The sequence below is a fragment of the Lemur catta genome, chromosome 1 (assembly GCF_020740605.2).
Source record: "Lemur catta isolate mLemCat1 chromosome 1, mLemCat1.pri, whole genome shotgun sequence".
NCBI lineage: Eukaryota > Metazoa > Chordata > Mammalia > Primates > Lemuridae > Lemur > Lemur catta.
This window is the reverse complement of record NC_059128.1, coordinates 76,177,397-76,687,431: the sequence shown is the minus strand read 5'-3', so window position 1 is coordinate 76,687,431 and position 510,035 is coordinate 76,177,397. Positions and strand designations below refer to the sequence as shown.

Below are 510,035 nucleotides of genomic sequence, written 5' to 3'. Positions count from 1 at the left end.
GTAATTCTACTTAAATGGCTTCCTGTGTTACTGAGATTGGATATAGTGTGTCATTTCTTAGGCCAGGTTCAGAAGGAATTTATAGTTTCACATTGACCTGTTACCTTAGAGTTTATATTATTTATTTTGGTCTTGGGCCTGGAACTAAAAGGCCACCTTCCAGCACAGCAGTTGGTAGTTCTAAGTTTTTAGGAAGGTAATCAGCTTCTATGGTGAAAATCAGCCATAACACAAGATTTGTTTGGTGATTTCTATGTTTCTAACTCCTTGAAAATATACTTCCATTTGATTATCAGAACAGTGTTTGGTAAAGATGGGACAAGTATCCCTAGTTTAGTTTACATATGAAGAAACTGACATTGTATAAAAATAAAGTGACCAGGACCAGTTTTTTTGACTTCATTTCGTAGACTCACCCTTTTCTTTTCTATTTTCGCTTTAAACCCCATTGCTTAACTTTACGACTTACCTTCTGAAGTTACCAGATAGGGATTATTTTTGCAGCTCAAACTTAATTTTGTTGTTTCATAAGTCTCCAGGGGGAATACTAAGGTAACTCAGATAGGACAGGACCCATCGGAGGAAGGAGCCATGACACTTACCTTCCTAAAAGGAATATTAAGATGTAAGACACAGCTTCGGAGAGTTGACTTGGTAGGAATGTAACCATCAATTTTAAAAGGGGTTTATTTTACTGGCTTCCAAGAGTTAGTGAATCAACTCTTGCTGCCTAAATGTCCAGAGACCAGTAACATCAGCAACACCTGAGAGCTTCTTAGAACTGCTCAATTGAGGGCCCTACTGAATCAATATCTGCATTTTAACAATATCTCCAGGGGATTCGTATGCACATTAAATTGAGAAGCATTGGCCTCAAACCCTAAGCCAGGGTGATTTTGCCTCCCAGGGGGCATTTGGCAAAGTAAGACATTGTTGGTTATATGAGAGGGTGCTAATGGCATCTAGTAGGTGGAGGTTAGGGATGCTGTTAAACATCCTACACTGCGCAGAATAGCCCCCTTCTCCCAAACAATTATCCTGCCCTAAATGTCAGTAGTGCTACAGTTGAGAAACCCTAGCCTATAATTGTGGTTCTCAAGCTTCTAAGTACATGGACTCATTTTGGGGTTCATTAAAACATAGATTACTGTTCCCCTCTAGAATTTCTGGTTCAGTAGAATTAGGGTGAGGCCTCAAACTTTACATTTCTACCAAGTTCACAGGTGCTACTGATGCCGGTCTAGGACCACGCTTTTACAACCACTGCCCAGAACAACTTTGAAGTGTAAAGGTAAGGTACTTGAACTAGTTGGGATATAATGCTAATACTAAAACTAGTATTTATCGAGTGCTTAGGGTGTGTCAGGTGTTGCTAGCGCTTACGAGACTAGGTCATAGGTATTTACTCTAAAATCATTTTGCAAATTAGGAAAGTAAGTCCTCTAAAGATTAAATTTCCTAAACAACACAGTTCATTTCCTAAATGACAGCTCTCCATCTCAGGTCTGACGCCAAAGCCCGAATCCGCTCACTGCCTAAGACAGTTCTAACATTAAGAGCTTTTTCCTTTCTTGTTAAGCCTGTGGCTACTTCGGATGGAGTAGTTCTGGGTCCTGAGAACCCAGGGACTAGTAAATTCCTTAGTGCATCGGGCGGAAGGGGCGGGGCTGAGGCCGCGGAAGAGGCGGGCTTAATGAGCAGGAAGTCCGGTGTTGACGATTGGCTGTATCGCTGAAGGGCCTGTAGCTGGGGTTCCTGGTTGGATGTTGGTTTACTCTTTCTCCAGCCTTTTTTCGGACCCTACCCTGGCCCGGCACACTTGGGGCGAGACGGCGGCGGCGACTTTCTCCTCGCCGCCATGCACGACGCTTTCGAGCCAGTGCCAATCCTAGAAAAGCTGCCTCTGCAGATCGACTGTCTGGCTGCCTGGGGTGAGCCGAGGGGCCACGGGGCCGATGCGGGGTCAGCGTCGGAGCGACCCGGATTTTTCGCGAGGCTGGGGAAGTGGACAGGCGTTAGGTTGTGTGGGTTTCGGTCAGATGCTGCCCGGGAGAGGCCTGGGATGAGGAAGGGCAGAGAGATGACCACCGGCTATAGACAGTGATGTCTGCGGGGCTGCTTGGACGAACACCAGAGATCCAGTCGTTTTAGGGATGTTCCGTCTGCCCTTGCGCTCTGTGCGGAGTTGGAGGTTGAGTTTTCCTTTTAATTGTGCTCAGCTTTGGCCCATTTCGATTCCCACTAAGTCTTCAGTTTAGAGGGGCAAAGCAGTGGGAGGTTCTCAGCCTGCCAGGAGCCTGAACTTGTCCAGATGATTCTGTTGTTTTCTAGATGAAAGACTACACTGGTTATTGGGCATTGAGTAAGTTAACACTGTATGCTCCCCTCGCCCCTTAGTGATCACTCAGTGTTCACTTCACATTCCTGTAGGTAGCTCACATAGTTACTAGCCTCTTAATCTAACCAAGTGGGTGAATACCTTATATCCAAAGTGACCAAGTTAACTAACTCTGTAGGTGGAAGAGTATCATTCCAGACTGTCATGAAACCTAACCTATGAAAACTTGCATAATCCTTTTGGGATTGACTAGCACAGAAAGCAGGGTCAGGCATCTCTTGTGTGCTTTGGAATACAAATGAAAGTTTCAGAAGCTATCCTTGACTCTTAACTATGAACACTGGGCTTTTACCCATGAGTGGTATGGTCTGATAGCAGCCCCTAAAAACCAAGAAAATAATTTCAGTCTTTCCTGTTAGCGTTTAGGTCCTAGAAGCAAGGACCGTAAAAAAGTAGCTCAGAACTCTTAATCAGATTGTATGCTGAACTAGGTACCCATGATGGGCCTCATGGAATCTTGGTGGTGGATGGCATCCTGTGCATCATGTGTTCACAGTGCCACATGCAAGTGTCATCCTTGCAGAGTTCTTCATGGCCTCTTCAGTAGGGTTCTTTCACTACAAATCTTCATGTTCATGTGCACCCCTTCTCCTTTAGCAGCTCTGGGCCTCTTTAAAATCACACCTCCACAGTAAGCTGTCCTAGTCCTTTGGGTTAAGGAGAGAATCCTACCTCCTCCAGACATCTCAAGAAAACCTCCATTTCCTGTCATTAAATGCTCTAAGTAAAAATTAAAAATAAATAGGAAAAAAAAGAAATTAAAACAATAAAAGACCTGACACTGCACAGAGCGATTCATTCTCCTATTGCTTCATCAAATATGTATTAGGTGCCTACATGGGCCATTCTCTCTGCTAGGGACAGGAATACAAGGATGAATAAGAGACAGTGCCTGTGCTCCTAGAACACACACTTAGGGACAAAGACACATGAACAGATAATGATACAAGATAAAATGATACTAGAGACATATGCTGTCTATTATTGCAACATGGAGGAGGAGTACCTAAGTCAGCTAAGGACATATGCTTCTGAAAAGATGAATGCAGCTGTTGTCACACTGGACTAGACTTGTCAGAATCCTTGACTCTCATCCTCTATGGAAACATTAGTGCATATTTCTCTTAGACTGTCTCACAAACTCCACTTTGTCACAGTAAAGTTTCCTTGTACCTGTGCTTTTCAGAAACACGGCTTTGAAATGGTAGGTAGCTTTTGGCTTGCGCTGATCACCCACCAAACAGGAGAAATGCTCTTTGCTTCCTAAGATGCTGTGGTAGATATTGGCCTACAAGAGACAATTTACTGCCTCCTGCCTCAAAAGTACTTTATTTCCAGACTTTAGCAGCAATAATTATTGCTGTTTCTAGTCATTATCCCCTTTATCTACATCGTGTCCTTAGATGGAAAGTTTGTCCAGGTAACTTCAGGAACCAGATTCCACAGGGCCAAATAATATTTGAGCTGGAAGGTGTCTTAGAGACACCATATTCTATCTCCTGGGAAATAGAAACGAGGAGAACACTGATAATGATGATTTCTTCCTAAACTCCAAAGTTGTATAATCCTGCTGCCTTTCAGCATCTTCATTTGGATGTCTAATAGCATGGCCAAAACAATTCTTAATTCCATTCCCCTCAAACATACCTGTCCTCTCTGTATCCCACATCTCAGCAAATGGCATTTCTGTTTACCTCTTTGACTAAGGCTAAAACCTTGGAATCATTCTTGACTTCTTTCACTCTCTTTTACACTACATCCAATCCATGAGCGAATCTTGTCTGCTCCACCTGCAGAATAAATCTAAAATCCAGTCATTTCTCTCCATCTCTACTACTATTGCTCTTGATGAAGGCGCTATCATTTCTCATGTGAATTACTGTGATAGTCTTCTGACTGATCACCCTGTGTTTGCCTTTGTGCCATTTGTAGTTTTTTATTTACACAGAGGTAGGATGAACCTTTGAGAACCTAAATCTGATCACATCTCTCCTCTGCTCAAAACCGTGCAGTGGTATCACACCACAACTAGAATAAGTTCCAAAGTCCTTACCATGGCTGGTAACACCTGACATGATCAGGCCCTGGTTACTTTCTTGACTTTATCTTTTACGTGCTTATCCCTTAATCCTTTCTGGTACTGGTCACACAGTCTCCCTTGTTTCGTGAATGCACAAAGCACATACCTACCTCAGGACCTTGCCACTTCATGTGTCTTCTGCCTGGCACTTTCTCGCCCTACTACATATGGCTCATTTCATTCAGGTCTCTGTTGAAATGTCATCTAAATCAGCAAGACCTTTCCTAACTATCCTATATCAAAGAGGTTGCCGGATCCACCGATGTGCTGTTTTCCTAACCTTATCTTTCTTCTAGTTGTGGATCACCACCAACTGTTATTTTATATATTTAATTATTATTATCTCTCTCACTCCACATTAGGATATAAGTTGCCTCAGGACAGGAACTTTGTTTTGTGGATTGCTGTATCTCCAGTGCCCAGAACAATTCCTGGCTATTCATTAAATATTTATTTAATTAATGAATAGTAATAAATGAATAATAACAGTTCCATTTATTGAGTACTAATCTGTTATAGGTGTTTATGAAATAATAACAACTTCATTTTACAAAGGAAGAACCTGGGGCTTAGAGAATTTAAGGAATTTTTCCAAGGTCGTATGTTCAGTAACTCAAGTCTGATTCTAGAGTGTGGATCCCAAACTTCAATGTATGTTCAGAGCCTATAAAAAATGCAGACTTCATGTGTATGTGTATGTCAGTATGTGTGTATATACATAGTATGTTTTTCAAAGGAACAATGGAAGGATAAACCAAAAATTACTAAAATGATACCTAAAGCAGAAAGGGGAGAACATGGTAGAATGGACAATGATGGAAGCTAGACTTCTCATAGGTTTAGCTTTGGAATTATGTAAATATTTCACAAAATTAAAATTTAAATGCAGATTTCAGGGTACCACCCTGGAATCATTGAAGCAGAATCTCTGCATGCAGGGCCCAAGAATGTCCATTTTTAGTAAGTCCAGGAGATTCTAATGCAGCTAATGAGGGATTATGCTTTGAGAAACACTGTTCCTTCCCATTTGACTCAAAAAGGGAGGTGACCACTACCTTATTCATTCATCTCTGTGTTGCCTGCAGTGGCCAGCATTGGGCCAGGAATGGAATTGTTTATTACATGAGGTTGGACTGTATTGCACTGTTGGATGGAGCTTCATTAGGATAATTATGAGAAATAGGACCTAGCCTTATTCACTTCCTAGGAGGGATCAAGTCTAACCTTGTGGCTCAGGATTAGACCATCAGGAGTTTTTGAGGGCTGACTGTGCTTTGTTTATGTGTGTTGCCTGTTTGTGTAGTGTGTTCCACTCTCTATCCTACAGTACTGTATTAGGTCCCAGAAGGCACTGTCCACCCCATGCTGTGCCCGTTCTGCAGGCTTGTTATTTGTGTTGTGTGTGAACAGCTGTGTTACACAGTGACTTGTCCTAGAGGGTGGTCAGGTCCTCTGGCTACCTGGGCCCCCACTGGCTTCCATAACCAAATCAAGCCTTTTCAAGGCTCTGTGCTGTTAGCACATCTCGATCACGCACTGTTTGTCCTTACAAGTTTGAGGATTAGGAATAAATATGTGTGTGGTGCTTTTAATATTTAAAAGAAAGTTGTTAACAAATACTTTGCATATATAAGTGCATTTCTCCTCAGCACCTCCAAATGAAAGCTTCAGAAGGGTCAAATAAAATTTCAATTAAATTTTCTTTAAATTTCAGTGAACTTTATCTGATTCCCTTTCATGATCAGTAGACGTTTGATTTCTGAAAATCCACTGACAAATAAACATTTTAACCAAAATGGAAAATAGATGCTTAAATGTCATGTTTAGGAGTTAGGCTTCATATTTTGGTAGTGCAGCTTCATAGGACTGTTTAAGCCCCAATGTGACAGCATCAGGGATCTGTTCTAAGATAACTGACAGTGACCATGAAAGAAGGCATGGAGTGAGCCCAGTTGAAGCTGTCACAGGAGTCCCTGAAATGACTGAGGGAGAGGCTGTCTCGAGGTACTTTTAGAGGTAAAATTGGTAGACCTCGGCAGACTTTGAGGGAAGCTGAGGGTATTGAAAGAGATAAAGAAAAACAGGACCTGGCAGGGGTTTGAGGGGCAGAGTGGAGGGAGAGGGATGGGGAAGCTGGTGAATGTTATGTTGGCCTTTTGGTTATAGATTTTTATGTATGTTATGACTGAATTTTTAAAAAATTTCCACTTCATTTTATTTATATCTGAAATATCAGTGGATATCCTAAAAATCAACTTTAGTATTGCCAAATTGCCCAATATTGTGATATCTATAACAGAGTTCTAAGCATAGTATCTTTTATAAAGCAGACACTACAAACTGAAATTTTTTTTCCATATTCTGCTCCTGCATAAGTCTCCAGCATTCCATTAGAGCTAGTGTTATTTCTGATTTCAACTTAATGTCATTAAGAGCACACCATGTCTTACTTGCTGTGTCTTGCCTTTCCTTTAAGACACAAAAGAATATAGAATCACTGTCTTTTTCTGGACAACTGAGAACATCATCCTGGAGAACTGTGGATCCTGATCTGTTTTTATAAATGTAACTACTGCCTTTCAGACAACCTCTGGCTGACACTCATTCTTCTGACATGGGATGCCTTGGCAAGTGCACCACAGCATGTGGTTAGGAGTCAGACAGATTGGGGTTGGAATTCCTACTCTGCCACTTACAACATGTGTGACCGTGGACAAGTTATATATCCCCTAGGCCTCAACTTCCTCATCTCTAAAATGGGGATTTAAAAAAGAACTTACTTCAAAGTTGTGAGGATTAGTGAAATAACATATAATATATGCTTAGCATTTCCTAAAACACAGCGCTTACTCAATAAAGGTTATCTATTTGTACCATCATCCATTATTTTATTTTACAGAGGATCGAGAACCAAGAGAGTTTATGAAAGGAATGAGTGACCTTTATGTTATCAAAAAGCTGAGGAAATATCTGTACATGCTTATCTTCCCTAAATGATGTAATATGGATCTGTCAGGGTAATTATTTAAACTCTTTCTGAAACTTTTTATTTTGAGCCTAGATCAGTGCTTAGGGGCAGGGCCCAGTATTGTAACAAACCCTCAGATGATTCTGATACACATAAAAGTTTAAGAACTACTGGCCTAGACTGTATGGGTTTTTTTCCCAGTAAGAGTTTTATTGAGATGTAATTCATATGTCATGCAGTTTGCCCATTTAAAGTGTACAACTGAGTGGTTTTTAGTACATTCACAGAGTTATGCACCTATTACCACAATCAATTTTAGAACATTTTCATCACCCTCAAAAGAAACCCAGTACCCATTTGTATTCACTTCCCATTTCTCTGAGCCCACCAGCCCTAGGCAACCACTAATCTTTCTTCTCTGTGGATTTGCCTATTCTGGACATTTCGTATAAATGGAATCATGGAGCCTTTGTGTCTGGCTTCTTTCTATTTGATACAGTGTTCTCAGGTTCATCCATGTTGTAGCATGTATCAGTACTTCCTTCCTCTTAATGACTGGCTAATATTCCATTGTATGGATATGCCACATTTTGTTTATCCACTCACCAGTTGGTGGATGTTTGGGTTGTGTTCACCTTTTAGCTATTACAAATAATGGTGCTATGAACATTTGTGTACAAGTTTTGTGTGGACATATATTTTCAGTTCCCATGGGTATATACCCAGGAGTGGAATTGCTGGGTCATGTTTAGCCTTTTGAGGAACTGCCAGACTGTTTTCCGAAGTGGCTGCACCATTTTACATTCTTGCCAGCAATGTATGGGGTTCTAATTTCTTCACATTCTTATCAACACTGTTATTATCTGCTAGACCATCTCTTGAGATAAGGAATTCTGTAAGCTTATTACACCATGGTGTTTATTTTCCCAAAATTAAAATCATTAAATCTTCAAAGAATGCCTCTTAGCTATTTTATAACATGAATTTTTGACTTATCCATGGTTTCACAAAAATTACTGTAAAAAACAATGTGAAAGATAATCACAAGCCAAAACCTGTGTTTGAAAGACTGAGGATGTACAATAAAAATAAAATAAGTGTCAAAGTGAAATGTTGGAGATGTCAGCTGTCAAACTTAGTACTTAAGGAAATGAGACATGTCATACTTGATAACCTAATATTTCTGAGGTTGGATGCCCAGTTTCATGTTTGTATTATTTTATGATTTTATAAATATCCATCATATTATTTTTAGCTTAACTAAAAAAGTATATCTTGGTAAAAAGATATAAATAATACAAAATAAAAATCTTAATCTTTTTACCTTAAAAATAAAAAGCTCTTGTATCTTTTTGGTTAGTTTAATTTTGAAACAATTAAACCGGGGACATTTTTATCCTCTGCTATGTCTAGCCTAGTAATTGTTTAGTAAATATTTTTTTGATTGGTTGATTCTCAAACATTTCTTGAATATAAATATTCTTTAGCTTTGCAAAACACCTAGCAAAAGCAACTCATTTTCTTGACACTTTGATTTCTGATTACAAGCCCCAGCTAAAGAAATAGGGTTTTATGAAAGCTGATTGACCTTTCTCACAGCTCTTTTCTTTTCCAGAGGAATGGCTTCTGGTGGGAACCAAACAAGGACATCTTCTCCTCTATAGGATTCGGAAGGACGTTGGTAAGTGGCAAATTTTCCAGAACTGAGAGAGAAATGGTTTATTGCTCATGAAAAAAAAAAAAGTTTTGGTAGTTGACTATTATGCAACTATGAAATCAGTAGTTCCTGGATCAAAAAGAGTGATTGGGGGTTGGAGGAAGCACAGTGGGAAAATGAGAAGAAGCATGTGAGAATCTGCAGGGTTTGTTTTTTTTCCCCTCAAACTGTATTCCTCTACCCCCATCTGGGAGGTGGGACTGAATATTCTTCCCTCTTCACTTTTTTGAGGGATTGTGTTATCAGTAATAAGAAATATTTTTGATGGGAATAAGATTGCTGTATAGATGGTGTGGTGGTAGGGGAAAAAAATTAGGAACAATTGATTTAAAAGATCTTTTTGGGCCAGGTGCATCGGCTCACACTTGGAATCCTAGCACTTTGGGAGGCCAAGCTGAGAGGATTGCTTGAGGCCAGGAGTTTAAGACCAGCCCGACCATTTGGATATTTGGCAGAATTTAAAAAAAAAAAAGACAAAAGGAGTCTGTTGCTTTAAGGAAAACAATTGGCAGTTTTTGTTGTGAATGATAAAGTTAGAACTTTCAAGAGAAAATTAGAATTGTGGAAAACTTGTGTCCACCCCATGAGTTTGACAGCTTTTCAATACTCAAAATTTTTTTTTCTGATGAGATTAAGGGGAATAATAATGAGTGTGACTTTTAAAATATTCTGTAATGAAATGTGCTAACATTTGGAAAATCTGCATAACTCAGATTTTAGTAAACCAAAATATTTTACAGATGACCAGTGCATGAAGTTTTTAAATCACGTATGAGAAAAAGATCCATTCTAAGTATAAGGTAAACTGATGGATTTTAATGAACAGAATGTGAAAAGTTCATTGATAGGTTTGAGATTTCACATTACAAGAAATTGCTTTTGTCAAGATTTGGTATATGTCAAAGAAGGAGATCTACAATTACCTGAAAAAGCTCTCTCTTTTCAACTGTATTCCATGTGAGGACAGATTTTTGTCATATACTTCAACCAAAACAAATTAAATTATCAAAGCAAATTAAATGCAGAAGTGGACGTGAGAGTCCAGCTATTTTCTCTTAAGCTAGAGATTAAAGAGGTGTGCAAAAATGTAATAAATGCATATTTTTTGTTATGTAAAAATAAGTATCTTTCGGTAAAATGTTATTTATGCTAACAGGTAACAGGCTTATTACTGGTTTTTTTTTTTGAGACAGAGTCTCACTCTGTTGCCCAGGCTAGAGTGCCGTGGCGTCAGCCTAGCTCACAGCAACCTCAAACTCCTGGGCTCAAGCAATCCTCCTGCCTCAGCCTCCCGAGTAGCTGGGACTACAGGCATGCGCTAATCCCCGGCTAATTTTTTCTGTATATATTTTTAGTTGGCCAGATAATTTGTTTCTATTTTTAGTAGAGACGGGGTCTCGCTCTTACACAGGCTGGTCTTGAACTCCTGAGCTCAAACGATCCACCCGCCTCGGCCTCCCAGAGTGCTAGGATTACAGGCGTGAGCCACCGCGCCTGGCCCTTATTACTGTTTTAAATGAGTTAATAAATACATATTTTAAAAATTTCTCAATTTTAATTTCTAATGTGGTAAACATTCATAGATATAACCCACATGAAAGTTCTGTGGGGTCCTCAGTAATTTTTAAGATTATCAAGGGATTCTGAGACAAAAAAGTCTGAGAATCTCTGCCTCATGGAATGCTGCGTATAAAGAGAATTATTGAATGTAATACTAAGACCCTTTTCAAATATAGAACTCTTTCCCAAGCATGATATGGGTGAATTTTTTTTTTTTTCTGGTGTAACAGTAAAATACCACGCATGTTTCTGAATCTCCCTGCAATTTTAGGGCCCCATCTTCATCTCCTCTGCTGAGGGACACATGGAGAAAGTAGGAGCGGGTTTAGTGGAATGGGTTGTTGTGACTGCCTCAAAGAGTCTCCACCAACTTCTGGGGGCAAGGGCACAGCTAGCTGTGGGGAACATCCCAGGTCAGCAGCTTGAGCATCGCCTCCATGGAGTAGAGGGCGGGTGGCAGAGTGCGGGCTCGGAGCACAGGCATTAGAGTCAGGCTTGAGTTTGCTTCTAGGCTCTGTCTCTCACTGTCTGCTCCCTAACCGCTTGACCCATTGGACTGCTCAAATATCAACTTGGAACAGTAATACCTACTTCTTGGGAGTAGTTGTGGGGTTACAGAAAATAAACAAATTTTTTTAACCCAGAACCTGGCACCTAGTTATTGCTTAATGATAGTTGCAATTATTATTGTGATAATTATTCTCTTTTTGACTCTTTGGTGTCTTTTGAGACTGAATATTTTTGTCAAACCCAGCAAGGCTGAATCCTCATGTTTTTATGGTATGTAACTTTCTTCCCCTTTTTTGTAACAGTGCCAGCAGATGTAGTATCACCTGAAAGTGGCAGTAAGTGTAGATGCATTAAATTGCTTAGCTCTGGAGATGGGGTTGAGTGTTTGCTCTGTCCCCATAATATAGGACATAGGGTAGCTGCTGGGAATTAGTTGGCCTAGACCTAAGGATGCTTTGGGTTGGGTTTCATTGCTTGGGCTCTTATATTTGACTGTTCCTTTTTACACTCTTCCTTGTGAAACACTTTGGCAAGGTACTTATTTTGTAAGATGAGGAGCTTCAGTAAACTTTGTGAACTTTGTGTGATCTTTTCTGCTGATGCCAAGTTAAGGTGCACGAAACCCTCATTTCTAAAATCAGAGTTGAAAACATCTTACTATGCTCAGTAAAGACAACTGGCTATTTTAGATCTTTGACTTCTAGTCTTCTAGAAAGTTTTAAAGAGTTACGTAGGGTAGCAGTACAGAGCAGTATATTTTTGGTGTAGTTATTTTTAGAGGTATCCCTGTGTTTGGAACTGCCAGTGTTTATTTCTTTTCCATAGGTTGCAACAGGTTTGAAGTGACACTAGAGAAATCCAATAAGAACTTCTCCAAAAAGATTCAGCAGGTAGGCAGCGATGGCAGTCGTACAACAATATTTAACTTATATGAGACTATCAAAGCTTGAACTTTGGTAATGTTATTTATTAACTCTTTGAATCCTCTTCTCTCTGTCCTTCCACTTACACAGGGATCTCTGTCCATATATCATGTGCCTGAGATCCTCTTTCACAAGCAGAAATTGTGATTGCACATAAAAATAAGTCAGATCCCCGTAACTGGGCTCTTTGGTCCCTTTTTAGTACTGTTGTTAAATGAGCATTTATTAAACCTTGCCAGAAATGTTTAATTAGGTCTAATGATTTGCTATCTTCCAGATCCATGTGGTTTCCCAGTTTAAGATTCTGGTCAGCTTGTTAGGTAAGAAAAGGGGTTGCATTTGTATTTCATGTGTCAGAAAAAACAAACTTTAACCCTTTCATGGTTAATTTGATAGTAGTTACTTAACAATGACCTGACATGTTTCAAACCAGATACAGCAGGGTGCATGGGTAATAAAGGCAACAGCATCCCCCATAAACTTGACCTCTGCTCTCCAAGGAGTCTCACCTCATTCATTCATTCAATAATCGATCAAATATTTATTGAGCCCTATTTTGTCCAAAGCCTGGACTAGATGTTGGGGATACCAAATTCAATGAGACATGGTTGCTATCTTTGATATTTCTGATTATGAAGACCAAAATGACAGAAAGTAATCATAATACAGTGTGGTAAGTTACAGTGGAAATTTATCAGAGGTGTTGTGAGATCTTAGTAATAAGAGGGACTGTATTGTGTACTGGATTAGAATTTCGACAGGAAGAGAGGTAGGCAGAGTATTATAGGCAGAGGGAACAACTTGATCAAAGGCCCTGAGATGTGGCAAGTAGTTCGTTGTGGGCAGACTAAGGATATTTGGTAGAGAGTGGCAAGATAGCAGGGAAGAGATAGATCAGGGCAAGACTGTTAAGGGCCTTTTTTGAAAAATCAAAGTTTCATGGAAGGCAGCCAATGAGGCCTTTTCTTGACAAGCAGAGGACTAGAAGCTGGCCTCATACTCTGTGCTGTTCAGCTCCAGGTGCAAATAGTGGAATCATTTTAAACTTAGTTCCTACATTCACAGATAAACATTTAAGATAACTAAACCTTAATGAGTAAAACTAGATATGAGGCCGAGGTAAAATTATTTTGCTTGCTTTGCTAGAAAAGAAATCCTTGCTATGGGTTTGTACAAAATCCACAGAGGATTTCCTTTTCCTGATTGGAGCCTACTAATGTATGTAGCTTTGAAAGTCATTTCTTGTCCAAATACTACATCACAAATTTCCAGACTTGAAAAGGACAGAGTATAAGAGTGCTTTGAATAAGAAAGATCTCTTTTACTCATCAGCCCAAATTTTTAAGGAACAAAATATCCAAGTTTAGAAGACCAGATGACCTCTTAAATGTTTTGTACTGGTAATAGCCCAGAATGAATCATTGTTAGTAAAACTGAAGGTACATCTTCCACCAATATCTGCCATTTGCTTCTTCTAGATGTCACTTTTTTGCCTTGAAGTTGGCTATGCTAAAATCGTGATCATTTTTAATAATGTTTTGCCTCTTCCCAAACAGAAAATAACATTTATGTCCATGACCTATTGACATTTCAACAAATCACTACAGTTTCAAAGGCAAAGGGAGCATCACTGTTCACATGTGACCTCCAGGTAAGCGTATGCAAGATGAAATTTGGCTTTATACTTTAATCAGTACAGTTTTTCCTACATCATTCCAACCATTAGATGGGAAGAATGGCATGAATGGGATCCAAACCCAACTGAGACTCCAAAGAGAATATTTGATTGTGTTAGAGAAATTTCCCCCTTGGTATGTGGCATGAAGTTGAAGCATTTGCATTCCTTGCATGTGAGTTAATGAGAGTCTGGTGCTAATGGCAGGAGGCAATTAACAAAGGATAAAAATACTTATCATGGACAAATCATTAGTAGGAAAGCCAGACTGTAACAATATCATGAACATAATTGTACATCAGATTGACTCTTGTTCTAAACAGATCACTGTGGCCTTTGTCATTAGGGAGTTTCCATTGTTCAGAAAAGACACCTCTCCTTGTCACTGCCGATTCATCATCCTTACATTCTTCAGTAGCTGCCTTACCCCTCTACTCAACTGTGACCACTTTTTAGCATTTATGCTCTACATTGACAGTGTATTGTTTTACGCTTAGGAATTTTCTTTTCCTCTCGCTTTAAAGGATTGAAAGTTGGCCTGCTGTCACTGGTACATGCTGATCTCTGACCCAGCATGTGTTGGCAGCCATGAGTGATAATCATTTAAGGAAAAAAAGGAAGAAGCAGTTATGTAGGGGAAGGTCTGCCCTAGGATCTTCCTCTCTGAATTGTGAATGTCCCACTGGTGCTGGGGTCTTTGGGTGGCAGCGCTTCGGGAGGAAGTGTTCCTCAGCCAATTGTTTATGAGTATATCTTGGAGACAGTACTGTTCTTCTGCTTAGCTTCTCTGGCAGCATGACTGTGTTATAGGGGTTTTTCAGATTAGTAGCCATTTCAAGGTAGAAAATCTCTAATCTCGTTGATACTCAGTAATGGAGAGTTATTGTATGGGCATGCTCATTTCCTTTGGGTGTCTTTTCCCAGCACACAGACACTGGTGAGGAGGTGTTGCGGATGTGTGTGGCAGTGAAAAAGAAGCTGCAGCTCTATTTCTGGAAGGACAGGGAATTTCATGAATTGCAGGTAAGGTCCACTGTTACTTGGTCCATGGGTTGGGTGGGCCAACCGTCCATGCTACGGTTGGCCCACAGCTGCAAAGACTTCCTGTTCAGTCCTAGTGACATTCAGAACCCCAGTCTTACAGTTGTCCCCGGATGAATATTCTGGTATAAAGTACATGAGAGCTTGCTTATGCCTACCTAGAATATAATTCTACATCTCTACAGATTGGTTCATTTCAAAGTGGGTTTTCATTTCAAAGTAACTTTTCCAAACGCACTTTGTTCAGTTCGTGGGTGACTTATATTTTTATTAAGGATGCTTTCCTGACCTTGTACTTGGAGAATTGTCCTCAGATGAGGGTGAGGGTTATTTTGTGGAATGGAGGTGGAATAACAGGAAGGTCATGATTTTTAGTTTAATGTCTTTACAATTGAACTCTTGCTTTCTTTCTTCAGGGGGATTTTAGTGTACCAGATGTGCCCAAGTCCATGGCATGGTGTGAAAATTCTATCTGTGTGGGTTTCAAGAGAGACTACTACCTAATAAGGGTAAAATTTTATTATTTTGCAAATATCTTCAGTTTACCTTAGGGAAGATGATTGTGAGTTTACCTTGGGCAGAAGATTATGTGCTTCTGAGCCACAGGTCAAGAGACCAAGTTAAGTAGAGCTTTTGACATAATGGGGTTTGTTCTTTCTTTGTGTGCTTAGTTATTTTTCATGCTGTCTGCATTGTCTATAAGTAAAGTGTCTATGTAACCTAAAGCAGGCAGAGTCAACTCTCAATTCTCTACATAATAGTTATCAACGGTGTGTATTTAATTATACCTCTATGCAGTGGCATTGTCATGGACTGCTATCCTAAGGCTTCAGTGCTCAGGAATTATAAACTAATTTTAGTGTTAACTTAGTTATTATTAAGACTTTGAGTTTCTTGCTCCCACCCCCCAAATCTTTTAGCATATTTGTTTTTAAAATTATTTTCACTTTTTTTAAATTTCAAAGACCACATGTGTTTATTATAGAAAAGAAGAAAATACAAATAATGAAATAAAGGAAGTGCAAATCATCCATAATCCCCCCATTCAGAAATAATCACCATTAGCCTTTGGGTATATGGGCTTCCACCCCGTTTACGAAAATATATAATACACGTTGTTTTATAGCCTACTTTTTCTCTTAATATAATTGGTAAATATCCATGACATTGTTTTTTTCCTCCAATATGTATACAATCTGTAGAAAAGATTGATCTACCATTCATTTCATAGAATAATCTAAATCTCATAGCTTCACACCCCTCTCCTAATTCAGACTTGGCAATTGTAGAAGCCTGTCTCTCTAGCCCCCATTGGGTGGGCTCTTCATTGTTATTAATATATTTGTTCCATATTTTTATTGTTGGAATATCTTACTTTTCTCAGTATCAGAATTACAAACTGCTGGAGGAGTCACTGCTGTGCAACTGAGTAAATGCTAATAGCAACTAGGCATACATGTGCTGAGGGAGGTGTGCAGGGAGTGGGGTGTCTCAGCCGAAAGGTGGAGTGGGTGCTCAGTTCTCTCACTGCCTTGGATGCTGCCATCACCTCAGGGGTGGGAAATGCTGCTTTAGGACCAGGCTATTCAGAAGGATTCATTTACTTACATACAATAAAATTCATTCTTTTCAGTATACAATTCTGTGTTTTGACTAATGCCTAGAGTTGTGTAACTAATACCACAATCAAGATTCACAACAGTTCTGTTCACCCCCAAAATTCCCTCAGACTGCCCCTTTGAAGTCAGCCTCTCGTCCTACTTCTAAAACTCTGGTAACCACTGATCTATTCTTCATCTCTTATGATTTTGCGTTTTCCTTATGTCTTATAAATGGAATCATATAGTATATACCTTTTGAGTCTGGCTTCTTTCACTTAGCGTAATGCATTTGAGAGTCATCTGTGTCCTTGTGTGTGACATTAGTTTACTCTTTTTTGTGGCTGAGTAGTGTTCAGTGGTATGTAGGTACCACAGGTTGTTTATCCATTCATCAATTGAAGGATAAATTTGTTTCCAGTTTTTAGCAATTATGAATAAAGCTGCTATAAACATTTGCAGACAAGTGTTTGTGTAAATGTAAGTTTTCATTTCCCTTGGGCAAGTGCCTAGAAACGGGATTTATGGGTCATATGGTAAGTGTGTATTTAACTTCATAAGAAACCAACAAACAAAATAGCCTCACCGCTTTGTGTCCCCACCAGCAGTGGATGGAAGTTCCAGTTGCTCTGCATTCTTGCCAGCACGTGGCATTGTCAATTGCCAGGCTAGATGCTTGTTTCTGTGTTAGAAAAAAAGCGAACTAGTTTTATATTGTGATAACAGTCTGTTATAGCGAACTCTGTATTTCCTTATGTCAAACAAGGAATATTACTGACTTCTCTAGGTTTGGGGTTTTACGTGGATCTTTCCAGGCTGTGTTCGTGCCTCTGGCTGGGGAATGCTGGGTGACTCACTTTGTGTCTTCCTGTAGGTGGATGGAAAGGGGTCCATCAAAGAGCTCTTTCCAACAGGAAAACAGCTGGAGCCCTTAGTTGCACCTCTGGCAGATGGAAAAGTAGCTGTGGGCCAGGATGATCTCACCGTGGTGCTCAATGAGGAGGGGACCTGCACACAGAAATGTGCCCTGAACTGGACAGACATACCAGTGGCCATGGGTGAGACCAACAGTAGCTGCTGTTTCCCGCTTTGAGCTGGGGTTGTGTGCCATCCCTGCAGAATGGAGTCCCATTCATAGCTTTAGCAGACTGGCTTACATTGTGTTGTTCACTCTCAGTTCTCCTTCTTATAAGTAGAGGATGATTTAAGGTCATTAAAAATGGGACAGTCTGGTTTTTACAGGAAGCTGAATTTTATTTCATAGGGGAAAAATGTAAACAGAAATGTACATTTTAGTAAGTGATTATCTACTACTATTTTTACTTCTTAGTTCCTTTTCTTCCACCTTCTTCTTAAGGGTTTTATTTGTCTTCTGCTGAATTGACTACATTTAGAGATTAGTGAAAATTCCTTATTTATTCCTCTAGTACGAGTAATTCCATGTTGAAAGGTTTTCGATGTGGTTATTGTTGCTATTGCGTTTGTAGCTTAGAGACACAGACAACATTTAGGTGTCAGTCTCTGACACTTTAGGTGTTTCCATCCTACGTCTGCTTCTTGCTCCCAGCTCTCTGCAGTGGTATTACCTGGAAGCATAGGACCACCCTTACAGCATTTCTTTTTCAGTCAGAAGAGTGAACATTATTAAAATAGTTACTGCTGTGGAGTGGAGCACGCAGACATGCTTTCTGTCTCTAAGGACCCCTATCTCTGGAGATAAGGATTAGATTACATCATGGATAAATAGACAAAACAAGGCACTGCCTAAGGTGTTACATTGGATGAGTTAAAATTCAGTAGCTCACAGAAAGGGAATTTCATTGTTTAGTTAGTCAGGAAGTAATTTCATTACATAGATAAGATTCGACTGGGTCAGGCAGGGAGTTTGGGATCTGGCTTGATGAAAAGTTTCCACTCATTCGAGGCAGAGAGGAGTTTGAGAAAAGAGTGGAAATCAGAAGTCATGCTGATTTGTAAGAGGGCATTACAGGTGGTCTGAATTATGGAGGAATAAGGTAGGGCCAGTTATTAGAGGTCCATGAGAAGGTCTGAGAGGCCAGTAGGTTTCTAAATGGTAGAATGTCTTGCTAAAAGCATCGTGCTCTAGGGTGGTTGTTCTGGTGGTGGTTAGAGATGAATAGACCAGAAAGAAGATAAATCAAAAGGTCAGTATTTTAGAAGGCCCAAAATTATGTATATCAACAAGTTTGGGGGACTTAAGAGCTTTACAAGAGGCTTTGTGATGTTCTAAGGGACCTTGCTTTTCCATTAGAAGAGGAACCTTGATAGATGAGATGAAGATGCATGTAATATGCTAGAAGTGTGTTTTTGATTCCCCAGAGTGAGAGTTCTTGTTTTAAAACCTTTGTTAGTGCCTGGGGCCTTCAGCAGTGCTTCTTCTCAAAACTGTTTCTGTCGGGTCACAGTCTGAAATGTCAGTTCTTGGTGCACTCATTGCCAAGAATGACCAGACACACCAAAGTAAGGCAAGCATGAGAATGAGGTTTATTGAGGAGAGAAAGATAGGATTATAGAGCAAGAGCAAGGTACAGGTTTATAGAGTGAGATACATCGCCACAGATGACAACCGGACCCATTGTCATAGCAAAAAGACAGCTTGGTTATGGTCTGGGTCCTGTTTTATAGCATCCGGATGGGGACCTCCATCGTGGCTCAGATGTCACCATGGAACCACGTTGATTGGACAGTTGGGAGTTATATGACCTGAGTCTTACTATGCATGCAGATCTCCCATGAGCCTCTCTGAAAGCCCATTTGTGGGGGTGAACCACAATGGCACCCCTTTTGTCCTTAGGAATCCCAGAATCCCTCACTGTCTACCTAAAATGTCTGTGTCTTAATATACTGAAGCACATTTTGAGGTACTTCCTCTGTGAGGTCTCCTCTGGCCCACAGGCAGATTAGTCACTTCCCCTGGGTGCTTCCATAACTCTTTCAGGGCTCTCTGTCATGGCAGCCTGTCATATGGGATACAGTGGTCTGTCTCCTCTGCTCCTGTAGGAGCTCCATGAGGTCTGGACTCATGTCTTGATCCTCTTTGAATCCTTACTGCATACTACAGTGCCTGAAACATCAGAGCCTCTTAGGAAATGCTTGCCGAATAAGTGAATCATTATCCTTGTCAGCCACTTATTATATGTCTGCTGTATACCAGCCATTCTGTCAAGTTTTGAAGGTATAAAGAGATCCAGACCATCTCTATTGTAAAAAGTTGGGGAGACAGAAAAATGATGAGATATGACAACAGAAGGATTTCTGTTATAGAATATTCTAATTTTTCAAAATTAGGCTAGCATGCAATGAAAAGAAAAAATCTAACACAAGACAACATGCTTTTAATTTTTTTTTTGGTAAGATGAAAAATATCAGCCTAATAATATTACTAGCATTCAAAATGATGGAAATATAACTTAGGCCTCAGGTTAGTGATTTCTGAATTCTTTTCTGCTTTGAAATATTACTGTACTATTCACTTAGAATATAAATTTCAAATATAATAGAAAAAACTTTATCAGAAAATGGATAGTTAGGAATATAAATTCATAGGTTAGCCATACTTAAACTATTTTTATGAATATATTCTTTGAGGTTAAATTTCCATATGATAATTATGCCCTCTAGTGGTTTGCTTTTTACTAATTTTTTTTTACATTTTAAAAAATTTTATTTTTAAATGTGATAAAAACCACATAACATAAAATTTACCACCTTAACCATTTTTAAGTATACAATTAAGTATATTTATATTGTTATGCAAAAAATCTTTAGAACTTTTTCATCTTGCAAAACTGAAACTCTGTAATGATTAAACAACAGCCTCTCAGTTCCCCTTCCCTCTAACTGCTGGCAACCACCATTCTACTTTCTGCTTCTATGAATTTGACTATTTCTAGATAGTGCATATAAATGGACTCATACAGTATTTGTCTTTTTGTGACTGCCTTATTTCATTTAGCATATCGTCCTCAAGGTTCATCTAGGTTGTAGCATTTGATGGAATTTCCTTCCTTTCTAAGGCTGAATAATATTCTGTTGTATGTATACATGATATTTTGTTTATCCATTTATCTGTCCATGGACACTTGGGTTGCTTTCACCTTTTGGCTACGGTGAATAATGGTGCTATGAACATGGGTATGCAGCTATCTCTTTGAGATCCTGCTTTCAATTCTTTTGAAATATATATAGTCAGAAATGGGAGGGATTGCTGGGTCATACAGTAATTCTATTTTTAATTTTCTGAGGAACTACCATACTGTTTTCCATAGCAGTCACACCATTTTACATTCCCACCAACTATGCACAAGGGCTCTGTTTTTTTCACATTCTCTTCAACACTTGTTATTTTCTGTTTTTTTGATAGTAGCTATCCTAATGCATATAAGGTGATATCTCATTGATTGTGATTTTTTACTAATTCTTTTTTTTTTTTTTCCTTTCTTTTTTTGGAGACAAGGTCTTGTTCTGTTGCCTGGGATAGCGTGCAGTGACATCATCATAGCTCACTGCAACCTCACACTTACTGGGTTCAAACAATCCTCCTGCCTCAGCCTCCCAAGTAGCTGGGACTACAGATGCATGCCACTGCACATAGCTAATTTTTCTATTTTTTTGTAGAGATGGGGTCTCTTGCCCAGGCTGGTTCAAACTCCTGGCCTCAAGTGATCCTCCCACTTTGGCCTCCCAAAGTTCTAGGATTACAGGCATGAGCCACTATGCCCGGCCTACTAATTCTTGATATAACATGAAATATAGTCATAAAAAACATTTCCATTATTTTTAAGTTGGTGAAATTATACTTAATGTTGTATACAAGCAATAAATTTATTTTAAAAAATAAAGTTCATTGTAAAATGAAGTAGATCCTTATTCAGTCTTATTCTGAGCTTTTGTATTTTAAAAGGTATGTTTTATGTTGCTTATTTTCTAAATTCTCTCCATTTATGTTAAATCTCCTTCACCATACAACCTCCCAGTCAATGGAAGACTTTCCTTGCAAGGATTTTATACTTTTGTCAGTTCTGCTGCTTATATACTGACTTCTTTAGTGCTTTTGCTGGAATTATTCTGCTTCATCCAGCTTTGTAAGCTTTGGATTGTTACATGCTGATCAAAAAATACAGGAAGAAAAGAGTGGATATGATAAACATTTTTAAAAGATAAAGAGTGCAACCCAAGAATTACACTGGATCAACAGGGTAAATTTCGGATCATGGATAGTTGAAGGGAAATGTTTTAATATGTGTAAAATAGATGAAAACAGTTGTAAGGCTTACAGCAAGTATCAAGTAGAAAACAGCTATACTGAGAATTCCATCCAGCTGTCTTTTCTGTGTACCATTAAGCTATTTGTGCAGCTATAACAGAATACCACAGATTGGATAATTTTTTTTTTTTTTTTTTGAGACAGAGTCTCACTTTGTTGCCCGGGCTAGAGTGAGTGCCGTGGCATCAGCCTAGCTCACAGCAACCTCAGACTCCCGGGCTTAAGCGATCCTACTGCCTCAGCCTCCCGAGTAGCTGGGACTACAGGCATGAGCCACCATGCCCGGCTAATTTTTTTGTATATATATTTTTAGTTGGCCAGATAATTTCTTTCTATTTTTGGTAGAGACGGGGTCTCACTCTTGCTCAGGCTGGTCTCGAACTCCTGACCTCGAGCGATCCACCCGCCTCGGCCTCCCAGAGCTAGGATTACAGGCGTGAGCCACCGCGCCCGGCCTGGATAATTTTTAAAAAATAGAAATTTATTTCCTTACAGTTCTGGAGACTGGGAAGTCCCAGATCAAGGCACTAGTATCTGGTATCTGGTAAGGGCCTTCTTGCTGCATCCTCACGTGGTAGAAGGCAGAAGGACAAGAGAGGGATGAACTGTGTGTCCTCAGATGGCAGAAAAGGGAGAACGCACTCCCACAAGCCCTACTCATAGCAGTGTTAATCCATTTATGAGGGTGAAGCCTCATGACCTAAACACCTCCCATTCAGCCCCATCTCTCAACACATTTGCATTAGGGATTAAGTTTCCAATGCATGAGTTTGGAGGGAACAAAAACACTCAAACTATAGCAGCCATCGAGTGGAGCTTTGTGTCTTTTCCCTGTGAAAATCTCAAGCAGGATCAACATTGGCTAGAAATGTGGAACTTTCCCTTAGAATAATTTTAAGGAGCAAAGAATTTGCCTGCCTTTTGCCCTTTGTAAGAGAATGAAAGAAGAGGTTCTGTAACCTGGTTCTCCCACTGATGCATTGTTAGGGACAGCTGCAGCTGGCCTTTGTCTGGCCTAGCTTTGTGGCTGACAAGAAAAGAGCAAGTGAAGCTTTCATCTACCATTCTGGGTGAAATGGTAAGAGTGGGATCAGATCCCTCTCATCAAAACTGATGCATCTTTTCTGTGCAAGATATTTTTCTTAGCATCATTCAGGAAAAGCAATTTGTTTCCTCTCTGTATCACAGTATAAGATTCTGGCTTGGTATTTGACCAGTGGACTTTTTGGAGATCCGTTGAAGTGCAGCTCAGAATGGGCAACTGAGATACTCCATAAGCCCAAAACCTTAGTCCAGACTCAACAGCTCAACATGTTCTCTCTCTCACAGAGCACCAGCCTCCCTACATCATCGCAGTGTTGCCTCGATACGTGGAGATCCGAACGTTTGAGCCGAGACTGTTGGTCCAGAGCATCGAACTGCAAAGGCCCCGTTTCATTACCTCAGGAGGGTAAGGAATTTCTTTCTTTATTGTGGCTGCCGTATTATCTCAAAGCTTTAAAGTCACCTGTGTCATCATAAAGCCTGTGCTCTTTTGCTAATATTCTTTCTTCTGCTTCCAGATCAAACATTATCTATGTGGCCAGCAATCATTTTGTTTGGAGACTCATTCCTGTTCCCATGGCAACCCAAATCCAACAGCTTCTCCAGGACAAGCAGTTCGAATTGGCTCTGCAGCTGGCAGTAAGTCTTGTTGCTGAGATTTGGATGTAGTCTGCCTTCTTCATTGTTTTCAAAAGTAGGTGATTTGGGTTTAGATGTTCATATTTAGTTTGGACTAGTAGAGTAAGCACAGAGCTAAAAGTCAGAGGGCTTAGATTCAAGGCCTGACTCTACTATAAAATATCTATGTAATGCTAAGTGATTTTGCTTTTTCACTTTGCTTATCTGTCAAATACAGGATGAATGTCAATTATAATAATACTACCTTATAGAATGAATGGGAGAATAAAATAATATGATACTGTATGGTCTTGATAATTTAAAGACAATGCAAACATTATAGTAACAATTATAAATGTGATTTTACAGTCTAGTTGAATGCAACAACTAGAGGACCCCTCAAAATTCCTCTCCACAATCTGGATAAGTAGGCCTTCTTTAGATATTGCGAAACCATCTCAAGTCGTTGCCTTCAACCAGGCTGCAGTCATATTTATGATATCGTTGTTCTACTTTAATATTTGCACAGGGCACAGTTCATGGTAAAGCAGCGACCATGTTCTTATTCCAGTGATGCTCCCATTGCCAAAAACCATTTCAGAAGTCTGTCTCTTACGCTTTTAAACATCCTCACTGATGATTATTTTCATCTGTAGGGGTGGATTTGATTTTAGAAAACAGCCAAACTAGCCTAACTCAGTTATTAAACCAGACAGTACTACTTTGAAGAAGAGACTTTTAGGAAGATAATAGTAGTAAAACTGAATTTCTAGATTATCCTGTAAACTATTTCTGAAAGGAAGGCAATGGCGACATTTTGAGGGGAATTAATATGTTTTTAGTCACCTATGATGGCTGCTTTTGAAGAGGAACATTTACTTTGGTTGTGTAAGTTCTGGACTTAAAACAGAAATCCAGTCTTAATAGTTAGACATGGTTAATATCTCATAAAGATGATTACTTTTTCAGGGCATTTAATTTTAATATCTTATTAATTTTTTTTCTAGTTGTGCATTATCCTGTATTATTTTACTTTATTTCCATTTCCATTTTTAAAAATAATATAATGAATATCCATGAACTAACCATCCTACCCAAGAACAATAACTTATAAACTCTATACTCCTTCTTATCCCATCCCTCTGCCTCCCCTCCAGATATAATCATTATCCTAAGTTTTGTGTTTATCATGTCCATAAAAATATGTTTCATCTTTTACATATATATTTAATATATTAATAACGTGTTTCCTTTTTTTTTTGTTTTTATGAGACAGGGTCTCACTTTGTCACCCAGGCTAGAATGCAGTGGCACAATCATAGCTCGCTGCAACCTTGAATTCCTGGGCTTGAAATTTTCTTGCCTCAGCCTCCCGAGTAGCTGGGACTACAGGTGCCTGCCACCATGCCTGGCTAATTAAAAAAAATTTTTTTGTAGAGACAGGGTCTTGCTCTGTTGATCAGGCTTGTCTCAAATTCCTGGCTTCAAGTGATCCTCCCACTGTGGCCCTCGAAAGTGCTGGGATAACAGGCATGAGCCACTACACCTGGCGTATTTAATTTTTGAACTTTATAAAAAGGATATGCAGCACATAACTTTTTAGTGTCTATTCTTACAAGAAGGTCTCACAGTCTTTTCAGTGACCTACCTACTATAGGTTGTTTGTTTAATCTTTGGTAGAGAAGATGGAAGTGGGTTTCCATTTTTCCTTCTCTTTTCTAGGCTTGTACTTAATATTTGCGCTTTTTTATGACAAGAAGGTTGGTTGACATCATCTCAGTCCTTGAGGAACCTATCTTTTATTGAAATGATAAGAGAACATCCATGGAACTTTCAAAAGACAATTACATACTAAACTTTGGCATTGACAAAATGTGATGCTAAGTGTCAGAGAGGGACAGTTCACTGTGGACTGGAAAAGGCATCCTAAGATTAAACACTTGCATTGACCCTTTAAGGGTAAGTAAAGATTAAAATCAGGAGCAGGAAACAGGAAGTGTTGAAGATTGAGAGGAAGTTACAGCAGTGGAAACAAGTGTGGCATATTTCTAGAACATTTGGAAGCCAGCCTGACTGGAGTAGAAGGTGTGGCTTCAGTGTCTGGGAATCAGCTAGGTAAGGAGGCTGGGGCTGTCTGTGTTTTGAAAGCCTTTGAAGCACCAAGCAGAAGAGCTGAGACCAGGTACAGAGACCACATACTTACAATGACCTGGACTAATGTGGTGGCAATAAGAAAGGAAAGGAAGGTGAGAAATTGAGAGATGTTTTGAAGGAAAAAATTAATCAGTAATAGCTTATTTAGCTTTTACTATGAACAGGACCTTTCCCAACCGTGCCAGCTACACCGAATGTCCTTCATTCCTTGAGATCACTGTGTTCTCTCTCTGTTGATTCGGGCCTTGCACATGTGCTGTCCCTTTGCTGCAGAGCACACGCAGCCTTGTGTGCGTGGCTAATTCCAACTCATCCTTTTTTTTTTTTTTTTTGAGACGGAGTCTCGCTTTGTTGCCCAGGCTAGAGTGAGTGCTGTGGTGTCAGCCTAGCTCACAGCAACCTCAAACTCCTGGACTCAGGTGATCCTCCTGCCCCAGCCTCCTGAGCAGCTGGGACTATAGGCATAAGCCACGATGCCTGTCTAATTTTTTTGTTTGTTTCTATTTTTAATTGACTGGCTAATTTTTTTTCTATTTTTAGTAGAGATGGGATCTTGTTCTTGCCAGTCTCGAACTCCTGACCTCAAGCGATGCTCTTGCCTCGGTCTCCCAGAGTGCTAGGATTACAGGCGTGAGCCACCGCGCCCGGCCCAAGTCATCCTTTCCAACTCAATTTAGGTCCCTTTTAGAACCCATCCCAGACCCCTCTACTCAGACTGAATTGGGGATCCCTCCTACATGCTCTGTCATCACGTTTACCCTGTTGTGTTTTGATTTTTTGTTTTTAAGCTAAACTCTAGACTATTCAGATTTGGCCCTTTTTTTCCATTAATGCCCTTTTTTTCTGTTCCAGGATCAAATCCAGAAATCACATCGCATTTAGTTGTTGTGTGTCTTTAGAGTCCCCTGGTCTTCCAGAGTTTCTTTGTCTTCCGTTATTTTTCACGACCATGACAGTTTTCGGGAATACTGGTTAGGCATTTCTTAGAGACCCTCTTGTATTTTAATTGCATAGTTACTTAGCAGTCTTACTAACAGTTAGATTGTAAGGGCAGTCTGGGAGGGCGGACACCATGTGGCTGTCTTGTGCACTTTGGAGTCTGCGGTTCCCAGGATCTTGTCTGACACTTAGAGGATACTGAATAAATATGTGTTGAGTGACTGAGCTCTTACCTATTCTTCTCTTATTAGGAAATGAAAGATGACTCTGATAGTGAAAAGCAGCAACAAATTCATCACATCAAGAACTTGTATGCCTTCAACCTCTTCTGCCAGAAGCGTTTTGATGAGTCCATGCAGGTTTTTGCTAAGCTCGGCACAGGTAACAAGGGTGTGGCCTTGGGGTAAGGAGCTAATGGAGGGAGGAGCCTGGAAAGGATAGGGAGAAATGATACTAGACTTTTGAGAATGGGGAAAGTCTATGCTTAGCCAAATTCATCCTTACACCTAGCAAGATCTGTGGATGGCTACAATGGTTACATGTTTATGGTCCTAATCTTAGGATCTGGTCTCTCCCATAAATCCAGACTTCCAGTTTTCCAGGGTGATTTGCCTTCACCATCAGAGAAAGGTAACAGGTCACTCAATTCAACAAATGGGCATTTGATCAGCTAGTGTTTATTGAATGCTGTTCTAGATACAAGTCCCTGGATTCAACCACAGGTCATTTCTGAGAGCCAATACAGGCAGTACTGCAAAGCCCTTCCTTTCCTTAGTGTCCTAAAACCTCTCTAGATGTGAGAGCACAGTGGGGAGGAGCAGGTATCCTGGAGTCAGACTACCCGAGCTCAGGCAGAGTTACTGGACGTCTGTGTGCTTCCACTTTCTCCTCTGCAAAAAGGGATAATAGTAATACTACTTCCTTATCGTGTTGCTGAGAAGATCAGATGAAGTGCTTAGAACATGTGGCACTTAACAAGTGCCATGTAAGGGTTTGCTCTTATTATTATTAAACTTTTCATTTCTGTAGCTTCCATTTTTGCTTAATTTGGATCAACCTATATATACTTGGTTTGACTCTATATTATATTATTATCTACTCTTTTTTCCTCTTTATTGCTTTGCCTTTTTTCTGCTCTCACTCAACCTTAGCCAATATTCAACTGTGGTAACTGCCTGCATCAGTTAAGGTTCTTAATTGTGAGCAATAGAGACTAATTCTAGATAATTTAAGTAGAATCTGAATAAATTAATCAGGGTTTATTGGAATATTAGGGTGATGGCAGTTGGAGGGACCCATAAAACTGATGGGAGACCAGGCTCAGGAATAGGTGGGAAGAAGCGAGCTCTAAAGGCCCTCCAACCTGGAAACAGGATTCCAGACAGTGATCTGTTTGTAACCAGGACAGACTCGGCAGTCCTGCACTGGCATAGCCACCTCCTTAGCTATCGCCACTGTCACCTCCCCTGCTATTACATCCCTAATAAAATTACCCCCTACCGATGTATTAGCTATCTAATGCTGTGTAACAAATCACCTCAACACTTACAGCTTAAAGTAACAAATAATCATCCATCTCTCTTAGTACATGCTGGTCAGGAGTTTGGGAAGGGTTCAGCTGGGTTCTTGTTTCAGGTCTCTCAAAGTGCAGTTGCAGTTTTATGTCAGCTGGGCTGCCATCATCTGAAGTCTTGACTGGGCTAGAGGATCCACTTCCAAGCTGGCTCACTCTCATAGCTGACAAGTTGGTGCTGGCTGGGGGACAGGGGGCCTCTCAGTTCTTGTCAAGTGTGTGTCTCCACAGAGCTACTTAAGTATCCTTGTGCATAGCAGCTGGCTCTTCTCAGAAGGAACGCTCTAAGAGACCTAGGTGGAAGCTTTAGTGCCTTTTGTGACTGTCACTTCTGCTGTATTCTGTTGATTTACAAGGATCCTACCAGGTTCAAGGCAAAGAAATACAGACTTCACCTCTTGATAGAGAAGTGACACGTTACATAAGAGGAACACGTAGGATGGGATATATGTTGGTATATGCCACATTACTTGTCATCCTTGGATGACTTTCTCAAGATCAAGGGGATTTGACTAGCCAAGATTATGATATGGTCCCACTTCTACACTCTGCCAGGATGGGAAAAGAGATTTGGCCCCATTTGCTTCTGAAGGCAAAGGTAGGTGCCTGGAGCTATCCTTACACCAGTACTACACGTAGTCTGGAAGAAGGAGCTTGCCAAAAGGAATTAGGTTCTGATAAGAAGGGAGATGGGTGCTGGACAGCCTGAAGTGGATAAATGCTTGCCATCCTTACTCCCAATAAACGTAACTGGGGCATTGTTTTCAGTGTACTGCCAGTTCTTTGGGAAGACACTGGAATAGTAAGATAGAACTGCTGTAGTAACTTGACCCTTTTTCCATGTACCAACAATATTTGAACCCCAATCTTAAAGCTCTAAAGTCAATCCTAATGAAGCTACTGCCTTTTATCTATTGCCCAAATATGTACTGAGCTCTTAGTGCAGCACACTGTGCTGGGCCTCAAACAATGATAATCAGGTAGGAATTCTACTTTCAAAGAGCAGTGTGGTAGGGATCCTTTCCAGGAGCAAGAGATGTGTGCTGATGGCAGTGTTGTCTAGGGGGCAGCTGGCTGTTGACTGGACTTTTAGGTGGCCCTCTGTTAACTGACTTCTGGTCCAGAAGGTCTGGTCCTCAGATCCAGAGGTAGATATTTATAGCACACCCAGAGATCATCAGACCACTGGTGACAGGCTGACCCTGACCAAAATCCCATGAGCCCTTTGTTTATTTACAGTAGGGATACTAGATCCCTTTCCATTAACAAGAATATTCATGTATGGCACCCAGGATGCCCTTTTTTCTATATTCTGAGGTACAGGCATTTTTGCTATTATGTTTATATGTGGTCCTGTAAAACCTTACATCCTATAACAAATGCTCATGAAAAGTAACAGGGCTTAAGGAGAGAATAAGGTTGGAGCAAACTACTTAAAGCCTATGAGACTTTTTAAGCAGAGCATTAATAAAAACAATAGCAATTCTACTAAAATTAAATTTCCACTGGTGTTTGTACCCAGCATGATAGCTCTTTGCAGTTGTAAACCCTGGGGCTATGCTTTTTCCTCTGAGATGCAGATCTTTGAGAACATTTGCTTCTTTTAGAAACCAGTTTCATCAAAATAAAAAATCTGAGCCGGGCACGGTGGCTCATGCCTGTAATCCTAGCATGCTGGGAGGCTGAGGGGGGTGGATTGTTTGAGCTCAGGAGTTTGAGACCAGCCTGAGCAAGAGCGAGACCCTGTCTCTACTAAAAATAGAAAGAAATTATATGGACAACTAAAAAAATATATACATATATATATAAAGTTAGCCAGGCATGGTGGCTGGTGCATGCCTGTAGTCCCAGCTACTCGGGAGGCTGAGGCAGTAGGATCACTTGAGCTCAGGAGTTTGAGGTTGCTGTGAGCTAGGCTGATGCCACAGCACTCACTCTAGCCAGGGCAACAGAGTGAGACTATCTCAAAAAAAAAAAAACAAAAAAAACTGATCTTGGGTATAGACTTCTTTATGAGACAAAACAAAGTTAATATGGGGGAAACGCCTTTGCTTCATTTGTACTCTCAGCTTCTCCAGAGGGCTTAACTTGATAGAAAATATAGTGGTTCTTTTTTGTTGTTGTTGCTTTTTTGAAACTGAGTCTCTTCTCTGTTGCCCAGGCTGAGTGCTGTGGCATCAGCCTAGCTCACAGCAACCTCAAACTTCTGGGCTCAAGCAATCTTCCTGCCTCAGCCTCCCCAGTAGCTGGGATTACAGGCGCACACCACTACACCTGGCTAATTTTTTCTATTTTTAGTTGCCTGGCTAATTTTTTTTTTTAGTACAGACAGGTCTCACTCTTGCTCAGGTTGGTTTCAAACTCCTGACCTCAAGTGATCCTCCCACCTTGGCCTCCCAGAATGCTAGGATTATAGGTGTGAGCCACCACAGCCAGCCTGAGTATAGTGGTTCTTGAAGCTGCTGAACAGCCACTGCTTGCATTAAAGGAGGGCATTTCTATAGGATTTTCCGCTCTTTTCTTTAGGCCCTCATGTATAGATAAGGCTTTCTCTTTAATTGTGAGGAAGCTTGCCCCTGGCCACTTCAAAACATTAACAAGCTGGGAAAAATACACACACAGACTAACACAACTTTTGCCTAATACTGACATCATCTACATACCAACTATGTATGAGCTAATTCACATTAAAATAACTCAGCAGAACAGGGTGTATCTGGAATGCCAAGTCAGAAGACTGCTTTGTAAGCACAGGATTAGAGCAAAAAGGAAGTCATATAGAGGCACATTTCATCTGAGCCCGAGGGGGGCCCTGCTGCAGAGAAGAGTGTCAAATGGCTGAAATGTGCTATCTACCAAGACCGGTCCTCCTTTTCCCCCTAGTGCAGGACGGGACTGGTCCCAGGTTTCTGGGTTAGTTTCCTGCCCCTCCCTTTTCAGTGACCTACAGAAAGGCCCTCCATGTGGGTGTAACTGCCACAGTTATATTTCTGCTCCTTGTGAGTCAGGAAGCTCTGTCTCCTCATTAAGTGAACCCGAGGGACATAGAGCCTGAAAGGTTTTAATAAGTCTGTGTGCCACCCTAGACTCAATGTAAAATTTTGTTCATATATGAGTTTTTCTGGAGAGAGGATCAAAACCTTTCATCAGATTCTCTAAGGTGTCTAAGATCCTAAAGATGTTTCAGAAGCATTACTTAGAGTTATTTCTCTGTGGCAACCTACAACTTGGACATAAAAAGTTCTAATGCAAGGCAGCAAGGTGAGTGCTACAGGTACTTGCAGGAGGGGGTGATGAGAAGACTCACTGCATCGAGGCGCTGGGAGTTTGGGGTGTGGTGGTCCAGTGTGGGTGGTGTGGAATGGTGAGAATGTGAGTGAGATAGTTCTTACATTTCCTGAAACCCATATTTAGATCTTGAAATCAACCCCTGGACTGTTGAATTTGTTCAAATACTATGCCCATTATTTACTCATTTATTCTTTAACTCAACAAATATTTATGAAGCTTTTACATGTGCTGAAGGTGATTCTAGGTACCAAGTCCCGGGACTTATATTTTGATGGGGGTGGGGCAGACAACAAAATAAATAAGCAAAATTATAATATGTCAAGAAGTGGTAAGTGCTAAGAAAACCAAAGCAGTGGAAGGGGATAAAAAGTAGTGAAGGCAGGGACCAGGATTATAATTTAAGATGCAATGGTTAGGGAAGGCATCTCTGAGAAGAGGGCATTTCAGTTACAACCTGAAGGGGACAATCAATGAGCCGTGCAGACGTCTGTGAAAGAGCATTCCAGACAGAGGGAGCAGCTGGTGCAAGTGCGGTGAGGTGGGAAGAAGTGCCTGGTATGTTCAGGAAACAGCCAGATCAGTGTGGCTAGAGTACAGTTGATTTGTATCGTTTGTTCTGCATGACGGATGTCATTTCTTTGTTAATTATTAATACATGTCTATATTGTACTAGGGTTTCAATGCTTGGCATAATCTGGACTTAGAATATACTGCCCCAAAGGCAAATCAGATAGGCATTGTCAATGCCAGCTCTGCCTTCCTTCCTGGGCTTCAGGGATAAATAACAGATGTTATAGGTCCACAGAGAGCTTGCATATTAAATTACTCAGTGAAACACTGGGATCAGTGTAAAAAAGTTCTGCAGGGGCATAGTGAAGTGAGTGAGGAAGTCTGCCTGAGAGTAAGGGAGACAGGAGGTGAACTGGGTCCCGAAGGATGAGAAGGAAAAGTGGAGTGTGGGAGGGAGGCAGGGAACTGACATCCCACGGCTGAGGACCTGTGAACCAGAGCTCAGTGTGATGTTTAATGGTGTGTGATAGATCATGCTAGAAAGATGTGTTAGGGCCAGATTTCAAAAGACCTTGAATGCCAGGGAGGAGCTTAGACTTTGGTAGGCCTCAGGTGACATCACAAGGTTTTAAGTAGAACAATGTAATTGGATCCACATTTATAGACATGGATCTTTGTGTCAGAAGTCAGATGAGGCCTTAGGGAAGGCCACGAGTTCACTTAGCGTTCCCAGCAGCTGTCTTCCCTCAGACGGTGTGCTTTCTGCGGCTCCCATGTGGAACTGCCAGGTGTCCTGTCCCTTTGCCCCTTCTTGTGAGTGTTTTTCTGAGACTGTCGTGATGCTCTGATCCTGAGCAATGAGGTCTTCCTGGCTGGGCAGAAATATGTGGCCAGGCGTGGGTGCTTTGGGGTAGTGTGTGTCCTGGAAGGTTCGGACGAGGCATCGTCCTCTGGTCGGCTTTCGGGGAGCTCACGTGCATTATAGAAGGAACCACGGCCTGCCTTTGCCCCACTCTGACTTTTTAAAAAATGAAAATAATGTTAGTATGAAAAGTTTGTAAAAATGTGAAGAAAAAAACTTTAAAAACCTAGATCCAACTTTACCCCTCATTTCGTCTCTTCCTCATCCAAACTTTTTCTACATGTATGTATTTTAATATAATTATGATCATGCTTTTATAGCTTTTGTTACTTAAAATTATTATAAGATTTTTCCATGTTGCTGTGTGTGCTTCAAAATTATAATTTGTGATGCTTTCCTAATACTCTTATCAGTTGAATTAAACATACTTTATTTTGCCTTTGAAGGAATTCTACATTATTTCCAAAATTACATTGTTACAAATAATGCTTTATATACCTCTTCATACACATTGTGGGGTTTTTTTCTCCCAAATCTTTTGGATTATTTTCTCAGGATAAATTCCCAGAAGTATGATTAGTGGGTCTGAATACTTTTTTCCTTACTGAGGTAGCAATATTCATTGCCTTAGCAGTGTAAGAGTGATTTGCTTTCACAATATTGCAACCACTGGGTAATATATCAAAATAACTTTTTTCCTAATTGAATGGATATAAAAATGTTACCTCTTTTGGTATGTACTACAGTGGATTATTATTCAGACATTAAAAGGAATGAAATTTTGATATATGCTACAACATGGATGAAAACTTAAAGACATTGTGCTAAGTGAAATAAGCCAGACATAGAAGGTAAAATACCGTATGATTCCACTTATATGAAGTCCCTAGAGTAAGCAAATTCATAGACCACGAGCAGGATAGAGGTTCCCAGGGGCTGGGCTGGAGGGAGAATGGGGAGTGATTGTTTATTATTGGGTATAGAATTTCAGTTTGGAATGATGAAAAAGCTCTGGAGATGGATAGTAGGTAGTGATGGCTGCACAACAGTATGAATGTATTTAATGTCACTGAATTGTATACTTACAAATGGTTAAAATGATAACTATTGTGTATATTTTACCGCACACACAAATCGCTGGATGACCTGAAGGAGCAAAAGACAGGGGTCTGCTACTGGACACTGATCCGGGGCACATGGCTGTGACCCTGAGGTCAGCAAGTTGCTGCTGCTTCACCTGCCCCAGCCCGCAGCAGCCTCAGTTCCCTCCGAGCTGGTGACTGGTCACTGGCTGCGCATTGGGGCAAGTGCCTCTAGATAATGACAGAGCTGATATTGATAACTAGACACTGGAATGCTGAGTCTGGCTGCAAACACTGATGAGCCAGCCGCTCAGTATGAAGAGGGAGGCTTCCACTTCACTTCCAGTTTCCACAGCTCATACCTGTGCTTCTCGTTGGTAGAACCAGGTTTTCACCGAGAACCCTGACTGCAAGGAAGTTTGAGAAAAGTAGTTTTCAGTTTTATAGCCCCGCTAGGTAGGAAAGAACGCAGAAAGGGGTAGAACTAGATGCTAAGTGCCAGTTGACCATAGACAACACAGTGTTCCACAGTATTGATGCGCTATAAATTATTTAACCAATCCCCAGTGGTGGGGTAGGGGGATATGTTGGCCACTTATAGCATTTTGCTATTACAAATGTCTGCATCTGTAAGGATATAATAAATTCTAAGAAGTTAAAACAAAGTCACCTCTTCGACATTTTTAATGCATACCATTTTGATTCTTAATGTAGCCGAACATTTTCCCACTTATTTATACTTTTCTATGGTCAGTTGTTCTTGTCTTTTGCCCATTTATCAAATGAAATCTTATATTTTATTACCAGTTTGTATGAATTTGTTTTTATATAATCAACATACTAGTTTCTTAACATATATACTACAAATATATTGTCTAGCCTGTTGTCTGGGGTTTTTTAAGTAATATTCCTTTTTTGACGTATCCATCTTTAATTTTTAAGTCTCTTGATCTTTTCCACTTCAATATCATCAACTTCTCCTTGGAAATTTTTTATCCTCTACTTTAAGAAACTTGATAAATATTCAGTTCCAATTTTGTGTATGTGTCTATATCTTAGAATATAAAGTCACAGCATTTTTGTAACATTTTAGTGAAATACATATATAAAAAATGCTCAAATCATAAGTGTTTAGCTTATTGAATTTTTGTGACCTTAGAGTCATTCCTTTTAAAAAATCAGCCCAGAACTTATTTTGCTATAGTAACAATCTTGTTTTGTTTTATCTTTAAATTACTGGGCTCCTTTCCAGAGGAATCATGTTTACCTTCCATGTAGATCCCACCCATGTGATGGGCCTGTACCCCGACCTGCTGCCCACTGACTACAGGAAGCAGTTGCAGTATCCGAACCCGTTGCCTGTGCTCTCGGGGCCTGAACTGGAGAAGGCTCATTTAGCTCTGATTGACTACCTGACACAGGTAAGTAAAATACAGAGGGATACAGAAGAATTTACCTGGGAGTTCGAATACTTGTTTCTCTATAGCCAGGAACAGAGGGCGTTCTGTAATGCAAAGCCATTCATTCTATGCCTGGACACTATGGAAAGTGCATGGGACACAGTTTCTTTCTGCTGCTTCCAGCTTAACAGTACCATTGAGCTTTTTTTTGCCAAATCGTAATACTAAGAAACAGACTCAATTCCTAGTAAATTTACAAGAACTAAAGAGGGTAAATTTCAGTTAATAAAAGAGAATAAGTTTTTTTAAAACAAACTTTTATAACATACATAATTTGGGGAAAAATGCGGAAAACACAGAAAAATACAACGCAGAAATACAAATCACTGAAAACTCTATCACTAGAGAATAAATAACTAATATTTTAGTGTTGTCCTTCTAGACTTTTATGTCTATTTATGAATTAGCTTCTGTTTATTCAGTGGTTTATTATAAATAATGGATATCAAACTATGCTATTTTATAGCTTATTTTGTAAAAATTTAACCATTGGGAAAGTCCTTCCTTGTCAATAAATATTCTTCTATAACATGTTTTTGGGAGGTATTTAGACTTAAAATTTTTTCAATTTAATGATTATGGATAAATAAGTAAAATTTTAAAGTCAACACTAAGACTAACATCTGCGTTAAAGCCTGTGAACCCCAAACTTCAGACACAGAAGGCTGTTGTTTATTTCCTGCGTACCCATTCAGAGTCAGAGACATTAATATTTTTTCCTCTTGGGGTTCTGCAGACATTTGTAAGGGGTCTCTGGGTAGGCACTGAGAAGTGTTGCTGGAAAAACTACAATGCTGCTTTTTCCTCCCAGCTTCTGGGTCAGTGGTTACCCACAAATCTGATCGGACACAGGTAGCCTTGGGACTTCTTGACATCGGTACCCAGATGTGGCAGGTATCTTACAAGGACGCAAACTTGCCTCTGCCTGCATACTTCTCAGCCCCATGCCAAGTGAAAAAAGATTCCTGGGTATAATATGTCCCAAAGGCTGTGGCATTATGAAAGGCCCTCCATTGCCAATGTCTTAGCTTTAGGAAGGTGAGCAGGCATTCTTCCCTGGCCTTCTTCCCTGACTCTGGGAATGTGTGAAGTTAACTGACACTGGTGTTGTGCCAGAGAGGTGGCAGAACAAGAGGTGGCAGAGCAAGGTGTCTGGGATTTGCCAAACACATGAGAATACACACTGGATGATTCCACTTACATGAAGTTCCAGAATAGGCAGACATGAATCTCCAGTGGTAGAAAGCAGATCAGTGGGTGGGGGCTGGGTGGGGTTGGGAAGGACATTGAGGGGACGTTCTGGGGTGATAGAAATGTTCTGTTTCTTCATTGAGGTGGTGATTACATGCATGTATAGATCTATCAACATGCATCTAACAGTACACTTAAAAAGGGTACATTTTATTGTATGTAAATTATACCTTAGTAATGTTGATTTTTAAAAAATTAAAACATGGGCTTTGGAATCAGACCTCAGTTTGAACCCTACTTCTGCCACTTAGGAACTATCTAATATCTGTTTTGTATTCTTCACGTGTTAAATGGGGATAATAATACCTGCATTTGTTACAGGTTTAAGAAAGTGCCTGGCACAGTGCCTCAATAAGTAAATGTTGTTATTGTTGTGTCTGTAGCAATCTGGCAGTCATCAATTTTGATCTCTGATAAAAATTGAATGCTAATGTGAAACCAGGGTTGATAGGGATGAGCTGATTTGGAAGTATTCAGAGTTACGCAGTAGCTCAAGTGTCAAAGGAAAACTTGGTCCTGGCCTTGACCCCGTATTTTGGACCTTTGCAGAAACGAAGTCAACTGGTAAAGAAGCTGAATGACTCTGATCACCAGTCTAGCACCTCCCCGCTCATGGAAGGCACTCCCACCATCAAATCCAAGAAGAAGCTGCTGCAAATCATTGACACTACCCTGCTCAAGTGCTACCTCCATGTGAGTTACCTGAGCACTTGAGTGCCCACAGGCCTCCCTTGCCCTGAAACTGTGGGAGATTGAAAGGGAGCTCTACACCTGGGGACCTGCTGCTAGTAAGCATGAGATCTCTGGTGCTGGGAGCCACCTAGTCTCTGCCTGGTACCTGTGAGTCTCTTGGAATTAAGAGGATAAGGCAAAATATTGGTCCAGAATTGTACAGTGGGCTCTTCTCTGGTCAGATAGGGGCTAGTGCTAAAAGGTTAACAGGGATAATGTTTCCTCTAAGAAGATATCCCCTTCTTTTCCCCCCAGAACATTAAAACACATTATGCAAAACAGTATAAATGCTCTAAAAGCAACTACCTGCCATCCTGAAAAAGGGCTGGTTGCTTTCTCTTGCTTGTGTTACATCCCTGGCCTTTCAGCCTAGAGCAGGCCTGGGCTAGTGAGGGGTGGGGCACCTCAGGAAGCAGTTCCCACTGAAGTCCTGCTCCCCCTGCAGACGAATGTGGCCCTGGTGGCCCCCTTGCTGCGTCTGGAGAACAATCATTGCCACATCGAGGAGAGCGAGCATGTGCTGAAGAAGGCTCACAAGTACAGTGAGCTGATAATCCTATATGAGAAGAAAGGGCTCCACGAGAAAGGTGACTGAGGTGGGGGCACAGTTCTTGGATCTGGGAGGGTCTCCTGCATGTTGTTAGGGGGAATTTGCTGAGGTGAGATCAGTTTCCTCTGGGGAAGGGCTCATGACCTTGTTCTCGGGCTTTGTGGCCAGCTCTGCAGGTGCTGGTGGACCAGTCCAAGAAAGCAAACTCCCCTCTGAAAGGCCACGAGAGGACGGTGCAGTACCTGCAACATCTGGGTAAGTGCAGCTTTGAAAGGGAGCGGGTGGGAAAGGGCTCGTGTTCAAGTGGACCTGGTCTCCCTCTGGTTTCGATTCTGGCTGGCCACTCCCCACCATCCCTTGTGGTGAGTCAGCTTCATTCCTCCAGGTGGCATAAATGACCCTCGGTGGTCGAACCATGACAGCCCCTTGGTCTGGAGCTGGCCTAGTAGGGCCAAGCAGCCCTGAGTGGCAGGTGCTTGAGCAGAGCTGCCTTGTCTGGAAAATGAATTCTGGGGCCACCTGGCCACCTGCCTTCCCTGTGCCGTGGGCTTCAACTGCTGAAAAATCCTACTTTTCCCTGTAGGCACAGAAAACCTGCATTTGATTTTTTCCTACTCAGTGTGGGTGCTGAGAGACTTCCCAGAAGATGGCCTGAAGGTGGGTCATGGGAATCCCTTGGATTTAGCTGGTACCATAGTTGGTCCTGATGGCATCTGGGACAGCAGTGGATAGAGAGGAGGACGGGTTTATGCAGTTGCTTGGCTGTTTGAAATGGTGGGCGGGGACGCGTGGGATATCAACATGGTTGGTAGAAAGAGCCTCGCACAGGCATTGGAGGCCTGCAGCCTAGTCTGTGACACCCTACCTGCCTCCAGATGCCTTCTTGTATGCCCTTCCCCCTCCAAACATCTGTCTGTCTGATCCTACACTTGCGTGTGTGTTTGGCAGGATTGCAGCCTGATGGTTCTGCCTCTGGAACTCAGGTTTGTTTTGACAGATATTTACTGAAGATCTCCCAGAGGTGGAGTCTCTGCCACGTGATCGAGTGCTCGGCTTCTTAATAGAGAATTTCAAGGGTCTGGCTGTTCCTTATCTGGTAAGATAGTCTTTGGTCTGCACTAAAAAGCTTTAAAGCCAGGATCCAAGACTATGTGGTTCAGTTATTGGACTGTTCAGATTTGGGGTTTGTGTCACTTGGGTGCTGGTAGAATGTAAGGAAAAGGGTACTTCAACTTCCTCTGAAGAAAGGGATCCTGGTAGACCAAGCTGGAAATGTTACTTTTGATGATACTTTCTACATCTAGGTAAAGTACAGAGCAATAAAAGAGTGATGTTTTAGGAAAAAATTTCAAAGCCACATTTGTACAACCAAACTCAACTGTGACCACAGGACAATCAAATAGGTTTTAAGTACCAGAATGCAAACTTTTAACCTTAATTACATGGGCTGATGTGAGAGTTTGGAGGATCATGGGACAAGATTGATAAAAGGAGTTTAGACTGGAAATTGAGCAAACAATTTCTGACATTATTGTGAAATTTCTTGGTGGTTTTGGAAGAGCTATTCCTTGGTAATCTCTGCAGCTTGATTAGGGAATAATCTGGATGGGACCTGTTGGGCCTTAAAAAATGTGAGAGAAACTGTTGGAGACCAGGTCATAACGTGGAGGGTGCCGGTGACAAAGACCTACGTCTTGCCTCAGGAACACATCATCCACGTGTGGGAGGAGACAGGCTCCCGGTTCCACAACTGCCTGATCCAGCTGTACTGTGAGAAGGTGCAAGGCCTGATGAAGGAGTATCTCCAGTCCTTCCCCGCAGGTACCAGGTTTCACTGGAAGCCGGTTGGCCCAGGCCTTAGAGGCAAGCACAGACCTGGTGCCCTGTGTGGTGTGGGGAAACAGGCCTCACTATTCCCTGCCCAGGTGGGTGGAAAGTTCCTCAGAGGACCCAAGGGAGCTAAGTGACCCAGGCCTGGCGCATGAGACCCAGGAGCTCTTATCTGGGTGCAGGCATCTCTGAGTGATTGCATCATTCCTGGAGGAGGCTAAAAGGAAGAGATTTGTCTACAAGATGACAGCTGTGCAGATAAGAAACAGGTTTTCCTACCATAGTATTTCTCTATTCAGCTTGTTTTTTTTAACCTTAAGCTGATGTTTTGGGGCCATGTAGAGACCACGAACTAAAAGAAGTCCACCTGGACGCCACCTTGGTGACCCTTTCTGGTCATGTGGGGACATCATTGAACCCCATCCCCCTCATTTTGCTCGACAACCCCACATTGCAGCCCCACAGCATCTTCTCATGTTGAATTTGGTTTCCCTTAAAGGCAAAACTCCAGTCCCTGCTGGAGAGGAAGAGGGTGAGCTGGGAGAATACCGGCAAAAGCTTCTTAACTTCTTGGAGATTTCCAGCTACTATGATCCAGGCCGGCTCATCTGTGATTTCCCTTTTGATGGTGAGTGTCTGTCTTGGGACCGAAACCACTTCAGCTGAGGGTAATGCAAAAACTGATCTTCCCCTTTGCTAGTCCCCCGACCCTCCACAAAGTTGGGCCTGGGAAGAATGGGGTGTTTCAGGTCAGTCCTCCTGTTTTGTCCCCTCTGAAGACTCACTTTTGTATCGTAACTGAGAGAAATCTCTTTTCTAGGTATGAACCACATGATAATTGATAGCCAGGCTGCAACCTGTTTATTGCTTCAGAACATGTTCTTGGCCAAGTTCACTGTTTAGCAGCTTTTGTACTGTGGCATAATTTGTCTGATGTATAAGCTCCAGGAGAGCTGAGACCAAGTGTTCGCCTTCCCTGAAGCACTTAGCTTATTATGTACTTGGCAGTTGAATGAGTGTTCTTACCCAGTTTGTAATGATTATAACAAAAGATGGAATAAAGTGCCCATTACTTAGCTTCCTCCTCCCTTTTTAAAATTTTAATAATTTTCTCTTTGAAAAAACCCCAGTTAATAAAAATAATATTTCTTCCATTTTATATTGCCCCAGTGTCCATTCTTTAGTCCCTGACCTTGTGCTTGCATGGTGGCGGTGGTGGTTACTTGTATTCCTTTTTCATCCTAGGCCTCTTAGAAGAACGAGCTCTCCTGTTGGGACGCATGGGGAAACATGAACAAGCTCTCTTCATTTATGTCCACATCTTGAAGGACACGAGGATGGCTGAGGAGTAAGTTGGCCCTGTCATCCCACCTCCCAAGGAGTCTAAGAGAAGGCCCACTGAGAGATGAGGGGCTAAGAAGGCCATCTCCCCACATTCTACTGCAGGAGTAAGAATTTCCTCCTGTCCCAGCCCCTGGTTTTATCTGTCCTTAGGCTGCTCATGGATGGCCTGCTCATCACTTCTCATCAGATGTGGCCCTCCTTCCCATGCTCTTACCACTTTCTCTCTTGCAGGTACTGCCACAAACACTATGACCAAAATAAAGATGGCAACAAAGATGTGAGTAGTGGCTCCAACCCAGGGAGCATGAGTGCCTTTCCCTGCCCCTTCACATACCTCACCCCATCTGATTTGGCCATGGGTGGCACTGGTGTGAATTGCAAAATAAGACAGAACATGGGTCATGGTGCTGATTGACTTTGCACGTGTGTGTTGAGGGAGAGGCAGAGCGACCATTCTCCTGGTTTGCTTGGTATATTTCTGGCTTACATGTGTTGTCCCTGTGACAATTAATAGCACTCCTGTCCCTTGACTCTCAGGAGTTCTGATTTGTATAATAAACTATATGGTCAGCCTATTGAGGAGGAACATCTGGTGGCTGTGATATACTGCGTCTAGAATACACATTGGTTTATCAATGTCTGGAGACATTTTTGGTTGTCATGACTGAGGGAAGGGGGTGCTGCTAGGATCTAGGGGATAGAGATGCTGCTGAACAATGCACAGGTCAGCCCCAGCAAGGAAGAATTATCCAGCCCAGGCCAGGTACAGTGGCTCACACTTGCAATCCTAGCACTTTGGGAGGCCGAAGTGAAAGAATTGCTTGCTGCCAGGAGTTTGAGACCAGCCTAGGCAACATAGCAAGACCCTGTCTCTACAAGAAAATTAGCCAGGTGTGGTAGCACACCTGTAGTCCAGCTGCTTGAGAGGCTGAGGTGGGAGGATGGCTTGAGCCCAGGAGTTCAAAGTTGCAGTGAGCTATGATTGTACCACTGCACTCCAGCCTGGGCAACAGAGGAAGACCCTGTCTGGAAAAGAAAAAAAAAAAAAAAGAACTATCCAGCCCGGCCCCAAACGTTAAGAGTGCTGAATGCTGAGGTTTACAAACCCTGTGGTACTGGTCCCAGTAGGAAATGTAGCATCTCACCTTGGGTTAATCCCCACCTTCCAAAATACAGACTGGGTCTCAGCTTTCAAAGCCAAAGGACATGAGGAATTTTTTGAGTTACTTTGCAGTGTTAGCATTTGACAAATGATACAATGTTAAACAAACACAACGCATTTGGTCTTTTCACTCAGGGAAAAAACAATCCTTAATTAACGTCTTCAGTTGGCTATTTGACTTTACTACAATTTTAAAAGGTGAAAATGATGAGTCTTAATGCTCTTTGACAGCTGATACTATAGACTACCCTTCTGATCTTTAGGCGTGCCCAGTGCGGGGGCTCCTGGGAGGGTTGCTACCAGCCTGACCTGCGTGACTCTTATCTGTATGAGACAGGTGTATCTGTCCCTGCTTCGGATGTACCTGTCACCCCCCAGCATTCACTGCCTGGGGCCCATCAAGCTGGAACTGCTGGAGCCACAGGCCAACCTCCAGGCCGCCCTGCAGGTCCTCGAGCTGCACCACAGCAAACTGGACACCACCAAGGTCAGGGTTTCTTCCCGGGGAGGTGGAGGGCATTTATGGGGAGCACTGAATGAGAACAGGGTTGCGGAAAGGGACTAGGGCCCGAGAGCTCTGTGGCTTCAGATGTTTCCTCAGTCTCCTGTTTCACCTCACCCTGTCCCCGTCTCTATTCCTGTCCCTAGGCCCTCAACCTTCTGCCAGCAAACACTCAGATCAACGACATACGCATCTTTCTGGAAAAGGTCTTGGAGGAAAATGCACAAAAGAAACGGTTTAATCAAGTGCTCAAGAACCTTCTCCATGCAGAGTTCCTGAGGGTATGGGCCTTCCAAACTCTGGGGTGTGCTTTTATTTTTCAGTGTGAGACAGTGTCCACATGTTCCCTTCCAACCAAGACAGAGCCCTCTGTTCTTGTACAGCGTGGCACAAGCTGATCCAGTAGCCAACTTGCCATTTAGTTGCCAGGGGGGATCTGTGAAGTCTGAGGGAGGAAACAGTGCTGGCTGCTGCCTTCTGTTTCTACGTACCAGGTGATGGAACTTCTGCCCCCATCTCCCGATTCTTTCAGGTCCAGGAAGAGCGGATTTTACACCAGCAGGTGAAGTGCATCATCACAGAGGAGAAAGTGTGCATGGTGTGCAAGAAGAAGATCGGGAACAGGTGAGCCGCCTCTTCACCAGAGCTGTATCTGGGCTCTGGTGAGGGTTCACTGGGTTGGGGAATGCTCAGGATGGATTTCTGCCCTTTATCCGGGAGGAAAGCACAGCTGCTGGCTGTCCTGACCGCTTCTGGTTCTTGAGCCTTCAGCGAGCAGTCCATGCTGTCTGGTGGTGGTGGCTTGGAGAAGAAGGTAACGACCTGAAATGTATGGCATGGGGCTGTTGCATTCTTGCCCATAAAGCTGTTCCCCTCCCCTCTGGTAGCTAGAAATTATGATGTAGCCAGTGGGTGTGTAAAAGATGTACATGAGCAGAAAGTCTTTATTTTTTAAGGATGAGCCTCTGAAAGAAGAAAAAGATCTTTCAAGCTGCTACCTTATGACTTGAGTAGGATCCTGAGCCAGCCTCACACTGTGCTAAGACCACATATACTGTGGTCAGTTCCCTTTCCTCCATGGGAGAACAGCTTGTTCTTTTTCTCATATGGCTAGAAGAATCCTTTCCTTTGGAGGACCGAACTGGCTGACGTTTGTTAGAATTAGCCTGAAACCTGTTCTGCTGAGCTTGTCGGCCCTCAGTGAGCCAGTGCTGAGCCGTGGGCTGGCGTACTGCCCGTCTGCCACGTGTTTTGCAATGATTTCTTAATCAGAAATATCCTCATGCATTCTGACTATATGCACCTCATCCTCTGTTTGGTTATTTCACAGAGATGGTGGCTACAGAAATCCAGAGACCACAGGGCAAGCTGTTCTTTGAGGTTTGGGTGGGCTGCTTCTGGGATAGCTCCCCTCTGAAGAAAGAGGCCACTACCAGAGAAGTGGTCTCTTAGAGTTAGTCCTCACTCCCATGCCATTTTCCTTCTCTGCAGTGCATTTGCAAGATACCCCAATGGAGTGGTCGTGCACTACTTCTGTTCTAAAGAGGTAAACCCAGCTGACACCTGAGCCCAGCATCCCAGGGATTCAGCAGATGGACGCATGGCTCTCTTGGAGAGGTGAAGGAGCACCAGGCCTTAGAATTGTGGGCTGCCACCACCAGATGTCTCCTCATTTGGACACTACCAGCTATCTTGCACCCTGGAACATCTCTGAATTAATTAGACTCGTGGTCTGGCTTTACCAGCTTTTTAATAGAAAAAGAGATTAGTAATACCTTATACCATTATGTTGTGGGCAATTCCAGAGAATTCAGTACCTACTTAGGCAAGAGGAGGTGCGCCATCTTGCCTTTGCACACCAGTCACCAGAATGAGGAAACTTGTCTCAAGTGTTTGTAACCACAGGGTTGTCTATTGAGAGTTTTTCTGTTAAGGTAAGTGCACGACTTCACAAGGACCCCTCGGTGTGGCTGACTGGAGAGTCCTGTGAGAGGACAGCACTTGAGCTACTCTGGCTGCATAGACGGAAGGGCTCATTTTCTGTGTGGTGCCAGTTGTGTCTCCACAGCAGCCGTGCCCCGTGGCCTTCAGCAGCCTCCCTGCTCACCCCATTAGTTTCCAGTCTTCTTTCTTTCTCACCATTTATGTTCCCCTCGCTGCCCCATCCGGGCTTTCTCTCCCACTTCCATGACTCCAGGAATAGCCAGTGTGTAAACAAGGTAAGGTCATAAGCAAGAGGAAGTCTCAGTTCCCAGGAATCCATTGCTAGTTGATTGCCAGGTGTGTTGTAAATAGATCCTCACACTCCACGCCTGGATGCCCAGGGAGTGCCATCCTCTGCCTAGAAAAGGGCCTGTGGACCTGCCCTCGGGCCGAGTGTGACCACAGCTCCTGAGGACGGGCTGGCACTGCACAGGGGATGTGGTCCCCTAGGCACATGCTCCATAGGGCACCTGCTCTGCTTCAGTCACCGGCCACTTGGGCGGGTTGGTTCAGTCTTTGCTAGTGGAGTTCTTTGTGCTTTGGGCACCTTTCTCTTTTTGCAGCCAGTTTCTGTTCACTTGCCTTACAGCTTTACAGGCATCGTTCCCCAGCTTTGTTTTGCAGGGTTTGGAGGATTACGCTGGGATAGCGTAGGATGGTGGGTCTCTGCTACACGCAGAGATAGAGCAGAGCAATAACTGGCAAGATGTGATGCCAGGTGTGCTTGTGAGGTGCTCAGAGACAGCAGAGAGAACGCGGGAGGGCAGGAGCAGCAGCACACAGGTTTATAAAATAACTCACCGCCACATCTGTCGAACACTGCAGGGGACCCTGCCAGAGGTGCAGGGGCTAGAGTTGCCAGCACTACAGGCTGGGGCCACACGAGGAGCGTGGTCCTGCATCCCGTCCTCCCTGGGTTCATTGCAGGCTCCAACTCTTATGGCCCCAGTGTCTTCAGTGGGAGTGAGGGTGGGTAATGGTGACCAACACTGACAGTTTTTGTGGCCCGTCCTTGACATGCCTTGTCGTTTGTGAACTGCGGCACCGTGCTGTGTCACAGGCCAACTTGCTGTTGGTAAGTAGACTGGGCTCCCCCCAGGCGCGCTGTCTGGGGGGGTCTGAAGAGTGAGTGCCGTCAGCACCATTCACAGACGTGGAGGACTGTGCTCGGGTTTGCAGGGCTGGGCAGCACTTCCATGGACCAGTGTGTGGAGATAGAAAAGCCACCGTCCCGACTGGCCATGCCCACAAGAAGCAGTACTGCCTGTGGCCACATCTGCGCCAGCTGGGACCGCACTGCCCCTGGGAGCATCAGGGAAGCGCTGGGCCCACGCTCCACTGCGCGGCAGGAGCTCACGCACCACACAATCCCTGCCTTCCTGGCCGGCTGTGTCTTTTCTCACGAACTGTGTTGGGAGCAATAGCATAAGGAATATGTGCTTTCTTCCCTTCGGGTACACGTTCACACCCCGTTCCCCACACTCCATTCTTCCTTCCCTAGACTCTCCCTCCACAGAGGTATGGAGAAGGCCGGAGACGAAAGCTCTCTAATGAGGACAGATGGAGATCTCTTAACCACTCCTCATAATAAGCCCAATAAAGCAAGAAACCAAGCCTTTCTGGGTCTCTTTTTTCCCCCCTTTCTATGGAGTTTGAGGAAAATAACAATGAAAGGATAGCAACTTAGCTAAGAATTAGAAGAATAAGCAAATCAGTAACTAAGAAAAAATGTCAGTAGAGCACTTCTGTTACATGTGTCTTGTGTTTTTTTGTTGTTGTCCTCTGTAGGCAGGATGTTACATGTCTTGACGTGTGCCACCCAGTACAGCGAGTGTGGCTAATGGCTGATGTATTGATAGCACAGAGGCAAAGCATTTCCATCACAAAGTCCTGCTGAACACACTGGAGCTCTAGAGGATTCGAGTGTTGCCCCTTCAGTGGTAGGGCCTTGGGCCTCTCCTGCAGCTCGTGATGACTGGGAGGAAACACCAGGGGTCTCTGAGAAGTGAGGAAGTGTCGGTCCACTTTAGCCAGCTCCAAAAAGGCAAGGTCCTTCTGTATTGTCCCCCTCTTGAGCTATCTGTGGTCATCCTGAATTTTCTGGGAATGAAAACATCTGGAACTAAGACTCATGACTTTGTTGAGGCGTGAGGCAGAGGACGTCCAGAGAGAGTGTGGTGCAGCCCAGAAAGCACTCACATTAGTCAGGAGCCCAGACCACAGGCCTGGCTCTGCCACCAGCCAGCTCTCTGCCCTCCCGCCTTGGGCTCCTCTGATGTGGATCCACAGGTCCCCTGCACACATTCACAGAGATGACCAAGGCGGCTGGACTCCCATTTCTGAGACCCCAGCCCAGGTCTTGGCTTCACAGACCAAATTAAGCAGAAACAGGCCCTCCCTTGGGGCCTGGCCACCGGCAGTCACATTCCATTTTGTTCTGGGAGTTACTGGTCTGAACTTGCCCAGTTGGTTCATTCTAGAGTTGAATTACCTCTTTTTGGATGTTTTTTCAGCCTGTGACGCTAGGCCTTGGGAAGAGTATGGAGACGACTGACTGTTGGTAGAGGGCCAGAAATCTATCTCCCACAGTTCACCGCCCCAGAGATCCTTACTCTTACTGGAGAATGTGCCTGTCTCAGCCATCTAGATGGTTGTGATCCACAGAAAAGGGGACATCACATACATCTGCAGCCTGAAATCTACAATGGTCAGAAGAGGTGTCTCTAAAGCCTTTCTCTAGTAGCTGAAGGCCTGGCGGACTTGTTTTTTGTCTGTCCTTATTTATGCCACCTGACCAAATTCCTCTCTGTACCTGGACAGTGTGATGTGCTCTGTACACGACCCAGGGAGAGGCGTGGGCAGAAGCCGCAGGGAGTCATGAGGCTGTGAATTCTTCAGGAGGTGGACGGGCCCTCCTCACTGCGTTCTCGGGCTGGTACAGGTCTGGCACGCGGCAGGCTGTCAGTGTTAGGGGAGTAAACGAGGGAGGCCAAGAGAGATGAGAACTGAAAGGGTGAACGAATGACCCAAAGGACACATTTCACACACAGGCTATGTGAGAGCAACGTGGCTCGTTTATTCACCCGGGTGTGGGTGGGCTGAGTCTGAAAAGAGAGTCAGCACAGAAGGGGGTTTAATGAGGGTTTTTGTAAACAGGGATAGCTGACCCCCTTCCACCTGCCCTGTTCAGTTCTTTGTTTCTGAGCCAAACTGGCAGGTGAAGAATTGTTTCCTGCTACGTGCAGCAGAGGATGGTGGGCAGAACAACTCCTACGACCCCTTTGCCCCAATCGCATCCATCCTTCTGCTCTGGCATGGTCCTTATCAGGAGAGCTAGGGAGGGACAGCCTTGGACTCCATCAAGGAGGGAGGAGGAAGGAATGCTGGCTGCTGCTGTCTGTCAGATCTGTTAGGAAGAGATAAACTCGTCTCTATCAGGGAGGGAGGGGGCAGGACTGCTGGCCATAGCCTGTCTGTCAGATCTACAAAGTCCAGGGACTCCCCAGACTCCTACGGCTATTGTTTTACAAGCCTAAGTTTTGCATTAACCACATTATGTCCTATACATACTTTCGGGTTCCCACCTGGGATAAACCTAACGAACCATTTTTGAGTCCAGATGGAACACTAAATAAACCAAAGATTCCCACGCTGCCTTCTACTTAAGAGCCGTGGGGAAGGTGGGACTTGAAGAGTGGTTGGGTTAGGCCTTTTTGACAGCTGGAGGAGACTAGTCCCCGGGACAGTGCTGCCCAGCTAACGTTCCCAGGGCCGGCTGTGTCAGAGGGCTTGTTGGAAATGTGAACACTTGGGTTTTGCCCACATGCACTCAGACTGGGGAGGATGAGGTTCAGCCCTCTATTTTTCACAAGCAGCCCAATGATAACCAGGGGGTGGGCTTGGGAACCAGGGTGCTAACCAGAGACTCCAAGAGTCTTGGAGAGGGACTGAACTGCCTCCTGCCTGAGAAAATTAGGCCCCAGCCACTTCCTAGAGCATGTCAAACCCCACCTCCAGCCCCAACGGGCCACCCAGCGCTGAGTCATCAGGAGAGCAGGCAGCTCCACCCTCCCCACCCCAGTGCTACCTGTCAGACCTGAGCTAGCAGCGCGTGTAGCCAGAGAGCAGGGCGGCTCTAGGAAGCAGGCAGGGCTCCTTGCTGGGCCTGGCTGCCTGGCCATGCTCTGGGCACTCTGGCCAAGGTGGCTGGCCGGCAAGGGGCTGCCTCTCCTGGGGGCAGTGCTGTTGTGGAAGAGAGAGAAGAGGGGTCCTCAGTGGCAGCGGGTAATGTACCTGATCTTACCTGGGAAAGTGGGCTGGAGGAGTCCTGGGAGCTGCAGTCCTCTGTGAGGACCAAGGCCAGCCCGAGCACTGGGGTTGGATTTGGGGCAGGACCTATGTCTTGCAGATGACCTGGAAGAACTTAGAGAGGTTGGCCAAGACCTTGGCTCTTGAAAATAATCCCCTCCAATTAGGAAATGGAGGGCAAGGTCGTGTGCCACTTGTCTGGTTGGGTGGTTTTTGCCAAGAATGCTCTAGTTTGACTGTAGAACCCACTGTAGGGAGAAGGAATAAGGAGCCTGTTGGGATTGTGAGGAATAGTTTCACTCCTAGGAAGTTGCACCCTGATGTTATCTCTCCTGAGCCTGGCTGCGATCTCCTCAGCGACTTATCAGACCAGTACAGGCCGGGTGACTCTTGGCTTCTGCTCACCTGCCCACTGCCTCCTGGGCGGTCTTCTAGGCTTTGTCAGGGAGCTAGTGGGTGGGGTGGGTCACAGCTTTCTCTTTTAATATTTAATCTCCTCAAACACTCCAGCTTTCACTGCCGCTCCCAAGCTACAATGGGGGCCCAGTGGCCTGAGGGAGGCTGCAAGTTTGTGGTACATGATCACCACAGTTCAGCTAGTCCCTGCGGGACCTTAGATTTGAACCCAGGCCTGAGGGATTCCGGGGTCCAGGCACATCACCAAGGTGCTGAACTCGCGACACCTGAGCCCTGGTAAGGTCTCCCTGGTCCCTACACAGCGACATCAGTGACCCTGTGCCAGGCTGCTGCTCCATGACAGGAAACTCTGAGCTGGGAGCCACTGGAGGGAGGGGACCAGGCCCCACGCTGGCTCCGTGGAACTGAGTCCTGGAGTTCTGTTGTTTCAGCGGGAAACCCACCCATACTATGACCTCCAGGTGAAGGTGCTGAGGGCCAGAAATATCCGGCACACAGACCTGTGTGAGTGACCCCATCTCCACTCCTCCACTTCCTTTCCCTGGGGCCTCCTCAGAGCTCAGCTGGGGCTGGCCTGAAGGGAGCGTGAGTGTGTGTGGTGTGTGTGTTAGTGTATATAAGTGTGTGCCTGAGAGTGAGCGTGTGTGGGGGCTGGCGCTGGCCCTGTGCAGGAGGCAGCGCCGTGAGGGGCAGGCAGGCAGGAGCTGTGCAGACCCCGGACTCCTCCCTGAGTCTAGGAAGTGCCTCCCCGGCTGAGGTGTGAGGCCGGCTGTCGCTGCAGGTGAACACCTGCTCTCTGGGAGCTTTCCATGCCAACGCTCACACAGGGGGGAATTTTATTGCACAAGGCAGGCAATATCCGTGAATTACTCACTAGTCTGTGCGGCCACGTGATCTTTCCAACTGGCCGCTGCAGGATTTCTGTTCAGTTGAACGGGAGGTGTAACTGATTAAAATGGAATCGCAGACACCAAAACTCTCCCCAACTCCTCACCCCACCACGCCACGTGGGCAGCCTCTTCTCCCCGCTCTGTTCCCTCCGGTCCGCCCCAGCCTCCTCCAGGAAACCTTTCCAGCAATAAGAGCTTGAGACTGAACCCCCCTCCCCCCACGCCCATCATACCTGCAGTGTCCAAAGCCGACTGCTACGTGCAGCTGTGGCTGCCCACGGCGTCCCCCAGCCCTGCTCAGACAAGAACAGTGGCCAACTGCAGTGACCCCGAGTGGAACGAGACCTTCCACTACCAGGTCCATGGCGCTGTGAAGGTGAGGCCAGCAGGGCAGGGGCCGGGGAGGGAGGGGAGCTTCTCCCGTTCTGCCCTCTTGTCCTGCCTCAGCCCCGCCCTCCTGCCTGCCCTGTTCCCAGAACGTGCTGGAGCTCACCCTCTATGACAAGGATGTCCTGCGCAGCGACCTGCTCTCCCTGCTCCTGTTTGACCTGAGGAGCCTCACGTGTGGCCAACCCCACAGACACACCTTCCCGCTTGACCACCCGGTGAGCCCGCCAGTGCTGGCAGAGAGCCTGGCACGCGGCCGCCACGAGGGGCTCTGGGAAGTACAGGACAGGCCTCCACCCCGCAGCTCGGACCCTGTCAGGGTTTCCCGCCGGTATTTCATCCTCGTGTGAAACCAAAGTGTGAGCTCCTTGAGGGCAGCATGTTGTCTGCCTCAGCCACCACTGACCCCTTGGTGTCTAGAACAGCAACCAGCACACATTTTGGAGTGAATGAGGCTCTGTGTAGAGGTGCCACTGCCCCTCCTGTGTCCTTGACAAGCCACAATGACAGTATGCCCTTCCAGTCCCTGGAGCTGAGCAGGGATGGGGGAGCCGGGACAGTCCTAGAAGCTTTCTGAGCCTTTTAAAAATCAGTGCTCCCTGCTCCCTCCACGCAGGATTCACAGGAGCTGCAGGTGGAATTCCTTCTGGAGCAGAGGTGAGTCCAGGCAGAGCCTGTGCCCTCCCATCTACTCTGAGACTCAGAGATGTGAGTCCTGGGAGCTCCCAGCTGCCAGTTACCACGTCCCGCTGTGGCCTTGCGGGCCTGGCCTGAGAGGGGATGGCCTGGTCGTCGGACCTCCGTTTGCATGTTGGACGACAGGTCCACCCATCCCCACCCCCACCACGCTCCCCAGGCTCTTCCAGCTGCTTTGGTCACATTATTATTGCAACAGCCACCCCAAGGGGGTCAGATGTCCCATGAGCCCCTCATCCTTTGCAGCCAGGTGCCTGCGTCTGAAGTCATCACCAATGGGGTCCTGGTGGTGAGTAGGGAAGGCAAGCTCGGGGCTGTCCCTGGCCAGGGGGCTGCGAGGAGTCCATGACTGAGCCTGTCATGTCCATGTGCCCCTGAAGGACCCTCAACCCCTCCTCAGAGGGGAGATGTGCTAGGGAGGCATCTCCAGAGATGGACAAGAAGCTGCCTGGTGCCTGGGTGGACAGCCAGGACCAGCCTTCCTATCTGTGCACGGCACGTTACTCACCTGGGGTCCTGGCTGCAGGGCCCCTCACCTCCTCCCCTTTCCCTACCAGGGCCCACTTCCCTGCGTCCTGGGGGCTGGTATGACCTGGGCCCTGCTACAGAAGACCCCTACCCATAAGGCCCCGGGGTGGCTGTTTTCTGGACCTGCCCCAGATACTCCTCCCTCCCTTGGTGGTGGCTGGGGCCTTGTGAAGGGCCCTGTGGTCTGTCTGGCTCCCACAGGCCTCTGTTTTCTGCAGGCTCACCCCTGTCTGAAAGTCCAGGGCACCCTCTGGGGAGATGGGACAACCCTGCGTCGAGAGTATGGTGAGTCTGGTCGGTGGCCTTGGGTCTTGCCTTCTCTCCTGGACTTGGGCTGCTGATGTCAAGGAGGTAGGTCTAGGGCAGGAGGTTCCTAAATTTTTCACTGCTCGAAGCTGACCAAGGATGGAATGGATTGCCCCCAGAGGTAGTGAATCTCCTGTCCCTGGAAGTACTCAAGCATAGAGGTTGTATCAGTACAACTATTGCTCTACAACAAATCCCACAAAATCTTGATGGCATTTAAGAAATGTTTACTTAGCTCACAGATCTGGTGGTCAGCTGGGGCATGGCCCATCGAGGCCAGGCTTGGCAGGAGTGGCCTGGCTCTGCTGTGTGTGTCTCTCATCCTCCTGCTGGGACCAGCAGACTAGCCTGGGCATGTTCTCAAGGCACCAGCAGAGGTGCAGAGAACAAGCCCAATTGAGCAAGTGCTTGTCAAGCCTTTGGTCACATCATGGCCACTAACTAACCTGTTCTTGGCCAAAACAGGTCCCGTGGTTGAACTCCAAGTTGGAAGGCTGGGAATATAGTCAGCCTCTTTAGTGGGAGGGGTCACAGGACAAAGAGAGAGAACAATGGGGACATGAAGAAATGGGGCCATCAATGCAGAGTGCCGCAGAGGGCAGCCCCCCATGGGGGGGAGGGGGGTCCAGATGTGGGATTGCAGTGGAGGCTGTGTGACAGCTAAGGTCCCTCCCAGTGCTGACAGTCTGAGTCCCGCCCAGGTGATATCGAGCATTTACTCTGAGTCAGGCACTGTGCTAAGGATTTTACATACAGATTATCTTGTAACCCTCATTAACAACCCTGTAAGGTAGTGCAATCATCATTCTCTTTTAATTCACAAGACCAAGGCTCAAAGAAGAACCTTGCTTAAGGTCACACAGCCAATAAGTAGTAGAGCCAGGATCAAACCCAGGTCTGTAACACTCCGGGGCCCATTCTCTTAACCAAAGATTCTGTCGTTTCTTCTTACAAATGGCACATTTCCATCTCAGTCCACAAACCTTGGTGTGAATGAAATGTCACTTTCCTGATTTTCCCTAAGTCCCTCCTGCCTCAGGGTTATGACAAAGCCCTGGGTCTCATCTAGAGCAAGGAGCTGCTGTGGGGGGTGGGACCCCATCTGGACCTCTGCTCCTCTGGAATCTGCCATCCTCGCACCCTTAGGGTTTCTGTTGCTTCCATGTCGTATTTGGGGGCAGGGACTCTTGTGAGGCTGCCTGTGGTCCCCTCTGCCTGGCTGTCATGTGTAGCCATTTCTCTCTGGGGACTGGCCTCCTCCCCAGAAAGCTGCTGGGAAGCAGGGCAGGACACTCCTTGGCCCACGGGCCCACCCTTCACCCTCCTGGCCTGGCCTCATCCTCTGGCCCAGCTGGCCCTCTGTCTTCCCCAGGATGGACGTCCTCTCTGTACCCACGAATCCCATTCCCCCTTCGCCCTCCTCTGTGAGCCCCTTCCCTTCTCCCAGGGTCTTACGCTTTTGGAAACAAAGGCCAGAACGACTTGCAGCCAATTTCTGTTTTCTCTCTGGCCACAAACCTCCTCCAAGGCAATGAGCACAGAGCCTAAATGGAGGTAGGAGATGAGGGAAACCACCAGTTGAAAACTGGTAATTAATATAATAATGAATATATAAATTTATATAATTATGCATTATATAGTTAATATAATAATCTCAAAACCACCAGCCCCGTGGGCTATGGGCAGGGGCCCTCTTCCTCCCTGTTCCTGCCTTTCCCCCTTCCCTAGGCATCTGTGTATTTCCCACCCTCCTCCGGGGTCCCAGTTCTGACCAGGACAGGTTATATGACCCCAGGAGTCCTTCATGATGCTTTTCCCATGATCAGAGTGGCTGAGAGTGAGCAGGGGGATAAGAATTGGCATTTCCCAGGGGCAGAGAAGAGCAGAGTTGTTGCTGCTTGGGTGTTGCCATCATGAGCCGCACGTGCACGGACCCACACTCACCCTCACCTGGGCCCTCACCTGGGCCTCCTGTTCTCAGGCTCTAGGCAGCTCCAGCTGGCAGTGCCCGGGGCCTATGAGAAGCCACAGCTCTTGCCCCTGCAGCCTCCTGTGGAGCCAGGCCTCCCGCCCACCTTTACCTTCCACGTGAACCCGGTGCTGAGCTCCAGGCTAGACGTGGAGCTGGGGGAGAAGCTCACGGCTCTGCAGGTGAGTGAACCACAGGCAAAGGGCAGGTCATAGAATCTGCTCAGCCAGAGGAGCGTTCCAAAGCCACCCTGGAGGCACGTTGTTCTTCCATGCCGGAGAGCTCCTTGAGTGTTTTCTCCTCCCAGGGTGGCCCGAATGCGGAGCCGGAGACTCGGAGCAGCAAGCTGGGCAAGGGGGGCATCCCGCTCTCCTCTCTGCCCGTAGGCCAGGAGGAGCAGTGCTCCGTGGCCCTGGGGGAGGTAAGGCCCTGCCTGGGTGCTGGAGGGTGCTCTTGACCACCAAGAGGGGCTGGGGGAAGGGCCTGAGAGACAGCAGATAAGGCCAGCGCGGAGTTCAGCCATGACGTCCACACTGGGCCAGCGTTACCCGAGCAATGGGGCTGCAGAGGGGAGGCCATTTCCCTGCACCCCGCTCAGTGTGCTCAGGGATGGGCTTGCCATCTCTTTCAGGGCCAGGAGGTGGCTCTGAGTGTGAAGGTGGAAATGAGGTGAGGCGGAACTTCAGGCAGAAGACCTCTTGGGGCCGGGCTGCAAGTGTGGGGAACTACCCCAGTATGCTCTGCTCTCCTCCCACAAGGCTCAGGCTGTGGGGGTGGCGCCTTCCCCTCCCCAGTCCTGGTGCTGGTAGGAGGTCCCTTGGGGTGTTTCTGAGGGTTTCCTCAGAGTGTGGGCCTGCTCCTGTGAAACACGGGCTGGGCCTAGGCTCTCCTCCACCGGATAGTCGCCCAGCACCCCACCCCTGCTCCACTTGAGGCAGCTCTGGGGACCTGGACCTGCACCTTGGCTTTGACCTCAGTGACGGGGAACAGGAGTTTCTGGACAAGAGGAAGCAGATCGTGTCCAAGGCCCTGCAGCAGGTGCTTGGATTAAGTGAGGCTCTGGACATCGGCCAGGTATGGAATGGAGGAGGAGCTCCATCTGGTCTTCAGGGTCACTCTTCCCTTGAAAGGACTAGTGTGGCCAAGAGGTGACAGGAAGCCTGGTGGAAGCATGAGAGTGTAGGAAGCAGGGAGCTGGCCTGTTGGCCTAAGCTGATGAGTGCAATCAGGAGAGTCAGGACCTCGTGGGGAAGGAGGGCTGAGCAGCCCTGGCCAAGGGTGGAAGTCGTCTTAGTCTGCTCAGGCTGTCGTCACAGAATACCACAGACTGGGTGGCTTAAACATTTACTTTCTTGTAGTTCTAGAGGCTGGAAGTCCAAAATCAAGGTTCTCTCCATCAGGGTTGATTTCTGATGGGGCCTCTCTTCTTTTCTTTTTTTTTTTCCTGGAGACAGAATCTTGCTCTATTGCCCAGGCTAGAGTGCTGTGACATCAGCCTAGCTCACAGCAACCTCAAACACCTGGGCTCCAGTGACCTTCCTACCTCAGCCTCCCCAGTAGCTGGGACTACAGGTGCACACCACCAAGCCTGGCTCATTTTTCTATTTTTAGCAGAGATGGGGTCTCGCTCCTGCTCAGGCTGGTCTTGAACTCCTGACCTCAAGCGATCCTCCTACCTCAGCCTCCCAGGGTGCTAGGATTACAGGCGTGAGCCACTGTGCCCGGCCTTCTCTTCTCTTCTTGATGGAGCCTTCTGTGTCCTCACATGGCCTTTCCTCTGTGCATGCGTGGAGAGAGAGCCAGCTGTCTCTTCCTCTTGTAAGGACACCAGTCCTATTGGATTAGGGCCCCACCCTTATGCCCTCATTTCACCTTTATTACCCCCTTATAGGCCCTATCTACAAATAGCCACTTTGGGGAAAGGGCTTCAGCATATGAATTGGGGGGTGGGGAGGCACAACTGAGTCCGTAACAGTGGTCAGAGGGATTTGGAGGTGGAAGGTCCATGGGATTTGGGCATGGAGAAGTCAGCCTGTGGCTGGGAGGCAGGGGAGAGGAGTGCTGAGAGAGAGACCTGTGGTGATCAGGCTGGTGGCTTCCCCCTGGCTGCGGGTGTACCCAGGAGACGGAGCCCCTGCCCAGCGCTGACAAGCCGAGCAAGCTTGGATGGTCTGTTCAGCCAGTAGCATGCCCACTCTGTGCTGGAGATCTGCTTTGTCTCATCCGGCACTCAGAATCAACAGTGCCCTTGGTGAGCAGGGGCCAGGGAGCATTTTCTCAAGACAGGAGGAGAAAAGTGGTTAGGGAAAGAAAGCGAAAGTCTGGGGTAGAATGAGCCAAACCTTTGTGGAAATGCTGAGCAGCCCAAAAGCTTCGAATCTGGTCCCCCTGGGCACCTCTGATCCTGAAGAGGACCTTGGCGTTTGCACACCTCTGGTGTCTGGGGGCAGGCCCCGGCTGCTTGCTGGTCTTTGTCACTTTGGCTCAGTGGCTCTCAGCTGGGGGCAATTTCATTCCCCCCTCCCCAGGGACACTTGGCAATGTCTAGAAATGTGTTACTGTCACTATGGGGTGGGGAAGATGTAGAGGGATGCAACTGGCAGCTACTGGGCAAAAGCCAGGGTTGCTATTAAACATCCTACCACCCACAGGACAGCACCACAACAAAGAATTATCTGGTCCAAAACATCAGTAGTGCCAAGGTTGAGAAACCTGCTTTAGCTATTTTGGGTGAATCAAATATATCTTCCAGGTACATACCTTCCTGCTATTACAATGGTTAAGAGACATCTCTGGAGCCATACTGCTTGGGCTTGATAGCTCATTACACTGTATGGTCTTGGGCACATCATTTAACCTTTCTGTGCCTCGGTTTCCTCATCTGGAAAATGGGGATTTCACTGGGTTGCTGTGAGGATCCAATGAGATAACACAGGCAAGGCTCTTAGGAGAAAGCCTGCTGTGTATAAGCAATAGTGTAGAAACGACAGTGGTGGTAGTTAGCATTTTTACTGTGCAGGTGCCTGTGGTGGCTGTGTTGGGCTCCGGGGGCGGAACCCGAGCCATGTCTTCCCTGTACGGCAGCCTGGCAGGGCTGCAGGAGCTCGGCCTCCTGGACGCTGTGACCTACCTGAGCGGGGTGTCTGGGTCCACCTGGTAAGTGAGATGGGGCAGGGCGCAGAGTAAAGGAGAGCCCTGAAGGGGCAGCAGCATGACATGTGATCTGATGGAGTCCCTCAAGAAGGGCTAGGATCCTGCCTCCAGGGGGGGTGGGAGGGCAGGAAGAGGCTGAGTCCCCAGGGCCCTTCTGAGTCAGGGTACAGGGCAACAGGAGGTGGGGGGTCACTCACAGACTCCTACATCCCTCCCCTGCCTGCCGTGCTCCCTGTCCCTAACTCAAGGCACACCCTCCATTCCCAGGTGCATCTCCACACTCTACAAGGACCCGGCCTGGTCCCAGGTGGCCTTGCAGGGCCCCATTGAGCATGCCCAGGCTCGGGTCTGCAGCAGTAAGCTGGGGGCAATGTCCACAGAGCAGCTACAATACTACACTCAGGAACTGGGGGTCCGGGAGCGCAATGGCCACAGTGTGTCCCTCGTCGACTTCTGGGGCCTCCTCGTGGAGTATTTCCTGTATCAGGAGGTAAGAGAAGAGCAAGAAGTAAATACGTGTCTCCTCTCTACTCCTTCCATCCTTGCCCACCCCAGCTGTTTCTGCCTTATCCCTCGGGCTAAGGTCTGTGCTAACACTTTTCCTGAGGTCTGGGCTCTCCTGGGGGGAAAGGGTGAGACACGAGGGTGGGCTGACATCATGTCACCTTTCTGGCTCCTGTTAACTAAAAAGATTAACAAGGCTTATACTTTGGAAAAACCAGAGCTTTATTTCTTATAAAGGGTAGTAGCCTGGCAGCCATTCCAACATGCTGGAAAGCAGAGCCCTGGCTAGAAGCCAGGCACACATGCTTCAAAGACAGACAAAAGGAGACTTGATGGAGCAGGGCAGTCAAATATACATATTAAACAAGCTATAGGAGGAGTCATGAATATTTATGAAGGGAAATAATGCATTTGTAATTGTGCTGTACGCCTCTCCCATCCCATCATGGCTGGGAACTCAGTTTTAGGGTGTTTCTGGGCTCCCCTTGGCGGAGACGGGTCCATTCAGCTAGCAGAGGACGTAGGGTCTTACTTTTAGTTCACAATGCCCCTATTTGGCCGAGATACGCCAGAGTCAGTAGCAATGGCCAGACTTCATTCTGTCTCGTCACTGATGGGGTGGAGGGCTGTTCGCCCCAGGCCCATCTACCAGGGCTGGGAACCTGCGGCCTTGGGGCCACATGTGGCCTTCTGGATCCTTGAACACAGCCTTTTGACTGAATCCAAATTTTACAGAACAAGTTCTTGGACCCTTATGGCTGAGGAGAGGTTTAGAGCTGTAAAAGCTAGCAGCCAGTTGAACATTTTGGGCCAGGTGGGAATGGGAGTGGACAGGTACTCATTAACTCCTTAAAACCTTTCAAGCAACATAGTCGAAAACCAAATGCCAAAAATAAGGTTATAAAATTAATTTTATCTATAGTATTACACTACTATAGTCTTGGTTTTAGTTACAGACTTGTAGCAATTAGTTATATAATCATAAGTATTTTGTTAAGGCCATTGTATGCCTCAAACTGGCCCTTACAATCTCATGCACCTCCCTCTTATGCGACACTCCCTGGGCCCAGAGGGGGGAAGACCTGTTGTGTGACAACGGGGCATGGCTTGTCTGCACAGCGCTGGCCTTGCCGACCCAAGGTCTCTCTTGGGGGCAAGCCACACCCCACTAGGTGCTGGTCTCGGACCACGGGGATGAGACCACGCTACCTCCCTTCTTTCCTGCCCAGGAAAACCCCGCCAAGCTGTCTGACCAGCAGGAGGCGGTCAGCCAGGGTCAGAACCCATACCCCATCTATGCTGCCGTCAACGTCCGCACCAACATCAGTGGGGAAGACTTTGCAGGTGCCTGGGTGTGGGGACGAGGGAAGGAGCTAGTGGAGGTGGCAGTGGGAGGCTGCGGGAGACCAGGGCTAGCAGGGTACAAGTGGGAGGCGCCACACACAGGGGCCTTGGAGAGCAGTGGGGTTGCCGCCGCCTGTTCTTGGCAAGGCTGGTTCCAGCATGGGCACAAGGGCCCTGGTGGGAGACCCCTGGCGACTTTCCCTTCATTCGGGCCCCCAGAGTGGTGTGAGTTCACCCCCTACGAGGTCGGCTTTCCCAAGTACGGGGCTTATGTTCCCACTGAGCTCTTCGGCTCGGAGTTCTTCATGGGACGACTGCTGCAGCTGCGGCCTGAGCCCCGGATTTGCTACCTGCAGGGTGAGTCTCAGTTGGAGGGCTGGGGACAGGTACGCCGGCCAGGCCCTGACGTGGGTGGGTCCTGTCTGTCTCCCTAGGAGTATGGGGCAGCGCCTTCGCAGCCAGCCTGGATGAGATCTTCCTGAAGACTGCGGGCTCCAGCCTCGGCTTCCTGGAGGGGTACAGACGCAGTGTAGACGTCACAGGTGAGGGTAGCGACCCTGCCCTCTCCCCTGCCGCTCTCCAGCAGTAGGGCCCTGGCAGAGGCATGAAGAATGAGAGAGGGGACAGCGAAGGGACTTGTCTGTCCCACTGGATTCAGGGAAGTCCTGAGGAAATGACTTCCAGCTCAGGGTCTCTGGATGCCCAGAGGTGTGATGAGAGCACACCTCCGAGTTCTCTGCTTGGGCTCCAATTAGCTCCTCTCAGCCCAGGAGCACGGGGTGTGTGGTTGCCACTCTGTCACACCCTTCAGTGGCTCCCCTTCTGCCTGGTCCTTAAATGACCCACGAGAGCCCTGCTGCACAGAACACCTTTCCCACCTGTCCCCCAAGGGTAACCTGTGCTCTCCTTTTATGCGTCAGCTCAGATGTTTTTTTGTCTGAGAGCTTCTCTTTTTGACTCCATCCCTCCAGGCTGATTGAGGTTCTTACCACCACGTCCCCTGGGACCACGTGCACATCCTCATTGTTGTCCATCCCTTGGGGCATTGTTACGATTTGTCTCTTTATGTGACACTCCCCCACAAGTAAGCCACGAGCCTGGGGGGCCAGGCCCAGGCCCTATTCACCTTTGCATCCTCATCCTAGCACAGTGCTGGGCACATAGTAGCTGCTTAGTTAGCATTTAATAAATGGAATTCTGATTGGAAGCTGTATACATTATTTTCAAAAGGGTAAGAGATAAATTATTAATAAATGCAATGTCATAGGCAACTTTCAAAATATGAGAATACAAAAAAAGTCATGTAAAAGGGATTCTGTGAAGCAGTGGTCAGAGGCTGGGAGGTATGTCGGGGAGGAAGGGGGTGTGGGGAGGGCTCACGGGTGGGGGAGGGGCCTGAGCTGGGAGGTCACTGGACAAAGGAGGACACCACTGCTTACTATATTCTGTCCCCACACCTGTCTAGATGATTTCCAGGAGCTCCGGCTGCATGACCCCACTCGACTACATACGAGGCTCTTCACCCCCCAGGGCCCCTTCTCACAGGCCGTGCTGGACATATTCACCTCCCGCTTCACTTCTGCCCAGAACTTTAACTTCACCCAGGGCCTCTGCCTGCACAAGGACTACGTGGCTGGCAGGGAGTTCGTGGCCTGGAAAGGTGGGTTCTGCCCTGGGTGGAGGTGGGTGAGGTCCCCCTTCCTGCCTGTGGCTGGGCTTTCTGGGGCCAGCGCTGGCTTTGGTATAGGACACTGAGCTGTGGTCTCCTGCTGCCCGGGGGCTGAGGTGGGAGGTCTGTGATTACTGTGCTGGAAGGTGGAAGGCAGGGCTGAGGGGCTGGGGTGGGAGACCCCAAGGCTGTCAGGGAGGGAGGGAGAGAGAACTCTCCAGAGAGAACGCGAATGAAGATACGAAGAGAAGGAGGCAGCTGGCAAGAGCAAGTGCATTTGTCCCTGTGCGCACACACGCACCTCGCAGACACACACCCGGACGCCTTCCCCAACCAGCTCACCCCCATGCGGGACTGCCTGTACCTGGTGGACGGAGGCTTCGCCATCAACTCTCCGTTCCCACTGGCTCTGGTGCCCCAGAGAGCAGTGGACCTCATTCTGTCCTTTGACTACTCCCTGGATGCCCCTTTTGAGGTGAGGTAGGGAGGCAGGGTGGGGGGCTGAAGAGGGGAAGGGAGGGAGGAGGAGGAGGAGAGGGCGCTGCGGAGGGGCCTGGCTGGGCATGTGGGGATCGCCCTTCACGGACAGCCTGGGTTCTACTGTGCGTGTGGCCGAGGCGCCTTCATGGCTGCAGGGGGCAGAATTGCAGAGATTACGGGAGAGTGAGATAGGAAGAGGAGGCCACAGAGCGTCCTCAGGAGTCTTCTAACCTCGTCCACAAGAGAGCCCTTGTTCTACATCCTGCCCCTCCATGATAGAATTCCCTGTTCCAGGCTGGGCCTGGGTCTGCTGTCCTTCTGTTGCTATGGTAACAACAGAGCCATCAGGGTCCCCTCAGAGAGACTCCAGCAGCAACTTCCTCAAGCTCTGTAGGCCAGTGGACAGGTGCTGCCGTCAGCTGTGGTTCTGGTTGTGTTGCTGGAGCAGCCCTTCCTCCTTGTCCTCCTCCCTGTCCTCCTGGGTCCTGTGGGAGCGTGGGAGTGGACTGATGAAGCCTCCCTCATCTGACACTGACCTTCTGTAGCACTGAGTGTCGACCTCGTGAAAAAGGAATCAGCCCCTAACAGAGCGGAGAGGGGTTGAACCAGGGAAGGCCATGGTAGTTACAGTGAGCACTAGATTGATTACTGATTATTGCTAATCTTCACAACAGCCCCACTGGGTAGTTATCCCCATTTTTATTTGACACATGAAGAATCTGACTCAGAAAGGTGATATCACCTGCCTGAAGTTACTCAGCTGGTCAGAGGCAGCGCTGGCCTTGAAGCCCGGGTCTGTGTGTGTCCAGGTGGGGGCAGGGCCAGGTGGGGGCAGGCAGGGTCAGACGCTTGCCTCTCCGCCCAGGTCTTACAGAAGACAGAGGAGTACTGCCAGGACCGGGGAATCCCCTTCCCTCAGATAGAGGTGGGCCCTGGGGACTTGGAGGAGCCCCGCGAGTGCTATCTGTTTGCCAAGGCCAATGACCCCCGCTCGCCCATTGTGCTGCACTTCCCCCTTGTCAACCGCACCTTTCGAACACACCTGGCCCCAGGTAAGGGGAAGCCCTGGGCCTGGTCTGACCTGCAAAGCCCTGGGGTGGTGACGGGATGCTGTTCTCGCAGTGGATCCCCTGCAGCCCAGGACAGTGTGCCAAAGCAGGCCCGCTGCTTCCTGGACCTCAGCATTCACACTGGGCCTTCTCCTCCTGAGGGGCTGAGAGCTGAGATGTGCGTCAAACAAGGCCCACACGGAGCCAGCCAGATGTCCTGGGGCAACAAGGCTTCTGGGCTGTGCCGGCCAGTTCCACAGAGTGCCCCAGCCTGGCCCCTCCTCTGCTTCCCCACCCACAGGTGTGGAGCGGCAAACAGCTGACGAGAGGGCCTTTGGGGACTTTGTTGTCAACGGGCCAGAGACCCCCTACGGCATGATGAACTTCACCTATGAGCCCCGGGACTTTGATCGGCTGGTGGCCCTGAGTCGCTACAACGTTCTGAACAACGTGGAGACTGTGAGGCGCGCCCTCCAGCTGGCTCTGGACCGGCGGCAGGCTGGGGAGAGGGCTGGGGGCTGACCCCAGCAGGGGAGGACTGTGACAGAGAGGAGAGAGCTGGGCTCTGGCCAGGGCGGTGGAGGAGGAGTGGGGGCACTTTATGGGGCTCTGCTTCCCCTCTGTCTAGGACCTGCCTCCAGGGCCCCAGGCCGTGGAAAGTGCTTGTAGAATTCCAGCTGCGTTTCTGGGGGAAAATGGGGCTCCTGGGGAGGTGGGCAGAAGAGAGCAGTGCGCACGGTGCGGTGGTGTGGGCAGAATCAGGCAGCAGTCTAGCCGCAGGGCCCACCCCAAACACAGACCTCAGGGCCCAGCTCCTCGACCCTCTCCAGAGCAGGGGCTGCAGGCTGAGGTGCCACCGCCCTCCTGACACGGGGACCCCACCCGAGCTCCTGGGGGCTGCTACCGGGAATGCCGAGAGGCCCTGTGGGTGGGTTGCCAGTTTGCCGCTGACTCCATCGTCCTGCCTCTGCCCCTCCCTCGCCTTCTGGCCTCCCTTGTCCCTCCTCGCAGCTCCCCCTTCTCTGCCCAGCCTCCCAGAGCCTGTGGGCTGAGGCCTTCTGGCTGGGCTCCGGCTGGTGGGGGTGCTCGTCTCCCTGTGAGCTACCCACTGCGGATGACCTGTGCTCGCTCTTTAAATCTGGGCCACAACCTCTGGTCACATGTACAGCTGCCCCCTCATGCAAATTAGCTTCACCGTCCCCGGGAGCTAAATGGGTGTGCCTAGAGGCACAGAGTGGATGTGCACCTGCGGGTGGGGTGTGGCAGCTCCCAGGGAGGGCAGCCGGGCGGGGCGGGGCTGAGGGTGGGTCCAGGTAGCCCTGCCTGGGTTCCCGCCCCTTTCACAGATGCAGCCCATGATCTGAGAGAGTCTCTGTTTTCCTCTACCTTTTTGTATTTCCCCTGACCCGCCTGGGACCCTCCAGATATCTAGAGCCTCCCCGTGTGGGCAGGTTTAAGATTTGTGCGAGGAGATCTGCTCTGACCAGGCCCTCTCCATCTGGCCTTCGCCCCTGCAGCGTCCTCACCCCACCGCCCGGTGTGCAGCCGCTGGGCCCTGCAGTGGCCTGGCTGCCTCACACGCCTGAGCTCCGGCAGCTTCTGCCCCTGAGCCCAGAGTGCCCTATCTGGCTGCGTGGCCTGCTCCTCCTTCTCACATACAAATATGCTGTCTGAGACCAAAGTCACAGTTCCTCTTTCCATCAGGGACATGTATGCTGGGAGGCCTCACCAGTCCTGATTCTGAGAAGACCCTAGTTCGTGTTCCCAGCTGGGAGGAAGGTGGCGGGAGCCTGGCCTGGGACCCTGGCCCTCCAGCTGACGCAAGCTGTGAGGGCTGGACAGCCAGTGCTTTGGTGGCATGGGCTGGGGCGGCTTGGTTCTCTCCTGCCTCTTTGTCACTGCTGCCGTTGCAGTCCACCACCTTTGCCTCTTGGCTCAGCAGCGAGAGGTCTACTGCGGGGAGCAGCCCTAGGCTGGCCCCTGAGCTCCTGCTGTGGACATTGTTGTCACCACTGCTGTGCCTGCCATCATCAGTAACTTATTTGAACCTTCGTAGAGTTCACAACTTGGAACGGCACAGAGTTCTTAGAACTTGGAACTCAGAGTTCACAGAATTCTTAGAACTTCACAGAATTCACAGCTTAGAATCTGCAGTCAGTCTTCAGTGCCCCCCAGGCTGACTCTGGCCCTGGGGGTGTCAGGCCCCAAGAGCAGGGATTTTTGTCTTTTTGTTGTTGTTCACTGCTGTATCCCCAGTGCCTAGAGTGCCTAGGTGCTCGGTAAATATTTGACAAATAAATGAATGGGAACCCACGTTCTATGAGATGGCTTATCACCTGCCAACCATGAAAAGGTGAGCAACACGCTACTCCAGTGGCTCTTGACCCATTTGGACCTTTTGAAAGTGTCCAGGCAGGGCATGTTCCTTGTCCATATCCCCCACTCGGCCCCTCTGGACCGTGGAAACTGAGGCTTCTGCAGTGAGGCCCATGTGGTCCTTGGCCTGTGTTTCAGCTGATTCAAGTTGGTACCACCAAAGCCTCCTCTCGTCCTGCCTCCCTCTGGCCCTCCAGTGCCTCTGCCTTCCTCCTCCCCCCACGCTCTCCTGGGCTTCCCAAACACTGCGGGATTTTCTGGGGGTACCTCAAGGCCCCTGAAGGCATGTAGATTTCCAGTTCCTTCTTGAGTACCAGGTAAAAGCTGTGGTCCCTCCCGTCCCTTCCCTCCCCACTGACCTTGCCATCCTTTGGTTTCAAACAAATCGTCCTCTGGAGAAGTTTCCAAGGAAGTCCTGAGTCTTGAGACACACTTGTTTTATGCTGAACTGTGCCTTTTCTCTCCCCTCTCCCCTTTCCTGCTTTCTGATTCAAGGCTCTTCCGCTCTCCCCGTCTGCTGCGTCGAAGGCTATGCATTCTGCTTCTAGTATTCTGGTGGTTCCTCTTGACAATTTCATTGACATACAATTTACATGTGATAGCATGCATCCATTCTAAGCGTTCTCTAAGTGTATAAGTGTAGAGTTCAGTGAATTTTGACAACTTTACATATACCTGTAAATACCACCACAATCAAGATATGGAACATTTCCATCACCCTAGAAAGTTACCTTGTGTTCCATCCCAGTCCATTTCCCCAGCCCTGGTCCCAGGTGACCACCGGTCTGCTTTCTGTCGCTACAGGCTAGATTTGTCTTTTCCAGAGTCTCACATGATGGAATTATGTAGAATATACTCTTGTGTGTCTGGCTTCTCTCACTCAACAGAACACCTTTGGGATTCATCCATGTTGTGTTCATTCCTTCTTATTACTGGGTAGGAATTATGTGGATATACCACAATCTGTTTATTCATTCCCCTACTGATAGGAATTTGGGTTATTTCCAGTTTTTAGCTTTCATTAAGCTCTTAATACTTACACATGTATTTTTAAAACAACCCATTTAAGAAGTCAGTCTCTATTTTCTCTCCCCAATGAGAAAAACATCTCAGTGCACTCCCAGTTCCCTACGCTCTTGCCCTGCACACTGCCCCCCACCCAGCCCAGCCACCTGGAACTTTATTTCCAGCGTATTAAAAACTTCAACATAGAAACTTTTATTTGCACTTTCAACATTTTATTGATTTATTTGCTTTTAATGAGGGACTGTGAATGGCAAAGTCTGAGTCTTGTAAGTCTGGAGTTGTCTTTTCTTGCCCTGTGACTTATGAATCACAGCCTGGATGAGTATGGAATTCTTGGTTCAAACTTACATTTACTCAGGTATTAGTGCCTTCGTGCATCTGGTGTTGCTGATGGGCAGTGTGATGGCAGTAGATTCTCATTCCATTGTAGGTAATTTGTCTTTCCCTAATTTTTAGGACTTTGATTTTCAAAAGTTTAATTATGATTTTTCTAAAGTATAACTTAAATATCAGCGAGCTTTTTCAATTTCTAGATTCATGTCTTTTTGAAGCTCTAAGAAATTATTTGCCAATTTTATCAAAACTGCTCTTTATTCTCTCTTTCTGGAATCTGCATTAAACAGATATAGGAATAGCTGAACCAATCCTCTGTAGACCTAAACTTTCTCTTTACACATTCCAGCTTTTCATTGTGCTGCATTGTGGAGTTTTTCTTGGCATAATTATCCAGTTCATGAATACAATCTTCACCTGTGTCCAGTCTGCTCCTTGATTTGTCTTTTGGGGTTTTTTGGTTTAACGTTACTATCACATTTTCCATTTTAAGTTCTCTAATAGGATCTTTTCCAAAACTACCTGTTTTCATTGCACAGATAGGTTTCGCTCTTTTAAATCTGATGATGTTAATATATGTATTTTAAGGCATTTTTATTATTGTTTCATGAATGGTTTCCTTGGGGTAGGTTTTTTGTTGCCTCTCTTTCATGGACTCTGCCTTCTTTATGTATTTGGCGATTGGTGGTTGTAATCTCGGCTGTGAAAGAGTTCTGTGCATGCCCTGGGCTGTGATGGCTCCTGGCCACCAGTCGCTGGCCATGCAGTGGCAATGGTGGCCTGCAGGTGGCAGTGTGGGACCCAGGGAGGAGGCTGAAGCTATGTCAGTGTGGGACTGTCACAGCCTTGAAGTGACCCTGCAGTCTCTGGGTACTGAATAGGTGGCAGCTGTGGCGTGGAGGGCACCTGATAGAGTGGCAGCCATGCGTCCCGCTGAGGCTGCTTGTTGACCTCCTCCGTTTAGGGCTGCCTCTGAGTTTCTGACTTATGAAAAGTTCCCTTTTTTGTTTTGAATCATGGGTTATGAATCTATTAACCTATGTTTATATCTTTTCCATTATTAATATGATGAGTTTGGTGTGTAGGGGGTGCTACCCTTTGGATGTTTTTCCCCTCCAAATCTCATGTTGAAATCTGATCCCCAATGTTGGAGGTGGAGCCTAGTGGGAGGTGTTTGTGTCGCGGGAGGTGGATCCCCCATGAATGGACTAATGCCCTTCCCGGATGGGGGTGGGTTCTCACTCTGTTAGTTCCCACCAGAGCTGCTGGTTAAAAAGAGCCTGGCACTCCCTCCCTCCGCTTCCTCTGTCACCATGTGATCTCTGCACATGCCAGCTCCCCTCTGCCTTCTGCCAGGAGCGGAAGCAGCCTGAGCCCTCACCTGAAGCAGAAGCAGGTGCTGGTGCCACGCTTCTCGTACAGACAGCCCACAGAATGTGAGCCAAGTAAACCTCTTTTCTTCATAAACTACCTGGCCTCAGGTATTCCTTTATAGCAACACAAATGGACTAAGACAGGGAGTAAGTAGAATATTACAAAGGAGAAGTCCTGGTTTCAAGATGAACAACACAGAGGACAGAACAAGATCCCTGTCAACATTTTTTTTTAAATTAACTATTTTCAATGACACAGTAAATTTTCTGAAGTTTTTAAAGAAATAATTTAGGTTAAATTATTATATAATACATCTAAAATAATTAAGACATTTTAGGTATTGTTTTACAAATTTTATTCTACCAATATTTGAGTTGTTTAATTACTTATGTGTTTTATTAATCCCCAAGTTGCACCATCAATCTGGACTGACATCCACTCTTCCACTGTACCAGTTGATCTGAGGGTGAACACATACGAGAATAAGGAGCCTCTTAAGCTGAGAGCTGCCAGGCCTCTCAAAGGCTCTCGGAGGCCTGCTCACAGGTTGCTGGGAGGGTGAAAGGAACTAAGGTGTGGAACGTGCTGAGCGCAGTGGCTGGCACACTGGGAATTTTCAGTACGTTGTGGTTATTATTTTGCACAGGGTGCTGATTGCTCTAAGCTGCCAAGAAGGAGTAGCCTCTTGGCTGGTCCTAAATGACACAGTCCTCATCACTGCCCCCTCCCTGCCAGGTGCATTCTGCTGAGCAGCTCGGCTCAGAACTGGGCTTGTGGCTGCCACACTTGGGGAGGGGAGGTTGTGCTGCCAGGGTAACCAGGCCTCTGGTCTCAACACTCCCCTAGGCCGGGGGAGGACCTGACCTTCTGAGATGTTTCGTAGGACTCACTCCTTGTCTGTCCCATGGATCTGCCTCATCTCCCTCTGTCACCTCCTAGCCTGGGAGGAGGTGTTCCACTTTTGTGTGTCCTCATGTGTACACGCCTGTGCTTTCTTTTCTTTTGTGAGCTGTGGCAGGGTTGTGCTGACTGGCATAAAGAGATGAGGAAAAAGCTCTCAGTGTAGGAGCCACCCAGGGGGTGGAGTCCCAAATGTCTCCATAGATCCCTGCTTTGCTGAGGTTGGAAGATTCAAGGTCCCATCCCAGTGTGATTGTTACTGCCACCACCCAGGGAGCAGGCAGGCATCTTTGTCAAGAGCTGGGCTTGGAGTGCAGCTGGAGCCAGCGCAGGCGGGGCCTGTGGCCTAGAGCAGGGCTTCCCAGCCACTGGCTGCCGTACTAGGATATTCCTGAATGGGAGACAAAGCTCCCCCGCCCTCAAGGTGGCTGGAAGGGCCTGGGCTGTCAGGAGCTGCTAGGTTTTGAATGGTGGTATCCCCTCCAAAATTCATGTTGAAACTTAATTCCCAATTCAACAATATTAAGAGATTGGGCCTTTGGGAAGTGATTAGGTCATGAGGGTCAAGCCCTTATGAGTGGGATTAGTGATCTTTTAAAAGGGCTTAGTTCGCCCCTTTCCTCCCTTCTGCCATGTGAGGACACAGGGTTCCTCCCCTGCAGAGTATAAAGCAACAGGGTGCCATCTGGGAAGCAGACAGCAGCCATCATCATACAACCTGCCAGTGCCTTGATCTTGAACTTCCAAGCCTCCAGAATTGTGAGAAATAAATTTCTGTTCTAAATTGCCCAGCCTGTGGCATTCTGTTATAACACCCCAAACAGACTAAGACAGGAACCCTCTTGGCCATTCTCTTCCAGCTACCTGCAGACTTGTCTGTGTACCCTGGCATGCCACGCCAATGTCGTCACTTTCTAGGACTGCTGTAACAGGAAAAGAGTTGGGAAGTACAGGCCTAAGGAACCACCTGGCCATCCTCAGCCATAACATTCTTGGATTGCCTGCTATGACCAACAGCTGTGAGCCTGCATCCTTTGCACAAACCCCCTTCCCTGCCCTCACACTGGCAAGAGGCTCCCCAGATGCACCTGCAGGGTTTCCCACTCAGTAGAAGGCCTGTTGACCCAGGCCTAGAGCCTCCTTTGTTACCCACTCCTGATCTGTGCCTTCCTCTGAGCAAGCACTGCTGCTGGCAGGCTGCCTTCTCAAGTCTCCCCTGGTGTCCCATATCCTGGCGGCAGAAGGGGTCTGTCTACATGTGACCAGGGAGAGTCACTATCCTGGACTTCCCAGACTGAATCTGGCTCCTGGAGCCTTGACCCCAGGATTCTGGCCCTGAGCTGGGTCTACACAAGCAGCTCTTGACTGGAGCTCTCAGAAAAGTCTTCCTGTGGGGACCAGCTGACCCTAGGGAATTGGGAAGGAGAGGCAGTTTGGGGCTCCAGGGCCAGAGATCCCCTTTCATTGAGGGCTCTTATGGCCAGGGACTTGCCACCACAGCCTGTGTCAGCCTCAAGTCCTAATGTTTCTAGCTGTCACCAAAGACTTCATCCATTAGCAGGTGTAAGTGCCCTACTATGGGCTAGAGGAGCCCAAGGCTGTAGGAGTGGGGTGGGTGGGCAAGAGAGCAGCTAGGGGGCAGGCTGGGCATCCAGGACTATTCTGGAACCTGCTTGCTGGGTGGTCTGATGCACGGAAGTGGAGAGCTTTCGGGTCTGTCTGCAGTTCTGCCCCTTTTCTCTGATACCCCAACCCCAGACCTCCTTACTACCAGCTGGTCCTAGTTTACCGACCAGGGAGGGTCAGCAATCTGCTCAGGCTGCTCTTCTTGCAGAGGACCTAAGTCGCAGTCGTACTGGAGCCTCCTGTCCTGGCTCCCTTTATTTCAATCCCAGTGAGTGGCCCTGGCAGAGCTGGTGGAGAGGCCACTGGGGGGTCCTTCCTGGAGGGCTCAGCATGAGTGGGAACAGAGATGCAGGGAGCCAGGGAGAAGGTTGAGTTGGAGCTGGGAGGGACTTCAAGAGGCTACCTAGGTCAAGTCCCTCATTTTAGGATGTAGAGTGATGTCACCTTTCATTCCTGATATTGTTCACTTGTATTAATATTTTCTCTCTGCTTGATCAGTTTAGTGAAGAGATTTCTCAGTTTTATTAATACTCAAAAAGAACTAAATTTTGCTTTTGATCTTTTGTATTTGCCCATTTTTTATTTAAATGAATTTTGTTATTTATTATTTCCTTCTACTTTGAGTTTGCTTTGCTCTTTGTCTAGTTTCTTAAGGCAGAAGCTTAGACCATTTATGCTTGGTTCTCTTCTTTGTTGAAAAATTGCTTTATTGATGTATAATTGATATACAAAAAACTGCACATATTTAATGTGCAGTGATTGATGAGTTTGGACATGGGCAAACACCTGCGATGCCATCACCACAATCAACACTTACCAAAGATTCCCAGTGTCCTTTTGATATTTTATTTTAGTTTTGTTTTGTTTTTGTAGTAACACTTAACAGGAGAGCTACCCTCTAAAAAAATTCTGAAGTGCACAATACTGTATTGTTAGCTATAATACTATGTTCTACAGCAGCTCTCCAGAACTTATTAATCTAACAAAACTGAAACTTTATGCCTATTGAACACCAATTCTCCATTTCCTCCACACCCAGACCTTGGACACCACTATTGTAGTCTCTGCTTCTATGAGTCTGACTATTATAAATATCTCATATAAGTGGAATCATGCAGTATTTGTCCTTCTGTGACTGGCTTATTTTACTTAGCATAATGTCCTCCAGGTTCATTCATATTGTTGCAAATGGCAGAATTTCCTTTCATTTTAAGGCTGAATAATATTCCATTATGTGAACATTCCACATTTTTTTAATCCATTCATCTGTCGATGGATACTTGTTTCTATGTCAGACTGGAAGAAAATACTTGCAAAAGACGTATCTGATAAAGGACTGTTATGCAAAATATACAAAGTATTCTTAAAATTCAACAATAAAAAACCAAACAACCCAGTTAAAATATGGGCCAAAGACCTTAACAGACACCTCACCAAGAAGAAATACAGGCCAGGCACAGTGGCTCTTGCCTGTATTCCCAGCATTTTGGGAGGCTAAGGTGGGAGGATTGCTTGAGGCCAGGAGTTCAAGACCAGCCTGGACAACATGATGAGATCCTGTCTGTACAAAAAATAGAAAAATTAGCCAGGCATGGTGGTGTGCACCTGTGGTCCCAGCTACTTGGGAGACTGAGACTGGAAGATTGCTTGAGCCCAGGAGTTCGAGGCTGCAGTGAGTTATGATGACACTACTGCACTCTAGCCTGGACGGCAGAGTGAGACCGTGTCTCTAAAAAATTGAAAAAGAAGAAATACAGATGGCAAGTAAGCATTTGAAAAAATGCTCCACATCATGGCATTGGGGCAATGCAAATTAAAAAAACGAGACACCACTACATGCCTATCAGAATGATTAGAATCCTGAACATTGACAACACCAAATGCTGGGGAAGAAGTGGAGGAACAGGAACCCTTGTTCATTGCTGGTGGGAAGGCATGATGGCACAGCCACTTTGGGTGGCAGTCTGGAGGATTCCTACAAAATTAAACATACTCTTATGTTTAGTTTTTGGGTATTTACCCAAAAGAGTTATAAAAACTGCACATGGATGTTCATGGCAGCTTTATTCATAATTGCCAGACCTTGGAAGAAACCAAGATGTCCTTCAGCAGAAGGGATAAATAAACTGTGGTGCATCCAGACAACAGAATGTTATTCAGAGCTAAAAACAAATAAGCTATCAAGCCATGAAAAGACAGAGGAAATTTAAATGTGTACTACTCAGTGAGAGAAGCCAGTCTGAACAGAGTACATGTAGTATAATTGCAACGATATGCCAGTCTGGGAAAGGCAAAGCTATGGAGACACTAAAAAGATCACTGGCTGCTGAGGGTGAAGGGGAAGGAAGGGATGAACGGGCAGAGCACAGAGGATTTTTGGGGCAGTGAAACTACTCTACATGATACTGTAACGGTGGACACATGTCATTCTATATTTGGCCAAATCCACAGAAGGTCCAACATCAAGAGTGAACCCTAACGTGGACTGTGGGATCTGGGTGAGAATGACATGTCGACGTAAGTTCATTGATGGTAACTAATGCAGCACTCCGGTGGGGGATGTTGATCCTGGGGGAGGCTGTGCATGTGTGGGGATGGGGGTGATGGGAAATCTCTGTACCTCATGCTGGTGAAGAAGTGGAGCAACAGGAACTCCCAGGAACTCAACAGGAATTTTGATGTGAACCTAAAACTGCTCTAAAAAATAAAGTCTATCAAACAAACAAAAGACAACAAAACTCCAAGTGGATCACAGATCTAGATGTACAAAATGAAGCCATACAGATATTGCAAATAAACACGAGAATTGGGATGGGCTTTCTAACTATGATTCAAAATACAGATGTAACATGTGGAAAGATCGATAAATTTAAAATTTCAATATTAATATCAATAAATTGATAAATTAAAATTTTAGGTGCCGTCAACATGGTAAAAATGCCATCAGCAAAGTCAAAAGACAAGTAACAAACTTGGAGAAGTTTTTGCAATCTATTTCATGGGAAAAGGGCTAATCATCCCACTAAATAACTCTTAAAATTCAAGAAAGAAGGACCAAAGACCTGATAGAAAAATAAACAAGAATAGATGAGCAGACAGTACTGAGAAAAGAAGGTATAATTGCCCTAGATGTTATATATATATTTAACATATTGTTGTATATAATTTATATATGAATATGATATTTCATATATACATTCCAGTTTCTGGACCTAAAGTCCCTTGATTGAAAGAGAGGTCGTGTCCCCAGGAGGAAGAGCTCTGCAACGTGACACAGCTGTATGAATCCAGAATTGAGCAGGTCTGGGCTAGAGATAGAAATACGGGACTCACCAGGGTACACGTGGTATTTAAAGCCGGGAGACTGGGGGAGATCATTAAGGGCGTGAGTATAGACAGAGAGGAAAAGGAGTCTAAGAACTGCATCATGGGGCACTCCAACCTTGGGAGGTCAGGAAGATGAGGAGGAAGCAGCAAAGGTGACTGAGAAGGGGCGGCCAGTGAGGCAGGAGAAACACCAGGTTAGTGTGGGCGCAGGAAGCAGGGGAGAAAGCGTCCCAAGGAGAGCGGCCTCGGCTGGATCTCATGCTGCCAAGCAGTCGGGTAAGGGGAGGGCTGAGAACTGACCACTGAGTTAGCAATGTGGGCTCACTGGGGGCCTTGGCAAGAGCAGTTGGTGGGGTGGGAGGGGAGAAACCAGATTGGCTCAAGAGAGAATGGGAGGAGAGGAATTGGTGACGATATAGATACATCTTTCGAGGAGCTAAGCTGTAAAGAAATGGGGAACTAGCTTAAAGGGTGGGATATGCGGGGAGCAAGAAAGTTTTGTTTTGAGAATGAAGAGCTACTGCATGCTAGTCACTGATGGCTATGCACCAGCAGGAGAAGAAGAGCTGACGCATCAGGAGAGAGAGAGATTTCTGAACCCACGTCCTTTAGTAGGGGACACAGGATGGGACTTAGCGGACCAGGGAATGGGCAGGAGATGGATGATTCACCCACAGTTCCGGGAGGGAAGGCCAGGCACACAGCTGGGTACAGGTGGCCGAGGCTGGGCGCTGGACAAAGGCCTTTCCTAATTGCTTCTATTTCTCAGTGAATAGGAATCAAGGTCATCAGCTGAGAGTGGTCACCAGTTTGGAGGAGGTTTTGGAGGTTTGTGGGCAGAAGAGAAAGCATGACTGAGTCATTTAAGAGCACGGGAGAGGGTCTGCACCAGGCCTGCTGGGCAGCACAAGGACCCACTGAGGCCCGTGGTCGCGGATCGAAAGTCATGGATTGGGTATTGCCAAGTGAGCACAGTGAAGCAAGCATGGGCAAGAGGTCGAGGCTCAGCGGCTGACCGTGAAGAAGCACAGAACTGATGATCGCTCCTATTATTCCTGGGGTAAGGAGATAAACAGGCAATGCCCCTTTGGATTCTCAGTGGGGGACCAATCCCCGGGTATTTCCAGTTCCACACATGAAGGCCAGCTTGTCCCCAACCTTGAGACCTCATCTTACCGGATGAGCGGGAGCCTTCTGCAACCTGTTTCTGACTTTCTCTTCCCCTGAGGCAGGTGTCCAGGGCAGCCAATTAAACCTTTTCCACTTTTTCTCGCCCTGTTCTCTGTCCTACATGATGTCCAAGGGGAAAGACTTGATCACTTGTTACGTCTGTGTGACCACAGCGCATGCTGCAGGCCTTGAGGCCCCCTGATGCACTGGGCCCTGGAGTTAGGGGCAGAGGGAGGCCTTCAGAGACCCATGTCTGCCTCAGAGTCCCCAGGACCATGAGGGCCACACTCTGTCCCTCCAAGGGCTGGGGTTTAACCCAATCCGCAGCTGGATGCAGCCACAGCCCTCCCTAGGCTGCAGTTTCCCAGTGCTCCCAGGCCTGGGCCACCTCCGCAGCTGGTCTCACTGCCCAGGGAGCCACAACCCACCTAAAGCTCTCCCTGCATCTATGGCTTCGGGGGAGCCAGCGCCTGTGTGGAAGAGAATACTGGTCCAACCAAACAAAACATTCACACTAATTATTTTTATGCCCAAGCAGAATAAATTCGAAGTGCAGGCCAGAGGTGTCAGACGGGACTGGGGGCAGGAAGAGGCAGGGATTTCTTGGCCTGAGAGGGACTTCAGGAACAGAGTGGAATGTGGGACATCAGTCATCATAGCATGTCCTGAGGACACTCGCTTCCTATTTCCCATTCAAGGCCCATGATCAAAGAATTTCATGTTAACATGAGACGGGGGCTGCCCTTGCCCAGGTGGCACCAGCAGGAATTTGGGACAGGTCCTCTCAGGACCCTCCCTCTAAGGAGGCCTGGTGTTAGGGATGGGGCCTGTGTTAGTTCAGGTGCTCTAAGGAGGCTGAGAAAGGATGTTTGTGCAAGAGATTTATTGAAACAACTGTGGATGAGAAAGAGAAAGGAGCAGGAGGAGCAGGAGAGCCTTCAGCTTGGAATGCCATTTGGATACCTGTGAAAGGAGAGAGGGAAAGAGGAAGGAAGGGCCTCCGACTCAGCTCAGTTCTAAGAAAATTCCAGACTGGTTGATGGGGAGTCCTGGATCAAGGTTGCCCATTAGAGGAGTCCTATATCCCACAGGAATGGGCCGGCATTAGGACCCCACTGTACTCTGTCCTTGGCTGGGAGTAGTTCCCAGGGGGTGTGGCCTTGGCAGGAGCCAGCGCAGTGGCAGTTCCAAGGAGTGGCCACAGGGGCAGTCACCGTCCTATGTCCTGCAGCAGGCTCTGTTGAAGGAGGTCTAAACAGTCCCCCGGTTGCCACAGGGTCGTCAAGTTTTCCCATTTCTTTCTGTCTCTTCTGCATTTGTTTTGGGTTTTCTGTCTGTGTTCCCTATTTTATCACAAACTCTTCTTTTTAATAATATTAGTATAAAAAGGGCTGTCTGGAAAGTATCCAGCCATTGTTAATATATCGAGAATGGTTGCACGGCTGGATACTTTCCAGATAGCCATCGTATATCCTCTGTTGAATGCTTATTTTGTGCCAAACGTTTACATATATATTTTCCTTTACCCTCACAATTCCACGAAGGAACTAATATTATTATTCACATTTTATAGATGTAGAGACTGAGGCTCAGAATTGTTATTTACCTAAGAACACTAAGGTCAAAAGTGACAAAGCTGTCTTGAACACAGGGTTTTTTTGTGTTTTTCTTTTTTGAGACAGAGTCTCGCTCTGTTGCCCAGGCTAGAGTGAGTGCCGTGACGTCAGCCTAGCTCACAGCAACCTCAAACTCCTGGGCTTAAGTGATCCTACTGCCTCAGCCTCCCGAGTAGCTGGGACTACAGGCATGGGCCACCATGCCCAGCTAATTTTTTCTATATATATTTTTAGTTGGCCAGATAATTTCTTTCCATTTTTAGTAGAAACGGAGTCTCACTCTTGCTCAGGCTGGTCTCGAACTCCTGACCTCGAGCAATCCACCCACCTCAGCCTCCCAGAGTGCTAGGATTACAGGCGTGAGCCACTGTGCCTGGCCTGTTTTTTGTTTTTTATTCCAACACCCAAGCAATTAGCCACCATGACGACCTGTGTCTTTGAGCAGTTTCTTTTTAGTATGCTCTGTGTTTTGGGTATGGGTGTGGAGAAAGTTAGAAGGGGCCTAAGTTAATAACAACAGCAACTACAACAAAACACTTCGCATTTGGAGAATTTTCAGTAAAGCCAACTATGTGGCTAACAAGATCTCCTTCCTCCTTTCATCTTCCAAAGTGGGCCAGGCTGAGCCTTAGGGATGATAGTGTGTGTGTGTGTGTGTGTGTGTGTGTGTGTGTGTGTGTGTGTCCGTCTGTCTCGCCCTGACCTGATTGGCTGCTGTGACACCCAGGCTCCTGAACCCCTGAGGCCCCACCAGCCCCACCTTGATCTGGGTGAGGACTGTGACTCTGCAATTGTCAGGTGTGGATTGCACAAGGTACTTCCTGCAGCCCTTCCAGGGCCAGGCCCAGAGCCAGCTGGCAGAGCTCAAGCTCAGGACTGGGGCAGGGAGGCCTAGCAGGTTGTTAATCATCAATACCAGGCCTGGCCTGTCATTCGGCCCATTCTGCCCAATCTGCAGCACAGCCGAGCAGCCCTCCCATCAAAAAGACATCAGCCCTCAGGGCTGCCCCCATGCCGAGGTCCTGGGATGGGGCAGCAGGGCTTAGCCGGGGAATAGTCAAGACGTTCAACAGTTTTTGTGGGAGGACACTCAGTGCTCAGAACAGAGCGAGTTGCTGAGGGGCTGCACTGCCTGGTGCTGGCTGCGGTGTGAGGAGACAGAGGAGGAAGGGCAGGAGCCTCCTGCACAAGAAGAAGATTCACAAAGGAAGAGGTCTAATCTGGTCACAAATGAGTCAGACAACAGAGAAAAGGCCTTCAGGGTGAGGGCAGAGCAGGAACAAGGGGTGGGAAAGCGGTGGGCCTCGAGGGGACGTGAGCAGAGGAGGCTGCCCTGGCTGTGGGGGCAGCAGGAGGCGCTGGGCTGCACCGGGAGGGCCAGACAATGAGGCCTTGCAAGTCTCCTAGGAGAGTCTGGATTCAACAAGACAGGCCAGCCAGAACTCGGGTGCACTCGTGATCAAGGATGTGTGTGTGGGTGACAAAGGTGGACAGTGAAGGAGGGGTGGAGGAGTCGAAGAGAATGGAGACAAGGAAGGACCTTTACAAGGGCAGTCCCGGAGAGGGGCGTGAGGGACCAGGGCTTCAGAGCAGCGGGGTGGGCGTGGGGAGGACGGCATGGCTTGGAGTCTCTTCAGGGGGTAGAAACATGTAAATATGTGACTCATCAGATAGAGAAAACCAAGACCGTTCTGCAGGTTGGCCTGAGACTAAGAGAGTGATGGTGACAGGGAGAGAGCTGTGGGGCCTGGAAAGGCCCAGATGCCCCGTCTGTTATGGATTTAATGCCTCTCGGGGCCTAGAGCGCCTTATGTATTTATGCGCCGTGTCCCTTTGAGTAGCTCTCCCTTAATGTGAGCAGGATGTCAAGCCGCTCAGTAGGGGCACAAGCCTCTCAAGAGGGAAACCAGAGCCCACCCCCAGCAATCTACGGGGCCCCTGCCTTCGGACCCCCACTGCGTCCCCACCCAGTGCTCCTTGCTGAAGGCTGCTCCCCACCCGCACTGCGAGCTGGCCTGGACTCCTCCCGAGAGCTGCACGGGACCCTGTGCTCTGCAGGGCCCTGCCCCTCCTCCTGGGCCCCGGCCGGGCTGCACACCACCAGCTGCAGCCGCAGGCCTCTCTGCTGTCTGAGGGCCACCAGGGGCTGAGCCCTTGCCAAGGCTGTCCTTCCTCAGTACTCTTCCTCAGCCCTAGGGTACCATACAGAGTGTCCTTATACCTTAGAGTTACTTTTTAAAATCATAGTTTATAATTCTTTATGTTTAACTTCCCCCGTCCATCAGACTTCCTCTGGGATTGGACCCAGACCGTTATAGTTCCCCTTCCTGGTCAGTCAGAATTTTGCTTTTTTTGACTAAAATGAGAAAAAGTTTAGAGGACACCAGGAGACCCTCTCATCTGGTCCCCTATCAGAGGGCACACACAGCCTTTGTGAGGAATTTTGTAAAGCACCCCCAAGGAAAGCAGCTTTCAAAGCCAGTCTCCCTCTGGGAATAGAGAAGCATAGACACCCCTTCTGGGCAGATAAAACACAAAATGTGCCCCTTCCTCAGTTCTGGCGCAGCCCCATGCCAGGGCATGGACTCGATGACTGGAGCAAGAGCTGGATATCAGTGTCACACACCCCCAGGGGTGCCCGGGTGCAGGACAGCGGCAGATGAGCAAGATGGAAGACTGGGGAGGAGAGAGAATGGGCACAAGGAGGTCTAGGGATGGGCTTTGGGGAGTGGGCACACAGGGCGAGCACGTTTGTGCTAATGACATTGCTGACCACTTACAGAGGAAGGACCAAACAACCGGACATCCAGCGTCCAGCAGTGGTCACTCGGCCCTTGTCCTCAGCCAACCCCGTGCTTGTGCAGTGGGCTCCTGAGTGGAGCGGCGGTGGTGACAGAGATGGAGGTCATGCATGAGTCCGTTAGCTCGGACTCCCTCTCTCCAAGGCTGACCCAGCTACTGCCACTGCTGCTGTCTGACCCGCCAGCCACAAAGACTGACGCTGAGTCTGCGGTACGGCACCCAGGAGCTGCCCTAGCCGCTGGTGGGAAGCTGCTTGTGCTGGACCCTTTCATGGAGGGAAAGAGGATGAGGATCAGCAACAGACATAGGACCAATCGTAGCTGTGCGGGCTGTGGTCATTCCATTAACTCTTCCCTTGTAAATGCTCCCACTGATGTGACCAATCAGAATCCTGGACAAGCTGTGCCTGGACTGAGTGAATTTAATGAGGGAGGCAGGTGGGTCTGAGTGGCTCGGGAGGTGGGCCACAGTGCTTGCCCTTGGTGCCCTGCACAGGTTCCCTTTACCAGGCCGGGTATGAGTGAGCCACCCAGCCTCTGGCTGCTGAGGGCTTGGTTGCTAGTGGCTCACAGCTAACCCCTTCTGCAGAGATTTGTCCTGGGCTGAACGAGAGCCCCTGTACCTGGTGTACTAGTCAGGGTCCTTCAGAGAAACAAAATCAGTGACACAGAGAAACAGAGGGACAGAGACAGAGAGAGAGGAATTGGCTTGTGCAATTGTGGGCTCTGACAAGTCTAAAATTTGTAGTGCAGGCTGGCAGGTTGGAAACTCCGGCAAGAGCTGCAGTCTTGAGGCAGAATCCCTTCTTCTTCAGTAAACCTCAGTCTTTGCTCTTAAGGCCTTCAACCAATTAAATGAGGCCCACCCACATTGCTGAGGGTATATCCTCTACTTAAAGTCAACTGATTGTAAATTAGTCACATCTACAAAATACCTTCATAGCACTATCCAGACTAGTGTTTGATCAAATGGCTGGGCACCAAAGCCTAGCCAAGTTAGCACATGCAGTTGGCCATCACACCTGAGAGGTTATGCGCTCACTCACACCCCCAACTCTGAGGCAGTCAGCAATCAGTACTCGACAGAGGAACACAGAAGGCCAGGCCCCTTGCTCCAAAGTGGGACCAACTCTGGTGCAGTTTGTGATGCAGAGGTCCCCGTGGGATCTGGCTGAGGCTGCACTGCAGCTGAGACCACGTGTTTGTGTAGCTACTTTTCCTGCTCTGCCTCCCTCACTCCCTGTCTCCTGAGAGCATCCCCCTATAAAACGAGTGTACCCAAATCCCTGTCTCAGGCTCTGCTTCTAAGGAACCAAACTTAAGACGCTGTGATGGATGATTTTTATGTGTCCACTTGGAGGGTGTTTGGGGATGAAATTAACGTTTAAATTGGTGACGTTTGCCCTCCATCATATAGGCGGTCCTCACCCAATCAGTTGAAAGCCAGAATAGAAGGAAAAGAGCAGCCTCCCCAGGCAAGAGGGAATTCCACAGCTGACTGCCTTTTGACTTCCTCTGCACCATTAGCTCCCCAGGGCTCCAGCCTGCCAGCTCATACTGCAGAGTTTGGACTTGCCAGCCTCCATAACCACACAAGCCAATTCCTTACAATAAATCTCTTTCTGCAGATATACATGTCCTATTGGATTTGCTTCTCTGGAGAGCCCTGACTAATACAGAAACCAGCTATTTAGAGAAAACAAGTCTCAGGGAGAGGCCGGGGCTACCCGTGCCCTGGCAGGAGCTGCCCTTTCAGGGTAGTGTGTGTGAGTTTCCTTCTCAGCCAAAGGAGATAGGCAGCGGTTGGAATACTCGGCTTCTTGTTCGAGGGACTCGTCTCTGGGGTTTGTCAATCAGCCCTGCTTCCTATATTTCTTATAGCTAAACCAATTCCGGGGAAGTTTCTGCCACGGCCCATGCTCCTCATTCATTGTTTTGGCTTTGCAATTCAGGGTGTGTTTCTCCCCTTGCTACGTGCACCCTGCGGTTGTCTCTGAGCTCAGAAGTTGCAGCATCCTTGGCCCTCTTCCCTCCACACCCCCGTTTGATCTTCATTGCGTTTGGCAATCCAGATGTATCTGTGGATTGGGATTTAAATATTTTTGAGTTCCATCAAAGGTAGAGTTTGTGTTTCTGTTATTTTCTCCTGTTGCTTTTGGATGACTTCCAAGAGAAGGTAAAATGCTGAATTTACTCCACCATTTTAAAGTTAGAAATCTTGTAAGAATTTTGAGTTTTTGTAAATCTGATATATTTGAAATAGTATCTCACTGTGGATTTAATTTGCATTTCCCTGAATGCTGGTGAGATGGAACATTTTTTTTTTTGTATGTTTCTTGTCTATTCTGGTTTGCTCTTCTGTAATATGCCTGTTTATATATCCTGCCCATTTTTCTATTCAGTGCTTTGTTTCTGACTGATTTGTAAACATTGAAATATCTATTTTTTTATTCTAACATGTTTTTGGCCAAATATATTGCAAATACCTTTCCTTAGTCTGTGACTTATTTTCTTAACTTTGGAAGGTGGATTTTATTAAAAAGGAATTTTATATATTTAAAAAATTTTTTTTTTATAGAGACAGGGTCTTGCTCTGTCTCCCAGGCTCACAAAGTGCTACAATTACAGGCATGAGCCACTGCACCTAGCCTAGAATTAACATATTTAGATATGGAGTTTTTATATCTAAAGAACATAGCAGGCCGGGCGCGGTGGCTCACGCCTGTAATCCTAGTACTCTGGGAGGCCGAGGCAGGTGGATCGCTCGAGGTCAGGAGTTTGAGACCAGCCTGAGCAAGAGCGAGACCCCATCTCTACTAAAAATAGAAACAAATTACCTGGCCAACTAAAATATATACGGAAAAAAAAATTAGCCGGGCATGGTGGCACATGCCTGTAGTCCTAGCTACTCAGGAGGCTGAGGCAGTAGGATCGCTTAAGCCTGGGAGTTTGAGGTTGCTGTGAGCTAGGCTGACGCCACGGCACTCACTCTAGCCCAGGCAACAAAGTGAGACTCTGTCTCAAAAAAAAAAAAAAAAAAAAAAAAAAGGAAAAAAGAACATAGCATATTTTTTCCATTTTTTAGGTCTTTGTTAATGTCTTTCAAATACACATTTAAAATTGTGTCTATTGGCTAGGTGCAGTGGCTCATGCCTGTAATCCCAGAACTTTGGGAGGCCGAGGCAGGAGGATTGCAACATGGTGAGACTCCCTCTCTACAAAAAATAAAAAAATTAGCCATGCATGGTAGCATGTGCCTGTAGTCCCAGCTACTTGGGAGGATGAGGCAGGAGGATTGCTTGAACCCAGGAGTTCCAACTCCAACCCGGGAGTTCCTGCAGTGAGCTATGATGATCATGCCACTGCATTGCAGCCTGGGTGACAGAGACCCTGTCTCTAAAAAAGAAACAGAGAAAGAGAGAAAATACCTATTTCTTAAATGCTTGGTAAGACTTGCCTGTAAAACAATCTGGGTCTTCAGTTTATTTTTGTTGCTGTTAGATTTTGGATTACTAATTCAGTTTTTAAAAAGACTTTTGCATGGCTAGAATGAACAATATGGAACTGGATTAGAGTCAGAGACATCAGTAAGAACTCATGTTTAGTTTAGTATAGGTATTGATGGATAGATAGATATAAAAATAATTATAGATATGTGTTATATAAACAGGTTAATATATATCATATGTACACAGGTTTATATATACAGATATGATATATTACATATACATAAAATATATATACATATAAAGTAGCCTGGCTCTGCCTGCCGAGAGAACCTAGAAACCATGACACCCCAGCAGCACCGAGCACATACAGTCTCCAGACCCTGGTTTCTCATACCCCTCTCCAGTAAGAAACCAGGGCTCCTTGGAGAAATGGCTGAATATATACAAGATGAGCCTAAAGCATCTAGTAGTGTCTGGAAGTAAGGAAGGGCTCAAAAAGCAAAACAATGAGTGTGTGTCCAAAGGGACACGGGAGCCACCTGCAGGAGCTCCCCACTGGCCAGAGCTGGAACAATTTGGGCAACAAAATAAATGAAGCAGCAGTGGGGTTATAAGCCAATGTATAAAATAAATATCTATGAGTCCACACTAATATAAATAAATGATTGAATAAATAAATCAGTGGAAGAGAAGAGACAAATCTTTCATGCAGGATAATTCCAAATAATTTATGTAGATACCACCCCCCCAAAGGAGGTGGAACATAATTCCCCACCCCTTCCGTGTGAGCTCCACATAGGAACTTGCTTCAAAGAGTACGGAAGGGAAAGGGAGAAGTCACTTTACAGCAGAGAAAATGGACAAACATTACCTCGGTCGGGTGATCAGGTCGGCAGCAACAGGGATAAGGCACACTGATAGTATGTACCCTTGATGTGACGTGAGGAAGACAGCCCTTCACTTCTGTGGTCTTCCTCCCCCAAAACCATAACCCTAATCTCGTCGAAGGACATTTGACAAAACAACTGACCAGTACTCTTCAGAACTGTCAAGATCATCAAAAGCAAGGAAGTCTGAGAAATTGTCACAGCCAAGAGGAGCCTAAGGTGACGTGACTACTGCATGTAATATCGTAGCCTAGATGGAGTCTTGGAAAGGAAAAAAGACATTGGGTAAAAACTAAGGAAATCTGAATAAAGGATGAATTTAGTTAATAATAATGTATCAATATTGATTAATTAATTGTAACAAATATACCATACTAAGGTAAGATGTTAATAATAGGGAAAACTAGGCACAGGGTATATAAGAACTCTGTACCATCTTCACAATTTTTTTGTTCTAAAAAATAAAGTCCATTTAAAAAATAAGTTTATTCTATGTTTCCATTTAGAAATGTGTTTCATAATTCTCAAATCATAGATTTTGTAAAGCATGTTTGTGTGATTGATTTCTAACTTATTTGCATCTTGGCCAAAGAATATTATCTGTATGATACCCTTTTCCAGATTTTTGAGACTTACCATAAAACCCTGTTCATGATCGATGTTTATAATGTTTTATTGTGCTTGAGAAGAAGGTGTATTCTCTAAATATTGTGGCAGTAGGGGTCTATATATGTCCAGTAGATTAAGCTTATTAACCGTGCTGTTCAAATCTTCTGTATTCTCAATAACATTTTATGTGTTTTATTTATCCACTGGTGAGAGAGATGTGATCATGGATTTGTCAATCTCCTTGTAATTTTGTCAAGTTTTGCTTAGAACATTTCAAGGCTATGTTATTTAGGTAAATGCAAGTAGAAAACTGTCCTATCTTCCTTGTGAAGTATTCCTTTTATCTTTACATAACAATTCTCTTTATTCCTAATGACTTTTGCATTAGAGTTTCCTTTACCTATAGATATACCAATTTTCTTACAATCAGTGTTTGGCTGGTATAGCTTTTTCCAGCCTCTTATTTTCAATATTGTTGTGTCCTTATGTTTTCAGTGTGCTCTTGTAAACAACTATAGGTGGGTTTTAAAAAACACTAGATTGACAATCCCGCTTTTCAAAATTTTTTATTATGAAAAACTTTAAGCATACAGAAAATTAAAATTATAGTTTTAATTGATTAATTTAGTCCATTAACATTTATTGTGATTATTGATATATTTGGATTTATCACTACTATCTTATTCTGTGCTTTCTGTTCGCTCTTTTTTCTAAGTTTTTTTTTCTTGTATTCTTTTGGATTCCTTTTCTTCTCTCTCCCTCTTTACTATTTTGGAATTTATATGTTCTAATTCTATTCTCTTTGTAAGTACCTCTAAATTTTAACCAATTTACTTAAATTAACAAAGTTTAATCAATTTCTCAGCCCTGCTCCTTAACAATGACGGGTCCTTTGCATGCTCAGCTCCATCGTGTCTTCCATTTCACCTGTGTTGCTTGGTGTTTTACTTCCTTCTTTCATTTTCATCCCCATATTAGTCATCATTATGATTATTATTTGTGTAGTCATTATTTCAGTTAATGTATGTTTAATAACTTATTTTCCCATCAATACTTCTTGCATTTCATCCTTTGTTCTGAGTTCTAGATCCTTTTTCCTGGAGTAAATCTCTAGAAGTGCTTGGTGAGATCTGGTGGTGGTAAACCGTCCGTTGTTGATCTGATAAGCTCTTCTTTTAATGCTCAGTCTTAAATAATAGTTTGGCTGGGTGTAAAATTCTCATTTGGCAGGGTTTTTTTTCTCCTAGCATTTTGAAGATATTTTACTTTCTTCTCGCTTCTATTCCTGCTGTTGAGAAGTCTGCTGAAGTCTAATCGTCAATTCTTTATAGGCAACTTATCTCTTTTTCTTGAGGTCTTTATATATCTGTCTATCTGTATAATAGATATAGATATAGATATAGATATTTTTTGGTGTTCTGCAGTTACACTACTATACAGTGTGTCCAGGATTAATTTTTAAATTTGCCTTCCAGATTTGTTGTAATTCCTGAATAATAGCTTATAATAACAATAGCTATTATTTGCTAAGTGTTACCTAGGCACCAGGCACTATTCTAAGTACTGTACAATGTTAACTTGTTTCATATTCACAACAATACTACTATCATCCCCATTTTATAGGCAATTGAAGTATCTCATCCAAGTCGCACAATGGTAAATGTTGAAGGTAGGATTCGAACCTAGGCTTTCCCCAGGGCTTTCCATGGGTTTCATGGGACTCCATGAATTGCTTTTCTGCTTAAGCTAGTTTGAGTTTGGTTTCTCGTACTTGCACCTGACAAAATCCTAACTGGTCCATTGGACAACTGGGTGGATGTTGCTACTACTTACTGAAATACGAAATCTAAGAGGGAAAATTTTCTCATTTGGAAAAAGTAAGCACAGAATGGTATCATCCAGGAACCTGTTGAATGTCCTCTTGGATGTCAGGGAGTTTCATAACCATCTCTGGAAATTGCTATTGCCGTACTCCAAATATTTCCTGCCCATGTAGCCTCTCCTGGAACTGAGCATCTGAAGGAACGAACTGCATCTGAGCTGTGGTTTGCAGCAGTGGGTCCTGAAACAAATAGTGGCAATTAGTTGTGATGTGTGTTGTAAGTGATTTATTATTAATGACAAAACATGCATATTTTCAAGTAATTTTCTCTAAATTTAAAATTTTTATTTTGATCAAGGTTATCCATGTAATTATTTTTTAAAAAATCAAATAGTCTTACAAAGCTTATAATGAGAAAACATTAGTTCCCTGGGCCACTCTACCCTCTCAGCAGCAACTGCTTTGAACTGTTTTAGTTGTTTCTTTAGGTATGTATCTCCATATTTCTAAATAACATGCTAATACTATTATTTCTTGATTTTTATTGACTTTCTACTACGGAAGAGGAAGATTTTTACCCTGTCCTCCCTCAGCTCTCCAATACTATTATATTATAATTTTTGGTCAGTATTTATTGTTTATATTATTGTGATTATGTAGTATGATATGATGACTTTTATTCTTAACGTTTAGTTTTCCTTGGAGTTAACAAATGCCTCACTTTGTCATTCGCTTAATTTTCCATGTTACTGTCACTAATTTGACCTCAAACTCTCCACCAGAAGCATAAATCTCCTCTCCATCCATCAGGTAACCATCACGTTCATTATTTTCTCCTCTTTAACTTCTTCCTCCTTTTGGTACTTCCTTTCTGTCCCACTTTGGGCTGGTTTCCCTTTAGGTAATGTCCTGGGATTTCCCTTCAGCGTCACTCTGGACATTAACTCGCTTTTATGTTGGATCCTCGATTTCCTGAATTCTGTTTCATCCTCCGAGTTGGCCTATTTTCTCGTTTTGCGGAGACACATCCTCTAGTACCCCACTCCTCCGAGTGTGTCCACACAGCGGCAGCATTGGCGTCACCAGGGAGCTTGTTAGAAATGCTGGGTCTCCGGCCCACTCCACACCTGCCGACTCAGAGCCTGTGCTGGAACACGTTCCCCCATGATCCAGGGTGCTTGCAAGTTCAGAAAGCACTGCTCTGGTGGCTCATGAGAAAGGTAAAAAAAAAAAAAAAAAATAGAGATCTTGCATTTCAGCATACGGCTATACTCAACTCTCACTTTCGACTAACAATTTGCCTGGAAAAAACCCTCTAAGTTGGAAATTCTTTTCTATCAGAATTTTCAAGACATTTTTCCATTGTCTCCTAATGTCCAATGCTCCTGTTAATAAGTTCAATCCCATTATGACTTTCAATTTTTTGTGTGTGATCTTTTTTCTTCCAAGTATTTTTCTTTCCAGGTTTCTAAAATTTCATGAGAAATGTGCCTTGGTGAGGGTCTTTTTTGTTTGTTTGTTTGCTGAGTGTTCTGTGTATTCTGTAAACCCTTTTAATCTGGAGACTCTTCTGGTTCTGTAATATTTTCTTGTATTATTTCTTTAATGACTTTCTCTAGTTTTTTCTCTAGTATCCATTCCTATAACTCCCAAAAGGAAGACATGAGACTTCCTGCATGATCCTCTAACTTTTCTTATTTTAAATCTTCTATTTCCATTTCTTTGTAATCTAGGTTTGCATTTTTTAGGGAGGTGTTTTGTTTTGTTTTGTTTTGAGACAGAGTCTCACCCTGCAACCTTGGCTAGAGTTCAGTGGCATCATCATCATCATAGCTCACTGCAACCTCAAACTCCTGGGCTCAAGCAATCCTCTTACCTCAGCTTCCCTAGTAGCTGAGACTATAGGTGAGTGCCACAGCGCCCAGCTAATTTTTCTGTTTTTAGTAGACAAGAGATCTCACACTCGCTCAGGCTGGTCTCAAACTCCTTAGCTCAAGCAATCCTCCCACCTCGGCCTCCCAGAGTGCTAGTACTACAGGTGTGAGCCACCACACCTGGCCAGGGGAGATTTTTTTTTTTTCAACTTTATCATCTAATTTTTCTATTAATTTTATTTATTTATGCCACCATTTTTATTGTGCAAGTGTTCTTTCTGTTCTCTGAATGTTCCACGTTGCGGCATCCCCACCCTTTCTGTTGCATAGATACATTATCTTTTTATCTCAGTAAAGATGTTAATTACAGTTTTGTGAAAAGTTTTCTTGTGCCTCCTGCATTGTAGTTTTAGTCTTCAGTCATGTTAGAGGATTTCTTCAAATGCGTGGTGATTCCCAGTTGTTTGCTCGCATTAAGCGCGAGGCACTGAAATGATTCCTGGGAGCTGTGTGCACAGTCTCGTGGGCTGGTCAGGCAGGGACCTGGAAGTCTGCAGTACAACAGTTGTCGATCAGTATTGGTAGTTTTGTGTTTTGTTTTTGTCTTTCTTCTTGTGTTGATCAGTCTCCCTGGAAGGGAATCCCCTGTTCTTTCGCCTGGCGGTGGTGGGGACAGGGGAGGTGTGAGACTGGCGGCCAGCATTCTCAGGGCCCAGTGGGGACAGAGATCTGGGGTGGTGGCTCACATTTCAGTCCTGGACTCCCACTTCATCTGCCTGTTTCCAGCTGTGCCTGTCTTCCTGCTCTCCAAAGAGTTAATCCTTAATCTTCTGCTGGGGTTCGGCAGGTGATCTGTGGGACTATTATCCTTCTGCCAACTTCCAACTAATTATATTTTCAGGTTCATCTGTTCATCTGTTTCTTTACCTTTAGAAGTACCTGAGTTTTTCTGGAGTTTAAACCATCAGTCAGTTTGCTTATAGCTCTCCGCCCCTCCACGCCCAACTGCAGACTCCTAGTGTTTTTTAAAAAATTTTTATTGAGTATAACATATACAGTAAAGCACAAAGTCATAGGTGTATAGCCGGAAGAATGTTTACATATGTACATCTGAGTAACCAACACCTCAATCAAGATATAGAAACATTTTCATTATGCATGAAGAGTCCCTCTTCCCAGAAAATACCCCTAACCAAAGGCAACCACAATTTTAACTTTTGTCACCATAGGTTAATTTTGCCTGTTCTAGAACTTGGCGTGCATGGAATCACGCAGTATGTATTCTTCTGTGTCTGGCTTCTTTCACGCCATGTTACGTCTGCACAGGTATTTTGTTGTTAGTTGCTGGCTTTAGTTTCTGATTAACCGTCCTTTTTTGTCCTCCCCTTCACTTTCCAGCCTCCCTCCACCCTCCTCTCTGCTCAGTGCGTCCTCTGACGGCTTCCCGATGGCTATGGGGTGACGGACCCAGCCTGGCAGGGCTCCAGCTGGTGGGTGTGCACCGTTTCCTCGATAATTATCTACAGTCGGCTCTGTGAACTTAAGCCAGGTGTACAACTGCCAGCCTGTGCAAACATGTTCGTTATTGCTGGCAGCTAAACAGAGTTTGTGAGAGAGAGAGAGAGAGAGAGTCTGTGTGTGTGTGAGCCTGCTCCGCAGTCCCAGCTCTTTCACAGATGCATTTTTGATCTGAGCAAGTCTGCTTCTCTGTCCCTGTTTCTCACTCCTCCGAGCCCCTGGATCCACCAAATATTGTGAGCCTCTCCAGGGTCAGCAGATTTCAGGTTGGCGAAGAGGAGACTTATTGTGACCTGGCAATCCCCTCCCTCCCGCTTTTAAAGCCCAGTGTGGGGAGGGGCATTGGCCAGGCAGCAGCCGGACTTGCATGCGGCCCTGCTCTGCGGAGCCAGGGAGCCAGAGCAGCCGGCATGAGACTGCTGGGTCAGAATGAGAGTAACACTACTTGATATTTTTGAAAAGTATGATCTTGAAGAAAGCAAGTGTGTCAAAGGTGCAATCTTGACATCCAGAGCCAATAATTCTGCCTGTTGGAAAAGCTCTCTCTCAGTTTATATGAGCCAGTGGAATGGTAACAAGCTAGCTCGAAACTAACTTCAAACTTTCAAACTTCTAACTTTTCCCTGGGTCCTTCATCTTCAAATGAGGCCACCCCTTATTCGATAACTTTGAGGACATCTTCTTAATAAAATACATTTAATATCTTTTTATAGAGACATCTTTGTAATCTTTTAAGATCTAGCCTTTGTTTGTCTGTTTGTTTGTTTTAAAGAAAGCATTTACTGATTGCTTTGGTTTAGTTTCACCACATACAGACGACATGCTCTGTTCAGAGTGATCTCTGCTAATTTCAACACCACCATCCTTGTAGTCCAAAGATTCAGAAAATCTTTTACTAGAGTATACAATATTTTTGCAGCAAAAGCTTTGCCTTGTTGATTTTAATTTCTTCTTAAAGATTAAGGAAGTATACAGAAATGGTTTTTTTGTTTGTTTGTTTTGCTTTGAGACAGAGTCTCACTGTCACCCAGGCAAGAGTGCAGTGGCGTCAGCCTTGCTCACAGCAACCTCAAACTCCTGGGCTCAAGTCATCCTCCTGCCTCAGCCTCCTGAGTAGCTGGGACTACAGGCACAAGCCACCATGTCCCGCTAATTCTTCCTATTTTTAGTAGAGACAGGGGTCTCCCTCTTGCTCAGGCTGGTCTCGAACTCCTGACCTCCAGCGATCCTTGCACCTTGGCCTCCCGGAGTGCTAGGATTACAGGCATGAGCCACCATGCCCAGCCAAGAAACGTTTTTAAAACAGAATTCACCTTAGTTGGGTTTGAAGTTTTATTGCAGTGCTGCCTGCCTGTCTGTGCAGGGAAGAGTTGTATTCAGGAAAGAGTATATTCAGCATAAATGGCATAATAGAGTCATGGATATTGGCCTCAAGATGTAAAGATTCTGATTTCATATTTTAAATGCCAAAAGAAAGGTTTCCAGGACCTTGTCTCTTCTGACACCTCTGATCTCAGTGCTGTCCTCCCCGCTGTCCTCACAGGAGCAGCCCCTGATGAAGCTGGTCGCCTCCCCACCATCCAAGACGTCCAGGAATAGGACTCGCAGGACTTCTGCTTCTGGGCCATTCCTCTGCCCTGGTGGAGGCTCTGATGGGCCTCATGGGAACATCTGCTTTGGAGAGCTTCCCTACGCAGGCCTTTTTGAGAAGGGCTGGCAATGCCATATGGGAAGAGATGGGGGATGTAGGAGCTGAGTGATGAAGAGGGTTTAGGATGGATTGTGGCAAGAGGGTCTGGGAAGGGCGTAAGCAGGGAAATGGGGAGGGGTTAGGACGGCCACAAAGGCTGAATGCAGCTGCTGGCTGACCTCTGCAGTAAGGTCTTACACCAGGACAAATCCTGGTGCTCTACTCTTCTGTAGCACAGCATACCGTAAACTGATGTTACAGCAATCACTCAGCACCAGCCCATCTTCCAAGTCTCAGCTTGAGAAATGCCTCCTCTGTGAATCTCTTCCCAGATATCCCATTTAGATTTCTTTTTTTCTTTAATAACTTGGGTCATCTTATCTCCTAGTCCCCGGACCTCTGGATAGTTGTGTAAGGAGGAGGTTATAATGGGCTGGGAGGAATTCAAATTTGCCACTTAACATAAACAAACTTCAGGTTTAGTTTTGGGTAAACTCAGCTTCTTTTAGGAAACGCTCACTTCAGAGCTTTCTCTATCCCCATCCTTGTAGCCCAGATGGCAGCTAAGCAAGGGGGACCCTCGGTGGCCTTGCTGGGGGAGGTTATTGTCTAGGATCTATTTGGGGTCTTCTGAGGCCTCCCTGGCCTGGCCTTTGGGCTCCTGCTTGTCCCCATAGCTGAAACCGCAGGTGGTGGGACTGCTGTTCTGTCCTAGGCTGGCCAGGTCAGGGCCAGGCCCTGGCTCAGGCTGACCACCCCCAGCTCTGCCACACCTCACCCTTGTCCACAGCAGCCCGGGCAGGCCTCTGGCTCTCGGCAGACCTACCTTCACACCCCTGTGGGAGCTCAGGAAGACGTCTGCATCTTTCCACGCCACGAGAGGGCCTAAGAGGATCAGGAGGCACCACCGCCGGCCCCTACCCCACCTAGACCCTTCCTCAGTCATTTTGAACAACCACCGTGGGTGCCACCATGTGGGACGTGGTGCTTCTGTCTGGGGATATGACTTTTCCCAGGAGGTACCTATGGAGAAAGGGCCAAGCCCACAGCTCTGAGATTTCACCCACATTATTTGTTTGTGCATAATACCCGCTCAGGAACTGGGGCTGAGCTGGGGGGTGCACAAGTCTCTGATCGGTCGTCCTGCTCCCTCTCCTCCTCCTGGAAGTACGGGGCTTTCTCTTTTCAGCTCCGGTTGGGTGATCACCTCCCCTAAGTACTCTCTCTTCACAGGACTCACGTTTCAGAGCCTTGCTTACGAAGTATAAAAGGAAACTTTTGGAATTTAGAAAACCCTTTCTTTGCCTCACAATGTTCAGCCTTCAAGCTTTGTCTTGGAACATTGGCTCTGAGACTTGAGGCAGAAGGAGGGCCCCTTCCTTTCCCCCATCTCCGTCTTTAACAATGGGCACCATTGGCCGAAGAGAGAGAACATGAAAGGAGGAAAAGTCAAAACATTAAAAGTACATTTGCACTCTGGGAGGCCGAGGTGGGAGGTGCTTGAAGTCAGGAGCTGGAGACCAGCCTTAGCAAGTGCCAGTCCTTGTCTCTACTAAAAATAGAAAAAATTAGCCAGATGTGGTGGCACACACCTGTAGTCCCAGCTACTCGGGAGGCTGAGGCAGGAGGATCACTTGAGCCCAGGAGTTTGAGGCTGGCGTGAGCTATGATGACGCCACAGCACTTTAGCCTGGACCACAGAGTAAGACTCTGACTCACAAAAAATAAAAACTAAAAAGCACATTTACATATGATTTTAAAGTCGTGTTACACAAGAGAAGCTATCAACTCTGGCTGCTGCTGAGGGAGTGCCTGCTCAGGGTTGGGTGGGCCCTGGGCTCCATAGCAAGTCACTCACTGCCACCCTGCATGGTGACCAGGAGGGAAGGCTCCTCGGCACTGGGAAGGGAACTTCAGCTGCTGCTTCCTCAGGGGCAGGAAGGGAGCAGGTTGGCTGGGACTCTGGCCTGGCAGGTGGCACAGGTGTACCCCACATCCCTCCTGAACCCAAGGCAAGCACAGCGTTGCCTCACAGTCCTGCCCCTGGGGTTTGTTGGTTTGTTGGGTGTTTATAGGAAAGCTATTGCATTTCAGATGAGTCAGTGCTGGGTGGGTAGAGGACGGTGACGTTTCATATGGATTCCTGGCCATAGAGCATTAATCTGAAGCTCTGGACATAGGGTCTGGATTGGGGCTTCTCCTGCCAAATCTGTGATGGGGGGAGGTCACCACCAGAGTTTAGAGAAAATCGTTTTCTATTGAGATCAACTAGCCTACAGAAAAAAATCTTTAGAGGACCCTACGCATGTTTAAACCAGTTTCATTTGGTTTATGTTTTGAAAATATATAAAAGGCTCAATTTATCTATATTTTTAAATTACGAACTAGAATATAAAAGTTACAAATACAATAAATTTAAAGCACACGCATACATTTTCATTATGTGGAAGGTTTATGAAAATAGGTGGCTCAGGCTTGTAATCCTAGCACTTTGGGAGCCTGAGGCAGGAGGATTGCTTGAGCCCAGGAGTTTGAGACCAGCCAGAGCAACATATTGAGATCTCATCTCTACAAAAATAAAAAAGTTAGCCAGCTTGGTGGCACTCGTCTGTAGTCCCAGCTACTCAGAAGGCTGAGGCAGGAGGATAGGTTCAGCCCAGGACTTTGAGACTGCAGTGAGCTGTGATGATGCCACTGTACTCCAGCCTGGGCAACAGAGCAAGACCCCATTTCACTTAAAAAAAAAAAAAAAGAAAGAAGAAAATAGGAATCAGAGAGGAAAAGACCAATAAGGCAGAGTGGGAAGTGGGGAGATTCCCCCAGAGATGGAGAAGGCCAGGTGGGGAGAGGCAGAGGAGTTCTAAGGGAGGTGGGAGCAGGTACATCAGTAGCTCTTGAGGCATGCTCCTATTTCTCAGCTTATCCCAAAGCTCATGTACCTGCTACCACTGCCTCCACACTAAGTTAATTAGCTGAGTGACATTTGTTTACAGCTCTTCCATGGCTCTTTACTTTAAAATTCCAGAGGCTCTGTTCTGGGTTGACTACCTGCCCCAGCACTCCAGGGCCTGCAGTGTAACATCCCAAGTTCTAGGACACTGACATGCTCTATTGGCTAAGAGACATGGAGTGGAAAGTGGATTATATCCTGGATGGAAGCTTCCTGAGGTGGGGATCAGGCCTGTTTTTACTCGCCCGGCTCTCTGGTACATGGCAGACACTCAATAAATGCTTGTCGGGTGAATGAATGGTTGGGTTGGGTGGCATCTTGCCTTTTGCATAGAGAGAGGCTCATCCTCTCCAGTAGCCCTACAATGAAGGGAGGGGCCGGGTGCCCCTTTCCTGCTGGGTCCTGAGCAGTCCTAGACAGGAAGTGGTCCTTTCTCTGATGTCAACAGAGTAAATACGTACTTCCTTATGAGGCAAGAGCACAAACCTGCTCGTGCCGTGACATGGTAATTAGTGATGGGCGCTGAAGTGTGTGTCATCTCTGTCTCACACCACACGTCTTATCATCTGTCCCACCACCTGTTCCAGGGCTTTTGCCTGGAATTGAAACTCAGCTGGTCATCAGGCCTGTCTCCTCCCCCACCCTGTCAGCTTCCTCCTCTTCTCTCTGACAGTCATTGGGTGCTGTTCTAGGGGAGGGCAAAGGGAGGGGAGTGATGAACCCTTCTTTCCTGGAGTTAAAGTGTGTGGGGAGGGGCTAAGACCCAAGTGACTAGATGTACTGTTTCGGGCAAGGCTTGATCCAGGGACTGTCTCGTGTTCCCTCTTGACTGCGCTGCCTCTGGACAGAGACCACCTGCAGGCGGTGGGTAAGAGCACTGTCCCCGGGCTGGATTCCCAGGCTGACCTGGGGCAGTTCCTCAAGTCCTGCCACATTTCTAAAATAAGGATAATAAAAGTACCTGCTTCATAGGGTTTGGGGGATGAATGAAGATCTTCTATATATAAAGTTCTTTGAACAGGGTGGCACAAGGGCTATGTTCTATGGAGCATGAAGTTTATACATCTTTACAAAGATACAAAATTAAGTACAAATGTGAATATTTATTTAAAACAATAAAAGAAATCACAAAAATCAAAATTTTTAAAGATTGACAAATTCTAAAAATCACAAAAAATTTTTTTAATACCATGACACTTGTATTAATCAACTGCGGGGTGCACCTCCACCCCCTCCCCTTCATTGTTTGCTTGCATACTCCCTGATCGCCTCTTTATTCAACACCAATTTTATAATATCATTTTCTTTAGTGCAAATAGATTGCAATCTTTCCTCTAGTCTGGTTGATTGAAAAAATTTTTTTAAATTATTGGTAGTTAATAATGGTTAATTATTGGCAGTTTCTTTCCACTTCACAACTCTTCATCAGTAATATCTATAAAACTTCGGGATTATTAGTGGATTTGGGAAAACTCTGATTTACTCACTATGGCTATGTAACAAATCACCCCAAATGTAATGGCATACCACAGCAGCCACTCCGTTAGGCTCACAGATTCTGTGGGTCAGAAATTCAGAAAGGACACAGGCTGGCAGTGACTCAACTGCTGGGGCTGGAATCATCCACAGGCTCTTTGGTCTACTCATCTGGAGCCTGGGCTGGGGGCCTGAGGCTCGGACAGCTGATGCAGTGCCGCCTAGTGGCCCGTCCGTGTGGCGTGGCTTTCCCACAGCATGGCACCCCCAGGGAGGTGGATGTCTTACCTGGTGGCTCAGAGCTCTAGGAGGGAGTGTTCCAGCTACTAAGGAGAAAGCTGCATCGCCTTATGATCTAACCCAAGGGGTCAAGCCGTGTCACTTTCCTCACATCCTGCAAGTTAGAGACAATCACAAGCCTACCAGATTCAAGAGGAGGGGAGTTGGCTTCCACCTCCGCACAGGGAAGTGGCCGGTGCTAGAAGGGCATGGACAGGAGATGTTGCTGCAACCATTTTTGGAAAATAAAATCTGCCACAGCTTCTATCAAGTTTCTCTCATATATGAGTTATTGTAGGTGTTGTGCTAGCTAATGTCGCATAGGGATTATGAGAAATTCTATTTCTTGAAATTACCATCAAATAAAAGAAAACATACATTTGAGGCATGTTTGAAGTCACTGTTTTCAGGAGAGAACTTCTGTTTTGATCAGGTATCAATGAAAATGAAATTTTCCACTTGCAATTTCATGTCTGATAGGATGAATTTTCCACAGACTGGTTTCTGGCTCTATATATTTCAGACCCTGTTTCTCTTCCTCTACCCAATTCTTCTGACATCAAAGGACACATCCACACCACAGTGCAACCTCTGGCCTTGTACCTTTGTGTCGCAATGCCAGGTGAGCTGGCATGGAGTATTTGTGGAAACTATTCCTAAACCACATGTCTAGCAATAATTTCACTATGCATGAAACTGACTGAAAACTGCATAAATATATCTCACAGAACTGAAATGAAATGTCTCTCTAACTCAACTTCTCCTTAATCAGATCCTAAAAATATCCACAGCCACATCAGTGCTAACGTAGATGTCGGAGTGGGATGACAGAGGTCTTAACCAGTTGTAGGTAAAATAGTTTACATTTGCAAATTTTACCAAAACATATGATCACAAGAACCTGTTGCTAGGGCTCCTCTTGGAGTCTTGGAAGGGCATGTGCAAAAGAGGAAGTCCCGGCTTAAGCATCATCAGCTTCACAGTAAACCCACCTCTGGGTGGCACACAGTAAGTATGGTATAAGGGTTTATTATTATTGGCTCCATTTTTTGACAGGTTTTCCTCCTGTGGTGGCAAGATGGCTGCACTCAGCAGCCACAGCTTCATATCCTCCCAAGTTCTGGCCCAGCAGGAAAGACAAAGTGTCTCTTCTAGAACTTCATGCACCAGAGTTTACTTTGCACCAGCTGGGGTCATGAGTCCAATGAAGCAAACCCCACAGTGGTCAGGGGGATTCCACGAGCTGATAGCCAGCCTCGGGCCACATGCTGTCTTCCCGCCGGAGGTGGGGTTGACACCACCCAAACCAGGGGGGGCAGAGGATGGGGGAGGGCTTGTTCTCAGAGGAACTTCGAAGAAATTAGAAGATATAAATGCCAAACCAAAAAAATAGTTGTTCATTTGCTGTAAGCGTACAGCAAACTTTGAGAAGAGAGCGGTAGGAAGGAAGCCCAGCAAGGGGAGAGGGATGACAGATGGGAAACGTGGGTTCCCAAGACCTCCTCCAGCTGGGCAGCCTGTGTCAGGTCTGCTCTGATGGGCCCTGCAGGCATGTCCCTCTCCTGAGGACCCCACTGGCCTGGGTGAGCAACATGTGGCCTCTGCCCAGCCCAGCTGTGCTGCTGGCCCCGTGCCAGACTGACTGCCTCCCCATGTCCTCTGCCTATCTTCTGTCTTCTCATCCTGACCTTCGTCCTTCTGGGCATACTCCCTACCCACAGCCCTTGCAGGGCCGGGTGGGGAGATCTTTAAGACCTCAGCCAGCCATCGTGTTTCCCTGCCCTTGGTCCCGCCACCTTCCCTCCTTGGGTCTCAACCAAGTAAAGCCCTAAGTCTTGGCATATAATTCCCAGGATATTGCTACAGGAGGGTCCTAAATACTCCCTCATCCATGCAGAACCCCGTGGCCCTCCTGTAGTGGGAGTGGCCAAGTCTGATGCATTTAGCGGTGGTTTCAATCTTTTCATAGTCATAAAACTTTTTCGATCTGATGGACGCCATAGATCTGAGTGCGCCCTACAGTGAGGTAGCCTCTAGCCGCATGCGGCAGCGGGACTCTAGACATGTGGCTAGTCTGAACTGAGGAGTGCTGCGCGCGTAAAACAGTGGATTTTGAAGACTCCATATAGAAAAAAAGTAAAATATCTTCTTAAAAATTGTATATGTCAATTGCATGTTGAATTGATAAAACCTTGGATTATTGGGTTAAATAAAATACATGATTGAAGTATTTCTCCTATATCTTTTTACTTCTTTTAATATGGCTCCCAGGAAGTTTAGTATGGCACCTGCGGCTCCCATGACATTCCCGTGGGACAGGGCTGCTCTGGGCCCTTTTTCCAGAAACACTCACATGCATACGTAACCACGTAATTTTGCATGTGATTTCAGGGACCGTGGGAAGCGCCCTAAATCCCATCCATGGACTCGAGCCCCAAACTAAGAATCTCCGAGTCAGGAATCTCATGGTTTTCTCCAGGCCCAGCATGTACCACACCGTCACTGTGCAGACGGGGAACTGAGCGCCGAGGCCCCCTCCCTGTACAGCCACCTGTCCTCGGGGGATGTGGGGACCTGGCCCCCCACATCTTGAGTAGACGGCTGGGGTCACCTCCTGAAGACTAGGATTGGACTCTGTACTGAAAGCCCATGCCCCCTCCCCAGAACAGGGAAGCAGTTCAGAGAGTCCAACCCTAGGCTCTGCCAGGTGCCAGCTGGGTGACTTTCTACCTTGCTTCATCTTTGACCCACTTGGAGTAAGTTGTTAGAAGTTTCCTACATTGTACATTTGCTTTTTCATTAGATTTTATATCTGGTTCATGCAATGAGAAGTAGTTCCCATTCAATTAACTTTCACTCGTTCAGAGACCATTATTAGTTTTCTGTTTTGGCTGGTTCTGTAATAAAATATTTTACATCTGTTTGTAATAATTCAACATTAATTCAGTTTCATTTGTCTCGAAAAACAAATTAAAAAAAGAAAAATAATTTCTGTTCAATTATATACTACATTGACAATAAAATGACTGACTTCATGTCACTTTAGGAAAGCATTTAGTGCTAAGTGCACACTGCATACTTTAAACAGTTAGGTGGCTTCACAAAGTTTTCTACAATTTTCATAACCTAAGAGTTTCCTGATCGGTCTCTTTTACCTTTATTACAAAGTCTAATAGAAATTGCTAAGGTCTTGGGATCGGCTGACCAGAGGTGAGAGAGCTGTGACTAGTGGTGTTCAGACCCCCGGCAGCTCTCTGGAGTCGGCTCAGGGGCAGGTGAGGAGCAAGCTCTAGCCAGGATCTGCCGCCACGACTGCTCTTACTGCTGTTGCCTGGACTCCTGGCTGCACGGAGCTGGGCTCAGGGGCTCCACCGCCTCCCCCAGAGGCTGGCCTTGCCTAGGCAGGGCTTGGCTGCCAGGGTTTCCTCCGCTCTGCCCCCACCCGCCCTCTGCCCTCGGCCTCAGCCTCAGCACAACGAGCTTCCTTCCACTGCTCCCAGGACTTGTCTGCCTCCTCCTGGCTCCATCTTCTGGCCTGACATTCCAGATCTGGAAGAGGTGCTCCACCTGCGGGTCCTGGAGCCCTGCCAGAGGTTTCTGGAGATGCTGGTTGACCCGGGCTCTTGGGGAAGAGGGGAAGGTGCTGCGCTGAAGGATAGACCTGGGGGTGGAGCCCAACCTGTTTATAGGATCGTGGCTCCTAGGAGGCTGGTGGATTCAAGGCCAGTCCCATCCCATTGGGACAGTTGCTGCCATCCAGCTAGAGAGCCGGTGTGTTGGCGAGGGCTGGGCCAGGAGTGGAGCCAGAAGCACTGGCATGGAGGGCGTGTCACCTGGGGGACCCCCTGACCATCCTCACCAGGTAACAGTGTCTGCCGAGCCTGGGGCCACCAGTCAGGGCCGGGCCTGGGGCCGGGGTGCTCTCTGAGAAGCTTGACACAGCTGAAATCAAGTGCGATTCTGGTCTCTGCTTGGGCTGAGGCAGAGGGTGAGGGGCCTGGGCCTAGGGCTGCAGAGTGGGTGGGATGTGTGAGTGGCAGCCAGAGAAGTGGGGCCTAGGGACAGGAGTCTGGTCAGCAGAGCCTCCCCTCTCCGCCACAAATGACCAACAGCAGCAGCCTCAGGGACCCTCCTTCCTCCTCCAAAGGCTCATATTCCACATCAGAGGACACAGTGGCTGTGTGACAGAGAAGGGGACCCAGCAGGGCACAGCCACCACAGGCCAGTGGACTTCCTGGCACTGGCTGGAACCCTAGGGTCACCCTGTGTGTCTCAGGGGCTCTGGGGCCCAAATCCCCATCCCTGCCAATTATTTGCTGGGCCCAAGAGCTAGGAGGCTGCGCCCAGGCCAAGGAGGCCTTCAAACTGCTCACCCCGCCGGCCATGTTTTCCCCTCAGCCCAGGTTTCTCATCCTTTGCAAGAGACCAAGGCCAGTGGGACTGGCTCCTCAGGTCTCCTCTGGTGCCCCAGATGGTAGCCAGGAGGCGGCTAAGTACGCCGAGGTCCTTTGCCGCATCCACAGACCGTGTCAGGTTCTGCAGCCATAGCCCTGAGAGCCAGGCCGGCGCTGGATCCGGACAGGCAGCCCCAGACTGTGCTCCTGGAAGAGACTTGGTTGGGGCAGGCCAGACTCCAAGGAGTCCTGGGGAAAGACAGAGAGGGACCCCCTGCACTGAAGGACAGTATCTCCTGCCCCAGCCTGAGGTTGGGAGGGCCCACCCCAAGTCAGACATCAGTGGAAAGTTGAGTCTAGGAGGAACTCGGGGCTACAGGGCATGGGGGACTGGACAGCCTTGGCCACATTGCCCCCTCCCCACCCCCAAATCAGAAGCCTGAGCCCCAGAACAGCTGCCTGTGGAGGAAATACCCCCCTTCAAGCTCATCTCGCTGCCAAAGGCTGTGTACCCTTCCCCTTCCTCCCTCAGCCTGCTCTAGGGCCGGCTCCAGGGGTAAAACTAAAGCCCACATTTCAGTGATTTGGGAGCTTAAGTCTGCCCCACACCTAGGAAGCACCTCACCCCCAGCCAGTGTTTCCAGGACTGAGTCCCCGAGACCAGGCCTTCAGGTGGGTTCCTGTGGTGGGCAAGCCTCCTTCCTGGTGGAACAGAGGCCTGGAGCCTGCCTTGGAGCAAGAGCGGGGCAGGCAGGGCAGGCCGGGCATCCAGGACCTGTTCTGGGACGTGCCTGCCGTGTGGTCCAGGAGCATCGGCCCAGCCCGACTCAGGGAGGGGCAGGGCCCGAGGCTGTGCCCGGCTTCCACTCCTCCTCTCTCCAGCCTCCCCCACGGCCCCACCATGGGTCACAGGGTGCCAGGGGCCAAGGCAGGCTGGCTCATTTCCCTCTTCCTTCCAAAGCCCCAGGTTCATGGTCACAGGTACCCTGTACCCCAGTCTGGGGTCTCAGCCCCTCAAGCTCCCTTGGGCCGCATCCCCTGAGACAGGCAGGGGCCAGCACTGAGCCTCTCACAAAACTTCCTGGGCCCTGGGACCCTCCACCGGGAGGAGGATGGCAAAGGCTCTGGGGTCTCTGCACAGGGATGGGGAGAGGAGTGGCTGAGACCCTCAGTGGGGGGACACTCCCAGGGTCCCACAGCAGCTGGGCCTGAAACCCCTCCAGATGCATCCGGGGTTATTCATCAATGAGGGCAATAGTTCAGATGAGAGGGTATCTCAAAAGGAAGCCCCAGTGCTCTCAGGAGAAAAGGATCCTATTAGTTACTATGTTAGTACTGGTCATATGTCAAAAACAAATCTATGGAATTCTAGTGTCTAGATATCCGTGAGCAGTAGGGGGAAAGTTTGGTGCTTTTACAAAGAAGCAAAGTCCCGGGAAAGGTCGAATAGTAGAATAGAACCGGGGTTGTGAGCTCTGCCTTGGAGTTTGAATTTTAACTCTTTCACCTGCTAACCGTGACCTGGGGCGAGTTAACCTTTCTGAGCCTCAATTCCCTCATCTGCAAAATGGGAGGAGGTGAGAGGCTGTCTCAGGAGGCCGTGAGGGCATACATCAAGTTAGAATATGTGATGTGCTCCGCACAGCACTGTCAATCTAAAACACGACACCAGAGAAAATTATCTCTAGATATGTTGAGTTCACTCCGGAATGACGACTGAGGATTGTAACCTAGAATGTAGAATGGCAGGCCACCAGCGCGTCCGGCGAGGGAAGGGTAAAGGGAATCTTGTATTAGCAAAAAGGGAGAGTTCACATAAGCTGCCTAGAAACAGAGGTCACTGGTCCCAGAGGCTCAAAGCCAGAGTTGTCAGCTTGTTGGTGATGTTGTTAATGGGCAGGTGGTTTTTCTTTGAGAGCATCTTATCTGAATTACTGCCGTCCTGAAGGATGTCTAGTGATAAACCTTGTCAAAGCAGGTGTGTGAAGGATGTGAAATGGTTTTCTGTGGAGTTTTTAAAGTCCTTGGAAATAGTTCTTATCTCAGATACGTCAGCATGCGCCTCCTCTCTTTTGTGTCTTCCTGGCCCTATTTCGTCTGGATCTGACAAAAGTGATTTCATCCTGGTATCTGCAACTTTCACTGTTCTTAGAAACATAACAAGCACTTCATAAATGGTAATAAGAGTAATTACCTAGAAACTGCTTAATTTTTTCCCAAGAATTCTTCTAAGAATTCTACAGGTATTAACCTCAGAATACCCTGTGAAGTCAATACTATTATTATTCCCACTGGAAATGAGGAAACACAGGCACAGAGAAGTTTAGTGACTTGTCCAGGGTCACACAGCAAATAAGTGACAGGACCAGAGTTTAAATCCAGACAACCTGGCTCCAGAGTCTGCCTTTAACTCTCCATAAAGACCAGTCATTGTAATTATTGTTGCAATAATACAATGCTCCAGGTGCTCTATGTTAGCAATGGTCTTACAGGTGAAGAGAATTGGGATTCCACCCTAGGAGAAATAACCTGTCGGGGAATGGTGGGCTTTCTGAGGTTGAGAAGCTCTCAGTGGCGGGAGGGAGAAATGAACAGCAGTCCTCAAACTGGGGACAGTGACTGGCTAGAATGCGAGCAACTGGGGACACTTCTTAGTAGCCCCAAGTGGCTTTAGAGCAGCCCACAGGCTGTGGACCGGTGGAGCCTCTGTCTGGCCCAAGGAGCAGGGGAGCGAGGCCAGGCTGCCTCTGCCCTTCCCCTGTCCTGGCGTGGGGCAGTGAAACTCGGCACCCGGCAGGGCCGCAGCTCCCCAGACACCACCTTCGCTGGGCAGGCCATGGAGGATTCTGGGTGCAAGGAGGAAATGGAGCCAGGTGTCTAAAAATGCTTTAAGTCCCTGCCAATTACAACGTCTGACTTAAGATCTATGGAGCTGAAATGCTGGTGTCATTGGAGTTAATCCCCGAGAAGAGAGAAACGAGCTACCTCGCTGGGGGAGAGCTCGCCTGCTCTGTTGGAGAGCTGACTGGAATGACAGGGACACTCGGCACGGAGCCACAGGAGAGGGAAGAAGCTGGGTGGGGCTGTGAGTCACAAGTGGCGTTGCTGTGGCCTGCTGTCCTCTATGGTTCTCTGTGGGGAGTGTGTCCCCGTGGGCGCTGAGCCGGCCCCCCAGCAGGCAGCACCTGTGCAGAGCAGAGACCGGTTCCTTGCGGGCACGAGATCTTCTGACCACACGCATGACATGTGTGGGTCTGGTCGGGGGAGAGTGCAGCGCAGGAAAGAGCTTTGTCTCCACGCCACTGTCTGCCAGCCACACGATGCCCGCCCGGTGTCCACCATGCAAGCACCGTGCTGCCTCTGCTCCCCCAGGGTGGGGACAGAGGGGTGGAGGGGCCGTCAGGGGCCCACGAGATCAGACTGACTTAGTGTGGTCTAAGCTGGTGCGGAGCCCACTGAGTGGCAGAAGCCCCAGCACAGATTGTTTCTGGCATGGGGGTCTTCTGTGGGTTCTTCACCAGGCCTCCACATTGCACGTCTCCAGGGGTTAGTATTTCACACCCCTCTGTGCGAGTGGTGCCCCTAGGGGACCTGCCACACTGTGGCCCTGAAGAGTCCCCTCCTGGGTGGGGGCTCCCGCCACATCATTCCCAGTGCAGGGATGCTTCCTCCCGACAGCCCCCGTTCTGATGTCCCTCCCCTCCCATGCAGGCTCTGCCTGTTGGGCCCACATGCCCCACAGGGGTCTGCTGCCAAAGCCTCTTTTTCAGGATGATGCAAGGCCAATGACCTTGGGGGTCAGCCCAGAGAAAAAATGCCTCTTTGTCCTGCCAGACCCATTTGAGTGGGTTACCTCAGGTCTCAGGGGCTTATTACAAGAAACCTGTGCAGGGTGACCAGAAAGAGCCACACAGCCAGGCCCCAGGAAGAACAGAAACCCAAGGCCCCCCTGTGGACCCCAACAGTGCCAGGGATCCCCCCAGTGCCTTGTCCCCAACAGGACTCAGCCATGCCCCACCTGCCTCAGTTCTTCCTCCTGCCACCTACTCTCCACTTGCTTGCTCATATCTCTGCCCTGGGAGCCTCTGCCCACTCAGCTTCCTCTCCCTGGTGGCTTGTTCTGGCAAGCATCTTACTCACGACGACCTTTCACCCATAGCACCCCTGCTCCCTGTAACGGGCTGAGGATCTTGGGGTTTCCTAGTCCACACCCCAGACAGTGCTGACGGGCTGAGCTCCAGTGTAGTGCCTGTGGATGTCACAGACCCCTGGGCTCCCCGGGGCTCAGCACCCCCTTGAGTCCTGCACCCGCTTCCTGTCCAGTAGGGCTGGGGGCCGGGTGCTGGGCAGCAGGGCCCTGTGCTTCTCCAGAGGGCAGCCCTCCCTGGGAGCTCTGGGTGTGGCCAATGTCAGACTGACCAGCGTGGTGGCCTCTCCTTGGCCTCAGTTCCTTGCTTTGTCCACTACACTGTGCAATCCTGTCCCTAAAGGGGAGGGAGCCCCACAAATATCATCCCCGGGGGTCTGCCATTCCCTGACTGCTGCAGTCCAGAACCATGACCCCAAGGGCAGTGGTGGACAAAGGCTGCTTGGTCCCCAGAGCACGTCCCCAGAATGCCGGGCAGCACGGCAGCGTCACCGAGTGCCGGGGACTGGGGAGGGCATGTCTGCGGCCAGGGGCTCCCACAGCACAGCAGCTGTGGGCTTGGGTGAGGTGACAAGCTGCAGGGACTCGGTAGATTGATATTTCTCTCCAGGGGGAGGCGTCTGCCTGCCGGCGGCTCACCGTCAGGGTCCTGGAGGCGCGGAACCTGCCCTGGGCTGACCTGAGTGAGTAACGGTCTCCTGGGCCCCAGGGGTGCAGGGAGGACAGGATCCCATGGGAGAGGCCCAGACAGGTGCCCTGGGGCTGGCTGGGGCCACCGTGGTGGCCACCAGGGTCTGCGTAGGAAACTGGCGTGGCCCCTGGAGAGGCGTGGAGGAGTTCTCTCTCACAGCGTTTTCTTGCCTTTGGCAGTGAGCGAGGCAGACCCGTACGTGGTCCTACAGCTGCCAACCGCACCGGGTATGAAGTTTAGGACCAAAACGGTCACCAACTCCAGTCATCCTGTGTGGAATGAGACCTTCAGTTTCCTAATCCACAGTCAGGTCAAGGTAAAGGCCGGGGCACCCCTGGCCACTCACTGTGAACAGGCGGTCCCCCCGCAGGGAGGGCTCTTAGTGCAGCACACGACCTCCGGGGCCCTGGTGGGGAAAGTCGGGAGGAGGGTGTCTTTTTGGCCCGGTCCGTGTGTGCTGTGTGCGAGAGAACGTGTGAATGAACGAACACGGTCCCTCTACCACGGCTGCGCGACCGACCTCCAGCTGTTCCTCTCTAAGCCCGTCTATGAAACGGCGACGGTAAAAGTCCCCCCCTGACTGGGTCGTTGGCGGGTTCAGTGAGACGATGTACTGAAGACAACCAGCACCGGCCGGGCACGTACCCGAGACTGCGCCTCGGGGGACCAGCAAACAGGGAGAGACAGAGACAGACGGACAGAATTCTTAGAATTTTATTTTTGATAAAAACAAAAATCAGGAGGGGGAAATTAGGAACTTTGCTAGACTTCCTTATACTTCTTTCAAGTCGTACGGTTATTTTTATTTTGAAGTACAAAAGTGTGGAGGCCTAAGACCCTTTTCTGCACATTCAGTAAGCGTCCAACAGAGGTGAGCTATTATCGTTGCTATGAGAAGATAATGTGCTGAGTTGCTGTTTCTGGTCCCTAGAATATTCTGGAGCTTAGTGTCTATGATGAGGACTCAGTCACGGAGGATGACATTTGCTTCAAGTTTCTCTATGACGTCTCACAAGTCCTCCCTGGCAAGCTGCTCCGGAAGACCTTCTCCCAGCGTCCCCAGGTGGGTGGGGAAGTCCCCGTGGGCTCCAGGTGAGGAAGTTGCTCACTTTGTCTCACCTGTTCGGATGCTGCTGGGTCTACTCATCCACAGGAAGATGGAAACCCCTCCCAGAGATATTTGCATTTTAATAAGAAAGGAGAAGGCTCAACTTTACAGTTACAGACTGAATCACCCAATGGAGGAATTCTACTCATCTGTGGCGGGAAGGTTTTGGGAGGTGGAGAACTTCTTAATGTCCCTCAAAAACCAACCCATGGGGCAGCTGCGGGGCCTGCTTTGTGAGGGTCTTGGCGCCCTCCCTGCTGCGGGCAGCGGGTCGGGGAGTGCAGAGTTCTGGGGGCTGGGCCCCCCTCAAGAGGAAGAAGAAAGGGGCCGTGCACATGCTCGTACCTCCTTTGGTGGTGCTCCTGGTCTTCCCCTCCAGCCCTGCCCAGAGTTCTGGACCCAGGGGAGGGAGACCTGTTCTCTGCTGACTTACTAGCTGTGGGTAGCGTGGGCAGGCAGCCCACCTGGCCCTGCACTCGGTTTCCTCAGCTGCAAATTGGGAATAATTGCCCTAATGTGCCTCCTGGAAAGACCACTTGAGATGATGAGATAATGTGTATAAAAGACTGGGTCACCTCCAGAGCCACATGTAAGTGTGGCTGACTTGCTCGTCCTCTCGGGTTTCAGGGAGAGGAGGAGCTGGACGTGGAGTTCCTGATGGAGCAGACGTGAGTAATACCACACAGCCCAGGGCCCCAGGCTCTATCTGGGGAAAGGCCCTGACCCCGATCTCCCTGTGGTCAGCCCAGCCGGGATACTGTCCCTCTTCTCCCAGCCTGCCAGATAGGCGGGGCGAGTAGGGTCCTCTTAGGGAAATGAGGACAGGGAGGCCGCGTTTCCTCTCCCTGCTCTCTGTCTCCCCTCCCCCTGAACCTTACTCAGGACCAACAGAGCCCTCAGCACCACCCAGGGAGACCCCACGTGGGCAGCAGGGGGCAGGCCAATGCAGGAAGCGTTTGCTTTTGCAAGGCCTGACTCTGGATGGTTTGATTCTTCCAGGTCGGACCGCCCAGAAAACCTCATCACCAACAATGTCCTTGTGGTAACTGCCTTCCCCAGCCTAGGGGAGGGGCCCCAGGGCAGACACTTGGGAGCGAGGGGCAGCTGCCAGGGTGCAGACCAGAAGGGACGGGCAGGGCAGGGCTCTGTGGGAAGACCACCCCTGGGGCTCTGGGTGTTGGAGGGGCCTGGAGCCAGGGGCACGTGGAGAGAGGGCGGGCAGGGCTCTGCTGAGGGGAGGTTCCGGCCCGGGGCTGAACGGCTGAGGGACCGTCAGGGGCACTTCAGGTGCTTCCTGACGGTGTTCAGTCATGTGTGATGAACTCCGTTCTCAGGGCTTGATTCTGAGCTCTTCCCCAAAAGTGGTGAAGAAACCGCACAGGCCGGGCCCACCTCCAGCTTGTTAATGCCGAGGTCCCTGAGGCTCAGAGGGAGGTTCCAGTGTGATGTGCCTCCCATCTAGGAGACTGGGGGTGGGACCTGAGGGTCAGCCAGCTCCTCCTTGGGACAGTGGAGCCTCAGGAGCACAAGGCGGCGAGCCAGTGGTACATGAGAAACTTTCTACTCCGAGCGTGGCCCTCAGACTGGCAGCACAGGCACCACGGGGAGCCGACGGGCCTGCGGTCCCGCGCGAAGGCACCTGCAGCACAGAGTTTAAGGAGGTGGTTGTTCCCAGGGCCCACAAATGCCTGTTTGATGGGCTCATAGTACTTTTTAAAAATATACATTAAAATAAAGTCACACCTATGGCACTGCCTCTTAGGAGGTGATGGGGACCAGCCGTGGGGTGGTAAATCCAGTGGTTCTATGGGCAGTGGGCAGTGGGCGTCAGCTGGCATGGGTCACAGACAGCATGCAGGGGCACACTTGGCAATCAGTTCAGTGGAGGACGGATAGGAGATATTCTAGTTGCTGCAGTTTTACGTGTTTCTCTGACACCTGTTCCATCATCCTGTTTGCTTACACTATTTGGGAGTCGCTATAGTAGAATACATCCTCCAGGCCAAGGCTGCAGAGAAACATGGAGAAGAAAGAACCACATCTGAGACCTGGGGACGGTTTTCAGGGATTCCAGAAGTTTTGCAAAGCCAGGAGAGCGGGGAGCGGGTGTGGAGCCAGGGCTCTCCTGGCTGCTCCAGAACATCGGGCTTAGCAGTCGCAGTGGGTGGGAGATGGGTGAAGGGTTTCTGCGTTCGGTCCCATTCTGAACCCCACTTCTTGTCCAGTGTGTGGTGGATTTGGGAGAGTGGGGCACAGAGGGTTGAGATTGAGGGGACCTCAGCTTACCCTGCAGAGCCCCCTGCCCATGACGTGATCTGTCCCAGGCCCGAGAGCTGTCGTGCCTGGATGTGCGTCTGGACCGCACAGGGAGCCCTGCCGTGGTCACAGGTGAGACCTGCTCAGCACCAGGTCTGGCCCTGCCTGGAACGTGGGGTAGACGAGGGTTGCTGGGAAACCTGCACAGGGCGGGAGACCAGCAGCAGGATGGGGCTGGCCTCTCCCTTCTTGGCCACATAGCACAGAGGCCACATGTCTCCTCCAGGCGGGAGAGTCCCCTGACCTGGGGAGAGCATGTCATGGAAGGTGGGTTTCCCATGGGGGTTGTGGGGCCCTGCGGGCTGGGAAGGCCCCTTTCAGAATCCTGGTTATGATGGTCCAGCCTCCCAGGCCTCCACCACGTCCAGGCAGCACTGCTGGTTCCCCAGGTCCACGCTGTCTTCCTCCTCATGCTAACCTGCCCGCTTTCTCCCTAGATCAGGACAAGCTGGAGCTGGAGCTGGTGCTGAAGGGGTCATATGAGGACACACAGACATCTCCCCTGGGCACAGCCTCTGCCTTCTGCTTTCACTACATGGTGGCACAAGAGACAGAGCTGAGTGGGCGCCTGAGGGTGGGTCTTGGCTCTACAAGTCTCCCACCCATCCCAGCCTTTGGTCAGCTCCAGCCTCTGCGGGCTTCTCCCTGGCCTTCCCCCTGCCCCCCAAAAGCCAAGACCCCTGTGGCCTTGTCAGCCCCTCCCAGTTGGGCATGCACCCTTGGCACACAGGGAAATCACTGCAGGCTGGGCGGGCAGTGTTAGCCTTTGTTGGAGTCCTCCACTGGCTCCTCCAAGGACGCCCTTAGAGTAAACCCTGATGTCGGTGCCCTCAGGCCCTGCACAGCCTGGCCCCTGCCCAACGCTGCTGTCTCGTTCTATTCCACACCCTGACTCGTGCATCACGCTCCAGCCATACTTGTCTCCTATAGTTTCTTCCAACACGCCAAGTGCTTTCCCTGCCCTCGACTGGCTCCTCTCACATCTCAGCTCAAATGGTGCCTCTTTTCAGAGGAGCCCTCCTTGCGCCTCACCTCAGAGACCCCATATGCAGCCCCGTGTGGTCACTCCATCACATCATACGGCGTAGTTCCTTCCCAGCACCTACTAACATCGTCCATCACCCGTGTCTTTGTAAATTCACACGTGATCCAGTGAGAGCAGTACCTGTGCACTAAATAAATATTAGCTCGTATTATTCTCTAATTTTTAGGAATTGTACTTACATTTATTATAAATGTTGTAATTATTTTTATATTATCAAAGAGGGACTATGTCTGTCTGGATTACAGTCTAGATATTCAAGATCTGTGAAATGAATGAATGAATAAATGAATGAATATTTCCCTCCAGAGCTCCACAAGCAATGTCTGGAACTGGGAAAATTCAGCCTGGCACCTCGCTGTGCCCCTGAGGTCCTTGGCCGTGGGGAAGGAGGTGACTGTCGATGTTCCTGCTGCAGATGTAAGTGGCCTCAGCCGCATGGGAAGTGCCAGCCAGAATGAGGATGGGGAATCCAAGGCCCCAGGGCATGCCATGTTCCCCTCAGGGTCTAGGACAATCCAACCAGGCTCTCTTGCTTTGATTTCAGGCCCCAGGAGTGAGGCTGCAGCTCAAGGCAGAGAGCTGGTAAGGGACATTTGTGTCTGTGGGAGACAGTGGGAGGTGATGATGGGGGAGAGCGGTACTGTGGGAAAGGGTGGTCCTTGGGAGTGGGGCAGGGAGGTTACCTGGCAGCTTGCTGTGGGCTTGGCCAGCCAGCGGCTGAGCTGTGCAGGTATGCCCTGACCCTTGGATCCTCCTCTGCCCCAGCCCTGAGGAGCTGGCCGTGCACCTGGGCTTCGATCTGTGTGCAGAGGAGCAGGCCTTCCTAAGCAGGAGGAAGCAGGTGGTAGCCAAGGCCCTGAAGCAGGCCCTGCAGCTGGACAGAGACCTGCGTGAGGACGAGGTCTGGGGGCGCAGTGGGATGGGTGTGCAGACACTCTGGACTAGGTTTAAGGGCATACCTGATTAGTGTGCCTCTCCAGACACGCAGTCAGCAGAGAATGGAGAGTGGGCATGTGGGGGGAGTTATGGGGGCATGGGTAAGCTTTGGGGTTCCCACTCCATTTAGGGCTCTATCCTGGGCTGAGAGCTGTCTCTTCTAAAATAGGGTCTGGACCCAGCTCTAACCCTGACTCCACCAGGCCCTGCCCACAATGTCCCTTCCCTGGAGGCAGGGAGCAGGATGAGGTCCTGGGTAAGGTGGGGGGCAGCTTGTCTCTGTCCTTGTTAAGCCAGCCTGTGTCTGTGTGCGGTCCAGGTCCCTGTTGTGGGCATTGTGGCCACAGGAGGAGGTGCCCGGGCCATGACCGCGCTCTACGGCCACCTATTGGCCCTGCAGAAGCTGGGCCTTCTAGACTGTGTGACCTACTTCAGTGGCACCTCAGGCTCCACATGGTAAGGGGCCTGGGCCCTGGAACAGCAGAGATGATTAGGGCCCGGGGGTCGGGTGGGGGTGGGCCGAGTGGACACCAGAGGGGCCCTCTATATGGGGAAGCCGAGTAGGTGGGAGCAGTGCAGTCTGATGGGTGCCAAGCGGCTTTCTCACGGGGAAAACAGACAGTCCTGCCATGCGCAAGGCCCTGCATGGGGTCCAGATGCTACTGGAGAGCTGTGAGGTGGCCAACTCAGAAGGAGCTGGGTTTGAGCTTGACAACCCCACTTATTGGCTGGGTGACCTTGAGAAACCTACCCCCTCTGATTCTCAGTTGACTCATCTCCAAAAGGACAATAATAGTACATATTCCATAGGATTGGAGTGGCACAGCCCAAGTGAAAGACTTAACTAATGCCACACACAACCAGGAGCTCCAGATTGGTAGCTCTTTTTTTCTTTCATTGTTACTATCTCATTTAATCCAATTTGGGGCTCCCATAGCCACATGTGGTTTCTGTTTTTTTGTTTTTTGTTTTTTGAGACAGAGTCTGGCTCTGTTGCCCAGGCTAGAGTGCCATGGCGTCAGCCTAGCTCACAGCAACCTCAAACTCCTGGGCTCAAGCTATCCTCCTGCCTCAGCCTCCTGAGTAGCTGGGACTACAGGCACACGCCACCATGCCCAGCTAATTTTTTCTATTTTTAGTAGAGACGGGGTCTCACTCTTGCTCAGGCTCGTTTTGAACTCCTGAGCTCAAGCAGTCCTCCCACTTCGGCCTCCCAGAGTGCTAGGATTACAGGCGTGAGCCACTGTGCCCGGCCACACATGTGGTTATTGACCACTTGAAATATGGCTAGTCCACACTGAGATGTGTTATAAATACACTGTGAACTTTGAAGACTTAGTTTGAAAAATAACAAATTATGTCAATAACTTTTACATTGATTACGTGTTGAAATGATTTTTAGATACACATTATTAAACTAAATTAAATATATTATTAAAATGAATTTTTACGGGTTTTTAATAATTTTTAAATGTGGTTACTAGGAAACTTAAAATTACATATGTGGCTCACATTATTTTAATATTGGGCAGTGCTGATCTGGGAGAGGAAGCCCTTTGACACACTCTCCGGATAGGCAGAGCCTTGGCGGCAGGAGCCACACACTGGGAGGAGCTGGAGGGTGGGAAGGAGGAGTTGCCATGGCCCGTGCTGGGCCTTAGTCTCCTACCGTCCTGTTCTCTTCTCCCAGGACAATGGCCCACCTATACGGGAACCCTGAGTGGTCGCATGGGGACCTTGAGGATCCCATCAGACATGCTCGGGAGCACCTTGCCAAGAGCAAACTGGAAGTCTTCTCCCCAGAGCGCCTGGCGGGCTACCGCAGGGAGCTGGAGCTGCAGGCTGAGCAGGGCCACCCCACGACCTTTGTGGACCTGTGGGCCCTGGTGCTGGAGTCCATTCTGCACGGCCAGGTAGGGTGCCTGCGTGTGGGGGGCAGAGCTTATGTCCCCCGGAGGGGGCGGGGGCAGCCAAGCATCTGACAAGCGCATGCACATTTCCTGCAGGGTGGAAGAGGCAGTGTTTTTATTATCTGCTCCACTTTGGGACACAGTCTTCCTGTCAGCTAAGGCATTCTTAAATTCATTGTCATGAAACAGAAATTTCTAGATCTCCCAAGAGCTAGGGATCAGTCATTGTCAAAGTCAGTTAAGCAAACAAAGCTTTTGTGTTGAGTCGGTAAGATTGCTAGAACCAGTGGTATTTATTTATTTATTAATTAAGGTTTTTTGTTTTTTTTTTTTGAGACAGAGTCTCACTTTGTTGTCTGGGCTAGTGTGCCGTGGCATCAGCCTAGCTCACAGCAACCTCAAACTATAGGCACGCGCCACCACGCGTGGCTAATTTTTCTATTTTTTGTAGAGACAAGGTCTTGCACTTGCTCAGACTGGTCTGGAACTCCTGACCTCAAGCAATCCTCCTGCCTCGGCCTCCCAGAGTGCTAGGATTGTAGGCATGAGCCACTGGGCCATTGTAGTTTTGATTTGCATTTCTCTGATTAGTGATATCGAACATTTTTTCATGTACCTGTTAGCCATTTTTATGTCTTCTTTTGAGAAACATCAGTCAGATCTTTTGCCCATTTTTAAATCAGATTATTTGTTTTTTTTTGTTATTTGTTTGAGTTCCTTATCTATTCTAGTTATTAATCCCTTGTCAGATGGATATTTTGCAAATAATTTCTCCCATTCTGTAAATTGTCTCTTCACTTTGTTGATGATTTCCTTTGATGTGCAGAAGCTTGATGTAATCCTATTTGTCTATTTCTGCTTTTCTTGCCTGTGCTTTTGAGGTCTTATCCAAAAAATCTTTGCCTAGCCCAATGTCCTGGAATGTTTCTTCAATGTTTTCTTCTAGTAGTTTCATAGTTTCAGGTCCTAGATTTAAATCTTTAATCCATTTTACTTGATTTTTTATATGATAAAAGATAGGGATCTGCTTTCATTCTTCTGTATATGGATCTCCAGTTTTCCCAGAACCATTGATGAAAGACACTGTCCTTTCCCCAGTGTATGTTCTTGGTGCCTTTGTCAATAGTGAGCTGACTGTAAATGCATAGATGTATTTTTGGGCTCTCTATTCTGTTCCATTGGTCAATGTGTCTGTTTTTATGCCAGTACCACGCTGTTTTGGTTACTATGACTTTGTAGTATAATTTGTAGTCAGGAAGTGTGATGCCTCCAGCTTTGTTCTTTTTGCTCAGGATTGCTTTAACTATATACAGTCTTTTGGTTCCATATAAATTTCAGAATTATTTTTTCTATTTCTGTGAAGAATGTCATTGGTATTTTGACAGGGATTACATTGAATTCACAGATCACTTTTGGTAATGTGGACATGTTAACAGTATTAATTCTTCCAATCCATGAGCATGATGAGTATGGAATATCTTTCCTTTTGGGGGGGGGTTCTCTGTAATTTCTTTCATTGGTGTTTTATAGTTTTCCTTGTAGAAATATTTCACTTCTTTGGTTAAATTTATTCCTAGGTGTGTTTTTTGTTTTTTGGTAGCTATTATAAATGGGATTGCTTTCTTGATTTCTTTTTCAGATTGATTGCCATTAGCATATAGAAGCACTATAGATTTTTATATGTTGATTTTGTATCTTGCAATTTTACTGAATTCATTTATCACTTCTAAGAGTTTTTTTGGTGGAATCTTTAGGTTTTTCTTTTTTAATTTAATTTAATTAATGAATAAATGTATTTATTTTAGAGGTAGGGTCTCACCCTGTTGCCCATGCCAGAAGTGCAGCAGCACAACCATAGCTCATTGTAACCTTGTACCACTTCAATCTCATTACTTGTTATTGGTCTGTTCAGGTTTTCTAATTCTTCATGGTTCAATCTTGGTAAGGTGCATGTGTCCAGGAATTTATCCATTTCTTCTAGGTTTTCCAATTCACATAATTTTAATGTATATATCATTAAGAAAAAATAATACTATTTGCATGAACAATGTTATACAAGTCTCCTTATACACACATATTAGAGATTATCTAAGCTTCCAAGATACGTACCAGTAGTTGAATTGTTCAGCCATTGGGTCCGTGCACCTTCAACTTCCCTAGCTATTGCCAAATTGTTCTCCAAAGGAATTGTATTAATTCACACTCCCACTACCAGTGTGTAATAATTCCTTTTTTCTCTACATCTTCTGCAGAGTTTTAAATTTTTGTTCCACTATGGGTATGAAAGGAAAGTTTATTATAGTTTTGCATTTCTTTGATTTTTAGTGAAAGTATTCATATTTTCAAGTATATTTATCATTTGGGCTTCTTCTCCCATGGATTACCTACTCAAATCCTTTTCCATTTTCCAATTTAATTTGTCTTTTTCATACTGTTTTGTAGGAATTCTTTATATATTCTCTATATTAATCCCTTATCAGTTATAATGGTTTTAATACATAATTTTAATATAATCTAAGTTATCGTTCTTTTCTTTTATGGTTTGTGCTTTGAGGAGTTTTCCTTTCCCCTCCCCAAAAGTTTTAAAATACCTTTCTATATATTCTTATAAAAGTTTTAAGGATTTGTTTCATACAAATAGGACTTTAATCCACCCAGAATTTATCTTCAGATATCACATGCATAAGGATTCAATTTTAGTTTTTTCTCATATGGATAACAAATTTTCCCAGTCTCATTTATTGAATTATTTCTCCACTGATCTGCATTGCTCCTTCTGTTATGTGTCAGGTGTCCTGTATTCATGGGACTCTTGCTGGGTACTCTCTTCCCTTCTAATAGGACTGATTCTCTGTCTCTATGCCAACAGCACAGGGACTTAATTACTATAGTTTTGGGATAAATATTGTTATCTGGTAGGGTAAGTTTTCCCTCATCTGCCACCTGGGTTGTTCTTCGGAATTGTCTTGGCTGTGGTTGGCCCGTTGCCGTTCTAATTACATGATAAAATCAGCTTATCAAGTTTTGTGATGAATGATGTTGGGATTTTGATTGGCATGGCATTGAATTTATAAAGCCAACTTAACTACTTGAAATATTTTTATTTTATTACCATGTCCTGTATATTCTTTGGATCTACTGTTTAGGTTCACATTCAGTGTTGAAGGTGTTGTGTTTTAATAACTGACTTTTCTGCCCGGTGGCAACAATTAATTACTGTAGCGTGGGAGAAGCTTGTTTTACCAGTTCACTTTACAAGGTACTGGAAACTGCAGTTTGATCTTAGGCTATAAAGAAGACTTTTATTTAACTATCATTTGATCTTCCAGTAATGACTTCACGCATGGTTCTATGCATAAGGTTTATCGTCATTTTTTAAAACACAAACTTAATTAGTTTTGTATTGTTCATGAAAATAGAAATTCTTGTGATATTATTATTGGACATCTATATATTCTTAAAAATGAGAACCTATGCTGTTTTAAAATTTTTGTTCCAATATGAAATGTTTTCAATTTATTGTTTCTTTTCTTCTTGGTTATCATGCCTTACCTCTTACAGATAACATTCATTGCAGGCTTTTAAAAATAATCTTTTATTCAGATAACTTTCATGCTATTTCTAATTTTTAAAGTCTATAGATAAAAACAGGTATATGTTATCTCTAATCTAAAGTACAAAAAGTCATTTAAAATTTTCAGAAAATATAACTCCATTGGTGACAAATCACAATTTCATTAATATTAATAAGAAATATCACACCCTGAATCTTTACTCAGAACAACTTTATTAGTCTACATATGTATCTAATAGTGATTCAGTTTTTATAAAAACCTTATTGTAAAATACACCAGTTATGATCTGAGCTTCTCAAACTATCTCTTTGAGACTATTTTCTTTAATCTTTTGCTGGCCGGCACTGAACTGCTGAGAAGCTACCTACCATTCCACAAGGCGAAACTTACAGTTTTTCTCCTTATCTTTTCCTGAGTTAAGACGATCTTGCACACTTTCCTTCAACTCTGAACAACAGGCTTTGCACACCCTTTAGTCTACCGCATGCAAGGCCCAAACCACAACTTGTTGCCAACACCACACCAAGCTCCACAGTTTCCGGTTGGACCTTGAGTCGTCAGAATGGTGTTCTGCAGGGTTGGGGATACTCATTTGGGACCTGGGGGGGCTAGAGACTGGGTCCTGCCACAGCTTCCTGGTGAGCTGTTAAAGGGTATACTGAGTGCCGTTTCAGTAAATGGAGGGGTGTGCTGACCCCTTTCCAAAACTTTCCCCAGGACAGAAACTGTGCAATTGCAGTAAAAGTACAAATTTTCCCTCTGACCACAGGTGATGGATCAGAAGCTGTCAGGACAGAGAGCCGCACTGGAGCGGGGTCAGAACCCTCTGCCTCTCTACTTGGGCCTCAATGTCAAGGAGAACAATCTGGAGACGCTTGACTTCAAGGGTACAGTCCTGTCCACTCCACCCTTCGCCATACACCACCCCCAAATCCTCTGCACTCTGAGAGTCCCCAGAGAATTCAAACTGGAAACTCCTGCCTAGATTGACCAATCTTCTGGAAGGGTGGTGGTGCCGAGGGGCTCAGGGGCCAGCCAGGGGAGCTCTCTGTCCCTGGGGTGAGGGGTATTTGAGAATGTAGACGAGGCAGGGTTGGGGTGGTCAGCCCAGAGTGTGCATTCCTCACCTCTGCTGTGTTGGTGCCGGCAGGAGAGAGGCTGAGGCCTGCTGGGGGCAGTATCTTTGGCCCTGCCTAAACGGGGGCTCCTCTAGTTCAGTCTCCTAACACTCCTGCTCTCCCTCCCACCCCATCAGAGTGGGTTGAGTTCTCCCCCTACGAGATTGGATTCCTGAAGTACGGGGCCTTCATCCCTCCTGAGCTCTTTGGCTCTGAGTTCTTCATGGGGCGGCTGATGAGGAGGCGCCCTGAGCCCCGGATCTGCTTTCTGGAAGGTGAGAGTGTTATTCTGAAGGCCCTGACCAGTCCAGGCCAGGGCTCTGGATGGACATGGCTCCTGTAGCCGGGCCTGGGCAGAGCCCCAGGACAAGGGGCGGGGTTGGGCAGTGCAGAAGGGCCATTGCCGGGGCAATCCTCTCCCCGCTCCCATTTTCCAGCAGCACCCAAGGGTGGGGCCACTGGCTTCCAGGTGGTGGGAGGCAGGTGCTGGGGCCTGAGTGCTGACCTCTCTTGCGGGGTTGGCCCTCAGGTATCTGGAGCAACATTTACTCCCTGAACTTGCTGGACGCCTGGTATGACCTCACCAGCTCTGGGGAGGCCTGGAAGCGGCACATCAAGGACAAGATGAAGAACATAGGTGGGCAAGGGGCACTGGGCGAGCCTGGGATGAGGCTGCTCCTTCAGACTCTGGTGAGGGGGCATCTGAGGGGAAGGAGGGTCAGGAATTTCCAAGTCTCCCCTGTATCAAGGTCTATTTCTCTGGCTGCAGAGAAGGAGCCCCCGGCTTCTTCAGGGACCTCCTCGTGGCTGGATGCCTTGTGGCTGCAGCCGGGCACGGCACTGGCCCAGGCATTCAAGGGCTTCCTGACAGGCAGGCCGCTCCACCAGCACAGCCCCAACTTCCTCCGGGGCCTCCAGCTGCACCAGGACTACTGCAGCCAGAAAGACTTCACCACCTGGGCAGGTAAGGGCTATCCCCTTGGGTCCCCAGGTAACAATTGGGCTCCTGAGTAGGGACGAGGCATGGCTGGGCACCAGCAGAGGCCTTGGGACTCACAGCATCTACTTCTGGGGCGTGGCCTGGAGAAGATCCCCTTGGGAGGTCTTGGGGAAGGGTTGGGGCCACATGTGCTTTCAGGCAGTGACCCAAAGGTAAGAAGGGGACGTGGAGGTAAGTGCAGGTGGATGACTGGTGGCAGGGTGGCTGCCTCTGACTGTCACTGCCTCTCCCACCAGACAGTCAACTAGACTCCACCCCCGGCCAGCTGACGCCCCAGGAGCCCCAGCTCTGCCTGGTGGACCCCAGCTACTTCATCAACACCAGCTATCCCTCCATGTTCCGGCCAGGCCGCAGGCTGGACCTCATCCTGTCCTTCGACTACTCCCTGTCCTCGCCCTTTGAGGTGCCTCTGGTCACCCCACAGGAACCCTTCTGCTCAGCCAAGCCAAGCTCCAGGGGCGGGCAGCAGGGCCACCGAGCCATTGCCCCACACCTCCCAGGTCCCCAGAGGGAAGAAGGGAAGGAGGGGTGACAGGCCCTGATCCACTGGCCCTGCCAGGGTCCTCGATTGGGAAGAGTTATGTGGTGCTGGGGCCCTGGGCTCCCAGGACAGGTGAACAGGAAGGGAGACCTCTCCACACCTGCTCCAAAGAGGGACAGCTGGACAGAGCTGAGAGGAGACCCTGGGCATCTCCACATCCATCCCCCAGACCTCCCCTGGGGACTCTGCGCAGACGTAGGTCCCCTACAGAGGTCCTCTAGGCTCTGGGACTTGACTAATCCAGCAATAGCAATCCAGAATGGAGGGGGAGGGTGCTGGCTCTGGGTTCTACCTAAAGATTTTAAGCAATGTTGCAGACCTCAGGGATCCTCGTACTCCCTCCAGGTCTCCCTCCAAGGCACTATGCAGCTTAGTTGGACCATGAACAGGACAGAACCAGGTGGTTGTCTTAACACCAAGGCAGCCAGCTTGGGGTGGAACTGTCCCAGCACTGATCTGGGCTGGCCTGGCTCTCTCTGGGCCGCCCTCTCCCCACCAGGCGCTGCAGCAGACTGAGCTGTACTGCCGGGCCCAGGGGCTGCCCTTCCCCCGAGTGGAGCCAAGCCCTCAGGACCAACGCCAGCCCAGGGAGTGCCACCTCTTCTCGGACCCTGCCTGCCCCGAGGCCCCTGTCGTGCTGCACTTCCCGCTGGTCAATGCCTCCTTCAAGGACCACTCAGCCCCTGGTGAGGCAGCCCCTCCCAGCAGCCAGGCAGCCTGGGCCCTCAGAGGCACTGCCCTGCCCACCCCCAGCTGCCCAGCAGAGGGAAGGGAGTATGCCCAGGAAAAAGGCTTAAGGAGGCCAGTCCCACCTAGTCTTTGGACACCTGCCCTGGCCTCTGTCACTGATGCCCATGTCCCTGCAGCATCCTCTGTTTGCAAGGTCACTGTGCTGTTGTCCTCTCTGTCATGACCCCCGCCTCCTTTGGTGTCCCCTTCCCCTGGCACCCCTGGCACCCCTGGGCTCCTCTGCCCTCCTGCTCTGGGAGGGGTTCAGTTGGCCTCTCTCCCGTCCTGCCCCCGCCCAGCCTGGGGCCCCTTCTCAAGCGCCCCTAAACTCTAAACGCTCATCATGTTCCATCCTATCCTCTCCTCTCACTGACTGGTCAGAATTTTATCTCCTTTCGGTAGGAAAACTAATTTCTGCCTTTGTGCATTATTCCCATCCTTCTAGTTCCCGCCACAATTCCGAATCTTCCAGCTTTACTGTTAACATGCTCAGCCCACAGCTTGGAATTCCAAAGAACTTTTCTCTCTCAGCAAAGACCGGTTCTTGCAAAGCAAAAGCCCCGTTGTTTCCACCATGAGCTTTGAGAATGTATTCGCTAACCCAATTGACTTCCTTGTTCTGGCTGTTTCCTCCTTACCCTGGAGCAATGTTCAGATACCATGGGGTTGCCTGGGTAGTAGAAGAAGTGTCATGCATGCCTCAAGAAAATGTGGGAGCAGCGAACTCCTCATACCTCCAAATACTACCCTACTCCCCACATTTGTATTTCTGGGCAAAGGCCCCAGGGAGCGGGGAGAAAAGCAAGTGCCTCTCCAGTGGGGAGCGGCCCTCCCCTGTGCCCCTGCTGCAAGCTTAGTCCTGCCCAGCTGTGGGGGCCTCTGTGTCCCTCTCCTGATCCCCTCCCACTCCTGGCAGGTGTCCCGCGCAGCCCCGCAGAGCTCCAGGCTGGCCAGGTGGATCTCACCAAGGCCGCCTCCCCCTACGCCCTGTTCAACATGACCTACAAGGAGGAAGACTTTGGCCGCCTGCTGCAGCTCAGCGACTACAACGTGCGGAACAGCCAGGGCGCCATCCTGCAGGCCCTGAGGGCTGCGCTGAAGCACAGAGCCCCGGAGGGGAGGCCCCCTGGGACGCAGACCTGAGGCTGCTCAGAGTCCCCAGGACCTGGAAGTCCACACTCTGACCCTCCAGGGGCTGGGGGCTTAACCCAATCTGCCTCTGGGCACAGCTACGTCCTCTGTGGCTGGAGTTCTGGGCTCTCCCAGGCCTGGGCCACCTCTGCAGCTGGTGTCACTGCCCAGAGGCGGCTGCACCCCACCCACAGTTCTCCCTTATGTTCATGGCTGGTTTGAGAAGAGTTGAAAATAAACTCTTCACCAGGCAAGGGCGTAGAATGGCTGGTTCAACCAGATACACTTTTACACGTAACCACTTACACACCTGAGCAGAGTGAGTTTGGGGTACAAGCTGCAGGTGTCAGATCAGGGACAGGAAGGGCTGGAGATGGTCTGACCTGACAGGTGGCTTCAGGCACCAGAAATCACAGTATGTCCCAAATATATTCCCTCCACTTCCCACTCCCCCACTGCCGCCGCCTCCTGCTTTCAGCATACAAGTCTTGTACTTGCTTAGTTAAATTTATTCCTAAGTATTTTATTCTTTTTGATGATGTTATACATGGAATTATTTTCCTAATTTCATTTTCAGATCATTCATTGACATTTTATAGAAATATAATTGATTTTTGTATATTGATCATGTATTCAGCAATCTTGCCGAACTTGTTTATTGGCTCTAATACTTTTTTGTGGATCCTGTAGAATTTTCTATAGATAGATCATGTCTTCTGCAAATAGAGATGGTTTCCTTCTTCCTTTCTGATAGGAGTGCCTCTTATTTCTTTTTCTTTCCTAATTGCACCGACTGGAACCCCCAGCACAAAGTTGAATAGACGTGGCCAGAGCACACATCCTTGTCTTGCCTCTGATACTTGGCGGGAAGCGTTGTCTCTTAGCACTCAGTGGGAAATTAGCTGTGGGTTTTCTTACACGTCCGTTATCAGGGTAAGGAAGTTCCCTTCTCTTCCTAGTCTGTTAAGTGTTTTTATCATGAAAAGGTGTTAAATTTTGTCAAACTATTTTTCTGTGTCTACTGAGATGACCATGTGGGTTTTGTCCTGTGTTCTATTAATATGCCGTATTGCATCAATTGATTTTTTTTCTTTTTCTGAGACAGAGTCTCGCTCTGTTGCCCGGGCTAGAGTGCCGTGGCATCAGCCTAACTCACAGCAACCTCAAACTCCTGGGCTCAAGCAATCCTGCCTCGGCCTCCTGAGTAGCTGGGACTACAGGCATGCGCCACCATGCCCGGCTCATTTTTTCTATATATTTTTAGTTGTCCATATAATTTCTTTCTATTTTTAGTAGAGATGGGTCTTGCTCTTGCTCAGGCTGGTCTCGAACTCCTGAGCTCAAACAATCCGCCCACCTCGGCCTCCCAGAGTGCTAGGATTACAGGTGTGAGCCACTGCTCAGTTGATTTTTGCAAGTTAAATCACCCTTGTATTCCTGGAGCAAACTCCACTTAATCGTGGTATATAATCCTTTGTATGTATTCAGGGAACATTTCTTACCTCCCTCACTTAAGGGTGCACATGCACACGCTCACACACAACTGTGGCCACCTGGGGCCCGGGGGATGGGGGGGTCACAGTGGGAGCTTCAGGACAGACCTCGGCTCAGGGGTTGCCCTCATCTGAGGTCCTCTCTCAGGGCCTTTCTTTCCTCTGAATTAGGCTTTATTTTGATTCTCCATTTTCCCCATTTTATCCTAAACTCTTATGTTTTTAACAATGATGATGCAATTTACTGGCTGTTGTATTTTATTTTATGCCAGGCATTTTACATTATTTCCTTTAATTCTCACAGCTGCCTAATGTGTTAGGTGGTATTATCTCCGCGTTATCAATGATGAAACTCAGAGCTGGAAAAGGAAAAAAAGTATCCCCTGACTCGGCCGGCTGGGAGCTGACCTGGCACCAGCTGCTGGGCCATGGTGTCCTGATGAACACAAACCCTTCACAGAGCACCAGTGTCACACAGGGTCACTATGCCACCGTGATGGATGGAGCAAGACAGAAACAAGGCCACACCATAAATAAGTCTGAGCACGGACAACAATAGGAGCACTGTGAAACCACAAAAACGGACCACCATTCCTCTCCTGTTTCACACGAGAGATTGTTCTTTCTTACCAATGACAGCTTTTTAGCCCTGCCCCGTTCCCCTACCTGCTAGATAAAAATTATGAAGATATCCAATTGTAGAATTGCCCCCACTTCCTGACAGCACCCAAGCCAGAGCAAAACTTTGCTCCCTTAAACATTTCTTCAAATCACCTCATAAAGCCCAAATCCTACAAGACGCACCCAGCAACACACACACCACTTACTGCTGCGACCCTCCGTGGTATGCACTCGCCCTAGTGGCAACAGGTACCAATAAACCCAAATTGGTTCAACTACTGGGATGTTCCCAGAGGTCTTTGGCAGGTGGCACCAACAGGGTTAAGAAACTTGCTCAAGATCACTAACCTCAAAGTGGCAAAGCCAGGACTGGAACTGGAAGCTTCTGGAAGGAATGCCCAGGTTTCTGACCACTACACCACTCAGCATCTTTAGACGCTGACTTCGTAACATGCCCTATTTTTAGTGAAGAGTTAACCTCACCCAAAGAGAGGTCTAGCCTCTCTGGCTACTGGGAGGTGATCTCCAGGCCCTGGAATGTCCTGTCTGACGACAGTGTCTTTGTTTGCTGGGGGACTTTGGCCACCCAGAGGAACTAAAGACTAAGAGTATTAGCCCGACTTCCAGGAAGGGCTGGAGACTCCAGGTCAGTCACACGTACAGTATCTGATTGAGCCTGGACTTTTCTGGTTGACCATGCTCTGTGCCTGTCGTCATACTTGTGACCAGGAGGAGGTGACACCGCCCAGAACTCCACAAGGAGGCGATGCCTGCCTGGAAGCCCTGTGATTGGACTGTTCCCAGATTCCTTCCTTTAGCTGATTTTCATTTGTATCTTTTCACTATAATAAAACTGTGGCCATAAGTTTAGCGCTTTCCTGAGTTCTGTGAGTCATCCTAGCAAAGTATTGAACCTGAGGGTGGGTGTCAACACCCCCAAATTTGCAGCCAGCTGGTCTGAACTGAAGGTGGTCCAGGGGACTCCTGAACTTGCAGCTGGTGACTGGAGTCAGGGCAGTCTTGTGGGGACTGTTCCCTCAGACGGTACAGTTTGGCAACCTTCCCTGCAGAGGGGGTCAGAAGTCCCAGGAAAATGTGGCAGTTTGGAGGACTGTGTCCCCACCCTTGGGATTTGGCCAACTCCAGGCACCTCTGCTCTGGAGAGTGAGAGAGGGTGCAAGTAGAAAAAGAGACTCTGTCCACTTGGGGAACTTTCCATAAAGCCAGACAGATGGCTGGGGAGGGTTCCACACGGCCCCCAGAGTGGGCCAGCTGAAGCTCAAGGCGATACCTACCACATGAGTGTGTTTGTCTGTCTCGTACCCTGACCCCTGACTAGCTGCTGTCACCCCAGGCCCCTGACTACTCGAGGGCCAGGAGCCCTGGCAGCCCCACCCTGACCGGGTGAGGACTGTGACTGCAGCTGCACTCAAAGCTCAGCTCTTCCCTCAGTCTCCAGCCCGTCAGCCAGCCCCGGCAGACTTGACTCATGAAGCCTCCGCAACTGTGAGAGCCACGGTCAGGCCCCCACCCAGGCTCCCGTGTAAACTGCACAATGCCCTTCCTGCAGCCTGTGGGCCCCTCCGGGCCAGGCCAGAGACAGCCAGCAGAGACAGGAAGGCCTGGCAGGCTGTCTGTCTGTCACCACCAGTCCCAGGACGGACCTGGCACTCTGCTCCCTGCTCAACACAGATGTGGCAGTGGGAACGGTGAACAAGACGCATTGAGAGACGTTTTTTTCCTGGTCAAGTTGGAGTCATCTCAACAATGCAAGAATGCTTGTATATTAGAAAACTTACAAATTTTTGAACAATGTGTAGACCAAAGGAGAACAACAACAATATAAAAGTAATTGCTTGAGAAAATTCAACACAAACTCAGAATTTATGAAAAGCTCATAATAGATTAAGGCATTAACCTGATGAAGGGTAACTGTGATGGTTAATTTTATGTGTCAATTTGGCTGGGCCACAGTGCCCAAATATTTGGTCAAACAGTATCCTGGAGGTTTCTGTGAAGGGAGATTGACATTTAAATTAATGGATCTTGAGTAAAGCAGATAACCTTCCATAATGTGGGTGAGCCTCGACTAATCAGGAGAAGGCTTTAATAGAACAAAGACTGACACCGCCCCCCCCCCCCCCCCGCAAGAAGGAATTCTTCCTCTGTACTCAAAGTACAGCCCTTCCCTCAGTCTCCAGCCTGTCAGCCAACCCCATCAGACTTTGGACTCACCAAGCCTCCACAACTGTATGAGTCAATTCCTTAAAATACCTCTCTGTCTATATATAGAGAGTCGTGTGTGTGTGTGTGTGTGTGTGTGTGTGTGTGTGTATGGTCATATAGAGAGAGTCATATATAGACATTAAGTATGAAATGTCTGATTTCCTTGAGTGCTAAGTTTGACAGTTGATCTTGCTGACATTTTCACTTTGAACCTTCTTATTTTATTTTTATTGTGAAGGTATATCCTCATTCTTTCAAACGCATGGTTTTTGGCTTGTGATTATCTTTCAAATTTTTATAGCAATTTTTGTGAAACCATGGATAAGTAAAAAATTCGTGTTATTTTCAAATATGAGTTCCGTTGTGGTTGTGGAACCAATGCTGTGCAGACAGCTTGAAATATCAGTGAAGTGTTTGGGAAGGATGTGGCTGATGAACACATAGTACATCAATAGTTCTAGAAGTTCTGTTCTGGTGATTTTATTTTTTTATTTTTTTCTCTTTCTTTCTTTCTCTCTCTCTCTCTCTCTTTTAACAAGGTTGTCTCAAGAAGGAACATTCTGGTGATTTTAATCTTGAAAATGAGCCATGTTGGCATCCTGAGACTAAGGTGGATAATGATGAGCTGAAAGCTGTAGTGGAAGTGAATCCATCTCAACCTACGTGTGAATTAGCAGCAAGGTTTGATATTACTATTCCAACAATATTGGACCATTTGAAACAAATCGGCAAGGTAAAGAAGCTGGATAGATGGATACCTCATGAATTAAATGAGCATCAGAAGAGAAATCGTCTCTAACTTGCCTTTCTTTGCTGTCATGACATAAAGGCAAACCATTTCTACACCGTATTGTTACATGTAATGAAAAATGGATTCTTTTTGACAATTACAAGTGTTCAGCACAATGGTTGGATAAGATGGAGTGCTGAAACATAGTCCAAAACCGCATATTCATCCCAAAAAGCTAATGGTGTCTGTTTGGTGGTCCAGTGCCAATATTATTCACTACAGCTTCATGAAACCTGGTCAGTCAATTACAACAGATATCTTCTGCAACCAATTGGATGAAATGATGAGGATACTTGCAGTTAAGCATTCAAGATTGGTCGACAGAGACAGGCCAATCCTCTTGCAATACCATGCTGGACCACATGTCCCACAAACAAAGCTGCTCAAGCTACAAAAGCTGGACTTGGAAACTGGCACCCACTGTATTCACCAGACCTTGCACCACCTGACTCCCACTTCTTCCAGGCTTCGGACTACTTCTTGTAAGGAAAAAGAGTCAATTCTCAACCAGCTGTGGAAAACGCCTTTCACAATTTCATTGCCACTCACCCTCCAGGCTTCTTTGCTGCTGGCATAAACAGGCCACCATTAAGATGGCAAAATTGTGTCGATAGTTTAGGCGCATACTTTGATTAATTGTACTGCTTCTTGTTTGAGATATAATAAACTGCACTTTTGATTTGAAATCAGACATTTTATATTTAATCTAAAAATACACACATACATCCTGTTGGTTCTGTTTCTCTGTAGAGCACTGACTAATGCAATATTCATTTGATGATAAAACAAAATCCTGTCATCCTGAATTATGAAATCTTAGATTCATTTCCTTAAATTTCAGGAAGATCAGGATGCCCACTATCTCTGTTTCTTGACAATGGTTTCCTGGAACTCATTCAGTTTCTGTGGGTGGGGAATTGCGGTGTGACTCAGCTGGTCCTCTGCAGTCAAGGTATTGGCTGGGGCCGCAGTCATCCCAAGGCTCAACTGGGGGCGGATCTGTCTCCAAGCTCACACATGTGGCTGCTGGCAGGATTCAGTTCCTCATGGGCCATTTGTCCTGAGGCAGCTGGCATTGTTAAAGTGAGCAAGCAAGAAGAACCAGAGAGAGAGAGAGAGAGTCTGAGGGACATTCTAAAGGAAAAAATTACCCAAATTCTGTCACAGATCAGATGCAGGGGCTTAAGGAAGGTGAAGGCCCACAGAAGACTCTGAGGTTTTTAGTCTGAAAAACCACTGGTGGTGAAAGCAATGACGTGCTCTAGAAAGATTCCTGGTCTTTGCAGACGGGGCAGTTTGAGAAGTTGTCCCACAGTGAGCTACCTCTGAGAACTCATGTCTGGTAAGAGGAATGTGCTTACAGAGGGGAGCTCAGAAGCACAGTCTGACATTTTTTAGAATACAATAGGGAAATGCTCTGAATAAATGGAAAAAGGAACGCTGACACACGGAACTCTAAAGAGCTCCCACAGTGATGTTAAAAGACATAGGAGCGCAAGGACGAGGAGGCCACAGCAGCAGCCGCACAGCCAGCCTTCCAGGCGGGACAGGATCCCAGGGACTTTCAGCTCACCACATGCATCCACAGATGACGACATGGACACCGAGGATGTGAAGTACCTTGTCCAAGGTCACACAGCAAGCCCAGGGCATGTGTGACACTCACTGTTTGGGGCTAGCTGTGGTCATTCTTTGGGAACAACACCCCTATTTCCCAGAGAACCCCCCTCTTTCACCCTCAGCCCGCAAGCTTAGGGCTTCAGGGGACTTGCACCCAAACTCAAGGGGCAGGCTTTGCTTCGGGCCTGACCAATCAGAGCAGGGCACTACATTGCCTTGGCCACAGAGATTGGCTTAGGAATGAGCAGGTTACCAGGCACAGCCAATGAGATACCAGGAGGCTGGGCTTGAACCTGGGAGTTGGGTAGCAGAAGTGTCCGATCCTGAAGCGAGAAAAAGCTGTCTGAGGATGGAGGGAAGACAGGGGTGGCTAAGCCCAGTGACGGGAGAGAGACACCAGGCCACGTCCACTGTGTGGAGTCTAAGATTAGACCAGTCCCCCTCTGGACTGCTCAATCATTCCTCCCAATACATTCCTCCCTCCCCCCACATTTTTTCCCCCTAATCTTACTTGAGTTGGGCTTTTTGTCACTCACAATCATGAATCCTTGTTTAAAACACAGGAAAAGTGAGTTTAACGGAGAGGAGAGTGTTGGACTCAGACAAGAAAAAACAAACCAGAGAGCAATCTTTGCCACTGAGCAAGCAATAAAGACTTTTAGGATAGATTAAGGATAGATTGATACCCTGGAGTAACTTGTGCACATGTGCACCAGGAAAGATATACAAAACTGTGGCAGCACTGTTTACATTAGCAAAACAGCTAGCAACAATCCAAATGTCCATCAATAGGGGAATGGATAAATAAATCACCATACATTCAAACAGTGGAACACTATACAGCAAGGAAAAACAATGAATGACAGCTTCACACGTTGACATGGATGACTCTGAAAAACACAATGTCCAGTGAAAAAAGAAAATAAATATGGTTGCATTTGGATTAGTACCCAAAATATCTAAAACTTACCAATATATTATTTAGGGATACATACATATATAATAAACATGTAACAAAAAGTGAGGAAATGATAAACACAAAATTCAGATTAGTTGTTACCCTTGCAGGGAAGGTTGTAGTTACAGAGGGAGGCACAGGGGTTTCATAAGCATCCATAATATTCTATTTTAAGCTGAGAGAGAGGGGGTCTGAGTACCTGGGTATGTATTTTATTGCTCTTCACATTACATATGTGAATGTGTGGTATATATAGTCCTTTGTATTTATGAAACATTTCATAGCAAAAATAAGTAAAAGTCTTAGGATCATTACCTGGGAGGCCATTTGGCAGCTCTGAGTGTGAGGAACAAAGGGAAACAGCAATGGCTGTCATTTATTGAGCACCTGTGGGTTGAACACCTCTAAGCATTTGCATTTTCTCATTTAATCTTCATTAACAGCCGACTGAGTACTCTTAGGTACTGTGCTAAGAGTTAGGTTCTGAGCTTGGAGTTGGTGAAATAATCTACTCAAGGCCACAGAACCAGCAACAGGTGGAGCCAGGATCTGAATCCAGGCCACCTGCCTGCAGAATTCACGTGCTAGGCTGCCCCACGTGCTGCCAAAGCCCGTTTTTACAGGCAGGACAAGCCCCTGATAACCCCCGGTCCCAGTGCAGAGCTCTGGTAATTGCAGGGTTGGCCCACATGTCCTAAGCTGGGAGGCCTGAAGAATTTCTCGTCCTCTCACGGGATCTAGGATGGCTGAATCTGTAGTGCAGCTTGGGACTGACTGTCCAAGATTGAGGGGTAAGTCAATTTGCTTGGGACTGAGGGGGTTCCTGAGAAGGGAGAATTTCGGGGCAAAAATAGAGAAGACCTTGGGCAAATGGTTAAATTGGTCAACCTACCTAACCCCTGAGCAGTGCAGTAGGGACAGAGAACAAGCTGACCTGACTGTGCCCTGGTGCAGGGTTTTGGCCTTTAGGTGCATTAAACCCACCCAAGTACAACGTGTCCCAGTCATTGTCTTGGGATTCTACCAGTCAGAAAAACAACTTGTCCCCTTGTGAGTGTGGCTGGGGGCTAGAAGTATTTGGCTGCCAGTAGAGAGCCACAGGAGAAAGTGCGAGCTCTTCTGCAACTCAGGGAGGGGGCTGGTCTGTGGGAGTGAACGTCAGTGAGCACTGAACAGCCAAGCGCGAGCCGTCCCGTGGGAGGAAGCAGAAGCGATCATGACCATGGGAGAGGGCTGGAGTTCAAATCCTGACTCCGAGTACCTTGAGCTGATTACCGAAATTTTTGAGCCTCTGTCTCTTTATCTCTAAAAGGAGACAACAATAGCAACTTTACAGCATTGCTGGGAGAATTGCACAGAACACTGTGTGTGAATTTGGCATAATACAGTACCTGACGCATAATTGAGGCACTGTAAAAAGGGTAGTTATTTTAAAACTTTTATCAGTATTTTAGAGATGGACCTGCATCCTGATTGGATCCAGCTCCATAGACATGGAGCACTTCTATTCAGATAAATGACAACTGGCTCACATATAAACTATGTCCTGTGTTGTGACGCTTGCTATATTGCCTAATTTGAAAAAGCCAACAATTAAAGTCTATGAGCCAAGGTTGCAGTTCAGAAGGCTGCCTGCCACCAGGGGGCGGTGTTGCCAAGTGACTGTTGTCAGGACAATTTGCAGGGCTGGCCCAGGTGTGGAGTGGTCTCCAAGAGCACAGGGCATACTCATCACTCTGTAAACTTTCCACAAAATATGCTTTTAAACTCGGGTAGCAACATTATGTAGTAATATTCATTAGTAGCCAGCATTTACAAGCATATTCAAAGAAGGACAAAATTCAAAGACATAAATGCCTAGGCAAATGCTCTCACAATACTAGCGCGATCCAATGGCAGCTGGGATTTTTCTCTTTATTTCCATTCATGCAGTAGAATACTATGCAGCTATGAAAACAAACACTGTATTACACACGGTATGGATGGATTTCATAAACATAATGTTGAATGTAAGAAGCCAGGCATGAAAGAATAATACTGGATGACTGCACATATATAAAGTTCCAAGATTGATCAAACTAATTATGGTAGTAGAAATCAGGATAGTGTTTTCCTTTGGAAGCCGGGAGAGCCGTGATTGGAAGGAGGCACAAAGAGGGTTTCTCAGTTGCTGGTAATGTTCTGTTTCTTAATCAGGGTGCTGGTTACACAGGTGCATTCACTAGTGAAAATCCATCAAGCTGCACACTTGTGATAAATGCAGTTTTCTGTGTGTGTGTGTGTCAAGCTTCAATTGAGTTTACTAAAAAGAAAAAAATCTGGGAGTGCCAGCATCTGCATAGTGGAGCACAATAACCTTTGATTTGTGTCTGCCAAGTAAGTGTTCCCATCACTCTTCTCTGTTAACAGCTCCTGCCCAGCGGCCTCGGGGCAGTTGGGGGGTGTGTGGCCAGGACTGGCCTAGCTCAAGATGTCATCTCCTTGGCGCTGGGGATTGGCCCAGGGGGCTGATCAGAGCCCCTCCCTAGGATAAAGATGCCTGTTGAAAAAACTTCTCCCTTAATGTTGGGTTGCTGAGCTTGGGCTGCCAGTGGCTACATTCCCCGCAGGAGGAGGGGGACTGGCTACGGGAGGAGAGAATGTGGCCCATGGGGGAAGAGGGGCAGAGGCAGAGGAGAAAAGAGCAGGACAAAGAGTCCTGGCTGCTTTGAATCCCAGGTTCTGACCTTCCTCAACTTCTCAGAATCTTCATTTCTTTCCATTCTGTTTGTTAATCTGGCATCTTTCCCAGCTAGGTGAGGCAATGAATTGCGTTTTATGCTTCAACTTGTTTACTTTGGCTCCTACCTGCAACTGAAAGTGTCTTGACTAGTGCATTGAGCAACTGGGTGGGTGGCAGGACCACTCGCTGAAGGAGGCAGCACCATGGGGGCAGAGCTTCTCTTCTGGAGAAAGTGAGAGCAGTGTGAGTCCACCTCATCCCAGAAAGTGTGAAGTCAGGAAGGTTTCACTGCTTTACCTAGGTGTTTTACACGATCTTTGTGTGTGCCGGGCTGGTGGCCAGCCCCCAAAGTAAGGACATGGAATCACTTCCTAGTCTGGGCTTCAAATTGAGATTCTATTCTTTCAAATTATCAATCTAATTCACTTCAAGACTTCAACCAGTCTAGCTTAGAAATATTTCTTTCCTTCTTGGATTTCTGTCATCAGTGATAACCACAGAACCCCCAGCGACGCTTACTTATCCAAGGGGGTCGGGTCCTGACCACGAAGGTCCTGAGCAGAGGAAACCGGGCAAGCTCCCATCAGCCGCGGTTCTCAGCTGACTCTTCATCTGTTTTCGCTGTCAGTGCCACATGGTGTCACTGTTGAAACACAGACAAGCCTGTCACCCTGGTGTCGCCCCGCAGCACTGATCAGTCACAGGTGCTCCAGCTCCTCTGGAGTTGTCCTCTCTGCCCACTGCTGGGCAGTCTGGTAGGCTGGCCATGGCCCCCCACCAGCACCGGGTGCCCAGTTTGCCCCTTTGCCGCCTCTCTGGGAATGACACTGGGGGGGCTTTGCAGAGCACACCCGCTGGCTCCACGGCCCTCAGGGGGGCAAGTGGCTTTGGCTGTCCCGCCACCTTCCTGGCTCAGACGCACCTCTGGCTCCGCAGCTGTGGATGTTTGCCCCTCTGCCAGGGTCAGGGTGAGACCAAAGGGTTGCTACACTGCAGCTTCAGCCGCCAGCCCCATTTCTGCATTCTGCCCCTACAATGAGGCAAATTCTAAGCCAGGCCCAGCCCTCACCCCATTTCCTACTCTGCGATGAAGAACTCCTAAGAGCCGGGCAGGGGAGGGGAGGGCAGGGAAACGGTAGTTACCACCACCCTTAAAGCTGTTCTTGAAGGAAAGTTAGGAAAATGCTCACCCTCCCCTTCAGGGGAGACAAAATAGACGATCTATCTTAGTTTTGTAAAAATAATAATTGTTGTATTCAGATCATTTTAGGAGTTTCAAAAAATGCCTGTAATATTCAAATGACTCAGTTTTGGGCTTCAGCTAGGTTATGGAAGCTGCACTTTCTGTAATGGGGGACTGGGCCAAGAAGGCGCTAATGTTGATCGGGGCCTGGTGTTTGGCAGGCGTTAGTTCTCACACTTCGATAAAGTCGGCATCATTGTTATCCCTGTTTTACAAATGAAGAAACTAAGGCTCAGAAAGGTAACGGCCAATAATATGCTCAAGAGCTGTGGGAACCCACCCACCGTCCCCGCCGTGTCTGTGATGGGCAGGTGGCAGCCACCTTCGAATCAGGAACCACCGAGAAGCACTGAGCCCAGCCTCTACGTCTTCCCTGACGTCACCCGCTTCTTTCTCCACGGGCCTGTAAGGAGACACGCCTGGATCCCTGGCTAGGAATAAGGCAGCTCCTGTTGATAAAGCTCCATTCCCCTTTATGGAGCAAAGTTAAATGTTTTTTTTGTTCCCCGAAACCTAAGTGCCTTGGGCAGAGCCTGCCTGTGCCTAAGACAATAGCAGCAGCTTCTGTACCCCAGGGGCCCACCGGCTCGGGCTCTACTCTCTGCCCTCCGCAAACTGAACCCACTATTGAAGATTCTCAGCTCACTCTGGGGGTAAATATGAAACAATTTTTTTTTTCTGCTAACTGTCCCCAACTGTACTCTGTTAAATCCACTTCTCCTGCGACATATAGATACTTGAGCAAAGAGAGTCCTCCTAACAATATGAGAACATAACTATTGTTCGTTTAAACAGCATACATTATTATGTGTATTTTTAAATATTCGTTAATTGTTTTCTTATTCACATCTCCAAAATTGAAGGTCTACAGATGGATAGAACGCTCATTAAGTATTCATCTTCCAAAACCTGGAGACACACCATTACCCTACACAATTAATTAGTTAGATGTGCCAAGAACCAATTCTGGAAATTTTAATTTAAGCATCAGTGGGACAGTTCTTTTGGAGTGGCTTGACATCTCTGGTCTGTCCGACAACCCCTTTGCTATGTGATTTCCATCCTCTGCTTCTCACAAAGGGGCCTTTTATTAGAGGCCCTTCCTTAAAGGAGGATCCCTTGAGCTCAGGAGTTTGACACCAGCCTGAGCAAGAGTGAGACCTCATCTCTACAAGAAAATGGAAAAATTAGCTGGGCGTGGTGGTGCATGCCTGTAGTCCCAGCCACTCGGGAGGCTGAGGCAGGAGGATCACTTGAGCCCAGGAGTTTGAGGTTGCTGTGAGCTCTGACGACACCATGACACTCTAGCCAGGGTGACAGAGGGAAACCCTGTCTCAAAAAAAAAAAAAAAAAAAAAAAGATAAAAATTTTAAAATAAAAGCAAATTATCAATTCTTTATCCAATTTGCAGTGAGCATTACTTTTGTGAATAACCAATGGAAAACAAAACCAACAACAGTTAAAACTCCACGTGGTAAACTTTTAAAGATTCACATCTTGAGAATTAAAAATAGACTTAGCAAAAATTAGACTTGTACAGAAATAGCGGCCACAAAAGAAAATTCACAAAGATAAAAAGCTATAATGGGTAAAAGTTCATGGTATGTGGAAAAGACTTGATCCCAACAAAAATAAGTAAAAAAACTGGAAACAGATAGATATTATTCTATTGAAAGCTGATCAAGAAGATAAAAAATTAAATTGGTTTAACTGAATTTGCTCCAGAAAAGGCTTTTTTCTCTTTTTTTTTATTTAAAATTATATATGCAGCCCCCCATTACCCACTCAATCCCACTCTCCTCCTCTATTATAAATTTTAGGTATAGTTCATAAAGTATTTTCTAGAAAAAAGTTTATTAAATTAGTATACTTCTCATAAAAAATGTTTAAGTTTAACAGAACGAAGTTAAAACTTCCCCAAGCTTGTAAAAAAGGGAGAGTTAAAACATGCACACATCAAAGCCACACATCAGGGCCAAGTATACCATCCCTCAGGGTACCCATCTCAGCTTGTCCCCTGTCACTTTTCACCATTAAATGCTGTTGCTACTTCTGCAAATCATCCCATGCCTTGCTTTGCTTTGCTTTGCTTTGCTTTCTTTTCTCTCCTTCCTTCCTCCCTCCCTCTCTCCTTTTCTCCCTTTCATTCTTCCTTTTCTGTCAACATTTGCCAAGCCCCTATTATGCTTGGGACACTCTGCTCAAATGCAGTCCCTGCCTCAGCGGGGCAGCAGGACCCACAGCAGAAATGAGCAGGGCAAGATGGGCACTCTAGGGGGTGGGGAGCTGTGGTGAATTTGGACTGTGTATATATTTAAGTTCAGAACACACTTCCCATCAGGAACAACGCCAATTTAACCCATTCCGGGCCAGCATTATCAGGAATCCTGTGGAGTCACCCCCAGCAGTGACCAACTGTGCTGCCACCCAGCGCCTGGCCTGGCCGGGCAGGAAATGGGGCCTTTTGCAGGACCAGTAGCCGGGTGCCCTCCAGGGCTTCTGGGCACGTGGTGCCTCATGCAAGAACATTTGTTGGAGTTGTTTTGGCTGAGGTTGAAATTCTTGTGCTTGGTTTTATTTTTAATATGTAGGAGGTGAATTTTACAGGGGACTAAACTATATGAGGCCTGGAGACATCTCTGGAAGCATTTCTAAAGGATATACACCTTCAGATACTTCCTGACACAGATCTGGAAATGACAGGAGGGCTCCTCTCTGCTCTCCTCCCTCTGCCCACCAGGTCAGGGAGTGGGAGCCGCATCCCCTGGCTCTGAGCCCCTGAAGGCCTGCAGGGAGGGCTCCTCTCTCAGCCGTCTACCCGTCTACCCGTCTATCCCGTCACCATAGTTCTCGGCCTGGGAGCAGCCCTGGAGTCTGGACAACAGTAGGGAGAAGTGACCCAAGCAACGAAAGGGTCTTCAAGGGTAGGAAGAAAGAACAGGAGGGAAGGACATCCCACGAGGCAGGGAAAAGAAGCCTGGCTCCCCCACCACCACCCTTGGGGCCCACCCACAAGGCTGCTCTCCCTGTAACTCCTCGACCTGCCACAGCCTCCATCCTCCATCCCGGGCCCTCAGCTGCAGCCACGACCAGCTGGCACCAGGTCAGACCCTTGACTGAGGATCTCACTGGTCGGCTGCCTAGAACCAGCGTCCATTCTGGGTCTCCCCCGCGTGGGTGGGGCGGGCAGTCGCAAGGAGTAGACAGCAGCCCTTCCAGGGGCCTCCCAGACGCCCAGGCCGGACGGAGAGCTCTAAATGGTGGTGCCTGGGCTTCCTTTCACCTTAACTAAGCCAAAACATATTTACGAAAAGAAGTCTTTACCGCATTCTAATCTCTGTATTTATTTCTTAAATTATAATCAAGGTAAGATTTAGAGAAAAGAGAACACCTGGGTACAAGTAGGTATTTAGTTCACTAATCTTCACTAATTTTCCATTACAGCTTTACCTTTGTGAATTTTCTTTTTTGGCCACTATTAACAAGTTTAGTTTTTGCCAGATCCATTTTTTATCCCCAAGATGTGATTCTTTAAAAGTTTACCATTTGAAATTTTAGCTGTTGTTGGTTTTATTTTGCATCGGCTATTCCCAAAAGTAATGCTCACTGCAAACTGAATAAAGGATGGATAATTTGTCTTCATTTTTTTATTCCAAAATAAACTATCACCTGTCAATGTTCAGTCTAATCCAGGTGCCTCCCTCACATTCTGAAAGTTCACCTACAATCAGAAGTTATTCTGGATCTTTCACATGACTTTCTCTTTGACTTTAGGACCTTGGTTTCAAACACCCTTGAAGAATAGGTATTTCTGTCCACAGATATTTTTTTGTCTAATTTCAAGCTTCCTCTCTCCCTTGTGGCAAAATGAAAAGTAAAATATTTCAGCCACATCTAGCATCTGCACACTTCCTGCATGAATCGTTGCCTTTCCCCAGTCATTTGCCAGCACTGCCTTCTAATGCAGATCTCTAGGAACAAGGCCCCTAAGAAATGGAAAGCACAAATGAGCGTGCTTTGTAAGCTGCTAACTGCCATGCTGGTGAGAGATCTGGCGACTATTTGAGTCACTTCCAAACTGCTTTTGATTTGTAGGAGGACCAGGCGTGCTCTTTAAAGAACCTTAACCCCTTTTGTCATTATCAACACTGCCATTCAAGCTATTTTTTTCCAAATAGCAGAAACAGAAAAATGACACCTTACACACATCTCCTACCTACACAGGGACCTCTGGTCAGTCTGAGTGCAGGTCTGGCTGTTTCTTGCTTTTTGACAGGGCTCTTTAGGCCAGAGAGAGTCCACTTGACATCCAAAGCCTCAGAAAAGAGGAGATGATGGTGTTTCCAGGCAGAGAGGATGCTGGCTAACTCAGGGCTAGTGCACAGAGAGACAGGAAGATGCATATTTTGAACGTACATTACAAACAGTTGCAAACAGAACACAGAGGGTTTTTTGCTTTGCTTTGTTTTTATCTTTGTGTTTTTAACACGAACTATTATGCATTCTCTTTAAGCTGCCAGACATGGCATCTACCAAACCAAAGAAAGGGCTGAAATGAGAGGCAGGTAAATGATTAGATTCTGTTCTGGCCCACATCATCAGCCCTGAACACCAGGCCGAGTATTCTTTTCAGAGCTCAAAATAGAGATCTGGGGGTGTCAGGCAAGAACCAGGCGAGTGTCTTCACCTTCCCAGGAAAGAGTCTCTTTTAGGAACCAGATGGTCTCAGCCACTTCACTTCCATCCCTCCCCACCCCCACCCCCGACACATATTGAGTTTCACGCTTTTAAAAATAGCTCCTGAGCAGTGGGGAGCTGCCTCTGAGCCTGGATCCCAGCCCCGAAATGCAGGCTTCTCTTGACTAAAAGCTGCCCTATATAAACCTGATTCTAGCTCCTGCTTACCTTTCTTTCATGCAGCACAAGAAATTTCTCTCTACCAGAGCAGCTCCAGATTGAAATATTCACAGAGACAGATGTGGGACTCCCATAGCTGAGCCCAGACTTCCTTCAGCTCCTTAATAATTCATGCAGCTTATCTCCAGGAGGAATCTGATGGCATTGCTTTCACTTTCTACAAACCCCCTTGAAGTCCCCCAAGGATGCCGTGACAAAGCCTCAGCTCCACGTAGCCTGTCCTGAGCCCCAGAGGCATGGCTGGGATGAATCTCCAGGCCTCAGAAGGCCATCCCGGCCTGGGAACCAATGTGTTTGTCCCACAGAACCCAGAAGAGGATGAAGAAAGCAGCAGGTCAGGAAGAAATTTCAGTGCATTTGAGGAGACACAGGACCTGGAAGCTCCCGATCTCCCACCTTCACTTCCCACGGCCCCTCGGGGCTCTCAGGTATGTCTGTGTTCCTGGGGAGAGGGCCCCTCGCCCCTTAAATTTCATCCCCACTTTCCTTACTCTGAATAAGATCACCTGCATCACTGCAGAGTTAAGAGGTTGTGCTTTTGTTAATTTCTTTCTTCCCCAGAGGAGTGGCTTCACCCTACGCCCATCACCTACCTGCCCTTACCTCCCTAGGTGCTCAGAAGAGCCGACAACAACAGTGGTGACCTCTTCCTGAGTGCATTCTGTATGCCTGATGCTCTGCTAGGGAGGGACGGTATCTGCATGGGGGGGAAGAAACTGAGGCTCAGAGCGGTTACGGAATTTTCCGAAGGCCACACAGCTAATCTCAATGGGTCGTCTGGGGTGGAGGACATTTCTGTTACTATGACACTGAGAAGAGTGAATGGGATCATGTATGTGAAGGACATAGCAGAGTGCCTGGTGCAAAACAGGTGCCCAAACTGTGCAACGTAGCAGCGGCACGGCAGGGTTGTGAATGTAATCACATGCAGCTCGGAGACAGGTGGGGGGATGTATTGATTGGGCCTTCCTCATGAAGCCACCTAGTGGTTAGGGAAGAAAAAGACTTTAATAAGCAAGTCCCATCTGGTCAATTTTGTGGGCTATAAAAATCGAACAGCATCTTTAGGTAACGGGCAGGTGACCCAGATCTGCCTCCCCTGCTTCTCCTCTGGGTGGGTGTGTGAGCTTCCTCTGGGCTCCCAGCAATCTGGGGAGGTGGCGTGTCCTTGTGCCCCTCTGGCTGCTGTGGTCTCAGCGGTGGCACCAGGCTGACTTGTGCAGGGGGTGAGCCTTGCTTCTTCCTGCCAGCCGAGGCCTCCCTCGAAGTGGGCACTGGCCAAGGTCCCATCACCTCCTGTGGAGCCCTCTGGTCTCTGGTCCCTTTTTCTGGTCCCTGGCTTGGTGGGTCCATGCTGAGCCTCAACCGTGGGGTCACTGTGCCTGGCCCCAGAAGGTCCCACTTCACACCTGCGTCCCGCAACCCAGTGTCTACCACACAGGTGGCTGAAGGCCATTTGGGGGATGATCCAGTCCTCGTGAGGACACCGCTGGACCCCTTAACAGTGCTGACTGCCCCTTGGAGGCTTAGGGCCTCTGCTGGTGACCCGTCTCAGAGCCACGTGTGAAAAGGGGTCAAATGTTTCCCTGAGCTTCTCTGCCCCACACCGTCCCACCCCTCCCAAAGACGCGTCTTCTGCAATCTCCCGGACACTGGTGAGCAGGCTCTTCCCCCTCCCTCTTCCTGACCCCACCTCCCTTCCAGAAGTTTCTCTGTCTCACCCACCAGGCTGCTCTTGACATGCTGAAAGGGGAGATGGGTATTGGGACAGCCTCTCTTCCCTATTGTCTTGCTAAAAAGGCCAGTGGCCTGCCCTTGCCTGCCCTGGCATCTTAAGCCTCCTGACTCACACCTAGAGGTGGCAGCTGAGAGGTTACAGGAGCAATTAAAACACATGGTTTAACATTTGTGAAAGTGGTGGCCTCATTAGAGTGGCTAAGAGCGCCGGCTTTGGAGTCAGATGGGGCTCGATTCCTTGCTCTGTCATGTGCCAGCCCTATTGCCTCAGACAAGTTTCTTAACCTCTTCAAACTTCAGTTTCTTCATCTATGGGGAAAAACGATGTGAGGAGTAAATCATGTGCTTAGCATGCGCCTGGCACTTCCGAAGCTGGAGCAATGTGGATCACTGCTGTTGTTGTTGTAACTTATCGTTATTTCTTCCCTCGGCCCCGTCATCTCCGTGCCTGTCGGACGCAGGGATGAGGCTCCCTGTCCATACTCACCAGTCTTCCAACAGCTCCTCATCTGCCCTCCCTCTTGGTCCTCGAAGGGCTCCCTCCTGGACCACCCCTGTGGATCAGGCCTTCGTCTGTCCAGGCCCAGTTCAAGGCCCCCATCACTGGGTCTTCCAGTAACACTAACGTTAAGTATCAGTGTGTCAGCTTAGCTGTGAATCACTTCTTGGACTTATCATTTCCTGCCCCGTGTGCTTAGGTAACTCTTCCTGTGGCTGGTCATGCTCCTTCGAGAAGACCAGGAACCACATCTGAGGCATGTTTTCATTCACTGAACAAATATTGACTGGGCTCCCACTATGTTCTAGGAGTGGGAGACAGCGCGGAGCAGGTCAGACGAGCTGCAGCTCTGTGAAGCTTCCGTTCAGTGGGGGAGACAGACAATGAATCCATACCTGACTAGGTCTGATATCAGTGCCCTCAGAACAAGGTGTGATGGTGAGGGCCTGGTGGCAGGGAGGGGACGCCAGGTGTGTGTGTGAGGGGTGACATCTGAACTAAGATCTGAATGGTGAGAAGATTGCTAGACAGTGTTCCAGAGAAAGCACATTCTACCTGCAAAGGCCCACAAGGTTGGTCTGTTAGAGAGAGAGAGAGAGAGAGAGAGAGAGGGAAAACCAGCGTGTCTGGAGAGCAGAGAGCAGGGACGAGAGAAGGCAGCGGTAGGAGCTGAAGTCAGAGCCCCACAGTGTGCCGGATGCCGCAGAAAGCAGCTTTGATTTTGTTCTGAAGCACAGTGTGGAGCCACTGCAGGGTCACAATCTGAGGGTGACTTTGTCTGTTTTGTGTTTCACACAGATCACTTTGGCGGGTCTGTGGCTTGCCTGGGGGACAGAGGAGAGCGGGGGAGGCAAGTGAGAGGGGCTTTTGCTGTAGCCCAGGGAGAAATGGTGGCGGCTTGATTGGGGTGGTAGCACTGGACAGTAGAAGTGGACAGATTCTGGATTTTTCTGGAGGTAGAATTTACAGGACTTACAGATAGGTTGTAAACAGACTGAGAAACCACAGATGCTTTTGTACCAGGGAGGTGCCCCTTACTCAGCCAGGGAACACTAGGGTAGAAATGAGTTGGGGTGGAAGGGACTGGAGGTTTGTCTTGGACATTTTAAACCTGAGATTCATATCCAAGTAGGGATGACAGGTGGGCAGTTGAAAATACAAGTCTGGAACTCAGGAGGCAGGTTAGGGAGATGATCTGTTTGAATACATAAAACAGAATATAGATGGTTTTTAAGCCATGGAGCTGGACGAGATCTCCAAAGGACAGGGTGAAGAGACAGAAGGGAAGGGGTGGCAGTCTGTGCCCTCCTGCTTTGCACCTTTAGATGCCTGGCTGGCCAGGGAAGAAGAGCCACCACCAGAGACTGAGAAGGAATAGCCGATGAGGTTGGAAGGAACCAATGAGCAAGTGGTGTCCTGGGAGCCAAGAGATTGTCCCCAGAAACATCCCATGCTATTTTCTTTCTGAGCACAGAGTAGGTGGTCTGTAAATACTTTCAGAAAGCACAAGCTCTGTGGCTGCTGGTTGATGTCTTTCCCTCCCCTGACACCTGCAGTTGAGTGACAGGTGCCACCTGGCAACTGGCTGCTGGCTCAGGAACCTGACAGCTTCCCACTAGCTCTGACATCAAGCCTGATACCTCCACCTGGCTCAGAGGCCCCACCCCAGCCACCTGCCCCGGTTTCACACTGCGTGGCCTGTGACCCACAGCCCACACCCTTCCCTCCTGTGGGGCTCGCCCTACTCTATGCCGCCCACGTGGAATGACGCAAGCCCGTTCCTACTTCTCAGCCCACTCTGCCGTGTCCCTTCCTGAGTGCTCCCTCTCCCCTCCCGCCGCCTTTCCACACCTTGCCCCATTTCAAGATGCGGCTCCAGGCTCAGCCCCCCAGGCCTCCACACCGGCCTCATGTTGGCACTTCAGGCCCAGCCCTCTGTATTGCTACTCGCCAGCTTCCTGAAGCCCATGGGATGCCCTCTGCCTCGCCCTCGTGTTCAATCCGTCACCCGCCGGCGTTGCTCCTGCTGGGAAACACCTCTCAAATCCCATCCTTCTCTCCACCTCTGTCCCCCACGCTGGCCCCAGCAACCACCTGTTTTGCATCTGAGCCATCTCCCACCTCCAGTCCTGCCCAACCCCGTCCCCACCCAGAGCCGGAGTGGGCTTATTCACGCCACCTCTGTGCTTAACACTGGCCAGTGCCATCCAGTCCCCTAAGGTAAGATACCAGATCCTTCCCATGGTTTCCAAGGCCTCGTGTGAGCTACCTTCCCAGACAGCTCTCGCCTCCTCGCTCCTCACTCACTGTGCGCCCCACACACGGGCTCAGTTCCACCTCCCAGGGTCTTGCGTGCGTGCGCTGTACCGACAGCCCACAGATAACTCCTGATTTTCCTCCAGGCTTTAGTCAAAAGGCTCCTTCGTCTGGGAGATCATCCCTGAGGCCTTCGATAGTCGGAATTTGTCATTGTCTTTCAAAGCAGACACCCTGTTCATTTCCTTCCTAATACTTATCATAGTTGATGGTTATAAATTGTTTTTATTTATTTAGTCTCCACAAGAGCAGGTAACACATTTATTCTGACACCCAGAACCTATAGCACAGTGTCTAGCATTTAGTAGGGGCTCGAAAGTCTTTATCATCAGTGAACAAAGCTTTCCCTGACTTCTCCAGCCCACACCAACCTTTAGATATTTTGCTTTCCAAGTTCACTTATGGTTAGTTCTTCCCAATCTATTTGTCCTGTAGCAAAAACAATAAGAACAGCAATAGCCACAATTTATTAAGATTTATTATACTCTGGACTCTGTGTGCTAGTCACTATATATAAAAATGTTAATATATGTATGTAAATATGTATATACAATATATATTAAAAAAAACCTTTACAATGATCCTATGAAATTAGGACCCCATTTTACAGATGAGGAAAATGAGTCCCAGAGAGGTCAGGGAATTGCCTACCGCTGCCCGGCTAGTAAGTGCCAGAGCCGACATAGGAATCCAGGTCTTTCTAACCCCAAATCTCCTATTCTTTCCTCTACACATGTCTGTGTGGGTCTTGTCTCTCCAGCAAGTCTGTGAAATCTTGCTCTTGCTGTTGTCGTAAGCTTTTTTTTTGGTAGCCTCTTTGGTTTGTGGGTGTTTTGTTGTTTTTTTTTTTAATATCCTCCACCTCCACGCTGCAGGTGCTCCCTAAATACCTGCCATTTGTAAGGGTGTATCCGTCGGCAGGTGAGAGCCACACAGGACAAAAGATTCCATACTCCCACCAAAGTGGCCCCAACATATGAGTTCCAGAGCTGGTTCTGAAAGAGGTAGAGTAGATGGGCATCCACAGATCCTGACTTATGGGTGCCCAAAGGCCTGCCTTCCCCAGATACCTCCCTCTCCAGGCCAGGCTGGCCCTGCCCTGTCCTCTTTTCCCTGCCTAGTGAAATTCCCACGATTAGAATTACTTACATATTAAGCAACAAAAGTTGGCCTGGCCTCCAGAAGCCTCTCCCACGGGTGCTTCGAGCAGATGAAGGGATTAGCAAGTTGTCCTGCGAATCTGGGATATGGCAGGATAGAGAGTCTCCAAGCTGACACAGAGCAGCTGGATTCTAGAGCAACCCCCTTGCCCAGTGTAGGAATCTCCTCTGTCCCTTCCAGGCAGGTACCGTTTGCATAACTCCAGGAATGGACGCTTATTACTTCCCAGGTGACCAAGTTCTTTCTTACACTGGGATCAAATCTCTCCCCACCCAGATGGCCCTATTTGCACCATCAGGTGTGACACAACATCACTGTACTCCTTGTCTGTGCTTGCCAGCCCTTTTCATACCTGAAGTTATTATAGCTTCCACAATCTGCCATTTCAAGCCCCTGCTGTCCTGGGCTCCAGTGTCTGCTTCAGGCAAACTGTCAATGAGCCGTGGCTTGGGTCCCCACCTTGCCCACCGAGTGGATGTTTTAGCTGGGGGAAAGAGGAGAATCCAGATGGTGGACCATGGGCCAGCTTCTGGGTAGGAAGAAGAGAGGGCCTCCCAGCACTTTCGGAAAAATTCCTTCCCTGAGTGGGTCTGCCTGACCCCATCCTGGAACAAGGCCTCCTGCTACTCGCAGAGGATGGCCGTGAGAGAATATGCTGATGTTCTTTTTACAGAGCTGACATATATAAATATCTGGTATGGTGGCCGGGAACGTGGCAGGCATGAAATAAATGTTAGTTTTCTTTCCCCATCTCTAAAGACTTTTTTTTTTAATTTACAATATAATAATTTTGTTCTTTTTTAAAAGTTGGATTTTCTAACCATAAATAATATGTAATATATGTTCAGTATAGACATTAGAAATTTTTAAAGTTTAATAAAATAAACATTCCCAATAATCTCATCAAGAGATAACTTCTTGAACCCTTAATATATTTCCTTCCAGTCTTTTTTCCTAGGCACATATATACATAGAAATCAATTTTGTTTGTATGTATATATATTTACATACACATTTTATTTTTACATACATAAAATTTACTTAAATATGTAAAATTAAGCTCACATTATAAAACTTGTCATTTCTACCTGACAGTAAATGGTGATATTTTCTCTGCCATTAGAAAAAAATATTTTTTTATTTTTTTAAAAAATTTTATTTTTTTCAAATTATTTATTTATTTAATTATCTTGAGACAGAGTCTCACTCTTTCACCTGGGTAGAGTACAGTGGTATCATTGTAGCTCACTGCAACCTCAAACTCCTGGGCTCAAACGATCCTCCTGCCTCAGCCTCCTGAGTAGCTGGGACTACAAGATGCACGCCACAATGCCCGGCTAATTTTTCTATTTTTAGTAGAGACGGGGTCTCACTCTTGCTTAGGCTGGTCTCAAACTCCTGAACTCAAGTAATCCTCCCACCTCAGCCTCCCAGAGTGCTAGCGTTACAGGTGTGAGCCACTGCTCCTGGCCAGAAAAAAGATTTTTTTAATGTCTACATAATATACCATCATATCATCTAGGTTGTTTTCAGTTTCTGATGCTATTAATATTACCCAAAAGCCTAGAAAATATGTCATTAATATCCAAATTACAATGATTCCTCTCTTCTCCTTGCCAAGTTGGCAGAGAATTCAAGATTTCCCTTTAAATACCCCAGAGAATTTCCAGAGCTGTAGTCCACTAGACAGTACCCTGTCACTTGTCTGCTGACCCTAGGCTTCTCCACCAGAGCATCTCTGCTGATTTGCCCAGGCTAAGGAATGCACCTGCCTTGTCAGGATCAATTAGGAGAGTTCCAAGCAAAGCATCCAGTTGCACAGCAGCATTTCGTAAGGATAGAGCTCTCTCAATCCACACAGATAGGGAGGGGGCCAGTCCCCCCACATAGGTGCACAATAGCAAAGTGAGTAAGTATGAAGGAGTTCCAGCATTATTCCTGTGCCTTAGCCTCCAACAAGCTAAACCCTAACACTGAGTCCAGTACACCAGTCCAACCTTCCCTCATCCTTAGGGTGCATTTCCTCTCCAGAATTCCCATTGTCCTTCCTTCCTTGTCATCTGACCTCAGCGGGTCTCTTGGGGGTCTCTTTAGTTCACTAAGTGCATTGCAATAACCTGAATCCTCCAGAAGAAGGAATCGGAGTCCCCAGGAGGCTTCTCTTTCCTTTGCAAATTCATGGATGCAGATAGATTTCCAAGGGAAAGTGCTGTCCAGCTCCCCTTGACAACATCCAAGGCCCAGAAGCCATGGATACATTGGGGATGGGGCAGGAGGGGGAACTGCCACCTCATCCAGCAACAACTTCCAAACCATAGCCCTTGTTAAAGCAAACAGATGGATAACAGCAAAAATTAAAAAGTTATAAGAATAATGCTAAATCAAATGTCTTTGTGGATTTGTGCAGGAGTTTATGTACAATAAATTCCTAGAAATAGAATGACTGAGTCAAAGGCCACACAAGTTTTACATAGTCAAAAGATTGCCAAATTGCCCTTTAAAAAGTTTGTTTCAATTTACATCCCATCAACAATGTTTTGCTGACTCTTCCTGACACCCTCGCAGACACTGAGTCTTACCAACTTTTTATCCTTGCCAATCTGATAAATGAAAAATGGCATCTCTTTGTTATCACTTAAATGCTTTTAATGATTACTCATAATCTTTTATAGGCTTATTGCGTATTCTATTGATTCTCAGACTTTGTTGAACTTTAGAATCAGAGAGCTTCTAAATATCCCAATACCCAAGTCATACACCGTACCAATTACATCAGGGTATCTGGGAGCCAGGCATCAACACTTTTTCAAAGATCTCCAGGTGATTCCAATGTGGAGCAAAGTTCAGGAACTGCAGACATAGACATTACTATCATCAATTGCCTGATTGTATCTTTTGTCAGTTTTTCTATTGAATTGTTTGCTTTTTAGTATTTATTTGAAAGAGATTTTTGTTTACTGGGAAAATTAACCCTTCATCATAAGTTCAGTAAATATTTTTACAAATTAGTCTTTTATTTTTGTTTATATGTTTTGACATATAGAAACTTAATATGTACATAGTCAGAATTATTTGTTTGTTTTCCTTTATTGCATCTCAGTTTTGTATCTTATTTCCTTGTTAATACTGATAAAATAATAACCCAGTTAGATTATGTTCATATCTGGAATTTATTTTATATAAGGAATGAGATATAGATATAGCTTATTTTTTCCCCAAATGGCAAAATGGTTATTTTTTCAGAAAATGGCTATTTTGCAACATAACTTATCAAATAATTTGTCTTTTCCCTATTAAATTTGTAATGCCATCATTTTCACATGTAAATTTCCTGTGTGCACTTGAATTTGTTTCTGGACTCTCTAGACTTTAAATGCTGTAGCTTTAAAATACATTTACTACATAGAATTCATTTTCTCTCCTTAATTACATCTGTATTACAAATTCACTGAGCATTTTTTTCATTTTTATTCTTCTGCATAAATTTTACAAATTCCTGGTTGAGTTCTCCAGTAACTTCTGGTTGGAAATTTGATTGATTATACCAAATTTATAGACTGATTTAGGAAGAATTGATCATTTTGTTTTCCTATTCAAGAACGAGGTTTGTCTCCATTTTTCAAACTGTTTTATGTCTCTTTGGAGAATTTTATAGCTTTCTACATAGTGTCTGCAAATTTCTTGTTTATTTTTCTTCAGGTTTACTTAATTTTATTTTTCATTGCTATTGTGTATGGGATCTTGTTTTCTCTTGTGGCTGTGATTTTTATAGAAAAATTAATAATTTTTGCTTAGTTAATTTTTGAAATCAGCCATTCTTATTACATCCTAAATTCAAGTATGTATAGATATACTTGGTTCTGTTAGGAAATATTTGTACTATACCATTGATCAATTTGCTAATTTTTACTGCATGTCACACTGTTATCAAAAGTATTTTCTGTATTGATACATTCTCTTTATATTATAGATCTCTTTTCAAGATTATATAGAATTCAATCGTGGAAATATGCCATAATTTATTAATATTTCTACCAACATTGAGCATGTAGGTGATTTTCAATTCTTCACCATCAAAAGTTAACATTTTGAGCATGTAGCATTTTTTTCCTCAATGTGGGTTTCCAAGAGTGGAATTACTGGGGCATAAATGGTTTTGTAGCTTTTGATAACTACTGCTACATATTTATAAGTATTGATGGTGGATAGATTCGACTATGGCAAAGGAGCATAAGAGGCTTGAAGCAGAGGGATCAGTGAAGAGTCCCGAGAATATGGGTTAGAGAAAATAAAAGATCTTGGAAAGATGCCAAAAGTCACTAATAATCAGGAAAATGCATATTAAATGGGTATTTACCCATTAGATTGACAAAACTCAAAAAGTCAGAGAATAAATACCCACTTGGTATACCCCAATGAAAATATAGTGGTGGGCCGGGCACGGTGGCTCATGCCTGTAATCCTAGCACTCTGGGAGGCCGAGGTGGGTAGATCGCTCAAGGTCAGGAGTTCGAGACCAGCCTGAGCAAGAGCAAGACCCCGTCTGACTAAAAATAGAAAGAAATTATCTGACCAACTAAAAATATATATAGAAAAAATTAGCTGGGCATGGTGGTGCATGCCTGTAGTCCCAGCTACTTGGGAGGCTGGGGCAGGAGGATCGCTTGAGCCCAGGAGTTTGAGGTTGCTGTGAGCTAGGCTGACGCCATGGCACTCACTGTAGCCTGGGCAACAAAGCGAGACTCTGTCTCAAAAAAAAACAAAAACAAAAAAAAACAAAAAAAGAAAATATAGTGGTGACAGTGTAAATCAGTAAAAATTACTATGGCGAAAAACTCAGCAATATCTAGTAAAATTGATGATAATATACCTCATAACCCAGCAACTTATCCTTCCAGGGGTATATACACTAAAAAACAAGATGTATAAGAAAGTTCATGTTTGCATTGTTTGTATCATTCTTACTTGTATTGAAGGTACATCATTCACTAAGGGAAAACATTGCCATTAAAATATTACGTCATCATTTTTTTAAAAAAGTATTCCTTATTTCAGAGATTTTAAAATGGGAAATATGTGTGGTTTACAATTGATGAAATACAGTAATAGCAAAATCTTAGAAACAGCTTAAATGTCCATCGTACAAAAACAGATAAATAAATTGAGGTATTGGCTGGGCATAGTGGCTCACACCTGTAATCCCAGCACTTTGGGAGGCTCAGGTAGGAGGATCACTTGAGCCCAGGAGTTCCAGGCTGCAATGAGCTATGATGATGCCACTGCACTCCAGCCTGGGCGATGGAGTGAGACCCTGTCTCAAAAAAAAAATTTTTTTTAATTGTGATATAGCTCACAGCAATGAAAATGAATGAACCAGATCTGTACTTACCAATGTTGGTGAATCTTACAAACACAATGTTGAATGGAGAAAAACATGTTTATGGCAGAATGAGTATTCTTGATATGATATTGCTCATATAAGTTCTTAAAACATGTACAATAACGAAATGTAGCTTAGGGATACATACATATGTAGAGAAAGAATAAAAAATGCCTGGGAATGATGGACATGAATTCAGGTTAGGGATTATCCCCAGGAAGAGAGACAGGGGAAGTGATTGGGTGAGGATCCACGGGGGGCTTCGACTCTGTTACCTGTGTTATTTCTAAGCTGGGTAGTGGATTCACTGGTATTCATTTTATTATTCTCTATACATTTTGTATATCATAAATATTGCTCAATACTTTTTAAAAAGGAGAAATTCCAATGAGCAGATAAGCAGGGAAGCTGTGATTTTCTGGGAGGCTGTTTTGTTCGTTGGGGCAGGAAAGCAATCTCTTTGCTCCTGAGTTATCCCCACCCCTCTTCCCTCCTCTCATCTTCTCCCTGGCCTCTCCCTGCCAGACACCTTTGGTTAAAAAGTCATCCTGAAACCCAAGTGTTGAGCTCACTTGTGAATTCTTATCCAGACTTGCACAGGACATGGTTTCCGTTTCCTATGGCTGGTCTGCCGCCTGCATCTGCCTGTGCTCTACCTCTTGGGCCTGCCCCTCCTGTCTGCCTTGCCCCTCCCTCAGCGCAGCCTTGCTGGCCTCTGGGAGAGGAAGGCTGCCTCTCCCACCCCAGCAGGGGAGCAGGAGCGTGTCTCCCCTCCCCAGGCTCTAAGGAGGAACAGTAACCAACTCCCTTTCTCCATCACAGTTTACCGGGTGTTGGAATGCAATGATTCAGGTGTGGGTTGGTCTTCCCATGACTGGGAGGGGCTTTCTTCTTGCTGGGGCATCACAAGGCAGTAAAGTATCTGAGTGGTGGGTGGATATATGATAGTGTTCACTTCTAGAGTCAAGGACAAATGAGAGACCAGAGCAGATCCATGAGGAATTGGGGGAAATGAGAGAAGGGACTTGGAAGACCTCGTGCCCTGCCATCCCCAAAAGAGGGCTGCTGAAAGCAAAAGCACAGACATGGGCCTCCCACCCTACTTGTGCCCTGGAAGAGGATGTGCCCTAATTTAAAGGCATAAGGCACTCAGTTCAGGGAGAAGTCACCACCCCTGTCATCCTCCCTGTCCCCTTCACGGAGCCCAGAGTAGAGACCTACCACAGATGTGGTGGCCAGGTGCAGCAGTCAGAACTCCTTCAGTCATGAGCAACAGAGTAACTAAAGCTGAATTCAAATAAGCTTAAGCAAATAAAAAGTGGCTTTATTGTCTCTTGTAACTAGGAAGTCCAAGGGGTATGTGGGCTTCAGGCATAGCTGGATCTAGCAGTCCAGATCATGTCCTTGGAACTTTCTCTTTTTCTCTCCATCTCGCCAATTTTAAGGCTGAGTCCTTCTACATGGTGACAAAGATGGGCACCAGTAACTCAAAGGTTACCTCTTCTTCATAATCTAGAGAAAAGAGAATTCTCCCTCCCTCTCCCTCTTCCTCTCCCTCTCTCCACTCATATAATCCTGAAAAGGAAAAGGAGGAGGAGGAGGGGTAAGAGGAGTTCTAATTGTTCCTGAACCCATCACAGAGTCTAAGGGGACAGGAATGCTGACTGGCCCGACTGGTGGGGGCCCACCTTTGAGGAAGGAAGAAGATTCCCTGTGATGACAGCTCCATGAGATCCCAAAGGAAAAGACTGTTCTCTAAACAGAGGAAGGGGAGGGGTCCTGTGTCCACTATACCCCTAGGATCCCACACACAGACTCAAGCAATCCTTAAGCTCAGAATTGTCCTAAATACTCGGAATTGTCACATATAGATTCTATTCATATTCTCCAAAATATAATCAGAAAACAATCAAATTATTTTGCCTCAAATAATTGCAAAGCCTAGGAGTACCCCAGGTCTGACATACCCCAGGTATGTCTCTGCTTCCGAAAACACTTTCAAGGAAAAGTAGAAATAGGATATCCAATCATCCTAGTTTGCCTGGAACTTTCCAGTTTTGCACTCTTTAGTCCTGGGCAAACTGAGATGGTTGATCACCGTCAAACTGAATCTTTGGTTATTGTTTGCACTAAAGAGTTGCTGAGGGCTATGGGCCAGGTACAACAGGGGGCCAGGTCTGCACTCTTTGAGCCCAGGGTCCTTCCCGCAGAATTTCTACATCACCAGAAAGAGACCAGAAGCCTCACCCCCTGCACTCCTATTCCACCCCCAGCCCACCCCATGCCTACAAACACACATGCAGACAGACACAGTGGTAGGGAGAAGTGACATGCCGTTTGTGCCTTGGTAGGGGATCCCTGCAGAGCCACCAGCTCCCATGCCCCCCAGGGCCCACCCTCTCTGACCAGGGCCGAGCAGCAGGAGGCGGCTTTCCCTGGCCACCTGAGGCAGGCAGGGGGAGGGCTCCAGGCAGTGGCTCTGGTCCCTCTCCTGCTCTTCCTTCCAGACCCACGGTCCCCGCTGAGCTGGGTTTACCAGCATCTTCAACCCAGACTGCAGAGTCAGCCCAAGGGCTGCCCCTCTGCCCCACCCTCCCTGATGCCCTTTGTCCCAGTGCCTCCTCTGGGCGCCTCTGGGCATCTCGCCTTGGCAGGCCTGGCCCTTAGCTCACTGCACTGACCCTGGAGCCCCCAGTCCCCAGCTGGTCAGAGAAGAGGCTGGGCAGGGAGGGGCTCATAGCCTGGGGGAGAGGCCCCTCCTGGAAGTCCTCGCCTTGTCCCAAGAGCCAGCTCAGCCACTCCTCCATTTCCTCAGTGCAGATTCTTTAATTTGAACCTTAAAAACAACTAAATATCACTAAAAAACATCCTGAGGGTATTTTGCCTGGACCAGCTAAAAGGCTTACACGCATCCCAAGTTCACAGGGCAAGCAGGGCTGAGGCTCATTGGGACAGCCAGAAATGGCTCTTTAGGGTCACACTGCAGGCCCCACAGGGGCTGGTGACTTGTGTCTAGTTTGGTGCAACAGGAGCTTATTCTCCAGTGAGGGTCCTTCTTCCGCCCAAAGGCCACAGGGGAGGGCACATGAGCAACGCTCTCCCAAGTACTTACACACAGCACACACACACAACACTCACTCACTCAGATGCACACTCACACAATACTCACTCGGACACACACTCACACAACACTCACTCAGAGACACACACAACACTCGGACACACACAACACTCAGACGCACACTCACACAACACTCAGAGACACACACAACACAACACAAACTCAGACACACTCACACAACACACAGTCACACACATACAACACAACACTCAGACACACACACAACACACAGTCACACACATACAACACAACACTCAGACACACACACAACACACAGTCACACACATACAACACAACACTCAGACACACACACACACACACACACAGGGCGGCAGTAGGGGCGTTCCCAGCCTGTCCTGCTGAGCACAGGCCACAAGCGCTGTTTTCATATACCCAAAATGCCCTCCCCATAAGGCCTCAGCCTCTCACTGAACATCAGCCCATTTGTGGTTACTTTTTGCTCTTTGCTGACCACGTTCCTCCTTTCTGACATCAAACACACTGTGTCTAGTCTGGTGTCTTTGTCATGTCTACGCAGAGGGACCCCACAAACCCCGCATCTTACTCTCATTCTGCACTGATGCCCACGCATGGGGTGGCCTCGCTGGGCAGCAAGGGACAAGCCAGACCCCAGCAGTCACCCGCAGGAACAGACTCCGAGGCCACCTGGTTTGATGGTCGGAGCCACGGCTGAGTCTCAGACTCACCTGGGATGACGAAAGCACACGGAAGCCAAGACCCATTCCTGGGAGTCCGGACTGGCCCAGCCCAACCTGTCATTTTGCAGATAGGATTTGTTTCATATCACACAGCAGAGCTGGCACTGGAGCCCACGACTGCCGGCCCCGAGCCCAGTGTCCGCCCTCCCTCGACCCGGAAGCCAGTAGGGAGCCAGGGCATTCCTGGGCTGTGCTGTCCCTGTCAAATCCACAACTTGATATGAAGGGTCTCCTGCGCCTGGGCCCTCCCAGGCCTGACACCACCCCGTCCCCAGGCCCTTTGCCCTGGGAGATGGGGAGGGGCTGTCAGGGACTTGAACCGAATAGCACCAGTGGGCAATTAGTTTCCTCTGCCGGAACTTGGCTGGAACCAAATTCAGTCAGAAGACAGAGCACCAGTGAATGCGGTAGACTAGGACCATCTGACACAATTCTTAAAACAATGAGACCAGGACAAACGCAGCCCTGCCAAATACCCCAGAACTGAATTGCTGGAAGACCTCCCATCCCCCTCTCCCTGTGAAGCCTGGGGTCTCCCAGAGGTGGCCTGGCCGAGAAGCTGATGTCAAAAGGCTTGGCAGAGTGTGGTGGGGGTTGCTCGGTCAGCCCGTCTGGGACCAAACACAACTACCCGTCGGTGGGAGAGCCCAGGGGCTTGGCAGGAGAGGCCTGGGACTGGAGAGGGCAGAAGGGAAGCCAGCAGGAGACTGAGGGGGATGCGGCAGGGGAGGAGAGGAAAATGAGAGAGAGGAGGCTCTGCTCAGGGGTGGGCTTGTCAGGGGACCCCAGGTCTGGCATTGCTCCAGAGAAAAATCAGACCCAGCCGGTCATATTTAGCCAGAAGAAATGAAAACTTAGATTTGCACAAAAAGCAGTACGCAAACATTTATAGCAGCTTTATTCGTAATTGCTAAACATTGGAAACAACTTTGCCCTTCATCTGATGAATGGATAACGCAATTGTAATATTTTTACAATGGAATACTACACAGCAACAAAAAAGAATGAACTCGACACACACAACCCAGATAAATTTCAAAAACCTTATGCTAAACAAAAGAAGCCATCCATAAAAGAGCAAACACCGTATGATTCCATTTATGGGAAACTCTAGAAAAGACATCTAATCTGCAGTGACAGGAAGCAGATGAGTGGTCACCTGGGCTGAAGGTGGAGGGGGAAGGATTGCCGGCACAAAGCGGTGGGGCAGCTCAACACAGATAGAGCAGCTCCCGGCCTGCCTGGCAGGGCATGGCCAGGGGCAACGTGCAGAAGTGAGTGCAGCCTGCAGCCTGGCCTCCCACCACCTCCCTCTGTCACTCATAGCCCCTGATCCAGATTCTTCATCCTCCTCGGAGGACAGACATGCAGATTTATCTTTCCCGAACCCCATCTCCTTGGGTCCCAGGGGACAGCTACAGAATCTGAAGCCAAGCCTGCCCCGCACCGGAGCCTACCGTGTATTTGGAGAGGACTCGACCCAGGGGCCGTTCCTCGAGGGTACAGAGGAAGAGACGTTGATCAGGGCCTTTTGCAGGCCGCAGCTTGCCCCAAGGAGCCACACTGGATGATGACAGAGCCACACCTGCATTCCGGCTCACCCTAAACACACAGTGCTGGTGGCCACCTGTTCTTCCCATAGGAGCAGGATTTGCTCTCTTTCTTAAACACTCTCTGCTCCAGAACCTCCCATGAGTCACCATTACCAGCGGAAGAAAGATCATGATTCTTTCACTTGCAATCCAGGAGTCTCCTTAATCTCCTTTCCAACCCTCTATACCTTTGCTCGTGCTGCCTCACCTGACAGAAATGCTCTTCCCCTCCTCTTCATTTGTCCAGTCCATACCCTTCCTTCAAGGGCAAGTTCAAATTCTTCCTCTTCCAGGAAGCCTCTTCTGACCTTCCCAGCCCTGAGTGGCCACGCTTTCTGAGCAGTTCATTTTTATGCCTCTTCCCTATGTGACATGGTCACCCTGAGGTCATTTGTGTCACCTGCCTGTCTCACCTAACTTAGGTTGTGAGATCCTTGGGGCTGGAATGACATCTTGTCCCTGATGTTACTGTACTAAGGATCACACCACTCACAGTGACCCCATCACTAGGGATCACTATGTGCCAGCCATGTGCTAAGTCCTTTATCTCATTTCGTCTTGGCAACTATCCTATGAGGCAGGAACCATTATGCTTCCCTTTTTACACACGGAGAAACTCAGGCTTAGAGGGATAAGCTTACCCAAGTCCATGCAGCTGATATGTAACAGAACCAGGGTACAAACCCAGGTCTATTAAACTTCAAAGTCTAGAACTTTAACCACTATACCATGCTCAATCAGACCTGAGACAATGACAATGTCATCCTCACCAAGGAGACTGCTGACAAGGAGTAAACTCAGAATGCAAAAGACTCTTGGAAGTCTTGCTGTGTGAGCAAGAGAGTTGGGAGCAGGAAAATAAAGCCTGCCATCTAGTTGAATCCAGAGGCCACAAGTTTTAATAGCAGGAACTCTGTTCATGACATTGAAAAATGGTGAGTTGTGGACCCAAGTGCTTTGAGAATGAACAACACTGAGTTCGCCCATAACATTTTGTTATAAAGATAAAGAAGAAAAGCAGAAAATATTCCTGAGCCAGATGCATCGATGACGCTAAGAATATTAACATTACCTACATGGAGCTGAAGGCCCTGTGTTGTCATATTTATACTTACTTTGTGTCTCCTGTATCATGTCCTCATGAAACAGAGTCATGTCTAGTTTGTTGGCCAAAAGTCCTGAGACATCTCCACACGTTAACTTCAGTTGTTGATTATTTTAAATCTCCTATCACCCAGAAGACTATAATACTTGTTTTACTACATATTGTGAAAATTGTATTTATTCATCATATGTTTGTTTTAGGAAATTGAATTTTATTTACCAAGGAACGTAGGAACATAGAAGAAGCCCTTAAAAATCACAGTGCAGAGTCTCAGTTTTCCAGGACAGTAGCTTTCTACATGGTGTCTGTGCATCTCCCGAGAGGCAGGGTGTTAAATCCACAAGCTCCAGGCCAGACTGACTAGCGTCACAGCTCTGTCAACTACCACTGTGACCTTGAGCAAGGTACTTATCCTATGTCTCAATTCTTCGTCTTTAAAATGAGATAATAATAGTATCTACTTCACAGGCAATATAAAATATTTAGACCAGTCCCTGCCACTTCGTCAACCTTCAATAAATGTGAGGCCTTTGTTCTTGTTGACATCTGTGTGATGTCCCAGTGTGTGAATGTGCCGTAACTAATCTAACCATCCCCTTACTGATGGGAGTTAAGTGTTTCCAGTTGATGAACAAGACAAGCAATGTCCATGCCCTGAAAAGGGTTATGGTCTGGTGGAAAAAGGCAAGAAGAATAAGAAAACAAGGTCATCCAAGATGTGATACGTTAAATTAAATTACTAACCAGAGCAACACAGAGGCAAGCAGGAGGGCGAGAGGCACCCACGTTCCGGGCCATTGCCAGGGAGGGGCTGCTGGGGGAAATGACATCTGAGCAGAGGCGTGACCGACTAGACGGAGCCAGCTGTGCACAGAGTAGGGGGGCCAAGGACATCAGGCAAGGGAGCAGTCGTGCAAAACCCTGGACATGGGGAAGAACTTGGCTCGATCCGGGCATGGAGGGCCAGTGCAGCTGGAACTTGGGTGTGAAGGAGTGGAATGAACGTGAGCAGCTGGACCCCACAGGACCTTGCGGAGCCACGGCAGAGGTCGGAGCCACCAGAAGCCATGGCCAGGTTTTAATCAGGGCAGTCATATAATCTAGCTTATGTTTTCAGGACGTCACTCTTACTATTCTGTAATGGCTCATAGAAAGGCAAGAGTGGAAGCAGGGAGACCTGTCAGGCTCATGCAGGAGTTGGGATGAGTGGTAACAATGGCTTGGACCAGAGCAGTGGCAGAAACAACTGGGAAAAAGCTGGAGGAAAAATATCTCCTTTCAGGTGCAGGGAGCTGAGTCAGTCCATCATTGGTCCCTGGAGGTGCCCGGGAGGTCCCTCGCTAGCTGTCTTGATGGGTTGCTGTTTCCCTATACCCACAACCTTCCCCACTCCCTCCCCGCAGAAAGGCAACCATCTTATTGTGTTCAATACGTATTTTATTTGAATATATTACACAACCATACTTTCACTTTTGGAAATGTGTTTGAGATCTATACCACTATTTCCTAAAAACACTGCGTTTTCCAGATCCATTTGTGCTACTACATGTACATCTCATTTGCTGCTTTGAACTACTGTGTCACACTCCAGGTTGTGCATCATTCACGTCTTCCCATTCACTCTCCCAGTGAGGGACACAGGTTTGCTTCTAAATTTCTAGTGCCATAAGTGATGTGGGGCGAATGCCCTCCTGCACACCTTTCTATACCCAAACCAGAATCGCTGTATGAACATTCTCACTTTGACTAAGTGGTGACAGATTGCCCTCAGTGACCGTATCAGTCTCCTCCTCCACAGCAGAGCATGATGGTGCCTCTGCCCCCACATCCTTGCCAACACTTGTCATTGTCCGACTTTCTCATTGTTTTCCAATTTAGTAGCTGTAGTGAAATCTCAGCCATGTTTTAATTTCCATTTCTGATTAATTCACATTTCCTTGGTTTTTCCCTGTGTTGATACTTTTTATAGCCTGCCCTTTTATATGGCATTAGTGGGGATGCTGTCTTCTTTTACTCTACATAGTAAGTCACTTTGCCATGTCGCCTGTTAAATAGTTTGTTCTTTTCCTAGTGATTTGTCATGCCAGTTTTGTCACACATTGGGCTCCCTTGAGCGGCGGAGTCTGCCTCTGATCCCTGCGTTTTGTTCCCGTTGGTCCTACTCTTGTGCCAACGGCACTGCTTGCATCAGTAGGGCTTTGGAATTTGTCTCAGTACCTGATAAGACAAGACCCTCCTCTTTATCATTATTTTTTAAAGCTGATTTTGTTACCCAGAGTTATTTATGAAGAGGAGGAAATTTGAGATACATTTTAGAGGTAGAACTGTGATTATGGCATCTTTTGCTTCACTGAAGTTTTAAATTTCTATATAGTCAAATCTGGCAATGTTTCCCATATTGGCTTCTAGGTTTTGTGCCTTGTTTAGGAAGATCCTCTTCTCCCCAGTATTATATAAATATGCTCTAATATTTCATTTTAAATCATTTGTAGCTTTATTTTAATGGTTAGGTATTTAATCTATGTGGAATTTATTTTTGTGTTGTCATGAAGTCAGGGTCTAATTTCATTTTATTGCAAATGGTAAGTAGTTTTTCTGGTAATGAATAGTCCATCCTTTCACCACGCATTTGAAATACTTCCTATGTTGTATACGAAGATGCCACGTAGGCACAGGGCTGCTCCTGGGCTCTACTTGGTTTAGGACGGTATGGGAATTCAGAGTTTGTTGGCAAAGAACGGAAAAGCATAAGGTGCATTTGAGCAGGAGACGAGAGGTTGAAGGGGGCGGTCCCAAAGCTCACTGGCCGTGAGAGGCAGACAGTTGCTGCTGACAGGGGTGGGAAGGAAGGGACAGGCACTGGGGCCTCTGGAATGAGCACAGGGGAGGAACCATCCTGGCTGGGGCAGCGGCAGGGGAGCGGTGTCAGCTGAGCTGTGGAGAGGAACGTACTTTTCTGGTTACCTGAGGCCAAGCGGCTGCTGGCAGCAGCAGCTCCTGGTCACCCCATCGACGGGGCCACAGCTGGGGTCAGAGGCCTCTGCAGGAGCAGCAGCCAGGCTGGGGCAGAGCAGGCTGGGGGTCTCTGAGGAGAACTCATCAGGGAGCAGGGGGTGGTGGGTGGAAAGGAGCTCAATGCCCCCATCTTTTTGCAGAGACAGCTTCACAATTTCCACATAGGAGAGACTGGGGTGGGGAGACCCAGGGACTTGGCAGTGGAGAGCAACCGTCAGCCCCCATCATATGGGATGAGAGAGGGGTTTTCAGCCCCTCACTCTGGTGGGGATGTTGCTCTTTGCCCCTTACTCACCTCCCCAGCCCTCCTGCCCCACTCAGAGTCCACCTTGGACAATTTACCCTTCAATTCTGCCCCCTCTTCTCCCCTCCCTGGATGATAAATTCTTTGTTGTTTCCCTCCAGACCCACCCTGCTCAGCACAGAGGTGGGCACACAGCACGTGGTCAGGAAATACTTACTAGTAGGTTGGTGTGTTTAGTTCAAGGTTGCACTGGCTCCCACCTGGGTCCGAGGTACCACGGAGGGTGCGTGCAGAGGAAGAAACTTCCACCCGACCTCCCGTATAGCCTCCTACTCAATTTGATTTCGTTCAACTAAAGTGAGTAAGTCGAGGCCCTGCTCTCGAAGAGTGGATGGACAGTGAGGAGATACAAGAGCTGGAGACCTAGATTTTCCATGCGCTGCCGAGAACGGATGGGGGCGGAGGTGAGGGTTGTGGCTGGACTGTGGTGAGAAGAGGACTAAATACCAGGCCTTGAGGAATGCCCTGTGTCCTAGGCTTGCCCTGGGCCTATTTGGTTGGGAAGGGTGGGGAATTGAGGGAATGGGGAGACAGGTGGGACCCCATGACTTTCAGGACAGTGCAGTGTTGGGGGTTGGCCTGCCACAACAATTCCTGAAGTTAGCTCACACTGTTCTGCCCTCCAGCCCTCCCTTCATTCCTAACTTCCCACCCTGTTTCCCCTGTCTAGATGGTTCTCACCTCACCTCCTAATGGATCCCCTCCTTCAACATCAGTCACCGTTACCTTCTTAAAGTTTAGCTTTGATCATGTCATTCCCCTGCTCAAAAACCATCAATGGCTCCCCACTGAATAAGTCCACATTTATAGCACGGCCTTTTAGGGCCATGATTATTGGGCCCTAATCTATCTTCCCAGATTTGTTCCTTCACAAAACCTCCCTTCTCTCTGCCCAACTTCTACCACCCCTGTGTCGCACTCTCTGTCCCCAATATCTCCTCCCATACAGCTCACTGTTTGGCCACCAGACCACTTGCAGACCTAAGCATGCCCTGCTTTCTGGCCTCCCTGCCCTCGTTCATGCTGCTCCTTCCTCTGAAGCAGCCGTTCCTTAGCCAAGCCTTAGCTGGTGAAATCCTGTCCATCCTCTCAAGACCAATCCAGATGCCACCCCCTCCATGAAGACTTTTTGGATCCACGCTTTCCTCCCCAGCTGGAATCCACTTTCCATCTTCTGTGTTCCCTAGCCAGTTTTCAGCTGTGTGACAGATCTGTACAAATATGAACGATTTATATTGACCCTTCTAAGATGCCCCTTGTCACCACAGGAGACTTGGACCTCTGAGCCTCTCAGGGGTTGGATGCATTTTGGCCCCAGCCAGACTGTCAGCAAATTCGAGCTTGGTGTTTCCTCTCTTAGTAGGATGTATATGGTAGGTACTTACGAGTTGCGTGAACTAAATTGACTGTGGAGTCTGCTGAGGGGTGTGGGTGCTCAGTCCATGTCCTTGGCAGTGGGGAAGAAGGCAAGGAAGCTGGGAGGGCCCCAGGCTAAGGCCCTCCTCCCCCTGGAGGGCCAGGCACATGAGGCGGTCGCAGATCCCACCAAGCGGGATCCATCCCTGCATTTGGGCCCAGTCTGCCCTGTGTTCCAATCTCACCCTCAGTTCTATAAAATTACTTCTATCTGTGGTCCAGAAAAGCCGGTTGTAGGGCCCCAGGCAATAGCGCAGGCAGGAAACTCCCAGCATACAGAGTCGGGCAGCCGAGCAGGCAGAAAGCTGCCTTGTCAGGCCCCCGAGTGAGCCAGCCACCAGCCCAGAGATAGGAATCACCTGGGTGGGGCGGACACATCCTCCAAACTGCCCTGGGACCAGGCAGGGGCTGGGCACACCCGCTCTCCACCTAGCCTCCCAGGAGGGTGGGCAGGGGCCGTTGCCCTTAACCATCTACTCACCAAGGATTCGGGCAATTATTTTCTTTCTTCGCCCTTTAACTTTGGGGGCCCTGACCATGGTCCCTGCTTCCTGTGAAGCCCCTGACTGCAGCTCCTGGGATGCTGAGCCGTGGGAGGGCTCCATCCCCCCAGAGGGGTATCTATGAGTCATGACCTCCATAAGCTGAAGAGATAGGGTTTCCCAAATCATGGCTGGGCTCATCCTGCAGCTGTGTGGGTCCAGCATCCTCTTCTTCCCACCCACTGTGCCCTTGGGTGGCCTGGTCATCTGAGTGGCTGGGGGCTGCAGGCTGCTGACCCCAAGGGCCAGAGCCCCTGCTGGCCCCTGCATTTCCAAGATCTGAAGACCTCTGGTTCCCTGATACTGAGAGACTAGATCCAGGTACCTGTATCTGCCTACCCACCTTAACCACTCCCAGGACAATCCCAGCCAGTGCCAAGAGGTGGCCAGGAGGGCGGAGCTCTGAGTCAGAGCATAAATTCCCGATCTTGCCACCCAGCTGGAGAGCTGCCGCCATGCTCCAGAGGCAGATGCCCGCCTGGGTCTCCCACTACCTGCCAGACCCATGCCAAGCAGAAGACAGCAGGCCCTCGGCCACCTGTGCCTTGAAGGTGAGGGAGCAGTGCTGGGTGGCTGGGGCCAGAGGCTGAGGGCCAGGGAGGCATGGCCAAAAGGCATGGAGCAGGGGTAGGGAGCCGAGGGCAGGAGACAGGCTCAGGGAGGGCCGGTGGGCATTGCACACTCCAGAGACCGTGGCTTGGGCAGCCTCTACCTAGCACCTGGCGGAAGTGGTTTAGCCCAGTGGGGGCAGGGCTCCTGGGTGAGTGACCCGGCTAAGAGTAGCCTCAAGCTTCACAAGGCACATGGAGTGGCTCAAGGCCATCCTGGGGCCAGGCAGGCACCCAGGGCAGACAATGTTCAGTACTGCTAGGGGATCCACATTTGGCCAGTCCTGAATGGCAAGCAGGCATTAGCCCTGTAAATATCCTAAACTCCTATGCCGTGTGAGCGTGTGGTGTGGTATGTGGTGAGAACTGATGGCGCTGCCAATCTGTCACCAGCAGCCTCAAAGCCACCCACCTGGGTTTACAGTCAAGGCTGAAGCAGTTGGGAGCTGAGGGCTCCAGGAGTTCCTGTACGAGCTGCGCCTGTCCCTCTCAGGCTCTGGAGGGTCCCTGTCATTCAATGCTGGCACTTCTTGCCCTGACCACTCACCTAGTCTAGGTGATAAAAATGAAAACAGCTATAGTGGCTCCTCCCAGGTGATCCCTGGTCTGGGATGATGCTCAGACTGACTGGGACATGTTCTAGGGTGCCATAATGTCCCCATCCCAGTGGTCTCCATCCAGGGAGGGCTACACATCCTGGGAGAGGGCACCAGGCTGGGATAGGCTCTGGCACAGGTGTTGCCAGGAACCAAGTGCTACACCCAGCTCTCCAGGGAGGAGGAAGTGGCATCACCTGCTGGGCCTGCCCAGAGAAGCCCTGGGGAGCAGAGTTCCTGCAAACTCCCTGGGATCTGCCTTCCCCTCTCTCTCCAGCAGCCTAGACCTCGTGGGAGGGTTTGGTGAGGGTATGTCCACCCCAGGCGGTGGGGATCAGACCCACCGCCTCTGAAACGTGGTTGTCAGACCCTCCCCCAGCCCCACTCCTGCCCAGGAGCCTGACCCCGGAGCTTTCTGGAACTAAATATTCTTTTGACTGATTTGTGGTAACAGCTAGACTCTTGGAGTATAAGGAGAGCCCCGACTTGGGAGCTGAGGGGTTCACTCCTGCCTCTGCTGCCAACTTGCCTAGCGTATGAGCTGGAGCAGGCTGCCGGCTGGTGGTGTAAATTCGTGGTGAGAGCCGCCTCCAGGTGGATGGCGTGCACCAGCCCTGGAGTCAGGCAGTCAGGAGACTCGCACCGAGTCCTGTCTCTGCCGCTTCTGAGCTGCCTGAGCCTGGAAGAGATGTAATCTCTCTAAACTCAGCCTTCTCTATAAAGCAGGGATAATAATGCCTTCCTCTGCGGTGGTTGGAAGGTTAGATAAGAGCATATGCAGAGCACCCAGGGCAGCCAGGGCCTGGCACGCCAGAGGAGAGTAATACATCTTGTTCCTCACCCCCACCCTACCAAAAGTCATAGCTATAAAATTAGGGATGGGAAGGGGCAGCATGGAATCCAACCCATAATAGCCAGTCCTGGGATTCAAGGAGCTGCCTCTTTTCCAGTGAGCCGGCAAGGTCCCCCGGTCCCAAGTGGGTCTCGAGGGGGGAACGGAGCCCAAGGTGGGGAGGAGGCTGGGCGTGTGTGGGTCTGCAGCCTGAGCAGTGGGGCCCCCTCTCCCACATGGCCTCCCAGAAAACTACTGTCCACCCTGTCCTCCCTGGCGCAGCTGTGCTGGGTGTAAATGTGGCTAAGTATACCTCTGTACTGTTTGCCAAATGGTTCCTGCCTTGAGCTCCAAGCCCCTGAGTGTTCCCTAGTCCTTACCCCATGGCCCTCCAATGCCCCATGAATGGAAGAATTAATGCCTGTCCCTACTCCAGGGCAGCAGCCCAGCTGACCATGCCTGTAAAATACTCTGATTTCCACCCTGATACCCAATCCCAGCCAGGGCATCCTGTTCTAGGGACGGGCTTGTCCAAATACCTAAAGTTGTGACCCTTACCACACTACCAGAAACCCCGTGAACTTGGATTCCATAACCTCACAGGCTTCTGGCTCCCACCTGCATGGCCGCAGACACTGTGCTCTGTCCTGTTGGATCTTTCTACTGCAGATCAATTACCTCTGGGACCATGAAGTTTTGCTTATCCCCAGCCCTGCTCCAGTTGAGCTGATTGTATCAGAAGCAAAATATGTACATTCATTTTAAGACAAGAAGATAATTTTTCATAGCTCTGGTTCCTGGAGTGCATCTGGGCCTGGGACCCAAGTCCCACTTTCCTCCTAGCAAGGTCCCTCTGGGACGTCTCTCAAATCCCCTTCTGGCTTTATCTCTGTGCTGGCCAAACGTGATCGTCTCCTGAAAATTGTGTCTCTCCTAAAAATTCCTAAGCTACAAGGTGTGATTTGAGGCTTAAGAGGCACGATCTGTGGCTACTAGAAAATGGGAACTTCTCCAAGGACCTTGACAGCTCTGATGTGCTCTGGACATTTACGAAGACAGATCCTGGAATGCGTCGGTAGAAAGGTAGCCAGTAAGAGCACAGCCAGTAGAAGGATTGCCAGAGTCTGGGGCTTATTTGGGGGCTTTGGAGGAATTCAGGGTGACAAGAGGAGGAATCTTTCAGGAAAACTGGTTTTAAGAGAAGCAGACCAAGGAAGAGGAGGTGAGGCCAAGCAACAGGCGTCTCCGTGTTGGCCAAGGGCCACCCTCAAGTAAGCTGAGAGCACAGCAGGGGTTATGAACACAGGCTTGGAGAGTAGATCTGCATCAGAGGACCTAGCCTCAGATCCTCCGTCCGTAAAGCGGGGCTAATAATAACTGTTTCGTGGGTTGGTTGTAAGGACTAAGCAAGACAACAGAGAGAGAGCATGGACACAGCACCTGCACACGCAGGCATTCAGCAGATGGTAGCCGACCCTGCTGCAATTGTTGCTGAGTTAGAGTAGGAGGAAATGGGCAACCCCATTGGAGGCTTTGGGGGCTAGATGATAGGAGAGAACCTTTCCTGGAACTCAGGGGGCCTGGAGTGAGGTCCCGAGGGAAGCTGAGGCTGCGTATTGTATTCCCTTCCAGAGTGGACGTGAAGGAGTCGGGCTGGGCCACAGGCAGCCCCTCCTGGAGGCAGGTAAAGGACTGAGATGGCTGAGAGGACCATGGCCCTGGGTTCAGAGCCCTGAGATGCTATGGTACATCCCCTGGGCTGGCCCCTGCCAGGGTGAGGCCCTCATGGCTCCCCACTCAGACTCTAGCTGCCCTGTGAGAAGATGGGCAGGTCCTGCTTTCGCCAGCACTGCTCTCCTGATGAAAGGGGACTCCTGCCTCCTCTCCAGGCCAGACGAGGATGCACACTGTGCCTGGTGGACAGCGAGAAATGAGGAGCTCGCTGTGTCAGGCAGGGGGAGGCCAGGGGGTCTGGCCGAAGGCCACGGCTGTGTTTCCAGAAACCTCTGGTTCTGGAGAAGCAGAATAAGTGGCCATTGGCCCAAGTCACAGGGCTCACAATAGAATGCTGTTAGAGCAAATTATTGGCCATGAAGATATTCAATATTTCAGAACTGGTCTCACAAAAGGAATTTTCAGACCTGTACTTGTGAGTTTGACTTTTGTTCTGATTTTGAGGCAGCTCTTGGGGAGAGGGGAAGCAGAGCCCAGCTTTCCTGACATGTCAAGCTCAGGGACTAAATAACCTGGCTTTCCCAGGATCACCCTTCTGTTATTGCTGGTTAGAATTAAGCCCCAGGAAAGTCCGGAAGGACAGACATCAAAATGATTGTCTCTGAGTGGAAGGATTATAGGGACTCTTTTCCTTTCCTCGTACTTTATGTTTTTCCCCAAACTCCTGCATTAAAGAGGAAAGAATTGCATCCTCTTAAAAGGGTGTAAAGCAACAGAGAGTGGACTATGTGGGGTGACATGTCGAGGGTTCCAGCCCAGAAGCCTCTGCAAACACAGACATTTGCTCAGGTGGAGGAGTCCAGGGGCATTTCCCAATGGCACAGGCTCATCTCAGCAGCCGGGAGAGGCTTCCAGGGTCCAGAAACAGCAGAGACTGTGGGCAGCCTCTGGAGCCAGCGAGAGCCCCGAGCCCTGGCAGCAGGCGCGTGGCCAGCCTGAGCTGCTCTCCCGTCATGGCCACCGGCCACCGTTGCCTTCAACCGCTCTGTCCCCCTCTGCCTCGCGTTCGCCCAGGCTCCCCAGCGTCTGGCATAGGGCCTGGCACGCAGTAGTGCTCCAAAATAACACCTGAATGCAAGGGACTGGGAGAAGACGGTTCCTCCTCCAGAGAGACAATCAGAGGTGGCGCCCCAAGGGCAACAGAGACAGAAAGTCAGGGCAGCGAGAGCAGAGGCCCTGACTCGGGAAGGGCGGAAGGAGAGGGGTGAGGAGAGAGGCTACCACAGGCCTGGCGCTGCGGCGGCGCTGGCCAGGGAGCTGTGGGCCTCGGTGGGCAGGCGGAGAAGAGGATCTGGGCATCCTTCGGAGCTGGGGGATAAAGAGAAGCTGCTGCAGCTGGGAGAGGTGGTTTCAGGGCATCTGAGAGGCAGAAAGTGCCAGGGTCCAAGGGGGACAAAGGTGTAGCTGAGGCCGATGTGTGACTCCCAGAACGCAGTGGGAGCTGCTCCCACTGCCCCAGATGCAGCAGCCATGGTGGGGGTGGGGCTGTGGGGGTGACTCGAGGGGGTTGAGCTTGAGACGGTGGCAGGGCCCCCAGGACGTGACCAGAACTGGAAGAGGAGCGGGGACAGAGGGAGGGGCAGCAGCGCCAAGCAGGCGGGGCTCAGGGTGTGAGGCATCAGGACGAGGTGCTGCGGGAGGGGTGGAAACCCCAGGGCTCTGGGTCCCACAGAGGCATCTGGCAGGAACCTGTCATCAAATCAAGGACTGCTTGAGCTTCTGCCATCACGAGAGCGGTCACTGCAGACCAGCCAAGTATCTCCAGCAAGAAACGATGAAGGGCGAGAGACAGACTGTTTACTGGGGGGAGGAAACAGTGACCAGAAAGACTGGAGGGAGGATGCCCTGGGCAAGGGGCCCGACAGGCAAGGGAGACGCAGAGGTCCTGGGCTGCAGCTGAGCACAGGGTGGGTGGTGAGCACCTGGCGTGACATCTCCAGGTGAGGAGATTTCCAGGCTTGACTAGTGTCTTTACCCCTCGGAGCCCCTCTGTGCCTGCTTCCCGAGCAAGCTGCCATCGCGGGTGGGCAAGCGGGGGGTGGCTTTCCCTATGTGGGGCATGGTAGGAGGGGAGTGCCAAGAAGAAGTTAGTCAATGAAGAAAGAAGAGTAGAAGCACCCAAGGACTCCCTTGCCATTAGTGTTCATTCTATGTTTGGGGTAGAACATTCATTCACTCCTTTAACAAACTTCTATTGAGCACCTTCTGTACATCAGCATGCTGCAGGTACTGGAGGTACAATGACGAAAAGCCAGGCAGGGTCCCAGGCTCTCAGAACCTTCCAGGCTGGAAAGAAGACAGATCCCCCAGCAAACAATGGCAGAGCAGCATGAGGGTTGATGCAATGCAAGCAGGCAGGCCTGGGGAGGCCTGGCAGGAAAGTCTCCCCAGGGGCAATGGCCTTGAGATGATGCTTGAAGAGTGAGTCCACTGTGCTCTCAATCTGCAGGAGGGGCTGTCTCCGTGCCACCTGTTGACAGTGAGGGTCATCCGGATGAAAAACGTCCGGCAGGCTGATGTGGGTGAGTATCCGCCTCTCTCTTCCCTCCTTTCTCTCTGCTTATGGGGTTTGGATGGAGAGAGGCCCTGGCTGGAGAAACGGGCATGTGTGTCTCTGTGTAGGTGTGCACGTGTGTGTGCGTGCATGTGTGTACGTGCCTGTGTGTGCATGCGTGGGTGTTCTATACTCGGTTGTCGTTCAGATTTGGGGTCTTCTGTCATTTTTCCAGGCCCCTCACTCTTGCTGTAACCTCCGCACTACCAGCCCCCACAGCCTGTGCCTGCATCTGAGAGCTCTGTTCACCCCCCTCTCCTTCCCACTCTTCTAGTATCCACTTCCAGGAGCACCAGGTTTGCCCACGCTGAGGATGCCTTGTTCCTCCCCAAGTTTTGGGGTACAGTGGAAGGAGAGGCCCTTAGGCATTGTGGGGCCAGCTGCCAGCCTACTCCCAGAGCCTGTTCTCAGGACAAGGGTCCTAAATTAGACTCTGGGGGCCATGCCACAGCACCCAGTTTGGCAGTTCAGCCTCATGGATGTGCTTCCACTCACCAGTGCAGTGTTGTCTTCTGTCGGGCTGACTTCCGCTTCATCCTGGCACCTGCTGTGTTCCCAAGCCATGGGGGACAATGAAGCCATCTGAGTGGGCAGGATCCTCCCCCACCCCTGTCTTTGGGTGGCTTTCAAGAGACCAGGAGCACCAAAAGCCCCTCCCCGTGCTGGCCTCACCTTGCCCCATCCAGAGAAGAAGTTGGCAAGGGGGAGAAAGTTCTGGGTCCACACTCCACAGCTGAGGGACGCGGGGTGTCCTCATGCACGGGTGGCCACACAGGAATGGCTCCAGGCCCACAGAGATCCCCAGAGGCCAGGGAGGCCCTGAGAGGGGCAGAGAAGACACAGAGCCATGAGACTGAGTGTATATGTTAACAGAGGGAGACATCTATGTCTAAAGCAGTGATAGAATAATAAATGACATTCCAATCTTGTCACTACAGAATTCAGAGCCAGAAGAGGGCATGGAGAACTGAGAGTGGCCAAGAAAGGCTGCATTGAGGGCCTGGGGTCTGGCAGGGGCAGGAGGTGGACATCGAGAGGCCTGGGGACTGCATGACTTCCCGAGGGCTCATGTGCAGACTGTGCTGGAGCACAGGTGCGGAGAGGCTGGGACCTTGCCAGGAAGCTGTCACTGCCATGCAGGGACGGATGTAGAGGGCAGAGGAGGAAGGCCCCTCAGCCCCAGAGACAGCAGAGGGAGCAAGCAGAATGCAGACGAGCGTCTGGAGGGCGAGCTGTGCAGGGCCCATCCCAGTACAACCGACCCCAGCAAACAGCCGGTTTGTGCCTGTGTCTGCCCTGTGCCCAACCAGAGGGCCAGGGACTTCTTCTTGGGCCTCTTAGGGCCTTCCCAGCCCACCAGTGAGTGATCTAAGGAGCCGGAGAGTATCCCCTGGGCCTGGGACATGGCTGCCTTTTTTGTCTTTCTTGCCCATGCCACAGTGGGTCACTTGGACATTTCCCCGCCTTGGGCAGATTCACCCCCATCCCTCAGGACAACCCCAGCTTGAAAACACCCACAGCAGCACTCATCTTTCTCCAGCTCCCCTTGAGGTGTGTCTGTCCCAGCCCCTCGAGTCACCCTGGCCCCACACGCCTACACTGCGTGCCTGCATCTGTGCACTCAGACCTCCCGATTGTCCAGGGCCCTTTCTTCTGTCTTCTTCCTGCCACACCTGTCACTCAGAGGGTGAGGGTGCGTGGGCAGGGGCAGGCAGCTAGAGTAACAAGCTGAGGTCTGGCTCCGCCGGCCTCTTCATCCCATTGCCACACACTCCTTGGGCAGGCAGGCTGCCTTTTGGGGGCACTCAGTCCTCTCTGGGAACCCCCTTGTTGCTTATGTTTTCCTCATTTCCCCTGAGGAACAAGTGGAGGGCATATATGGCATCGGGGGGTGCCAGCCCTGGTCACATTGTGTCTGGACTCCACGACCGACATGGGCGGGACTGTGTTGCTGCCTTCCCAGGGTTAGGTTTGAGACTGTCCTCATGCCTTTCAGGTCCCGGGTTACTCTTGCCCCAAACTGTTCCCTTATAGTTCAAATCCAAAATGAACAGCTCTCCAATTTAGTCTTATCACCTGTTTCTGAGCTTCGCAAGATTTCAGAGAGGCTGAATGGTAGCGAACATGCAGAGATTCAGGGCTGACCCCTCATCAATAACTAAAAAGAGCGCTGGGCCAGGACTGGGAGGCAATTGGCCCAGAAACTCCCTAGCTGTCAGGAGCTTTTATTCTTCTTCAGAAAACAAAACCCAAACCAGCATCCCAAGGGGTGTCAGGCAGGTGTCTCCAGAGGTATTAGGGAGACAATGTTCTGAACATCTGTAAAGATAATTGAGTCATCTCTGCCACCCACATTCCAGGAAAGGAGACATATCATTCAAATGACCAAGCCCTCTGTCACTGCCTGAGGAACAAGGATTAGATCCCATCTCTGCCTAGAAAATCCCCTGTCCCTGTGAAATTCTCAGAATTGGTTCACCATTGCTTAACCATTCTTCATTGCCAACACGACAGTCACTACTCTTACAGTCAGCCAATGGTGCCCGCCCCAGATGTCATCTGGGCCCTCACTGACTTTCCTTCATCACCTCCCTCTGCAGGATGACACCCTCCTTGGGCCGCACTCTCCTTCCCTTTGATGAGGGAAACAGCTCTCTTCAAAAGAACTGAAAAACAAATGAATGCTTGGAATGTGGGTGTCCGATCAATCTTATCTCTTCTAGGGGTATTTTTATCTTAACTAGAGATTCAAGCCTTGGGCCAAAAATACTGAGATTTTATTTTATGGGTTTAATGGGAGAATGTTAGGCATGGACTGATGATAGGAAACTGATTTTAGAGGGCAACGGGCCTTTACAGGGTCTATCAAATCATGCATGCTAAGCAAGTGTTACAGAGTAAGTAGGTGCAGAGTTGGTCAGTCTTCACCTGCAGGCTTCCAGCATAGAGGAGGCAGATGTCAGCAGAATGATCCAGGCCTACAAGGAGTGGCCAATATCCAGGAAAAGCCAAGGGAGGGGTCCAAGAGGAGTGAGCAGGTTCCTGGTGAGTCTCCTCATTGGCAGGGCAATTAGACATGCTGACCTACTTACCTGGATCTGCAGTGACGCAGCCCAGAATTTCTTGGGTACTTCTAATATGGCCCTAGAGCAGGAAGTTGGGGTTTTCCATTCATTCATTTATTCAGCAGTTATCTAGTGAGTGCCTACTATGTCCCAAGGGCTAAAGACACACCGTCTCCTGGCCCTCTTGGTGTTCACAGTGCAATGGAGACAGACAAGTCAACCTGCCATTGCAGTGCAGTGTAGGAGTGCTCCATGCTGGGGGACACCTGGCCCAGACATGGGCACTCAGGCAAGGTTTCCAGAGGAGGTTCCTAGCCAGGAGAAGTGTGGGTGAAAGGAGAAGAGGGTAGAAGCATGTTCAGGGCAGAAGGAACCGCATGTGCAAGGCTTGAAGGCAAGACAGCATGGCACTTTTTGAGACCTGATTGAGTTTGGCTGGAGTCTGGAGTATGAGTGTGCATGTGTGTGTGTGTGTGTGTATGTGTATGTGTGAGGGTGGGTGCGTGTGAGTGTATGTGTGCATTCATGCTCACACTCACACATGGAGGGCAGAGGTGGGGTATAGGAAGGGTGGAAAGATGAGGCTGGGGCTGGGGGACGGGGTGGGGGCAGCCCTGTCAAGTGGTTGGAACTCCTTCGTGAGGACAGAGTTCAGCCGCTTTAGGATCTTAAACTGGGGAGTGATGTGATCATATCTAAAAAGCTCCCTCTGGCTTCTCTTGGGAGAGGTTGGAGTGGGGCAAGACAGAAGACAGGGAACCCAGTTGGGAAGTGGCCCCAGAGAGAATGCTGGCCTGCACCAGGCAATGGCAGTGCAGATGAGAAGTGGGCGGGTTCGAGATACACAGAGTTAAATCAATGCAACGTGAGAATCAAGGTGATACTTGGTTTCCGGCCTGGACACCTGAGTGATGGTAAAAAGAAGCAGGCTGGGCATGGAGGGGATGGGTGGGGACAATGAGATCATCGTTTTCTTTTGATTCTCTTGAGTTGTGGTTATTTGTTTTGTCTGGATTAAATAATCATCATGACATCTAAAGGATAGTGTCATCTCACCTTTATTCAGTGGAAGGAGGGCTATGAATTCCAATTCAGTGAATGGTGAGCCCTCAAAGATTAACCAGGTATCAGGGATTAAATTAGAAGGCAGGAATGTTTCTGATGCAAACCAGGGTTACTGACTCTGATAAAGCTTTCAGTGTAGTGACAGTGTAGGAGTAAGTCAGTCCCAGGGGACAGTCCTGGTTCCACTCTCATTAGTGACTATTAATAATAATTATGAACCACTTTGGATCAATCCTACCAGTATACAACTCCCATCCTCACACCAGCTTTACTATCTAGAGGACTCCCTGACACAGGAAACTGTACTGATTTTCACCATTTTCTACGTAGCTGGTGTGTACCCTGGGACTCACCCCAGCAGATTGCCAGAGAGTGACAAATGCAGCCATGGCACCCTTCCTCCCTTCTCTCAGGTAGAATGGAGGGGGAGCCAAGCTAAGCTTCTATTTTTCACCCTATCCCTTCTGTTGCTCCAACCAGAAGACTTACGGGGCCTCCCCATTTGGGGAGGGCCTATGGGGGTCAAGGCACTGTCCCTTGTCCAGAGCACATCCAACAACATCACACTTGGGTCATTCATTTAGAATGAAAAAAAAGTACTTGTCCACAGATGGGAAGGTTTCTTGGGTCATAAATCTCATGCTGGGAGACCAGGACAGGCATGAAGAGCCTGGCTAGGTGCAGTTGAGGCATTAAGTCAGATGGCCATGGCAGTCCCTGCTCCTAGATCCTGCTGAATAGCTGGTTCCATCCAAGCCCTTTCCCACTGGAGCCCTTCTAGGCCAACTCACAGCAGGCTGTGTTCTCATCTAGCCTGAGAGAGAGCTGGGCCTTGCTTTGGTATCCCTGGTGTCCTGGGCTAAGGCAAGAGGTAAACTGGACCTCTGGGGGCTAGTCTTCCGGATCTCGCCCTGACAGAGGGAAAACAGTGTGGCCATACCCTGCCCCAAACAGCAGGTGTTTGCTCAGAGACCAGGGTGCTTCTGATAAGACCCAGAGGCCATCAGTGTCCATGAGAATGGTCAGTGGGATGTGGGTCCCCCTCTGTGAAACCTATAGCCTGCAGTCTGTGACCTGCTCAACATTCTGGGACAAAGGTCTCCTCACCCTTGCCCTTTGCCCTGCCTTTCTTGGCCAGTGAGCCAGACAGACTGCTTTGTGAGCCTCTGGCTGCCCACTGCCTCTCAGAAAAAGCTGAGGACTAGGACCATCTCCAACTGCCCAAACCCAGAGTGGAATGAAAACTTCAACTTCCAGATCCAGAGCCAAGTGAAGGTGAGATATGGAAGACTGCACCTGTCTGCCTGCCACCATCTCTGTTCCCCTCTTGACTACTTGTCCTTCTCTTTGCTTGCATGTTCTTTGCGTATTTGTTTTTCTTTCTACCTACTTCTTGCCCTACCAACCCTTCTTCCCACTCACCCACTACTTCCTGTTGCCTATCTCACACTTGTCCCTCTCTGAGTCCATTTATCCTTCTACCTTCTGTCTAGTCTCTCTTGTCCTCCTGTCTAATTGTTGCTGGAACTGTACGTCTGTTGCCCCAAAACATACCGTGTTTCCAGTACCTCCACAGCATGCTCCAAGCAAGAGAGTACATGGGAGGAAGAGCCATTCCATTCACTAGGTCTAGTGCCAGTCTAATTCCAGCCAAGGGGTTTTCTCTCTCTTAAATCCTTTTTATATTGCTTTATTATTTCTATTTCTTTGGGTGTGTTTTCTTTCATTTATTGAGTTGTTGTTTCATGATGTCAGTCTTCCTCAGATTTATGGTGACTCTAAGTCAAATTCACATCTCCTGTGGGAGAATTATCCCTTGAGTATCCTCAGTTGTAACACCCTCAGCAGAGAGCTCTTAAGACATATTTGGCCTTATCATAGAGGCATCAACCCCCATCTGAGGCACTTGAGGCTGTTTATAAAGGATTCTTTATGAAACAGAAGGGCTTTATATTTGAAATTAGAATTTAGGCTTCCTTTGTCTTAAGGATTGTGGGGCTGCTGGGTTGGTTCTAGGACATACTTGGGTTTCTAGTAAGGTTAACAGATCTCGTGCAGTTGGGAACCCCCAGAACCACCTTGTGTCCACTAGATAAGGAGCTGGGAGGCAAGCCCAGCCCTAGCCCACATCTCCCAGGATCCTTGGAACAAGAGGCCTCAGAGAGTAGCCCAGGTCACCTGAGACCATTGACCTCAAAGTCCAGCCAGATGACTTGACTCTTGATATGTTGCTTTGGGTTTTTGTTGTTTTTGGTTTTTTGTTTTTTTTTTTTTGAGACAGTCTCACTCTGTTGCCCAGGCTAGAGTGCCGTGGCGTCAGCCTAGCTCACAGCAACCTCAAACTCCTGGGCTCAAGTGATCCTGCTCCCTCAGCCTCCCGAGTAGCTGGGACTACAGGCATGTGCCACCGTGCCCGGCTAACTTTTCTATATATGTTTTTAGCTGTCCATATAATTTCTTTCTATTTTTAGTAGAGACGGGGTCTCGCTCTTGCTCAGGCTGGTCTCGAACTCTTGAGCTCAAACAATCCGCCCGCCTTGGCCTCCCAGAGTGCTAGGATTGTAGGTGTGAGCCACCGCGCCTGGCCAACATGTTGCTTTCGGACCGTCCATAAGACTTTATTAAGGGCTAATGAGCCAAAGGATAGAGTTCACACACCTTACCCCAACCCCACCAATTATCAGAGCAATCTTTCCCAAATCATTCCTCTGGAGTGTTAAGATGTTAGCTTCCCTGATCTGGGTTTTCTAGCATCAAAGGGGCTGTCTTCAGCTCTCAGGGGCCCAAGGCTGGACATATTCTATATCTTGGCAGGGCTCTGCTTGCTCTGCTCCCTCCATCCCTCCCCCCAGCTGAAATGAAATCCTTCCACACTTCACAGGCCTGTGACAAGCTTGTAAAAGGGTGAAATTCTCCAGTAGGAGAGTGAAAGCAGAGGGGCAGGAAGGCTTTAGAGAGCTGGAAAGGAGGGAAAAGACACTTTCTTTCATTAATTTATTTCTCTACAAACACCTCTCACACCTGAGCAGGGACCACTGTGCTGTCCCCCATTTCTCAGACCTACCTCCTCGCTAGGACCAGGGTCAGGCCACTCATGCTGGGAATGGGTGGTTGCAACTGTAGTAATCAGACTTGTACCCTCCCTTCTCCCCTAGAACGTGCTAGAGCTGAGTGTCTGTGATGAAGACACAGTGACACCAGACGACCATCTCTTGACAGTTCTCTACGACCTCACCAAGCTCTGCTTCCGAAAGAAAACCCACGTCAAGTTTCCACTCAACCCAGAGGTAGGTGCAGGGACCCAGGCCTTCAGCCTCCTGCCTCATAAGGAGCAGCTGGTTATTCCCGTGAGGCCGTTCCACGGGCTCCTCTCTGTGTACACAGCCAAGGCGGGAAAAGATGGCACCACTGGTTCAAATCCCAGCACTATGGCTCACTAACTGTGTGACCCCATGAAAATTACTTTACTTCTCTGAGTTTCTGTTTCCTCATCTGTATAATGATGGTAATAACAGCTACCACACAGGGTTGTTGTGAGGCTTAAACGAGAAAACATAGTAAGGCAGCTAGCAGTGTTCACAGTATACAAAATGGAGAGGTAGTAAGTATTCGTTCCCTTCCCCCTTTTCTTCCCTCAGAGTCCTGTTTCTGGAATGGCCCCAGGGAAGAGAGGACAGATGAGGGAAAAGGTGGGCAACTCTGCAAGTCAGAGAAAGTCAGAGCTGGAGAGGACTGGGATGTTATAGAGTCAATCACTCCAAACTAGGCACAGGGAAACCTCAGATAACTAGTATCCCTGCCCTCACCTGGCCTACATTCCAGTGGGGAAACTGAGGTCCAGTGAGGTCATGGCTTGCCTCGTTACACAGCAAGAGGTGTGAAGGCATGGGAGGGGGAGGCTCCTGCCCCTCAGCGGTGGGCTTGCTGGAGGCCATCTCCCCCTCCCCTGCCCCAGGCACCGGGCCCCTGGGGAGGCTGGGGGAGCAGGGAAAGGCCACAGCTGGGGGTAGTGAGGAAAAGGAAATGTTCTGGGGCAGAGGAACTCCCATGCTGAGCTGAGGGTCTACTCCATGCCCCGATCTCCCCTGGGTTGTCAGTGATGTTCCTGATGTCAAAGACTTGGGGACAGACAGAGGCAGAGGGGGCCACAGAGCGCTGCAGGGCAGCAGGGCAGCTGTGGGGGAAGAACCAGGGCAGGTCCACAGGGGCTTCTGGCGCGGCAGAGGGTCCTGGTCAGCAGAGATGTGCAGACATGACTCACGGCCGCCTTCCTTTCTCCCTCCCCCCACACGCAGGGCATGGAAGAGCTGGAGGTGGAGTTCCTGCTGGAGGAGAGGTGAGTAGGCCCCGGCCCCCAGGGTCCACCAAGGTCCTGACCTTCAAGTGGCTTCTGGGAACAAGCATTTCACAGCTGGATCAGCCTTTCTGCCCTCCTCCCCTCTTCCTGTCTCACTCCTCACACTAACCCTGGACTCCTCACTGTGCATCAGAATCACTTGGCAGCCTCTAAATAGTGTAGGTGCGGGGCCCCAGCCTTGCTCATCCAGTTCTACTGACGTCAGTGTTGCTTTAATACTGCCTCAGTCTCCTGCTTTCCTGACGGTGGCCCCTGGAAAGAATTCCTGCCGCCCCGCCATGGTGAGGAGGGTTTGTTAAGGCCCAGCTAAGAAAGAGGTCAGAACCAAGGAGTCTCCTCCTTGACCCAGAACTGTTAGAACAAACACTCCCAAACCCAGGCCTGAAGCAGAGGCTGCCCCGCCTCTGCAGCCAACTTGGAACCTAGTCCGGGGAGGAGGCTCAGGTCCAACGTGTACGGTTGTTTCCAATCGTTCTCAATTAGGAAAATGACCCAGGGTCCTGGAGATGTGACTGAGCTGGGGGCTCACAGAACTAGGGGGCAGGGAGAAGAGGAAGATGAGAGAAGGAAGGAAGGGAAGAGGCAGTGAGGGAGGGCGGGGCCCCGCCCAGAGGAGACAAGCCCCGCCCCGGCACGGGCAGAGTGCGCCGTGATTGGGCAGCCCGCTCCTGGCTCCTCCCTCTCCCCCCCGCCCCGCAGGACGGAGCCCCCCCTGAACTTGTGATCAGCCTGAGGTAAGAGGATGAGAGGATTGAGATAGGACGAGAGGGCTTATCAGCTTGCACTAGGAGAATCTTCTGCCTAGGGGACCTTGGGACTATTTGAAGGAACTTACTTCCTATTAACAGCTGATTGGCAAATTAGAATCAACTTTATTTCATATTGAAGAACACTGAGGCTCTCTCCTCCAGTTCTTGGTGTGATGGGACTTTTGTGGAGGGAAAGCTCCTTGGCTGAATTAGAAAGTGGCTTGCGAAATGAAATATGTCAAGCTTGATAATAAGCGTTGATCCGAAGACAAAGTCATCTTGGGCTTAATTTTGGTGAGGGAGGCTGTGGACTCCCCTAGGCCAATTGCAACCTCAGAGGCTTATGTTTTCGACTTTATAACACAAGAACATTTAACACTCACCAGGCCCCTCTCTGGCTGGGTCAGAACTGTTTGTTAAATGCATAAATTAAATAAAACACGGAATGGAGTAATGGGTGATTTTGACTACCAGAACAGTTTACATCTGCCCTAGCTGGTTTTTATCCTTATAACTCCATGTAGTTATATCTGGTTGGGCACAAAGAACAGTTATCCTTTAAAAAAAAAATGGAACTCTTCTACTTCTTCTAACCTATGAATCTATTTTTTTCCTGGACGTTCTATTTCAAATGTATGCCAGTTTCCTCCTTGACAACCTAATGCAAATCTAAGGTTTCTTAAGCCAATATTTTTCGTAAGAACCAAAGAAGCCTCTGCTATTTTGTTATTGACTCTATTTATATCTTTGTCACCTTTATGAGAAATCAGTCAAGAATGACAGAACTGACCAGGAGTTCTTATTTTGTTTTTCAGTCCCTCTCCACCCGAGACCCTCATCACCAATGGCGTGCTGGTGGTAATTGTCCTTCTGGCTGCTGCTCTCAGAGGAACTGAACTGAGGGAGAAGACGCTGGGCCCAGCCCGGGCCCTTGTCCTATCCTGAGCCCAGTAGAAGTTAGACTGAATTAGGCCAGCCAAACGGGGCATACACAGGGACAGGAGTAGGAAGCTGGGCTCCGGCACCCAGGGAGGAGGTAGCTGGGACCCCAGTACCCCATAACCCACAAAGATGACCCTTCTCTTGAGAACCTCCCAATAAATGAATCCACTAAGGGCAGCCTCCTTCCAGATTCAGTCTTGGTCCTGTTCCCCACAACCCCAATACCTCTCTAGACACAATTTCAGTATTTAAAAATCTTCATAACTCAGCTGTTGGTACGGCTATTTTAATTAAGTGCCCCAGGGTTCAAGGAGACCTCTACTCCAAAAGAAGAGTCTCTGGGAAATTGTGGCAAAGGAATTTGATCTACCTCTGCTGCTTCATTTTTTTGTTTGTTTTGTTTTTGTTTTTGTTGTAGAGACAGGATCTCACTATGTTGACCAGGCTGATCTTGAACTCCTGGCCTTGGCCTCCCAAAGTGCTGGGGTTACAGGTGTAAGCCACCATGCTGGCCTTGCCTCTACTTCTTGACAAGGCTGTTTTGTTGGAAGTTCTCACTTTCAAAGCCCAGAGCTGAGCATTCCCTCACGTCAGATACCTGACCTGCTGAAAACATGACCCCTAGTAAACTGTGACCGTGCATCCTGGACATCCTAGGACAGCTTTGTTTTCAAATATCCTATCTCTGAGTGAGATGACCTGCCTTGATTAGGTTCAGGAAATGTGGTCAATACACCCCACGTTCCCCGGTGTCAGCCCAAAGTCAGACCAGTGAATTTATCCCCCCGAGCTTCATCTCCCCTCTTGGGCCTGGAAGAGCCAGGAGGTGTCTGGTGCTCAGACTTCTGGTGGCTCTCCCTTGCTTTGTTACAGTCTCGACAAGTCTCCTGCCTGGAGGTTCATGCAGAAGCCAGGAAACAGCAGAAGAGTAAGAAAAGTGAGCCATTTTACCTCCTCTGCCTGCTGGGGTGGGGTAGGGGGGTGCTGCTTCCAAATCCTGTCAACATCAGACTCGGCCTGGTCGGGGCTTCCCTGGGCTAAGGGGAACCAGTGGCTTGGCAGAATCAACTCCTCAGAATCATCTCACCCTCAGGGGTCATGATCCCCTGTCCTCCCAGCCTGCTCTACAGAGGGCGTGTTCTCCCAGGCCCCCACGGAACCCTTGAGTCCTCCAGGCATGACGCAGGAAATGCACCTAGGCTCCCGGTGCTGCCCCTGTGCCCACTCCTGTCTGCGCCGCGCCCTGCCAGGACCTCGGGTTGCCTGGGTCAGTGCGGAGGTCGGCACCGGGTGCTGGCAGTGCTGACATGCTCAGGGCCTTTCTCATTGTGCCCCTGCCAATAGGCAGATCACAATCCATGTGAAGTCCTAGCATTTTATAGCTGCAGGGACCTAAGGGATCTGCAAATACCAGACCCTGCTCTCTGCCCCACCCCATCCTGCCCATGCACGGCTTCCAGCCTGTCCAGGGGCACAGTGCAGTGCCACCCGCAGACAGTGGGGAGGCAGGGAGGACGAGGCCTCCACCCCCAGACTGCCAGGATGATGAGGGCCTGCTCTCTCTGCAGTGGGCAGGTAGCTCTGGGAGATCTTCTGGCAGAGAAGAGCCAAGGAGGACTCTATATCTAAAAGAGTTTTCTAGAGACCACATTTGTCAGCATCACTCACAAGCCTTGTTAAAATGCAGATTCCTGCCCTGCCCTACAGAATGAGACTCTCTGGGCATTTGAACCAGTGCCCGGGTGATTCAAAACTCCCCCTGGGCACCTCCAGATAGGCTTTTTGCTGGGCCAAGTGAGGGGGTGGGGAGTGAGAGGCTTCTGGGGCCTCATCGCCTTGTCCTCTCTCCCAGTGAAGGACCTCTTGGTGATGGTGAGCGAGTCCTTTGAGGACACCCAGCGCATCCCGCCCTGCCCGGAGCCCTGCTGCCCCAACCCTGCCTGCTTCCACTACCCCAAGTACTTCCAGTCCCAGGTGCATGTGGAGGTGCCCAGGAGTCACTGGAGCTGCAGGGTACGAGGCACTTGAGTTGGGGGAGGTGCAGGGGACTGGGGCAGATGGGGGCTGCCAGAGAAGCCCCTCACCCCCTCTCATGGAACCCACCCCTCCTTCCAGCTTTGCTGCTGCAACGCATACAGGAACGGCCCCGTCTGCCAGCCCCTCGACTGCCTTTCCGATGGCCAGGCCGTGACCCTGCCTGTGGTGAGGGCCTGCAACTGGGAAGGGGACCCTGAGCAGCTTGCCTGGAGCTCCCGTGACAGGAAGATGGGGAGACCCTGGGGGGCCCGAGGGGAAAGATGTGTCCTGGGTTCTCTCTCAGAAAGGGAGAGGAGTCTGGAGGGGTAGGAGACTGATGAGCTACAGTGTGGTCCAAAGAGATGTGTGGAGGCTGAGGTGAAGACGGTGGGGAGAATCGTGTCCAGAGGAGGGAAGTAGGGGTGGAGCATGCGTGTGTGAGCATGTGTGAGCATGCATGTGCAAGCATGCACATGTGCCAAGTCAAGTCCCGGAGTGGACAGTGTGGAGCGTCTCCACTTCTTTGGTTGGGCTCACTTGGCTCTGAATTGTCATCCCTGACCAGCTTTTCATCTTTCACTCCCCAGGGCGAGGATTATGAATTACACATGAAGTCTACACCCTGGTAAAGTACCCTCTAACTTATTCACACTAGTGGTGTGAAGTGGTATCTCACTGTGGTTTTGACTGGCATTTCCCTGTTGGCCAATGATGCTGCGCATCTTTTCATGGGCTTGTTGGCCTTTTGCATGTCTACTCAGATCCTGTGCCCACTTTCTAGGTGGGTTACTTGTCTTTTTATGAGTCATTTGAATATTCTGGATACAAGTCCCTTGTCTGATATATGACTTGTAAATATTTCCTCCTATTCTGTGGCTTATTTTCTCATTTTCTTAATGGTGTCGTTTGAAACACAAAGGGCTTTAATTCTGATGGAATCTATTCATTTATTCTTTCATCGCTTGTGCTTTTGGTGTCATATCTAAGACACTATTGCCTACTCCAAGGTCATGAAAATTTATTTCCATGTTTTCTTCTAAGGCTTTTATAGTTTTAGCTCTTACATGTAGGTCTATGGTTGATTTTTAGTTAATTTTGTATACAGTGTGAAATAAGAGTCCAATTTCATTTTTTTGCATGTGGATATCCAGTTGTCTCAGCACCATTTGTTGAAAAGCACCATTGAATTATCTTGGCACCCTTGTCAAAAATCAAGTGACCATATTTCTATTTATAGTTTGTTTAGCTATTTGCCCTTGGACAAGTTCTTTAACCTCACTAAGTCTGTTTTCCTCATCTGTAAGTTGGGAGAATAGCAAGCATAGCGTATGCCATGGGGCTGCTTTGAGGATCCATCGAGGTAGCACATATGGCAAAAACCAAGTAATGTTATTGTTGTTATTATTATTGCATCATTATTCATTCTTTCTTGAGGCCAAGGGAAGAGTTATTTCTCAAAGCTCTGTCTGCACTCCTGTGCTTGACATGGAGGATGTGTGACAGGAGAGCTCCCAGGCCTTCAAGGAGATGTGGCTTTGTTAGTGAGTCAAGGCTCAGGTCAGAAAGCGTCAAGGTCCGTTTTCCTGGAGACACTGGGGAGCCGGGCCTCGGAGAAGGAAGGGATGTAGGTGGGCAAAGGGAGGGTGCCAGTGAGGCAAGGGCCTGCGCACAGGACTGCTCCTGGGGACTGAGAGCCTGGTGGCTCCTTCCAGGAGGTAGTTTGAGGTGTGCTTGGCCAGGTCAGCTAGGATCTTGGATGCCAGGCTGGGAGTCTGGGCTTGTTCAGGGCAGGGACATGATAAGAAAAGGGCAAGCACTGGGCATGTCACAGCCACTCCTGCCCCACCCGCCTTGCAGACCTGTGGGGCAGACACAGCGAGATCAGGGATGTGAATGCTTTTGTCAATTGCACAAACACACAGAGGATTATTATTCTGGGAGCAGGAAGGGCTTTATGAAGAATGTGAACAGGGAGTTTGTTTATCTAGCTCAGAAGACTCCATACTGTATAGCCTCATCCAGAAGGATTTGCCAAAAGGACCTTAGGCCTGTTGTCAGCCATGTCTGGCTTTGAGCTATAGGAGGCACCTGGGGGAAGCCATTCTAGACTTTCCAGATCTTGCTGAGGAAGCAGAGGGCTCAAAGAGTCCCTAATAGAAGTGCCAACAGTTATCTTTTGTCAGATCCCAGCTTAGAGTGTTCCAGCTAAGCCCTTGGGGGCTTACATTTGTTATCTCATTGAGTACTGAAGACAGCCCGAGACTTTAGCATGAGTTACCCCATTTTACAGATGAGAAAGTGGAGGCCTGAGGTTGCAGAGGTGAAATATGGCAGAACTGGGCTTCAAGCCTGGGTCCAACTGACCCTAAGCCATGTCTGCTCCATGGGGGTAAAGGGTACAGGCCTGCTCAGCCAGGGTCCTCTCTCCTCACAGCCCCGAGATGCTGGACGTGCGGCTGGGCTTCAGCCTGTGCCCGGCAGAGCTGGAGTTCCTGCAGAAGCGGAAGGTGGTGGTGGCCGAGGCGCTGAAGCAGGTGCTGCAGCTGGAGGAGGACCTGCAGGAGGATGAGGTAGGTAATCCGAGGTCACCCGCCTGGGCTCAGGGCCTCCTCTGGGCAGAGCTGGTCCTTCCCACCACGCCCTGCCAGCCACCCCAGGCCTTTCCCTGTGCAGGGCAGCCTCGGCGTCACCTCCCTGGTGGCTCTTCCTGCCAAGGTGCGGTGCCCAGGTGAGGGCTGTGCTGGATGTGATTCAGTTACATATTCACAAGGGGAGGGGAGGGACCCTGGCTGCTCCTGCCATGCACTAGCAGATCCTGGGGTGACTAATGGTGCCTTACGTACATGGGGACAAAACGACCTCTTCAACCCAGCCAGGAGAACATTTTAAGATATACCACCTCATGCACCACACACCTCCACCCAAAAGGCCTTAGGTCCTTCATTCTTCAACTGTCTCAGCTCTCACATCCGCACATGCAGACACACCCCCAGAAATAATAGCAGTAGGAAGCTGGAGAGAAGCAACTTGCACTCCAGGGCCAATGGCTTCTTCCTGTGGGAGCAGACAGAGGTGCCTTTGTCAGAGCCCTGTCTCCTCTGACAGGGACTGAGGCCCCTGATCACCCAGGCAGCAGGCAACCCTGCCAGTGCCGCCTTCTGAGGCTGACCACAGGTGAGATGGGGACCTGGTGTGCACCCAGGAAGACGTGTGATTGGGCTTTAGCCAATGGAAGGATCTTACGGTCCCCACTCAGACGAACAGCTGGAGTGAGTCTTCACAAAGAGCCCCTCCCTCCCATCTTCAGGGAAACTTAAAGATCTTAAGCTTAAGTGCATCAGAAACCTCTGTCATCCCAGAGCTGGCAAGCCTGCTCCTTCCCACGTCAACCATTCATTTACTCCTGCTCTCCAAATACAGCACACACACAGCATGTGCCACGCAGTGAGCAGGCTGCCCACCCACCCGGACCCCAGTTTTATCATCTGTTCACTGAGGTCTAAGAACTCTTCTAGCCGTTACTTTCTATGATTTGCCAGGCCTGGGTCAGAGCCCTTCGCAGACACCAACCATTGAGTTTGGAGCTGAGGCCTAATTCTGGGCCTCCCAGGAGGGACTCCAACCTGTGGAAAGGAAGGTGCCAGGTGGCACAGTGCCCCACTCTCTGGTCCTCGTGGCCAGCTCTGCCTTCTCCACTGTTCTTTCCAATCTGCTCTCTGCCATCCCAAGCCTTCTCCCACCCGGTCTTGACCCTGGAGCCCTCCCCAACCCTCTGCCTCTGTGTGCCCCTAGGTGCCGCTCATAGCCATCATGGCCACTGGGGGTGGAACAAGATCCATGACCTCCATGTACGGCCACCTGCTGGCGCTGCAGAAGCTGAACATCCTGAACTGTGCCAGCTACATCACTGGCCTGTCGGGGGCCACCTGGTAAGGAACTGGGAGCCACTGTCTGGTGGCGCCCAGAGGAAGCAGCACACGGGCTGGCCTGGGGTCTCTGGTGAAGCTCCTCCCTCTCCCACCCCAAGACAAAGTGCCCCAGGAAGCCTGGGGAGCTCCCCCACCTACAGCTGTGTGACTTGGGCGGCAGCTTAAGTCCCTGGAGGCTCAGTTTCCGTATCTATAAAGCGGGGATAACTGACTTCATGCGGTTCTTGTAAGAGGCTCTCCCAGTGCTAAGTACACCAGAGACATTACATTTCTTGGCCATTACTGATGTTACTATTTTCCTGCTGCTGTGGCAGTGACCCAGGAGCATGGCAGCCAACTAAGAGTGACCCACTGGGGCCAGTGACCCCATCCTGCTGGGGAGAGGCGGCCACCTGCTCTCAGGGCAGGGTGGGTGGAGCTAGCTCAGTTGCTCTGGCTGCCCACCCGGCCCCCGCCCACGGCCTCTGCCCTGCCTGGCTTCCTCGGGCAGCTGCTGGGCTCCTACCTCCTCGCTCCTGCGGGTGAGCGCAGGGCTCCCCGACAGGGCGGCACAGCGCCTGGGGCCCACAAAAATGTTAATTTATTTTAAAGTCAGAAGGAAAAAATGAACTTCTAGATTGAAGAAAATGTTTTTTAAAATAACATTAATATATTTGTTTTTGTACAACACAGTTGTGAAACATAAGGTTTAATATTTCTTATGGTGGAAGGGGCTCATCAAAGTCATCATGTGGCCCTGGTTCAGGGTGTCCTCCTGGCCAGGGCCGCATGTCACTCTGCCCATGACTAGTGGGCCTGTGACCCTCCACTAGGAAACCAAGGGCTCCTCGTGTCACGCCACCTCGTCAGGGGGCTGGAGGTGTCAGCCCAGATGGGACAGAAGGGACCGCTAGCACTTAGCGGTGTTGCCTCTGTGCCAAGCCCTGGGCTGACTACTGCCTACGGATCATCTTGTTTCCTCCTCACAACGAAACTATGAGGGAGGTGCTGTCATTATTGTACAGCTGGAGAGACACAGTAATTTGCCAGGGTCACTCACCCAGACCTGGGCCCACATTCTTAATCTCCACGTGAAACGGCTGCCCCGGGTGGTGGGTGAAGAAGACAACTTGCTTCCAGCAGGATTGAGGGCTCCTGCATCCTCCTGGACGTCTGCAGGCCAGACAGGAAACACAGAGGAGCTCAGGCCCGGCCATGGGGAGGGTGGAGGGTCCTCTGGCCTGGGGAAAGCATGAGAAGCATTCTTTTAAAAACAATCATCTGCAATGGTTTTTGGAAGCTTTCAAAATTACAAAGCTATCAGGATGAACCTTATGGAGAGCAGGGTGCTTTCTGTTGAAATCTCCTGACCACCTCCTATCTTCCTGGGAACAAGGCCAGTGAAGGAAGAGACCACTGTTCACACAGCTGTGCAGCTGCAGACGAGTTCCCCTCAGGGGCTCGTTCTCGGGCCCTTCCCTGTCCTGACAGAAAAGCTGGATCCAGGATGAGGCAGGCAGAGGCCAGACCCAGGGCTGTGGAGATCACCATCTTTGTTTTGCTCCCCTCAATGGCCCACGTGTAAGCTAAGAAGAAGGGAAAATAAATCTTTAGCTAACATCATAATTATGCCAATGAATGTGGCAGAGTAGACAGAGCCCGGGATCTGGGATCAGCCAAGCCTGGGTTTAAGTGTTGGCTCCGGCGTTTACTTTGTGCCAACCCCTTTACATCACGCTAACTCATGTAATCATCACTGTAGTTCTCCCCATTCTACAGATGGGAAAACTGAAGTGAAGAGTGGTTAAGTAGCCCAAGATCATACAGCTAGTGAGGGGCAGAGCCTGGTTTTGAAGATCTGGGTCCAGAATCTCCATCTTAACCAACATGTTGTACCCAGCACACAGTAGGCACTCAAGATAGGGTAGCAATTGTGATTATGAGTAATAATGTTCACCTCTCCCCTACCCCTGCCAGGCCTCTGCCTCACCCCGTTTCCCCCAGGCTCCTCTCCTGGCAGGTTGGGGTTCCCAGTGACCTGCCTACCTTCTTTCCTGCCCAGGTCCAGGCTTGGTCAGACCAGGGCTGGGTCAGCTCTGTCAGCCATGCCTGTCTCTCTCCAGGACCATGGCTACCTTGTACAGTGACCCCGACTGGTCCTCCAAAAATCTGGAGCCTGCTCTCTTCGAGGCCCGGAGACATGTGGTCAAGGACAAGCTGCCCTACCTATTCCCAGACCAGCTCCGCAAATTCCGGGAGGAACTCCGACAGCACAGCCAGGAAGGCTACAAGGTCACCTTTACACACTTCTGGGGCTTGCTGATCGAGGCTTGTCTGGGGGACGAGGTAGGCACTCAGCTGCCCCTGGGCCCCACCCTGCCCCAGCTGATGTCCAGCTCTCTTTCTTCATCAGAGCAGTCTGGACTTCCATTGCAGCAGAGGGTCTTAGGTTAGACCTGCAGATGTATCCCTGGGCTGTAAGAACCATGAAGGTGCTGGAATCCATGATGGAGGAAGATAATGGGATCGTCTTCCCATCTACCCTTTAGAGAATGACTGAGACCCTCATGCTGGGGCAACCCTACATAGAGGCAGCATGTCCTCTGGCAGCCGTGCCCAGACACTTGTGAGAGAGGAAGCTGGAGAAGGCTGGGGAGCCATGAGATGGTGATCCAAGTCTGACCCTAAGAGGGGAGAGACCAAAAAAGGTCAGGTGGAAGCATCCTAGACTGCTGCATTGTCTGGGAAGGTTCCATAAGGCCCTTGGAGGGTCTTCTAGCCGAAGTTGGCCGTCAGAGGAGTCCTACATCTCCCAGGATGAGTCTGCCTCAGTATCCGTACCACACTCAGTCACAGGAAGTGTGGCCCCAGCACACATTTAGCTATAGATTTGAGAGCATAGCAGCTGGGGCCCTTAGTCAATACCGCTGTCTGTGGTTGGAGGTCTGCAGGGCTCGTGGACATTGGAATGGGCTCAGCTAGCACCTAGGCCCTTCAGGCTGCACAGGCCTAAGAGGTGAACCAACTTTGGCTGTTGCTTGGCCCTAACACAGAGCTTCCCACCTAACCTCTATCCAGGCCCATGGTTCTCTGCTCCACTCCCAAAGGTTTCTGGGGAGTTCTGAGTTCAAAGCAGAACTCTCCAGAAGGAGGAGGGGCAGCAAATTATTTTCTAGTACATCCTCTCTTCTAGAAAACCAAACCATTTGAGCTACCAAAGATGATCTCACCCTCATCTTCAATATTCACTCATTCATTCTCTCAATGAAATTAATTAAGTTCCCTGCATGCCAGGAACTATGCTGGCCAGTGGGGATTCAGAAGGGAGTCGGAGGTGGCTTCCAACTGGAGGAGCTCACCACTCCCGATGGATCCCACCCACCTTTGCTAACCCACCCTCAAGCCTGTCCTTGTGCTGAGCAGGGCAGGCAGAGGCTGAGGGCGCTGGCTTTTGGATTCAAGCAGGACAGGGTTGAAATTCTGGTCCTGCTCTATACTCTTTCTTAAGTGGGGATTACATCAATAAGTGGGTGTTAATATTTTAAAGAATATTTGAACAATAATATCTTAACAATAGTTAGTGCCCCATGTGATGAGGAGAAAGGCACCAAGGCTTTCTACATCAGAGTCTGAGCATTTGTGGGGGTTGGTGCAGGGAGGAGCTGGGGTTCGCAGGGAGCAAGGCTGGGGTTGATGTTGGGAGGCCTCTGCTCTTCCACTCTGGGCAATAGAGCCCCTTCCCTCAGGGCCCCTCGACAAGGGGTGTGGACTGGCTCTCCCAAGTCTGCAACTTCACTGCCAGGACAGTCAGCTCTTGGCGCCCAGATCTTGAGGCCCAATTACGATCCTGTTTCCCTTCAAAGGAGACCCACAAGTCATGGGGCCCACACATGTGTTTGCTATCCCACAGGGGTTCTATAGCCTTCCCACACTTGGGTGACTGGGGTTGGTCACCCAGCAGGCAGCTGCTTGGCCTGAGGTTGGAGCCCGGACCTCTAAGACCTCAATGCCGCCTTGTCTGCACTGGCTGCTTTGCTGGGGGAGGGGCCTGTGGCCCAGGCTGATCTGCAAGGCTCCCCACTCTGATTATACAGCACAGCACTCTGGGGACGTAGAGTGCTCAGGTTTCCAAGCCTTTTATTAAAAAAAAGAAAAAAAATTTTTTTTTCTCCCAAAAAATTTTATGAAGGAGCCCAATATGCCAAGCTGATGAAAAGAAAGGATGGCTGAACATAGTGGCTCATGCCTATAATCCTAACACTTTGGGAGGCCAAGGCAGGAGCATTGCTTGAGGCCAGGACTTCAAGACCAGCCTGAGCAACATAGTGAGACCCTGTCTCTACAAAAAAAAAAGAAAGAAAAATTAGCCAGGCATCGTGGCACATGCCTGTAGTCCCAGTTACTTGGGAAACTGAGGCAAGAGAATCGCTTAAGCCCAGGAGTTTGAGGCTGCAATGAGCTATGATTGGGCTGTTGCTCTCTAGCCTGGGTGACAAAGCAAGACCCATCTCTATTAAAAAAAAAAAAAAATGGAGCCACTCCAGTTTCAGCATGGTAGGAGATAATGGGGCTAAAGCGGGGCAGTGGTAGCCTCCCCAACTCCTTCCTCTTTATCTGCTGCCCCCTGAGGCCAGGAGGACGCTGGGATGCTGAGGGAGAGCCCTAAACTGCAGACCGGTCCCACCCTGGTCTGTGTGCCTGGGTGCTGCACACTCTACCGCTGCATTTCGGGAGTGGGCTTGCTAGTGTCAGCTGGGCCTACACAGCAGCCTGGTGGGCTCAGGAGCTAGGAGATGGCCACAGGGGTCCAGATTGTCCTCCTGTTCAGCACTGTCCCCCGGGCTGCTCGTCTCCTTCTTCACCTTAATCATTTTGTGTCCCCCAGAGAAATGAATGCAAACTGTCAGAGCAGCGTGCTGCTTTGTGCCGGGGCCAGAACCCCCTGCCCATCTACCTCACTATCAATGTCAAGGATGATGTGAGCAACCAGGATTTCAGAGGTAACGCTGTGGCTGGTGATTTACAAGGCGGGTATGTGAGGGGTGGGGTCCCTTCTTGGTGGGCAAAGGCACCCAGCACCTCCAGGTCCCCAATCCTGTGCACTCTGCCAACCTTCACATCAGAAGACTGTGCCCACAGCCGAAGAAATCAACTTTGGTGCCCATTCTGCCCTGCTGCACGGGTAGTGCCCGTGGGCACGGTCCTGCGGCTTCCCCAGGAACCTGCTGGATGGGATTGGGGAAAATAAAGGTCGTGAAAGGAAGGAGTCCTAGATGTTTCTTAAGTTGTCCCGAGGGAGGGACTCTAGAGACCTGCCCAGCTTCGGGGTCAGTTTCGGCCCCAGCTCATCTGGCTTTGAGGAGCAAATGCCTGGCCCCAGAAGCCAGCCACAGGCGCCCCCAAGTGCCCTGTGGGGGAACTGTGGCCTGTCTGTCCCAGGCTCTCCAGGGCAGGGAGCCGGTGGGGGCAGGTGGCAGGAGGCAGGAGGGAGGCCCTGGCTGTGTGGGCGTGGCTCCCTGGCCTGAGCCTGACACCTGCCCTGCTGCTTCCCATGCAGAGTGGTGCGAGTTCTCCCCCTACGAGGTGGGCCTACAGAAGTACGGGGCTTTCATCCCCACCGAGCTCTTTGGCTCCGAGTTCTTCATGGGACGGCTGATGAAGAGGATTCCTGAACCTCGAATATGCTACATGCTAGGTGACTCCTGACTGCGGGACTCCCCTGGGTACCTCACCCGCCTTTGAATTACAGGAATGACTGGGAGGATTTTGTCCTGGTGCTGAGCTGCCTGGATTATTCCTTGAACATGTGACCTTCCTGGCATTTGCCAACATCACCTCTTCCTAGGAAAGGCTCCCAAGCCTACCCCTGGATGGGCCTCCAGAACTACCCTGAACTCCCTGTGGCCCTTTGGGCCCAGAAGGACATGACAAGGGCCCCTAAGTCATTGGGGACGAGAGGGGACTCTCCCAATGTCCTGGCCTCCAGTGATCTCCCTGGGGTCTACTCAGAACCACATTGGGAGTGGCAGGCTCAGATGGAAGCTTCTGTAACTCCCACCCCCTCCGCCTGGCTTCAGGTGGCAATGCACCTGCTTCCAAGGGGCTAGAGAGACCACAGGGTAAAGGGCAGAGTCACCAGAGAGGCCTGGACCAGCCTCCTACCCTAAGCTCCTTGGTCCTTCAGAAGCCAGGTCCCCTGAGTGCAAGGGCCTGGCTGCAATGCCTACTCTTACTCCTTCCTGCCTCAACCATGTCTGTCAAAGGGCGACCTCAAAAACTACCCACGTTTACAGCCTAGACAACGTGTTCTTATTTAAACTAGTTGTCTGCACTCCCCCTCTGTCTATTCCAATTTAACCCATCCCGGAATGTCTCACTCAAGCCCCATCTCTTCTTTGAAGCCCACCCAGAAGCCCCCAGTACAATGGCCTCTCCTTCCCCCTGAACACCTACCCTATTTGGCATGTGGTTCAGAAAACTGCAGTTAAAACACTTGGGCTTGAACTCTGGCTCCTCACTTACTAGCTGTGTGAAGTTGGCCCAATTACTTAACCTCTCTGAGCTCCAGTTTTCTCACCTGTAAATTGGGCTTAAGAGTAAAACCTACCTTATAGAGTATCCAAATGGGTCGACATATGTGAAAGATTTCATATGAATATTGTTATTAGTGTGTTACATTTAAAAATCGTAATAACAGGCTGGGCGTGGTGGCTCATGCCTGTAATCCTAGCACTCTTGGAGGCCGAGGCAGGAGGATTGCTCGAGGTCAGGAGTTCGAGACCAGCCTGAGCAAGAGCGAGACCCCGTCACTATTTAAAAATAGAAAGAAATTAACCGGACAACTAAAAATATGAAGAAAAATTAGCCGGGCATGGTGGCGCATGTCTATAGTCCCAGCTACTCGGGAGGTTGAGGCAGAAGGATTGCTTAAGCTCAGGAGTTTAAGGTTGCTGTGAGCTAGGCTGATGCCACAGCACTCTAGCCCGGGCAACAGAGTGAGACTCTGTCTCAAAAAAAAAAATTAAAAATCATAATAACAAATAGCATTACATTTATTGAGTGCTCACCATGTGCCAGGGACTATCCTAAACACTTTAGGTGTATTAACTGATACAAGAGGTGGCATCCGGACTTGAACTCAAAGCTTGTACTTGTCGCATTAAGTCCCTGCTAGGGCTATGCCTTATAGACTTTCATGCCTCCTGGCACTGAGGGAAGGGAGGAGAGCGGAGGGCTGGGGCCATCGGTCACTGTGCCTGTCAAGCTGTACCATGGGGAGAGGGGAATCACAGTCTATCTCACCCCCTGAGCAGCCTGGCTTGGAGGGGGACTCAAGGCCAAGGCAGAACCAGCCAGCATTTGGGTAGGCCTGGGGGCTGCAGGGTGGAGCTGCTCATGGCTGGCCTTGACTCCTTAGGTTTGTGGAGCAGCATCTTCTCCCTGAACCTGCTTGATGCCTGGAATCTGTCCCACACCTCGGAGGAGTTTTTCCACAGGTGGACAAGAGAAAGAGTACATGACATTGGTGGGTGACCTGCTGGCTTCCCCTTGTGGCTGGGTGATGGGGGTGGCATGGGTCACAAAGTGAGGACTAGTCCACCTGCCATGTGTTTCCACATTGCCGTATGGCCCGCAGACATGGGAAGGCAGCTGGGGCTAGGTAACTTCCCTGTCTAGAGGGGAGGGTGACTGTAGGTGACACCTGTGCCAAGGCCCAGCAGAAAGCCTCCCAGCACCCAGGCGAGCTGACAAGGGTAGGGATCTATGAGCACAGTTAAAGATCACTCTTCTAGACTCCCTGTCCAGACTCTGGGGCCCTCCTTACCTGTCACACTGCCTCTCCACCACCCCCTTCCCCGGTTCCGTGTCTCTCACCTGGGTCCTCCTGGCTCTAGTGCCAGGGCCTTGAGAGCTCAGCAAGGAAGGTATGAGCTGCACTTACAGTGGCTCACCTCTGAGTGCCAGGCAACCATGTGGGACTTTACCTGGGCCACCCTACTCTTGTGACCCACCCTCCATTCTCCCCTCCCCTGCAGAAGATGAGCCGATCCTACCTGAAATCCCCAAATGTGATGCCAACATCCTGGACACCTCGGTAGTGATCCCAGGGTCATGGTTGTCCAATACTTTCCGAGAAACCCTCACCCATCGGCCCTTCGTGTCTGAGTTCCACAACTTCCTGTCCGGGCTACAGCTGCACACTGACTACCTCCAGAATGGCGAGTTCTCCATGTGGAAAGGTAACCCTACCTGGCTGCTCCCTGAGGCCTGCCTCCATTTGGAGGAGGAGGAAGTAGATGTCGAGGCTGGCATGGAGAAATAATGAGAAAACTCCTCCGACCAAGTTCATTGGGTCGGTGGCAGACTCTCCCCCGTGGTGTATTCCACGTTTGGTGGTGTCGTCTTGAACAATGCATGGGTCCAGAGGCAGAGAGCGGTGTGTGTATTTAATTCACTGAATTTGTACCCCAACTATATACAGAATCTATACATCAATCCCAGCAGGAAAAAGTTGGTCCCATTTTACCGATGGGGGAATATGAGCCCTTGTTTTCTGCAGTTGTGCTCCTGGGATGCTTTGTAATGTGTTCCCCTTGGAAATGGGATGGCTCAAGATCCCCCATGTGGTAAGGAGCAGAGCCAGGCCTTGCCCTGTGGTCTTGCAGCTGCCACTCGGTGCCTCCTCCCCAGTGCCAAGGCTCTAAGGTTCACTTTCCACCTTTTTTGGTATTTTATTTGGCCATGGCCTACAAATGCCTGCTTGAGCCTAACCTATTATTAATCCTCATCCTCACTGTCTGGAGCAGAAGGGACCGCCGGCTCAGGGCTCAGGGTTTACACTATTTATAGGTAGTCTTAAGCCTCTGCCACCCCACAAGCTAGGTCATAGTGGGTTTTCTGTGCATATCCCATAAAAGGCTTGCTGTTCTCCATCGGCCCACCCAGAGGGCACGGGGACTCAGTGGGCATCCTGACAGGCTGAGGCGAAGGAAGCTCCAGGCAGGGCACGCTGTCCCCAGCAGGTGCCTCTGCCCGTTAGCCGAGGACAGGCCACTAGGCATGCTGGTAACTGGAAGGCTTGGCTTTCAGACACAGTGCTTGATGGTTTCCCAAACCAGCTGACAGAGTTTGCGAACCACCTGTGCCTGCTGGACACCGCGTTCTTCATCAACTCCAGTTACCCACCGCTCCTCAGGCCGGAGAGGAAAGTCGACCTCATCATCCACCTCAATTACTGTGCCGGGTCCCAGACCAAGGCAAGTGCCCCAAGCAAAGCTCCATCCTGAGCACAGGAGCTGCAGCCTGTGCTGAGACAGGTCACCGAACGAGGGCCACGGAACGCAGTGGCCTCCCCAGCTGGGAACTGGGAGAACGTGCGCTCCCACCAGGCTCCAAGACAGCATCAGCGAAACCCAAGCCGCAGTCATGGTGTGAAGTCAGACGCCCGAACCTCAGGGGACAGCCAGCTGGCTCCTAGGGTCTGAGGTTGACTTAGCAAATTTGAATTTAATTCTTGCCTCTGAGCATTTACCACATTTGTCAATTCTTCAGCTACAAAAAAAAGAGGGGGAGGAGGGGAGTTTTTAAAAAATAACCTTAGTAGAGCCCATTCCATTTTAAAGCTTTGTACCACTTCGGAGCTCATAATGTCCTATTTTCAAAGTTATCACACTCCCCCTCCCTCAGTGAATATGACCTTCCATGATATTACACTGAAGAAGCAGGACCAGAGATTTGTATTTATTTTTATTAACTTTTGAAAAGTTCTGGCCCTTTAAGGGAAAGAAGCTATTTTTGGTCTACTTTAATATAGCCCTATCCTGAAGCTAGGGAAAGGGAAGTGCAGACAGATAATCAGGACAACAATGATAATGACCTAAGTTTGTAAATGAGTAACAATGTATTTTCCTACAAATGATCTCATTTGGTCCTTACACCAGCTCTCTGAGGTAGACAGCACAACTGCTATTATTTCCATGTTATAGATGGGGAAGCCAAGGCACAGAGAGGGTGGGGTTTGCTTAAGGTCACATAGCTCCTGAGCAGGAGGCAGAACTAAGGTGATTCTGACACTAAATCTAGTGCCCGTTCTATTATATCATGTTTTAAAGACACCCTTTCAGAGCCCTTTCTAGCCCTGTGACGCTCAGTTCCAAAGTCCATGCGTGTTCCGCAGGGGCCTGACCAGCTGTGGCCATACACAGCCAGGCTCCAGTCACCCTCCCCAGCTGCCACCCACATCTAGCCAGGTCTGAGTTTGAGTAGCACGTCATCGGAAGGACTTCCATCCATTTGACTTGGGGAAGGAGCTTGCAGCTGGACATGTACCAACCTACTGCCTCAGGCCTTTTGTCCTGACCGGCTTTATTCTCAAAATATCACAAATTGGCAAAGCAGTTGGGGACCTCAGTTGCTAGCTGGGGACATCAGGAAGCTGGATCTAAGAACTCTGTGTTTCTTATCCACCCCCACTCCTAATACTCAAACATGTCCTCCCGTGATATTCCAGCACCTGAAGCAAACCTGCGAGTACTGCACCGTGCAGAACATCCCCTTCCCCAAATACGAGCTGCAAGATGACGACAAAAGTCTCAAGGAATGCTACCTGATGGAGAACCCCCAGGAACCTGATGCCCCCATCATCATTTTCTTCCCACTCATCAACGACACCTTCCAAAAGTACAAGGCACCAGGTGAGCTGGCCCTGTGCTCAGTTCCCAGCACCTGCTGGCCTTAGCCTGAAGGATCCTATCTTTAGGCTTGTAGAGTCTCCTAATAGCACTTATGGGGGAGCCTGACTTACCTCCAGTCTGGGTCAACCTTAGCTTTAGCAGGAAAAGAGCCCCTTCCCCAGCCCCTCACCCCCATGAGCTGGTAATGTCATCCCCTACTCTTTTAGTCATTCTACATTTTTACATCCAGTCATGTGCCTGGCACTATGTTTGGTACTAGGACAATCCTCAAATGGGCAAGCTGTGCCCCGCCCTGAGCAGCCTACAGGTGTGCATGTGCACGTGTGAGTGTGCACACGTACACACATTGTCCTGCAGGTGTGTCCATGTGTGCAGGGTGGGCCTTGGGGAGAGACATTACAACCTAACATGATAAGGGTCTGTAACGAGTCCTTCTGCTGCCCCTAGGTGTGGAGCGAAGCCCTGAGGAGCTAGAGCAGGGCCAGGTTGACATTTATGGCCCCAAAACTCCCTATGCCACCAAGGAGCTGACTTACACGGAGGCCAACTTCGACAAGCTGGTGAAGCTCTCTGAGTACAACATCCTGAATAACGAGGACCAGCTCCTTCAAGCCCTGCGTCTGGCAGTGGAGAAAAAGAAACGCCTGAAGAGCCAGAGTCCCTCCTAGGCTGTGGGGAGCCGCATGGATCCTGTGTCGGCTTCTACTCTTGGAAGCACAGAGCCCACCAAGGCTGATCCGGCCACACAGCCAGAGATACTCTCTGGCCAGGGGTGCAGGCAGGTTGGCGTGGGCATTCTACCAAAAAATAAAAATTTTAAAAAGCCAAGAAAGACAGAGAGAGAGAGACAGACAAGAAGAAGCTGCATTGGGGTGTCATACCCACTGGAATTTCTTTAAGTGCTTCTCTGCAGAGAAGATGGACTGATGGCCACAACTCCCACTCATGCCTAAAGCGGGGAGAGTAAAAGTCTGCAGAAGAGGCTGGTCCCCAGAAACCTCGACTCAGCTGGAGCTCAAGGGCCGGCAGCCCTCCCCTCTCTACCCTGCCTCTGCCTCCTCGAGGGGCAGGCCCAGGGATGGCACAGCAGGACCTGAGAAACACTCTAGGTTTCTCTGGGAAAATTCTTTTTAAATTTTAAGGCAATTATATTCTCGTGATTTTTATAGTCAATTATACTTTCTGAGTTTTATTTTTATGAATCAGGTATTAATAGGAAGCATCGGGCTGGAAGATCTAGATGGAGCTCTGGAGGCATCCTGGTCTCTGCTGCAACAAAGCCAGGCAGGTGACTGCATTCAGTTGCGCCTCTCCAGCCACTCAGGGCCCCAGGCTGGTGATCCATGTGGCTGCGACCAGGCAGCCACCCACGGCTGAGCATTCAGCTCCAGTGGAATGCCAGGCAAAGCCCACGTCTGCAGCTCAGGCTCACCGAGTAAGTGTCTGGGATGCAGTTCAGAGAGGTCTGGGCCCTGTCGTTGCCCATGAATAAAGCCAGGTGCCAGGAGGGCGGCGCCGTCCATGCCGCCCACTCTAGGAGCCGATGCTCAGTGACGGACCTGCTCCGAGAGCATCTCTCGGCTCTCTTACACCCCATCGCTCGGGCTTCCACATGGGATTATTTATTTCTAAATGTGATTTCTCTTATTTGTCACGTGAACACTATGGCCAGTACATCCCAATTCTTGGAGAGTCACCAAGAAAGAATGAAATCGGGAAGAATTTACTCAAAAAGGACTAGGTTAGCCCTCTGAGGAGGAAGCCCCTCCTTGGAGATGTTTCCCCGGGAATCTCTGGGAAAGCCTGGGACACAGAGAAGCCCAGTCAAAGCAAACCACTCTCCCTTCAGGCTGGGCCCCTAACCAAGGAAATGTGTGACCGGAGCCACGGACAGCCCCAGGCCCAGAGAGGGCAAAACCAAAAGGCAGGAAGACATGTGGTCCATGTGCAGTCCAGCAAACCTGGAGGGCACGGTCCTCTTTCTGGGCCACAATGCTCCCAAGCCGTGCTTTGGTGGTGAGAAGATGAATGGTGACAGGCACCAAAAGTTTAGAAAAATTGGCCCCTGATTTATATCCTTGCTACTCTAAGTGTGGTAGGGAACTAGTTAGAAATGCAGAGTCTCAGGCCCCAACCCAGCCATGCTGAATCAGAATCTGTATTTTAAGAAGATGCCCACCTCTCCTCCCCAGGGAATTCCTATGCATATTCAAGTGTGAGAGGCATAGATTTATGCCACTCTGTCCCATAAGCTTGGAAAGCATGAATCCACGCTCCCTGGAGCCACTGATAAACTGGGCTTCGAGACCTGCTGAATTGGTGGCTGCCTCCACTTTGTCTTTTCTTTCTGACTACAACAAACAGGCTCCCATTCAATTATCAAAGAGTGAGCCAAGCTCTAGGACTTGTTTGCTGTAAGGTGAAGAAAGCCATGCCTAGGATTCATCAAAGTATGTAAAAGGAGCTTTGTAAAGTCATTTTATTATTTAAGCATGGAATAAAATGGCCATGTGGGTAAATGCTGTTATGCATCGGCTTTCATTATCTGATGCTGCAAAGTGTGCATAACTCCTGGCCTCATTCCTCCCTCCAGGCTTCCTGCTCACCACTGCAGAAGGTATGAGTAGACCATCCCGTCCCTCCTCTCCTCAGACAGCTGTTCCTACTGCAGGGGGCCCATCTTCTTGTGGTGAGGTGCTCCTCTGTTTTTACAAAGCCATGTTAGCAACTAGTGGAGAACCAACTCATGCAGATCCATGCTTGTTCCAGCTCAGACATATTTCAGGAAGCATTGGTTGAGAGGAAACAAAGATAATTAACATCAATGGAGCACCTACTTTGTGCACAGCAAGCTCTAAACAGTCTGTGCTTTCCGGGAACTTGGATTTTGGTTGGGGGGGGGGATACAAAAAGATTTTTATTTATACATGAGAAGTTAAATGCCGAGTTAGCTACTGGAACGACAAAAGTGTTATCAACTCTGATAGGGACATGTACACCGTGTCCTGCAGAGGTCTGGGGAGGCTCCTTCTCAGCTTCCCTGCTCTCTGCCTATAAGCATGGGTAAGTTGACAAAATAAACAAAATCCCTCCTCCCATGTCTCTCTCTCATTCTCTCCCCCTTTCCTTCCCAAGAGAGTGACCAGCACCCCACCCACTGCAACACAGCCCAGTCACCCAGAAAACATCTGCTCCTGCCTCCCCATGAAAACACTTCTCCCCAAGGTCACCAGTGTCCTCCTAATTGCCAGACAAGCTGAGTCAAATGCCACCGGCCCTTTATAGGCCTTATCTGACTTTATTGTTCTCAGCATGTGGCACTGCAGGCCACTCCTTCCTTCCTGATGCCCTCCCTTCCCGAGACTTCCTTGCTGGACAGCATTTCAATTCAGTTCCACTTGCAAATAATTATTGCCTGCCCATTACATACCAGTCACTGTTGTAGGCACTGCAACAATAAAAAGGATTAGCAATTGACCCTGAACTTCAAAGGAGCTTCCCTCTGGTCTCATGTGGGAGACCCACATGGACATGGAGCCTTGCAATACAAAGAGAAAGCTCCATGTTAGCTGTGTACACAGGGGGCCCAGAGAAGGGGCTCCCACCCAGACCACACAGGGAAAGAGGCCAGGTTCACTGGACCAGATTTCTTCCCACTGAAAGGTGGGAATCTCTCCTCTGGCCTCTCCCCCATTGCTATCCTTTAACTGCTGATATTCCTCGAGGTTACTTAGCTCTCCCCCTCCTCACTCTATACTCTCCTTAAACAATCTCATCTATACCCAGGACTTCAACTACTGCTTCAACTTTGAAAATGCTCAACCTTTTGGCTCTAGCCAAGCCAATCTGCTGAATTCTAAACTCATGCATTTAAATTCTTTACCTGTTAGCATTACTTTTGATATATAACCTAAAGATCTAACATTACAGTGGCTTAAACAAGATAGAAATTTATTTATTTATTTCTTATCAGAGACCCAGACTCCTCTCAGCTCTCTTCTGCCATCCTCACATTAGCCTCTGGTGCAATTATTGCTGCTGGAGCTCCACCCATCATGTCCACATTCCAGGCAGCAGGGAGGATAAACAGGTCTGGGCTCTTGCTGACTATGAAGTGACCAAACCAGCCCTGGACTGCCTATTTCTGGACTTGTTTCTGTGAAAGAAAATTAAACTTTTTTTTATCTTAAGACAATAACAATTACCAGCTATTCCAGCTATCCATTGCTAAGCAACAAAACCTCTCAAAGTGTAATGGCACAAAATCACCACCATTTCATTACGCCCACAGATTCTGTGGGTCAGGAGTTTGAAAGGGGCACAGCAAGGACAGCTCTTTTCTGCTCCACGTTTGGGGTCTCAGTTCAAATGCCCTGAGCTGCCCAGGGGGCAGGGGTGGGACTCAAAAGGCTGGGGATCTGGAACAGCTGGGGCTGAAGGATCCGCTTCCAAGGTGACTTCTGCACTTACATGTCTGTGCCTGGGCTGGCAAGTCTGACAAGGAGGAAACGCAGGCTCAGCGAGGACTGTCAACCACAGGGCCTTGCTGTGGTGAACACATCATGGTGTACTTGGGACAGTCAGTCTTCGTAAATGGCACTCCGGCTTCTAAGAGTGAGTGTTACACGGTGGCAGCAGCATGCTCCATTGTGACTTTGCCTCAGAACTCACATAGCTCCTCTTCCACAGTAATCTATTGGTAGAAGTAGTCGCAAGCCAGCCCAGATTCAAGGGAAGGGGACAAAGAACCCACCTGTGGGTGGGAGGCATGTCAAACAATGCGCAGCCATATTTTAAATTCCAGCTGCAATACTTGAATCCTTAATATTGACCTTTCCCCAACTAAGCCAAAGTCACATTTTAGGTTCTGTTATAGCAGACTCCATTTCTTGTAACAGATTATTAGTTAGGAATTGCTTTTTCATCTCTGAAAAATGGTGGCTTAAACACGCTCATGCAAAAGAAGTGCATAGGGAGGCAGTCCCAGGCACTTCCACAATTCATTAGGGACCCCACTCCTCTGCTTTATTATCCCTTGTGTGGTCCTTGTCCTTGTGGTCTAGGATGAGCCCTAGAGCTCCAGCTGTCATGTCCACATTCCAGGCCACCAAAAGGAAGCAGCAGAGAAAAGACTGAACTCCCTTGTTATCAAAGAGACTTCCTGGAAGTCCCACACATCCTGTAGCTGACATATAAACAACCATAACTTGGTATCAGGATCACACTTAACTGCAGGGTGACTGGGAAATTTTGTTTTTCACCTGGATAGCAACGTGCTCAGCTAAGAATCAGAGTTCTGCTATGAAAGAAGGACAATTGACGGGCAACTAGCCATCTTGCTACAAGTACCTAATAGACGTCTCCACTCGCACGTCCTCTAAGCTCCACCTCTGAGTGGGAGCAGTGACCTGTGTAAGTGGCCACAGAGAGAGGAGATCAGTGTGTGATAGCGCCAGGCCAAGAATTATTCCATACAACAAATTTCTGGGCAACTAATGGTTCACCTGGTAGGACTGCCTGAAATAGGATTAAACCTGAAAAACAGCAGGATTTAGATGAAAAGGTAGCAAACTGGGATTATTTAGTCTGAAGAAAGAAAATGAGAAGGGTGTTACAGTTTGCAAATGGATGCAAGATTATTGTCCTGGGGAGCCTGCCTTTCATCCCACTCCTCCGAGGGCAGAACAAGAGCAAGAAAGCTGCTACAGCAGCTGCAGTGAAGACGAGGAGGGAGCGAAGCACGACATGACGTGGACCTTCTCTGGGCCAGGCGCTTTTGATTCTTTTTTTTTAAGGATTAAAGGCAACACATTTGTTTCCTTCATTAAGATTTTTTTCTGCTTATGAAACAAGAACATGATTATTGCGTAAAACTTGAGAAATGCTAAAGCACTTCAAGAGGAAACTGAAATCACTTATTATTCCCAAATTCAGACATCATTAGTATTTGGGGGTTTATCCTTTCCATCTTTTTCTTGGACACTTTGAAATTTGTTTTTAACAAAAGTACAAAAATCCCATATCCTCATTTTTTTAAAAAATTGAGGTTAAAAAAGACCCACGTAACATAAAAGTTATCATCTTAACCATTTTTAAGTGTATAGTTTAGTAGTGTTAAGCGTATTCACGTTGTGCAACAGATCGCCACAACTTTTTCATCTTGCAAAACTGAAACTCTGTACCCACTAAACAACTTCCCGTTTCCTCCTCACCCCCCCAGCCCCTGGTAACCACCATTCTATGAATTTGACTACTTTGAAAACCTCATATAAGTGAAGTCATACAGTAGTTGTCTTTTTGTGGCTGGCTTATTTTACTTAGCATAATGTCCTGAAGGTTCACCCATGTTATAGCATGTGCCAAGATTTCCTTCCTTTTTAAAGCTGAATAATAGTCCATTGTGTGTATATGTATATGTAGATAGCACATTTTGTTTATCTATTCATCCACTGATGGACAATGGGTTGCTTCCATCTCTTGACTATGTGAATGATGCTGCTACGAACACAGGTGTGCAAATATTACTTTGAGATCCTGCTTTTAATTCTTTTGGACAAATACCCAGAAGTAGGATTGCTGGATCATATGGTAATTCTAGTTTTAAATTTATGAGGCACCACCATACTGTTTTCCATAGCAGTTGCATGTACATTCACTTTTGTCATCTAGCCTTTTTCTGAGCATTTTTGCACGTCATTAATATTCTTCTCATATGGCACAGTTTTCAGTGACTGCACAGGAATCCATCATTTGCCTAATCCTCCATTAGGATAGACATCTCCATGCTGACAAACATCCCCTGAGATAAAAGATTTACATTCATTATTTCCTCAGGATGAATTTCCTTATAAAATTCCCGAGTCAAAAAGCATGACCATTTTTAACTAACAAAAGTATAATCAACGTACAATCAACTGCACATATTTAAAATGCAGTGTCCTCCTGGCTCCCCCAACCCCAGCCCCAAAAAGGCCCAGTCAGCCTCGGTATCCATGATGATGCCCCTGTAGTCCCAGCTACTCAAGAAGCTGAACTCCTCCCTTGAGCCCAGGAGTTCCAGACCATCCTGGGCACCACAGTGAAATCCCCTATCTCAAAAAACAAAACCAAAACCAAAAAATCAATTGATCATATATATGGATCTATTTCAGGATTCTATATTGTCCACTGATATATTAATTAATCTTTACATCAATACCACATCATCTTGATTTCTGTAGCTTTCTAATAAGTCTTGAAATTAGGCAATATAAGTGCTCCAACTTTGTAGTTTTTAAGAGTTGTTTTGGCTATTCTAAATATTTTGTATCTACATGTGAATTTTAGAATCAGCTTCTTAATTTCTACAAAAATAAAAGCCTGCTAGTACTTTGATTAGGATTGTCATGAATCTATACATCAATTTGGGAAAAACTGGCATCTTAACCAATACTGAGTCTTCTGATTTATGAGCATGGTGTACATAATATATATTAATATTTATGCCTTCTTTATTTCTCTCAGGAATGTCTTGTGGTTTTCAGTGTATACATCTTATACATTTTAAAATCAGACTTATCCCTATGTATTTCATAGTTTTGATGCTATTGCAAATGATGTTGATTTTTCACTTCAATGCCCAATTGTTTCTAGTATATAGAAACATAGCTGTTTTTTATGCATATCTTGTATCCAGAAATCATCCTAAACTCATTTATTATCCCTAGTAGCTTTTTTGTAGCTCCCATAGAATTTTTTTACATAGATCGTGTCTTTTGCAAATAAAGACAGTTTTACTTCTTCCTATCCAATCTGGATACCTTTCCTTTTTCTTGCCTTATTGTACTGGCTAGAACCTTAGTATGATATTAAATAGAAGTAGAAACAACAGACATCTTTACCTTGTTACTGATCTTAGAAAGTATTTCACCATTAAGTATGATGATGCAGGAGCAGAAGTCTTGTGTGTGCATTTTCAAGATTTTTTATAAGTATGGATTTCAGAAAAGTGCCAGTTTACACCATCTCCAGCAATATATGCGCAGGTATCTTTTCTTATACACATGCCCACATTAGGCATTATCTTAGAAAAAGTAAAATCCAGCATTCGTAATGTTATCTATTTATTTTAAATTTGTGTTTCTTTGATTATTAATGGAGGTCAGAATCATCTAATGTTTGTATGCTGATTGTATTTTTTTTGTTAGTTATCTATGTTCTCTGCTCATTTTTAATGGTATATTCATTTCTTTCTTAATAATTTTGTAGTAGCTTTTTAAAGATCTAATATCTTTATCTGTCATACATGTCTGTCAGTATTTTTCCCAATTTGTCTTTTACCTTTGTTTATGGGTTTGTTTTTATATACACTATTTTTAAATATACTTTATTTTCTTTTTTTTCCAGTCAAATTTAGCAGATTATACTTTATTTTCTTTTAGAGAAGTCTTATGTTCACAGCAAAATGGAGCATCAATTACAAAGAGTTTCCTTATATCCCCACCCCATACACACACAGCCTCTCCCCCATCAGCATCCTGCATCGGTTGTGCATTTGTTACAATCAATGAATCTAACCTAAACTAACACATCTTTATCACCCAAAGTCCATAGTCTACATAGGGTTCATTCTTGGTGTTTTACATTCTGTGGGTTTTGAGAAATGTATATAATGACATGAATTCACCATTATAATATCATACAGAATAGTATCACTGCCATAAAAAATCCTCTGTTCTCTTCCCCTTCATCCCTTCCTCCTCCCCAACCCCTAGCAACTACTGATTTTTTTTATTGCCCCCATAATTTTGCCTTTTCCAGAGTGTCATATAGCTGGAATCTATACAATCTGCCTTTACAGATTGGCTTCTTTCACTTAGGAATATGTATTTAAGTTTCCTCTGTGTCTTTTCATGGCTTGATAGCTCATTTCTTTTTAGTGCTAAATAATATTCCATTGTCTGGATGCATCATAGTTTATCCACTTACCAACTGAAGGACATATTGGTTGCTTCTAATTATGGCAATTATGAATAAAGCTGGTATAAACAACCACGTGCAGCTTTTTGTGAGGACAAAAGTTTTCAACTCAGCTGGGGCTGCGCAGCGGCCAGGCAGCCCAGCTTTGGGAAGGCTCTCTGTGTGCCGGGGCCCACAGGCAGCCGGCATGAGCCCTCCCTGCCACCAAGATGCCCAAGAGGAAGGCCAGCCCGCCAAAGGTGGTGAAGGAAGAGCCCAGGAGGAGATTTGCGCGGTTGTCAGCTAAACCTGCTCCTGCAAAAGTGGAAATGAATCCCCAAAAGGCAGCAGCAAAAGATAAATCTTCAGACAAAAAATTGCAACCAAAAGGGAAAAGGAGAGCAAACGGAAGACAGGCCGAAGTGGCTAACCAGGAAACTAAAGAAGATTTACCTGCAGAAAATGGAGAAACTAAAACTGAGGAGAGTCCAGCCTCTGATGAAGCAGGAGAGAGAAGCCAAGTCTGATTAACATCACATACCATGTCTTATCAGTGGTCCCTGTCGCCCTTCTTATACAATCCAGAGGAATATTTGTACCAACTATTTTGTAAATGCAAGTTTTTTGGTAGCTCTAGAAACATTTTTAAGAAGGAGGGAATCCCACCTCATCCCATTTTTTAAGTGTAAATGCTTTGTTTTAAGAGGTGAAATCATTCGCTGGTTGTTTATTTTTTGGTACAACCAGAAAATAGTGTGGGATATTGAATTATGGGAGGCTTTGACTGTCTTGGGTGTCAGCTTAACGTTCCATAGATAGGGGTTAGTTTTTATATCCTATAATACAAAGCATACTAAATGGAAATATGGAGTCCCAGGCCTGCATTTAATGTCTTGGACATTTTAAATTACTTCTTTTCCTATGTTGTTTTTTAGTAGGCTTGTTTCCTAAAGAAAACCACTCCTTGACCATGGCTTTCTCTGTGAAAATTGCATATACTCTGTAACATCTTTGGTCGCGGTAGTCCTATTTTCCTAATAACTTTGTTAATGTGCTGTGAAAGATTGAAAATTTGAGTATGTAGTATATATGATAATAAATTGTGAACTGGTGGGACTTATGTAACAGCTTATCAACATTTGAAGATACTGGTACTTGATATCCTCTTCAGGAAAACTTACCTCCAAATTTTAAGCTGGAAAGTCACTAGAATAACTTTAAAAAAGAATTAAGGCCGGGTGCGGTGGCTCACACCTGTCATCCTAGCACTCTGGGAGGCCGAGGCGGTGGATCGCTCGAGGTCAGGAGTTCGAGACCAGCCTGAGCGAGACTCCGTCTCTACTAAAAATAGAAATAAATTATCTGGACAACCAAAAATATATATAGAAAAAATTAGCTGGGCATGGTGGCGCATGCCTGTGGCCCCAGCTACTCGGGAGGCTGAGGCAGTAGGATCACTTAAGCCCAGGAGTTTGAGGTTGCTGTGAGCTAGGCTGACGCCACGGCACTCACTCTAGCCCCGGCAACAAAGTGACACTCTGTCTCAAAAAAAAAAAAAAAAAGAATTAAAATAAACGGATTTTTAGATTTTCAGTACAATATGTTAAGAATTGTGTACAAATTGAACTGTCTGTACTGATCCTCTACATAACCAATAAAATCTCAATTATAAAAGAATGTTTTGAAGCACATAAAAAAAAGTTTTCAACTCATTTGGGTAAATACTAAGGAGCTGATTTCTAGATTATATGATAAGAGTATTTTTATGTTTGTTTTTATGTATTTTTTAAAAAGACATTGAAGCTTTTACATTTGTCGTCAAATCTATCAACCTTTTCTTTCATAATTTCTGTCTTCAGTGTTGACTAGAAAGGTTTTTCCCACCCAAAATTGTATAAATATTCACTTATGGATACTTACAAATATATGTATCTTCCTTTAGTAGTTCACTGGTTTCTTATTTTTACATTTCAATCTTTGCTTTATTTTGACATGAGGCAGATGTCTAACTTCATTTTCCCTTGGCTTTCTTTTTCATTTCCGTAGTTACATAAAGCTCCCTCTGAGTATGTGATCTACACAACAACTCCAAAGGAGTTCCCATCGTACAAGTAAGGAAGCTAAGGCAGAGAGGTATTTCATTACATTTAAAGTCACACAACCATTAATTTACATAGTCAGGATTCAACCCCAGATCTTTCGATGCCAAATTCTGTTCTCTTTCCATCACAGACTTGTATGGTCCTCAAACTATGGTCCACACACACGTAGCATTTGCAATACCTGGGAGCTTGTTGGAAATGCTGAGCCTTGGGTCCCAGTCCATACCTACTAATCAGAATCTGTATTGCTATCAAGTTGGAGAAGTACTGCAGTACATAATATTTCCCCCAATTTAGGATACATGAGAATCACCTGGGGCACCTGTTGAGCTCCATCTCTCTTCGATGTCTTAACTCAGTAGGTCTGGACTGAGGACCAAGAATCTGTATTTTAACAAACATCCCAGGTTGTTCTTATGCAGATGGCCCCGTGGATCACACTTGAGCCATGCCCTAAAACTGAGAAATATTCTTAAACTATAACCAAAGGTGATGTGTGATTATTTCTCCCACTCTCAATTTTGCTAAGTGTCCTTTTAACCTGGAAAAGAGCTAGTAAGTGACAATAACTCTTATATGGCAATATGTGGAAATTAGGTTGTAATGATGAAGATAATGTAGTAATGAGAATGAATCTTCAGTTTTACAGAAAATCAAATCAAGAAAACTAAAGGGAAAAGTCCTTTAATTGATCCAGATTGTAGTGGAGGCAATCTATCTACCCAAATAGATTCCAGTCCACTTCCCCTCCTTCATATTTTGTCAATTATGTCCGTGAGCCTAGGTCTCTTCGTCAGCAAAATGGAGTAGTAATAACCTACTAGCGGGAAGAAACAACCTGTCTGTCAACTCTCTGAACTTTTCCTCTCCGGTATCGGTATCGACGTCCACAGGCCTGGAATGAGTAACCGTTCTAGGAGACTGAGCAGCCTCCGGAGGCTCGTTTGGCCAGCTCAGATTTGCCCGGAAGCGGACGCCACCTGGCCAGAGGTGGGGTCCAGGCGACCAGAAGGTGGCCTTGAGCTGGACGAGCCCACGCCACCGGGCGGTGGCAAACACTCACTACCTGCCGGGTCCTGACTGACTCCTTCGTCAGTAATTCATTAGGAACCTCCTCTCTATTGGCTGACGCCTCCACCCCTCGCTGGCAGAGGTCCAATGAGGAAGGACCTGAGAGAGTTCTTATGAATAGTGAACGAGCGCCCGTGACGTAGCGGCCGGCGATTGGCTGTGGCGGCGCAGGGCGGGCCCGGGCTCGGGCGGCGGCGAGCGCGGCCGGGCGGCTCAGAGCGAGCCGGGGAGGGTCGAACCCAGAGTAGGGTCCGGGAGCGGAGCGTGACGGCGGCACGATGTTCAGCTGGCTGGGGCGGCAGGCGGGCGGGCGCGAGCGCGCGGGCGGCGCGGACGCGGTGCAGACGGTGACCGGCGGCCTGCGCTCGCTCTACCTGCGCAAGGTGCTGCCTCTGGAGGAGGCGTATCGCTTCCACGAGTTCCACTCGCCGGCGTTGGAGGACGCCGACTTCGAGAACAAGCCCATGATCCTCTTGGTGGGCCAGTACAGCACCGGCAAGACCACCTTCATCAGGTAACCCGCCTCGCGCTCTCCCCTCCGCTGTGGGGGCCCTAGCCCCTCACCACCTGGGCGGGTCCCCCAACGTGTGCGCGTGGCGTGCTGTCTGCAGCCTCCCGCCGCCCTCGGGCCACCTGTGGCGCCTTCTTCCCCTTGGCGGAACCGCCTCGCTGCACCTTCCTCCTCCAACATCGGCGTGACCTCAGGTAGCCGCTCCGAGCGCGGCGCCTGGGTGCCCGCAGCCCCGCCCCCGGGCGCGGCCGCCGGAGTGCGGGCTGGCTCTCCCCACGCGGGCGAGGGGTCCCCGGAACCCGCCCTCTCCGTACTCCGAGCCCTCCTTGCTGTCGGGAAGGCATTCCTCTGGATGGCCTTATCCTGTCCCCCTAGCCCGGGGGCCCAGGGGAGGGAGGGGGAGCGAGGCTATAATAAGCGTCTTGGTGAAGGAGTGATGCCTGGGGCTGAAATGGGGGCAGAGGTATTCAGAATGGGCCATGGAAGGTTAAGCCCCTACCTCAGTGCCCAGTGCTTAACTAGTTATTGAACGAATGAATGGCAGCAGTAGAGGGTGTTGCCCATGTTCCTTTCCCTGGAGGACCTTTTATGTCACCCCCCACCACAGTGTTCAGGAGAGGGGATAAAGAGGCCACTTCCATTCAGCTCTTACACAGCCTGGCCTTTACTGGCCATAGGAAGGAAGTGAGCTGTGTGTAGCAGCCACACCAGCCTGTAGAACCAAGGGGGAGTGTCATGTTACTATTTGTTAGTTTCCATTTCTTAGGTGGCTCACCCTTGACAACCGAAAATATTTGTCATGCTTACTGTGTCTTTGAAAGCACACAATTACTGTGCATGCTCTGTGGTTCAAATCATAGCTTCCTCTGAAGTGACTTTTGATGGGAAATAACTTACATTGGAACAGACTGCTTTTTTCATCAGCTGTTTTATTTCAAAAGCAACAAGCATACCAAAGCTCACTTTCTTTGGTAAGGAGACTTGTTTTTCTGTTTTAAACCCCATGTCAGTTGAAACAAAGTGGCTGATTATTTAAGGTTTTGGTCCAGGATTTTGGAAATTGTAACAATCACTTCATCATTTGATGTTCAACAGGTGCTCAGAATACTGCATCTATATTTGGATACGTGCCATTTCTGTTAAGTAGCGACCTCTTTTTCTCCACTCCAGTGACCTAAATAGTTCCTACAAATAGAGTAGTTGTCACTACAGGAAATATGTTAAATCCAGGCCTGCAGATACACTGTGAATGAATGCAGCAAAGCAAATACACTGTGTATTGAAATGTAGTTCTAGAGAGTAAATTAATTGAATGTGAAGGAAGACTGAAGAAAATAAATTTTAAATTGTTTTATTTGGTGCTCATTAATAAGCCGAAAACAGTATTAAATATGTCACCCCAGACACTCCAAATGAACCATATGATGTATTATAGTAATTGGCACCTTGAAAGATGACAAACAGATAGTACATTTAAGGTCTCAGTAATACTGACCAGTTCTTAAGTACTCAGGATAATAAAGTGTTATGACCAAGTGGTCCAAGAGTAGGAGGTGGAATTTTTGAAACATACAAAGAATAAGCGCATAACATTGTTATAATTTAGTGGTGGCATGTTTGCAGCACCGTGGGCATTTCCTCCTGTTTGTTTTTGCCATGAAGTCGTTACTGGGCCCCTGTGTAATCAGGGAGCCCCTGCTTGATGCTGTGCCTGCTGGGAGATAATGTGGCCTTCTCTCTGCTCCCATAGCCTGGAAAGTAAGTAGGCCTGAGATAGGAGAACACAACTCAGAGGAACATGAATCGATCTTTTTTTTTTTCTTTCCAGATTTCTATGTCGTCGTAGTCTCCTCTCTGCTTCATTATTCGGGAGAAGCTTTGTGGGAATAGCTGAACATAGTTTTATGAAGTGTTCTGAGATTTGACCTTAAACTACTTGCAAATTGGCCATTGCTCAGTAGGTGCTGGAGCCATGTGCAATCCTAGGGTGAGAGAGGAATCACCTTATTAGGAAGTCACTTGTTCTTGAGGCCTTCCCTGGGCTAAGTGGACCTGTGAGGTTAGAAGAAAATCAGTGTGGACACGAAGCTTGGTGAGGCTACAGGAGACCTGAATTTGGTTTTCAGATTGGAGCTAGGAGGAAGCAGTTTAGTGCCTGGGAGGAGAGCCCCAAACAGAAGGGCAGCTACCCTGGAGACTCATGGACGTGGAATGGTGAGCAGAAGGGTTGGCCCAGGATGCTGACTATCCTGGATCCTACCTTGGTTAGATCCTGGTTAGTGGCCTGAGTTGTTTGCTTCTAGTGATTGAGCACTAGAAGCTCATCGCTGGCTGTGGGGTGCACCTATCTACATAGTCATAGATTCTTATCCACCTGGCTTTCTGCACATTCTAGGAGGTCACTGATAACACAGCGCCTGTGCTGGCATGGAGGGAAACTCCTATCCTCAGGGCCACTCAGCAAAGTCCTTGGTGTGTATTCCATGTCTTTAATGAAACTTTACTCTTCCTCCTCCGATCCCATGGCTGGAGGAACTAGGAACCTCACTAATACATGGTGGGCGAGGACATTCATGAGGAGTGAGTATGTGTGCCTGGTTCTAATGAAAAAGTCTCCTAAGTAGGGTGGATGAAGAGCCCCGTTGTCAAGAATATATGCCCATTCCCACATGGAAGGCCACCGCGAGGGGCCCGGGTGCAAGGAAGAGGACGAATAGAAAGAGGGTATTGGTGGACCCTCCTGCAGATCACAAAACTGGCGCAGAAGGAGACTTCAGATGTTATGGGGATATTTATCAAAGTCTCACTGATAAACCTATTATCTCACTGGCAGTTTTCTTTCTCAGAAGACAGGATACTATGGGAGGAACTATTGGCTGTTCTGCCTCTGACTGGCAAGAAATAATTGGCCAGAGAAGGAGAAGAAATGGGCAACGGGGAAAGTGACCATGTGTCTTAGACTCTGTCGCAGCTGAGGAAGGATGGATGTTGAGCTCAGCCATGCTTATGTCCAAACTTGAGGATAATGGATTCAGAGATTCCTCCAGAAAATCCCTGGGCCCAGGTGCTGTGAAGAAAGGTGCTTCCACTGAGAGGGTGGAGCCCACCTCAAATCAATTCAAACTACATGCCGCAACTTCTGGTTTTTAAGAGCTTCACTTTCTGTCTTCCTCCTATTCTCTGTCTCCTCAGAAAATTTATTCTAATGAAGAAAAAAGAGAGAAGTCACTCAAGAAACTATATAGGCTTTAAAAGAACAGGGACCAGGGCAATTAGGCAAGAAAAGAAATAAAAGGCATCCAGATGGGAGAGAAAAAAGTAAGACTATTTGCAGATGGCATGACCTTGTATATAGAAAATCTTAAGGAATCCACTAAAAAACTCTTAGAACTAATAAACAAGCATGGCAAGTTTGCAGGATACAAGATCAATATATAAAAATCAATTATATTTCTATATATAAGCAATGACAATCCCAAAGTTAAATTAAAGAAAACAATTCTATTTACAATAGCATCCAAATGAAAAAAATACTTAGGAATAAACTTAAGGAAAGAAGTGTAAGATTTCAACACTGAAAACTATAAAACAGTGTTGAAAGAAATTAGGAATGACCTTAAAAAATGGGAAAACATCCTATGTTTACAGATTGGAAGACTTACTGCTAAGACGGCAATACTCCCTAAACTGTTTTACAAATTCAGTATAATCCCTATCAAAATTCTAGCTCACTTTTTTGCAGAAACTGACAAGCTGATCCTATAATTCATTCATATGGAAATTCAAAGAACCCAGAATAGCCAAAATAGTTTTGAAAAAGAAGAACAAAGTTTGGAGGACTCACACTTCCTGATTCAAAACTTAGTACATAGCCAAAGTAAACAACATGGTGCTGGCATAAGGATGGACATATAGATCAATAGTATAGAATTGAGAGTCCAAAAATAAACCCTCACATTTATGGTCAACTGATTTTTGACAAGAGTGCCAAGACAATTCAGTGGGGGAAACAATTGTCTTTTCAACCAATTGGTGCTGGGACAACTGGATAGCCACATGCAAACAGAATAGAGAATGACTATTAATGGGTACGGGTTTCTTTTTGGAGTGATGAAAATGTTCTGAAGTTGAATACTGGTATTTGTTGTACAACTTTGTGAATATACTAAAAACCACAGATTGTACCCTTTAAAAGGGTGGATTTTCTGGTATATGAATTATATCTCAATAAAAATAATCCAGTTTTCCAACACTAAGCATCCTATGGTATATTTAATTTCCATAATTCTACAACTAGTACTAGTCAAGTAATTTCTCCATCTGTGTGCAACAATTTAAAATAAAAATGAATGCTGGAAAGAAAACAAAGGGAAAATGAGCTAAAAGAGGGCAAGGGCAAAGGACCTAAATGGTCAAGCTGTGGGGAAAGGGAGTGCCTACAGCCACCACACAGCCCCGGAAGGCTCTTGGCCCCAGGGTCCTGCCAGTGTGTAAACATGTTCACTGTCCACAACACTCAAGCTGGTAAAATCAAGGTATGATAATTTTTTTAAATAAAATGCCCGGTAATATGATTGGATTTTAAAACTTTAATTATTATCATTTATCTATAGTGTTTAATAAGGGGAAACGGGCACAGGGCCATATGCAAGGGTGGAAACAAGGTGTATGGGTGGTATGAAGGGTCAGGAAGCTGGAGCGGGCTGAGAGGGCAAAAACACCTTGGACAATAAAAAGCCTTTTTAGGTATGCTTAGAACAAGAAAAAAATCAGGAAGTGATAGGCGCACTGCTTGGGGCTCCTGCTGCAATATTAACAGAAAGCAGAACTGCTCTGCTGTTATTTTGCTTCCTCCTTTTTCCTCAAAGGAAATGATCCAGAGATGGTAGGAGGGAGCCCAGCCCTGTTTGAGAGGGTTAAAACCCAAAGGATGAGGAGCTCTCCCCGGACCTGCCACGGGAGAGGCTCAGGAAATCTCCTGGCGGACAGATGGATGGAGGACTACAGAAAGAACTTACAGTTGTGCTTGAAGAAATTGCTTGGTGACTTTTAAGAAATTATAAAGAATACGAAAAGTATCAGAAAGTTGGAAGCAGGCAAAATGTCCTAGTTTTCAAAAAGGGGGGGAAATGGGTGGGCACGGTGGCTCATGCCTATAATCCTAGCACTCTGGGAGCCGGAGGCAGGAGGATTGTTTGAGTTCAGGAGTTCAAGACCAGCCTGAGCAAGAGCAAGACCCATCTCTATGAAAAATGGAAAAATTAGCTGGGTGTGCTGGCACATGCCTGTAGTCCCAGCTAATCAGGAGGCTGAGGCAGGACGATCATTTGAGCCCAGGAGTTTGAGGTTGCAGTGAGCTATGATCATACCACTGCACTCTACTTGGGGCAAATGCGCAAGACTCTGTCTCAGAAAAAGCGAGGGGATAGGGGAAAATGGATTCATAATAAGAACAAAGCCCTACTTCATTCCCCTGATGAGCCTCTAGACTCAGCAATAAAAGAGAAGGGAAGCGAAGGTACTCTCTAAGGGGCAGCCTGGTTCATGCATTAAAAAAAAAAAAATCTCATTATGGAAAGACTGTGAGCCCATTTTGGTGGTTCTCACCCTCATTCAGGCACTGGAGCCCCTGAAAATCATGGTTTTCTGCACCAAATACTATATACCCTTTACAGATCTCTCTAAAATATTGAGATATTTAATTTTTACAGAAGATTACACCATATTTACAATATACAATATAAGATCACACCTACAGATCCTTGTTTTTGTTTATTCAAATAATATTGATTTCAGGGGTGGGTCAAGCTGTCACAGAACTCAGATTCAAGGGGAATATGGAAAAGAATCTATAGGTCTTTAAGGCTCTGAGTGACAAGGGCTGTGACATTAGAAGCACAGGGTCAGCTGGGGCCTTAGGAGGGCCCCCATCATTCAGGCTTGGGGGTTGGAAAAGAACTCCCTAAGGATGCAACCTAAAAGAATTAGCAGCCCAAAAAGGGCCAGGGAATGAAGGTGGGAGGTATCAACATGAGGCCAAGATTTCGGGGGTAATTGGGAAGCTGGGTGGTGGAGCCATTCACTGAGATGGAGACCCAAGAAGAGAAAGAATGGGGCACAATTACAAGTTTAGATTTAAACCTGTTATGTTTAAGTGGATACCAAGGTGGAGATGTCCATGTGAGGTCAGGCTTGTGGGTATGGAGCTCAGCGGAATGTCTGAGCTGATCTCTTGATTTGGGAGTGTCAGCATTCAGTAGCCAACATCTGGGGAATAGGAGTCCTTGGACATGACTAAGTGAGAGGAAGGGGAGCTTATGGAGATACTGGGGAAAATGTCACCAGAGAAGTGGAGTACTGCCAGGGGAGGGTGGTAGCTCAGAGCTATCTTAGGGCTCTCTGTGCTGCATGTGACAGAAATCCAACTGGAAATGGCTTAAGTAAAAAGATAAAAATGTTTTCGTGGAACTGATCAGGCCAGGACATGCTAGCTTCAGGCTTGGCCCAGGACTCCAGCCGACACTGTCAGGCAGGACTCTGTCCATCAGTTCTGCTACCTTCTTCACGTGGGCTTCCTTCAGGCAGTGGCCCCTCCGGGGTGGTCAGGCAGCTGTCTCCAATTCCACACTCGCATTCTGCCAGCTCAGCAGCCCCAGTGGAAAGAAAAGAACCTCTTCTCCAACAGTTTCCACCAAAGTCTCAGGATTGAGTCTCATTGGTTTGACTTTGCCCCCATGCCTATCCCTGAGCCAGTCCCTAGAGGCAGGGGAATGGAATGTCTGCAGCAGGATGATCATGGTCAGCCTCCAAACCACGTGGCCTGGGAGTGGGGAAGGTGGCTTCTGAGGATGCTGTTATCAAAAAAAGAGGGAGAAATGGATGCTAGACAAGTAAAGCAACAGATGAATCCCACAAAAGCCAAGGAAAGAGGTGGGGTGGCAGCTACATCAGATGCTTCTGGAAGAAGGGTTGGAACAGAGCCGAGGGGCTAGCCTGCAGGAACCAGGGTGAGCCTGGCAAGAGCCGTGCCAGTAAGTGGTGGTGATGGCAGCCAGATGGCGGCAGGTTGAGGAGTGTGTGGGAGGGGAGGCATCAAATATAGAAAATGCTCAGCAACTGGGCACTGAAGGGAGGAGCCCTGGTCACAGGCATTACGGGGTTTGGTTAACGATGAGCACAAACTGCAGAGTTAACAGTGGATGGAAGAGGGGCCGTAGAGAGAGAGCAGCTGGTGTTTCAGAAGACTTAGAGGAGATGACTTGAAGCAGGGATCCTGAGAAGCAGGGAGGGGAGGCTGGGGGCAGGCTGCGCCGTGAGACACTGCAGGTCTGCTGCTTGTCCTCTCATTACATCATTTACCTGACAAATGCCAGTGGGGTATTCAGAGAAATATAGCAGGGGGAAAAGGTCTTTTAAATTATAAAATTATCTTCCTTAGCTGACATTTAGAAACTTGCTTCTAAAAGGCATTTAATATACTTTTCAAAACCGTGGGAAATTAAGAACTGGAAAGCCGTGGTTCCTGGATTTGGCTGTACATCAGAATCACTGGGAGACCTTTCGAAACAGACAGATTCCAGGGCCGCTTCTCAGACCTCCTGAGTCAGAATCTTTGTGGGTGAGGCTCCAAAGTCTGTTTTTGTTTTTCTAAACCATCTCTCAAAGTGATTCTTGTGCAGCCTCCTCTAGGAAACGTTTGGGGAACCATTGATAGATGAGGCTTCAGTTACTGGAATAATGACGTTAAACCATCAAGCCTGAAGATGGTTAGCCCCAACCTGAAAAAGGGAGGCTAACTTCATCTGTTCAAAACTCCATTTGTTCACATTTTTATCAGTGACTTAGATGAAGATATAGAAGTCATATTCACAGAACTGGGCATTATATGATAAATACAATCTAATAAAGTGATGTTTTCTATTTAACATGATATGAACATTTTCTTATGTCATTAGTCTTCAAAAATAGATGACTACATCATATTCTGTGGTATAGGCTTGTAACATTTAGGTTATTTCTATTTTTATGCTGTTATTTATAATGTTGCAATGAACATTTTTGGCCATTTTTTTTAGATTAGCCTGAGCATAATTACTGCATCAAAAAAGATATTTTTCAAGCTTATATATATTCCTAAATATATCTATATATTTTTTCAGAAAAGTTATTCCAAATTAGACTCACACCAGAAATATGAAGATCACTATTTCACTGATCTGTTAGTAAAACTAATTATTAGCATTAAAGAATTACTTTGATAGGAAAAGAGTTCTTTTAATTTGCTTTTTTCTTTCTTTTACTAGTGAGGTTGAACTTATAAAATAGTCATCATCTGTATTTCATTATGAATCGTTTGTGAACTTTGCCCAATTTTCATTTGACATATTGGTCTTTTTCTTACAGATAAGTTTGAATATTTTTCTCAATAGCAGATAACAATCTTTTGTCATAGTGTTAAAGTATTCTTCCAATTTGAGATTTGCCCTTTTAAAAAAATTATTTATTTTTATTTTATTTTATTTTATTTTATTGAGATAGGGTCTCTCTCTGACACCCAGGCTGGAATGCAGTGGTGCAGTTATAGCTCACTGTAGCCTCAAACTCCTGGGCTCAAGCAATCCTCCCACCTCAGCCTCCTGAGTAGCTGGGCCTACAGGCACATGCTACCATGCCTGGCTAATTTTTCTATTTTTTGTAGAGAGGGGGTCTTGCTATGTTGCCCAGGCTGGTGTCAAACTCCTGGCCTCAAGAGATCCTCCTGCCCTGGCCTCCCAAAGTGCTGGGATTACAGGTATGAGCCACCATGCCTGGCCTGCTTTTAATTTTTTATAATTTCTTCCATGCCAATATATTTAATATTCATGATCAAATATAACCATTGTTCCTATTTTATATTGTCTTTTATTACTTTTATAGTTAGATAGTCCTTGTTTATCCTAAGATTCAGGAAATATTCACTTATATTTTCTTTTTAAAGTAGGCTTAATTTTTTTATATCTAACCCTTTAATCCACCTGGAAATAAAATCTATCTCAATAGTATTTGTTTGGTTTTTTTTGTCTTTTGTCATTTTTAACACTATTATTGAATAATCCTACCTTTTCCTACTGTAACTTGAGGCTTCCTCATATGCTAAATTATTAAATACTGTATTGGATCTGTTGGGACCTTTCTCTCCTGTTATTCTGTTTGTAAGTTCTTATGCCAGCACCATACTGTCTTAAGTATTATCACTTTGAAACGCTTTTTTTTTTTTTTTTTTTTGAGACAGAGTCTTGCTCTGTTACCCAGGCTAGAGTGAGTGCCTTGGCGTCAGCTTAGCTCACAGCAACCTCAGACTCTTGGGCTCAAGCAATCCTACTGCCTCAACCTCTTTGAAACACTTTTTAACAAATGGTAGCTCTACACCTTTTTGAGCTCATTATTATTTATTTTCTAAATACTGTCAATCATCATTTTCTGTTATTCTTTGAGAAGAACTTGAAAATTACTTTGTTAGGTCCTTCAAAAAAAAAAATCCCACTGGGATCCGTTTGTATTTGGAGCATTATATCTCTAAATTACATCTGTGTATTTGTTCTTCCAACAGTGCTTTGACTCATAACTTTTCTTATATATTTCAAAAAAAGTGGTAGATTTACTCCTGTAGATGCTATATAGCTCTTATTAATGTTATCCTTAGGTATTTTATACTCTGTTACTCTTGTGAATCGGATTTCTTTTCCCTTATATTTTTTGGCTGAGTTGCTGGTATGTAAGGCAGCTACTGAGTTTTGTATTTTTGCTTTGTGTCTGTTCATTTGACCCAAGAAGTTATCTTGATTACTTTTTGGTAGATTCTCTTAGGTTTTCTAGATAGATAACTGTTACATTCATGATTACGTTGTCTCCCCTTCTATTTCATATTTTACTATACTGGGAAGTACTCATTCATAGCAAGCTTTTAATTTTAATGGTGTTTCCTCTGTTATTTCACCTTAAGATATCATATTAGCTGTTGGTTTATTATTTATAAGTTAATCACATTAAGAAATTATCTTTCCATTACTACTTTTAAAAGAATTTCGTTTAAACCTTTCTCTTTGGAAAAAAAATAGAATGGATGTTAAGTTCCATTAAATGCTTTTAAACGCCATCCTTTAACCTGTGTTCTGTGGAATGTAATTACGGGAGATTATTAATAAGTGTTCAAAGACAAAAAAGGGTTCCATTGTCAAGTAACTTTGGAAATGCTGTGTTCTATAACCTGCTCATGAAGATTCGTAGTGCTCCCAGATCAAAGAGTTTATGACCTAAAATCTCTGGTCAGGCTCATAAATTACAAGTCATAACATCAAAAACAATAAATATTCATTGCATGAGCAAATAAAAGACTGGGAAAAAATATAGGACTATAGGAAATCGATTTGATTTCTTTAAACTTCTTCCTTTCCCCCTACCCTCCTTCTAAAACGTCATGTGTGCTTTTAAGCAATCTCAGCCCTGACTAGTGTAAATTCTATTTATAGCTGGAAAATAGAGATGCAAAAGGCTTTACCCAACAAATTCCAGTTTCTTGGGTCAATGGGCTAATGTCCATTCCATTAGTAGGCACAGCAGTTTCAAAGATGACATCATCTGAACAAATAGTCCTGGTGATAATATGCCAATGATTTAACTGAAGGAAAAATGAAATAAAACTTAATTTTCAGGCTGGGCATGGTGGCTCACGCCTGTAATCCTAGCACTCTGGAAGGCCAAAGTAGGAGGAGCTCTTGAGCTCAAGAGTTCGAGACCAGCCTGAGCAAGAGCAAGACCCCATCTCTACTAAAAATAGAAAAATTAGCCGGATATCGTGGCGCGTGCCTATAGTCCCAGCTACTTGGGAGGCTGAGGCAGGAGGATTGCTTCAGCTCAGGAGTTTGAGATTACAGTGAGCTACAATGACGCCACTGCACTCTACCCAAGGCTATAGAGCAAGACTGTGTCAAAAACAAAACAAAACAAAAAAACTTTAGTTTTCACACTTAAGACATAAGAGTTTTAAAATGGAAGTGAAGATTGGCCTATTTTAGTTTTTCAGTAATTTAAAGAAGATTAAAATTTTAAAGTACATGAGATGTTTGCTCAGGGAAGTTTATCTCAGTATCATTTATAATAGCAAGAAATGGAAAGCTATTTAAATACCTAACAGTTTTGCCTAATAGGAAATGGCAAAATAAATTGATACCTATCCACCTTAGAATATTATGCAGCCATTAAAAACCATGTTTTCAAAGAATTTTTAATGGCATGAGGAAAAACTAATAGTGAAAAATCCATATGCAAAATAGCTAAAATATTTTAATCTCAATTTTATAAAGAAAAATTACATTTACAGAAGAATGGCCGGATAGAAATATATCAAAATGTTACGAGTAATCATTACCCCAGTCTCACGCAAGCTACTTGTCATAAGCAGTTTTCTCCATTATAAACTAGGGATAAAAAAAATACCTGCTCCAAAGACAGGATGAAATAAGATGAATGTGTGAAATGCATTATAAACTCTTAGGTTCTCAGAATGATCTGTCGTTTGATGGTATCTCGAAGTTGTGGTGGCACAGGTTGCACTAATTTGCTAAGAAATATTTATGTATCCTGGACTGTTTTATAAGACTTTTGCAATAATAAATGCTCATTTCTTCTCCACGTCCATTTCTTGGTATGAAACAGAAACATGAGGATAGATTAAATAATAGAAACTGCTTTAAAAACATCGTTTCCAGGCTCCAGACAAATCAGAGTGAAGGATTGACCCCCCCTTTTCATCCCTTTCCTAGTGAAATAGTGGATCTAGGAAGTATTGTCCATAAAAATACATTATGTGAAACTTTGCAACACTTGCTGTAAATTGAAATGTGTTTAAACTCACAGCCCTCATTTAAAAATAAGGAAATAAAACTACTTCTCCACTGAACTCAAAAGTTGTGTTTCATATTATATTTCTTTCACATCTATATGGTTTAAAACCTTAGTAATACTCAAATGAATAGATAACTGTTGGGGTTAGCTTAATGCTCTTTTAAAAAATGTTCCAGGCAATAGCAATGAATAGAACTCCCAAACTCTATGCACGAACATGTCTTTTAAAATCCTGTCTCATCACACAAGCCATTCTCTAGCTTTTGGCTTGAGAATTTAAAAATAATGCTCATACAACACTGCAAATATATGTGCCATATTATTTTTAAAATCTTACATTTGTATATTTTTTATGATTCACAGAACATGTTCCTGTAAACACTCCCATTGGTGACTGACTCAGCCTCCTAGGCTTTGATTTAGGGCAGGTAGCGTCTTCACAGGACTAGTAAGAAATCCTATGTTTTAATAAACCACTTAACCAACCTATTTGAGCCTTAGTTTCCTCAACTGTAAAATGGGGGTAAAAATAGTATCTATCTATAAGGTAGTTAGGATGAAATGAGATTATTCGTGTAAAGACTTTGGCACATAACGAGTCCTCAAATGTTAGGTATATTTCTTAAAAAATTAATGATTTTTCTACTATTCCAAGCACAAGTGTGATACTCAAAACCCAGAGGAAGCCAAAGTTTGCAGCTGGAATTTGGGGTGTCTATGGTTGAATAATGTGCCTCTTATAGTTGTTTTTGAATGGTTTTTTTTTTTTTTTATTCATTCTTAAGCCCATCTTTGAGAAGATGGTGCTTGGGTATGTTGAGGGACTTTTCATTGTCTTGAGTTTTTTCTTCCCTTTGTCACAAATGATGTTTTTGTATGAGGTTAAAAAGAAAAAAAATATCTTCTTTAGCCTAAGTAGTGAAAGAAAAAAGACACTGTCCACACATACCCTTGATCAGAGCAGCTCCTTGAACTTAGGCTGAGCGTTGACAGCCAGTGTGTCCAGGAGCCACTTGGACGAGGCTGAACTGGGGACCTTATTGGACCAGGACAAGGAGATGTCAGGTCTCCCATCCACCCCACCACCTCTTCCGCCCAGCTGCTCGGAATCCAAATGTCTGTACCTTTTTATGTTGATGGCTTGGCCGGGGAACCTTGGAGCAATCATCGCTAGAATTGGCAGGCCTCTGTGGGAACACAGGAAGGGGGGAGCAGGGTGGAGCCAAGGACAGACATCAAGTCCTAATGCACAGGATGCCTGTGCAGGGGGCTCATCAGCTCTGAAGTGTGCTGGGTTATTTTCTGTATTCTTCCTGTGGCCTCTTGCTCCTTTGAGTTCTTGTTATTGCAGATACACCACAGAGCCCCGGGAACACGTAGCTTTGGGAAAGGCTCTGAGGTGTCCTCCAACAAAAAAAGTCTAACACAACTGATCAGCCTCATTCGTGCGGCCGTGTGCTTAACCCGTTCGTGGGCGTCGCATCTCGGCATCTGCTCCGAGGCTTCCCTTCCAGCTCACTGGTTTTTGATCTCATCACTTTGTTCTCCCTTTTTCCCTGTCAGGTACTCAGTGTCTCGGTTGTTCCTGGTTCCCTCACTGCATTGATGTGCACCTGCCTGCCCAGCAGTGTCATGTAAAGGAACCTGAGTTTCAGCAACACCCCAATGTAAAAGCTCTTGCAGGGCAGTCAGCTTAGAATGTTGTGTATCCACTCGTGTCTCTGCCAGGCCCTACTTAGAGCACCTAGAGCACCAGGGGCAGTGTGGGACCTCAAGGTCATGGGCTGAGCCTGGTGTGAGGGCAGAAGCCTCCCGTCAGTGGGAGGGTCCTGTGTGGCCACCCAGTTTGACCAACAAGTCACTTTCCTGCTCTAATCCTCAGTCTCTTCCCCTGTAAAGATAAGGGGCTGAATCAAATGATTCCTCAAGACTTGGGGGCTCTAAAATTCTGTCAGACCCTGCAGCAAATGACAAGGAGAGGAAATAGGCCCACAAGTAACACCCACACTAGAGGACAAGTTCCAGAAGGGCTCCCCGTTTTAAAGTCTTTTAACACAAAGTGTCAAATTGCTTTTCAGTGAAGTTCTGCCAACTTAATTCTCCCACCAACATCCAACAAGGGTGTTTATTTCACAGGACCCTCACCAGCATTGAATATTACCAGTGGTTTTTTTAATTTGCTAATATGCTATGTCTTTGGTATTTCTTTGATGATAAAAATTGAACATTGAATTTTGACTTTATATTAGCTGTGGGAGAAAGTATCACTGAACAAATCGATAATGTAAGCAAGCTTAACAATATAGTAATTCTTCCTTGTTCTAGTTTTTTCCTCTGTGTCTGGGATCCAGAGATTGATTTACCAAGGTCACAGTTGAGGGGGCACCTTTTGCTTCAAACTATTTCACATTTGTAGCATACTTTAAGAATAATTCATTGTTAAAGTTCTGTCTGGTGGGGTTGCTACTTAGGAAACTCTAACTTCTATTACAATATAAACTTGAAAATAGGAAACACCTGCTCATCTTTAAACAATTTTTTAATTGAGGTTGTTACTTGGAACTCCTTTTATTCCAAAATTAGTGGGATTTGCTGTACTTGTCCATAAATGAAACATCACAAAGTAATGCAGGCACTCGTTGGCAGCGATCGTCTGACTCAAACACCTGTTACGTGTGAGTTATTGTCCAGCTGGGGACTCACCACTTAACTGCAACATCTACAGTCCCTCCTCGCCCTGCCTGAGCCCCGTTCTCACCTCCCCAGCCTGGAACCTGGAGGGCCATACCCCTGCCCAGGCCTGGTGAAGGTGCTGAGAAGGGGTCACACTGCAGCAAGCCACCCACAGTAGAACTCAACACTGAGCTCTTTCCTAAAAAGGGCATGGTACAGTTCTTGCCTGGTTCATCCATTTTATTGGCATGTGCCCTACTGTAGGCTGTGTCAGCAAGCTAACCTGGGTGTTAACACGTGTTATGGGGGAGTGCCTGTCAGGTTTCAAACCAACACCTGGACCTAACCCTTTTGTGAATTGGGAGCTGTGTGTGCTGCAGGGAGCTGGGCAGCACTGGCTGCTGTTCTCCCAAGCCCCGGCCCCATCCCGGGCTCTCCTACGGGCCTTCTGGCATAGCCTCATCCAGGCTGTGGATGTAAAGATCAAACTGGACAGTGCGGGGGTGGGGTGGGCGGTGCAAGAGTGTGATCTGACTTTGAGTTCTAGCTTTGCTGCTGAATGACTTCACACCTGAGACCCTGGAGTGGCTGTAAAACCTAAATTCCACATTCGTGTGGGTATATGAAATCCACATACTCTAGATACACTCAAATGCTGGAGTTTCACAAAACGTGAGATGTTCTCACAGTAGCTTTTACCAGTATTTCTAAGATTTGTGTGGAATTTTATAAGAACTGATAAATATGAACATTTCTGCTCCTAAGGGTATTTGTTAGGCCATTAGATGCATAAAGCTTTTGATTGAAAAAGTTTTGAAAAAATTTTAAAAATTAAATATGAACACATTTTGAAACAGTAGCACATCCTTGTCCCATCTATGAAATGAGGATAATGTTATCATCCACCTCAGACTGTTGTGGGATTAAATGAAACAAAAGTGCGTATAGATCATATAGATGGCTTTGTGCCATACAAGGCATATATCGAGCACTCAGTAGATGCCACATGATATTATCAGATTTTTTTCACGTTTACTATAAATTTAGGAGACATGTTTTAATGATGTATCTATCTATTCAGGGGTTCCACAACTTCACAGAAATGTAGGAACTTTGAAGTTAATACTAGCAATGATGTCAATTAAAGGTTTAGAATATGCCTGCTAAGATTGCTGACAATTTCAATTTTATCTACCTAGAAAATGTAGGTCTAAAGAGTGGCTTAATGTATCATTCTTATAACGATGGCAAAGTTGTGTTTGACATTCAATAGTTCAGTTTTTTCTCTCTATCCCTGGAAATAGAGTCACAGGTTCTGGGCTTACATTTGATCAGTTAGGACTTTTTAGAAACAAAGAAATGGTTTAGGACCAAATTGATTATTAGTGGCAGGAATGGGCAGCTGGAGAAAGTCATGCAGATTTCTTCCCTTGAGCCCTGCGAGGATCATAAGGTGAGGTTCATCCCCTCAGCAGGGTTGGGACATGGCTGCACCCTAATCACCTCGAACACCTTACAGGGCCGCAGCTAAGTGCGATACACGTGGTGAGCACCATGCTGGCCACAGGCACAGAGTGCCCAGGGAACACAGAAGAGATGTCCCCAGCAGACAGGTTGGAAAAGCTTCCTAGGGGAGATGAGCCTGAGCAGGGATTCCAGGGGGCCCGGGAGCTGGCTGGCACCTTCTTTGGGGTGGTGCCTGTTGCGTCAATGGAAATGCAAACGAGGATTGCCCTGCTTTTCTTAGGGGTTATATTTCTAAGTTTTTAAACGGATATGTAAACAACTGGTAAGCCCAGGCAAATTTCTGGTCTCTTGCTTTATGATAGCACACTAAATTTTCTTTTCTTTCCCCTCTCCCAGATACTTGCTGGAGCAGGATTTCCCAGGCATGAGGATTGGGCCAGAGCCCACCACCGATTCCTTCATCGCTGTGATGTACGGAGAGACTGAGGGCAGCACTCCGGGAAATGCTTTAGTCGTGGACCCCAAAAAGCCATTCAGAAAACTTAGTCGCTTTGGAAATGCTTTCCTGAATCGGTAAGGACCAGCAAACTGCCATCTTTGGTCTCATTTCTTTGGATTATTTCCTTTTCTTTGAATTATTGCCGATTACATGTAAAGGTTCAAAAACAGAACAGAGAGTGTCTGCTCTAGAAGTCATAGAGAGTATGTTTATTGCATTCACATGTTTGAAAGACTACCATAGGAAATGATCATTTATACCTATTGTGAGTCACTTCAAAAGGCAAAGCTAAGGCCTAGGATTGGCCGTTATAAGGCTACACAGTATAAGGAACAAATTTATAGTAATATGAGCTGCACAGAGATAGATCCTGTTGCCTCATAAGGTAGGGAACTCCCTGTCACCAGCAGTGCTAGACGGCCACCTCTCAGGCATGGTGTGCTGGGGTCTCCTGCAGTCAGAGAGCATAGCCCCCGCAGATTCACCTGACACTCAGATTTTGTCTGCTGACTCCAGGACAGGTCACCTCCCCTCCCTGGCTGTCCCTTTTCTTCTCACTCCCATGCTTCGAGCTGCTTCCTAATTCGTTAGAGCTAGAGCAGTGCAGGATGGAAATAGAGTCAAAACACAAAAAGTAGATTTTGTTACATGTCATTGTTTATAGACGTAAAGTTGTGGGGTTACTGTGGTTCTGTCTTCATTGGAGATGTGTTTTATTTGTGCTACCCCCATAACCTTTCATAGAAGTTCCCAGTGACACTGAGGGGCACTGTGGGGACAAGCCAGCCAGTGCCCCTGCCCTTTCTGACACAATCTGCTGTTCTCGCTTCCCTCCCCCTCTTCCTCTTTGCTACTCCTAGCCTTTTCTTCTTTTTCTAATCTTTTCCTCTTCTTTCCTACCACTGCCCACCCTACCCCCCGCCCCCAATTCCCCTCTTGCAGTCTAGCTTTAGAGGGCTTGTTTGGGGACTGGGTTGTAGGAGGTGCAGGGCTAGGGTGGAGTCATTCGGGTCTCTTTAGGGAGAGGAAGTAGGATTAGAGCTGACAGACAGACAACAGGAGAGTTGAACTGTACTTCTCCTTTCTAGATTTTCTTAAAAATAGGAGCAGACCCTCCCAGCTGACCGCTGTCCTCCCAGAGGCTGAGGCGCCTCACTGCACAACTCCAGGGGGCACCCTTCACGTGGGTTATGGAAGAAATGGTGTGCCGGGTGCTGTGCTGTGGCTCTGCCAAGGGCAGCCCAGGCAACCTCCACAGGTGCCTTCTTTGAAAAACTGAACTGTCTAAGGATCTGAACTCTCCTTTAAGGGCTTTTTTGTGCTCCTATTGCAAGTCAAAGAAAGCATCCGAGTGGTAGCTAGGGAACTTGGAGGGTGATGTAGATGGAGTCAGAGAGAAGTTCCCTCTTGTTACTGATGGTGACTTGCAGATCACTGTCCAGATGATTCTTTCCAGGATTCTCTTCTCTAGGAGGAGTTTACTCCTTAACCCCAGAGCAGCCTCAGTTGGCACCAGAGAATCCCTTTGGGAGAAGTAGAGGTTGAGTCCAGAGTAGGGGAACCCCAGAAGTTCAGCCCTCTGGGTCTCTCGGGACAGAGTGGACCAGAGTTTAGGGGAAGTGGACAAGAAGCTTCCCCATCAGGGGTGCCTTGGAAGGCCCTGGAGGCCTTGGGAAGTGGAGGGCACAGGCTCCATCTCTGGGGAAGGCTGCCCTGGAATCCTGTCATTTTATCACCACTGTTCTTTGTCATACGCTCTTTTTGCCTGACAAAGGCTTTCAAAAAGAAAGAATCTGCCACTTTTTTCAAATTCCCATTTTGTGAAGTCCATATTCACAAGCGACAAACCAGGAAGAGGAGTTACTGGCTTATTTTATTTTTGGCAAAATGATTTATTTTCCTAACAAAAATGTTTTGCAAACCCCAAGCATACAACAAATGAGTACGGAAAAGAAGTATCTAGGAAAGATTTTGAATAGCAAGGCTCGTATGTCAGAATTTAAAAGTTGCTGGAGTAACCCATGCATTATATAATCAAGTGTTCATTGAATTCAGAATAATACATAGAAAAATAATAGCAAATAATTATATGGCATTTATTATGTGTCAGGTACTGCTCCAAACTTTACTTGTATGTTAGCTTTTTTTTTTGACACAGAGTCTCACTCTGTTGCCTGGGCTAGAGTGCCGTGGCATCAGCCTAGCTCACAGCAACCTCAAACTCCTGGGCTCAAGCAATCCTACTGCCTCAGCCTCCCCAGTAGCTGGGATTACAGGCATGCGCCACCATGCCCAGCTAATTTTTTTCTACATAGTTTTAGTTGTCCATGTTGTCCATCTAATTTCTTTCTGTTTTTTTTTTTTTTTTTTTTAAGTAGAGATCGGGTCTCGCTCTTGCTCAGGCTGGTCTTAAACTCCTGAGCTCAAACAATCCACCCACCTCAGCCTCCCAGAGTGCTAGGATTACAGGTGTGAGCCACTGTGCCCGGCCTGTATGTTAGCTTTAAATGCTCACAGAAACCCTGTGAGGTGGCTGCTACTGTTATCCCCAATGTAGGGAAGAAGAATGAGGCATAGAAAGGTTAATTTAACGTCCACTGAGTCACTCTGCTAAGTGGCAGTGCTGGGAATGGCTGCAGAGTCCTGCTCCTGAGCTGCCAAATGGTGTGGTGTTTGGACTAAGACTCATTGCCTAAAGCCCCTATTTAGCTTTTAAGGCTGTCCCCAATATAGCCCTCCAACAATGTTGATGAAAATGATAGTGATCGTTTACATAGTTTCTTATGCGCTGTTAATGAAACAGACAATATTGTGGCAATTTACAGATGAGAAAACTGAAAGCAAAGAAGTGACTTGCTCAAGAAGAGGCCATTAGGAAGAGGCAGAGACTGGACTAGGATCCCTGTTTCCCCTTCCCTCCTGTCTACCACCCTGCGCCTCCATGGAGGATCAGCAAAGAGGCATCTCTGTCCTTGTAGCCATCCTGGTGCCATGCATGCGTCAGGCTCGCGTGTAAGGGATGTGCCTCACGTAAGCTCATGGCTACTTAAGAGTAAACAGCCTTATTAAGTAGCATCCCCAGGACAGTGCTCCTGCTTCACAAGGAGGGTCAGTCAGTGCTGGTCCTCAAATGTGTGTGCGTGATTATGGCACGCTTCTGGGAACATCAGCCAGGTAGCTCTAAAGGTGAACCTCTTTTTACATAGTATGCTTTTCTGGGAACTGGGTCAAAATATGACACTTAATAGGAAAGAAATTGGCTGTTGCTGTGGAGAACCTTCTCCCTCAGGCAGCCACACCTGCATCTCCCCTGGGACAGGCCATCATTACCTGGCCTTCTCCTTAATGGGCATTGGCTTGGGCACCTGCCTCCAGGGGATTCTTTAAAAGAATTACTTCCTAAAGTAGTGCCTAGGGATACCTGGGAGGTGACACCACCCTCCAGCTTTAAGCAAACCAGTAGAGACTGAGTCTTATTAATCTCCAAGGCTGGTTTCTAAGACCAGCAGTCCCTAACCTTTTTGGCACCAGGGACCGGTTTCAGGGAAGACAGTTTTTCCATGGATGGGGTTGGGGCCGGGAGGCGGAGCTCAGGCGGTGATGCGAGTGATGGGGAGAGGCTGTAAATACAGGTGAAGCTTCTAGATTGCCGCTCACTTCCTGCTGTGTGGCCCTCCAGTTCCTAAGTTTCATGGAAGACAATTTTTCCATGGAGGGGGAAGGGGGGTTGGCAGAGCTCTGCGGCCCAGTCCTTGGCCTGGGGGTTAGGGACCACAGTCTAAGACAGTGTTAGGGGTCTACAATACATTTCTGAGAAATGAAGATAAATTCCCAAAAAGGCAGGTTAGACTTAGAGGAATTCCACAGTAAAAGGAGTTTAGTCTAGAACAAAGACACCTCTATGGAAAGGCTGTAATGGCACATTCTGAAGCCTCAGCACGCTGCTCTATGCTGGGAGGCATTCTGCAGGCGGCCTGCCTGGGAGCTGCTCCCTGGGAGCGTGGGCACTGACACTCCAGAGCTTGTGCCCGGGGGCAGCGGCGCCTCACCGAGGAGATGGACACAACCAACAGTGTCCTCTGAGGGACCAGGCTATTTGGGTCAACTCGAGAAGTTTCATGGATTAGGGTCTGATGTTTCCCCCCTGAAGTCTGCTTTTGAATAGGATGTTATGTTTTCCCTCAATCTACTTCTCTGAAAAGTGGTAGTATGTTTGTTTTTTTTTTTTGAGACAGAGTCTTACCACTTTGTTGCCCGGGCTAGAGTGAGTGCCGTGGCGTCAGTCTAGCTCACAGCAACCTCAAACTCCTGGGCTTAAGTGATCCTCCTGCCTCAGCCTCCCGAGTAGCTGGGACTACAGGCATGCGCCACCATGCCCGGCTAATTTTTTCTGTATATATTTTTAGTTGTCCAGATAATTTTTATTTCTATTTTTAATAGAGACGGGGTCTCGCTCAGACTGGTCTCGAACTCCTGACCTTGAGCAATCCACCCGCCTCGGCCTCCCAGAGGGCTAGGATTACAGGCGTGAGCCACCGCGCCCGGCCGGTAGTATGTTTTAAAAATTCAGTAACTGCAGACATTGTTTTTAGTTTAGAATGTAGTATACTTTTTTTTTTTTTTTTTGAGACCGAGTCTCACTTTGTTGCCCGGGCTAGAGTGAGTGCCGTGGCGTCAGCCTAGCTCACAGCAACCTCAAACTCCCGGGCTTAAGCGATCCTCCTGCCTCAGCCTCCCAAGTAGATGGGACTACAGGCATGCGCCACCATGCCCGGCTAATTTTTTCTATATATATTTTTAGTTGTCCAGATAATTTTTATTTCTATTTTTAGTAGAGATGAGGTCTCGCTCAGGCTGGTCTCGAACTCCTGACCTCGAGTGATCCACTCGCCTCGGCCTCCCAGAGGGCTAGGATTACAGGCGTGAGCCACCTCGCCCGGCCTAGAATGTAGTATACTTTTAAATTGTTGTCTTCCATAGAAGAAATTCTTAATCTCATTTACTTCTTAATTGCCTCTATTTGTTTTTGAAAAATAACCCTAAGAATTGAAATTTTGAAACTTCCTTATGTGCTGAAGGAATCCGAACAGTCCTTCCAGTGCTCTGTCATTTCAGCCAGGCCTGACAGTGAAGAGGGTAATGATAAACCACTGTCTTGTGTCCGCAGGACGATCCAGCCATCATGAAATACACAGGGAACTTGCGGGCTTATGCTCCGTTTGTTACCTCTGTGTTTGTAATTAAATGAAGCTTCATTCAATATAGCTTTGTTTTTGAGACAGGGACTCACTTTGTCACCCAGGCTAGAGTGCAGTGGTGTCATCATACCTCACTGCAGCCTTAAACTCCTGGGCTCCAGTGATCCTCCTGCCTCCTGCTCCCTGCCCTGACCCCACACACCACTGGGTATAGAGCCAGCTGCACGAAGAAGGGCCTTTAGGGAAAAGTTCCACGGCTGTAGCACATCGCTCCTTATTTTAGCATGTTGCCCTGCATGTGATACAAGTACACAAAAGTGGTTCCAATGCGTGCAATGGTAGTAGTAGCCTAGCAGTTGAGAACCAGGGCTCTGTAATCAGAACTGTCACGTTAACGTCCCAGCCCCACCACTTGTCAGCCATGGGACTTGGCAAGTGATGACATGCGACCCCTCTGTGCCCTAGTCTGCTCCTTTGTAAGACGCAGGCTCATAGCCCTACCACTACGGTCTCCGTAGGATGGAGTTAATGTGCACAGAAAGTGCTTAGGATGGTGCCTGACACACAGTACGAGGTCAGGCAGTATTTGTGCTGTTTCATTATTACTGTAACTACCACAGATATCACTGTTTTGTTGAGAAATCAAAATCAGTATTAAAGTACTCTCAGGTTCTTTTAAAAGTCTAGTTTTTAAAGTGTTGATCACTGAACTGGAATTTTAGTGTTTGGGGCAATTTTAAGTAACCTACCTGCCTCTCCTCCTTTCCCTGTGCAGCAGGGCTCCCAGCAACTTGCCTGAGACCCTGCGGCCCGTGCTGTTACTCTGCCCCACGCCACTCCCTGCTGCCCGACCCTTCCTTGCATGTGGAGAGCATGCAGAGTGGGGGGCTGGCACAGGGTCTTGGGCGCACCCTCCCCTTCCTTTACTTCAGAAAAGAACATTGATCAGGTCAGCTTCGGGTGGGGAGATAGTCATAAAAGCTGTGTGAGGCTCCCAGTTCTAACCAGCACAGGTCTGTGTATTTAATGTGAAGTGTAGACAGCAAGACACGGATACGCCTTGTGGCAGTCACTCCAGGAAGGGGCAGGAGATCTGTCTTGGGACGGTACATCTGTGCTTGGAACCGTTTCAGCAGAAACGCACGGCCGGGCTGGCCTGACCTGAGGCCGACTGTGACAGACACGTAAATAACCTTGCTGTGCACCTTCCTTCTCAACGCAGAAAGCTCAGACACGATTGCTAGAAACAGGATTAGAGTTTCTTCCTGATTCCAGTATAACTTTTAAGAACACATTTGTACGGAGTTCTGACCTTGCAGTGTGAGCCTTGGTACCACGAGGGCCCGAATGCTCGCTGTATCTGTGCTCTCTTGGCCACCCCCACCCCTGGGTTCTTTTTTCCATGGCGGAGAGTCCAGCTCTGCACACACGACCCCAGCTACCCGCTCTCAGGGTGCCCCTGGAGAGTGCTACCCCGTTCCTCCTCCCCTCCCCCCACAGTTCATGGCCCCTCACTTTGCCCCTTGTGTGTGGTGACTCCAGCCCACCTCACTGCCTATTTCTCTGAGGCTAACATGTTTGGCCTCTGCTGTTGTGTCAGGGGGCCTGGGAGCTGTTGAAAAGCTGTCACTTTATACCCAGGGACAGAACAGTGTGTAAATTTTGAACCCCTCTGTTAGCCTCACCCTAGAATCTAGGGGTTTTATGTTTTGGAAAAGTGGATATTGAGTGTGAGCTTATGGTCTTGGAAAAGGTCAGCCTCTCCGTAGCAGCAGCTTGTGGAAAGTAGTTTCACATAGGTGCAACTCGGTCAGCAGTGCTGTAGCCATCTGATAGAAAGGATGGCCCGTGCTTAGAAACTAAATCGTCACTGACGAGAAGCGTGGTCCAGCACAGATGAGCCCAGAACTCTGTTCCTACCCCAGGGCTAGAGATTTGAATAATGGCGTTTTCCCTCTGTGGACTCACAGAGAATGCTTGGGGGTCCCTGTGTGCTTTATGCTGACAAATCTGCTCTCCCACTGTAGGGTGGTGAGTTTATTTAAAGGTTGGGGTGCAGGAGGGGCAGGAGACATGCTGAAATGGGGGGCTTCTCTTCAATTACCTTGACCCTTTATTTTTAACATTATGAGATTTTTAACCTTATGGGTTGAGTTCTACCTGCTGACATCAGAAATACCAGATTGCAGTCTCCAGCCAGCCAGGCATCAGCAGTGGGACCTCAAGATGTCCTAACTGCTTTGTACTTCAACTTTTCCACCTGCAAAAGGATCACAGTATCTTTTCCTATATCTTCTAGGGCCGATTTGAAAATACCAGAAAGAATGTGTGAAAAACTTGTCCTGTGCCCCTCCAAAGACAGCTATTTTGAACTGTCAGTAATCGCATCTCTTGCTCAGGGCTGCCCTCCCTGCGTGGGGCTGTGCTGGCCGCGTGTGCTGGGGAGGCTGGGCCGGCCTCCCATCCTACATTCCCTGCGTACTTACTTTCTGAGTCAGGCCCACCACTTCCACCGAGTGGAAGAATTGAGCTTTCAGCTTTCTGCCCACACAGATACAGCGGTCGGCCATTTATAACACGGGAACAGGGGAGACACTCTTCAGTGTCTGCCTTAAAGCATACACAGTGCCTGACAGAGATCCAACGCAGGCACTGTTGTCTGGGTGGAGGTAACAAACGCTTCCTACTGACACTTGTGAAGATCTACAGTATGAAAGCTAAAAATGACATGGCCGGACTCTGGTCCAGACACCTCTATCTTCACGTGAGGAAACTGAGGCCTGGGAGGTGGCAGGGGGAGCAGCCCTTGTCCAGGGTCCCACACCAAATTATTGGTAAAGCCCAGGCAGAACCTGAGCCCGGGTCTGCTGACCCACAGGCCGAAGTTTTCCTCCCACACTGCTCTGCTTCCGCGGGGCAATGCTAGGGCGGCTGAGTGGGACTGTGGCAGGAGGGACCAGGGCCTGAAGGAAGAGATGGTATCAGACAAGTGAGGGACAGACGGCTTCGTTCTGCATCTTTGATCTCTGTCAAGCTCCTTCAAGCCCCCACTTTACAGAGACATCAGTAAGCCCAGAGAGGCCAAGGAGCCCCACAGTTAGAGCTCTCTGTGGTGCCAGGTTCTGACCCGCCTTCCACGCGTCTCTTCCAGGTTCATGTGCTCCCAGCTGCCCAATCAGGTCCTGAAGAGCATCAGCATCATCGACAGCCCCGGCATCCTCTCTGGGGAGAAGCAGCGCATCAGCCGAGGTCAGTGCGCGTCCCCACCCCTCGCCAGTGCGTCTGAGGCCCTCTCTGTTGCGAGCAGAGGATTTCTGTCCCTATCATACTCCATCCATCCTCCAGGACAGGGGCGGCCCCAGGAAGCCCACAGCGTCCCTGGGCAGCCACAGGGCCCCAAGAAAGAACCAGGCAGTCATAGCATCAAAGTTTCTGCCATTTCAACTAAGAACTTTCTGGAGTCTGAGCAATAACCTCTAATTCCCTTCAACACTGCCACCTACTGCTTGTATGCACCTCAGATAAATCTTCAGAGAGTAGGAGGAGAAATACTCCTTGCTAGCTATTCATATATGACAGAAGATAGGGGGGTGAGCTGGTCAAGGAAGGAGGAGAGCCCTCACTGCCTCCTCCCTCCGCTGCCTCCGTGCCTCCCACCCAGCACGCCTCTGTTGGAGTCTCCTTGGTGGCAGGCTCTGTGCCTATGCTGGGGATGCAGCAGAAGCCCAAGCAGAAGGGCGCAGCTTCTGCCCTCGCCGGGCTCGTGTCCCATGAGGAAGGCAGACGTGAGTCATGCTGTCATAAGGATAAATGGCCTGAGATGAGAACTGGGATAAGCGCGAGGCGCCAACCTGGCCTGGCCTCGGGGCGTTGGGAGAGGCTCCCAGAGGATGCGACACTGGAACTAGGATCTGAAGGAGGAGTAGGAATTGTCTAAGGGAAGCTCCGGGGTGGGGAGAGGCTGTAAGGTATCCAGAGATCTGTGAAGAATGTAAGATGCTTGTAACAAACAATGACATCTGGGCTTCTCCAGCCTTCAGAAGACAAGGCCGAGGGAACATCTGTTTCTAGGCATGCATTGTGGTTTAAACACATGGGGCTGCATCTGCCCTCCCTCCTGGAAGAGGAGGTCATCAGGGCAGACCTGAGAGAGGAAATGCCTGACCAGGAGGGTGTGAGGGTGGGTCCTGCAGTCCCAGGCAGGTCAAGTAATCCCCTTGCCTGGCCCTTGAAACAAAGGATGGTTCCTCAAGGCTCTGCTGGGTGGGAGGAGGTGGAGCAGATGAATTGCTGCTGTCACTTCTCCCAAATCCCTCCGACAGCAAGTCGGTAGAACAGCAGGTCAGTAAAACTGTGCAGAAAAGTGTGGGCGTGCCAGGGGTGAGCAGTGGCCTGTCTGGAGTCACGGACACGTGTTACAGCCAGGCAGCAAACTCCCCACAGCTCATGAAGCAGAAGTGCAGTTGCACAGCCACACAAGGGGTCTGTGACGGGTACAGAAAGGGCTTCCAAGGCCAATAAACCCTCCTTTCTCATGGCATTTCAGAGATACTGACTCCACTTGCCTCTGTGGACCCACATGCAGAGAGCCCAGGGCCCGCCCAGCTGCGCCTGTGCTGTGTGGCCGGGGACTCGCAGCTGTGGAGGGCTGACGATGTCATTAGGCCCCCAGAGGCTTCCAGGAACCTTGTAATTGTGGGGAAAAACAGGTTCATACTACTCTTCTCTCGTAAATATCTTTGTTGGTTTTATTTTCTCTTATAAAAGTAATAGATGTTTCTTGTAAAGGATTCAAACAATGAATAAGGGTGTCACAGATAACACTTATTAATGGTTTTCTCTGGCTCCTTAGAGATACATTGCATATACAAACATATTTTTAACAGAATGTGATTACCATGCATATTTTCTACAACCTGATTTTTCTCCGTAACAGTCTAAGACGTCATTCCTTGCCAGTATATTCAGATTATTTCATTCCTTTTAATAGCTGCTTGGGTTCCATTAAAGAGATGTAGTATAGTTTATTTTTCTAATTTGTGGATATCAAGATTGTCAATAATTTTTTACTCTGACAATTGGTGCTACAGATGGTCATCTTTTTGTGTGTATCTTTATATCTCAATGCCAATAGATTTTTTTTTTAAAGCCAGTTTAGTACCATTAACTTGGCCCCAGAAAGATTCCTCTGCAGATATGCTTTAACAGGAAAATAAAGCAAGCCCATGTTCCATAGCTTTGCTGAGCTGCCCATATTTCACTACTTCTATGTCTCTGACTGAAGTCTGCTAGAGAAATATGTGGTCCTGGTAAATCTTTCTTTTTATCTCTTAAATTTTAATACTTCTAAATTTTGGCTTCCACCATATCCATGCCTTTTCATTGGTAGGCTCTGGTCAATTCTGATCATCCATATTCCTCAGCGTCTCTCCTTTGCTTGGTAATTGTAAGTCTTTCAGACTGTAGCTCCTACACAATAGTGTCGAAGCACAGTGTAATGTTCCCAGTATGCTTTGAAGATCAGTTCTTAGTAGCACTTTTTAATATAACCTGACTCATATCCTGGTCTGACTTACTGTGGCTTGTACTTACTCACATCCTATGCACAGAAATAGCACATATGATTTCAGCCAGTCGGCTGGTCCCTGCCACTCTGACGGACATAGCAGCAGGTGGGGAAGGACAGAGAGGCACAACGACAGCACCTCGGACTGCAGCCAGGTTCCCAAGCCTGGGTGCCACATGGTGTTAGGGCCACAGTTGGTGGTGGGAGTCACTCAGCTGACATCTTCAACACATTAACCCCAAAGAATATGTAGTGCTTCAAAGCACCTTTAGCTTAAACTATTGCAAACAGTGCAACATTCTCACACATGCTCATACTTACATCCGTCCCTCCAGCTTTGTAAGACCAGAGCCCCACCTTTGCCAGCAATTAATGTCAACGTTGGATGATAGAGTAGGTACAAATTGTGACTCCATCAGACACTTAAAGCATCTCCCATTGACTTTATTGGTGGATCTTTGCCTCCCGTACAGGTGTTATGCCCAGGAAGGTGGGCACTGATGGCCATGTTCCACTGCCCTTCCCTTCTCCTTCACGCAGTTGATGGGTTAACCCTCTGCAAGCTGAGTAACTGATCCTCATCCAGGAGGTCCCTCCTACAAATTTAAGACTCTATTGAAGTGTGTATTGATAATAGTATGATAACAGCCACTGTGTATTGAGCCCTTGATTTTGTGCTAATCGTTTAGGATTTATTATCTAATTTAAACCTAAACACAGTCACGAGCAGACAGAAGCCAAAGAGATCCTCACTCATCATCCCTCCTCCAGGAAAGCTGCTGGGAGGTGGGTGACCAGGCTCAACACCTGGGGAGTAGACAGAGTCCAACTTGTTAAAAGGTGCCACATCTGCAGAACAGGCCCAGAGGAGTGACTACTCCCAGTGGCAGCTGAAGGCTGAAGGTGTGTGGGAACCCGTCCACCCTGTAGCGTGCCAGAAGACTGTAAGCCCTGGGCTGAGAGCTTGGTGGGAAGGGGGCGTAGCCATGGGAAGAGGCAGGCAGGGACTGCTGAGTGCCCGCAGGAAGACCCACTGCCTACACCAAACCCAGTGTTCTCCCCCTCAGCCTGGGACAAGGCAGAGGGCAGGTGGAGCAGTTCAGCATTGTGCAGCTTTGCTGGTGGTCAAACAGGGGAAGGTGGCTCTGCACTGGAGAGCACCTCCCGTCATCACGGGCAGCCCTCGAGCACGTTGCCCAGGGCCCAGAGCTCTGAGGCCAGGTGGCCTGATGCCCAGTGAGGACCTGTCCCCAGGAAGGAGTCCAGATGCCTTAGTGACGAACGCACAAATGGGGGCTCAGAAACCTTGGTCCCAGTCACAAAACTCCGCTTCCCAGTGTCTGCATTCTTCAGTGTTCATTCTCTCTCTTGTAAATCATAAGCCTGGTTCCATTTTACTCTGTGCTGGGTAGAGGACACGTGTGATCACAAGGAGGACATGGGAGTTTCATAGCCATTCTTCTTCTCTAGGCCAGACAATAGGTGACAGGGAGAAACACTTGACATTTCTCCATGATACATGGTCTCATTTCAAACAGGATAGTTCGTATTGGGTGGTGTTGGGTTTGAGACATGGTCTGGCTCTTGTCACCCAGGTTAGAGTGCAGTGGCGACATGATAGTTCACCGCAACCCCAAACTCCTGGGCTTAAGCAATCCTCCTGCCTCAGCCTCCCAAATAGCCAGGATCACAGGCGGGTGCCACAATGCCTGGCTAATTTTTTCTATTTTTTGTAGAGACAGGGTCTTGTTCATGCTCGAACTCCTAGCCTCAAGCAATCCTCCTACCTCAGCCTCCCAGAATGCTAGGATTACAGACATGAGCCACAAACCCACTCTTATGTTAGAAATGGCCTTTACCAATTAGAATGTGTTTTAGCACAACCTTTTCATCAGCAGGATCTTATCAGTGACCCTAGAAGTCAGCACTTATGCCCCTTATCTCCCTGCCTGGTATTGGACCACCCTGAGCTCCTGAGTAAAACAAGAGTGCACGGTCAGCATCCTGGGGGCATAAATGTCATCCACATCCCCTGGGTAGGATCTATAGGAATGAAACCCATGAGGGTAATTGATTTTGGAGCAATTTTCAGTATGTTACTCCATATGGAAGCTCTTTACCCTTCAAGTGTTCTTCAGTTTAATTATAGTCAGCAGAAAATCTTCAGAAACAAAAGATTAGTTACTAAACTGTACCTTTCCTAGCTGCCATAAAGGGTTAAATTCTCATCAAGCAGGCATAACAATGTTCTGATATATTTATAATGATCATTTTATTCCGATCAAGTAATGGCTACCTGAGAGTCCTACAAATCTTATACATATCTTTCTTTCATTTTAATAACCAGTGAAAGAATGTTTGGATTCTTAAGATTTTCTAAATTATTTTCTTGAAGTGGGTAGGTAAAATCTGATTTGGTTTACTCTTCAGAACATCCTTTGTCCCTGATGACAGCAGCTAGGTTTTGGACTCTACGTAACGAGAAGAGAAGGTACATTTATCCACACCCATGTCCTTCTTTTCATTCCTAATCTCCCGTGCTTCTGGCTCCTGGACTGTTTCCTAGAATACCTTTTATGCCATGGTGAACCTAAACATCATCTAGGATTTATTTCTGGATTTGGCATGAACACTAGTGTGTTCCCAGCTACTTAGTACGGCCCTCTGGGTTCTGGCTTCAATCATAACACCCCTGTCTAACGGGGAGAACACTTTAAAAAATTATAATGTGGCAGCCGCTGTACTTGTCTATCTTTTTAGCACAATGGCATTTTGAAATTGCTATTTTGACCGTAGATTATTCCTGTGGTTTCCTGAAAACAGGAGGTTTTATGTAGCCTTCAATAGATTTCATTTTGGTGGTAAGAATAGTATAATTTTTCCCTTTTAAAAATTTAAATAACTCTAGAAGAAAAAAAATTCAATCTGAATTTTCCAATACATCTACTTATTTTCCCAGAAAGAACAGCGTGTCAGATGAAAATTTGAGAGTGTCTCTTCCTGATGTTTAAGCTCTTGTCTCTTAATCCCAGCCTATTCATTATAAGCCAATGAAGGGAATGGAGAAGATGATGAAAACTAAAAGGGCAGAAAATGTCCTGCTAGGAAAAGCAATAGGCAATAGTAGTGCATGAAACAGGCAGGCTCTAACTGCACTTCAAATAACATAACAGACAGCAACAGAAGCTTCAGAATCATTTATTGTCATTTTAACATTTACATACAAATATCCTTACGTCCTCCTAGGTTTGGCAATGTCAAGGAAAGCCCTCAAGAATAAAAAAGACACCGAATATTGGCAGGTAAACATGCAAAGGCTGTTTCAAGGGTCTGTCAGCACAGCTAAGGTGCTCATACATAACACAGGTTGAGCATCCCTAATCTGAAAATTCAAAATCCAAAGTGCTCCAAAATCCAAAATTTTCTGAGGGCCGATGTGGTGCCACAAGTGGAAAATTCCATATCTGACCTCATGTGACGGGTCATAGTCAAAACAAAGTCAAAACTTTGTCTTATGCATAAAATTATTTAAAATATTATATAAAATTACCTTCAGGCTATGTATATAAGGAATATATGAAACATAAATAAGTTTTGTGTTTAGACTTGGGTCGCATTCCCAAGATATCTCATACTGTACATCCAGATATTCCAAAATCAGAAAACAAAATTCAAAACACTTCTGGTCCCAAACATTTCAGATAAGGGAGTCCCAATCTGTGTCACAAAAGAATTGACGGAGCTAGGCCGGGCGCGGTGGCTCACGCCTGTAATCCTAGCTCTGGGAGGCCGAGGCGGGTGGATCGCTCGAGGTCAGGAGTTCGAGACCAGCCTGAGCAAGAGTGAGACCCCGTCTCTACCAAAAATAGAAAGAAATTATCTGGCCAACTAAAAATATATATACAAAAAAAATTAGCCGGGCATGGTGGCTCATGCCTGTAGTCCCAGCTACTCGGGAGGCTGAGGCAGTAGGATCGCTTAAGCCCGGGAGTCTGAGGTTGCTGTGAGCTAGGCTGATGCCACGGCACTCACTCTAGCCCGGGCAACAAAGTGAGACTCTGTCTCAAAAAAAAAAAAAAAAAAAAGAATTGACGGAGCTAAGAAACAGGGCTTGGAAATCCAAGCTGATTAATAAGGGTGTAGAAAAAAAAAATAGGAAAGGCGCAAACAGACCACAATCAGGAAAGTACAAAAGCATCTACTTGACAAGTTTTTTGAACTTGAAAGACAAAAGACCGGATTTTGAAGGCTGCCCAGGAAAGGAGAGAGAACATTTAGAGATGTCCAGATAAGAATGACTTCCCCTCTCAGGCTTTGGTAACGAGAAGGCTTTGAGAGGGAAACACCCACATACGCAAAAAGGAATGAGTCTTTTTTTCCTAAAAATCCGAGAACTCTGGATTCTATCTGACTGATCTATACATCTGTCCTTACAAAAGGGCTCTTGATCAGAGCCTGACAGATAGATGGGTGTCATGAGCCAGGGAAGGATAAAGTGAGGTGACGATGCGGAGCTCCTACCGCAGCATCTGGCTGGCGCGTGGTCAAGGGAGAGGTCATCCTGGCTGCCCCTACGATCGTTCCTCTCCTAGACAGCAGAAAGAGAGTGTGCAAGAACAAAGTGAGCAAGAGAGTGAGCGATGGGCCCTTTGGAGGAACGGGAGCTGTGCGTGTGGTTGGAATATGGGTCCGTGGCAGGAGACTGGATTTTGTCCTGAAGACTACGTGGACTGCTGATGGGGAGGAGGTAGGGGATGACATGGAGCATTCTGTATAACGTGTGTCCACAGGCTTGGATTGTGAAGCCATTTTCCTATGCAGAGTTTGTGTTCAATGGCCTGTCCCTGAGCTTTGTTTGGGTTTGGCAGCAACAGAAAAGTGTCCATCCCCAGAGGCTTGGGCCAATCCCTGATGCGCGGCAGATCCTGTTTTCTAGCCAATGCTGAGGCCCGTTGCGGTTGGGTTGTGAGGCACTGGACGCCACTCGCTACTTGGGGCTTGAGCAGGAAATCCTGATTTCTTTTTTGTTTCAGGGAAGTTTGCTGACAAACACATTCATGGCCCCTTTTCCGCCAGTGCCACGGGAAATTCCACACCACGAGTGCTGCTGCTTCTGGCCCTAATGTGAGCACATCATCCCGTGACTCAGAATGGCATTTGCCAGGCCCTGGCAGCTATTTGTAGTTTTTATTAATATAATAATTGCATAATTGATCACGAGGAAGACTGCTTTTGCCCAAACTTAAGACCTAGACTTTTCAATGGAAAACAAAAATTTTTTTTTTGATAGGGAGAAAGATAGTTTGCTTGCTTTGCATATGGAGCAGCTCATGATCACAAAACCTTTCACAGGACACTTCATAGACATTGGGATACAGAGATTAATCAGAGAAAAAAGTTTGCTGCTTACTCTTTTGAGTAATAACAACAGCTACTACTTACATAGTACATTGTTAAGTGCTTTCTGTACATTATTAACTCATTTGCTCCTCACAGAAGCTCTATGAGGTAGGAACAATTAACCCATTTTATAGAAGAGAATACAGGCACAGAGAGGTTAAGTACTTCTCCCACAGTTACACAGCAAGTGTGGTAGCTAGTCTCAAAAGATGTCACCTCCTCCCACCACACCATGACCCATGCCTCCCAGTATTCATGCGCTTGTGCAGTCTTCTCTCCTTGAATCTGGGCTGACCCTCTAACTCACTTTTTGGTCAGCAGAATTCAGCAGATATGATACTTCATGACTTCCCAAGTACCCTGCAGGTTCCGCCCAGATCTCTTCAAATGCTCATTCTGGGGCAAGCCAACCACCATCTGAAAAGTCCGACTACCCCGAGACCACCATACCATGAGGGAAGCCCAAGCTAGTCACATGGACATGCCAGGTGGCTCAGGCAGCCTCCAGCTGTTCAGCTGGCCCAGCTGGGATGTGAGTGAAAGAGCCATCATAGAAGCAGCTCAGTGGAGCTGTCAGGAGACTGCAGCTTCAGCTGCCATCTGATTATCACCTTAGGACAGACCGCACATGAGAACCACCCACCTGAGCCCAGTCAACCCTCAGAACCACCAGAGAAAATAGAAGTTATTGTTGCTGGGTGCAGTGGCTCACACCTGTAATCCTAATACTTTGGGAGGCTGAGAAAGGAGGGTTGCTTGAGCCCAGGAGTTTGAGACCAGCCTGAGCAACATAGCAAGACCCCATCTCTACAAAAAATGAGAAAACCTGCTGAGCATGATGGCATGTGCCTGTAGTCCCAGCTACTCCAGAGGCTACGGCAAGAGATCGCTTGAGCCCAGGAGTTCAAGGCTACAGTGAACTATGATTGCTCCACTTTACTCTAGCCTGGGTGACAGAACGAGACCCTATCTCTAAAAAGAAAAAAAGAAGAATTTATTTAAGCTACTATATTTTCAGGTGGCTGATAACCAAAACAGCTAATAAGTGGCTGAGTGGAATTCAAACCAGGCAGCCTGGTTCCAGAGGGCCTGCTGTTAACCAAAGAGACATGGACCCAAACCACAGCAAAACATGCCTGCCAGTCACAGGGCAGGCAGCACTGAGCAAGGACCCTGTGTGAGGCAATGTAATTGATGCTTTTTCCTTACAAATACCAAATCTCCTTTTTTTTTTTTTTTTTTTTTTTTTTTTTGAGACAAAGTCTCTGTTGCCCAGGCTGGAGTGCAGTGGTGTCATCATAGCTCACTGGAGACTCAAACTCCTGGGCTCAAGGGATTCTCCTGCTTCAGCCTTCCGAATAGCTGGGACTGCAGGCGAGCCACACCACACTCAGCTAATTTTCTATTTTTTGTAGTGACGGGTCTCGCTATGTTGCTCAGGCTGTCCTGTAGCAGTTTTTGATGATAAGCTTTGGAAAAGACAGTACACACCACCCTGCATTCTCATTCAAAGGATAGAGGAACGGGAAAGGAGGTTTTCTTACAGTGAATGTCTGTCGTGTACCGCACTCTGCTAGGTGCCCCCTGGTCAATTTCTTAAGCACCTACTATGTGTCAGGGACCAGGTGCTTTAGATTTAACGTCAACAGGTTAGAGCCTGTGGCTGCCTTCGTGGAGCATGCACTGGAGGAGGGACGCAGATGAGCTGAAACACGAAACAGATGCAGCTTTTGCTGCGTCCCACCGCAGGGTGTGGACAGCCGGGGGAGGGCTCTGAGGAGGTGGCATTTAGGCTGGACTCAGAGGCATGGCCCGGCAGGAGTTGGGGGAAGGGCTCTGCAGGAGAAGGAGCTGCAGTGGCAAAGGCAGAGGGTGGGTGGGACCTGGCAGGCTCAGGGAAGGCTGGAGGCTGGGAGCAGCCAGGAAGTGGTGGGTGCTGAGGCCAGGAGGGTCCGCTGGGTGGGCTGCGGGCCTCGAGGAAGCACAGATATTTTATTCTGAGAGTAACAGGAAGCCATTGAAGCATTATCTTTTTGAACATTCTCTTGATTACCCAGAATTATCATTAAGAACAGCAGGGGGTTCCTGGACTGGGCAAGGACAGAACCAGCCCTGGATCTGCCACTCAGTTTCTGTGGGTTCATTTGGTGGGTTGGTTTCTGTTCCCTTGGTCCAGGCTGTCGCTGTCACTTCTTACATCAAACACATTCTCAGGTCATCCTCTCCCCTTCTACTCCGGTGTTATTACAGCCGTGAATAACGTGCTGAAGACTAGAGCAGGGGTTCCCAGGCTCCATCACACAGGAGTTATCACCTGGGGAACTTGTTAAAATGCTGCTTCCCAGCACACGGTTCAGGGTGTGTGGGGCAGGGTCCAGAGGGCTGCCTGTCCAGGGGTTCTGACGCAGGAGGGCCCCACCTTGAGGAGTCTGGGGTAGCGCTGAGCCACTGCTCCCAAGCCTGCCCCTCCTCCACACCCTGCCACCCCCAAGCCAAGCGAAAGAAAAGGTGCTGGCAAACTTGGAAAACCTACCAGAACCGACTCTAGCCTCGCCCTACCTCCATTTCCCCAGGGTACACCCTGCCCTCTCTGGCTGGGGTGGGGTTTTAAGTTTCTCATTTATGCTTTCAAATGTTTGATAACCTTCAGTGGTATGATGGGGACATTCTTGCTATACAACCTCAATCCCTGTTGTTAACATGTGGCAAAACCCCTCTCCCCGCAATCACTGCACCAATGGGGAGCCAAGACCAGAAGGCGGGAGTGATAGGTTGTAAATGCAGGATTCTAGGCGGAAGGGAAGTGGTATATGCCGAGAAACACTGGCCTGGGACATTCTTCCATGTTTCTGGCTCTTCCACTTACCAGCTGGGTGGCCTGGGTGAAGTTACCGCTCCTCTCTGAGCCTCATTTTTCACTGCTGTAAAATGAGGGGAAACGTACTTTATCTCATAGAGCTGAATCTCACGAGGACCCAAATGACCTGTGCCCATACCTAAGTGCTCCATAGATACTAGCCATCTCAGTCGCTGTGAAGCCTAAGTGAGAGGCAAAGAACAAAGGTGCTCCTCCCTCAGGACACACGTGTGGATTGAATTTGGGTTTCGGGTGCTGGTGGTGGGCGTCTCAACCGTCCAAACCAGCCGGTAGATGTAGAAACACTGAAAATAATGGGCTTTCAGGGCGTCTGTGTTTTCCATGGAAAGAGAGCAAGGTGGGGAGGCTGACATGAGCTCAGATCCCAGCGTGGGGCCCTGTGAGCCTCAGTTTCCACTTTTATAAGGTGAGAGAATTTCCCTGCCCCAGGTTGTTTTGAGGATAAAGTGAGATGACATATGTAAGCCATTTAGCATAGAGTCATGGTTAATAGCTGGTGGTGATGGTGGTCATGGCTCATTTTATAGAACTGGGGTGACCCAGAGCAGATAAACCAGGATGGGAGGGCTCTTTCCCAGGGAGAGCAGAGGGTGGCTGAGTCCTGGGACACAGACCAAAAAGCGGTTGGGGATAAGGGTAAGTTAAACATCTGGACTTGACAGTAGAGCTTGGGAAGCCAGGAGAAGGCAGGCAAGGGCTGGAGCTGGGGGAACCTGCTGAAGAGAATGACCAGGTAGGGGCTGGCCTTTGTCATTTCTCCAATTCTTTTTGCCATCGTCCTCTTTCTTGTATCTGGGGCTATTTCTCACACGTGCCATGATGCAGTTTCCTCAAGAAACCTCTTCACCTGGATTCGGTCTCTCTCTCAAAACCACCTCCTGTTTGAGTCCAAATCATGATGCAAAACACAAGTCGGACAGTGTATTCAGCATCTCACCTTTCTGAAGTCCCCTTCGGTAGTAACACTTTTGTGTGTAGGTGTATATGTGCTTGGGACAAAGAGTTCAAGTTACAGAAAGTTACTGCAGAACGTCCATCCCACCCACATCCCTCAGTTCCCCTCCCAGATCAGAGCCCATCCCCGGGTGTCTGCCGCACACGTGTGTGCAGCCTCAGAGGGGTTCTCCCGTGTGCTCTGCATCATGGTTTTTCCACTTGTAGTAAACCTTGAAGCTTGTCCATGTCACTGCTTTGTAGCTGCCTCCCTCATTCCACCATGTAGATTTGCCAGAATTAACAGCTGGAATCCTTTTGATGGGTAACATTTGGGGTGTTGCTAATCATTTGCTGTCACAAACAGTGCCATAGTGAATTAGAAACAGTTTTGTATATACAGTGCAAGTGTATACAGTTGGCATGATAATGTGCAAATGTATCTTAAAGATTGCTAAGAGAGTAGATTTCAAGTGTTCTCACCACAACAGAGTAAGTACGTGAAGTAATGCATGTGTTACTTAGGTCAATTTAGCCACTTCACAATGTATACATGTTTCAAAACAACATGTTAGACATAATAAATATATATAATTTTGTTTGTTAATTAAAAATATAGGGCCAGGCTGGTGGTTCACACCTGTAATCCTAGCACTCTGGGAGGCTGAGATGGGAGGATTGCTTGAGGCTAAGACTAGTCTAAGCAACATCTCTACAAAAAAATAAAAAATTAGCCAGGTATGGTAACACGCACCTATAGTCCCAGCTACTCCAGAAGCTGAGGCAGGAGGATCACTTGAGCCGAGGAGTTTGAGGTTGCTGTGAGCTATGATAATGCCATTACACTCTAGCCTGGGCAACAGAGTGAGACCCTGTCTCAAAAAATAATAACAACAAATAAATAAAATAAGGACTAATCAAAAAAATGTGCAAATGTAACTATAAGATACATTCCTAGAAGTGGAATTGCTGAATCAAAAGGAACCGTGATCTTTTTATTGTGTTAGCTGGTGCCAAAATGCCATTCTAGAAGGTATACCTATTTACATTCCCACTATCTCCTTATAATTCTAATTTTCATTTCTCGTTGTGAGTATGGTTGAACATCTTTTTATGTTTACCTTTTAAAAGTATTTCCTTTTCTGGAGCTATTTGACCATTTTGAAATACTGTCGGTAACTACACAGACTTCTGTTTAGTAAAGTAAGTGAGTCACTTTTTTATAAGGAGCCTAATGTGGACTCACATGTTTCCCACTGACTTGATCTTTCTTGCCATCTGTGACGTAAGCCCAGAAATAACTATCTCTGAGTAATAGTTTGGCTTTAGGAGTGGGTTAGCTGATAACTCAATTGCTAGAGCTGGTCTCCACGACTGGCCATTGTCCAGATGCTCGCAGAACACTCATGCACGCTGGATGTTTAAAAGGAGGAAGAGGGCAGGGCTGGGTGTTCAGGGTCAGAAGTTGCTTTCAAGCCCTTTGTTGATCCCAAAGTTGTCATCCTCTTGGTTTAACATTTCTCTTTAAAAAACTGTGGCTTGACGAAACATTGTCTTTTTGCCCTTCTGAACCATAGAATGACAAGATGCATTGTCAAGGTCAAACCCTTGTGTGTGAATGCTTGGCCGCCTCACACTTGGGTGGAGTCTGTATATCATTGGCGTTTTGCCTCAAGAAAATTCAGTACAAGCGATGTTTGCCAAGCTGACTCTGTCTGATTTATTAACATATTGTACAAGACTTTCTTGCCTGACTTACACAAAGCCCACTTGAAAAATGAGGAATGGGCAGTTTCCATGTGCGTGACACTTGATTCCTGGATTCTGTTAATTCTAATATAATATTAGAAGGTTGAATTGATGGCTTCTTAAGCATCCTTGGAAGGATGTGACCTTTCCTCTGGTAATTTCTTTCAGTATAGACTTGTTTGGAATTGGATGACAAGTAAACATTCAGGATAACTAATTACCCCTGTCTTTTTAGGGTTTTTTTAGAGACAGGGTGTCACTCTGTCACCCAGGCTGGAATGCAGCGGCGTCATCATAGCTCACTGCAGCCTCCAGCTCCCAGGCTCCAGGAATCCTCCTGCCTCAGCCTCCCAAGTAGCTGGGACTACAGGTGTGTGCCACCACACCCAGCTGATTTTTTTGGCGTTTGTAGAGAAGGGGTCTCTATGTTGCCAAGGCTCATCTCTAGCTCCTCAAGCGATGCTCCCACCTCTGCCTCCCAAAGTGCTGGGATTACAGATGTGAGCGACCACGCCCAGCTCCCCATGGAAACATTTAAGGAACTTCAAATTGGCCCAAATGCTATATAGCACGAGTCCAGTAGAAGGAATATAATAGAATGAAATGTGTTGCTTGATAATTTTGTCGTTTAGAGTTAGTCATTCTGCATTCCTGTAGCCATCTACGTTTTTCATTCTTATGCTGACACTGTAACTAGGTGATATCTATACTATACAGACACTGAACTAAACTGATTTTCCTGAGAATTTGAGTTGGTATCTCAAAGAAGCTTACTATTCAGGGCCAGCATATATAGCTAGAAGGAATCCTTACTAATCACCTGACTCATAGATGCAGAAGCTGAGGCCCAGTGGAATGAAATGGTTAAGCCAGGCTCCAGGACTTACAGGATTTTCTTGGTAGGTTTTTACCAACTTCCCTCTCCAGCAAAGAGCCTAAAATGTCATATAATTCTGTATTGCTTTTTCCAGGGCCCAGCCCTCTTTAAATGGGCCTGCTTCTTAACCTAATTTTTAATCTGAGATGGAAAATGAGATATGAAACCCAATTTTCCCTTTCACCTGGTCACGTGGCCAGAAGCAGCAGCGTTCACTGGCGGAGTTTCCACGCAGAACCTTTCTCTGTTCCCTTGTCCCCGGGGGGAAGCTTGACAGAGGCTCTCCCAGCCAGTGCCCTGGAGGGACCCTCGGGGTCAGGTGGCCCACCCATCTGTTTTTGTCACAACATCCCCCAGAGGAAGGAGGGACAGGCTATGAGGTTAGCTTGTTTATTTTATGAGGAAACAGGCACAGAAAAATTAATTTACAGTGTCTTGGGCTAAATCCCAAGGGAAAAGGGAAAAGTAGGAAAGGGAGATAGAGGGGAAACAGCACAAAGCCCATTCCCTGGACACATATGGTCCTTGTTTTTATTTAGATTTTGGTATGTTCAGTGGCCAAACCCCCTTCAGGCTAGGTACGGTGGGACAGAGAGCACTAGTAACCTCGGGGGGTTTATTGTAGCCAATTAGCATTCTCCAAGAGGTGGCCGTCCTGACCCAAGACTGAGGTGAACTCACACTGAACCTCTACAGAAGGAGCCATGCTGGGGAGCCTTGTGTGCAGATGAGGAGACCCCTATCTGTTCCCCCTGGGCAGTCGTTTAGTATCAGCCCCTCCCCTCACCCCCGCCACTGCACTGGGCGCTGGGGCAAATGAGGAGAGGGAGGGAGAGAGAGCGGTTCCAGCAAAACATTGATTCTGTGGCTGACTTTCTCATCAGCTGTTCCCAGTGCTCTGAAAGGTATGGCTGATGGCGGCTGCCTCTTCCCTGGGGATGGGGTTGCAGAGATACTGCTTCACGCTCAAGGTGGTGTTAGGCACACTCAGCACAGCCTCTGGCTGGAAAGTGCTAGAAATCCAGACCTTATACCTTTATAGAAGAGAAGGAATAACTTCAATAATGTTAGCCCAATAGCGTATGGGCCAATAATTTTTACAATACGCTTATTGTTTTGTTACTACAAAAATAATATACATTCAGTGTGTAGCACTTAGAAAACCACAAATCAAAAAGAAGAAAACAAAGTCACCTCTAATTGCACCATCCTGGTGTACATGTGGCACAGCGCAGCTGATAAAAGCACAGGCTCTGGAATCAGAGTCTCTGGGTTCAAATCTAGGCTCCCCTGAGAAGTAGCTGCATGCCTTGGGTCAGTTATTAATATTTAACCGCTCTTAGTCTCTGTTTCCTCCCCGGTAAGATAGGAGTAAGAACAGTACTTACTCCGTGGGGTTATTGCAAGTATTACGTGAGATTATACTGATATTAAAGCTTCCAGGGCAGTGCAGGAATGTAGTGAGAGCTCAGTAAATATTTGCTGCAGTGATTTATTTTTAGCTATCATTTTACTCTCAACCACAATAAAATTTTCAGAAACAGCCTTTTCCAGTTGCAAAGTAAACTCAGCCCAGAAATAACGCAAATACTGCTCGTACATGTTTAACTGAAGTAGTTGTTACTGTTAACTGAAGGGACTCTTCTGGAAAATATATTTATAATACCTGAGCAATCCCAGATATTTGATGTTTATTTTGAGATGATCTATACTTCCTACAGTTTGTAACAACCCCCCCTTTTTTTTAAAGAAAATAATACCACTATTTAAGCAACTAAACCCTCCAGCTTACTAAAAATCAGTTATACTTCTTGTTCAGGTCAGTTGACTTGATTGAACCGAATTTATTTTATTATTTTATTTTATTTTGGTAAGAACATTTACAGAATCTGCCCTCTTAACACATTTTTACATATCCAATACAGTATTGTTAACTATAGGCACAATGTTGTTCAGCAGATCTCTAGAACTTACTCATCTTGCCTCTGGCAGTCACCTGTCTGCTCTCTGATTCGAGGAGTTTGCCTCCTTTACATATCTCATGTAAGTGGACTTGTGCAGTATTTATCCTTCCATGACTGGCTTATTTCATTTAGCATAATGTCCTCAGGGTACATCCATAATTGTCACATATTGCAGAACGTCCTTTTTGAAGGCTGAATAGTATTCCACAGTATGTATATACCACATTTTCTTTGTCCATTCATTTGTTGATGGACACTTGTGTTGTTTGTCCATCTTGGCTATTGCAAATAATGATGCAGTGACCGTGGATGCGCAAATATCCCTTCAAGATCCTGATTTCAGTTCTTTTGGATAAATACCGATAAATGGGATTGCTTTATCATGTGATAGGTAGTTCCACTTATAATTTTTGGAAGAATAAGCCAAATACATTGAACACCTACTATGTTCAGTAGTAGTTACTGAGTATATAGTGGTGAATGAGGTGGTAGAGTCTCTGCCCTCATAGAATTTCTGTCTTATAATGAAATATACCATCATAGAGTGTAAGTGCTATGAAAGAAAAGTCACTCGTGCCATAAGGCTTTATCGAAGGGGACCTGAATTGATAGTATGAAGCATCTGCAATGGGTGTGGTCTAGTGCACGGGCAGAGAGCAGACCTCATCAGAGGGAAACCGGACGGGAGGTTCTGTCCCCCGGGGTGCAGGAACGCCTCCTGGAGGGCAGAGCCCATAGGGATGGGAAGTTGTAGATGGAGAATGAAGGCCATTGCAGGCAGAAGGAAAAGTCTGGGCAAAGATGTAGAGACAGGAAAGTGCTTTTGGGTAACAGCAAAGAGCCCAGTGGGGTTTGTGTGGTGGAGAGGGTGGGGCTTAGTAAGAGACCATGAGAAAGGCTGGAGAGGTGAGGCAGGGGGTAGTCGTGGAGAATTTGTTCTGTAAACATTTATCCTAGAAGTAATCAGAGGCACTAACAGTTTTGCAGATTATCTCTGAGTTCTAAGAAGGGGTGGGGGTTGTTTGAGGGTTGGATTGGCCTGGGGACAAGAAGGGCAGTTGGGGGCACCACCAGCACTCTCAGTGCCTGCCTTGTGCGTGGTGCTCACTACACTAGGTGCTGGAGGGCCACAGAGGTGGATGTGAAGCCTGAGAGACTCGGGGTTATACACACAGATCAACACAGGAAGTGCTGGGGGTAAGAGTAGGAACGCCCTGGGTGGACCTGGAGCTGCTAACCCCAGGAGGGGCAGGGGAGAGCCTCACAGAGGGGAGAGGTCTGAGTGGGTCCTAGGCAGTGTTCAGCCAAGGCGGCGGGCAAGTGCAGGAGTGGGAGGAGGGACGTGGCAGGGAGGGCCCGGCTGCGGTCTGGCAGTCCTCCATTGTCTTGCATCCTTTTATTGACACACATCTTGTTTAAAACTCATGTAATCAGAAACTTGGCTCTGGGAAGAAATTTCAGCCTTTTCCCCCCTCTTGTTCTATTAAAAACAGACTGCCAGATTTGCTTCCTCAGGGACCCCAAACTGTATTTACCTGAGCCAGGGAGCAACTGTTCTCACCCCCAATGCCATTTCCTGGTGGCTCTTTCTTTGGCCAGGATGGAAGACCACAGTTTCCACAGGGGCTGTGACGGGAAGCCCCTGATTGGTGGGAAGGGGCCCCTTCCTTCCTGCCCCCTCCCTTTGTTCCCAGAACGAGGAGCCAGGAATGCCAAGCTGGGATCTTCCACAGGTCAAATTCTTTTTCCTAGTGCCCAAAGCTATATAGCTTTTGGGTCTTTTTGCAAAGATAGAAACTGTATTTTTTAACCACTGGACTGATTACATCTCTTTTTTGTTCCAGGCTAATAAGTTCCACTGGAAGGTCTTAAAGAATTGAAATTTCTGTAATTGAATAAAGAAGTGTTAGAAATATACTGAGCACACTGGGATGGTTCTATAATTATGTTGGTTGCTGCGTGCTCCACACACACTTGTATGTGTGTTTGCACACCCACCACACGCCCCCATGCATGCACACATACAGATCTGTACGGGCCCCAGGCCACGTTGCATTCTGCTTAGCTGGAGCTGGCTGTCATAAACTCAGAGCATTCTTGCTCCTGATATTACTCTTACAATGATGGACAGTTTCTATATCTTGAGAGGCTCTCTTATCGCTTGCGCCAGAAGGCAGGATGCTTGTTAAATTACAGGGCCCGCAAAGCACAGTCAGATGTTATTAGCCTCTTTAAGTGGTTCTGAAGACTGATTTGGAGGAGAGGGTAGGGCTCCCACGTCAGCTACATCCATTCATACACAGCCGGGTTACTTACTTTGTCCCTTTGATGAACAAACTTCAACTTCCTGAGCCATTCATCAGTTTGTGGAGATATGTATCTTTAAACAAGTTTAGCTGTCTTGGGGTTTTTCTTTCTTTCCTTTTTACTTATTTATTTTTGCTTTTTAAGTCTATCTTATGAAGTATAACACAGGATAAAATGCACCCATCTTATTGTACAGTTTGGTGAGTTTTGACAAGTTTGTATACTCGTGTGACCACCACCGTGGTCAAGTTACAGAAACTTTCTGTCACTGCAGCTCAGCTTTGCCTGCTCTGAGATTTCATACAAATGGAACTGCCCAGTGTGCACTCTTTGGTTTCTGACTCTTTCACTCAGCACAACGTGTCTGAGATTCACCCATGTTGTTGCACATGTCACTAGTTCATTCCTTTTCATTGCTGTGTGATACTCCACTGTGTAGATGTGCCACCGTGTACCCATTCACCTGTTGAGGGACATGTGGATTGCTTCCAGGTTGCGGCTATTGTGGATGAAGCTGGCAGCCTTAGTTTTATAGAAATATGTCCCTCAGTGACAGTTTCAAACAAGTCCTAGGTACTCGATAATTACTAATCAATCCATTTTTTACTTTTGTATTTGAAGCATCTTGTAAAATTCCGAGAAGATATCCAGTGTACTCCCAGTGTACTCCCTTTGGAACACAAAGAGATGTGTTCCAAAAGATTGTTTTTTAAAGCCAGTTCTAGGAATTTTGAACATGTTTTTCTGCAGAACAAACTCAGTCCTGAGACCTGCTGTTGGCCACCACTGCTCTGGTGCCGTAGCCAGCAGGGTAAGGCATCCCGGCCTCAATGCTCCTGGCCCAGTGGGTTAGACACACCTGTGACCATGTTATAGTTCTCTCGGGCAGGTGGCAGAGCCCAGAAGAGCAGGGGCAGCTTCCCAGAGGACCCAGAGCTTGGTCTCAAAGGCTGAGTCCAAGCTGTTCCTCCTACTCAGCGCTGGACACCAGGTAGATGCGTGTGTGGACTGGGCTGTCTGTAAGAACTGAACAATGCATGTCTGGACCAAAGACAGTCAACTCAAAATTTAAAAAACACTGTGTAGACCAAACAGAACAGCAGCTGAGTGCCACAGTCAGTCTTCAGTCTGAGGGCCACTGGTTTTCAACCTTGTTTTAAAGTGAAAGCCCCTTTCGCAGGCCTGCTTAGCACAGCATGGCTGACCTTTAGGGTTATCTCTGTAACAGAACCTTCGGAAAAATTTATTATTCTCATCCTGCTGGGTACAAATGTGTGCCCTGAGTTATCCAGCCAGCGTGGTTAAAGAGGACTTTCCTGAGCTAGGGAGTGTCTGTAATTAGAAAAATATTTCTTTTAGGAGCAGCCTGGGGTCTTTAAGACCAACTGGTAGAACTCTGTCCATTTCATAAGCAAGAGAAGGAGGGCCACTGGGCCTTTGTGAATCTACTACTCTATTTATAAAATATGAGTGGCTTTTTGCTCATGTGATATCTTCTATTTACTTTCTGAGCACTGACCCTCTCGCCTAAAGCACTGGTGCACTTGTCGCCTTTACCCTAAGTAGTTTTGCTTCTTTCGGTGGCGGCACAGGATGCTTCTCCCCAGCCAGGCGTCCTTCAGCAGACACTGATTATGTTCCCCCTGTACCCCAGGCACTGGGTGCAAAGGCTATAAATAACTGGTAGATAGCATTTCGGACAGCTTTCTAGGTGCCAAGATGATGCCAAGTGTTTCACACGTATTAACTCTGCAGCCCCCTGAGGTATGTGGATACTATTATTAGCCCCATTCTGCAGATGAGAAAATGAGGCACAGAGAGGTTAAGTGACTTGCCCAAGGTCACAGAATTAGTAAGTGATGGAGCCAGGATTAGATCCCAGGCAGTCTGGATCCCAAGCCCGCACTGTCCACCACTATCTTATGTGACCATGAGAAGACATGGTTCCCGTGGTTAAAGAATGTGTAATCCAGTGAGACACCAGTCCCCCATCTGGTTTTAATGCCCTGTATGAAGTGGTACTGTAGAAACACAGGAGGGGGTCCCAGGAGCTCAGAAGAGAGAGCAATTGAGCCCCCTATGGTGTTGGGGGGAGGAGGAAATCGTAATATTAGTAACAGCCTATATTTGCTGAAAGTTGACTGAGTCTCAACACTGTATTGTTAAAAGCATTTTCTCATGTGATCACTCAACGACCCAGTTTTACAGATGAGAACATTGGGCCTTAAAGTCAAGTAACATGTAACCTACTCAAGGTTAGCCCAAGTATTTTGAAGAATGACTAGGATCTGGGCTAGATTTCTAGGTTCTTGACCCTCGGGGGAGGATGTAGCAGGGCCAAGGCCCAGCGTGGGCAAGGGCAGGGAGCTTTCATTAATTTTAAAATCCATCTTCCATGGATTAAAATCTTTCATGAATATTAAAATTCATTAAATAAGCATATTTAAATTCTGTATCTCCTCAATTCAAACCGTCTATGGGTAACTTTTTGAAATAAAAGGAAGCTACTTTAAATGTTTTTATTTTGTTTTGCTAACCAACAAGAACATAAACATATCTGCACACTCCCATGCCTTGGTATTCAGTCTAGGCAGTGGTCCTCACACTTTACCATGTCTCGCAGTCCTCTGAGGAGCTTCTAAATGCAGATCACCAGGCCCAGCCTCAGGGATTCTGGTTCAGCCCTCCTGAGGAGGGGCCTGGGAGTCTAAATTTTATTTACCAAGGGTTTATTTAATTCTGATGCAAGACTTTGAGGATCAGTAGTCCCTAGGTCCTTCTGAATCACTGTTTTCCTTTAGCAGGCAGACTAATAACATGTTATTGAGAGTCAGATCAGCTGGGCTTTTTTGGTAGCTAGGTATTTGGTGCCTGAGTCCTTTATGATATAAGAACTGAGCAGACCTGTTCAGCCTTAAAAGGAAGGGAAATTTTGACACATGCTAAAGACAAATAAACCTTGATGACATAATGTTAAGTGAAATAAGCCAAACACAAAAGGACAAATACTTGCATGAAGTACCTAGAGTAGTCAGATTCACAGAGACAAAAGGTAGCATAGTGAATGAGTTCAGAGTTTCAGGTGGGGAAGATGAAAAAGTACTGGAGATGGGTGGTGTGATGGTTGTACAACAATATGGCTCTATTTAATGCCACTGTACTATACACTTAAAAATAGTTAAAATGGCCAGGCATGGTGGCTCACGCCTGTAATCCTAGCATTCTGGGAGGCCGAGGCAGGAGGATCTCTTAAGGTCAGTTCAAGACCAGCCTGAGCAAGAGTGAGACCCCATCTCTACTAAAAATAGAAAAATTAACTGGGCATGGTGGTGCACAGGTGTAGTCCCAGCTACTTAGGAGGCTGAAGCAGGAGGATCGCTTGAGCCCAGGAGTTTGAGGTTGCTGTGACCTAGGCCAATGCCATGGCACTCTAGCCAAGGCAACAGAGAGAGACTGTCTCAAAAAAAAAAAAAATAAATGAAAAACCTATTTCAGGCCGGGTGCGATGGCTCACACCTGTAATCCTAGCACTCTGGGAGGCTGAAGCAGGAGGATCACTCAAGGTCAGGAGTTCGAGACCAGCCTGAGTGAGACCCTGTCTCTACTGAAAAAATAGGAAGAAATTAGCTGGACAACTAAAAATATATAGAAAAAAATTAGCTGGGCATGGTTGCGCATGCCTGTAGTCCCAGCTACTTGGGAGGGTGAGGCAGGAAGATTGCTTGAGCCCAAGAGTTTGAGGTTGCTGTGAGCTAGGCTAATGCCACAGCACTCTAGCCCAGGCTATAGAGTGAGACTCTATCTCAAAAAAAAAAAAAAGATTACAATGGTGAAATAATATAATAACTAGGGTGGGGGGAGTTGAACAACAGACCAACCTCTCCCAGCTTTAATAATTCTGCACTGTCTTCTGGACACTTGGTGATTTCTGCTCCTGTGATTATGTTGCCTGATGTGTGACAAGCAGTCCTTTTACACCTGCTCTGTGACAAAACACAGCTCTACCTACCTGTACTACTTAACCTTATTAAGCTTTTGTTGCTTTAAAATAAGGAAATATGGGCCGGGCACAGTGGCTCACGCCTGTAATCCTAGCACTCTGAGAGGCCGAGGCGGGTGGATCGTTTGAGCTCAGGAGTTCGAGACCAACCTGAGCAAGAGCGAGACCCCGTTTCTACTAAAAATAGAAAGAAATTATATGGACAACTAAAATATATATATAGAAAAAAAATTAGCCAGGCATGGTGGTGCATGCCTATAGTCCCAGCTACTCGGGAGGCTGAGACAGGAGGATTGCTTAAGCCCAGGAGATTGAGGTTGCTGTGAGCTAGGCTGACCCCACAGCACTCTAGCCCAGGCAACAGAGCGAGACACTGTCTCAAAAAAAAATAATAATAAGGAAATATGTACATATAGCCATTCCTCCAGAGGTGAGTATTGGCTTCATTTATAGTAAACTTACATCTGGCAGCTCTGTTCCCAGTAACTTTTGACTTCACTACAGCATTGGAATGGAATCTTTTTTAACGACACATTAACTGTTAAGAACCCAAATTTAAGTTAACGTTTAAATATGTGTGTTGCTGTCAAAGCCAACCACTCAACCCAGGCAGCCCAGGGAGGAAGAGAGACCACGTCTGCATGGCTGAGTTGGCATGTGCACAGGTGGCGACAGCTGTGTTTCAGCTTCTCTGCCTGGGGGTGGCAGGTTTCTGCTGGTGCTGACAGAAGCATTCAGAAATATTAAAATGTGTGGGGAAAATTGTTTGCCAGTTGTGGTTCTTAGTAGCAAGCCAAAGAAGCTGATCCTGGCTAATATAATCAGAAAAGGAATTTTTTGAGAATCAGGTTGTTCATAGAATTAATAGGGTCAGGAAAGGGTTAGGAAACCACCACCACCGTGAATGAATTCTTTTTCCCTGTGTTTTTGCGTCATTCCCTCAAGGTTCAACTCTCCACTTTGGTGGAAGGAGATGAATGTCTAATTCTAGATCACCTGCCTATGCCCCAACCTACTAAGGAGCTGGACAAGGGACCATCTGTTCCACCTTCAGCCTCTATGGCCTACAAAGGACACTCCCCCCTCAATACAGGAAGAGTATTCTGCAAAAAGAAAAAAACTCACGTCTGCCCCAATGTGTATCCCAGACACAGCATTTTCTTTAATCTGTTTCTGAACCTTTAGATACCCAGTTCTTGTCGCAAGACCAGGTGAGAGAGTGGCCAGGAAGTAATGAGTTGATCATCACTACTGGAAAATTAAGTCCCCAACACATCCTTCTGTGGGTGCTTCCAAAGCATCTTCCTGGCACCCAGGGAACAGCTAGTTCACTCACTGGCTGAGGATCTACCACCCGTGATCTGGGATCTGGGGCTGTGTAGTGTACACGTTGGTCTCAAGTAACAGTAGCGATTACTGTTATCTTGGAAGTCACTTTGTTCTGGCCTTGCAGGGACAGAACTCAGTGAAATTTTGACTCTAAATCTTTACGTACTATGTGTGACCCAGTCAGGGGGTCTCTAATTTCCTTTGGTCTAAACTGGCTGCTGCCAGCGATGAAAATAAACTCCAGCCCATGTTCCGAGAACTACCCTTGTCCTCTGTGTCCCCAAGGAACCAGGGAGCACCGCAGTGAGACAGAATAGAGAAGTGAAAAGCATGAACTGGAAGTATCAAACATGCGTGGGGGCATAAACACCACAGTTAGGGCAGCGGTTTCCTCTGGGGAGGAAAGGGGGGACAGGGCTCGGGGAGGGGTGCGCAGGGGCTACGGTGTTTCGGAATGTTTTGTTTTCTTTACTAAAAGTGTATCTGAATCCAGTTTCTTGTTCAGCTACTCCTCTTATACCTGCTCTTCAAATGCATGGAAACTTTAGTCTATGGACCCCCTTAATTTTTGCCTGAGAGGTCACTCCCCTCTGGTACTTTCTCACCTGCCTTAGATCCCACCCCTACCGCTCCCCACAGAGCAAGCCGCCCGCCTACAGTGGATGTTGACATCTTTGTGTTTGTGCTGTAGGATGTATCCACAGATTGCTCCTTATTTTGTATTTTAAGGTTACATGGATGTTATCGTGTTGCACACATCCTTTTGAAACTGATTTTTTACTTTATTTTTTTCCTGAGATTTATCTGTGTTGACAAGTGAAGATCTAGTTCATTCTCACCCACTCTATGGTATTTTGTTATCTAAATAAAGTATTAATAGGTTTTAAAAAGTATCTGAAACATTTTAAACCTATGCAATCTGAAAAAAAACAAAAGTATCGGAAACAAACAAGGCAAAGTTGCAGGGTAGGTAAATCAGCATGTGCTGTGTTACTCTCTAGTCTAGGCTCTTATGTATGTTTGAAAGTTTTCAAAATCTAAAATCACCAGAGTGGGAGTCAGGCAAGGTGACATCTCAGCACTGTTTGGGCTGGATGGAGACTCTGCTCCTGCAGCTAATCAGACGGAAATTAAAAGTAAACTTGGTGGGATTGGCCTCCTCTTGTTTGCTTTTCGTGGGAATCTGCCTCCTTGGGGAAATGCTGGAAAGTCTTGACCTCAGGCCGGAGAGTGTTTATTTAGCTGCAGGATTTGGAGCATGTTGGTAGGTGGCCAAAGCGGGCTAAACAGACTTTGTTGTGGGCCTGGCCATTTAAAAATATAAATTGGCAAGAGACCATTTCACGAAATGGTTGTGAGACATAATTTTAAAAAATATTTATAACATAGTTGAGCTATGAATAGTCCAAATGCTAAATATTGGTCACGACTTTGGCCAGGCCAACCTTTGACCTCCTCGACACTCTCCAAACACAGGCTAAGAGACTGCTGTTCCTCTCCTCCTGTGCCCACTGGACACCCCTGGGACTCGGGCAGCCTGCAGGGAAGTTGTCTTCCTTTTCCATCTCTGGTGCTTTCAGGAAAGTGAGACTTTCCAGAAGTGAGAGCTTTCGACCCTTGCCTGTGTTTTCACAGAGCTGTTGATTAATTTTGCCATTGATCAAAAGGATTGTACTATGTGAAATAAGAGACTCGAGGACTAAATGAAATTACAGATATGGAAGTAAGCGACTCTCGAAGTGGCCAGGAGCCCCGTTTTATTCCCTGCTTCTTCCTGTGGAAGGGCTCACAGATCCCCAGTGGTAACCGCAGATTCATCCAGCCCAGGGGGCCCCATTTGAAATAATTTTCAAGTCACGAGGCCTCCACTGCCTCCAACCTGGAGACGGGGCTCTCCGCCTGGCAGCCGCTGGAGAGAGGGGGCCCCGAGCCCTCCCAGTAAGCGTGTCTCCCGCCACTGCCGGCCGCACTGACGTGCCCTTCTCTCCACCCAGGGTATGACTTCTGCCAGGTCCTGCAGTGGTTTGCCGAGAGGGTCGACAGGATCATCCTGCTCTTCGATGCTCACAAACTGGACATCTCAGATGAGTTCTCAGAGGCCATCAAGGCCTTCCGGGGCCAGGATGACAAGATCCGCGTGGTGCTGAACAAGGCGGACCAAGTGGACACGCAGCAGCTGATGCGGGTCTACGGGGCCCTCATGTGGTCCCTGGGCAAGGTCATCAACACACCTGAGGTGCTGCGTGTCTACATCGGCTCCTTCTGGGCGCAGCCCCTGCAGAACACAGACAACCGCCGGCTCTTCGAGGCCGAGGCCCAGGACCTCTTCAGAGACATCCAGAGCCTTCCCCAGAAGGCAGCGGTGCGCAAACTCAACGACCTCATCAAGCGAGCAAGGCTGGCCAAGGTAAGTCAGGAGACGCCCTGGGCAGCAGCCATGGGCTGCGCATGCCCCTCTCTCCTCTCCAAAGGCAAGGTGGGGGCTGGGGAGGCTCCATTCCGGAAGCCTTAAGGTATGGAGCATGATAGGTTAAGAACGTAGCTCGAGATCAGGTAGCCCTGCTAACATTCCAGCTCCTGGCTCCGTGCTCTTGGGCAAATGACTTAACCTTTCCAAACCTGCTTTCTACTCTGTACATTGGAGCTAATGAGAGCACTTCCCGGGGTGCTTATGAGATTTCACAGTGACAGTTTGTCGGTGTGACAAGCGCTTGGCATAGTGCCCGGCGCGTAGGGAGGGATCAGTCAGTACACTCGCTACATGGAAGCTGTTGGGATGTTAGGACGATGGGAGTATAACCAGCCAAACCTGAGACAGGTGGTGTTGGCGGGACCAGCATGATGCTGAGAGGCCACCACTAGTCACCATGTACCTAAAGCACAGAGCCCAGTGTCACCGCCTGGATCCAGAGGAGCCCTGGGGGAAAGGGTGCTGGCTTGGGGTCACACCCTGTCCCTATTCTGGTTGTAGCCCGGGAGCAGGCATGCTGTGGCTGTGGCTGCCCCGCCTCGTAGCTGAGCCTTTCCGCAGCCCTGGAGTGTGTGCCCGGTGGAGTGAGCAGTAGTCTGTGACCTCCCTCAAGTAGCGGCATCAATTCTGTCACATCTCTGAAGAGAGGGAAAAGCATGCCATTCCTCCAAGAGAAAGCATAGGAAAAAGATGATTCTTTAAAAAATATTTGTGTGTTTCATAAAATCATTGTCCTCTGATGCTGGAAGTGCCTCCAGAGTTTATCTAGTCCCAGTGAAGTTCAATGTAAATTCCCAGGCCCTGCCCCAGAGCTTCTGATTTGGAGGGCAGGGGGCAGTGTATGCATGGCCATACGTGCACATGCATCTGTGTAAATGCACACGTGTGTATGTATGTAACGCTTCCCGGGTGGTTCTGATGGTCAGTCGAGTTTGGAATCCAGAGGTCTGTGCTGCTCCCTAATTTTACAAGGATAAGGTAGGATAAGGGATGTCTCCAGGGTCACCTAATCCATTAGTGATAAAGACAGGACTAAAAGTCAGGCCTCCTGGCTCTCAGGCCAGCCTTCTGCTTTGGGCCCCATCACTGCAGCTAGCACCGGTCCCCAGGCCTGCATCTCCAGAGCCACTGGTCCTGGTCAGGGGATCTGGACCCTCCCTTTGTCTTCTGGTGGCCAAGAACCACATCCTGTCCCACATCCTCTTGCCTCGCAGTGAGTGGTTTCTGGCCTGGCCCTGGGGCCCAGCAGGGCAGCCTTCTGGTCACCACCACTTGGCCACCTCCGCTCAACACGAGCTTACACCCTGGGCCAGGGCTGGAAGCCTCGCCTGGTGGAGCGGAGAGGCTCAGAAGCCCCCGTTACGGAATGCTGAGGTGTGGACGCTGTGCTGTGGGTGCTCTGAAGAGGGTGACTGGGGGCCTGGCACGGAGAGGCAGGAAGGGCTTCTCTGAGGGTGACAGCTGAGAGGGGGACGAGCCTTCTGACTTCCTCTTCCTCGCTGCTGCTCAGCAGGCTGCCTTCGTGCCTGTGCACTCACACAGCAGCGCCTCCTACGCCAGAAGGACGCCTCTCTGCCTGCCCCGTGTCCCAGTGCTACACACACTCGCCGTCCCTCCACTCACACTTGTCGCACAGTGCCGTGTGAGTCACCTTTCTTTATCCTTTCTTCCTGGTGCGAACAGCTTCCTTCCTGGAACTATGAGCCTCTTTTGTTCCAGTCCTGCAAGGCAGTCGTGCTGACAGTTTGTACATCCACTTCTGTGCTGCGCTCCTGGGGTGGTTTCTCCCCTGCACTTGTCCTAACGCTTGGTGGCAGGAACGCTGTTTTTGCCCGATCAGGGACCAACCACCTCTTCTCCAGCTGGTAGGGCTGAGTTAACCTTCAGGATTACGTGACACCCCACATTATTTATAACCAAAACTGGTAACTCATGTCATAGCCTTTGTAGTTTTCTATTTTGTTGTTGTTGTTGTTATTTTTAGAGATAGGGTCTCACTATGTTGCCCAGGTTAGGCTCAAACTCCTGGGCTCAAGTGTTCCTCCCACCTCAGCCTCATGAGTTGCTGGGATTACAGGTGCAAGCCACTGTACCCAGCCAATCCTAGTTTCTGATGTCTAGGCAGCCATCTACCTCTTGGGGCCTGCCCCCAGCTGTACTTCTAGTAATTTGCGTCATTAAAGGAAACTTGACCTACATTTTTTTTTTTTTTTTTAAGGGACAGGTCTCACTATGTTGCCCGGGCTAGTCTTGCACTCCAGGGCTTAAGCCGTCCTCCCACCTCAACCTCCCAAGTAGCTGGGACTACAGGCATGAGCCACTATACCTGGCTCTCCTTTGCAGATTTTAAGATTTTTTTTTTTAACTATTTGTAAATGCTCATGGGCAGTTTTAATTTACCTGTCATTGCTGAAGGCCCAGTGACTCAAGATGCTGCTGTATTTAGTCCCGTGAGTAAGGAGCAAAAAGCTTGCTGGAAATGTCAAGCACCATAACCCATAGACCTGCCTGCCATGCCTGAGAGTTAGGCCCTCTGAGCAGCCAGCGTGGTCTAGGCCTCCAGAGGCACAGAACACAGCTCTGTGTCTGACACTGAATAATGAAAACCCTTGTGTGGATGCAGGCAGTGGGGGACGGTCAAACTTGCTGAGCTTACTTATAGGAAAAAGCTTGTATTTTTTTTCTTCCTAAGAATAGTATCTGGCTTGTTCCTTTTCACAAAGGAAAATGTTTGAAACACAGATATGTGCAGACCAGGCTTCTCAGTGCCAGTTGCTACTGGGGCAGTACCATGCTGAGAAGCAGGGACAGGAAACAGAGTCTCAGCCGGATAAGAAGCAGAACTCAGCACAATGGCATGGCCACTAGCTTGATGACATGCACTGTGTACCATCTGCAATATTATGTTCCATTTATGAACTTGTTTTTGCTTAAATGGACAAGGAGTCACCTGAGTTTTTCACCTTTGGAGTGTTTATATTTTCTAAAAATATTTTGATACTATATATTAATCAACCTTTCTTTTGATCCAGTTTTCCTTTTGCTCACCAACAGTGTTCCAGAGCTATGCAGTTTGCATTACATGTGTTGTTTTGTTTGATCCTCTTGATAACTACACAAAGCCTGGCATTTTAATCTTCATTTCACACATGTGGGGACTGAAGCCCAGAATGGTGAAATAACATCCCCAAGGTTTCACCGCCTGTAAGTTGCAAAATATAGACTCAACCGCCCCATTATTCTGACTCCTGGGTCCAGAAGGCATTCATCTGCAATCCTGAATGGACAGTGTCTATAATATCTCCTTACTTACATCTTTGCTTTCTGCATTAATCTGTTGTTCTGTTTATTGTATACAATTCTCCAGCCACAGAAACCCCACAAAGCTTAGGTTTTTCAAACCGGCATTTTGAAAACATGCAAAGGATAAATTTTCAGATGTCAGCTAAGAAGGGTCAGACCTGAGCTGGGTTGTGGTGTCTATTTATAGAACACCATAATTAAGCAGCATTCGTGGCCCATCCAGATAAAGCAAGTGCATCATCATTTTAATCAAACTCAAGGTATCATCATAAAGATGACATTTTAATAATATGAAAAATAGATTCTCTTACCAAAGAGCTCCTGAAATTTAATGATTTCCCTACTTTTTCTGATTTTTTTTTTTTTTTCACAACTCTCTATTTCAAGGAACAGGAAACCCTTAGAGTGGTTTTTTGGTTAGCCTCAAAGATTACATCTGACGACATCAGCAGACATCCTTCTGGGAAGACTGTTCACACCTGAGACTCCCATCGAGGTTCATTTCATGGTTCTTTAGAGCAAGCTATTTTGAGAAAGCCCAAAAAAGGGTTTAGAAAATATAATTTCATTTTATTCAGCTATAATGAAAATAACCAAATTAAAGAAATCAGACTCATACAAATCTCAAACGGTACTATTTATGAGATAAAAAAACAAAAGTAAGAAGTGAGACAACCCCACCCTTCGTAAGCACATTGCCCAAGAATAGGAAAGGTTCCCACCCCTTTGGAGATCTTTGCTCAACAAAAAATGAGGCAACATTTGAGGAAGGAATAAGTAAAACGAAGAAAGAAAAGGAGAGGTCAGGGATTTTCAGGGTTTATTATAGTTCTGTTTCATCTTCACAACGTATTCTCCTCCTGGTCACATGTGGGGTGCAGAGCCTGGCCTTCCTGTCTGTCTGCACCTTCACATCCTCCCGTGGAGAAATTAGGCATTTTGTTGTTCACCAAATGGATGCCAGTGAAGGTGTGTGTGAATCATCGTACAGTAGGTGACAATCACCTTAATGCCTCGTCCGGAGTGGGGCTTTAAAAATAGCTCAGTCGGCCCTGTGCTATTGTGGGTGTGTGTCAGCGCCGGAGCCCATATATGGAAGCCTGTCTCTTTGAAGGTCAACCTCAAATGACTGTGTGGGCCCCCTCAAGTCCCCTTTAAGGCTGTTCAGAATCACATGTGCCTTTAGAGCCAGTTTTAATCCGAACAGAATAACAAAGTCCTGCAGGAGTAGGAACAAGGCAGCTGCTTTTCTCTGCCTGTCACAGCCTCACACTCTTACTGCCTCATGGCTTCACCTTTTGGGTCTCTGATTTTTAACTGAATTGTTTTATATCATCATAAACTCACTTTTTAAATGTGCTGATCTCCTGTTTTAAATGCTCTCTGCAAGTTTCTAGCTGGGCTTACAAAGCCACAGGTCTCCAAAAGGTTGTGTTAAGTTTGCAGGTGAGGGTGGCACAGTGTATAACCATCCACCCTGCCTTCCCTTGAACTGCTGCCCAGTGTCCACATTCCATGAAGGTTCCGGGTCGGTCGTAAGTACTGGTAGCTTCCAGCACTCGCTGCCTGGGGCTGCCCTCCAAGTGCAGAGTGGAGATAGCATATATCACTCCTCAGTACTTGCCTCAGCCCTGGAGATACACGCACACACATACACACGTCACTGGATACGTTAATGGGATTTAGAGTGTGTGTGTGAACTTTATATGAATTCATATGCATTTACAGGGAAGGACATCCCTTTCTTCCCATTGATTTATCAGCCCAGAGAAAAATTGTGATTTTGTCATTTTGATCCATTTGATTTACACCCACTCATCACCATTAGCTGACTTGGTGCTTTTCCAATTTTATAGAAGGGAAAGGATGAATTGAATAAGGTAAGAAAGTTCAAAAGCCTCCACTGGTCAGTGTTGAATAACATTGCAAATTAAACACTTGGGACCCAAATTCATCATATTACTATTCAAATATAGAGAGTTTATTAATTATTCAGTAAGGACTAAGTAGCCAGGCACCTTCTCTGTTGTCACGACCCCTGCAGCTGTCAGGCTTTGGCCGTTAGTTAATAAGAACAAGTAACATTTATACTCCTCCTAGTGGGCAAAGTCCATTCAAATGCACGATCTCTGTCATTCCCACAGCAACACCTCTGTGAGATGAAGGTTGTCCTTTCCATTTGTGGCTGAGCAGGCTGAGACGGGGACCCCTGGGGGCCTGAGCCCAGCCTTCCAGCGCTAGGTCTCCTCCCCATTCTCTCCCTCTCCTCCTCTTCTCAATTAGTTTGCTCTCGTTACAAAGAACAAAAGGTCTCCGTGTTTCCACTTCCTTCCACAGGGACAACTGCCAGGTCTGGCCCCCAGCCCGGCATTATTTGGAGACATCCTTGACACATAAGGGCAGGAGTGAGCTTGTGAAGCCGACCATGGATTTTAGCCATCAAGCTGTCCCCTCTGTTTACCAAGTGCCTTTAGAAAATGCCAGGCAGTCTTGATCCAAACTCCTATGCAGTGACCTTCTGACACTTCCCAGTGAATGGGGGACCATCAGAAGTCAAACCTCAGATCAAAACTGTCCAAACTGTTGTTCTGTAGGATGCAGTTCATTTTGAATTCCACATTTTCCACAACCTCAATAAGATTTGTAATTCACACCCAGAGAAAGTAATGAATTCTATAAGAGCAGGAACGAGGCAGTTGGATGCAAGTACCAGCTCTGGGTCTCCTAATTAGCTGCGTGACCTCGAGCGAGTCATATGAATTCCTGGAACCAGGGTTTAAATTAGATAGAGGGGGTCCCTTCCATATTCAGTACCCCACTATTTGAAGAATTGTAATTTACCTCATAGCTTGACGAACTTCTTAAAGGCAGGGTCCATGCATAGATGACCCTGGGTTATTATCTTAGGATGTCACAGGAAGGGCAGGAGTGGGGTGGACACGCAGAGCCAGTGTGACAGGAGACTTATGCACAACAGGCCAGTGGAACTTCCCAGAAGTGGAGTTTGGGTCTGAGAGCTGCCTGCAGCAGGAGCAGGTCACCTGAGAGTCATGACTTGGGCAGCCCCAGGCTGGTGGAGGGAGGAGGGTAGACACCCAGCACAACATCTTCCCCAAGGTTTGTCAGGGCAGTGGAGGCCAGGTGTCCAAGGGCGGGCCAGCAGCCAGCAGCCCCAGTCATCAGCCAGTAAACACCACGAGGTCTAAGATGAGGGAGCCAGTGCCTGTCAGTGGGTGGAGGGGTGTGGCAAGTGCATGTCACCTGAGTTCAGCCCAGGTAAAGTAGGCCCCAGGCACCAGGGAGTGTTCAGGAACAGGGTGCCCATGCTAGGGGGACTGGGGGCTGGGTGGACAGTCAGCTGGATTGAGGAACAGGAGCTAAGCCTTCCCTGAGCACGGCCTGGCAGCTGCTGCAGGCCTGGGCTCTGGCGAGGGTGAGGTCTCAGTAAGAAGCCCTTGTGTGGGGGAGACCGAGTGGCTGTGGGGCTTCCTGCCTCCTCTGGGGCTGGCTCTAGAGCAGGGCAGGCCTGGGCACAGAAGGGAGAGGTATCCACGGCCCAGGCCAGAGGTCCAGGAAGGCTGAGGCCTAGGAAATGATACAAGGACAGCTGGTGGGCAGCTGGCTCTCCCCAGTTGAGCATGGCTGCACCAGCTGTCCCTGAACCCCACCACCACCAAGCCAGGCATTCACTGTCCAATGTAAAGGAATTGCCATCTTACCACTCATTCATCGGGTCCTCAGAAATGCCCAAAATTCTAAAAGAAGGACTCCCAAACTTTGGATTTCTCTAGTTATCTCTAAGAATCTTAGAAATATATCAAGTTGTTTTCATTTGAAAAATAAGTTTGCTGGTGTCAGAAAAGTTTAGAATCATCTCTCCAAATCTATATTCTTAGCCAGAGGTCCCCAACCTTTTTGGCACCAGGGACTGGTTTCACGGAAGACAATTTTCCACAGATGGGGGGTGCGGAGCGTAGGCGGCGATGCCAGCGATGGAAGTGGCCGTAGCCGCTGTAAATACCGATGGAGCTTCACTTGCTCCTCGCTCGCCTGCCGCCCACCTCCCTCTGTGTGGCTGGTTCCTAAGTTCCATGGAAGGCAATTTTTCTACAGACCAGGGGTGGGGGCGGGGGGACGCAGAGCTCAGGTGGGCATGCCAGGCCCGGTTCCCAGCAGGCCATGGACTGGTACCAGGCCGCAGCCCGGGGGTTGGGGACCGCAGCTCTCAGCAGTAGCCAGCAGCACACAGTGTGGGCTTATGTTAAAGTGACCTTTGTACAGGTGGAAGTTAGCACTGCTTGGTCTGAGCGTGTCAGCATGTGCATCACGTACTCACGTTAGTGTTCAAATCCCAGCACAAGGCTTTTGGCTGTGCCCAGTGTGTGTCCGTACACACAGGCCCTCAGCGGAGCTACGGCATGTATCTGCTTACCCCCTTTATTTAATTTCCATTCTTCCACAAGATTATAGTAGAAGTCTGTTTTCTTTAATAGGATTTTCCATAGCTACATAGTCATTTTCTTTTTATAATCACTGTTCTGTTTTTCATCCTTTCGTATTTTAGTTATTTACTTGACTTCTAAATTACTCTGTACAATTCAGGGTATACAAAGAGAACTTTTGTAATGAATATTTCTCAATGTCCTGAAGTTGGAAACCAGTAGAAGAGTGGAAATGTCAAGGAAAGTGTGACACAGGCCAAACAGAGCTCTCCCGGTGGGATTCACCCCCCTGGGTGACAGCCCCCTGGCCACCTGTCCCCCACTGCCATGATCAGGGTTTCTGGGGCTTCCTCCTCAGGCCCCTGGGGCTGCTCTCCAGAGGGAGCCTCTGCCATCCAGCCTGGTCCCAGGCAGCTGGTCTTGTACAGAAATGACCTTAGTGCCACCTGGAGAGATCTCAGGGTCTACACCGTCCACAGGAAGGTTATAGAGATTCTCATCTCGTTGTTCACTGCACACAGATTTCCGTGTACATCAGCCATTTCTAGCAGCCTCCGGTTTAATGTCCTGCTGTTCCCGGGCACCAGTCCTGGTGAAGCTTTTTCTTGGGCCTCCTGGTTAATCACCAGAACTAAGAGCTTTCGCGTCCAAGCCCACCCACACCGCTCACTCCTACACACACGCCAGAACTGCCACCTAGAGGCGCAGCAGAACCGTAAGCCATAGCAGTTCCCCACATCTGGCCCATGTTCCACCCCCTTAAACAGCTCTGCTCCCCCCCCCTCCCGCCCCTGAGGGCCGTGGTTCTGTGCGCGTGTGTCAGATGCGAATAAGATGCCATTGTGTTTGTTCCTTCTCTGGTGCGGTTCTAAGTGACACATCTCACCTGACGTATACCCCTTCAGGTACACGCCTACATCATCAGCCACCTGAAGAAGGAGATGCCAAGTGTATTCGGGAAGGAAAACAAGAAGAGGGAGCTTATCAGCAGGTTGCCAGAAATCTACGTTCAGCTACAACGAGAACACCAGATTTCTGCAGGGGACTTCCCCGAGGTCAAGGCGATGCAGGTATGGGGAGCCTGTTACGGCGTCACGCGCAGAGGGTGGAGATGCAGTGCCCCGGTGCCTGGCTGGCTGCTGGGGACACAGGAGGGCCTGTGGTTTAGGATCAAGGAGAATGCAGTGAATGTGTCTTCCTAATGGTCATCTGTGACAATAGGCTGTGAATAAAGCAGAAATTTTCTGCCTTCTGAAATGTGGAAACAAAAGAGGACGCGTAGCAAAAGGTAGCTGAAATGAAGCTCATATGAGAAAGTCCGGTGAGCAGGCCTCTTAGGCTGTGTTCAGGGAGGCTGGTTTGATGTTGGGGTGACAGCTGTTTTTCAGAATCCTAGCACCTTAAGGGAATCAGTGCTGAGAGTGGCCTTGAAGGTCACCGGCGGCAGCGTCCTCAAGCCCTGCCCGGCCCTGCCTGCCCCGTGGGATTCTGTGCTCAGGCGGCCTTGCTGCTGCAGGCTCGAGGGCTGCCTCGGTGCCGTGGGGCTCTGCGGACATGGCTGGACTGGGCCAGACACGGTGAGGATTTTGCTTAAAGGATGGTGTTGGGCAGCCTTTGGCCGGAATTCAGCGCCTCTCTTGAGCTGTGCCTGGGCGGCCCCAGCACCCCATGGGTGCTACGTTCGGCCACCCAGGCCTGCGCAGTGTGTCCACCACCCTGTGCTGATGTTAGATGAGCATGTCCTCCCGGGCAAGGCCCCCATCTGGCTTCTGTGTAGACAGTCCTCACCCAGCCAGGCTGACCATCTTCTTGTCCAGTGCAAGAACCAACCCATCTTCACGGGGGGCCACAGCTCTCTCTGTAAAGTGACACAAACTCAGATGCCTGCACCCACCAGCTGATAACGTGAAGCAGGCTGGGCAGAAGGAACCACGTCACCCGCTCTGGCTACCTTCTGTCTTTCCACATTCAACTGAGAGGTGCTTCCAAGAGATGTCTCTCCAGGGGAGGACACGATTCTGCAGGTGTGATGGGAATTTGTCAGGACTCCCCTTTGGGACAGAGAGGAGCGTGCAGAAGCCCTGTTCAGCCCCGTCTGTGATGCCCTGTGGGCCTGGTTGGGTCAAGAGAAGCCAGAAATCTGGATTTGTAAAATCGCCTGGTTTTCAGATTTTGGCTCAGACTTTCAAAAAATACCACATAGGCCACACAAAGCGCACCTGCACACTGGCTGCTCGCTGAGACCGCTGGTTACCGTCTCCTGCCCTGGGCCACAGAGTGACAGCACTGAAGTCCCTGCAGCCTACAAACTGCAAGCAGGTCAGCAGAAGGAGGCAGAAGGAGGACAAGGCAAAAGAGGAGGGGAAGCTCAGGCAGAGGAGGCGAGGGTCAGCAGGCAGCCGGAGGGGAAGTTTAGATCCTGAGGGTTTTTTAATGTAAGCTTTACGGAAATTACACACTAACGCAGGAGTGGGTTATTCTTACCGTTTTGATGACAGCTCTTGATGCCAAGGTGCAGGGTGAGTGCGTCTGGTATATACAATCTGGTTAATATGGTTTAGCTGTATTTATTTAAGAATAAATACAGAAATGGCCAGGCACGGTGGCTCGTGCCTGTAATCCTAGTACTCTGAGAGGCCCAGGCAGGAGAATCACTTGAGCTCAGGAGTTCAAGACCAGCCTGAGCAAGAATGGAGACCCCGTCTATACAAAAAATAGAAAAATTAGCTGGGCGCAGTGGCCCACACCTGTGGTCCCAGCTACTTGGGAAGCTGAGAGAGGAGGATCTCTTGAGCCCAGGAATTTGAGGTCGCAGTGAGCTATAATAGTGCCATTGCACTCTACCCAGGGCAACAGAGCGAGAGTCTGTCTCAAAAAAAACAAAGAATAAATACAGAAGTGTCATTTTTCTTCCAGGAATGAAATAGGCATTCCTGTGCTCGGGGGATGAATGGGGTGTGTTCTGGTCATGCGATGGCTGACTGGAGGGCTGTCGTGGCTTCTTGGAGCAGCCTCCCTGAGCAAGTCCCCCATTCACACCCATGGGTCAGGCCCTGCACCCCACAGCCAAACCGTAAAACAACTGTTTCCTTGTACCCTTTAGATATTTCAGAAGGAAACTCAGTCTCCTGACTTAAATGCAGGTTATGAAGAAATACTCTGCCTGTGCTGTGCCTAGCGGGGGCCTCGTGGAGTTGCCACAGTGCCCTGCCCACGGGGATGCTGCTCCTGAGACCTGGGGCTCCACTAAGGCCTCCCGTACGGGGGCTCTCCTGCCAGGCCCCTGCGAGCCCCTGTAACACAGGGAGCAGACAGGACCAGAGCTCCTCGTGAGTCAGCCTGGGCCTGGCCATGTCGGAGGACACCCAGGCCCCTTAGGGCTGGGGCAGAGGAGAGCGAGGTCCCAGGAGCGGCCGCAGCCCATTCTGCAGGAGGGCACAGGGAGGGCCCAGGCCCATGTGAAGAAGCCTTGCAGTCAGGCCCCTACACCAGGCACATTAGCACTGTCAGGGGACACCTGGGTGTACCCTAGGACAGGGAGCACGGGGTCCCACCTGACAGGAGCCCTGTTCATTTGTGCTCATTTATTCATTCACCCAAGAATATTCATTAGGCCTGCTATAGCCAGGCACTGATCTAGGCCCCTGGAATAAATTGACAAACAAAAGTGAACAAACAGGTAAAAATAATTCAGTCTTTGCCACTATACCTGTGGCTGACAACGAAGGTTTTGACAGTGACCCTATTGTCAGGACGCATGCTCCTTGTTACAGTCCAAACACTGTTGTGCTTCAGTGTAACTAATCAAATTGCTTAACGTCTCCCTTCCTCGGGACTGTTACTCCGTGAGATCAGTGACCCGTGCCCTGTTCTCTGCCATCTCCCCCTACCGAGGGTGTCGTAGGTGCTCAGTGGATATATGCTGAGGGAATGAGTAAGTCAGTGGAAGTTCATAACACGGCAGGCTCTCGGTACTGAGTTTCTCAGGCCCTGACCCAGCCCTGACTGGGCCTATGGACCAGGGTTTCCAGAGCAGACCCTGGAAGTGCAGGAACAGTCCTCCTTGGGAGGCCCGCTGGGTCCCAGTCACACCCTCCAGGCCCCTCAGAGAGTCCCCAGGGAACAAGGCGGCCTGGAGCCCCTGGGCAGTGCTCACCGTCAAACGATACTTCAGGCTAGTTTGCTGTCACCCCCGGAGGCATTGGGGGGTGTGGGGGTGGGTTAGGGCCCCTGCCGTCCCTGAGCCTGTTGAAAGTCAAACACCCCCTACCACATGGGCTCGCCTCACTTCCCCTGCGTCTGGGACAGAAGTAGGGGGAGCGTAAGCTTAGAGATGACCATGTTATGATCTTCACACCTATCAGGCCACGCAGAGGGCTCACTGATGCCAGCTTCGGGTTTCTGCCCTCCCTGTTCTCTCCCAAGCTGGTCAGGGTGACTCTCAGCCATAGCAATGAGACAAACGTTTCGAAGCTTTTTCCCGTGCTAGGACAGGCCCTGCGGCCTGCTCGTGAGGCTGCCTGTATCTGCCCTGTGCCCCTGTGGGAGGGCATCTGACTCACAGCACAGGTGTGTCGATACCGCAGGTGAGCAGGGCACTAGAAAGTCCCCCTCTATTGCCGACTCAGTTGTCCTCCTACTGGAGGGAGAATTTGGACCCCACGGCTGACGAGTTGGCAGCATTTCAACAGCAGAGGGCAGCAGAGACGGCGCCATCCACTCAGACCCTCGCGTGGGCTTGAAAACCGCTTCTGCTCCATGCTGGCCCGGCGTGGGCAGGGGTGGCCCGGCTGGAGACTGGGCTGGGCACTGACCTTTGTCTCTAGAGAGGAAGCGGTTCCAGGATCCCGGGCGTGGTGGATACAATTGCTGATGGGGAAGTCTGTAAATTCCCCAGTGTGTATTCATCCCAGTAACAAGAATTGTTTTGGACCCACCCAGGGGGAACAGGGGTGACAGTGGTTTAACAGGTACCCCCAGTCCCCGGTCAGGGCTGTGGGGGACCACAGGGACGCCAGTGGAGGACTTATTCCCTAGGTGCCCCCAGGGCAGGAATAGCTGCTGCAAATACGTGGCCATTCCCCCTCGCGGGTGTTCTAGAGGTTTGCGGTCCGAATCCACGTCCCCCGCAGGCTGGGGGAAGTTTGGGCGGGCAGCGCCTCCTTCCGCTTGGCCAGACACAGGGGCTCTGTGTGTGTCAGAGCACAGACTCATTCGTGAGGAAATAGGGTAGGTGTCTATGCGCCCAGGGAATCCAGACTTGCATGCCTGGCTGCACAGAGGTGGTTGTGGGGGTCGCCTGCTCCTCCACCTGCCGGGCTTCCTCTTTTCGGTCCCCATGACTGACGGAGACGTTGGCAGCAGGAGCCCAAAATGCAGGCCACGTTGTTTGGTGCTGATGTCGGGGGTGACGTGCTGGTGACTGTGATCTGCTAGTGAGGGTGAAGGACACGGAAACCAGAACTCACCTGAGAGCCCAGGCCTGCTCCACCCCACTGCTGTGAGCGAGCACGGGCCACGTGCTGGGTTTCTGCCCGGCTCCGCATGGTTTGACAGCCGCAGAGTTTGCTGCCTAGAAAGTGTCGGACGCCCTTCTCTGGAGGAGTGTCAGCCTGCTTAGCTTCAGCTCTGTCCCACCACCACCTAAAGCTCCGGCCTCCGCTTCCAAATATCAGCACAGAATTTCTGCCCTGCCACACACCCTAGAGACCACAGTGTTGATTCTCCGTCGGAAATAACCTACACGTCCAACTGCAGGGGACAGGGTAGATGAATGGCCCAGCTATACAGTTCAGTATTATGTAGCTATTAAAAATAAGGTTTGGAGTCAGGCACAGTGGCTCATGCCTGTAATTCTAGCACTCTGGGAGGCCGAGGCAGGAGGATCGCTTGTAGCCAGGAGTTCAAGACCAGCCTGAGCAAGAGTGAGACCCTGTCTGTACAAAAAATGGAAAAGTAACTAGGCATGATGGTGCGTGCCTATAGTCCCAGCTACTTGGGAGGCTAAGGTAGGAGGATCCCTTAAGCCCAGGAGTTTGAGGTTACAGTGAGCTGTGATGATGCCATGGCACTTTAGCCCACGTAACATAGCAAGACTCTATCTCTAAAAATAATAATAATAATAATAATGTTATGTAAGAATTATCATGGAAAGATGTGATGCATTTTTTCTTAAAAACACAGGTTGTTTAATGGTGTAGTATTATCTCAGTTAAAGAGTGTGTGTGTGTGTGTGTGTGTGTGTGTGTGTGTGTGTAAAAATGGCTAGAAATTGCTGGCTGGTGGGATTGTAAGTTATTTTAAATTTTTATTTTTGCTTATCAAGTTTTTTTCAATTTTTTACAATAGATGCATGATATTTATGATAGCACCAAGTTTGGGTTGGGGGCGTTGTTTGTTTGTTTTCCCCTAATAGCCTGTCACTTTGCTTCTGTCCAAAACAGTCAGGCCTGACTTTTGCTCGAGAATCTCCCTGCCTCATCTCCAGAAAACTGAGTGGCTTGTGCTTGGCCCTCTCTAGAATTGTCCATACAGAGTTCATATAAAAACTGCCATACCTGGGATAGTTCTGCATTTATTTGGTGAAATTGCCATTGAAGACATTTTTCATTAGGTTTGAAGCCCCTCATGTAAAGCCCCAGGTAACTCGCACAGTTCAGGGCTAGAGAAGGTTTGTGTCTTGCAATGAGGAACTTCCCTCCTTGGACAGCGAGGGCTGTGCCCAGCACTGAGACGCTGAGTGTCCCCAAGGACCCCCCACCCCCCGCCAAAGCCCAGCTGTGCCTTCAGGGAGTCGCTTTCCCTAACCTGAGCCACCTGCTGTGATGTCTGCTTTCCTCTTCCCTTTTAATGACTTTCTTTGTAATGACTTTCTTATACTTCATGTTATCCTTTTCTCACTGTAAGTCCTCTTTTAAATTTTTATTTTATTTTTCTTTCTAGTCATTGACTTGAGCTCAAGGTTACGTCCTTTTTGAAAGCAGGCAGGAACCAAACAACTGGAGTGTCCTTCCTGCATTATAACATAAGCTCCTTTAAAGCAGGAACTATGGCTTTTCATATTTATGTCCCCAGGCCCTAGAACAGGGTCTGATGCATAGCAAATGACCAATAAAAGTTGGGTGGATGGGTGGGTGAAGGATGGATGGATGGGTGGGTGGATGAAGGACGGATGGATGGATGGGCGGGTGGATGAAGGATAGATGGATGAAAATGGATGGATGGATGGGTGGGTGGATGGATGAATAAAGGATGGATGGATGGGTAGCTTCAGTGCTTCTGGTCAGGCCGTGCCTTGGTGGGGCTGTTCCTACGTGGTTTCTAACTTGAATAGCCTCCTGGACTCATTCATAAGAGGTTATAGCCAGTGGGAAGGTACCTAAACCACATTTTTTAGCTGATCCAAAAACAAAGTCCTTAATTAATTGTTTTACCTAGATGTAGTCCCTCTGTCACAGCTCCATGTTCCGGCACAGAGAGCATTAGCCAAGGGCCAGGAGACAGGCCCTCTAGTCTCCACTCCGCCGGGATGCCCCCTGCAGCTCTCTGTACAACAGGTTCAATAGCTGCCCCTCCACACTCCCAGGATCGTTGTGAAGGTCAACTGAAGTGTGTAGTGCAACCACTTTGAGAGAGAGAATGCTAATTCTCTAGAGCATTTAAAAAGGCAGGTGAAAGAGGGTTTCTCAGAGTCCTCGCGGGTTGCTGTCCCTTGTGCGACCACCATCAGAGATTGGCTACTGTAGAAAAATGCACGTTGCATCCCACGCAGCTTGTTTCTTGTTCCAAAAAACCGCTCCTGTATCTGGTGAGTGTGGGTGTGGGGACGCCCCCATACACAGAGGTCTGCAGTAGCGTGCTGGGATGTCTGCCTCCGCCCCTGCCTGCTTCCGAGAGAGAGAGAGAGAGAGAGAGAGAGAGAGAGAGAGAGAGAGAGAGAGAGACAGAGAGAGAGAGACAGAGAGAGAGAGCGAGAGCGCGCGCGCGCGAGCGAGCGAGCACGTAACCGAGCCTGTGCTTTCCCCTCTGCAGGAGCAGCTTGAGAACTACGACTTCACCAAATTCCACTCGCTGAAGCCGAAGCTGATCGAGGCCGTGGACAACATGCTGAGCAGCAAGATCTCGTCCCTGATGAACCTGATCAGCCAGGAGGAGATGAGCGTGCCCACGCAGCTCGTGCAGGGCGGCGCCTTCGACGGCACGGCCGAGGGCCCCTTCAACCACGGCTACGGGGAGGGCGCCAAGGAGGGTGCCGACGAGGAGGAGTGGGTCGTGGCCAAGGACAAGCCCGTCTACGACGAGCTCTTCTACACTCTGTCGCCCGTCAACGGCAAGATATCGGGCGTCAACGCCAAGAAGGAGATGGTGACCTCCAAGCTGCCCAACAGCGTCCTGGGCAAGATCTGGAAGCTGGCCGACTGTGACTGCGACGGCATGCTGGACGACGAGGAGTTCGCGCTGGCCAAGCACCTCATCAAGATCAAGCTCGACGGCTACGAGCTGCCCAACAGCCTGCCCCCCCACCTCGTGCCCCCCTCTCACAGGAAGTCCCTGCCGAAGGCCGACTGAGGGCAGGCCGCGGACGGGGCGGGCATGGCGGGGGAATCGGGACCTGGGCCGAGGCCTGCTCTGCCGCTGACTCACTGAATGGCCTTGGGCAAGGCACTGCCCTCTCCATGCCTCGGTTTCCCCATCTGTAGAATGGGGAGGGCAGACACTGGACACTAGATGAGGTCCTTTCCCCTTCAAAATTCCCTGAGTTTCTATTAAATATTAGGGGGCCAAGGATGGGTCAGGAGATTAAAGGGTTCAGAAAGGGACATTGCCCAAAGATTCTCAGGAGCCTGGAGACGCACCTGGAGAATGGGGTTTGGCAGAATCCCAGGAACCTTGGGGAGCGGGCTGGGGGCTCCCCGGGCTGTCTGTCATCACGAATGACCTCTGGAGCACCTGTCTGTCCCTCAGAGGGCACACCGGGAGGCAGCAAAGATGATCTTATTTATTTTGTTTTCTGCTATATTTAGAGTGGAAAAAACTAGAGCAGAGGGTTTCTTGCTCTCTGCAGACTGTCTGCCAAAGAGAAGACCAGTGCCCCAGGTCTGGGAGGAGGGTGCGCTATGTCTGTGCCCGTCCCTTCTGCGGGCCCCAGCAGAGCTGGCAGCCAGGCCCAGGAGCGCATCTGTCCCAGCTCCCGCTGACCAGATGGCCCGGCCTCCCTCCTGGGCCCTTCCCAGTAAAGCTGTATTAGATTGGGAATTCGGAACTCACAACCGTTTTTAACCCCTGGCAAGACTTCCACTTTGCCTCTCAAGTCGTGTTACAGTCTGAAGATTAACTTTTCTCACTGCTTTGTCCAATAAGTAGTAGCAAAGTCTGTATACGTAAACTACAGTAAGGAAAAGAGGTGGTTCTCCTCGGGCATCGCCTAGTGTGGCCCTGGCCCTCAACCCTTAAACGTCCCCAAGGCTCCTTGTTCGAAGGCAGGATTTAAAGCCAGTGAAAACCCGTCTTGGTGTGTGCAGTGTCCTGGGCCCTGCGGACACAGGTGGATGAGGGACCTGCCCCGGGCTGGTAAGTAGCAAAGATCAATCTGCCAGAGTTAGACATTGTTTTTGCAGAAAACAGGCATTTATTATGTCCAGTGTTTTTTGTTTTGTTTTTTTCTTACAAGATAAAAGTCTTTATACAGAAACAAAGTGGAATCTTTCATATAAAACCTTTTCCTCGAAGGCTCCGCAGTTCATACCATGAACACCTGGCACGACACAGGATTTGGGCGCCGACCTTTGCACCAGCTGAGTGTGCCTTCCCCAGCCCCCCCGAGGACACCTCTGTGGGCCGCTCGTCCCGATGCCTGTGCCAGGTGCAGGTGGTTCATTCTTCCCACCCTCCCTGCTCTGTGGGCGCCAGCACGGGGAGGCAGGTGCCTTTCACCGTTATTTATGCAATGAGAGAGACACAAAACGGCCATGGCCGCATGGCGTGGGCCCTGCTGGCACCAGAAATAAATGACATCAGAACAGTCCCCCTGAACTTTCTAAAAACCATATAATTTTTTTCTTGTCATCTGCCTGCGGTGACATCAAGGCCAGAACTGCAGATTTAAGAGCAAATATTGATGGGGGAAACATTTATACCCAGCTGCCAACCCTTACACTCCCTAGCTTACTATCTAGATAATTTAGTTTCAAGGGAAGTAAATGCATAATGTGGTTTTTTTAGCCTTAATGAGAACTTTTAATTAAACACATAGAAAAGAAACACAATCCCAGTACTGTAATATGAGCAGAGAGTTCTGTGAACGCACAAGGACCGCCCGAGTCTGTGAGCACAGTGGGGACCACCAGAGGGTTAGTTGAGGAGGAGGAGAGAGAGCTTGTTTGTCCAAAGGCTTAGAGATGCCAGTGAGGGCTGATTTTCCATTCAGAATCATCTTGCTTCTTAAACTCTGCTCAGTTGTCATATAGAAACATAGATTTATATAAATATATATGTCATGTGAGTATTTTTAAAATTTATCAATGTGTACATATGTAGATATGGCCAAGCTTTGTTTATAGAGACATATAGGAACACTTTTTTAGGGGGCAGCGATCTGAGGTTTCTGGTTTCTCCGTGGAAGGAACCTTCTCAGGGCGTCGTGATCTCCCTACCCCACCCACACCCTCAGATGCAGAGACGTCTGGAAGCTGATTCTCTCCTGGGACTTGGTGATGTTCTCGGTGGGGGAGGCAGGGGGAGGAAATAAGGAAATTACGTGTCAGCTTTTCTTCATATCCTCTCTTACAACACCAAGTCATTTATCATGAAAAGTTCACCAGGAAGGAAAACACTAGAAAACATCAGGGATGGTGACCAAGTGAGGACTCGTATCTTCCCAGGACGGCACAAAGTTCCTTGAGTCTGTGTCCAAACTGCCAGTTCCCCTGCGCAGCAGGGCCTCGGGGCCACCCCGGGGTCGGCTCCCCTTGGCTGTGTGGCCCTTCCCAGGGCGCCCCAGGATTCAGAGAACCCCCTGCCCAGAGTGTTTCTGTGTGGCAGGGAGGGTGGAAGTGCCTAAACTCTAGAACCATAAAACTAGCTTAATGCGCTCCAGGTTTCCACAGAAGAAAATCTAAACACCTTAAGGCCCTGCTTTCTACACGGTATGTAGCATCACATAGCACGAACCTTGCAGTCTTGAGTTTAGAGAGAAAATGAAAACCCTAGCATGTTCCTTCCAAAGTCAACTTCCAAGTTGTCAACCTGCCCGTGACGTCCTCCTGACCCTCTCTGCAAAGAAATGTTGCACTTGTGGAAACTCCCGGCTCCGTGGGGACATACGCATGTCACACCTGCTTTTGCCTCATGCTCCAACCTGGCAGTGTCTGTCAGTTCTTTCCTCTCAAGACTCCAAACACACCGCACACCTGGGTGGCCCCGGAGCAGGGTCACTCTTCACAGGGGACGGCTGTGCATTTAGTTCCCTTCGTTTCCCCAAGGCTGGACCCTGTTCTCTTGCACACTGTCATCATGCAGCAGTGGCATCTTTGGATTTGGGGCTGTGGTTCCTCCCACAGGATCACAGGCCTTGAGGAGTTGAATTCTGTGTCGTGCGGCTGGGTGTCTGGGCAGGTGACAGCACGTAAGGAGACGCAAAACGTCTCCTCCACCCCCAATCCCTGCCCTTATCACCAGCCCCCAGGAGAGGCCCCGCTGCCCTGACTGCAGTCCTCTCCGGGGGCTCTGCCGGGCCTCTAAGGCACCACCTCTCCGCCACACCCAGAGGTCACGCACTGGAGTCCACCCCCCGGGGGCGCTGCTGCCTGGAGCTTGCCACCTCACACATGCCCAGAGGGCACCCGGGACAAATTGCCTTGAAGAGGAGGAAAGCATCTTACTGCTTGTTCCCGCCATGGAATGTAGCAGAATAACGTTCTTAGGACAGATGGCCACTGAGTTTATTCAGGAACATGTGGGCCTAATTTAAGAGTGTATCAGGTTACCTGTCAATTAACCAATGCAGTTAATACACAATGCTTCTATTTTTTTTCCTTTTGTAATCTTACTTAGAAGTGTCAAAAAAAAAAAAACGCACTCTACTGATGAATAAACTTGTGGAAAAGCACTGCCGTTCTCCCGTTGGCTCTGGCTTTGCAGTGGCTGTGTGCCAGCCATCTCGGGGGAAAGTGTGCATCCCTGGATCCAATTTGAAATGAGGTAGAGGAGTTGGGGGCGGCCTGTGACCCCCGACTCCTGCGCCATCTGGTGGGGGAGGGGAGCCCCCCAAATGGGGCTGCTCCAGGAGGAGAGCAGCCCTGCAGGCTGCGGGCACAGGGTGGGGCAGGTGTGCAGACAGGCCCGAGGAAGTTTCAGACCCCACAGTGGTTGGAAGCCAAGACAGGACAGAGTCACGGAGGTGGGTGCTTCAGGGGCTGGGACGAAGCATCGCTGAGCACTCTCAGGACACTCGGGAAGAGCCCCTGGGTGGCTGGCACCACTTCTGCCTCATGCCACACCTCACAGGTGTGTCCTGCCCATAGTAGGCATCTGGATTTTTCCCATAGTCACTATCTACTTTTGGTGATCTAAGCCTGGAATTTCCTTTGCAAAGCACTTCCCTTTTCCCCCCCTCACTCTGAGCCATGAGGTTAGGGTGGGATAAACCCCAGCCCCTTGGTCACAGATACTGGTTCAGGAACAGACACATGGCCCGATTCAAGTCTATGAGCACCATGCCCCCCAGACATGTTCCAACTGTTGGGAGAGATATTCTCTCTTGTCTGAACCATGCAGTGTAAAAGAAGTGAGCCTATTGGTGCTACAATATAAATGGCATTAAGAGGAGTGTCCAGAGCTGCTGGGCACAGGGGAGGGAGGCCAGCCTGGCAGGAGCCACCTTGTGGAGCATGAAGATGAAGATGGCGTTGAGAAAGGCAAAGGAAATCCAGGCCTATGGTGATATCGTTTGAGCTGCTCGATCAAACCTCACCTGAAGTCCTAATCCTGCTGGATTTTTCAGTTATGTGGGCCAGTACATTCCCTTTATATTATTTAAACCAGTTCAACTTGAGATTTCAGTTTTACTTGCAACATGAATAATCCAAACTTTGTTCTGACCAAACAGGGTTCTCAGGGGTCCCCAGGGGCTTCAATCAGTCACAGCCAAAGAGGAGCTGGTCCTTGCAGTGTGTGCAGTGGCTTTAGCTGCAGGTGAGATAGGGAGGAAGAAAAGCAGTCCCCCAGCCCCATCCAGCAACTGCAAAAACAGCAATCTCTGTCGAGATCTAGCATGCAGTTCAGCCTGTCCTCCAGTGCCAACATCGCACAGGACACCATGGGCCAAGGGTCTTAACAAGAGGAGAAACAAGCTCAGTCATCCCTGGGGTAAGGAGGTGGGGGAGGGACCTCCTAGAAGAAGCAGGATTGTAGTTGGGGCTGACAGGATAGGTGAGTGTGGACGATAGGCAAAGGGAGAGACCTTCTAAACAGAGAAAGCCGATGCCCAGCCTTGGTGCAGGAAAGCCATGCTCCTGCCGGGGAAACGGAGAGTAGACCACGGGGAGCACCCTAGGGTGAGTGGAGGGAGAGGAGCCTGCTTAGGTAAACTGGGGGGCTGCAAAGGCCTTGTTCCAGCAAGGCCTGACCAGCCTGGTTTTCCTCACAGGCAACGGGGAGTCCTCCCGGGTCACACGGGGCTGTGCTTCGGGAAGGAACAGCGAGCCGTGGTGGTGTGTGTGGGCTGAGGAGTTAGAGGACAGTGCTGAGGCCCTGCAGGGGCACTGAGAGCAGAGGGTGGGGGTCTGGGAGGCACAGGCGCAGCTGTCAGCGACAGGATCTGAGGCTGCAGGCAAGGAAGGGGTGCAGGCTCACCTCAAGCGTCCCGAAGCCAGCCAGTGGCAGAAGGGACCTCACAGAGAGAGGACAACAGGAGAGAAGCACCTCTCAGACACAAGGGAGCTGCTCCCCTACCCAAGGCTGCAGCACCTCTCAGCATGGCCCCTCTGCCTGTCTTGGGTCCCTGGGGGTCAGGTGTGACTCATCGGGCCTGGCTCTGGAGGGCAGGCCACGGCTGCCAGGAGCACCTCCCCGGGGAGTGGTCCCTCTCTTCTCAGAGGCTCTGGGGCTGCTGGGTGGACGCACGCACAGACACAGACCAGCCTGATGGCTGCTACCCTGAGTTTGGCCAGAGAGCTGCGTGGAACCACCAGAATGAGCACTGGCTTTCCCTCGGCGGGCAGTCCCAGGGTGCTCGGGGAGGGAGAGACAGGAGCCCACTGGCTCCTCTGCACCCGCTGCCTCCACACCTGGGCCACAGCTAGCTCTGTGGCACCCCAGAGCGAACCCTGTGACTCTGATTTTGGAAGAGACTCCACAGCCTTTGCATTTCAGGTCACCCCTTCCTAGGGGGAGCCCCCTGGCTTGAGAGACCACCCACCCTTCAGTGCGGGCTAGGTAGGCTGCATTTCTGCCAGGGCTGGAAAGCCCAGCCCCAGGTTTGAGGGTGGCCTCTGTCTCTGGCTGTTCCCTGGGCTGCGGGAGAGGCCGACGGCCCAGCGCGCTTCCTCCCGGCCACCGCGTGGGTGCTCGCAAACAGGCCCCTGTTGGGTGAAGAAGGGCAGCCCCAGGTTGGGAGTGGGTCCACACGCTTCCAACACAGGGTCCGTCCTTTGGTGCCACTTTCCCAGACCACAGTGCCCCCACGGTGCCCCCATGAGCCGACAAGGCTGTCCCAAGGGCCTCTGCGTCCCGGGGCCAGGACCCCCACCTGGAGCTGGGCAAGTCGCTGGGGGCTGGGGGTAGATGACGAGGGAGGATGGGCAATGGGCCTGGAGCATTCTTGAGCCACCCCCTCCCAGTCTGCGCCACGCCCTGCGGCAGGTGGGAGGACAATGCAGCCTGTGTGCCGTCACCCCAACTCGCTGGCCCAAGGGGAGGGCTGTGGCATGGCCCCAGCTCCAGCCTCGGCCTCTCCTGATGTCTCTCCCTCCCCGAGCAGCCCCTGCTAAATGCCATCTCCATCTGTCCGCCAGGGCCTCCCCAGGACCCAGACATCACCAAGGGAAGCAGTTTCCCGTTTTCCTTCCACCGCCCCAGTCAACCCAAAGAGCAGCAGCCAGTCACTGTGGTTGAGGCACCTGGCGGCAGGGGCTCTGAGAAGAAGAATCTGGAAGGTAGGGTGAGGCAAAGGGGGCCTTGGGCCATTCAACACAGGTTACCAGCCAGGAGCACCAGACCTCCCCTGACTAGGCTCCAAGCCACAACCCCACCAAACGTGGGGACAGTCTGGCAGGGCAGGGCCCCCAGGCCCCTGGAAGAGGGGTCGTCAGTATCCCCTGATGACTCCCCGGACCTCCAGCCCCCAGGTGTCCGGGCTTAGGGCAAGATCCAGTGGCCCCTCGTTCCCAAGGGCTGCAGGCCTGATGGTGGGTCAGCCCCCCGGTCCCCAGCAGCCCCTGCAGCGGGAGGCCCAGACACAGAGCTCTGGGTCCCCCCAGTCCAGGCCCCACCATGGACTGTGAGTACGAGATGGGCCACGTCCGCAAGCTGCAGGCACGGCACATGCAGATGCAGGAGAAGACTTTCACCAAGTGGATCAACAACGTCTTCCGGCACGGCCAGGTAAGCGTAGCGGGGTACCCCCCACGGCCCACCCCTATGGTGCCCCCCGCTCTGGCCAGTGGACCTGGGGGACAGGCTGTGGGGTTACCTGCCTGAGGCTTCTCTTGAGCCCACAGCAGAGCTGAGGCCAGAGCTCCTTCCTCCAAAGCCGCTGCTCTGGGCTGCACCTCCTAGGTCCCAGGATGGGCTGGACGGGGAAGGCCAGGCCGACCCTGTACCTTCCCCCCAACCCCTCGCTAGGTGAGCATCAGGATCCAGAACCTGTATGCAGAGCTGGCTGATGGCACCCACCTGCTGCGGCTGCTGGAGCTCATCTCGGGGGAGGCCCTGCCACCCCCAAGCCAGGGCCGCCTGCGCGTGCACTTCCTTGAGAACAGCAGCCGAGCTCTGGCCTTCCTCAGGGCCAAGGTGAGCCCCGCAGAAGGGCTGCTGGGCGTGGCGCTGGGCAGGCAGCTGGGACAGGCTGGACAACTGGATCGTCCTTCCTGGGCTGGGCCGCAGGGCAGAGCAGAGGACCCGAGGCCTGTACAAAGGAGGGGCAGCCGGGGAGCAGGGGTGCGGGAAGCGAAGGCTGCCTCTACTGCACTCCTGACCGGGAGGGCACCCACTGGCGGGGCAGGAACAAGCAGCACCCCTGCTAGGACTAAAATGCCACTGTCTGTCATAAGAGAGCACAGAATTTTAAGCCAAAAGGAGCTTAGTGTTCTCTTAACCTCCACGTTTCATAAACGAGGGAACAGAGGCCGAGCATTACTCCCCAGGCAAGATCAATGGTTAACTGGCCAGCAAAGCCCAGAAGTGGAGCCGTAGGAGTCCGGCAGGGAGAGGAAACAAAGGGAAGAGCCCCGGCAGCGGGGGGAGAGGTGCAGGGCCTGTCTTGGAAGAGGAGGGAGAAGAGCCTTAGCAAATAGGAGGGAGCCAGAGTCACCAGAAAGAAAGGGACAGGCCAAAGAGATCGTTGCCAAAAGGAGAAAAGAGCTCCAGGGACACAGAGGGACCCTCATGGCCAGTGTCAGGGGCTGTGCAGGGTGGGGCAGGGCAAAAGGGGCCCTGAGCAGGGGTCATTTATGTTGAGAACCCAGGAAGACCAAGGGCTCTTGGAGATGGCTGTCCCAGGAGGCTGTGACGTCACTGAGCTGGAGTGGGCTGGACTGAGCCTATGTGTGCCTGTCACTTGTGTCCTGGCATGGAGCCTACGCTCGGCCACCTGGGAGCCTGTGCTGAGGAGAGCCAGGGAGGGCAGAAACCAAAGCAAAGGGCAGGGGAGCGGCGGGAGCCCCAGCACTTGGCAGAGCAGGAACTGCCAGCTGCAGAATGCCAGACCCTATTTGGTCCCGGGGACAATGACCCTGTGAGCCAGTCATCTCCCCTCCAGGACCTTGGGAAGGGTATGAGCCCTGTGGCCTTTCTCAGAGGCATTGCAGCTGTCCCTAAGCTTCGATATACAGCATGTCACTGATAGCTGAGAAGGGACATCCTTGTTTCCAAGGCATATGAGGCAACTGTGGTCAAGGACAGGCAAGGGAGTTGGCCCCACACACAGGTAGTAAGTGGCAGAATGTGGAATGATGCATTTATGGAGACCTGACCGCTCTGGGCGTTCTATACCAGGCGCTGGGGACACAACAAGCAGAGCCCAGACCCTGAGCTCGAGACACCTGTGGTTTCAACAGGAGACAGATTAACTGAACCCAGACCAGCAGGGTGCTGGTAAATGTTTAGTGACGGACTATCTGGGGGAAACAAAAGCTCTGGTTTGTAGCATTTGCTGATTTCTCCAGTGTCAATACTCCCATCGTGGCTGGTTCAAGCTACCAGCATGCCATGGCTACGCGGGAAGCTGGGAGGATTAGCTCTCACCAGCTGCTGGGAGCAGACTTGAACACCGCACCGACCAGAGGCTCCAACTCCAAGGCAGGGTGAATGCAGGAGGGACCAGTGTGCCAGGGACAGGAGGGAGGAGCCAGACAGAACAAAGCGCACCGGGGACGAGCTCCTCCCACAGGCCGGTGGTCGGCTAAGCCAGTTGTCCTCCGGTCTTAGGAGATCTCCTCTCCCTTCCTTTCTTCACTCAGCACTTACGGGTTGATCACCTACCATGTGCCGAGCACTCTACTAGGTGCTTGGGATACATCGGGAACAAAACCAAGATCCGTCCCCGAGCAGGGAAAGGGATCAAGTGTGTGTATTTGGGGGGGAATGGCCCTCAGGTTTAAATAAGGTGGTCAGGGTGGGCCTCATAGAAAAAGTGACATTTGAGCACAGACTTAGAGGGAGAGGGGGGAGTAGCCGTGCGGCACCAGGGGGAATAACATTTGCAGACGCAGAGGGAGAAGCAGCCAGCGCAAAGCCCTAAGGACTGTGCCCAGGAACTCGTGGAACTGTAGGAAGGCCGTGGGCCTTGGAGCTGTGTGGTTCAGCTGAGGTTCGGGTGTGAGCCCAGGGACCTAGCCACCCCGGAGACCCCAGGACAGTCTTGGAGGTGGAGGCGGACAGCTGCTGTGGTCTGTCTGGCTCACACACTGCCTGTTAAGACCCCTCATTTCCCACCCCCATAGCTGAACCAGTGACCCTTGCCTGGGTCTACCTGTAGCCCACACACGGGAGTCCTTCCGTTCCAGTGGTCCAGCCCAGGTCACCAGGCTGGGGCTTTGCCCAGGTGGGCGTGGGGCCAATAGGCAGGAAGCCTTCACCTTCTCAGCCCTCTCCCCTGCCTGCTTCTCCCTGGGGGAGCTCCAGGCTGGGCAGGATGGATTCCAGGACCTTCCCACCCCGCAACCAGCCCCCAGGCCCATGGGCTGCACGGCTTAACCCAGCCAACTGTGCCCACAGGTGCCAATACCCCTCATCGGGCCAGAGAACATCGTGGATGGAGACCAGACGCTCATCCTGGGGCTCATCTGGGTCATCATTCTGCGTTTCCAGATTTCCCACATCGCCCTGGACAGGGTATGTCCCAGCCCCAGTGCCCAGTGACCCAGCCCAGCCCTGGCCTCTCCCAGCTTTTACGACCTCCACCACAGGCCTGGAAACCACAAAATCAGTGTTCCCTTTTCACCCACAAAGAACCCAGAACATCGGGGATACTGTAACATGCTAAAGTGGGAACTCGAGCCGTGGGCTTCAAACCTGGCCTAGGCAAGTTACCCGCTAGGCACGGAGTCCCGGTGCCAGCCAGCACCTTCACCCCTGCGTGCTGCTCTCTGCTCCTCACCTCCACCCCTGCGCGCTGCTCTCTGCTCCTCACCTTCACCCCTGCGTGCTGCTCTCTGCTCGCCTTCACCCCTGCGCGCTGCTCTCTGCTCGCCTTCACCCCTGCGTGCTGCTCTCTGCTCACCTTCACCCCTGCACGCTGCTCTCTGCTCCTCACCTTCACCCCTGCGCGCTGCTCTCTGCTCCTCACCTCCACCCCTGCGCGCTGCTCTCTTCTCCTCACCTTCACCCCTGCGCGCTGCTCTCTGCTCCTCACCTTCACCCCTGCGCACTGCTCTCTGCTCCGCGCTGAGGCTCTACAACTCCCACCACTCCACAGCGCACTTTGGGGGCAATGACATGTGCGGGGACTCCCAGCCCTGCCGGCTTACAAGGTCCCCGGCATCCTGAAGACCAAAGAGACAGTGTGTCCTTCATGGGCCCCCATCTTCCTCCATTCCACTTCTCCCCACAACTGGATCAGAAGGAGTACAAAGTCCTTATATTTATCAATTTTCATAGTTTCATGGGTTCCCAAATCCCACCTAAAACGCAATTCTAGTAGGTTAGGAAAGCCAACCTAGAGAACAAAACCCTAATGAAAAGAAGCCACAAATTTGGCACAAATCCAAGAGGACCCTGGAAACTCACAATGTGACCGTGAGCCCCAGGAGAGTGGGAGCCTCGCCTGCCTGTGTCCCCAGGGCTGAGCACCTATGCAGGGACACCTATGCAGGGACAGAAGAATTGCTAGCTCAGCCCTTCCAGGAAGCTGCGCTCGCCTCGCCAGGCTCCTAAGCCTATTCCAGGGGCACCCTGCAGCCGTCCTCTTGGGAGTAGCAGGTGCTCGTCACCCCTGATCGGCCACCGTCCTCCCTGCTGGCTCTGCTGTCTGCAGCGACCTCGGGCCCTGCTCCCCGATGACTCAGAGTGTTCGGCCCAGGCTGGCCCCGCTCTCTCCCTTGCCTGCCCCAGCACGGGGCCCCTCTCCTGCTCCCGCCTCCCTGCTTGGGCTGCTGAGGAACTGCTGGCAAGGGGAGCACACAGGAGAGAACGGGGAGAGACAATGGGAGGAGAGGGGACAGGAAAGGGGGCTCTGGGGTGAGGGTGACAGGGACTGGGAAAGGAGTCTGAGAAGGGAGGAAGCGAGGGAAAGAAGCCCGGGGTAGAAGAGAGATGGGAAGGGGGCAGGTAGAAGCCAGGAGTAGCAGAACATAGACACCTTCAACAGGAGGGACGTGCAGGGTGCCAGGGGATGGAAACCGGTGGCAGCTGAGTCACTGCCCAGCCTGAGGCACCCACAAGGCACTCAGCATGGCAGGAGGTGGCCCACCGGCTGCTCCTAGGTCCAGGCTCGTCCCCCTTACCAGCTAGGGGACCCTGGGCAGCTTCCTAGCCTTTCTTACCGCACCTCGTCCGCTGTCCATAGGACATAAATACTAACAGTGCCTACTTCGTAGGGCTGTGAGGGGCTGGCAGGTGACAGGAACTGGTCTACATGAGGCCCAACTTCAATCCTGCAAAGCCAAGGTCAGTTAGCACAATGCCTGGGCCATCAGAATGGCTCAAACATGGGAGCTATTGCTGTGTTGTCACTGGCTGTGACACAAAGCCAGCTGCCCTGCAGTGACGGCTTTCAGGTGCCCCACTTTGAAAGGACAGTGGTGCTCTCTCACCCCCGATCCCTGCCCACCACAGATGAAGTGGGCAAAACCAGATGCCCTGAAGACAGAAGAGTCAGCACCGGCCCCCAGGCCGGCAGGAGCAGGACCCCGGCTGTGCCTGTCTGCCTCTCCACAGCCGGCAGGCTCTGCTGCTCCCCACCCCGTCCCCACATGGTGACCTTGTGCCCTTCCCCCCCCAGGAGGAGTTCGGGGCCAGCGCAGCCCTGCTATCCGCCAAGGAAGCGCTGCTGGTCTGGTGCCAGCGGAAGACAGCCCGCTACAGCAACGTGAACATCACCGACTTCTGCCGCAGCTGGAGCAATGGGCTGGGCTTTAACGCCCTCATCCACGCCCACAGGTGGGACCCAGCCAGGCCGCCTCGGGAGGCTCCACCCCTGAGCCCAGAGCTCCAGGGGCTGGGTCCTCCACCTGCCCAGTCTCCCACAGATCTGCCCCTGGGCCCTGGTGCAGGAGGAAAGTGGGCACAGAAGTAGAGGGAGGGTGGCTGAGTCCCTGGCCTGGGTCAGCCCCTCCCTTCCCTAGCAAATGCCGTGGGATTGGCCAAGTGCCTTTGCCCGCGGCCTTCCCCACTTTCCATGCCCCTCAGTTCTACTCAGTCTTCACTCTGGCAAGTATCTGCTCTTTGGAGCTTCTCCCCCTCCACCAGCCTGGCCCCTGCACCAAATTAACCCTCCTCTTTCCTCCATTGGCATCCTGTGCCTTCAGCCAGGGTCTCAGATAACTGTCAGGGAAACCAACTTCACAGTAAGGTGTGACTGACCAGTAGGAGCACAGGTGCATTTAAAAATCTACTTAAACCAAAGCTGTCGATCCCTGCTGGTGAGGATCCCTTCCCGCTCTCTGTCCAGGCCAGACCTGTTGGACTACAGCTCCCTGAGTCCAGATCGGCCGCTGCACAACCTCGCCCTGGCTTTCCAGGTGGCTGAGCAGGAGCTGGGCATTGCTCAGCTGCTAGACCCCGAGGACGTGGCGGCCCCGCAGGCCGACGAGCGCTCCATCATGACCTACGTCTCCCTCTGCTACCACTGCTTCTCCCGCCTGCAGCGCGGGCAGACCTTCCAGAGGAGACTCGCTAAGGTGGGTGACGTAGGGAAGCCACGGACAGGCGACCATGGCACTGAGCAGAGGTGACGTGAGCATGGGCTCCACAGTCAGGCAGGCCTGGGTTTCAAGCCTGCCCCTGCCACTTACTAACCGTGCAGCCTTGGCCAAGTCACCTAACTTCGCTGGGCTCCCTCTGTAGCGTGGAGCTGATAATGCCTGGATCATAGAAGCCGTTGTGAGTGTTCAAAGGCGCACAGGTGAAATGCCCAGCACGGTTTCCGGCATATAAGGGAAGCCAGGGGAGGAATGTCCCTTCCTGTCCCTGCCTGTCCCCCTCTACTCTCAGGCTGTTAAGCGCCTAATGGGATTAAGAAGCTTAGAGAGCCGGGAGTCTGCAAGGACAGACATAGAAGAGTCTCTGCTGGGCGAACGCTACGCTGATCCATGTTTGGGGGCGGGTTTCTTACCCTGTGGACACGATGGCAGAGGCTGAGGCCTGGGCAGGCTGTTCTCAGGGTTGGTGTCTCAGCTGGTGGGGGTGGGGGGAGGGCACAGACCAGGGGCTCTGAGCTGCTTTCGCAGGGTGGGGAGCTCAGGGAAGGGAAACAGGCCCTAACCCCCAGCGGTGAGTCCAAGTGGGGTAGGATAAGAGGAGGAAAGCAGCACAGTCTCACCCCCCAGTCATGGAGAGGAAGCCCCACGCTTCTCTGGGGCTTGGGTGCCAGTGCTTCGGTGCCTCCTCAGTGGAGGGCAGGAGCTGCAGCCCATCTGCAATCCTGGCCAGCACCTGGCGTCCGGAGGGGAGCACCTCCATCCAGGGCCTGCCCCAGACGCCGCCCTGACCCCCGCCCACGCCCTCCGCCAGATCCTGCTTCAGCTCCAGGAGACAGAGGCGCTGCAGACCCAGTACGAGCAGCTGGTGGCCGACCTGCTACGCTGGATTGCAGAGAAGCAGGTGCAGCTGGAGGCACAGGACTTCCCAGACACGCTGCCTGCAGTGCGCCAGCTACTGGTGGCCTTTGCCTCCTTCCGCACCCAGGAGAAGCCACCTCGGCTGCAGCAGCGAGGGACCGCAGAGGCCCTGCTCTTCCGGCTGCAGACAGCGCTCCGAGCCCAGAACCGCAGGCCCTTCCTGCCTCCTGAGGGCCTGAGCCCAGTGGAGCTGTCTCAGCGCTGGGCAGGGCTGGAGCGGGCAGAGGCCACACGGAGCCAGGCCCTGCAGCAGAGGCTACTGCAGCTGGAGCGGCTGGAAACCCTGGCCCGTCGCTTCCAGCGCAAGGCAGCCCTCCGGGAGAGCTTCCTAAAGGATGCAGAGCAGGTGCTGGAGCAGGCCAGAGCCCCGCCAGCCAGCCCAGCCACAGTGGAGGCGGCCATCCAGAGGCTGGGAATGCTGGAGGCTGGCATCCTGCCCCAGGAGGGGCGCTTCCAGGCCCTGGCTGAGATTGCAGACATCCTCCAGCAGGAGCAGTACCACAGCTGGGCAGACGTGGCCCGCAGGTGAGCTGGAGCACGGGAACTGTCCCCACAACAAGCTTAGGCTTTCCCACCACACCGCATCCTTACATGTGCCACCTTCTGGCCCCAGAAGAGAGAGGTGATTTGTGGGTTCAGGGCTCCCTCTAGGAAGATCTATCTCCCAGTGACACTTGAAATTCCACCATCGGTCATCTATCCTTTTTGATAAAGCACTGCCCTTCCTAGGTAGCCACTGGGTGATTCGTTCACTAAACAAACATTTAGAGTGTCTAGTACATCCCGTGCACTGTGCTAGGTGCTGGAGATTTAGCAGGGAGGGCAAACAAATCCCTCCTCCGTGAAGCTTACACACCACTAAGGAAAGCAGACAAAGAAAGGAAAATATATAAGAGATAGTGATAAAAAAAATAATAAAGCAGGATAGGGGGATATGAGGTGCCACAGTGGTGGGGGAGGGGGATTGATCAGGTGGCCACTTTCCAGTGGCTGGGAAGTGGACTTTTAAGTAAAGACCAGAAGGAAGTAAGGGGCTGGTCATGTCAATGTTGGGGACAGAGGATTCTAGGCAGAGGGAACAGCAAGTGCAGTGTCCCAAGGTGGACACATGCTATTTTGAAAAACAGTGTGGAGACCAGTGTTGGCCAAAGTGAACGAGTAGCAGGCAATGAGACCAGGGAGGTACAGGGGTGAGGGGCAGGGGCAGAGGTCATGCTGGGCTTTGCAGGGTACAGTAGAGACATGGTTTTTCACTCAAATGGGCAATCACTGGGGGGGTTGAGCAAAGGAGCAACACAATCTGACTTTTGTTCTGTGATAATCGCCTGGATGCCGTGTTGGGAGTAGATTGAGGCGACACAGGCAGAAGCAGAGAGAGCCACGACGAAGCCATTCCAGGATAGAGAGGCAGTGGAGGTGAGGTTCTGGATAGACTTTGAAGGTAGCTCCAAATGGGATTTGCAGACAGATCAGATGTGGGTGTGAGAAAGTGAGTTATCAAGATTTTCGTCCGGGCACATGAAAGGATGGGGTTTTCAAAGAGATGGGGACTAGATGGTAGAGAGGCCCTAAAGGCCTAAACCTTCCAGGCCCCCCTTCTGGCTTCTCTGCCTATGTCCAAGGGCAGGACACACTGCCCCAACCACCCCATGCCAGGATGCTCACAGCATCACAGACCCTGCCCCCAGCCACAGAGGTCGGACTCCTCCATGGCCAAGCCCCACCACTGGCCAGGAAGCCCAAGGTAGCTTCCCCGCCCCAGCCCAGTGGAGACCTCCCTTATTCTCATGTCCTCCAGGCAAGGAGAGATCGCCCTGCGCTGGCAGAGGCTCTTTCAGCACCTACAGGGACAGAGGAAGCAGGTGGCAGGCATGCAAGCTGTGCTGAGCCTGCTGCAAGAGGTGGAGGCTGCCTCTGACCAGCTCAAGGGGCTACAGGTGGGCACTGGACCAGCAGACCTTCAGGAGACCCAGCAGGCGGGGGAGGGGGGGACATTCCCCAGCCCTGGCGCTCACAGGCACCCAGCACCCTGGGACTGCAATGACTACTTGTCTCTGGCCAGGTGCTGGCCAGCTCCACCGCCTGTGGGCAGCAGCTGGCAGAGACAGTGGAGCTGCTGCAGAGGCATGACCTGCTGGAGGCCCAGGTCTCAGCCCATGGAGCCCACGTGAGCCACCTTGTCCACCAGACCACAGAGCTGGACTCCTCCCTGGGCACGGGTGTGGAGGTGCTGCAAGCCAAGGCCACGGCTCTGGCCCAGCTCCACCAGCGCCTGGGGGCTCTTGTCAGAGCGCGGTAAGAGCCCGCCCCAACTCCTCCACCTTCTCCAGAACTTTTCTGTAGCTCAAATTCTCTCCTGCCCAGGTGAAAATATGAAAATACTGCCGGCCTGGCAGCTTTGTCTACAGAACTCTTACCCCCGAGCCTTTGTCTCACCTACTGAGTCACCCAGGGAAAGGAAAATCCCGAGGGGAGTGTCTGACCCCGGTGGGGAACCCCTCCCCATGCCCTGCGACTCCCCAACCCCTCGGTGGCCCTCGCTGGCCCCCAGGCAGGTGCTACTGGAGCAGACCCTGCAGCGGGCAGAGTTCCTGCACAGCTGTGAGGAGGAGCACACCTGGCTGCGGGAGCACACGCGGCTGGTGGAGAACGCAGCCCTGGGCCGGGAGCTCAGCCAGACGGCACACGCCCTGCACAAACACAAGGTGTCCGCTGCCCTTGCGCCCTGCGGCCGCCAGCTCCCTGCCGGTCCTCTGGGGCCCCGGCCCCCTCCGCGTGTCTCCCTTCACTGAGCCCCCTGCCCTGCCCCTCCCAGGCCTTGGACGCCGAGCTCCACCGCCACCAGGCCGTGTGCGCCGAACTCGTGCGGAGGGGGCGCGACCTCGGCGCCCGCGGGTCCCCGACGCAGCGGGATCTCGGGGAACGCGCGGAGGCGGTGCAGGGCGCGTGGCAGCTGCTGCGGACCCGGGTGGCGTGGCGGGGCGCGAGGCTGCGGACGGCCCTGCTGGTCCGGCAGGTAGCGGGGTCGCGCGGGCAGCCGGGCGGGCGGGGCGAGGCGGGCAGGCACCCGCGGACTCTCGCCCGCCCCGCTCTCCTCCCCTGCAGTACTTGGCCGACGCTGCAGAGGCGACCTTGTGGCTGCGCGAGCAGCGCTCTTCGCTGGAGAGCCCGTCTTGCGGGCAGGACCAGGCGGCCGCCGAGGCCCTGCTGCGACGCCACGAGCGGCTGGAGTGCGCCGTGCGGGCCTTCGCCTCCGAGCTGCGGGGACTGGACGAGCGGGCGCGGGCGGCCGCCGCCCGGGCGTCGCTCACGGTGCGGGCGGGAACCGGGAAGGGACCCAGACTCGAGCGCCTCCGAGACCAATGCGGGTGTGGCCTCTGCTCGTGGCCTCGTCCCCCTTGCTCCACCGCTGCCGCCAGACCACACAGAGGGCAGAAAGGGGAGGGTCGGGCCGGCACGGTGGCTCACGCCTGTAATCCTAGCACTCTGGGAGGCCGAGGTAGGAGGATCCCTTGAGGTCAGGAGTTCGAGACCAGCCTCAGCAAGAGCCATACCCCATCTCTACTAAAAATAGAAAAAATTAGCGAGGCAACTAAAAATAGAATTAGCCGGGCATGGTGGTGGCGCATGCCTGTAGTCCCAGCTACTCGGGAGGCTGAGGCAGGAGGATCGCTTGAGCCCAGGAGTTTGAGGTTGCTGTGAACTAGGCTGACACCACAGCACTCTAGCCTGGGCAGCGACAGAACAAGACTTTCTCAAAAACAAACAAACAAAAAACCGGAGAGTCTTTGTGGCCCTGCCCTGGGAATCCTGGCCTTCCCCTGGGTTTGGGTGTCCCCTCCCCCAGTCCTGAGCGTCATCTCACCTGCTGACCCAGCCCAGAACCTGCTGGCCCAGCCCAGAAGTAGTGGAATCCTGTCTGCCCACGCGAATCTAGGCCATCTCAGTAGAGCTTGGCTTGGCTCACTTTGCCCAACACAGTTGCAGAGCATTAAGCAGGTTCCTCCAGGAATGTCCCCTTTACTTTCACCACCAAGCCCAAAGTGACCCTTAATCTGCCTTTGACTCTCTGTCTCTTGACTCAGCTCTTGCTGGTTTGGGGCGGCCCAATCACAGCACCAGACTGCTTTCTAAAACCCCTTCCTCAGTTCATCGAGCCCCCAGTCGTGACAAGCACACAGGTGGTAGGCAGTTGGATCCAGCCCCCCCTTTCAAGAAGCTGCATGTGTGGCTGCAGATGTGCAAATCAAAGCCCTCAGACCCTGTGCTCACGTTGGCTCCTCTGCCCTCATCCCTAAGGAGGCCCTGTCTCTGCGCAGCCATGCCCTGCGTACCCTCTGAGCTGCTGGGCAGGTCCTGCAGATCTCAGGAGGCGGCCTGGCCGAGCTGCTGCTGCCTGGCGGGAGCCTCCTCTAGACACGCTTCCCTCTGTCCACACAGGTGATGTCTGCCCTAAGCCCTCCTGGAGAAAGCCTCAGGAACCCAGGGGCCTGGAGTGAGGCTTACTGTCACCCTGGCCCCAGCATCACCTGGAAGATGGCCCTCCCCACTGAGCTTGACCCTGACCTTGACGCCAACACCATACTCCAAACACAGGACTGCTTGAGCCAGGACTATGAGGGGCTGCGGGCCCTGGCAGAGGTAGTACTCCTTGTTCAAGAAATGTTTATTGAGCACCTACCCCATGCTAGATAGACCCTGTGGCACAATCTCAGGGGACACAGCAGTGACTGACATGCTCCCTGCCCTCACGGAGCTTTCATCATGGCCGAGGAGATATCCAACAAGTCATTAGGTGGATGCAGCTGTGAGGGGAGCCCAGGTCCAGCTGGGGGTCAGGGGAGGCACCTCCGGGGAAAGGACATTTAAGCTGAGACTTGAACTCTGAGAAGCAGAGAGCAGGTACAGCCAGAGGTGCTGGCCAGGACCTGTGCAAAGGCAGGAAGGAGGCCAGGGGAGGGAGCCAAGGCCTGGGTGCCTGGAGCACAGAGGCTGGGGAGGCAGTGGCCAGAGGAGAGCCGGAGGCAGGTGGGGCTCGGCCAGACAGAGCCAAGGCGCACAGGAGAAGTGTGGATTTTACCTATGAGCAGGGCTGACACCGAGGGGTTCAAGCAGGGCAAAACCAGAAGAGGGTGCACTCTGCCAGGATCCTTTACGCTGACCCTAAGCTCTCACCAGCTCCGTCCAGTGGGTGCTGAGAGGACTCTGAGCGAGGATGTGGGGCCCAGCAATGGGGCAGGGACTCCCTCTGAACCTGACCCTGGGCTCTGCTGGTGGGCTGCCGCAGGGAGGAGCGCCCCCTCGGCCTGCTCTCGGGCCATGGGGTGGACCCTGACCCTCACCCAGCCCGGGCCGCCTCCCCTAGCTCCGCAGGGCCCGCTTGGAGGAGACGGTGGCCCTGTTTGGCTTCTATAGCTCCTGTGGGGAGCTGCAGTCGTGGCTGGAGGAGCAGACGGTGCTATTGCAAACATTGCAGCCCCAGGCCGACACCCTGGAGGTCGTGCAGCTCAAATACGAGGTACAGCCCCTGGAAGCTGAGGGGGTCTCAGATGCTTGGCCCCTCCTCACCTGGCTCCTGCCTCCCTATCTTTCACCGCTGTGCTCGGTTCTGCATCTTAATGATGGTCCGGTCTGGGGGAGGGGAGCTTGAATTTTGAGGCCCTTTCCAGCCCTTTAAGGACTCAAATGGCTGTCCTTCCAGAGGCAGGCAGCGCGGGCATCCCCGCAGCAGAGAGCACGTCTGAGGTCCTTCATAGTCTTGAGGGGAGGTGGGAAGCAGAAAAAGCCCCCCAGAGGCCTGGGGCCTCCTTTTCCCCAGAACTTCCTCAGGGCCCTGGCCGTGGGGAGGGGCCGCTGGGCTGAGGTCAGCAGCTCTGCTGAGCAACTGAAGCAGAGATGTCCTGGGGACGCCACAAAAATCCAGCAGCAACAGGAGGAACTGAGCCACAGGTGAGAATGGAGGCAGTCCAGGGTGCAGGTGGATGCAGAGGAGAGGCGGGACGTGTCAGAGATGGGGAGGAGAGGGCAAGGGACAGCTAGCCTGGCAGCTTCTGTCATGGGAGGCTCTGGCCAAGGCTCCAGGGTCATGGGGAGGTGTCCCTGTGTTGGAGACACCCCCGTGCGCTCTGCCCAGGTGGGGGCAGCTGGAGGCCCTGAAGGAGGAGAGGGCCATGCAGCTGGCACGCAGCGCGGAGCTGTGCAGTGTTCTGCAGCAGTGTGGACCCACGCGGGCCCAGCTGCAAGACGTGATACTCCGGCTGGAGGCCCTGCAGCCGGGGAGCTCAGAGGACACCCACCGCACCCTGCACCTGGCCCAGCAGAGGATCCTGGTGCTGGAGAGGCGGATCCACAGCCTCCAGAGGGTGGCCGTAAAGTAGGGACGGGTTAAGCACAGTGATGGTGCACCTGGAGGCTGTGCCGGGAGAGGGGAGGCTGAGCAGGGTGACGGAGTGAGGACGGGAAGGGAACTGGGCTGGGGAGAGGATGGGCAGGATGTGCTGTCAGGAGGGCTCAGGCAAAGGTGGGTCAGCGTGAGAAGACGCCCAGGGAAAGGAGGGACCACGTGTTCTCACTGTCCCTAGGTCGAGGGAGGGTGGACATTGAGGGTCCCCTTGTTCCCAGGGAGCACAGGCCTGGGCAGGGAACACGTGGGGCACGGGGCCCAGGACAGGCCACCAACCGCACAGTGGGCCTTGTCTCCCAGGGCCGAGGGGCCAGGCCCCGCAGAGAGCCAGCCCCTGCACCAACAGGTGGAGACCCTGCAGGGGCTGCTGAAGCGAGCACAGGGACGAGTGGCCCAACGGGCCCAGGTCCAGGCCGAGGCTCGGGCCTGGCAAAGCATCCTGCATGAGAGCCGGCAACTGCGGCTGTGGGCGGAGGGCGTACAGGCTCAGCTGCGCAGGAAGGAGGAGCCGGTGGACGTGGCCTCGGCCCAGCGGCTGCTGTGGGAGCACCAGCACCTGCGGGAGGAGATCCGCCTGCAGCAGGAGAGGTCAGGACGGGGGCGGACAGAGTGCACCTGGGGCTGGGCAAGGCCTGGGGGGATCGGGCCCAGACAGGGCCTGGCGGAGAGCAGTGTGGTCGCTCAGGGGAGTGGCCCAGGCTGGTGTCTGGCATGGTGCTTCGGGCAAATTTGTAAGGAGGGGCCGTAACTTAGGACGGGGTCAGGCAGCCCGCACAGTTCAGGGAGGGACCCAGGCTGTTGAGCGGCAGGGGAGGCCCTCTCCGGGCCTGGCCAGACCCGATGCGGTGCCCTCAGCCTGGGAGCCCAGCCTGCCCCACCACTCTGGGTAAGGCAGGCAGCCCTGGAGTCACCGGGCTCGGGACCCTCACGTGGGACTACGACACCCACCTCCTCAGTATGGCGATGCGTCCTCCTGCGGGGACGATGTCACGGCCTGACAGGCCACCTGTGTGCCCTGCCTGAGGGAGTTTGACAGGTGGCCAGGCGGTGGGCACTGAAACCCGTCCTGCCCTCTGCTTGCCACACTGCACTGCCTGGCTCAGGCTGCAGCAGCTCAGAGGAAGTGGAGCCTTTTTCTAGCTCACACAGTGGCGGAACCTGTTCCCATGCTGTGTGGCTGCACCCAGCTGAAAGGGTCGCCTTTCAAATCGTTCAAAGGCTCCGTGTGGGCTTGCAGTGGCCCTGAGCGATCTTTCTCTGGGAGTTGTGCTGCCTCAGCGTATGCACTTGCCTGGGTACTGGCCACTGGTGGTCCACGCCTGCAGCGTGGCCAGCCGGGAACTGAGCGTGGGAACTCTCAGTCTCAGCACTGTGCTGGGCCCGTTACATTCAATGGTTCATTCGTGGGCCGGGGCACAGCTGTCCCATGGGACAAATGGACCATTCATTACCTTCGCATCAGAGCTCCCAGAGGAGCAAGCCCTGCCAGCGAGAGGGGCAGCAGGCTGATGAGGGGAGCCGGAGGGGGTCTGACCCTCGGCCTGTGTCCTGGTCAGGCTGCAGCAGCTGGAGGCTCAGAGCCAGCCCGTGGCAGCCCTGGACTCCCCAGACGCCCGAGAGGTGGCCGGTGCTCTGAGGCTGCTGGGCCAGCAAGGCCGGGAGCTGCAGGCTGCGTGGGAGCAGAGGCAGCGGCGGCTGCAGGAGGGGTTGGAGCTGCAGAGGTTTGGCCGAGAAGTGGATGGTTTCACTGCCACCTGTGCCAACCACAGGGCCTTCCTTGACCTGGACAACCTCGGGGTATGGAGCCGGGAGACGTGGAGCTGGGGTGTTGCTCTCCCATCCCTGGAGGGAGCGGATCCCCTTGGGTCCAGAAGCCAGGCTGGGCAGGAGGCTCCTGGGGCAGTGGGGGATGAGATGGTGCTGACGTCATCCTCCCAGGCGTGACCTCAGGTCTCTGCACCCCAGGAGGACGTGCAGGAAGCCCAGAGCCTGCTGCAGCAGCACCGGGAGTTTGGGCAGCTCCTGGGCACCCTGGGCCCTCGGGCAGAAGCTCTGCGGGCACAGGGCGAGAAGCTGGTTCAGAGCCGGCACCCTGCGGCACACAAGTGAGCCCAGCCCCAGTCTGTAGCGCCTGCGGCCCTGTCCCCCTCGGCCTGCACAGGCTGCTGCCCCCGGCTGGCGGTGGGGAGGGCAGAGTGGAGCCCTGCCCCGACCCTCTCCACCCCGCTCTGCCCGCCCTGTAGGATCAGAGAGCAGCTGCAGGATGTGCAGGCGCAGTGGCCCGGGCTCCAGGAGAGGAGTGAGCAGAGGAAGCGGCAGCTGCTGGCTTCCCTCCAGCTCCAGGTGCTGGCCGGTGCAGGGACAGGAGGCCTCTCTGAGAGGGAAGCCTAAGGGTCCCCTCTGCTCCAGTGACCGTGAGACCCCAGGGAGCACCTCGCAGTTTGCAGCACTTTCCCACAACCCCCCCTGTGAGCCAGGCATCCTGGGCCAGGCCTTTCCCGATTAGGGAAACAGGCTGTGTCCGCGCCGCATTCAGAGACAGGGCTGGGCCTAAAGCGCAGGCCTCTTGGCTGACCCCGCACGCTCCCTCATCCCCCTGCCCCCTGCCCCCAGCATCTCATGCCGCACTTTAGGATCTTGTGTGGTCACAGGCGCAGCTGCAGACCTTGCCTCTGCCCAGTCTTCGTTCAGCACCCAGAGTGGCTCAGGGCGGGGCCAGACCCCAGGCTTCCCAGAGCTGTAGCCCATTTGGAGAGATGTGGCCATACGTGATCTGATGTGGGCTGGAGGACCTGAAGGCATTCCTCCTCTCTAGGCACAGTGTCCCTGTCCCCATTTACCCCATGTAACCTCAAGCTCCACCTCTCTTGCACCCCAGAACTGGCTCAGGTCCCGCTTTTCCCAAGGGGGTCCCTGAGACCCCTCTCCCTAGAGGTAAGTCCTTGCACCAGCCCTTGCCCCTGGACTGAGACCCCCCGTGTCTCCCGGTTCTGGGCAGGAGTGGAAGCGGGATGTGGCGGAGCTGGTGCTGTGGCTGGAGGGGAAGGGGCCGACGGCAGCGGAGGAGCCCTCCCAAGCACCCAGCAACATCCTGCAGAAACTCAGGCGGCATGAAGCAGCCAAGAGCGAGCTACTGGCCAACCGTGGACACGTGGAGCGTCTGCAGCAGGTGGGGACACGGGTCAGAGGGGGCAGGGCCTCCTCATCTTCAAATCCCCAACCCACGCTCCGCCACCTGTTTTCCTGGATCACGGTTGCTGGAGGAAGGATCGACCTCAGTTACCACGGGGCTAGGGTCCCCCGCTGTCTCCTGCCCTGGGCTGGCACCCCCTTGCCTTGGCACCTTCCCCTGCAGCTCTCCAGGGCAAGTCCCAGAGCCTGCCACCTCCACCAGAACAAGCTCTTCCCACCCACCAACCCAGTGCCGGCCCACCCTCCTCTACTTGCAGGGCTTGGGGAAAAGCCCTTCTACCTCTGCCCACAGTTTGGGGGCCACATGAACTGCTTGAGTCCAGGCAGCCTGGGAAATGTGGCTTGTGGCCAGCCACCCCTAACCTCTGCCAGCTGGCTCCAGCCTTCTGTGGCCACTCATAGTCCACAGCTCAGCAAACTCCTGGGCCTTTGTCTCCACTCCAGGTTGGGCGACAGCTGCTGAGCAGCACGCCCCACGGCCAAGAAGACATACGGTCCAGGCTGCAGGGCCTGAGCAGCAAGTGGGAAGAGCTGAACTGCAAGATGGCAGAGTGTGGGGACAAGCTCCGGCAGGCGAGACAGCAGGAGCAGCTCATGAGGCAGCTGGAGGTCGGCTGGAGAGAGGGCCAGGGCACAGGGGGGAGGCTGAGGCTGGGCTGGGCTGGGAGTGGGCAGGTGGAAAGGGGAGGGGAGGAGTCCGGGTGTTCTGCTAACTGCGGAGCGCCCCGTCAAGTCCTGCAGCCTCTGGAGGTCTCTGGCCTATGCCAAGTTGAACGTGTCTTCACCCGCCAAGGGGCCAACACAGGAGTGTCTCCCGTGTGCCCAGTGTTGGTCAGCACATCTTGAGTCCCCTGGGGAGGAAGAAGCATGAGCGGACAGGGGAAGGTTTGGGCACTGCTGGTTGGGGGTTGACTGGCGGGGACAGGGGTCCCCAGTAGGTCCCACAGGAATCTGGTGCTACATGTACTGCAACCTTAGAGCCCACGGGCCACCTGCTATGGCGTATGCGGAGAGTCTAAAGCAGCCCCTGCGTCCTTCCCCAGGACGTGAAGGAGAAGATGGAGCAGCTCGAGGGGGCCCTGCAGAGTGCAGAAATGGGGCAGGACCTGTGCTCGAGCCGCAGGCTGCAGACGCGGCACAGCCAACTGGAAAGCAAGAGCCGGGCGCTGGCCGGCCAGCTGGCTGCCCTCGTCTCCCAGGCCCCGCGTGTGGTCGCTGCCCAGCCTGTCCTGGAGGAGACCCAGAAGTGCCTCCAGAGGTGGGGCCCTGCCCACACACCCGCCTGTTTGTCCCAACTCACCCCACTATGTGCCACTCCCCCCGTGTGGACTTAAGGGCCAGCAGGGTGGCACCTACAGGACCTGGGGGTGGGGTCATTCCTGGGGTGGGAGGGTCAGAGACCCTGTTAGGCATCTGAAGCGGGACAGCGCACCATCCGCAGTCAGGCAGGTCGTGTAGACAGTGGGGTGGGGCCCTGGGGCCCTGAGATGGGGCCTTCCTCGATTCCCGGCCTTGTTCCCCAGGGGTCCCTGGCTGGGACCTCTCCCGTCTCCTCTCCCTCCACCCAGGTCTGAGTCCCTGCAGGAACTCCTGGCCACCCAGTGCCTGCAGCTGCAGGCCTCAGTCGAGATGTACCAGTTCTGCCACCTGAGCACCATGGAGCTCACTTGGGTGGCTGAGCACATGCCCTGCGGCAGCCCCACCCACCACGCCAAGTGCTTGGGCAGCGCCCAGAGCCTTCTCTGCAAGCACAGGGTAACAGCCGCCTTCTTCCTGCAGGATCCCTGACGTCCCCTTCCCAGACCTTAGAAGCCCTCTTCCCCTACCCAGGGTGTCCTGGCCTCTGAGTCCTTCTCCCAGCGTGTCCCAATTTCCAAAGCTCTGTCCCAGCTCTTCTTGGCCTGGGTTCTTGCCACAGCTGATGCCAGAGCCACATCTGTGGCTCTGCTCCGCACAGCGCTGGTTAAGGGACTCCCAGGAGCAGCGGCCTCACGTGCCGCTCTGTGGCAGGGGCTCCAGGCTGAGGTGAAAGCTCACTGGGGCCAGGTGCAGCGGGTGCTGGGTGCTGGACGCAGCCTGGGAGCCTCAGGGCACCCCCAAGCCCAGCACGTCACAGAGCAGTGCCGGAAGCTGGAAGGCCGCTGGGCGGAGCTGGAGCAGGCGTGTGAGGCGCAGGCCCGGAGCCTGCAGCAGGCTGTTGCCCTCCAGCAGGTGGGTGCAGGGGGACGGGGGCAGGGAAGTGGCAGAAGTCAGGGCAGGCTCTGCAGGGGAGGATCTGTGGGGCTCTTGGGGAGCTCTGCGCCAGGAGCTGGCTGGTCCCCAAGTGGGCACAGATGCCCCTTTGTACAGGCTGCTGGGGAGCAGGGGCAGGATGTCCCCACGGGGTGATGGAGGGTCCTGCCTGAGGTTGCCAAGGTGAGTTGGCCCCATTCTTGACAGTACTTTCTGGACGTGTCGGAGCTGGAGGGCCGGGTGGAGGAGAAGTGGCCACTGGGGAGCAGTCAGGACTACGGCAGGGATGAGGCAGCCACCCTCAGGCTCGTTAAGAAGCACCAGGTACCACGCCCCCAGCATCGCCACCCTGTGTGGCCCTGGGGGATGCTGGGCCATGAGGAGAGGGGCTGTCACTCCCCGAAAGGGCACCTGCTGTGCTATGTGTGGAGAGCAAGAGCCCTTCTCTTGCTTCTGAAGACGTGGCCAGCCCCAGGCCACGGCCCACCCAGGTCCTGCAGTGCCCCTTCGCTCAAGGCGACCCCAGGCACTGTGACTGACATGCTTGCTCCCTTCTTCAGTCCCTGTACTAGTCCTGCTTCTCCCTGCGGCTGTGGGTCTCTCTGCCCGTCTTGCTTCCTCTCCCCCGCCCAGCACTCTTCTCCTCTCTTGGGGTCCCCTGCTCCACGTCATCCACAGATATCTTCCAGGCTTTGAGTCTCATCCTCTGGGTGAACCAAATCCCTTCCTGAAGCCACCCCTGCCCACAAGCACACCCTGGCCAACGGGAGGGAGGCCTGGAAGCCCCTCCTCGTTCCTGGGATTGGACTCCCAAGAACCTGTGGCAATCCCGGTCCCTGCTGTCCCTGAGGTGTCCTCCATCTGGGTGTTTTTTCTGTGCAGCCCGGTGGGCACTGTTTTTGTGTGTTCTGTGGCTGAGGACCTGCAGGGAGCCAGTCCTAAGGGCATGCCTATAGCCTCGCCCCACTCGGCTTGCATGTCCCGGCTATACTGGGCACTTCCTTAGTTCTGTCCCTCTCTTACACTTTGAAGTTGGGGTACAGTAATGCCTCCTGAGCCCCCCTTCCTTGGCCCAGGTTAGCCAGCACCCACCTTTCCCGCTGACAGCGAGCCCTCAGGGGCACAGTGCTGGGCAGTGGATGCTGGGCGGGTGGGTAATGACGAGTCATCCAGGCTGAGCCTGGCCCGGGTCTGTGCACCGTTAGGCCCTGCAGCAGGAGCTGGCTCTGTACTGCAGCTCCATGGAGGAGCTTGCCCAGAGGGCCCAAACCCTCGCTGGCCCTGACGGCCCCGAGCAGCTGGGTGTGGCGCAGCGGAGGCTCCAGGAGAGGCTGCGGGCGCTACAGGAGTTGGCAGCCGAACGGTGAGGGGAGCTGCACCCCTCTCTCCAGTGGGCACAGGGGCCTCACCACAGTTGACTGTTCCACACCATGGCCCTACGCTGCAGGGAACCAGGACCCCAGGCCCATAGAGATGCGTCAGGGAGGGATGAGTCCTTGGCATGCGCCACTCACCTCTTTCCGCAAATTCTCCCGCTGGCAGGAGCTAAGCACCCCCAGCTCCCAGCTGTCCGTCTCCCCACACCCACCCTCCTCTGCCCCTGCCCTGGCTCTCCTATGCCCAGTTCTCCCTGAATCCTGAGCCACAGGCTTGGGCAAAGGCCATGAATAACCCCATTCTTCAGGTCACCCGCTTTGACTCACCCAGCTGTCCCCAGGGGGGCGGGCAACTAACTTCTGGGGAACCGTGGGCTGTCACCCCAGGGACCGGGAGCTGAAGAGGACCCTGAAGCTGCATGAGTTCACGCGGGAGGCCGAGGACCTGCAGAGCTGGCTGGCTAGCCAGGTGCGGGCAGCCAAAGGAGCAGAGGACCTCGGAGAGGACCCCGAGCACGTCCTGGTGAGAAGCGGGCTGTGGGGAGGAGGACGCACCAAGGCCGAGCCTGTGGGTGGGGGCTGGCCCTGGCCAAGGACAGGCCTCCCGACAGGAGTGGGCAGATGCTGTGGCCGTCTAGCCCCACGTTGCCCGGGCTGCCTGCTGCCTAACCAGCTGGGAGCCACCCTGTCACCTGTCACCTCCTCCCCTCTTCTCAGCACCTCTGCACCAAGTTTACGAAGTTTCAGCGCCAAGTGGAGATGGGCGGCCAGCGGGTGGCAGCCTGCGGGCAGCTGGCAGAGAGCCTGCTGGAATGTGGGCACAGCGCCGCCCCCAAGGCCCGTCAGAGGCAGCAGGAACTGCAGTGAGTGCCCAGCGGGCCAGGCCAGTGGCGTGGGCTTGGGGGACGGTGCTGGGCTGGCAGGGCTGGGGTGTTCAGAGAGGGTGGCATGCTCCAAGGGCCACACGGCTCTGCCTGCCCACGAGGCAGCTGGAGGGGGCCGGGTCCAGGGAAGCTGAGCCTGCCACAGGCTCCCTGGGAAGGAGGTGAGGCCGGGTGTGCAGGTCCCAGAGCCCCACCCAGATCCCCAGGAGCACTTTGCCAAGCCACCAGCTCCCAGGACTCGGAGGAAGAGCTGTGGGAAGAGACCACCTGGGCCGGGCTCGGGGCCTTCCCATGAGCCTCCCCAGCTCGGTGCTTGTCTGGGACAGGACTTGTCACACCACCTTCCTAGTTGCCCACTTGGCTGGTCTGGATACACCCCAGCCTGTGAGCTCTGGGGCAAGGTCACAACTTGTTCATAAACCCTAGCACAGAGCCTGGCCGGGAGGAAGCCTCAGGAGCTCAGCGAGAGTTCGCAGAGTAAATGAGGGCTGGGGAAATGACGTGGCCTCTGCCCTCAAAGTGCCTGTGATCTGACACATATCGCAAGTCACAGGCACAAGACGTGAGGAGCATGGCAAGGCACAGGCGTCCGCAGCAAAGGCCTGGGTTCCTGGTAAAGCCGGAAGACAGACCCCAGGGAGGAAGGCTGCAGGCAGGGCCAAAGGCAGCAGAGGTTTTAGGAAAGGGAGAGACCACTCAGGCGCTCTGGGCGAGTCCTGGCACCACCCCCAGGGGTGGAGGGCTGACCTGGCAGGGGGGGGAAGGAGAGGCTGGGCCAGTGGCTGACTCCTGCTGCTCTTCCACGTGCCCGGGGCAGGGCCGCCTGGTTGGAGCTGTGGGAGCTGGCCCAGGCCCGAGGCCACCTGCTCCGAGATGCTGAGATGACCCTCAGAGTTCACAGAGATCTGTTGGAAGTCCTCACCCAGGTCCAGGTGTGAGCCCGAGGGGAGGAAGGGGATTCTTTCTAGAAATGGATTCACCCCAGGCTCAGTGCCTGCCCTCCATTCCTGATCCCTTTGGCCATCTCCCCCACTCAGGAGAAAGCCAGGAGACTCCCCAGTGACGTGGCCCAGGACTTGCGTGGGGTGGAGGCCCAGCTGAGGAGACACGAGGGGCTGGAGCGTGGCCTTGCGGGCGTTGAGCAGCAGGTGGGCCCAGCTGGCTGCGTCGCCCATGCAGGCCTCCCGGGGGCCCCTTGTACATGGCAGGGCATGGCCTGAGTTCCCGGGCAAGGGCACATCTCTGGGATGGTCAGGAGGACACGACCTTTCCCTCCCCCTTCCCTGCCCCTACCCCAGCTGCAGGAGCTGCTGGAGACCGCAGGCAGGGTGCAGACGCTGAGCCCGGGGCCGCAGGCCCAGGCTGTGCAGCAGAGGCAGCGAGCTGTGGTGCAGGCCTGGGCAGCCCTGCGGCAGCACACGGAGCAGCGCAGGGCCCGGCTGGAGGGGGCGTGCCTCCTGGCCCGCTTCCGCACCGCGGTGAGGGTGCCTTCTGCGTGGGGGGGGGGTGTTGTACCGTGTGTGTCATGGGCGTGCAGTGCTGAGGCCCTCCAGTTCTGGAGGGAAAACAAGTGTGGACACGAGGCAGAAGAGCAGGAACACGCCTGGGTGTTGGCCTGGCAGGCCAGAGGGCTCAGCATGTGAGCGTAACAGTCACTCCTTAGGTTTGGGTCAACACCAGCCCAGTGAGTGACAGGGCAGTCACGTGGGGTCTGAGCAGGGCTGGGGAGTAAGACTGGCCCAGAAAAGCCCATAACTGGAGACCCAGATGTTCTAGACAGGGACATCTGGATCAGCCAGCGTCCATTTAACATCTGTGTGCAGCTCTGTGCGGGGAGCGGTGGGTGGAGAGGGAGGATGACGTGGAGGTTGTGGGAGGTGCAATCGCCACCCCCACCGAACCTGCCTACCTGGGCGTGTGACCCAGAGAGTCACACTGGGACGGTGGGCCCTGGCCACGGGCTGTCCCAGGAGTCTCCATGTCCCAGTGACTGGTAGACCAAGAGGCCCAAACTATGATTGCAAAAAGGCTTGATTAGGGACCCAGTTCTACCACTTGTGGGCTTGAGTGTGGGCTTGAGTGAGACACTTAACCCTAGGTTGCTTCCCTCTGTTATCAAGTGCTTGGGGTTTACAAAACCTTTTACATACATTGTGCCATTTGTCCTTCTTCTTTGCACTGAGATGTTTGGACAAGGACCCAAGGCCCCTCCAGCTCTGCCCTTGTGTAACTGTGTGCAGAGCAGCAGAAGACAGTGTGTACGTGGTAAACTGGTAGTTCCGAGGACAAGGAGAGCAGTGAGGTCAGGGTGCAGGGGAGGCTGCACAAGGAACAGGTGAGTGTTCCCCGTCAACCAGCCTTAACTGAGCTGGTCTTGCAGCTGCTGGCCCCCTCCCAGGCTCTCCCAGGTGAGCTCTATAGAGATGGGACGGGAGGAGGAGGAACTTCTAAGCAGGACGGGCAGCAAGAGCAGAGGGTAGAGACAGTCCGGGTGAGGGTCTGGCACTCGTGGAGGGTTCGTGGACCTGGGAGGAATGGGTTGGATGAGAACAGAAACAGGTGACAAAGGACCCTGTGTGTCTCACGGAAGCCCTGACCCAGGACAGCTCAGGCCACCCTGCCCCTGCAAGTGGACTCAGGTGGGCTGTAATTGTGCGTTGGTGCTTGGTTCCCTGCCACCCAGCCCAGCCCTCACCCGGCTGTCCCTCTGTCTCCCCGGAGCCAGGCGCAGGACTATGCCTCTTGGGCAGCCAGTGTGCGGCAGGAGCTGCAGGTAGAGGAGAGCTCCCTGGAGCCCCGCAGTGGCCCCCTAAAGCTCAGTGCCCACCAGCAGCTGCGAGCAGAGCTGGAGGCCCAGGAGGAACTGCAACAGCAGGCCACCCAGCTGGGCCAGCAGGCGCTTTTGGCTGCAGGGACACCTGCCAAGGAGGTGAGCCCCCTTTCCTGGTACCCATGGCCCACCCTACCTGACCAAGCTTGTGTCTGGCCACCTGGTGCCCTGCCCCGCTGTGCCATGCCAGCCTCTTCTTAGAGGCTTCCCTTGGGATTCGCTTCCTGGTCTTGTCCGCACTGCCCACCCCAGCCCAGGCTCCTCATGTGTCTGTCCCTAGGTCCAGGAAGGGCTGCAGGCTCTGCAGGACCAGCGGGACCAGGTGTTCCGGGCCTGGGCACAGAAGCAGGAGAGGCTGCAGGCCAAGCAGCAGGAGGAGCTCTTCCTCAGGGAGTGCGGCCGCCTGGATGAGACCCTCACAGCCCAGGAGGCAGGTGCCCCGGACTCGCACACACAGCCCTGCCCCTGTCCTGTTCCCCTCTCTCTGCTCGGCCCCTGTCCTCCTGCGTCTCCGGCTTGTGCTCTGCATGGAGCACGGAGGCCGTGCGTGAGTCCTCCCAGGCGGGGGAGCAGTGCTGCGGGCCTCCCCCAGCCTCCCCAGACGGAGCCTGAGGGAGCTGCGGAGGCTGGTCACGCTCCCTGCATTGTGCAGTGTGGTCAGCCCCCAGCCTGGGCTCCCGCTCGCCCTCACGGCTCCCTGCCCAAGCTCAGTGCTCACGTCAGCCCTGCTGGCTGTCCTAAGGCCCCACTTCACCCAGCGTGCCGGGGGCTGCCTGTCTAGCGGGCCTTGATGGCCTCTTTGACTTTTCCATGGGCTGATCCAGGTCTCCCTGAAAACCAGCGCCCTGGGGAGCTCGGTGGAGGAGGTGGAGCGGTTGATCCGCAAGCACGAGGTCTTCCAGAAGGTGCTGGCCGCCCAGGACGAGAAGGTAATGGGCTTGGGGGTCCTGGGCATGGTCAGAGAGTCCAGGAACTTTGGGGAGTCCTGAGTGGGAGACACGGGGTGCTTGGTGCGTACCCCGAGGCAGTGCTGATGTGTCTGTGGGGCTGGGGGCCAACAGAGCAGTTGTACATGTGGTTCCAGATCGGGCCCAGCGTGGGGAGGGCCACACTGCAGGGAACAGAGGGGCATTTGGCTCTGTCCACATCATGTCCCTGGGGAGCAGCCTGGTTCTGTCTCATTGCTGGGGGGATTGGCCAGCCCTTGGCCACGCAGGGCTGAGGGAAGGGCCCCAGGAGCCTTGGAGAAAGGCCCCGCTCCAGCCCCCAGGGTGGGAGAACAGCAGGCCGTGCCCCTGCCCCCTAGGAGGTGGCTCTGCGTGAGCAGCTGAAGACGCTCCAGGGCCCCGGGCTGCAGGACTCGCTTCACGGGGTGCTGGGGCATCGGGCCAGAGTGAAGGAACTGGCAGAGAGCCGGGGCCAGGCCCTGCACGCCGCCCTGAGGATAGCCCGCTTCGCCAGGGCCGCCACCCAGGTCAGAGGGCACCCCTGCCTCCTGCCTTCCACTTGGACCACGTTTTACAGTGTTCAGATATCCTTCCACCACAACCCTGTGATAGCACACAGAGGTTTGGAGAGTTAAGTGGCTTTCCCGGGGCCATGCTGGAGCCTAGGACATTTGCCTCTAAGCCCCTTTGTGCAGAGACCCCACCTGTTGCCTGAGCTGTAGCAGGGCCAGGGCAGAGAGAGGTGAGGAAGGGGGCAGAGCAGCCCAGGGACCCAGGAGTGGGGGGCCTACACCTCCAAAACGAGACCCCACCCAAGGCCCCTGCCCAGCGACTTCCTGTGGCTGGGCAGCCAGCAGGGCCTGGGGCGTGTCTCTCTGGCTAGAACCATCTGGTTCTCAGGAGGCACTGCCAGCCCTGCCCTGAAGCCAGTGGGCAGCCACCTGGGCGTGCTAGGCCTGCTGGGTCTCTCTGTGGGCCGAGGCAGGGTGGAGCAGCATGGGATTCTTGTCCCTCGTGCCCCCACCAGGCCGAGGACTGGATCCAGGAGCGAGTCCAACAGCTGAAAGAGCTGACCCCTCCTGGGGACCTGAGACATACGCTGAAGCACCTGCTGAAGCACCAGGCCTTTGAGGCTGAGGTCCGGGCCCATGAGGAGGTCATGACCTCTGTTGCCAAGGTAACAGTGAAGTTGTCAGCCCCACGCCTGCCCCAAAGTGTGGTGAAGGGCAGGGTCTTAGGCAGGAGGCAGAGCAGCAGACGAGATCACCTGTGCCCCATCTCTCCCCAGGAGGGCGAGGCGCTCCTGGCACAGAGCCACCCTCGGGCGGGAGAGGTCTCCCAGAGGCTGCAGGTGCTGCAGAAGTACCGGGAGAAGCTGAGGCAGGCAGTGGCCCTCCGGGGCCAGGACCTGGAGGACAAGCGGAACTTCTTGGAGTTCCTGCAAAGAGTGGACCTCGCAGAGGCCTGGATCCAGGAGAAGGTGGAGGCCCAGCTGGGCAGGGGCGGATCTGGGGGCCACAGGCTGTGGGGATGAGGGATGGGGAGAAGGGAGCCCGGGTCTGCAGGAGGGAGTCCCAGCAAGACGTCCCAAAGCCTCCACCTGCCCCAACACTGTCCCAGCAGTGGGTGCCTGTGGGCTGGGCACACCTGGGGCCGGCGCTCAGAGTGCTGCCCTCCCCACCCTCGGCCTTCACAGGAGGTGATGGTGAATGTCAGCGACCTGGGCCAGGATCTCGAGCACTGTTTGCAGCTCTGCAGGCGGCTCCGCGAGTTCCGAGGAGCCTCGGCCAGGGTGAGGGGCTCTGCCCAGGGAGAGGTTGGCCATGGCACCCCCACTGAGAAATGCAGCTCAGCACAGGGAAGGAGCACAGGCGTGGGCTCATGTTGGTGCCGCACTTGCTGTTACACACACTTAGGCTCCCCCACCTCTCCAAGCCTTAGTTCCTGCATCTTTCAGTTAGGGATAATGTCTCCCCCAGAGGTAAGAGGATTTTGTGCAGTGGTGGTTACGTGAATCTATACCTGTGATTAAACTGCACAGACCCGTGTCCCCCACGCACAGATGCACGCATGCAGAAACTGATGAAATCGGAATAAAGTCTAGTCTAGTTAATAGTATCGTACCAATGTCAATTTCCTGGATTTAATATCGTACTATCGTTATGTAAGATGTCACTGTGAGGGAAGCTGGGGGAAGGGTACGCAGGACCCCTCTGTACCACTTGGGCAATTTCCTGTGTGTCCATGATGATTTCAGAAATGTTAAGGTGGTACACGTGCCTGCACGCAGTGGATCACCAGTGCTGCCCTGCCGTGACAAGTCAGCGTCTCCTCCTCACCCCACGCCCCGCCCCCACAGACACATACTAAAAATCCGGTTCTATTATGTGGTATAGAGGAAAGAAATGTGGTAAATATATTCACAATCAGGTGTTAGAGACCAAATGTGTTAACCTCATCCCCTGAAATAAATATCTGTGATTTTTTTTTTTTTTTTTTTTTTTTTTGAGACAGAGTCTCACTCTGTTGCCCGGGCTAGAGTGAGTGCCGTGGCATCAGCCTAGTTCACAGCAACCTCAAACTCCTGGGCTTAAGCGATCCTACTGCCTCAGCCTCCCGAGTAGCTGGGACTACAGGCATGCGCCACCATGCCCGGCTAATTTTTTCTATATATATTTTTAGTTGGCCAGATAATTTCTTTCTATTTTTAGTAGAGACAGGGTCTCTCTCTTGCTCAGGCTGGTCTCAAACTCCTGACCTCGAGCAATCCTCCCACCTCGGCCTCCCAGAGTGCTAGGATTACGGGCATGAGTTACCACGCCCGGCCATATGTGTGACATTTTTAAAAGGCTGCAGTGCTTAAACCTAAGATATCATTTGCTGATGGTGGAATTTCACAGACCCTGTGCCCCTGTTGTAGTAGAAAGAGAGCTAGACTTCAGAGAGGCTGGGCTTCAGTCCTGGCTCTGCCACAAATGAGCCACATTGGCCTCTGAGCTCTGTTTTGGCATCTCTAAGAGAGAGACACCCTTCCCCGCCTACTCCATACGGGAGGTGGGAGAGTGCTTTGGATGTGTAAACAAGCTCTACAAATGCAAGGAGCAGGAAGCCTGCAATCCCAGCCATTAGGGTCCCTTCCCTGTGTACTATAAGCCTCACCCCGTGTCCAAGCCCCGCTAGCCTCAGCCCAGGTGAGTTCTCAGGGTGGGACATCCAAAGCCCAGGAGGCTGGAGCTCACCACTTCATCCCACCCTTCCCTTTGCCTCCCTTATCCCGAGAAGCTACTTATTAACTTTAAAAGCTTCTGCATGAACATGTGACCACCCTCCCCCTCCTACCTGGGAGCATATTTCCTAGCCTTACAGATGGCCCTGGGGCTGCAGGCTCCACGCTCACCTTGCTTACTGCACTTGGGACGGGGTGGTCGTGGGCACCTGCCACGGTAGAGGAAGCAGCTGCCTTCTTCTGCCCAAACGGGCTGCTCCTCCTGCTCTGGGGCACCCAAGCAGGCCCCCCAAGTGCCAGCCACAGTGCCAAGAAGGGGCCCTGAGTGGTGGTACCAGCGCCCTCCCCTGCCCCTCCCCTACAGGACACAGTGGGTGATGCCTATGTCAAGAGCATCAGTGACCTATCACTGCAGCTCAAGAACCAGGACCCTAAAGAAGTCAAGACCATCTGCCAGCGGCGAAGCCAGCTCAACAACAGGCCAGTCCCACACTGGGGAGAGCTGGGGCCGGGGCTGGGGTGAGGCCGCCTCAGACTGCACCTTACACAGCCCTCCCTCGGCCAGGTGGGCGAGTTTCCGGGGCAACCTGCTCCGGTACCAGCAGCAGCTGGAAGAAGCCCTGGAGATACATGCATTGTCCCGAGAGCTGGACAATGTCACTGAGCAGATCAAGGAGAAGGTAAGCGGCAGAAAGGGGTGCCATCCTGCTCAGTCAGGGGCGGGGCGCTGCCTAGAGTCTCCCGTGCGTCTCGCCCCACCCACCCCTCCTGTTCGGCCGGGTGCTTGGAGGTCCTGTCAGAGGCCCACTGGGGGCATCTGACGGTCGGCCATCGGGATCCACTCCAGACCACAGACACCTGCTGCAGTCCCAGAGGTGGACCCCCCACCTCCTTCCCCCCCTAGATCGTGGCCCCCAAATGCGCTATGGGTCCAGAGGCCAGGGCACACCTTGTTTCCTCCTTTCCCTTCGACACCCACGGGAGGTTTGCCCCAGGGTTGTGTCAGCAGCCAGAGGAACACAGGCTAAGGTCCGGCAGAGGCAGAAGTTGAGGAGCCAGACGCTGCGTGGGCAGCGCTGTGTGGGACAGACCGTGCTGTTCCTGGCACGCCCAGCTGGTCTCCCCCGAGGGCTCCTGCCCCGAGACTGCCAGCCCAGCCTGTCCATCCACACTTGCTCCTCTCTCTTCTGAGCTCTCCCGAAAGGATGAGAGTCAAAGGAGGAAGCGCCCCACAGCTGAGATTCTTACCGCAGAGGAAACTCCAAGCCCAGTCTCTGAGTCGTCCTCTTTCACATAAGGACGGGACCTCTAGTCAAAGCCAGGGGCAGCGGGGAGGGGATCGTGCTGGGGCCGCTGTCCACACACAGGCCCCCCTGCAGCAAGGAGGAGCTGAAGCCAAGGCCTGGGGTGACGGCCCACTCCCCCTTTCCCCAGGGCGCCCTGAGCCTGGCCGGGGACTGCGGGAAGGACCTGGAGGGCGTGCAGCGGCTGCTGCGGAGGCACGAGCTGCTGGAGCAGGAGTTGAGCCCCACCCGGGCCCAGGTGGAGGTGCGCGGTTGGGCGCAGGGGCCCTGGGCAGACGCAGGGAGGGGGTCCTTCAGGGTCTCGAGGTCCACATGCCAGGGCCTCCTGTAGCCGGGGCCTCCCTGCCCCAGCCTCTGACCCTGGCTTCCCCCACAGTCCCTGGAGCGTGCGGTGGGCCGCCTCTGCCAGAGAAGCCCCGGGGCAGCCGGCAGCCTCAGTCACAAGCAGCGAGAGATGAGGGACAGCTGGTGGCAGCTCCAGAGCGGGGTGCAGAAGCGGTATGCAGCCCTCGGGAGGCGCCCCCCTCGCTGACCCATACCCTCGGCGTCTCAGCCCCATACGCCCCTTGGCCTGTTTTCCCTAAGCTGCTGTTTCCATCCTTCACATTACTGTCACCCCATTAATTCCCAGCCCCTAGGCCCTCTGTGGCTGTAGGAATTAGGGGACGGGAGACACTGGCAGGCCCGGGGGAAAGGGGTTTGCGGCCTTGGGACTAGCTGACAAGCCCTGTGGCAGGAGGGAGTCGCTGGATGCCTCATACCAAGCTCAGAAGCTCCAGGCCACGCTGCAGGAGCTGCTGCTCCAGGCCCGGAGGCTGCAGGCTGAGATGGACCCGCAAGGCCCTCCCTGCAGCCCTGCAGAAGCCCGGCGCATGTTAGAGGAGCATGAGGAACGCAAGGTGAACGTGTGGGCCCTGGGACCTCGCCTTCTCACTGCCCTGCCTCTCCCCTCCCCTCCCCTCCTCTCCCCTCCCCTCCCCTCCCCTCCCCTCTCTTCCCCTCCCCTCCCCTCCTCTCCTCCCCTCCCCTCCCCTCTCCTCCCCTCCTCTTCTCTTCCCTCCTCTCCTCCCCCCCCTCCCCTCCTCTCCTCTCCTCCCCTCCCCTCTCCTCCCCTCCTCTTCTCTCCCCTCCTCTTCTCTCCCCTTCTCCCCTCTCCTCTCCTCTCCACTCGCTCTCAGGCCCTTTCTGAGCCTCCTGCCCTGCCATTCTCCTCTAACATCCCTCCCCTCAGCTGCCTTCCCCAGCTCTCCTCCAGCCCTGGAAGGCCTCTGCCTCCGGGGATCTGAGCCTAGCCCTGTTCCAGGCTGAGCTGGACTCCTGGACAGACAGCATCCGCCTGGCCCAAAGCACTGGGCAGCGCCTGCTCGCAGCCGGGGGCCCGTCCACCCCCAACATTCGCCAGGCCCTGGCTGGCCTAGAACAGGAGCAGAGGAGCCTGCAAGGGGCCTGGCAGGAACACCAGCTGCAGCTGCAGCAGGCCCTGGAGCTACAGGCAGGCACAGCCCCATCCCCAGCCTCCATCCCACCCACCTGTCAGGGCCTGCACTGCCCCCACAGGCCCTGGTCAAGGCTAAGGCCACAGGCACTGCCATGCTGGGGCTTTCCCCAGTGCTCAGCACTCAGCTGCCGTGGGCCTGTCCTGTGGAGCCAGGCTATAGGCTCCTGGTTCCCCGACCTGGGCCACAGAGAGTCCCTCCATCTGCGGGGCCTGGACCCTCTGCCAGCCTTCTCTTGCTTTTCCCCTCTCTCCAGCTGTTTCTGAGCTCCGTGGAGGAGATAGAACGTTGGCTGTGCAGCAAGGAAGCCTCCCCAGCCAGGGAGGGTCTGGGGGTAGGTGCCCAGCAGGAGCGGGGAGGATTTCCAAGAGCAGCATTAGGCATGGGACCTGCTAGTGCTGCCTGAGCTCCTTGGCCGGGGGTCCTCTTCTGTGGCATCTCCCCAACCCTCAGCCGCGTGGCTCACTCAGCAGTTCTCATGCACGGGCAGGCCCCACGGTGAATGCCATGGGGCTTAGAGAGTGACTGTGAGGCCCCGGCCACTCTTGCCCCCTCCCACCGCCCTTCTCATCCTGCCCTCCTCACTTCCCATCCACCCAGAGGTTCATTGTGCCCACCGCCATCCCAGCCCCAAAGCAGATGAGTAACTTGTGGGAGCCCTCAGAGGGTAATTAGGGCTAACGTCGTCTTACTGGGAGTGCAGAGGCAAGAGAGTCATGTTACGTGAAAAAGCTCAACCTGCCCTGGAAATTCCGCTATTTGCCCCTGACCCCAATACCTCCCCTGCTTGAGAATCGCGGCTCTGACGCCAGACACAGCCTTAGGGATTCGAGGGGCGCGTCTGGCTTCAGGATGAGTGTTTGGTGGGATGGCTGTAGGAGGGAAAGCAGATAGCTTGGGATGGGGAGGGGGCAACCCACGGACATTCTCAAGTTTCCTGCACCCACCAGGACCCCTCGGCCAATGTGGAGACCCTCCTGTGGAAGCACAAGATGTTTGAGCAGGACCTGGAGGCACAGACAGGAAAGATCTGCACGCTGGAGGCCACCGCCCGCAGCTTGCACCAGGGTGGGCACCCCGAGGCCCAGCGTGCCCTGGGCAGGTGCCAGGCCCTGCTCCTGAGGTACCTCTGCCTCTGGGGTGATGGGAGCCGTGGGTGGGCTGGCCTGGGCCCTGGCATCCCTGCCGTCCCCTCCCTGCCCTTCCACTGCGTGGCTCGGGCTCAGCCTGTCCCAAGGGCTGAGGTCAGAGGGCAGGGCACCCGCCACTCCTGGCCCCGTGGTGCGTCAGCCTGTTGTGGACCTCAGACAACACGGGGGAAATCCCACTTCCTTCCTCATCCCGCTGAGATAAAAGAGAGTTTTACAAATAAGTTTATGCTAGTGTATGAAAGGAAACCACCTAATGAAATGGAAGCTACCATAACACAGTGGTTAAACGTCGCGGGTCACAGTCCTGAGGTCCTCTGCTGCCCACTAGTGGCGGGACTGGAGGCGGAGTTCCGCTAGCGAGGCCTCGCCTCTGCGCGGGCAGAGAACCTGCCTGTAGGGCCAGGTGAGGAGTGAAAGGTGCCCTGGTGTCTGAGCACGGCGCTGGCCTCGGGCGCAGGCCGGCAGATGTCTTACGCCTGCTTAAATGCAGCCAGCCACAGACGCGTGACCTGCAGGGCCTGTGTGGCACTAGGCCCCACCCTTCCCCTCACAGAAGCTCATCTGGTTCAGCCCCTCGTGCAGCTCCTCAGACTTCTAGATCAAGGCATATATGGCCACAAGCCAGAGCCCAGACTGGCGGGGACTTCCATCCTTCCCAGAGAGCCTCCCCGCGCTCACAAATTTTGTGGCTCCTTTCGCTGGTGTCCTTGCAGGGACTGGGGCCATCCCCTCTCCCTTCTTGCAGGTGGACCTCACGTGGGTACCCGTCGGCTCTTCAGATTGACAGGTGGCAAACACTGGTTTGCTGGTCTCTGTCAACACCCTCCACAGTCACCTTAGGTGGCTCCTGGCGGGGCCCGCTGCCCCCAGCACAGTGCCACCCTGCCCCCGCCCCTTCCAGGCTTCTGCCATCCGCTAGGGGGTGTTTCTGTCCAGTCGAGCCTCTCCGCACCTCCCCACCCGCCGTAGCTTCAGCCTCACACCAGCGTGGGAGCACACCCGTGGGAAGGTGTGCCTGACTGGGGGCCGGACATTGCAGCTTCTTTTCCTGTTTATTTCATAGATCTCATTGTTTCTATCTTTGTGCATATGGCAATATGCTTAATATATTGGTATAGAGTTACATATATAATAGGTTTATAATATATTAAATATATTAAATTATAAATATACCAATTAAATATTAAATGGATGTTAGATATTATATATTGTATATATGTTTGCCTTAAAAATTCTTACTAATAGCAATGCATGATCAAAAACGTGGCTTAGACACTGTATCAGTCTGCTCGGGCTGCTATAACAAAATATCACAGACTGGGTAGCATAAACAACAGAAATGTTTTTCCTCACAATTCTGGAGGCTGGAAGTCCAAGATCAAGGTGTCAGCGGGTTGGCTGCTTCTGGAGGCCTCTGTCTTTGCCTTGCAGATGGCCACCTTCGTCCTCCGTCTGCACGTGGTCTTCCCGCTGTGCCTGCGTCCACGTCCTAACCTCCCCTCCTCACAGTCAGATTGGAGCAGGCCCACACATCTGACCTCATGTTAACTTGATCACCTCTTTAAAGACCCTGTCTCCCAAAACTGCCATTCTGAAGTCCTGGGATTGGGACTTCAACATGAGGACTTGGAGGGACACAATTCAGCCTGTAACAGACACTGATAAAGAGGGGAAGTACTATGTGTCTTTACTTCAAAGGAAACCCTGGACTCAGGGCACACTGATACCCACGAAAGACTGTCCTAGGCCCTGCTAGCCTAGGATGCGTGTGCTCGGTTACAAACCCGCACACGCCCCTGCATTACCTCCAGGCCCTGTGGGCCCTGAGCAGACCTGAGGCCCACGAGACTCTCCCCCTGACAGGAAAGAGGCACTCCTGGGACAAGCCGGGACCCGTCGTCGCCAGCTGGAGGAGCTGCAGCAACTGCAGACTTTCCTGCAGGACTCCAATGAGGTTCCCCTCGCTTGGGGTTGGGAGTGGCTGTGGTAGAGGGAAGGAGTTGCCCCAGGGGAAGCCCACCCTTCCTCTGGGGCACCCCAGGGGGCAGGGGGAGGGGGAGACCTAGGCAGCAGAGTCTGGTCCTCCCCATGTGCCCAGGTGGCCACGTGGCTGAGGGAGAAGAACCTGGTGGCCCTGGATGTGCACTGGCAGGACTCAGCCACGCTGCAGGCGCAGTTGCGGAAGCAGCAGAGTTTCCAGGCCGAGGTGGACGCGAGCCTGCACCGACAGCAGGAGCTACAGACGGTGAGGGCTGCGGGGCTGGAGGGGCACAGGATGCCCTGCAGGCCAGAGCACGGGATGGGACAACTCCACAGAGCCCTGGCAGCCAGTTCTGAGCCACAGTAACAGGTGGTGGTGTTTATCTTTGTGTGTGCAGACACCCTGCTAAGCACTGAAAGCATAGTGAGCAGCAGTTGCTTCCCCAGAGCACCCTCTCCAAAAATGGCACATTTTCAATAATTTTAAAGATAACATTTTGATATGATTGGGGCACAGCCAGCAATCCTGTGGGTAAAGGAGTCAAAATAGCATCTTGACCCCAGCCTGGCTCTCTCTGATGTAGAGTGCCCTGCTAAGTATTTCATGCTACTTGTCTCATTTAAACAAAAGAACCATTCTTATCTCTATTGTACGGATGAGGAAAACAAGGCTCAGAGAGGTTGAGAAACTCACCGAAGATCACACAGCTAGCACACAGAAACTCCACAGCTGTGGGGCTGGTGGTTACAGTCGACACAGGTGCCCTGGTACCAGCGGCCCTGAGGCTATGAGGTATGTGCCATGTTGTGACTGCAGGAGGGGCAGAGGCTGCTGCAGGGGGGCCACCCGGCCTCGGAGACCATCCAGGAGCGGCTGCAGGAGCTGGGAGAGCTCTGGGGTGAGCTGCAGGCCAACTGCCAGAGGAAGGCGGCCAAGCTCCAGGAGGCCTGCGAGGTGAGGCTCTGTAGACCACAGAGCGGCTGGATGGGGTTCCAGTCCTCTCCCCTAGTGCCCACCTCACCTTCTGCCTCAGGCCCTGCGTCTGCGGCGGAGCTTGGAGGAACTGGAGAGCTGGCTGGAGCCCATGGAGGTGGAGCTAAGAGCCCCTGTCGGAGAGCAGGCCCTGCCTGGGGTGGGCGAGCTCCTGGAGGCACAAGGGGAGCTGGAGGCAGCGGTGGACAGGCAGGCCAGGCAGGCCCAGGCCTTGCTGGGCCAGGCCCAGACCTTCGTACGGGAAGGCCACTGCCTCACCCGAGACACAGAGGAGCAGGCCCTGCAGCTGCTGCAGAGGTAGACCCGTCATGCCCAGCCTCTGTTAGCATCCTCTTGTCCTCCCCTTCCCTCCCCAGAGGGAGGGTCACAGCGTGGGTGAGCTCTGTGTCACCGTCTAGCCCCAACACTGACAAACGTGGGCCCTGCTTCCCTGGGGCCCCTCCAACCGCTGCAGGTTCGAGCGCCTGCGGGAACTGCTGCAGGAGCGCAGGACGGCCCTGGAGGCCCGGAGTCTGCTCTTGCAGTTCTTCAGGGATGTCAACGAGGAGATGGCCTGGGTGCAGGAGAAGCTGCCCCTGGCCACTTCCCAGGACTATGGCCAGAGCCTGAGCACCGTGCAGCACCTGCTGGAGAAGCACCAGGTGTGGGGCCCCCTGGGAGGGGGCAAGGGGTCAGCCCCAGGAGGTGAGCCAGGCTCCTCGGCCAGTAAGTGACGCAGTGGCCCGTCTAGGACTCTGCCTTTGGGGGCTTTTGGGGAACCCTGGTTTCTTTGGGGGTCATGGGGACCGGGAACTCCTTGGGAACAAGTCTGTGGGGTCCCATGAGGCTTCAGGCATGACCCTGGCGACCCCTGAGTGCCCAGTAACATCCCATTCTCCCTCCTCCTCCTGCACAGAACTTGGAGAGTGAGATGAGCAGCCACGAGGCTCTGACGCGGGCGGTGGTGGGCACAGGGCACAAGCTGGTGCAGGCTGGGCACTTCGCGGCCTGCGAGGTGGCCCCCCGGGTGCAGCAGCTGGAGAAGGCCGTGGAGCGCCTGCGGGCAGAGGCGGCGTGGAGGCGGCGGCTGCTGCAGCAGGCCCAGGAGGCCCAGCAGTTTCTGACGGAGGTGAGGGGTGGCCGAGTGCAGAGGGGTAAGGTGGGCTGGGGACAGCTCCCAGGGGCTGGGCACTGTGCGTCTTCTGTCCTCTCCACCGTGTGGCCCCCTGCCCCCACCGGCTGCCTTCTGCGTGTTTCCCAGAAAACAGGCCGCTGGCTTGTCTGTCTGGCTTCGCTGCCTCTTCTGAAGCAGCAGTTCTCAGCCCAGAGCACCAGCGTCACTGTGTGATTGTACATGAACGACCTCACAACGGTGAATACCAGTGTAAAGAAGGAGAAACTAAACTACACAAACTAAGAGATGAAAGGAAGAAGCTCATTGCAAGGAATATTTCCTAAAATTTGGTTTGATTATATTAAACCAAAATTTATGCCTGTGAACCAAGAATAGTGTCTTCATTTTGCATGAGGAAAACAGTCCCCTGGCACCTGTCCCAACGCTGGTGCCCAGGCTGCGTTCCAGACAGAGCGGGAAGCCCTGGGTGGGGCGCAGGCGCGGGCAGCTCGGAACCCTCCGGTGATGGCACCACGCAGCCGGTCGGAGCCACTCCTCCCAGTCCTGAGGTTGGGAGCCCTGACCTCTGCTATGTCACCCCAGCTCCTGGAGGCAGGGTCCTGGCTGGCTGAACGGGGGAGTGTCCTGGACAACGAGGACATGGGCGACACGGCCGAGGCCACACAGGCCCTTCTGCGGCGGCTGGAGGCCACCAGGAGAGACCTGGAGGGGTTCAGCCTGCGCATCGAGCGGCTGCAGCAGACGGCAGCACTGCTGGAGAGCAGGCAGAACCCGGAAAGGTGGGCCAGAGTCCTGCCCCCCGCCCCCGCCGTCCGGGGAGGAGCAGAGGGAAGCTCCCACAGCGGTGGCATGAGGCTGGGCCAGTGTAGAGAGGAAGGCTCTGGTCCAGGCTGTCTCCTTCCTGCCGCAGCCCCAAGGTGCTTGCCCAGCTGCGGGCGGTGAGGGAGGCCCACAGGGAGCTGCTGCGGAGAGCGGAGGGCAGGGGGCTCGGCCTGCAGCAGCAGCTGCAGCTGCACCACCTGGAGCGGGAGAGCCTGCTCCTGGACGCCTGGCTGACCACCAGGGTGGCTGCCGCCGAGTCCCAGGACTGCGGGCAGGACCTGGAGGGCGTCAAGGTGAGTCACGGCGGAGCAAAGCTCGGGGAGAGTGGGTTAGGCTGACGAGGACAGGCAGGTCTGCGTCCTGGGATGAGAGGGATGCAGGGCGTGAGCAGAAAGGAGGTTGGAGGGGGTGTCTCTGGGGGGATCCCTATGGTTCTAGAACCAGGGCCAAGACATGTCAGAGCCAGCAGATCCCGCCAAGCCCTCCATGAGCTTTGAGAGCTACTGGACGCCACCTCCAGCGTGACCCTGCCTGGCCCTACACCCTTGCAGGTGCTGGAGGAGAAGTTTGATGCTTTCAGAAAGGAAGCGCAGAGCCTGGGGCAGGCCAAGGTGCAGGCCCTGAGGGACCTGGCGGGCACCCTGGAACGGGAAGCACCCAGGTGCTGCCCCCGTGTCCAAGCCCAGAGGAGCCACATCGAGGCCACTTGGGAGAGGCTGGATAAGGCAATGAAAGCCCGCACAGAGGTCAGTGCCACAGGTGTGCTGCCGGGGCCCAGACAGACCCCCGGGAGGCGGCCTACTCCCTCACGCGGACCTGTGCCCACACACTTCATGCCTGCCTTCCCAGGACCTGTGCCCTGAAGGCCTCTCCTCGCCCCGTGCCTCCTGGGCCCCCCACGTCCCCCACGTCCCCCACGTCCCCCACGTCCCCCACGTCCCCCATGTCACCCATAACATCACATGTTCACTAAGCAGCGGCCACATGTAGGATGTTTTCTGTGCCTGGGGGTGGTAAATGAGTCACCGAACCCCACGGTCCTCCCTGCTCAGAAGGAGGTGGCCGCGGAGGCCACGTCTCCAGGGAGAAGCTCAGCCCTGAGCAGGCCCTTCCCCCTTTCCCAGAACCTGGCCGCAGCCCGCCAGGTGCACAGCTTGGAGCAGGCAGCGGCCGAGCTCCAGGGCTGGGTGCAGGACAAAGTGGCCCTGATGGAGGGAGATGACCGAGGCCACAGCCTGTCATCTGTGCAGACCCTGCAGCGACAGCACTGGCGTCTGGAGGTGAGGACCCACCTGCTGTGGCCTGTCTGAGCCCCTCCCGAAGGCGGTGGGCAAGGGGACCTGTCTCTCTCTGCCCCACCCCCAGGTCATAGGTCAAGGCCCACCCCAGGGAGTGCTGCCTGAGCCTCCTCTCTGGAAACCCAGACCCCCTCCCTTGGGGCCCCAGGACTTGGCCCAGGTTGTGGGGCAGAGTGGGGGTGGCTCCTCAGAGGCCTGGGATCTCCTGAGTGGGGAGCACATGTCAGGCCAGTGGGGAGACTGAGGTCTGATCTTGTGTCCTGGCTGCAGAGGGAGCTGGCGGCTATGGAGAAGGAGGTGGCACGGGTGCAGATGGAGGCCTGCCGACTGGGCCAGCTACAGCCGGTGGCTCAGCCGGGCCTGGCACAGCGGCTGGCCAAGGTGCAGCAGGCCTGGGCCACGCTGGAGGCCAAGGCCCGGGAGCGGGGCCAGTGGCTGGCACAGGCTGGGCAGGGCCATGCCTTCCTCGGGCGTTGCCGGGAGCTGCTGTAGGTGTCCTGCCCTGGCGGTGGGCTCCGCTCTGCCCTGCCCTTGCTCCCCAGGCTGCCCTGAGGCCCTGACAGTGGCTCCTTTCCCTGCCCCGCAGAGCATGGGCTCAGGAGAGGCAGGCACTGGTGTCCTCTGAGGAGCTGGCCGGGGATGTGGCGGGGGCTGAGCAGCTCCTTGGGCAGCACAAAGAGCTGGGGCGAGGCATCAGGGAGCTCTGCCTTCAAGCCCAGGGCGTGCTGCAGGAAGGGCAGCAGCTGGTGGACAATGCCCACTTCATGTCCCCAGAGGTGTGAGCACTGGGGGTGGGCCGGGGGTTGAGCTGGGGATGGAGCCCGGTTGCCCAAGCCTCGGAACCCCCAGCAGACACGGGAACCACCAGGACAGGCCGGGTGAGGGCAGAGAGAGAGGCCGGGAGGGGGAGACCCAGGTCTCCAGGCCTTCCCTCTGCGCCTCCACGGGGCTCCCCAGCCCTGCTCTGCCGAAGCTCACGGGCAGCAGCGCCTCCTTGCCAGGTGACAGCGTGTCTGCAGGAGCTGGAAGGGCAGCTGCAGGAGCTCGAGGAGGCCTGGGCCCTGCGCCAGCGACGCTGCAAGGAGAGCTGGGGCCTGCAGACGCTACGGCAGGGCCTGGGGCAGGCCGAGGCCTGGCTGGCCTCCCGGGAGGGCCTCCTCCTGGAGCCCAGCTGTGGGGTGAGTGGTGCCAGCCCTTGAGCTGGCCACCAGCACCCAGGGCACAGCCCACTGCCCCTCTGCTCACTGGCCCCCAGGCTGGGCTGCAGAGGGTGAGGGAAGGCTCTCGGCCCCCCACAAGCCGGGCCTCACCCTGACTTCTCCCCAGCACTCGGTGTCAGAAGTGGAGTTGCTGCTCTGCAGACACCGGGACTTAGAGAAGCTGCTGGCTGCCCAGGAAGAGAAGTTTGCCCGACTGCAGGAGAGGACGGAGGTGAGGGGTGCTGGGGGGAGGAGGCGGCGGGCGAGGACACGCTCCGAGAGAGGGGCTGAGGGCTGGTGGGGGGGAATGGTGCCTCTCAGCCTGCAAGTCAGGGTCCCCCGACCCGCCCTCAGCTCTTACTCTCCAGGAAAGCCCCACCCTTTCCCTGCAAGCTGCCGCAGCGGGGTAGGGCACCACTGCGGACTGGGACAAGAGGGGAGTTCCTGAGCTGAAACAGGAAGAGATGAAGAACGATGAGGACAGACAGGCACTCTCTGAGTGGGACAGTTTTGGGGAGGACAGGCTGGGTCCCGCTGCCCAGGCGATGGCCAGTCTGCCGTCACCTGGCTCACCTTGCCCCCCCCCCCAAGATGGAACAGAAGCTGCTGCAGCAGGCGCAGGGGTGGCCACGTGGGAGAGGTGGCAGCCGGCTGCCACCCTTTCGGTGGAGCCCTCAGGATGCTGGGGGCCAGGAGTGCAGCTGGCTGAGATGAGGGACTGCAGCCAGGTGTCCCCCTGACTGCACACACCCTCGGCCACCATCTGCCTGGAGCATGTGGCTGGGCGGCGGGAGCAAGAGGAGCTGAGGGTGGTTAGGAATACAGTCAGGAGGTGGTGCCCAGCCCACCTTCCAGAGGGGGCATCCTCTGTGCTGGTCCTGACAGTTCCTGATGCATTTTCAGGATGCAAAGGATGTCCCCATCGTGGAGGGGTCTTTGGAGCTTAAGCAGCAGCTCCTGTCGGGGGGGAGGCAGGTAAGTGCTGGGAGACCCCCCTCTCCAGGCAGCTCCCCCTTGCAGATCCACTCGAGGGGCTCAGACTCCCTCCTGCTCTAGGGCAGTTGGCTTCTTAGGGTGACTTCACAGCATTTGCCCTCTCCCTACTCCTGTTCTTCCTCCCCTCCCTGCCTTGGTTTCCCTATCAGAGCCCTTCCCTGGCTCCCTCTTCCCCATGGGGACTTTGGCCCAATCCAGTGCTCTCCCTGGGAGGCTCTGGAGACACATGGCCAGGCTGTGACGAGGCTCTAGTCTCTCCCCTGCGTGTGGCTGGAGCAGCCTCACGGCCGTGTCTCCGCAGCCCAGCTCGAGCTCCTGGGACAGCTATTACGGGACCCTAAGGGGCAGCTCCCTGGGCCTGTTCCCAGATGACAGGATGGCAGCGGAGGTGCCAGACAGCATGGGAGTGCACAGACGCAGACTTTGCGGGGCTGGAGGCAGGCAAAGGGGTCAGGGGACAGAGCCCCACGGGGAAAAGCTGAGCTGACCACAGTGAGCCCTGCCCTCCGTTTCTCCTCAGAAACCAGCTTCCACGGCCCCCCTTGACCTCCCGGGAGCCCAGTGTGAGAGGCTGAGGGACCTTCAGGGCAGGAACCACGCTCTCTCCCTCAGGTGAGGGAAGAGAGTGATGCAGGCACTCGTGGCTGAGGGGGGAGGGGGGAGAGGCAGGTCCCAAAGCGGAGGTGCAGAGTTTGACGCACGGCTGTCTGGGTGCCAGGCTGAGCCCCGGGGCGGAGCTCCTGTGTGCGCCACCGTCTGAAGAGCAGGCTGCGAGCTGGCAGGGAGCCCAGAGCAGCACAGCAGGTGGGCTGCGGGGAGGAACGGGCGGTGGGTGCAGATTGGGCCCCAGGCTCCCCGTGCCACCGGTGTTGTGTGTATCCTTGGGATATTTCACGTCTAGTATCTCCAACCCCTGAGAAGTGGAACTTACTGTCTTTTCTCAGAGAATTTAAGGCCCTGAGAGGTTAAACAACTTGCCCAAGATCACACAGCTAATTAGCAGCAGAAGTGTGGATAGTCTTAGTTTCCCCTCCCCCGGTCCTGTTCTGCCCGTGTTGTCTCCCACACCAAGCCCTGCCCGCCAGGGTCCTCATGGCCTCTCCTCCAGGGCTTTCCAGGCCCTGCTCTGATCTGGGGGCCTCTCTAATCTTCCAATCCTCAGGCACCTCTGCCACTCCCTCTTGTGTCACAGTGGCCACACTGGGTCCTACCACTAGTAGGAACACAGGGGAACACCCCTCAGACCACTTTCTCTCTTCGTCCCGTGGTCTGCCAGGGCTCTGTGTGGGGACGGTGTGTTCAGGAATGTTCCTGGGGCTGCTGGGGGGCCCTTGCCGTCCCTGGGATCCTGCTCCTCACTGTGTCTGTTTCCCCTGGAGTCTGCCCCAAGACTCCATCTTTCCAGAAGCCCAAAGGGATCCTGTGCCTTTTCAGCGTTTCAGGGTCCCCCCGTCCTCCAGGCTGAGCCTGTCTTAGTTCGTCTGCGCCAAGTCTTCTAGGAGACCGGGTCGTGGGGGAAACCGTGAAGGCTCAGCCTGCGCTGCACCTCCACGGGCAAGCTGTGACAGGGACAGATTCCCCAGGGCCGTGCCAAGCCCCCAGACGCAGGAGGAAGGAGCACCCTGGGAGATGGCTGCCGCAGGTGGCCCGGCATCTGGGCCAGGGCTGACACTTCTTCCTTGCTCTGCAGCCCAGAGTCTAAGCCCCGAACTCAAAGCCAGACCTATTGGCTTTCCAGCTGAGAGTGCTGCCGAGTCGCCCAGCCCCGCTGCCCTGCTCAGGTAGGACCCCTGGGTGGGGAGCCCCGAGTTTCAGTGGCTGGCACAAGTGCTACCCTCTTAAGCCCAAGGTCCTGGACTCAGACCTACCCTGCTGGGTTGTGGGGAAACCCAGATATTCGAGACCCTTGGCCACCCCTGGGCAATAGGAAGCCCTGACAGCCCCTGCTCTGGGTGCAAAGCCTCACTCTCTGCTGTGACGCAGAGTCCAGGCCACAAGGCTCCTTTCCCCACAGACTCAATGGCTGTCCCCTCCCCAGAGATGGCTCCACACCCTCCACACCGGGGGAGACCCTGCAGATGACAGGCCCCGCAGTTGGAGCCCTGCGGGGCTCCCAGCGCCTTTCCTGCCCTGACCAGCTCTGTGGTGAGGGTGTCCCCGGTTTCCCTCTGCACGTCGCTGGGAAGCTTGCTGGATTTGCCTGCCCACCCTGTGCACGCCTCAATTTTCAGTCTCCTGTCTCCTCTGCCCTCTCCAAGCCAGAGCACGTGTTTGCAGGGCAGCCAGACCCCTTCTCCACCCTGCTCACACCCCTCTCTGCCTGTCTCCTGCTCTCCCTAGCCCCACCCCGAGGGGATAGAGAGGGCTCGGGAGTCAGCACGTCCTCGGGGATCGCAGACCAGGGACTAGGGCAGGCTAAGGTGGAGGTTTAGGTGCAAATGGTTCTTATTTGGGTCCTCAGCCTCTTCTTTTGGATCCCAGTGTCATTCAGCTGCTCAACCTCCTTACCCACATCTCTCCCACCTCCAAGCCAGCAGGCGTTGGGTGCTCTAAAAGAGGGGACACTTGGGGTTAGATGAAAATGGGGAGGGACTGGAGACAGGGGATGGGCACATCCTCCAGGGATGGGCTGCCAAGCGTGAGGCGAAGCTTCGTATCTCACAGCCAGAGCCATGTGCCTGGAAGGCTCTCACACCACATGGGCGGCCACCATGGCTGTGGCCTTGGCACAGTCATCCACCCACTCCCCAGGGCCCACGGGCTCCAATGTATGACTCCCATGTGTTGCTGAAGAGACAGGCCTTGTCCTAGACGCAGTGGCTCCCAAGGCTACCAGGACAGCCACTTCTGTGTCTGTGGCTACGTGCCCAGGGCAGGGCCTGAGAGTTGCCAGGTCAGAGCTGACAGACGTAGTGAGGCAGGCTGTGAAAATCAAGGCAATTCTGTCCCGTTCGCCTGTTTCTCACACCTATTCTAGGAGGTGGGTTGTTCCGGGGAGACCAGAGGGCTGGGGCACAGTGCTTGGAGAGGATGCTGGGGTGGCCAGCCCCTGAATGCGCTCTGCCTCCTTGTTTTCCCAACAGGTCTGGGCCTGGACGAGAACCTCAAGCCGGCTACAAGTGAGGACACCTCTGGGGGACCGGAATGAGACTCAGCTAGAGGCACAAGGGCGTTTTCCTCCTGTATGCTCAGATCCCGGCTCTGCCCAAAGCCAGGCCAGGCCCCACCAAAGTCACAGCCTGCTAAAGTTACAATGTTGCCACTGGACTCTCTTTGGTGCATCTGGTCCCAAGCCTGGCTACCCCTACCAGGTGGCAGGAAGAGGCCCTTTGACTGAATCCTTGGCCTCGCTGCGACATCCCTGCCTGGGTGAAGAGGACAGGTAGGCAAGGCCAGGGCTACAGCAGCAGAGACCCCCGCCCTCAAGCAAAACTGGCCTCCTCCCTGCTTAAAGAGGGTGTCTATGAGCAGATGCCCTGCTTTGGGGGGGAAGCCCCCGCTGACGAGCTAGCTCTGTAAGGTACCGGGCGAGACTTTTTGCTGTTTCATTTTGTTTTTTAAACCAGTCCTTGCAATGTATAACCGAGAGCTTGGAATGACATGACCTCAGTGCCTCACAGCTGAGTCTGTGTAATGCATACAGGGCTCCATCTCACTTTGTGCACTATGCAAAGTAGCACAGAAGGCAAGACAGTCACAGGCCATGGAGTGCTTGTGTAAGTGAGGTCAGTACTGCCCTGGGCTCCAGCCTCCTTCCCACTGCTACCCTCAGCGCCGCCTCTGGGCAGTTCTGGGCACATACTTCGGTGGCACTGTGACTGGAACACGTGGAGATGACGGGAACGAGCCTGAAGGAGGCAAGGGCGGTGGGGCCGGGCGCCTCCCCTGCACTGTCACTCGCGCCTGCGCTGCTGCCTCCGCCGCACAGCCTGGCGCAGGGCCGCCAGCAGCTGCCCCCGGTTGTTGCAGATGTTGTAATGCGCCAAGCCCAGCAGCTTGTCCACATCCTCCTGGCTGTAAGTCACCTTTGTGTAGTGGTAGGGGGAGTTGGATGAAGACAGGTTCACCTCCCCAGCTGCTGCCTCCTCGGGTGTCCGCCGGACCCCTGTGGAGAGAGGGCGGCAAAGGTGGGGGGTGCGGGGCTTGGGGTAACCTATGGAGAGGAATAAAGGGCAGAGGAGAGATGGGGCCAGGGCACCAGGAGGTGGACGGTGACTCACCAGGGGCCGAGTGTTCCCGGAAGGAGTCGTTGACCAGGGGGAAGTGCAGCACCACAGGGGCTTCAGGGCGGGTGGGGTCGGAGAAGGTGTGGCACTCCCGTGGCTGCCGCTGCTCTTCCGGGCTGGGTGAGATGGGCGGGAAGGGGATCCCCTGCTCCTGGCAGAACCGGCCCAGGAGCTGCAGCTGCTGCAGGGAGGGCAGAAGTGGCATCAGAGGGACAAGCCCACGGGCCCCTAGCATCCCAACAATGGGCTGACTGACAGTGGAGATTCACTAAGACACAGGACTTAGGGCTTGAGTGCCAAGTCAGAGACTCTGGTTCTGAAACGGGGAGGCAAGAACCTCTCACTGGAGCAACAGAGAAACTCACGGCAGGTGGGTCCCCGAAGTCCAGGACGTTACAGGGTGTGGGTACAGCAGAGGGGACCCAAATACGAAATGCCCAGGAAAACATCACCCTGAGCAGAGTACGTTCCCAGCATTCCATTCACATAGTATCACTGTCACAGCTGCTAAGGAAGCTGGGCCAGGGTCAGCCACCACCTCCCATGCCTGCCCCAACATCCCAGGTCCTACCTGTCCTACGGAAGGTCCTGCCCACCCCTCTCCAACCTGAAAGGCTCCATGGAGGTTGTAGTCCAGCGACAGGATGAGGTCCACGTCCCGAGTGGGCTGCAGGAGGGGCGGGCAGCTGGTGTTGACAAGGTAGCCGACATCCAGCAGGCAAAGGTAGGGCTCCGCGGGTGTCAGCTGGTTGGGGAGCCCATCCAGTTTGGTGGCTGGAAAGGTTAGGGGGTGAGGGGGGAGGAGCAGCAATTGTCATGGATACCGAGGGCCTCAGACTCCTCCAGGCTAATGGGATTTCTTGCTGCTGGTGGGAGGAAAGACTCTGCCCTCTGGCCCCTGCTCTCTCCTGCTGAAGTAGCACCCCCACCTACTGCAGCCCTGCAGGTGGGCCCTGCGTCCCCGTCAAGGAGAGAGAGAAGCAGCTCCTGCTCCAAGCAGTTCAGGCAACTGAGCCCAAAGGGTGTGGTGCTGAGGGGAGGGGAGGGGAGCCCACAGTGAAGACGTCTAGACTAGAGACTCGCGGCCCCAGGAAGCGGCAGAGTCTGGGGAGAGAAGCAGATACCTTTCCAGGTGGAGAAGTTTGGATGCTGGAAATAGTCTTTGTGGAACTGGAGGCCACGCAGGAAATTGTGGGTAGCCTGGGGAAGTGGGCGCCTCGTCAGAAGGTCGGTGAAAAAGTCAGCTATCCTGCCGGCTGTTGTGGGTGGCTCCTCTATCTTCAGAAGGGGGACCTGTTCCTTGTCTGCACAGAGTGTTGGGGAAATGGGGTATCTATCAGGAAATGGGGACCCCTGGACTTTATCTCAACCTCTGTGGTAGCCCTGAAGGGGGAACAGTTGAGACGCACAAAGGCCTGAGAGCCACGCTCACCAACCCCGCAATACACCCCCAACTGGCTGCCCCTTTGCACCCTCACGAGAGGCCAAGCACCTACCCAGGCTGGCCTGACTGTGGGCCCAGCGGTCCCAGAACTGACTGGGCTCTGAGGCCCAGTACAAGCTGTCCTGAAGGTTGGCTGCATACAGGTTGCTCCAGATACCTGAAAAAGTGACATGCGGGGAAGAGAGTCCCCCACATCCCTGTCACAACTCAACCCTTCCCCATGGCCCGTCCTGAATGGTTACTGAGCTGGGAAGGTCGGGGTCCGCCCTCTCGCCCATGCCCGTTCCCCAGCCCTACCCAGCTCCTCCCGCCTTGTAGATGCTCCTCACCTTCCAGAAAGCAGATGCGGGACTCGGGAAGCCTCTTCATCAGCCGCCCCATGAAGAACTCGGAGCCAAAGAGCTCAGAGGGGATGAAGGCCCCGTACTTGGGGAAGCCGACCTCATAGGGGGAGAACTCGCACCACTCTGTGAGGGAGCCACAAACCTCAGCCTTGGGGCCCCCTCGGCACCAACACACCCACCGGACGCTTTGCTTCAGGGCAGCCTAGGGACCAGAATGCTCAGGCCTTGTCCTGGGACTTCGAGCATGGGACCTAAGGCCTGAGGGACCCTGGCAGGATGAGAGTCTCTGGAAAGCATGGGACCTGGTCCAGGGAGGTGGGTGCAACATCCACCTCCTACGCACAGGCCCAGTTACCCCTTGCCCACCACCATGCGAGCACAGCTTCAGCTCTGGGGCCACTCACCCCCAAATTCAAAGGTGGTCAGGCTCTGCCCCTTGGTGTTGAGGGCACAGTAGATGGGCAGAGGGTTCTGGCCACGACTCAGGGCCTCCCGCTGATCGGAGAGTTTGTAGTCATGGGGCTAGGGAAAAGACGATTGGAACCTAAAGCCACAGCTGCCTGGTGCCTGGAGCCTTCCCACCCCTGCTCCCCAGTCCCGGACCCCATCTCCAGCCGCCCCCCCCCCCCGGCCTGCACCCCTCCACACCTCATCGTGCAGCAGCGCCTCGTTGATGAGGGCCCACAGGTTGGTGAAGCAGGTGGGGTGGCCCAGGCGGGCACGCTCAGCCAGCTCCTGCTGGTACCGCCGCAGCTGGCTCGGGGCCAGCACCCCCAGCTTGCTCTTGGTCACCTGGGTCTTCAGCAACTCAGTGGGCCCTGCCAGGTCCTTCTGAGACCACTCTGGGTCCTCATAGAGGTTGGCCAAGGCCCTGGGAAAAGCCAAAGCCAGGGGAGCTGTCACTTAAGAACCCCATCCAGACCTCACATGCCTTAGACTTTCTCTTCTAGGACAACAGCCTGGCAGGGACCTTCAAGGGTCCCCTTGAGCACATTTCTCCCTGACACATGCATTCTCCCCGCCCTCAGTTTGCTCAGAGGCCCAGGAGAGCCTTACCACTGGCACCCCCGCCACCCCAACCAGCCCCCGCAGGCCCCGGCACTCAACCGCCCCCAGCTCACCAGGTGGAGCCCGAGGCCCCTGTGACATAGGAGATGCAATCCAGGAGGCCCAGCTCCTTCAGGCCGGCCAGCTGCCCGTACAGGGAAGTCATTGCCCGGATCCCACCACCAGTGGCCATTACAGCTACCACTGGGATCTGGAAGAGAGGACAGCCAGGCTCAGAGAGGCCCTAGGAAAGGAGAAGGCCAAGCCACGGGAAGAGGAGGCAGGAAGTCAAGTGGCCACTGAGCTCTAGCTAAGGCCCTTCAAGATCTGATCAGCGGTCTTGGGACCAGTTCTGAGTCAGCCCTGCTGAGGATCTAGTCAGAAGCAGCCTCCCAAGGCTCAGGTTTATCAGGTTTTAAAAACTCCAGGAAAAATGGCTCAGACAAGTGCCAGGCCTCACCTCCTCACGCCCAGCCCCTGGGTCTGATGATTACTTTCTGCCAGCCCCAGAGCTACCTCGAAAGTCTCCCAAAATAGCCATCTCCCTTTCTCTTCCAAGAAGAAGTCATTCCCCTAGGAGATGACCCAGGCTGACCTGAACTGGGACCACCGGGCCAGCAGGCAGTCCTCATACCACATGCCTGTCTCACTCATCGGTCAGGCTGGGCCCAGTCTCAAAACCTGGGCCACACCGAGGACCAGGAAACAAAGAAAAGGAAAGTGAGCCCAATGGGGAAGTTCCTGTCTGTAAGCCCCAGGTGCCTCGTGCAACCCTCCACCAGTATCAAACCCCTGCTAACATCAAGTGAAAGAGACGCTGGGCAGGGACAGGCTCTGGTTACAGAGCAACCACGCCAGCATTGGACTCTAGGCCTGAGCAAGCCTGGGGACGACCCACCCAACCAGCCCCCAGACCTCGTCCTCGTGCAGGTCTCTGTCCAGCTGCAGGACCTGCTTCAGGGCCGCGGCCACCACCTGCTTCCTCCTGCTCAGGAAGGCCTGCTCCTCGGCACAGGGCCCGCAGCCCAGCCGCACGGCCAGCTCCTGGGGTCTGGGGGGAATGGAGAGACTGTGAGGCAGCTCTCAGCGCCCCCAGAGAAAGGGAAGCTGCGTCTGCCTCACCTGCAAAGCCCACTGCCCTCTCTCCTACCCTCTGCCCAGCCGTTACCACCACTCCTATGTCGTGAAACTCTGAAGTCTGACACCTGTGGAGTGTGCATAGGAGAAGAAGGACCCAGGCCCATGTGTGGACGCACTTCAGGATGCAGCAAAGCAGACTCAGGACAGGGAATGTTGGGGTCCCAGGTACAGATGGCTCCTGGGCAGGACCCGACACTGTGGATCCCACCTCCAAGTCTCAGACTTACTCCCTCACTGAGCCCAAAAATGACCACAGAGCGGGCAGGAAAGAAGGACCAATGATCCCATCCCTGCTTGGTGAGAAGCTACTCTCCCTAGGCGTGGGGGAGCCAAGGTGGTGAGTCCTCAGTGAAGGTCATTTAAGGTGACCTGCCACAGCAGCTTCGACCCAAAGGCATGTGATTTCCCCTCTCCCCTCTTGGTTTCCTTGCCCTCTCTGCCTCAAACCATGGTACTGTCCTCACCTCCCCACCTGTTTTCCAGCCAACCACTCATCAAGGGCTTCCCATGTGCCTGGCGCTGGGCTGGACACACACCCCCCTCTGGCTTCACATGTTAAGTAAGGCTCCCTCCCAGCACTTCACGCTGTCCCGGGAGCCAGCCCCCAGCATCTCACAGAGGGTGAGTGGCGATTGTCCCGTGAGCTGCCTGTCTCTCCCCTCACTGCCTAGGCCAGACGCCTGACCTCCGGCCACCTCTGCACAGCTTCCTCCCCCTCCCCTGCTGCTTTCCCATGGCCTTGCCTGCCCCTGGCAGGCTCTCACCCTTCTTCTTTTCTCAGCTCCACCCTCATCAGGGGCTCCTGAAAACCATGAAGGCCCCAGTCACAAAGGTTGGCCACCTCCACCCAGCTCTGTTCCTCCCACCCTGGCCCCAGGCGCACCCCCATGAGGGCCCTTTGCTCCCAGAGGCCCCCAGCCATGTCCACAGGGGCCAGGCCTGAAGCCAGAAGGTGGGATGCTCAGAGGACACTCCCCCCAGAGCCCGCCCCGCACTGCTCAGGGCGTGATCCGCGGAGAGAAGCAGCTACAGGAGCAGGCCGATCCCTTCAAGGCCTGGGGCCCAGCCCCAACCAGGCATCTAGCTCCCCTCTGGACAAGTGCCCAGTACCTGGGACGTGGGGAAGACGAGCCTCACCACCTGGCCGGAGGGCAGCGCCTGCAGTGGCACCTTCAGTTGTTCCTGGGGGGCATCCTGCAGTGGGGAGGAGAAAGACCTGGGACTCCTCACCCTTCCTCTCCTAGCAAGGACCTCACCCACTCCTGCTGGCTGTAGCAGAGAGCAGGAAGGAGGGGATAGGAGGCCCCGTGCTGCCGAGGGGGCCCGAATGCAGGGAGTGGTGGGGGATGTGGGGCTCGGGGTGAGCAGTCAGGCTGGGAGGAGGCGCTGAGGGGAGGAGGGTGGAGGCCCTGGGGGTCCTGCCTGGAGGGAGGGAGACACTCTACCTGCAGATGGATACCCAGCTCTTGCTCCCAGAAGGCCGGGCAATGGAAGCAGAAGGAGCTGGTGCCCACCGAGGCCTCCTGTGCACCCTCAAAGGACCCAGGAAGCACAAGCTCAACTCCTCGCTCTGACCCTGGAAACAGAAACCAGAGCAGAGAGGCTGGGAACAGGATCTCTGCCTGTGGACTCCCTCATCTTGCCTGAGGGGCCTGGAGGGCTTTCCTGTCCCTGAAATGGAGGTCTGGCCCAGGCTGAGGCTGGGACACAGAGCCCCCTCCACAGCCCCTTGGAGGAGGATGAAGGGAAAAAGCTCAGGTCCTGGGGAGCCTGAATTTTGCATAGATTTGCCCAAGCGCTACGCCTGCCTTTGGAAGCTGAAGGTAGCCAATGCAAGGTCCGCGCCAGGGCCCCTCAGAAAGGGGGAAGACAGACAGAGGGCTGGGGCTGTCCCGAGGGCCAGGGACTCACCCTTCTGGTCCCCTGTCTCCTCCAGTTGAACGTGCAAGCAGGAGAGTTCCCGGGCCTGAGTCGTTAAGAAAGCCCCTCAGACATGGACCCCTCCCCTGTTCAGGGACCCCACCCTCCCAGCACCTGGTTCCTGCTCGTCAGCCTTTATGACCGTGGCCCCGAGTCACCAAGCATTTGCTCAACGCTGTATTCCCTTGACAAACTGAAACCCCAGGGTCCCCCAAACTCAGCTCTACCCCTGACCCAGGTCGTGGTGGGCCAGAGCTTCAGGCCCGGGGAGAAGGGAGCAGCAGCATGAGGGAGGTGTTCCCAGGGGAGCCCAGCCCACACCCCGGGGCTGTTCCACACTCACCACCAGGATGCCATTGCTGGCGAGCTGCTCAGCTTGGTCTGCCCTAGAAAGACACGGCTTCTCAGGTTCCCGCCCCACCGGGAAGGCACCAGAGCGGGGTGTGCTGCACTGTCCTTCCCAGGAGGAGGTGCTCCCACCCAGAATCGCCCCGCAGCCCTGGACTCACAGACTCTGCAGCCGAAATTCAACTTCTAGCCGCTCCTCACCCTGGGGAGAGAGAAGCAAGTTAGAGAGGGCGAGGAGGAGGCTGTGTGCATGTGTGATTCCAACCCTGACACCAGCTGGACTGCTGGGGCCCGCAGGGGGGACGCAGCCTTGCCTGAGGGCTCAGTGAAAAGCTCTCACGCCGCAACTCCCCAACCCGCAGCGTCCCCGCGTCAAACAGCACTGACAACACGGGGTCGTCTTTGGTCAACAGGTCCTGGTCAAAGACTTTCAGTTCCACGATGTTCTAGAAAGGGAACGGGGAAAGAGAACATTCTAGAAAGGGGAAGTGAGCAGGACAGGGATCGAGGGCCTGGGAGAGGACAGCAGGCAGATGGCTGATGCCTGGCCCACCTTGAGCTGGCTGTGGATTCGGAAGTGAAAGCTCTGGTTCCAGACGGGGCTTCTGCTGTTCTTGACCGTGCGTGTCTGCAGCCTGTTGCTGGAGGCCGTGGGCAGCCACAGGGTAACGTAGCAGTCAGAGGGGGTCACTGCGGGAAGGAAGAGCAAGTGCCAGCGATGGCCGAGAGCCCTTCCCAGCCAGCCACCCACAGTCCACTTCCCTCCACCACCTTGAGAGCTGTGGGGTTTAGGCTGGGTGGGGAGGCAGTGGGACAGACGCAGAGCCCCAGCTGCCACTTTCCAGCCAGAACCGCGGCTCAGCACCCTCTTCCAGGCCACACCCACCGGCTTCACTCTGCTGAATCCAGCAGCAGTGCCCTCCTCCGCCCTCAGCCCAGCACAGGGCCCGGGAAGCGGGCAGCTCACCTAGGTCCTTGGAGGGCAGGCCACGCGCCTGCAGCACACGGACCGTGAGCAGGCAGGTCCCAGGCGCCTTTGCCTGCAGGGGGAGAGGGGCAGACCTGCGGCAGGCTGATGGGGCCAGAGGTGACAGGGGCCGCAGGCGATACCGGGGCAATCCCTCAAAGCCTCATCCTGAACCAAAAGAATCTGGCCCACTCAGCCCCAGGCCTGTCCTCCACCCCATCAGACTCCGGCGTCAACAGAGACCTGGCATCTCCACGGTAGCTGCTGGCACTTACATAACGCTCTGTGCCCGGCTCTGGGCCAAGGCTTTGCGTGTATTAACTCATTTACCACACAGCTCTATGCGTGGGCACTATGTACCATCACTGTGATGACCAACTCCACAAGGAAACTGAGGCACAAGAGAGGTTATGTAACCGGCTGCCTGAGGTCCAGAGTTGGGACTGGAAGCCAGTCAGGCCAGCTCCAGATTTCCGCCCCACATCTACCTGCCTGTTTCCTAGGCGTAGTATCCTCCTGTCTTTCCACCCCACATCCCCACACCACACCTTGCTAAGCAGCTGAGGCTGGTCGTGGGGGACAGGGGACATACACTGTCGAGGGAAGGGAAGTGGCATGTCAGGGCCTCGGCCCCCAGCTGAGCTGACCCTCTCCACTGCAGGCAGAGGACCATGCCGGCAATGGGCTCTGCCGGGCAGGGACAGCAGCTGCTAGCTCAGCCTGCCCACAGGTCACCAGGCCTCCAGGCCCTGCAAGGTCAGGCTGAAGATGGTCTCCAGCTAGCTCCCTTCAAACCCACACCCCTGGTTCTGGAAACGCAGGCTGGCAGGCGTGCCAGGCTGGAGAAGCCTGTGCCAGCTGGTCCTTCCTTGTGGCCCTCAGCCCTGCCTCCAGAAGGGTTCCGTCAGCCAGAGTCCAGGGAGCAACCTGGGTCAGAGGCAGGGCAGGAGAAGCTCTTCCATCTGTGTCAGCCCTGGGGCCCCCACATGGCTGAGTCAGGAGCACCAGAGCAGCCACTTCCTTCTGGGACCCAGGATGGCGGCTGAGAGCCTCTGAATCCCCAGGGCCCAAGTCCACAGTGCCAGGGAGCTCTGCCTGGAGCCCATTCTCAAGGCAGGAGGAATTCAGGACCCTCCTCCCTCTTCCCTGGCTTCTGCTCACTGTCCTGGTCCTAGGGTCCCCAAACACCCCCATCTACACCAGCAGCTGACCACAGCTCCTCTAAGAAACAGCATTAACCAGGCCCCGGGTGGGGGGCCAGGGGTCAGGGTGGTGCCCAGTGCCCTGCTGGGCCTTACCAGAGCCATGAGGCTGAGTCCTCAGGAGCAGGAATGATGGAGCAGGACCAAGGACTGTCAAAGTTTTAACCCAGAGCCAGCGGTATCACAGCTGACCCGGAGCTCCTCCCGGGTCCCTCCCACCCATCTCCTCTGCTCCACCCAAGCCCCACACCCACTACTGGACCGGCCACCTGTCCAGGAAATGAGGTGCCTGAAACCTACACTAGAGCCACAGACACCACTGTGGTGGGGCCTTGACACCCTGCCCCAGATCCCTGGAAGACCCACACTCTCCAGCCATCGCCATCCAGGCCTCCTCTACCCTGCCCTGTGTTGCCACCCCAATTCAGAGGAGGGGAGCTCCCGGGAAAGCTTGTTGCTGGCGGCTGAGCAGAAGGCAGGCAGGGTGTGGGCCCCAGAGCAGCAGCAAAGAGAAGAGCCAAGTTCCCCGCAGGCCTTTCACAATCCGGGTGCCAGTACGACAGGAATGCCCGGTCCTGACTGAAGCGCTCGGCCAGTCTGAGAAGAGCACCCAGGCCCCATCACAACCTGGCAAGGGAGTGGCCATCACATAAAACCCTTCAAAGCCATGTGCTGGGCCACCTCCACCCTTAGAGCGGGGTGCTGGGTGGCTGGGATGAGGCCTGTGGGTTGGCACTCAGGGGCAGGGGGCACCAGACCCCACCAGCGCCCTGGAACTGGGGTAGGACAGTAAACCAGGCCAGGGCAAAGCTAGAAATAGCTTCAGCAGCCCTGAGCCAAAAAGGTCCGGGTCACAAAGTCACAAGAAGACTGAACAGAGGGATTTGGGCAGCAGACAGCTCCTCAGGTCCAGGCCTGGATCCAGCCCTCACCCCAAGTCAGGGTCGCCCTGAAATTTTTACCTGAACAAACCTGCAGGCCCTCAGCAGACTAAGAAGGCAACTGCAAGAATCAGAACATGTGACTCACAGTTACCTTTTATTGAACACTTCCTCTGTGCCTGCCAGTGCTGGCCCTCACAGGTAGCACCCCAGCCCCACGACAGCCTTGGGAGGTGGAACCACCATTACTTCCGTTTCACAGACACCAACGCCCTGAGAGGCAGCGACTCGCCCAAAGGCACAGCGCTGGAGAGAGGCGCTGCTCTTCCTGATCCCCACTCCTCTTCACCTCTGTGGCAACTTCCGGGGAGCCCTCACCCAGACCTGCCTGGCACCTCTGAGTCCTCCTGACCTCATCCCGAGATCTTCCAAAGCTGATCCCAACCTGAGTCGCACCCTGGGCCAGCAGCCAGCATGCGCTCAAGCTCCAGGCTGTCTCCAGCGTCAGCCCGGCCAGGGAGGGGCCCAAGCTCCCCCGATTTGGGCCTGACAGTGTTCTCCAGGGATCCATCAGTTGAGGCCTGAAGCCTTAGCAAGGGAGTCAAGCAGCTGGAAGTAACTGTACTTGAGGTCATACTCCATGTCGTACCAGAAATTCACTGTGGAGAGAACGGGGACCTGAGCACAAATGTCCCTCTTCTGACCCAGAGGCTCCCGAACTGCCTCCCCCGATGCCCTGCTGGGCCTGGGCAGGGTGGCCTGGCAGCTCCTCACCCGCAATGCAGCCATGGGATTGCTGGACGTGGTGGAACCACAGGGCTGGCAGGTAGAGCATCTCGCCAGCCCGCACTGTGCAGCGAAGCGCCTGGGCCTGACTGTAACCGGGGTACCGGGCCAGGTCTGGAGCCAAGGGGTCCAGTGGGATCCAGGGCACCTGGGGACACATCAGATGCCAGGGAGCAGGCCCCAAGCCTTCGGGCTCGGTGCCTTCCAAAGGTAAATACCACAGGCCTGCTCTGCTCAGCACTGAAAGGCCCAGAGTTAGGGACTTTTCGGAGCAAGGTGCCACCTCCCCAGATCCTTCGTGCCTGCTCCTCAGAGCCCAGGCTCTCGCCCTTCCCCCGCCCTAGAGCCCGAGAACAGGACAGACACCTTCTCCATGGCTTCTTCATCCACCATCTTAAAGGTGCCCTCTTCAGTTAGCTGGTAGGTTGCCGGTGTGTACAGCTCTGAAGCCCAAGGGAGAAGGGTGTGGGAAATCTCTGTGGCCTGGAGTTTGCCAGACCCTCCCCCTGCCAGCCAGTCTTCGTGCTCCCTGGGCACAGGGACCCTGGTGCAGTGGAGACGCTGTGGCCACAACTCAGACCGGGACACCAGCCTGCCCAGGGCTCTCGCTGCCCTCCCTCCACCTTGGGCCACCTGTTCCTCAGTCCCTGCAGGCCACATCCCCTACCATAGGGGATGAAGGGCCGGTCGCTGGGTGGATGTAACAAGAAGCGTTTCTCTCCTGAGACCACACAGTAGAGGTTCTCATAGTGGTCCTTGTGCACTGCCAACAGAAAGAAGGCCCAGGGGGCAGAGTATGAAGCGGGGAACTTTGGGGGGAAACCGTCATGCTCACAGCCCCACCCCCAAACCGCCTATGGTGAAAAAGAAGAGTGCACAGAGTCAGCAGGCTCGAGGAGACGCCAGGGACTTTGGTGTGCGTTTCAGAACTCTGCCCACCAGGCCCTGAGCTCGCCTCTGCCAAGAGGGGAGATGGAGCCAACAGGCTTCTCCTAAATTCACTCCCAACCTAGCTTGCCTTTAAACAGCCTTCTTGGGATCTAGAAGAAACAACGCACCCCATCCTCAATGACATGGGTACCTCCCCCACCTCAGCTGTCAGGGGTGCTCGAGTCCCAGAGGCCCAAATGAAACTGTAGAGAATCGTCCAGGCCCAACCTTCTACTCCTGGCCTCATCTTCCCTCCCTCTGCCCCAACCTGCTCCTTCCCCACTTTTGCATTCCCCTGACACGTACAAGATGTCACTGCAGCTGCCTCTCCCAGCCAGAAGTTCACAGCATCAGGCATCTTTCCTGCGGGGCAGAGGGTGTTAGGAGGCCAGGCCGGGACAGCCACCACACAGTGATGCTAGACCCGAAACCCGGGCGGGGGCAAAGGAGTCCCAAGGAAGAGCATCAGGGAGAAGCAGCAAAGGTTGGGAAAGCCTGGGGCAGAAGGAAAGGTAGCAATCTTCAGTAGTTCATCTATTATTAAGGCCTGAAGCTTGAGCATTTAGTGGGTAGCACCTGACCTGGCCGGGCCGGGCCAAGTCATCACCAAAGAGAGAACGAGTGGACAGGTTGGCCCCTTTCTTCCCACCTCTTCCCTGCCCGCCCTGGGCCTGGGTCCACCTGCCCTGACTCACCCAGTGCCTCAGAGGCCCAGGGCACATGGGGCTCTAGGTCAGGCAGCAGCTGGGGTAGTTCAGAGGGCAGGTTGGAGCACTGCTTCTGCACATAGAGCACTCCCGGGTGCTGGGCCTGGCCCTCCAGCACGTCCAGCACACAGCTCAGGGGCAGGCGGCGCTCAGCAGGCATCACGAAGCGATCCCCTCGCACGGCATCTGCATAACCATCCGGGGTCACAGCCACACTCACCTCTGTGGAGCCCACTGTGGCTCTGGAGAAATGAAAACTTCGCTTATACCCAGATGCCACTAATCACTGCCCATGCTCCACCCCAGGGCAGCTCCCACCTGAGGTAGGGGAGGGACCACTTGTGGAGGGCCGGCCAGTGCTGCAGGGCGTTGCGGATGATGCAGGGCCTGTTGGGACAGACCCAGTCCCGGTAGAAGTGGAGTGGAGTGGGGGGCTTGTCCAGGTAGGGCACAGCAAGAGGCACACTGAGCTCTGAGAGAAAGAGGGGATACGGGCTGAAGCCAACAGCACCCAGGCCATGCCCCACTGCCTGCAGAAGAGATGCCCTCCCTGGAAAGGCCATGCTGTGTCACTGGGAAATGCCCATTGGTGACCAAGGGACCCTGGACAACCAGGAATAGCAGACTGTGGACTAAATTTAAGGCAGAAGCAGAAAACACACACAAACACACTAGGATGAGCCATCAGAGTCCACAGGGCCAGGGGCTGTGACTCAGCCCATAACCCAAATCCTCTGTGGGGCCATGTTTGGGCCCTACAGAGCAGACCTTCAGCTTTCCCACCCCAGAGGGGCCAACTTCCTAGCATCCATCAGGAAAGGCGGCCACTGGGGTTGTGCTGGCAGCTCCAGAATGGGTAGGGCCAAGGCCTTGGGCTAGTCTGGGTATGGCGTGGCTCTGGAAAGCCCCCTTCCACAGTGATGTTCACTGAGCACCTAGAATGTGCTCAGCACTTGGCTTGGGCACTGTGGAGGTATCAACAGATGATCCAATCATCATCTCAAGAAGCTTATAACCTACCTGGGAGACAAACTGCCAGGTGACACCACTGGAGGAAAAGTAAGGTGCATCCCCAGGACCTAGAACGTACCTAGCACATAGGTGCTCAGGAAATATGTGCTTAATGGTTGAATGAAAGTCTCCAGCAACCTGGTTGGATGGTTGCCGCACCAGCACTGGCCGCACCATCCATTGGCTTCATTCTACTCCCTCTCAAAGCATCTATCATCCTGGCCCCAGTCCTCTTCTGAAAATAGTCTCATCTTGTCACACCCCTAGTAACAAACCCTTTGATGGCTTACCACCACTCCTTACAGAGCACAGTCTGCCTCGCCATGTGTGATCAGGACCAACCTACCTTTCCAGTCTGATTTCCTCCTGTCTTGTGCCTGCCCCTGCCATGCACCCTCTATTCAGGAGGTACCATACTTTGCTCCTGCAGCTCACTCAGACTGGAATGTCTTTCTGCTGGCTTTTATAAAGTGTCCAGGGCTTTGCTTTGTTACTTTCGTGCTTGAGGTCTGGCTGGAAGGCCTTGGCCGAGGTTGGTGGTTGTCGCATCCTGCTCCAAATGGCTCTGGCAATCATTTTGACCTCTGAGGTCATGCTCCCTCTCTCATGGCTGGCCACATCACCAGTCATCTTTGCCTTGCAATCAGTTGGAAAGTGAATGCCTTTAGATTAGAAATTGGAACTAAGTGGGAAAACCCTGGTGGGCCCAGGAAAACTGGAAAGAGCTGACACATGTACTTGCATCCCTAGCTACAGGCAATATAGAACCTGCCAAGTAAATATGGCACCAAGGAGGGAAGAAAGTGGCAATGGCCTTCCCAGTCGTGCCAGCCCACCAAAGCAGTCACCTGGGCCAGGCTCAGTGGCTCACTCCTATAGTCCCAGCTACTCTGGAGACTGAAGCAGGGGGACGACTTGAGCCCAGTAGTTTGAGACCAAAAACATATTGAGACCCCATCTCTAAAAAATTTATTTTAAATAAAATTTAAAAAGCAGTCACCTGTGGAGAACGTGATCTGGAACTTAGTATATCTCCCTGTTGTGCTAAGATTCATAAAATACATGGAAACTTTTTTTTACCCTTTGGATTTTCTTCAATTACGTATTTCCATTTTACCTGCTCATCATTACCTTTAGAGAATGGCTTCTTTTCTCTCCTGGGGCCTCAAAATGAAAAAATTTCAAAAGGGATCCAAACAATTCCTTTGACCCAACAATTCTTCTGCTGAGAATTTAATCAATACAAATATTCACACATACGCACACGCTACTCCTGCACACTGCCTTCTTCACTGTTCCCTGAACACAGCAGACACTCCCATCTATAGCTTTTCGGGCCCTGCACTTATCTTCTATTTTTTTCTACTATACTATTTACTTCTTCAGTGAGCCTAGGGTAATTGTCTGCCTCCTCGCTTAGAATGTAAGCCCTGTGAAAGCAGCAATTTGTTTTGTTCAGTGATGTATCCCAAACACACTGAACAGGGCTTGGCACATAGAGGGGCTTAATAAATATTTGTTAAATGGATACTCAAAGTACTGGTTGCAGCATTATTGAAAATAATAGGCTGACAATGACCTAAATGCCTAACACGAGCAGACTAAGTAAATTACAGCACTAGTACACAAGTGTGAAAAGGACCAAAGTACATGGGTTTGGAATGATCTCCAAGATACGTGGTGCAGAAGTGTGTTTAGCAGGCTACCATCTGTATAAAAAGGTGTGTGTGTAAAGGTCATATTTGTGCATGGATATAAACAGAATCTTTCTGGAAGGATGAACACTGGAGATGGGAGAAAAGCTTGTTTATACAACATACTCAATGTATATTATTAACTTTTTTTTTTTTTTTGGACAGGGTCTCACTGTGTTGCTGGGGCTAGACTGCACTGGCAAGATCATAACTCACTGCAACATCTAACTCCCAGGCTCAAGCGATCCTCCTGCTTCAGCCTCCCAAGTAGCCGAGACTACAGGTGCCTGCCATCATGACCAGCTAGTTAATTTTGTTGTTTTTTGTAGAGATGGGGGTCTCCCTATGTTGTTGTCCTGACTGGTCTCCAACTCCTGACCTCAAGCGATCCTCCCGCCTGGGCCTCCCAAAGTGCCAGGATTATAGGTATGAGCCACCGTGCCTGGCCATAGATACCCATTACATACACATGTGCCTGTTTTGTTCAGTGGTAAGAAATCGTTTGAAAACATAAAAGAAAGAAAAAAGAAGGAAGGCGGAAGGGAGGAAAGAGGGGAAAAAAGAATAAAAACCAAGTAGGAGAAAATTCAGGGATCACCTGGACAGCCTACAATCTTGCAAAGCGGGGAGGGCTGGGGCGGGAATCCGACCACCACCTGTATGTATTTAATATTAATAAGGCTCCAATCCGGGAAAGGCAACAGCCAACTGCTCAGACTGTGGGGACCACGACCACCGTCAAGAATGCACTGGGCCTTGGGAACGCTGGGGCAAGTCACCCCAGGAAGCCACGAGGGTGCGTGAACACCGGAGGGCAGCAGAGCACCGACCCACCGGGCTGCGACAGAAGAGCGATCTGAGTGGGGCCGGCAACCAGTCCTACGCACGAGGCTCCGCGCCCCCGGTGTCAGAGGCACCCCAGGGCCCCTCCCGCGTCCGGGGGACGCCGCGGCCTCCGAGCAAACAAACTCACCCCTTGCCGCGACCGGGAATTCTCGTAACTCCCTCCGCACGGCGTCCAAAGCCGCCTCCGCCATGACGCGGCCACTGCCGGCCCGAGCCCCGCCCCGGAACCCCGGGCCCGGCCCCAGGTCATCGCCCGGTCCCGCCCCTAGCCCCGCCCCGGAACCCCGGGCCCGCCCCCAAGCCCTCGCCGGCCACGCCCCCAGTCCCGCCCCAGAACCCCGGGCCCGGCCCCAGGTCATCGCCCGGGCCCGCCCCCAGTCCCGCCCCGGAACCCCGGGCCCGCCCCCAGGCCCTCCCCGGCCCCGCCCCAGGTCATCGCCCGGCCCCGCCCCAGAACCCCGGGCCCGCCCCTAGCCCCGCCCCGGAACCCGGGCCCGCCCCCAGGCCCTGGCCCGGCCCTCCCCATGCGCGCTCGGCTGTGCTGGCTCAGCAGCTGAGCGAGAACTGGGGGCCCGCCTCCGCGTGTCTCGCTCGTCGGAATCCCAGGGTTAACAAATGATTGTGTTTATTGACAAGTTCATACATCAGTACAAACCGACATGTTAAAAACAGTCCCCGCCCCGTGCAGCCGGGGAGGAGGGAAGCGCCACGGCCTGGACAAAGTATAAAAGTTATAAATAAGGGGCTTTCAAAACGGGCGGGCAGGGCAAATCTGGACGTTGCCGGTGGCCTCAGACATGCAGAAGAGGATGGGCGGGGGTGGAGGGGGCTGGGGGGTAAAGATGAGGTGCCGCCCGGCCACGAGATCCCTCCACCACGTTGGGCAGAGGGCAAGGAGAGGGCGGCCACCTTCTCACAAACCTTAGCCAGAGGGTAGGTAGCTACCTCCTCATGAAGGCCCTGGCCCAGAAGGATGAGCGTGAGCCCTACCTGCGGTGGGCAGGTGGCTGGTGTGCCGGGCGGGAGCCACAGGCAGCAGCAGGCCTGCCAGGGGTCCAGCCCCAGCTGCCAGGGTTCTTGGGGCCATGCAGGTGGTAGAAGTAGAGAAGTGGGGTTGAGCCAGGTTTTGAGCTGCTCAAGTGCACTCGGGCTGATACAAGGGAGCTGGGCACCCTTCTGAAGCCATCTCTTTATAAGCCTCTGCCTACAGAGCTAGCAGCTTGAGTGAGAGGGCTTTTGTGGCCTGATGCTGTGTTGTAAAGCTGCCCTGACTTACCTGGTGCAGAGGGAAGCCACAGGGCCCAGATACGTTCTTCACTCTTCACCTGCCCCACTACTTGGTCCTACACTACCTATTGTGTCCTATCTTCTTCCCTCACCCCTCACAACTGCCCCTACTGATTCTAACCTAACCCCTCACCTTTGCCACTTACCTGTCCCACCTACCACTTTTCCAGTCTCTCTCTTGGCCCCTGCGCCTCCCTCCCCTTAACCTCCAATATCCAGCACACCCTTGGCTGCCCAGCACTGCGTCTAACGAGGCTCCTACCCAAACCAGGTGTCCTATGGGCCATCTTGTATCAGCTAGGCTGTGGACACCAAGAATCCAGAATCCAGGTGTAGTGTGTCCCATCCCTTTCCATGCTCCTTACGTGCTCCACATAAGCCAGGGTGGTGAGGCTGAGACAGTATATGAGAGGAAACCAAGAACACATCAGGGAGCCAAGTACTCTAGCAATGAACAGTCGTGTGTGTGTTTGTGTGTGTGTGTGTGTGATTTCCTCTGTGGCCAAGGTCCCCAGAAGGTGGTGGGCCAGCGCCCTGTAAACCATGAGGGAAATTCCAACAGAGACTTCTGACTGAGCATCACTCAGGATGCAGGGAAAAGGTGGCCTCTGGACTCCAGCAGCCTGCTGGGGTCCGGGGTTGGAGGACAGGGAAGGCCAAGGGGCTGAGGAAAGGCGACCAGAGCTTCATGTCTGCCCAGCAGAGGGCTTTACTGTCCTGCAGCAATGTCCCACGGCTGGCTCCACAAGTTCTGGCCAGGAGAGAAAGGGGGGCACAGGGATAGAGAAAATGCTAGGGCCCTCTTGGAGGGAGAATGGGAGTGGAATGTGGGGGCTCAGGTCCTAATACCAACTCAAGTCTCCTAATGTCTGGGGATACGCTGGAGGGCCAGACAACTCTGCCTTTCTGAACTGCCAGGAATTGGAGAAAACAACCCCTGCTTGGCAGCCAGGGGAGTACAGCTGGTGTGGGAGGGAAGTGGAGGTAGAGGTGAAGGCCTGCAGTTGGCTGAAGGGCACTGAATACCACATCACCTCTCACCTCTACCCCACAGAGTACCCTGTGTATGCTCCACCCCAGGGAGCTGATCCCTGCAGTAATTTCAAATGGCTTCTAAGAAGAGAGGGCCAGCCCTTCCCAGTTCCCCCCAGATGGGGCAGGCTGCCCTCCTACCCCTCACAGCACCAAGATGACGAAGACCAAAGACCTCTCCCTGCCACTGGAGGGGCTGTGGAGGCAGGAGTTCCAAGGAAGTGAGGCAACAGTCAGGGAAATAAATTAATAAATACAGTTGGGAGCAGCTGGGAAAGCCGCTTCACCTCTGAGCACTGATCCCTGCTTTCCACTCCAAGCGTCCCCGAGGTTTTGGTGAGTGGAGGAGGGACTACAGTTTGGAATACGGGGAGCCTTCACTTGGGACAGGCTTCTGGAACTCAGAGTCTGCGTTCCATGCGCCGCTCCACAGCTCGAAGCAACAGCTCTGAGTATTGCTCTAGGAGGGCCTGCGTTTGCTCGGCTCCCACAGACCCAGGGCTCCCGCCTGGGCTGGACAGCGCTGCACCGGCCAGGGCCTCTAGCTCCTGCCGCACTGAAGAGAAGGTGTCTCTCAGGAGCTGAGTGATCCGACTTTGCTCCACTGAGGGTGTCTTGCAGCCGGCCACCTGCAACAGGAGCCCCAGAAGTGAGTTGGAGGAACAGGTGAGTTGGAGAGGCCTGTCAACATATATAAAAGGGAAGGGCCCCACCTGGGTCTAGCCTACTGTAGAAAGGACTGGCTGGCAGTTCCATACCCCAAGATCAGCAAGTACGACCAGGGGATATGAGACGCAGGCAGACTCCAGAGGTGACCCCAAAGAAGGAGCCCATCAGATTATAGAGCCATGTATATCTTGTTAGCAACTCCTTACTACTCATGCACACTCCCCTTTCTCTCAAAGCTTACGCCCTATTGGACTGTCCCCTATGTCTAGGATGGCCAAATGATTTTTGGATATGAAAAGGGATACAATTAATAATTAGGTTGGGACAACAGACACCAACTGGGATTGTCTTGAGCAAACTAGAACATATGGCCTCTCTGTGCCTCATCTTCCTGTCTGAGGGAAGTCTCCAGCTCTTAACTAGAAATGACCAAAAAGATGCCTGGTTCAAGAGGCTGGCCTGGCCTTTAACCCCCTCACCTACTCTGCCCAGGATATTCTTGAATGCTCCACCCTGTCCGCGGAAGAGCTTTATCATTAGTGTTCTGGACACCCAGCTAGCACTACTGACATGCTCCATCCTCCCGCTGGTCGGTGCCCAACACTCACCAAGTGGTAGAGCCGCACGGCCTGGCACACGTTGCCGCGGAGCTCTGCCACAAGTTGTTCACACTGCTCCAGGCTCACCACTGGTTCTGAGAGGGATAGATACAGCTCAGTATGGCCCAGAAAGCTGCCCTTTCAGGCCTTCCCACCCAGGGGTGCTCAGAGCAGGCGAGGCCTAGCCTTCGGCACTGTACCCCCTACTTGCCCCCCATCCCTTCCGCTTGCCTTCTTCCCTCCCAACACCCTCCCTAACGCCACATAGAAAGGTCCAGAGGAGGGGGCCAGCCCCAGGGTCCAGAAGGCACTGAATGGGCAAGTGGGTCACAAGGAAATCATGAAGGTTGGCAGGAGTGTCTCACCATCAGGGGTGTGACTTATGGACCGAGACAGGAGCAGACAGGACGAAAAACGCCAGAGGCTGGACGTACAGAAATGGGATGGAGCCAGAGAGCGGCCAACAGAGACGGGAGAGAGAAGATGGGGCAGGAGGTGAAAGCTGGGGAGCTGTGCACACCTGAGTCCTGGCTCAGGGCTGCCCCTGGCCTGGTGCATTCCGTGGGGTTGGGAGTCTTCTCAGGGGGTGGGGGCTGCAAGTTCTCAGGGCCTCGGAGGAGGCTGCTGACTGGCAGTTGCTGGGCACAGGGGCTGTTGGGCCCAGGATGAGCCTGGTACTCTGTCCTAGGCCTAGGAGTGGTACCCTCCCCCAAACAGGGCCGTCTCTCAGATGCACTGTGAGCCTTTCCTAGGCCCGCTGGGAAGCCAGGCTGTTCTGCCTCACCAGGGGGCCGGCCCTTGGTTACAGGTGAGAATGCAGCCAGGGTAGGGCGGTCAGGCAGTGGTTTGGGGATGTCCAGGACCAGGTGAGCCCGGCTGGGCAGGGCCAGCTTGCTGAGTGGTGAGACTCGGATGGGGGCAGGAGCTTGAGGTTCAGCCACCAGGCCCAGGTTCTCCCCAACAGAGATACTGCGGGATATCTTGGCCATGGAACTGGTGGTTGGGTTCTGGTAGGAGCGGGGCCGAGACAGACGGCCATCAGCCTGGGGCAGGGTGCCCAGGCCATCCTGAGCCTCAATCTCCCGTGAGAGCAATGGGCCTGGTGAAGGGACCTCATCTGCCGAGGAGACAAGAGATATATGCAGGTCAGGTGGCGAGGAAGGCATCCCAGGTGCTAAAACCCAACCCCTAGGAGCTGCTATTCCCCTGCACATGCCCAATAAGGGACACCCAGTGGCAAGCACAATGACATATCAGGGCTACACCAGGCCCTCCTTTCTCCAGCATGCACATATATCCACACCCCCCACACCCAGGAGCTGAGCCCACCCAGTTCCTCACCCTGTGGCACCAGACTGTGCACAGATTGGGCTTTCTGGAGTCCAGCTAAGGGGCTGGCTGTGGCCACTCTCTTGGGAGCCCAGCTGCTATCAGGCTTGAGACGGCGTCGTGGCAACAGCACAGGGGCTGCCGGCTGGGGGCTGGGGTTGCCAGAGGAGGGTTCCACCTCTGGGGGTGCTCCTGGGGGACTGGCACCACTGCCTCTCAGTTGCTCACCAGATGCCTGTGGCACCTGGACTGGTCTCGACATCAATGCCAGGCTTGAGGAGGATGGGGATGGTTCCCTACAGGGAAGAAATGTGGAAGAAGGCCCAGAGAAGGCTCAATGATCCTCCCTGCCAAAATGGTGAGAAGCTCTCACAGCACCAGAGAGGCATTAGGAGGGAAGGGCAGGCACAAAGCTAGACAGGGTTGGGGAGAAACCAGCTGTCCCAAAACCAAGAGTACAAAACACCCCTAGGCATGGGAAGACAGAACTTTGGACACAGGAGGGCTGCATGCTGCCCCAGAGGCAGAAGCACTGGGAGGTCAGGAGAGCCAGAGCTGCTGTGGGGAGAGGGCACTGTACCTGAGTGGGGGGGTCTGTACTTGCAACAGGAATCGTGCGGAGATGCTCCGAGACTCTGTCCTCTCCGGTACCCGGACCGGGCCCCCTGCCAAGATCATAGATATCATGAATTAAGGCAGAAATGTAGCCCTTGTCCCAGATTCTGACTCCCCAAGAAGGAAGCCCGAAGGTATTGCCTGTCCTTGGACTATTTCTCTCAGGCAGACAAGGAGGCGAGAAGGACAGATTGCAGTGACCAAATGCTGGCCCTCTGACCACACCTGGAGCAGCTCCATTGGCCAGAGTCTCAAAGTGCTGTTTTAGAAACTGTTCCTGATCCGGGGTATGGGGGCTGCCCTCAGGCAGCCCATAGAGGCCAGTGCCTCCCTCTTCTTCTTCCTCTTCTTCATCACCCTCGACTGGCTCTTCAAGGTCTGAGGAGATGCCATCCACACTCAGGGGCTCCGTGCTCTCAGAGTCTGGATTATGGGGGCAGGGAGAGAGGCATCATGCTGTATTCATCTGTCCTCTGAGCCTCCACCCCCACCCAGTCCACCAACTCCTCCCCTTGGGGCTGTAGCCTCACCTTCATTGGGGTGCTCAGGGCTAGAAAGACAGCTGCTGCTGTAATCCATAGAGCAGGCACTGTCAGGGCTGTGCTTTTCTGAGCCCCTGCGGCCTGGGTACATTCTTCCCAGGGTACCTCGGGCTGGAGCCTGCACCTGGAACTCACTGCCAGGAAGGCCAGCAGGGGGAAGAAAAGGCAGTGAGCAGAGGTGAGTGGCAGCCTTACTAGACTCCTGCCTGTGAGCAGGACTTGGGATGAGGCAGCAGTGAGGTGGCAGGTGAGCCCTGAGTATCCTGGAGGCCAACCCTCCCAACTAAAACACACTCAGAGGGAAGGGAAGACTGGGGGCTGCCTGGCCCTGTGAGGTCTGGCCAGGGCAGGACCCTTGCCTGGTATCCATGGTGGGGCTGTCACTTGGCTCCGGGTAGACAATACCATCTTCAGTGGGTGCAGGTTCCAGATCTTGGGCAAAGACCCCTTCCTCTTGTGACAACAATTGAATAATGTGGGGGCAGGAACAAGGTTGGGAAGTTTGAGGCCGAGGGGGCTTTTCATTCTGAGAACACACAAAGGGACATTACTAGGGCTGCTGATGTGAGAAGTGGGCCTTGGAGAAGAGGTGGGGATGGGCAAGGATTTGGTGTGCACCAATTCTGGGAGAAGCTGAATACTCCAGCTCTGAGGACAGATACCAAGGAGCCAGGCTGGGTCCAGCTGATGAAGTAAGCTTCTAAACAAACTATATTAACATTGTGGGCTGCCAACCTCCAGCCTCCACTTAATACCAAGAGTCCTCCAAGGAATCCAGCTGAGGGCAAAGGCCACCCAACCTCCTCCTACCCTGATCACCATACCACACGGCCTAGCCAGCCCCATCCCATCCTTGCAGCTCAGGTAACTCATGTGCCACAAGAGCAAAGCAAGCATAGCTGGATCAGTGCTCAGGCCTCAACTGTTGGCACGAGGCTGGCTAAGGCTCCTTGAAGATCTCCAGAGAGCTAGGAGAAAACTGGCTCACCTGGCTAGTATGTGAAGACTCAGGGGCCTGCTGACCATGTTTCCCAGCACCAGATGGGGTCATGGCCAACGAGTCCTGGCTGGGGCCCCGAGGGCTTGGGGCCAGTGTCTCCAGCTGCCGCAGGTCCAGCATGGAGCGAACACTTAGTTCTACACCTGGCTGAGCCCAGCGCCCCCTTCTTCTGGGTCCTGGGTTGGCTGCAGGAGCTGGGTCCAGGAAGTCCACCGTCTCCTGTGTCTGGTAGGGAAGGGGGAAGGCAGCAATAACAAGCACATAGTAGTATCATCAAATACTCATGTATCTCTTACTGTGTGCCAGGCACTTTACATGTATTAGTTCAATTCATCCTCACAACAACCTTTTGAAGTAGGTCCTACTATTATCCCTAATTTTACAGATGAGAAAACTGAAGCACACAGAGCTTGAGTAATTTGTCCAAGTCCCATGGATCATAAGTGACTTGCAGGTTAGTCTGGCTCTAGAGTTCATGCTTTTAGCTCTGATATAGGAGCTTCTAGTCCCAGCTTCACCTGGTGTCATGGACACCTCAGAGCTAGGAGTCTCTCAAAGTCCCCTACTCTGAGGACAGCCCCATCAGGGCCCCAAAGTCCCTTCATAGCAACATAGCAAAAGGACAAACCTATAACTGGGGCTTGAGACCCCTGCCCTTGTCAGAATGCACCAGAGACACCACCCACCATCACTGTGAAACTGTCGCTGATGACAGAAGGGCTGGTGCTTGAAAGCCCATCACACGACAAGTGAGGGCTGGGCTGCTGTGGGGCTTGCTCTGAAAGCCTTTACACCTTCTGGCCACCCTGAAGTAGTCACTCAGTTATTAGTTCTCTTATGGTCTTTTCCTTCTAACTGTCCTGGAAGTTCTGAGCTTACCTCCTAACTGGGGTCTTTAGAAGTGCTGTATCTCCAGATTTCTGCTCTTTGGACCGTTGATGTTCCTGCACTTGAACCCTAACCATTTGGCTCAGAAATCCTTTTTCTACTCCCCACCTCAAGCTGTTCTTTGACATTTCCTCCCAAGTACCAGGCAGCTGATCAAGTGAAGCAGTTCCCCTAGTGGTGACTAACCCTCGTGGTCCATCCACCTCATCTGGTCCACAAGAAGGAAATACCTGGGCTTTCTTCTTCCCTAACCCAGGACCAGCCCAGCTGCTTGAACTCCCCTGCCAAGGTCTTCCTTAGACACCAGAGTGGAGCACGTGGGCAGACTCCATGCCCCAATGCCTCACCAGGCCCAGAGGGCCCTGCTTTCACCTCCCTTTGTCTCCTGTAACCTTGGAAGGACACCGTTTTAACAGTGGCGACTTACCCGACTCATCTCCCAATGGGACAGGCTTCGAGGCAGGGCTGGGCTGGGGACTGAGGCTAGACAGAAACAGGCAGTCAGAAGGAGTGTCACCTGTCCACCCACCCCTGGATCCCTGGCCCCACATCAGCCCATACCCTGTGTGGCCACAATGATGTCCCAGTTTCCTCAGCTCACCCCGCAGTCCCAGAAATATCATATCTAGCCATTACACCAAGTGGTATGTCTGGCCCCAAACCCGACCGCCAGAGACCTGGCTCTTTCTTGGTATTCTTGGAAAGGATAGGCAGAGCTGGAAGTTCTTCCTCTTCAGTGCCCTCGTCTTCTCCCTCCTTGTCACTGTCTGATGAAAGAGCTGGTCCAGGAGAGAACATTGATGGGGGCTGGTGCCTGAGTACAAGACAAGGAAGGTCACAGGGAGAGGAGACTCAGTGTGGGAAGAGGCCAACATCCTGGGTCTTTGTGTAAGCAGCAAGGTCTTGGGAGATACAGGGCTGCTGAGTGGCAAGTCCAGAGCACGGAGAGGAGCAGTGAGATCACTGCAAGCCATCTGGACACCCACTCATCACTTGCCCGTATTCTGTTCTCACCGGTTGGGTCCAGCAGGCTTCTGGGGAGAAGACGGTCCTTGCTGCTTGCCCCCTCGCTGACGCTGGCGCAGCTCGGCCAGACGCTGCCTCATGCTGATGGTCATCTCAGAGCTCAGGCGCCATACAAATATGCAGCTGGGGTAGAGCCACAGAGTTAGGTGGGGGAGGGGGAGGGTAGGACTCTGGAGGTGGGAGCACCATTAGTTCTCCTTCTCCACTGGCTGGCAAGGAGACCAGAGCCGCCCTCCACTGCCCGGTCAGGCCCAGCCAAGAGATATCCCTGTTCAGCCTCACTTCCTGGAGACATCACTGAGGTGAAGACAGGGTGTTTGTAGCACAGAGGAGGAATCTGTCTCTCAAGGAAGCTGGCCTCTACTCACCTGTCCCCTGACACAGAGATGAGATGTTTGCAGTCATTACTAAATTTCATGCCAGTGACAATCTCTGTGAAGAACAAAGAATATGGTCTATGAACAACCCTGAGTCCCCAACCAAGGAGGTCCTGTCTGTCCCAGCAATGGGGATGGAGGTTGGCTGGAGGGTAGGGCAGGTAGCGCTGCTGGGTCCCACGAAACTACGGGAAGAAAGAGCAAAGTTCCAGGAGTATCAGGGCTATACTCACCTGAGTGGCCAAACATGGTGGCCACACACTCGCCTGAGGAGAAGTCAAAAATAGAGAGGTTCTTGTCAGAACAGCTGGTGGCGATGTAGATCCCTGAGGGGTCTGTCTGCACCTGAGGAGTGGGACACACAGCTAGAGGGACAGGAGAAGAGCCAGCCCCTCCCCACCTAGTACCGCTCTTCCAGCCCCTGGCCCAGTGCCCACCCTGCTGGGCCCTCACCTTAATGAGCGTGCCATCCTCACCCTGCGACCCTTTAAACAGCTTCTTCTGCTTCCCACTGCTGATGTTAAATATCCTATAAAGAAACACACTCTCATTCACACCAGGAGGAGGTGAGGAGCAAGCCCACCTGGGTGGTAGAAACGCCAGTATTCACTCCCAGCCTGTTCTCTCTGGGAGCTACTCCCCAACACCAAAGGGGCTACCACTTCTTGGGTGAGACACAGTACTCATTCTGTAGGCTCAAGGGGGCACAAACTCCTGGACAAAAAGATAGATGTGGGAACTTTGTTGCATGGAGCTGAGCCCCCAGGGCGATGAGGGAATGTGGTCAGACAGTCTGAGAAGGGGATGCCCACCGAATATTTCGGTCCTGACAGCCGATGGCCGTGTACTTCCAGCTGGGCTCCACATCCATGTCATAGAGGGTCGTCTTCCGTACCACGTGGTGTGTCCGTGTGAACTGTACTCCATCTCCAGACTGCAGGGGTGGAGCACATGGGCAGACCCACACCCAAACCTCACGAGGCCCAGAGAGCCCTACTTTCACCTCCCTTCCCCTCTTTTAACCTCAGGCAAGGGAATGGTAAAGACCCCACTGCACACCCTGCCCCTTTCGGGAAAGCCCAGTGCCCTCACCTTCTGTGCAGTGCGGAAGTAGATGCTCTTGTCTGCTCCACAGCTGATCATGCGGACTTGCCCGTCGCTGGCTACAGAGAAGGGGGGCCTAGCTATTCCCACCATTCTCACCACATGGGGTCAGCCTTTCCTCGGCCTTTCCTCCCTATGTTGCCCCTGTTGAGCTACTCGCCAAGGCTAGGACAACCAATTAAATCAGGATGCTTCCCTCCAAACCTAAGTTTTCCTTTCTCCCCATCCTCAGCCCAACCTAGTTGGCTCCCTTGGGCGGAGACTCTACATTCCACCTGTGTTCCCATCCAGGTCCAGACCTCTGGCTGCTGTCCAACACTCCCACTCCCCCACAACTAACAGATCTTTCTCATGGAGGTGGGAGGCAGGTGGCAGTGGGGGTGGGGGTGGTGGCAGGTGGCAGAATGTGTCTCCATCGCCCTGCCCCCACCTGCAAACTTGACAGCAGTGATGGAGGATGAGTGCTCATCCAGAGTCTGCTGTAGGCTGTACTCCCGCCCAGCATCCAACACGTGGATCAGCCGGTCCCGGCTCGCTGACGCTAGCAGCTTCAGACCTAGGGTTGAAAGAACTCCATCAGCCCGTCAATGCCCTGAGCAGGCCCTTATCTGGACCTGGCAAAGAGCCCCGAGGGAACTGAGCCCCACATCCCTAAGCCATGTGAACCATGGAGCAGGGATGGAGCTGCCCTCCTCTAAACCTGCAAAGACATCAAAAGATCCAAAGGATAATCAGCCCCACATCCAAGAGCCTGGACAGGTATAAGTGGCACTGGCAGGACTGGAGAGCCCTGCCCCATGCTGGGCTAGACACTGGGCATTCTCCTTACCCGTGTCTGGCTTAGAGTACTCCAGGCACAGAATCTCTGAGTCATGGGCCTCCACCTTCAGCATCTCACTCAGGGACTGCAATTCGTGCACCCTGTAGAGATGAAGAGAGGTGGGAAGAAGTCACTGCCAGGCTGCAGGAGGGGGACTCACCCCCCTTCATCTGCTACATCTTCTCCCCCAATCTTTATTTTAATTTTTGAACTTTTAGGCTTAGATAAAAATTGCTAAAAGAATACAGAGTTCCCATATTTCCCTTACCCAGCTTTCTCTAATGTTAACATCTTACATAACGATAGTACCTTTATTAAAACTAGGAAATTTACACTGGTACAACAATATTAAAGATTTGTTCAAATCTCACCAGTTTTTCCACTATGTCCTTTTTCTTGACCCAGGATCCTATCCAGAGTCCAAATTACATTTAGTTGTTATTTCTCCTTAGACTCCTGTAGTCTGTAACGATTCAGTCTTTTCTTACCTTTCATGACCTTGACACTTTTGAAAAGTATTGATCAGTTACTCTGTCATATGTACCTCAATTTGAGTTTGATGTTTTCTCACGATGAGATTGGGTTTACGCATTTTTGGCAAGAATAGCACAGAAACAATGTTATGTCCTTCTCACAATATTATATTATGTCATGATGTTGAAATGAAGCTGTTAACCTTGATCCTTTAGTTAAGATGATTTCTGTTGGGTTTCTTCATTATAAAGTTATTTTTCCAATGTAAATAAGTATCTTATTCCCCACCCTTTTTGAGCCAAACCTTCCTAAAGCTGTCCTTGGGCTAAATACCCAGCCTGCACCATGGGAGGCAGTCGGTACCCACTGCAGCCCTGGCATTACCTAAGTGTGCCCATACGGTCCCCTGAAGCTAGATGCTGTCCATTGGGGCTGATACACACAGAGCGGATGCCCACACGGGGATCCACCAGGGACCCATCGGCTTTGTCTCCTCCAGGCAGCTCAGTGTCCAGCAGGGCCTGAGTGTTCCCATCCACATAGATGATCTTAATGAGGTCCTGGTGGAACAAGTCAGAAGAGGCAGATGAGGCAGGCCTGAGTCAGCAGAGCTGCAGGGGAGAGAAAGCTGGGCAAGATAAACCCTGGGCTCACAGAGCCCAGCCAAGTAAGGGCAGGAAGATCAAGGTCTAGGCACCTGGTTCCTGAGAACAAGGTGTGAAAGCTGTGGGGACACAGGTACAAGAGTGAGGTGGGGGCCCCGAAGCTTAGGGCTCACATTGCTGAGGATGTTTCGGTGCAAGGTGGAGCCATGTACTCCGGAGCTTTCTGTGTTCCACAGGCGGATGGTGTTGTCTGAGGAACAGGTAATGAAGGAACTAGGGGGCAGGCAGGCCTGGTTACTGTCCTTCACCTCAGGGTAGACCTGAAAGGGCAGAGGGGACAGAGTTAGACTTCCATTTAGGGAGCAGTCCTTTGCCTACCCAAGGAGATGGAAGGGAATGAGATGAAAGAGAGCACACTGGCCAAGACTTAGCCCGGTGCCCGTCACATAGCAGGCAGGCAAGGACCGTTAGATACCCCTCATAATTGCTAAGGGAAGCACATTAACCAAGCATCTACTATGTACCAGGCACTCTTCTATGTCTCCCACTTACATTATTTCAGTTTATTCTTAGAACGATTTGATGAATTAGGTACATCATTTTATAGTTGAGGAAACAGAGGATTAGGCAAGTTCAGTAACTTATCTAAGATCACTGAGCCCAGGATGAGGCAAAACTCATCCTGGGCTGGACAGGGGCACATTGGAAGAAGCCTGAGATATTTAAGCACCAAAAACTCACGCTCGATCTCCAGGATGCATCACAGGGATATCACTGGAGAAGGAGGGAGGCAGCAGGAACATATGGTTATACTTGGGGATCCCTACTTTTTGTCCTCACAATGCTATCCCAGCAAACCTGGTCAGTATCCAGCCAACCAGCCCAGCCCTCCTACCTCCACACTCCAGACACAGGAGGAATGGTACAGAGCCGAGTACACCTTGCCCACTTTCTTGGGATCTCTCACGTCCCAAACATAAATGCTGTGGTCGTTATACACACAAGACAGCCACTGATTAGTAGGATCGAAGGTCAAGGCAATGGTGTCTGGATACCTGGCATTGGCCACTCCAGAGAAGAGGCGACTGCAGGGGGAGAGGACAGGGCAAACTGATGAGACTGAAGGGAATAACAACAGAAGCCAACCCACAAAGAAAGGAGCAGAGCATGGGAGCCCTCTCCAGACCTGCAGGTTGGGAAGCAGTTGCTTCAGAAAGAAAAAAGCAGCCCTAATGGCCATCAGCTGGGAGTGACCCAGCACTGGCTGCTGGGCCGTGGTGTTCTCCCGATGAACACAATTTCACAGAATACCAATGTCAGACAAGATGGGTCCGTGGCTGTGATGGGGCAAAACAAAAACAAGACCCCTCTGTGCACAGATAAAAACAAGGTCACCATATAAACCACAAAAACGATCAAACATCACCCTTTCCCATCAACAAGGTTGATGGCTGCTTCTTTACCAATTATAGCTTTAGCCTCACATTTTTCCTTCACCTTGGAGATAAAAATTATCAAGATGTTCAACTGTAGGCCGGGCGCGGTGGCTCACACCTGTAATCCTAGCACTCTGGGAGGCCAAGGCGGGTGGATCACTCAAGGTCAGGAGTTCGAGACCAGCCTGAGCAAGAGCAAGACCCTGTCTCTACTAAAAAAAATAGAAAGAAATTATCTGGCCAACTAAAATATACATATAGAAAAAAATAAGCCGGGCATGGTAGCACATGTCTGTAGTCCCAGCTACTAGGGAGGCTGAGGTGGTAGGATTGCTTAAGCCCAGGAGTTTGAGGTTGCTGTGAGCTGGGCTGACGCCACGGCACTCACTCTAGCCCGGGCAACAGAGCGAGACTCTGTCTCAAAAAAAAAAAAAAGATGTTCAACTGTAGGACCGCCCCCACTTCCTGACGGCAGCCAACCAGAGCAGCACTTCAATCCCTTGAACCACTCCTAAAATCACCTAAGGCAAGCCCAAATAATAAGCCCCCCCAACCCCCACTTACATGGAGAACCCCCAGGACCCCCACAGTTCGCCATGGTGTATAGTCCCCTTGGTTGCAACAAATACCAATAAACCCAAATTTGTTTGTCTCAGAGGTGTTTCCGGTAATCTTTGGGTCACCAATACACTCTTTATCTTGTTCCCTAAAGGCTAGACACAAAGTATAGGCTCTGAATGGAGGAAGTGAGTACCACAGTGGGGGCCCACGTAGCTCACCTGGCCTCAGTGATGCTGGCAATGTCTGTCCCCAGGGCATGGGGTCGGGGCAGGGTGCTGAGGAAGTGCAGGTTAGAGGGGTTGAAAAGGCGCACGGTGCCATCAGCACAGCCACAGAAGATGTAGTCTTGGCTCACAGAGATGCAGTGGGCTACTGTGGTCTGTGGGCAGAGTGGCTCAGGTCAGCACGGGCCACCTGCTCACTTAGTCTTCTCTCCTCCTCCCCAACCTCTCACCAAGTCACCTGCCAAGAGGAGAGACCAGCCAAGGCGAGAGCAAGGGAAAAGCATCCCAGCTGCTCTGTGCTGAGCCCCTCAGCTGTCATCTAGAGATGTCCCTCCCTCTAGCAGCAGGTGGCCAGAGGGCCTACAGCCCTGTGCAGTTGGGGGATGGGAATAAGGGACCTTTCTAAGGCACTGGAGGATTTGGAAAAGAGGATAAAGTAGGAAAAGCCCAGCAAAGAGCAAGAAATAGCATGAGAGAGAGAAAGGAAGGTGTAGGCACCACTTACTGTGAAGCTGTCTGTGTTCTGAGCAGAAGAGGAAAGCAGGGGAGAGAGAGACAGAAAGAGAGAGAGCAGAGAGGCAGTTATACAGACCACCAGGGGCTGGAACTGGGCCACGCTCTAGCTCCCCCAAGTTTCTTTCTCCTGGGATCCCCTCTTGCATGCATGAAGGCCCATCCCCTAGTTTGGAGTGCCAAGAACCCACTCTCTGCTGAGCTGAGACATGGGTAGTCCCCACCCCAAAGGACAGAGGTACTTACTCTCAGCTCCACCCACTTGTCCAAAAGCCTCCGATCACTGAACTCGCATAGCAGCCCAGAGGACGTGATGCAGAAAGTGCTATCTGCCTTCTTTCCTCGGCCACAGGCCACATCAGTGAACAGGTTGTTCCGTAGTTCCCCCAGCAGCCCTGAGCGGCCCAGCAGGGGCACAGTGGCGTTCACCTGTGGAGAGACACTATTGTTATCCATCTACCCACCCCAGAGCCTTCCCCCCAGAAACTAGGTCCTAGGAGAAGAGGAGGGGAAGCCTCAAGCCCTCTTTGCTCTTTTGAGACTACTCCTCAGCCCAGATAGCATCTGGCTCACCCAAAACTTCCACATGACTGCTGAGGCCCAAGTGGAGCAGAGTCTCCTGGGGTGTGCTGAGCAGCCCCTGACCCTGGTGGCTACTTCCAGCCTCAGCACCTCACCTTTGACGTCTTGCTGTCATCAAGATACCAGAATTTGATGTGCCGGTTGCCTGCAGTGACAAAGTAGCTGCAATCTTCAGAAAAGGACACTGCTGTTACTCGACTGGATACCTTGTTGGAGGCCACTACAATGTTTTTCTGGGGAGAAAGCCCAAGGGAGAATCAAGGCTCTGCCTCTTGGGGATAAGAGGCTCAGAAAATGGAAGAGGGTTAGAAAGAATTTGTACTTGAAAAAAAGGTTCCTTTCCAGGATTTACTGGTCAGAAAAAGAAGGGTGAGGAGAGAATCCCTTTCTCAAGGAGTTGAAAAGATTCATTTCCTCTAGAGGTACTTGAAGGCATAAAGCTAGCCCCTTCTGCCAACATGCTTGGCTATACAGTTGCACTGTTCTTTCAAATAATTTCTAGAATGAGACAGAGATCAGTAGGATGGAGTGAAGCAGCTCAGGTGGGCAGCTTCCTGACTCCCCAGCTGATAGCTGTACCCCCATGGGGCTACCAGACCATCCCACCCAGCCCACTCACCTTCCAGGCCCAAACGTTGACAATCATGTCATGCTGGTAGCCCACAGAGACGATGTACTTGGCGCTAGGGGAGAAGGCCACACAAGCCACCCCATATTTATGCTCTTGCAGCTCTGCCACCTGACTATGCTCAGCCACGTCCCAAACCCGCACGGCAGGCATGTGCCCACTCTGCAAGGAGGCAAAAACTGCAAGTGAGGACCACAGGCTGACAGCATCCCTTCGCCTTTCAGGGTGGGGGCCCGCCTCCTCAGCTACCAGATACCATCTCTCTAATGACCTCTGGCCAACAGTCAAGAGCAGGGTGCTATACGGGGCCAGGTATAGAGGAAACATGATAAACAGCTGAGGACAGCATTGACTACCAGAGAGAAAGTGGCCCCAGGTGTTATTTGGTATGTCTGCGTGGGGGTCTGTACCTCTGTGTTTGTTCAAAGCTCCTGAGTGATTCTGACAGGCAGCCAGGGTTGAGAACCACTGCCCCATCTATCTCTGCCCCCACTGCCTCCCTGCAACAGAACACCCAAGGGCGCAGGCGCTCCTTGTGTGCCCAGCAGGGGGCCTCCAGGGATAAGGAATATTTAAGGCAGTGGGGTTTTTTTGTTTGTTTGTTTTTGTTTGTTTGTTTTCAAAGCGTGCTTCCCTAACTAGCAACATCAGCATTACCTGGGAACTTGTTAGAAATCCAAATTTGGGGGCCCCATTCCAAACCTATAGAATCAGAAACTCTGGGGACAGGCCCACCAATGTTTACTTTAACAAACTCTCCAGGTGATTCTGATGCATGCTGAAGCTTAAGAATCACTGTTTTAAGGTATAACAAAACCCAGGAATTGGCATTTGTTTAGAAAGCCACAATGACAGCAGCCCTAATGACGCCTATGACTGTAGCTCTCTGCTGAGGCCAAGCCAACCACCCTCTTCCCAGTACTGCCACCCTCTTCCTCACTCACCTCTCCAGTGACCAAGTACTTGCCATCAGGGGAGAAGGCAAGGGCAGTGATGGTTTTCCTACAAGAGATGGGGCAGGTTCAGAGGGGCACTGGGAGCCTGGCCTAAGCCCGGCCCCTTCACGATCTCTCAAAAGGTGAGGGCAGCAGACACCAATGGCACATGTAGCACTTCTCTATCTGGCTCTGGGGCCCAGCCAGGTCCCAGCCCCCAAAGCCACAGAGACCCCAGACAGAGCCCTGCTCACAGCCTCCAGGAAGAAGAGGCGCTCCTTGGGGGACCAGGCCCATTTACCTGGAACTGTTGAGGATATGGTGCTGTTTGTGTTTCCGGGGGTTGAACAACACGACCACACACCTGAGGATGTGAGTGAGATGACAAGCTTAGCACCAAACCATAGCTCTCCCAGGAGCCCCCAGGCCACCTGACACTTCTGGTCACCCAGCAGAGGGAGCTGGGTTTCGCAAACTCAGGGAGGCTGCACTGCTTTCTTCTGGCAACCTGTTCTTGCTTCTTTCCCCACCCGAGAGGGCCTATCTCTGCAGCCCCACGAGGGTGAAAGGGCTCCCTAGAAGCTGATCCCCACAGGTCCACTCCCACCGGCCCTATCTCTGGTTATACCCACAAGGGCAGTAGGAACACAGGCCTTGCACGGACCCCAGGTATGGGTGCAGGAGGGAAGAACAAATGTGATTTGGGCAAAGCAGGTCTCAGGTGTACAGCCCGTTCGACGGCTTGGGGCCACACATGTGTGAAGCATTTGTGCTCTAAGGAGAGGTGGGCCTCTCACATGTATGCCCATGTGTGTACTTGGCAGGAGCTGGCACCCTTCACCCTCCACATGTTGGATGAGGAACGGGGTGAAACGAGGCCATGAAGGGGTGCAAAATTACAGAGAGCCTCAGTAAGATGGGGTGGGGGTGCAAAGCCAGCCTGAGAGGGCCTGGGAAAGTGGCACAGTGCCACAGAGCTTCTGGGCCCTGCTCTGAGAGTCCCTGGGCCCAAGGAACCTAAGAAGAGCCCTCCTGACTGACAGAAGGAGACAACTGGGCACTCTGCCTGCCTTGCAGAGAAGACAAGGGCAACCTCTCCAGCCAAGCAACAAAGCTACTGGATGGGGTCAGGGCCTGACTGGCTTTCCAGAGGCAGCTCCAGAAAAGGAAACTGGGTGGCAGGAATCCAGGCAAGAAGACAAAACTGACAGCCAGGCAGTGTTCTCGTTAGCTTGGCTACCAGTAGGCCCTTGCCCCATTGCCCCACTGCCTCACCTCTTCATTAACACTGGAACTAGCTAACAAGAGCAAGCCTGGAGGCCGTGACACCGGGAAAAGGAAGGAGGAGAAAATGAGCAGACTGCAGCTTCCCCCAGACCCAACCTTCTTTAGTGGGAAGCCTACTGCTGGCTGGAAACATGAAGGAGGGTGGGTGCAAGTTGCTAGTGAGTGTTCAGCATCTTGGGCTCAATAAGGCAATTCCCCAGTTAATCTTCCCTGGGAGCACTGGGACCTCAATGTGACCAAATATGCCCAGAACTGCCAGGCTGACCAACAGCTGTGGAATTCCTGAGTCCCACCATCTTCTCCTCTAAACTCCCCAACCCCTCATCACCATTTTACTTCTCCTCTCCCCATTTCCTTCTGCTTACTCCTTTCTCCTTTCTTTTTACACCAACTTCCAGTCTCCTGCTTTCCCTTCTAGAATTCCATGGTCAGGAGGGTTTTTAAAAATATGACAAAACAAGATGGGTTTGGAAACTCTATGCCCCATCACTTGTGAAGAGGCGCATGAAAATTACAGCCGTTGTTAGAATTAGACTAGGTCTGTAGACTTAGACATTTAGATTTTAATACTTTATGCAGTGTTTGAAATATAATGCCCCCCAGGCCCACCACCATCATGAATTCAGAGCCCAGCAAGTTTTCAGTGGCTAACTGATGTTTTCTGACCCTTCTTGCAATCTGTGCTGCCCCACTGAGGCCCTCTACAGGCCCATCTCTCTAGCAAAGGCTTCTAGTCTGACTGGGTACAGGTTACCTAGCTTTCTAATTAGTTATAGATGAACCATGGCAAAGGACTTCAGCTGAAAGTTGATCTGATTGAACTGACCCAGTGTATAATCAGCCAACCATATTCCAAATCCAAAAAAAGTGGGCTCTGTTTGTAAGCTTGTGGGTTTTCCCTTAAATTCATCATCCCAAAGTAGCACTGTGGCCTTTAAAGGGCAGTGCATCGGACTCTTAAAACACTTGCCAAGTCACTGCATACACACTGAGTCTTCTCAGGGACACAACAGCCTCTGTTTCCTCCTCCTCCTCAACTCAACGCCGTGGTGGAAGAAGGACAGTGAAGAGTGTGCATATGTGTTTGTGTGTGTGTGTGTGTGTGTGTGTAAAACACAATGTAGACAGAAAGATGACTGGCTAGAGGCAGAAGAGGCAACCTCCCACTTCTCTAACGTTCCCCTGCCCCCAGAGAGCCTAAGGAAGTCTCAGGTATGGAAGGAAGAGCGAAGCGAGGGAGGCAATCACACAGAGGTAGGTCCTAAGCTGAAAACTTTACTGCTAACTATAAACTTGGAAACTATCCAACACAGAGAAAGACAGAGGCCAACTCACGGGCACAGCTCCATGTATGGGGACAATAATGCATATGTCGAAGTGAAAGCAGAATGTCCAAGGAGGACCTGTTCTTAAAAACACTACGGAGCCTTCTCAGTAAACTTTGAGCAGCTCTTCAGTCAGTTTGGGAGGGGAGGGTGGGGCAGAGTTTGCATCAATCTTTGGCCCTCCACCTCCACATTTCCTGACCCTGCCCGGGAGGGTGAGCCCTTGCAGCAGTGCTGGCTGAAATCTTCCATATGACAAGGGCTGGGCTAGCCCAACCAGCTGAGTCCCGTAACTCAGAACCCGAGGGTGCAGAGAGATTGCTCACTCTTGCAGGGAGAAGATTAAGGCCTCAGTCCCTCCAGGCCTCAGCTTGGAGGAGTCACGTTGTGGAACACTACTGCCAGGTGCTGGGCCCACGGCCCAGAAAGGGGCAAGCCCTTAACATCCCCCATCTGTGCACAGGTCCAGGCCTGCTGCCATCACAAAGAGCCCAGCAATCTCACAGAATCCACCTCCTACCACTCTCCACCCTCCAAAGACAGAGGCAAATGAACCCTGGAAAGGTGCAGCACAAATAGGGAGTAGGATGCAAAAGGTTCAACCAGAGACCCTGTGACTTTGAATTTCTTCTTTCGGACCAGGTAAAATCAGAGGGTGACTCACAGAGGCATATTGAAGGTCCTTCCAGCCATGCTCAAATGTCACCCTCTAGCCCTATTTATCATTATAACCCCACACCCACCACAGTCCCTATCACCCTTCACTGCTATTGCTTATACTTTTTCCAAAGCGCACATCAACTTGCAGTATTCCATATAATTTACTTTTGAAGGAGGCAGTCTATCTTCACACATGAGATTGCTACCTTTGTGAAGGTGGTGTTTTTGTCTGTTTTATTTACAGTTAAATTCCCAGGGCCTAGAAGATAGGCACTCAATAAATATTTGTAAATGAGTGAATAAACCTTTAAGTCACTAGCAGTAAGATCTCAAAGCCCTCACTGCCGAGGAGTCCCCTGAGTAGCAGACCTATGAACAAGGGCCGTGGGGGCAGGTCCATAATCTCCCATTTCCTAGGCCTTTAGGACTTGCTGATGCTCAGGTACAGTATGGTGGTGGAACGAGCAAGAACGCTGGGGTCAGACAGACCTCTCTGCTAACATACTGTGTGACCTTGGCCATGCTCCTGCACTTCTCTGAACCTCAGTTTCCTCATCTGTAAGACAGAAATAACATCTACCTCACAGAATTGTGAGAATTGAAGGAGGTAATGTACAAAGTAACCAGCATGGTGCTCTAAGCCATTTTCCTGGAGGTACCTGGTGCACCAATAGCAAGGAAAGGGCTATCCAGGGGGTCAGCAGTTGCAACAGGAACCCCAACTACAGTACCCCATACAGTGTTTGCTGGATACTAGTGACTCATCAGGGTCTTCATCCAGTTGTGGATCCCTCCAGGTTCACATCCAATGGGGAAGTCTTATAGCTTTAGCTATTCCATGAGATAATGAGTCTGAGATGTTTCCTAGAGCATCTCTGGTTGTGGTCTTCTTTAGATGTCTGGAATCCAGTCCTTCCAAATGAATAACCCTCTTAGGCCAGGCCATGAAACCCACTGCCATCTCTGTTTCTGCGACACTCCCCAAAGGCATGGGAAAAGACTGGGTACTAATAACACAGTGAATTACATGGCCTCTGGTGTAGAGCTATCAGCATGCTTCTCTCTGACCTAAGGACTCCAAACATGTTCCTTTCCTGAACAAGAGGCAAATACCTGTGAGCTGCAAGATTTACAAACCAGGTCAACACGCAGTGTCCACACCCACTTCTCATTCATTCTGGTCTAGCCACCATGGCTGCTGGTTAGCTCCTCAAACATTAATACTTGATGTTTCCTCCATCTGAAACTGTTTGGTGGCAAATCTTCACTTGTTGATTCCTCCTTGTCATTCAGTTATCAGCTCAACTGTTACCTCTCATTAAACCTTGACCAGCCAATCTTAAAGTAGCCCTACCTCCAGCTCCCAGTTATTCACTTACCCTCTGTATATCACCCTGCTTTATTTTCCAGGACACTTATCACTCTCAGACATTATCTTGGTCACTTATTTGTTTGCATGTTTACAGTCTGCTTGCCCTTCTTGAACCTAAACCCCGCAAAGCAGGGACCCTGTCTGTCTCACTCACTGCTATATCCCTGGTGTCTGGCCCACAGCAGGTTTTCAACAAATATCTGCTGAACAAATGAATGAATGCATAGATGGACAAACTGTTTGGGGAGGAACTAAGGGGCCCTGGTTTCAGGTGTGAGATATACAGGGAAACCAGCAGAAAAGGCACTGAGGGGGCTGATGCTTATGTGTGTTTCTGTGCATGATTCCATCAGGGCACCAAACCCAAGCCTTCTTTCCCCTCAGGTCCACCTGGTCTCTCCACTGTCCCCACAAACACCCACGCAGGGCTCGCTCCAGAGAGTAAGAAGGTAGTGCTGTGTTCCTTCAGCTCAGATATCACTAGAACACAGTTCAAGAGGAGACTCTGTGACTTTGCATCCTATCTAATGCTTTGAAGGTGAGGATCTTGGTGTACATTCCAACATGGAGTGAGTAGATGGAAAAGAATTTCCCTCTTCTCCTTCCCACTTGAAGCAACCAGGAGGTCTCTCTTAGCCGCTAGAAGGCCCAGCGACCTTGCTAGGGCACTTCCCACTCCCGTGAGCAAGGAGCAGCTCTGCCCAGAGCACTCACCCAGGTGCCCTGGCAGTGGGGGCCAAGAGAAGCCCGTTCTGAGGACTGACTGGCTCCACACTGGCAACAGGGGCTGTGCTGGGATCTAAAGCTCCCGAACCCTCCACCAAGCCAGGTAGGGAAAAGGCCTAACTCAATTAAGCATGTTCAACTAAACTGAGTCCCTTTAAGAGGCTGTCTGGGCATCAGTCTGGCTCCTAGGGTAGGGGGGCTTAAAGTGTGACAGGTGAGGGGTGGGCTTCCTATAGGGAAACAACAGCAAAGGGAGAACTCCCTCTGGACAAGAAGAGATGCAGGGGCCACCAAAACTGAGGCTCCACACTCCCCTCTTAGCCTGGAGTTCCAACCCACCTCTGCCTGACAAACACTACCCACCCCTCCTTCCCTGTGCTGTTTCATTTCCTTTCAGAAAACTTTGTTTTGGTTTGATATTTGTTTCTAGGCCTCTGGGAGAATTCTCTGAGTTTTGTTTCTCTTCTTGTTTCTAGGATACCTGAGCTGGCTCCTAGAGGAACAAGCACAGTAGGAACAAGAGAGTGGGGGGTTGGGGTGATGTTAGGCTTGCCAGATAGAAAGAGAAGGAAGATAAGGAGGGAGGAAAAGAGCCTGCTTGGGCTCACACAGACTTTGGTGGCCCCCAGATACCCCAGGAGCACATCAGGGAGCTCTAGCACAGAACAAAACTGAAACACCCAGAAAAAAAGCCATTTGCAAAGAGAGAACTTGAAGTTCTACAAAATCAAAAGATCAGGTAACAGATCAGGGCACACTGCCTAGGGCTGGCCTAAACCAAGCAAAGCACACTTAGCCTCCATACACCACCTACGATAATGACCCCCAGGCACAGGCACCGGGTTGGGTCCTGCACATAAACATAAGCACACACCCTTAAAGGCGCCAGGCCTGGGGGCCGGGGGTGAGCAGAACTCCACACTACCTAGGGCAGGGACACAGGGCTCAGCACGCACCAACCAGTACCCCAGGCCTTTCCTGCCCATCCTACATCCAGCCCCACCTCCAACAAGAAGGGACCTGGCTTTCCCAGGCAAAGGCAGGAATGAGTGGAATTCCCCTGAGGCAAGCTGCACAAGGCTATGCAGCAAAAGAAGTCCTCCATCAGCTTGTTTCTGGAAGGGGAGACAGAGGCCAGCCCAGCCTCTGCCAGGCAGAGCCAGGGCAGCTCTCATAGTACCCCAACCACAGACGTTAAATACCAGACGGCCACTCAGGAGAGACAACTCCCAACCCAGGGGCAGAAGTCTCCCCAGCACAGACTGAACTGCCCATACATTAGACTTTTCTCATTCAAATGGCAAGTAGGTAGCTTAGAAGAAAAAAGCGGCTTTTAAAAATGAGCAGAGGCCTGCTTGGCTGTAATCCTAGCACTCTGGGAGGCCGAGGCGGGAGGATCGCTCGAGGTCAGGAGTTCGAGAGCAGCCTGAGCAAGAGCGAGACCCCGTCTCTACTAAAAAATAGAAAGAAATTAACCGGACAACTAAAAACATACAGAAAAAAATTAGCCAGGCATGGTGGCACATGCCTGTAGTCCCAGCTACCCCAGGGGCTGAGGCAGGAGGATCGCTTGAGCCCAAGAGTTTGAGGTTGCTGTGAGGTAGGCTGACGCCACGGCACTCACTCTAGCCCAGGCAAGAGTGAGACTCTGTCTCAAAAAAAAAAAAAAAAAAAAAAAAAAAAAGAGCAGAAAGTCTGGTCTTCCTCCATCTCAGGCCATGTTAAGAGCCAGAGCTCTATAGTTAGACTACTTGGGTTAGAATCCCAACATGGACACTAGCTATATTATTGCTTAACCTCTGAGAATCTGTTTCCTCCTCCAAAATATGGGGAGAGGGGTGATAATATCAATAGTACCAACCTCACAGAGTTGCTCTGAGTATTAAATAATTTGTGTAAAGTGCTTTAAAAGTGCCTGGCACAGAACAAGTATAGTAACATGCTGTATAATGATGATGTTTTGGTCCAAAACGGTGGTCCCATAATGGAACTAAAAAATTCCTATTGTCTAGTGATGTGTTGATGATCCTGACCCCGTGCAGGCCCAGGCTAATGTATGTGTTTGTGTCTTAATTTCGAACAAAAAAGTTTAAAAAGTAAAAAAAAAAAAAAATTTTAAACAGAAAAAAGTTGTAGAATAAAGATATAAAGAAAATATTTTTATGCAACTGTACAATGTGTGCTTTAAGTGTTATTAAAAGAGACAAAAAGTTTTTTTTAAGTTTATAAAGTTACAGTAAGCTAAGGTTAATTTATTATTGAACAAAAAAAAATTTTTTTATAAATTTAGTGCAGCCTAAGTGTATAGTGTTACAAAGTCTATAACAGTGTACAGTAATGTCCTAGGCCTTCACATTCATTCACCACCCACTGACTTACCCAGAGCAACTTCCAGTCCTGCAAGTTCCATCCATGGTAAGTAGCCTATACAGGTGTATCATTTCTAAAATTTTGCACCATATTTTTACTGTTCCTTTCCTATGTTTAGGTATGTTTGTTTAGATATACAAATGCTTACCATTATGTTACAACTGCTTACAGTATTCAGTACAGTAACATGCTGTATAGGTTAGCAGCCTAGAAGCAATAGGCCATTCCATATAGCCTAGGTGTGTAGTAGGCTATACCATCTAGGTTTGTGTAAATACATTTTGTGATGTTCGCATGACAATGAAATCACCTAAAGAAGCATTTCTTGGAATATATTTCTGTCATTAAGTGAGGCAAGACTGTACTTGGTAAAGGTAGCTTTTTTGATGGAATGATGAAACCAAGCAAATCATATATCTAGTATAAAAACTATATATATATATACACATACATATATATATATATATATATATATATATGGGTGTGTGTGTGTATACATACATAAACATATTGTAACAGAGGGAACACCCTGAAAAAGGATAAAATGTTTTATGAGTTGTCTCTTTAAAACAACCTCCCCTCAACTCTTTTTGAGAACTAAAACCTGCATCCCTGCTCCAGGCCAGTAATCAGAAGGGCAGGGGAGTGTTCTTTGTTTTTTTGTACTACTACTTGAGGAATTGTTGTCTTCCCCAGAGATGGGGTTGATCAGGACCATTAACTATAGTTAAATAGCAATAGCCCCAAGCTGAAAACTCCCTTTAAAAGCTCTGTATTTCTGCCTATAGATAGGACAATGGTACTTTAAGATGACGGTCTCCCATCTTCCTCATTTACCAGCAAATTAACAAACTTCTCTTCCCTTTTCCTCAAACCAACCACTTGTCCTCGTTCTTCTGATGCAGCCTTGGAGACAAATGCCAAGCTTTCAGTAACAATATTCCACAGAAAGGTAACTGGTATAAAAACTATGAAAGTTGCTATGTAAATTACATTGGGGAATTAGGCATTACCAGGTTGATGGTGGGGTAAGAAAGGTACAGCAGTGGCCCTTCTCATTTTCGTGTTACTGTGCCCATCAGAAAGGAACAGAGAGAACCAGAAGCAAGAGGGGCCCCAAGCCTTCTGCCTTCTGCAGAAGCCTAAAGAAACTATGGTTTGGGGTTCCTCCTTTGTAGGAGCAGAGAAGTAAAAAGGCAGCAAGGGAAAGAAGAACACAGTCTCCCATTTCTCTTCCATGGCATTGATCTCTCTCAGAGTGACTAGAGCAGATGAATATTCATAGCAACATTATTCCTAATAGTTAAAAAGTGGAAAAAAAACAAATATTCATCAACTGAAGAATAGATAAAATGTGGTATACCCACACAATAGAATATCATTCAGCCACAAAGAGAAATAAAGTACTGATACATGCTACAACACGAATTAACTGTGAAAACATGCTAAGTGAAAGAAGCCAGTCACAAAAGGCCAAATACAGTATTGTATGATTGCATTTATGTGAAATGTCCAGAATAGGCAAATTTATGGAGACAGAAAGTAGATTAGTGAGGGGAGGAATGGAGAGTGACTGCTAATGGGTATAGGGTGACGAAAATGTTCCACAGTTGACTGCGATGATGGTTGCACAACTCTGTGAATGTACTAAAAACCACTGAATTGGGTATTTTAAATGGGAGAATTACATAGTATGTGAAATACATCTCAATAAAGCTGTTTTTAAAAATGACTAGAGGGTAGTTATTGAAGATGGTACTGGGAATTGTATGTAAGATAAAGTGTGAATCTGCACGTGTGTGAGGCAGGGGTGGATGGCCAAAAGGCAGGATAGGATGGCAACAAGGACAATACCCAACAAAGGGCCCTTTCCTGGCCTTGTATCTACTTTACAAAAATGGTACCAAAACAAACCTGGATAAATCTTCCAGAAGATACTAGAAAACCCCTGCCTACCCAAACTGGTCTAGCATGGTTATAAATTCCCAGGCAACAAGATCTCTTCCAAAGCACTTACCCAGCTGGGTAGGCAACTAAACCTGATCGGGGGTCACAGGCAAGTCCTCTGCCTCCAGAAACTGTTATTCCCAGCACCTTCTCCAAGGTCACCTGTTAGAGAAAGACAGAGAAGGTACATGTTATAGACAGAGTAGGTTAGGAAGCAGGTGCTGAAGGCACCTGGGGCCATCCTGTAGCACTGACTACTTTCCAGATGGCCCTGTCTTCAGGAGAATGGCGCTTTGACTTTTCCAGGTTCTGTTCTGGTACAGGCCTCTTGGTCACATGGAAAAAAGACAGGGTGTATCACCTACCTTTAGCAGGGCTCAGTCTGCTGGTACCATGGGAAAGAAAAGCAACTGGTTAAATCACAGCTAATGGCCACAGAGGAACAACCATTTCCCCAATCTAGGAAAGCACCATTTACAAGCTAGGGCCTCGGGTCCTCACACTGGGATCTTGGGTCTCTGAGACTCAGGGGAGATCACTGATCTTCATGCTTTGGCAGGCCTTAAGGAAAGGCCACTCTGACCTACCAAGAGCTAAAAGAATGTTAGGTATCAATTAGGTGACTCATAATATCCCTGACCTTTGCATTCTATCACATTCTTCCCTTCCATCAAAGGGCTCCACCTCCCAAATGTCTGCCAGTTCATACAGACTGCAAGCCGAGGAGGCAGAAACATGGCTTAATGCTGTGTTTTGCAAAGCACAGATGCTCAGAGTACTCTAATTATTATTATTAAGCCACAACTCCCACAGAGATGAAAGGGAAACATAAAAAGTGCTCAGAGATTCCGAGAACACAGGGCCACAGGAGACACTCAACACTCTCATCATCAGTATTGTTACCCCACACTGTGTGCAGCCCCCAGGACCCATATCAAACTAACCCAAAATTAGTTCACTAGTCTTTCTGCTAGATGATGCCATGTGAGATTGAGACTTCCCTGTAACCTCTTGCCTGTCATTCCACCTCACCCTCTGCTACAGAACGTCCTGCCTGTTGCACGGGGTCCAGTCACCTCTGTCTGAACTTCCTGCACTGGCCCTGCTCAGGGATGTCCTTGGTCTCCCTCAGAAAGCAGGGCTTCTGAATGCAGAATGGCCATGCAAACAGGCTAGACAATACTCTGCTATGAACACTCTGACCCTGAGGAGAGTCTTCAGAGGCCCTAGGAGGACAATGTGAACCAGAAACACTTTAGGGGTGGTCATACTTGTGGCAGGGTGGGCTACGTCTACTCCTAGTCCAGGCCAGTTTCTTGAGAGGGGAAGCCCAGAATCAATTAGGATAGTTTTAGGATCTCCCCTTCTCTCTTACTGTACATTACTGTCCCAGCCAGAGAACTGAAAGTGCTCCTTGAAGGCCTGTTTAAATTCTTATCTCTGGGGACCATTTTAGTTTGAATTAGGTTGAAAGGATATTCCCTGTGGTAACCAAAGACCAAAATAAGTCTCACGGGACATTATAGTTAAAACCTACTCCCCAGAAAGATCTCCGACAGTCTCTGTGCTTCTTGAGGATGCAGACAAGGAATTCCAACATGTTTCTATACACTGGTGGTTTAGACACAGGACACCAACCCACAGCCACCTGGCAAGCACCAAACTTGCCAGTTGCCCTGGGGCCTATCTGAGGCACTAAACCTCAGATAGGATTAAACTTACTTTAGCCTACCCTATATATCCTTGTTATATTCTTCTTTTTTTTTTTTTTTTAAAGAGAGAGGGTCTCACTCTGATAGTTTACCCTAACTTATGCCTTGCATACTTTTTCTCAGCTTAGCGACACCCTGGCACCCAGTCACCTATCACTGACTAGAAAGCACGAAATCATCCTGGGAAAGTCCGGGGGATACTCACTTCAAGTCACCGTGCTCTCATCCTCGTGCTGTGCCTTTAACTATCTCAAAGGAAGGGGCACTCAGGAAAATTCCTGCTGTACCTACTGCCTGCCCACTGCAGAGGAGAGAAAGAGGAGCCCTTGGCCAGCATTACCCACATAGATGGAAGAGGTCACAAAATCAAGTGCAGTGAACTAAAAGGCTGCTCAACTCCCATTCTCTCCAAGATAATCTGATTTGAGGCAAATCCTTTGGATTCAAATTTGCATTGATCCTTTCCCTTCCTTAATCTCCAGCGTTGGTCCCCAAGAATTATACCAAGTCAGTTGGTTCTCAGCTGCCTTTCCTTTTTTTTGTTTTTTCTATTTTTAGTAGAGACGGGGTCTCGCTCTTGCTCAGGCTGGTCTTGAACTCCTGAGCTCACACAATCCACCCGCCTCGGCCTCCCAGAGTGCTAGGATTACAGGCGTGAGCCACCACGCCTGGCCATGCCTATCCTTTTAACAGGAATTTGGGTAGGTGTTTTGTGGGCAGATGATCCAGTTCCACGGAAAATTAATTCTGAAAGTAGCTTGGACTTTTCAACAGCAATCTAAAGCAGGAAGGAGACATGGGTTACTAAGACCCTAAAGACCAGAATTTATCCAACTGTTTTTTACCATGACCCACAGTAAGAAACATTTTATATCATGACCCAGTATATACGTATATGTATGTGGGTGCATGTGCATTAAACTGAAATGTGACATACCATATTTTCTATCATACTCTGTTAAACCCAAACTCTGTAAAATAATTTAAAGAGGTTTATTCTGAGCCAAATCTGTGTAACTGGCCTGGAGCACCTGGCCTCAAGAGGTCTTGAGAAAATGTGCCTTCAGTGGCTAGATTACAATTTGGCTTTATACATTCATGGAGACAAGAATTACACATAAGATTATAAATCAAAATGTGTAGGGAAGACATCGGTTTGGCCCGAAAATGTGAGACATCTAAAAGCAGGGGGGAGGGTAGGAGCTTATAGGTTATAGGTGGGTTTAAAGATTCTTTGACTCATAATTGGTTAAAGAAATGAAACTGTCTAAAGGCTTGGAATGTTTTAACTTAAAGATGTCTGTTAATCAGGGACAAGCCACTGGACATTTAGCAAAACTTAAGTGATCTGTTAAGTAAATCGATGGCCTGCAGGTCTGGTTTAAGCTTTGCCTTGCATAGCCTTAGGCTTGTTAATGATTTAGTATCTTATTGTTACAAAGAGTATCTCCCAAAAGGAAGGGGCAGAACTGGGTGTGTGTGAACTCCATTCTCATGGACTGCAACTCAACTTTAAGGTTTTTCTGGGGTCCCCTTGGCCAAAAGGGGGTCCATTCAGTCAATTCACAATTCCCTTTTTTTTTTTTTTTTAAAGACAGGGTCTTGCTCTGGGGCCCCGGCTGGAGTGCAGTGGCATGAGGCATGATCATAGCTCACTGTAACCTCAAACTCCTGGGCTCAAGTGATCCTCCTGCCTCAGCCTCTGAAGGAGCTAGGACTACAGATGCGCAACAGCACACCTAGCTAATTTTTTGATTTTTTTGTTAAGGTGGGATCTCACTATGTTGCCTAGGCTGGTCCTGAACTCCTGGCCTCAAGCGATCCTCCCTCCTCAGCCTCCCAAAGTACCGGGATTACAGGTGTGAGCCACCATGGCCGGCCTTATATTTCATTTCATTAAAAAATAATACCAGTTATGGTCCACTTTATGGATCTGATGACCTACAAGTGGACTGGAAGCTCTAGTTTGGGAAACCCTGCTACAGACCATCTCTTTCTGCCAGGCCTAGGTCACAGGCTCTGATCACTGGCACCTTTGTGTTTCCCAGGCATCTTCCTCTTAGGACGCTGAGCAGTGGAACATACTTCCGGGACTAGGAAAACCCCACAGAGGCAGGAGTTTGCCTGGCTCAAAACTTGGCCTACTTTCAAAGGATTTATGGCTTTTGGCTTTTTTTGGCTTTCTAAGCAACTATCCAAGGAGGAAAAAAGCAGTTTCCTTTGGCTCTGTGGAGGGGGAGGAGCAGGGGAAAACATTCAGGGGCATCAGCTGGTTTTTATTTTATGTTCTTAACTCAAACCAGCTTCCTGTTTGCAGGGAGATTTTGGGCTGAGTTTCACTTTCAAAGGATATAAGAGTCCAGAGCTCCTGTAAGGCCTCCAATAGCCAGGCTTATTTTGCAAGGCTCCAACATGATGGATTTTATAAACTGACTCTCTCCCTCTGATCACCTTCTCCTTATCCTCTTTTTACAGAAGGGTCGTAACACTTCCACTTGCCCTAGAGAATGGAGACAAACATAAACACCCCCTACAAACACACCCCAGGCTAAATGAACCCTAGTTCAATAGGTGGTGTGCTGGAGGCGGCTTGCACAGGCTCAAGAACGCTGATTGTGCACAGCTTTTCCCACATTCGGTGATAACAGACTGGTAGCCTTGAAATCACCACAGTGGGAGTACTTACACCATGGAAATCGGCAAAGGCTTACAAATCTTATAAATCATGGCATCCTCCCCCCGCCTCCCAGAGCCTGTAAATATTTACCAGGGCAACACTTAGCTCAAGTCACTATCCTCTCTCACTTGGACTATAACTCTTAAGTATTTATTCTCCCTGCTTCAGGCCTTACCTCCTATAGTCTTAACATGGCAGGTCACAGTGATTCTTTTAAAATATAAATGAGATCATGTCATTACTCTGCTCAGAACTCTCCAATGGCTTCCCATCTCACTGAAGTTCAAATCCAAATGCTTTACCCAAGTTTAAAGGCCCCAAATCTTGTGACCTCTGGCTACCTCTCCGGACTTCATTTCCTACACTCTTTCCCTCTCATTCACCCCACCTCAGCCACTCTACCAACCTTAAGCCCCTTAAGCAGATTCTAAGCCTCAGGTCCTTTGCATATAGTATTGCTTGGACTAAAAAGCTCTTCCCTCAGCCATTCACACAGCTAATATTCCCTTTGCTCAAAGGTCTCCTCCTTATAGACAGCTTTCTGGACTAGATTTACTGCCATCATTCTATATCCAACTTACCCAGCCTTAGTTTTCTTCATAGCACACAGAGGCAGGTAGTAACCCAACATTGATTATGTCCCCGCCCATGTACTTCCTGTCTGCCCCATCAGAATGTGAGCTCCTTGAGGACAGGACTTAGGTCACCATTCCTCACTGATGTAACCCTAGCACTTGAAACAGTGCCTGGCACACAATGGGCATTTGGTACAGACTCAATAAATAAATGAATGCCTAGAGGCTTCAGGAATAGTAAAAGCCCAGGAAAAAACTGGGGTATCTCAGGCCAATAGAGTTGTTCTCCACTAAGTATCTAAAACTGGTTGTGACAGAAAGGCTTTGTCTAGCTGAGGACAAGCATAAAAGGACTTTAATAGTACAAGTAACATTTTGTTTCTTAAGCTGATGGTGGGCACACAATTGTTCACTCTATTATTCCATGTCTTTATTGCATATCTTAAAAATTGTATAGCAAATGTTAAAAAGGAAGAAAAGATATGGTCAAGGATATTGCTTGAGGTACAGGACCTTATGTGCAACATCCTTCTATAATTCACATTCCTTATTTCTCTATTTTCAAGCCATTTCATTAATACTTACTGATCCAGCAATGTGGGGGAAAAGCATTTAAAGAACGCAACAATCTGTGTTTTTATTTGATTTAGTTTTTCACTTAAGTGCTTATAAGGCTGCATATTTATATAATGCTCTGACATGTCACTTTTAAGAACCACTGTGCATATCCCTTTTTCTGACTGCTAAGCATGGCAGCAGATGCCAACATGGGCCCCTCAGCCTGGGTCCCTGAGTAACTGTGACGAACAGATCCCCTGTGCTGACCCACACCAAATCTGCAGAATGAGCAAGAAATAAACTATTGGTTAAGCCATGAAGATTTTGAGGTGATTTCTTACCAAGCATTACCTAGCCCAGAAATTTTCAAACTTTTTGGTCTTGGGACCTCTTTATACTGTCAGAAATTATCAAGGACCCCAAAGAGCTTCTGTTTATGTAGGTTTTATCTGTCGATAGTTACTATGTTTGGAATTACATGGGTAACATTGTGAAATATTAATTCACTTTAAATAATAAACCCATTATGCATTAACATTTTTATTAATGATAACTCTATTTTCCAAAGCAAAAAAAAAATTAGTGAGAAGAGTGGCACTGTATTACATTTTTGCAAATCTTTTTAATGTCTGGCTTAATAGAAGACAGCTGGATTCTCATATCTGCATCTGCATTCAATCTGTTCTGATGTTATTCTAGTTGAAATATACGAAAAAAATCTGGCCTCATTTGGACATGAAATTGGAAAAGGGAGGATGTCATGAACCCCCAAAAGGGTTTTGGGGACCCCAGCCATTCTGAGACCACACTCTGAGAACTAATGATCTAACCCCTCCTGAATGCCACAGCATCTTTCCACATCGGGAAGCAAGCCCACTAGTTGTGTGAGAGTTCTGGCCTCAAGTATAATTTGAGGAAACTGAGGCAGGGAAGAGGTCCTATGAGAAAACAGCTGTCAAAGTCTGGGATATGGTCCAAAGTTGTAACAGGAACTTCAGCTCTAAGCCCTCAAGGCCCAAATGCCAATGAAATACAGCCCAAGAGACACACCAGTCCAGGCAATTGTTTATGGCCAGTGACTTGGGATACAACTGCTACAGCCATCTGGCACCCTGATACACCCACAGCTCTAGGAACATTGCTTCATGCACAAGTGAAAACTCAGAACTAAGAAGAGAGCACCCACTTTGTTCTCTACAGTGATCTTCTCTACATCTAAAATGCAGCCTGGAAACAGGGAGAATACCCACATTGTGACGCAGCTTTTGCTTTGGCAGGTGGAAAGTGTTGAGATAGAAGAAAGCCTATACCAACCTGAAAGAGGTGTCACCTTTCTCCTGAAGCAAGTCTACCGGAGGACAGTATCACTACAGGCATACTGTGAGGGAGCGCTTGAATACCCACCACTCCCAATATGAACTAGGCAGGGCAGTATTATATCCATCAGAGAGACAGAAGGCAGGCAAAATCGTTCCTCACTTTAATGAGATAAAGGTATAACTTCATAATAGCCTATTCCCAAGAGAGAAAGAATAAAGCCACATGTTTAAGTGCTCTTCTGGCTCTCATTAAAGTAGATGGAAAAAACAGGTGGCTCAGAGGCAACAGACAGGACTACTCATTCATACTAAATATAACAGTATTTTCCAACCTGCAGATCGCAACCTATTAATGGGACTTGAAATCTATTTAGATGATACTGAATAAATAGAACAAAAAATAGATCACATGGCAAGTGATGGGTAAGTAATGATGGTGAAACTTTTGTTTCAGGGGTATGTGTGTTTACTGGGTTGCAACTTAAAATGTATTCCTTAACGTAGGTTCTCAAAAAATTTTGTGGCCGGGCGCGGTGGCTCACGCCTGTAATCCTAGCACTCTGGGAGGCCGAGGCGGGAGGATTGCTCCAGGTCAGGAGTTTGAGACCAGCCTCAGCAAGAGTGAGACCCCCGTCTCTACTAAAAATAGAAAGAAATGATCTGGGCAGCTAAAAATATATATAGAAAAAAAAATTAGCCAGGCATGGTGGCACATGCCTGTAGTCCCAGCTACTCGGGAGGCTGAAGCAGAAGGATTGCTTAAACCCAGGAGTTTGAGGTTGCTGTGAGCTAGGCTGACACCACAGCACTCTAGCCTGGGCAACAGAGCAAGACTCTGTCTCAAAAAAGAAAAAAAAAAAAAAATTTTTTTTGCAAGCCACTGGGATGCTATGGGGGATCCTAAGGTGAAGAATATACTCTATCCTCTACCTTCAAAACCCATTAGGGAAGTCGAATGATTTACTACAAAGCAATCCAATGTGTTATGAGGGCCATACAAAAGACAAAGTGCTCAAAGAGAAGGATAAGAAATGATTTCTGAAGGATCAGGGAAGGAAAACAAGGAAGCTTTCTCGGAAGGTGAGATGGTATATGGACTGGGCCTCACAGTGGAACAGGATGTTGACAGGTGGAAATACAGACTGAAAGAATTCTCAGTAGAGGAAGCTGCATGAACAAAAGTTTGGTGGCAGGAAATAACAGAGCAGGTGAACAATGGCAAAAAGCAAAGATTGTGTAGGTGAATATTAAGTCAGGAGAGGTACAATGCAACCAGGCCAGGAAGGGCATTGGAATGCCAAAGTAAGTGGGGTAATATTCAGGCTCTGGGAAGCCATGGACGGATTTCAAACAGGGGACACAATCAAAGTTACATTTTGGTGATGATGTATGTAAGACATACATAGGCAGGGAGCCTGATTAGGAGGCTGCTATAATAGTTTAGGTGAGAAGTAATAACAATCTAGACCAGCATAAAGACAATAGGAGTAGAAAAGAAATGATCGGTTAAGACACAAAGCAAACAATTGGCAAAACTGGGGATTGTACAACTCTGAAGAAAAAAGAAGACTCAAATTTTGAACTTTGGAGATAGAGAACAAGGTGATAAGAAAGACGACCTGGATCTGGACAGAGGAGATGGGAACTGATGATGTCTGTTTTAGATATGCTGAATTTGAGGCATTTCAAGGATATTTACGAGGAACCACAGAACACTCGATTTAGCCACATAAACATGGAATTAATGCTTGGGAGAGAGGTCAGGACTAGAAATAGATACATAAGAATTATTCACATGGAGGTGAAAACCACCACTGGAAGTCCAATGAAACAAGAAAAGACAGAGGGAAGAAGGAGGGAGGGAGGGAGGGAGGGAGAGAGAGAGAGAGAGAGAGAAGATAGAACCTTGGGGAATACCTATTTTCAGAGTATGGAGAAGATGAGGTGCCAGGCAGTTAGAATAGGAGGAGAACCAGGAAGCCAGTGAAGGGGACAGTTCCCAGAAGGGAGGGGCAGTTGATGTGAATGCTAAAAGTGAAGGAGGCAAGAAAAGGACTAGAGTCCACAGCCATCTGCAACATAGGTAGCACAGCACAGGGTCCCAAGTAGTCCTGAACCCCTGAACACATGACCCTAGGAACTCTGGGCAAAGCCTTCTAAGCTTTTCTGGTCTCTCCCTGTCTTAATCCATAGATCTGATGGGTTCACTAGCCAATGACAGAACAAGTCTGTGGAGCCAAGACAATGGCCTGCTCAGGAAGGGCTTCTTGCTTAGACTCACAGCATATGTTGGTAGGATTTGCTTTTCCTTTCTTAGTGTGAGGGCCAACCACAGGGAGTCTGCAATGGCATGGGAGTGGCTGTTCCCTTGAGATAGAGAAGAGGCCAGAGTCACAAAGGGCCAGGGTCACCTAGGATTTGGCTGACCTCAAATTGGTAAGGAAACCCCAGCAACTGGGAGGAAACTGATCTGTTTTTGTTGCCATGTTTTGTTGCCACCAGCTTCTTTCTTCCTCCTTTTCCCTTCCCCCACTCCTCAATCCCACTCAATACAAGTTATAAATATCTGAGTTGTAAGTCATTCCAGCTAAACCATGGGCTTGCTATTTCTATAAACAAGCATGTCAGAGACCTGTCCAAGGCAGAGCACTCTCTGCCTTTCCCTCCCTTCCTGCAGGTTAAGAATAACTATGTTTGTCTCTTGCCCACACTCTACACTCTAATCTCACAAAGCAGATTCTCCACCAGATTCTGAGAATTGCCACTTATGCAAAAGCCACAGAGGAAGCCCAAGGCCAGTAGGCTTTGTGCAGAGACTTGGGCAGCTGGGCAGAGACCCAGTGACTGGACCTGGGAGAGGGGAGGGTGAGGCTTACTGGCTCCTGCTCCTTCGGAGTCCAAAGTGCCATCTGCTCAGAAATAGGTAGGGGCACAACAGCCACTCCAAGACAGAACAGACCTTGCCTCTCTGCTCCTGGTCTCCTTGGCTGATTTATAGTTCTATCTATACCACGAAGACTCCCAGAAATAAAAAATTTCCAATATGACAAAAACAACAACAACAACAAAAACCCAAAACAGGCTCCTCTGCTTAAGAGTTCACAATTAGCTGGAGTGGAGTCAACTTTGTGCTGGGATCAAAACCGCCTCAGTTTCTATGGAAGATGCATCTGCCATTGCTTGTGGGGGTAACCTGAGAGCACCTCTAGACACAGCCCCTGAGGACAAGGGGACTAGAACAAAGGTTCCCAAACCTGGCTAGTTGACAGAAATACTCAGAGGACTTAGGTTTTTTTTTTTTTTTTTTTTTTCAGATTAACAGTCCCTATCCTATCCTCACTTCATTCCCTTCCTGACTGCAAGATTCTGAATCAAAAGATATGGAGTAGGGTTTAAGAATCTGCCTATTAAAAGCTCTTCAGGTGTTTCTAATGATTAATCAGTTTGGAAAATATTAAATTAAAGCATTTTGCCCCTTCATTTCCAAATTTTAGCCTCTCCTAGGACTAAGAGGAGAAAATGTTCCAAGTATTCTTACAAGAATACCCATGGGGTACCAAATGGTCTTTTGCAGAGAGAAGATCTACAGCTATAACAGCTACTATTTACTTAAGGTATACTCTGTGCCAAGAACTACTTTAAGCACTTCATACGATTATCTCATTTAATACTCTTGATGACTTTATGAAGGACTAGTATCATCTCCATTTTATAGATGAAAAAGTCAGGTAAGTAATGAGTGGAAGAACCAGGATTCAGACCTGGGCCTATCTGGTTCCAGAAACCATGGTGCCCCGAGAAGTCAGTTCAGGTTCTGTAATATACTACCAGAACATTACGTTTCTGAAAGAGCACACAGGGAAGTTACCATGCCTTTGCGCAGGCATCAGGGACAAGTCTGAGAACCAAGAGAGAAGGCAGAGGGCAGAAGATGAAGTAGAGGCACAATAGGGATCCTTCATGCTAACTTTTATGTGTTAAAAAAAGACAATCCCACACAAACTCACCAGTAGCTGAAATGGGCCTAAAAGTGGGTTCTGACCTCTCCTCACTGAGATGGTTGCCAAGAAAGAGGAAGAGAGGGTCTTCCTGTTGCCAGAGGTCAGAGCTTATCAATGTCCAGCCTGTGCTACAGTCAATATGGACAGCTGACACCCATTTCCAAGGCAACTGGCATTTCAGTGTCAGAACCAGGAGTATCCAATTTCATATGCAGATGGAGGAAGAGGTCATCAGACCAGAAGGGGAGGGAATGAAGGCACTCTAGCTAAAGGGCTCAGTTATAGTACAGTCAGTCATCAGCACGTGCCCAAGTCCAGAGAGCAGCTTTAACAGCACAGTGCCTGGTACAGAGCAGCCTCTTCTACCCTCCCTTTCTCTTCCATAGTTATCAGAAAGGCAAGGATAGGCGATATCTCAAATTAAGCAACCAGAATTGAGGGGGAGAAAGGGGTTTTCTTTTTTCCTCTAAAGTCAGTCTTCTCTACAGCAAGACCAGAATCACAAACAAAGCTTAAAGTTTGAGCTAAAAAGTCTGATCATCGTGTCTAATTCCTCCTCAGCAATCAACTCTACAGGCTTGAGCTTTCTTAATCTCTCAGTTTTCAATTTTCTAATCAGGGAGAATACTAACAGTTCCTTATCTGGACTAAGTGTGCAAAGTGAATGTGTGTCCTGAAACAAAAAGGGGAATGGGGAGGGCTCTCAGTGCTCCTTCAATCACACCAACTTGTGCCATAAGACTCTCCTGGGAAGAAGGTTTCTTCAACATATCATTCCCTACAAAATGGTCACTTCCCTTCCATTCCCAATGCCAACACCCCAGTTTAAGCCTTCAGCACCACATGGCTGGATATAGCAATGGCTTTCTAATCAATCTCCTTACTGTAGACTCCCCTCCCCCAACCTATCAGAATACTCTTTCCATAGCATAGCTTTAATCATGTCTCTCCTTTGCTCAAAAACTTTCAATAGTTCTTTACTGTCAACTAAATAAATTACAAATGTCTTAGCCTAGCATCAATGGGCCCTACCTTTCCTCTAATTCTACTTTCTACTACTCACCTATGTGAGTCACATGCATTTGTTAATGGAAAGGAGCCTCAGGGCTTCAGCTCATATTCTTCTACCCAGAATGCCCATCCCTCCCACCAACCCATACTGAAATCCTACCCTTCCTTCAAGGACCAGCTCAAATGCCACATACCCTCATACCCTCTGATTCTTTCCGTGATCACCTTGTCAGAAATGATTCCTCCCTCCTTGGTACTCTTATAGCAGCATCATTCACAAAGCATGTACTATTTAGTACCTTGTACAGAAGTTCTTTATGGATTTTTCTTCTCCCTCCTACTAGTCTATAATCTCCTGAAGGGCAGAGATTGTGCCTCATACAACTCTATGCTTATAGCACAGGGCACAGTATTTAATATATGTGTGTTGAATCCATTTTTTATATTTAAAAAATTTAAGACATTCAAAAACATTTAAAAATACTTAAAAATATTTATGAATTCTCTTTGGTTAATCTTACTTAGTAAGTTCTTTTACCTTCCAGAGAACTCTCCAAATGTCTATCACTACCAGCCCTAAATGCCAAAGCAGAAAGCATGATTTTGATGCCTTTCCAGAAAGACTGAGGAAGGCCTGAGTGGTATAACCCATGTGCCTGACATGATCACAAACAAAACATTCTTATTCTTGACTTTAGTAAAGAAATGACTGGTACGGCTCTTCAAAAATCTAACTTACATTTTAATTAAAGAATAGGTTCAAAAAGATTAGAGACAATTTTTCAAAATAAAAGTGACAATGTTGTTTAAAAAGACCTTTAAATGTCCTTCATAAGCAGAACTATTACCTCTGGGTGACAGAATCATGGATGACTTATTTTCTTCTTTATGCTTCTCTATCTTACTTGTGTAAAATCTTTTCAGAAAGCACATGTACTTCAAAAAGTATCAAAACATATTTTATTTATCAAAGCTAACCAAGGAAATACTTTTAAAGATATTTGAAATTAATGATCTCAAATTCAACAAGCTAATCATGAATTTGCAAGGAAAAAAAGACGAAAACAAAAAAGCTTATTATACCAGATATATTTTCAATAACATTTGTGTATAACTACTTTAATAAACAAGTATACAGATTTTAAATTTTAAACATTTTAGATTTACATATGAAATACACGTTTAAATTGGACAGACTTTTTATTGTTTTTTTTTCTACTTACAAAAATAATACAGGCTCATTGTGAAAAATTTAAACATTACAGAAATATATGATGTAGATAGATAAAGTCCACTATAATCTACTATCCCTCCCTGAGATAACCAATATTAACAACAGTTTGGTATTTATAGCCTCACTTTTCTATATGCATATACTAACATATATGTTTTAACAAAAATATAATCATTAACATAAAAAAACAATCACACAATTTGTTTTTCCCAGTTAATATGTCTTATATATCCTTCCACATCAGTACATATAGATTGACCTCATTTTTTTTTTTTTAGAGATTGGGTCTCCCTCTGTTGCCCTGGCTGGTCTCAAACTTCTGTGCTCAAGAATTAGTCTCTCGTCCGCCTCCCAAGTAGCTGGGATTACAGGCATGTCCAGCTGTACCCAGCCACCTCATTCTTTTTAGCAGGTAGAAGAAATTTCATTTTATGGATGTATATCAATCCCCTATTGATGGTTACTTGGATTACTTCAAAAATTTCACTATTATGATAACACCAAAAATAATTCAGTTATTATACACCTTTGTGCAGTGTGAGTATTTGCATAGAATAAGATGCCAGAATTATTAAGTGTTAGATAAAAAGGTATGAATATAAAAATTTTTCTTCTAATGGATATTACCAAATTGTTCTCTACGAAGGCTGGATCAATATATGCTTTCACCAACAGTGTAAAAGGTATGATTGATTATACCCATAGTCCCACATCTTCATGTTATTTTTATTTTTTAAAACAAAAATTGTTGAAATAGAATATTTCACTGGTCACAACATTAGAAACTTAAAAACAATGAGTTATAAAATTAACATGTTTTCACTCTACCTGTAAATTCTTAGCCTGAAAGGAAGCTGCAGGACTAATTCACTTCCCAAATTATTTCTCAATATAAATGAATTAGCCCCAAAAGAAAAAAAATTATTTCTACATCTAAAGAGGCTACAGCTGTTTAAAAATATGCTCATCACTCCAGTGGTTTCTAATCAAACACAGAAAAAAATCAGGACTCCCCCTACCACTGGTTTGACTTTTTTTAAAATTTTCCCGAAAATCATAGCCATAGCCCTGAAATAAATTACACGGTAGTCAATATCAAACAGAACATTTGCTAAGCCTTCCTTGTGGTCAGCAGTTAAGGTATTGTTGATACAAGTTAGAATATTGACAAGAATAAGGTACTGAAGATAGGTCACAATAAAAAGCCATGCAGAGGGGCTGATTAAATGTTGGGACAGAAGAGGCTGACCCTGCAAAAAATGACTTCTCACAAATGGAAACGTGAAGGAATAAAATCTTGCCTGCAAATTAGAAGAAAATTCCTTGGTATTCTAGAAATCTATGGACTCTGATAATATTAGCAACCCCTTATAGCTATGAAGTTACTTAGAATTTACATGTACTTTCACATTCATTAAATCTCATTTAAACCTCAAAACAGCCCTGGGAAGAAGGCATTAGTATTTCCAATGTTTAAAATGAGAGAGAAGCCAGCTCCCTCAGAAGTGAGGAAGCTGCCCCTTCACCCCCACCCCGCTCACACAGCCAGGCTACTCAAAAGTGTGGCCTAAGGAAGAGCAGCCGGGGCATCACTTGAGAGCTGGGATGAAATGCAAAGTCTCAGGGTGGGCCTGAATCTGATTCTGTATTTTAACAAGACTTCTTCCCCCTCCCCACTCCCACCTCATTGGTCTGCATATTAACTCTTGAGAAGCCCTATTCATTAGCCAGTTTTGGGTTTGTTATGAGGCAAAGTCTCTGTGACACCTGCTATAAGGCCCCTACAACAGAGACCACAGCAGCCTGGGGAAAGAAGGGTATCATAAGCAGAAAGGACATGTTTAGAAAAGTGAGCAGCAGGTTATTATGTCATATGAAAACAATCATGGTGTGCAAAAATACTGTGCTTTCACAAATAGAAGCCAACCAATGAGTGCCAGGGTAACAGAGGCAGGCCTGCCTGTTATAAGTTTAGTCCTGTCTAACAAGCAGCTTTCTTTTCTCCAAAGCAGTAGCAGAGAGGTGGCAAGGGTCAGAGTTTCTGAGCATGCTCTGAGCTCCTCATCCATGATTGCAAATTGCCCGTGGGCCACCCTCCATCCAATCCATCTGGCTTGGGACTCCCTCTGCTCAGGACAAACTGAGGCAGTGCAGGGAAGCACGCCTTTGGACCCCATGCTTTTGCACCTATAATGTTATCACAGTTGCCTATTTGAAAGAAGAAAACAAAATAATACAAATTTGAGATCAGGTGAGGCAAGACACTTGCACAAACAACTTTGCAACCTAGAGCCTGCACAGTCAAATGCAGGTGGACAAGTGACTTCATTTCTGCTCATGTTCAAATTCACTGAACACCAACTGTCATCCTCTAGGCCAGCCCTAGCATGGTGCATTTAAAATATTTAAAATCCAGCTTTTTTTTTCCCCAACAGAAAGAGGCATTTGACCTAGCTACTCTCCACAACTTCAAAAACAAGGTCAGTTGTGTGCTACAGAGAAAAAGAGGTGGAGTTCAAGAGGAAAAGAGGAAGAGATCTGGGGTAGCACTAGCAACTAGACAAGAGCGTGAGCTACAAAATCAACCAAGCAACCAAGAGCACAACAGTTTAAAGCCCCATGATACTTACACACAAAAACAACCAAGGCATTTGTCAGTCACCAAGGCTACTTTGCTCCCCAACCAACAGCAAGAGAGAATCAGATAAGCAACTGCTTGTGGCTTATGGTCATCTGGAACCATGTAGTCGTACAGTTTCTAACAGTACCACAGGGCAAGAAGCAGGGATAATAGTCCAGAAAATTTGGACTTGGGTGGGCAGTGGAGCAAGGATGTAGACAGGCAAGGATTACTAAATTATGGCTCTAATAGTCTGAGAAATTCATTAAATTGACTCTTATAGGGAATGTTGGGAGAAAACTATATATATTTTCAAGGAATTTCCCCTTTTCCAAGATAAATGCAAGATGTGACTCTTGGCTATAGCAATACTAGGCATACTTTTATGCTCAGTGCCATGTTTTATGCATGAAGACTCCCTGGGAGGAGTACAGAATAAGGATTAAGTGTGGGCTTTGGAGTTTAGAAAGCCTAGGTTTGGATTCCAGCTCAGCCACCTACTTACTGGCTGTGTAACCACCAGCACTCACCTGACCTCTCCTGTCATTAGTTTTCTCATCTACAAAATGGGGATAATAGTATTTATGGTAGAGTTCTGCAAAACTTGGAAGAGATAATACATGTAAAATGCTTAGCACAGTGCTTAGTACATAGCAAAAGCTCAACAAATGTTATTATTACCACATCACTACAAATACTATCATTTCTATTATTATTACGAGGGTACGATGAGGACATGAAACACTGCCAGTTGCCAACAAAGGTGGTTCCACCAGTAAACATATTGCCTGAAAAGTTGAATGGCACAAATCCATAACAGAAAAAGAATAAACTTAGAAAACTAAATTGTCAAGATCAAGTCCTTAGGTATTTTAATTTTTAAAAATAAAATCATCTTGATTACAACAAGATCAAAACTTCATATTCATCCACCTTGATGACACTATTAGCAGCATATCTTTCTGACACTGCCAATACCTTGGCATTGTTCTATTTGCTGACTTGGGTGGTGGTTACATGGGGGATCATTTTATAATTATTCACAGTATTATACCTTATAAACTTTCCTATGTCTGTTTATTTCATAATTTTTTTAAGTGCCAGCACCTTTAATGGGGTCAGCTGAACTTATGGAGAAATGACCAGAAGCACCACTAAAGGAAGACAGATCTCAAAGACTGATGAGAACTGTGATGAGAAGTTAGAAATTGTGGTGAGTTCAGCATGAATGAAGAGCAATGTTCAAATCGTGAAGAACCAAAAAAACTTCCCTCTCAGGATTCCTCCAAAAGAACATTTGACAAAGTGGAAAAAAAAAAAAAAAGCCATATGGTTTCACAAAGGGTTGTTCCAAGATCTTCAAGTAAATTAAAATTTCAACTATAAACGAAGTGGCAGGGAAGGGAAAACATCTTTAGCCTCATTTCAGTTTTAGGGGGTTGAGATAAGGTGTGTAAATGTAGAAATCCAGTCCAAAAAAAAAAAAAAAAAGATTGTTTTATTTGTTTTATACACTAGGAAAGCAACAAAAAGCACTGCAAACATTCTCTGTGATAAAATGAGAGGGGGTGGAATTTACTCCCTAGAAGTCTAAAAGGAGATATCCGTCCTGTGAACTCATTCTTCTGTAAGTGTCCTTCAAAACTAGAGGAAAATACTGTGACCAACTAAGAAATATTGTGGACCTGCTGCTATAACTGTTGGGAGGAAGGGAAAATTTGGAAAATCTGAACATTCAAAAGTACCAGTCCTAAAGATCTACACTGCCCAGTCTGGCTGTCATGCTCACTTTATTTCTTGCCCCTCCCCCGCTTAATTTTAAGAAGTAAAATAAGTTAAGGTAAAATCCACAAATAGGATAATAAACACCTATGAAGGTGGGCAGGTCTTATTCTACACCTCTTCTGAGAATTGCTGTGAAAAGGAAGTTGACAGAAAACCTGGTCTTTCCCAGCATTAAACAATGGAGCCCAGAGGAGAGGCTTAGTTTGTAGCACTGGGAGTGTGATGTATATCATAACAAATCCTACTGAAAACACTGTAGCTTTTTTCTTTACTTAACAATATTGCAATCTGAACATGAAGTAAAACCAACAGATACTCTGAGAATGAGTTGGACAGACTATGTTCTCAGAGAAGCTTAGCTTGAATAAACATAGTTCCAAATTTCAAGACCTGTACTGTTCTCTAAACAAAGGGGCAGTGTTAACAGCATCAAGTTCAACTTTAGACTCAGGGGTTGGTGGGGAGGTTACAGGGGTCAGGCCGAACCCTCACTTCTACCTATGTTTTTTTCATTAGTCAAGAAATGAAAAAACACAGGTGACAAATGGAAGACATTCAAAATACCAGCAGGAAATAAGACATTGACTCAAATTGATTCAACAGGGGAACTTGCCCTAAATTGCAAACTGAGAGAGGGAAAAGAAACTTAGAAAGCAGCAGTACTATTAGACTCTGAAATGAGTGAGGCCAAGTAGATGAGAGAAGGCTTTGCAAGACAACACAGAGCTTGAAGTGGCTGGGCTATTTTTAGATAGTAAAGGAAGAGGTGTTGGGTCCACAGAGAGAAGAATCCTCTCTCTCCAGTGAGAATCACTTTGAAGGCTGAGGGCAGCTGCAGGCACCGGAAGGAAGAATGAAATATAGATCAAAGAAAAAAACCAGGAGAACACTGACATTTTTCATTATATACCACCTGTTCTGAAGATCTCAAAACACTTCACAAGCCTTAATTCAAGGGCACATCAGGGATAGAAAACGCAACGAGAACTTGACCCAGGTCACTCACAAAGGCAGGTGAGGGGCAGAGCTGCAAGCCACAGGGACCTCCACCCTTGGTCATCTGTTCTAAGTGCAGAGCCCAGAAAGTGTGTATTGAACACTAAAAGACTGGCTTGGACTCAGCAGTATCATCATAAAGTTTCCTGAACCTTCCCACAGGGGAAATTCCTGCTGATTTGCCCTGGCATGGCAATCAATGATCAGCTCCTCAGATCTGACTCTACAACAAAGTAGTTCTCTTAAATCTATTCTTGACATAGCAGTTTACAGAGCAGTCTAAAAGGCACAGTAGAGATTTTTTTAAAAAAACAACAACAACAACAACATAAACAACTACTCAAAGAGAAGAGTACACTTACTGAGCTAGCTTTATATATTAATACTTCCAAGAAGCCTCAGTAAGGACTTGGGCATGAAGCCAACACCAGCAGATTTCAGGGTCCTAGCACCTAGGCCAGGGGTTCATAACCAGCAGTGGGCTTCTGGTGGAACTCAATGTGTATACAACTACCAAACCCTACCATCAGAGATTCTGATTCCATACACCTAAGATGGGGCCCAGGAAAGTGCATTTTTAAAACACTGCCCAGGTATTCTGATGTCTTGCTTCCCTCCTGACCCCTCCCCCCACTTAAGAGCTAATGATTCATACATAAATGCTTTGAAAACAAGGGTTTCCCCATTACCACATGACATCTGGGCTCAAATACTCAGCAAAGGCTGAAATTAGGTTATTGCCAGTTGTTTTTTTTTCTCCTTCATGAAACCCACCTATAGAAACTCTTCTTAGAGCCAGATATTAAAAGGCTCAAAGCACCACCACACAATTATACAGGAAACAAACTTGGAGGGGTGGGAAATGAGATAGAGAGAGAATTAGATTTGCAATCATAAAAACAGAACTAGAAGAAAGTCACTTTGCCCATTGTTTTCAGAAGGAATAACATATAACCCAGATTGGATTAATGGCTGTTAAGGAAAAGCAAGATTTCAAAACCTCCTTCACTTAACTGTTTCAAAATCTAACAACCCCCCAGCACAGACAATCCTTTTGTATCCCTAATTTAAATCCTGCCTGCTTGGCTTTGGTCCATTTCTGTCCTTTGTTAAAATAGAAAACAACCCAGCTCCCTCCACATAAAAATCTTTCAGAAACTTTAGGAAAAGAGGAGGAGGACTAGCTACCAAGAGCGCACATATTTGCTTCTTAAGGAAAACACAGCCTCAACCAAGATGAGAGGCAGGAACTGACAAATCTATAGGATCTGAACTTGAAGGGTATTTACAATGGAAAACTTCGAGTTACACTTCACCAAGACTCAGCAGATCTGGCATAAAACTTCAAGTCACTCTTTTCCAGTTTACTTCACTGCAGACTCTCCTTCCTTTGAAAAAGCTTAATGAAAATCCCAGCTTTCATCTACTCTCTCTGCAGTAACTTAAATCTTCACCTGTACTGGCTCTCTCACTCCAGCTTTTAATCATATTTTAACTATATTTTTAAGTAGGTGTCTCCTGAATTAAAAAGTCCTTAATGAGCACTACTTCCTCCATATGTGTACTTCCCCTTCGTTCTATGCCCTTCACACCTAAATAGGCTCCATCTCTACCTCTTTTTCACCATTTTATTAATCCTAGTTTTGATTTCTCTTCTAAAGAGGTCACAACTTCCTCCTGATTATTTCTTATTCATCTGGACTTCCAAGTTTAACTGCACTATATTTGACATTTTTAAATTGTTCTCATTCATCTATTCATTTATTAATAGTACTTATTGCCTATCTTACACTATCCTAAACAGTGTGATGAAAAGAAAATAAAGAACATGACCCCTTGGCCAGGCGTGGTGGCTCACGTCTGTAATCCTAGCACTCTGGGAGGCCGAGGCAGGTGGATCGCTCGAGGTCAGGAGTTTGAGACCAGCCTGAGCAAGAGCAAGACCCCGTCTCTACTAAAAATAGAAAGAAATTATCTGGCCAACTAAAATATATATAGAAAAAATTATCCGGGCATGGTGGTGCATGCTTGTAGTCCCAGCTACTCGGGAGGCTGAGGCAGTAGGATCGCTTAAGCCCAGGAGTTTGAGGTTGCTGTGAGCTAGGCTGAGGCCACGGCACTCACTCTAGCCCGGGCAACAAAGCGAGACTCTGTCCCAAAAGAAAAAAAAAAAAAAAGAACATGACCCCTGATCTTAGGAAATGAAGATATACACAAAAGAATAGTAAGAGATTGGTTTCAAAGTAGTGGGACTAATTAAAGAAGGCCCCATGGCCCTGGTAAATATGGAGTTGGACCTAAAAATAAGTGTAGAATTTGGTGAAAAGGAGGAGGAACGCTGCTTTAGATAGAAGGAATAGAATAATTCAAAGCAGGAGGCCATCTGAGGTAAGAACTGTGTAAAGGTCTTCTGACACTTCCTTCTTTGCCCGCCAAAAGAGGCATATGTCTTTTTGTCTTCAAATTGTATTTTAGAATTAGCCATCCATGAATCACAAGCTTTCTGACTATTAACATGATTACTCACAGTCACCACATATTAGGGCAACTCACGGAAACTAATACACTAGGTCCTGTGTGGGTTACCCCAAGGCAAGCTTTTAGAATAATATTAGGTAGACAGTCTTTACTAAGGAGTGTGGGGAGTTAGGCCTCTCTAGGGTCCTAAGTACACACAGACACCTATTACTCTTGGGTGCTAAAGACATGCACCAGTTCTCTTGCTCTGTCAGACCATTCAAGGATCATTCAACTTCAGCTAAGTTAGAACAAAGCCATTTAAAGCAGTCTGAACCCCTGAATTCCTGTATGAAACAGAGATGTTTTAATGGTGATGCCAGGGATGCTTTTTTTTTTTTTTTTTTGAGACAGAGTCTTGCTCTGTTACCTTGGGTAGAGTGTAGTGGTGTCATCATAGCTCACTCCAACCTCAAACACCTGGGATCAGGCAATCCTCCTGCCTCAGCCTCCTGAGTAGCTGCATCTACAGGTGAGCACTGCCACGCTTGGCTTATTTTTTCTATTTCAAGTAGAGGCGGGGGTCTCACTCTTGCTCAGGCTGGGCTTGAACCCCTGACCTCAACCAGTCTGCCTGCCTTGGCCTCCCAGAGTGCTAGGATTACAGGCGTGAGCTATCGTGCCTAGCCAACAGGGAGGCTCTTTTCCCCACTTTTTCCTGGAAAGCTCTTCTCTTGCCTCAGGACTCAACAGTTCAAGTATCTCTTCCTCTGTAAAGTCTTTCCTAATTCCCCTGAACTGACTTAGGTCACCTCCCTGTGCTTTCATTAACAACTTATGCATACTTCTAGAACAGCATTTACCACACCACTGTTGTAATTATTTGTTTACATGTCAGACTAGCCACAAGCTCTTTGATGGCAAAGATAATGTTTTATTCATCCCTAATTCCATAACTAATAGGCACTCAATAAACACTTGTTGAATACATTAATGATGAATGACATGGGAAGTCTTAAGAATGGTGACTGTACCTTCTGGGTTCCAGATCAAAATTACAGTAAGTATTAACACAGAACACTAACCTCCTATTATATATTTCTACTACATATACCATTCCTGGCCAGAATAAGAGGCCAAAGATATGAGAAGATTGCTGTAATAGTGCTGGTCATTGCTAAGTTACCAGCCAAGAATATGAGCATTTGCAGTACTAAGAATGAGCAAACTACAGTCATATCTACAACAATTTCTAAGTTTCATGCTCATTCTCCTGCCTCAGAAGAACAGAACCAATGACTAATATGAGCCCTTGGAAGGGTCACTATCTCCACTGCCACAAAACGTGAGGCAAACTGTGATTCAATACAAGCTCTGCTGAAACACACAGGAAAGCTGTTCACCTTCTTTATCAAATCCAATTAAGGTTCTGCTAAGGGACAGGGATCTGAACTAAGTCCTCCCAGAACCCTGCCATGTTGTACACTAGCACTCTAAATCATTCCTCACAGGGTTTACTCATCTCTGAAGAGATACAGGCAAGGCAATAAAATGCTGCTGTCTCAAATGCCTCTCTCCCTGTAGGAATCCTGTACCACACACACCTATTGTGTTTACAGGCTGCTAATAAGACATAAAATCTAATGTGATCCTGTGGGAACACAGCCCCGGATTGCTCAAGGAATTAAACAAATGTAGTCTACTTTTGTACTCCCAAAGTTATGGAGCTCAACAAAGTTGAATAAAGCATAAGAGCCAAAACCCAGACAAGTGAAGGGATGGAAAGGGACTTTGCCTCTGAGGAACATCTGCAGCCATGTGGGATGTGGCTCTTGGCACACAGTGAATGAGATAAGCAATGTTCAAGAGCAAACCAGGAGAACTGGTTGCTGGCAGATATCTGGCTCCTTGCATGTTATCATTCCTAAATTAATTAGGTCTCTTGAAGAGACAAACTTGTTTCCACCCCAGGCAAGAGTAATTATCAAGCCAACTCCTCAGACTAGGTGTTTTAGCATATTTCTTTCTGCTCCTACAGTCTTACACAACACCAGCTGTTAGATTAACACCTGCAGCTACATTAGTCACAGTTTAGCTCTTCACAGGGTATGTGGTCCCACTATCCTCTGAAGGGAAACTGAGTCATGGCATATCAACTGGCTTCCCAAGCACATGCTTACTGTGTAGTGACGCCACAATTGAATCCAGGTTGCCATCCTCCTATTTAGCTCTTCTCATGCATGAATCTCAGCATGCACCTCTCCACCCCCTCCCCCCGCTGCTCTTTTTCCTTCAACCTAAAACCAAATCATTGCCTGCTTAATGGGCAGAAACGAGCAAGCACATTTGATTCTTTAGAGCCACAAGGAGCTTCTGGTTATCTTCTTTCCCAAGAAAAAGGAAGGTTAGGGAGGAGCAGGAGAAGGTAGGGTTGGAAGAGGTGGCTGCTAATACTAGGACTCACCTTGGAGCTGAGGTCCTCGCGTCGGTTTCCTGCCTTACTCCTGCGTAATTTGATGGATGGGGATCGCAGCAGGTTCTTGATCCGGCTGGTAATGGTTGACCCTTCCACAGCCATCATGATGAGGAGCCTCTTGGGACAGTCCCGGGCCCAGGCCTGAGACTTGTCTCAACAGCAGCACTGCCTTCCCACTCCACAGGGCCTTCCAATATGCCCTCTCACTGACCTGAGACGGCAGAGGCCACCTTAGCATCACAGTAAGTGTCTTACCTTCCGCCCAGCTAAGACTGAAGCTTCTACCTCTAGGCATTGCCCTCTCCTTTTCCCTCATCCCCACCTTCAAGACCTGTGCGGTTTCTTACCACCTTGGAAGGACAGACTCATGTAAAAAGAGGGGGAAAATCCTGAGCTGCAAAAAAAATGTCAGGCCCACGCCTGCCAGAGGCGCTTCACAGGAGAAACGGGATGGGATGGGCTGTAGTAGGGCTAGAGGTCGGTCTGGTCCCCGTAAATGCCCAACTATTCCCATGGCAACTGCGGTGTCCAAGGGAGGAGGCCACCGAGGCCACCGGGGAGTTCCGCTGGGCGCCGAAGCACCTGAGCTGGCGGCCGCGGGGATCGGCGCGGAGGGGCTAGCTGTGGCCCAGCAACTCGTTCTGCCACCGGAGCCTCCCTCCCCCACCCCTCCACCCTAGGGAGCGCGCTCTCCGCCCTCCGCACCGGCCCTGGACCTTTCTCTTTCACGCGCCTCAGAAGCCCCTGCTACTCGTCAGCGCCCCCGCTCGGGCCCAGCCTCACCAGCCCCGGGGCGCGAGGGGCACCCGGCTGACGGCGCCCTCAGGCATCGCGCTCGGCAATTTTTGCTCCGCCGCGGCAGCGGCACAGGCAGCTATGGTGGCACGAGCGGCTCAAAACGCGAACTACCGCCCGGGCCACACTACGGGCTGGGTAGGCGGAGCCGACGTGAGAGGGTGTGGCCTGCAGCCAAGAGGGCCTTTCCAGTGGACGAGCAAGGTTTACGGGGGCGGGGCCAATGAAAGGGCCTAGGAAGCAGAGGACTTGGCCTCGAGAACCACGTATTCCGCACAACGTGGGTACTGCTCTTAGAGGAAGGTCAATAGAACATGGCTTCAGAATTGAGAGAACCAAGCCTTTTATGGTTATTATCAGGCCTGGTCCCCCAGAAAACTGCACTTCCCAGTGCCCAAAGACAGTAACCACGCCCCCAAGGTGCTACGGTTGGCATTTCATAGGTCGGAGGGACCTTAGCTGAAACTAACTCCTAGCTCAGAATTACAAGACTGAGGTACAGCCAAGAAGCTCTGCTCTCATCGACCCCAAATGCTGGGATTTAAAGCACTTGAAATAGTTTCTGATAGCGGCCAGCCCAGCGCGATGACACACGTGAAAAGGATTTTTCTGAGTAACCCAATTCAATCGCTAAGAACAGTTTTGAACTGGGCAACCTGATTGGTCATGATGAAACGGGAGAGAGAGGGCGGCCTTGGGTAGACTTTAAGGCGTGAGGACAAGAGAAGACAAGTGAATGCGCTATGGAATATACTGTATTTGTTTCATGGTTTCTTTAGCCTCCAACGTCCCATCGCGATCTCTCACCCAAAGTTAACCAGGATTTTGTTGCTTCAGATCTTCTTATTCCTGTAAAAATTTACTTGTGAATCCTTCTCCCTAGAACTGTTACTTGCCGAAGTCACTGTCAAGCTTGCTGACACCAGATGGAGTGGTATAGTTTCTCTAGCTAATCAGGGGAAGGGGGAATACACAGAAATATCATTATTTACGTTTCATAGATGTTTAAGCCTAAGACTTTATTTTCTAGGAGCCCCAGGATTTTCTGCCTGGCTACTATTACAAAAACTACCTGATGAAAAACTTAGCCCAAGCCTAGATTTGGGCCCCAAAGGTAGCACACTGATGTGCCTGTCTCACCCTAACCCAGTCTTTGAAATCCCTGTGGGATGATACGTTAGCAAGAGGGAAGAACCACTAAACTCATTGCTGTGCGTGGGCCTTGTACAGCCAAGTGGCAAAACAAGTGTGTGCTTGTGTGTACTGTAGCCACATACTGAAATCTGTAAAGCTCATAAATTTACATGGAGATCAGGGATGTCACCTCCTAGAAGACCCACTGGCAATAGCTACCAGCAAAATGGCCTTCTTCCCTTCAACCATGCACTGATGTAATGAAACATAACATGGGATTTTCAAATTTATTTCCCAAATCTGGAGGAAGGCAAGAGCCATTAGCCACAACAGTATGAAAGAGGTAGGTGGTTTCCTTCAATCCCTAGCTAGTCTGATTTGACCTCTCCATGGGAGTAAAAGCTAATGTAACACTGCTAATAAATGGTGCCACCTGGTGTCTTTACTTGTGTGCTGCAGACCCCAGGAACCACCATATCCACCTATACAGCAAGACTGTGTCCGCAAGCGTTGTCCCTAATCCTCTCCAGATCGTTTTTGTGTCCACTAGCAGTTGTCTCACTTACCTAACCACTCATGGCCAGGTAAATGAGTTTAAAAGTGTCATTGGTCATTTCTTGTCCAAAACTACCCTGCTTTATCCCCCTAGAGAAAGTCTTCCCCCTATTACCCTCATCTGAAGCTAGAGAAAAACAACTGAGGACAGTGTAATGAGGGGAATTTCTGAAGTCTGGAATTTGCATACTTCTAGCCTAAGGCCAAAACCATGCATTTTTAATTCTTCCCAACTCAGTCCAATCTTTATTGTCTAGGTACCATGCTGCCTTTGAGATACCAGTATGGGAATAGGTTGTAGGCTGTTCCCATTCTTCATGAATTAATTTCTCAGAAAATAAGTCCCAGGTCTAATGTAAACAGAAGTGTTATTAACTTTTCTCCACAAAAATTAAATAGTCATGCGCCACATAACATTTCAGTCAATGACAGACTGAATGGTCCCATTATTTTTACTGTACCTTTTCTATGGTCAGGTACATTTAGCTACACAAACGCTTATCATTGTGTTCCATTTGCCTACAGTATTCAGTACAGGTTTGTAGCCTAGAAGCAGCAAGCTATACCATATAGCTTAGGTGTGTAGTAGGTTATACCACGTAGGTTTCTGTAAGTACAGTACACTCATGATGTCTGCACAAGGAAATGGCCTAAAGAAGCATTTCTCAGAACATATCCCCATCATTAAGCAACACGACTGTACTTGCTATCCCACCCTCCAAAATCCAGTTGACCGCTAAGTATTTCATCATCCATACACTATTTCACTGTATTCTGCTTATATATGTCTTAAATATCTATACATGGTGTTTGTCAGATTTTGAAATTCTAGATATCTGGGAATAGATCTTAAACAGTTGTCTGTTTAGCACTACGCTCACTAGATCAAATTTTTAAATTCACCCTAGGATTACTGCAAATAAGGTGCAATTCTAAGATCCTGGAAAACTAACAGTCTAGAGTAAACATTTGCTCATCAATTCAAATACTAATTGAGCAACTTTACATGCAAGGCACTGTGATACAGCTGAGACCAATGACTGCAGTTGGAACAGGATGAATCTCTAAACAATGCTTCCAAGACTGCTTTCCTATTTAATTAAATCTCTTCTACCAGCAGAGTTTAAAATGAAAGAATTCAGATTTGTCTCAAAATTTCCAACTCATCTCATGGTTTAGCCTTCCCATCCTCCTCACACACCTCCCTCACTGTTAGTCAACACTTACGTGCCTTTGTAGAGCAGTTACGTTTATTACAGTTATGCCTCAGTTAAAAAGTTGTATCAAATTATTTTCCTCTATTTCAAAAATGCATTTTAGGCCGGGCGTGGTGGCTCACGCCTATAATCCTAGCACTCTGGGAGGCCGAGGCAGGTGGATCGCTTGAGGTCAGGAGTTTGAGACCAGCCTGAGCAAGAGCGAGACCCCGTCTCTACTAAAAATAGAAAGAAATTAGCTGGACAACTAAAAATATATATGGAAAAAATTAGCTGGGCATGCTGGCGCATGCCTGTAGTCCCAGCTACTCGGGAGGCTGAGGCAGTAGGATCGCTTAAGCCCAGGAGTTTGAGGTTGCTGTGAGCTAGGCTGACACCACGGCACTCACTCTAGCCGGGCAACAGAGCGAGACTGTCTCAAAAAAAAAAAAAATGCATTTTAACTTATTTTTTTCCCTCCAACTGGCAATGAGTCTGAATGCCTCAGCTTTAATTTTCTCTGCACTCAACCATAAATGTTCATGTAAAATTTCGTTAGTGATAATACAATGACATGTTAGTATCGACGCCCTAACAGAACTTTCTTCAAAACCAACACTTTTGTGCAAGAAATGTGTTCCGATGCTGGGTTATCAGTCATCCTATAAGTACCTGAAAATGTACTCGCCTACACACTGTGCATGGCTTTTTAAATTGTTTTAATTCTGGGAGTGAGGGACAAGGGCTATCAGTATTTCCTAGACCTGTCTTCAAACTGCATTTACCTCTTAATTTGCCTTACCCCGTTCCATTTCAAATAGCTCAACCAGTATAGTTAGAAAAAAACTACTACTAAACTCTACCCAAAATAATATATGGATTGTCAGCCATTCTTCTGTGTTCAAAACATGTTCAAATTTGTTACAGAAAGGCCTAGCATATTTCATCCACAATTCTGGGGAAAAAAACTGCATTTACTATAAAATATATAAAGTGAATAATTTGTATGAAGCTTACATAACTGAATTTGATCTGTTAGTGACGTTAAGTAGATTAAGAGTACTCAATGTCTAAAGGACTCCTTTAAGCTTTTTTGTAAATTATGATACTAAACGTATATCTTACCTTAAGAATACCTATTGTCCTTAGCCACTAAGATTGTGTTTATGTCCCATTATTCCCACAGATAACAGGTAAACTGCCTTGCACACACTGGTACCATGAGGCTATCTTTCTTCACTGTAGAATGACTTTTAAGATAAATATTTGCCATCAAGTTGTACAAAATTTTGAAATCTCCATGTGAAACATGCTATAAAGATTAGAACACCAACACCACCACCCCCAAATTGGCATGTCAGAAAATTTGAGAAAAGCAAGGAATTCTATGATAAAACTACGTCAGTGGCATGTCTCTCATATGTGTCTCAGGGAATTAGAATTCTCTACCCGAACTTGGCACAAACCTGCCAACACCAAGTCCTGCTTTAATTATTATAACTGATTTATTTCAGGTTTATACATTCTGCCTTCCCATCACCAAACTTCTTCTGATCTTAGTTTTCTAAAAAAATAGTCACTTTTCAAAAGCAGAAAAGGAAAGATATATATTTAATATATAAAAGAAAATGCTAAATCTGACATAATTATATTCTTAAAAACATTCCATTTATTTACAGATGTTATAAAAAGGCGAATTATTGGTCTACTGAGATCATGCTTCTTATAGAGTTAGGTGGAGAGCTGTCTTCCAGGTTCCTCAACTTCTCTCACTCAACCTCATCTTTCATACTCACACATGTAATTTTCATAGTTAGTTTCTCCTGGGGTAAGGTTAAAGGGTAGGAGTTTTTGGAAATTTAGGTTTCTGTCAAGACTGCAGGATTGTTTTGAAGACTGAGCCCTCCTCAAATTAGCTCTGAGGACACCTAGTTCTAGAGGTCTTGAGAACACTGTAACTTTTTGGGTTTGTAGTTAACATCTGCGGCCTTCCCCATAAACACCTGGAATCATCCTTCATGGCCATCTTTCTATATCTCTCATAAACAGAGTTAAATATCCTCCAATCAAGAATTATTACCTGTTTGCGTATTTTCTTTAAAAAAAAAAAAAAAAGGAAGTGTTCAGAAGCTAAAATGGTCCTTCTTTTCCTGAGGATTGTTCACTCACTTGCCTGCCTACTCCTTGGCTGACCCTCAGAAGCCACAAAAGCCTTGGAAAGTCAGGAGGAAATGTGGGGAAGAGACAAGCAAGGAAATAATGGGAAACTGCTATACCTGGGTTAAAGTACTAGCATCTCTAAGGACAATTACTAGCAGGAGAGACAGGTGCTGGACTGCTTGGCTAAGGCATTGAATGAAATCTGCTGGGTAGAGTGGAAGGGATAAGAAGCTGAGGAGCACTCTTTACCTACTTGAAGCTTCTTCAGTAACCTTTAGGGGAGGGAAGGTTAAGTGCTGATGAGCAGGTATAGGAAAGCAAGCAGCACAAAACCAACAAGAATTTGATCATACTGCAAATTTGCAGATAAAGTTTTCTACCCTTTTCGATCTGTTGATTACCAGAGTTATTAGGGAACCAACTATGGAAGTAGTAATTCACTGGCTATATTCATTCCAAAGTTGGTCTCACAACCTAGGTCTGACAATATTCTGAGTGGGATTTGGGATAAAGAAGGCAGGGGATGTAGAAGAAATAACATCAACCTAGGCACAGCCCAGGCACTGGAAGCTCTTGTGTTAGTGTTTTACAACACAAGCAAATCCTGTCAATGAAGACAGAACAGGGGTTACATTCCAAAATATAATTATTTAAGAAAGGCAAAATGCAGCAGCTAAATCCCAGTCTATACAGTTTCAGAATAGTGATTCTTGCCCCCAGGAGTTTCCAAGAGACCCCTCAAGTGCACCATGATTATTTACAAACTAGATAGGAAACATCATTTCTATACTCAATACAAATCTCATCTTCTAGGTTGAAAACTTCAGCCTTTGAGAAATCTATGAAAACAACTATACAAAAATATAAATATCTTTATCTTTACAGACTGTCAGTCCTTCATACTCTGACAGCTAACAAGTGAAAAAGCTCTACAGATCACTGAATCCATGGTAGCAGATAAAAAATATATCTTGTGATTCAAATACTGCCTCATTTCCCTGGTAAAGAGTGCCTACTGTGACTTTTCTTTACATCCTCTGCAGGTAATAGTTAATGAAACCTTCAAGCACCAGGAGGATAGTTTGATTTGGGAAATATCCAGCCCCACAATTTTTTATTTTGGCCATTATCTCTGGTCTGGGGAGAAAATGCATTTCACCTTAGCTGTCTCTTGAGTGATGTGATTTGTGAAAGGGGTAGGGCTCCCTCCATGCCTACCTCCAAAATACATATTCCTAGCAGAAGTCCCTGGCACTGTGAAATGAGCTTTTCAACACCCACCCAATAATGGAGAACTAGAACTACTATTTTCTGTAACATCTCAAAATAATTACCTTAATAATAAAAGTTAAACGCATCCCTACTTTTCCAGAAGGCTTGAATTTCTAATTCTAATTGAAAAAGTGAGGGAATGGAAGCTACTTGTTAGATGAAAGAAGAGAAAATTCCCCCAAATGACACAAAGTCCTTCACTTTGGTATTCTATCGTACCCATCCCTCTCTATCCCTATTCTTGAAACATCAATTAAAAATTATCTCTTCTGGATCCCTTTGCACAAGTGCATCACATTCCTTAGATTTCAGACTTAACCCAACAGCTATCAGCTACATTCAGTCCACAGCAACTCCAAAGTCACAAGCAGCTTGTTCTCTTGGGGGGAAGAACTAGGAACCACTATGGAGCCAGAGTCTTGTTATGAATTCCTTGGGTAAGAGGGGCACCTCGTGTTTAGTAATGGATCACATCTTCTTAGAGAGGATGAAGGGACCCAGCACCACAAGTGAGGTAACACATTTTAACATGATCAGAATTAAATAGTATTTCTTATGCCAGGGTCAGCACCCTACCCCCTTTCTCTATTATCCACCACATCAACAAAGTCAAGGACCAAAGTTCCAAGACACAAATAAACAGATGCCTGCAGAGAAAGGAGGTGAGATTCAATTTCCCCTCATTGCCTGGCTTCTGCCTGAGGACAAATAAGTTCATTTCCCTGCAGAACTTGGTGAGGCCCCAGAGTTGCCCAATTTAGCCACAACAGGTGCCAATGTAGGCATCACCTTGCTCTCCCGGCCTTCCTGGTCACTCCCTGTTAAGTTCATTTTGTGTCCAAGTGACCCAACTTTGGCAGCTATAGGTGCCAAACAAGGCATCACCTTGAGACTCTGACTATCTGCATCATTGCAAGGATTAGCTACTTTTAAACCTAGAGGTGCCAACTTTGGCATAGGCCTCCACAAAGTATCTGTGTTGCTGCTATTCTCCAGGCCAGTCCTCATGTGTAGGAGGGGGGGTGAGGACACACTTTCAGGCTCTGTAGGGAGGTCAGAAGTACTCTTCCCTCCATCACTAGTTTTCCTGTGGGAAAGAAGGGAATCCTTTATCTCAGAGTCAATAACAATCTTAAGTACATCTGGCTCAGAGGCTGGTTCTGCAAGTTGTTTTTCATTCTCAGAAAAGTCATCATCTTCTAAGTGCAAAAGGAGGGGACTAGTGGAGTCACTCTCCCCTTGAACATCAGGCAACTCTTTCAAACCAGTTCCCAAGTGGCCAACCTGGAAAGCTGCACTGTTCCCAGGGGGAAGCTTACTGATAAAACCCCGTCGAGCATCCCCTGGGAACTCTGTATCCACAGTGCTGGGCAGTTCAGCAAGGCTAACAGAGTCATCATTTAGTTGTTGATTAAGAAAGGCAATCTCATTAAGCAGAGAAGTCAGTGTCTCATCAGTATCATCCTCATCTTCCATGTTAGTTAGCAGTTCACTGGAATCTAGTGCTGCTTCCTCTATAGCTGATGTTACTTTCCTCAGTTCCATCTCTATGCTTGAGTCCTTCAGATCTTTCATTTTTAATTTATGAAATGAAGACTCCTTTGACTTCAGTCTCTCCCCTCTTGGTTCATTCTCTTTCCATTTATATTGAATCCCTCTGATATCGCCAGAAATCTTTTTAGGTAAGAACTCCTGTGCTTCCTGCATACTGGCAACATCAACTATTTGTGGAAAACCAGAATCTTTATTTGCCAGAAAAACCTGCGTTGGACCCAATGTCATTCTGCCATCTCTATGGTTTCCTCTGGAAGAGATTCTATCCGAATCCTCTAAGGAGTTATCTTTATTCCTGATGGTATCTGTCAGGTGGTCGGGTGGCTTGCCATCAGGAACTTCATGAGGATATTTACTGCCACCCATATCTACCAAACCTCCATCTGTGGCCAGTGATGTTACATTAACAATTCGTGGCATCATAAATAAGTCATCATTTTCTGAAAAATAAAAACAAAAAAGAAAACAAAAATTCGTTTAGATCTACAGTGTTGAACATCTCTCTATCATACCAAATGACCATCTTAGAGTTGTAGTCAAAATTCACCAGTCTATTTTTAACAAGATGAAAAAAAATCAGTTCTTCAAAGTATGGATTTAACCTTACAAGAAAATCATCACATAAAATCCAACCAAAGACTCTTGGACAGTCCATCACTAAGAAAAGTTCCATTTAATTATTTTATAGAAATGCTCCCCAAATTCATTCTTATCCTGGGGCAGAGGTGTATCTTGATTCTGTTCACCCAATTAACTGCTATTTTGAGGGGAAAATGAAGCCCTACAGGCAACACTGTAAGAGAAAGGGATAAGCCCATAAGAGTGGGTTTGGCAGCAGATAGAGACAAGAAACTACTGGCTGGCAAGGGCAACAAAGTAATCAGGATTTTAATATTGGCAAGGACACCCTTTTACCTTAATAGAAATTTAGTTGCTTGAAACCTAATCAAAGTGAGAATTCCTCTTCACCTTTACCATTTACCCCAAAAAGGAATGGTGCTCAAACTGAATCAGACTAGTAATGCAGGATTGTACCATCTCTGAGCACAACGTAAAATTGACAAATAATTATCAACACCAAGAACTAAGACAATGACCCTTCAATATCTTCTTTTCACTTTGACATCTTTGAAATTCTCCTACTTAGAAAACTAGGGCTCACGAAATAGTTTCCACTCTAAGGTAAAACACACCAATCAACATCACAGATCAAGCCAAACTTGTTCTAAAAAGAATGTCATCTCTTACCAAGGCAAATGCCAATAGAAGAGACCTTTATTATTACAGAACACACTGAAAGGCTTCCTGTCATTGTGAGATATAAGGGATACCTTTTTCACTACCCCTAGAGGACAACAATTAAGACATACCTGATTGAACCATAGCACTGCTGCCAATTTGAGGCTTAAGATCAGCTTCTAAGAGACCAGGAGAAACAGTTACTACTGGTCCTGAGAATAGGGGACCTTTTAAAGTGAGCAGTTGCCCTTGTGGCGTCATCACAAGGTTTGCAGAAGTGTGTGGAGTATTCGAGGGTGAGGTATTTTCTGTAAGGAAGACCAGAAATTAGTTACGGATAAAAGTCTTTCAATTAATGCTAGTGTAGCCCATGAGTCTAGGAGATGTCCTTAAAATCACACTGACTTAAAAGGTTAAGAAGTAAATTTCAAATTTAGTTAGGGAGATCAGGCACAGTGCATAACACATGTAATACTAGCACTTTGGGAAGCCAAGGCAGGAGGACTGCTTGAGGCCAGGAGTTACAGACCAGCCTGAGCAACAAGGTGAGACCCCATCTCTACCGAAAATACAAACATTAGCTGGGCATGGTGGTGTGCGCCTGTAGTCCAAGCTGCTGGGTAGGCTGAAGCAGGAGGATCACCTGAGCCCAGGAGTTTGAGGGTACAGTGAGCTACGATGACACCACTGTGCTCTAGCCTGGGCCACAGAGCGAGACCCTGTGTCTCAAAAAACAAATTTAGTTAGGGAAACACAACTTGGAATTTATTTTCTTAAATCACTTTTCAATGAGTAATGGTTACCTGTCCACTGATTCTCCTAAGGGAGAGAATTTCTTATTTGTTGAGGAATAGAGTTGTGGAACCACATCTTCAATGGAATGACTTCTGATAGTCTTTTTTATTTTTCAGATGCATTCTCTTATTTATGCTTCTGACAGTCTTGATAGTATGTCAAGAGGAAGGTATACATGATTCTATCCCTAGGCTGCATTTCCTATATACTTCTAACAAACTTAAGTTTCTAGGCCCTCAGTTTTCCTATCTGTAAAATGAGGTGACGGGACCAAATAATCATTAAATTCCTTTCTTAGAAGTAATACCATTTGATTCTGCAATGTTAGAAAAACTAATTCATGTTTTAGTATCCATCACTAACTTCTTAGTTTGATGTAATAAACCAGACTTTCTGGTTCAGATACAGCTATCCAAAGCGTAAAAAAGGATATACTATTCTTTTTTTTTTTTAATGCATCTTTTATTTTATTTTTTTGGAGACAGAGTCTCGCTCTTTTGCCCTGGCTAGAGTGCTGTGGTGCCAGCCTAGCTCACAGCAACCTCAAACTCCTAGGCTTAAGCAATCCTTCTGCCTCAGCCTCCCAAGTCGCTGGGACTACAGGCATGCACCACCATGCCCGGCTAATTTTTTCTATATATTTTTAGTTGTCCAGATAATTTCTTCCTATTTTTTAGTAGAGACGGGGTCTCGCTCTTACTCAGGCTGGTCTCAAACTCCTCAGCTTGTGCGATCCTCCCACCTCGCCCTCCCAGAGTGCTACGATTACAGGCATGAGCCACTGCACCCAGCCAGGATATACTATTCTTTAAAGAAGATAAGCAAATAATATAAAATCAGTTTTGCCTCACTTCTAAAATCAAGACATGAGAAAGAATTTAAAACCAATTTACTCTATTCTTTAATAATTCTTTTTTTTTTTCTCAGAATTGTCCATGTCCATCTGTCATGGTTTTACCCCCATAAAGGCAAAACCAAAATGATTAACACAGCTTTTCTTTCAGCAGGATTAATGGCAGTACTTTAATAATTCTTTATGCATTAATAGGTGATCTGATGAAAAACAGAGCCTGATTCAACAAAATTAAAAATAAAAAAAATTTCCTGCCAGACATGCTGCGACTCCTGCCTGTAATCCCAGAACTCCGGACGGCCGAGGCAAGCTCCTTCAGGCCAGGAGCTCGAGATCAGCCTGGGCAAGAGCGAGACCCCATCTGTACAAAAAAATAGAAAAATTAGCCAGGCATAGCAGTGCAGCCCTGTAGTCCCAGCTACTCAGGAAGCTGAGGCAGAAGAATCGCTTGAGCCCAGGAGACTGAGGTTGCTGTGAGCTATAATGATGCCACTGCAGTCTAGCCTAAACAACAGAGGGAGACTTCTCTCTCCAAAAAGAAAAAAAAAAATCCAATTTGTCTCAGATAGACACAAACTTACTCAACCCATCAGCAGAGCTGCAGGGAAACCATGAGTTCACATATAAAGTTTGAAAAGATGATAGCTTTAAAAATTACTCACTAAAAACACATGACTGTAGACTGCTATTAGAATTAGGATTTATATGTTACCAAGTCTGGTAACATCTCAGGATTTGCTTGAGCACGTAAAGTCAGAAACCGAAATCTAATGTAGTTAATATTCTACTTTTTATATAACTCATCTTTAATTAATCTAATTAAAACTAAAACTGTTGCCAAAAGATGATGTTCAGTCCACTAAACTGATGTTCATCTACATTAAGGAAAGCAAACAATGTCCCTCCTACCTGTGGCCTGGTCTCTTTTTCTGGAAAGAATCAAAGGTTTGCCCCTCCTGTTATTTATAAACATCTGTCCAAGATCGACAGATGATGCAGAAGATCCTTCCTGCTGTTTGCTACTTCTGTGAGACATATCAAACTCATCTGATCCCATCTTCTTTTTTCTTTTTTGTGCCTCTAGTGCTTGTTGCTTTGCATAAATATACTCTAGCTTCTTCAGGACCACTTCCTCTGTCTTACCTGCAGGTTGACAGGGAATAAATTATCACTCTCTGCAAGACCCCACATAATAATGAGAAAGAGTCAACTGAAATCCAGTTGATTTAACTATATTCCTCAAAACTATGGAAGGCAAAAATGATTACAATCCAAAAGAAATGTCCCCCCCACCGCGAGTCAAAAGATAATTCTGCTGTAAACTCTGGGAGCCAAGCCTTAAAATAAGTAGTATCTGAAAGATCTTCTAAGGATTTCTGCTCACTAAAGCTATTATTAAGCTCTTCCTAGCATTTTGGGAAGCCAACATGGGAGGAGGATCACTTGAGGTCAGGAGTTAGAGACCAGCCTGAGAAAGAGCGAGACTCCGTCTCTACTAAAAATAGAAAAAATAAGCCAGGCATGGTGGTGCATGCCTGTAGTCCCAGCTACTTGGGAGGCTAAAGTAAGAGGATCGCTTGAGCCCAGGAGTTTGAGGTTGCTGAAAGCTAGTCTGACACCACGGCACTAGCCGGGACAACAGAGCAAGGCTCTGTCTCATAAACAAACAAACAAATGAATAACAGATTGAGACTCTGTCTCAAAAATAAATAAAGCAAGCTATTATTATGCTCTTAACCAGAGATCATTTACATATCTCACCTGAAAGAGATGCTACTTTCCGTATCAGAATATTTCGTTTTCGAGTCAGGAGATTTTTCTGTCCTATCAATTTGTCTGCCTGATCTGTTAGTCCCTGAATTTCACTGAATGCCTAGAACAGAAATAGTAATATTATTTTCAATCTGTCCACTCTTTCCTATGAACAGGTAGGGTCTACACAATTTCTTTAATGAAAAAAAATACTTTAGGAGAACTTTTTAATGCTATTAACAACAATTACTGATGTTTCAGGAATTATTTTTTGTTAAACTGCAAGAGGTCTTCTGGCTTTTACTTTAGGGAATATAGATCATGAATATTTCTAAAGAACATCATTTAGTGGTAACAGGTGTTCCACTATTGCAAAGAGATATAAAACATTTGTGCTCTGCTTAGATTTTTAAAAAAAAAAAAATTGTTATGGGTACATAATAGTTGTATATATTTGTAGGGTACATGTGATCTTTTGATACAGGTATAGAATGTGTAATAATCAAATCAAGGTAACTGGGGTATCTATCACCTCAAGCATTTATCATTTCCTCATGTTAGGAACATTCTAATTTTACTCTTTTAGTTATTTTAAAGTATACCATAACTTACTGTTGACTACAGTCAATTTGTTGTGCTGTCAAATATTGTTCATTCTATCAAATTATATTTTCACATTTGCTTAGATTTTAATTATCAACTTTAAAATCATTTCCTAGTCTAAGTAAAATCTGGTTGAAATAACTTTGCTCTAGAGGGATATGAATGCTTATCCTGTCCTGTTCTAACTCTGACAAAAAAGCAATTTAAATGAAATTATCTTAGATATTTTATATGCAAAGTTAAAACTGCTAGCTTAAATATTTCAGATTTTCCTTTAAAATGATTATCAACTGTTAAGAAGTATGTTAAAATATCATTCATGTTGTGCTTTGCACTGTGATAAACTGTTCTATCAAGAACACTAATGTAAAGAGAATGTGGTAAACAGAGCTAATCAGAGTTTATGACTTTATCTAAAGAAAGGATATAGCTCTGCCAGTTAAGAATCTGACTTTCAGTGAAAAGCTACTCTGACTTAACATAATGATTTTCCCCCTAAGGGATTTACTGGGAATTCACTAGCCCATGTTCAATTGTTAAATACAAGTACTTCTGTTTCAATCTCCTTCATATGGCAATGGATTTCCTTTCTCATAGTATCCCTAAGATTTTCTTAGTCAAGGTCTTATTTGTCATTTACACAGAACACTTACCCGAGTAAGAATGAGACTTTTGGAAACTTTGGAAGAATGAAGTAATCCCAATGTGGTCTTTAATTTCTCAAACAGATCCCTCATTTCACCACGCCGCCGCCGCTCATTGGCAGTGTGTGTCCGGCGATAATAAGCAAAGGCTTCTGCTTCTTTCTGTAGTTTGTCACTCCAGTAATCAGGCTTCAGTTTGAGAGGAACTGGTGGAGCCTGTCCAAATAAGATTGCCTCCTAAGCATCTTTCACATGTACCTGCCCTCTTCCTCTAATTCAAATGGGACTGCTCTATTTCAGGCATCCATCGTCTTTTGTCTTAACTGTCAAAACAGCCTCCCAAGCGGTCATCTTACTACCAGTCTATCATTCCTCCAAATCTAATTTCAACAATGCCAACAGTATAAATTCTAATACATGCTATGTGATCATATCAGTTCCCAGGTCAAATTTCAGTAGTGCTCAAATGAGGAAGAATTTGTGTGTGGTGGTAACAGATCCAGAAAAGCTTATCTATATAATTTTTTATTATTATAACTACTAAAACTTGTTTTCATGACACAAATATATTTTTTAAAAATACTGTAAGATCCTTCACAATCCATGGTAAAGGATCAACTGCCACTCTTTTAAATCACTTTCTCTCCAACCATTCCTAACTGCTAGAAATTTCAAAACATACTATGCCATCCCACACCTCCCCGCCATTACACAGGCTTTTGCCTATACCTGGATTATTTATCCTTCCCTCCCAGTCCTCCATAACATTTAAAACTTCACACTCAGAACTCAAACTCTGTACTTTTTCAGGAAAGTCTTTCTTGACCTTCAGGATGCCTGAGGCCTCCTTTTTCTATCTTCTTTATTCTACTTCAATTTTAAAGCTTTTTCCTACAAAAAAGTTATAGATGCATATAGGGTTTTAAATATATGATCAGCTTATAATGAAAAGCAACTGTACCCTGCTCCTATACCTGGAACCTCAGACACAACCACTTTTTGATTCTTTTAGCAGCTTCTCTGCCTATTTAATCTATATCCTAAATAAAAAATAGTAACATAAGCTTTATTTTTTCCCATTTACAATGCTACCTCTATTAACTTCCTGCTATGCAGAAGATTTACTTCATACTATGCTCTCTTATCTTGCCACCTCATCATCCCAAAATAATTGTATCACTAACTTTAGTTCTTTTACTGATCCCTTAGCAACTTGAATATAATTCTATCTTAATTTCTCATTTCATCAACAATAAACAGTCTATCTTGCCTTTCCACATTGTAAAATGATGTCATATCCTTCCCATTATTTCTTCTTCCTTCTTTCACCTCCAAATTTGTCATTTATATGCACACATTTTTCAAGGCTGAAATTAAATCTTCCATATTTTATTCATAGGTTGCCATAAAGGTTTTTAAAAATCATTAACAGTAGCTACACTTTTATGACATTGTAAATAATAATTGTACAAGATGAACAATTTTGTGTTTTTTCCCTCTGATGTTGCTGTCGTTTTTTTTCTGACACTATTTGCCTTTACCATAACCCTGTAGTACCCAAAACCTCTTATATAAATCCATTGTCTTTCTAAAGTTAAACTCATTATAAATTAATACAAAATCAGAGAATAAAAGATGCAAAATAGACAGAAAATCAGTATCAATTTTAAATATAGCAAAGTGCTACAAGTATTTGCATACTTGGGGTGCAAAACAATAGATTGTATAAATAAGCTATCATAAAAATCTTTATATCTGAAAAATGTTTTAAAATGAAAGAAAACATAGTGATATATGCAAAATGATTAAAACCATGAAAATGTATATCATATGATCCTCCAAATCAGATCAAAGCCAAACAAATTATGCTGTGTTTTCTTTAAAGGAACCAAATGCCATCCTTATGCTACTATGATACACACTGAAAACAGTAATAAAATTAAAAGAAGGTTTATAATTTCATGGCTCCTTGAATTGCCAGACATCATTACACAGAGTAAGTTTTTAGGTCACTGAAAATCATGAGTAAGAAAGATGACAGCTTGTTTTACATCAAATCATCACAAAACTACTTTTCAAATAAGCATATTGATGTTTATATACTCCATATCAATTTTAAATTCTCTAAATTACTCTATCCTCTGGGAGGAATAAAAGAATTAAGAGAAAAAAACATTAATAGTGTCATTTCATTAAGGGGGAAACAACTGCTCATATTAACTCACTGGTAAAAATAACCCTGGGGGGAAAAATCATGTCCAATATATTAGCTTATGTTGTTTCAACCTTAAGATAAATGTTTCAATTTTAGTAAATGAATGCTCATCATTAAATATATTCTAAATACCTTTCGACTCCTTTCAGCAGCTTTTTCATCTGTAGAACTATGGGTACGGCACCTAAATAAAGATAGTATTTTTCAATATCTTACTGAAATTCAGTAATCTAAGACCTATTTCACAGTTATATTGAACCAAACCATCCCAAATTGTCTAACTGTAACCAGCTTCTTTTCCCCAAGGTGTCATATATATTAATAGCTATATTATTTAACATTATTTTCTCTAAGAAAAGTGTCCAAATAGTCACTAAAAATAAAAATTACTTTTTTCTATCATGAAATATTTTAGACATACAGAACTGTATAAACAAATATACAGCTTTCCCTCCGTATCAGTGAGGGATTGGTTCTAGGACCTCTCAGATTCCCAAATACTCTGATGCTCAAATCTCTGTTATAAAATGATGTAGTATTTGCATATAACCTATGTACACCCTTCCATATACTTTAAATCATCTCTAGATTACTTATAACACCTAATACAATTGTAAATACTATGTCAAAAGCTGTTATACTGCATTGTTTAGGGAATACTGACAAGGAAAAAAAGCCTGTGCACATTTAATACAGATGCAATGTTTTTCTTTTGAATATTTTCAAACCATGGTTGGTTGTACCCATGAATGTGGAACCTACATATAGGGAGGGCTGACTATATAATGAACACCCAGAAATATACTATCCAGCTTGAAATATTATCCATCTCAAAATCAGTAGAGATTCTATGTGCAGTCCACTCAATCACATTCCCTTTCTTCCTTCTTATGGGTAAACACTTCCAGACTGAGTTTACCATGTACACTTTTACAGTTTTACTAGGAATGTATATCTCCAAACAAAAAATACTATGTACCCTTTTAAATATTACATATTACACTGTATCTTTCTGCAACTGATTTATTTCGTTCAATGTTATACCTGAGATATGTTGATACAAACAGTTTTAGTTCAATCATTTGAACTGCTATATAGTATGCCACAGTAAATTTTCTAAAATTTATGTTTTCAGAATGTTTGTAGTTATTTAGGTTGTTCCCAGATCTTTACACCATCAGGAGTAGAATTACTGAGTACAAGAAAGTTGGCAGCGCGCGGTGGCTCACGCCTGTAATCCTAGCAACTCTGGGAGGCCAACGCGGGTGGATTGTTTGAGCTCAGGAGTTTGAGACCGGCAAGAACAAGACCCTGTCTCTATTAAAAAAAAAAAAAAAAAAAAAAAAGAAACAAATTAGCTGGACAACTAAAAATATATATAGAAAACATTAGCCGGGCACGGTGGCACATGCCTATAGTCCCAGCTACTCGGGAGGCTGAGGCAGTAGGATCACTTGAGCCCAGGAGTTTGAGGTTGCTGTGAGCTAGGCTGACGCCACAGCATTCTAGCCTGGGCAACAGAGTGACACTCTATCTCAAAAGAAAAAAAAAAAGAAAGCTATGCACATCTTCTACTTTAGTAGATGTCAAACCAGTAATAACAATTTATATTCCACTTGCAATTAAATTTGAGTCCCCACTGCTCCATACCTAGGTAACAGTACTATCAGAAATTTCAATTTTTGCCAATCTTATAGGTATGAATTGGTAATCACCGTGGTTTAATTTGCATTTCCCTAATTACTTGTGAAGTTCAACAAATTTACATGTGTTTACTGGTCTTTTAGGTTTCCTCTTCTGTAAACTTCCTGTGAATATCCGTTACTTTTCTACTAGATCATCTTTCAATTTTTTTATATCCTTGATATACTAATCCTTTGTCACTTATCCATATTACAAATATTTTCCTTATAGTCTGAGTTTGCCTTTTCACTGTTTTCATGGTATCCTGGTAGAATTTTGTTATGACAAGAGGCCTGTTCACTGTTCTGTGGCACACATATCTTGCTCTTACTCTGTAAACCTTTATCTTGCTGTTGCTCTGTACACCTATCTTGTCCTTCCCTCAGTAAACTTCGTTTCATGCTTGCAAAAAAAAAAAAAAATTAAAATTAAAAAAATTTAATCCTTCTTTTAAATTTAAAATCCTAAAAATTTAAATAAATTTAATTACATCTTTAATTTTTTTTTTTTTCCCTTTTTGAGACAGTCTCACTCTGTCACCTAGGCTAGAGTAGTGGCATCATCATAGCTCACTGCAACCTCAAACTCCTGGGCTCAAGCGATCCTCCTGCCTCGGCCTCCTGAGTAGCTGGGACTACAGGCAAACAACACTACACCTGGTTAATTTTTCTGGTTTTTTTTTTTTAGAGACCAGGTCTTGCTCTTGCTCAGATTGGTCTCAAACTCCTGACCTCAAGCAATTGTCCTGCCTTGGCCTCCCAGAGTGCTAGGATTACAGGTATGAGCCACTGCATGGGGCCTAAATCTTTAATTTTTAATCTTCAGTTTTAATCTGTTCCTTTATAGTCTGGGCTCTTTGTGTGGTTATTCTTGGCACTTTATTATTCCATCCCATTAACATGATATCTCTCTCCGTTTATTGAATTCTTTCTCAATGTCTTTGTCTTGCACAGCTTTTGTTAGATACAGTCCCTGACAGCTTTTTTTCATATTATTGTAAATGATATTTTCTAGATTACATTTTTTTGTTTGTTGCTATTATTTAGAAACTCGATTTTGGTATACAGAACTTATCCAACAATACTGCTGAACTTTTTTTTTAGTTTTTAAGGGATCCGAATTCTTTCAAGCTTAACCGGTAGGTAGGTGAAGTAGCCCACAAACAGTTTTGGAGTGAAAATAAACTACAGGTCCTCTTTTCCACTCTTTAGACTTTCTTAGCATCCGTAGGGATAAAGAAATATTCCCTCTCAACTCATTGCTACTTTCATATGATAGATAAAGAGAGAAGAGGAAAGAAAAATGTCTGGGAAATATATTTTCCTTACCTTCTCTCTCTCACACCCAAATCTATAATCAATACAAGGCTTACTAAAACAGAAAATGAAATAAATTTTCCTGAGCAAATTGTCAGGCCCTCCACATTTCATCTCATCAGAGGAACAGGTAGACAAATTTTCCTAACTGTATCTCACCTGTTCAACTAGTGAAATAACCAAATTTAGAATGTCATTCCTTATTCTTCTGAAAAGATAAAGAAACTAACCTCTGTTAAGTAGAGTCCACTTACATAGGTTACTATGCTAGTTGCGTATATTATCTCATTTCACACTTCAAATGGGGACATTTTCCTCATTTCATAGGTAAAGAATATGAGATTCAGAAATATTAAAGACTTGCCCAAGGTTAAATATCCACAAACTAACAAAACTATTATCTTAACACCAGTGTATCAGGCTCTAAAAGCATGTTATTCATATTTACACACTGCTTCCTAGGAAGGACCAAGAAAGGTTAATTATCTCCCAATTCTAGCTCCTCTCATCTATACTAATTAGAAAAAAAATACAGGAAAAAGAACAAGGTCAGTTACCCAGAGCTTCTAAAGAGAACATTTAGTTTTGTTTCTGGTTAAAAAGCAACAGTAACAATCCAAAGAGATATAAGACTTACCGCTGTTTAAATGTCTGTGTGTACGCAGCTGTGGTCTTCACGTGGGCAACATTAATTTCCTCTGAGAGCTCTTCTACGGTCTCAATGTCCACCTGTTCCTCATCATCCTCAATGTATTCTACACAGTTATTCTGAAATATATCATTCCGACAGTAAATAATGTATGGGGGGGCAAGCAAACCTAAAATTTTCAAATGCATGCTTCCCTTATAAAACTGACTAGTGCCAAATATACCATGAGTACTGATAATCCTAAACTTATTAATCATAATAAGGAATTAAATCAGAAAGATAACACATGACTAGAATTAATAACGAAGAACTACACTGTAAGTCATAAATATACATTAAACAGACATCATTAAACTGAACAGAGTCTCCAAAGAGCTGCAGTGAAGCTTCAGTGTTATCGTTAGTGGACAAAATTCAGGTACAGATATATTAATGCTTCATAAATCTTAAGGTCAAATAACAGCAAAATAAAATTTGGTGAGAGAAAAGGTAGAAAGGAGAAAAACTCAGGTTCTTTTTTAAGGGGCCTTCATGACTAACACTGTATCAGATACCCACAAATCAATACACCTTAACATACATAAGGCAGGTATGGAAATAGAATACAGCTCAGCCTTCCAAGTCTCTCAACCCACAAAATGAGAGCTTTTGAGGAATTTCAGGTTTTAAAAGAAGCCTGAGATTGTTATACTTCCTTATTATACCAAAAAAGGAGTCAGTCAAGTAAGCATTTATTGAGCCCCTGTCATAGAAACTCACTGAATATTTTATGTAACAGTAGAATTATATGGATATATAAAATAAGCAGATATATTCAAGTCCACCTTTAAAAGTAGTGTTTACCATGCCAGAAACTAAGCATGGAATATATTTTCTGTTAACTATAATCATACTATACCAGAGAGGCACAACTCAAATTAAAGTATCCCAATCACCTTATTAATTCTATGCTTAAACTTGTTGGAAAAATTACTTACCCCTAAATTATAGGCTCCATAAGGCTGATAGATGCTAAATGCAAGCCATCATTTATGTTCCCCACCCCAATTTAAGCACAATTTAAACAATGTATATTAAATTTTAAAATGTAAACAATATATATTGAAATTAACTCTATGAAGCAAAATCGACAAAATTCCAACAAAATCTAAAGAGGTAGTAATGTAGGTAGATACTTTATAAGATTTAAACTCAACAATGTCTGCCATCTGTAGGGTTTTAACTGCAGGCTTTGTAAATAATATCCAATGACCTCCATAATGGAATATTTAAAGTGGCTATTCACGACTTTCCTCACACTATTCCAATATAATGTTTATCATAAGTATAAAGATAGGTGTGGGAAATGCACATAAATGCAATGTAGAATTTAGATTTTAGAGATCACTTAATGTAACACCCTTACTTTTAAAATAGTATAACTTGGCCGGGTGAGGTGGCTCACGCCTGTAATTCTAGCACTCTGGGAGGCCGAGGCAGGTGGATCGCTCGAGGTCAGGAGTTTGAGACCAGCCTGAGCAAGAGCAAGACCCTGTCTCTACTAAAAATAGAAAGAAATTAGCTGGCCAACTAAAAATATATACAGAAAAAATTAGCCGGGCATGGTGGCGCATGCCTGTAGTCCCAGCTACTCGGGAGGCTGAGGCAGTAGGATCGCTTAAGCCCAGGAGTTTGAGGTTGCTGTGAGCTAGACTGACGCCACGGCACTCACTCTTGACGCCACGGCACTCACTCTAGACGCCACAGCACTCACTCTAGCCCAGGCAACAAAGCGAGACTCTGTCTCAAAAAAAAAAAAAAAAAAAAAAAAAATTTTTATTAAAAAAAAAAGTGTTAACTTGTTTGTCTCATTCTCTAGTAGTACATTTAAGCAATGCCTCGTTAGATGATTAAGACACCCTAAAGGTTCTATTAAGTCAGTTCCACTGACAGCAATAGTTTTCACTGGTTTTAAAGCTGGACTGTTTTTTGGTCTGCTGTTTATCTGGCCTGACTTACAATGGGAGACTCTGCAAAAAGCACAGTAAGATCTACAATATAACTCCTAAACTCAATGAATTTAGATTCTTCAGCTACCTACAGATATCCATCCTTAAAATGGCTTAGGCTATAGAGAGAATATAAGGCAAATGCATACAGAATTATCCAATTTTAGAGCTAGATCCTCATTTACAAATGAGACAACTGAGGTACAGAAACAATCAATAGAGGGACTTTAAAATACTTAAACATTTTAGGGTTTTAAAATACTAATCTTTTTGTTATATTTTATCTGTTTAAGGCAGTTAGGCATTAACAGAAAAGGACCAGATAACAAAGAGGCTGAATGATCTCAAGTGCGATTCTAAAACAACCAGCTGCGTAACAATCAGTGCAGATGGCTGTTACCTGCTATTGAAGAAAAGGACAGTGTTTAGGTTCCAGGGCACCCCACAGGCATCTGGCTCTGGACTCCTTATGTTTTATATCAGCCTATATATATATCAGGGGTGGCCCGGCGTGGTGGCTCACGCCTGTAATCCTAGCACTCTGGAAGGCCTACGCAGGGATTGTTTGAGCTCAGGAGTTCGAGACCAGCCTGAGCAAGAGTGAGACCCCATCTCTACTAAAAATAGAAAGAAATTATATGGACAGCTAAAAATATATATATATAGGAAAATTAGCCAGGCATGGTGGCGCATGCCTGTAGTCCCAGCTACTCGGCAAGCTGAGGCAGGAGGATCGCTTGAGCCCAGGAGTTTGAGGTTGCTGTGAGCTAGGCTGACACCACGGGACTCTAGCCTGGGCAACAGAGTGAGACTCTGTCTCAAAAAGTGTGTGTGTGTGTGTGTGTGTGTGTGTGTGTGTGTGTGTGTGTGTGTGAGAAAAAGTGTGTGTGTGTGTGTGTGTGTGTGTGTGTGTATCAGAGGTCAGCAAACCACAGAGTTATCACCTGTTTTTGTAAATGAAGTTTTACTGGAATACAGCCACACTCATTCACTTATGGCTGCTTTAACGCTACAACAGCAGTTGATTAGTTGCAACAGCTAAAATACTTACTACCTGGTCCTTTACAGAAAATGTTTGTCTAACTCCTACCCTACATCATACCCGACTTATAGTTACTTAGTTCAGTAAGTACAATCCTAAATAGGAAGCCTATAAAAATATTTCAAGAAAATAAAAAACTATATGGGTCATATTACAAAGGATGATGACCAAAGTCTAGAACATAAGTTGTAGAGACTAAATGACTAATTTTAGGAGATAATTAAAAAGCAACTTTAGGCAGGATTATATTAAAATATTAGATGGATGGTATTTTTTAATTTTTTTCCAAAGAAAAACATCTCTCTAAATGCAGGTGGGTAAGTTCTCCTCCAGTTCTAAGGTCACCTATTTCCTGTTTATTGCATCTACCAGAAAAGCTATAATATAATCACCTCACACAGAAAATGTCACAAAAACTGAGATCAAATGTGATAATGATTTCAGGATTTTTTAAAAAAACTCAACTTGGTAGGGACTCAAGCACCTATCCCCCAAAGGCTTAAGGCAGCCGTCCCATAATACCAGACACTTAAGTCTCAACGCATAATACAAGCTTAAAAATGTTGCCTGACTGACACGTCCTAAAAATTACAAAGTCACCTAATCATGATCTAAACCTAGGAATCCAACTGAATGTATTAGGTCTTACTGATCTTCTGAAAAAGCTACTGTCTCTAATAAATCATTTAAATCCTTGAGGTTTCAGTCACAATAAAAATGGGCTCACCACCTTTTCTACATCATCAACCTCCTCACTCTGGTAGTCAGAAACAACATCCACAATTTCATCAATAGAATCATCGGTTTTCTCATTCTCATCTTCCTCATCATCCTCTTCCAAATCGAAAACAGTGAAGTCAGCACCGCTTCTCCCACCCTTCTTCTCTTGCTTTAGTTTTATCTGTTCTCCCGGTAGTAGTAAACGACCCTGAAAATGTCCATTCCCTCTGCTGCCTTTTGTAGCTCTTCTAGGAACAATGGAGAAGACTGGAGGATTAGAAATTCTACTCCAAGAATCACATTCCATTTTTAAAACTCTGGCATTCTCAGTAGTTCCACTTTTTCCCAATAAGTCAGAGATGCCTTGTTCTTGTTGAAACACATCTGCATTTTCTTGACATGTCTTTGTTTCTTTAATTAACTGCTCATCTGCCTCTTTCTTACATTCCTGTGAAGTTCTAACACATTTCCGTGTCAAGGGGCCCTTCAGATGTTTTCTCCATCTCTCCCTAATGCTGTGCTTCTCCAGAGAGTCTCCACATCCCTTCTGCTTTGCCTCGGGCTGTGGATTAGATTGCTGTTCCACAACTTTGCTCCCTGATAATTCGAGTTTACTTCTTTCCTTAGAGATGACTAGAAATTCATTTGATTTTTCTTCTGGATTATCTAATCCTTTCTGCTGTTCCACCTTCACCTCACCAAGTTTTTGAAGCTGTACTTTACTTACATTTTGGACTGTCCTATTACTGGCTCTTTCAGAAAAGGTCCTAACTTCCAGAATAGTCAGTTTTTCCTTTGAACTGTTGTGATTCCTAGTCCCACACTCTTCGTTAATATCTTTATAGTTTTCACCTGTATGCAACCCAGTGCTAAAGGAGTGCTCAGTAGGTTTGACAGTTGCAGAAACAACTTCTGTAAGGGATTCTTCATCCAAATGATCTCCCCTATGTTCCAAGGAATCATTCAGGGTTTCTTGTGAGGCAATAGCTCCTGAGTTTTGCTTTATTATATTAGCCTCAGGGTCTATAGCTTCTCCTTCTGAATGCAGAGCCTTCTTAGTTTCCTGCTCTCTTTTTATAGACTTTGTTTCATCTTTCTTATCTGCATTCTGGGATTCTCTTTTCATCTGAAGGGAAGCAACATGTTGAAGAATGGAGCTAGGAACAGGCTTTTGTCCTGGGAGCTGCAGCAAAGCAAAACTACCAGACTGGAGAGGAATAAGACTGGCTGTACCAACAGGCTGTCCTCCTGAGCTGTAAGTTATTTTGGTTTCAGAGCCTGTTTTACTTGCAAAGCTTTGCGGTTCAGGAGGAGAAATCCTCAGGGTCAATGTGCCAGCCTGAGACACAAAACTAGGTCCAGAGGAAAGCAGTGATGGTGCCTGAGTGATAACATTCACTGCTGGAGAAGAACCAACAGCCTGAATTACAGGATTCATGACAGAAAAAGCAGAGGATGAAGTGGAAGATGGTGGAGTCTCAGAAGGTTTGGAAGGAGCAGGTAACCGGATTCCCATCACAGACCCTGGTTTTTTTTTTTTTTTTTTTAAAAAAAAAAAAGGAAAAAAGAAAAGAAAATTTTAAATCACCATTGCCCATATCAAGATTTCCACAGTATGCTTTTCTTTTTGGTCACAACTCTGGTGCATTAACATAACATATTACCAACTGATTCAACAAAAGAAAAATCCATCAGAAAAATCTCCAATTTTATACCTGGGTTCCGAAACATGACGGGCTGTAAGGTGGGCTGGGTATTTGAGCCTCGAAGCTGATGCAAAGGTAGGAGCTGGACAATCTGCCCATTGGGGTGCCTAAATAGGTTCATTCCACTTGGACTCCTAATAGGCTGCAAGACCATTCGATGTCCCTGAAGTTGTGTGTTTGGGACAGCTCTAAGAGTAGGAGAACCCTGCTGCACTGGAATCAGCAACAACCGAGGTCCAGGACGTTTCACTGTGTTAGGAGAGACCTGTGGAACAGCCACTGGAATTTGAGGGGCATTTTCTGAAAAACAGGAAATGGAAACATAGTATCAAAATTTCCCTTTAACACATATGAGAAAAAAAAAACTATTAAGACATAGGATCTATGCTGTAAGTAACTTCTAATTTGAATTATAAAGTTGGGGAAATCTTATACCTCTATAATGCACTACTTCTGACTGATAACAATTTATTTTAAACGCTAAGCAGCCAGACATTGTGGAGCTTTACATTTAGAATGGTAAAAAAGGTGCATTTAAAGAGATAATGCTTGGGCCGGCACGGTGGCTCACACCTGTAATCCTAGCACTCTGGGAGGCCGAGGTGGGAGGATCACTCGAGGTCAGGAGTTCCAGACCAGCCTGAGCAAGAGCAAAACCTCATCTCTACTAAAAATAGAAAGAAATGATCTGGACAGCTAAAAATATAGATAGAAAAAAAATTAGCCGGGCATGGTGGCACATGCCTGTAGTCCCAGCTACTCGGGAGGCTGAGGCAGAGGGATTCCTTAAGCCCAGGAGTTTGAGGTTGCTGTGAGTTTGACGCCATGGCACTCTAGCCCAGGCAAGAGAGCGAGATTCTGTCTCAAAAAAAGATAATGCTTGAAAAACATAGGTAGGCCTCTAAATCTGGACTCTTGTTAAAGTTAAAGGGATCGCTTATAAGATTCTCTTCTTCAACTTAAAAATTAAGGCTGATAACCCTTATTAGACTTCTAACTGAGTTTCACAGCTTATACTCAAGAAAGAGAAAGTCAAGGACCAAAAATCCTTGGTATAAAAGGCTTCTTGGCTTTTAAAATTAAAATTCACTAACAAATAAGCAAAGCTTAAAGATTAGTGGAAATTATTTTTCAAAAGGAAAAAAATACATACCTCCCCCCAAATGGAATGAAATTAAGAGACATCAAAGAAGCAAGGATATAAAGCCTGGCTAGGAAGAGGCAAAAGACTGTTTTAAAACAAATAGAAAAAGCAGAAATGTAATGCAGATGTGAATTCAAAGAGATTTCAAACCATTAATAGTACCTAAAGATGCACTTTAAGGATTGGAAGACAGATTTAGAAATACTAAGGACAAGGAAAAAAATAACACAAGTAATCTATTACAGATAGATTTTGTTTGGATCATAGGGATAAAGAGGTAGAAATAATGATCATAGTAAGCATACATGAAACTAGTCTAACATTACCATTCAAATTAGTAAACTTATTTAACATTGTTTTGCTTTATTTTTTTGAGACAGAGTCTCACTCTGTTGCCCAGGCTAGAGTGTCATGGCGTCAGCCTAGGTCACAGCAACCTCAAACTCTGGGGGCTCAAACAATCCTTCTGCCTCAGCCTCCCGAGTCACTGGGACTACAGGCATGTGCCAACCATACCCGGCTAATTTTTTCTATATATTTTGAGTTGTCCAGCTAATTTCTTTCTATTTTTAGTAGAGACAGGGTCTCACTCTTGCTCAGGCTGGTCTCAAACTCCTGAGCTCAAACGATCCCCCTGCCTCGGCCTCCCAGAGTGCTAGGATTACAGGTGTGAGCCACTGTGCCCGGTCTAACATTGTTAATAAATAAAACTTTAAAAGTTTGTCACTAAATAGAAAAAAAAAAAAAATGAACAAACCAAACAAAGATTTGAGCTTAATGTGATTGTCTATCAGGCACTCTGCCTACAAAATATACCAAATTTCTAAAAGTCATGCTCATAACATTTAAAGGACATTTACAGTTACAAAATCCAGGGCTACTCTTAAAAATGAAATAAAACACAAAGACCAAACTGTTCATGGAAATAGTAGCATGCAATTTAAACAAAAAAATCTATCTTAATGTGAATTAAGAAACATGTTGACACATTAAGCTCTTGAATTTTTCAAATTAATTTTCAGAAAGTGATTCAAAATCTAAATTATCCCAATTCAGAGAATGAAAAGATTCTTTAATATAAACTCTAAATACGTGTTTATTTAAATGTAGGTAAGGGACAGAAGAGAGAAGAGGAAAAAAATGGCAGTCAATGAGAAAGTCATAGATAACCAAGTGCCCAAAAGTTGGGATCCTATTTATGAATGGACAACAAAATTACACACACTTCCATAGAACCAGCAGCTGAGTCAGCTCTTATTATAAAAGATAAGAAAATTTGTTAATATTAGCATTTTCTCAAGTGGCATTATAGAAGATACTTTTAGGTACTAGTCTTTGATATTATGTCTTTAATATTACTCCAACATTTTCTAGCTTTCTTCATTAACAAGAAGAGAGCAAGCCATATGCTTAAGACAGACAGTAGCTAACGGGAATTAAAAAGTGTGTTTTAGTATTATTGTTTCCAGTATATTTATTTATGGGGTTAATCTCTATTATGACAAATAATGCTGGCTTCCAATTAATGTTCTCTCCAAAATACATTTAAGTAAAACAATAGTTGATTTAAATAAATGATGATACAGGCCAGGCATGGTGGCTCACACCTGTAATTCTAGTACTTTGGGAGGCCAAGGAGGGAGGATTGCTCAAGGCCAGGAGTTGGAGACCAGCCTGAGCAAAAGCGAGACCTTCTCATCTCTATAGAAAATGGAAAAAAATTAGCTACTCGGGAGGCTGAGGCAGAAGGATCGCCTGAACCCAGGAGTTTGAGGTTGCAGTGAGTTATGACCACGCCACTGCACTCTAGCCCAGGTGACAAAGCAAGACCCTGTATCAAAAAAAGGGGGGGGGGGGGAGAAAAAAAAAAAGACGATGGTACAGATGGGACTTATAGCAAAACATGTCCTATATAACTGAGAAACAACAGAACTACAAAAAAAAAAACCCTACTTATATCTTCATGATAGAATTAAGAGTAAAAAGGTTAGAATCCATATGGTTTGGAAGACATGATCTGTTAAAATAAAACAAATACAATCCTTGACGTTCAGTAGGAAATCAAAGCAGCTTTACCAACAATGACCTCACTTCCAAAACCATGTAATATACTGATGTTTTACATGCTTATTTATGAGAAGCAGAAGACAAACAAATTTAATACTATGATTCACTTTTCCTTTCAACAGAACTTCAGCTTACAACCTAACTCCCATTCACTTTTTACCTAAAGGATGGGCAGGGATTTGGATTATGTCACTAAATGCAAAAATTAATAGGAAAAACAACAATAACCAAGACAGAATTGCTGTTGGGTATTTATTTCCCCTCAAATCCTCCAAAGTCTCTCTTTTCCACATTAATTCCTCTTTGAGTGGGCTAAAAGAACCACCTACTTTAGCTAGTTGGGTTTGGATATAAAAATTACAATAATGTAGGATATTCTTATTTCAAATTCACTTAACTTACTAAGCCAACAAGAGAAATATTTTAACTAAAAAGCTGATAAATATAAAATATTAGAGTCCTAAACAAATATGTGTCCTTATTTCTACTTCAATCAGTTCATGTATAATAATTAAATAGGTACCAATTCATAAGTAACTTTTACTGTACAAGAGAGGCTAGAATAGCAGGAGTATATTTTAATCTTCAGTAAGACAGAGGAAAAGTCCTCAGTTTGGCTATAGCATAGGAAGAAGCTCTCTCATCTCTCTTTTTTAATTAAAAAGTATCACCGCCCCCCACCTCAAAAAGAGGTAGGGGTGCACCTCAGAGATGTGCACCCCTAGCTCTTAGCACATAGCAGGTTGCGCTTTCTCCCATGGCCACCTTAATGGCTGCTCTAATGGCTCATAGATCCAATCCCATCTGCATTATTTCATTACCCTTCAGCCAGCATGTCATTCTAATGTTTTCTGAGTGTTTTTAATATCCCCTGAGGCAATCTCCAGCCCCACTAAACCATCATTCAAGGCTGTTCAAGTTACCTCTCAAAGTATTAGGTATTGTTTTTATTAATGTCCTGGTTACAAAATTGCATAGATTTTCATGATTCATCCTAATCTTGTATTAATCATGAGCTCTATTATTTTTAGTGTTCATTTTTGCAGAATACAAAGATTTTCAGGAATACACGTATCATGTTATAGCAGAAATACTTACACTGACATCCTGATATATCTACAATCCTAACACAACCACAAAGATATATAAATACCTGTACAGTAAAGCAGCGAGTAACATCTAGGTCTTACCTGGTCTCTGGCTCACTGGTGGACTCCCATTAATTCCTGAGAGTATAATAGGAACAGAACCCAGAGAGGAAGTTGGTGTGGTCACCATGGAGGAAGATGCAGCTGTGGTCACCACGACTATGGAAGTGGAGGCAGTGGAAGCAACAGGAAGAGTTATGGTTGGAGATGCTATCAAAGACTTAGGAAAAGCAACTGAAGCCACAGGGGTAGTTATCCCAGTGGTTTTGGTAAGGTTCACAGTGGCTGTAGACTGGGTAGATGTTACAGGGGTGCTGGTATTAGTTTCAGAGACCTCAATAACCCCTGAAGTGGTGGCACCAGAAGAGTAAGTAGTTTCTTTAGTTTCCACGTCAGAAATAGCAGTCATAGGTGTCACAGCAGTAACATTTTCTAAAAACACTTGAGGGGTGGTAGTGACAGCAGCAGTCACAGAGCTGCACACCTGAACTGGCTCAGAAGAAACCACAGGTGTGACGACCATTACTGGAGAAGGTCTGATACTGAACTTCTGTGGCCCTGTCAGGGGTTGGGGTGTGCTAACTCCAGGTATCTTCTGCTGCAAGGCTCCAACTTTACTCATCACAAACTGTGTGAACACACCACCAGGAGAGGGTCGAGCCGCTGCAAATAAAAATTTGCAGGTCAAAAATCTTCAGTTCTCATATTAAATATTTTATCCTCTTAGTGACTGTGCTTATCAACATTTATTGTGCACCACTGGGTCAATTTCTTACAGGTACTACCTACCTGCATTATGTGTGTCAATTTCCAACCACAGAAATCAAACACTTCCCTCAACCCAAAACAAACTCTTACAATTCTAACAAGAAAGGGATTAAAACTGGGTGTTCCTACTAAAATTCTTTTGACTATACAATATATTCAAATTGTCAGGACACTAAAAAGACAATACAGCAGCAAATGACTTCATCACCTAAAACAGATCAAAGAAAGTAAGAAGGATAGGATTTTTCTCCCCCAATTCTAATTTCAAAACTTGTTTCCTCCATTTCATTCCTCCTGTCCAGTACATCTACCTCTCTATGGCTGTCTTACTATGAGACAGTCAAATATCGCATATTCCTAAAATATATAAAGATATTTTTCAAAGGAGAGCAGGATAGGGCTGGTTTTTAAAAAATCACAATTAAAGCTGCTTTTAAAAAGAAGTAAAACAGGTTCTTTTTAAGACATACAATAGCTATCCCTCTATCTTCATACAACTCTAGCTTCAGCAAGAGATTTCAATTTCCTGTTAGAGGAATAAGAATACACAATTGACACTTTTATTTAGATTTGATAACAACAAGAAGAATTCAATAAACCAACTACAGACACTTTCAATGCTAAAACAAAATGCTTCAAGAAGGTAATTTATTACGGACTCTAGCACTGAAATGTTAAGAGGTTTTTATTCACAGAACAGGGATGGATGGAATAAAGCAGTGTTTCTAAAATTATGTTTACAAAAGCCTTCTACTTTAAGCCTACACTGATCTACCTCACTAGCTCGTGCTAGGCTCCTTGGTTTCGTAAGTTCAAGGAATATACATATGATTGGTGCCAAAAATACCAGTCCTCATAGGAAAAATGGTAAGATAGAAAAAATGTTTTTAAGTGTCTTCCCTTTTTACAAACAAAATCAAAATCCTAAGTCTTTTCTATATTAGTAAGACCAGTCTAAAAGCCTTGAAAATAAAACTGTAAAACTATTCAATTCGTCTAGTTCAATTTATCTAGTATTATAAGTCAGAGAAGTTACAAAAAAATAAAAAATAAAATAAAATAATTCAGGCAAGACAGACATCAAGAATAATACCGAATTCTATACTCCTCTAATTTTTACAACCTCCATACCTGCACCCGCTGGCCCAGCAGCAAGTCACAGGCCTTTCCAAATCATACGTACACTCCAACTTACCAATTGGCCTTTTTGCCGGAACAAACGCCTTCAGATTCTTCCCAGGACGATTTGTTGTAGTGCCGGAGGAGGATGCCATTTTGGAATTGGATGTTGAAGGCAACAGGGTACGTGGTTTCCTGGATGCAGCCACCTTGGCATTGGATGCTACCTTGGAGATGACAGTACTGAGGGTTGAGAGGTCCAGGACTGAGGGTCGCAACCTGCCTGTGATATAAGCAGCTAGCCTATTGGCTGGATGCAATGCCCCCATCTGTCCCAATAGCAACTTAGCCTGCGGGTAACTCTTACCATTAACCTGAAACAAGTGGCAAAGAGAAATTCTGTAAAGATAAAATTCTCTTGCTAACTCCTCTCCCTTGACAGGGGTTTCATTTTTACAAAGTTTTATAAATCTATTTTTCAGATTTAAAAGGGGGGAAAAAGTGCACTTTTTCCATTCAGGATAATCTGAGTAATCAGGAGGTTTAAAAAAAAAAAAAAAGCTGTCACCTGATATTCTAAACTAATCTCATCTCATCTTCATTTTGTAGTTTGGAAACAGAGAATCTAAAAAATTCATCATTTCTAAATCCTCTACATGCAAAAGATACAATCAAATCTAAACAATTGGAATCATCCAATTGTTTTACTTGTCAATAAGCACTTCTGGTTAAAGTATTAACAATCATCAGGAAAAATGAATCATTGTGTTCCACAAAAACTCTGTGATAAGACCAGAGAGGCATAATGAAGCCCTCACACAAGGGTCCTTTCAAGTATCCTTCATATTTGAAAGATATATGGTGAATCTACTTAAAGTTATAAGAAAGCCATTGTTACACTAACCTAAGCCACAAAATCATCTCCATTTTTGGTTTTCAAAAGGCTCAACTTTAAAGATACTATCTTCATCTCTTGGACAAAACATGGTCTCAAATTAAATGCTAGTAGATAACTCACTCAAATTCTAGATATAGTAATTAAACTGTCAGAAGAAAGTGAACCAACAAATGAGGTAAAGATTCTCTCTGCTACCTGAGTTGGTTAGACTGCCTATCTTGGGTAAGCGGCATAGCTTTCTTCTTTAAAAAAACCTCCCAAGTTTTTTACCCATGTTCTCTAGGTCATATTGCTGACTGACTCTAGAGAAGTAACTTTTCTGTGTCTCCTTTTCATCATTTAAAAGTGGGAGGAGGAGATGGAGTGAGGTGGAGTCAACTCTCTAAATTAATAGGGAATTGGTGAGAAAAATAGCTATAGCAAACCACTCCATCTTCAAAGACACAAAACAAAATTACTCTTTGCTACTTAAGTAAATTGTGATTATTCCCAGGGAGATCAGGACTATCTCTGTCTTGAGTTTTGTACAAAGAATGTGATCTTCCCATCTGAAAGTAAAATTTACTATAGTTTTTTAGGATATATGAAAACTAGGTCAGATACCCCTATCTGCTCTCTTGGGACTGCTTTGAAGAATATTCATCAGCTTCCCCAAAGTCTACATTACTGCTGCCTGACTGCTTATGCAGCTATATTCTATGGTGGCTTTGTTAGTCTTAGGCAGAAGAGAACACAAAATTTCTATGCTTGCATTTTAGGGAGTCTGATCTCACCAGAAATGATCTCAGGCAAGTCTCTGCTTTCAAAGTATCAATTAACAAATGAGATAAAGAGAAAACACTGTTCTCCCCATCATTTAGAGTTTAAGAAATATCAACAGAAGCAGTTACATAGTACCAGCGAGAGTGAACTGCAACAAAAAGTTTTTAATTAAGTAGATCAGTCATATTCCCTTAGTGACTTAGAACAGTAAATCTAATAAGAGTCAAGTAATCTTGTCAATAACATCAGACACTTCCACACATTCACCACTCTGATATAACGTGTACTTAATGTCACTGAGCAAGTGGAGAGAAACTTTTTGACTATATGACTTACATGTTAATTCAAAACTTCTCTTCGAATTTTCTAGATTCCAGTGTAATTTTACAAATATAATCTGCCTAAATTATTAAAGAGGATAGATATTTGTCCTATACAATGATTACACTGGCAAAAACCATTTGAATCAAAAAAAGGAAAAAAATAAACATGGATCAATTTTTTAAACTCTTATGCATCTGAATAACACCTTACTAAATTAAAAATTTTCCCCAAGTTTCCAAACATATACTGCCTATATTAAAGTCAATTTCATCTTCTCCTTACCCCTAACGCTCTATACAAAGTTTTGTTTTGAAAGCTGTCTGCCAATAATAAATTCCAAGAACTAGACTGAATCTCTGACTATCCTTGCTTAGTTGTCAAAGTATCACTAGAGCTCAGGTAATAAAGTTTAAGAAGAACAACTTTCTGGGAAGACTAGAAAGATATTATAAGGTAATACAAGGCTCTACGTTTCTGTTTGCAAATGTGCCAAAAATTCACTCTAGTTATGCATCTAACCTAGGCCTATTACAAAAATATAATGGTATTATCACCCAGTTCCCAGGAAATGTAAGGACAAATGATATAAGGCCCATAAAGGGCTCAGAAAAATCACAATGTTACCTAAATATAAAAAGGTGCTATACCCAGATTAAAGATAATTCTCACCTGGATAAGCCCAGATGTACTTGAACTGGGTTTACGTTTATAGGCCACAAGCTTCCCTGCAGGAGAAAGCCCTGCGTAAAAAGGCAGACCTTTGCCTCCATGTAATCTCTCCCTCACTGAATCCAGGGCATCTGTCTGCACAGCAGAGATATCATCCATTTTCCCAGGGGACAATGGACCATCAGGAGTCTCTGATCCAGATTTCTCAGCCATATCATCTTGGTCTTGACATGATGGCATAGAGATTTTCACACGAGAAGAATAAACAGGAGGGTTCTTCTCACCCCGGCTCTTTCGCTGAGAAGCCAACTCAATGATGAAGCTGCCCACCTTAAGTGACTGTGGCATGTTGCTATTGATGTGCTGGGATAAGATGCTCAAAATTTTGTTTCGATCCTCCTCCCAGTTGCAGTCTGAGATGATCTCTATCAGTTTGGTGGGACCACCAGGTGACCTCTGATGCATGTAAGAGGTAGAAGAGGATTCCCCTTCATTGCAAGAAGACTTCCAGCTCTTTTCTGATTTAAAACAAAAGTGAAGATATTTTTGCATCACAGCATTTTGTACTGAACTTTGAAAGAAATTCAACAGTTTCTCACTGTCCAATTCCCATGTACTTTCAGTGGAAACCTAATATATGTTTAAAATTCACAATTTGGGAGTTTTCCAAGAAGAAAGATCCCAGGTCACTATCCTACTGACTGGGCTCTAATAAATAGGGAGTCCCCTTAACAGCGCTCTAAAAATTTTTGCTAAGAGCTTGCAAACAAAGCATGACCTACAACCAACGTTAAGCTTAACTGGTATAGGTTACTATTCTGCTATCCATATAGGCAAAGCAAAGATACTTTCAAGATGCTTTGAAACATCTGAAGGTTAGAGTCCATCCTAAAGAACAACAAGGGAGACAGTGTTCTGGTATTCTTTAAGTATACTCTACCTCTAGTTTCTAATGCAAAGACTTCTGAATTACCTCTGTTCCTCTAGATTAACCGTTCCATTCCTACATTGTGTGCAGATCACTCAACTATCCAATGTGTTTCTATCCACAGCAACATGCTAATTAGACACATATTTCACTAGACACCTAGATTTCTACAGCAGAGCTTCCTAACCAATGTGCTGCAGTTACAGCCCTCTCAGGGTGCTCTTGCTCTCAGGCAGGTTCCCTCCACCCCAGCAACTTCCTTAATTTACCTCAATGTGCTATACAAACATTATATTTTTTATGTGTATACCATGACATTTTTAAAAAGTTAGGAAGAACTGCTATTTAAGTGTCAGAAGTCTTAAGACACATAACCAAAAACAAATAGGTAATTCCTTCGTAACTACCTCTCATCATCATAATTCTTCCAGTAGCCTCTGCTAGATGAATCAATGACATTCCATCCTTTCTACCTCTGCATTTCCTCAATGGTGGCAGCTACGGAGGACCTCAGGGTAACTTTCAATAGCTAATGATAGCAATATTGATGGGGTTTGGAAAGAAGTTTAAAAAAAAATTCACTGACTTCACCCTAAATGTCTCTCGCAACAACATAGCTCATCAGCCTGAATGAATTTTCTTTTATTTTTGAGAGCAAGAGTGTTAAACAGACCAAATAATGGGAAAAGACTTTACTTATTGTCTCTATTTTTGGCAAAAGCTAGAAACAGGATGGGTAAACATATTCTGAATTGGTGGTATTTCCCCCATTATAATCCAAACCTATATATTATAATGACTATCAAATGGTAAGATCTAGTTTTAATTCTGACCTTGTGATTTATCTGAATCATCCTCCAAGTCACAGGTGACTTGTTTTAAGGGCTGTTGTTCAGAATCAGGTTCCTGAAGAAGGGAATAACATACAAATAATTCAATCCAACACATATTTAATATTGACAGAAACCAGGACACAAGCATTAAATCTCTCACAGAAGCTTAAATCAGTAGAATAATTAAAATGTCAACAGTTTCACTTCTGCACAAATTATATCATATAAAATCCCAAGAGGCTGAGGCAGGAGGATCACTAGAGCCCAGGAGTTCAAGGCTGCAGTGAGCTATGATCATGCCACCGCACTCGCAAAACCAAGCAGTCTTGCCCTCAGATGTCCCTGATAGTGACTGAGTCATCAAGAAAATAGTTAACACTGTATTTTATAGTGTATTCTAGTAAAGGAAAAATACTGTTTAATAGGACAGGCTTCAGTTACTCAGAAAATGCATGAATATGGAAAGATGTCCTAATAATTATAGATAAAAAATTTAATTAAAACCAGAAATGTTTTAAGTTTTTAAAAAAATTACTCCAGGGTTGGAAAGAGTAATACCTTTAATAGCTTTAAGAAATAGATCACTAGAATAAGGTACACAGAGAAATAAATTGATATACATTTCATGTAAGCTTTCTCTGCCCTACAAGAAGTAGGGCAGATTCATTATTCTGATAGTAAATAAATTCTAATTATTCTGATAGTAATGCAAATTCTAATACCAACAACGGAAACTGGAAGTTAAAAAGAAATTATGCAACAAGTAATTCACCTTTACAGTACAGTTCTCAGGACTAGAATGACATGAGCTCTGCTGCTGAAATGATGGAGATGGGGAGGGGGAGGGGGAGGGTTGTCTCTGTTCCTCTTTTTTTCGTTCATATACTCGAACTCGGGCACAAGTCATCATACTTTCAAAGTACAAGTAGACCGGATCTTTGTCCTCTTCCCGAATCTGTAAGTTTCATACAATAAAACATTCCATACAATGGGGAAAAAAGTCTCCTAGACTCCAAAAGAAAAAGGATGCTCAATCTTTATTTCTGTTACAACAGTTGAAATTTTTAAATGCAAACTTTAAAATCAAATAGGACAAGTACAATTCATATGTGCTGAATCTTGGGGCACTCAGAAAGGATCTGGTTCTCTATTAGGAAATTTCAGATCACAGCAGAGCAGTGCATCTCAAATTATCTGTGGTGAAGAATGCATGTGTTAATTACCAGTCCATCACAAACTGGTACTTTAATAAATACAACAAAATAAATTACCAAAAAAATAAAAGACATGTAAAATGTAAGCCCAAGTGTTTTAGTATAATAGATTCACTTTAATCAACCTGCTGTAGAAGGTCCTAAATATATACTCTTACTTTCTACACAGCTGACCACTGAACAACACAGTTCTGAATTGCATGGGTCCACTTGTATGAGAATTTTCTTCTGCCACCTATGAGACAGTAAGATCAACTTCTTCCTCAACATGAAGACAATGAGGATGAAGACCTTTATGGTGATCCACTTACACTTAATGAAGAGTAAATGTATTTTCTCTTCCCGATTTTCTTAGTAACATTTTCTTTTCTCTACCTTATTTACTGTAGGCAATAAATATACAAATTATGTGTTACTCAACTAATTGTTATCAGTAAGATTTCCAGTCATCAGTAGGCTATTAGTAGTTAAGTTCTGGGGGAGTCAAAAGTTTTAGGTGGATTTTCGACTACACGAGGCATCAGTGCCCCTAACCCCCATGTTGTTGAAGAGTCAACTATACTTATTATCATCACAGACCAGTAACAAAATGGTTTTAGACTAGCACTGCTACAGAGACCATGCTTAGTAGCACTATACTAGAGGATTTTCTTCAATTTAAATGGACTGGGAAGACTGAAATGGATTTGATAATCAGAATTGCTTAAGCTATTAATACAACAAAAGAATCAGCTCTCATTTTTACCTACCAGTCTTCACATAGTCACATATCAACTGTTATAATTGTTGCTATTATATTATATTATCATATATAAAAAATGTTTTTAAAAGCTTTTTCTTAATGTTATTCTGCTAATAATACGTACTATATACATATCTCAATTACTCCACATTCTAAAGAAATAACAGTAACTTTAAAAACCTTTTGCAAATAATGTTTAAAAAAAGCCCATATTTCTACGATCTTCTTTAAGAGAGATGTGGCTACCTTCAAAAATAACTACTACTCACCTCTACTTTTATGACATTTTAAAAGTGCCAGCAACTAAACTGATTAAACCAGAAAGAAAGATGTCTTACAGACATACTACCTGAAAGCAACATGATTCACAGAACAGCACCCAAAAATCTGGTTGAAATGCATCATCTTTACAAACGACTTTTGTAACGTGCAATAAAAGATGAAACTCCAAGCTTACCATGGGATTGGGTTTGGGAGTATATGCTCGTGCAGGTTTAATTCCAGTGAGCAGTTTGCCCTTCACAGTAGTAGGTAAAACTTCCGGCTGAGGCAACAACAATGGTTTCATAGGCTCAATGACAGAAGGTGTTGGGATATAAACTGGCTCTGGATCTACTTCACCTTCTACTTTTACCCATAATGGGTAATGTCGTACAGGCTGTTCAGGCTCTGTTTCACATATGGCTTAACAAAAAAAGGAGGATAAGATTTAGCAATAAAGTTCAACACTGAGGCATTGCCAAAACAAAATATGATCCCTCATAAAAGGCAATAACTCATTAAAATAATCAAATAGATGCCCCCTTAAAAATGTTTAGTTGCCCTCATGTGCCTTAATTTACTCATCCATTATCCAAATATTCACTGAATACCTACTACCAGATACTGTTTTAGACACTAGAGTGAATACAGCTATGAATAAAACAAAGTTTTTCCCCTCAGAATTTAAAATCCAGTAGGAGAAAAACTAATAAACATATAATATCAAGTCACAGCCATGTAGAAAAACACAGCAGGGTGAGGAAGAGTTAAAAGGGGAAGGTATTATATTAAATATTTAGCATGGTCAGAGAAGACCTTACTTAACGAAAAGATAATCACTTTTAACCACACTTTATAAATAACAAATAAAGTTATTGAATCTTACTATACAATAGTTGTAAGCACTTAATATGTTTTAACTTCAACAGTCCATTAGATAGATATCATTCCCATTTTACAGAAGCTGAGGTTCATCCCACCAGTAAGAGGCAGAACCAGATTCAAACCCAGCCAATTTAGCTCAAGAGATGAAGCTGTCACTGTTGCAGTCTAAGGACAAATTATAATCAAAAGACAACCTGAACTCAGCATGGCTGCAAAAATATTTCTATCAATATAATGGCAGTGAAACGCAGCTAAGGTAAAACTATTCTATCAAGTTCTGCACACCATTCCACAATGTAAAACATATCAAATATCATGTAGTACATCATGAATACACATAATTTTTACCTGTGAATAAAATAATCTAAAAAAAATTCTGCAGAAAGGAAAACATGCATTGGTTACTTAACCAAATTAAACAGAGGATCCAGATTAAGAGGCACCTTGTTTTATTCTTTAAGTAAACTACCCACTGCCATAAAAAAGATAGCTATTTTACATTTTAATGGTCAGTCCTCAATAGGACATAAAATGGGTTCTAAGCCAAAGATCCAAAACCTTTTACCTCAAGTCACATAAAATGTGAGTGGCATTCACACTTAATTCAAATAGTTCAATTAATCTTTCATGACAAAGCAGAATTCAAATTACTATTTGATTTTTATAAGAAGTGTATTTGCTCTGAACACTAAGATTCCACTAGAAAAGAACAACTTAGTGTGTAAGCGGCTCCTGAGGCAAACATCATTTAAAGGACAACCACAGAATGTCAGATAAAGGCTTAAAGATTAAAAGTGGTGGGGGGGAATCAGAGCTAAAAAGTGACTGAGCCAATTACTTAGGCAGTTAGCAGTCTCTGCCATCTATCTTTTAAAACCTACCTCATTTATCATATAATTCATAAAGGTTTCTAAGACCCTAGTATTCACTCATGCATTCAAATATTTGAATGCCTACTATGTATCAGACTTTGGAGATATAACAATAAAAAAAATTGATGAAAATCCTTGCCCACATGTAGCTTTTGGTGGGAGGATGGCAAGACAGGCAATAAGAAAAATTAAAAAATATGCGGGAATATGGTAAGTCCTTAAGAGAAAAAACAAAGCAGGAAGGGAAATAAGCAGTGTATATAATAAATGTGTATGAATATGTATTCTGAGGTGAGGGTTGTAATTTTTAAAAGAGTAGCCAGGGATGCTCTCACAATGAAGGTGGTATTTAGAGGCTCTACTACACATTTTTATAAAAACTTCACTATACAATGTTGCTAATTATTTTATACACACATTAATTCTATAAAGGTAAGAGTGTCTTGGGGTAAGAAGTCTTTGGCTTTTTTCAATCATCTTTCAAAAAAATTTCTAAGCCCATGAACTAAGCACCGTACTAAGTAAAGACTCCTTTCATCTTTTTCTTTAGAAATCACATCTATAAAATACAAAGTATAGGCCGGGCGCAGTGGCTCACGCCTGTAATCCTAGCCCTCTGGGAGGCCGAGGCGGGTGGATCGCTCGAGGTCAGGAGTTCGAGACCAGCCTGAGCGAGACCCCGTCTCTACTAAATATAGAAAGAAATTATCTGGCCAACTAAAAATACATATAGAAAAAATTAGCCGGGCATGGTGGCTCATGCCTGTAGTCCCAGCTACTCGGGAGGCTGAGGCAGTAGGATCGCTTAAGCCCAGGAGTTTGAGGTTGCTGTGAGCTAGGCTGACGCCATGGCACTCACTCCAGCCCCAGGCAACAAAGTGAGACTCTGTCGCAAAAAAAAAAAAAAAAAAAAAAAGTATAGTACTTCAGGGAAAATACTGCTTAAGATGTCAAGAATGACTATTCACATTTCTCTTAATCCCTCAAAAAGAATCAAAGACAACTCTAAAGTTTCAATGTGAATAATGGGAAATAGTTTTAATAAATAACGGCTTAGGCTGATTCAGAAGGGTAGAGTTCAGTTCTGTTTAGGATATGTTTAAGATTAAAATGACAGCAACATAATAAAATAGGATAGGGAATTAAAAATCAGGACAGTCAATGGCAGAGACTACAGTTGAAGCCGTGAAAACGGAAAGATTCCCTACAAGGGCAAGAGCAACCAGACCAAACCCACATACTCCATCAGCCTGCTGTCCACTTGATTCCTTTATACGGCCTGGGAGCCAAGACAGAACACTTCTCTATTCCACTCTTACTCTTTCGCTGAAACTCAGAAAAAAAGGAACAAGTAAAGGCAGGAAAACACAGAATTAAAGGTGCTACTAGAGTAGCACATACTCCTTGACAGGAGCCAAGAATAGAAATCAGTTTCAGAAAGAAATAGGGGCCAGGTGCTATGGCTCATGCCTGTAATCACTGCACTCTGGAAGACCAAAGCGGGAGGACTGCTTGAGGTCAGGAGTTCAAGATCAGCCTGAGCAAGAATGAGACCGTCTCTACAAAAAATAGAAAAATTAGCTGGGCATGGTGGTACGCACCTGTAATCCAACCTACTCAGGAGACTGAGGCAAGAAGATCACTTGAGCCCAGAGTGTGAAGCTGCAGTGAGCTATGACGCCACTGCACTCTATGCTGGGTAAGAGTGAGACCCTGTCTCCAAAAGAAAAGCGTCTCTTCTTATTTCTATTCAAATGCCTTCTAATATATATTATTAATACCTTCTCCAAGACCCCTAGCATTATCATTCTGTCTTCTGGGCTCTCAATAAGCCTTTTGTTCATGACACTTAAAACATTATAGGACTTTAGGCACTTGAGGCATTTAATAAATAAATGTATCTTTTTACCACATACCTATTCAGCAAATTGACAGTAACCTCTTAGAGAGATGGACTTTGTTTTAATTGTCTATATTCTACCTCCTCTCACTCCTAGAAGTGTCCACAGCGGTTGCAGCATAAATGAATCCAGTAGAATCTCACTGTGGATTTATTTCCCATTTCCCCAATTATGAATGTGATGTTCAAAATCCCTCTTTATGAAGTACTGTCCATTTTTTCTACATGACAGTTTATTATTAATCTGTAGACACATTTATATACTCTAGATACAGATTCTTAGTTAGGGATTGCAAGTATTTCCTCATATTGTAGCTGACATTTTCATTCACTTACTGTCTTAAACATGTGAATTTCTTCTCCCCCCCACCCCAAAGACAGGGTCTCGCTCTGTCCCCCAGACTGGAGTGCAGTGGTGTGATCATAGTTTACTGTAACCTCCAACTCCTGGGCTGAAGTGATCCTCCCACCTCAGCCTCCTGTGTAGCTGAGTTTACAGGCATGCACCACCACACCAAGCTGATTTTTACAATTTTTTTGTAGAGATAGAGTCTTGCTATATCGCCTAGGCTGGTCTCACTCTTGGCCTCAAGTGATCCTTCCACCTCAATCTCCCAAAGTGCTGAGATTATAAGGAGTGAGCCACTGAGCCTGGTATAAATTTCTTTCTTTCTTTTTTTTTTCTTTGAGACAGAGTTGCTCTGTCACCCAGAGTAGAGTGCAGTGGTGTCACTGTAGCTCACCGCAACCTCAAATTACTGGGCTCAAGCGATCCTCATGGCTCAGCTGCCCAAGTAGCTGGGACTACAGGCATATGCCATGACACCCAGTTAATTTTTTATTTTTTGTAGAGATGGGGTCTCACTCTTGCTCAGGCTGGTATGGAACTCCTGATCTCAAGCAATCTTCCCGCCTCAGCCTCCCAGAGTGCTAGGATTACAGGCGCTAGCCACCGTGCCCAACCTTAAATTTCTTACTTTTAAGTTACCAAATGCACTGCTTTTTCCCTAAGAATTTTCCTTCTGTCATGTTTTAAGAAATTTTTTTCCTAATATGAGATCCTGTATATATCCTCTATTATCTTCTTAAAGCTGTACTGTTTATTCACAACTGTTTATCATCTTCCTAGATATTATTTCTATACATGGTATGAGAAATGAATAAAGTTTCACTTTTTCCTATACGGATGTTCAACGGTCCTACCACCATTTACTGAAAAGATCATCTTTTTCTTATTCTTTTGCCACATTTGTCAAATCAAGTGTCCACTTTCATCTCAAACTATTTGCAGCCTCTCTATTGTACTGGCCTATTTATTTTATATTCAAGCCAGATCACCCTGTCTTAAATGTAGTAGTTTTATAATAATTCTTGACAGACAACAGAGCAAATCCTCCTACTTCATCATTGTTCTTCAAGATTGCCCTGGTCAATCTTGCAGGGCAAGACTGCATTTCCATATAAATTTTAAATTCTGTTTTTCATGTTTCACATAAAAAGCTGTCAAGATTTTGATTCAGACTGCAACGCAAATTATAGATGAAATTGAGAAGCATCACTTTTCCAATATTCAGTTTTGCTTAATAGTTATTTTGTAAATTAAAAAAAGCCCAGACTTCACCATTATGCAATATATCCATATAATTAAAACTGCACATGTACCCCTCAAATCTGTAAAAATAAAAATTGATGTTACTTTCTTAACACATATGTACAAACATATTTAATAACATTCATATCATACAGTATACACTATTTTATGATTGACTAATTGCTATGTTGGGAAGTTATCTGTATCTTTAAATATTCTTCATCATTATTACTGACTACACTGTACCCCTTTGTAGGGATATATAAAACTTTAACCTAGATCATACAATAAACTTTTCCCCACTTTTTCCACTATTACACTGTAGGCAAAATAGTTTTGTAAGTAAAGCTTGTTTTTCCTTTTATAGTTTTATTAAGCTATAGTTGACATACAATACTATATATACAATGTGGTTGAGTTCTGACATACATATACTCCTGTGAAACTCACTACAATTAAGATGGGTAACCATTTACCTCCCAGATTCCTTGTAGCCTTCTACCTAACCTTCCTCCTTCTGTCTCCAACCTTCACCTCAACCCTTGCACTCAGTCAACCACTGATCTATGTGTTAGTTTGCATTTAAATTTTTTTACATAAATGCAATTAAAATGTTAACTTTTGGAAGTGGGGAGTCTGATTGCTTTCACTCAGCATAATTATTCTGAGATTGATCCATGCTGCTGAATTTATCAAATTTGCTTTGTTTTACTACTGAGTAGTATTCCATCGTTTGAACCTACCCAAAAATTTCTTTGTCCATGCACCTGTTGATAGACATCTGAGTTGTTTCCAATTTTCTTGCTATTACCAATAAAACTAACCACAGAGACTTGAACACCCATGTATAAGTCTCTATGGTGACATATGCTTTTGTTTCATATAGAACTGAAATGCCCAGGTTATATGGCAGGTATATTTTGAACATTTTAAGACACTAATATACTTTCCAAAGTGACTCTATCATTTTACGTTTCCACCAGCTGTGAGAGTTCCAATTGTTCTATATACTCACTAGTATTTGCTATGGTCAGTTTCTCCAATCTTTGCCATTTAGTAGCATCTCTTTTTTTTTTTTTGAGACAGAGTTTCATTCTCTTGCATGGGTTAGAGAGCCATGGCGTCAGCCTAGCTCACAGCAACCTCAAATTCCTGGGCTCAAGCAATCCTCCTGGCTCAGCCTCCCGGGTAGCTGGCACTACAGGCATGCGTCACCATGCCCATCCAATTTTTTTTTTCCTACATATTTTTAGTTGTCTGGCTAATTTTTCTATTTTTAGTAGAGACAGAGTCTCGCTCTTGCTCAGGCTGGTCTCGAACTCCTGAGCTCAAGCAATCCTCCTTCCTCGGCCTCCCAGAATGCTAGGATTACAGGCCTGAGCCACCGAGCCCAGCCTCCTTATGGTTTTAAGAAGGACTTTGTTAATGAAAACTGATGATAAGCCACATTTTCATGTCCTTAGTTGCTACTTTTGAAGTACTTTCAAATCTTCCATCCATTTTTAAAATTGGGTTATCTTCTTAATGAGTTTTAAGTGTTCTTCTGAAGTTTTAAGAATTCTTCATCCACTGTAGATACAAGTTGTTGGATATATGTTTTGAAAATATATCACCTAGTCTACGGCTTCTCTTTTCATTTTCTTAAGTGTCTTCTGAAGAGCAAGTTTTTAACTTTGAGTAATTCAAATTTATTTTTATATTTATAATTCATTTTTTATGTCCCATCTATGAAATCTTTATGAAACACAAGTCATTCAGGGGGTTTTTCCTATATCTTCTTCTAGAAGTTTTATACTTTTAGCACTCACATTTGATCTATAACATTACCTTTTGAATCTTGAGTTAATTTTTGTATATGGTGTGAGGTAATAGTCCTGATTTATTCTTTTTTGGCATATTGCTAATCCAATTGTTTCAAAACCACTCACTGAAAGGTTATAGTTTCCCAAATGTACTGCCTTGGTACTACATCAAAAAATTAAATGGTCATATACACGTATGTGTAACAACCTTAGACTCTCTGAAACAACAGAGTCATAGTTTTATTTTTATTGACTCAGTTTTGCCATAACTTTCCTGTACGAATTTTTCCCTTCCTATTGGTCTTAATGTCTTTTGTTATTGATGAAGGTGGCATATGCCACCTAATCATGAAGACCATTCAGGTTCTTAGTCATGTAATTTCCTAAAATAAATCTAATACCTTCTTGAAGATATTCTTATCAGCATTTTCTAATTTTCTATTTTAAGTTAACATTACTTTCTAGTCTTGCTATGTAGCTGTCATCCTAAGAGTCCCCAGCACCGTCTAGGGACAAGTTCACTTTTCTAGATGATTCTCTCCTGCTTCACGAATTCCCTTTTCATTTCCTGGAACACAATCTCCAATTCACCAAGACTCTGTAAAGAGGTCAACTTTCTGCATCATTACATGTTTCAATATACTGTATCTTTATTTTATAAACATATTTTATTTATAATTTGGTTAGCTAACCTCACCCTGACTTTAGAAACAATTATTAATACATCCAATGTTATTGATATCTCTTTGACATCAAACTGACTTTATATTCTTCCTATACAAAATAGGAGGCCTTCAGGAACCTTTAAAAGCATTCAGGGTATCTTCTTTATTTTTAATGTTCTGAAATGTCAAAAGGATGTGATACGAATCATCTTAAAATTATTACTGCCTGGTGGGCCCTTTTTTATCTGAAATTTCATGTCTTTCAGCTGTGATATTTTCTTCCATTATTTCTTTATTTTTTTCTCTTTTATATTCTTTCTTCAACTCTCCTAAATCATTTATAACTTTTTTTCTCATTTTCCATCTATCTTTTTGCAAAACATATAAGAGATTTCAACTCTTTTCAGTTTTTATATTTATTAATGTTATTGTTTGTCTGTTTCTGGTCTCAGCAACATTTTTTCCTCCAAGAACTCTTCCTTATTTTTACCCTTTTCATACAGCAGTTGTTAACAAAAATATCATCCTTCCTTTGTTCATCCCTTCCCTAACATTACAAGAAAACTGATGGCTCCTAAAGAGGGAATAGCAAGCCATGTTTTTTTATAATGAATTGTACCAATGAGTAAACCAAAAAATATTTTGACAACTGGCTGACTTCTAGAGTTTAATTCTGGTCAAGGGTATGGCATACGGTGAAGACAATAATTTAAAAAGGAAGCCTAACAGATATACAGTATTCCTGCTTATGAGCACTTCTGTAACTTATTCTTACTGCTTTGAAATGGCAATGTGTTGTTTTAAGTATGAGAGTAAACTCAGTAAGGAGATATGGATAGAGCTCGAAGTTCTGTATTATGTTTCATTTTAAACCTTTAAAACCTTATCTATACAAAGATCATTAAGGTATATAAAGATAGTACCTCACTTAAACATTAAAATAGTAAATACAACAGCCTGGCACTGGTCACTAAACAGGAGAGATCAGAAAAAGACCCAAGTGTTAGTATATCTTAAATTTACATTATAGGTGACATTTTAAACCAGTAGGAAAGTCTGTATTTCTCAGTAAGTGATCGTACAACTGGCTAGCCATGTGGGGGAGAAATGATTCCCTACTACAAATGTTACATCAAATAAATTCCAGAATATATTAACAATTTAATTTTTTAAGTCTATAAAAGTTCCAGAAAAAAATCTAAATATTTTTGTAATCTTAAGTGTAGAGAAAGACTTTCTAAGCAAGACTTTAAAGGTGGAAACCATGAAAGAAAAAGACTACCAGATTTAACTATCTCTGCTTTTTTCCTTTTTGGGGGGAGGAGGGGATGGGGTCATGAACAAAATTAAAATACAAATTACAAAATTACAATTGGAAAAAATAAAGCTCTTGAAAAATGTAGGAAAAAAATATAGCCACTTCAATAAAAGTTAGCAAAGAATTCAAAAAGGCAATTTACAGAAAAAAGTTTATGAGAAATACTCCACAAACTTATCACTGAAGAAATACAAATTTAAAACAAGATATCCATTTTTGTCCATCAGTTTGACAATTTTAAAAGATTTTAAATGTCCAGTGTGAAGAGAATAGAAAAATTGGTACTATCGCACTATTTGCACGTGTCTAAGTTGGTAGGATTCTAGTAATACCTACAAATGCTTAAGTGCACCCACTGTCACAGTAATTCCATTTTTAATAGTCTATCCTGAACATGGATATTCATCACTGTATTGTTTATAATTTTTAAAAAACCCAAAAAGGCTAAATGTCTAACCAAAAGTATTATAATACTATGAAGCCATTAAAACTAACATGACATAATGTAGATCTATAACTAATGATATGGAAAGCAGAATATGACCTTATGATAGTAAATGTTTATAATTTATATCACGTACACAATAGTTCCATTTCTATAAATATATATATGTGAATGCACAAATGGGTAGTCATAAAAAATCTTGAGAGAACATACATTGAAATATTAATCATCGGCCAGGCGTGGTGGCTCACGCCTGTAATACTAGCACTCTGGGAGGCCGAGGCAGGTGGATCGCTCGAGGTCAGGAGTTCGAGACCAGCCTGAGCTAGAGCGAGACCCCGTCTCTACTAAAAATAGAAAGAAATTATAGGGACAGCTAAAAATACATATAGAAAAATTAGCCAGGCATGGTGGCGCATGCCTGTAGTCCCAGTTACTCAGGAGGCTGAGGCAGGAGGATTGCTTGAGCCCAGGAGTTTGAGGTTGCTGTGAGCTAGGCTGATGCCACGGCACTCTAGCCCAGGCAACAGAGTGACACTCTGTCTCAAAAAAAAAAAAAAAAGAAAAGAAAACAAAGAAAAGAAAGAAATACTAATCATCATCTCTACTGAACTGAGTACAGAGCAAACAATAGGAAATGTAAATAAAAACTGCCAATAAAGTAATATTAATCCCTTGATAAACTACAAAACAAGAAACCCTTTTCAATTATATGGTAAAATCATATTCAACACCTTTGACAAAAACACAAAGATATAACAGAAAGGGAAAAAATTAAGAATGAAATATATAACTTGGGTCTACATCATATTTTACCTAAAAGGAAAAATAAGCTTTTTAAAAGAGTACATGATACTCAGCTCTGTCACGCCCCTATTTTGTCCCAAATCTCCAACCATGACCAGAGGGTCTTATTGCAAACATTTCCTTTTAGAAACATGATGGATTATATGGTTTATCTGTGTTCTTCCCAAGGAATACCTGTGTGTGGGTATGCATGCGTGCAAATGTACACATGGGGATAGAGGTAATATAGAAAATGGATGAAACTGAAAGGTTCAAAGGCATTCTGAAAGTTCAGGTAAGAGTGCATGACTTAAATTTAGCACAAAAAAGCCATTATCAGAGATTTTTTAAAAGGGGGGTGGTATGTGTGCATGCATTCCTATCACACATGCCAGTCAGAGCATATTACTTAAGAATTCTCAAAATTCTTATTAGATCATAAATCAGGATTAAAGTAGGTATTATTTTAAAACAACCATTTTTCCAAAAAATGATTCCACTGTTTTAACTTCCAATTAATACTCACTGTATTCCAGCTTCTTTCTCTTCTTTTTCTCTTTCAATTGTTCTTCCTCCTCCCTGACTCCTTCTTCTTCCTCCTTTGCCTCTTCTCCCAGAGTATCATAAAATACTGGATCTCGATGGGCAGACTTCCTCTGAAAATGCTTCGTTTTGGATCCCCCTTTGACAAGCACAACTTTTCTTTTCAAACAAGTGCAACCAAACATGCAGTCTGGACGGCGACAGTGAGCAGGTTGGCGCTTCTCCAAAGCTAGACTGGAGCATACACAACCCAGTCGACAGAAGTCATTGTTGCAAGGAGGAGCTCGTTTCCTTATGATTGTGTGGATAGGTTTAGTTTTGAGAGATGCCTAAAATTAGAGTAGAAAATTTTAATTCTACTAAACCATCCCCATGTAACAGCAACAACTTACAGTTATATATTGGTCTGCCTTCTTGAGTATAACAGCATAAGACTAACACAGATTCAAAGGACAGAACATGAATATAACCAGAGCTCTGAGCAATCTCCCATTCTAATGTATAGTGTAGGCAAGAGAATATTCTCATTAATTATGAGCAAACTTAACAAGGATGGATTTATTCTCAATAGATACTGCACATAATGTTCTAATGTAGATGTTGACAAACATAAGATGCACAGGCCAAATCCAGCCAGTTTCATAATTGGAACCCAGCCAGACTCATTCACGTACATATTGTGTGTGGCACAACAGGAGATCTGAGTTACTGCAATGGAGACTATGTGGTCTGCAAAGTCTAAAATATTTACTATCTGGCCCTTTACAGGAAAAGCTTCCTGGCCCCTGGTCTACGGTAATTACAATCTGCATTTAGTCCCAACATCTGAGAATCTTCAGCTCCAGAATTCAGTCACAGAACTTAAAAATGGAAGATAAAGTATAGAAATTCCTGACAAAAAAATTATTAACATGTTGTTGTGTCATTTCACATGCATGAGAGGCTGCTAAGATAGGTACATCAATAATAATAAAAAATTCTTAATATGAAATTCACAAAAGATAAAAGTTTTTCCTCCATAGCTTAAATTTCTGGATTTTTTGGGATTCATACTTCTTTTTTTTTGAGACAGAGTCTCGCTCTGTTGCTCAGGCTAGAGTGCCGTGGCATTAGCCTAGTTCACAGGAACCTCAAACTCCTGGGCTCAAGCGATCCTTCTGCCTCAGCCTCCCAAATAGCTGGGACTACAGGATGTGCCACCATACCCGGCTAATTTTTTCTATATATATTTTTAGTTGTCCAGCTAATTTCTTTCTACTTTTAGTAGAGACGGGGTCTCGTTCTTGCTCAGGCTGGTCTCGAACTCCTGAGCTCAAACGATCCACCCGCCTTGGCCTCCCAGAGTGCTAGGATTACAGGCATGAGCCACCTCACCGGGCTGGATTCGTACCTTTTAAACAGAGTTTTCAAAGTTGTTTTAACAAGATCAGCAAATGTACTTCCCCAACATGCTGAAGAAGGAAATTAGACATTTCCAGAATGGCCATCTGCCTTTATACAAGAGAGTGATATTATTCAAAAGTGCAATTGTACTATCTCCCTCTGCTAGCAAGAGAGATCTATACTTATGTGTCTAGTTAATAAAGAAAACAAATGGGGAAGACAGCTCCTTAGTTGTCACCAAGGTAACTAAATGCTGAAAACTAGCTGATCTTCCTGCCAAAAAGCCCCATTCCCATTTCCCCTCACTAACCTCACTCTTTCAAGCCAAACACTAATATGCTTCTGAAAAACAGCAGATACTTACTTGGGCTGTAAGCAGAGTTGTTAAGGATACATCTGCTCGTTCTTCTGTGATATAGGTCCTTGGTTTTCCTTCCCAAAGTGCACAGTCTTCCAGGTCCATTAGTTTCACCTGAGATTTAGACAGGCCTGGAGGGCGAGTTCCTTGTTGCTGTTGCTGTTGCTGTTGCTGTGCCTGCCGCAAACTAATCTGCTTTGGAAATACATTTTCATCTAAAGTTGGCACAACAAAGTTATTCACCTGATTTTCTGAAATAGTGCTTGAAAAATTCTTGGTAACCTTATCTCCTAGAATCATATGAGAGTGTTTTTGCTTTGGTGAAACGGAGTATGGTAAAATGGATTTATAAGATGATTTAGTCCGGCCACTGAAAGTTGCCGGCTTGTTTTGAGACTTTGCCTTTCGAGAGGCAGCAGGTACAGAATGAGGCTTCAAAGAGTAAGAGGTAGAAGGGGAAATGGTAGATTGTTTCTTTAGTACACTATCAAGTGTTCGTACATAGCTGGTACTCTTGGTGGGAAGCTGGTATACCACAGGAGATGTGGGAGCATTGGCAGAGAACCCCATGCTTGTTTCCATCAGCTTGCCTTCGTTTTCCAAGTATTCATCTAGCTTATCACTACAGAAAGCAGAACGGTTTTTCAGTGAACTTTCTGAATTTCCACCTAGAAATGAGATACAAGATACTTAAAGAAATCTAGGGCAGATTTTTGGATCTCTAGAAAAACACACTTTAAAAAAGGCCAGAAGTATTGAGCTACAAGCTGCTGAATCTTTTGAATTATCCCTCCTCAGAAAGAAGTAAAAATAGAAAACGAAGTGAAGAGATTGAGTCTCAGACACTAATTACATGAAAATACAGTCTCTAGTCTCAAACACCAACTACATTAAAATCCATTCTCAAAAATTATCTTACACTAAAAGTATCAAATTGCATTATCTATTGAGCACAAATTTTTGCAAAGTGCTAACAACAGTAATTAACCTAAGAGTCTTCAACCTTTGACAACTTTTGACCTAACTGTTGAGACCAGGGGTAAGTAAATACTTAACAGCAAAAAATAGAATTAAATCAAAGCAGACCTCAACAGAATGCCAAAATATGATTTAAGTGATCGGAGTAGCTGAAGTCTGATAAAAACAGTAGGGAAGAAGGACAGCCACAAAAAGAGGAGTATAATATTTAGTTTTTAAGGAACAAAACCATTAAGTTCAGCAGAGAGACATGCACTACATTATTACAACACTGAACAAAGATTCAAAGGTGAGACAAAAAATTTTGGACAAATGGTACATTTACCCAGTAAGAATATAAACTGCAAACAAGTGCAGGGAAAAATGAAAAGCGCTAAGAAAGGAGACCCCTGGATTAGAAGTCTACTTTGAAGTATACTGTTCTAAAATAATGTTTGAGAATGATGTTTTTTGTGACTGTAGGAATAAGAGAAAAACAGCTAAAAAGGCTGCACGGATTATTTAAGCCTGACATGATTAAGGACTAAACCCCAGGATCATGGCTATAGAAAAATTAGTTAACAGATAAAAATCGGCAAGACAATTATTTTCAGTACATTTTAAAGCATGGAGAGAAGGAATAAAGAAAAACAACCAAGCCTTACTTTTAAAAAAAAGTATTGGCTATATGTTTCAAACCACATTTAGAATTAAAAACAAACAAACAAACAAAAAAAAACCACCGATTACCTTCATTCCTAGATGCAGAAGCACTATGAAACTTTCCCCGCCATCCCTTGATCTTGGTGAAGTCATTGGTTTTCCCTGTCCTAGAAACAAAGGGAAATCCAGCATCTATAAAAGAAAAAATAAAAGAGATGATCAAAATTCTAGCAAGTCAATATTATGGATCTATTTAACTAATAAGACCTTATCTAAAATATATAAATCACTTATTAATACCATGCCAACAGACAATAGAGCTTAGAATATCCTGTATGTCTCCAATAAAGGTAGCTTTTTATTCATATCACAAATAACCTAAACTTTAAGTAAGAAAAATGGTATTTCATTTTACATAACCTACACACTCACCAGGAGAGGCAGGGTTGTTTCCTGTAAGGTTCCAAAAAGGAAAGCTAGTAGCTGGAGCCAAAGGTAGCTGTACTCCCAGGTATTTAAGATCAATGCTCATTGTTGGATCCACTGAATTCAATTTTAAGCCCACTACAAGAAAAAAGGATCATAAATCATATTATCTCCCTTTTTTCTTTTTTAAACCTTTAGGTGAAGGGGAGTCAATAAAGAAGACAATGGAGAGCAAAAATGATGAAATAAAAATAAATAGTAACAGAGTCACTTTATAAGGTGGTCCCATGACCCACACCTTTGGTATTACACTTGTGTAACCCCTTCTTTGACTGTGGGCAGGCCTGTGATTTGTTTCCAACCAACGGAATGTGGGAAACGGAATAGGATGTACATGATTATTATGTATGTGACAACATAAGAGTATAGCACCCATCTTACGAGAGGTGCAAGGAAATAAATTTTGCTAACGAGCTGAGGAAAACTGGAAGAGGATACCTCTCCAGTCAAGACTCTAATGAGAAAGTAGACCTGGTCAACATCTTGATTGTAGCCTTGTGAGACCCTAAGCAGAGGAAACAGCTAAACCATGCCTAGACTGCTCATACACAGAAACTGTGATAGTGTAAATATATTGTTTTAAGTTGCTAAGTGTATAGTAATTTTGTAAACAATAGACAACTAATACATAAAGAGTACAATTCTGATTTTTTGTGCTTTAACTATTTGTGGTCCACAGGTTTTCTAGGGTCTCTAATACAAACTTGCCACAAACTGAGCGCCTGGCCTTATAGAGGCTACTGATTCTCTAGTTATTATTAACGACACTTATGGTTACACTTACGAGCCTATCAATATAATGACTTATTTACAGAGTAAGAGGAAATCATTTGGAAAAGTGTTTCACTTAAATTTCAACAAAACTGAAGCCAAAAGGAGTTCAAAGTACTAAGTATCATAGTAAAACCATTAAGTCACAGGTATAGCTTTCTAATAAAAAGCTCACAGAGTGCTAGTTCTCTAAAAGTGAAGACATTAGGTAGCTTATGAGCCACAAATTCTTATGGCTAATTTGTGTATCCTCCACACAAAATTTATCTGAAAAAAAGATGGCAACCCGGGCACTGTGGCACCCACCTATAGTCCTAGTTACTCAGGAGACTGAGGCAAAACAATCATTTGAGCCCAGGAGTTCAAAGCTAGGCTAGGCAAAATAGCAAGACTCTGTCTTTAAAAAAAAAAAAAAAAAAATTAAATTAAATTAAAATGGCTGGGCCCGGTGGCTCACATCTGTAATCCTAGCACTTTGGGAAGTCTAGGAAGGAGAATCACTTGAGGTCAGCAGTTTGACACCAGCCTGGGCAACATGGTGAGACTCCATATCTACAAAAAAAATAAGAAAAATTAGCCAGCAGGCATGGTGGCAAGAGCCTGTAGTCCCAGCTACTTGGGAGGCTAAGGTGGGAGGATGGCTTGAGCCCAGGAGTTTTAGGTTGCAGTGAGTTTTGATAACACCATCATAGCAATGGGCAACAAAGTGAGAAAGTGAGACCGTCTCAGTAAAAAAAAAAAAAAAAAAAAGTGGTTATTCTGCTTTAGTTTGCAACTCTAGTTCTTTAAAACATATATTTTTATTGTATTATGAGTCAAAACAACAGGTATCTAATCTCATCTTTACTATTTCTTAATTGTATGACTTGAGCTAAACTGCTTAATTTTAGTTTCCTCAACAATAAAATGAACAGCAATCCACCACACTGGGTTGTATGCTTTGAGAATTTACTGAACCTTCTCTGTAATGCAGATGGTCTTGGAGAGATAAAATACATTTCCCAGACTTCAAGGAGTATTAGTGTTACATATTCTCAACTGACTTTTAGAAGTTACAATCGGGTAGATAAATAAATAAGAGATAAACAAAAAGAAACAGACCTGAAAAGCCCAAGGCAATCTGGTAAAACTACTAAAAGTGCAGTTGTAAGTTAGAATAAGTAGGGATTAACTAGGAAAGTTGAAGAAGGGGACCAGAGGATGGAACCAGAAAATGAAAAGCTAGTGCAGAAATTCAAGTGAGAAATGAATCCAAAACAAAGGATCAAATGAGATACTATAGTGCTTAAAGAAAAGAAAAATATTCAGAGAAAATAGAAAGAATAAAGTTGTTTAAAAAAGTACCCATACTAGCAAGTACGTAGACATACAAAAAAAAATCTAGACTTATACAAATTTAGAAACTGTGTTTCCTACATATTTATCTGTATTTATTTGTGTATTTTGAACTTCTCCCTCCCAAAAGTGATACCAACTCCTGAGAACAAAAAGACCAAATGTAATTTATTTTACACATACACATTTTCTTAAAAGCCCTATAAAGTAGGAAGGTCAATGGTACATAAACCTTGTTCAAAGTAATTTCCAATTTAGCTTATCTACACTACCCTGAAATGTTTGCCCTGTAAGAAAATCCTTCTCCAAGTAACAGATATATAAAACCTGGACTTAGCTGATTTCGTATGAATGAGCATAAATAACTTTAGCTTGCAGAAAATGAGAGACGAACAATTTATAGAAAGCACATTGTGAAAAAGCCTAAAATCTTTTCTACATGTGACAGTTTAAACTAAATTATACTCCTAAATGTTTTTGCCTCATTTCACCATATTAGAAGCTCCTTTTTGTTTTGTTTTGTTTTGAGACAGAGTCTGTCATCCCAGCTAAAGTGCAGTGGCTTCATCATAGCTCACTGTGACCTCAAACTCCTGACGACCTCAAGAGATCCTCCCACCTTCGCCTCCCAGATTGCTAGGATTACAGGTGTGAGCCACCATACCCAGCTACTGTTTACACCATTACAAAAAAGACTCATAAAGACAGAACTAAAAAAGAGAGGCTTTAGATTCATGCAAAGGCAGATTCACCTGAGATAATACAGTATGGCAAAAAATGCCTTCTAGTTAAATCCACTGAAATATAAAGAATCCACAAACATATACTCAAGATGTTTATAGTTATCTAAACACCTATATAACTAGTAAACATAGACTGGAAAAGCATATGCTATAAGGAAAACTGGATAATCATTGACTTGATACCATATTCAGAATATATCCTTAAATAACTAAAAAGGAAAAGGCAGAGAGTACTTGAAAGATTGTCATTCTTTCGAGCCAGGCATGGTGGCTCACGCCTGTAATCCTAGCACTCTGGGAGGCTTAGGCGGGATCCCACCTCGCTTGAGCTCAGGAGTTCGAAACTAGCCTAAGCAAGAGCGAGACCCCGTCTCTACTTAAAATAGAAAAAATTAGCCAGTGTGGTGGTGTGTGCCTGTAGCTATTCTGGAGGCTGAGGCAGGAGGATCACTTGAGCCCAGGAGTTTGAGGTTGCTGTGAGCTAGGCTGATGTCACAGCACTCTAGCCTGGGCAACAGAGAGAGACTGTCTCAAACAAACAAACAAAAAAAAAAAACTTAAAAAATAATAAAAATTTAAAAAATAAATGAAAAAAATTTGCTGGGCATGGTGGCGTGTGCCTGTAGTCCCAGCTACTTCGGAGGCCAAGGTAAGAGGATCGCTTGAGCCCAAGAGTTTGTGGGTAGCAGTGAGGTATAATGACACCATTGTACTCTACCCAAGGTGAGAGCAAGACTCTGTCTCTTAAAAAAAAAAACAACACACACACAAAGAGAATACCAAGGAAAGGAAAAACATCTAGAGACTATTACCTTCTTGGAGACCAGGATGTATCACCTGCTTGTGCCTCAAGGACTTCAAATCTTCTATCAATTCCTTTTCCAACTGGGAAATTCTTGCTCTGCAGCCTACTCACAAAACAAACTGATTAAAATAAACTGTCGTATACTACAGAAGTATGAACGTTACATTTCATTAACAGAGCCCAAACCATAAATACATCTTGTTTTATACTGTTTTATAATACCTGGGTCATTTGTGGTTGATGCCTGAAGACAAGATGGTTCTTCTGTTGTCCCATCGACAGCATGAATATCTAGAGCTTCCTATATACATTAAAAAAAAAGTTCATATCACTTTAAAAGTAAACCAATATTTAAAAAGAAAAATTAATGACCAGGAGGAAAATACACTATGTTTACAATGATAACTCTAAATTAACAGAACTCAGGAGCAATTTTTTCTTACTTTTTGATATTTTCTAAGTGTTCTACATTAATAATCAGAAGGAAAAAAGCAAAAAAAAAATCTAAATATAATATCATACTCAGCTAATTGACCTCAAACTGTATTTATGCCAATTTGCACTCTAATTTCTCAGAACCTATATAAAGACAGCTTACTCGGCAACTAACAAAGAGAAGAAAAGAATAGGTAGAAAGGATTAAACGTCCAACATCTGTGTAATGAACTATCAAAGACTAGGCTTCTAAAAAAATCTAAAAGAAGAACACTCTGGTTGAAGAGTTAGGAGTAGAATAAACACAATATCAATGTGTAAGATGGCAGAGTGAAGCAGACTATTAATATTTGGTTCTCCAATGGTACTGTACTACCAGTAATGAAAACAAGGTGGGGGAGGGCATGTACAAGGTGAAAAGGATGGGATATTCCTAAAGTTAGTAAACTAGTCATGTATTTTTATGCTTTTTTAAAGTCCATAATCATGAAAATCCCAATAAGACCGAAAGATTAAAAAAAATCCAGCTAAACAGTGCAAAAATTAACTGAGATTTAGTAGATATAATTTTTAAAGTCTATTCAAATGAAATATCTTAAGTGATACCTATTAACTAAACCAAACATGTTGCAGACACTTCCCTCCCACCACTCACACAACACATACCTCCTCACAAATAGACATCTAGCATTCATAAAACTAGATTCTGATTCAGTTTTCAGCCAGTATACAACTCAGGAATAACTAATTAGCCTTAGAGGGAATGCTGGAAATTACAATCTTACCTTCGATTCAAAGGAAACAAAGAGAACACCATCCACATCTTCCAGATCAGGCTTCACATCTGGAAAGGTACTCCCAGGGCCTACAGAGGTGTTCTTTGTAGCAGTTAAAGACTTTCCTGTGTTTTTAGGTGGTCGTCCTGCCTTAGAGAGTTTCAATTTCCGTGGCCTTCCTCTTTTTCCAGGGACATTTGGAGGGGCATTCTGATTAACATTCACAGCCTTTGGTGCTGCTGCAATCTTTAGCATAGTTGTTCTCTTTCTGCCCAAGTCCTCTTTTTCTGAAAGTGAGTCCCCAGTTGAATCTTTTGAACTGTCAAGTATTCTTTCAGTGCTAATGCTGTCAGATGTATCAGGATATTTCCATTGAGGCTCTTTAAGTAAGGGATATTTTTGTACCACTCTGAGATCTGGTGAATGTCTTCTAAGACCATTTTCTGATTCCTTGCCTAAGCAGAAGCCGGTCCCACTGGAATTTTCAATGTATGCAGGCAAATATTCCAATTCTGCCAACATAGAAGATTTATCCTTTCGAGATGTGGAAAGCATGTTATCAGGCAGCTCAGAAATCTTCACAGTGCTTTTGGTGACAGCACAAGGCTCCAGATAGACTACTGGCATCTTTCCACTGTCTAATTTGAACATTTTTGCTTTAGCAACACCTGATGGGCTGCTTGGTAGCCATTTAGAACACAGATGGTCAGCTTCTAGGTTATCAACTTTATTGTGCCTCTTTAGTTGTTTCTCTAGTATGGGATCATCATCACTGTTTGAGTATACGTCCGTCTCTTCATCTGAATCTTCCTGTTTCACAGTGACCCCTTCTGGGCATTCACCAACTTCATAGTCATAATCATCCAGAGGTTCCTCTTTAATGACAACATTGAAGCTTCCATTTGGGTCTAATGGTGAGACTATATGGGAGCCATCTTCAAAATTGTTGGCAACAAGACTGGAGAGACAGGGAAGGAGGGATAAAAAATATAAAACTATCCATAAACAAGATTCGAAGAGGAAAAAAAAGATTTTTAGAAACCATAGCCAGGAACGGTGGCTCACACCTGTAATCCTAGCACTCTGGGAGGCCAAGGCGAGAGATCACTTAAGCTCAGGAGTTCAACACCAATCTGAGCAAGAGCGAGACTCCATCTCACAAAAAGTAGAAAAAATTAGGCAGGCATGATGGCACGAGCCTATAGTCCCAGCTACTCAGGAGGCTAAGGCAGGAGGTTTGCCTGAGTCTGAGGTTGCAGTGAGCTATAATGAAGCCACCATATTCTAGCCAGGGCGACAGAGTGAGACTCTGTCTTGAAAAAAAGAAAAAGGAAAAAAAAAAAAGAAAGAAACCAAGTAAATAACACAGCAGATTTCATGAGCCATTCCTCAAAAGCACTTGTATTTATAACCTCAAAAGAAGTTTACCTATGTAACACTTTTATATTTTGTCAAATTTTCACAAAAAATATACAAAACATCATGAAATCAAAATGTAGAGTGTTATAAAATTGTTTATTTTTATGCATTTTTCCAATGGACTCACAATTTTGAAAGTCAGCTGGCACTGACCCAAAATCAAACTCTGAAAATCCATACACTGATTAACAACCCAGTAAAACAAAGGCACTTCCATCACAACTAAGAACTGCAATAAATAGGAAAAGGCTTTAAAACTGCCAGCTCATTTTTTCCTTTGTATTTGAGATAAAATTCATGTAACATAAAACCTAACATCTTAACCAATTTAAAGTATACAATTCAGTGATTTTTAGTATCACTGAATACTTTTAGTATCACTGAATTTTTAGTATCACACAATATTGTTCCCTGATAATTTTTCAACTTTAAAATTGAAAAACTCACTCTGAATGTAAGGAATCCACCACTAATTCTTCCAAAATAAAAGGGTATGGTAGCTGAAGACAGTTGACTCCCATATATTGTGTATAATTCATTAAAAAAAACACTATACACATCTAGTCTTCCCCTCTTCTAATTAGCCACTGAAAGCATAAAAACCATATCAATGTACCTTGAGGATATGGCAGGACTAAAGAATTAGGTTAATTATCTAAGATTCCACATAAAGTAGCACAGCTGGAATTAGAATTCTTAGAAATTCCAAAACTTTTAATCTCTGCACTTCTAATTTTTTCCCAAAAAATATCCATGTAAGTCAGCGTATTAACAAAAAAAAGCAGGATGAAAACTGTTTTGAGAAAAACTATACAAACCCACAACACATATTCAGTAACAAATACTATATAACAAAGTAGGATTGTAGACTTTTTTTTTTCATTTCAAAGTCTATCACTGAAAATAGCATTTGTGCAACTGAAATATTTTGGTCAGTCACTTTTTAAAAAGTTAAGTCGGTGAGTTTCCATTACTAATGTGAAATAGCTCATAGCAGACCAACCTTCCTCCATTTAGAACTAGAAAAGCTAGGCTTCAAAGTTTTCTTTCCCCAAGATATTTTTTAAGTCTATTTGAAGACATCAAAAAGCCAGGAAAGCACTGATGATTTGGGGGGCCAGAACATAAATAAGGACAATTTAATTAGATACCCAATAATTTAGGCACTGTCATTATACATCCACTACACCTTTATTATTGAAGTTATCTTCCTAAAATACTGAATTATATTCATTTTACTTTCCTGTTCAAAAGCATTTCAAAGGTTTCTGAAACTAAAGAAAAAAGTATAAATATCCTGGGGTGCTTTTCAAAGCCCAATATAATCTATTCTCAGCCCTTTCAACCACACCTTTACCTGCGTTATACTCCATGATCCAACCACACATAAAACTTTATTTTCATGTCTCAGTCCAATAAAATACATTTCTAACACCAATCCATCATTAATGAAGCACCAATTTTTTTCACTACTTGCTAGCACAATTAAAGTCACTGTATTTATAAAACTTTATCTCAAATATGCGCAAGCAACCATTACATGAATTTATAGTTACTTGTTCCTCCTCCAATTTACTTAGGATCTTAACCTTACTCAAAAATCCCTCAATGGAGTGCTTTCACCTCCAGTTACAATGTGGAAGATCACAAAAGACCATCACTTCTGCCCTAACAATGAGAAAACACTAGATAAATTATTTTTAAAAGCCACTGAAAACTTCTGAACGTAAATAAGTCTAAATGAACTGAATTCCAGAGGGAATAGCCCTCTCCGGGTGACCAGAGATTGCTACTGCTTTCAATCCTGAGTAGCATTTAGCACTGCCTTAAGATAAAGTGAGAAGAGAAAAAAGCAGCTACAGTCAGAGGATCTTTGCGGGAACACAGGGAAACCAGCCAAACTTTTAATGCCTGAGCATGGGCATACTAGAATCTGGAGGAACCCAAACTTAAAACTAGTCTTCTGGCCAGGCAAGGTTGCTCATCTCATGCCTGTAATCCCAGCACTTTGAGAGGCCGAGGCAGGAAGATAGCTTGAGGCCAGGAGTTCAAGACCAGCCCAGACAACATGGCAAGAACCTATCTCTAAAAAAAAAAAAAAAAAAGTTGTGTTTTTTTGTTTTAAACTAGTCCTCCCTACCACCCAATTATCACTTCTGTAGAATAAGCAGCAGTGCTGCAGGAAGCTTGGGCTGAAAAGAGAGAACCTGTAGTCTCCCAGTGCTTAGGTTGCAAGGTTGCCAGACATAGGAGCCCAATCACACTCATAAACATAGCTGAAACCAGAGTCAGCTGAAATTTACTAAAGTGGTAATAAGCCACTTGAAATCACCTAGACTGAAGAACACACATAAACAAAAAGTGTCAGAGACCTGTGAGACAACATCAAATGACCTAACGCACCAGTAACTGCACTTCCAAAGTAGAGGACAAAGTAGAGAAATATTTGAAGAGAGAATGAACAAAAATCTCACAAAAGTGAATGATTTTAACCCACAGATACAAGACACTCAGCCAACAACGAGGACAAATACAAAAAGGAAAATCATACCTAGGCACATCAAGGTAAGGTTGCAGAAAATTAAAGATCAAGAGAAAAACCTTGAAAGCAGCAAAAGAAAAAAGACCTATTACATTGTAGGAATAACAGTGAGAACAGACTGACTAGACTAACTCATTAGAAACTATGTAAGTCAGAAGACAATAGACTTGACCCATCATAAAGTAGTGAAAGAAAAAAATTCCCAACCTATACCTACCAAAGAACCCTTTAAAATTGAAGACGTCTTCAGACAGCTGACAGAATTCAGACTACAAAAAATACTACCTTCTAAAATCACAAATAAGACAAGGATATATCAGCTCTTGCCACTTCAACTCAATTGTACTAGAGAGTCTACCAGGATGATTAGGCAAGAAAAAGAAATAAAAGGCAACCAGACAGTAAAGGAAGAAGCAAAATTATCTCTTCACAGATAACATCCTGTACTTGAAAAATACTAAGGAATCCACCAAAAAACTATTAGAACTGATAAATGAGTTTGGCAAGACTGCAAGGTCCAACAGCAATGCACACACACAAAAAACTACTTCTACACACTTTCAGTAAATATTGAAAATTAAATTGAAATGGGCGTGATAGCTCACGTCTATAATCCTATCACTCTGGGAGGCCAAAGCAGGAGGATCACTTGAGCTCAGGAGTTCAAGGCCAGCCTGAGCAAGAGCGAGAACCCGTCTCTACCCCCCAAAATTAGAAAAACTAGCCAGGTATGGTGGCCCACGCTTATAGTCCCTGCTACTCAGGAGGCTGAGGCAGGAGGATCATTTGAGCCCAGGAGTTTGAGGTTGTGATGAGCTGTGATGATGCCACTGTATTCTACTGGGGCAAAAGAGTGAGACTTTGTCTCAAAAAAAAAAAAAGAAAGAAAGAAAAGAAAAAGAGAGAGAGAAACAATTCCATTTATAATAGCATCAATGATAAAAAAATATTTACGAATAAATTTAACCAAAGAAAAGTAAGACTAGAACATGGAAAACTATAAAACACAGTTGAAACAAATTAAAGATCTAAATAAACGGAAAAATATCCCATGTTTATGGACTAGAAGACTTAATATTGTTTTTGGGGGGTTTTGTTTGTTTGTTTGAGACAAAGTCTCACTCTGTCTCTCTGGCTAGAGTGCTGTGGCATCAGGCTGGCTCACAGCAACCTCAAACTCTTGGGCTCAAGTGATCCTCCTGCCTCAGTTAATTTTTCTATTTTTAGTATAGACAGGTCTCACTCTTACTCGGGCTGGTCTCAAACTCCTGAGCTTAAGCGATCCTCCCACCTTGGCCTCCCAGAGAGCTAGGATTACAGGCGTGAGCCACACACCCACCCTTAATATTATTAAAATAGCAATAATCTCTAAAATGATCTACAAATTCAATGCAATCCCTACCCAAATCCCACCTGGGATTTTCTGTAAAAATTAACAAGCTGATCCTAAAATTCATATGAAAATGCAAGGGACCCACCAATACAATCTTTTGTTGTTGTTTAAAAAAGATAGGGTCTTGCTCTGTCACCCCAACTGGAGTACAGTGGCACAATCATAGCTCACTGCAGCCCTGAACTCCTGGGCTCAAGTGACCCTCCTGCCTCAGCCTCCCAAGTAGCTGACACCACAGGCGTGCACCACCACACCTGGCTAATTTTTTTAACATCATTTTTACAGATGGGGTCTCACTGTGTCACCCACTCCGGTCTCAAAAACCTGGACTTAAGAAATCATCCCACCTCAGCCTCCCATGCTGCTGGGATTACCGGTGTGAGCCATCACACTTGGCTCAAAACAACCATGCACAAAGTTCTTAGAGGTCTCACACTTCCCAACTTGAACCTATCACAAAGCTACAGTAAAATTTACCTGATAATCCTTCATACAATATTATATCCAACAACTGTACAATACTTGTATCCTTTAGGTATACATGAAGTATCAACCACAATAGACCACATGCTAGATAATAAAACAAACCCTTGATAATTTCCAAAGGTTTTAAGTCATATGTTCTTTCACAACAAGAAATCAAACTACAAATCAGTAGCAAACATCAACACAACATATCAAAATTTGTAGAATGCACCTAAAGTGGTGCTCAAAGACAAATTTATAGATTTAAATATACACATTAAAGGTCTAAAATCAATTATCTAAGTCAGGAATTGATACATATTTTTGTCAAGGACTAAATTTTAGGCTTTGCAGTCCATACAGTCTCTGCTGCAATTACTCAACTCTAGCACAAAAGAAGACATAGACAATATACAACAAATAAGCATGGCTGTGTTCCAACAAATGGACATTGAAATTTGATTTTTATATAATTTTCACATGTCATAAAATACTATTCTTCCTTTGTTTTTCCCCTGATTTAAAAATGTAAAAACCATTCTTAGCTTGCAAGACAAGAAAAATCAGGTGGTAGGCCAGATAAGATCTGCAGGTCTTAGCCTGCCCACCCCTGATCTAAGACAGGCAAATTAAACCAAAAGAAAAGTAGAAGGAAGGAGATAAAAAAAGAGAGCAAAGTCAATGAAATACAAAACAACAGAGAAGTTCAATTCATAGTTTGAAACCTGCCCAAAAAAAATACTCTGTAGGTTTACTGATGAATTCTATCAAACACATAATGAAAAAATACCAGTTCTGCACACACCTGGAGAATACAGAGATTGGAACACTTGAGCAACTTGTTTTATGAGGGAAGCATAACCCTAATACCAACACATCAAAAATAAAACTACAAATATCCCTGATGAATTTAGGTGCAAGAACCCGCAATAAAACATTAGCAAATAGAATCCTGCATTCCCTCAGAATACATCAGTGGTTAAAAAAAAAAAAATCCTGCATTAAAAAGGATGATGTTATCATGACCAGGGAGAGTTTAGCCCAACAGTGCAAGAAGCCTGGTATAAAAGCATTCCACCTCCCCACTAATCAATCAATGTTAATTCACCATATTAACAAAACAAAAGAGGGGAAACAGGACCTCTCAATAGATATAAGAAAAAATCATTTCATACAATTCAATATTCACTCTTAACAACTCTCAGGAAATTAGGGAATAGAAGCAAAGTTTCTCAATGTGATAAAGGGCGCTACAAAAAAAAAAACTACACCCAATGTCATAATATCCAATAAGAAATATTGAATAGATAATTTTCTCTAAGATCAGGAAACATGAATGACCACACACCTGTAGGGCCAGCTACCTGGGAGAGTGAGGCAGGAGAATCACCTGAGCCCAGGAGTTTGAGGTTGCTATGATCGTGCCACTGCACTCTAGCCTGAACAACAGTGAGACCTCGTCTCTTAAAAAAAAAAAAAAAAAAAAAAGACAGGGAATGCTAGAGCACCTGGATATCTGTACGGAAAAATATGAACCTTGACCCTTCACACCATATACAAAAATTAATTCACGATGGATCAGACTTCAACATGAAAGCTAAAACAACTTTCCCCTTTCAAAAACTTCACTTAAATGGTGAAAATAGCTCTTTATCAGTTTGGTTTTCTTTTTTTTTAACAGCTTTACTGTATAAGTTACATAACATAAAAGCCACCCTTTTTAATTGTCAACTCTTTTTATAAATTTATAGTTCCACAGCCATTACCACAATCCAGTTTCCCTTTATCTATTTTGTTTCTTTGTTTTTGAGACAGGATCTTGCTCTCCAAGGTTAGAGTACAGTGGCATCATCACATCATAGCTCACTACAACCTCAAATTCTTGGGCTCAAGTGACCCCCCCTGCCTGACCCTCCAGAGTAGCTGGGACTACGGGTGTTCACCACCCACCAGCTAATTTTTCTGTTTTCTGTAGAGATGAGGTCTACTTTTGCTCAGGCTGGTCTCGAATTCCTGGCCTCAAGGGATCCTCTCTCGTCTGCCTCCCAAAGTGCTAGGATTGATTACAGGCACCGTGCTCGCCCAGCCCCATTTATCTGTTTTTAAAGATTGAGCAAACTAAAGAAAAGCCACAAGCCAATCAGTTTCCAGCACTGAGCCCTCTCTTTTCCCTTTCCAATTATCTCAGTTCTTATGTATATTGCATAAACACTATATTATCAAGTAATTTAAAATTCACCCCATGATAGTTTTCTCATTAGCTTCACATTTCAAAACATAACTTCCAAAATGTAGAAAAAAATCTTTATTTTTCTTTTCATTTAGCACATGACCTGCATTTTGTTTATAGCAGCTGAGAACCTCATGAAGCTAGATCTTGCCTACTACCACAGTAACTGCTTTCACATCTTCCCACAGAATTAAACTTAACTTAGAAAGACTCTCAGAAAGGATTTCTTCTACCTTCCAACAAAAACTTTATACATAATGCATGAAATTTTGTTTTGGTGGAAGAATTTTACAAACAATTCTTAAGTTTCATTCTTCCAAGAAGTCTCCTCTATCCAAACAAATTAGGTGAAAGGATACCTAAGCAAAAGTGTGGGCAACACCAATGAATTATAGACATCAGCTAATTTAAAGCAAAGAATTACTTCTTTGTTGGCAGTATCAGTGCAACAAATAACCCTATATGCTAATATGTGACAATACTAGCCACTCTGAAACATATTAAGAAAGCTTTAAGTGCTATTGATAAACTCAGTCAACATCTGTTGAATGCCCAGTAATGATAGACTTTTTTGGACAACAGGGATTACCAAAATAAATAAAGCATAGTCCTATACTCAAGGAATTTATAGGCCAGAGCAGGAGACAGACAAGAAGACAATACAATGTAGTTTAACAGATGCTATGATAAAGATATGTTTATGAGAGTGATACCTCAAGGGAAAAAAACAAAAAGATACACACAGGTACTAAACGGTCACATTAAAAGAACCCAAACATAATGCCTTCCATAAAATTGGTCCTTAAATTAACAGAAAAAAGAAATCCACTAGAAAAATGGAATGTAGTAGAGTACAAAAGAAAATAAGATCTCTTGGGAATTAAAACCTCATAGCTACAATAAAAACTTCAAAAGTCAAGTCAGAAGATAAATAAAGGCAATCTCTGATAAAGTAAAACAAAAAGATGGGGCTGAGCACAGGTGGCTCATGCCCACCTGCACTCCTAGCACTCTGGGATGCCAAGGCATGAGGATCGCTTGAGGTCAGGAGTTCAAGACCAGCCTGAGCAAGAGCAAGACCCAGACCCCATCTCTACACAAAATAGAAAACTTAGCAGGGGGTGGTGGCACACACCTATAGTTCCAGCTACTCGGGAGGCTGAGGCAGAAGGATCACTTGAGCCCAAGAGTTTGAGGTTGCAGTAAGCTATGATGACACCACTGCACTCTAGCTAGGGCAACAGAGAGACTTGTCTCAAAAAAAAACACCTGATGGCAAGATGGCAGAAAATAAAACTTACAAAATAGAGAATCAATTCAGAAGATGAAATATCCAGCCATAAGGAGTTTCAAAAAGAACAGAAAAATAGAAGTAAAAAATATCAGAAAAATCATGCTAAAAATTTCCCTGGAACCAAAGAACATGAATTTCTTGAATAAAAAAAAAAATACAACACAATGATGAGAACAATCACACCAAGGTTTATCACTGTGAAATTTCATATTACAAGAGATCAACAAAAAATCCTATCATCCTTCCAAAAAGGGGAGGGGGGAGGGTTACATACAAATGACCAGGAAAAAAATGGCATCAAACTTCTTAACAGGAAACTGGAAGACAACACATTTTCAGCATACAACTCAATACCCAACCAAGTAATTTTATAAAGTGTGAGGGGCAGAATAAAACCATTTCCCAACATATAAGAAGAAAATTAGGAATGGAAAGAGGTGAAGCAGAAAACTACTATTTTTTATAATAAGCAGTTTTATTTAAACATTTTAAAATTCTATGCTTCACAGATATTTACTGAGGAAATTACTGAAAGATGAACTTCACACACACACACACACACACACACACACACACATACCACAAACCAAGAAAGACAGCATACAGTGCAGGAAACAGGAAAACCTAGATAAAAAGAGTAAAGTGAAATTAGCAGGATGACAGCAAAAGGAAATACCAAAATGGCAGCTGGTAGAGGCCTAGAGAATAATCAGTTCACACTGCCAAAGGACAATAAAGAACTCCCAAAGGAAGCATCCAGACGAGAAAAAATAAATTTACTTTCAATAGATTAATGTTTGTGTTGTGTTTGTGTATGAATAAACTGAGAGCTTTTAACTAAACAATTTGGGGAGAATTAGCACTAGTATACAGAAAACTATGAATATTTTTAAAAAGCAATAATTAACTACCGAAAAATAAAGTTATAAAACAAAATGTATTCACAGTATACTATCTAGTTCATCAGTATAAAATATTTGCAACAGACCATAAAAATGGATACTTATTTGACAAAAAATTTGTGATAATTATACTGAGGATAAGAAAAAAATAGCTAAAAGGCCTATAGACTGTACCAGAAAAAAACTTAAAATGGATAACATAAAATTGATAATTACTTGGCATTATGATTTAGACAGAGGCAAATACCACAAGGCATAGGCAAAAGTAGAAAAACTAATTTCATCTAGGAAAAAAGTTAGGGAGTAAAGAAGGGTAAAGCAAGTGATTATTAGTTTTCATCATAAGTGGTTTTAATTAAAGTTTTAAAATTATGTATATGTACTTGTATAATAAAGAATGTGTCTGGTCTTCCTCTAGGGTTCCTGGCACAGAGCTTCTAAAATCTTTGGAACTTCCAGAGTGATAAAAGTGTCTTTGTTATTCATGAGCCCGCTGGCTCACACCTGGACTTATGCTAGTGAGGTGACTCATGGTGGACCCCTAAATAGCTTCAGGATGAGGCTGATCACCAAAGATCAACGCTGTGAATAAAGGATTGGGACTTTGAGCCAGGGAGGGAAGGGTAGGGGACTGCAGACCAAGCTGGATCATGTAGCCAATGATTAATTCAATCACCTCTTTATAATGAAACCCCAACAAAAACTCTAGAAACCAAAGCTTAACGGAGCTTCCTGCCTGGTGAACACATCCATATGCCAGAAGGGTGATGCACCCTATGTGTTTCCATGGGATGAGGGCATAGAAGCTCTGCATTTGAGATCCTCAAGATCTCACCCTATGTGTCTCTTCAACTGGCTGGTCCTAACCTGTATTCTTTACAATAATACTGTAATCCTACGTATAGCGCTTTCCTGAGTCTCTGAGTCACTCTAGCAAATTAATTAACCTGAGGGAGATGTGCTAAATTCCAGATTTGTAGCTGGTCAAAAGTACAAGTGCTCTAGGCTTCCCAGAGTTGTGGCTGGTGTCTGAAGTAAGGGCAATCTTGTTGGGAATCATGACCTTAAACCTGGGGAGTTTACACCAACTCCAGGTTATCAGAATTGAACAGTACACCGCGTGGTTTTAAAACAGAATAGTACTATGCTTTTTAATTTTAAGGCAACTGTGTACCCCTGAAAAGTTAAACAGACTACTAACAGTATCAATTTCCTTTTAAAAATTACAATTCTAGGCCGGGCACGGTGGCTCATGCCTGTAATCCTAGCACTCTGGGAGGCCAAGGCAGGAGGATGACTCGAGGTCAGGAGTTCGAGACCAGCCTGAGTGAGAGCGAGACCCCGTGTCTACTAAAAATAGAAAGAAATTAGCTTAACAACTAAAAATATATAGAAAATATTAGCCGGGCATGGTGGCATACGCCTGTAGTCCCAGCTACTCGGGAGGCTGAGGCAGGAGGATTGCTTGAGCCCAGGAGTTTGAGGTTGCTGTGAGCTAGGCTGACGCCACAGCACTCACTCTAGCCTGGGCAACAAAGCAAGACTCTGTCTCAAAAAAAATAAAAAAATTTAATTTTAATTTTAAAAAAATTACAATTCTAACAAATAAGGTGAAAACTGGAAGAAAAGAACATAGCAACAATCTGAGCAATAAACTGACAACAGGCTGGGTACAGTGGTGGCTCACATCTGTAAGTCCCAGCACTTTGGGACACTGAAGCAGGAGGATAACTTGAGGCCAGGAGTTCAAAACCAGTCTGGGCAACACAGCAAGGCCCCCTGCCTCTGCAAAAAATTTAAAAATTAGCTGTAATTGTTGAAGACTGTCCTTTCCCTACTGAATGGTCTTTGCACCTGTTAAAAATCAATTGTTATTTATGGGCTCTGTTCTGTTCTATTGGTTTATATGTCTTAATGCCATACACCATACTGTTTTTGCTCTTCTTTTTTTAAGAGAGGGCAATTTCACTTTGTTACCCAGGTTGCTGGAGTGCAGTGGCATGATTATAGTTCACTGCAGCCAGAAACTCCTGGGCTCAAGCAATCCTCCCACTTCAGCCTCCTCAGTAGCTGGGACTATAGGTGTATGCCACCATGCCTGGTTGATATTTTTCTTTTTTCTTTACTTTTAAGAGATGGGGTCTCGCTATGTTGCCCAGGCTGATCTTGAACTCCTGGCCTGAAGCGATCTTCCTGCTTCAGCCTCCCAAGTAGCTGGGATTACAGGTGTAAGGCACTTCGCCCATTTCATACTGCTTTGATTACTGTGAATTTTGAAATTGAACAGTGTTAGTCCATCAACTTTCTTCTTATTTTTCAAAATTGTTTTTACTATTTGGGGTTCCCTTGAGATTCTATGTATATCAATTTCAGTGTTAGTTTTTTCACTTCTGCAGAAATGCCATAGGGATTTTTATGAGGATTATGTCAAATTTATACATTGCTTTGGCTAGTTTTACAATTTATGAACATGGGGTATCTTTCTGTGTTTTAGGGTTTGTCTTTAATTTCTTTCAGTAATGCTTTTGTAGTTTTCAATGTAAAAGTGTTTCATTTCTGTAGCTAAATTTATTCCTGAGTATTTTATTCTTTTTGGTGCTATTAACACATTGAATGGCTTTTCTGAGTTTTCTGTTTGTTCCCCATTGCTATTTTGTATTGTGTCTTGCTCAGTATATGGAAATACAACTGATTTTTGTGCATTGGTTTTTATGTCCTTTAACGTTGAATTTGCTTATTAACTGAGTATTTTTGTGTGTGTGTAAACTGACAGTGTTTTTTTTTTTATTGTTTTGTATTTGTCTAATGAGTAGTAGAATTGGGTACCTTTTTGTATACTTATTGGCCATTGGGGTCATTCAGTGTGATTGTATATGTGTGTCCATTCTTGGACGCTACTTTTTTCTCCTTGATCAGTTTTGTCTACCCTTAAGGCCAAAACCACTTTGTTTTAATTAGTATAGCTTTGGCTGGGCGCAGTGGCTCATACCTGTAATCCTAGCATTCTGGGAGGCCGAGGTGGGAAGATTGCTCGAGGTCAAGAGTTCGAAACCAGCCTGAGCAAGAGCGAGACCCTGTCTCTACTAAAAATAGAAAGAAATTATATGAACAGCTAAAAATATATATAGAAAGATTCGCCGGGCATGGTGGCGCATGCCTGTAGTCCCAGCTGAGGCATGAGGATCGCTTGAGCCCAGGAGTTTGAGGTTGCTGTGAGCTAGGCTGACGCCATGGCACTCTAGCCAGGGCAAAAGGACGAGACTCTGTCTCAAAAAAAATTAAAAAAAGAAAGAAAGAAGAGAGAGAGAAAGAGAGAGAAAGAGAGAAAGAGAAAAGAAAAGACAAGAAAAGAAATGAAATTATATGGACAATTAGAAATACATATAGAAAAAAATTAGCTGGGCATGGTGGTGCATGCCTGTAGTCCCCGCTACTCAGGAGGCTGAGGCAGGATTGCTTGAGCCCAGGAGTTTGAGGTTGCTGTGCGCAAGGCTGACGCCACGGCACTCTAGCCCGGGCAACAAGCGAGATTCTGTCTCAAAAAAAAAAAAAAAATGGTGCAGGGAAAACTGGATACATGTATGCAAAAGAATAAAGTTGAACTCTTACCTTATACCATTAATAAAAATACTCAAAATGGATCAAAGACCTAAATTTAAGAGCTAAAACTATAAAACTGTTAGTAGGAAGGAAACATAAGGGAAAATCCTTACAACCTTGGATTTGGCAATGATTTCTTAAGTGTGACACCAAAAGCACAGGCAACAGAAGAAAAACTAGAAAAATTGTACTTCCTCAAACTTTAAAATTTTTATTCATTAAGAGACATTCTCATAAAGGTGAAAAGACAACCCACAGAATGAGAACATAGTTACAAATTATTTATCTAATGGAGTAATACCAAGAATATATAAAGAACTCCACATCAACAAAATAACAACCCAATTTTAAAATGGACAAAAGACTTGAACATTTCTCCCTATACAAATGGACAGTAAGCATTTGAAAAGACCACTAAATAACATCCTTGATCATTAGGGAAATGCAAATCAAAACCCACAATGAGATACCACTTTACTCCCATTAATATGGCTATCATGACCCAAAAAAAAAAAAAAAAAACCAAAATCCACAGAAAATAACAAGTGTTAGTCAGGATGTAGAGATATTAGAAAACTTGTGCACTGTTGATAGGAATTTAAAATGCTGTAGCCACTACAGAAAACAGTATAGTGGTCTCTCAAAAAATAAAAACTAGAATTATCAAAAACAAAGAAAAGAAAAAGGGCAGGGCAAAGTGGCTCACACATGCAATCCTAGCACTTTGGGAGGCTGGGGCAGGAGGATTGCTTGAGGCCAGGAGTTCAAGTTTGAGAATTATCATACAATCCAATAATTCCACTTCTGGGTATCTGAAAGTAGAGTCTCAAAGAAGTTATTTGTATGCCCATGTTCATAGCACCATTATTCACAACAGCAAAAAGGTAGAGAAGCTACCCAAGTATCCATCAACAGAAAAATGGGTAAAAGACAAGGCCAAAGAGATCAGCAAGTGTCCTTTAAGTGTAATGGAAAGTCATAAGAATTAAGAAGGGAGTGACATAATCTGATTCACAATTTTCAAAGATCACCGATGGGCTATAGGGAAAAAAGAAAAGCAGCTTGCAAACCAGTTACATGTCATACAGTAGGACTGGTGTTTTGGACTACAACACCAGCAGCAAAGACAGTACAAAAATTACAATAGTAGGCTCATACACTATGGATAGGGATATAAATAGCAGTAACCTTTTAGAATGTAATTTAGCAATTAATCAAAACTTAAAATCTGTCTACCCTTTGACCTAGGCAATTCCATTCCTAAGACTTGATCACTGTATTTGCAAAAGTGAAATGTGCATAGGGAATTTTACTGAAACATTATTTGTAATAGCTAAAAAACTGAAACAATCTCAAGGTCCATCAACAGAGGACTAAATCTATCTTATGGATACTAATGCAGCCCTTTAAAAACGCCTGACATAGGATGTACAATGTTAAGAAAGCAGGATTCTCTACTGAAGAAAAACCTATTTTTGCAAAACTATTCATATATGTCTAATTTTGACCACTTGTAAATTAATTCTTTTTTTTTTTTTTCTATTAAGCCAGAGTGGTTCTCTCTATAATAATATCACTCTCGCTTACTTGCATTGTAATGTGCTTGCTTCGGGGAAAAAATACATGTTCCAGAAATTCGAGGTGCACCCACGGCACTGTGCAATCAACCAATTAAATGGAAAAATATCGGAAAACTATGTCACACATGGAAAAGCTAAATGATCTGTGAATCTTTAGGTTGGAATTATACAGAATGTAAGATCCATAATGCAGGAATTTGTTTTGTTTGGTGCCTAGAAAACTACCTGATACTAGAAGGTGTTCAGTCATATTTGGTGAATAACTGAATAAAGGAGAATAGAAATCTTAAAGGGTTATAATTTTTTTACAAATGTTTGAAGGACAGGCATGTAAAAGAGGGTATGAATTAATTCCACCCTCTACAACTACAACTTTTTTTTAAAAAAGAATAAAGATACCAAAAAAGGGAGAGTAAAGATATAAATTTCAACTTACAGGAAATAAGCAGTCATCCATTAATGTAATCAGCTGCCTCAAAAGATAGACAAGAATAGCTAATAGGAACTCTTATACATTGCTGGTGTTAGTGTAAAGTGGTATAATCATTTTGAAAAATTCTGGCAGTACCTTCTAAAACTAAAAGTATGTCTACTATATGACTCGGTAATTCTACTCCTAGATATATAACAAACAGAGATTAGTGCATATGTCCACAGAAAGACGTGTACAAGAATGTTCATAGTAGCTTTATTCATAATAGTAAAAAAACTAGAAAACAATCCAAATGTCCATAACAGGAGAATGATTTAACAAGAGAATAGTTCGTGGAGGGAGGCAAAAATAACGTAGAGGTTTCCAATTTGAATGACTATGATAGTTAATACAAAAGAAAGGCAGGTTTTAAGGTTTAAAAAAATTTCAGTTGGAGTTGGCTACAACAATGAACATTGTAAGTAAAATTCTGGGAGTTTTATTTTGACCTAGAGGTCTGAAACTAAGAAAACAGACAAATACAAGCTAAAGTTATTATTAGCTTTAAAAATAATCAACGTTACATGGAAGAAGAGGTCAAAGTCATACATAAGACTACAAGAAATAACCATTATTTAATAAATAGCTGAATATATTACAAGGAGTCAGTGAGGATGATTGAAAGGAAAAATCTCAAGAGTTAGGAGAATCATGTGAATGGTCTGGTAGAAGCCAAGGAAGAAAAAACATGTAGGAGAAAATGGTCAAACAATAACAAATGAAACAAACAAAGCCTGAATAAAGATTAGTGCATTCACCAATGAAGAATCCACTGATAACATTAGCTAAAAACAAAGTAGAACAACAAAGCAATTATATTTCAGGGATTTAATAGAAAATGGAAAATGAATAAGTAAAATTATATAAAGTTTTTTAAACCCTTAAGTTGGAGGCTGGCAAATTTTTTCTGTAAAGGTATAGACAGTAAATATCTTAGGCTTTACAAGCATCATATCATCTCCGTCATATATTCTCATATGTATACAAAAGCATGCTGTAAGTCAGTTTTGGCCAAATCCTGTCTTAAAATAATTTCTGCTCCCAAATCAAGCATTTGGAAACAAAGTTTACATAAAGCTACATATCACTTTTCACACATAAAGATAATATGCTATCTCTTGGAGCATGTTTCAAGTTGGTTTTTTCCCTTCAGTGACAGAGATATTTTGCATTAGTAAACCTGAACCATCCAAAAGGCCACTGAATTTTTGGGGGGGGGAGGGGGACACAGTCTCTCTCTGTTGCCCAGGCATGAGGGCAGTGGCATCATCATAGCTCACTGCAACCTCAAACTCCTGGGCTCAAGCGATTTTCCTGCCTAAGCCTCCAGAGTAGCTTGAACCATTCTCTTGATCCATTAAAATCAAAAGCTCAACCATATGTAATCCAAATAGCTACTGTCTATTACAAAAAATACATCTGACCCTTTCAGTAACAAACTCCTTCATACCCTAGCCTCCAAAGGAATTTTAATGATAAATTTTCCATCATCCAAGGGTAGCTTAAAATGTTTTTGCATAACAAGGGTAAAAATACTATAATTGGTGGTCAACTGCTTAAATTTTTAAAATTGCACTGGGTAATGAAGATGATTAAGCTGTGGCTGGAGAATCAAGTATTGAAGATGGTACCCACTAGTGACAACTACAAAGAAAACCACAGTGTTAAGTATAAATTGAAAAAAACTTCCCCCTTAACAAAAAACCCTGTATGCTGAGTAGCATTCACACCCCTGCAACAATGCTTAGAAAAAGCAAAGCACTAACTTGCCCACCCAGGGGTGGAGAACCTTAGGCCTCAAGGTCATATGTGGCCCTCCAGATCCCCAAGTGCAGCCCCTAGACCGAATTCAAACTTCACAGAACAAATCCCTTTATTAAAAGGATTAATTCTGTAAAATTTGGATTCAGTCAAAAGGCCACACTCAAGGATCCAGAAAGCCACATGCGGCCCAAAGGCTGCAGGTTCCCCAAGACAATGGGAACTCCAGAGCATGGGAATTCCTAACTCAAAAAATAGTAGCTGTTAATGGAATACAAATTAAGTAAGTAAAGAAAGGCAAACGAAGGTAGTGCTTAACTTGGTTCTAACATTCAAAATAACGCAAGTTTAAATAAAAAGAACAGCATTATTCACACTAATCAAGATATGGAAACAATAAAAGAGTCTGTCGATTAATGAAGAAAGAAAACATAATATATTCAGTTGTCCCTTGGTATCCATGGGGGATTGGTTCCAGGACCTCCCACAGATACCAAAATCCAAGGATGCTCAAGTCCCTGATGTAAAATGGTGTAGCATTTGCATATAACCTACACACATCCACATGTAGACTTTACATAATCTCTAGTTTATCTATAATACCTAATACAATGTAAATGCTATTAGTTATTGTACCATATTGTTTAGGGAATGACAAGAAAAGAAGTCTGTGTATGCTCAGTACAGACACAATTTCTTTCCCCAAATGTTTCCCATCCAAGGTTGGCTGAATCTATGAATGTGGAATCCTCAGATGCGTAAGGCTGACTGCATATTTTTGAAATGGAATATTACTCTACCTTTAAAAAGGAAATTGTGCCAGTTGTGACAACATAGGTAAGCCTAAAGGATATTATGCTAAGTGAAATAAGCCAGACATAGAAAGACAAATACTGCAAAGTATTCATAAAAGTGGAGAATAGAAATGGTAGTTGCCAGAGGGTGGGGGAAATGGGAAGTTGTCGGTAAGAGGGTACAAAGGTTCAGTTATGCAGGATGAATTTTTTAATAAACAAACAGTAATCATGCTATCTTAACAAGTAATAATCATCAGCTTCCTTTTTAGTTGGACAATTTATGGATTAGAATGTTCATGGGGCAGTAAATTCAAAAATATTAGATATAAATAAGTTACTTTGAATCCATTTTGTGCCTCATTTAGATTAAGTTTTGTTTCAGTTGTGGATTTCGGGTTATTTCTTTTCCCTTCCTTAGAGTTGGCCCTCCCTATCTGCTGGTTCTGCATCTGCAAATGATAAGGGCAAATAAAGGGACTTGGGCATTCTCAAAGGATTCTGGAACCAGAATCCTTGGATCTCCCTTGGATACAGAGGTCTGACTGTAATCATGAGTTGACTATACATGTGCGTGGGTTCCTCATCTGTGGATTCAACCAACCACAGATCCAAAATATTTGGGGGATAGGGGGAGGATTCTACAAAGTTCCAAAAAAGCAAATCTTGAATTTGCTGTACACCAACTCCTATATTGATTCCATGCAAATGAAGTGATGTGCAGGCACTGTATTAGGTATTGTAAGTAATCTAGAGATGATTTAAAGAGGACGTGCATAGATTATACACAAATATCACAACACTTTGTATTAGGGACTTGAGTATTGTCAAATTTTAGTATCCTCAGGTGGTCCTGGAACCAATCCCCCAGAGATCCCAGGAACATTTTAAATATAAATGAATAGAAGATCCCCATTCTGATAAGTTATGCAATTTGCCTACAATTATGGATCCTGAACCCAACTGATATCCATTACAGAAAAATGATCTGTCACTTCACAGAATGTAAAAATAGTTGTGGCATATTTTATAGCAGCTTATGTTTATGAATATCTATAATATTCCACAGAACCAATGTGTTAAATCAAAAACCTGGCCCATCTCAATCTTCCTTTTATCTCTAAGAACATAAGAACTATTACCTACCTTTCAGAAACCTCTTGCTTCAATTGAGGAACTTCAAGTGCTGAATCATTATCCATGAAACCAAGAAAGTCTCGTTTTATGTTAAGAGAAGTCTTCTCCAAACCCCTGCCTGATGTTTCCTGACCCCTTGATATAGGATCCAAATCACCTGGCTGTATCTCTGACCCTTCACCTTCTGTAAGGCGAACTCGATGACCAGGAGAATTGGGAACACTATTCCCTTCTTGGTCAGAGCTGTTCTTTTGTTTTCCATCTCTCTGGGGCTTACTGTTCAGCCCATCATCCCGAAAGCCTTTAGCAAATGGATTGTAATCTATTTTCAACTGGGTAATCTGAATGTTCTGATAAGCTGTTACTGCAAAGAATTCAGTCTGTGGGAAGGTGAAAGTATGGACACCAGGGCCATTTAATTGTATCACTTCTGTAGCCTTTTCTGCAGGCACCAAATGAAGCCTCGGCAAGTAGCGATGCATAGAGTGCAAGATGATATGCCCTTCTTGGTCCAGTGTATTGTTGGTAAGTTTGAGTTTATAGAAAGATACTGGTTGATGCATCCAATAATGACCTGTGGAAGGAGATTCTGGATGAATAAAAACCCTCCCCAAAACATGAGGCTCAGCCTTCCCACTGGGTTCCCACCAACGACCATTCCACTTATAACGATGGTTATCCACAGGAGATATATCCATCACAAGGATATACTTCAAATTGGAATCTAAACCTGTTATCCAATAACGACAGTAAGGAAACATGCGTCTTCCTTGCTTGGTCAGAATCATCTCTGTGCTTCGATGATAGAACTCATTCCACATACTATTGTTATCGAGGGTGACAGTGATTCCTCCCACAGTACAATCAGCTGGAAGGCAAATCTTTCCTTTAGATTTTCCTGGTGATGACACACTACTAGCCAAAGCACAGGCATCATGATTAGTAACCAAAATTCCTTGATCAGATTTGCCATTTCCTGGCTGTTTTAAGATGACAAAGAAGGTGGGTGCTGCTCCTGCCACTGTCCCACCATCTTGATTAGCCAATATAATCTGTTTCTCCTCCATGATTCCAGTGGGGAACTCAGCAGTAAGATAACTGTAGTCACCACATAGTCACAAAGGCCTTCCCATCCTGAAAAAACAAGTGAAAAACAAACAAAAACAAAAAATAAACAAAAAAAACCTTTAATCAAGTGAATATTTTGCGTACAAAAACACAAAAATGATTACATCATCCCTGAAATATTCTTAAATTTGTCTAAGATTTTGCTTCTGCCTTCCTTTTTTTTTGAGGCAGTATTTTCTGCTGTCGCCCAGGCTACAGTGCAATGACGTTATCACAGCAGTAATTCCTAGGCTCAAGCAATCCTACTTCAGCTCCCCAAGTAGCTGGGACTACAGGTGCACATCACCATGCTTGGCTAACTTTTCTACTTTTTGTAGAGACAGGGTGTCTCACTCTTGATCAGGAGTCTGGTCTCAAACTCCTGGCCTCAGGCAACCGTATCGTCTCAGCCTCCCAAAGTGCTAGGATTACACGCATGAGCCATCACACCCAGATTCTGCCCTTCTTTCAATCACTGTAAGAATACTCATTTTGGAATATATGATCATTTTCTAAAAGTTCATTTTAATCTAATTATTTAAATTACTCTTATCTCAGCCCTCCAACAATTCACTATAAATACTATAATCTCACACAAAAAGGAAACAAAAGTATATATTCATTTTAGAAAAACTATTTAAAAGTATACAAACTTAAGGAAATAAATTGGAAGGTTACGCATTTTAAAAGGATCCCAACACTTTATGATTAATTTGCCAGAAGATTCATTGACACAGTAAGTTCTCTTGTGATGGATTAAAAAAAAAAGAATGAAAAGAAAGAAATTTCCCTTTCTGTTCCAAAGAGTTAACAGTACAGAATTAGCTCTTTACATGGTACTGTCATGGTTTCACAACTAAGTAAAAAGCTATCTTAATTTGCTAGCACATACATTTAAAGAAGCCATGACAAATCACTGGAATGTACTAGTGAATTTTTTAAAAATCACTTATTTAATATATTGAAAAAATTCCAGATGGATCTAATATTTAATTTTTTTAATTGTTAAAGAAATCCTGAAAAAAGTTTTTTGTTTTTTTTGAGACAGAGTGTCACTTTGTTGCCCTGGCTAGAGTGAGTGCCGTGGCATCAGCCTAGCTCACAGCAACCTCAAACTCCTGGGCTCAAGCAATCCTACTGCCTCAGCCTCCCGAGTAGCTGGGACTACAGGCATGCGCCACCATGCCCGGCTAATTTTTTCTATATATATTTTAGTTGGCCAGCTAATTTCTTTCTATTTTTAGTAGAGACGGGGTCTTGCTCTTGCTCAGGCTGGTCTCGAACTCCTGACCTCGAGCGATCCACCCACCTTGGCCTCCCAGAGTGCTAGGATTACAGGCGTGAGCCACCGCGCCCGGCCTGAAAAAAGTTTTTTGATAAGACATAAAAGCTACTACCAATATGACAAAAATCTTTGATAAACATTATGTAATTTTTTAAAATCTGGCAAAAAAAAATTTAAGCAAAATTAAAAAGCAAATGACAAACCAGGAAAAGTTATTTGTAACTTCTATCATAAAGAACTCTTTTCCCTAATATTAAAAGAATTCCCTAATATTAAAAGAAACCAACGACCAAATATCAAATTCATCCTGAGATATTGTTTTTTAGTTATCAGACTAGCAATAATCAAAGCTTGGTAGAGGTGTTAGAAAAGGTGTAAGTCAACCAGCATTCTCACCTAACCAGTTGCTGGGAATATAAAATGACAGAATTTCTATGATACAGAGCAACTTGAAAATATCGAAAGTACAAATGCATATATCACATGACACAGCAGTTCTTCCAGGACTTTATCTTAAATACACATACCTGTGATAAAATGATATATACCAGATTATCCCCTGCATTACCATTTGTAACAGCAACAGACTTCAGGGTTGGGGGTGCATGCATTGGGGAGTCCATCAGTGGAAATCCATTAAACAATGATGGTACTCCATAGAGTGAAATATAATGCAGGCATGAAAGAATGAATAAACTTTATGGATGCATATAAAAAATACCTACAGGATATATTAAGGGTAAAATGTTCAGAAGAGTTGTACATTACGTCACCTTCTTGTACATATTTGCTCAACGTAGACTTATCTCTGGGAAGATGGAAATGAACTAGTATTGGTTATATCCAAGGAAAACTGGGCAACCTGGAAAACAGACACCCTTTGATACTTTCTAAATTTTGTACCTTGTGAAAATACAGCCTTCAAAAAATAAGTCAAAAATTAGTTAATTCTTAAAAGTTATAAAGAAAAAAATCCACATATATTGTATGATTCCATTTATATGAAATTTCTGAGTACAAAAATATAGATAGAATGAACAATATGTGATAGCACAACAAAGTGACTATAATCAACAATACATTAGGGTACACTTTAAAAGAGGAGAACTGGAATGTTCCTAATACAAATGATAAATGCCTGAGGTGATGTACACTCCAATTACCCTGATTTGATTAATTCACATCATATGCCTATATCAAAACATCACATGTACCCTGTAAAGATATACAACTATTATGTATGCATAATTTAAATTTTTTTTAATTTAAAAAACTTCTTTAAAAAAGAAATGTCTAATAGGCAAATGTATAGAGACAGAAAGTAGATTAGTGGTTTCCAGGGTAGTAAGCAGGATAATTGGGACTGTTAATAGGCATGGGGTTTCTTTTTGGTATATACCTTAAAATGATAATTTTGTTATATAGTTTATATTCTAATAAAAAGTTCTAAAGAAATCTCAGACTGTTAAATTCAATTGAACTGATCTGCTAAATTAAAGCTATCACCCCTAGTTTTTATGCAAAAAGGAAGATGCTATATCCTGTGTAAGCGGGTCAGCATTTAATCAAATTTAGCCATTTACTGGTCTTCATTAAAATTAAAACATCTAATTTTACCTGTCATCAGAGCTACTGATGAGCAGTTGAAGCACCTGATCTGAATTTTACCTCTTCTTACAAGACTGGCCGTACAATCTTGTGTGGCCACGGTTTTCCTCGGATATCACAACAAAATGGTCCAAAGCTCAAATTATGTTAGCCTGAGAATAGTAAACATTTTAAAAAATCAATATTTGCCCATGCACGGTGGCTTATACCTATAATCCTAGCACTCTGGGAGGCTGAGGCAGGAGGATCGCATGAGGTCAGGAGTTCAAGACCAGCCTGAGCAAGAGTGAGACCCTGTCTCTACTAAAAACAGAAAAAATTAGCTGGGTGTGGTGGAATGTGCCTGTAGTCCCAGCTACTGGGGAGGCTGAGGCAGGAGAATCCTCTGAGCCCAGGAGTCTGAGGTTGCTGGGAGCTAGGCTGACGCCATGGTACTCTAGCCCAGTCAACAGACTGAGACTCTGTCTCAAAAATAAAATAAAAAATAAAGACCTAAAATGGGTTGGCTATTGTTTCCTATTATGACTAGAGATAAAAATAGAAACCCACTTCCTAACACTAAAGCACTAATATCCAGAAAAGGTGTTGGGGGTGGAGGGAAATCTCTCCTCTGATTTGGAGTTTATTTTATTTTATTTTATTTTTGAGACACGGTCTCACTCTGTTGCCTGGACTAGAGTGCTGTGGCGTCAGCGTAGCTCACAGCAACCTCAAACTCCTGGGCTCAAGTGATCCTTTTGCCTCAGCCTCCTGAGTAGCTGGGACTATAGGCATGTGCCACCATGCCCGGTTAATTTTTTCTAAGTATTTTTAGTTGTCTGGCTAATTTCTTTCTATTTTTAATAGAGACGGGGTCTCGCTCTTGCTCAGGCTGGTCTCGAACTCCTGACCTCAAGTGATCCTCCCGCCTGAGCCTCCCAGAGTGCTAGGATTACAGGCGTGAGCCACCACACCTGGCCTTGGACTTTATTTTTAAAATACATATAAAATTTAGGATGATTCTTTTCAAAGCTGCCTCAGGCTTTGACCTAAGAAGTTCACTGGTTTTCTAAAACTAACACACTTAGGTAATACTGTTGCTGCCCAACCACCCTATCAGAAATTGACAGAACAAAATTAGACTAGAAATCACAAATAAGGTGACTTTGTAAACTAATAAAACTTAGAGAACTCACAAAAACTAATACCTCTACAACTGTGTACAACTCAAGCAATGCAAACTCCTCATCTTGTATTTATTTATTCATAATTTTTAAAGTTTTCTTACAAACCATTTTTGTGAGGAAGTATGCAAAACATTCTGCAATACATTTAAATATGACTAAGAAGGCAAAGAAGTACATGAAAAAAAATTTTTAGTTATCCCAAAGCTATAAAATATACAAAACAGTTGAGAATTTCTTGAACATTATCTTCTATATTAAAATCTTGGTTTTCAGATCATTACAGGTAAAGCCAGGGCAGAGAAGTTTTGACCAATGCTTTAAAAATCACTATCTTCTGGCTGGGCGCAGTGGGTCACTGCAATCCCAGCACTCTGGAAGGCCTAGGCAGGAGGATCACTTGAGGCTAGGAGTTCAAGACCAGCCATGGCAACATAGTGAGACCCCCATCTCTACAAAAAAAATTAGAAAAATTAGCTGGGTGTGGTGGTGCACACCTATAGTCCTAGCCACTTGGAAGGCCAAGGCAAGAGCATCACTTGAGTCCACCAGCAACAGAGTGAGACCCTATCTCCATGAGAAAAAAAAAAAAACCCACAAAAACCATTATCGTGTAAAGATTAATCTATGAAATGTCAAAAGATCCAATTGGCAGCAATCTAGTTTAAGGAAAAATTACGACTGCACTTGAAGTAAATTTTACACTAACTTTATATATACATATCTTGAATTTTTCCTTTTCCCTAAGCAAAAAAAACTAAGTGCCAAAAAGTCAGATTGCCCAATTTCAACTTTGTACACAGGCATCTAATATAAGATGCACATGAAGAATGGTAACAAGAACTTTCAGACTTAATATCTGTATAAGGTCCTTAAAAAAACAACTCCGCCAATCAAGTTAATTCATTAGTTGATGAAAATGCGTAAAATCAAAGACCTAATTTATGACCAAAACCTTCTCTATCTTGAGCCATGACAGCTACTGGTTTAAGAATAAAAAATTGAATTCTTATTCCACATCAATGTAAGCACAGATTCCAATCCACTATAAGCATATGTCTATGCTTTGGGGCTAATGTATGAATTTTCTAATCAAAAAGCAGTCAATGCAGGCCAGTCAGCTATTTCAGACACACAAAGACCACTTGAAAGTCTTAGACAACCTTAAGTAAACTGCAAAAAAATGTACTTTAGAAAGGGTTAGGTTACTCATGAAGAAATAAATCTCTTTCTGGTCAGATTCTAAAAATACTCTATTTGATGCAATAAAAGCTTTAACTAAAACCAGTTCTGGTACACAAATATACCTTAACATTCAAAAAATTTCAGTTCAGCTTTTCAACATCAAGCACTTATCCAGATAAAATAACTATAATAAAGAGCCAAGAAAATAAGTTTTGTTGTGGAGGGGAAAATACACCAAGTAACATTCTGAAATGTCACACCAGAAGACACACACACACACACACACACACACACACACACACACACACAAGCTTTCACAGAGAATATTTTCAGGTAAATAATGTGGCAAGTTCCATAAATTGTTACTATTTCAGAGTCCCTATTCTAAATGTCTTTTCACCACTGATCTCTTTGGGAAATGTTTGCTTACTAAAGCAATAACTATTCACAAAATACACTAGGTAATTTACTGATTTAATGATTTATGTACTGTATCAAATAAATCTGCACCAAATCAAAATTCCAAATCTGTATCATTAGTTTAAAAATACAAATATTCAGCCCCGGTGTAGTGGTTCAAGCCTGCAATCCCAGCACTTTGGGAGGCTGAGGCTGGAGCATCACTTGAGGCCAGGAGTTTGAGATTAGCCTGAACAACATACCAAGACCCCATCCCTATAGTCCCAGCTACTTGGGTAGCTAAGGTAAGAGGACCAGGACTTTGAGGTTGTAGTAAGTTATGATAATACCACTGCACTCTAGCTCCAGCAACCAAGAAGAGACCCTGTCTCAAAAAATATATACATAACACAAATATTCAAATACTGGTCAACACATTCTGAAATGTTTCCCAAGTTGCTAAAAATAACCACAACCCAGGGGAAAAAAATAAAAATAACAACTTTTCAAAAATAAATACATTACTGTATGACAGGGACCAAAATGTTAGTTTGTTCTTTAATACAATCCTTCACTAGAAGGATATGGTTAAGTTACGTTTTTGAAACTCAAATTTTAAGAGAATGGATTCACTCAAATTTCAGGGTTTACCAATTTACACTGGGCCCAGAAATTTTAAATGTCTTAAAAATACAATGTGGATATAAATATAATCAGAAAATGACACCAAAAAAGTGGCAAAGACAGTAAAATAGCCAACTACTTTCTTAAATTTGACTTTCTTGATTTCATTAATTAAATGGTACTTAGTATTTATTAATACGCACTCACTTCATAACAGACAATATCCTAGGCATTTTATTGTCACAACTCACAGGGCAAATTTCAAAACATTATCTGAAGTAATAGATTTTAAGGCACAGAAGTGCATTTGCCTAAGTACTACTTCTTTCTCTCCCCAAATACTATTTGTTATTACTGGCTTCAGAAGCATTTTCTAGAAATGGGCACTTAAGTACAACTCAGGGGTAGCAAAGCTCTTAGGTCCCTAGCAGTTGTGTAAGCAAAATTTAAAAAATAACTTCTACGGCAGAAATGGACAGAAGTCAAACTTGGAGTAAGTATGCCAACGTACCCAGGGCACTGAATTTCCTTGAGTCCTTAGCTTTTGCTTTCTGTTAAGTGGACCCAACCCACACAAACGCTGGAAACAATCGTAGGCGGCAAGAAGCAGTAAGAAGCAGTAGCGCTGATCCAATACCCTTAGAAGTAACAGGGCTTCCCTGCTTTCCCAGAGAGGAGCAGTCGCCGTCGACTATGAAACGCCCACAATCGCGGCTTTTCAACTGCAGAGGCCAGTGGGCCAAGAACCATGTGAAAAAACGCCGCTAGGAAAGCTCTTCCGGGGAAGAGGAATCTGGACAGATCACGTGCTGCCGGCCGGAACCGAGAAATCGCTCGGCGGGACCCTGCCGCATTCTGTTACCGTGGAGACCACGAACCAGCCACTCGGCCCTCCCCAGCCAGCCCCCTTCCCAGCAGCCGTCACACCGCCCCCAGGCACAGTCCCTGCAGCCTACCCGCGGCGTCGTGCCCCAAAACAAGGGGCTGAGCAAGCGGAGTTTACCAGGGACTTAGCCGCATAAGCCTAGAGAGCTCTTCTACAACACGCACCGGCAGCGCGCGGGTGGGCTCGAGACTTCTCAGGATCCACGTGTCTGCTCTAGCGACGCGAGCCCTGGGAATGTGGTCTCCCCTCAAAAGGATTGTACTTTGGTTTCTCACATTGGTCTTCCATCAGTAACCCTTCCTTTCAGACCTCCTTCACCACCACCCCCTGCTTCCACCCTGGGAAGGCGGCTTTCCCAGGGTTCGAAAGGCAAGGCAAAAATCTTCAGAGAAAGACACTACCACTTTCCAGTGTTGACCCCGTCTGAAATGATCCCTAACTTCTCCACACTCTTTGCACACATAGATTTCTCAGCTGTAGTTACTGGGGCTCGGAGAGGTCTATTAATGTTCCAGACACTTTCCACTGAGGATAGAGACCCACTTGACTGTTTAACAGAAACGGGAACCTCATATAGAGAGAACTAGCCAAAGATTGCCCCACAGAATGAAAAAGAAAATAACACCTGCTCTTCCCACCTGTTTCCCTGCCCTCATTTCTGCACTTATAAATCAGTGGTCCTTTGTTTACTAAGTTCCCACTACTATACAGCTCACTTACTCGCCACCCTTTCTTAAACTCGCGGTCCTGCCTCAAACAATTTGACCGGAAATTACATGCTAGAAGAGACGTTCGCACAGGTGTCAAAACGCTGCACCCAGCTTCTTAGAAAAGCGACGCCGGTACCCTTTCCCTCGGAGTTCTGGAAACCAAGACCTGAGCTCTAAACTGTAAAGCGATTAAGTATGGCTCTCGACCTAGAGCTTGCCGCTGGGCTAGAAATCGTCACGCGGATCCTACCATGCGGATCGGCACCCCACGCACGCGAGGGCAGGGCCGCGCCATGGGCGCTTCTCACCCCGCCCGCCTCGTGGCCGCTCTCTCTGGCGTCGATGTTCCCAGTTAGTTCGCTGGGCGACGCGGAAGTGAGGCCGGGGACGCGCGCGAGGTGACATGCGCAGCCTCGCCCAGGGCACCATAGACGCGCGCCAAGGCGGCCCCGCGCAAGGCCGGGCCTGGCCAGGGCGTGCGAAGATCTCTCAGCGGAACGCTTCTCACGCCGTTCAAACACACAAGAGCTTCAAACTCTCGAAAAACTCCAATCGGGCCAGTACAAAGCAACGCCCTCCACCCAGACCCGAGAGTTACCGTGCGGGGCGTGGCTGGCCTCACCCGGAGTCCTTCACATCGCGCTGGGGGCGGGCTATTCTGTTCGGTTCGCACACCGTGTGTCCGCTCCAGCTGAAGAGCCTGCGCGCGCACCAAACGTCCACGTCACCGCGCACGCGCTCCTACCCGCTTGGAGCCCGCCGCGCAGGCGCAAAAGGGGCGAGCAGCACCTCCCTTGCCCCTCCCCCAACAACAGGAGTCCAAACGGCCCTGGAGAAGCGACAAGACCACCTTTGGGACCCATCCGCGGAGCTGAAGCCGCGCCTTTCCGAGTCCCAGCAATCCAGAAAAGCCTACTGAAGCTTCTAGAATCAAGAAAGGCGAGGCAGGAGGGAGGCACCTAATTTCCTCAGGCTTGCACACGAAGCCTTCGTGAAAACTGAGAAACCAATGCCCGCCGGGCCTTTCTCAACAATGCCTTCCACCCATTCCCTTGGGCTTCTCGCCGGCCCCGCCCCTGCAGCGCCCAGCCCCACCCACACGGGGCTCTGCAGACCCCCAGGCTTCACCAGCCCCTCAAATGAATCCGAGGTCTTTCTTCCCAAAGTGCTGTGGGCTTGGATAGCGCCAGAGCGTCGGGAAACCTTGAAGCAAAGACCTTGAGAGACAGGCGGTCGAGTTTGCAATATCCACGACCGAAGAACACTAGGAAAATAGGGAGGAGACCGAAAGATTCATTGCGGAGTTGGGAAGAGGAGAGGAGTTGCCACTAAATTGCCTGATAAAGATGAAATATGTGTTGATAAAACAGGGAAACGAGAAAAATTGGCACGACAGTATTGCCTGAGCTTTAGTGCCTTGATTCTGTGCATTCAATTTTTGTTTCTCCAAGACATTTAAGCTATGAAATGCAAAAAAAAATTACCGAATATCTATTATGTCAGGTAGTTGCTGAACCAAGTCGATGGACAATATTTCTCCCAATCAAACATCAAAAATCAGTTATCTTTCAACTTCTCTACCCTCACCAGTTAGTTGTTCCTTCTTCTTTTCTGCTAACATGCTAGTAAAAAGGAAGAATTGTTTAAAGAGAGAAAAGAGGCAAAAAAGTAGGGAAGAGAGCAGAAATTGTGGTCAAAGTTTTGGATAATTGCTTTCTCTCGCTCTCATAAGCATTAGCGAGTCTGAGAACCTACTATGTACTAGGTGATTTAATACAAAACATTATGAAGGAGAATAAGGAGATTGAAAGGAAGGAGCCAACAGGAAGAGGCTTATCCAACAGGTCTAATGTGACCTACTTTTCGCTTAGGAAGGATCATCTTTCTCTTCATTTTGCTCTTCCTGAGGGAATATGCTACAACATGGGCAGAAATTGTGCTGGAATAGTCTGGATTGGAAAACGTGTAGGCTAAACTTAAGAGATTTCTGAAGTCTTTCTGAAACCCACAATTCAGGCACTGTCAGCAAGAGCATTCAAGATCCTAGGCAAAACTGAAAAGTAACAGTTTCTTTAACACCTTCCTCCTCTTCCCTGACCCCAAGAACCTCTTTCCTTCAAGCTGCCCTATCAGAATCTCCCACCTCATTCAAGAATGCCATCGTCTCAAGGGTCCAAGGTTTCCTCTTACAAAATTTCCACTATTGGAGACAGAAATAAAATTTGTGTTGATTTAGCATTAAAACATCTGATCCTAAGGTGTGTGAAAGACTGGTTAAGAAAGAATCAAGCATCCCAAAAGAGACCTGTCAACTCAAATGGTATCTCTAATTGGGGAATCTCTGAGGACAACTTGAGGGGAAGAACGGAAGTGGAGATTCTCTTTTGGTACTCTTTCCCTACTCCAGGCAAACATACTATGAAATACTGAATACTTTAAAAGACAGCAACACCAAACATTCGAGATTCATCACTAGATCTCCTGGTGGGAGAGGAAAACTACCCCACAGTTTTTCAAAGTGCTGTCTGCCTAACCTATAAATGTCAGGAGATATCAAGAATCTGAGGGTCCTATGATAACTTGTAAATGTTGTTTTTATATGATAATCTAAAAATAATATATTGCCATAACCATTTCGTAATCCAGTTTTGCTTTACCATCATGCTGGTCCAAAGTAACCACTTATTTTTCTTAATTTCGTTTGCTTTTTCAAGTAACCACTTAAATGGTTACATTCCACTTTTAGTGCAATGTTTCTCAAACTGAGGTCCTTGGTTGCATTCTTTGGGTATGTAAGAAATTTCCTCCTTTAAAAGACAGGACACCAAGCTAACTGCTAAAGTGACACTCCTAAGTTTCACCTTGCTATTAAAATTCTCTCATTTCAGGCTCACCCTATTGGTGCAGCCTAACACAAAAATCTTTCCCTTGATTTTCCTTGGTTGAACTTTAAGGGAGATTTTACTAAATATTAAGAGGGAGGGAAAAAACCACTAGAGACAGAATGCGTGCAATATAAACAATCTGGGCTAGAATGAACACAGTTTTGATCCTAGATTGTTGTGTAAACACATAGGCACTATCCCATTTACATGCACATTTTTCCTATTCAACAAATATTTGAGTGCCTCCTATATGCTAAGGACAGGGGAAAGACTGGCACTTCATGAGCTGTTCAGATGTCTACACTGGAACACTGGAACCCCAAAGAGATGGCACAACTTAATAACAGAATCCACTAAGACTATTCCTTTATCCAATCTATTCAGTTCCTACCTTTTCAGTTCTGATTTCTACAAAAACATACCTTTCTCAAATGACTAAAAGGGAAAAAGATTTCATTCTTCAGAAGAGACCATCACCATCCTCCAAAACTCCTGGCAGGTGGTCTTGTTTACACTTTTTTTTTTTTTTAGATAGTCTCACTCTGTTGCCAGGGCTAGTGGCGCCAACATAGCTCACTGCAACCTCAAACTCCCAGGCTCAAGGGATCCCCCTGCCTCAGCCTCCCAAGTAGGTGGGACTACAGGCACATGCCACCATGCCCACCTAACTGTTTCTAATTTTTGTAGTGACAGGTTCTTGCTGTGTTGCCCAGACTGGTCTCAAACTCCTGGCCTCAAGCAATCCTGCCTCGGACTCACAAAGTGCTAGGATTACAGGTGCTCGGTGAGCCACCATATCCAGTGCACAATATCTTAATTCAATATAATAAGCAACATTAGGCCAGGATTGGTCTATAATATCTTAATTCAATATAATAAACATTAATAGAGTAAGAACTACATACAAACTGTGTTACAAAAGAGGCTTTTTTTTTTCCTCTCCACAAAAAGTCCTTCACTAGCCAACCTGAGACACGTCTGTCTTAGGCAAAGGGGGAAAAAAAGAGAGAATCATACTAGCTTATACACAACTCCATCCTTGCCTACCATTTAGTACAAAAACTAAAACCAAGTTGTGCTGAGGGATAAATTATGATTGGCTCCAATATTTATAACTTGGGCTAAGGAATTAAAATAAGTGTCTTGCCTTCAAGGAGCTAATAATCCACCTAAGAAAGAGTTTTAAAGGTTTCTTACTCAGTAATGTAATTAAAAGCATGTTTTAGAAAATGTGAATGGAAACAAGGATAGAAATGTTATAGAATGCAATTGATGTTCATTAGGAAACATCATTCCCCCTCTTGTTGCCACATATCTCTAGCCCACACAACCATGTTCCTCATCCTTTACCCAGAAAGATGCCTCAAGCCCAACTCCTATTCACCCTTTGTGCTTAAGCTTAAATGTCGCTTCTTGAAACTTTCCCTAAACTCCAAGATCTGGTAAGGTCTCCCTTTTATATGCTCTCATAGTACCCTTTCTTTACAGCATTTACCCAACTGTAATTTATTTTTAAAACCACGTATTAATGTATGTCTTCCCCACTAGAAGATCATTAGCTCCACTCTATTGCAGTGCTTAGCACAATGCCTGGAATAGGACAGATATGTAATATCTGTAGAATAAGTAACGTGAAACCACAGATCCCAGTTTCTCGGGCAAGTTCAAATATCAGATACTGATTTAATGTCGAACAATGTGGGGTTTGGGAAATACAGTCATAATACTTATGCTAGTTATTTTAAGCAAGTGAGAATTCCTGCTTTGGCCAACATTTTCCAAAAGGGTACAGTTGTGATTTTAAAAAAACTAGTACCCAATGACTCTTATCCAAAATTATTTCTCCTTAGGGTAATGGATGAATATTACTAACAGGGCAGATACTTGAAGAGATAAGAATATTTTTCTAGGAAAGTCTAATTACTTACTGCCTTTTGACTGAATACAGTCAGCCCTCTGTATCCATGGGTTCCACATCCATGGATTCACTCAACCATGGATTGAAAATATTCAGGGAAAAAAAACAACAAAAAATAACATACAACAATAAAAAATAAACAATACAGCATAACAACTATTTACATAGCATTTACATTGTATTAGGTGTTATAAATAATCTAGAGATGATTTAAAATATATGGTAAGATGTGTACAGGTTATATGTAAACCCTACACTATTTTATATAAAGGACTTGAGCCTCTGAAGATTTTGGTATCCTAGGGGTCCTGGAACCAGTCCCCTGCAGATAGTGAGGGATGACTATTACCTAGAAAGTCAACAAAAAGACTCTTAGAGCAAATTGGAAGAAATGTTATGATTCTATAATTTACCATCTAATAACAGAAGCAAAAAGTTGTAATGGAGACTGCCATCTATATATATTCATCTACAAGAAAAAGTATCTTTTTTTCTTTTTAGAGACAGAGTCTTGCTCTGTAGTCCTGGCTACAGTACAGTGGTTCATCACAGCTCACTGCAACCTCACACTCCTGGGCTCAAGTGATCCTCCTGCTTCAACCTCCCCAGAACCGGGGACTACAGCTAATTTTTTCTGTTTTTAGTAGAGACAGGGTCTCACTCTTGCTCAGGCTGGTCTTAAACTCGTGAACTCAAGTGATCCTCCTGCCTTGGCCTCCCAGAGTGTAGGGATTACAGACGTGAGCCACCAGGCCCGGCCAAAAGTGAGTATCGTAAAGAAAGGACACGTTAGTAACAGTGAATTTTTTTTTTTACTAAGATCTAAAGAAAAAAATGCCAGATATCAGTAAGATAACTGAAGTTCAGAAAGACAGTTTCATAAGTATTATAAAACAAAAAAATAATAGGTCTAAAAGAAAAATAAACAATAAAAGTTTTCAACATAACATTAAGCCCTTAGAAGAAACATCTAGGAAAGCATAAAACAAAGAACAGGAAGAAGTATACCTAACTAAGGTAAGGGTTACACAGAGATTTAAAACACACATGAACAATTATAAAAACAGAAACTAGAGCTACTGGACAAAGAAGAAGACTGTGATACAGCAAGTAAACCGCAAGGCTAGAATCAGGCAAAAATCAAGAAGAAGCCTATGACAGAAAATTACATTAGAAAATTGTGGGCAAGTGTATATGAAAGAAGCCATGCTTACTTTACATCAAGGGTACTACTGGCTCATGGAAATGAGATATGGTGGTCAACTCAGGAGTTCCCAGACTACTGGACATCACAGAACAGTAAAATTTCCCAAAAAAATATTTAGAGGACCGTCATAAGATGAGCAAAAATTTTATCTTACAAAGTACTCCACCTACTATTACCATGATTTCTTTAAAAAAAAAAAAAGAAATCAGACATTTTAAGATCAAAAAACTAAAGAACATACCTCATTATAATAGTCTTTTATTTATAATAACATTTAGATAGATGAAAAATTCACTACATTGTCCTTATTTTGTGATATACCACTGAAAGCTTCTTTGCAGACAGGTATTTAGAAATGACAGATCAGCCATACAGCAGCCTCTATAGATAGCTAAGATTTGGTATTCTTAGAAAAAATGTGTAATACCGGGATGGGGTATAAATCACCTTACCAAGAAGTCAAGAGTCAGCTTCTCCTCATCACTAACAATACTGGAGAAGAGAATGTTAGCCAAGAGATACTCTAATCCAGATCAAAGGAGAGTCACAAGATTAGCAAGCTACTCTGGAGGCGGAGCGGGGACAGGGGGGAGACCCTGAAAACAAGATGATAGCCTACACATTGGAGCAAGAAGATCCCAGAAGTTTGGGTAAAGGCATAAAACAATGTAACACAAGATAAGAGAGAGTGAACCACACACTCAGTTACTGCATACATGACAAAAACTGTAGAACACACAGTGTCAAAGGAAAAGGCAGGTCAAGCTACACTTAGTTTAAGCTGGGCACCAGGAATATCAGACATATGGGGAAAAAGGGAGATACTTATTTTATCTGAAAAGTTAAACAAATGGGATTTTAAATATTACTCTAAAGTAAACACTGGGCCAGGTGTAGTAGATCACACCCATAATCCTTTGGAGCACTTGGAAGGCTGAGGCAGGAGGATCACATGAGGCCAGGAGTTCAAGACCAGCCTTAAGGAGACCCCATCTCTACAAAAAATAGAAAAACTACCTGAGCGTGGTGGTGTGCACCTCTAGTCCCAGCTACTCAGGAGGCTGAAGCAGGATGATCACTTGAGCCCAGGAGTTTGAGGTTGTTGTGAGCTATGATGATGCCACTGCACCCTTGTCTAGGAGACAGAGCAAAAAAATAAATAAACACTTTAAGAAGATTTCATAACCTTTACTAAAATTCTTAGCTGTCCAAAAATGAAAAAAGGCCGGGCGCAGTGGCTCACATCTGTAATCCTAGCACTCTGGGAGGCCGAGGTAGGAGGATCACTTGAGGTCAGGAGTTTGAGATCAGCCTGAGCAAGAGGCGAGACCTCGTCTCTACTAAAAATAGAAAGAAATTATATGAACAACTAAAAATATATATAGAAAAAATTAGCGGGGCATGGTGGCACATGCCTGTAGTCTCAGCTACCCAGGAGGCTGAGGCAGGAGGATTGCTTGAGCCCAGGAGTTTGAGGTTGCTGTGAGCCAGGCTGACGCCACGGCACTCTAGCATGGACAACTGAGCGAGACTCTGTCTCAAAAAAAAAAAAAGAAAATGAAGAAAAAGCTGTATTGAAAGAGAGAACATAAAGATTATTCAAGAAACTTGAATGCAGTGTATAATGCAAATTATCTGTATATAGCTTATAAACTGTAGAGATTATACACAGCTAGTATTTTTTATCCTATGATTAGTTCCACCCTACATTCTCTGCATTACGTATCCTTATTAGCATAAGTAAATAAATAAGGATACAAGGAGTTAAATATTTATTAAGCACCAACTATGTGCTAGACACTAAAACAGGGAAAAATGAATAAATAAAAAAGGCTCAAGAGGCTCAAGTTCTGGATGAAAAGACAAGATAATCACATTGCAAAATGTAGTTGGTAGCGTGGGGAAAGCCTTTTGGGAATATTGTAGGAACACACAGAGCCTAGGGGATCTAGAAAAGCTACAAAGAAGAGGGGCCTTTTCAGCTCAGGCTTGAAGGAGAAATAAAATGAATGAGAAAGAGAAAGGACATTGCAAGCAAGGGCTACGTAGTCAGTAAACAAAGAAATACAATAGATTATCCAGAATTTGGAGATAGGGCTACCTTTGTAAAACAATGAACTAAAGATCAACACAGTAGGCAAGATTAATACCAGGTAAGATTAGTAAACCCATTTCATAGGAGCTATAATCTGAATGTGTCCCTCAAAAGTTCATGTATTGGAAACTTAATCCTGTGGGGTCTAATAAGTGATTGGGTCATGAATGGATTAATGTTCTTATCACAAGAGTGGGTTAATTATCTCGAGAGTGGGTTGTTATAAAGTGAGTCCAGCCCTTTGAGATGTCTCATGCACCCATGGGATGATCCTTGCCAGATGCCAGCACCATGCTCTTGGACATCACAGCCTCCAGAACCATGAGCCAAACACACTTCTATTGTTTATTACTCAGTCTGTGGTATCCTGGTAAAGCAACAGAAAATGGACTAAGACAACAAGGAAGTAACCTAGGTTATTTCCCCACGAAATGGGCTTGGACACCTGGGAAATATCCAATCTACAAATCCAGATGCTTACAATATTCATTCACTCATTCAAACATATGGATCCCTACTCTGTACTATCAAATAAGAGGTATAGAAAAGAAAAACTATAGCAGCACAATGGAAAGAGAAACTGTCACTAAGGTATCAAGTAAGGCTTAGTGTTAAAGAATGTCTAGAAGTTGACAAAGCAGACATGGGAGGGAAGGGCATTCTAAGCAGAAGGAACAGCTTGTGCAAAGGCACATGATATAAAAAAAGAGTATTCACTAATTCCTCAAGTAAAACATTTATTGAACATGAGTGAATTAATAAAATGTGGTATATGTATGCCGTGGAGTACTTACTCAGCTATAAGAAACAATGGTGATATAGCACCACTTATATTTTCCTGGATAGAGCTGGAACCCATTCCACTAAGTGAAGTATCCCAAGAATGGAAAAATAAGCACCACATGTACTCACCATCAAATTGGTTTCACTGATCATCACCTAAGAGCACATTCAGGAAGGACACTGATTGGGTGTGGGGTGGATGTGGGGGTGGAGAGGATGGGTATATACATACGTGGTGAGTGTGATGCGCTGTCTAGGGGATGGACACGTCTGAAGCTCTGACTGGGGGAGGGGGGGGGGCGTAAGGGCAATGTATGTAACCTGAACTTTTGTGCCCCCACAATATGCTAAAATAATAAAAGAAGAAAGAAAAAAAAACATTTATTGAGCACTTACCATGATAGATCCTAGAATACAAAGACAAGACATATTTCCTGCCCTCAAAAGCTCACAATCCATCAGGGCTGGTAGCTCACGCCTGTAATCCTAGCACTCTGGGAGGCCGAGGCAGGAGGATCGCTCGAGGTCAGGAGTTTGAGACCAGCCTGAGCAAGAGCGAGACCCTATCTCTACTAAAAATAGAAAGAAATTATATGGACCACTAAAAATATATATAGAAAAAATTAGCCGGGCATGGTGGCGCATGCCTGTAGTCCCAGCTACTCGGGAGGCTGAGGCAGAAGGATTGCTTGAGCCAAGGAGTTTGAGGTTGCTGTGAGCTAGGCTAACACCATGGCCCTCTAGCCAGGGCAAAAACAGCAAGACTCTGTCTCAAAAAAAAAAAAAAAAAAAGCTTACGATCAATGATCAGCCAACCTATCATCAGATAACCAATACTCAATGATGAATAATAAAAAATATTACTGGCTCTCTGTCCAAGGTATAATGGAAGCACAATAAAAGGGCAACTAGAGTAGACTGAGGGGTCAGGGAACAATTCCCAGAGAAGGTGAAGAATGACTTCTGGTCACTGGTTAAGATGGTATGGAAGATGACAAGTCTGGAAGCCAATAACACTTTTTTTTTCCCCTGATATGTAAAGAGCTTAGGCCAATAAGACTTTTCTCCACATTCATCTACATATCTTCTTCCCCCCTTCATTCGGTCAATCATCAAATTTCCCTATTGATTCTACATCCCTGACCTTCCTGAACATGATATACTCTCAAAGCACCACATATTTGTCCTTCCTAGGACTTACCACAGGTCTGATTTTTTTGTATTTATTTGTATAATTGTCTTATCTCTCCCCCTTAATGCACCCCTACAGCCTAGAGTACAAGTCAGGAATTGTCTCCTTTTTAACCTCTACATTGTACCCTCAGTTCCTATCATAGTACCTGAGACTTAGAAGCACTCAATTTAAAATATTTTGAACCCACACATTTCATTCTAAATTCTATCTCTACTGTGCCATTCTAGTCCAACCCACCAGCAGCTCTTACTCAGACTAAAGCAAAAGACTTTTTTCCCCAATAGACTGTTCTGTTTGTTTGTTGAGACAGTGTCCCAAATAGCTAGGACTACAGATACGTGCCATCATGCCTGGCTAATTTTTCTTTCTTTTTCTTTTTCTTTTTTTTTGTAGAGATGGGATCTCGCTCTTGCTCAGGCTAGTCTTAATCTTCTGACCTCAAGTGATCCTCCCACCTCGGCCTGCCAAAGTGCTAGGATTATAGGTGTGAGACACTGCACCCAGCCCCAGTAGACTCTTAATTTAATCTCTAGGCATCCATTCTGGCTCTCTTCTAATTCATTCTCCATACAACATCAAGGGATCCTTTCTAAACAAATCAGTTCATGCCATCTCTGCCACTTATAGCCTTCCATTAGCTTCCCATTTTGTTTAGAATAAAATTCAGGGGCCGGGCGTGGTGGCTCACGCCTGTAATTCCAGCACTCTGGGAGGCCGAGGCGGGCGGATCATTTGAGCTCAGGAGTTTGAGACCAGCCTGAGCAAGAGCGAGACCCCGTCTCTACTAAAAATAGAAAGAAATGATTTGGACAGCTAAAAATATATATAGAAAAAATTAGCCGGGCATGGTGGCACATACCTGTAGTCCCAGCTACTCGGGAGGCTGAGGCAGGAGGATCGCTTGAGCCCGGGAGTTTGAGGTTGCTGTGAGCTAGGCTGACGCCACGGCACTCTAGCCCGGGCAACAGAGTGAGAGTCTGTCTCAAAAAAAAAAAAAAAAAGAATAAAATTCAAACTCCTACATATCTCTGCATTCACATCGTTCTCCCCATAACTCATCATACTCCAGGAACAATGACCTTCTATTTCTCAAATGGTCCAAACACTTTTTACTCAGGGCCTGAGTACCACCTTTTCTATTTGGAATGCTTCCAGGCCCCACAAATCTTTACCTAGTTAACACCTATTCATCCTGCCAATTTAACTAACTGTCACTTCCTCAGCAATGTTATCCCTACCCCCAATCTAAATTCTCTCATAGTATCCTGTTCTGCTTTTTCATAGCACTTATCAAAATGTATCATTATTTACTTATGATTATTTAATATCTGTCTCCTCCACAAATAAAAGCTAACATTTGCTGAGCATTTTTCATATATTAATTCATTTAATCCTAATAACCGATGAATTATTGTCCTCATTTTACAGATGATGAAATGGAGAAGTTAAACTAAGAGGTTAAATAGAGAGGTTAAGTAATTTGCTCAAGGTCACAAAGCAGTAAGGAGTCAATTCACTCAGTCACTATGCTATACAGTAAGCTTTGAGAAAACAGTAACTGTCTACTTTGAACATCACTATATACTCAGGTCTAGTGTTAAATATAAAGCAGGCATTCACATATTTGCAGAATTAATTTATTAGTAAATAATTAAGAGGCAAATAATCTAGAGGTACAAGGGAGAGGGATAAGAATAAAATGGGTTAGAAGCGATGACAGCGTCAATTTTGGACACACTGAATTAAGGATAGCTCAGGAATATCTTAAACCACATCTGCTTAATTAGAATACCACAAACCTCTAAGGAATCCACGGAGGGGCTGTAAGAGGTCCAGGGCTATACTAGAATGGTATGCAAAATTAAGTATGCCTGTGTACTTTTCTAGGGAGAGAGATTTTTTTTCCCGCTTTTGGAGACAGAGTCTCACTCTATTGCCTGGGCTGAAGTACAGTGGCATCATCATAGCTCACCATAACCTTAAACTCCTGGCCTCCAGCGATCCTCCTGTCTCAGCCTCCCAAAATGCTAAGATTACACGTGTGAGCCACCACACTTGATCCTTAATTAGGTACTTAAAGGAGAAGATAATTCCCAAAGTATTTAGGAACTATTGATCTAAGTGGAAATATCTAGTAGGCATTTGGAAATAAAGGGGTTTGAACCTTAGCAAAATACAAAGATTTAGGAAATCACTAAAGCCAAGACTTCGGAAAACTTTGCCCAAAAACGTAAAGAGTGAAAGATCTCAGAGGGTTATGGTCAAAACCCTGAGCTAATAGACATTTAGAGGACAAGTAGTGAAAGAAGAATCTAGGAAGGAGAAAGACAACATATAGTCACAGAAATAAGAGAAGGTAAGGAGAGAGAATGTCTCAAAGAACAAAGAAGCAGTTAGCAGGGCCTAATAACCAAGGAGTCAAGGATTTAAGAACAGAAAAATGTGTTTCAGGAATTACATATGGTTTCATAAATTTGAAATGCAAAGTGTAGTGCAATAGGAAATCTAGATATGTAAGGACAGGAAGCAAATGGATATCACAGTCAAGAACTCAGGAGAGAGAATCATAATGAAGAAATAGATTGGAAAATCATCAATGTATTTGTAACTACCAAAGTGAATGGAATTGTTTAGGTAGCACATATAGAGGTAGGGCTATGATCTGGAATCCATGAATGAGCTTGGGGAAGGATGTCCTATGAAACTCCTAAAATTATAAGCAGAACTCTATGTAAGAGCTCAAACATGACAGATCACACCTGTAATCCCAAGTGCTTTGGGAAGCCCAGGTGGGAGAATATCTTGAGGCTGGGAGTTCAAGACAAGCCTGGGTAACATGGCAAGACCCCCATTTTTACAAATATTAAAAAGAAATTAGCCAGCATGGTGGTACATGAATGTAGTCCCAGCTACTGGAGAGACTGAAGCAGGAGGATTACTTGAGCCCAGGAATTTGAGGTTGCAGTGAGCAATAATGACGCCACTGCACTCTAGCCCTAGCAATGGAGCAATACCCTGTGTGTATGTATATATGTATGTCTGTGTGTGTATGTATAAAAAAATAAAATCGAAAAATTGCATAAGTAGAACCATCATAAGTAACACAGCGAGACCCTGTCTCAATCAATAAAATAAAAAAATTGTGTAAGTTGAACCATCATAAGTTGGGGACTATCTGCATATAACACCTTCTCTAAAATTTTCATCTCTAAAAACAGAAGGATGGCTCATGCCTGTAATCCTAGCACTCTGGGAGGCCAAGGCAGGAGGATCACTCGAGGTCAGGAGTTCGAGACCAGTCTGAGCAAGAGCGAGACCCCATCTCTACCAAAAACAAAAATAGAAATTAGCTGGACAACTAAAAATATATAGAAAAAATTAGCCAGGCATGGTGGCTCATGCCTTAGTCCCAGCTACTTGGGAGGCTGAGGCAGAAGGAGTGCTTGAGCCCAGAAGTTTGAGGTTGCTGTGAGCTGACGCCACGGCACTCTACTACCCCAGGCAACAGAGTGACACTCTGTCTCAAAAAAAAAAAAAAGAAGAAGAAGAAAGATTCTACAGTCACACTGAATCATAGGACACTATTAAGATAGTGAAAATACAACCGACAGAATAGGAGAAAATATTTGTAAATCATGTCTGATAATAGATTAATATCTTGAATATAAAAAGAATTCCTACAACTTGACAACAACCAAAAAAACTCAATTTAAGAATGGGCAAGGCTAGGCACAGTGAGTGGCTCACGCCTATAATCCTAGCACTTTGGAAGGCTGAGGCAGGAGGATCTCTTGAGGCCAGGAGTTCAAGACCAGCCTGAACAAGAGTAAGAACCCCCCATCTCTACAAAAAAAAAAAATAAATAAATAAATTAGCGGCGCTTGGTGATGCGTGCCTGTAGTCCCAGCTACACTGGAGGCTGAGGCAGGAAGATCGCTTGACCCCATGGGTTTGAGGTTGCAGTGAGCTATGATGATGCCACTGCACTCTAGCCCAGGTGACAGAGCAAGACCCTGCCCCCCTACCCCAAAATGGGCAAAGGACTTGAATAGGCGTTTCTCCTTAGAAGATATACAAACGGCCTATGAAAGCACATAAAAAGATGTTCAATGTCATTAGGAAAATGCAAATCAAAACCACAATGGGATGCCATTTCATACCCACAAAAATTGCTGTAGTCAAAAATATAATAACAAGTATTGGCTAGGTTATGGAGAAATCGGACCTCTCACGTTCTGTTGCTGGGAATGTAAAACGGTACAGGTGCTTTAGAAAAAACAATTTGGCAGTTCTTCAAAAGGTTAAGTATAGAGACATCATGTGACCCAGTAATTCCACTATTAGGTATATACCCAAGAGAAATGAAAACATATGTTCACCCACAAAAAAATGTACATTGAATGTTCATAGCACCATTATTCATAGGAACCAAAAAGTGGAAACAACCTAAAAGTCTATCAACTAAAGAACAAAATGTGCTAAATCCATACAATGGAATATTATTCAGCCATAAAAAATAATTAAGCACTGATACTATGCTACAACATGGATGAACCTTGAAAACGTTATACTAAGTGAAAGAGGCCAGTCACAAAGGACCTCATTGTGTATGATTTCATTTATATGAAATATTCTAAAATAGAAGAAATCCATGGAAATAGAAAGTAGATTGCTGGCTGCCTAAGGTTGGGAAGATGGGGGTGTGGGAGGACAGGGAGTAACTGTTAAAAGGTACAGGGTTTCTTTCTGGGATGCGGAAAATATTCTAAAATTGATTGTGGTGATGGTTGCACAACCATGAATATACTAAAAACCATCAAATTCTACACTTTAAATGAGAGAATTTTATGATATATGAATTTTATCTCGATAAAATTTTTTTTAAAAATCAGAGTAAAGGCTTACAAATAAATGTTAAATAGAGTACTAATGTCACAAAACTAAGATTCAAATGATGTGCAATCTTATGTCAATTGTAAGAAAAAAATTATATCACTTCTCTCGGCTAAATGTAATTCATTTGCAAATTCTCAGTAATTTTAAAGTCAGTGAGAACTACAAGACCATTAAAAAATGAACACCGAGCTGCACCTCAACACCTTAGTTTAGCATAAAAGGACCTCAACACTCTCTCTGGATTCAGCTTTCTTTCTCATTGCTGCTGTATGCTGAACTACTCATTGTTTCCTAAATATGTCCCATGCTCTTTTATAACTGAACCTTTGCATTTATAATTGCCACTCTTAAGCATCTTCTTTCTGCCTTCGGAGTCCACAAATTCACCAGCATCATTCTCCCTACTGTCCTCCTATTGAACCACCTTCATTCTTAAAAGTGTAGTGCTTTTATGAAGCCTACCTTAAAGCCCTTGCTGGGTAAACATTGGCCTTCTTTAAATCATCAAATGATTTTTTTTTTTTTTTTTTTTTTTTTTTAGACAGAGTCTCACTCTGTTGCCTGGGCTAGAGTGCAGTGGTGTCAGCCTAGCTCACAGCAACCTCAAACTCCTGGGCTCAAGCAATCCTACCGCCTCAGCCTCCCAAGTAGCTGGGACTACAGGCATGCACCACCATGCCTGGCTAATTTTTTTAATATATTTTTAGATGTCCAGCTAATTTCTTTCTATTTTTTTAGTAGAGACAGGGTCTCACTCTTGCTCAGGCTGGCATGAAAGGATTTTGTTTGTAATTCTCTTTTGGTGCAAGGCGATCAAGCTGTCACCATGCTTGACAGATTGGTCAGCATGCTCACAGTCATCTCTCAAGGCAAAAGCTCTACCAATAGTGCCTTGCAGATTAAGGAGCTGTGTGGTGGCCTCTTATGTCGCCTTAATCTCCACATAAACACCACATACCCGTGATCCCTGGGCCTAGCTAATTGGATAGGAGGATGCACCGGACCCAAAGGTCTGATAAAATGTCCATCAGCTTGTGAGGAAAGACCCTGCTAGGAGAACTTAGGCCAACTGGAATAACAGGTAGAGTCTCTCTTTTAAACATAACAAATGCACTCCCTCACTCTCCCTCTCTCTCAACCAAATAGAAAGTGGGAGGAAAGATTCATGTAGCTGGAAGCAAGAACAAAAACTAAAACATTGCCAGACAAAAGGCCATAAGATAGCATGGTCATACATGAGAGGAAACCATAAAGTAAGGAAAAGCATATACAAAGAGAAGGGTGAGGTTGGGTTGGATGAGACAGGAACAATATAATCACACACACACAAAAAAAAGACACTAAGAAACCCCAATACAGGAGGAGAATGACAAACTCTTGTGCAGAAAGGGATGTAAGTCTGGGCACACACCTGTAGTCCCAGCTACTTGGGAGGCTGAGGCATGAGGATCACTTGAGCCCAGGAATTTGAGTCCAGCCTGGGCAACACAGCCAGAAACTTGTCTCTAAAATAAAAGTGGGGGGAGGGTGGAAAGGAGGAGGGAAAGAACAAAAAGAAAACAGTCTCTACAGTATCAGTGAATTCTTCCATTTCCCTAACTATATGCCAGTCTCCTTGAGGCCTGGCTGTATCCTGGATTACTATGAGATTCCAGGGTCCCTTTTACCACAAAGACTCACCCAGTTCCTGAAGAAACTCAAATATCTCTTCATTATCTGTGATGGAAAGAAGCCTAACATACACTAATAACTAACTCTTCTAAGCAGTAATCTCCTTAAAGGCAAAGACTAGGTTTATCCAACTTGGAATCACTAAGAGTACCTGGAGCTGTGCCTTTTAGAAAGCACAGTGATCACTATATTTGCTACATAAATACTGAATAAGCAAAATCTCAGATATCCAGATTGTTCTAAGACAGAAGCAATCTAGACATGGAGGAAAATTCAGAGACATTAGACTCTTCCTCTGTACATAAAGAGGTCCAAAACAATGGGAGAGACATTGACCCCACCTGTAACTATGTGACCAAGACATAAGTCAATCAAAGCATTAGATTCTCCCAGCCATAACTGGGTCAAAGATAGACACCTGGTTCCATCCCGGCCAACGACAGTCAGACTTGGGACTTTTGTTTGCATTCCTGGGTGAAGAGAGGTTCTCCTTGCTAATGCTCTTAGACTGGAAGGGCAGCAACTAGAGCTGTTTGAGCCATCTTGCCACCACATGAAACCTAAAGATCAAATCAACACCAGTGGAAAGCACATTTGAGTTCAGAGTTCAAAGAGACTAGGTCATGGTGACATCATCTAAACCACAAAAGCCATGCCTGAAACCAGGGCTTTCCTTGGACTTATCAGTAACATAAGGCAAAATATTTTCTTTCTAAGCCAATTTGGTTTGAATTTTCTGTCACTTGCAACAAAGAGTCTTAACTCATGCAGAAGCTCTCCAAAATCCATCGTTCACATTTCTCTTCAATTTTAATTGTTAAAAAAATCTAGCATATTTTAAAATTAAAAATTAACCCATATCCCAACATCCTAATAGTTAATCATTTCTATTTACTTCTAGCATATATCCACAAGCCATCAATTTTAAAGTGATAATCACTCTACTCTAAAATAATCACACCCCCCTCAACCTGAGCCTTTTAGCCCCTCTACTATCATGGGGGTACTTGGATACAGCAAGCCCTTGACCACATTTCCCCTGGGAGCCCTTACTTAACAAGAGACTTCAACTCTGCTGGAGTCAACCCCTCACCCAGAATATGTATGGTCTTTGTTTCCTTTGTCATTAACTTTATAAAAGGTATTTACCACCTCTATGCAATCAAGTCACATACTATCTGGAACTTTAAACCAATTTCAGTACCAAAATAACTTGAGCAAAGCTCAGACAATTGAGCTAATCAATAACTTCCAACATTCCCTTTGATCTCTTATAATAGCAGGCCATATTAACCACACCATGATCTATCTTCCCTGTCTGTATGTCCTCAACCCTGTTTTCTTCCACAGTGTCAGTGCCCAAATCTTTTCCACTATGCCCAAGACAATAATCATTCTGTTGTTACCAAACCTGAGGCTTCCTCAATCTTTCTGAACAACGTTCCTTCCACTTACTTACCTTGACTTAAACCAGGCTGACCTTCCTAAAATATAGTTCTCTCTCTTTACTGCAACCCATATCCCCAGAAAACCAGAAGTGACTGTCATTCTCTTGCCTTTTTACTGCAGCTTCCAGGTAATGATCACTCTCCTTTATTGTGCCCGACCTTCAAGATACATAGTCATCCCTTGGTATCCATGGGGATTGGTTCCAGGACCCTGGTAGACCAAAATCCATGGATGCTCAAGTCCCTCATATAAAATGGCACAATTTTTGCACATAACCTACACAGATCCTCCCAGATACTTTTTTTTTTTTTTGAGAAAAAGTTTTGCTCTGTTGCCCAGGATACAGTGGCATCATTATAGCTCATTGCAACCTCCAACTCATGGGCATTGCAACCTCCAACTCATGGGCTCAAGCAATCCTTCTGCCTCAGCTTCCTAAGTCGCTGGGACTGTAAGTGCACGATACCATGTCTTCCTAATTTTTTAATTTTTTGTAGAGAAAGAACCTCATTATGTTGCTCAGGCTGGTCTCAAACCTGGCCTCAAGCGACCCTCCCTCCTCAGCATCCCAAAGTGCTAGGATTACATGTTTGAGCCACTGCACCCAGCTCCGCTTGTATACTTTAAATCACCTCTAGATTCACTTGTAATACCTAATACAATATAAACAGTTATTATACTGTATTTTTTATTTGTATTATTTTTATTGTTGTGGAGGGGTTTTTTATTGGGTTTTTTCCCTGACCATTTCTGATCTATGGTTGGTTGAATCCGAAAATGAGAAACTGCAGATATCGTGGACCAACTATTAATATATCTTCTCATCAGTAGCATCTTCTGATCCCTTAGTAATAACTCATCATTCACTGAAAATCTGGGAACCTAGTTGACAGTCTTCTTCAGTAAATCTCCTATCACAATTCTGGAATATTTCAACACCCATGAAAATGATCTAACCATTGTACATTAGAATTCATGGACCTCTTTAGTTCCAGAGCTCTTTAGCTCAACTCTATTTTAGGCACCTATTCTTTACTTCTTTAACTCTGGATCTTGTCGTTACTTGAAACTGCTCCCTCTTGATGACACTAGCACCTCACAAAAATTTTACTCTGACCATATCTTCACCTTGACTTTAAAGAAACCTCCTGTCCTTCAATCCCTCTGATTTCCCCCAACCCATATCCTATGATTGGATATCTAAATCTCTTAGCAGCAACTGAGATCACTTGGGGAACCTGCAGTCTTGATTTCAAGACAGTTATTTTTTAAGCACCAAAGGAGGCAAGAAAAGCTTCAACTTTATCTGCTGCACCCCTTTTAATAAAAGGATTTGTTCTGTAAAATTTGGATCCAGTCAAAAGGCCACACTTAAGGACCTAGAAGGCCATCCCCACCCCTGCCAGATGAATGCTATTTCTGGGAACTGAAATACTCTAAAGAAAAACCATACTAGACACACTGATATCACTATAAAGTCTCAAACCTCAGTCCTTTATCACGAACTTAACTAAGTCCCTCTTCCACTCCCCTCAACAACTCTTTTCAATCATTTTCTCTCTCAAGTTCCCCAGACAGCCCCTGCCCAGCGCCCTCACTCTCAACCAACAACCTTTCTTCCAGTCTTGTAGAGAAATTTAAGTTATCAGGTGTACCCTCCCACCACCCCACAACCCTACCTATAACTTTATCTATACACATACCTCTCTGCTTACCTACTTTTCTTTCAATCCTAGAAAATGAGGATCTCTCCTCCTGTTCAAAGCCAGCACATCCACCTGTACCCTTAACCACACAGTCACCCTCACCCCCTTCCTACCTCCTTCAACAACTTGCTCAATAACCCATAACATATCTTGAATCTTTGCTTCTCTATTAGCACCTTTCCCCTCAGCACATATACAAAGTCAGTTCTTATCTCAAAAAGAAAATCCTTCTTGTCTCCCATCCTCTTTTTCCTTTTCTCAGCAAATCTTCTCAAAGACAAGTTATTCTCTTTGTCTCTCCTTCTCTCTTCCCCTCAATCCCCCCTTTCTTTCTTTCTCCTCTCTTTCCCCTCCTCCCTTCTCTCATTCACTCCCCCCTCCTCTTTTATCACCTACCACTCACTCTTCTACCTTCCACCAACTGTAATGGGGATTCCACCTTCAAGCCCCCACTGAAACTACCCTTGTTAAGGTCACCATGAACCATGACTTCTTAAGTGCCAAACTGAATGAACATTTTTCCTGTCTTTTTCTTTCTACACCTATCTACTCTATTTGACATTGTTACTGTCTCCCTCTTAAAATTCTCTGCTCATTAGCATATTGGCCAGCACACAGTAGACAGTAGCCAATGGTGTCAAATACTTCAGGTCAAATGAATAATGGAATAAAATGGAACACTATCATGCATTTCTCTACCTGAGGAATGAGAAAGAGTCAATATCCCTTAAGTTAATAAACTACAAACAACAAGGGCCAAATTAGGCTGAGCAGCACATATCAATAGTAGAACAATCAGCTCATTTATATGATTTTCTTCAATCATCCTTGGCATCCAGAACTCATAAACAGAAACCCAGGACTGACAATTAGCAAAGCAAAGTAATAGAAATGCTAAAGGAATCTAAAGTGCTAAGAAAGCACAATGCAAATCTTTTTTTTTTTTCCGTATATAAACTATTTATTAACAGACAAGGCCTACAGACTTATTTCTTCTTGGACACCCCCACGGTACGGCCTCAGCAGCCAGTGGTCTTGGTGTGCTGGCCTCGGACACAAAGGCCCCAAAAGTGGCACAGCCCTCTATGGGCCCGAATCTTCTTCAGCCGCTCCAGGTCTTCATGGAGCTTGTTGTCCAGACCAGTGGCCAGGACCTGGCTATATTTTCCATCCTTTACATCTTTCTGTCTGTTCAAAAACCAGTCTGGGATCTTGTACTGCCATGGATTCTACATAATGGTGATCACACGTTCCACCTCATCCTCCATCTCATCCTCCGTGAGTTCTCCTGCCCTCTTGGTGAGGTCAATGTCTGCTTTCCTCAACACCACATGAGCATATCTTTGACCCACACCCTTAATGGCAGTGATGGCAAAAGCTATTTTCCGCCGCCCATCAATGTTGGTGTTGAGTACTCGCAAAATGTGCTGGAACTTCTCAGGGATCACTAGAGACATGGCAGCAGCACGACCGACGGCGTGTAGGCCTCCTGTGGAAGTTTTTTTCTCTTTTTTACTAAATACCATGCGTTACGGAGACTCTCTACATATGATTAAAAACTATACCTACGTATCATGGGAAGTACACATATCAAGTGGAAAAGAGCCAGGTGCAGTGGCTCATGCCTATAATCCCAGGACTTTGGGAGGCCAAGGTGGGAGGATCACTTGAGGCCAGGAGTTCGAGACCAGCCTGGGCAACATATGAAGACCCTGTCTCTACAAAAAATTTAAAAATAAGGCAGGCATGGTAATAAGCACCTGTAGTCTCAGCTATTGGGAAGTCTAAGGTGGGAGAATCACTTGAGCCCAGCCTAGGCAACAGAGGAAGACCCTGTCTCAAAAAACAAAACAAAAAAAAGACACCCCTATACAGTAGAGTATGCCATAAAAAAAGTTAAAAGTGACAGACGAGGAGAAAATATTAAACATACTTAAAAATCCAAGGATTAACATCTGGATTAATACTCAAAACACAAGAAACTCCTACAAATCCTGGTAATCTGACAAAAATTGTGAATATACAATTCAAAGAAAAATAAATATAAAAGTCCAATAAGGGCCAGGCGCGGTGGCTCACGCTTGTAATCCTAGCACTCTGGGAGGCCGAGGTGGGTGGATCGCTCAAGGTCAGGAGTTCAAGACCAGCCTGAGCAAGAGCAAGACCCCGTCTCTACTGAAAATAGAAAGAAATTATCTGGCCAACTAAAAATATATATAGAAAAAATTAGCCGGGCATGGTGGTGCATGCCTGTAGTCCCAGCTACTGGGGAGGCTGAGGCAGTAGGATCGCTTAAGCCCAGGAGTTAGAGGTTGCTGTGAGCTAGGCTGACGCCATGGCACTCACTCCAACCCGGGCAACAGAGCGAGACTCTGTCTCAAAAAAAAAAAAAAGTCCAATATGGATATGGAAAGATGCCCAACTTCACCATTAACCAGAGAAATAAAAATCAAAACAAGATATTGATCATTTTCCAGACCAGCAAATAATTAAAATTTTGATACTATATAGTTTGGCAGAAGGTGTGGGGGGAAATAGGTACTCTCACACATTAAAGGTAAAATGATATATTGGCATATCAGGCCAGCACTTTGACCATATTTATCAAATTTTAAAAGCACATACATTCAATCTAGCAATTTCTCTTCTTTGTATTATCTACCATGTCTAGATATATGAACATTTACACAAAGAAATATAAACAAGAAAAATTAATAAGGATTTTACTATAGCAATGATTAAAATAGGAAAAATCTGGAAAACATCCCATTGAAGGGCATTTAAGTAATGGTTAAATAAATTATGGAAAAATCATATTATACAACAGTATAAACTAAATTTTAATTTAGCTTATATTCATATAAAGCTAAATATATAAATATTTGCATAAAACTATATGCAAATAAGGAAAGATCTCTAAAATATATTAAATGGAAAAAGAAAAGTCTTTATGTTTATATTTAGGTTTAAAAAAACAACTATAGCCCATGCCTGGTGGCTCATGCCTGTAATCCTAGCACTCTGGGAGGCTGAGGTAGGAGGATCTCTTGAAGCCAGGAGTTTGAGACTAGCCTGAGCGAGAGTGAGACTTATCTCTACAAAAAAAGAAAAAGAAAAATTAGCCAGGCAGGGTGGTGAATGACTGCAGTCCCAGCTACTCAGGAGACTGAGGCAGAAGATTCACTTGAGCCCAGGAGTTTGAGGTTGCAGTAAGCTATGATGATGCCACTGTACTCTAGCCTAGACAACAGGGCAAGACTCTGTCTATAAAAAAAAAATAAAACCATAGGTTGAACATCTCAAATCCAAAAATCCAAAATCTGAAATACTCCAAAATGAAACATTTGGGCACCAACATGATACTCAATGGAAAATGTTCATGGGAGCATTTTGGTTTGTTTTTTTTTTTTGAGACAGAGTCTCACTCTGTTGCCCAGGCTAGAGAGCCAGGGTGTCAGCCTAGCTCACAGCAACCTCAAATTCCTGGGCTCAAGTGATCCTCCTGCCTCAGCCTCCCGGGTAGCTGGGACTAAAGGCATGCGCCACCATGCCCGGCTAATTTTTTCTATATAGATTTTTAGTTGTCCATATAATTTCTTTCTATTTTTAGTAGAGACAGCGTCTCGCTCTTGCTCAGGCTGGTCTCGAACTCCTGACCTCGAGCGATCCTCCTGCCTCAGACTCCCAGAGCGCTAGGTATGGGAGCATTTTGAATTTCAGGTTTTCAGATTTGGGATACTCAACTGGACTGCAAATATTTATTCTAAAAATCTGAAAAAAGTCCAAAATCCCAAACACTTCTGGTCCCAAGCATTTTGGATAAGGGATACTCAACCTATATATTTTACCACAATTTTTAAAAATTGGGAAAAAACAACTATATGTATATACATACATATATATAAATGCAGATTAAGAAGTCAAAAAAGATGCATAACAAGTTATTAATAGCAGATTGATGGGTGGGAGAAAATCTTGAGTTAAAACAGGCTACTAAGAAAATATCATAAAAAAATTCTTCCTTTTCTAATCTATACATTTTTGTATTGCTTGAATTTTTTACCATAGTGTTTTACTTTTCTGTTTTAAAATAATTTAAATATGTTCTAAATAATTTTAAAATGTACAAAAAAATTTAAATGTTTTCCCTCAATCAGAAATGTTCTCAGAAAGAAGATGATAATCAAGAGCCATGAGAGAATTAAAAAGGATTACCATTGGGAAGTATGTAGAATTAAGTAGTATTATGCTCATGTTCTGAATCAGTCTTGTCTGATGAAGACTTAAAAAAAAAAAGTAAATGTGAAAAATCTCATAAAACTATAAAAGTTAAATTGCATTCAATTATATGCTTGACAAATCACCTTTACTGAAAAGAACAACATTCACTGAAATTAGACACCTAGGGCATTTGCCTCTCCCTCATACTACTCATATGTGGCTATCTCATAGGAGGAGGGCTCTCCACGAACCAATGAAAAGTATTACAGAAAGTGGAATTTCAGCTTCAGGTACATACATAACTATTTAATCTTCAGTTGAACTGAGCAACCTTCTAACCCACCTGCATGGGTTCTTTGCCTCGAAGTGTTTATAATCAAAGGGGACACAAAACAAATATCAATTAAAAGATCACCAGGAGGGCTGGCTCCTGAGTGCTGGCAATAACAATTCTTTCTTATTTTTTTTTTTTTTTTGAGACAGTCTCACTCTGTTGCCCAGGCTAGAGTGAGTGTCATGGCATCAGCCTAGCTCACAGCAACCTCAGACTCCTGGGCTTAAGCGATCCTACTGCCTCAGCCTCCTGAGTAGCTGGGACTATAGGCATGTGCCACTATGCCCGGCTAATTTTTCCTATATAGATTTTTAGTTGGCCATATAATTTCTTTCTATTTTTAGTAGAGACGGGGTCTCGCTCTTGCTCAGGGTGGTCTCGAACTCCTGACCTCGAGCGATCCACCTGCCTCGGCCTCCCAGAGTGCTAGGATTACAGGCGTGAGCCACCACACCCGGCCAACAATTCTTTCTTGATTCAGGTGCTAAATCAAGAGTATATTTATTTTACAAAAATTCATCAAGCTGTACATTTATGATATGTGCACTTTTCTATATGTATATTATACTACAGTTAAAAGATGAAAAAAAAAAGATCAGGAGCTGGGTGTGATGGTGCACATCTGTAGTCTCAGCTATTCAGGAGGCTGTGGCAGAGACACTGCTTGAGCCTGCGAGTTTGAGGCTGCAGTGCCCTATGATCACACCTGTGAACAACCACTGCACTCCAGCCTGGGCAGCATAGCAAGACCTGTCTCAAAAAAACAAAAGATTATAGCTCCAGTCCTAACCATTCTCACAAATTGTAGACAGTAGTTACATGTATCCCACTGCCTACTCGGCATCACCATCTGGAAGTCCCTACCCAACCTCAGACACCATCTTTCCTTTAAAATTCAAAATCCCTCCCTACCTTTCTATTTCAATCAATGGTACAAAGTGGAGTTCAAGGTGGAATACCCTGGACTCAGAGGACCCCTCCAACTCAGGTAATTTAGCGAGTCCTATTTCAAATCCAGTAATGCCAGATATCTTTCTAGGTACAAGAATATAAATGACAAAGTCCCTTCTCTCATGGAATTGACATTCTAAGGGATAGTGACAGATTTCTAAAAACCAGGTAATGATTATATACTATAATGACAGCAAAACAGAATGAATCAATAAGGGAGGCTGCTTTAGGACTGGTGATCAAGAAAGACCTGAGCAGTGATTTAAACTAAGAACTGAATGGCAGAAAGGAACCAGACTTGGGGTAGAATATTCCAGGCAAAGAGAAAGTAGGTACAAAGGCACTAAAGTCAAGACAAATGGCCCATTTAAAGAAAAGACCACCAACGTGGCTGAAGCATACAATGGGAGGAAAGGTGGTAAAAGACTGCAGAGAGAGTCAAAAGTCAGTTCTTGTAGCATGTTGCAGGCCACACTAAGGAGTTTGGATTTTATAAGTCGTATTTTAAGTACCTCATCTCTGTGCTTTAATTTCTACTCTCACTTCTCACCTACAGCCCATATCACCTCAGTTCAAGACTATATCATCATTCTAATAATCTCCTAAGTGTTCTCCCTAATTTTAGCCTCTTCTCACTACAAACCATTCTCATCAGCAGGGCAAAACTAAATATTTTGCACTATCACTCTTCTGTTCAAAAACCTGCAAGGAGCAACAAGATAAAAACACCAGCTCCTTACCCTGAAGCACAAGGCTCCCAGTAACAGGGCCATTAACTCTCCCTTTCTTTAACTTCTATCATACCCTACACAAAACATCATTCAAACCAAATGTTCCCCGAACACAGAGTAATACACATTTTCTACCAGTTGGACTTAGGTCACAATATTCATCCCTCCACCTCACCAAACAACTTTCATATCCATCAACTCCTCTCTAAATCACCATTTCTTATGCAAATAAAGTTCTACCACAAAGGGGGAAGGAAAGGAGAAGGATATGCCCATTGAGAAAACAACATAACCAAAAGCACAGAAGCTGTAATATATATGGTATTCACATACATACCCACACACATACACACACAAATATTTAGTCTCCCATGACTGAGCACAGAAGGCATGGTCAGGGTGAGACAGATGGGAGACAAAGCCATTCAGCAGGAAGATTAAGAGCCATGTGACCTTTTTTCCTCCCCCCGCCCCCGCGATGTGACTTTATACAAATAATTTAACATCTCTGGGTTTCAGTTTCTTCATCTGTAAAATGTAAGTAGTAACAATGCCCATGGAATAATCTTTACTTATATTATCAGTTTTGTGGCAATTTATTCATTCATTCAGCAAACATTTACTGAGCATTTATTCTGCGCTTAGTAGGTGCTGAAAAGACAGCAGTGAACCTGCCCTCGTGGTACTTAAATTTTAGTAAGGGAAATATCAAACAAGCAAAATAAATAAATATATAATAGAATGTGGTATGAGACGTTACATTGTGATGTTAAAGAAAAAAAAAAAATAGGCCAGGCGTGGTGGCTCACACCTATAATCCTAGCACTCTGGGAGGCCGAGGCGGGTGGATCGTTTGAGCTCAGGAGTTCAAGACCAGCCTGAGCAAGAGGGAGACCCCGTCTCTACTAAAAATAGAAAGAAATTATATGGACAACTAAAAATATATAGGGAAAAAATTAGCCGGACATGGTGGTGCATGCCTGTAGTCCCAGCTACTTGGGAAGCCGAGGCAGGAGGATCACTTGAGCCCAGGAGTTTGAGGTTGCTGTGAGCTAGGCTGACGCCACAGCACTCTAGCCAGGGCAACAGAGCAAGACTCTATCTCAAAAAAAAAAAAAACAAACCCCATTATCACAGACCCCTAAAAGTAGTGTGGGCCCTAGGCACTGTGCCAAACGTGCCTAATGGATTAAGTCATTCCTGCTTCTAAAGCCAGTCACCAAATCATGCTCACCTTTTAACAGCACCTGTATAATTATCTCTTCCTTTATATATTTGGATCAAACATCAATCCAAGTTTCCTTCCCTGAAACAGTACATTATAATCATAATCCATATGTAAAGATAATAAAGTTAATATATTTCTGGTTATTTTACCAGGAGTGGGAATGAATTTAACAAGGCAACTCATCTTTTCTCACTCTGTTAGATAAAACACCAGTAAAATCATCAGCTGAATTTAAGGTTGAAATTTGGGGCCAAGGCAAGTGTATTTCATATAAATTTACTAAACTCATCAAAAATAATATTTGCTGGGTGTGGTGGCTCATGCCTGTAATCCCAGCTACTCGGGAGACTGAGGCAGGATGATCACTTGAGCACAGGAGTTTGAGGTTGCTATGAGCTAGGCTGACGCCACAGCACTAACCCAGGCAACAGAATGAGACTCTGTCTCAAAAAAAAAAAAAAAAACTCTCTGTACTATCTTCACAACTATATGGTGGGTCCTCAAAAAATTAAACATAGAATTACCACATGATCTGGCAATTTCACTTCTAGGTATATACTCAAAAAAACTGAAAGCAGGAACTTGAAGAAATGTTTGCATACCCATGTTCATAGCAACATTATCCACAAATGGTGGAAGCAACCCAAATGCCCATCAATAAATGAATGAATTTTAAAAAATGTGGTATATTGGCTGGGCACAGTGGCTCACGCCTGTAATCCTAGCACTCTGGGAAGCCGAGGTGGGTGGATTGCTCGAGGTCAGGAGTTCGAGACCAGCCTGAGCAAGAGCAAGACCCCGTCTCTACTAAAAATAGAAAGAAATTATATGGCCAACTAAAAATCTGTATAGAAAAAATTAGCCGGGCATAGTGGCGCATGCCTGTAGTCCCAGCTACTCGGGAGGCTGAGGCAGTCGGATCGCTGAAGCCGAGGAGTCTGAGGTTGCTGTGAGTTAGGCTGATGCCACGACACTCATTCTAGCCTGGTCAACAAAGCGAGACTCTGTCTCAAAAAAAAAAAAAAAATGTGGTATATACACAATGGAATATTGTTCAGTCTTGAAGGAAGGCAAAATGATGAAGATAGCAAAAAGATAACTGGTTGCTGGGAGGAGGGATGAATAGCTGGAGCACAGAGGATTTTTAGAGCAGTGAAAATATTTTGTATGATACTAAAATGATAGACACATGTCATTACAAATTTGCCCAAGCCTATAGGATGTACCACACTAAGACTGAACTCTAATGTAAACTATGGACTTTAGGTGATTATGATGTGTCACTGTAGGTTCATCAATTGTAACGAACGCACCACTCTGGTGGGGGATGTTAATAATGCGGGAGGCTGTACATACATGGGGGCAAGCAGCATATGGGAAATCTCTGTATCTTCCTCTCAATTTTGCTATGAACCTAAAACTGCTTAAAAAAAATAAAGTCTTTAAAAATAAAAAACAAAGAAAGGAAGGAAATTCTAACACATGCTATGACATGAATGAACCTTGAAGACATTATGCTAAGTGAAATAAACCAGACACAAAAGAACAAATATTTTGTATGATTCCATTTATATGATGTATCTAGAGTAGTCAAATTCAGAGACACAAAGTAGAATGGTGGTTGCCAGGCACCATGGCAAAGGGAATATGGCAAATTAGTATTAAATGGGTAGAGAGTTTCAGTTTGCAGAGATAAAAACTCTGGAAATGGACAGCGGTGATGGTTGCACAACACTGTAAATGTGACGTAGTGCCAAAGAACTGTACACTTAAATTGTTAAAACAGTGAGTTTTCTATTTTACCACACAAAAAAATTACAGTCATATAAGCATAGTGATAGAGATGTGAACAGAGCACTTCTATCACCAGAAAAGGATCTAAAACAAAACTCTAATTTGTCAGAGACCATGTCACTGAGATGAGTTTTGAATAAGACACCCATACTAGGGAAGGAAATAGCGTGGCAGGAACGGTCAGTGATGAGGATACGCAGAGGCACACAGCAAGTGTGGTAGCCTAGAGAGCGGGGATCCGTAAACTACAGCCCCACAGGTCATGTGTTGCCACTTGTTTTTGTATAGCCTACAAGGTAAGAATGGTTTTTACATATTTGAATGGTTGAAAAAAATCAAAGTAATAGTTTTTTCATTTTGGGATTTTTTTTAGCACCATAGTAATCTTGACAAAAATAATAAAATTTTATAACATAAAACTCATATGAAATTCAAATTTCAGTGTCCATAAAGTTTCCCTAGAACAGCCACGCTCATTCATTTAGGTATTGTCCACAGAGGCTTCCGTGCTACCACAGCAGAGTTGAGCAGTACTTGACAGAAATGGTAAAGCCCACAAAGCTTAAAATATTTACTTTCTGGCCCTTTAGAGTTTGCCAACCCCTAGTCTATAGGCCTGAAAGCAGTACACACATGTAATATGGATAAAATAAAGATATGTATGAGGGAGACACGAGGCATGACATAAACTATGAGGTAGTGGGCTTTAAGCGTCAAGCTAAGGAATGTGAACTTGTTTCAACTTGATTCCATTTATTATGACAAGCCACTAAAGAATTTTTTGTTGTTGTTGTTGAGACAGGGTCTCACTCTGTTGCTTGGGCTAGAGTGCTATGGTGTCAGCCAAGCTCACAGCAACCTCAAACTCCTGGGCTTAAGCAATCCTTCTGCCTCAGCCTCCTGAGTAGCTGGGACAGTAGCTGCCTGTAGGCACACACCGTGCCTGGCTAATTTTTCTATTTTTAGTACAGACAGGGTCTCGCTCTTGCTCAGGCTCATCTCGAACTCCTGAGCTCAAGCAATCCTCCCGCCTCAGCCTCCCACACCTGGCTTGTCATAGCTTCATGTTCAGAGAACCATGTCTTTTATTTCTTTTGCATGTTCCTCACAGCATCTCATACAGTGCTCATACATGGTGGGTGCTCAATACATGCTTACAACTGAATGACAAAATAATCAACCCTACTTTGGGCTCACAGACTGAAACCTTCACACCTACAATTCACACCAAAAAGCCTCCCTCTATGCAACAATTTAAAGGACATTCCTGGGGCGAGTATTGCTGATTCTATTCAATTTATTACATTAGGTTCCTTCTCCAGCAAAGAGCTCAAAGTACACGTGTAACATTAAAATAGAATTCCCAACTACGAAGGTGGGTGGCAAAGTGGGCAAGTGAAGGAAGAATCTATTATAATAGCTTGCCTCCAAAGAATAAGCATTATTCAGCCCTAGCGATTAAAACATTCCTAACATATCTCTGAACTAAGACTCCTAACTGATATCATTTCATTAAACTTTGTACTGGCTGAATTATATCACAATGAATATAATTAAAACCAAAAACTTGCTGTAACAAAAAAGATCCTAAAAATCTCTATTAATAGCCCATATGAATTCTCACTGTGTGATTTCAGAAATAAATATAAAAAAGAAAAAAAGCAAAAAAATTAGCCCATATGATTGTATATTGTAAGATCTAGTTTTAATTATTTCCCCCTTTTGCCAAAGAAAATTTCTAAATTTTTTCAAGCATTATGATTAAGCATCCACCACATGCAAAGCACTGGGGGAACAAATGAATTTAAAAAAACAGCCAAAATACCAACTGATTTTGTATTTCGCTACAAATTGAAGTATAAGCAACAACACTGAAGAAGTAACATGCAGTGAGGGGTCAACGTCCACGTGTCAAAATTAGGAGAAATTACACAGCAAATTTAAGGTAGACATTGAAAACTAAGTAGGAGTTTGAGGCAGAGCAATAAGAGGGGGAGAAAGTATTCCAGGCAAACCGGGCAGAACACATTGTCATGATAGAAGAGGCAAGAGATGTAGGGTAGAGTCAGATAATGATGGTTCTGGTATGCTAAGCGATAACATTTGGAGTTTCTACCCTCAAAAAATGGAGAGATCATAGAAATAATCAGGCAGGAAGGTGAAAACCTGAGGATTCAGTTAAAAGGAAGAGTCTAGTATCATTATAATCATCTCAAAGGCATTATTTATTATTATACTATTGAGATGTTGCTCAGTAAATACCATGCTGATGCTGATACAAAAGAAATATAAGTGTAATGCAATCTATTCCTCTCCATGACTTCAATAGTCCCAGGGCTCAGTCACTGGCCCACTTCTCTGCTCCCTAGCTGACCTCACCAGTTACATGTTTTTAAAACACCATCTACATATTGATAACATCCCAAACGTATATTCACAGTGCTGACCTTGACCCTAGCTAGGCTCCAGACTTGGAACAGTAAACTGCCTATTCAATGGCTATTCCTGGATATCTAGTAGACAACTCACCTCAAAATATCCAACTAAATTCTTCATCCAAACTAGCTCCTTCCACTCTCCCACCTCTGTAAATGGCACCGGTTGCTCTAGCTAAAAACCTTGTAATCACCTTTGATTCCTCTCTCTCACCTTCCACAGCTGATCTATCTGCAAATCCTGTTGGTTCCACCTTCAAAATATGCCCTGAATTCAATCATTTCTCACTGCCTCCACTCTACCTCCCTGGTCCAAGCCACAATACCTCATCATATCACTCCAACAACCTCTTCAATGGTCTCCTGCTACCCCTCTTGCCTCTGCAGCAAAGGATATTTTGAAAACATAAATTAGATTGTATCATTTCTTTGCACAAAACTGTCCAATGGATCCTATCACAATTAGAATAAAACCCAAAATCTTTGTGGTCTACAAGGCTCTACACAATCTGAGCCCTGCCAACTTCCCAATCTCATTTCCTATCACCATGCACCATCACCACCACCACTTAATATATCAGCACTCTAAACTCGAGCACATTAGCCTTATGTAATTCCTTAAGAATCCCAAACTGATTTTCATCACAGAGTCTTTGCATTGGTATTCCCACTGCTTAAAATGCTCCACATTTTGGCATGTCTTACTTCTTTTTATTCTGGTCTCTCTATGTTCAAATGTTACTTCAAAGAAGTCTTAACTGACAACCCATCTAAAAGAACCACCAAACCTACCACCACCACTCTCTCTCTTGAATCATTTTCTTGATAGTCCTTTGACAATATCTGGAATCATATTTACTTATTGGTTCATTGTCTATCTACTAAAATACAAGTTCCATGAGGATAGGGACTTTGTTTTGTTCACTGCTCAACCCCTAGCACCTGGCACAATACCTGGCATACAGAAGGGCTCATTATTTATTATTGAATGAATGACTGAATTTACCTAATTGGTCTACACTATACTATTTTCATCCTATTACATATAATTGAATAATTCCTTTCCTACCTTTGAATTTAGATCTAATTACTGATTACCAGAATGTTCTTCCTAGAACAGAGTCCTGAAACAATTTAAAGACTGTTAAAATAGGTTATACTGTACCAATGCCTTTAACACCTTTCTGTAATTAGCCCTTCAGGCAACTGTGCTAGTTATTTTTCTTCTATTATAATTTCCATTATTAGGCTTGTCGATAATATGTTAAGTATTGCTTATTATAAATGGTATTGATAAAGATGAACAGAAATGTGCAGATTATAACAAATACTTACTTTTTATATTGCAAATAACACATTATTCTCTAAATAACAGTAACTACATGCCCGGGCGTGGTGGCTCACGCCTGTAATCCTAGCACTCTGGGAGGCCGAGGCAGGAGGATCACTTGAGGTCAGGAGTTCTAGACCAGCCTGAGCGAAAGCGAGACCCTGTCTCTACTAAAAATAGAAAAAAATTAGCTAAGCAACTAAAAATAGAAAAAATTAGCCAGGCCTGGTGGCACATGCCTGTAGTCCCAGCTACTCAGGAGGCTGAGGCAGAAGGATCACTTGAGCCCAGGAGTTTGAGGTTGCTGTGAGCTAGGCTGACGCCATGGCACTCTA

At 47.2% G+C, this 510,035-nt stretch overlaps 11 protein-coding genes, 2 long non-coding RNA genes, 1 other non-coding gene and 1 pseudogene across 27 annotated transcripts; 8 read left to right on the top strand and 7 right to left on the bottom strand.

Moving 5' to 3' along the window:
- Positions 1-1,682: 1,682 nt before the first annotated feature.
- Positions 1,683-46,257, top strand: VPS39 (VPS39 subunit of HOPS complex). Its single transcript, XM_045539424.1, has 25 exons — positions 1,683-1,931; positions 9,062-9,127; positions 12,059-12,123; positions 12,434-12,476; positions 13,713-13,807; positions 14,756-14,854; positions 15,289-15,381; positions 17,345-17,528; positions 23,087-23,207; positions 23,320-23,440; positions 26,764-26,893; positions 35,109-35,251; positions 37,091-37,234; positions 37,719-37,860; positions 37,992-38,078; positions 38,407-38,480; positions 38,821-38,919; positions 39,527-39,644; positions 40,153-40,281; positions 40,899-41,001; positions 41,229-41,274; positions 42,497-42,646; positions 42,808-42,942; positions 43,194-43,285; positions 44,153-46,257. Exons 1-25 carry the CDS (start codon positions 1,859-1,861, stop codon positions 44,226-44,228), a joined length of 2,628 nt encoding a protein of 875 aa, XP_045395380.1. The 5' UTR covers positions 1,683-1,858; the 3' UTR covers positions 44,229-46,257.
- A 1,439-nt stretch (positions 46,258-47,696) lies between these two features.
- LOC123630144 lies at positions 47,697-48,942 on the bottom strand. The gene is made up of 2 exons (XR_006732602.1): positions 48,741-48,942; positions 47,697-48,050 (listed from the first exon to the last, which is right to left on the bottom strand). It is a non-coding gene; the product is annotated as an uncharacterized LOC123630144 (long non-coding RNA).
- PLA2G4F (phospholipase A2 group IVF) lies at positions 48,730-69,142 on the top strand. 2 transcript variants are annotated; one of them, XM_045539405.1, is made up of 20 exons: positions 48,730-48,928; positions 49,801-49,873; positions 50,499-50,635; positions 50,736-50,864; positions 51,263-51,303; positions 51,589-51,631; positions 52,089-52,155; positions 54,158-54,327; positions 54,453-54,566; positions 54,777-54,814; positions 55,084-55,219; positions 57,165-57,301; positions 57,566-57,788; positions 59,032-59,146; positions 59,366-59,503; positions 59,581-59,688; positions 60,612-60,806; positions 61,124-61,290; positions 62,161-62,347; positions 62,646-69,142. In XM_045539405.1, exons 1-20 carry the CDS (start codon positions 48,824-48,826, stop codon positions 62,864-62,866), a joined length of 2,544 nt encoding a protein of 847 aa, XP_045395361.1. In that variant the 5' UTR covers positions 48,730-48,823; the 3' UTR covers positions 62,867-69,142. The 2 variants fall into 2 exon arrangements, with proteins under 2 accessions (XP_045395361.1, XP_045395352.1); XM_045539396.1 differs by lacking the exons at positions 48,730-48,928; positions 49,801-49,873; positions 50,499-50,635; ... (1 more) ...; positions 51,263-51,303; positions 51,589-51,631 and having other exon boundaries at positions 51,842-52,155; positions 55,123-55,219.
- Positions 69,143-71,724: 2,582 nt separating this feature from the next.
- LOC123630125 lies at positions 71,725-74,570 on the top strand. The gene is made up of 3 exons (XR_006732596.1): positions 71,725-73,093; positions 73,183-73,280; positions 74,076-74,570. It is a non-coding gene; the product is annotated as an uncharacterized LOC123630125 (long non-coding RNA).
- Positions 74,571-99,264: 24,694 nt separating this feature from the next.
- PLA2G4D (phospholipase A2 group IVD) lies at positions 99,265-120,186 on the top strand. The gene is made up of 20 exons (XM_045539377.1): positions 99,265-99,309; positions 104,599-104,671; positions 104,859-104,995; positions 105,611-105,742; positions 106,415-106,455; positions 106,787-106,829; positions 108,112-108,175; positions 108,541-108,677; positions 109,455-109,565; positions 109,693-109,730; positions 109,914-110,049; positions 110,404-110,540; positions 111,775-111,997; positions 116,339-116,456; positions 116,825-116,962; positions 117,217-117,324; positions 117,457-117,651; positions 117,924-118,090; positions 118,728-118,914; positions 119,874-120,186. The coding sequence occupies exons 1-20, from the start codon at positions 99,265-99,267 to the stop codon at positions 120,098-120,100; spliced, it is 2,457 nt and encodes an 818-aa protein (XP_045395333.1). The 3' UTR covers positions 120,101-120,186.
- Positions 120,187-136,923: 16,737 nt separating this feature from the next.
- On the top strand, positions 136,924-193,373 carry PLA2G4E (phospholipase A2 group IVE). 2 transcript variants are annotated; one of them, XM_045539360.1, is made up of 20 exons: positions 136,924-137,106; positions 165,805-165,877; positions 171,178-171,314; positions 173,195-173,326; positions 174,335-174,375; positions 175,961-176,003; positions 176,961-177,024; positions 177,940-178,100; positions 178,203-178,289; positions 178,691-178,728; positions 180,538-180,673; positions 181,896-182,032; positions 184,135-184,357; positions 186,897-187,011; positions 187,569-187,706; positions 189,429-189,536; positions 190,048-190,251; positions 191,102-191,268; positions 192,522-192,705; positions 193,153-193,373. In XM_045539360.1, the coding sequence occupies exons 1-20, from the start codon at positions 136,924-136,926 to the stop codon at positions 193,371-193,373; spliced, it is 2,592 nt and encodes an 863-aa protein (XP_045395316.1). The 2 variants fall into 2 exon arrangements, with proteins under 2 accessions (XP_045395316.1, XP_045395321.1); XM_045539365.1 differs by lacking the exon at positions 136,924-137,106 and adding an exon at positions 160,041-160,136.
- Positions 193,374-201,736: 8,363 nt separating this feature from the next.
- LOC123629966 (non-histone chromosomal protein HMG-14-like) lies at positions 201,737-202,262 on the top strand. Its single transcript, XM_045539328.1, has one exon. The coding sequence runs from the start codon at positions 201,873-201,875 to the stop codon at positions 202,167-202,169; it is 297 nt and encodes a 98-aa protein (XP_045395284.1). The 5' UTR covers positions 201,737-201,872; the 3' UTR covers positions 202,170-202,262.
- A 2,727-nt stretch (positions 202,263-204,989) lies between these two features.
- EHD4 (EH domain containing 4) lies at positions 204,990-276,370 on the top strand. The gene is made up of 6 exons (XM_045539287.1): positions 204,990-205,329; positions 221,746-221,922; positions 230,198-230,295; positions 256,044-256,456; positions 265,170-265,334; positions 272,296-276,370. Exons 1-6 carry the CDS (start codon positions 205,094-205,096, stop codon positions 272,830-272,832), a joined length of 1,626 nt encoding a protein of 541 aa, XP_045395243.1. The 5' UTR covers positions 204,990-205,093; the 3' UTR covers positions 272,833-276,370.
- A 2,675-nt stretch (positions 276,371-279,045) lies between these two features.
- Positions 279,046-323,818, top strand: SPTBN5 (spectrin beta, non-erythrocytic 5). Its single transcript, XM_045544745.1, is given in 71 exon segments — positions 279,046-279,123; positions 279,242-279,416; positions 279,746-279,864; positions 280,105-280,272; positions 282,697-282,813; positions 284,921-285,078; positions 285,590-285,818; positions 286,651-287,282; positions 288,556-288,694; positions 288,820-289,052; positions 289,309-289,462; positions 289,573-289,773; positions 289,863-290,069; positions 291,198-291,398; positions 292,123-292,275; positions 292,576-292,706; positions 292,891-293,130; positions 293,461-293,748; positions 294,717-294,957; positions 295,126-295,265; positions 295,404-295,503; positions 296,159-296,329; positions 296,797-296,961; positions 297,396-297,610; positions 297,921-298,107; positions 298,363-298,563; positions 298,792-298,908; positions 299,790-299,947; positions 300,348-300,483; positions 300,678-300,823; positions 301,662-301,776; positions 301,882-301,992; positions 302,143-302,328; positions 303,576-303,773; positions 303,955-304,104; positions 304,499-304,603; positions 304,981-305,148; positions 305,649-305,798; positions 305,910-306,101; positions 306,318-306,413; positions 308,212-308,327; positions 308,413-308,527; positions 309,282-309,395; positions 309,528-309,649; positions 309,888-310,050; positions 310,455-310,643; positions 310,904-310,981; positions 311,598-311,770; positions 313,662-313,752; positions 313,897-314,043; positions 314,596-314,733; positions 314,813-315,069; positions 315,227-315,413; positions 315,668-315,880; positions 316,469-316,665; positions 316,797-317,001; positions 317,260-317,454; positions 317,833-317,988; positions 318,277-318,494; positions 318,593-318,782; positions 319,008-319,184; positions 319,333-319,437; positions 319,797-319,872; positions 319,875-319,933; positions 320,109-320,180; positions 320,503-320,589; positions 320,722-320,813; positions 320,920-321,005; positions 321,892-321,982; positions 322,216-322,346; positions 323,285-323,818. Coding segments are annotated over 71 exon segments (11,376 nt in total). The 3' UTR covers positions 323,350-323,818.
- On the bottom strand, positions 323,718-334,291 carry PLA2G4B (phospholipase A2 group IVB). 2 transcript variants are annotated; one of them, XM_045539122.1, is made up of 20 exons: positions 334,166-334,291; positions 331,638-331,710; positions 331,224-331,360; positions 330,985-331,116; positions 330,832-330,872; positions 330,666-330,708; positions 330,314-330,368; positions 329,848-329,978; positions 329,513-329,596; positions 329,167-329,204; positions 328,178-328,313; positions 327,337-327,473; positions 326,864-327,086; positions 326,620-326,737; positions 326,201-326,338; positions 325,924-326,028; positions 325,552-325,731; positions 325,035-325,201; positions 324,422-324,608; positions 323,718-324,306 (listed from the first exon to the last, which is right to left on the bottom strand). In XM_045539122.1, the coding sequence occupies exons 1-20, from the start codon at positions 334,289-334,291 to the stop codon at positions 324,095-324,097; spliced, it is 2,463 nt and encodes an 820-aa protein (XP_045395078.1). In that variant the 3' UTR covers positions 323,718-324,094. The 2 variants fall into 2 exon arrangements, with proteins under 2 accessions (XP_045395078.1, XP_045395091.1); XM_045539135.1 differs by lacking the exon at positions 334,166-334,291 and adding an exon at positions 332,936-333,760.
- On the bottom strand, positions 333,859-339,915 carry JMJD7 (jumonji domain containing 7). Of its 4 annotated transcripts, none has more exons than XM_045539150.1 (8): positions 339,822-339,915; positions 336,462-336,615; positions 336,132-336,385; positions 335,743-335,799; positions 335,174-335,269; positions 334,873-334,949; positions 334,495-334,654; positions 333,859-334,379 (listed from the first exon to the last, which is right to left on the bottom strand). In XM_045539150.1, exons 1-8 carry the CDS (start codon positions 339,883-339,885, stop codon positions 334,291-334,293), a joined length of 951 nt encoding a protein of 316 aa, XP_045395106.1. In that variant the 5' UTR covers positions 339,886-339,915; the 3' UTR covers positions 333,859-334,290. The 4 variants fall into 4 exon arrangements, with proteins under 4 accessions (XP_045395106.1, XP_045395148.1, XP_045395181.1 ...); XM_045539192.1 differs by having other exon boundaries at positions 336,132-336,329; positions 336,462-336,530; positions 339,822-339,908; XM_045539225.1 differs by lacking the exon at positions 336,462-336,615 and having other exon boundaries at positions 336,132-336,329; positions 339,822-339,908.
- A 387-nt stretch (positions 339,916-340,302) lies between these two features.
- Positions 340,303-391,550, bottom strand: MAPKBP1 (mitogen-activated protein kinase binding protein 1). Its single transcript, XM_045539110.1, has 31 exons — positions 390,832-391,550; positions 390,037-390,259; positions 366,698-366,789; positions 357,242-357,304; positions 356,950-357,007; positions 355,997-356,167; positions 355,473-355,610; positions 355,042-355,224; positions 354,277-354,437; positions 352,957-353,146; positions 352,235-352,381; positions 351,841-352,016; positions 350,992-351,083; positions 350,593-350,718; positions 350,151-350,221; positions 349,871-349,992; positions 349,512-349,587; positions 349,292-349,403; positions 349,050-349,113; positions 348,670-348,804; positions 348,333-348,469; positions 348,083-348,138; positions 346,756-346,992; positions 346,127-346,293; positions 345,756-345,901; positions 345,451-345,648; positions 345,191-345,275; positions 344,623-344,906; positions 343,802-344,398; positions 343,291-343,376; positions 340,303-342,642 (listed from the first exon to the last, which is right to left on the bottom strand). Exons 2-31 carry the CDS (start codon positions 390,151-390,153, stop codon positions 342,415-342,417), a joined length of 4,515 nt encoding a protein of 1,504 aa, XP_045395066.1. The 5' UTR covers positions 390,154-390,259; positions 390,832-391,550; the 3' UTR covers positions 340,303-342,414.
- A 3,764-nt stretch (positions 391,551-395,314) lies between these two features.
- Positions 395,315-477,584, bottom strand: MGA (MAX dimerization protein MGA). Of its 7 annotated transcripts, none has more exons than XM_045538785.1 (24): positions 477,470-477,584; positions 467,914-469,038; positions 448,325-449,273; positions 447,327-447,405; positions 447,112-447,207; positions 443,397-443,528; positions 443,052-443,156; positions 441,351-442,012; positions 439,587-439,932; positions 428,993-429,219; positions 427,352-427,534; positions 426,580-426,652; positions 424,819-425,336; positions 422,242-422,539; positions 420,321-420,941; positions 415,929-416,219; positions 414,221-415,737; positions 410,452-410,582; positions 406,948-406,999; positions 404,610-404,816; positions 403,363-403,474; positions 402,511-402,744; positions 400,085-400,261; positions 395,315-399,154 (listed from the first exon to the last, which is right to left on the bottom strand). In XM_045538785.1, the coding sequence occupies exons 2-24, from the start codon at positions 468,969-468,971 to the stop codon at positions 397,875-397,877; spliced, it is 9,348 nt and encodes a 3,115-aa protein (XP_045394741.1). In that variant the 5' UTR covers positions 468,972-469,038; positions 477,470-477,584; the 3' UTR covers positions 395,315-397,874. The 7 variants fall into 7 exon arrangements, with proteins under 7 accessions (XP_045394741.1, XP_045394914.1, XP_045394812.1 ...); XM_045538958.1 differs by having other exon boundaries at positions 414,224-415,737; positions 422,242-422,392; positions 477,470-477,581; XM_045538856.1 differs by having other exon boundaries at positions 414,224-415,737; positions 477,470-477,566.
- LOC123630855 lies at positions 401,676-401,825 on the bottom strand. Its single transcript, XR_006732796.1, has one exon. It is a non-coding gene; the product is annotated as a small nucleolar RNA SNORA69 (small nucleolar RNA).
- A 20,040-nt stretch (positions 477,585-497,624) lies between the features above and the next one.
- Positions 497,625-498,182, bottom strand: LOC123628729 (annotated as a pseudogene). Its single transcript, XR_006731752.1, has one exon. The product of XR_006731752.1 is annotated as a 40S ribosomal protein S18-like (transcript).
- Positions 498,183-510,035: the final 11,853 nt, after the last annotated feature.

Excerpts from the sequence above, each read along its gene's own strand:
- EHD4 (XM_045539287.1), top strand. The coding sequence starts at position 205,094 with ATGTTCAGCTGGCTGGGGCGGCAGGCGGGCGGGCGCGAGCGCGCGGGC. Across the intron at positions 221,923-230,197 it reads GGAAATGCTTTCCTGAATCG|GTTCATGTGCTCCCAGCTGC; the intron begins GTAAGGACCAGC and ends CGTCTCTTCCAG. Across the intron at positions 256,457-265,169 it reads AGCGAGCAAGGCTGGCCAAG|GTACACGCCTACATCATCAG; the intron begins GTAAGTCAGGAG and ends ATACCCCTTCAG.
- VPS39 (XM_045539424.1), top strand. The coding sequence starts at position 1,859 with ATGCACGACGCTTTCGAGCCAGTGCCAATCCTAGAAAAGCTGCCTCTG. Across the intron at positions 42,647-42,807 it reads GCAAACTGGACACCACCAAG|GCCCTCAACCTTCTGCCAGC; the intron begins GTCAGGGTTTCT and ends TCCTGTCCCTAG. Across the intron at positions 42,943-43,193 it reads TCCATGCAGAGTTCCTGAGG|GTCCAGGAAGAGCGGATTTT; the intron begins GTATGGGCCTTC and ends CGATTCTTTCAG.
- PLA2G4D (XM_045539377.1), top strand. The coding sequence starts at position 99,265 with ATGGAGGGCGTGTCACCTGGGGGACCCCCTGACCATCCTCACCAG. Across the intron at positions 111,998-116,338 it reads AGTCCATTCTGCACGGCCAG|GTGATGGATCAGAAGCTGTC; the intron begins GTAGGGTGCCTG and ends CTCTGACCACAG. Across the intron at positions 117,325-117,456 it reads GGACAAGATGAAGAACATAG|AGAAGGAGCCCCCGGCTTCT; the intron begins GTGGGCAAGGGG and ends CTCTGGCTGCAG.
- PLA2G4E (XM_045539360.1), top strand. The coding sequence starts at position 136,924 with ATGAATCTCCAGGCCTCAGAAGGCCATCCCGGCCTGGGAACCAATGTG. Across the intron at positions 173,327-174,334 it reads AGTTTCCACTCAACCCAGAG|GGCATGGAAGAGCTGGAGGT; the intron begins GTAGGTGCAGGG and ends CCCCACACGCAG. Across the intron at positions 192,706-193,152 it reads CCAAAAGTACAAGGCACCAG|GTGTGGAGCGAAGCCCTGAG; the intron begins GTGAGCTGGCCC and ends TGCTGCCCCTAG.
- MAPKBP1 (XM_045539110.1), bottom strand. The coding sequence starts at position 390,153 with ATGATGGCTGTGGAAGGGTCAACCATTACCAGCCGGATCAAGAACCTG. Across the intron at positions 366,790-390,036 it reads GCGAGGACCTCAGCTCCAAG|GTGACCTTGGAGAAGGTGCT; the intron begins GTGAGTCCTAGT and ends TTTCTCTAACAG. Across the intron at positions 344,907-345,190 it reads GTACAGACCCCCCCACTCAG|GGAACCATCCCCATCCTCCT; the intron begins GTACAGTGCCCT and ends TCTTCCCTGTAG.
- PLA2G4F (XM_045539405.1), top strand. The coding sequence starts at position 48,824 with ATGCTCTGGGCACTCTGGCCAAGGTGGCTGGCCGGCAAGGGGCTGCCT. Across the intron at positions 48,929-49,800 it reads GGGGTCCTCAGTGGCAGCGG|CGGGAAACCCACCCATACTA; the intron begins GTAATGTACCTG and ends CTGTTGTTTCAG. Across the intron at positions 54,567-54,776 it reads GCTCCGTGGCCCTGGGGGAG|GGCCAGGAGGTGGCTCTGAG; the intron begins GTAAGGCCCTGC and ends CATCTCTTTCAG.
- MGA (XM_045538785.1), bottom strand. The coding sequence starts at position 468,971 with ATGGAGGAGAAACAGATTATATTGGCTAATCAAGATGGTGGGACAGTG. Across the intron at positions 449,274-467,913 it reads AAGCAAGAGGTTTCTGAAAG|TCTTGTTGCCAACAATTTTG; the intron begins GTAGGTAATAGT and ends CTGTCTCTCCAG. Across the intron at positions 443,529-447,111 it reads ACATCCTGGTCTCCAAGAAG|TGGGCTTAAAATTGAATTCA; the intron begins GTAATAGTCTCT and ends TTTTTCTTGTAG.
- LOC123629966 (XM_045539328.1), top strand. The coding sequence starts at position 201,873 with ATGCCCAAGAGGAAGGCCAGCCCGCCAAAGGTGGTGAAGGAAGAGCCC.
- JMJD7 (XM_045539150.1), bottom strand. The coding sequence starts at position 339,885 with ATGGCGGAGGCGGCTTTGGACGCCGTGCGGAGGGAGTTACGAGAATTC. Across the intron at positions 336,616-339,821 it reads ATTCCCGGTCGCGGCAAGGG|AGCTCAGTGTGCCTCTTGCT; the intron begins GTGAGTTTGTTT and ends TCTTTCTCTCAG. Across the intron at positions 335,270-335,742 it reads GGCAGCTGCAGTGACATCTT|TGCACAAGGACCACTATGAG; the intron begins GTACGTGTCAGG and ends TTCTGTTGGCAG.
- PLA2G4B (XM_045539122.1), bottom strand. The coding sequence starts at position 334,291 with ATGGATCCCTGGAGAACACTGTCAGGCCCAAATCGGGGGAGCTTGGGC. Across the intron at positions 331,361-331,637 it reads CCTGCCCTCCAAGGACCTAG|TGACCCCCTCTGACTGCTAC; the intron begins GTGAGCTGCCCG and ends TCCTTCCCGCAG. Across the intron at positions 326,029-326,200 it reads CCGCATCTGCTTTCTGGAAG|GTATCTGGAGCAACCTGTAT; the intron begins GTGAGGAGCATC and ends TCACTTTTTCAG.